The following is a 576716-nucleotide window of genomic DNA, read 5'->3' on the forward strand; positions in this document are numbered from 1 at the left end:
TTTTGTGTTCCATATGTATAGCAAAATTAATGTGGGCGGGCCATGACCAAATGTTTAAAAAGGCAAAACGTGGGGTCTGAGTTGTTCGGACTATGCCAAAAGGTGTGCATGAGTTCAGTTTATGAGTTATACTCTGTAATGATCAATGGACAGGTTAGAAGGGTCACACAACATCGTGGGCAGTTCCCTATTAAAAGTACATGTACATGTATATAACAATCATGATTTTACAAATCCAAGTTTCCTCATTGATGTGTAAACATTCTACCGTAAGAATACTTTCCTGACACTTTGTTTGGAACAAGAGTGAAGAAAAACAAAAGACGACCACACTGGTACGCAGGGTACCAGTGCTCTGGGCTGAGAATATGCTTTAGTCTCCATTCCAGCTTTGATTTCATTCTTTATCGTGAATACCATGTCGTACATGTTCCAAGCATACATGCGGAATTGCGTGCAGGTCGGAACTAGACTCATTCGGAGGTAAACTTGCGCTGCAAGCAGCACTGCTATATACATATGTGTGCTGTATGTACCGTACGATCCGGGTACGTGATTTTGCCGCGGCCCAGCGTGAATTGTTGACGCACATTTTCTGCATTTCTGTCATGGTCTCGGCAGGTCTCGGGTGGGAGACCCGAGACCTCGGCATCCGAGACCGAGACCAAGACCGAGAGCAGCCCTCCCGAGACCGAGGCCAACCCTCCTTAGACCGAGACTCTTATAGGCCGAGACCAAGACCGAGACCGAGACCTCAAAAAGGTCTCTAGAGTACCTAATACACTTGGAAGAAGTGCAGAAACTGAGAGAAAATGACATTGAAATTTGTGCTCCTGTACATTTTCAATGGGGAGCGCAGAGCTTTTGCCTCCACACGCCATTTATGCACATGCACACATAAATTAGAATTTATTAGTAAACTGGTCTATTCCGCGTGCGCACAGGATGATTATAGTTGTGCATGCGCGTCCCGGGCGCTGAAGTTAAGTGCGCGAAATGATGGCATTTGATTCCTTTTGTTACCAACCGTGCCACTAACCAATCTTGTTTCCATGGGTACGTCGCTTTTACATTTTTAACCAGGGGTTAGTGAAGGAACGCGCACGTAGTCCACTGAGTCTAGGTGGGCTCACAACGTAAATAATAATGGTTAGTTCCAGGAGACTGGTTCTTTTTTCGTGCTAGCAGCTGAGCATCTAGGGTGCGCCGCGCGCCGCGACTGAAGGCTACTCCAAAACGGACGGTCCGCCGGCGGCTGTTTCCTGCAAGAAAGACGAATCAACATTTGCAGGATGGGCTGTTACGAATGCATTCCATAACGGAATTGAGTACACGTCTGCCCCAGCTCTGACAGGACAATATATTTGTTTAGGTTTGTAGACAGTAACTTGTATGTTTCCTTAACACTGGAACCTTGACGGTTCTACGTTTTGAAATATGTTAGTTTGTTGGCAGTAGATATTGTGGGTTCTGAATTTTTATTTTTTCCGCTGATTTAGTTTGGATTTTTTATACGAAATTTAGCTGTGTTATTACATATATATACAGGGCACACTAGAGGTATTAATCATTTGACCAGAACCCCAACGTTGGTGTCATTAAAACTTGTTTTACAAGTCAGATTTTGATTAAATTGTCAGTTTTCTTGTCGACGCTTGTGTATGGTAAAAAAGGAAGCTTGACTATTTTGAAGATTAAATTCCGAGGTCATTCCAGGTGTCATTCTGACGCCGAGGGAAATTTATTCAACTAATTACCACGAATGTTTTAATAAAAGCTAATAATTCTTACCTGATATTTTGTCGAATTGTATGTCCTGTGTAGTTTCCTGCTTGAATGAAGAAATCGCTGTAAAATGCAGGCCAGGGCAGGTTCCCTTCAACCACTTTCGCAGTGACAAGTTTTTCTTTTAGATGCACACAGTTAACCTCTGCTTTTAAGGTACCCGAAGTGTTGACCTAGCATGGCATGCCTAGTCTTTTACAAGGCAGAAAGCTATTCACGAATTGACGCCTTTTTGTGCATTGTCAACCCCTTTATGCCGTTGTCTGGTTCCGACGCATATCCATTTACTTTTCGCTTTTCAAAGTAAGGGACGGATGATTTAACCCGGGCAAAGGTAAATATTACACGATCCCATGGTCGTGCCTTCGGATATCTACCGTTTCTACTGGTACATCAGCACCCCCCCCCGTTTGTGGAGGGAATGAACATACGTGTTACTAAGAAGTTTAAACATTTATAATTAGCAAAGCTTATGAATAACAATTCTTTTACTGCTCAGCATCTGCTTGTACAAATGGTAAGCCGACTGTGCCAACCGAACGGTTTTTATAAATAGGGCTTTTATTGTCTGTACGTGCAGACACACACAGCTGTGCGGATATGCATGTTGGCAAAAATTCCGATCCAGAAAACCTGCTTGGTGAAAAAAATTTCTCTGCCACACAGAATGCAAGCAAAGGGATTTCAGCAACAAGCTTTTAATACTGACGAAGTAACATTTACCTAACAAAAGCTGAAAAGGAACGTGCACTTAAGCAGAGGGCGGTTGAGTGTCTGCGCGCGACGAGTAACTAATGAAAAAGCTCAACAACATGAAAAATACAGTTAGAGTGAAGTCAAATGTTATCCCCAAAAAAATTCAAGTTAAAAGAGTGGAAAAAGTGCTTCTAGACATGATGCAATCACAAAACTCTTCAGTTATCATGGAGTAAAAGGTAACAAAATTATTACACTCTTTTTGTACAGCCATTTTACACACTTGACTCGTCTAATAGTGAAATCAAGCTTAAAATTGTTTGTATTTTGATTCTGGGCACTCTCTCCCAAGGGCACATACCTTTTCCTTCCGAGTGACATTCATAAACGCTGCCTTTTTATACATTGATATTTACTTTTCCTTTCTTAAGTTGCCCCGTTAAAATCGTGAAAAATTACAAGCAAATATTCCTTCAACTCCTTTTAATCTACACAAAATGAAACAAAATTGTCTAGCAAAAGCTAAAACGTAGAGAGTAAATACTGTTACTTTTAGTACATGTATTCTAGTAAAGGCATTTGTTTTGTAATTCATACAACGAAGAGGAAAAGATTAACAATTGGTACTAAAAGCAAATGCTAGCTTTTATTCATAAGTACCCGTTGTATAAATAGATTAAAAGCTCGATCTAGCTGGATATCAGTACATGTATTTATGAAAGGTTGGACCTGTTTGGTTGTAGTAGACTGACAGGTTCGGGGAACATAAACTCAGTGATAAGGGAATAATATGAAGTTTAGAATTTCCCTCTTTTGAAAAAGACCAAGGGTAAGTCATACGTACGATAAAGCTGGCTATAACACACACTAAGAAAATTCCACATATTCACGGCCAAAACGTTTTTCTTAAATTTTACTGTTCCACGATAAATTTCCAATTCGTACGTAATCTTTGAATTAGGAAATAAAAGTCTGCTTCCCTATTTAAAGAATCCGATCACCTAATAAATCCAAACGGTTAATTTTACAATTGCTTTGCTACAGTAACGTTGAATTTTGGCTGTAAAAATCTACTTTCTTTATTTTAAAAGTTTAATCACCAAACAACCCCACAATGAACAGGCAACGTTAACTTTAAAAAGAGGAAACTAATTTTCAAAGCGTTATGTCCCATGCAAGGACACAAATTTGGAAGCCTGTTTTTATGGGCAGCCGTATTCTCATTATAAAATCTGTCCAACTTTCAAGTTCCTGTCGGTTCTGCGGTATTCAAGAGCAAAAGTTTTCTTCTAATTCTAAATAAAGATTCCCCGATATTTCATGCACGTGCAAGTAAGCTCTCAGAATTCCGCAACGAAATATCCGCTTCCCACTTTACAAAATCCCAATTGCAAAATTCATCCATAAAGTTTGTGGTGAACTTACAAATATTATTTTTAAATTTTAGCAATGATAATTCGTTTCCTTCAGGTCAAATACGCATCACCAAACAACCGCAGAATGAACAAGTATATTATTACCGTAAAGACAAGATAACTCGACAGTGTTACTTCATATGGGGCCCATGCAATTTGTCTTATACGTCCCATTGGGCCTATGTTATTCACAAGCCTGTTTCGTCAGCTGTATCATTATATAGGCCTACAATCTGTTCAACTTCAGTTTCTCTCGATTCTGCCTTAATGCGACAGCGACAGAAGATTTCATAGAAACCTGCCCTAAAATCGTCCAATCGCCACCAGTAGATCAATGGGTTTATCACAGTAGAGAGCGCATACAACAGGACACAAATTTCAAAACACGCCGAAAAGATTTCATTAGATAAAAGGGAGCGGTTGAAGTAGGCAATCAGCGAAAAAACGGCATACGGCAACCATGAAAAGAATGACGTAACAAGAATGAGAACGAAAACAATCAACAAACGACGAGTCTGTTTTACTCGGGTGTAGTCTCGCTCCTTGTCGGAGCTGATACCGGCGATAGACGCGAGTGGTGGGGTATACTGTTTGATTTTACGAAAAGCCAAAAAGTAAGTTAATGCAGTGAAAACCCATGCAATGAATACTCCCACAGAGTATCCAAATGTTTCCACCGTGAAAAAAGTTTCATGGTCATAAGCGTAATGCAGCAAAAAACCGTATATCAGACCAAAACACCAAAACAAGAAACACACTCCGAGCAAGCGATATCCAGTCACTAGTGAGTCGTAGCGGGCAGGTGGCATGATAGACAGGGCTAAGTAACGGTTGACAGCCGCAGCCAAAATAGTCAGTATTGACACGGAATAGCTTGCAGTGAGAATGCTCTGAAGAATTGGCGAGTCGATCCAGATAACCAGTATAATAAACAATCCGAACAGAAAGTCAGCCATGGCCAGGTTGAAGATGAATGCGAAGTATTTCATGCGAAGATTCTTCGTTCTAGCAAAAACTGCCATCGCCAGAAGATTCTCGACCACGGCCACTGCACCGCAAACGGTCACAGAATATCGCATGGCAATTAAGATGTTCTCAGCCATGCTGCTGAAGGTAAATTTCATTGATTCTCAAAACTACTCCCTTGGGTAGAAGAAAACAGAGAGAGAATCTGGGTTTTAGAGTAATCATACTAAAACCACGGAACATAGTTCAGGCTATTTTCTGTCCATCATCCACATTGTGTTTTAATATCTAAAGCGCCATCTTCATATTTTTGAATTGTAAATTGCACGTGATGTCAGTCATCTTACCAGTTCAGGATGATGCGGATGACTACCTGTTGACAGTTTGCCCTGTCGGTATCTACTGAAAAATCACAACGATGCCAAATAAGAGTTGCAATTTTACAACCACAGGGTGTCTACTTGACTTTTCGACTTGTCGAAACGTCGAGTTGACAGTCACCAGTTGTTTTCAGAATCCCCACCTCTTTTTTTGAAGAGATAGATCCCACGGTGTAGTCGCAAACCCTTTCCATATGTCCAATAATGCAATTTGTTATGTGCAAACCTTTAAAATAAGGCGCATCTTTATTTTTTAACGCAAAACTTTGCATACAAATCAGTTTGGTTTTCACTTACTTCACGTAATCCAGCAACTGGCGTTTCAACGAGAGCGACGCGCAATTCAGACTGCAGACAGGTCAGCCGTGTGAGAATCATAAAAGGCGAAGCACGATGAGGATGGAATATTCCAATTTCGGTTATAGCCTTGGCGGCACAGTCATGGAGGTATTTTGCCTACTATTCTCCCTATAATACAAATTAGTCCTAATACTCATTTTTTTTCTCCTTATTGATAAAATTTCTGTTTAATTTAGATCCATATAGCTTTTTAGTGCTTTAAGGTATTCCAATTTTTGGCAGAATTGATTGAATAGAGTGGTTATAAAAGTATTCGGTGCACTATTCTTTACCAAAGCCCCGTAGGTGACATCGCAGTTTTTCTCAAAGCAACTTTTCTCCACTGTATTTTTTTAAATTTATTTTTGAGAGCAGTCACTTTTGGGGGAATTTTACGAAAAAACGTTTTGGTCGCAGGCGTTGCTTTGCTTTGTGTACAGCAACAATTACGAAATAAAGAACCCCTGTAGTACGGTTCCATTAATGCCCAGAGACACATAGTCTGCTCTTCGTTTCGATGTTGCTGCTAAATATATTCAGGAGCAATTATTCATATTTCCCATAGCGGCCATGATATTTTAACGAGCACCTGTTTGTTACGAGCAGCTACTAATTTTTTTCTATCGTGAGCAGCTTTTTGTATGTTATATATAGCTACTCTTGAATAAATGAGCAGCCGACCCTGAAAGTAACAAAATAAAAATAACTGCTCTTGAAAAATTTTGTAATGAAAAAAAAAACCATGATGGCACAAACGGATTTTAATCTTAAATTATTTCTATCCCCATGACAGCAACTACTGGTATATCCATAACGAAACCCTTGTAGCTTGGTGGATGAATAGCCATTTTGTTGGCGGGGGGGGGGAACTTTGGAACAATGAGGTGTATGAAGCCAATCCGCTTGCTTCTGATTCAGAAGACGGAAAAAAAAGTCAGAGTCAAAGCCAGGAGAATGAGAGGCTAGTAGTATAGACGGAGCAAACCGCACCCCCATGTGAGGGGTTTTTTGGTGGGAGGAGGTGAGGGGGGCCTGGCGGGGGTAGGGACGGGAGGGGGAAGAGGAGCGGCAGGCGGCGGTGGGAAGTGGCGCGAGGAGGGAGGCGGGCGCGCGGTCGGGTTGATGAGGGGCGGTGACGCGGGAGGAAAGGGTTGACTCGGGGGGTGAGAACGAGAAAGAAGAAACGATGTAACACGGGTGCCTAAAACCAACCGGAATTCGACGGAATTCCTTAAGTGGTCAACGGGCAATGTAAGGGGTACCTTTTTTGTTGTTTTATTACACTTTTTAACGCCATTACAGAGAGATTTACTAGATTAATCGGTAAACGTACACGCTAAGAATGACATAGGAAACGTTACCATGTAAGGGAGACTTTTTTTGTGTGTGTGTTTTTTGCGGCTAGTACCCTTTTTTAACGCCAGCACAGAGAGGTTTACTAGATTAATCGGTAAACGTACACGCTAAGAATGACCTAGGAAACGTTAACATGTAAGGGCCACTTTTTTTTTTTTTTTTTTTTTTTTTTTTTTTGTGGATAGTACCCTTTCTCAACGCCGCTACAGAGAGGTTCGCAAAATTAATCGGTAAACGTATACGCTAAGAGTTACGAAGGAAACGTTACCATGAAAGAAAATGACAAAGTTCGCTTAGTGGTTACTACACATCGACGGAAACATTTAGTTCACGTTGTTACTCGTTAGAGCCCTGGCAACCTGCATTAGGATAAAGTCACTGTCATACACCGACGTGTCTACGCGAGGAAAATGCCTCCGAATGAAATCATTCACGAGGACGTCATTGTCCAATGTATCCGATGAGAACAAGTTGACGATCTTGTCCAAACGCAGACCCCGACAACGCTGTAAGAGGAAGAAGATGCAGTACTGCCCGCAGACGGCGGACAGCGGTCCTTGAAGAGGGCGGCGATTGTGGTGAACGTGAGGTTTGGTGTTTAACACTGATCCGGCCTCCAAACCCGGCCAACACTGGGTGGCCATCTATATTACGAGAGACGGGGATGCCGAGTACTTCGATTCTTACGGACAGCCGCCACAGCTGCAACGGGTGAAGAATTTTCTTCGGAGGAATGGCCATCACGTTCACCACAATCGCCGCCCTCTTCAAGGACCGCTGTCCGCCGTCTGCGGGCAGTACTGCATCTTCTTCCTCTTACAGCGTTGTCGGGGTCTGCGTTTGGACAAGATCGTCAACTTGTTCTCATCGGATACATTGGACAATGACGTCCTCGTGAATGATTTCATTCGGAGGCATTTTCCTCGCGTAGACACGTCGGTGTATGACAGTGACTTTATCCTAATGCAGGTTGCCAGGGCTCTAACGAGTAACAACGTGAACTAAATGTTTCCGTCGATGTGTAGTAACCACTAAGCGAACTTTGTCATTTTCTTTCATGGTAACGTTTCCTTCGTAACTCTTAGCGTATACGTTTACCGATTAATTTTGCGAACCTCTCTGTAGCGGCGTTGAGAAAGGGTACTATCCACAAAAAAAAAAAAAAAAAAAAAAAAAAGTGGCCCTTACATGTTAACGTTTCCTAGGTCATTCTTAGCGTGTACGTTTACCGATTAATCTAGTAAACCTCTCTGTGCTGGCGTTAAAAAAGGGTACTAGCCGCAAAAAACACACACAAAAAAGTCTCCCTTACATGGTAACGTTTCCTATGTCATTCTTAGCGTGTACGTTTACCGATTAATCTAGTAAATCTCTCTGTAATGGCGTTAAAAAGTGTAATAAAACAACACAAAAAGGTACCCCTTACATTGCCCGTTGACCACTTAAGGAATTCCGTCGAATTCCGGTTGGTTTTAGGCACCCGTGTTACATCGTTTCTTCTTTCTCGTTCTCACCCCCCCGAGTCCACCCTTTCCTCCCGCGTCACCGCCCCTCATCAACCCGACCGCGCGCCCGCCTCCCTCCTCGCGCCACTTCCCACCGCCGCCTGCCGCTCGTCTTCCCCCTCACGTCCCTACCCCCGCCAGGCCCCCTCACCTCCTCCCACCAAAAAACCCCTCACATGGGGGTGCGGTTTGCTCCGTCTATACTACTTGCCAAGCACCCCACCAACTTGAAAGCTTGGAGGTAGGGTGGCATTGTTTGTGAATAATTCTCTGAAATTTCATGTTTGACATGATCTCATGCCTTCTTCCGGTGGTTGTGAGTCCGTTTTCATTGAAATTGAACGCGATTCTTCTAACCTGATTGTCGGTAATGTCTACAGGGCTCCTGGTACTCCTCTCGATAATTTTCAGCAGCGTTTTGATTCATGCCTTTCCATTGGAAAAGTAAAGAAGTTATGTCCCTTCAAACCATACGATTGCTAAGATTACACCAGTTCATAAAAGTGGCAATCCTAAGAACATTCATAACTTTTGACCTATTTCTGTTCTCCCCTAGTTCTGGAAACTTCTCGGGCGGCTTGTCTACAACCGACTGTCAAAATTTCTTTCTCAATTCAAGATTCTTTTCGACAACCAGTTTGGCTTTCGTAGCGGTCACTCAACTGACACGGCTCTCATTCGCTTTACTGACCTTATCTCTAGTTCTTTGTGTGATAGGTTGTATACCGTCGGGGTGTTCATCGATCCATTTAAGGCTTAGGATACCATTGATCACTCTATCCTCTTATCCAAACTGAATTTCTATGGCGTTAAGGGGTGATTTGAGGGTCATCTCGACAATCGCTACCAGTACACTAAGATTGATGACTGCAACTCGTCTCTATAATAAGGGTAAGAAAAGTGTGAGCTCTGCTCAGTGAGTAAAATGAGGTGTTACATATGCAGAGCAGACTTCGTAGTATTAATAGGTTGTTTACTCTCGACACAGCAGACTTCATTATCTTCCCAAGCCACGAATACAAGAGCAAGTCTGATCAGCAAAGTCCAAGAAAGAAAACATTCAAAGCGCTTGAAGCACCCCTGGACGGCAAGGTTCTTTGTTGAGTTCAATGGCTTCAGCCGCACATTCGAACACAGGCAATTCGAACGCGGGCAGCCCTAACTCGGGCATTTTGCGGCCTATTATGATTAGGTGAAGCTTTGATTAGGTTAAGCCTGTGTGTGCCTGTGAGAGGTAAAGCGTGACATCGTAGCCGTATTCTGCAATTGTCTTTTTTCATTTTTCCAGGCTAGAAGCTGCAATTGATACCAGCCACGACTTGCCCATTTGTAGTCAAGAAGATGTGCAACTAGCACCCATGTGCTTTTCTTGCAAAAGTAGGCCCACAATTCCAGAAACTTGGATGAGATTGTGAATCCTGGCAACATATTGCTTGGAAGCATCGCAAATCGTGCGACTCCAGCAGTACAGCTTTCAAAAATCGTGGACTTCCAGCTGACTGTCCTGCTTTGGATTTCAGTCACACTTGTCAAAGCTGCAAAATCCATTTGAAAAATTACATTCAGATTACAAAAGGCAAAGATACTGTCGAAGTATGGGGATGCTGGAACCCTGTGAAATATATATATATATATATATACGGTTGAAAAATGGCTCTAAGTGCCCGAGAAAGTTGGGGGTTGTGACTTGAAAATGGCTGCAAGCAGGCTTCGGAAAAATCACTTTTCGGGGGTTAATTTTGTTTTGTGGGAATAACTCAAAATCTAATCGGTTAACCCACAGAAAATTGACAAGGAAGTGAAAGGACCATACAATAATTTAACGTGGGTTTCAGATACCTCAGTCATGTTGGTGCGTATGCTATTGGGACCCGAACAATGCTGATATTTACATTGTTTTCAACAGGGCTTGAATTAGTGGACTACACTACTTGGGTCTTCAACACTGGGGCCGGTAACCGCACTTTGTTTATGTAGCCGACCAGAGCGGTTAATCCGATTACGGTCTATAGGGACTTCGTTCTAACTCCTTGTGTTTATAAGCTCCATGGACCAGGTAAGCTGAACATACGCAGCAAGGTATGAGACGGAGAGAACCCCCCCCCGCTTTGTGTTGGTCATTGTCTAGCAGGAATTTGGGGAATTCCTTTCAGACATCTTGGGGGGGATGTGTTAAGTAACAATAGTCTGGAATGTGTATAGGGATTGGACATGTTGGGGGGGGGTACGCTTCGGTCTCATTTCTAAGCTAAAGCTAAATGTGTTAGGTTTAACTAGTGATAGCATTGATCTTGTCATGGAGCAATACCCTCAACAGAATTCTCCACTCAAGTGTATGATTCCAATTGGGTGAACATGTGGCATATGATATCAGTCATCCTTGTTTGTTTGCTATGACATCACTAAACCCTGTTCGGCCAGTTTGTGCACGTTCTAGCTGGAGCATGATGACGCAGTGTATTTTGTGTTGTGTGTGGAAAACAGAGTACTACTGTATAGCACACTTACCATGCTCATGTAATGCGAATTCCAAATCCAAACAGATGTGTTGTTACAACTCAAAACTGACTATCAGCCACTGGATTTAATTACAGATACTTCTCAAGTTAGTCAAATTTGTTTTCATCACAAGACATGTTCTGTTTAAGTAAGAATATGTTTAACAATATGCAAATAGCCACTATCAAATTTTTCAACAGTTATGTTGTTACAACTGACTGACTATCAGCCACTGGAGTAAATTACAGCTATTTGTCAAGTTAACCAAACTTTGTATTTTCCACCAAGACATGATATATTTGAGTAAGAATATGTTTAACAAAATACAAATAGCCATTATCAAATGTTTCAACAGTTATGTTGTTACAACTTACAACTGACTGACTATCAGCCACTGGAGTAAATTACAGATACTTGTTAAGTTAACCGAACTTAGTATTTTTCACCAAGACATTATCTGTGTTAAACAAAATGCAATAGCCCCTATCAAGTTTTTCATTTCATAATTGAGTATATCGTAAGTGGTTGTGTATATATGTACCCTGGACAGCAGCTTTAGTGACCCATGTCAATTCAAATTTGTCCTCTGCTGATAAAGTACTACAGCTTTGACATGCAAAACGACTTCAGACTTTTATATTCTATTTAAATCGATGTACATGTATCGATGCCATGTACATGAACCCACACGTAGCTTTCCTGTAGCTTTGTGGCTCTCTGTTGACTTAAGAATGGTGACAAACTTGAAAAAAGTGTAAGGGCTATCTCACAAATGTTAACTGTTAAAATTGTTTATGTATGGAAACGTTTGAAATTACCATTTGGACGATGTGAATTTTTATTCTGTAGGCAGGAGCCTACTATAATGACAGGTATCCGCTAAAAAGTACCAGGTTGATGAGAAAGACGTGTTGGTAATCACTAGCCATGTGTAATCACAGGAACTGTTTGTTGGAAAACGTTGGTCCCGTGCAGCTTCCCGAAAATTATAGTTTGAGTTGATGCCATTTCTGAGACAATGTTACATTGAATTGATTGATGTTGAAATGTTGATGTTGCTTTAAGTACGGAGATGTGAACGCTTTGTGTGACGTGATTTTTACATTTAATAAAGACTGGAGAAAAAGTTACATGTGTGTTGTTTGGGTTTCATTCCTGAGTAAAAAGTTAATGTAATAAATCAGAGTTTAAAATTTTTATGAAAAATCGGAGACAAATTGGTGCAATTATTTGCCAAAACAAGCAAATTTATCTGTATTTGTGTTAATTTTCTTTTATGAATAATTCCATGTACTTGCAACAATGCCAGCTCTAAGAATTCCGCAATGAAAAGCCGCTGAACACTTTTCAAAATCCAAATCGCAAAATTCATCCATATGGTCGGTGGTGAATTTACAAATGTTATTTTTAAACTTCAGCAATGAAAATTCGCTTCCTTCTTGTCAAATATGCAATCATGAAACCACCGCACAATAAACAAGTACACTGTATATAAAAAAAAAATTGACAGTGTTACGTCATAATGGGCCCATGCAATTCGTCTTATACCTCCCATTGGGCCTATGTTATTCACAAGCCTGTTTCGTCAGCTGTATTATCATATAGGCCTACAATCTGTTTAACTTCAGTTTCTCTCGGTTTTGCCTTAATGCAACAGCGACAGAACATTTCATAGAAACCTGCCCTAAAACCGTCCAATCGCCACCAGTAGATCAATGGATTTATCACAGTAGACAGCGCATACAACGTTAACAGGACACAAATCTCAAAAGACGCCGAAAAGATCTGATTGGATAAAAAGGAGCGATTGCAGTAGGCAATCAGCGAAAAAACGGCAAACGGCAACCTTGAAAAGAATGACGTAACAAGAATGAGAACGAAAACAATCAACAAATGACGAGTCTGTTTTACTCGGACGTAGTCTCGCTCCTTGTCGGCGCCGACTCCGGCATGGGACAGGCTGTACTGTTTGATTTTACGAAAAGCCAAAAAGTAAGTTAATGCAGTGAAAACCCATGCAATGAATACTCCTACAGAGTATCCAAATGTTTTCACCGTGAAAAAAGCTTTACGTTCATAAGCGTAATGTAGCAAAAAACCGTATATCAGACCAAAACACCAAAACAAGAAACACACTCCGAGCAAGCGATATCCAGTCACTAGTGAGTCGTAGCGGGCAGGTGGCATGATAGACAGGGCTAAGTAACGGTTGACAGCCGCAGCAAAAATAGTCAGTATTGACACGGAATAGCTTGCAGTGAGAATGCTCTGAAGAATTGGCGAGTCGATCCAGATAACCTGCACAATAAACAATCCGAACATAAAGTCGGTCATGACCAGGTTGAAGATGAATGCGAAGTATTTCATGCGAAGATTCTTCGTTCTAGCAAAAACTGCCATCGCCAGAAGATTCCCGACCACGGCCACTGCACCGCAAACGGTCACGGAATATCGCACGGCAATAGCGATGTTGTCAGCCATGCTGCTGAACGTAGATTTCTGTAATTTTCAACAGAACTGCCTTGACTGGAAGAAAACACAGAAAGAACCTGAGTTTCAGAGTAATCATAACAAAATTATTGAACACCACATCAGTGTATTTTCTGTCCATCAGCTATATTGTATTTGAATACCTAAAACGCCAGCTTTATATTTTCAAATTGTAAAGTGTGTGTGATGTCAGTCATCTTACCTGTTGGGGATGATGCGGAGAAATACCGGTTTCCGGTTCGCTCTGTCACTATCTATGAAAAACCACAATGATGCCATATGTTGACGTGCATACCTTTGAAACAAATGGTGTATCTTACCAATGTTTTTAAACGCAAAACTTTTTCATTCAAATCAGTTAGCATTTACTTACTTCACTTCATCCAGCTACTGTTCCAACGAGAGCGACGCACATTCAGACTGCAGACAGGTCAACCGTGTGAGAATTATAAAAAGCTCAGAATACGGTGACTGTGAATACTCACATTTGTACTCGATACAGCCTTGGTGGAACGGTCATGGAGGTATTTCGTCTAGTAGCGGAGGGAGCCTGTTTGGCACAGTTTGACCTTAGACCTAGAAATAAAAAAGTCATATGTATAATATCAATATAACAATAATGATATGGAAACGAAGCAGGATAAGATGATCAATTATGGCATAGGTTGACCTTTTGTAAGGAATAGGATGGAATGTGGGTACTGTAACAAATCCTTTTAACGAGGGATCAGCCAGAAAAGGGAACACACACACATGTCAACTTACAAAGACACGAATTACCGCCATTCGCCAACTGGCCTCTGGCATTTATTCAAAGAAGCATCAGTTGAATCATTTAGCTATTTACAAATTGGTAGTATGAATTCAGTAAAACATCAATTTAATAACAGTAAGTAATATATAGCAACGAAATTAATCCAAAACATGTAAATTCCTGGGATGTACTGCACTCGAATCAACAGGGACATACCATCCTCAACGAGCGTTTAACCAGTACTCAAAAGACCCAGTTCTACACCTAACATTTTAATATACAGCATAACCTGCTAAACTATGCATTTATATAGGCCTAAACGGTAAAGAATATGCTCGGGCAGGGCTTCAAGGGCACGTACGGGATGCATAAACGCATATACTGGCCTCAGAGTGTGCACTGACAGCGCTGGCTCCTGTCCAGTAGCTAACCCCAAAATTCAAGCAATAGTAGATCACAGAGTTTAGTTCGAAGAATGTCTTTATTCCATGAACTGGTATTATGTGCCTTGAAAATTGTTTGTGGGTAAAACTGTTAAAACAAAAGATTACAAACATAAGGTCAGTCCTCCATATTTGTGAAAGAAATTCTGAAAACCAACCCCAATAAACGTACAAAACTTCTTGACTATGTCAACACACAATTAAACAACCCTAAATCAAACTGTCACCAGTTTCCTCTTCCCATGCCAAAAACACACTAGTGAAATGACTCTGTCAAAGGGAAATAATAACATGATGTTGTGTACATCCAGATATATAGATATATACCATTACCTCCAAAGTGACAAAGGGATCGTATGGTGTGAATTCAGTCGCCCACGTGACATGTACATGAAAATAATATTAATAAACTTACAGACTTGTGGGCTTCCAGGCTTCCTCTGACACAATCAGAATTTCATGTAAGGAATTGACAAAGATATTCTTAAAAGGGTTTAACAAACACCGGGATCACCCAGCAATATGTCTCTGTAACGGATGACAGTCATAATGGCAACTATAAGTTTCAAAATACGTGAATCCAACATGTAGATTAACATAATCTTATACATTACTAAACTGAGACGGACAAAAAAAACCCCCAAATCACAATTAAATGAAACCTTCATAATCAAGTTAACAACACAATAATGGAGCTTAACTTACATAAAAATATATGGATGCTCAACCCTCAGTTTATAACTTCTAAAAGCACTATAATCTTAGGGCTCTCAGACACAAAGTTCGGAGGCCGTGAACACAAAACTGTCCGTACATGTCAAACAGTTAAACTAAGCAACGTACCACGCATGCCTAAAGCGTGATGCCACCTGGATATGGCGCGCCTGGGAATAGCATCTGACTATGGAGTGCAAAAATTAAGACAATTAAAGCTTGGGTACAGCACAACGCATGTGAGCAGAAAAAATTACGACACTCACCAGTATGTGTGCTTCGGAAACAGAACTTCCCACGTATGTTCACACAGCACTGCACTTGGATCCCATCTCCTGCGATTGCAACGCCTTGTTTCCATCACAAAAGCTCGCTGACCCTGAACAATAAGGAGAACTAAGTTGAGGAAGGAAACACACTGTAAGAAAGTCCCTCACTGCACTGTCGACTGACCGCGCAATAGTTGGTAGGGCGCCCTCAGTAGTTTGCTCCTTCTCGCACCGTACATTCTATTCTAAAATCAGGTTTACCAACATATGGCCAAGCACATTTCCAATTAGAATACCTCCAAATTTGCCCTTACTGTGCGTTACTGATAATTGTGAGTACAGCCATATGTTCTTTAGTGTTTAGAGTATAAGATCATATAGTGATTCTTGTGTTGATATGTAAAATAGAGGAGTACAAACCTTAACCTTAATCGGGGACAATTGTTGCAACGTTACGTGTACAATTATGTTGTCGTCTAGTGGGCACATGTACGTGCATTCCAGTGAATTTATTAGTATTTATTTCTGTTTATTTTCCAGTCACCACGGTTTCCTGTTCTATATATTTCCAAGACTTCATCACTAGATTCAGCTCCACCATTCCGTTCACAAATCACAGTTTCCCAAGATTCCTAGCCAATCGCAACTCACTACCCCCTGTTTCTAATTATCTGGTCATAATAAACAGACAGTTTCTTCATTTAACCATCCTGCTCATCAGTTTAATCGCTGCCATAGAGTTGTTGTGTTACCCTTTCGAGCAACGCCTCCCTTTCCAAGAAAACCTTGTCACTTCTTTACAATATCTTTGCCTGCTACTTTAACTCTGGCAAGAATGCAAGGGAGTGTGCCTTCTATCATAACAATACAATTTAAGTAATTCTAATGCAAATAATCCCCACTAGGCAGGAGTCACCACCCCAACCCATCGGCTATCCATGTAGGGCATTCTTCCGTGTGGTGTTCTATGGCCGCCAAAATTGCGTCCCGTCGCCCGGACGCCACAACGCGACGCTACGACAGCTCCGTCGCGTCGTGGGGTCGCGTCGTGGCGTTGCCTCCTTTCTCATTACTTTTATGCTATGTTTTATGCGTTGCGTCGTGCTGTCGTGGAGTCGCGTCGTTGCATCCAGTCCTGCTATCTTGCTGTCGCGTCGTATCGTCGCGTCGTACTGTCTTGTCGGGCCGTCGCGTCGTGCTGTCGATCCGTCGCATCGTGCCATCGACCTGTTGCGTCGTGGCTTTCAGCGTTGCGTCGTGTTGAGCCGTCGCCCCTGAATGGGTGCGCTCGATTAGCTTACATGCGTAAGTTAAACTTACACGAGAGAGTTCGTTTAGCCATCGCGTGATCTTCATGCCTGCCCTGGTGTCAGCCACCATTACCCCAGCTGGCGAGCGGGTCTCTGGAGGCTGCCCGAGTGTAATGACGTCACAGATGGACTGTTTGACCATGGACATCATGGAACGTGGCGGGGACTTGAAGTTTTTCCCAGGATGCCTTTGCGAATACGCTGTAGCGTTCGATTAGCTTCATTTCGAGACTTCCCCTGCGTGCAACAATGGTGTATCCAGGGAAGCTAATCGAACGCACCCACTGGTGGAAATAGGGGGCGCCCTTAGAGACGGAATTAAGTTTAATACCAATAGATACCATTTTCATGATCAACTCTTTTAGGGCCTATGGGTGCATTCCACCAAATTGTTAGATTTCTGCTCACGAGCTCATTAATATTTTGTGATCCCACGGGGCTTTGACAATAAGACATGCCATAATCAGGAGGGATGATTGAAATATTTCTACAAATACCCGAATTTGGGATCGGTAGTTTCCAGTTCCAGGGTATTTCTTCCACAGAAGCCCCGAATTGTGGGCCTATTTTGGATAGAGGCGGGTGGTTACATTCAGAGGATAATGACACCACAGCGAGAGCACGATGCGACGGCACGACGCGACGACTATGGCCTCGAAGCAACAGGTAGACGGCACGACACAACGCAGTTTTGGCTGCTGTAGAACACCATGCAACACTTCCGTGGGTCTGTAGCTCGTTGTTGGATCTCACACGTTGCATTCCTATGTCTCTCATTTAGCTAAGCTACATGCATATGGAAATGAGCAGAGAAGCCAATTTCGTATTAAGTTATTTATGCTGTACTCTGGCGTGGTTGCGTGTTCCTTCACTCCCATGTCTTATCTCTCTTATCTTTGTGTTTTTTCTCCGGAGTTTGGCAAGTCGGAAATTCATCTCCGTGGTTGGGCGTGGTAAGATTCCCTGGAATTCTAATATTCAGAAACCCCGGACTTTGTAACTGTCAGTCATTCACCAAAGATGATTGGGTAAGCACTTTTACGCACCCGGTTTCTACCTTTGTACACGTGACTTCTTATTCTGTACTTCACATTTTTACACACGACACTTAGATTCTCTAGCAGGAAGTCATGTGACCCTTTGAGATGGAAGATCCCATTGGTTGAGCTGTTCAACTGCGCTCATATTTTATTAATTCCAAAGCCTCCAGATAAATAGAGCAGATTTTTCTTAGCTCGTCGGTCAGGTGTGGCGGACCAAACCCTTGTTGCGGGAGCGAAACATAATGCAGTGCTGGGTTAATTGGACCCTCTCCCAGAGAAGTGCAATAATAACCATTCTTATGGCGAAGAAATATAACTCTATGAATGCCCAGCTAGCTTAGCTAGGACCGATGCGAGAGCGGTACGAACTAATCCAGGGTGCTAGTGCGAGTTCAAGCTCTGACATCGTAGCGGCCCAAACTGATTGCCGGGCGAAACACCCCTCGTCCCTCGCCGCCCTGGTCCTCCATGGTCCTGCTAACTAGCCCCGTCCTCCCCGACTCTACGTTGAGCCAATCACTGCGCTCATCACATTGCGGTCAGAGCAGCAGTGCGGCCCCATCCAGGTGTTGCTTGTCACCGTGGTGGCCCGGGATAGTCTGGATACCAGAGGTCTATAGCCTATGTAATATTTCTGTCTGTCCCTGCACGATATCCCACAGAACGGAATGTAAATAATACATTATTTACAATATTTGCTTCCTTAATATTTTTCATAAGAATTGAACTGATTCAACATTATTTTGAGGGCGGGTATACCTATGATGAAATCTGCTGTATACTCCAAATTAGACAGGACTTGAGTTGCAGGTAGGCTCACAGAAGTCTTTTAAGCAGTAACGTAACTTGTTAGCCCCATAAATAATGCTGATGTGCTGGACAACCTGTTCTCAGTGGTCTATCCACTATGGCATACACACCCACAAAACCAACACGTCACATTTTCTGAATCTTAAACCAATTAAGTGGTAATTGTCCCCTAACAATACATTTAATAAACAGTTTGTTATCCACAGCACGGTCTAGTATTTCTGTATTTCAAGGTGAAATTGAGAGTACAAAATGGAATATCTGTATCGGTTGGCAGATTTCTTCTAGAATTTGATGAAAACAAGGCGCTACATTTTTACAGTATGCAAATTAGAATTAGACTGTGAATAAGTTGGCCTGAACATTTTTGCTAAAAATGTTTTTCCCCCAAAAACACTTAGTTGAATTCTCAGAAAGGCGACATTTGCTTGTCAAGGGGCAGGGGTAGTGTGGCATTACTGGCATTAATTATGGGACTAGTATATGCTTTGCAGGTGGGATTTGTACTTGCCTTATTGGAAAATATCCTTAGAAGTGAATGGAATCATCACATTGTCATTTGTTATACCCCGGCTTTTGCAGGTCTTATGCAACCCATCTGATAGGCGATGCACGACAGGCGACGCACGACGGGCGACGCACGACGGACGATGCACGACGGGCGACCGCAGATATTGAATTCCATAGTGTAGCCTAGTTGCACGATGCGATACACTGCACCCGGCGTACCGTACCCATTCCGCCTGACTTGCATTTCTAACGGTCCTGCCAAACCGTAGTTCCTTTATACTTGTTTACAACTTCGCCGCTCTATAACTTTGTCTTGTATGTGTTGTATTAATGTTAGGCTACACCTTCTTCAAACCCACATTGAACTTTGACGAAGAGAAGTGAGAGCAATAAACCAATTACGCAGCAGACTCCGGTGGTTTTATCGATAGGAATGTGTTGAAGGTAAGGTAAACGTTTCATGTTGGTTTTAGCTGAACAACGGTGGTCAAATGGAAAAGTTCAACGTGGTACTTGTTTCTGGAATAGTCTTAGACTTGAATCAAGTCGGACTTACGTTGGTATTCCTTATCCCCTCAGCCGGTATGCACTACACGGTCGTCACGCTCGGCCCGGCAGCTCCCATAACCCTTATAAGGCGCCCTCATTACAGCCTTTATTTAGAATGTGTGTCATACGTCACCTGTCAGTAAGTCCGACTTGAGGGATAAGCCAATCGGACCCCTGTCCGTAATAATGTAGTTATTCATAATTGCATATGAACGACATGATCTCGCATAATGTATACGGAATTTCTACCTATCAAAACAGTCAGACTTATAGACTCGTTCATGAAAGACGTAAAAACAAGTCCGGTAATGTGATTGGCTGCTGCCACTTCTGGCAGATGACCTCATTGGCTGTGTACAAACGGTTGGCAGATTCTTCGAGTCGGGATTTCTGAACTGAACTCATAGTAATAAGTGGACACAAGAGGGCGCGAAGCAAGTAACGGCGCGCAGTCTCATTCGATACGTATCCAAAACAGAAACGAAGACGTCACAGAGATCCCGCCTTGAGTCGAGTCTAGAACAGTCTAAACTATAGTACCCCTCTTAAAACATCCCTAACTCTCTAAATTTATCACAACTTAAAAACCCTGTTCTTACTGGCAATTTGTTATACGTTATAATGGCTTGATTAAACTCCTGCTTGTCTCCTGTTAACGTGTTTGTACTTGAATGTTATCGGGCTAAGCCTATCATATCAATTATTCGATTCTTATTTTGTAATGCAAGCCCTACGTTTCTGTTTGTCCTGATCTGTCCCTAGTGGTCACTAATATGTCAAAAGGCCGGGGAACAATAGCTAGCCTGCTTCACCCCACACCCCACTTATTTTAAATTAAGGAATACTTATGCGCTAGGCCGGTCTCAAACGCGTGTTTAAGATCGCCCCAGGGAAACGGATACGAATGATGCTAGAGCAGTAGGCGAGGGCATTATAAGCATTCAGTCTCCTGAGCTGGTCTTGAACAAACGTTTATATTTATTCCCATTCTTAAATATCGGTACAATTAGAGAATCAAAAGATGTCAATATACGATAAGTTTCCAAGGATTTTGTTCAAGGATTTTACTTTCATTTTCCCGAACACCCTTGGGCAAGTGGTCCAGAAGAATCTCCTTTTATGGACAGGGCTCACACATAGCGAGTTCTGCATGCCGCACGCGCAGCGCACACAGCTGATCAATAGTGGCCGATAATAGGAATGGATGAAACCATTGATCTTCATTATCAATGGGTGCGTTCGATTAGCTTACCCGTGTTAGTCAAACTTACAGGAGTGCGTTCGTTTAGCCATCACGTGATCCTCTTGCCTGCCCTAGTGTCAGCCACTACTACCCCGGCTTGCGAGCGGGTCTCTGGAGGCTGCCCGAGTGTAATGACGTCACGGATGGACTGTTCGTGCATGGACGTACATTATAGAACGTGGCGGGGACTTGACCTTTTTCCCAGAATGCCTTGACGAGTACACTACAGCATTCGATTACCCTCATTTCGAGGCTTCCCTTGGTGTAACACTGGTGTATTCAGGGAAGCTAATCGAACACACCCATTGAGTTAAACTGTCTTGTATCCAGCAGGTGCTGTACCCAGCGGGCATCATCAAACCGGAACGGGCATTACTATACTAATATGGACCGGCCTTAGGAAAAAGGACCCTCTCCTGGTCACTCACAGTCTCTCGCGTTTTAAATGTTAAAATTCAACTTTTCACTTTTCAAACTTTTCAAATAATTGTTTAAGTACCTTCAAGACTAGTACCCTGGTCTGGAATTGATACACGCGCCATGTCAAGGCATGTGTCGAGTCATGCAAACGCCAAATACTATACTAGCCCTTCATTGGGTGCATTCGATAAGCTTCCCAGAATACACCAGTATTACGGGCAAGGGCAGCCTCGGAATGAGGCTAATCGAACGCTGCAACGTATTCGCCAAGGCATTCCGGGAAAAAGGTCAAGTCTGCTGATGACTCAAACCTGTTTTTCTCACATAATGACTTAAATACACTTATTGAAAATGTTAATTTAGAGCTGAAATCTATTGCTAGTTAGTTTAAGGCTAACAAATTATCATTAAGACTAATTATATGCTGTTTAACAACTCTGCCCATGAATTTGCCGGGGATATAATAATTGATGACACTTCAATTAAGAAAGCTGATTGTCTTGAATTTCTTGGAGTCTATATAGATTAACTGGATTAACTTGGAAGTATTATATTAATTATTTGTGTAACATAATATCCAGAAACATTGGGGTCATTTGTAGAATTAAACATTGTGTCCCTTTTCCAGTATTATTATCTTTATATAATACTTTAATTTTATCATACCTGAATTATAGTACACCAAGTCTTATCTGGGGACAATGCTCATCAAATAGTGTTAACAGACTATTACTTCTACAGAAAAAGGGCTCTTCCCATAATTTGCTCTGCTGATTATCGTGCTCATGCAGACCCTCTATTTGCTCAGTGTAGGACTCTTAAAATTAAGGGTATATATTACCACCAACTTGGGTCTCTCATGTACCAGTTTACTACAAATACCTTACATTCTCTTGTTCAGGCAACGATCATTCGTAATTTTGACCTACATACTTATTTCACTCGTCAAACCTCTCACCTTCACCTGCCACAAACCTGTACTCTCCTTGCCCAAAGAACTGTTAAATATGAGGGACCCAAGTTGTGCAATTCATTATCAGATTCACTTAGAAATTTAAATACTCTGTCAGCTTTTAAAAAGAAATATAAGATCTCTTTGTTAAATACATATTCGTAATTAGTACATACACGTATTTCTGTGTTTTGGGCAATTAACACATATCTTAATTTAACATACCATTCTGGTTTCAGGCTACACATGCTTGCAACTACATGTTAACAAGTAATGTTACAAACGAGGCCCAAATCTACAAGCATTGCTTTCACTTGGTACCCGCCTTCAGCATCCTTTCTAAAGTGTATTGTAGTATTCAGTCATAATTATGTATTTATTAAAAGTTCTATTAGTATCGCGTGTAATTATTATGCTGTAGAAAAAGAAATAAATCTTGAAAATCTTGAAGTCCCTGCCACGTTCCATCATGTGCACGAACAGTTTATCCGTGACGTCATTATACTTGGGTAGCCTCCAGAGACCCGCTCGCTAGCTGGGGTAGTGGTGGCTGACACGTACACCAGGCAGGTACGAGGATCACGTGATGGCTAAATCGAACACTCTCGTGTAAGTTTAAGTTACACGTGTAAGCTAATCGAACGCACCCCCAGGGTTATAACGCGCCTCTTACTGGTTGTTTATTCTAGTTGGCTGAAATACAGTCACTTGTGGTGTATATTAGTGAACCACACGCTACTGTGAACCACAGGTGACTGTATTTCAGCCAACTAGGATAAAGAACCAGGAGAGGGTGTGTGTTATAAAAGATGTTAATACGCGGTCACTGTGAGGGTTGCACTACACCAAATAGAAAACAGTGCAAAATCGGACCAAAATAGCGCCTCCTGTTGACTCTCTTGAATTAAGAGGTTGGCCTCCGCTTTTTCACTTTAAATTCAAAATTATGGCCAGAAGATCGCTTTTCATTTCAATTTTATGGGGGTTAGCCACGAAAAAAAAAATTGTATTCGCTTTTCCCCGAAGATACCCCTAAAATAGTAGTAAAACTATGCGCTCAGCGGCTAATGTAGCCGCCCGCCTCTATCCAAAATAGGTCCACAATTTGGGGCTTTTTGTGAAACAAATACCCCGAACTGGAAACTATCAGTCCCAAGTTCAGAATTTATAGAAATATTTCTATGATGCCTCCTGATTATGGCCTGCCCTATTGTAAAAATCCCGTTGGATCATAAAACATTACGTTATTTATGTCTGTGATTAGTGCAACCCTCAGCGTATCCCACGTCAAACGTGCATAAACTTGCGTGCCAGTTCGCGGTGAGTTGGTACCAAAGGACAGACAAAATTTATTTAAAAATACACATCCTCTTTTGTGCCCGCTCAGAGTGCACTGTAACAATATAGTAACAACGCTGAATAAAATAATGTTCAGAAAAAAAACGCTTAGCAAGCAAGCTCTCCTAAACAATACACATTAAAATACCTTGACAAATCCTCTACATACACATGTGAACGATGGAGAAAGGCAGGTGCAAACAGCAGGGATTGCCAAATAATTTTCTAACACAGTATTCCACCTTTCTTCATACCGTGCCGCCAAACCTTTTGTTAAAAAAAATCTTCAACTTCCACTCGGTTAAATAGTGATAATATTGCCATCACGATACATATCAGTGTGATGGAATTTTGTCCGAAATTCAAACATGTCAGCCTCCCAGAAATTGGGCAAGAATTCAGCTGAGTACCCCCTAACCTGGCGCAAAAATAAAATTTCATCGGAACTTTATGAAATCGACATTTATGAATTATAATAGAATTATGAATGGAGTTTATGGATTTTATGAATTATAATGGAGTTTGATTAAATTCTTACTTCTGTAAACTGGAGGACTTGCTTGAATTGTACACAAATGCTAGAGGCCGTGTACACAACACGCCGACGCGTAGCGCGTCTGCCACTGCTACACGAACTACGCGTTTTAAAAGACGACTGAATCAAGATGGCGGCTGTCTGACTGTCCCAAGCGAGGGTTTTCTCTACGAAAATTGCATGAAATAGCAAACTTTACATCAGTAACGCATCAGAATCTTCCAGCTGTTGAAATATCTTACTCCCTAGGTCAAATGAACAGGGGCTGGAGAGGGCGAGGTGGACGACATCCACGCGGAAATCGTGGATTCCGCGGCGGATCAAATCGCGGCGGTCGCGGCAGTGGTCATGGTGGGGGATACCCTCGTGGCGGTAGCCTCGATGGTGGGCCCCGTGGCGATCATCATCAAAGGGGCGACAGACACAGCGATCGACCTCCGGCCCCGCCGAACCAGAGACCCCAACACGAGGGTGCTGTAGAGCCAATGGATATGGCAGACTTTCAGGTAGGCCAAGACTGCAAGGAGAAAGTGACGGATGTAGTGAATAATCATGAAATGATGAAGCGCACTATTTTCTACGTTTATGGGCCTGAACGCCTTCTGCAACAAGTACAAATGTAATGCGATCATGTGCACTTAATCGCAGTGCTACTGAGTAGGGCCAAGGCTACTGTTAGTTTGATCTCCAATCATGCCAATGATCCACTCACCCTGAAGTCGTGTACCTAATTACGAAATGAAAACCTTTGTTAAATGCAACTTAACCTAGATCGGTCTTGGCGGTAGGAAGAAATGTGGTTCTTCTTTCTTTAGGCTATGAGAATGAAACTTTTAGGTTTGCACCTCTGGCAAAACACCCCGCCGGGAAAATATTTTATTTACAAAAAATTTTCATAAGGCCCTATTTTCACAAAAAGACTATCCAAAAAACATTTCAAATTCGAAATCATAAAGCAGCAGTAAAAGGATCTGCACACATGTACCTATGCATACCTACCTACTACACGAACGTTTTAATTCTCTGATACATGTATACAAATTATACGCACTGCTCTGGCTATGCACTGCGTACGGCTAGACTGTACACGTACTTGTACATGTACATTGTGACTGCGAAAGCGCTGCCTGAGTGTATCTGTTTGCACAGCGATAGACGTGATAGTGCAGTGTCTGTCAACTTGCCTTTGATTTGAGTAGTACAATAAGCGGAACGCGCAACGCAGCATCCAATCGAAAATTGTTTTGTTTGGCCACTAGATGACCTCAGTAGCCTTTTATGGAACGTAAGGGCGTGGCTTCAAGGCGGCTGGCATGCAAAATATTGAACTGAGCGTATCATACACTTTGCGTGCACCAACCAGGCAGGAATTGGGCTGATGGGCCATGGGCCGACTTGCCATCTTGGCCACTAACGATATTGGCTGGACCATTTTCGGAGATGGGAGATGGAGTCTCATGTGCACTCTACACGGCATGATAAAGCTGTATGCGCGTATTCTGGCACAAACCTTGTACTTGTGTCAAATTTACCACATTTGTTCAGCGAGGAGACTTAAGTAATATGGAAAAACTTCTCAAAACCAAGGCGAACTTCCTGCCGTCATCTCGCGTTACTTAAATTTGTATCCAATGTCTTTCATTCTTTCCCACAGCTTGAATGCACTGTTAAAAAAATGCACTTAAAACTCTATTAGAATCCTTCCATCTTTACAGCGTCAGCGCACAATGTATCTCGTGTAATGTTATGAAACCACGTTATGTAAAGATGCTGGCTGTTATTTCTGTGACGCCAGCTGATTGGCCGGTGAGGATGACTTGATGCGGCTTCGGCCATTGGTGCAAGTACATAAGTCTACTCAGCTCGGCCATGGTACCGTCAACTTGGTGGAGTACTGCTGGCTAGCAGAAGCCGTGCTGCTCAGCTATTTTGTTAATAGATTTAAAAATTATGATATATTTACTTTTAGGCATGCGATGGCATGTGGGTTTGATCACACATCCCAAATCAGTAGGATTGCACTGTGTGGAAAGTTGCTCCTAGTTGTTTCAAAAGTCAAAATTTCAATGTACATGTACTTAATTCAAAAGTAGGAAATACTTTGATTCATTGTCAGTCTGAACCTTAGACCCTTGTGAAACTTTATACCCTTGTGGCCCAGAGTAGATAATACTTCGTGCTTATTAACACTTACATGTAACTCATACACACAGTATAAGTGGAATTTTAGAGTTACATGTAGGTTAATCTCAAAACTCATTTCCTGATGGTTTGTGTGCACATGTTGAGCACGTCCATGGATGACAGCATGTTCTACAGTGGCCGCTATATGTATGTGACCTGTCCTAGCATACATGTGCAATATATCATTCGGTGCTGGAACTTCTTGAGTATTGCAAAATATGAAGCTACATTGTGCGTTATTGAGCAAGTATGCTAATCACCGCAGGGGTCAGTAGTTGTTGCACTTGATTTAACTAAAAATTGGACTCGTACTGCTACATCTTGCTTACTTTGAAAATCCCAGGGGTTTTAACCATAGTGATCCCACATTCCTTTCAACGGATCCAGTTTACATGCACAGATAACTGTAGTTGTCTCAAATTGTTAGTTCGTAGACTGCAAAAATACTTTTTGTTTTACAGTCTTTGACATGAAACAAGCATTTTTCGATCAACTGATGAGAGTGCAGTTTATTGCATTTACAATTAGTTTGTGGTAGGCCTAGTCATTGGCTCGTGTATAAATGATTGCTAGTTACATGTACCCACAGCTCAGACATTAGGCCTATTTGTATTTTAGTTTTTTTGCAGATGCAATTAGGCTTAAATCTGTTTTATATGGATCGTGCATTGCTACCATAATTTTGCCGTCACTTGATAAAAATCATGCCGGTCATTTAAACCTGATATATTTTCTCAGCATCCATTTGTTATTATGATATCTCAAATTTCTCTCAGGTGTAAGAAAACAGTTTTTAATTATGTATGGATGTTTTATCCTCATATGGATACTTTCTTTTGGGGGGGGGTTCTTCTTTCTTCCAGCAATGCTCAGACTACAATCCTGGAACTTGAGAGATGTCACTGTTCATTACAATTTATGGCCTTCAGTGGATTTAGTAGAAAAAAAAAGCATTGAAGTGTGAACATAATGCATTATTGATAAGTTTCTCATCAGGGTAATTTGGATTAGATAAATGTACTGTAGATCATCACATTTTACAATGACTGCGTAAATCAGGAAACAGAAATGGTACAGATTTCACTCCTTTACCTTAAAAGTGAGATGAACGGGACACAGAGCTGTTGAAGAGTCGTATCCCTGCAGGCAGGCAGATTATGCCCTGCGCAGCAAAGCGTGTAAGCTGAAGCGCGGCGTTAAGTTTGCCTCAGATGTAGAATGTCGGATGCAGACTTTTCAGATGCGTAAATATACCTGGTACATGAAGTAGCCCTCTGCCACAAAGTCTAGATCTCTTTGACTTAAGCCGCTGGGGAGCCTTGAGACGAACATCTTCGATTGCTAAAAATAGCCTGAGAAATTACAGTGTGAAAATTGAAAAAATGACTGTGTGGAGCTTGAAAACCTTCTCTTTTTCCTCCTTCCCCCATGTGATGTATACACAAGTATGTGATATCTGATATGGGCAGAAAATGACAGGTGAAAACTTCAGCTGGAGCTGTCTGTTGGTTCATACCCAGATTCTGGGATGGTTACTGAAAACAGTACAGCAACACAAGTGGATTTGTTCGATGAAATGTATGTGGCCAACAAAGAGGAATGTTTTGCTCTTTGGTTTTGTAAGAAGATTCAGTTCCTTCCGCAAGGAGTTTTGAAAGTTGGCACTGTGTAATTTTCATTATCTAGTGCTCGCCTCATACAGTGTACACAAATTTCCATCGGGTGAATTCACATGAAAAATATTTTTAATAAATGAAATATCTGGATAAAAAAAAAGAAAACAGTTCGGGGAAAAATAAAAAAAGAGACATTTTGGAGGCTTCAATACATTTCTCAGTAAACTTGTTATCATGGTTATTGAGGTAAGTAAATGCACATTGACTGTGAAGTGATTGTTAGAGCAATTTGCAGTTCTTGGATTTATGTTGAATGATGTTAAAATATTAAAGCATTTTTGATGTAGATGCACTGGGAACGAAAGTTATGCCTTCCATTATTACTTCATGTAATTTTGGATCAAAATGACTATACCCTTGCATTCGTATGTGTTTGTCTTTGCGCAGGTCCCCGGTGCCAGCGACCCAAATCCACCACCACATTTCTCTCAAGACAGGCAAGGAAGATACCCTCAGCACCCATCTGAGGAGGATGTTCCAGACTATCAGTGGCCCCCTCCTGACCACCAGTGGCCGCCGGGGGACGATACGCAGCCGGATCCTCCTGAGGAAGGCTTTGACCAACACCCGCCTCCTGTGTCTCCCTTCGGTGGAGCGTCTGATCAAGATGATCACAGGGTGCCCGTGGAGCTGCCCCCTCATGAGCCGATCGACATGTTCCAAGCGGGTCCCTCTGACAGGCACTCCCGACAGTCTCCTGGCCTGGACCAAAGTAACCGGAGCGCTGGTAGTCGGAGGTCGCAGTCGCCTGGGCGCGACGATGGCCATCCGCCTCTGTATGATGAGGGCATCCACGGGAGTATGCAAGATCACCACTTAAATGAGGTGAAGATTTCCTGATGTTAAAGTATTTCAAATTCATGTGCAGCATATGTGGTTAAACATGTGCATCCTGCCGCTCATTATCTCTCTGGTTTGCATGTAGATGTTCGTACAGTGTTTTCAAGATAAAGAGAAATTTTTCTTTAAAGGTTCAGGGCTCACCTTCTAATCTTTAGAATTTGATTATAATTGATAAATAGAAGTCCATTAAAATCTGATGTATTTTTTTTTTCAGTCGACCCCACAGGTTGGTCCTTACGTGCCAGATGCTGAGTCCCTTCGCATCACTGTTGGCAATGAGCACTACTTCAGTGCTAGGGCTCCCCTGGATCAGAAGTCATCTGCATTGGACAGGCTTGGGCCGGTGGGCGACAGACAGCCACTGGGTCCTCACAACTATGGCCAGCAGCAGCGACAGTCGAGGTACCATTAAGACATTCTGACCACAGGCACTAACTAATGTTGCTTCTCAAACTACAGTATGTACTTCATGAAAGATTTGCTGGGCTAGTCGCCTTAGGAATCAGCACTGTCTGAGATCTCTGTCTCTCTTATGCTGGCACGGATCTGCAAGTTCAAACTTCACTTTTTATGCTTCACTGGGAAATTAACACAAATTTACATGTAGTTCATAGGAATTTATTTGTTGAAATTCATAAATGTTGAAATTACCATTAAGGAATTGTTACACTTTTTAGTATTCATTACACAAATAAGCAGATTAAGTCATATTCTTACATTGTTGGTAACATTATTTACAGTTGCAGTACGTGGAATAGTTTCTACATGATTAGCTGTTGAAACATCTCAACTCAAGACATATGAAGTTTTACAAGTTTTTTCTTGGCATAAAATGAGTACATTTTTGCTGTTTCCTGTTTCAGCTTGGAAAGGGAAGAGCGGTACAGAGAACTTCCTGCCAACCCAGGTGCTGACCGCATTCATCGCAGTCGCAGCAGCTCTCTAGAAAAGCCAAGATTGGATCCTTCCGCCCCTTCTCCCAGAGATAACGGCAAGGAAAAGGAGATAGATTACGAGCATCGGCGGAGCCGGTACGACCGAGAAAGGGATGACAGGAGAGAGGGTGGAGAGAGAGGCCAGTACAGGTCACGGCCAGACGACCAGTGGAAGGAAAAAGAAAGAGAGAGAGACAGAGCGAGGGATGCTGACAGAAATTGGCGGGATGAGAAACTCAAGGAGGCGGCCAGACCTCGAGATCCACGCCGAGATAAAGATTTCCTGGCTGAAAGAAGCAAAAAAACACCTTCTCCTTTGCCGCCAAGCGATGTTCCTCCGCTCTACCATTTCCTTGGTAAAAACGAGTCAAAGAAGCAGAGCTCTGAAAAGGATGAGGACAAGAAACGTTCTCAACGACCTGGCATACCCATGCCAACTAAGTCCAGACATGCATCGTCTTCGGCGTCGTCTCAAGTGAATCAAACCAAAACAATCGAGAGTGCACCTGATGTGGCGGAGCCGCCCAAAGCCCTGAAGTCAATCTTGAAGAAGTCAATTCTGAAGAAATCAATTCTGAAGAAAGTGGCCCCAGAAGAAAGTAACGCCGCAGCGGGTACTCCGATTCAGGAGTCCCCGCAGAACACAGCTGGCCGGTCCCCTGCCACCGCCCCTCACCAGTCCCCCGGCAATGTTCTCCGGCAGTCTCCTGTTGCTGCACAAGCACAGCCATCTGAGTCTCCCCATCAGGAACGTGCACCCGAACCGACTCGGTCACCAGTACCTCCTCAACTGGAGCCATTACCTGTGTATAGCCAACCAGACCTGGCATCCGTAACTCCTCAGCTTCATCAACAGGCACCCCTGGATCAGCAAGCGCGGCAGCTTCAGGAGCCTCCCAGGAGTGCTGCTGATATCCCAGGCGCAGCAGCTCCGCCGATTGACTTGTCTGCAGAGAAGATAAGCAGCTTGTTGAGTAGTCTGACTGGCCTGTACCAAAGAGCAGCACCCTCTGCTCCCGTTGCCAGTCAGAGTGACAGTGCTGGGTATCAGCAGCAGATGCAGGTTGCAAAGCAACCCATGCAGCAGACAGTTTTGCAGCCTGTTCAACAGTCAGTACCACAGCCTGCCGTGTTCAGTCAGGCATCTTCTCAAGCGCCAATGCCGCAGCAGCTGTATCCTGCCAGTTCCCAGCAGATCCCACAGGACTTGTTTCAGCAGGCCAACCCTGTAGTATCTCAACAAATGCACCCTTTGGTCCCCCAGCCGGTAACACCCGCATCAATGCATCAATTTACTCCTGTTGCATCACAGCAGATGTTTCCTTCAGGGACTCATCAGGTGCATCCAGTCTTGTCACTCCAGACACATACCACTGTGACGTCACAGCAGCCTTACCCTACCGTCTCCCAGCAAGTCTTTACCCCTAGCACTGGGCAGTCATACCCAGTATTTTCACAGCAGTCCACTACTCCATCGCTGGCTTTAGATGACGTTACTGCCAGTAAGATCAGGGAGCTTGCCCAGAGTCTTGGTCAGACCGCTGGTACAACAAGCTCCCAGCCCAGCATCCCAAAGCTTTTTCCCAGTGGGGATCTGGAGGCAAGGTCAAGCCATCCTATCCAGATGCATGCGCAGGCAGACATTCAGCCCCAGCCAGCAACAAGAGCACAAGAACAGCCCCAGATGCAGCATATCTCCTACACGCCATCTAAAGAGGCAGGGTTATTTGGAGCCAGTCATTCTGACCAATCGAATCCCTACCGGGCCGAATCTGCCCCACAGCCACCTGAGCTGAAGAAGCAGACACATACCGGGTTTGTTTCCGTGGATGATGAGGACCGCTTCTTGTATGGCGATGCGGATGAGGAAGAAAAGAGCACCCAACAACAGAAAGCTGCTCCAGCAGTCAAGCCTTCTCAACCAGAGGCCTCAGCCCCCAAAGTTGAAGTTCCAAGTGAAGATCAGATAAAGAACATTCTCTCAGCTATTGGCTTTGATTTTAGTTTGGCACAAAAAATCCAAGAGCAGAAGGAACAGAAAGAACAAGGGAAGGGCAAGAAAGCCTCAAAGTCAAAGGAACCAAAGAAAGTACCTAAAAAAGATGCAGCTCACCTTCCTTCGGAGAAACTTGTAGAACCTGCACAGACGGAAGCTGCCCCTGTTATTGAGGATAACCTAACGGGTCTGAACAAAACAGCATCTTTTCTGGACGAGGGTATAAAAATGAAGACGGATCAAGAGTTGGACGACTTCATCCGAGATGCCAAAAAGAATGTCTCGAAGCACAAGCGAGAGGTCTCCGAGAAGAGAGATAAAACATCTGGTTCATCAGGATCGCAAGATCGCAAAACTGCAAAATCTGAGGAATCACAAGAAATCGGGAAGATCCAAACTCATACTGGCACCCATAGGCCGTCCACAGAAGAGAAGTATGTCACTGAGCAAGCAGGCATATCAGCCCATGGCTATGACCAGTATCTGCCACACGAAGTCCCAGACCAACAGTCACATGAGGTGAAGTATCAAGATTCTTATCCCATGGCTCAGCCTCAAGAAGGGTATTATCAAGACACCCAAGGCCAACAACAACAACAACCGCGGACTGGTGCACCTCATCAAAGCCAGCAGTACCCGCCCATCCAGCAGACGGTGCAGTTTGTTAACTCCCCTCACGATTCCATGCTGGGGGCCAACACGACCAGAGATATTCCTAGTTTTCAGCCGGAGAATATCTTCATTTCGGTCAACACAGCCGGGGACTCGTCATCTGGCTCTAACCGCGTAGTCATGCTGCCCAAATCTGACCCAGAGATGGATGAGCGCCAGAGGAGAATACTTGAAATTGAACGGCGCTACCAACAAGGAAGAGATGCGAATGAGGTAAAACAGATCATTGAGACAGAGCGAGAGAAAGAACGGAGGCTGCGCCAGGAGGCCGAAGAGCTCATTGAGAAGGAAAAGCAGCGCAGAAGAGAGGAACGGAAGCGTAAAGAGGAAGAAGAGCGAAGGCGTAAAGAAGATGAAGAGAGAAAGCAAAAAGAAGAAGAACGTAGGAAAAGGGAAGAAGAACGTAAGAAGAGGGATGAAGAGCGGAGGAGGAAAGAGGAAGAAGAGAGAAGGAGAAAAGAAGCCCAAAAAGAAAAGGAAAGAGAATTTCAGAGGCTCTTGGAATCAGATTCAGTTGACACTAAAGAGCTCCGGGACAAAATAGATTCTCTCGAAACGGAACTTGAGAAGCTCTGCAAGAAGAATGCAGAGATAAAGCGCCAGATGTACATGACTTCAGGACACAGAGATTCACTCTTGTCAGATAATAATGCGCAGCAGGACAAGATCTGTGATCAGTTGAGAGCCCTTCGACGGAAGATGAACCAGCACCGAGAGGAGGCGCAGAAAAGAAGGGATAGTGGCGGCAAAGAAAAAAGTCACAGCAGATCACCCGAGAGGAGGCAGTCCAGGGACAGTTCCAAATCCTCCAAGTCTGAGCGTCTTTCCAGGGACTCCAAGGAACGTGCAGCACCCAAAGAAGTGACCAAAGATGCCACAAGAACTTCGAGCAAGGACCGGGAATCCACCAAAATTTCAAAGGAAAAGAAGCCAGATGACCGTCAGGTTAATATTTAGTACAGAATTAACAAGTGACTTTTGTCAAAGTCTCCATGATATCAGAAACTGAGGTCATTTATTAACTTTCAGTTCAGGGGCAAAACCCACACATTGTGATTTTTTTCAGTTTTTAACTTCTACACTTTCTGAGAAGTTACTGCAAATCAGCTTTTGAATTCCATGAAAGTCAAGGCTAAGTGTGTGCATTGGCTTGTGTTTGGAAAATTATATTATTATAAATTAAATTATTTTTATGTAATGTTTTGAAGTTTCAGAAGCTGCTTTTTGTCAAACGTTTTCTTCTCTGAAATGACTTCCCATAAGTGGCAAAAAAATCCTGCATTGTTTTAAGTTTATATCAACGACCAAACATTTTAAAAGTAATTTGGAATAATTATGTTTAGTGCTATTGTCATGTCGTGAACATGTTGCATCGTTTCCTTTACAAGGATGTTCAGCCTAAAGTGGAGAAGGAGGCAGAGTCCAGTGAGAAGTCTGACAAGCTGCTTCGCTTCGAGTTCACTTACTATGACCCAGGAGATCACTGGTGTAAACTCTGTAATGTCCAGTCTGCCACGCTGAATGATTTCTTTATCCATCTGCATTCGAAAATGCACGCCAAGGTAAGGTTTCCGGGGTATTTCCTTGCTTGTCTGTTGTTCACAAGTCTTTCATGCGTGAGAGTGGCTGGTCCCATTTCTTGGCATTGAGTTTGATTGGCCTGTTTTTTTTTTTCAACTTTTTAATTTTTCTGTAGGAGTCGCTCTTTCAAGTGATGGAGGTTTCATTGCAGAGGATTTTCCTTGTTACCGCCAAATCAGTTTCTCTGTCTTTGTAATTTGTGACTTTTTACAGAGAGCATCTCTTCAACTGCTAAGAAACCTGAACAGTGTTTCAGCCAAGGATTGCTGCCTCATCAAGAGTACTTTATTTTTTTTTCTCTCGAAACTGGCATACAAGGACAAAGCATTTGTCGATGGTGTTGGAATTGTCTGGAGTGAAGTTGTGCTTACAAAACTTTGCGTACAGTCTGTGGCTAGGGACAAATAGTGACAGATTACCCCTAATTAATAAGCAATGTAACCAGATTTCCAGTGAATTGGATGGCATAGGCATCACAAAATACGCTGGTGATGTTGTTGATCTTTGTGGGCAAATAGAGGTTTTTCATGTGACGTAACATGACGGGCAAAGGCATTTCAGTGAGCCTACCAAGTCCATGGAGGCACGTTCATTTTAGAACCTGTGTATTTCTGCTGGCAATTTTATGTATGCCAGAATGTTGAGAGACATCGAAGGCGTGTTTTCACACACATCTGTGTAACTTGAACGCTGACCGTCAAAAATCATGTGACTGAAAATCCTCTATATGTGGTACCATGCCTGTGACTTTCAATAATTTGTCGGTTCCAAAGATTAATTCAGTAACATTTTACTTGGATGCCTGGAGCAAGTGCAGTCAAGGACTACTGGCTAAACAGTCAATGATGCAAGAAGTAAAACCCAGTGTAACTCATCTTACAGTACATGTCGTTCTTCATCCCGCTTGCTTAAAGTTTCCATTTTAGTTGAATTTCGACCTTTGTCAATTATTTGTCATAATTATTTCTTTAAAGTTATGAGTTTCTGCGATGAAAATGTCAGGCATTCTTAGTTAAAGCACCTTCATTTAGTTGGTTTGAATCATACCATTCATTCAAGGAAAGTGTGTCAAACAATCACAAGTTCTATCAGCGTATAACTCTAATTTTGTTTGAAGTTAAAGTGGCTCAATTGCCACCTTGACCATGGTAAACCCTGCACCGTGTTCTTGCCAATACTAAACACTCCCGGAACTCACTCATCAAGCAGTAACAACTAAAGTAAGTTCCACCTCACAATGGAAGATCTAGACGATTCATCCAATGTGCTCAACAAGGTAAAAATTGCATCATTGTATGCTTAAATACAGATCCATATAAAGAAGAGATGGATTGTTCGATTTATGAAGGAATGTGAAATAACCTGCCAATGTTGTTCGCTCTTTAGATTTGCATCATAAAATATTTTGCTGTATGTATGTGTCTCCGTGATATCCTTGGTTGATCTCTTTTCTGCTCTTTTTCTGGGATGTACCTCACTCCGGTGCTGGCTGGTCTGTGCTGATGTTTGTAACAAGAAGAACTGTGATCCATATGATCGTCCGTGGATGCAGGAGACACTTTTGAAGACAAAGAAAAAAGCTGCTAACACCATTGATGCCCCCATCAGAGGTTAGAAAACTTATCCCAAGTAGGCTGCATACCTTATCTTACTTTTAATCAATGGTTAGTGTTTAGGGTTCTGGCTCAGTTGGCATGTGTGTTTCTTTTACTCTTACACTCGAAAACTTTTAAATACATGTAAATGATGAAAATTTCAACTTCAGCCTTCGATTTGAAATGAAAAAGCAAAATAACGGACCTGTTTTTGTGCCAAGTCTTCCTGAATGGTTGAAGAACCTTTTCTTGTGTAGGATCCCTACCCAGGCAACACGCCCCAATGCAGAATGACGGTGGCCTAGCTGCACCTTCCTAAATTCAGTGACGTCCACCCAGACTGCCTCTTAGATTTTGAAGTGTGTGCAAGGGATGGCTCAGCTTGATGTACTTCCATTCTTCTTGTTTTCATACTGAAGTGCCATTGCAAACAAATCAGTTTTCTATGTTTTTGTTTCTTGGAATTTTGTTTTAGTTTTCAATCCCAAATTGGCCCTTTTTTTTATTTGAAAGCTGCAAAACTTACAGGCCAAAATATTTGCCAACAGTGCAGTGGTCGAGTTACTTGCCTCTGAACAGGAACAGATAGTTAAAACTTTAATATGTTTGGTGTGCTCCTATGAAGTCTGTTGCTTGTTGGTGTTATGATTGGACTGTTGATGTAATTCTTTATGGGGCAGTGTAGTTAAAACATTCCATACATAAGTTTGTGCATTAAAAGGGTCTTGTACTGTTTAATCTAGTTGTGAAATATTTCCTGTGTGCATGTAGGCACAGAGTTCATGATGCCAGTCAATGGATTCTTCTGCCGTCTCTGCAAGGAGTTCTTTGGGGACGGTGTCTGTGCCACGGAGCATCTGAAGACGTCCAAACACAATCGTGGCTATGAGGTATTGTAAATCCCCTGGAAATGACTTGTTCAACCTCTCCCTACTTTTTCAAAAAGTATAGGCCTAAAAGTAGACTGTAGATTGTTGGTACAGTTGAACCCCGTCAATAAACTATGAATCCAGCATCCCACTTTGGTTCCAACTCTTTGCGTTCTGTTCCTGATAATGCTAGGTTCCTGCTATACCAAGGCTATTTGTAACGGCCCAAGGACTTTGTTATACACGGGCTGAACAGTGCATGCAGTGTGGCCAAGGTCGACAAGTGGCCGAAAGCCACTGATGTTTTTCTGTTAGGGTCAGCCATTGCTGAGATGTAGCCTTAGCATCACTGAAACCAAGTTAAATAAAGTCTCACAGGTAAAAATAGAGAGCTTTGTCAAAATTTGAAACTGGAGAGACTCTCACGGTGCTGGTCAAGGATTTCAAGCGTTGTGAGTTGCTTTGATATGATGATAAATCTTTGAGTTTGGTGCATGAAGTTGGACAGTAGAAAAAGCAGCTTTAATTTGTCCTGCTGTACGTTTTACTTTTCCATAAAAGGCAGACACACTCAAAGGGAAGAAACGGCGTTTCTTGTCTTTGATCGTCGGTCCTTTGTTCAGTTCTGTCCCCTGTGGCAAGCACCTCTGCTCAGTCTATGGGAGGGTGTTAAATTGTCGGGGCAGTGGGAACCAGTGCACTTTCCTCTGGGATAGTCAGAGCATGGCTGTGTGTACGCTACATATAATTTACCACCGGAGGACCTGTTTGTGAGTAAAATAGGGATGAAGGGCGATGCCTTATTGATGCACTCCTTTTTTTCCCCCTAGAAATTTCTGGAGGAGAACTCTCACTATGAGAAGCGTCTCGGCATTGAGAAAGCAGCCCGTCGAGCGCAGAAACTGAAGTTGGCCGTGAACCAGGAGAGGGAGCAAAAGCGTAAACAGGATGCCGGCAGCGACACGGAGGAAGAAGACGAGGTGCCACTCAAGAAAACCAAGATGGAGGACCAGGATATCAAGATGGTGGGCACCAAGGGACAAAGCGGGTTTGGGATGTTTGACTTCTCCACCAAAAGCGAGGAGCGCTGCGAGGATATGAAGCCCAAGGCAGAGGATAAAACCAAGTCCGAAAACCAGTTGCAGAGCAAGCCCGAAAAGACACCACCACCGCCGCCGCCAGTGGAAGCCAAACCACCCAAGCCAGTTCCGCCTCCTGCTCCTGACGTGAGCACCGCTCCAACGGCAGCTGATAAGAAGGCAGCCCTTGCTGCCAAAATCGCTCCCATGGTGGGCAAGATGAAAGGGCCCAGCAGCAGGTTCCTGTTACGTAAGACGGCGACTCCAAAGCTCCCGCAGACCAGCAAGCTGGTCCCGCAGAATGTGTTCCCCGATTCGTCCAAGAAGTCCTTGACCTTTGACACACTGCCTGTTGTTAAGGACAAAGAAGGCAGTGCCAAGGAGAACCTGCAAGCTGTCAAGATGACCCCGTCCGACATCGCCAATGCATTCAAGGGCAAGAGTGTGGAGGAAGAGCCACAGCCGGTGAAACCACCAACCGAAGCGAAACAAAGCGCACCAGTTCCCAAGTCAGACCCGACAGTAGCACCGAAGGACAAACCTAAAGATTGGGCGGCTCATTCCAAGCAAATAGCCCAAGTCAAGCAAGCTGTAACCCAGGCCAAAGAGGCCGATATGTTTGGACCGGTCCTCCCTCCGCCTAAAAGGATGTCACTTGAGGAGATGGATGAGGCCGACGTCTGTGTTCCCGGCATGGATGATGACATGCCAACCCTGGAGGATCGCCTTCCCAAGCCTAAGCCCCCGCCACCTGTCTCGGCTGCCTCTGTGGCACCCGTTTCAGCATCAATGCCTGCGTTTGCATCATCGACAGCTACCAACCTATACAGCATATTCTACAAGCCTGATTAAGAAGGGGACCATGCAGCAAGTTTTGTACGGTGAGTTGTGAAATTTTGGGAGTTCCTATTAAAGGCTAATGCATGTTCTCTGGGTTCTTTTCTTTTTCTTCATATATCTTCTCGGATTGTTTTCTCTTTGCATTCAGCCACTGCCCTGTTTGGACGCCTTTGTCTTAATCTCATGAACTTTGACCCATCAGCTGACCCAAGTTCAAAGTTTGTGAAATGATCCTGACATAAGTGACCAGGACAGCTGAAATGAACTGGTTAAAAATTTACCAGTGCCTTCTAAATGTTGTCATAACTCCTTGAATTTGACACGAGATTTGATGAGCAGTACCTGTGTGAAAGGAAGTGGACGTTGATAAATTTCAGCTTCTTGAATATATTTGAAGGTACAGTAATACAGTTCACAACCAAAAAGAGCAGTTTCTCTCCAAAATGTAAAAGAAAAATTGAAATTTTGCTCAATACATCATTTTTAATTGGCATTTAATTTTGTAAGCAAGGTTAGGCTCTTGCATGTATTTGTGGAGAACTGAAAGTTTTCCTCCATGAGTTGTTGGAAAGCTGGGTCATCATAGGTTGGCTCTCTTGTCCCTGATATTGCCTCAGGTTAAGGGCCGGAAGATGGATCATTTCAATTTATGTCAACCATCCCAATTTTTTGCAGGGTCACCGTACTGAGAATTGTGTTTTGTTTTCAGCTTCAATACTACATGCTGCCGTGCTGCAAGGGACAGGAACGCCTTCAGTTGTACATGAAGTTCTGGTTAAACTTAGAGGATCGGTCTGTGTTGCATCTTGTGCGGCATGCAACGCAGCATGGTAAGATCGTGGAAAGTATCGTATCGGAATAGGCGGTATGCGGGAGACCACTTCTTACCCAAGTTATTTTTTAGTGGCCATTGGTGCGACAAAGTGCAGTGATTCTTTGATTTTTAACGGTTTGCATTTTAGGATTTTTACCTTGGAGCTAAGTGTAGTGAAACAGCTTTATGCCTTTACAGAGATTATTAGAGTTTTTTGGAACACCTGACCTTAATGCCGAGATTGATTGCGTCGCTTTTGGGCATTGCAAAGATGACAAAAAAGTTGTCTGATGGAGACCGGGCAGAAATTCCTTTTCAGTAAGAGCAGCTGTAATAGTTAAAATCCGAGCTCACCACCGTTTCAAATAAATCCTGACTAGTCTGTGTTGATGTATTTCAGTACTGAATCTACTCTGTACAGTGCAGTTCTTTTTCCAATCCATTTGGCAGCAGAGGAGGAGAGTACACTGTGCTTGGTTTCATGTATTTTTCTCTGTATCTTTAACCCAAATAGTAACCATTTTGATGAATACTGTACCTTACATGTTACATTTCGTAGGGGGTTGGCATTTAAATAAATCAAGAAAGACGTGCTGTAAATGTAACCTCTACCATTATGTTCTGATTTTATTCGTATAGAGTAAGCTTGGTAGGTTAATTTTTATGCAATCTACTGGTAGATCGTACACAATAACATGAACTGTCCGTCAAAAAGTCACAGCACATTAACTTGTAGATAAAATGTAATCATTGGGTGACATTTTTGAAAGTAAAAGTCCTGCAAGGTTGTATTTCCCGTATCATATTGCTGTGCTGTTTCAAAACGCCTTTATATACAGTACATTGATCTGGATTAAAACGCTTTTTATTATGTGCTCATGTTGAAAGGAGTTAAAACGTGAAGGCCATTTTTGTTTTGAAGTTTGCACTGTATGTAACATTTGGCACCATGATCAGCGATCAAACACTGACCAAAACGAACAAAAGAAAGATAGTTGTGGTGCAGAGTGGGTATAGATTGACTACATGTAGATGCATGCACAGTTCTGATGCCAGTTTGTTTATCCATGGGGGTGCTAAAAGACTTTGGGGCAAGGTTTGTACACATGAATCCAGCGTACCTCAAAGTTGTCATTTCACTGTAAACCTGTGTGCGCTTTTAGAATTGACATCATTCTCTGCTGAGAGGGATTCAAATTCAGAGAGATATCTGCATCATCAACGGCATGTAGATTAGCTGGAATAAAAAAAAATCAAATGAAAACCTACGTGAAGTGGTGTACATTCAGAACGTATACTGTTTCAGTACTGGGTCTCTTGTTGGCTTTATTAAAGTGTACAGCGCACGGCTCATTCAGTGTGGAATAGAAAATAATACATGTACATGTGTTGAATAATATTTCAAGGCTCGCTGTTGCTTTCCTTCAAGTTTTAACACAGTGCCACTGTTTCAATAGCTCCGTCTAAATACTGCCTCAACAGCAACCTTTTTGTAAAATGAATGTCTGAACACACTAACAGCAAAAAAAATGAGCCAAGCGTGTACGCCAGTGTTCAGAAGTTTGTCTGCGCTTATAAAGCTGCAGTCCACGTTTGTATTTCTCTCGTTAGCTTCATACAGATGACTGCTCTGAATAGTGGGGAAGACGACGGAAACCACATGCGAGGTGGTTAGGTTGTTATTCCCTGTAGTTCTGAGCACCACTCCCCCACAGATAGCTGGGTGAGTTTGACAGTGTTAGTGTGTTTTTCTGCGACATAAGCATCATAAAAATGATCTTGAAAATATATGCAGATTCTGCAATAAATGACAATATTGACTTGGGGGAAACCCCTGATGTTTCAGGATTTTGTGGACTCACTCACGCCTCCAATTTTTTTGACCTACCACCCCTGCCCTTCTCAGGGGCACGTTCGATACCAGCGTTTCACAATAAAGGACCTCCGAGAGTTTGCAATGTGCTGGCTAATCGCAAAGCGGGAAATTTGTCGACCCAATGCGCATTTGGAAAGGGTTAACAGATTTTGTGCTTTATGATTGGGCAACCACATTGCAAACTCTTGGAGGTGCACTATTGTGAATTGCCCATATTGTACAATAATGTATACCAGTGAACATATAATAATAAATGTGCCCCAGACTTGGTATGTGAACACATATGTTATCTACTCCATCAAAACCAGATAGACCAAACACCACTGTGAAGTCAGGATTTTTCATTTATTGAAGATACTTTCTCATACATTTTCCTAATCTTACAACTGCTCTAAAAAAAAAAAACCTATCTGTGTACTGCACAAAATGAAACCTGCAAAGTTTCTCATTTCAGAGTGTAAAAGTAATTTTTGGAATTGGGCAAACCACTGAGGAAGCGGCTGATCCGATCATGAAGCCGACACTTATCAGGTGTAGAGGGTTCTTCCTTCCCTCTCCGGCTCCGACACGCAACAAAGAAAACATCAATTATAGCAACAATAAAATGATGACAGCCTGCAAGGGTTACTGCGAGAAATATGTCTTCTCCCTATATCGCATTACTATGTGTATGAAAGTATTGCATCGGTAACAATTCAACGCACTGGGCCCGAACTCCCCCCTCCCAAAAAATTCCTGGATCTGTCCGTGCATGCGAGTAGGAAAAAGGTGGTACGCTGAGTGGAATGTTCCAGTATTGAAATGCTTTGTTTTACATTGATTTACATGGGATTCTTTTGTTGAAGGAAATTTAAAGGAATGATTGACTTGCATTCATTTTAGCACAGTGATTTGCATCATCTTATGCACAACTATTACCATAGTAAGAAAATTGATGTTAACATCTTGCCATGCCCTCCTTGAATAGATCTCCAATTCAAACTGGATGGCACAATCCACTCATTTGATGAAGGGTGAAATCTAAATGGCCCCATTTGATCAGGTGTACCGGATTCTGCCACTACGGGTATAATACATGTACTTGTAGGTAATGAAAAGCTATTGTAATGTAACTTGAATGCACTGGGATCACCGAAGAACAAATACGCAAATAAACCACTGGCAGTGTGGCAGGCATACATCAGTAAAATGCTCATGTTCAACTAGATATCTGAAAGGTACCCATTTGCGCCCATGCGTACAGCACTTTGAAAGTGCGAATGCCCCTTCGAACTTGTGTGCAGCAGTCAGTGTGTTAAAATGCAGTTGCAAATGCTCCTTTGTGTCCAACTAACTTCAGTTCAATAATCGATGTGCCATTTTAGATTTTTTTGCTCCGTTTTTGATTTTTATGATAATGGCTAACATAGTTATAAGATAGTGTGATGCCTTTCAAGGCAGAAACCTCAGCGTTACAGCTATTCCCCACACTAAAATTTACCTGAATTTTGGAAATTTTGCTGATGAAAAATTTTGTCTACTTTGGTGATCTTTTGTTTCAGTTAATGACATATGCTGATAAGTTAAGGTTTTTCAGATCATGTCAATGGGCAACGGTTGGGTTAAAAACAAAAATTATAAAATTAAAAAATACTAAAAATGTAACTCCCAAATGAAATCTGTCTTTCTGTAATGACTAAAAAACAGCACCCTGATTTGTCAGGAAACAAACGAAAACTTTTTTAAAAAACAACTTGTCAATGTGAGTAAACCAAAATATAGACTTTGGACAGTTTGTCTGATGTTTAAGTATGAAGTCGTAAAACATGATCCCAAGTAAAAATCACAACGTGGACCCGTTAAGGACAAATTTAAAAGGTTAGGAAAGGTGTCACCAGCCAGTCTACCTTGCTGTATGTTAAAAAAAGTAAATGTCTCCATCTCGAGCTGGCCAAAATATAAAGCAGATTTTTTCAAGACACTGCAATGTCCTTGGGAATGATATTGTCCAGCTACAGTACTGGTACATGTAGCTATGATACCTTATGCATGGCAGATGTTACGATGACCTGGTCCAAATTCTCCATTTTCTAAAAATTTCATTGAATTCTTTTTGGTAAATCTGGTGAAAAGAATAGAAGCCATTAGTGCGGGGCCGTTCTGTTCTCACGTAGGTGGTACGCGTGAGTTACATTCCTCTGCGACCAATTGGGTGTCAAAACTTACCAAAGTGTGTGTGCACACTCCAGCCGAGGCATGCGCGTGAGGGATGGCCTTGCAGGAATGGTGTGTCCTTTGACAACTTTACTTTCTGTTCCAAAACCCTCAGTTGTGTTTGAATGTGGCCCAACACTCTCTGTTCGTTCCCTTACAGTAACAGCCAGGTGTGTAGTTTCAATATATTTGAATGATTAGCAGGGGTGTGAAATCTCTGCTTTTTAGCAGACTTCCGCTTTTTTTTGTTGAAAATGCCAAATTGATTTTCTGCTTTTTTGCTGTCAATGGGCCATATTTCCTCATTTTGCTTCGTTTTACACGCACTGATTTTTCTGTTTTTTCCTGACATGAAGTAAGCTTAGTAAATTTTCGCTTTCACTGATAGCGGGCTTCATGACAACTGGTGTGTGGTGTGCAAAGTTCTTGTGTCACGCATTCCCACGGTGGTTTTGCATCATTTTATACAGGCTTTCAAATAATTTTCGGACGTAAGGTAATCGAAATATCAGCGCAACACTTATGTACAACTGTCCAAAGAGGTTCTGACTTGGATACAGCCCTTGATAAGACTGATCCTCAAGTTATAAATCTGTGGAAATGGACGGTAGACATGATGGGCAGGCAACACGGTCCGGGTCTGGAAAATCCAAAAGCCTGGACATGCGATGTATGCGCAAGTTGTGCATTATTTTAAGAACTGAAACTTTGAAAACATGCTCAGGCCAGGAGAAAAGGGCCAACTCGCTCTACCTCGATATTTACGATTTTGGCATACCTATTACTAGTTCATTTGGAAAGTTATATTATAAAAATATACTTCTGTGCACAAACCTATGAGATTTTTCTGAAAAAAAAACGAACCAGTTTTAAATGCTTCAAAAGTTTCTCGGCTATTCTTCATGTGTAGGACAGGTCTTCACTTTCTGATGGCTGTTATTATATATTTAAGGGGAAATTAGTGTTGTCTGTATATGTAAGTCTTTCCATTCATTTTAACCTCTTCAAGAATTTCAAATATGAAGAAAAAGTAAGATTTAAAATATGCATAGCCTAAATTTAAAAAAAGAAAAGAAAAAAGATCAACAGTTGCACCAGGAGGCTGTAAAATGCACCATACCACAGAGCTTCTACATTTCAAGTTTTTCCCAGGGCCTCCTTAAGGGCCCTGGACCCCATGCCATATATGCTTCCCACTCCCAATTGTAGCTAATTTGATTTTTTTTATTCCACTCACACCCCTGGATTCGGCTAATGTACAAACAATCCTATGAAGTAGGAAAATATAATATGTATGAGAAGAACTGGTAGCAAATTTATGACATTTTAAATTTAAAATTCAGCAATAACTTGACGCAAGTGGACCTTGAGCCCAAGGCACTTGTCTTACACAAACCCCTCATTGGAACTGTTACCACTGTTGACAAGGCCATAAAATATAGAGGTTGGGTCCTCTAGAAGTTCTGCTGGACTGGCCAGCTCGGCCACCTGACCACTGCTCATGACCAGCACCCGGTCGCTGTCCATGATGGTGTCCAGCCGGTGGGCGATGGTCAGCACCGTGCTGGCCGCAAACTCCTGCCGGATGGTCCGCTGGAGGAGACGGTCGGTTGCCATGTCAACGCTGGCAGTGGCTTCATCGATGCACAGGACCTGAAGCCAGAGAAGAAGGGAGCAATGGAATCATCAGTAAATGTAGGATGGCTGATTAGAGGAAGAGGCTGTAACAAATGTCGGATACCTCCGCTGGGAATAAAATGCCAGAACTGAGGAGGAACTTGGCAGAGGGAAAATGTGGAAGTACTTGACGGCCAGATTATCTCAAACAGGCTAACAATAATCAGGCAACTTCTTTTACAACATCTTGGCAGTATGAGATCCATCTGTGCTCTCAACCCATACCCACAGTCAAAGCAAGGAGGACCACATATCGCAGAGAAGAGGATGTAACGAATATAAAAAAATCATATTCACAATGAGAAAATCATGCCAACAAAAGACAAGCGGAAACCCTCGATTGAAAAAATGGGAAAGATCAAAATCTTGAGATGCAAATGTTTGACATCAGGATATCTGGACAAAATTAGTAAATTTAACTTAAGTATATTATCCCTTCTTCACAAAACCTTTCTCACCTTGGCACCGGTGAGCATAGCTCTTGCCAGGCACACCAGCTGTCTCTGACCCACAGAAAACTTGCGGCCTTTCTCCCCAGCCTGAGCCTGCAAACCTCCCAGGCTCTCTACCACAGATTGCAGGTGACACTTCTCCAGCACCACCCAGAGATCCCTGTCTGAGAATCGTCCTGTTGGATCCAGGTTTTCCCTGATGGAACCGATGAAGAGGAAGGGATCCTGGGGTATGATGGCAAGCTTGGATCTGACAATGGGGGGAAAAAGGAATGAGGAAATTGAATTTGACATCAATTTAATGAATCATTGTATCTGAAAATAATGTAGAGGGTTTGCAATGCTGCCATCTTGCAGGCCCGTGCTTTTGTTCCACTGTGTATGCACAAGGAGGTTTCCCTGTGGAATGAAAGAACTGCCCTGCAAAATGGCTACCACGCAAAGTCTCTATAACCAGAAATTTCTGCTTGATGTTTGGAAACTTTGGGAAAAAATCAGCCATTCTCTTACAAGCAAGTCATGACGTAAAGACTACAAGGTCTGGTCTCTGAACTCCTCTTACCTGAGTTCCTCCAATGACAAGTGCGCTAAATCCACTCCATCAATGGATACCTGACCACTCTGAATTTCCACCATTCGGAATAGCACCTGTAAGAGTGATGACTTCCCTGCCCCAGTCCTTCCCACAATGCCTAGCTTCTCTGCAGGTTGTAGGTCAAATGTGACTCCATCCAATGCATTTGGGAGGTTTGGGCGATAGGCAAAAGAGACATTCTTGAAGGAGACTTGGCCATATTGGGGCCAGGAAGGTGCCACCTATGAAAGTTCAGTAATAAATGTCATTAATCATAATATCCTTCTTAAAGGAGTAACTCTCTTAAAGTATCACTCAAAATATCAGGCAAATATGTCCAAAAACCACAGGGCCACAATATCAAGTACGCTGACACTATAGTGAGGTTATAGTGACTCAGTCATTTCAACATGTGGTAAAAGTGCATTATATCCTCCGTTGCATGACAAACTGACGTATCGTGGATAGTTTCTGCAACACTAACTGTCGTATCCTGTGTACCAAGTCTATGGACAGTACGTCACAGTCGCTCTGTGGAAAACGATCCTGCATATCACTTTGTGGTGAAACCGATGATATGTTCTCTCTCTAAAATTCGTGGTATGTCAAATTCATCCGGTCTTTGAGCGCATACAACCAATAGCAATAAAGACGTGAAGTGAATACGAACTTGGAAACACCAACTCCCGTCTTCAGGTTATCCAGGTCTGGACCTAAAATCCACTTTTTTTGCCATTATTGTACAAGTCTCATCAGGGAACCGGAAGACGGCGCAGAGCATGTGCTGTGCTCAGGTACACACGGGACACATTCTTAACCCCTTCGCGCTGGTCATTCTTTTGACCGTGACTGCTGGGCTGTGGTATGCCCTGAATGGAGGGTTTTGTCCATCAGCAGGCCCCATTGAACCAGCAGCTGCATGGTGAATAGACTGTATGTGTGGTATGCACTAATCTTCACACGAAGCCGCGGCTGTCGACGGTGCCCGGAGCAAAGGGGTTAATTAATGTGACAAACATCATCTTTGCAACAGCATAAGCGGAAAAGACAACTGATAGAACAGGTGAACTGAGCATGCTAAGCATGGAAGCCACTCTGTGGAGGTTTCTTTTTGTGGTTGCTGGAAAATCCATACTGCACTGCAGCACTCGTTGGTACCAACACAGGATTTGATAAGCAAATTTTTGATTAGCTTTAATGCAATTTAAAAATACAAACCTTCAAAATGCACCTTTGTGTCCCACTTAATGTCATTTTCAATTTCCGTCCCACTATCGTAAAGGGCATTTTCCTGCCTTTTGGATTTTTATGCTATATTCCAAAGGAATGTGGAAATATTTCCATATTCATGAGCAAAACCAAGAAAACTGTGATCTCATCCGGAAAAAGAACATCAATGTTGCATTGGTTTTTCCGCAAAAAAGAGCCAGATTTTTTGATATTTTGTGGCCCTGAACATTGTTTTCTCTAGCAATTCATTGTTGTGTAACTACACAGCAAAAAGTCTGCGCACAACCCTTCCTGAGAGATGTTTCCAGTGAGTAAATTCTGGGTTCAAAATCTGAGCAGAGAACCCAGGCACTGAAACATGTCTTCCCTGGATGACATCACAGCAACAGCACCCTCAGTTGTCCAGGAAAGCACGGGCAATTTTTAATCTAAAAAAGGGCCCTTTTCAGTGTGTCTTTAAAGGGGATGTCAAGCAATTTTCATTCATGGGAGAAGAGTTTAAAATCGCAGAAAACCGGTGTCCAAGAAAAATTCCCTGCCACTACAATCATTTCATCAGAGCTGTTCAAAGAACTGCCGCCAAGCAGTTCCTTTTAATAGGTGATCCCGTCACTCATGACTGGACCTCCAAATTGACTTGTAACTTGCAACGCTGGCTTTCACCACAATGACGATGATACATGACAAGGGGTCACCGTCATTCTGATCACAGCTTACCTTGCGCAGTCCCTCTTGCTGCTCGTAGGGTAGGCCCTTGATGTACTGCTCAGCCCTCTCCATGCTGACCATGTTCTTCTCGGTGTCGGTGAAGGTGGTCACCATGGACTGCAGCAAGGAGCTAATGGACAGGGTGTAGGATATAGCCAACCCAACCAAACCTGTGGCAGAACCCCCCATACACAATTCGATCAGTGACAGGCATCTCCAACTTTCGTAACTGCACTCTAGCAAAATGCATTTTCTCAGCTGAGAGAATCGAGAAGAATCACTTCTTTGGAGTGCTCCTTTTGGCAATATGATCCATTGTTACAGGTAAACGCCAATGATTTGTTTCAGGTGGGTGAAATGCATACAGGTTGTATTTACAATGGGCGGTGCAGCATGGTGGGGGGGGGAAGTCATAGTGGGGTGTGTAAACCCGCTCCCGATATTTTGTAAAATGTGCTCTCTGTTGATGTCATGTGAATGTCAGAAACTGAGGGGCCATGAAGGAAGCCATCGATGAAAAGTTGGAGTCAGACCCCCCCCCACTTTATCTTGAAGGTTGGGTGATTGGCGACCGGTTGAGTGACCTGTAAAAAAAGTGTCTTTCAGCATGGATGGTGCCCTTTTCACATGTACTTTGAATTCCCCACCCCGAAATGAAAATCACCTTGCTGGTCGCTGTACAATATGGGACAAATCACCCAAAAATCTCTGGGTTTGGTTTGAGCACTTCTAATGGTGTGGAAGTATTTCAGTTCATTTTTACAGAATCAAATGTATTTGCCAAATATGATGCCTGTGACTCGCACACTTGATAAAATATACCCCACCACCAGGACACCAATACATACCTGGACTGACGGTCTGAAATTGGTGTTCCAAAACAGATATGACAGCCACGGCGGTAACGATGCCAACACCCAACATCTGAAGGCAGACGGACAGCCAACACGTCACTGCAAAGCTGCAGAAACGAACCCTCTGATTGGTCTCCAGCTTGGTAGCATTCTCCAATCGGAACCTGAAGCCAAGAAATGACAACCATCACGGAGCGTATACTTGGACAAAAAGGGAATGCAACTTAACAGCAAGTCTCCAGCCGCAGCATCTGAAAATGAACACGGTTCAGTTCGATCTGTTCTCACAGACTGTCAATGTCCTGTTAACCTTCCCCAGGCAACCAAAGGCATACGTGGTGGCTGCTTACACATGAAGAGTCTGTCTTTCTTCCGTGAATGGGAATGGTTTATCTCTGTCTTACCTTTCTGTGGCTCTGAGTGCCCTGATAGTCGGTAGTCCAGCCAGAGTCTCGGAGAAGTGGGCGTAGATTGGAGACATGGTCACACTCTCAATCCTCCTCAATTCACGAGATGTCTTCCGGTAGTAATTCTGATCAAACAACAGTGAACATTCTACAATTAAATAGTCGTTATGACATCTGTTGTTCCGAAGTCTGAGGTGTTGCTCATTTACATGCTTTGACACCTTGTCAGTTCAGAGGTACACACCAACAATCATTTTCTTCACGTGAGGCAGATCTACTGTTTTGAGCAAAATCAGGTTAGAGTAGCTAACCAGTAACGACAGCAGTCTAGGGACTTCAAGCTATGTCATTTAATCTTTCTCTGCTCAAAGACTGATGGATATTCATTTCAAAATATATATATCAGAATTCCAAAATCAACATATGAAAAATTGAGGCATTTTCTTTTGCAGGACTGTTCGAATCATTTCGGTAAATTGAGGGGACAGGTCTCCGATTGATGCAATGATGCAGTGTGAAATCCTCACCAGATTTCAGTTTGAGCTGCATAAAACCGACAAATTGGAAACGAAAACAGGAAAAGTAGCTGAAACAAAAGCCAAGGACTGCCGGGTTTGTTTTTAGCTACCTGGATGTACACGTAGAGTATAAACATGGGGAGCAGTACGATGGAAAACCATGGCAGTCCGTAACACACCAAGGCAAAGGCACCCACTGTGCTGAAAAGGGAGGCCAAGAAGATGTTGAAGACAAACGGGAGGTCATTGTCGATGGTGTACACGTCCGAGGAGAAACGATTGATGATGCGGCCGATGGGCGTGGTGTCAAAGAAGGAGACGGGGGCCTGGAATGGAAGTCATCACAGAGATACAGGTTCAAATGATATACTTTCAGAGTTTTGCTAGGCTATGCTGATGTTTTTTTTTCTGTAACAAGTAATGACCGCGTGACACCTTGACGCGAGTTGGCCCATAGCCGGCCTGTCTCAAGATTGTGGTTTGTAGCTCCCCTTACCCCATCACCGACTTCTGCCGCGAATGTGACCTAGCTGCAACACTGACTCTCAATGCCTGATTAAGAGTTCTGAACAGTTTCAAACCTCAAAACACACTACACACCTATGGAGTATGAATAATCACACATGCAAAGAGACTGGACACTCCTTTCTATCATCTCTTTTTCCTTTTGACAAAGAAAAACTGACCAAACCAGCATGCAAACCTGGAGCTTCACAAACACTTTACAGCTCCAGTCAATTTCATTTGCTCCACACAAAAACTCCCTCTACCTTCAAAATGCTGGCCAGAAGTTTGCTGTGCACAGTTCTGGCAGCGCACAGGCCACCGTAGGCAAACAGGAAGGCTCTGAACAGGGTAAAAATGCTGTTTGCTCCGACTATGCCACCGTAGATGCCGAGAAAGAAGACAAGGTTGTCATCACTTGTCCGGTTTATCCTGGTGTACGGAACTTCTGCAAGAATGCTCAGTTCCCTTTTTTCAGTTGAAGAAACGAAAGGGAAAAGAAAACAGGTTTCTAAGATTCCGCACTGCAACTGAATTAGAAACTTGCTCGGGCAGTGCTGGATATAATCATCTTGCGGGTGCATTCTATATTAATCAACTTTTGCAACAATTATTTTCCCTTAAAGTTTTGTTAAGATAAACAAGTATGGTTCATTTGTTTGGAAGTAAATTTTATGTGAACTTGACATCAAATATACATCCATCAAATCAAGGCAAATGAACTTAGGGAAACAGGTTAATGAGTTGGTGAGTACTCCTCTCTTTAAGGCACAGACCTCTTGAACGATTGCTCTTTATGAGTACAAAGGTCAATTTCCCAGAACCACTGCTACAGGTATCATACAGGTAGTTCAAAAAGATCAATTCAAAATTATTGCGTTTCGAAGAACACATTACCATTTCTTTCCCACTCGGCAACCCCCCCTCCCCAAACGATCTTTGCCTGATTGGATGATTCTTGTCACCATCATGACACTTGGAGCTAACCTTGTGATACTTCTGTCATGGCCAGTGGCATCACTGCTGTAGCTTGAGCTGATTGTGTCGTTGGTGTGGGAATGACCGACCCAGTACGACAGCCACCAATCGGTCATATTCCTGGAAGCTGACAGAAACAACGCATCTCAGTTTTTACATCTTTTCAATATTAAATGAGGAATATATATATTCAGGCAGGTCACAGGAGAGTGGTGAAGTGGTTCTTTCCTCGCCTTCAACCGCTGGAGTCCAGGTTTGATTCCCGGCTCGGTCCATACGTGGGTTGGGTTTTCATTTCATACCCGATTCCTCAGCCTTTTACCCAGAACATTCCTCTGGGGCTTCCTCCCACCTCTAAAACTGCAACTGTTTCTTATTGTCTCCTCTCTGCAGGTTTTTTCAGGCTTGTGAGCTAGGGTGCACTAGATAATTTTGAGGAATCCCATGATTACCAGAATTGCAGGAGAATAATAATTTCATTTCATTGTTTTTATTCCAACTTGGAACACACCTCCTAACTCTGGGGAAGGATACCTCAACACTTTGAACAGGAATATTTAAATATAAATTGCCTGGCATAACCGAAGTCAGCAAGAGTAGCTGGACACAGTAACATTGAGACCACTGCTAATATCTAACCTTGCATTAAGAACATCGCAATCAGGACACTGGTTGCAAGGAGGCATCCTACGGCATTCCAATACGCCTTATAAACCTTCAGCTTGACCACGCCCACATCTTGCTCCTCCTCCTCAACCAGCTTGCCATCCTCCTCTTCCGTCTTTGGCTCCGCCCCGTCCTTTTCCAAGTTCTTGCTGTCACCTTCGGTCGAGTCTGTGATTTCTCGGTCTTTGTACTGCAATGAGGTCAGCAGGTTCTTGTTTTTCAAAATCATCGAGGGATGTCCTGCCAGGAGGAAAGGGAGGGATATCCATTCTTCTAGAGCCATGTTTGAAACTCAACTTTCAGAACAGAATCTCAAGAACTACCTTCAGGAAAAGGTTCAATTAAAGATGCACTGAAGAAATTTTCTTGACTTTATCATTCCCTTTGCAGACTTGCAAATATCATTAAAAGTGACAAAATCTACCAATCACAAAAATGAATTAAAACGTTACTGATCAAGCAACGTTGAGAACAAGCAGGACCTCAGCACAGACCACAGCAACACGATTCCCAACGACCTAAACTGCAAACCCAATTCTTAACAATGACAGTGTAAATGGCAACAAACAGTGACGAGCATTCAAGCTAGATTTAATGGTGGACTTATATAATACATATAATACATATCGTGCAAGACATCAAGGGAGCAGCATGTGACACTGGTTAAGTGTAAGCTCTGGTTAGCTTCAAAGTCGCGCAGAAAAATTCCTGCACATTTTTGGATAACTGTCACTGCCCAAAGTTTCAACACTTTCGGCTCAATTTATACTTGCCGACATTTGTAATTTCTCCACCTTCCATCACCACAACCACATCGGCTTCCTGAAGGTACTTGGTATGGTGGGTGCAAAGGATTCTGGTCTTGTTTCTGAGCAATCCCATGATGCACTGGGAGAAGATGTGCGCCCCTACATGTGCATCCACAGCAGCCATTGGGTCGTCCAGTAGGTACAGGTCTTTATCCTGAAAAGGGTGAGAAACTTGATAACCATACAAAAGTAAACGTCTTGAGGTTCTTCTGTGTTTGCTTCTTCGCCAATATAAAGAGAAACACGTATCTAACCAGGGTGAAACTTTTTGCATACAGACCAGCAACTTTTGGTAAAGCCACATTCTCATGGTCTTATTTCACACTAAATACGGCGTGTTATTGCCCTGTCATGCAGTTTGCTCTTAGTGCAAGCAGTCTAATATAGCCACTGTGTTCAATATTTTTCATCATGCAGAATATTTTTAACGCTCATCACAGCGTGAATAGGCCCTAACCAGTGTTGTAGTCAAGTACTTTTTTGAGTACCAAATTCTCTGCCGAATAGTGAACAGGGTAAGAGGGAATAACGCTTAAGTACACGGGCATGTACGATACACGTACTAACATAAGATTACAAAGTAAGATGACTTCAGACCATCACCGTTGAACAAAAATTCAGTTTTTAGGAAAAAAGTACTTGAAACATACTCGGTCGAGTACTTTCTGAGTACATTTCCCCTTAGAACTTCAATTTAACTTGGAGTGTTTGAAGTCTTACATTTAGATTGTAATCGTACATTTGTGCAGTTACCATCAAATGCCTATGTACTAGAGCTTTATTTCCTTTTATACCCTGTTCAGTATCTTGCAGAGAACCTTGGTACTTGAAAACTACTCCACTACAACACTGGCCCTAACACTGACCTGATAAACGGCTCTGGCCAGGGCCACCCTCGCCTTCTGGCCTCCACTGAGGGTCACTCCATTCTCTCCTATCTCAGTCAGGTCTCCTGCTGGTAGAATCTTTGGAGAAACGTCAACTAAAAAATATAAGTAACGTGAAATTTCTTCCAGAGACAAGTTCTAGATCTGTGCAAGACTAGTGTGTGTGTGTTTGATTCATCAGAACTTTGGAAATCGCAGAAATGGTTCAATGCAAACTGGAGAAAGTAAAGATGATGTACGGTAAAGTTTGCATAATCAACAACTGTCACAGCATGCCTAACTTTGTCATGTAACCCCACAGAGTTTATTTCTTTTAAGTTAAGAAATCATGTTTCCCCTATTTAACAAATACGTAGCTATTTCTCTACACAAAATGGTGTTTCCTCAAATTCATATTTTCATAAGTGTTGATGTTGAGTCCAAAACAAGTCTGTCACAAGTTATCCAGTTCCGAGCCAAATCTGGTCCTATGTAAACAAACTGTGACAACCACAGTCCTCTACTGATCATCTCCAGTAACTTCTGGCTGGATTTGTGTGACGTGATTTATCTGTGATCAGACTAGATGTGGACTCCACTATGACACGGGTCACACTTTACACGTGCCATTCCTGAATTAGTTCTGTAGCCATCGAGGAAAGGGTCTTTTGCGAGTTAAATTTGAATAAAATCTGGTACACTGAGTTATCTGATTGCACACAAACATAACGATTTAATTTTTAAAGATTAAAGACACTGTTGCTATACCTCATCGTTCGAAGTAAGCTTTTGCATAGCGACCACCATCTCTGAAATGGACTGGCTCCTTTGTGCCCTTCTTATCCATTGATAACAGTGTATTGAGGAAAGGCGTCTCTAATGTTACTTAGCAAAAGCTTGCCCCAAATCACAAGGTGAAGCAATAGTGTCTTTAGTCTGAAGAATTTAAGTTGTTAGGTTCACATGAATTTAAAGAACTCAGCGTACCAGATTTTATTCAACTGCAGCTTGCAAAGGGCCCATTCAGTAGGGTATGTAATGAGTTGATTAGTTAGAGTTTCCAAGGCTATTTGTGGGTATGCTTTTGAGAGAGTGATTGTACGTGGAAAGTATATCCCAGTGGAGTGACCATGCAGAGGAGATAGAATCTATGTTGAACTGCGGTGACTGGGAGTTTTACTTACTCTGACGTCTTCCAGGAGAGCGCATGCCTCAATGACCGCTCGGTACCTCTTGGCAATATAATCTGTGCCAAACAAGACGTTATCCCGCAACGTAGCATGCTGCGCCCAAGCCTCCTGAGGAACCAGGCCGAAGCCACTCATCAGGTCTGACACACTGATGGAACCGCCGGTGTGGGTCATCTCGGCTGTAATCGCAGACAGGAGGGAACTCTTGCCAGAGCCCACGCAACCTATGACCCCGACCAGCTGACCCTGTGGGTCAGACCATGTGCGTGTGTTGGGGTGGGGGGAAGGAAGGGAATGGAAATTATTAGCTCTTTGCATAGTCAATGTGACCGATTCACTTCATCATGGCAGAGGAATTGAGTATCATGAAGCTGGCTGTGTGCTGACTAGCTGAGGACTTTGTATGGGCCAAATGTCACGAGCTGCCACAGGATTTATTAGTGTGATTATCAGCGGAAACGACGCCAGATTATGAATGTTTTACGCTGATTGTATGCAGTACGCCAAGCAAATAGCCCAATTCTTTCACAAACGCTGACATCAAAATAACTCCCAGTTTTAGTTGAGTTGAAAAAAGGGTTGTGGATGAGTCCATCACAAGTCCTTTCACAAGACCGGTTATGAGTAACAGGGTGACCAATGACAAAGGAATACCTTTGCCACAGTTCATTTCTCGTAGCTTGGGATGTAGCTTAAAGACTGGGTGACTTGTGATGGACTTACTGGGACTTGTCTGTCACACTATCAAGTCAAATTTCAATTCCAATTGAATGTCTGGTCACAAGTCAACTGAGTATGGACAATGGTGAAGGAAAGGGGAAAGGGTCTCCACATGGATGACCTGAACCTGAGTTTTGACTGACTTTGGAGGACATGAAATCATTTTCTCACTTCAAATGTATTTCTGTCCCTTCATGCACTTGTGAGTGTGGTCATCCCCTGTGATTTGACAGTACAAAAGTCTGCACACCTACCCTGCCAACGCGTAAATTCAAACTGGACAGTTTCAGGACACCTGTCCCCTCCTCCCCCTGCCCCATCCCATCTACATCTTTCCCGGCTGGTCTGCCAGACTTCTTTGCCTCCTCATCCCCAGAGGTATTCTCCGTTTTCCTGGGGTGGTCCCATTGGAAGCTGCCGTGCTTGATCTCAAGGTACGAGTTGGGGTCCATTGTGTCTTCTGCATACTCAGACATTGGGTGTTAAATTCAAGATCCACATCATTCCAAGGAAATATATCTCAGAATGAATTTCTTAATCTGACTCGACATCGTATGATGGGGAGATGAAAAAAAATTCTAGGTTAACTGTTCATGGAGAGCTGGGAGTCATGTCCGTAAGAAGCATAGCTATTAGTGATCGCTAGAACTTAACAGATGCATCAGAGGAGCGTACCTGGGGTGTAATAGGTTGGGGGATCCAGCTCCTGTAGCTCCAAGAAGCCCTTGACTCTCTTGACAGATACCCAAGCCTGGATGACGCCATTAAGGACCCAGGGAAAGCTGTTGAGTGGGCCGATCAGCATGTTGAAAAGGGCCAAGCTGGTAAATATCTAGGACGGGAAACAAATTTCACAGTCTGAGCATGACGGATGAAGCATATCTCATCAGTTCACCCATCATCCCTGACCGTAACTTCTTTAAATCCCATCTGAAGACTTTCATGACACACTAAAGCAGAGAGATGCCATTTTTCTCTTCCAACTTGACAGCAAACTAAAGGAAGGACACTGTAATACTGAGCAATACTAGTCCAAGCTTGCATTTTGTACTAAAAAGCTGCACACTACCACAGTCAGACAATTCTTACTTATAATTTCACAGACATTCAAATAATGAGCCTGAATTCAGGATGGTTCTAAAGAGGTGTTTAAGGAGGCCAGTTTCACTACAGTGTTGAAATAATCAGGGTCCAGGGGTGATACCTCCTGCTGATCAGCCATCAAATAGCTGACCTCATTCGGTCACGTGACCTGGGACTACCTCATGGTCATGTGACCAACCAGCTACCAACCAGTCTCAGCATCAGCCCTCATCCAGTTGAGGACAGGTACCTGGATAGGTCCAAAAAGCTACAGTGACCAGCGTTTCATCCATTAACAAACTTCCTAGCTCAAGGTGCAAGCAGAGAGGGCCACACACCTTAGCAGCCGTGAGCGGCTTTCCGAGTAGTGAGTAGGTGGTGAAGGATAGGATGGAGATGAGTATGGGTGTGGTTGCCCAGAAGTACACGCACATGGCGTCCAGATACTTGACTCCTTTAAGACTGCTCAACTCCTGGTCTCGCAGCTCCTTGATCCGGTGCGTGAAGTGTTTTTCCCAAGCGTAGAACTTAATGACACGGATACCATACAGGATCTCACTCATCACCTGATTAGTGGACACGGTAAAGCAGTTATTCGTTGGGAATGATTTTTTTTTCAAATTACAGGCCTTTTTAAAGTCCACGCAATGAAAAAAATTAAGATGACAAACCTACACAGTCTGAATTTAGTATTTTGTGACAACAACCTTGACTTTTGCCATCAGCATAGAGTACCGAAGTGTGACGTCATTTAGAACCAATAAATGCCGTACAAACGAATGGAATACGCACAGGCATTGGTTCACAAGCAGGTTCTCGCCCTAATGCCTTTTACACACACGATTGGGCTTGTGACATAGTCACTTCAGTGCTCTAAAGCACAGAGCTTAGACCTAGCCAGAGCCAACGAACCCAAAGTTAAATACAGCTGCAGTGTTCTTGAACTCCACGTACAATTACAGTTTCAGAAATAAAAATGCAAACCCGTATTGCATGGCGAGGGCACTGTTGTGTGACATCATGCATATACAGATAACTGAATAATGTTTCTACATGAATTATAATAATTTCATTAGGAAGAGGGTGAGATTTGGGGTGTCCAACAACCCCACACTTCTCAGTTAGCTCCAATTAGAGTTCTGTTTCATACTAGGTTTTAACCTGCTTAATTTTCCCATGACCACAAAACTGCATGAGGCCATATTCCACAGCCTGTCTCTGATTTTTCTGATTGGTTTGTGACAAATTTGTCTGAATAATTTCAGAATTTCTCATGTGTGCTTCAGCTCGGTTGTTGGCCGTCCAAAGGTCCTCACACATCTCACTGAAATACCCCCATTCTGTGTCCAAAAATTGGCCACATCTCTACAAGGATACGACACGCAGAATAACAGCGGAAGAATGATGTTGAAAGTTGGCTGTGAAGTTCAACATTAGTGGCTTCTTTGCAGCTTGACCTAGGTGGTACAGGAACTGGAAAGCAACCCACCGGAAATCAAGCAACTGGACACCAAGCCTACTGGGACTTGAGTGTCCGCTCTGAGCTACTGACCTTTATCCTGCTGTCCTTGTGACGCATCAGATCTTCAAAGTACTTCTGGATCTTGACTGTCAGCCATTTTGTCATAGCAATCAGCAACAGAGTGAAACCAACTCCTAAAATCAGAAAAATAAATATTCACTCACTAAAACAATATGCGGTCTGGTGGACTTACATGTAAAATAACACTGAAAATCCTAGACCGGCAATCACTTTTGTTTTTAGCTTAACATTATATCACTTTAGTCTCTAGAAGAGTTGCATACAGTACAAACTACATGGTTTTAGATTTAATCGGTGACAATGCCTGAAAAAACATAATTGAGCCTGTGGAAGGGTGGAGAGTAACTGGTTCATATTTTTATGACAAAAAATGGCTTTAAATTTGCATATGAACAAGACTTGAGAGATCTTTTGTATCAAGCAATGACACATGATATGCAAGACCTTGTTCACACGTGTTTGGCAGGCAGAGTAAACAAGCAGTTTTGCTGAGAGTGGTGCTTGTTTATAGAGAAGACAGGGCTTAGAAAGGTGGCTTGTACATACATGAAGAACTCTGAATTAGAGGGCTGGAAATGGTCAAGAATTTCCAAGACCAGGCACAAGTAACAGGGCATGTTCAATGACATGGGAATTTTATTGCAGTTGATTTGAATGGCCTGTAATTTTCCATTGAGACTGAATGCCTTGAGATGGTCTTGTGCAATTTGACAATGTCGCACCTTTGGGCAAGGTGCATTACTTGCATATGAACACAGCAGACAAGGGTGGATTCAGATCCAATTTTTTTGGGGGGGGGCGGTGCAAAATTTTGGGGGCGGTGCAAAATTTTGGGGGGGTGTCAAAAACTTTCTGAGGGGTGAGGTTACATTTTCAGGCTTTTATACGCTTTTTGGAATGCATGGAATGAAATAGATCATATAATCATCTTTCTATCTCAATTTCTGGGCTCCTGTTTTAGACTGGGAGGGAAGGGGAAGGAGGCATGGCCCCTGTTGAACCCCCACTGGATCAGCCCTAAACAGGAGATGCAAACTGATCTGAAAACTGACCCGTAAGAAATGCCAGTCCCAGTTGCTGATACAAGAGAAACAGGGCGACAGTGACCTTGACAGGGAGGCTCCACAACTCATGGAAGCTTCTGCAGACATTGATGATCCTCTCTGAATCGACGCTCATGAAGTTCACAATCTCACCGGTCGTGAACTGCGAGGCAGTGGTAGAGCTGACCACGAGGGCCTTGCGGTAAGTCGTGGTGACTAGGGCAGCCCGCATGCGGATCAAGATCTTGAAGATCTGGTAGTTGTAGTGGATAGACATGAATGAGCCGATCAGTGACGAGAGAAAGAGACCAAGGGCATACAGCCAACCATTCCGGACTGGTTCCTTCTTGTTCTCCATGAAAGTGACCAAAGCATTGAGAAGTAGGGGTCCAGCAAAGGTTAACATGTCACAGACAAATTTTACTATTCCGAGTGAGAAGAAGCGAACTCCGAAAGCTTTCAACAGTGCCTGGAGGAGGGTGGGTTGTGCACATGTCTTTGACCTGGGGTTTCTGACTTCATAAGATGGCACTTCGTCATACTGACTGCTATAGCTGGCTCCCAAAAAGCTGTGGAGTGGTTCTTCAGAAAAGAGAGAGCCTGCAGGCATCTGGGAATCCTCTAGTCGAGATGCGTTGTACGTCCCACTGTAATCCGTGACTCCCTGGGATAGCTTACCACGGAAAAAGATCCTGCCAAAGGCCTGCTCCACATTGTGGGTCTGTAACGACCTGGGCAGCCTGAATACATCGTCTGGGCTTCTCAGCTGACCCTGCGCTCCCCGTCTCATCAACGGCTGGATCCACCACAAGATAGCCTTGGACAGGAAACCGCCTTGCTCCTCAGCAATGCCAAGATCAGGGAGGAGACCGTACTCATCCAGCGTGTAAGACCTCCTCCGTCCTCCCACCAAGGGTGATGCCTCATCCCAAGCACCGTCATTGATGCTCGGAAAGATGGGCCTACCTCGATTCTTCTCGTAGTTCTTTCTGGCGAGTTTAGGGGAGGGCAACACTGACACTAAATACAGCAGCTGCAAAGCAAATTCTACAAATGCTAAAATTCTGGCAATCTCATCCAACTCTACTCTTTCTTTGTGAACGATATTGCGAAAAACTCGTGCCACCTTCACGACAGTGGACAGAAAAGTTAGGGGCCACATGAGCAGGACCGGTAAATGACCCCTCACATGATTTGTCCCTGTTCTCCGTAGCTTGATGAGGTAAAGGGCATGCACAACCCAGGCAAAGAAAACACAACCATCCGTAAGGTATTGAACTGGCGCAAGTGGCTTTACGGCATGATTTAAGCTCAAAATTATCCCCAACACTGGTGACAAGCTGGCGACCAGAGACACGACAAGCCGTATATGTACAGCTCGTGATCTCTTCAAGTTTTCATGCTCTGTGTGCTGGATGTGGCCTATGTATAGGCCGCTAGTGATGGCAAGCAGAGCGTAGCTGGTGGAGTCAAAGACCAGGAGCTCCTTACAATACCCATAGGCTTTGTCAGGCCAGAAGAGGGAGTCGTTATTAGGAGGCCCACAAAAGTCTTGCAGAGCTCCTTCGTGGGTAGACATGCTAGTCATGATGTGCTGAACCACGGACAAAGGACGATCATACACCTGACAAAGATCCTGTCATTCCTGTGTGCAAGATGGGGGGATAAAAATTAGAAACTTAGGAAGCATTGTAAGTGGTTAATTTCTTTCACCTCAAAGATATACCCAGCAAGAAATGAGACCGAGGGGTACCCCCCAACATGTCCAGTCCCTATACACATTCCAGACTATTGTTACTTAACACATCCCCCCAAGATGTCTGAAAGGAATTCCCCAGATTCCTGCGAGACAATGACCAACACAAAGCAGGGGGGGTTCTCTCCGTCTCATACCTTGCTGCATACGCTCAAGGAGACTTAATTTACAAACACACCTGCATTAACAATGGTGTATTTGAGAGAACAAACAGTTCTAAAAAAATTGGGGATTTGAAAGCTCCAACATGGCATGGTCACTGTTACATGCATCATTGTCATCATAGTCTTTGTTGGCATGGTTGGGATTGACTGGTCAATCGGCATGATTGCACGATCACCATGATCACGTTGTGCTAACACTACCAGTCGGACCTGTGCAAAATCTCCAACTTTAATTGTCGCCCTCAGATGAAAGCTGCACTATGATTGGCCCAAGAATTATTCCAGTGACCAATCATAGCACAGCTTTCATCTGCGGGTGACAGGAAACCAACAAGGAAAAGACAGGAGCTGTGTTGCGATTGACAAAACTATCGTGCTGCTTTCAATGACGGAGTGAGTACACGCTGCAGATTTTCTGTGGCGTGGATGGATAAAATAATAATGAATTTCACCATTTTAATGAGATAGGCTAAGGTTGAATAATTAACCTCTAAAGTAGACATCTAACCTCACCCAGGAGGATGTGATACATAAATTTTATTGCACAAATATCTTTGATGGCAGAGTAAGCTGGCACAATCGCAACAGGGACAATGTGCTTATGCGAGTTTGCTACATACATCTGGAAGGTTTGTATAAACCTTACAAGTTACACTTTACAGTTAATCTGATGGTTCACGTACATGTACATGAACTTGTTTGGCTCCTATTCAGTGTGTATATTAATGATCTTGAAAAATCCTCTGATTTACTTTCGTTCATTCTCTTTGCCGATGACTGCAACCCATTTCACAGTCAAGACCATACAAAATTGATTGACATGATTTTGTAGATGTGCATGTAATTTAACATGGTAAACCTTAACCATTATGATCGTTGACAAATTTAATCATGTCATGAAATTCTGTCAAAAATTGGACGCCTGTAAAAACTGTGGAAAGAATTTCACATATGGACACCGTTTGATACCTCGTGCACAACCCCTATTGGACTGGTCTGAAAAATTTTAAGTGTTTTCTGCGTGAACCGTACAACATATTTTTTTCTTCTTAAATTGAAACTTTTCTGGACATGTTTTTGCTTTCTGACTGGCGTCCGTATATGGAACTCTTCCAAAAACTGTGATAGTATTACTCCGTTCTTGAACCGAGATGCTGCAGTGCGCATGCTGTGCACTTCTGTAACTCCAACGCTCACCACAAGTCACATGGACAGTCCAAATACTAGTACTAGACTCCGAGTAGGCCTAGCTCGACGAAGAATCCCCTCTAATTTCATGAATTTAGAGGGGACTCCTCCTCCACGGTCCAAGCATGATCAAGTTACTTGGATTGTGCTATGTTCAGCTTGTGAAGATTTATTAATGTTTACATTACCTAACATTTTAGTTATTAACTACCAGTGCTTGTCTTGCCTGAGGCAGTCCCGTGACAGTCGGTCGTACGACAAAACAAAACAATGGACGTTTTACGGCTGCATTAGATTTACGGCTGCGGCTACTTACGGACGCCCTCTCTAAAGCCATTGGACCTAGCAGCGACATCGAGGCCTTTTTCCAATACCCAACTTCGTCTCCATGCAGGCTTCGTGTAGGAGACCAATCCGCGATTGTGAGCCTGAAGCGTTAAACTTAAATTTAAGTAATCTAATGTTTTGCATCTTATTTGATGTTTTGTGGCACTATGTAGGACTTACCGTTGCTTTTAAAACCTCAAAGTCAGGAAGTAAAAAAATAGGTGAAGCCTTATGGAGCCCAAGTCGAATATTGGAAAACGGCCCGAACTTGTTCCCCCATCGAGGTTCCTCATGCCAAGAGGATTCGAGGTGGCTATAGTTACGGCAACCGTATTGCGATTTCCAACTTCTGTAGGATCGCGCTATACTAGCATTGCATATGTTTTACATTTCTTATCTAATCGGCACGCACGCCGTTTTGCAATCACGACATAGCTCGTTTTTTCTCTCCCTCAATCATATCACATGTTTACTTTTCATAGGGGCTTACATGTTTTCCTTTTCTGTTTTGGTCTTTTCTTCGCTTGGAAGATTTTTTAAAAGGGAAATAAAGTCCGAGATTCATCGTTTCGCTGTAGACTAGTGGTCTAGTAGTTAGTGTGTCCAATGCAGCCTACTGGTTATGGTGGTGAAAGAAAGCAGAGTTGCTGGCTCGAGTCATGTGACTTGGACTCGAGTCGCTATTCAAGTTTTGTGACTTGTGACTTGATTTGTTACTTGACTTGACTTGCAAAAATGACTTGCTGCCACCTCTGCAAGAAAGTAGACGGAAACCTATCTACCGTTGCGTTTTTCTCAAAGGGAATTAGGGTGCACCCCCGCAAGTAGGCCAGAAATATGTCTGCTGAGCACATTACTAAAAGTTGTACTCAAAATATTCTATATTAGAGAGTCCTGAGGTCCATGGAATTGGAAAATTGAAAAAAATAGGGCATTGAACCTCTGGCCTGTACCCAGGGCTTCCAATTCCGAGCAATTTGGATGCAAGTGGGTCTGAAAGTGGCACTAGTTAGCCATTTTGCAGAGGGATGCATTTTCAAAACGGCTACTTTTCCGGGCAGTGAAATTTCCTTCATTTTCGGGGTTGTCTCTTTTGGGTAAGAATTTCTCAAAAATTCATCCGTCAACCCACTAAAAATTGAAAGAAAAACGAAAGAGGGCATTCATTTCGAGCATCATTTTGCTGTTCAGCTTGGATACCTGTGCCTGATGAGAGGTGTATTTAAAATAGTTTTGAAATAAAAGGATTTATCATTGATGTCTGTGGGAATGGGTGCACTTAGACAACACAGTACGAAGTTTCCGCGAGGTACAAAGACTACCGCAAGTGTCGTTCGTAGCACTGAAATAAAACCCAACCAACAAACATAATGCAAGCACCTTTGTTGCATGAGTTGGAAAAGCTTTTAAATTTCTATGTTAATGCAAATCTCTAAATTCATGACTAAAAATATGACGTCCCTCATGAATGCTGAAACTCATTGCTCTTTTACAGAAAATGCCGGATGATTTTAGTTATTTCTTTTTATATTTTGCAGTCGTAGATTTCCGTTTAATCACACAGTATTACTGAAGTACCAAACACGATATTAGGATGAAAGCATCAGGCCCCCACTTTTGGATCAGGGTTTGGCCCGTTCCCATTTTGCCAATCCGGTTCGTATGTGACTTCCTCACAAAGGTGGACCCCCCCCCCCAGAATTTGGAGCCTCCCATTGGACGATCGCTGAAGTTACGCGTTAACTTCCGATTCCATGGTTCAACGTCCACGTAAACGGCGATCTGTGCATGTAAACTCGCAGTGTATGGGTACGGTAGTGGGCGTGGTTTAAATTGAAGTGATTTCACACTTACAGGATGAATACTAAGCCATTTTTTACTCAGTGTGGTAGCACAACGCTCGTGGACAGTGATACACACGCGTTACATGCCTCTCCGACCAATAAAGTGTCGTGATTTGCCAAATGCACACGCGTGTCAAGCTCACTTGTGCGCCTCCACTGCAGTTACGACATCTAATCGAATAATTATGCCTAGGAGTTTTATTTAGGCTACAACCGGCAGCGCTGCAGTGACTTTTCTTTTTATATACATCAATAGTGATGTGGGGATATACCTTGTGCTTTTCTAAACATTCTGTACTGGTGCTCATGTCTCTTTGTGGCTTTCCCTTTGAACTTCGGACTTCCCTGAAAAACGAATCGCCAGAGTCACGAATTGGGGAAAAGGGGAAATTTTCTGCAAAACTGGAGGATACTATTTTAATTTACTCAAGCCTATATAGGTACCCAGGGTGTTGTGTGAATATTTGCCAGGCAGTCATACAGGTTGGTCAAGTGACAGTTTATTGCGCTTGCGTATTTCGACCAGTTTGCGAACCCTCGCATCACTAATTTCTTCTTCCATCCCAGAGCAAGAAAGCAGTTTGTCGTGTTGATCACCATGTTTGACGCCACGGGGGCGAGGTTGCATGAAGAATTATGACGTACTTCGCCTTTGAAGGACTGTAAATGACAGGAATCATTTCATGTTAGAGTACTTATTTTGCCGGTTACAGGACCGCTCTGGAAGAGATCTAGACAAGCATAATGGGTAAGCTGATATTTTGATACATAAAATTCACAAACCAGTACCACAATATGACAAGGCTGCAAGCTGCTTGGAAATGATATCACGCCTACAGTAAGAAATTGCCCACCAAAGCTTTATTGAATTACTCACTGAAGTACTTACAAAATTACAAATTAGCAAAACTCACTTCAGCCTCGCATGAGTTGTTTGCTGTTTTTGAGTTTAATTTATATTTAGGATTAAGTGTTTTCCCACTGAAACACGGTAGTATATCTCTGCTTTCAATAAAGCTGTTGTAATGACGGTTCTGCGGATGGTCGATCGCATGGAAAACAGTTTGGCCGACCCAGACAGTAAAAGCATATTTCTACTGTGTATTGGACAGAAAAAAGAGGGAAGCAAGATTTAACTTTAGTAACTTCTGGAACACCGCACTAACGTGAAGCTTACAAATTGTTGCTTGTGTTGTGATGAGTTCACTGTATTTGAGTTAACGATTGTTGTGTTAATCACTTTATCGGGACCTCATCATTTTAGAGGTGATTTTTCCCCATCGACAAGGTAGCTTCTTAAAAATCTATACCATACTAAACAATAGTTTTAATACTAAACGCTCTCCCATAGTACACGTTTAGCTTTGTGAAACACACTCCCACACGCATTTGATATCTACACCCATCGTGTTAAAAAGTGGGTACACAAAATATAAACGTAAATAAACTCTAAGCGCCTTTATACAGTGTCAACCATTGTCCATTAGGACTTTGGCCCTCGAAATCGAATGATATTTTCCCCCATGATTTCCATCTGTTTTCATCACTCTGATTATGCATTTATGATCAATTTTCACCAGCTCGATTTCGCGTTTGTGATCCACTTCCCAATTTTGCTGATAAATTCTCCAGACCGTTTGATTCTTCCTCAGTGCATCCCTTCGCTGCAACCTCAAAAGATATTGGTTTAAATAATGTCACTGCAAATCACTGCTCATAGGTTTCACAAGGGTGAAAAATTTAAATTTCAAAGAAACTATAACACACACTGTAATTTCTGCATTGCATCATTGCACTGTGATGATGTTTGAGCATTAATTTACTGGTGCTACTGCGCTTTAAATCGTACGACGTCTGACTTACAGTGTAAGGTTCACAAAGACTTTATTTCGACCATTTACAACAGATATTCAAGGTGGATGTCGGTGGTTCTCAAAGCTTTCGATTGATTTAGAAAAAAATTGAGGATGATGTCATGTAGACTACTATTGGCGAGGTACCTTACATCAATACATATATCTTGTGCAATATACGGAAACATATGATAACTGCAAAGCCATCCGAATCCACAATAACCGCGAAGCCATCTGAACCTGTAAATTTATATTCAGGTATAATAATGGAATTCCACTGCATCACTACCTTAAATTTTCAACACATCACACGTGAATCAGTGGCTTCATTTCCTCTTGGAACAGGTTTTACTTTCGTTCATTTTCAAAGTTTGGTTTGAAAGCAGAAACTAAACTACCATTTAACTATCCATTTACCCTTTCAGAAAGCACGTGCGGATGTGTAGTCGACATTTCTTTTTAATTAGGGCCGTTGGGAGGCATTGGGAGCTTCGAGTCGTCGTTTATAAGGAGAAAAATCTACATATATTGAAAATAGCTGATGTACACAACGAAACTCATATTTCACACAAACTGAAACAAAGACGAATTCAACAGAAGAAGTAGAGACATGGAACAGAGTCTGCATATAAAAGAAAGAATATAAAAAGGAAATTATGTTATCATTAAAACGAAACAAAAAAGTCAATTAATATAAGCCAACATTAGAGAACAAGGATTGCTGGAATCAAATATGAAACAATGCGCCACCCACAACGATCGAAGGCCAAGTACACATATTCATGGGTAGCCATATTCAAAGTACGAATCGAGTTAAACTGCGCGAGCCGCATGCCTCACATAGACCGCAATGTACCGTAAGGCTGGCGCTGAAGCGATGTCACGACGAAAACGTTTTGGGTGTGGGTGAGTTTGTTTCTGCATTCAATTGGGGACCCTGAACAATAGCGGACAATAAGGTCCCCGATTGACAGAGGGTCCCCGATTGACAACTGTGTACAAAACATATGGGTGGTCTTCTAAAAAAAAGTTAAAGTACAAACAAAAGAGGAACAATAGGAGGTCCCCAGTTGCAGGCAAATACACCCTTCGCTGTGTGGGTTGGGGTGGGTGGAGTCGGGGGGCTTGACAGTTCGTCTCTTTTACAAGCTTAAGGATTGGTCTAAAAGGTACTCCAGACGTTTCCTACCCATACCTCCGAAAGGATTGTCTCCATTTTCTTGCGCGTTTGCAATATTGTGGGGATTACCCTGAAACAATGCTTGGTAAAGAAACCTATCGAGGTATAATTAAAAACCCAAGGATACACGTTTTTAAATAAGTAAAGAAATATTCAGCACGATCGGTTCTTTTATAATTATATATAACTAAAATTGAATCTAAGTACATTTAAAGTGTGAGACGTACTGTAATATATCGCACATCCTAACCGAAAATAAGAGCTTGCATCATACATGTGCATCAGATCTTAAAATCTAAAAATCTTATTTTAAAGTTGCAATGTTGATAACTGTAGTTATTTTAATTTGTTGCACATTTTGTTGACTACTAAAAGTGTTGAGATCTTTTGTGGCACATTTTGTTTGCGTGAGCGAACTTTACGGAGATCGATAGGCAGACCGCGCGAGTGTTCAAGAAATCTCGCTGAGCGACCTTTTACTTTCAGGCTTTATTGTATGAAATGCATTAGTTGATTGTCATTTAGTCCCATGATGCACTGCAAACATCGACAAGATTCTTACTTCGTTCTAGAAATATTGAAACCTGACGCTTATTTCTCGTAAGTGGCGCTTTGTAATATACCAGTACATTACAAAATTATTTGGCTTAGTTCGTGCGGCTTGTTCTCGTATGTTCACGAACAGCTTGACTTGTTCTTGGGTCAGCCGCTCGAACGCCGGGAACGTACACCCGGTTATTGCTGGTAGTTAATAGTCACAAGCAACATGCAACATGGCGGCGTCAATGTACGTTATTCGAGAGTTAATGTTTGGATTACTGGGCTGATTACCTTTCTGTTTAAAGAGAAACATTCACTTCTGTGTTATGAAGAATAATTAATGTTACTTTTGCAAGCCACCACTCTACTTTTTGCCATGTTTGCAGCTGTTCAAAAATAAAATCTCACGAGTTTTTCCGTGTGTTCTTGTAAAACCCTGACGAGGAGGTGGTGTGTGATCCTGTTCCGAGAACAGCGTTCTTGAGTCGTGTTCCCACCGTTCGAGCGCGAGAACAAGAAACCTCTGTTGAGAACAGAGCGCCCGAACTCGACCTTTCTGTTTTATTGGAGCACTGTAGGCCTCGATTTGCGGATCCATTTCAAAGACAGTTCTTGTCATGGAGAAATAGACGAGAATTTGAAAACCGCCTTCTTTTTTCGTTCTAAATTATTTTGTTTCATATTATTTGTACCAGTTTTCTTCAGGTATCCATACGCATGATCCTGTAAAATTGATTTTCATTTTGGTTTCTGTCTGTATTTTTCCTCACAAAATCAAAATGGTGCCCCATAGTGAGGGGTTGTGCAGAGTTTAATTTGGGGTAGAAAACTGCTCTACCCCCCGGTGATTCCTGTACCCCAATGAGATTGTAATTCAGACTATTTAATGAATTTATTATCATTTTTTTCTTTTGTTCCATACAGGGATTTCAGTGATTATGATAGTCACAATCGTTGTGGTTATCTGCGATAAAGGTAAGCGAATTTGTGAGGATCACATGTTCATACAAAATGACACTTTATTGCTTTTTTTATAGTGATTTATCACTTTTATCCAGAAAAAGATAGCCCCACTTTGTTTTAAATCCTTCCCTGTCGGTGTGCTTATTGTATTTTTTTATCTTTCACTTAGAGTACTTCATTTCATTCCCCCTTTCCACGTTTTCAAAATCGAGTTGTTTAATTGATTACCTCCACTTTTTAAATGATCGATATGGGTTATAATCTATCTCTGACGTCAGCGTGGAGAAATGTGTGTTAGATATAATTGGCAAGGGAAAGCGTATTGGGGTTTCAATTTTTCAAATTGCTTTAATACCTAATCCAATTCAATTTAGAAGAGATTCTTTCATGTATTTCTCTCAACTGAAATTAGCTGCCCGAGACTAGGCTGATGTAGATATATTGCAGAGCGAATAAAACGAAAATATATCACTTTAGAATCAGAGAGAGTATAACCGAGAAGTAGGCCTACCGGCGGGGGGAGGGCAGACGGATATCTCTCCAGTAAGTTGGTAGATGCTGATCAAAATAGTTTTCTTTCTATAAATACTTTTTGCATGTTCATCAAATTTTTCTGGTATCAGTTTTCCCACCCCTAGGCCCCTATACTAAAGGTGGAACAGGTGACAAGAACAATACATCAACATGTTATCCCAGCCCATAGGAAACGGACTAGGAAAGGTTACGTGGGAATGGCCAAGTCAAGTTTTTTTTTAATTTCGTTTTTTTTAGTGTGGGGTTGTTATAGGGGAAAGGACATGGTAAAATGGTATCCTTCCGTCTGCAAAACAGAGAAAGACCAGAAATCGCGGTTGTAACAAACAGTGACAGAGTCGTTTCAGCTGTTGACAAATTGTGAATCCATGAGCACTGACGTTGACAAGAAGAAAAATTGGCAATTTGAAAATTGACTAAAAATAACATTGAAGAGAAGGAACGAGAAGAGAAAAGAAATTTAGCGTTTGAATGGTAAATTCAACGTTTAAGATATTGTTTCAACAATTTCGAGGACTAAATTGGTTGCACAAACTCTCCAATTACTTTAAAAATTGTAAATGTGGGATTCAACATTTTGAAATCCTGTATTTGACAGTTGTAAAGTGTAGTAATTCACCGTACATATGCGAGTGTTGAATTCAAATACGGATATAGAACAACGAACTGGATTTTTTTGGGGGTGAAAACAAGTGCTTCGTTTTGAATGTTAGTTACCTTAGCTGAGAAGAAATTGGCAAGCATGGACAGTGTTTGAGACGTAGGCAGGTAAAATGTCAAATGAAAATTAGAAATCTCATGATAAGAAATCTAATCTTTATGACTTCTTGACATCTCGAGGGCAACCCTTCAGGAAAGAGGACAGTGTAATAGGCCTATTCAGGCCAATTTGGTAACTCGTTTACAATGTGACCTCATAGACACAATGTACGTCAAGGACGGACAATACTTCGCATCGGAAAGGTTTTACCGTGACAGCGGAGTGGTTGGTATCCGATAGAAAGTCGGACATTCGGTCATGCTATAAATTGGGGGTCCAAATTTGGCAGGTCATTTGCATCATTGAATCAATCTCGGAATTTTAAAGAATGTGTTCTAAACTTACAAAACCATATGGCAGACCCATTCTTTTAAAAATGAGAATCGCAATAACATTTTAATAATGATGATGATAATTTTTATAGCGTCATTTAAAACTAAATTGTCAGTGACGCTTTGCATTAAAAAATATGATAAAAATTAGCAAAACGTTACAACTACGCACAATATATATACAATATATATATAAAATGAGAATCACAATAACATTTTGAGCATGGAACGTCTCATTTCAGGTTCTGCGCTAAAATGTTACGATTGCGTGGATATCTACAGCAGTGACTTGGGGACCGAATCTGATTGCGGGGCGAACGTTGAGAACGTAACACTCGTGGAATGCCAACCCCTGGAAAACGATACAGTGGACCAGAATCCCGTTTGCGTAAAAATGGTTGACACGATCACAACAACGGGTAAGGTTATTAATTCGTACTAACAGTGGCGTCAATCTGTACCGGTAATTGGAGGGACGGGGGACGGGGAAAGGTGGGGAGGGGGTGACTTGCCCGGCCATGAAAACCGGTGGGGGGGGGAGTTGACACCATAGGACTCTATTATGGTCGATGTTCATGAGATTGATGTACATCTGTATTATACATTCAGGGCGGCATATTCATGGCTTTTCAAATCAAATTTTTCTTGTTTGAGTGATATTGCATGCATTTTACTCCTTTAAAGTCTGAAAAACTCTTTCAACCCGGTTTGTTTTGCTCGCCACAAAAAATTGGGGGATGATTTAATAGCCCATCCCCAACCTCAAAAAGTGGGAAGGCAAATATCCCCATCCACCCCGGATTTACGCCCATGCGTAATAAAAAGATCTGTAATGAAAATATCGATCCATTGATAACTGTCTGTCTGTGCCTTGTTGCAAGAGGTGGCTCCAATCAGACGTTTGCTCCGACCATACATTGAGCCCCAGAAGAGAAGACGAGTGAAAGTGCATGAACGAGGGCTAAAATCGCTCTACGTACGTAATACAGAGGTTGATCGAGAGTTTTTTGTGGGGACGGCGCCATACATTTGTAAATTTTCATGTGATCTTTAAGGGCCTCTCTGAAGGTTGAGATTACAAGTTGGGCCTTTTTACACGCCCTTGGTAGAAAACTGAATTAAAGAAACGAATTTCCTGAATAAAATAACCTTTCTTTTTGCGTATCGCCTGTTTCAAATGCTGTAATTTGCTTCAAGAATGCCAGAAGTGTGCGATCTCTTCTGAAGTTGGTCAAGGCTTTCGATCTGCTGGCCAATAGAAGGGGGGGGGTGCAATACCAGTCCTAAAAGTTTTTCTGTTTGAAAATTCAACAACGACCTTCACATTATTGTGTTTAATTAATGCGAAGTTTCTTTCGCTCAGATACCAGCGAATCCTCAGCCATGCAGATACAAGTAAACCACATAATTCGCGGCTGCAGCTGGTCACTCGAATTCACTTTCGGGAGCGACTGCTTTTTGACTGAGGAGACCAGCGAACCCTTAGAGTTCTCCGACGTCCGAAGTAACTACACAGCGATTATTGGAGTGCACACGTTCTGCATGTGCGGTACGGACGGCTGTAATGCGGCACGATCAACGCAGGCCTGCCTTTGGCTGCCACCGCTCGTGGTGAGTTCTGCAGTCGTCTTAAGGATCACTCAGTTCGCCTAGCAACAGAAATCTTCGATCCTCTACCATAAAAATAGAGTTAGTTTTCATTTCCAACACTGGTTACAAAGAATTTATGTAACAAAAGCTTCTATGTGATGATATTTCAATCAATTATCTTTATTCATGGTAAAGGATTGGCGGACAATAACGAAGATTAAACCACGCATTTTGTCTTTTTTTTCTCTCAAAAATTTTTCAACTGTGCGGCAAATGAATGAAATATAATAAGGCCTGTTTATATGGGTTCATATGCGATAAACCTTTCTTAGGCGATTTCAATTAAGGGTTTTGCCCTTACACCGACGTATCTTAGTTAACGCAGTATTCTCAGTGTTTGTCGAAGAGCTTGTGAAAAAATCACAAGCTTACTCGGGTGGGACTCGAACCCACGATCCCCTGCTTACTGATGCAGATGTCCTAATCACCACTCAACCACTGAGCTTGCCGGGGTCAGGAGGCCGATCCGAGTCAGTAGTAGCGGGTACTGCAAAATCACTTCAAATCACTTACGCGCATTTTTTTGCGCAACTTAATACACTTCATTTCATCGGTGACTGAAAACTATTTGATATGCTTTTGTGGTTTAAGTGTAGGCCTACTGAAAAATAACATTTCAAAGAGGTAGATTGTACATGTACATGTATACGCTTTTCATGACAACTGAGGGTGCTCTTGCTATGATAACGTACACGGAGGACGCCAGTCTTGGTTCTAAGGCTGCATCCGAATTTCTTGTCTAGAACTAGGTCTAGGTCTTCACTCCATTAGAAATGCGTTGAGACGCGTAGACAATAGACCTAGCCGTAGCTCTGGAAGCCCGTTTCGGACACGGCCTAAGACCTTCGCGTTTCTCCTTTTAGCCGATTCGTCTGGTGGTGGTTCGTGTGGCGGAATGAGCTACTGGAAGGTCTCAGAACCAAGACTAGGAAGACACTTGTGCATTTCTTTTCAAATTGTGAACCAAAAATTTTCTCGTTGAAAACACACCTGAGAAAGGGTTGCTTTCTGGCTTACACTCATGCTACATGTACTAACAAACAAGGACGACAATTCCAGCAGTTTTAGGGCCCACTGAGGTCTGTGATGACATCAGTCTCACTGTGATGTTTTGCTCATAAATATGGAAATTTACATGAGCACGATTACGAACGAAATGTGCCAAGATTCCCTTTAAAATAGCACACAGACTTTGAAAATAATTCAAAACATACAGGCGTACAAACATATAAGCGTAGGCTACATTTACGAGATTTTCAAGGGGTTGTGGGCCTGTTTTAAAAAGTTCGATCATGTAAACCTTTAACATTCGCTCAGTTCACTGATCAGGCTGGAATGCAATCTAGAGGTATATCCATCCGACCGTTCGCACATGTCAGTGCGTGGCTGTGATCTTTAAGCCAGATTGTCGGATCAGAGGGTTCCTCCACAACAGTGGATAAAAACAAATTTTGTTAAGCCCCCCAAAATGAACAAAAAATAAACAATAACGGACACAGTGCTTCCCACCACAAAAATAGTCTTGGAAAACACAGAGTGATCACAGGCGAATCGGGAAGAAATTCATTCATTTTTACTCATTTCGGGAGGCGCTCATTTCAGTATCAGGTGGTTTCGACTTAAAGACACATTATGTTACCAATGACTTCTAACGGTTGAAACTGTGACATCTTGTGTCCATAATTCCAAGTAAGTGAGGTTTTTATACAGCATTTGTCATGATATTCATTTCTGTGTAATCTGAACTTCAGAACTCAGGCTAGCATTACTTATGTAGTATGTGTATTATTATTCAAAGCCACTCAATAATACAGGCGATTCACAATAGTGCGCCTCCAAGAGTTTGGAACGCGTTGGCCAATCACAACGCGCGAAATTTGTTGACCCGTTCCAAACGCGCATTGGGTCGACGGATTTTGCGCAGTGTGATTGGCCCACGCGTTGCAAACTCTTGGAGGCGCACTAATGTGAAACGACCGTATTATGTATCAGTATTTCTTATTGTCAAATACTGTAACAGATTTTAAATGCATTAGAAGTTTAAAGTCTTATGCTGTAAATCCTTGGGAGTTGATTTTATGTCCTCAATACAAAGAAGGACTTTTTTAGATGTGACCCGAGCATCTTTCATCTATGATCAGAGGAGTTTACTCGCCTGACGTGACTTGAGAAAAAGAGTCGGGGATTTCTAATGCACATTGACAAAAAGACCTTCTCTCGATTCCTTCGTTTCAAAAAAATTAGTTTGTACATTTCCACCATAGAGCAAGAAACCATGCTTCAACTAACCTCGTTTACAGCCTTAAAGTGGTGATTCAGTTTAAGTTTCATATGCAAGAGTAAAAAAACGCATTAATCCTTTGGCTAAAGACAGAGTAACTCACGAGAGCAGTTACGGGCTGTTTTGTTTTTAAAGTTTCTCTTACTCATGCAGGAATTCTGTAGTAAAAATTAGACATGAAGTGTTTTTATACGTTAACCAATGACTATCTTAGCATTAAGCAATTGTGCGTATAAACAAAAAAGCTTTCGGTAACTGAGTACCTTCTTCAGGGCAAGCAAGCAGTTACCGAAAGCTCGGCAATCACATATTTCAGAGCACTGTTTTGATATTATATTCTCGTCGATATTGTTTTGAGTGTGTCCGATGGGCCTTTATTTCATTGTAAGCTGGCGTCCTACGTCCAAATTGATTCACTACTTACATTTTGGAATCACGTCTCTGAATGATACAGTGCAGTCAAGCTTCACGGGGCCTCAAAACTATGCACTCTTTAACAGGATGGCTGATGATAAAAGAGAACTGACTTCCCAATTTTTACCAAAGCATTTTCCGCAACCAAAGACTTGACCGCAGGGGACAAATCCAAAGATGACAGTCTTCGCGGTACGTCAAAAGCTTGGGGTTGAGACTCATTCTTCCCCACCCATGGATTGAATTAAACGGCATGGTGTGAATTAGCATATCAGGGGCGTAAATCCTGGGTGGGGCAGGGGTGCCACTTGCAAGAGGATTATGTTTATGATATATCCTACAGAGGGCTTGTGTGGAGCGCCCTCACCGAGGACAGGTATTTGTTCCTGTGTTACATGCTTGAGTATTCACTGTTGTACTTCATTGCCATCTAAATCTAAATAACAAAACATGTCCTCGATGAGGGCGCTCGATGCGTTGGCTATGGTGATCACATACATCCCTACTGGCAGCTTTAACCACGTGCAAGCGCAAATGCGAACGCTGCATGCTTACTAATTCATCTTGAGGTAGATAAGCATCATTACCATCACAACACATGGGCCCTAGCGGTCCAGCACGATAGTGACATCACAGGAAAAAGGTAACAAAGCTCCCCCCTCGTAAAAGGACACAATGTATGACCAGCTTGTATTATAAACATATCAGGTTGCAATTAGTAACATGTCAGGAAACAGTTACTGTCGCAGAGCGAACCCTAGTACCACTCCACTCAGACTAAAAATCGAAGAATTACCCAGACCAACAGAAGACCAAACACAAGATCTGCAATACATAAAAATGAATTACTTATTTCAAGAAAAAAAATGAACTAAACTAAAGTATTTACACACACTTATCGGTCAGTTTAACGGGCCCAGTGAGGAAACATAACGAGCTATTCCTTAAGCGGGAAAATGGCTCAAGATATTACATTGCAGAGAAATTAATACGATACAAATATTACACAGCTCTTTTAAATACAATATAAATAATGGTGATCATGGAGCAACGGCACGAGGTGAATCCACCGGGCCACCAGAATGCGAGATGGAAGTCCCCAGGCTTGTTATGTTTCTTGGGTAGGTCCCTACGCACCGACCATCGGAGGGTAAGTGATGGTTGAGGCTAGCATTCATCAAAATCAGGGTCGTAAGGAAATGGGACAGTAGCCGCCCCGCCAGTAGCACACATAGGGTAGAATTACGGGATACCCTATAATGCATAACATACAATATTTTCCTCTAATAAACTCTCGGCCTTAACATTTTCTTTCAGAATCCAGGCTCGATTCACCGTACTATAAACTGCGGGATGATGGCGAGTTTTCTCTGCTCAACTTTGAAAGGCTACAGCGTCATAAAATCTGAAATTAATTTTGCCACGGTAAAGGTTTCACCCCAACTGCAAGAAACATAATTTCTTCTAATTATACAGTACAAGATCAATGATTAAACATGGCATAAATATTGTCAAATTTACTCACAAGGCCGTTGGCTTAACCCGGGCCTATCCTCGCGGGTATGGCGTTCCCGGGTGTTTGCAGTGCGGGTAAAACTAAAGGGCTTTAATCGCCCACAAGCGGAAAACACCCCTCACACAGGGGAACAGGGACGTCCACCCGACACACAGCCCTCCGCGGCTCCCAACTCGACAGCCTCAGTGCTGAAGGATCCTCAAACATCTGCTCGACGAAAGCCCAACCCGGCGAGACACAGTCACTCCGGCTCCAACACCGCAAAACTCAATTCAGACAAGGTGGGCGCGGGTTATATACCCTTTCATCTCTTGGAGTGCCAGTTACCCGATTAATACATTTTACATGTACGCTCCGTGGCAAAACTAGGCCTATATGAACAAAGGATACACGAGCCTGGTCACGAGTGCATAACAGAAAGAATCTAATAACTGGCCGCAACCTCCTAAGTTACATAACAATTATCTTTGCTGGACAAGTCCTCAAGTGAAAGAAATAATTTTAAACCCGTCTTGTGACAGTTACCATGAAACAGCCAATGGCAATCCAGTGTACCTGATACACCTCCAATTTGACCACGCGCTTGTCTTTTCCCACCTCTTCGACCAGCTTGCCAACCTCAGTGCTTGTCTTTTCAGCTCCTCCTCGGCGTACGCGTACTACTGTGTCATTCTGAATTGCCTGCTTCAGCACTTCATTCTCCTCACATCCCGACTCCTCGAATTATTAATGAAATCCTCTGGTCAATGACTGCGCCCAAAAGAAGTCAAACGTCTGAAATTGAGAGGTTACTAGGGATAAAGAGCGCCGCCGTACTGAGAAGGGGTCTCTTAAGGATTGCAGGCCAGTGAATAGGTCCAACAGTGCCTACGCGGACCGAATCACGATTTGTAGGCTGCCAAATTCTCTGCTATTAAAGCATTTCGTGGCACGTGGACTGGGTGGTTTGTTGAGGAAGAAGATGGAATTTTGGAGCAGGACTGCCAGCTTGTATTTCTGAAAATATCGAACGAAACGGGGCCCTCCAAATTGTTCCCTTTTTTGCAATGGAGTATAGACATCAATTTTCAAAATGGTGACAATCGGAGGGGCCTCGTGACCGAATTTTCGAGGGGTGATTTTCTCTGGAGAGAAATATGTTCAAAAGTCATCAGTTAAGCTAATGATAATTGAAAAGGAAATGAAAGATGAGGAAGTAAGCTTAAATTTGTGTCTTGAACACTTGTGAAACTAGTATTTTCCTGATGTTTTTGAAGTGGAGATATTTTTTATTGTTGTCTGTGGCAGCTAATTTACTGGTCTGCAACCTTAAAGATTGAAATTTCATGCAAAATGTATATACACCGTATTAAATGACATTGGGCTGGGATATTGTGATTATGTACACTGCATACATTGTGCAGGAAAAGCTTTAAGTTTAAATGACCTATGTCATCACCATCGCTCGGGCTTTGCCAGGTGTTGTCAGCTCAAATTTAGGCCAGCTCAAAATAATTCTAGTCCCTGTTTTTTTTTAATCCCTGGTTTTTTTTTTAAAGAATATATCTGTTAGGATCGGCTAGCAGGCATCATCCTTTTTAATTAACATTAATTTTTCGCAAGTTTTTTCACACTGCGGTCAGCAGCGGCACATGCAGCCGGGACGGTCCTTCGGGGCGCACGCCCCCTCTCCCCACAAAAATAATCCCCCGTCAGAGCAAATTTGGCGAACAAAGAAAAGTCATTGTAGTCCGGGTTATTGATAAAAATATTGCCACTTGTCCACCCGCACTGTAACATAAATTGGCTATGCTGCTCATGTGCTTCTTCTGGTCAGTGTCCCTTTACTTGGACACCACTGTAGACCCTCCCAAAGTCCAAACACTGACCATTACGTCACAACCCCTTTCACAGGCATTCATTCTCGGTGTCTACGTCTACACATATGGCTGGCGGTATGGTGCATTGTCAGCTCATATTACATGTATTTATTGAGTCTGCCAAGGATGGACGTCCCAAGGGATAAGTGATCCCGCTATAAACTGATCATTACGTCATTGGAACTTTCTAGAGGAAGAAAATAATTTCAGACAGGTATCGTCGACTTCGACGACACTGAATAGGAACAGGTTATCACGCGTTCAAGCCGTGCTTGTTGTGAGAACAATAAATTAGGGAGGTGACCTCATACCCCAAAATACAAAATGAGCCCTCCATTCTGCAAGGGCTGTTTATTATTTCTTTAAAAAGAATTTGACGTAATGGTCCGAGTCAGTTTTGAACTCCGAAGGGGTTTCGGGGCGCGCATTCACCGACCAGAAGTAGCAGCATGGCATAGGCCATAGACATGGTAGGGGGGGGTAGGAAGCTAAACTGGGCGTGACAGTGCTGGTTGGCGCAAGTCACAGTTATTACTTTCTTTTCAAATTTTCAATTGTTTTCCAAATCCAAGTAAAGCGGGGGTGACGACATGGCTGACGACCTTTTTTCATGGGGGCGGGGGCACAGTGAAGTTCCTTAATTACGCTGCTGATCAGGTGGCCGAGCACTGTGGAAAAAGTTGGAAGAAAGTGATTGCCTGTTTTGCTAATCGATACTAACAGACTCCGAATATGCGGGCTAGAAGTGTTTTGCAAAATTGGCTTAGATTTGAGCCGACGCACAAATGGGTGACTACGACGATAAAATTAGAAAATACAAAAATTTGTGAGTTGCAGACCGGGGATGGACGGGGTGACTTCCGTGGTTGATGGGAACTTGCAAGAACATGCATAACATTGTTAACCCCAGGCTGATGTCGTTCGCGTAAATTCTGTTTAATAGAATCTTTTGAACCCTTATTTGTAGTGCTTGCCATTATCAATACTTCAAACTTCTCTCCAGGTAGTCATGTTGACATAAAACAAGTTCATTTACTGACAGTTTGGACATGTCTAATTTATGTGACGGGCGCAAAGCTGCCACTGCCAGCCCCCTCAAGTTGAACATGCGGAGCGAATATGGCTTCGGCATGACCGTACTGTGGTTTTCTTAGGGTTTTGTACTAATATGTGATAAATGAATTATTATTATCAATATTTGATTTAAAGACTCCTCGGGAGCAACTTCCCCCCAGGCTGGATATGGGTTGTGCGGGAAAAATACACGATTTCCATCTATACTGGTACTGGCCTGGGCAGCTGCGGAGAGCGTCTTCAGTGTACAAGCTTCGCTAAAGCCTCACGTGCATCGGAGCGGTGGTTATATTTAGCTGGCTATCGAACCTCGTGTGACTCATTAAAGGGACAAGCATTACATAATCGCTATCCGTTTGTTGTTCCCGCGTAGCAACAGCGGTTTACCCAGCCCCTGGGACTGTTGATGCTGTTACCCTCGCTGGCCGGCGCGCCAGATATAAATAGAGCTCCCCCTGCATTCCTGAGGCTGAAATTGGGTCGGACCCAGATGCAACCAACAACTAGCAACTTGCCACAAGTCTTGTAGCTCTGAATTCGGTGAGGTCTTTGAAGGTAGGCTACTTGCACCCTTTTTTTCGCTCACAGGCAGGGCGACATTTATTTCGTTTAACCCCCAAAATGTTTGCCAGCTAATAACCATTCCATAATGTTCAATCTATTTCCTGCGCAGTATCAGGGTGCAGCACAGACACTTAGCGTACATAAATGAGACTGGGAGACAGTAATGGTGATTTTTATTTTTTTAAATGAAAGACTCCAAAATTGGATTTAAATTCTTAAATCATATTATTTTATTTAATTCCTATTTATTCATTCATTTGTTTTAATTAGAGACAGATTGGCTCAGTCATCAGTTCTAATTCAAACAATTTAGCTGCATGTGTCATATTTGCTTAGGCCTATTTTCTCTTTCATTTGTTGCGAAGTTAAGAAACTGTGATTAAACTTAGGAGATTTAAATATTGGAAATTAATAAGCGCCCTCAGCCAAGGTGAAATACATGCTGTATATAGGAACTATAGAGTTGACAATTCCTTGTCAACATATAAATACATGTGCCAAGGTTCCAGGTTTTAAACTAAGTCTAAGTTTCGGCCAGCGTTCAAGTTTAATTTGTTAGGAATTTGTCCTAAACTGCTGTCAACCACATGAAAAGTATTAATCCCAATAAAATACCCGTAGAGATAAAATATGGATGTACACCGATACTTTACCACATTATTAAACTCAGATTAATATACTTCAATACATTGTATCCCAAACTTGTTAAGAAAAATAAGTGACCCGAAATGAACGATGAAAGATTCAAATCACTCGAACAAAGTGAAAAAAGGCCATCTTTGCCCTTTCAAAAACAAACTTGATTTACATCAGTGATTTAAAAATCGTATGATTTAATTTAATTTGTGCCCTGCCCGACGTGTATTATTATAACACTATATAGGGCCTACTCAGTGTTTGCCCCCGAAGGCTTGTGAAAAAATCCACAATTAGCGTACCACCGTCGTATGATTTAAATTAGCCAACCTCGCGTTGTTTGATGATTGATGTGTTTTGCACCCCAACAAGTGTGACAAAAATTCTTCCACAGGGAACAGAATCTGTAAAATTCGAATGTGACCAGCTCCATGGAGCAACTGTATCGTGACTGGGGACTTACGATATATATCTCGTTTGTTATGAATGTAATGGCTTAATTGGATCCCCTATTTCTTGATTGAATTTTAGGAGATATTCAAGAGGAAGAAATCAAATTAAGAACATGTTGGAACATCTGGAAAACAAAATCTCATGAAACAAACGATCAAACGCTTTGTCTTTAGAAGATTAGAAGTGATGTATTAGGAACCAATTTTTATTGTAGATTATAAAGTTGTCTCCATAAAAATATTACTAAAACAGGAATAGCCCGCTTGTTGTCTAAAACAATTGAGAATTGATAGCTGTATCCCAACCAACCTCTCAGGTGCTGGATTAAAAAAGCAGAAATAGAAATCTCTGGCCCGAACTGATTATTGTGCAGTTGAAGTAATTAGTGTGGAAATAATGTCCAAGGGATACCCCTTTACGTTCAACTGAAGGGATGCTTTACGTCACCGGAGATAATGTCTTTTAAATTAATCACTATTTGCATTTCAGCATGTTTGGCAAATCCACCCAAAAACTAAATGTGAAATTGAAACTAAATTTATTTCGCTGTCAAGTTTTGTCTGTTTTTATTTTCTGGATTGTATAGGAAGGACAAAATCTCAGTGTTCAAACTTCAGTGCACATTGAGAGTATGACTGCCAAAGTAGATCTACAAGACTTTTGTTGGCCTCCAAATAATGACTCTTTCTTCTGGGCTGATAAAGCCTACAGTTATTGTAAGGAGCTCCCAGACTTTGATGTAACTAGTTATGCCCTGCTTGCCGTCGCTAGTGGCCTGTCCATTGGCCACATCCAGCACTCAGAGCATAAAAACTTGAAGAGATTCTGGGCTTTGCGTGCAAGGTTTGCCTTGTCTATCGTCAGCAGCTTTTTGCCAGTAATAGGGGTGATTCTGAACTTAACCCATTCGGTAAAGCTGATTGCACCTTTTCCCAGTGTCAGAGATGGTTGTGCTTTCTTTGCATGGGCGGCACACGCTCTATACCTTCTGAAACTGCTGAAAGCCCGGCAAAAACTTGTGAGGGGTTATTTACCGGTCCTTTTTGCGTGGACCCTATCTTTGCTGTCTACTGTTGTGCGAGTGGCAAAAGTTACTGGCTACATTGCTCAGAAAGACCAGTTAGAGTTAGAGGAGGTTGGCAGAATTCTGACATTCGTCGAATTTGCTCTTCAGCTTTTGTACTTGGTGTTGCTTTTGCCATCCCATAACCAAAAGCAAGTTGCCTTTGAGGGCAACCATGATGAAGAGTGCAGTGTTGTTTCGGATCTGGGTGTTGCTGCTGAGGAGGCTGGCTTCCTATCCAAGTTGCTCTTGTGGTGGATCCGGCCCCTGCTGAAACAAGGGGCACAGGGCAAGCTCAGAAATGCGGACGATGTATTTCGTCTGCCCAAGTACCTACAAACCCTCAATGTGCAAGACTACTTTGGCAGGATCTTGAATGGCGAACTGGCTGACAGAGTCACTGGTAACAGGGAGGCAGATGACTTGTCGAAACTGGAAAAGAAAACTCTAGCAGGATGTGCCTTTTCCAAAGAGCAGATTTTCAGTGTATTCGGCTGGCGAAGCCGAGGCAAGTCTGAATCAACACTGTCTGAGAGACCCACACTTCTGAGGGCACTTGTAAGAGCTTTTGGGGTTCATTTCATCTTTCTTGGTGTTGCAAAATTTTGTCTGTATGTAACGAGATATGCTGGACCTCTTCTCCTCAATGCCTTGGTGACTTTCATCGAAGACGGTGAGGAACCAGTTCAGAATGGTCTGCTGTATGCCTTCATCCTCTCGCTCTCAACTCTACTGCATGCGTTTGTGTCAATCCACTACCATTACCAGACGTTTAAGATGATAACGCGTATGCGGGCAGCCCTGGTGACCACCATCTACAGGAAGGCTCTCGTAGTGAGCTCCACGGCAGCCTCTCGCTTCACAACTGGAGAGATCACAAATATGATGAGCGTTGACGTGGATCGGGTGAAGGGCATCTGCTGGGGTCTCCATGAATCGTGGGGTATCCCCTTCCAGATGACTGTCTCACTAATTCTCTTGTACCAGCAACTTGGGCTCTCATTTCTGGCAGGTAAGCTTCACAAAACTGTTTACTCATTATCCTAAAGGGGTTATTCAAACTCAACATGAAAAGTGTTCATAGACCCACTGTGGGAGTACACTTGTCAGCATTTATCTTTCAATTTTTGTAAGTGGTTAACTCTTTTCATAAGCCACTACTGTAGCTTTGTCAGAAAAGCAACTTTGTGGATACTTATATCAATGATTGCTTCTAAGCTATCGCAGGACAGTAGTCTGTCACACAAATTAAAATAACTTACCTAATTGATATGAGGAATTAAGGATGATGAAGGCTGATTTAGCACGCACTTGCCCTTTCAACTTAACCTTCTGGACATGTAGTTTTGCTTGGAGTTAACCAGTCTCAAAAAATTAACTGTCAAGTTTAGAAAAAGCTTTATTTTTTCAGGTCAGAATACCTCAACATTGGTTTTTGACTTCCATGCAGATTAAGGTTATTTATTTGTGAATTTGATTGGTTTGCATGTGTTTTGAATTTGTGCTGAAGCCAACAATGGGAATGGTTTTGAAAAAAATAAATGGACAAAATTGGAAATTACATCTATAACAACTCTGAAAAATCTAAATATTTAATTATTATTGCATTGAATTCTGGGTATTGTAATATACTTTATTCCTTCAGGGGTTGTCTTCGCTGTGCTGATGGCTGCTGTAACCAAGTGGCCATCCAGCAAGATGTACAAATTTTATGAAGGTCTGATGAAGCACAAAGACAGCAGGATCAAGGTAAGTAGATTGATTCTTAGCCTGAGTACCACAAATGAATTAAAGGGTAGGCCTAGGTACTATAACGTGCGTGACTGTATAGTGGCCAGGTCCCTAATTTCGCTACCTATTGTCAAGTGTGATTGTTTTCACAGTAATGAGTGGCGAAATAAGGGACCTGGGGGCTATACAGTCACACATGTAATAGTCAAGCAGGTACTATTTCATATTATAATGAAAACCTAAGAATGGCACAACCACGTAACTTATTGAATAGGGGTGGGGGGGGGCAGATGTAGATGCATCTGGTTACCATGGTTATGCTATCAATGGATTTTAATGTTGCTATCATGTTGAGTCATAGTTCTAGTATAAACATGTGTGGAAATCCAACAGAGTGCATTCCACCATTACCAGACATTGCTCGATTTGCAATTGTCTGTTGTATGTTCACAGCCGAAACAAAGGCAGAAATTGCCTATTAACCCCTCATATCTGTCTGTATCCACTGACAGCTAATGAGTGAGATCCTGCATGGTATTCGTGTCATCAAGTTCTATGCATGGGAGAAGCACTTCATGCGGAAGATCGAGGAACTGCGAGACAGTGAACTGGGCCGTCTGAAGCAACTGAAATACCTGCATGCTGTGTTTGTGTATATCTGGAACAGTGCAAACATATTGATAGCTGTCTCTTCTTTTGCTGCCTTTGTGCTGCTGGGGAACCAGCTAACAGCTGCCAAGGTTTGTGGCTTGCTCTGGTCGTACAATATGCCCGTTCCGACGGTGTTCAGGAAATTTTGTAATTTACGAATTTGAACAATCAAGTTTTCATAGCTTCTCCTACATGTAGATACAGCATTTGATCAACATAATAAAAGAACAAGTTGTACTGCAAAAAATGATAATGCCCTTTCCATGATCATTTCCATTTCAGGTTTTTACAAGCTTGACTCTTTTTAACATGCTGATTGGTCCCCTGCACTACTTGCCGTGGCTCATCAATGATGTCATCGAGAGCCGAGTCTCTCTCAAGAGGATTCAGAGTTTCTTGGACCTAGAGGAGCTGGATCCTTCCACCTACTACTCATCACAAGGTACGTCCCACGGCTCAAATCACTTGCTGTGTGAACTTCAGAAACAGTTGGTCCAAGCTACCTGGAAACATTTCTTTCTTGTTTGGTCTCTCCTCAAGAGCTGATGGTCATTAAGACTAGTTAAATTGTCTTTAAATGTTTGCAGTTACTCATTTGATTTTATGCAATTCAGCTTCAGCTTTTATCAAAAAATGTCTAAATTAGTTTGGTTCATTTACTATTCAGACTTTGTACAACCCACTCTAATATTGGTCAGTTATTTCCCATGCACGCATTGCCTTCTAATTGCAACAGAATATATATTGTCAAATTGCCTAAAATTGTCCATACTTTTGCATACTCTAGAATCTGTCTCTGTCAAGTAAGGCTTGTCAGGTGCTTTGTTTGTATTTTGTTTATTTTTAACAAAAGTAAATGCAAAATAAGCAAACAGGTAATATTAGGTCCAATTTAATCTAGTTTAAAAAAAAAATCTTATGTTTTCCAACTGCCTCAAAGATCATCTGTAATATCTAGTCAAAAACTATGGCTTTCAGGAATGGAAGACCCCAACTCCTATCTTGAGATCAAGCAAGGCAGCTTCCAGTGGGACCATCCTCAAAAGGCAGAGGATACTGCTGCAGATGAGGGTTCAAAGGAAACCAGCAAATCAACTGAGAAAGACACGGATGGGATGGATCTGGAAAAAAAGGGGACAGGTGTCCTGAAACTGTCCAATTTGAATCTGTGTGTTGGCCGGGTAGGTGTGCTGACCACTGTCAGACTGTAAGAAGTGTGATAAGCATGCAATGGATGCAGTCAGATTTGACGGCCTGCAGAAAAACCTTAACTTTGAATGTAGTGAAACAAAAGTTAAAGTAAATGTGATGAACATTTGAGTTCTGGTGATACCTGTCATGAAAGTTTAAATGTTTTGTCTTAAAATTTGCCCGTGAAGACATTCCCCAGTCATGAAAGTTTAAATGTTTTGTCTTAAAATTTGCCCGTGAAGACATTCCCCACTGCAACTAGTTTGAGTGGGACTTGATTTGTCCCATAGCTTTGTGAAAATTAATTCCCGTGGTCTCTTTGAAGGGATTCTACATAATCGTATTTGTAGAGGACCAGAGAATGTTAATGTAGCCACCCATGCCTTAGAAAATAAGATAGCATCTGTGACGTCAGAGTTATACCTTTTTTTTATTCACAGGGTCGGCTGGTCGGGGTCATAGGTTGCGTGGGCTCTGGCAAGAGTTCCCTCCTGTCTGCGATTACAGCCGAGATGACCCACACCGGTGGTTCCATCAGTGTGTCAGACCTGATGAGTGGCTTCGGCCTGGTTCCTCAGGAGGCTTGGGTACAGCATGCTACATTGCGGGATAACGTCTTGTTTGGCACAGAGTTCATAGCCAAGAGGTACCGAGCGGTCATTGAGGCATGCGCTCTCAAGGACGATATTAAAGTGAGTCAAAGTCTCTTTGTAGGGTCTGCCATGATTTTGTTGATGGGGTTTCTAAAAGTTTTGAGACCTTCCACACTGCGAAAAGTACAAAAGATACTTTTTCTTTTAGGATGAGTTAAAAAATAGGAGTTTCTTGTCCAATTGCTTCACTGGCAGTGATTTCTTCTTGAAAAAAGTTAATTTTTTGGCTTTGTTGCTTGTTCCTGACAAAACTTTCGGCCATAAATGCAAACAGGCCTTTGGGATGGAGGATTATTACACCCTGCACTTTTAATGAAGGAATGTGTATTTTGGAATCATTTGAACTTTCTCACAGCAATAACGGAGAACAAATATTGCAAAACAACTTTGACGTAAAGTTGAGGGTATGTGAACTCTCATAGACATGTACATTGTGCAGAAGATGCAGAGCTGGACCATGAAAAGCATCATACCATGTTGTCACATGGTCTGCAGTCTCCCTTCAAATTTCCATTGCTGGGAAATTTAAGAATTCCTGCTGACTCGACAGCACCATTTTCTATGCCACTGGTAAATGGACTAATTTTGAAACAAAAAAAACTGGGAGACAGTCCCTCCAAACACTCAGTTTTTATACTTTTGAAAAGTATTGCATACAATTCACACCTGATGTGATTTTCTGCCCTAGTCTCTACCAGCAGGAGACCTGACTGAGATTGGAGAGAATGGAGTGACCCTCAGTGGAGGTCAGAAGGCGAGGGTGGCCCTGGCTAGAGCCGTTTATCAGGTTAGTGCATAAGAGTGACTTATTTTCAGGATGGTATTAAGCAGCATTTAAACCTCAATGGATTTAGCCATTGGAGCTCTTGTTTTAGTTGTGACCGTTTCCATATTTTTAGGAATAAAGGAAAAGTGGCTTTCGCTACCTCAAATCCAACTTTACCCTTAATACCACCAATTAAGCTAGAAAGCTACGCCATCGAGACCTGAAACTTAAAAAAGAAGGGATTTTGTGGATCACATGCAAGTAATTTTACAACAGATGTCTTAATCTTGCAGATGTACTTTACTGTCATTTTAGGCAACCTGTCCGTTTATTTTACTATCAGAAACTCAAACATTTTGGGGTGAAACATTTCGTTAGCATATTTTTCATTTACGTTTTTAGGATAAAGACCTTTATCTGCTGGATGACCCAATGGCTGCTGTAGATGCACATGTAGGGGCGCACATCTTCTCCCAGTGCATCATGGGATTGCTCAAAAACAAGACCAGAATCCTTTGCACCCACCACACCAAGTACTTACAGGAAGCCGACCTAGTAATTGTAATGGAAGGTGGAGTAATTAGGAATGCCGGTAGGTGCAAGATTGAAATCAATTCTTAAGTAAACTTCAGGCGTAATCTTGCCATTTTTTCAAGTTTCATAAAATGACTCAACCTGAGCTTTTTCTTAAAAACATGAACACTTCCAGGTTCTCTCTATGTTGTCAAATGACAACTATTTAAGGATTGCTTGTATACTATTGTGACTAATATTCAGTTATTCAGAAATAAGTAACTTGTTGCAAACATTTTATACATTTATGAGACAATTTCTTTATTTGTTTTATTGAAAAAGTTGTGACAGCCAACAGGAGTCCCAATCCTGAAAAATATCAGTCAATCACAAAATGAAAACCAGAGCTTAGAGACGGTCCACTTTGGAAACCACATTGCAAATCTTGTATTATTGATTTTCTTTCTAATAGGACATCCCACAGTGATTCTGGAAAACAAAGATCTGCTGGCTGCAGCTCAGCACAATGGCCCTGGGGTCAGAGAGGGCGGAAACAGCCCAGGGGAGGAGGAGGAGGAGGCGGAGCTCTGGACACGCAAGGAGGATGGCAAGCTGGTGGAAGAGGAGGAGCAAGTAACTGGCATGGTCAAATTCAAGGTGTATCAGGCATACTGGAATGCCATTGGCTGCTCCCTGGCAACCAGTGTCCTGGTTGCTATGGTTCTAACACAAGGTGAGTTGAAGAGACAGCTACAGTGGGCTTCTGTGGATGAGGTGAGCAAAGAGAGGGAACCATGTTACCTCGGAATGACCTATTTCCTTTAGAAGTCTGGCTGACAGTTTTTGCACTTTGCACATTGATATGTGAGGCATCTGTTTAATGCACGTAAAACGGGAAGAGGCAGGTCTAAGGGAAGCCAGTGTATTGACTGTGCTTTATTGCATGTTCTGTGAATGGTAATGATGGAGTCTGGAGCCAGGCGGTTGGACCAGCCTTCAAGTTGTTTGCTAGTGAGAAAGCATTTTTGTGCAGAATTCACACTGCTGTTAGGAACAACACTTTTATCACCCTGGAGATACTTGGGCCTTGACAACAGGACTTTTTTCTGGTTACAAGAAACATTATGCAACAGCACTTAACATATATATGTTACCCCACAAGATATGTTGTGACTCAGCACTGTAAGTTTGTTGTTTTTGATCATTTTGGCCACCCGAATAAGCTATGGTGGATTATAACCTGTTGCAGAAATTCTTTGCCACGACTGAAAAAAAAGGTTAAAATTCTTTTTCTTGTTTCCCACCAGCTTCTAGGCGCATAGCCGATTGGTGGTTGTCTTACTGGGTTAGTCATTCTCACAGCTACGAAGCCTTCAATTCAAGTTCTAGTACTGAAAATATCACCAGGTAATGAGCTAGAAGTTCCAAAGGAATTCATGCAGATCACTGCACATTCCAAGAAAAGCTAGAAGCAATTAATGTTCTGCATATATTAATAAAATGTTGAACAAAAATCTTTTCCTAGAACAATGTATAGTTACTGTGAGACATTTTGGGGCTTGAAGAGCATAACATTTGTCATAATGGGAATAGCTTAATCCATATTTACTAAGCTCAATTTTATACTTTTCAAAATTAAGTTGCTAAAAGTTTCAAGAGCAAATCCAGTTGAACAATGTTGGAGAATTGTAACAAAAGTATTATGTATTCAATGTGGAAAAATAATTTCTACGCTTTACGTCATTTTCTCTCTTAACTTTTGTTTGGTTATAAGCACTCATGTGGAAGTTCCGATGACTGAGATGAACCTAACTGGTGCTGACAACCCCATGTTCTACCTTGGCATCTACGGCGGCATAGTTGGAGCTAACAGCATCTTTATGCTGTTCAGAGCTTTCCTGTTTGCTTACGGTGGCTTATGTGCTGCCAAGACCATTCACAATGGACTCTTGTCCAGCATTTGGAAGGTAAAAACAGTCTTCAGTATCCCCTCATCAGTCAGTTAGGTGTGGGTCTGCAGTGAAAAAATCATTTTGAAGTTCATGTACTGTTTTTATTTTAAGACAAATGACGCCGAAGAATAACATGGATTTAAAGATCTTAAATTATTAAAAAACAGGACAACTGTTTTGTTATAAGTACATTGAAAGTGCTGTTTCAGAATTCAATTAGTTAGAATGTATGTTTAGAATACCAGTTCAATACCATTTTATGTGAAGACTTTAATATTTGGTGATTTTAAAAAAATGTACTCCTAGAACGTCCCTAAAATGATATCATTTAAAAAACTGCTTGGATACTTTTATTACAGGCTCCAGTCTCCTTCTTTGATACCACACCCATTGGTCGCATCATCAACCGCTTCTCCTCAGATACACACACCATCGACGATAACCTCCCTGATGTCCTGTGTCGGTTCCTGTCTTTTCTCTTTGGCACTGTGGGAACCTTGGTCTTGGTCTGTTACGGAATACCCTGGTTTTCTGTTGTGTTAATCCCCATATTTATACTCTACAGCTGCATCCAGGTATGTCAAAGGGTTCTTTCTCAGAGCCAGTTTCTTTCATTTCATTATTTCAGCTTGTTTTTGTCCTGATTTCATGTGAGCTAAACATTTATTTCACACTTCTCTCTGAAGATTAATTAAAGGACATCAACAAATGTTAAAGAAAATGCAACACATAACAAAAAAGAAATTGATATGTGAAAAGGGAAATAATGTGGAGTACTTTCAGAAAACGGCATTACGCTTGTGGTGACGATGCCCTTAAAACAACAAAAAGGTGAAAGGTACAAGGGAACTGCAGTTTAAGATTTGTGTTACTTCCAAGGGATTCAGACTTGTTCCTTGCATCCGTTTCCTGAATTCACAGTCACATTTCAGCAAAGAACCCATAACTGTGGTTACTGTGCTCGATTTGAACTTGAGTGTATAGCATTGTAGAGCATTAATTGCAATTCCAACAGTAAACCCAGTGAGGTATCGGCAAGAAAAGCACCGAATTATTCATTTTGAGTCATTTTTATTAATTAGGTGTGTGGTATGCACTTACTGCCAATTTCTGCAAGCAAACATTGAATTATAGACTGTTCTGTGCTCTCTGTTCAGAACTACTACAGGAAGACATCTCGCCAGTTGGGCAGAATTGAAAGTGTGACCATGTCTCCAATCTACGCCCACTTCTCCGAGACTCTGGCTGGGCTACCGACTATCAGGGCACTCAGAGCCACAGAAAGGTAAGACAGAGACAAAGTTGTCACTAACGGCTCCTATGTTTATCTAAGGTTACTCATATGCTATCGCCATGTTTGCCTTAAGGTTTTGCACTAACTCGAGGGAGATCAAACAGGCAGTAAACCTGCCGTCCAAAATATGGTTGATATCTCAGTTCAGTTTCTGCTACTGTGCTTGGAGACTTCGTCGTATGTTCCACTCCCTTTTGCCTGGGTACGTGTCCATGCTAATAAGCATTTCTTGGCTTCAGGTTCCGATTGGAGAATGCCGCCAAGCTGGAGGCCAACCAGAGGATTCGTTTCTGTGGCTTCTCAGTGAGGATTTGGCTGGCAGTCTGCCTCGATTTGCTGACGGCGGTCATTATTGCGACCGTAGCAGTCACAGCTGTCTTGGGACGTCAATACCAGACCCTCAGTCCAGGTACACATTTGGGCCCCCGGCTTAACAAATAAGGGTTCACCAAATATTTCGTAAACCTCCTCATATGACGAAACTAAAATCTCTTCTTTGAAAATAGTTTTGGATAATTTCACCTTCACATTCATGATGGCAGGAGACTGGGCAATTTCCATCGCTAGTCTCTGAAGCCGGAATTGCCTTCTCTTCACAATCCAGAAAAAGTTGAACAGCTCAAGGGACTCAGTTTTATAAAATGCATCTACTTAGATGTATCTCATAAATTCTATTTTGTTTTGATGTGTTCATATGCTCATGGACTAACAGTTGGGTTCTTTTGGCTGCATTCTCCCCAAGCCCTTTTTATCCTTCGTGTTAATTGGTACAAACTGGTTAATTTTGATGGAAACTTGTGGGATTTTGTGCACAGGTTTGGTTGGCCTGGTTCTCTCCTCCACATTGTCCATCAGCTACCATCTTCAGGAGGTGGTGGCCGTCTTCACCGAACTGGAGAAAAAGATGGTTAGCTTGGAGCGAGTTGAACAGTATATCAAAGACCTGCCGTCAGAGAACCAGCAAGGGCGATTGCAGGTATAAAGTTTATTCAGGACTTTTAAGTGACACACTATGTGCTTATTGGAGTAGTGTCTATTAAAAGACGAATGCTGTATTCTAATTTGTAGAAATGCATTGTGCTCTGCAGCGTTGTAGACGTAGTGTCATTGTAGTGTTCTTAGTTGAAGCCAAAAGAAGGTGTAAATTTTTAAGTCTGGATTATTGGAAAATTTGCTTTGCCAGCGACTCTCGGTTCTGTCTGAAATCTTGTGGGTAAAAATCCCTAAAGTTTGCTTGGATGAGACTTGAACCCAAGACATCTTAAGTGCTTGTAGAGAGGTTTAAACCATTGGACCACTAAGTTTTTCAGTCCAACCAGTTGGCCTCGTCAAATATTAAATTGAATAAAAAATCCTTTTTCCAATTAAGTGTCTAATGTAATGGACTTTTGCTCTTGTTACGTATTTTGGATTGTGGCCCTCAAGTTTACTTTTGCCATTGCTGCCTTTGTATATGATCAAGCCTACGAGCAAAACTAGTTGATGCCGGTGTATTAATCCTACTTGAGTATGCTGTTCCACTTTTGAAATGGGCATTACACAAGGCAGTTTAAAACTGAATATGTTGTATCCTATTAGGAAACCATTGGTAGAATAAAGAATGCTTTTTTGACAGCTTACGGAAATTCCCAAGAGAAGCACATATTCAAACTTTAACTTTGACTGTTTTCTTGTTTTGGCCAACTAGGCAATTTGGGCATCTACATGTAGTTGTTTTTCCCATGATTTCTTTTCTTCTGGTGTTTTAGGATGACCTTATGATAATCATTTGTACAGGTAGCACCCTCCTGGCCCCAGCATGGTCAAGTCTCCTTCAAGAATGTTTCATTTGCCTATCGTCCAAGCCTCCCAAATGCTCTGAATGGAGTAACCTTTGACTTACAACCTGCAGAGAAGCTGGGCATTGTGGGAAGGACAGGGTCAGGGAAGTCGTCACTCTTCCAGGTGCTGTTCCGTTTAGTGGAAATACAGAGTGGTCAGGTGACCATTGATGGAGTTGACATAGCTCACTTGTCATTGGAGGAACTCAGGTAAGAGAAGGTCGGATTCCAGACCTTTTTGATCTTTTGTGTCATGACAGGCACTTTGATTTTCCCAAAGTGTTTGAAAAGTGAAATGAAACTTCCTTGCTCTTTTCCGCACTTTTCAGATCCAAGCTTGCCATCATACCCCAGGATCCCTTCCTCTTCATCGGTTCCATCAGGGAAAACCTGGATCCAACAGGACGATTCTCAGACAAGGATCTCTGGGTGGTGCTGGAGAAGTGTCACCTGCAATCTGTGGTAGAGAGCCTGGGAGGTTTGCAGGCTCAGGCTGGGGAGAAAGGCCGCAAGTTTTCTGTGGGTCAGAGACAGCTGGTGTGCCTGGCAAGAGCTATGCTCACCGGTGCCAAGGTGAGGAGGATTCTCAAGGAAAAGAGATGATATGACTCAGTTTAGATTTTCCATGCAGTGTTAGTCCAGATGTCCAGGTTTTCCCCCATCTTTTCATCGGAGGGGTTTAGTTTGTCTTCCGTGTTTTCCATGATGTTCTTATTTTACTTAGTTTTCTGCTTGATAGATCCTGTTTTCGTATGTAACATTTTGTCTTGCTTTTTTCTGGCTTGGAGCAGGTATCCTGTAAAAGAAATTGTTTGAGATGATCTTACTGTCAAATCCTTCCACATCTGCCCTCTGCCAAGTCCCTTCTTATTTGTCGATTTTATTTCGGGAACGTATCTAATCGTTGTTGCAGTCTCTTCCTTCAATCAGCCAACCTATCTGATCATTCCATTGCTCCCTTCTTCCCTGGCTTCAGGTCCTGTGCATCGATGAAGCCACTGCCAGCGTTGACATGGCAACCGACCGTCTCCTCCAGCGGACCATCCGGCAGGAGTTTGCGGCCAGCACGGTGCTGACCATCGCCCACCGGCTGGACACCATCATGGACAGCGACCGGGTGCTGGTCATGAGCAGTGGTCAGGCGGCCGAGCTGGCCAGTCCAAAAGAACTTCTAGAGGACCCAACCTCACTGTTTTATGGCCTTGTCAACAAAGGTAACAATTCAACTGATAGGGCAGGGTAAATCTTGCACTTGGCAATACACGCAAAATGACGTTGTTGAATTTAACAAACTGCTCGGCTTACGTTATGCACTTTTCTAAGTCACAAGATCTGTGCAAATCCTTACAGTCATCAAAACATGATATACTACTTTTGGGGAGTGTGTTATGCAGAATGGAATGCAGACAATGTGGGGCCACGGGAAACAGGATATAGAAACTGTTTGAAAAGTGGACCCTGATTAAACAATGGAACCTGAGAGTTCGTTTCCAGAGGATGTATGTTTCACTTTTTATTTCAGGAATGGGAATCCAGGCTGCTGGCCTTGTTTGTATTCCTTGTTTTGAAACTTGCAAAGTTGAAAGAATTTCACAGAAAAAAAGGCCATTTTCATCGATACAAAGAATGAAATTCTATTGTCTGAAAGACTTTAAAGGTCAAACAAACGGAAATTTTGTTGTGTTCAAAGGTGAAAGTGAAACAGACACTGTGCTACTCCATAGGTCAGATGAACAATATCTGGAGCATTTCATTGGGGTTTCAAGCAAAAGACTCCACGGGGTGAAACCCAAAACTGAAATGGTAATACACATTCCAAGGTGAAGGTGCCATCAGAAAGTGCACTCTGAACACTTTATACGTGTAGTGGGTGGATTCTTTTGCTCATGGAGCTTCTCCATGCTATTTTGTTATACAAAACTCAACAAGCAGGCACGTATTTAAAAAAAGAAAAACAAACCAAACAGATTGGCATGAATATACACTATCTAAACAGTACTTGATACACGTGAAGTTGGTTCATGCTGATTAGCCTCCTATGCAGCTTGAAATAACTGAAACATGTATATCTGTGATCTTGGCTCCCAAGCACTGCTGTGTGGTTGTATCATAATAAACATTGCCAGTGCTGAATACATAACATAACATCCGCCGGAGTCAGTATGCGTTTTCATTTTCGGCACTGTCAACTTTGAGGGAAAAAATCTGGTGCTTGCTGTGTCCGTGTAATGAAGGAAGGAAGGAAGATGTCAGTTTTGGAGTTTGAGGCACTTGGTATAGACAGGTCGATGTGAGCTTATACATCACGACAGGCACACCCCAAAAGCTTCCTAAATTGTGTCAGTTGCTATGACGAGAGCCAATTCTACCTTTGGCCTGGTTCTCAAGCACACATACATGTATACTGGATGACAAGTAATTTAGACAGTAGTATTTTGTCTGTGAACCATTAGCACGGCTCTAGTACAAGTAACATAATTGGCCAACTTTCAACTTATTTGGATGGCCCATCCGTAAGTTTGGGACGAGGAAAGCAATGCCCCGGGACAAAAGGTAGAAATACGTACCTACCTTGCAGATCACAGCGATATTGCACGTGGAGAACAAAACGGAACTGACTTGGTGCCAAGTCTAACGCACATGTGGTATTTATACACATAAGAGATTTCAATCATAATTTACTTCCAAGTAGAGTTGGCCATGAGAGACACTAAGGAAGTATTTGGAATACAGTGTGGACTGTCTATGGGGACTCACTTCCCCCATTAGGAACTGACAAACCCAACTGCTTAAAGATTTCAATGAGTTTCAGAACAAACCAAGAGCATAGTAGAATGTGACGTTTGGATGAGATAATGGGCAGTGGAACTACCTACAGCACAACCAAAGAGAGGAATTGTTTTCTTACTCTGTCTTTGAGTAAGCCCAGCAGTTTTCAGTTTTGTTTTTAACCACAACCCACATTTTTGTTTTTGAAGTGGCTCAGGTGACCCGCTAAAAATCATGTGATGGGGAACTTGATCATGCTGTGGGCAAAGATCTTAGTCAGAGCAAGCTCACAAAGCATCTGTGACAAGTTTTGAGCCGGCAAACATTTCCTGATGAGGTTTTGTTAAAAGGTGTGTCAAATAGTCCTGTTGCCTTTGAAGTTTCTGGTTTGCCAAAAAATTTGGGAAAAACCCAGAACAAGTCAGCTTCCTTGAAGTTTATTTATATTTCCTGTCATGTCTGCTTGAGCAAAGGGTGTGTTATGTGTCAAGTGCTGAAATGTGGGACCTATTCTCAAATAAAATAAAAGCAAACTTACCAGCTGAGTTATCTAATGAATCAGGAGGATAAATGAAAAAAAAAAACCCTGTTTCTGGGGGAACGATTCTCATTGACTAAAAATGGGACGTATACAAAAATTTAAGAGCAGAAATAAAAATCACCAAATCCAAGAATTGATGTTTGTCAGGAGCTGTTATGAATATTAATTTCATCAATGGGCAGTCTTATTGGACTTCTTTTAACCGAAGCGTTTGTTCTGCTCGAATTTATATAAATTTGCTCAAAAATGAATAGAACTTGAAGAGATGTATTTTTTCTTGCAAACAATTGCTCAACTGCAAGTAACACTTTTAAAGTTTCTAATTTTGATGATAAATAAGGACAAATTTGAACAACTTCATTGTTTGAAAATAATTACTTGATATAAATAAGCGATTCCAAATTCAACTGAGGACGAACCAATTTTTGCAATTTACTTTTAGTTGAATGTTCTTTAAAACTTCTGAAGCGAGTTTTCTGTCTGCTGTATGTATATTTGATGCTACTCCTATCAAAATGAATCCTGTGTATGTTTTCAAGTGCAAATAACTTTTTTTATCCTCATAACTTAAGTACTTTTCTTCAGGATTAAAATCCTGGTTGTGGTAGTGTTTGTGCAGTGATCTAGCTCCTATCAATAAGGGTGATTTTTAGTATCACATTTTGACAGCTTTTATACAAAAATGAAAAAGAAATAAAAAGATGTGAATTTACAGTGTGATGTTTTCAGTAATGGTTGCATAAATTTCCCCTGTACATGTATACTAATTTTATTCTTTCCATTCCTTGAGGAGCATCTTCGATCATTTTACAATGATGATCCACGCCACTTGCTTTGGTTTGGAACGCGATGGTGCGGCAGGACACCAGTTAATTTCAAATATGGAAGCCACCAAACCACCAAAAACTTCACCTTGAAAGAAACTCAAATTGTGCGATGCTTGAGACACTCGCTAAACAGCAACTAATCCGGGCCGAAATTCACGGCCTAGCCAATACTGCCAATTTTGAGCCCACAGAGCCAGCATCTCTTTTCATGGACACCATTAACCAGTAGGCACCACGACAGTAAGCTTAACTACTGGGGTAACAGTTGTCCACATCAGTGACGTGACGAGGCATGCTTAAGCAGCAGTACTATGATTTTCTGCTTTGAAGAGTAAACATTTTCTTCTAATTATCAAGAGGCGCAATGAAAATGGGCCCTGAATAAGAAACAATGTTCATTAGTTGAGCGAGATATATATCTATATATATATTTCTGAAAAACCATCAAGCAGGATATTGCACACACAAAAAACCAAGTGCTTGCAATAAATTCATACCCGGCCTTTTCAGAATGGTTTAAAAAAACAACAACTTTGTTCCCGTTTTGTTTTGAGTTCAGGCAGTTATTTGTTTTGTGGGTTTGTGGGCAAGTCTGGTGACTGTCTCCTTTTGATCAAAGAACTGTGGAAGCCGGAATTCTTCCTGGGTCCTGCCCCAAAAAAATGCACTGTTGGCAAAACTGTGCCTTTTTTTTCTGTTTGACAAGACGTGACGGGACCTTGTCTTCAATCTTCCTGGGGCAGACACAGCTGTTGTATTCGGGCCAGAGATAGAGCCTCTGGTACACCGCAGATAAAAACATGAATCAAAATAAAGCCACAAATAGTGAACGCACGCTATGGTGACAGAAGGTTTGGTATTTTTGAGCCTATTTGTCAGCCAATGGCGATTCTTATGGACTATCTTTTACCTCAGCTTGACTTACAACGTTGCCATCCAGCAATCAACCTGTCTGCTGAATGGACCACCTGACTGCAGGTTACCACCCCCTCTCGTTGTTACCCACTTTCCTCCATGGAGTAGGGCTCCGCAGTAGCTTACACTGAGTTCTCAGCCCAAGGTCACAAGGCGTGCACAGGGGTCTTACTGTCCTTCATGGGCGAGTCCTAGGGACTTTCCACAAACGGTCCTAAAAATGTCCAAACTTGTGTCATTTTCCAAGCTTCCTTTTTTTGACCATCGGGGGCCTCATGCCACCGGAGAAGAAGGCCCCTGCGTTTGGGGCACCGATGGTGCCTGTCGTCGCGACCGAGTTGCTGTTGACTTGCTGCTGTTCTTCTTTTATCTCCTCCTTGATGGCGACAGTGCCGTTCTGGTGTTCCACGGGGATCGGCTTTTCGCCAGGTTTGGCCTGCGGCAGTTGACAAACAAGAGCAGCATTTTCGATGACATCCCACATCATGGATTACACTACAAAGCGTCAACTCATGTGCACAAAGCCCATGCATGATTTATTATTTTGCAGTAAGATTGGCCACACTGCATCACCAGTCCAATGCAAAACAACTGGCCCCGAGTATCAACTTTCAGTTGAATGTGCACATCTCTGTGGCGTCTGTGTGACAAGAATGTGATTAAGTGTTGGGTGCATTAAGTTCATGCCACTGTAGTGCTTCTCAGTAATGGAGTTTTCTTTATAATGATGAAGGCTCAGTGATGTTTAAAATCAACTGTTGTCAAATTAATCACTGGTATGAAACAGAGTCACTACTGACCTGGATGACCTTTGGAGGAAATTTCCGGGACAGCTCCTTGAGGAGAACGTCCACTCTTTGTCTCTGGAACATGGAGCTCGCTGCCTCTTCCTTCTTCCTTTGGTTCTTTTGCTTCTCTTCTGTACAGAAAAAAAAAAAAAAATCAAGAATAAAGTGCCTCCTTCTCCTTGTATTGTAGATCTATTAAAAAAAATAATCCAACCAGCATTGTTAACAAGCAGCTGGGAATGATTAACCTTGAAATTGCACCCGTGCTTTAGTTTTTATGCAGTAATTTTTTTTTCTTTTGGAGGGGAACTAAAACTGAAATTTTAAGACAAAGTAAGACTTGCTGGATTTTGGTACCTGCTTGTTCTTGTTCCTTGTCCTTAAATTCCCACCAGTAACCCTTGCTGGGGCTGTAGCGGGAGAACGACTGAGCCTCTTCAAATGCCGACTCAATGTGATGTAGACTCGTCAGCTAAAGTACGGCAAAGCAACATGACAGGAAAGAGGAATTTACAGTTTCACCTTAAACGACTGCGGGTTACTCCCATCCCATATACATGTACACACGAACATCACATTTTTATATGAGAGATTAACTGACTGCATTCTTGTGTCGGCCATCTTGAATTAAAAAGAATTCTTTCTCCCATAGTTTTCTCCCTCACCATTCTGGAGTTCAGCACGGAGCACAGGTCCGGCGCTTGGTAGACCACGCCCGCGATGATGTAATAGTTGGCCAGGGGCGTGGTGTGCTCTACCGAATGGCGGTGCTGTTTCCTTATCACGTAAAGAATTGGCTCCTGGACATGAAGCAGCTCGTACTCAAGGCCTGTCATAGTTCTGAGTTAGAAAAAAGTAAAATAGAGGCAATCCAACTGTCATAAAGTGCTGACAAGTACTTCCATATTTTGAAATACATCGTAGACAAATGAAAAACAAGTATAGACATACCATTGTGGTCAATGTACATTGCTTTCATGTACTTTACCACAGAGCACAGAAACAGTATGGGGGACAACAGCTTTGTGTGTCCTGGTCAGTCCTTTGCTCAAGTCTGTCCTTAGTGGTACGTGCCCATGCTTAATCCATGGGAGGGTGTTAAACTGTAGGGACAGTGCTTAACATGCACAATGCCCTGTCCTTCATAGGGTTGCAAACTAGGATATTCTGCATTTTGTATAGTAGTTGTCTGGGCACTAGCCCACAACAAGCAAGGAAAGTACTGACAAACACAAATACTCTACCACCATGACAGCACCATGTACATGTATACACATACATGTAGGCAAGCCTTGCTTGCATGATGGGAACATTTTCTTCAGTTCAGAAAGTCAGACATACATTGTGGCACCGTCAATTTTCCCTATAACCTTTTGGGTCCCCAGTACATTAATAATTCAATCAGTGTCATGATACAAAGCTTTGTCTCCACGATGTGGTTCCGACTTTCCGAACCAAAGAAATTGTCCCCTTAATGCAGAAAGGCCCACCCATACAAACACACACACATACGAAGGGACAATACGGACGGAAGTATTCTCCTTTGGCTTTGTTGGTGGAGTTTAAAAATCAATTTCTTCTTTGGACTGTTACTCCAGGCTATAAACATGCCCCCTGCTAAGGAAATGCTCACACACAGAGCAGATGTACATGTATTTAACTAAATGTACAGGTACCTGCACCCAGTAGGAAAAACTCAACAGCATATTTCAATAGAGTACCGAAGTGTGACGTCACTGTGAACCAGAAAGTGCAGTGCAAACCAATGGAGTGTGCGTGCGTAATGGTTCACGCGCTGGTTCTCGCGTGAATGCCTTTTACACACTAATTATGCACGTGAGGTATTCGCTTTGGTACTCTATAGGGAGAAGTTACGCTTCCCTGTCTCATCTGCATTGGTAAGGCACACGCGTACAAATAATGAAAATTTATTACTTATTCATGCAAAGAATTATGCGAGACATCATTAGCTTGGCCCCTGAACAGTTTTGCTTTCTCCATGTACATTGTACACGTATAATATTTCATAGTTCAAACTTTATACATATATGATTCAAAGATCCCAATGAAAAGAAATTAAACTGAAATTGAAGTTTCATTTGCTTCATAAACACAGCTTGGGTGTGGAACTAGATTAAATCCCAAACATCTTTCAAAATCCACTGAGAGGTTCCAGAGAAATTTTGTTGGGTGGAGGCTATTTTGTGTGTCTTGATTGCCTGGGACCTGTTGGCTCATGCCTGTTTTCAATGAATGACCCATGGGGCTCCTGCATCATGGAGTACATTGGGGAATCCCAAAGGAACATCCCCACAATACACCCCCAGTATTTGGGTTGACATTTTTATTACATGCATTCTTGTATGTTCCAGTCAACAAGTTGTGAATCTCTTGAGCTCTGATCTGTTCACTTCCGCCTTTGGTTGAATGGACCCCATTCAAAGCAAAATTTCTGCTTTGCGTAGATCTCCAAAGGGAAAGTACCTATCCCATCCCCCCCAGAAAAAACATCTGTAATTGCTTTTTGTCAATGGTCTCATCCTAAAATCACTCAATAACAACAGGACCCCGTTCTTATAAACTTTCCCTTCGAGGTCAAAGTACAAAAACAACTGTAGGGATTTTTTTAAAGGGGGGGTGTTAAAATCTGCGATACTTCCTTCTCCTGCCTTTGGAATACTGCGCCCTGATTCCGGATGTTTTTCAAAAAGCATTTATTGCCTCTGTTCCATGACAAAGTGTACTTGGATGAGGTAGTTCCAAGGAAATTGTGCCTGGGGAATGGGATATCCAGGTACCCCTCACAATTTGGTAATAATCACATGATTTTTCCACAATTTGTTCACAAACAATTATTCACCACTCAAACTTCATAGGAACAATGCATATGCAGTCTTTCATAGAAATGTTTTTCAAAATAAGCTTTAGCCAGTTCAAATGAAATTCCATGACTCGGCAAATAAATGAAATCAATTATTCAATCGTTTCATTGCCATTTCAAATGCATTTTTTGGCCCCCCAAAATTGACATCAGTGTAGCAGTGCTCCAAAGTGTCAAGACAATTTTCCAACAACAATGAATGTAATTTTAAGACTTTAAGGCTTCCTGTAACTGAAAAAAAGTGTGAGAATGGAAATACCTACAAGAACATAACAAATACCGTATAATGTGATATGACACTGATTAAAAGAGCCCAATTTAACATATTTATTAACACCCTGACTGTCATGCATAATTTCAAAGGGGCATTTCCATTTGCCAAGCGCTGTACAAATACATGTACAACTGTACATGTATTTGACATGTTTGACAGGTACCTTTCAGGTGCATTTTACAGGTGCATGTCCCCCACACTGCCAGCAGCATATTTGTTGTGTTCTCTGGTGATGCCAGTGTATTCAATTTACATTTACAATAGCCTTTTATTTCCTTCGGGTATACTTGCAGTTGGCAGTCAACGTGTCAGGGACAAAACAACATTAATGTGCTTGGCCAGTTTTGAATGATCGTTAAGACCGGCCAAGCACAGACATACATTTATACATTTTAAATACATTTTGAGTCACACAATCTAAACAGGTTTTAAATATTCTAAATTTCCAACAATTTTGGTTAACAGTCTTTAAAGTTCATGTTATGTATGTGTGGTTTGTATGTTCCTCTCACAAGAAGTCGTAAACAATCTCTTCATCAGGAGACTGGTGGCAGCTTGGTGTGTACAGCATGATGTGGGACACAGTCAGCTGGTGCTTTATTAACCACTGACAACTGGCCTAGTGATGGGCTTTTCGACCAATAGGAATGGCTAAACTGGCTTTTTCATGAATAAGGCCAAGAAAAGTCTTTCCTCTCTGGTCAGTGCGTATGTGTCGATTTGAAGCATGTGTGTCAGTCTTTTTTTTCTCTCTCTGCGAGAGCTGCAACAGTGCCCTCTATTGCTACACTGCCTCAACAGTTTTGTGGGCGGCTTGATCTTTTACTCAGGGAGATAGATCCTTACGAGATCGATGTTAAACGATGATAGCAGACTATGCATAAGAAGTTGTTTATGGTCAGCATTCTGGAACATCAGTCTGACCTGAGGCAAACTACTTTTTGGGGACTAAGATGAAAGTTTTTTTAAGCTTTCTGTAACACTGTACATAAATTGAAAAAAAATCCCCTGACCCTTCTGTGTACTTACTTGAGTTGCTCCGGATTCACTCTCTGCATCTTGATTATCTCATTGTTACAGGTACGGTCATAGAAGGGGTTGCTCCTATCCGCAAAGTAGTCCATGATGTTAGCTCGACTCAGGTGGGGAATCCAGGCGCTGTTGTGCCATGACATGAACAGCGGGTTCTCTGAGGAAAACAGATACAGAAATTATGCCTTGGAAAGTTATTTCTTGGAGAATAAAAAAAACCCCTCACATGGAAACTGGGTTGTGCTTTTACAAAAAACAAAGAGAAACTTTGCAACCAAAACCGGAAATGGCAGGAAGTGGAACTACAGGCACTGGAACAACTTATTATTTTCGCCAACTTTCTTTCTTGCCGTGCCCTGCGGCAAGTTTTGTCCCTTGACTCCAACTCCTTAGTATTTTTGTGAATAAAATATATACAAGTATGCATTACAGAAGATGTCAAAATTCAATGCAGATAGGATGCTTCATGCACACATTGATCCATGTTAACAATACACTGCAAGTGTGATGCAGGTTGGCAGGTGGTCTGCTGTTAACGATGTTAGGGGCATCATCCGTCTTCGTCCCAACCTTAGGCAGGGTCAGCAGCACCATTGGCCCCACTCTTATGGCACCAGGCTGACTCGCCCCTAGCTTACTTTTCCAATGTGCCCCTTACATTGTCCATGTGTAGGGTCTTCAACACTTAATTACTTGGAACAAGGAGTAAACCTTCCAACTAACCTACATGTACATGTTCCTATGCCCCAGACTGGCCCCCAGTCTGAGGCTAAAAGTACATGTACCCACACCTACAATCTATGGAACTGTTTGGTGGCAGTAGATACTGAATCCTCAACCATTACCAGAGTTCCATGCACATATATCGCGTCAGTTCATACCCTATCCATAAGATTGTTCTGAAATATTTTAATAATTTTTCCAATTTTTCTGAAGACAAATGACACTGCGTTCGGTTTGGATGCTTCCATATTTATTTGAAGAGATAGAATCAGAGGAAACATATTTTCCTTAGATGTGCTCTTTAAGTCACTGTAGAGAAGAATTACTGGCATCCGTACATGGAAATCTTCGCTGGATTAGCACTGACACTGTAGGGAAAACTCTTTCTGAAAAACGCTTCCAAAGTTTTCTATGTCCATGGTCCATAAGCCTTATTGCTGATATTGCACGAGTGATTTTGCACAATAGTAGAAAGGCATTAGGTGTATCAGGATTATTATGGGAAGGAAAGTGGAGCAAAAACATTGCCCCTTTTCCTTCCCACAATCATGACAATGCCTTTCTACCTTTGTGCAAAATCACCCATGCGGTATCAGCAATAAGGCTTATGCCATGTCTTCGGTAGTCTGCTATATGTAGCTATGCTAGTTAGATATGGGGACATCATTGTTTTATCACGAATTAAATGCAGTACATTAGTATGGCCCTTTGGCCAGCCTTCACAATGAACATGAAGGTACAGTAGCCTAGATTCACTAGGAAACCACCAATGATGCGATGAACTTGTTGGTCAACGATAGCCGTCAGTATGTATCATGTGTCAGTACTAATTAAATGTTCAGCGTCAATATAAAGGAAGAATTAAAGACTGCGTCGATTTAAATGTCAATACACGGTGCAGAACATGATTTTAAGCAAGGAAAAAGGAAATAAAAGAAGCACTCGTACCTTTTTCTGGCGTAGCCATCTTCGTACATAAAATGCATGTCGCTGAAACATGGTAGACATTTGTCAAGTCGCAAGAGGGCGCAATCTCTTTTGGGGATTCCCGGGGAAATCCTCACGCGCAACAAGCATCTATACTGGGATTCCCCCTCGGGATTCCCCTAAACCCGCTTTTCAATAAAGCAAGTTCACTGCACACTTGATAAAACTTATTTGACTGGAACAGAGGGGAAAAGATACGATTGGAATTATTTTGCATCGCGCAAACAGCACTTTATAAATTGCAGCCTTTTTTTGCTGTAGGAAATAATCATGATCTGCACTTAATTGTCAGAATGAGGGCGATTGTGAATTAAATGTTATGGAGAAGCAAAATTGTCGATTTTACGACCCGAATTCAAGCAACTATTAATATTAATTTAATGTAACGCGTGATACATCAAAGCAATACGTTTCAGCAATTTGTATGATGATCATGATCATGTAATAATACATCGTCAAAACAATTTTTTGCCGTCATATTTAGTTATAGGATTAGCAGAGTGATTGGGGTGCTGTTTGGTTGAATTCTGGATGATTATTTGCAAGTCATTCTCGGAAAGGAAAGAGAATCACCATTTTTTGTGGCTTAAAGCGCATGTCTTAATTAGGAAATGGCAAAGATATCAAGGTGAAGGCAAGGCAAATTTAGTGTCGCCTCTCGTCCGTCTGTAAAAACAATTTTCTCCATCAGTTCTACGTATGTAATGGTTTACCGAGGCATACAGGTGGTAATAGACGTTGATGCCATTTTGTAAACTGCAAAGGTCAGGAAAGGTGGTGAACCTCACAGAATGAGAACAGGCAGAGCGCAGCATTTGTACACCAGGGTTTTTCCAAGATGTTGATAGGTCTATTTGGAATTTCCCAACGTCAGAAATAGCATCCAATGTGATCGAAAAAATAATAACAATGAAACGGCACTCAGTATCAGACGGATTTAACCCTGGGACCATCCATATCCAGGGACGGCGATAGAGATGCGGCCAACTTCCTTTTTCAAGAAGATTTTGCAGCATGAAATTTGCATGAAAAATATTCATACCACTGACCAATCTGGTACCTGATTTATCCAGAGCAGAAAGATATTGTAAATTGTACGGATGCACAGTCATATTAAGACTTAAGCGGTTTGATATTTGGTTGTGAGTTGGTTTAAGCAGCAAGATGGAGAATGAAGTCAATCATAGGATGTACTTTGTGAATTTCCGAGCGTTTCAATCGACGAAGTGTCTGTGACACGCACAGAATTGGCTGCAGCGGTGGTTGAATATTTTACAACCCCTCACCCCTTTCCAAGTGTGAAAGGAGACTTGGAAACCTACGCGGGGTGCAGCATGGAGTTGTGCTTTACTGCGGTGATGGGATTTTCTGCAGAAAGAAATCGTTTTCCTGAGAAGGGCTTGTATTTTTCAACCGAACCTTCTCAGTAATGACTTGGAAAACAGGATGATGGTGGTGCTGAAATTGGCTGTGAGCACTCGCCACGCGTGAACTCCAAGTCACGTGACTACGACCGACAATTTTGATACGATGTCAACTCCTATATTCGGAAATGACGTATACGGGGATCGCTCCCTTTAAAAGGCGCTTGCAGTGCCTTTTTTTCAAAATAGACGAACCTATCTGTCGACCGTCAGCCGCGTCCATCGTTTTACGCCGACGAATTAAAGAAGTGCTTATTTGATCACGTGATCCTCACGATGAGTTTGCCCGTAATCTGCTTTATCTTTATGGTAATAACGCTGGACAGTGTCCAAGGTAAGTAACTGTTGATGGTTTAGCATAATATTACAGGACGGCCTCGTTATAAAGTTGAAGTTGCGGATTTTCAGTTTTGTTGCCGTCAAGGTGAATTGTGTGCCCATGGACAGCACGCACAATTTAATTACTTTATTGAAAGTGTGAGTAGCGACATTTCTAAGCTGTCCCGATCGATCTACAGAAAACAGTGGACGTCTCCTTTTTCCGGATGCTAGGTTATGTAGTCGAACTTGTACCGGTAACACCGTCATTGTGGGTATACATTTTCCTGATGACTGTTGGAATACCCTGAAAAGAGATTTTAAATGAAATATTTCTCAACTTTTTCGTTTCTGCATGGTGTTCTTAACAACTTTTTTGGGCCATTCTCTTTGTGCAGGTTCTTCTGTTGGCCGAACTTAAGAGCCTGTTCTTTCTACTAGGCTATATCTTCTTAGATAATGATCCGTGATCAATAAAAACGGAAATATAATATGGATTTGGGCTTACAGCTTGAAGTTTCGTAACGTTACGTATGTATAGGCCTACTTTCTTGCGCAATATGTACTCGACCTTTAGGATCAGTGGGATAGCATTGATAGTTTCATTCATATTTCATTGGCATTTAGTGTACAGTGAAAGGACCGACCACAGAAGAAATGGCAGAATGTAAAAAGTAAATGATCCAGTCCCCCTACTTAGGTGATCCCGTTTACACACCACAGGTGGCGTCATGCCCATTACATGTACGTATTAACTCTGTACATTTGAGGAGATTCGCTGAATAACTGCCTATGGACGTGGACTAAATTACTTTCGGAATATTTCCGACTCGGGTCAAGATGTTTCATTGGTCACTTCGTAGGAAGAGCGGAAATCATGAAATGACGTCACTGGTGCATTGTCATCATTTTTCGTTAAAAATGAACTTCCAAAACCACCACTAGGCAAGTACACGTATTTGCCTTTTCTTGCGTCATGGATGAGCTAAAAACTTAAATTGGGTATGTACTCAGTCATTGAGCCTATAAAAGAACTTTAGAGTTTAATTTTTAGTTTCTATGACGAGGAATTTGCTCCCTTTTTGGATGTTCGGCGTTTAACAGCATTTTAGTCGGACTAGTTTCAATGGATACTTGACGAAAAGATTAAAACGGGTTGTGTCAACAATAAGCGGAAAAAATGAGAAAGAAAAAAATCTCTGGCCCAACCCCCCTGCAAATATTCCTGGATCCGAGTGAGTATAGTGAGTTAATTTACTTAGCGGTGCCTTTGGCAATTGAACAGTTTGCAGTACTTTATATAGGTCGAAGATTTTAGTGGCGGGCAAACGTGTCATTTGCTTGGAGACCGAGGAACAAAAGATATCGATACAGTGTGGGTTGTGAGGACGCGTGGACCAGTGCGCACGCCCACACAGGGTTCCCCTCTCTGAAAAAAACTAGCAGGGTTAGAGACATTTGGGGGTGAGAGTTATCCGCAGCAAAATGAAGAGTGACAATCAAGGAAACCATCAACAATCCAGTGTTCACAACTGAAGAAACGAGGAATATCATCGAGTTTTCTTTACACAAAAAACACAGGAATGCTGTGTTTCTCCCTCATTTTCTCTCTTAGCAATGGAAATCGGGTCTCTGTGTTTGAGCTGTGTTGCCGGGAAATGTTAAGTAGCCAGAATTGCGCAATCATCGTGAACTGCCGTTCCAACGGCTTCACTGTCGACCTGACTTTACACTCAGTAGTTCAGTCAGAAAAGTGCCAGAAGCTACGTACGTTAGTTCCGTTCAAGTTACTCACAAAACAACAGGATTTCAGGTCTAGAAAACCCTCAACCCAGACAACATCCTTGATGGGTGTGCCCCAAAAGCGACTTGAACACGTCTATCCGGAAGAAGTTAGTCTCCGATTGATCACAACTGTAACTTGAAAGCGTTATTGCGTATAATCGAACTCTTATGTTAGCATACTTGAAAATTTTCGTACATTTTTCTAGCTTATTAGTGAAACATGATTCAAACTTTTCGGTAAATCGTGAATATTTCCAATTACAGTCGCCACTAATTCAGGTAAATTTTACCGATGAATTCGCTTTGAGTTGCTGATCGTTTTACACATTTTTGTTTGCTTGAAGGGGAGACCAGTGAGTATATTATCGACACCATTACAAGCAAACTGAAATATTCTCAAACACAAACATAACCATTCCCGCTACATGCACCTTTTGGGAGGGGTCAAGGTTGGATGCTTAATTTCTATATTAACGATGTTAACAGAGCTGAAAATAACATTTTAATCAAAAACCTCAATTATTCTTCCTCAAGTAAAAAGAACTTATCACTGGTCAACTTATTTAGAAAAAAAGGTCAAACCTGTGACCCTTAATTTATATCCCCCAATGAAAAATGTTTTATTAATGAGACTATTCGGTTCCCAAATTGCTTTAGTTAAGGACAATGGAATAACTCATCCGCAAGCGTCAATAGCTTGTGGGAATTGAGTCCAAAGCAGTAGCGTAGCCGGGGGGGCGGTGCGGAGTTGTGCTTCTCCTGGGTTCTGACTTTTGCTGATAACTGGCCTAAAATGCATCAGTCATGCGACTACGAGACAAGTTCTTCAAAGTATTAACAAAGACAAACGGAGTAATAGATAAAATATGAATATGTATGAGAAATGAAAACCAAACAATTTAAACCGGAGGCCGTAAATGGGAACATTAAATAACCACACCTGACCTAAAATTGCTCTCTCAATGACAGGGGAACCATTACTAGGACCTTTCTGCGTAAACCCATCAACGTTTGACGGAGTAGCGTACGACCCAGATCGGCAGGTGTGTTGCGAAGGCACCGTCCATGATGCCCGCAGTACCACTGGACAGAACTGTTGTGAGTGCCCACTGAATCGCAAATTGGATATTCCGCTAATTTTGATCCCTTTTGATAACTTCCTGGGTAAATCCGAACGGGAAGAGTAGAAAGACTTGTCTCGACACATGTCAACAATATTGAGCCAACCCCCCCCAAAAAAACCGGAAGAGTTTATTCCAGTATGGAAACGATAAAACCGGTTATGGAAGTAATTCAAAGCACCGGAAACAGAGGATCGCTTCTTCCGGACGTTTCCTGGAAAGAAAAAATGCATGATTGCTTTAATGCTTTTGTTACGGAGCTTCATGATATCCATCAGCCCTAGGTTATGTTTGAATTGGACTGTTTTCTTTTTTTTTCTCTGATGAAAAGGGCAAGCATTTAACAGCCTTCCTATTTTATCCCTAAAAAGGGAAAAATGTGGACACAATAAAACTCGCTTTCAATGAAATCGAAAATGCATATATACGCCTCATGATGTCAGCTTTGACCTTGGGTTAAATAGTTTAAATAGTACCGTACGCGGTGAAAGGGGCAATGACGTCATTGTACAGAAAATCGTGATCCCTACGAGTGTGTACACACGTACTGTAAACGGAAATCGGAAGTTTAGGGCGAAACGATGACTGATGTTTTGCAGTAGCAGCGATCATGTTTCTGTTATTACTGGCAACAGGCCAGCCTCCCAGCCATTAACGTTCACAACCAGCATGATTATGCGTGACTGTGACGTATGTCACTGAACTAATAGTGACACAATGACCCGAGTTCGGTGTGACCGACTTTCACGCTAAAATCACATTTTTCATGACATTTACTGTTGTGCAAAGCGCGAGGCTGTGTTCAGCCTGGCCCAGGGCTTTCTCGCCTCATAATTCGGAACGGTTTTGAACATTCCATTTCGAACGCCCTAGGCCTAATCTCATTTCAGAACGGGCGGCCGTTCCACTGGGAACACGGCATTCCCATCGGAACGCTTCCTCGGAGTGGTCTAGTGACGGAATACTAGTGACGAAAGTTTTGCTTTTGATACGAAATTAACACTTTAAATCGACTCGATCGTCACTCTGTGGGTGTATCTCAGCATGTATCGATTAAAATGTGAAAATGTCACCAACCAATTGATCTACAAAGAGTTAAAGAAATCAGTTTCAGAACTATCTAGATAATTGAAATAAATGTAGCACTTTAAAGGCTAACTGGAACAACCAAATAAGCTTTTGTAGCAACCACTACTTCATCAGATGCACTTCAGAGAACTTGTAGAGAACGTGATTAGGACACACACACACAAAAAAACACAGTATAATTACAGATAGGTGTAGCCGTAGTGACAACGTCACTATGGCGTAATTGTTGGCTCATATCTAACTTAACACCGAACTAAATTTAACCAACTGTTTGAAATAAATGACAATTATTGCAAATCATTTTGGTAAAAAGGGAAACACTACGAATTGTGCAACACATTACAATTTTATAAAACCATTGGTGAGGAGAGTTAGCGAAGTCCTGCGGCAATAGGGGGTTTGCGTGGCTGCCATTTTGCAGGCCAGTGCTTTTTTGCCACATACACAAAGGAAGTTTCCTGTGGAACAAAAGAACTGCCCTGCACGATGGCTTCTGTGCAAAGCCTCTGTACCAACTCTTTCTTGAAGTGCACCCTTCTTTAAGATTTACCATACCATAAATATTGCCTCGTTCAAAGGTGGAAATCACCTCTTCGACAGCTTATCGCACATGTGCTGTGGGCGGGAGGCCATACCCATCTACGACAAGAGGCAGTGCTGCGGTGGAAGGGTTGTATATAACCCTGAAACTCAGATGTGCTGCGGGAATAATGTGTACAGAAAATCTGAAGGTGAGTACTCGCGAAAGTGGAAGTCCAAACTGAATCTGGATACTATCATTACATGGCTTTCAATGCCGTGAAAAGCCAGTTGGAGTTTGTTGCTAGACGTATGAGGATGAGACTAATTCATTTGAAGTGCATGCATTTATAACAAATCAGACAACTGTAAATATTGTTGCCTTAAAAATTAGAGATTTCGAAACCTTACTCCATTAGTAAACAGCAGTCTAATGTCAAAATGACAGTTCATCCCTTCTTGCATATTGTGCAGAGAACAATGATATCTAATACATCCACGTGAAACTGGGTACCAAGATTAGAGAGGAACAAGAGATTCTGAATCTCCTGTGACAGCAGAGCTCTGGAGGAGACACCAATCAACCCACTCGAATCAGGATGGTCATATTATAATGGAAACATTGTCTCTTGCCCCCTCCTTACAGATTTTAACACGTGCTGTGGCAACTACCCAATAAACGCGCGTCGAGACACTTGCTGCCATGTGGTCGGCTCGTCTGGGATGACGTCTATGCCGAGTAAAGGCAAAGGTCAATGCTGCGGCCTTGACTTCACTTTTGATCCCGAAATTCAGATGTGCTGCCTAAGTCAGACCGAAAATACAACCGTCAGTGAGGTAAAAACTCTTAAGTGAAGTTTTTGGAGGTCAGTATGACTCTCCAGCAAAACACAGAATAAGTCATTAGCTGGGAGACAGGAAAAAGGTTTCCCTCTGTTTGCGGTTTCCACCGCAATGGTTCAACATGGGTTATTAAGTCTCAGCAGAAGATCAATGCCGCCCTCTATGATCAAACTTCTTTGCCAACTCGTTTGTAGGAAGGGCTCATCGAAAATTTGAATACTGCCCTCCTATGCTGTGACTAAGCAAATGTTTTTCCCAACTGTTGTTTAATTAACACTTCAGCGCAACCAGTAACATGGTAACAAAACTGCTCAAACGTAAGGCATTAAAGGCGTAATAATTACACATTCTAGCGAGAATAAAGATAATGCACTTAGTAATTTTGCCAAATTTTAGATACCGTGGGTGCTGTGATTTTCATTCAGTGTTATGGTTCGACCTCCTATCGAAATTGCATGCATCTATCTGCGACTTTATTTCCAAAATTCCGCAATGTAATCTGTACATTGCGAGGAAAATCTAGCGTTGTAAATTAAAACAAACTGTTGTATTAAACTACTGCAACAATCTGTACCCATCGCTAAGTCTTAAACTGTAGATTTAAATTCCCTTATTAGGTTGTGTCCAAGGGAGAAAACGTTGCCTGCTGCGGTGGTAGGTCTTACATCACCTTACACCAAATCTGCTGCGGAGGGATCGTGTACAACAGAACATCGGGCAGAACCGAGTGCTGTGGACGCACAACCTACAATCCCGATAACGAGCACTGCTGCGCTGGTGCATTATTCCCCATCGGTACTGACATTTTTCTCTTGGTTCATATTTTTGTAAAGTCCACTAGACAGACTATCTTTGTCAAAGTGGAAGGTTTTTTTACAGCAAAAGTTTGTAATATTGTTGTCCTTGATTTTGTTTCTTGTTCTCATGTTCAGTTGCTTAAACTGGAAGGAGGTGGGGAATGATATATTGAAATGTTGGTGCTCTTACAACAGGATGTAGGCTATGCTAACATTGTCCTGTGCATTAATTATGATGCTGCAAATCCCGTTACAACTCTTCGCCTCAGTTGACACTCGTTGTTTCATTCATAAGAAAGCCTACACTAAAAACCTAAAGTCAAACAGTAATTTCTGAAAAGGGAACTAAAACTCAGTGCCTCCTTAAGACACGTGTTAAGTCTCCGAGTCTCCACAAGTAAACGCAAAGTTCAGGTCCCCGAAACCTTCCGACTGATGCAATTATTACAACCCCCTTTTCAGGGCACGGGAAATGCTGTGGTGACCGAGCTTACCATCCCAGTCGTGCTTCTTGTTGCCTGGGAGTCGTGCAACATGGGCTACCGGAGGTGGCCGGCCTGCAACGATGCTGCGGCCCACGGTCTTACTTGGACACAGAGTCAATCTGCTGCTCTGGGGAACTTCATCGGAAGACCCATCACGGCCTGGAATGCTGCGGCAAGGGTAAGGGGTTGAGGGGGAAAATCCAGAAATTCTGGAAACTACATACCTCAAAATATTTTTGACCAAAAGGAGTATGAGTTTAGAAGCAGGCATATTACTTGATTGTCTTGAAGATCTGCGGATGCCAGAAGTAAACTTTTTTTTAGTCCCGGTAATCTACATTTATACAAAATATAAATCACTCTCTTTTAAAAAAAAAATCCTAAATTAAATTCTGCAATTGTATAATCTAATTTCCTCCGAAAATGTTGCTACCTGTCATGATTCTTGCCTTAATCCTGGTTAATCCAGAGGCCATTCTCTTTCTTTCTCTCCGTGGATCAACTTTGGTGGGCTTGATTCTTCTAAAGAACAAATTTCTGATCCTCGATTCAACCTCAATCTGTTCAGCTTCTGACGTTGCCTTTTAATTCCAAGGATCACAACATGTCTCTGTGTCTTTCCACTTCAAAATGTCAGATTTACCCGAACCATGTCGAAATAGTTGAAGTATATCAAGTATATGTCGTGATTTCATGACACATTTCAAGGTCCTGACCATCTAGTACTAAGTATCCGGAGACTTCTACCCTCAGAATTTAATGTCTGCTGGATTCACGACGTCCTTGATTTCCCCCAGATGCATTCAGTAGCAACACCCATCTCTGTTGCGCCGGCAACATCCGACAGAAAGCAGCTTCCAGCGACGCGTGTTGTGGTGGACTCTCCTACAATCCGAGCACAGAGACGTGCTGCACGAGCACAGACCACGAGACTGGAGGGCAGACATTCCCCCTTGCCGGCGGGCGATGCTGCTATACCGGGCACGGTGGCATTGTCGCCTACGATCCAAGCAAAGCTACTTGTTGCGCAGGCAACGGAAACGGTAAGACTATTTTTTGGGGTGATGATGCTGAAATTTTCTCAAATGCTGCAAGAATTGAAAGTGTTTCTCTTTGTTCAGTCGATTTATTTATTTGAAAATGCTCTTTCCTAAATAAAGCTTTAGCCCAACTTTAACATAGAACCGTTGACTGAGGGCAAGGATGGTCGGGGTATTCGAGAGATTCATCCCCTCATCTCCCCAGTCTCTTTTCCTCCCTATCTCCTCTCTGATGCATCAAATCACCCCAATATCACCAACAGAAGTCTTCTACCCAGATGTACCAGCGAACACAAGCGTGTGTTGCGGTCAGTACCTCCTGCGCCAGGACACACACCTTTGCGACGCTATGTCAGGTCACCCAGTTCGGAAGACGTCCCTCGCTGACGATCGGGTCTGCAGCAATAGAAACTGGCGTCGCTCCCAGACTTTCAACTCCATCACTCAAGTAAGTTTTGAAAAGCGAGCAAATTTGATTAGCTGAGGAGCCAATTTTCACGATGGAGCGGGGGTAGAGTCACCAGAAATCACACTTCGAACGTCTGGATTTAATGACTTTAAGACAGCATTTTGCTCTTTCAAACTGGGAGTGGATATGTTGGCACTTTTCTTCACTTAAAAAAGCAAAACCAAAGTGAAACAAATAGAAACATGCTTGGGAATTGGAACCAACGGATCGTTCTAGCTGGCAACTCTCTATCACTTTTATATAAGACTTCTATTATGAATTAGGAATTCAAAATTAATCTTTCACCGTTAATTTGATTACTTGATAGCCTTTGCCACCCCATTATTGAAATGATGATCTCAAAAAACAAAGCGAATAATTTAGAGTGAAAACTATGGGTGAACTATTTTATAGATATGTCATCGGGGGAGAATCCGGTCCAAGAATCGCGTCAATAACCTGAGTGGATGTGGGCCTTACACACTGGACCCGGACTCCGAGATCTGCTGCATGGGTAGGATCCACCCAAACAGGGACAGGCACGGCAACCCGCGTTTCTGCTGCCGCTACAGCACGCATTCTTACGTGCCACAGCGCCAGACGTGCTGCAGCGGCCGAGTGGACAACATTCCGGAACAGACGTCCAAGTACGGGCCGTCTATTTCTTGTTGCATCATTTTCACGGGCGTACAAAACTGGAAGGGAGGGGGTTAGGAGGCCATTTTCGCTTTTCATAAATTTTAAAAATGATGATTTCTGGAACAGGCGACATCATCATTAACCTCTCTGTATGTACTTCAGCGGAAGGGAAGGGTTTTTAAACAAAAGCCTTTCGGACCTCTTGAAAAAAAACGAGAAGAAAAATTAGGCACACTTTCCTTCTATCTCTGAAAACCTGGGTATTCCACAGCTTATTTATTTTCCAATCTAATTTCTTCGCATTTTTTCATGACGGATTTCCATACCCACCCCAGTGTCAAATAGTATGGATGCCAAAGCTACTTTTTAATCTATTCTCGCTATTGCTCAATACGTGTACATTGAATAAGTTATACTTTCATTTCATAATATCTGCAAATTTTATTTTAGCTCAGTACAGAGACGTCAATTCTAAAAGAACTTAGTTTCACCTCTTACAAAGGAAACAGGCTGAAAATATATCAGATTGTACAAACAAATCAAGTTCCCCACTTGCGAAGAAACATATGTCCCTTGTCACGTTGGAATTAAATAAAACCATAAAAACAATAGTGGTAAAAAGATTTTCTTTCATGTTTCAGATGTTGCCGAAATAAAGCGTACGACACTGCAACACACACCTGTGACAGGAATGGAATGGTCCGGCAAACTTCTGAGATGGTCCTTTTCCCACTGTTGTGCGGCAGCAAGCCGTTTCATCCCTCAGAGCACGAGTGTTGTGGGGAGGTCCTGATTGGGCGTGGCCAGACTTGCTGCCGGGGGCATGTGTACGAGACGGGCGACAGTCCGCTGGGGGAGGGGCAGTGTTGCAACGGGATCAGAGGCTACAACCCTTATCGTGACATCTGCTGTGGGGGCGTTGTACATGAAAATATTAAACAAGGTATGGGCACGAATGCCAATTGTATCGCTCTGATAAGGCATCTCAATCCATGAACAGTATCAAACATAGGCCTATCGTATGTGAAATGGCTAACATTCAACCCAAACGTACAAGTTTAGTCATTTCAGATGAAATCATAGTAATTGGTTTCCTCTCTCAAATTCCTCTGTATTCAAACGGGCAGTTTTATTCCACACCACTAAAATTAAGGTTTATTGCCACTCAGTAATCCTTTTGCATATTTCATTTGTATTTAGGGAATTTTGCGACCTTATTAAATATTATGAAATTTTCCGAACAATTAAAGTCAATTTCACCACCTTTTCCTCTCGAAAGGGACACTTTGTTGTGGCTCCGATTCGTGGGATCCGCACGAATCCCACGAGATCTGCTGCGAAGGAAGACTCCAATCGTCATCGGGGGGTTTTCGGAGGAGTTGCAGCGGAGGGACAGCGTACAACGCTTTGACAGAGACCGTGTGCAACGGAGTAGTCCACCCACGACCAAATAGTAACTGTTGTGGGAAGTTCGTGTACGACGACAGCACGGAAATTTGCTGCGGAGGAAATGTGTAAGTGTTGCAATCAAAGTGACGCTGACGTCACTTCCGCTGGTTGTTTTTCGACTTCTCTGATTCGCAGGTATTGAGAGAAGGAAAAACTGGAATCGCGTTCACCATTGTTTGGGGTTATATTTTGTAGGAAACCTTGTCAACGTGAAATATTATTGAGCAGGAAAATGAAAGCACGATATTTTTTGTGACTCAGAGTAACGGTTACGTCGGGTGGGAAAAGTCACAAAAGCAGCCTCGACGTGAAGGATCAGCTTGTATGGGTGGGTGGGTGTCTATGTGTGTGGGGGGAACGTTTTGTTGGCTGATGCATGTGACACGATGTAATGGACATTGTTGCATGCGAAAATGAAAACATTATTGAATGAAATCTTCCTGGTTTGTTAATGTTTTCTGACAAAGGTGTATTTCTAAATTATTTCAAGTCTTGCAAACATCACTATATAAGCTTTCATTTCCCCCTAATTCATTAACACATTCTGCGCAAGAATTGAAATTTGTTGTTTTAACAAGCTTATGCAACTCATTAAAAAACTATTGAACAGGTTTCAGTGACGTATACAACACGTATATGTATTTCACCATCAACAAAATGACATTTTTGTTCGATTTGTCCTAGTTTCATTAGGAAACATCTTTGTCCTCTGAAAAAGAGCAGTTCCACACATTGGACGTGCTTGTCACAACATCCGAGAATCAAACTTAAGAGATAAAACATTATTACACTTAAGGGGGACACATTATTTATATATATTCATTTCTGTTTCTTCACGACAGATATTCTAAGGAAACATCACACACTAGGTGCTGCGGTGCAGTGGCTTACAACCCCTCAGATCGTCAGCTAAGATGCTGCGATGGCAGCCTCCACAGTGATGCCAGTGACTCCCGTTGCTGTGGCAACCAGCTCTTCAGCCCTAGCAGCCAGCACTGCTGTTTCGACATGAAGCAAAATGCCACGTACATCTTGAGCGCTGCCGGGTACAGGAACTGTCACAGCCTGCATCTTGACGGCAGCGCGATGCATGTTTACTGCAGGGGGCGAACGCACGCCGCATCGCCGAACGGCGAGTGTTGCGGTGATGCGTACATTCCAGACAACCAGACTCAGATGTGTTGCCATGGCAACATTGTATCGAGACAATTTGGACAAAACTCTATGTGCTGTAACGGTACTGTTGTCGATTCCACAGTAACAGAATGCTAACCTTGCGGATTTGGGGGTCTTATATTTTGAGGGGAGGGTCCAAATAGTGGCAAAAATTAGTGCCGACTCCCTCTGTCAGAGGAGTCGGTATCAAAAGGCTCGATTTCAAAGGAGTCGACATCAAAGATGTCGATATCAAAAAAGGACCACACAACGTATACCTTTTGGAAACCTACGCTTCCGATGCTAGCTGTTTCTCACATACAGAGATTTTATTCAAAACAACAACATATCTCACAGGTCTTTGTGCCACTTTTGAGAACTGATCAACATGGATGTATGAATTTTTCCAATTTTTCAGGCGACAGGGGTGTGTTCCTTTAAACGCTTATATCACTTTATTTAAAGAAATAAATATTTTTATTAAAACAACATTCGACGTAAGATTTGTTTAAAAATCTGCCTTTTACAAAAGCTTTACATTAAAGTCTGTGACCATCAGCGTTTGCCTGTGACAAAGAAGAAGATACTTATGTTATCAGCATTAACCTTAATTTGCAGTCGCTTGCTCTTTGTGTAAACAATTAAGATCAAAAGTCATTTCTAATCATCATGCATGACTGCAAAGAATTTTGAATTTAATTTAGTGGTATATATTGTCATATTTTGTAAATTACTCCCAATTTGTAGCTTAAACAGTATCTCAGTCCTGAGTGAATTGTCATGTCCCTGTCTGCGTGAAGTAGTCTCACGAATCTTGTCTTGTTCAAGGAAAATGCACAAAATCTCTCGGCTTCACCAATTTCTTTTGATGTTGACATCGTTTTACGGCCAACTATGCGTGTTTTGATTTCAAAACGTGCCGTGTTGATGTATATGTAAATTTTATCTTAAGAGTTGTTTCTTGAGCTGTTTTTGACGATGGTGATCGATGTGAAATAAATGTTTGCTTAGGTCTTACTTTGGGGTTTAAGATTGCGATTTTGAATAAATGCATTGCTTTTACCACCGTGTTGCTCTATAAAAATGAGGTCACGTGCTGAAACACTGTTTACAGGTGAAGTTATGATCTTTTTTTGACGGTCATACATACTTGCATGAAGTCATTTTGTCATTTCATGCGATGAAGTTCATGTTGGTAGCGATTTATTTCACAGGAAGTATATTCACTGGATTTCTCATTTGGGACCTCGTTGCGAAAATTATGTGCGCCGTGATAACATATATTCCACTTTGCACGCATCACTAAGAAAGGAAATCGCCACTGATTGACGAAGTTGTAACCTGAGTGGGAACCACTTGGCAAGCTTACTGGAGAGTGATTGCCAACCCCTCAATTCAATAAAGGCATTCCAACGAAGCTGACTCAGTCCATTCATGACTGCATGCTATTTCATCATAGGGAATTCCCCACCTGTTTACCGAACAACGATGTCCCCAAAGCACACTGTGAACGTAACTAGCGGATGACTGCCGAGCTTGACGTCATACACAATGCTGCCTGTCCGACGTGTGTATACAGCACAATACCTGCATTTACAACCGGAAGAAGATGTATCGCGGCAAATATCCACTTATCCGCTTATCATTGCGTAATCATTCGGCACAATCGAACGATTTGAATATTCACGATGTCGCACAGCACGTCACGACCATTCACATTATTCACGGTTACAAGCTGAGCAATGGCAAAGGAATTTCGTTTTTGTGGTTCATTGGCTAGATCAGTTGATGTGTAAACTGTGCTAGTCTTGCGACAACACTGTATTACATCATCCAAGGACCGTGAAAATGACACACACAAGATCGAGGGTTTACCGTAAACAGGGCCGGGTCCATTCGTCTGAATGTTTGCTTGACGCTGCCGCTGACCTTCACAATTTGACCAAACATGCACTTGTGATTTTCGGCAATTGCCACAACATGAACAGGACTATAGGTACTAGTTACGGGCATATTACACTCCTGCATGTAAAAAGGGATGTGTATAGCCGGCATGCCAGGACGTCTATGCATGAAAAATAATCGGTATTCTGGGACGTCCATGCATGAAAAATATTCATTACTCCGAAATCGCTACGACAAGCTTATTCCATTTTCTAACATAATGCATTCAAGATCTATAAGTACAGCCTCCGATAAGTGAGTGCTTACTGAAGAGCTAATTTGTGAATTTTTGAGGAGGGGTCCAAATTTAATTATCTCAGGGCCAAAAACTTTGTAAATTTCCTAATGCAACCTTCATCGGCCTCTCTGAGGGGTGAGGCTAATTTCTTTATGTTTTAAATGGAAGGGGAATAAAGCCTATTTAATTATATTTTAAAGAGGAGGGTGGAGTGAGGGTGCAGGGGGTGGGGCCATGGCCCCTATTGCCCCTTTGGATGCAATGGTACATTATGAGACTGCAAGCAGGAAGGGCACTTTGCCTGTCAGATAATTGTCGGCAGACGAGAATTTGGCTGTTTCGGATAGAAGGTTATTATAGGCCCAATGGGATGTGCCATGGTTGTTCTACGCTACTAATTTAATCTTGAAAGGGTCAGATTTTTGGGGATCTCCACAATGCCAATGATTTGTATGTAAAGACATTTATTACGGGAATACATTCACGAAGCTTCGGACTGGTTTTGTAGTTATGGCCATTGGTCCAGCTGTCTTAAAATTGAAAGGATGTTGCGTGAAAACACTGCGTCCAATGTGCATAAGTCTGGTGTCAAAATGATCGCAAGACACCAGTGAGAAAAACCACTGAAGGCTCGGCATTAAAAACTCTTGTAAATTAATTCTCATAAGGGATGCTCAAGCAAAGGCCAAGAGTTGGCAATCTTGGAAGGAGGGCTGCAGCACTCCTCTTTCAACTAGCCCCTTTGACCCCACTCTCTAATTCCTGCTAAGTTTTGGGTAACGGATGCTGACTATTTTTGCCCCAACATAACATCTTGCAAACGTAACAAAGTCAGCACCCCGAGTGATTTCTGGATTCCGCACCTTAGGGTCGTTTCACAATTGAGGTAATAGAAGCAAACCGAATGCGTGCCACCGATACGACGCGGAATGGGTCATTTCCTATAAAGGCGAAAATCCACAGCAGGTTAATGGCAATTTTTATTGCACTGCCAAGTTCAACCTGTAAGGAGAACCCATCGTCAAGGGATATCAAAATGCTACATAAAAACTATTTTATGACAGATACGCTCTTATTTAAAGACAACAGCGCATTCATGACGTCTCCCTTGTGAGCGCGGCTGTGAATGCGTCAAAGCGCACGCGTGCTTTGTTCACGAAGGACCGTGCCTTTTTGAAATACCGAAGTGGCTCATTAGGTGGGATTTATCTCGAAAATGACTCTCCGAGATACTCACCGACAGTACGAAGGCCCCCTTGCTTAACGTTCTCAGGGTTTATTTAAATCTGTCTTTCGATGCATGGTTTAAACTGGCCCTCGACAAGCCCCTCCCTACCGCGCTGCACTGTGAGGAAGACAGGTATAACGGGCCAAAGAGGGGCGGCACTACTAAAGAGAACAGGAAATGATTCTGAGGCCTTACAACCCTGAATTGGGACGGGACCGGAAGCAGGGGCGGATGGGAAGTGAAGGGGGCGGCACCAGGTCGTGCGACCCCTCAAAGGAGCCAATTCTTAATAATGAAACTTTTGGTCCATTTCTTACGCCATCTTTCCTAATGCGTTTAAAAAGCCACACGACGTTGCCTCGCCCCTAAGAAACACCATAAAAATTTTCAAAAGATTTAGGCCCAGAAAACAATTTGCATCCTAAATTTTATTTCTGGATCGGCCCTTGATTGGAAGTTGCCCATTTGTGGGTAGTTTTCTGAGAAACCTGGACAGGCCTATACCCGAAAATTCACGTTTGATGAATTTTAATTTGTTGAAAGAATTGATTTTTTCGCCTGTCTTGGTCAATCTGTTTTGAACTGCGATTCATTCATAAAATAAACCAATAATGAATTAAACCAAAATGAAACAAAATGGTTCTCAGGTGGTCCATTCCGGCAGACGGATCCGGAAGTACCCGGAAGTAAATGTAAAGGATTAACACCTGTCAGCTATTCTGAAAAAAAAAATCTGAAAACAAAGTCAAAGCCGATAAGCATTTCATCACAAACGTTTTAAAGACAAAATCGCTTAAATCTATTCATCGAGTACTCCTCCGTTTATCTGGATTCCTCGGGCTTTTTTTCGGTGAAGGATTGGCTCCGTATGTCGTGGAACCTGTGACCGTTGAGTGAACAGCAGTGTTCGGTTATATCGATTGGGATCAGAATTAGACAAACGTATTACCGACACGCTTCGAAGAGATACTAAAGTTGAAAGTCAAGCTATGCAGGAAATACCGAAGCTATATTAAACTCGAACCTGAAACCGGACACTACTGGTTTTCAATGACTGTTTATACGTGACTGCCAAACTTACCAAAATAAAGGAAATGTAAATGTTTCCTCACTTCGCAATTGAAAATACCTCCTTGGTGTGTTTTACCTTGTATACAACAATACATGCAGTTCACATACATTCAGTTGTGAAAGCAGTTGTGAATTGTTGCTTTCTTGAAACACTAACACAAAGAGAGAGCTATAGAGAGGGGGGGGGGCAGAGGCCGTGTCGGTGGCAACATTCTCCCAGTATTCTTCCGTCAGACATTTCTTAATTTAGTATAATTTCACAACATTACGCTCTTATTATCACATTCCTCAACGGAAATCTTTTTCTTTCTTTCCTTGTTTTTGGGTTTGTGTTTTTAGGGTGCGAAAAAAGTTGAAAACTGGTGAGACAAATTCATTCAGAGAACATGGTTTTCAGAGGTGTGTCAAAATTCCGGTGACGAAGCAGATACTTGACGGCATTCTTGGAAGGATTGAATGTACTGCAGGGAAATTCTCGGTAAATACAGAAAATCTAGGAATGGTTTGGCTTAATAATAACGAAACAGCAGGAAATACAATTGAGATACAATTATAGAACGACCGTTTGGTTCCTCGATAGCTCTCGATTTCTCTGTTTCCCTGAAGCAATATTAAATAGATCTGTAGAATATAAACCAGAAATAAATGAAGGAATAAATGACTTCACGATTAGCCTTTACCTCAATCACGTGAAAGTAGACCTGGCTGAAATGAGGGGAGTAATAGAAAAGTCAAATAAAAAGGACATAAAAAGTAAACAAGTTAAGCCTAATTGTAAAGCGGGAATAAACTATTTTCATCATTGACCACCCAGAAAGGCATTCATCGTCAATGGTAAACCCGGAGGATTGTGGAAAACAATCGACTGGCATTGAGTGGTGTAACGGTATAAGAAAAAAAACAAGATTGAATTTGCTTGTATGGCTTATTTAAAGAGATCATTCGACTGATATAGACTCGTTTCAATAACACCTTTCCCTTTACACCCCAAATCAGGAAAAGAAAAACGTTTATTTCAAAATAACGGATTTTCTTCCTGATTGTGCTGTCTGTTTACGACTGGTCAACAATTTCTTCCAAGTTTCCTTGTTTATTTTTCAAGTGCATGTTGCAAGTACGGTACCTTTCATTGTAACCATTTTGAGCCGAACCATTCTTTTACTTATGTGCACGTGCACTGCTCGTCTGTTCCGGAAGCATGATTTTCTTTACTGCTACGGTCAAGCGAAACATTGTAATTATGTTATGCTCAATACGACGTTTGAGGAAATTGCCGTCAGTTGACACCATTGCTGGCCATTGCTCAACACAAAACTTTCGAAACAATGTTACTTCGGCTAGAAAGGGCAGTCAATTAGATTGCTGTAAAAATACACACAAACGTGAACACCGGTTTTAGTTTTACGCTGCTTAGTGTCCCACGCACATCCTCGTGCCATTAACTATCACTTTCATGATTATTCATAGCCCAGGTTGGACGACGTCTACATTACATTGCGACTAACGTCCCAGGATATGTCCTTAAACTATGCAAAATTTTTTTCAACACTTTTTTCTCACATTTTCACCTGACGAAGACAGCTCAAAATGTCGTTCACAAGTGCCTTGTATCCTGAATTCAATTAATGCTTTGTTGAAATTATTAAATACGCCCGCAAACAACGTATTTTGGTGGAAATTCTGTGAAAAGCCACGCTTTCCGTCGCGATTCGCGATCTACATGTACATACCTACAGTACACGTTCGTCTAGCGTGGGTTCTCGCACTAGCGTGAAATGCACGGGAACGAAGTGCCCCTTTACGCATGCGCGGGGAAGCCGTGGGCGTGTGAAGTCTAGTCGCAGATGAGGCCGTGTCCGAACGGGCTAGGTCTTCATCCTCGCGTCTCCACGTATTTGTAACGGAGCAAAGACCTAGACCTAGCTCTAGACAACATGCATAACTGACAGAACGTGGCCTGGTTGGAGGCCATTTCGCGCACGCGCAAATGCATACTATATGTACCGCACGAACATACAATATTTGTCGTTTTAAAGAATCGCGACGGAAAGCGTGGCGTTTCGCAGAATTTCCTCCAAAGTACGTTGTTCGCGGGTGTATTTAGTAATTTCAGTTAGTCGCAATGTATGTAGACGTCGTCCAACCTGGGCTAGATTATTCATTACTTTGACGACTACATCCAATCAAATCTAAAATGAAGAATGAAAGTAATTTACAGTGTAAGTTATATGACCCTAGTTAAGTAAGCAGCCTGATTCAGACAACATTGAGGCAGAGTACAGGATTAAATTTCAAGTTCCAAAATGAATTGGACATCCGCTGCATGTGTTACAACAAATTAAAGCGAGAGTAACGTGAATGATTTGGAAATCATTTGGTTTAAAAGCATCAGTGCAGGTTTTCGTTACTCACAAGTGACGACATGTTTATTGAACGTGGACCCGATTTGCCGTATACCATAAAGCTAAGGTACAATTCTTTTCTCCGAACACGCTTACATTTCATAGACTATTCATGTATATGCGTGCACATTCAAGTAATGATGGAATAAGGAGACAATAATGACGACTTCTTCAATCTAATAGTTGAGATAAACTATCAAGTACACACTTTAAGATTCTACCACCATAATTAGACAAGCAAAATACCAGAATAGATCTGAACACGTTTTGACATCTTCCTCGATGAAAGTTACCTTCCTGTGTAAAAAAGAATACAAAGTCCACCTTTGATTTGCCCCATGGAAAAAGTTCTGATAATATGATTACAATAGACCAACAAAAAATACAAAATAACATTCATTAAAATTAAAGATGGAGACTTTGTCTAATAAAGAATGATTTTTGAGCAGAATCGTACACACAAAAAAAATCATTAACGTCACACGCAAGCATCAAGGGGGTGCATAGCTTTAAGATGACTTAACAATGAGTGAATGGCCCAAAAGTGGGTAAACAGAATTATGCTAATTTTTCCAAATAAAATATGTAAGGTAGCAGGGAAATATTATTTTTAGGCTGCTGACCATCATTGTACACCCTTTTTTCATCATTAAACTATAACTTACACGTAGTTGTTTTATTTTACCCCAAAGCCTCCATAATAATGTCACTAATGATTGCAATGACTATAAAAGTTTCGGTGTTTGTCTTTTAATTTATGTAAGTTTGTTTTTGGCTCTGTTACCAATGTTTAGCCTTCAAAGTCTAGTCAATCACACTTATGCCACCCACTATCAATTTTAACTATATACAAACTGATTGTACGTAATTCAGAGAGACTCAAATCTAACTACAAAGTTATTGCAAAACTGTTGAGTGTTAACGTAGTTTTCTGTTTTATTATACTCATCCGGGTATTCCCCAATGAGGATGTTCGCGATCAAAGTCCAGGCAGGTGTACCAAAAATGTTGCACACAGCGGCCCGCTGTAGAGCTCACAACTCAGGTGTTTGAGCAACATCCGGCCAAAAAGGAAAGCGATTTGTGCCAACTGAAGTAATTACAAAAAGAAAAGTAATAGGTCTTACAATTGCTTCCGTTCATATATTTCTGTAATGATTTCAATGCGTACATTTTATTTTTAATTATTGATCTCATTTCGGCCTCGCCATAAATAAGGGGGCTTTGGCCAGTCGGGAGGAATAGGTCCTGAATGCTCTGCTGAAGCAGTTACAACTGGGCTGACTCTGGCAAGAATCTGTTAAAATTTGGAGGTGAATTAAGAAGTGCCGTACTCTGGGTTTACTCTTTCAAAGACCGTAACCATTAGCAAGGATCTCAAGACCTCTTGGATTTTATAGACGTGATGGATGCGCCGCACGAGAGGAATATTTACGTCATCGCGGCTACTTTGACTGTGCTGATGTTTTCTGTATCAGTTCAAGGTGAGAGTAATACATTACGAGCCATTCTCAGCTAAGCTTAACTGAAGGCGTCGGCAACTGAATTTCTTTGAAAATTGGTAGGGGGTAGAGATAAGGGCAGAGTGCAAGACAAAAACTGTCGCAATATTAAGAGAAAAATGTAGGGTGACTTGAGAGGGTTATATCATATCCATATTCGCAGTAGTTAGGGAAATATCGTCCAAAGGAAATGCAAGTTCGTGTCCACTTGCCTGATATTTTTGCGGAATTCTGGCTTCGTCTGGAATATACCGGTCCTTATCCCACGCAGATACTGCTTCATATAATCGAGCATAAAAGGGCTGAGAATTATTTAAATCTGGCAATCGTGGTGTCATCTGAAAGGCCATATGTTGCTCTATCCATTTATATAAATTTCATATCCATATTTGCAGTAGTTAGGGAAATAGCTGCCAAAGGAAATGCACGTTCGTGTCCAATTGCCTGATATTTTTGCGGAATTGTGGCTTCGTCTGTGCTATACCTGTCCTTTTCCCGCACAGGGATTGCTTCAGATATTCGAGCATAAAAGGTCTGAGAATTATCTAAATTTGGCAATCTTGGTGTCATCTGAAAGGCCATGTGTTCCTCTATCCATTCATATAAATTTCGTATCCATATTTGCAGTAGTTAGAGAAATAGCTGCCAGACTAAGTTCGAGTTCTTTTCTAACTCCCTCTTTTTTTTGCGGAATTCTGTGTTCGTCTGCAATATACCGGCCCTTATCCCACGCAGAGAATGCATCATATAATCGAGCATAAAAGGTCTGAGAATTATTCAAATCTGGCAATCTTGGTGTCATCTGAAAGGCCATATGTTTTTCTATCAATTTATATAAATTTCATATCCATATTTGCAGTAGTTAGGGAAATAGCTGCCAAAGGAAGTGCAAGTTCTTTTCCAACTGCCTCCTTTTTTTGCGGAATTTTGTCTTCGTCTGCAATATACCGGTCCTTTTCCCGCCCAAAGAATGCTTCATATAATCGAGCATAAAAGGTCTGAGAATTATCTAAATCTGGCAATCTTGGTGTCATCTGAAAGGCCATGTGTTTTTCTATCCATTCATATAAGTTTCATATCCATATTCGCAGTAGTTAGGGAAATATCGTCCAAAGGAAATGCAAGTTCGTGTCCACTTGCCTGATATTTTTGCGGAATTCTTGCTTCGTCTGCGCTATACTGGTCCTCATCCCACGCAGAGACTGCTTCATATAATCGAGCATAAGAGGTCTGAGAATTATCTAAATCTGGCAATGTTGGTGTGATCTGAAAGGTCACATGTTTCCCTGTCCCTTCATATAAGTTTCATATCCATATTTGCAGTAGTTAGGGAAATATCTGCCAAAGGAAGTGCGATTTCTTGTCTGACTGTTTGATATTTTTGCAGAATTCTGGCTTCGTCTGCAATATATTGGTCCTTATCCCACGCAGAGAATGCTTCATATAATCGAGCATAAAAGGTCTGAGAATTATTTAAATCTGGCAATCTTGGTGTCATCTGAAAGGCCATATGTTCCTCTATCCATTTATATAAATTTCATATCCATATTTGCTGTATCTAAGAAGACCCCACCAGCCACTCTCCGGTGGCCAGTGCTCGTAAAAATACTTCGGGTCAAGGTCCCGTGCGTTAAGACTTCGGGGTGATTTATTTGTTGGTTTTACAAATTTGTAATCCTGCCGCCTTGGCAGAAGGACGTTCAGATAGTTTTCTTTCTCAAACCGTATTGCAACACCTCTCCCCGTGATCGTATAATTCTGTCTGTGTGGGTGTATCTTTCTCAAACCGTATTGCAACACCTCTCCCCGTGATCGTATAATTCTGTCTGTGTGGGTGTATGTGGGGGGGGGTGTCGCGTGCCCCTGGTTCAGTGGTACAGGTTTTCTGGTGAGGAAAAAGTGAAAATAATGACACAAAGGTCAATCGCTGGCTATTTCACCGAAAGTGGGCACAGCGTCTTCAAGGATACGGTCCGGTTATTGTTTTGCAGGCAACGAAGTTTCCATACATGTATATTAAGACGCCAGTGTAGGCACTTATTTTGGTGTGGACTCGTTGCGGCTCTGTGGCCTCTAACCGATTTCAACATCAGCAGTACTGAGGCGCGCATGTCCGTAGTCCGTGTGCAAACCGGGCCGTTGTACGTGTTTTGGGAAAACGTCATTGTAATCCCTACGCACCTTGTAACGCATCAATTGGGTTCGACATACTAGTCAAGATGGGCCAAGGGAACATGGAACCGTAGGTTCAAAAATATCGATGACTCCAGTAAGCGGAAGTATGAGTTGAACTGAACTTTATAGACTCTGGGGAATCCCACTGACGGAATGCGCTTCCACAAGGCAACTAATCTTATATATCCAAAATTAGAACACTCAGCAAGAACCCTCACAACAGACTAAATCAAACGGCTTAAAATGTAATGCCAGCAAACTTTGACCAGCAAACTGTTGCTACTGTATTATGAAGCGAGACCTCTCCAACTACTGACTTAAAAAGATTTCTCTTCACAATGACGAGTTTGATGTGCAGAATATGCCTGCTTCTCTTTGCTGTTAACTCCGTGCATTACTCGTCAGGTATTCTTAATGACTTTTTTCTCTCTGAATTTTTAATCTTTAAGTTCAAGTGTTTCTTCTACTCATTCACATATTCATATAAACGCGTTAATATTCAAACAGAATGAATCATACAAAATGTTGCTACTCTATTTTGAGTTTTCTGACATTTCACAAATACTTCCTACAAAAGAAGCGAAACTCCTTTGCATAAATTACAAAATTTAATTCAACCATGAGCACTGAGCACTCAGCTCAGCTGCTATAATAAATAAGGGTCTAAATGATAACAGTGCATTGCAGGAAGTGCATTGCTTATCATCAACATCGATTATAGAATTTTAAAAACGTTTATAAATTACATTCCCAAAAGGGAAAAACACTTAATTTATCAACAGTTAAATCTGTCGCCAGGCAAAGTGACGCTCTCTTGAACTCACCATACAAACTAGCGGCTGCTATTGTTAGCCCGTACATGTACATGTACTGTACATGTACATGTACATGTACGTCGTTGGCCTACAGCAAATGCCTCTACTCGTAGTTCTTGCGAAATGCATTAACAAAACTCCTCTTCCTGGTACAGCAATGACACAACCAACTCAGTGACACAATTGAACTTATCGACAGGTGAGTTTTCAGCCAAATGTGTTCTACTGTATAGACTTAACTGCTGCGCAGAATACAATACAAAAAGCGCTGACTGAAGAAGTACACATATAGTCTCATACTACCATATAGGCATTCACTGTTCAAAATACAGCTCAAATTTTTAGAAACTTACAGGCTTTTGGATCTTGCGTGGCCGGCTGAAAGCTCGCGAAATGTACATGTACTACATGCTGCCCAATCAGCGGTTAGGATGAAAGGGTACAGGTCACTGATATTGCATTATTCATATTTGGCAAAATTAGTTGGACATAACAACAGGACTCCGCAGTCGTTGGGATGTTGTATTCAGGGAACCAGACTAGAAAGGTCAGTAAACAGGTACGAGGTACGCGATGGTGGCGCTAGGTCAATTACAGAGAAATGATCTTCGTGGATGTTGTACTATGGTAATAAAAATCCCCCAGAAGTTATTTCCAAATGGAACCAAATACAGTACATGCATGTGAGTGAAATCAACCGGCAAATGCTGGAAGGATACTTGTGAGTGATTGCAGAATTTTACCAAATTTGTTTATAATAGTTAATACTTAATAATAGGCCGTTAGGCGATGTCGGGCCGACTCTAGTCAGTGCCGTGCTATCCATCCTCCATAAGCCAAGTTATAGCAAATATGCATGGGTGGTTATGCACAATCATAACGATGGTAGAATGGCACTGTGGGAAGGAAAAAAGGCATAAAAAAGGAGTAAACATTGCCCCGTTTTCCTTCCCGCTATGCCTTTTTATCATTAAGCAAAATCACCTGTGCAGTATTTGCGATAAGGCTTACATGTATGGTGCTCGTGTGTGTGTCTTTCTTATGAACACGTTTTAACTTGTGAATGAGCGTTAGGCCTTACCCTCAGAATTCCGACATTCAGCCCGCTAGTACTAGTGTGGCGGACGTTGGAGTCAGACCCCACAGTTCTGGGGGTACGTGATGACTATGCCAATTTACTGACATAAATACATGTAGGCTGGTTGAATTATACTGTAGTCTGATAGCTGGAGTAACTTGAGCACGATCATGCTCATACTTCATCAAGCGAATGCTACGGTCAGATAGGCCTGCAGACGTTCATTACTTCAGCTGGTCACTGCTGGTGCGTTTAGGCAGAGATGGAAGGTCTTTGTATCACTAGAATAAGCTCAAGTAAACTTTTTGTGAATTAATTATAATTAACATTAAATTAAAATAACAAAGAACAGCCTATAAGGCACCATTGATTTACATATATATATATCTATATACATTATTTTTGATAATTTATCTTGACAGTACATGTGACTTCATCCAGAAGTAGAATGAACACGTAATGATAGAGGCAATAGCCCTACATGTATATCCTCATTGTATCAGGAACTTTACAAATTTACGAATGTGATGAGCAGAAAGATGCTAGTATAATAAAACCTTAACTAGAAAAACCCACGGACATTATAGATATTGGATATTAGGCCCATCCTTTTTTCCATATTAGAACTTAAAATTCAAGGAATTACATGTATTAAACAGCGAGTTCAATTACTTTGGTGATGCATATATCACAAACTTTTTGCCAGTTTAGTTGGGATGTGAAGTGTGGTTACAAACAAAAGCTCTTGGGTTACTCGAGGTGCCTAACTTGGCTTGGCTACGGGGTTGTAGAACAATTGAATTTGCCAAAGTAACTCAAACTGTCAAAAGTCATGGACATACACACATTTGTACTCGTCGTTCTTTCTCAGAACTTGACCTGATCCAAATTGTACCTCTACAATGATCGTTCTCTAAAAGTGTAAACTTTCTGTTGCGTGCAGCATTTAGCTAAGGTGCCATGTTTTCTCACTGCATAGTGTTACGGTGATACATCCCCGGGTAATTTTTGGCGGGTTGTAGTTTAAAGGGCAAGATGCCATGCAAGTGTTAAATTGAATACAGCTGTGCTTGCACGAGTAAGCGCAGGGTAGGGAGGAATCTTAGTAGAAACGCTGGCATCAGAGAACAAGTGAAGAACAAAGTCTGGTAGCAGGAGACGGAGAGAGCAACCTCATCGGCCAATTGCTGATTGCATTTGTTTAATCAGTCATTGTGGTTCTCAGAAGAGGAACATTACATGACTCACTGGTAGTGCTAGGAAAAGAGCGAATTATTGCTCATAACATTTACATATAGGTGAAGCATGCCTAAAATTTTGTAATGAAATTTTTGAGCTTATTCTTTCTAATGAGTACAGTTTGCGTGATTTGTTTTGCATGTTTGGGGAGAATTTTAAATTTTGAATGGGAATTAGAGCAAAAAAAAAAGAAAAAAGAGTGCTACATATAGTAATTACATGTAGGAGAACCAATTTTGAAAAAGTTTCAAACTTCGCTGTAAAAAATGTGATGGTTCATGTACAGTAGCACATGTATTATTTTCCATTCTCTTCCTAGTTCCTAGTTTGAAAAGTGATTTATAAACCAGAAATAAAATTAATAGAAATGGTAAATTAAAAACACAGAAAAGTTAAATATATCCCAGGATTATGTTTCTAAATGGTTTTGTTAACTGAACTTCCTGGAATTTAGAAATGTGATGTACAGTACATGTATATGTACATGTACATAGTAATCCAATTGTGTCGCAAGCTCACCTGGTTCATAGATTTCCCTTTTAAAGGGTGACTGGTAAATATTTCATAAATTCCTGTAGTTCTCAGCAGACCCTCTTGTTACGCAATCAGGAAATCTGATCAACCCTTTGATGTCATGTTACTAATAAAAGAGGTTTATCTACAATGGCATAATTCACTTCACTTTAATTGAACCTTTCTTCATTTGATCATTTGGACAGACCAAATTAAAGCTGTGCCATGGGGCACCTGTTGAGTTTTATCAAGCAGTTTAGTCTTATATGTATTAATTTTCTTCTTTTGATAAATTGTAAGTGTAATGATTTCCAATATTCTGTTAATGTTTGAAAGTTGTGTATATGGTCCTTTTTGGTGCTGTTATTTCTAAGTTTTAGTCTAAATGTAATATTTTTCTCTCTAGCTGTTGATTCGAGGTGGCAGTCCTGCATTTACAATGGCCGGGAGTCGTTCTACGACAAATACAAAGAGGCATGCTGTCAAGGACGCATCTTGCGACGTGCTTCAAATTTGGAGGAATGGTGCTGTAAGTACTTGTCAAGTTTCTTGTTTGATAAACACCATCAAACTTGTAAAGAGGTTAGAGATGGCACTCGTTCCATTCTCATAGGTACTGAACCTGAACCCCTCGCTAAAACCCCCCTTCATAAATAATGCTTTTTCAAACTTGTTGGGGTTTATGAAGCTGGAAAGTCACAGAGGATGGATCGCCGAACTCTGTCTGCTCTGTCTGAGAATTGTTGGTCATTTGAGATTGTATGAGTTGTATTTCTTCCGTGTCAGGTAGGGAATCAGTATGTTGTAATAATGATGGTTGATTAACATTTGCAGGTGGTGGACAGCTGTTTGACTCCACCACGGGTGAATGCTGTGGAGACCATACTTGGATTGACACCAGCACCCACAGTTGCTGCGGCGGTAGAGTCAATGAGAGTAGTGACCACTTTGAATGCTGCAACAATCAGTGGATAGACACGACCACACACACTTGTTGCAAGGGAAACATTATTGAGGGCGCCGGGAAGTGTTGTGGGAGTAATTCTGTCTTCAATCCTGAGACAGAGCACTGCTGCCTGGGGCCGGGTGATACCGGCCATGTGGCCAGCGTTGGCAGGGCAGCGGTTGTCCATGGTTTCCTGGAGTGCTGCAACACCAAGGTCATTGACACCAGAAGCACTCTGTGTTGCCAGGATGTAAGTTGGCTCTGACGTTTTGGGTAAAATTGATCTGGTTTTTTTGAATAGTTGATAGTTCTAACTTGTTTGTTGATGATTTTGATAAGTGTTACATGTACATTTACGTAATGAAATGGTTTTCGTTAAATACTGTGTCATGCTGTCAAATCCTGATCCAAGTCATACTGTGTGTATGGACATACTGTGTTGACCCAGTAAAAGTTTGTCTCAATTTGGGCTGGGCTCGGCACATTTGATCGATTATCAAATATTCAAATATTATTTGCTGAATTTGAATATTCAAATGCAAAATTCATGAATAGGAGGGAAATTTTCTTTTGTTTTAATTGAGAAAACTGCACTATAGAGACTTGTTTCAAGCAGATTCAAATGAAAAGCAACAGAAATCTTATGATTCAAAAAGTAAATTATTCATTACACAATTTGAAAGGAATAGAAATTTTTAAAAGGGCAAGAAATGTCATTCATCTTTTAAATCTTGCTAAATCGTGGTGATACTCCCACACGTGAGAAGCAGTTATAGTTATTGTAATGTACAATTGTGTGCGTTATTCCAACTGATTTGTTCATCAACAATCTGCCGGTCGGTACGACTGAATATTCGGATATTCGATCAAACTGAAGGTCGAATATCTGAACAGGGAATTATTCAAATTGACTAAGCCCTAGTCACAATCCATTGTGGAAATGTTAGTTATATGTATCATAATTTTTGACGCGTGATTGCTCAGTGAAAGTTTTGATAATCTACAGAATGCAATTGACCAAAGGACTCCCTCCACTGAGTGCTGCGGGACAGAAGCCTTTGACACTTCGACGGAGGTCTGCTGCCAGCAACCGAATGACTACAGGATCAGCCCGCTGGTAGATGGCAAGATGGAGTGCTGTGGACTGACACCTTACAACAAGGACACGGACCAGTGTTGTAACTCAGTGATCACTCCAAATATCGGTAAGGCATGGATTTCAACCCTCCCTCCCACAGGCAATCTTCGAAATGCACCACTTTGCTGAAACCCCATGGCATTTTCAATGTACCCAATATATCAAGTGATTTCTACTTGCGCTTCCATTTTAAACAACGGCAAAGCCTTGTTTGGGATCATGAAAGGAGCTGTGTGGGTTGTTAGTATTACAACCTTGCTGCTCTTCAAAAATGCAGTTATAGAAACATTCCGCAGCCCCCTCGCCCTCAAAAAGATGAACATTTGTGATGCTACTGCTATTGTGTTTGTTAACCGCTCCGGGCGTGAACAACAGAGGGCATAAGCTCATTTGAAAAACTTGTCCCTCTTTTGCCAGTAAGGGTGCACTTAAACTCAGGGCAGAAACAGAACTGGCATAAGCATTGATACCACATGTACACTAAAGACACATTTGTTGCAAAAAGGTTTCATTGAAGTTGAGTGTAGAATGAAATGAATTTCAGTTTGCGTACAAGTCAGTCCAGTGACGTCGCACTGGACATGGCCCCGGCAAGCATTGTGGTGAGTATTGTATGAAGCGACTGTCACCAAACAGTGGCTCTGTACAAATGTCATCAACAGGCCAGGTCATCACATTGTTTGAGGTCAATAAAAAAGATCCAGTGATAGCATTTATTCACCATGATTTCCAATTGTTGACTATAATTTGTAAAATGTTGTTTGTAAATGTTCTTGTATTTAACGCCAGATTTATGAATTAATGTTCCGTTTATTTATTTATTTACAATTGAGTATGTCAAATTATTGTCATTTTACAGGAAATGGCAGGTGCTGTTTCGGCAATGCGTATAACCCACAGCAGGCATCCTGTTGCCGCTCAGGTGCCCTGTCGCTCTCCATTCCTGAGATACCGGGCGTTCAAGGTTGCTGCAGTGGCGTGTCCTACCTAAAGACTCAGCAGGTGTGCTGCGACAACACTCTCCGTGACTTGGAGGCAGGCAAAGAATGCTGCGGCAGTGGTGAGTGGGCTTGGTGGGGAGCTCAGGAAGTCTTCTTTGTAGGGACTCTTCGAGACAGGAAATGTGGGCGTCATGGCCCCCAGCTGGATTTGATCGTCGAAATCAAATCCGAATCCGTTATCAGTCCGTACATGGAGGTTCCTTTGTCTTTCCATCATTGTCAAAGATCACCCCCACACAGATTTTGACTTGTGGAAGTATGAAGTGTAAAGGATTATTAATTCAAAAACCCTATATCTGATTGAATTGAAACTCTTTATCTTTTCACTCATGACGGATTCCTTGCCAAGTTTCAAAGCAGTCGGTCGTGGGATGGCTGATTTCATGGGGGAGAGGAATTTCCAACCCCCTCAGTGAAGTTCTGAAAAAAAAAAGCTCTTTGCGTGCCTGCCATCTCTAAACGAAAAGAAACTGTCATTTTGTCATTTGCATCACATCCGTCCTGCAGATCTGTATGATCCAACGGTTCAGCTGTGTTGCAGGGGCAACATCGTGGATAAATTGTCCCCTACCTCCCAGTGCTGTGGGGACAGCAACACATTTGAACCTGAAGAGCAAACGTGCTGCTGTGGACACGTAACCAACATTGTGAATGGATCGTGCTGTGGCGCCCAAGCATACCGACCAGAGGAAAACAAGTGTTGCGGAAACAAGTGGGATAAGTGCGGAAACAAGCTTGGTAAGTGCTCTTAATAACTCTTTTTTACTCACATTGTAAGAGTATGTTTTCACTCACTTGTATTTCAACTCTTATTTGAATAGACACCAAGTATTGCTCTCCCCATTCCAAAGTCACTGGTCCGTCCAAAAAAGTCTCGTTCAGATTTCTTGTGAATGGAAATGTAAACATGAATTAGCAACAATGACATGTTCACCCAAATTCAAACACATTCAAGTTTAAGGAATTTGTATTGATGATCCTGATGTAATAGGATCTTTATTTTTGTGACCGACCAAGAAAGACACGTAAAACACTCAGGGACACGAAGTGTATCAGTAATAGCATTCTTACAATAAACCGTGGACGGCAGTACAAACTCTGGAAGTGTTTGTAATCGAGCTGTTGAAACTCACATGTGTCACATGTCAAACAGCCGGCCATCTTGTTTTTGTTCTGTAGGTAGACTGTATGGCAAAGACGCCGTGTGCTGCGGTGTCAAAGAACTTGGCCACAACCAGTTGTGTAGTCCTTGCTCACGAACTCCTGTGACCAAACTCAATTCCAACCACAACTCAGTCTGTTGTGTGAACAAGAATCCTCGTAACGGATGGCGTCGCAGTAGAAATGGCCCGACCTACGACGACACAACAGAGGTAAGGCCGAGAGGTCTGTTTGTTGTCGCTGTCTTGAAACTGTCTTGGGGCAAGGCTGTGCTTTTGACGCACACCTTGCAAATGCTTTTGGATGAACAGAAGAGAAAGGAGTGTTTGCGTACCACCCCCAAAGAAATCTGTAGTCATTTAAGGAGCCGAATTAAACCGAATGTGGATAAGTAATGGTCTTACTGTAACCATGTATTGTAACGAAACTTTACTAAGGAACTCATACGTTCATTTGGACCCTAAATTTGGAAAACGATGGTTTATGGACAAGCACAAGGAATGTTTAAGTGGTGAAGGAATGTGTTGATTATGTATTGTATGTATGTTTCACTTACTGGATCTAAGAGAATTGCTTTGTGTGTGTGTGTGTGATTGTAGATCTGCAGAAATCTAAAGATTATCACAAAGACAGTCTCTGGGGACCAGATGCACTGTGGGACAGAAGCCTACAGCCCAGACACACAACAGTGTTGCCACCTCACCGTCCAGCCCAAATTCTATCTGGCTGAGAAGCCCTATCGGCAGAAATGTTGCGGTAGCGAAACCTACGTCCCGCAGTGGCACACCTGCTACGGGGAACGAAAATATCCATTCCCGGAGGAATTTGCTGGGTAAGTTGGAAAACATACAGAGCAGGTTGACAGATGGGGGGAGGGGTGGGTCTTTGAAGATGGGATATCTACTGGGACAACCCGTCAAGTTAAATGCTCTGTGCAATCTCATATTTTTTTTAGTTCAACTGTTAAAAATACCTCTTTTTTAAAGCTCATTAAATTGTATTTTCAATTTTTGCTTGGATATTTTAAAGAGGTAAGGGAAAGAAAATCTTCTTTCCCAATTATAACCTTTGAACAAGAGGTGACAAGACCATCTTTTAAAATTAACATGAAAAAATTTTTCCCATTTATGATAGAAAACTCCCCAAAATGGGCGTCTGTGAGTCCCTTTTTTGCCGATTTCAGAAACACTCATTATGTATTTATGATATGCCGATGTCCCCAAAATGTCACAGGGAGATACAGCTGTAAACACGGGGCATCTTCACATGCAAGTCTCAGGGGACAGTAGAGGCATGCTCAAAATGCAATATTCCCTGAATGACATCACAGCAATAGCGCCCTCAATTTTGAACTTTTATACGTGCGCGACATACTTAACTTACAAGGGATATCAAGCTAGGTTGCCTACATTGAAAAGGGCAGTACAAATGCACCGAAAGTGAGTCTAAAGGAAAAATACATAGACATTTTCAGGTCTTGCGAGTAGACCGTAGCCTGGTTAATACTCACCTGGTCTTCATTTTAGGGAAGGTTGAAACAATTGATTGCTAGGCCTATATTTAAGAAATTACTTTGAGGTTTTGATGTTGATCCAGATATTGCCGAGGCAACGTGTATAATGAACGGACTCATGGGTGTGATGGTGACAGCTTCATCAGGCCCCTGGAGGAATTGGAGCACGGCTTGGAGGTCTGCATAAACACAGAGGCTGAAAACGGTTACTACCCCTATGATCCTGCAGAGAAGGAGTGCTGTGGGGGCGCCCTGATTGGGCCGGGGGAGACGTGCTGTGATGACAGGCAATACTCGACCCCCGGGACTGGTGTTGGAGAAGGCAACTGCTGTGGCTCTGAAGGCTTTAACCCAGACACCCACAAGTGCTGTGATAGGGTACTGCATGAGGTGACAGCCCAAGGTTAGGGACAAGGTTGTTCTCTATGTACTTGCCGTGCACTGAGATTTGAATTCCCCTCAATAAAATACTCACTTGTAGCAAGTTCACGCTAGTAATTGTCATCTCTCAAGTACTTGAAGGTTTTTTGGTGCCATTTTGAGCCTTCTGTGTAATTGAAACAGTACATTTTGGGTATACATGTACATCCTGAGCATGGGATTGCAGACACTATACCTCAGATTCTGCATTACAGCAGCTTGACATTGGTCTGGAGACTTGCATATTTTAATAAACAGGAGAGTCTTTGGACAGTCTTTGGAACTGACTGTTTTCTGGCAAAGCTGTTGAGAAGATGTTTCCTTCTCTTCATCGGAAGTCCCTGAAGACCCCTGTGTATTGATTGTATTCACTCATGGGACAGGAAACTTGTATTTTCAAATTTAAACATCATTTTGTTTACCTCAAGTATATGCTTATTTTGTGTTGTACTACTTGAGGTTTGGTTAAATTTGTGTTGACTTCAATGTAACATTTGAGCTTTGAGCTTTAAAGCGTGAACTGTTTTTTGGTCCTTCTCGTAAGACATGCTTACATTGATCCTGTGGAGCCCCATCAGTAGCTGGCAACTGATGAAATTCAGTGCCCATGGATTCATGTGCTATTGGCAGTGGTCTAGTAATTCAGGGAAAAGCAATCAACGCAGGTTTTAAATTTAGTTTGTACAGTACCTGTGCTCTGGCCACCCATTCTTCTCAGCGCTGTCCAGTATGGAGCATTGTCACCTGATGTGCACCGTTTCTCACTATTGTTGTATCTTCAGGCCGAGTGTGCTGCGGACGCGAGCTCTTTGACCCATCCAACCCAGCACTGATGTGCTGCAACAGCACTCTGCAGTCCACCGTAGGCGACAAGACGGCTTGCACAGATGGGGTGGCTCATCGGCCCTATGACACGGTGTGTGAAGGCACGGTCTACCCAGTGGAGAATGGGGAATGTTGCGGCGGGCTCCTGATGAGCAGCACGAAGATTTGTTGCCAAGGGAAATTGTAAGTGCTGCTTATATTATTCTGAAGAATTGTTTTCTGTTGATTTGGTGATTGCCATGTAAAAAGTATACTTTAACGGGTCTATGCAATAAAATTTTTCTCTAGCATCCCTTGAAAATACATCTTTGTGTTTCATTTCTCCTTATTTTTAAGTTTTGTTGTGCATTTTGGAAAGGCATTTTGATGACTTTTTGTTTTTATCCAAATGTTAATTCCCATAAAACTGTGATGTCATTCCATGGAGAAAAAATGAATGTTCAACTGATTTGTGCATTAAAAAACTGCTGGAACTTTTAGATTTTGGTGTCTTAAATTTCATCTTCTTTGGTGATTTATTTGTTGTTTTGGAACATGAAAATGAGGCAACAATCAATGCATTTTTAGATCTGTTTTGAGTGTATTCGGTGAGAAAACTGTGTGTTCAAAATTTGAACAAAAAAGCATATAGATTGAACATCTTCCCTGGATGGCTTCACAGCGTCGGCGCCCTCTGTTGTCTTGAAAAGCATAGACAACTTAAATTGTTTCAGAAAAGTGCACTTTTTCAGAACAGTCAACCCCTAAAAAGGCTGCGCAATAGTTTTCATGAAATTGCATAAAAAGTACATCTAATAAAAGTTCATCTACTGTACCCTATAAGCTTTCTTATTGAGGTAATTGTGCGATCATGTTTTAGTAATTCTTGTAAAAGTTCAGGGCCAATACATTTGTAACAAATGTTCATCTGTTTCCCTAAGGCTGGGTTTTATGTCGCTACCCTCAGGGATGCCACTTATATGTTGTCGATAAATTTCTCCTGCAGTCTGTACGATAAGACAATGCATGGCGATACCTGTTGTGGACGGGTTGCCTACGACACCCTGGATGAAACCAAGAAGTGTTGCATGGACTCGCTCTTCCATGATGCTCAGGATGCTGTCTGCTGTCATAGCGACCTCATGGACCCAAGCAGACAAGTCTGCAGAGCCGTCGGTGATGTCCATTATATCTTCCCCAAGGACATGAGGTTCTTCAGTGCGGAGGGGGAGAGCATCCCAGCAGGACATACCGTCTGCCAGGGCTTGCTGTATCCATTCCCTGGGGAGTGCTGCGGGAATGAGGTCATTAGAAGCAGCGAGGATGCCATTTGCTGCGATGGGGTCAAGAAGACCCATGCATATGGGGACAAGGCCATGTGCTGCAGTAGGGATGTGATGGACTCAGAGCTCTACACCTGTTGTGGGGGTAAATCCCTGCGTAGGAACCACGGCTGGCTGACTTGCTGCAATGGGGAACCGATGGGTAGGGAGAAATGCAAGACCTCGCAGCAAAGGCTCCCTCCGTCTAACCTGGAAGAGACAAGATGCGGTGGCCAAGTGTACAATGCTTCTAGTCAGGGCTGCTGTAACGGTCAGATCTACGACCCAGAGCTGCATGGATGCCCGGACAACCTGCTGCGGCCCTTGTGCGGCGGAGTGCAGTACAACAGTGACACCCACCTCTGCTGTTCAGGTGCAGCTTATGACGTGACGACGATGGGCTGCTGTAACGGGGAGCCGTACGAACTTGGCAAACGCACCTGCTGTGCCGAGAGGCTGTATCGCATGAGAAATGGTTCCTGCTGTGGCGACAGACCGTACAAGCCCAGCAGGCACCTCTGCTGCGGGAATACCCCCAGGAGGAAAAAGAAGGGGCGGAGCCAGTGCTGCGGAGGGAATGCCTACGACCCCGAGATGGACACCTGCTGCGAGGGTAACGTGACCCGAGGCACCCGGCGTGGGAGCTGCTGTGGCCACCGGGCGTTTGACCCTGCCCAGAAAGTCTGCTGCCCCAAGACGGGGATGTTGTCCAGACGCCGGGAGAAGATGGGGGACACGTCAGAGTCCTGCTGTGAGCTGGGCATGGAATATGACAAAGATGCAGGCACCTGCCTACCACAAGGTAGCCGATGATGCTGTTCTCTGCAGTGTGTGTGCACCAGTGTCGGGGTTGAGTCCATCGCAAGTCCGTTAACCGGTCTTTTTGACAAGACCAGTAATAAATAGTGGGGTTAGGGTTCCTTATTGTCACAGTTCATTGGATTAGCTTGTGACTTGAGACTGAATGATTTTATGATGGACTTGCAGGGACGTGTGTTGGACTCATTGACAACACTGATGCATGCACTCAGTCCACCGAACCATGTTCAGTTTGCCCACTGCTGTGTCATCGCCCTGCTGTTACAGCTTGGCAGTCATTTTAGACAAAGCTTTTAATTTACAGCTCTTTTGTTCAAAGGTTTAAAACACAAGTGATCTATTTGCATGATTAAATAGATTAATTTTTGTTTCAGTGAATTGTTTTGTGATGCGTACCGTTTGTCTTGGTCAGCATGTGTGTACGTTGTGCAGTGTTTATGCTACAGTTGATAACTGCACGCACATTTATTCATTCAGAGGACTTAATTGAAACACGCCAACTGCTGTGTTTGCAACTTTGCATGGCATTGCATGATACAATTTTTCTTTTCTTGTGGTTGATTTTTGTCTAGTTTCCAAGGTGGAACGTAAATAGGGAGCAGTAAATTTGAGGTAAAATGAAAGTCTCTACATTTTGTGTTTAGTAGATCAGTGATGGCTAGTGAATTTTTGGGGGGGCTGCCTTTACTTGGCTTGCTTTAAAAAAAAGATTCAAATTTGGTTGCATTTGGAACGGGCTTTTCTTGATATGTATTCTGTGCTCAGGGCTTACTAATTTTGTTGCAATGTTTTCCAGCTTCAGATTTTACTTTTATTTCCACATGCCTTCTCCAGACCTGCCAACATGTCGTACTCCTTCCTGAGGTCAGGCATTACCACACAATACATTGAGAATTTAAATTTAAACTGAAGGCTCATTTAAATACCGTTTAATCTTTTGTATGGTAAGGCCTGACCTCAGGAAGGAGTACAGCAAGATTGGCGGGTATGCTTCTCATGACTCGACAGCTGACAAGTGTTTGTCGGGTTTTTATTTAGTTCTGTTATATATCTAACAGCACATTTAGTGCCAGTTACAGGATAAGGTTACAATTAAGAAGACAATGAAGAAATGCTCAGAGTTGGGAGGAAAACACTGGATTAATATTCCATGGAAACCCATGGAATCAGGCAAGGATTACAAACTCAGTGTACATGCTAACCCAGGTGGGATTCGAACCCGGGTCGCAGGGGTGGAAGGTGAGGAAGAGTCGCGACACCAACCTTACTCCACTGCTTCTATGGAAATGCCGATCTTTTACTAAGGGACTTTCTTTGTGCTCACCAGCTTGTAATTTGTAGCTCTAACTGTGTTTAAAAGCATTGTTTTATAACTGAGAAGTTTCCTCAAGTTGGGCGTACATGTATTTGTTTTTTTAGAGTGTATGATGTGCCTAGATGCGAAATCCCCCGACGGCTGGAAAAACCACACTCGCAAGCTGACCCTCATCCGAGGCACAGTCTCCAACATCACCATCGTCCCCTTCCGCCACATCCTCCAGCTGACCCGGGTCACCCACCTCAACCACAACAAGCGGCAATCCCGACAGGACAGCAGGGAGCTGGCCGTGACCCTGCCAGCGCACTGCAACTGCCTGCAGCGACTCCAGCTGGGCAGAGCCTACATCTTCATGAGCGACGCAGACGTTACAGGAGACTTGGTCTCAGGAAGTCTGGTGCTCCAGCCCTCGGATTACCTTACCAAGGCAAGAGACAGTCTGGGACTGAAAATCAAGCTTCACCTCTGTAGAAACAGTTAAATTGAAGCCCTCCCCAACATGTACATGCATTTGTAAATAAAGTGCTCGTAAGTTATTCATTTATTTATTTAATTTATTTTGTTAGTTCTAACCATTTAAAGTTTATTACAACCGGGTTTGACCAGTACTTAAATTTCAGGTGTGTTGGTTGTTGCAATTTATTTATTCAGAAGTGAAGTAGATGTATTCTTAATTTTAGGAGTGGTACCATTGTTTCTGGCTTTCATTTTGTTCCATCATCAGCATGATTTAAGGGATTTGGGGCATTCTATATATTAGGGGTCCAAGTTTTGTCCTTTATCCCTGTCACATCTTACTTTTGATTTTGAAAATTCAGAACAATTCTCTAATTTCTATGAGTGATGAATTAATGCAAATTACCTGTCGAACAAATAGAAATACATGTAGTTTGAAATCAATTTCAATGAAATTTCCATGCAAAATTACACAGGTCAGGCGTAACAGGGACACAAAATGTCACACTTTTGGACCCCGAATTTATAGAATGGTCCATTTCACTGGTAGACCACTGGACATTCATCCTTGCGGTGACAGGTTCACACTTCACCCCATCCAGTTCGGTGTTAAAGTAGGCAATTTTTGCAAAAATAACGGGGATGAAGAGCAAAGGTTTTTATCTGGTGTCTGCCGATTAATGTGTCCACCGAAGTTCTTTCTTGAAAGTGAAATAAGCACTTGTGGAAATAAAATGGAGTACTAACTGGTAGATTACGAGATCTGGAGACCGACATTTTATATGAGGAAACAATATTACATTAATCGTTGAAGCTAAATTTTTTAAAGGAAAATCCGAAATATTTTTATGTAATATCGATGATGTATTCAGCTTGTAAAATGCAAAGAATTTTGAACTCTTTTGAATTTATTTATGTAAGATATTGTCATAATTCTATATGGGTGAATGTTATAGCAAACTTGAAAGTGAAAATAACCTTTTTTAGTAGAAATATTTGATTTGTGAAACAGTCTTGTTAAATGTAAACTTATACCAGCGTGGTTTTCGTCTTTTTTGGTAACTTTTTGAGCAGGATGCAACCCTGGAGAAATGATATTTTAAATTTTTTATTTGTGATTACTCAATAAGCCGAACAAGTCAAATCAGAATGGAAATTCTGTTTGAATATAATATGCAAGCAAAATACTCACAGTTCTTACAAAACCTGGATAGCCTGAACGATTTTTGGAATTTTCTGCGAGAAAATGGAACAACTTTGTCGGTTATATATTTAAAATGGTATTGTTTGACTGTTCAGGCTAACCCAAGGCTTTTGTGAGTTTTATTAGAAATCGAGTGTTTTTTTTAGCACGAGTGTTAATTTACGGGGAAATGTTACAGTCATTAAAAGAAATATGCAATACATATTAATGCCATCATACCCCTGGCAGGAGAAAAAAGGTATCCAAATTTCACATTTGTCGTAAATAGGAAATTTGAAAGAATACTGTAAGTACATGTCGAACGTATACTTCCTCATGACTAGATAATGGGCTCTTTTGGAGTTACACTGCCTTGTTCAGGTAAACGGAGTTTGATTGAGATATAAGATAGATTTTTCCATGATCCTCAAGTCTGGTGATTTAATTTGGTAATTAATGTAAAGAAATGTGACAATGAAAGGGCTTCCTCTTTCGAAAACGAATAGTAAGAGCTGTTGTGCCTCAGTACTAGTTTTCGTGGAAAACATTAAAAAATGTCAAATGAAACTGACAGTAAGTCCACTTAAATGGCCCGCTTTTTCTTTTCATAACTATGCCATATTTTTTGACATCTGTTCCTCTCAGAAATCAGAATTCAGGCTAGAATTTTTTTTATATTTGTACATCCATTATATTTTTTTACGAAGCGTAAATTTGGCAAGTTGACGGGATTACAAGATTTCGAGAGTGTTTTATCGATAGTTTTAATCAGCTTATTATTTAAGATCTTCTCTGCCCTTCCAAACCTTTAGCGAGGAATTTTGTCTGCCCGATTTAGCCGGGAGGCTATCTATGTAAATAAAACCGGTGCCGATGACTTGTACCGTGTTATCACGTTACATTAACAGTAAAGTATACGAAGCAATACTCCGCTATAAATTGCAAGCCTCTGTCAGAAATATGGACTCTCAGAGATCACTGATCATTGATGTAATTATTCGTTTTGTTGAGCGTGTAGTTGAATTATAGTTTTTATGTTTGGATGGTGCCTTGAAAGTGCCATTTAATATTTTCAGTTATTGTTTGACTGCTATATTTACGAAAGAAAAACGATGTACCACACGTTGTGGAAGATTAGTAAAGACTCGACCTATCGTGGCTGTTTATAATAAACATCTACGTGTAAATTTGTAAGACATGAAAATGTATGGTATTTTAGTAATTTTCAGAGTGTTAGACTCTCCTTTAAACTTTAAAACTGTATTTGAGACGTAAAAGTAACCAAGCACTGTTAGAAATAGCTTTTGACACCAATTAAAATTGAATTATTTTTAACATTGACTTTTTTGTGATGTGTAAGGCTCTGGAACGTGCAAGTATGTCCACCATGCCCTGTCGCTGATTTCATGGAGCTGCTTAACATAAGAATTGGATAAGCATAGAAATATTTAATCAAAGCATCGGGTTACCCTCCTGTCGTAGGAACATCAAGGTATGCCCTACTTACTCCTACGGCTTATTTTGTTTTGCCCAGTAGGAAAATTTGACAAGGAATCGCGCCTGTGCAGAAATTCCATGAAATTCAGGCTTCAGCCTAGATTTATGTTTATACCATTAGCCAAGTAAAATTTGTTCGCTAAAAGTTCTGTTAAATACCGCAAAGAAAGTCGTATCGATCGTCTTAACACAATTATTGATAGATATCAGCCTGTCACGGTGCAATACACTGCTCCTGCTTCCTCGGTTACGGTTTTTGCCGGAAGGTGTGGAAGTTGGAGCTCCCGTCGGGATAATTCAGGGCAGTGGTGCAAGTCGCTCCAGCACCAAGCGCTGTTTCTTGGTAGACAGGAGCTGAGGGTTCAGTACTCGCGGCCCTGAGTGAAGCGACCTCAACCATGTTCGTGGAACTTATCTCAGTTATGCGTCCTGTCTGAACAGGATGGTTGGTTTGTGGTCGTGCTTTTCTCCTGTCGCAAAATCGATCACACAATATCGGAATTTAGAAGTGTGACAAACTTAGCTTTTCTCGGATACACAACTGCATTAAAAAAAAATATAAAAATGGACATTGGACACAGCACCCTCTGGAACCAATCCTATTTCAACAGACTGCAGACCCTAGCGTTATTTAAAATTACCAAAATTGTGCTTTTAAGAGTAATGATATGTCTTATTATAAAAAGAAAACTCTCTTGACAGAATGTGGAACATATCCTGCAGAAAAATGAATGCTTAAGGTTTCCCACTTAGGCCTATAACTGTCTCAGAGCGACCGTTTTCGTGCCCATGCAGGATATGTTCCTCATAACACTGCTACGCCACCGGCAAGCTTGCAGCCTGGTGTCTTGGTCGTGCTGCCTTTGCAAAAGACGGAATGCAGTAAGAGCGGTTGCCATTTGTACTTCTGACCGTGTAAAATTATAATAAAAATTGACCTTTTCGCGACACTAAGGACAGCAATGAAGAATATCAGAATCAAGACGAAAGCTCCAGCTCCACCGCCTGCAATGGGTATCATAGGACCGGAGATCTTCTCCTTAGCTGCCAAAACTGGAAGAAATAGTATGATTTGGTAAATGAACTTCACCGTTTATTTTGAAAAATGTAGACTGTTTCCCGCTTGATGAGTGACTTTTTGGTTGTTTTTATAAATGCTAATATTTAGCTGAGGATGACCACACATTAAGTAACTGTTCAGAACAAGAGTTTTTTTAAAAAGTTTTTAAATTTTCATTGCACTCATATATGACTCCAAGACGTTGAAAGCTTAGGGCCTAATTGTCCATGTTTTCAAAATAATTTTTCCTCTGCTTTTTGTTCCCAGTGTGTAAAAACCTCACGTGCAGGCACATGAACGGTCCAGGCAACAGCATATATATTTAGTCCTACAGTTGATTGAAAACTTACATGAAGAGAATAAGAACATGATTATCATACCGTCCAAGCATGTCGGCCCACCGTAGCCGTCTGGACAGAGGCAAGTAAAACTGCCCGGTGCATTGGTACAGGTTGCTCCGTTCTCGCATGGTCCACTTGAACAAAGTTCTGTGGGCCAAAAAGTTGTATGACAACCCAGTATCTCTCATGATTGTCGCTTTACTTTGACACAAATGTATAAAAGAACGTGGTAGTAATATTCTTCTTGTTTAAAATGAAAATTCGTTTTTTTCCTAAAACTGAAACATTAATTAATCCTAAAAGGGTAACAGAAATTGAAAACATTTAGTTCACGCGAAGTACTGCAAAATAACAATGTTTTCAATTTCTGTTACCCTCACTGTCGGCGTGAAATTAAAAAAAAAACAGAAAGAAAAAGGCTGAGAACCGTAAGAGCCTGATCCGAAAGTAAAGCAACAAAAATAAACTCTTCACTGTGAAATTTAGGGAAAAAATTTGTAAAACAGGTTGAATTGAAGTCGGTGTATAAAACTAACAGTGTTTCCGTCTAGATTGAAATAAACAGCAGTATCAGTCTGAAAACAAACGTCAAATGGACCTAACCTAAGTGGCATTCGGCTCGTTGCCCTGACCAGGTGAAATCGGACTGACAAATCCTACTGACAGACCCACTGAGATGATATCCATCCGGGCAGTCATACTCAACCGAGTCACCAGGAAGGTATTCAGACTGCTGGCCTGATGTCACCATCAGAACGCCTGAGGGGTCTCGTGAAGGCGTGCAGTGGGCGACTGTTCAAAACCAAGATGTTGTACAATGATTTAATTTCGTTGACCATCAAAATTGAAATAGACGTTTAGCCGAATTAGATTATTATAAATACGTTGAGATTTCTAAAAAGATGGAGGAGAATCCTTAATTCGACTACCTTTTTTTAACAACGTACAAAATACAAATGCTTATTTTGTTTCGTTTGATGTAGACGTTTTATCCTACTTGGCAAGAATCTTAAAACGATTGTTTTACCATCTGCGCATGTCAATCCGTCGTAGCCAGTCGGGCACGAACAGATGAATCCATCCAACACATTTGTGCAAGTTGCCCCATTCGCACAAGGGTTGCTGACGCAGGAGTCTATGAAAAAAATCGATCCCGTCATGTTTTAGTTCTGTATAAGTTCTAATTAATTATATACAGTTTGGGAATTAAGGTTCATGGACGTCTTGTTTTTAATTGGTTAATTGATAAAACGTCGATGGTGGGTTGTTGATTTGATGCTCTTACCACATCGTACTCCGGCATCTTCAGAATGGTCGCAATTGTGATACCAAAATCCACCGTGCGGACAATCAAGTACCGTTCTTTCGTCGCCCTGACAAGCAACCTCATCCAGTATTATGTACAGCTCGTCGCCTCTCCCGAAAGCGGCTGAGGTGGTGGCTGCTGAAGCTCTGTCATAACCCAGTTGTCGGCAGATGACGTTTGCATCTCTCAGGTCCCATGAGTTATCACAGATAGTACCCCAGTAATCGTCCAAGAAAACCTCCACGCGACCTCCCCAAGCAGTGGAGCCATCTACCAAGCGTACTGTTGAAACCAATCCATTTCAGTGGTTAAAGTTCAGATACACCTGAGGGGTATGCAAAAGCGCAACGACATAACTGAATGCTTGTTAAAGTGTCCTGGTACCAGACCTTTGTCAAGTGGCAGATATTTTGCTCGTATAATTATCATTAAACGCAATGTAATCAAACCGAGGCTGGAAGGAAAAAATAGTCTATCCCTTTTTATCAATATGAGAAGTATTACTATTGCCAATGGGTCTAAAGGGAACAAGACAAACATTGTAGCATCACGATAAAGGTATTTACAAAACAGAAACAGAGAGAGTGGTGTGTTGTTTTAGCTCGCACCTCGTACTGAAGGAGAAGCAAAAGAGGAAACGGCTTCTGGTTTTGGTTTATGTTCACAAAACTCATCCGGATGGACTAATATTTGTGGTGCGTATGAGGTCTGCTTTGCGTTTGCCCATCTTTTTCCATGCTATAAAACGGTGTTGGATATGGAAGCTATGTTTCTGCCTAACACAAACCGAGTTCTTTGGCTCCAACGTTGTGTTCGCTGTAGCTTGGCCCACAGGCAAACACTGTCTCAGTTCAAGAAATACATGCATGGTCCGCGTCTTTGATTTCTACCTTGACCGCGTCTTTGATTTCTACCTTGAACCGAGACAGCATTTGCCTGTGGGCCAAGCTACATCGTACACAACGTGGTCTATTGCAAGTCTGCGATCATGCAATGTACGTGCACACTGTACATGTAGGCGTTCTGCCGATGACGTCATCAAATAAGCCTGGGAGCGCGAACGGCCCAAAAGGGATTTTTTGTGGGTTGGGAAACGCAGGATCATTTTATTCATTTTGGGGTCACGATTATTGGGGTAAACATTGAATTTAGGATGTTTTTTTTGAAATGGTTACGTATTTGTTGTTATTTGAAAAACTTCACGTGAACTAAACGTTTTTAATTTCTATTAATCTTTAATGAGTAAAATCGTACATATTACTACTGAAAAGACGACAAAGCTTCCAACTAACAGGTCAAACTTTAAACTTTTGTGATACTCTTATGAGACAAATAAATTCAGGATAAATATCGTTCCGAAATGTGACAGTTTTGAATTAATTACGCCGAGTATAGGCCTATGGTTACTTGTCCAAAAAAGTGCCCTTTCAAAAGTTTACCTCGCGGTCTGCAAACAACACCCGCATCTTCACTGTGACTGCAGTCCCCAACCCCAATTCCTCTGTGACTACAGTAGTCTAGGTAACTTTCAGATTCCTCACAGCCAACGTTGTCCAAGTGTATTGGCCCTGATCCACCTAGATAAGCTCCACCTTGAGTGGCACGGATGACGCCGGGGAAGCCGAGCTGTCGGCAGGCCACCTGGGCGTCATTAAGATCCCAGGAGTCGTCGCATACTGTGCCCCATTGGTCGTTCAGATAGATCTCAAGCCGACCCTGATAACTTGTGCTGCCACCTCTTAGACGAAGCTCAGCTGTGGGACAGGAGCATGAAGGGGGATTGCAACACATCATTGAAATATGGAAGAATTTATTTTATCACTTGAATGCTAAATACCATTCTGGAGTACATGCTGCCAATGCTGGAATTGGCTCTTTTAAATTTCCTGAGATTTCTGTCGTATATCTTTCTGTCTGCCACAATTTTTTAAGTCAGCATAATCACATTTTTGCAAACATAAAGGAAAATTAAGAATGTTTTTTAAATTATCATGCATTTTGGGCACCTGAGAAGTGAATCGTCTTAAATACTTGCAAAGATCAAATGCACAACCTATAGAAAACTTCGCATTAGTTTCTGGAATTTTTAATCAATTTCGGACAATGTCATAAACGGCTTGTCACGTGACCTTAGCAGATACCTGATCTAATGGTGTCTCAAAATGGTGGCAATACATTTAGGTCCGGAAAACTCAATAGAGGGTCTGCATGGCTGTCATTTTGCAGGCCAGTGCTCTTGTTCCATAGGTTATGCACAAAGAAGGTATCCTGTGAAACAAAACAACTCCGCCCTGCAAGATGCCTATACCACGTTAAGCCCCAGGATGTGCATGAAACTGTCAAGAAATGATGCTGCCGTTGGGCATCAAAATACAAGTGACTTTGGTTCAGAAATAATCGAGTTATTGCAACTCATCAATCCAAACAGCTACAATTTTCACTGATTGGTATCTAATGGATCTAGATTCTTATGGACAACAGCTTTTTGGAAGCGGTGAAGGCAAAGTCTTCCGACGTCAACTGTTACCAGAAATTCTAAGCCAAACTGAGATTGGGGAGAGAAATGTGGAATCAAGATTAAACTGATGTCTTTGAAAAGGCTTACATAATAAGCATAAAATCTAGTGCAGGGCTAACCTCAATTCTGCAGAATGAGTACGAATTATATTTTTGATAAACTTCCGTATTTTATGTTATCAGTGAGGGTTGAAATCAGCATGGTAAAGCGTCCGAATGTGGAAAAAATATCTCTTAGACCAAAGTTTATGGAATGACTGTTCAATTGCTGTGTTTCAATTGGCACAAAGGTAATGTTGGATGTAGGTCACCTTGGGAATAGCAACAGGTTTAAAGTTTGAAATGGCTGAAAACCAAAGCAAAGCACACATTAACTCACATGCAGCGGAGAGTCCGAACGACGCCTGTGTAATGAGAAAAATCCCGATGACCTGCATTAGCAGCACACGTGGTTGCATCATTGTTGTTAAAGTTGACGAGAAGTCCTTCAAAAGAAAGTAATCTCCGCGGTTTTGTGAGAGGCAATTATGCTGTACTTTATAAACATCGCAAATCAAACGATTCTTTACTAGTAGTGACTTTGAATCCTTTACCAAATTCCTTTAATTCAACTTGCACGTAAATCCAAAATTCTCCTCCATGCATTCGTCTAAAAATGAATATTGTAAGTTTGCTATTCATGAAAGAGCACATTGTAAAATCTGTCCGTTTGTGTTAAATTGGTGTCAGAGTAACACAATTACAGTTTTTATGGAATATTGTTCAACACAATAGATTTAGGGAGCACCAATACTTAGGAATTGGGTACTAAGTGCTTATAGCAACAGTTTTAAGAGTGTAGGTTAGGTGGCGACCCCCCAAAGAGTAAGAAACAAGAGGGATTTTCCATGCACGCAGTTTGCCTCAGTGTTTTCCTTTTTGTAAAACTGTGTTTGTCGACCGATTATCTGTAGTAAAATAGCTTCCTGATGGATATATAAAGTTTCTCAAGCGAACACATTAATACAGACTTACCACATGACTGGAACTAGAGGCGCTGTCTTACTGCTCATTGCTCTCCACTTTATGCGTATCTCATATCAACTTCCCTGTCGTTTCATTTTTATCAGTTTAGGATGCATTTCTCCAATAAACTTCCTTGTCCTAGTACATGGCATTTGCACGTGATTTTAAAGAGGGAAGGAAGGAACATTCCCTAAGAAAAAGAAGTTCCGGTACAATTTAAGCCTCTACGATGTTTGTTTTGTGGGGGGGGGGCTTTTGACCACGCGTAATACATAATCTATTGATTTTTAACAACCACAACGCATGGTCGGTTCTCTTGCAGCCCATGAATAAAAGCCCAAATAGTCAGCAGGGGAAGTACACATGTCTTACATACAACTTTTAGACAAGTTTCCATCGTCACGTGCAACACACGTCACGGGAGACTTGGGCCGTGTCCGAAACGGGCTTCCAGAGCTACGACTAGGTCTATTGTCTGCGTGTCTCCGCGTACTTTCAATGGAGTGAAGACCTAGACTTAGCTCTAGACAACAAATTCGGATGCAGCCTTGGTCTCAGGAAGTCTGGTGCCCTTGGATTCCCTCAAGCTACAGTCGGGCCTTAGAGAGTCAAGCTTCATCCCTGGAAAAGCAGTTGAACTGAACTCAACCCAACCCCCCATGAAGTTTAAACAAAGTGTTTATTATTTATTCAGGGTATAAATACATGTATGTGCTTGTGCAGTCTTTAAGCCGGGCTTGGGAGAATGGATACGGCGTTCATTCTCCTTAGCCGACTAAGCATATACTTATGCTCTGACGCACAAATGAACAAACTTCAAGACAAATTATTTTCTGTCTCTTGCTACAGCTTCAGTTATTTATCATTTTGCCAGATGCTGAGTCTGTTTTAGGCAAGCTGTCATCAGGAATATTGGCGTGTAGGCCCTAAACCATGCATCAAATATCATCATACATCCCATACCATCAAGAGGGTGTGGCTGACCCCTTACAAAGTTCAAATTACAGTGTATTGTGGCAAACATTAATGTCAACAATAATTCCATTGGTAGGATTTATCATAACAGTTAAGATACTTATTGTATGTAAAAGGAAGCGGCTATCTTCGAATCCTGTAAAATATGTCGCTAAACCAAATGTTCTTAAAAAAGGCAGATGCTGGGGAAGTGGGGGCAAATTGATCCAGCCTACCCAACAAGCTGGGACAGAATGATCCTCACAATGAGAATTTCTTTCCTAAACTAGCACTGCCTGACAGATGCAATCTTGTAGAAGTAATCTGACCCCTTGCCTGATTGGCTAAAACAAAGGACTGTGATTGACTACCAGTTAGTGCACAGTAACTCTGATTGGCCCACTTTATGAATAATTAGTGCCAGAATCCTCTTCAGAATCCGCCTTTTGTGAGGCCCCTCAATTTTCTAACTCATAACTGCAAGAAAAGGGAGCCAATTGAATGCAAACTGGTGCAGATTTGTGGGGATCTGTGACAGCTTTCTGGAACCATGAATAACTAAGCAAGGCGGTACAGATTTTACAGCATTCTTCTGCCAACCATGAGAAGCGACAAACTCGCTTGTGATCCCACCTTACACATATTAAGAGGTTGGCTGAGTGCAAAACATATAACATCTGCCAGGAAGTGTGACAGCTATCTAGGGCAATAAAAATAGGACCATGGGGCTATATCTAATACGGTCAGCTTCTTCAAACCATGCAAAGCAACGGATCTGTGTTCCAATTTAGTCTGAAACTAGAAAAAATAATAGATAAAATAAAATAAAAAATTTAAAGAATTAAAAGAAATAAAAGAATTAAAAATAAAGAACATCAATACACGATCAATAATTTTGTTCAAGAATTGTACTTTTATTTTCCTGAACACCCCTGTCCATTTGATCGTATATTCCTTGTGCAAGTAATCAGAAGAATCTGCTTATATAGACTCGGCGCACGCGTGGCGAGTTCTGCGTGCCACGTTGCTCACAGCCTCTTGACCAATTGGAATGGTTTAAATCTGTCTTGTATCCAGGTGGCAGCGCATTTTGTCCCCAGCAAGCATTATCAAATATTAATACACGATCATATCGCGCGTTGTTGAGTAGGGAAACTGTCTGCGGTATTTATGAATCAGTTTAACTTAAACTTTTAAACTTGAAGTTTGATAACAACCGGCTTCGACTGGTACTGAAGTTTTTGCTTTGGTTATTATAATCTATTTTTTGAAGAAGTATTTTTAATAGCAGTGGTCCCCGTTGGCTTTTCTCGCCTCCATTTTTGTTCCATCATCAGTGTCGTTTACAGGATTTCAGTAATGCGACTGACTTCTTGGTGACACAATGTGTAACAAGCCAGCCGTCAAGCCAAACACAAAGGAATCCAAAACTATCTCAAAGTTATCTTTAGAAATTGTCACTCTTGCTGATGTTATCTATGCTGAAGATACAGAGAGATTAAAATATTCAAAGCAATTCTCCGTTACAAATTGTCAGAAATGTTATCTGAAAGATCACGGATCATATTTACAACAGAAAAACGAAGTACGACATATATTTGCGGAAGGTTTGTAAAACGCAACTTATACTGTGGCTATTTATCATAATCGCCTGTGTCTGTGTACAAACTAGTGTACAAACACCTGGTGTGACTATCCCGTACAAGTTCCGCGCAATGCCTGCAGTCGGAGACAGCTTACATGGACTTCAACGGCAGCTCTCTATTTTACAGATGATCTTTGAATTTCCCTGATTGTACATGACGAGCTTCATCAGGAAGGCTGTTCCACACAGGGATTGTCTTGGGATATAGGGACTGTCTATGGCACTTCATGTTTGCTCTTATGTCAACATAAATGAAGTGCTTTGCAAATTGTCTTGTAGTGGGTCTTTTCAGGGACGATCTAACTTCTCCAGGATTTTTCAGCAAATGTGAAATGTTGCTTGGTAAAAGACTATGTGCTTCCTTGTAGATAATAGCAAGGCGAGGATTTGGCTCGTCTGATTTCAAGGCTTTCCCAGCCCAGTTGCGACATCATATCGGTGACACCAGATGTTCGATAGTAGTTGTTGCATACGAAACGTGCAGGTCTACGCTCAGCTTTCTCAATTGTACCCTTATTTGTCTGCTGCTAAGGATCCCAAACCACACAATAATACTCAAGGAGTGGAGGCCCAGTTGTATATTGGCTTTGGTGACTATTTGGTTGATATACATATTCCACGACAGGTTGAAGTAAGTTTCACTCCCAGGTAGGCATGGTGCGATACTCAGTTGGTGAGATTTCCTCGAAGCAAATAATTATTCAAAAGAGGCTTTATATTGCGAGTTGCAGTCATTACGAAACATTTTGAAGTATTAAAAACCCATCTGCCATTTGGTCTCCCAATTACATAGCTTGTTTATGTCATCTTGAAGGACCTCATTTGTGTAACTAGAATTTTGACTTCCCTACACAGGATACAGTCATCAGCAAATAAGCGTATATTCGACGCCAGGTTTTGAGGTAGATCGTTAAGATAAGCCAAGAATATTAAAAGCGTACGCACAGTGCCTTGAGGTACCAGACTCCAGACGTAACTGGACACTAGTCTGATGACACCCCTTCAACTACAACTCTTTGTTGTCGATGACGAAGAAAATCTTCCATCCAAAGGAGAATACTGTTCCTGATCCCAAAATTGTGTAGTTTGGCTAACCGTTTGTGTGGTACGGTGTCAAATGCTTTCTCGGAGACCACTATTACAAGATCGACCTGGCTTCTGTTGTCTGTTATCACCTGCAGGTCATCAGCCAGTGCTGATAAGTGGTTCTCACAGGATCTACCTTTGCGGAATCCATGTTGTTGATTGAAAAGAACATTGAACTTCACAAAATGTTTCATAATGTGTCCATGAATTATGTGTTCTAACAGCTTACAAACCACTGAAATGAGCGACACAAGTAGCCGCCACGAGTGTAGCCGCCCGCCTCTATCCAAAATATGCCGCAATTTGGGGCTCTTTGTGAAAGAAATATTCCGAACTGAAAACCGCCGGTCCCAAGTTCGCGATTTATAGAAATATTTCTATGATCCCTCATGATTATGGCGTGTCTTGCTGTAAAAACCCCTTGGGATCACAAAATATTATTGATCTGGCGTCCGAAATCCAGCAATTTGGTGGAGTGCACCCACAGGGCATACAAGATTTGATCATGAAAAATGGTAGCTAATGGTATTGAACTTAACTCCGTCTCTAAGGATGCCCCTATTTCCACTAGTAAAGACGCGACGGCGAGAGCACGATGCGAAGGCATGACGCGACGGCACGACGTCAAGGGGCGACGGCACGACGCAACTACACGACGCGACGGCTGAAGGCCACGACGCAAAACGTCGACTGCACGATGCGACGAGTCGACGGCACGACGGGACGGCACAAGGAGAAAGGACGACGCGACGAGTCGACGCGACCGCAAGACACCAGGACACGACACAACGATGCGACGTCACGACGGCATGACGCGACGCTACAGCGGCACAACGCAACACATTAAACACAGTATAAAAGTAATGAGAAAGGAGGCGACGCCACGACGAGAAGGCACGATGCGACAGAGCCGTCGTAGCCGTCGTAGTGTCGTGGCGTCACGTCGAGGCGTCTGGGCCACGGGACGACGCGACGCAATTTGGCGACTATAGAACACCGTAGGTACGCTTCTTTCTCTCCTTTCTCAGTCTTCTTTTGAGTAGTGATTCGCACGTTTAATGAACATTACTATCCAAAACTCTTTCTCTCTCTTGGGACTCGAAGCTGATAAAGGGTCTCCCAATTCTTCACCAATGTCTAGTCTGACAAAGAACTAAAACTACTTGATAGTTCTAACGTTTCCACATCTTCCAAGAAAGTTGTTAAAAATTGGGCATCCCACAGCTACATGTCGGAGAGTAGGATGTGATGGCACATAAGTTCATAGATCTTATCATTCAGCTCTTTGACGGTTTGACCCCAATTTGACAGCTTTTTGACCGATGGCATCCGGGTTTTTGAGTGTGTAGGGGCCTGGGTTTAATTCAATTCCTCCAGATAGCAATGCACGGCATGTACAATCATGCTATTTTTTTGCTCAGTCACACATAATGGGCGAAATTTACGGGAACGAAACTACACAAGTAATGAAAATGGAACAAGCTCACCGGTTTTACGTTGACAGCAGTAAGGAGTGTTAGAGCTACAGTCCAGTTTGCCCAGTTGAGACTTGGTTGTGAAGGGCTATTGTCACACTCAATGTTTGCTACGCTGATCACTCAATAGGCAATGCATAAAATCATAACGAAAGTGGGAATCCATGAAGAATAAAGAAACGCCATGACGGTAATTTCAGTTAGCGATGATAAAAGCAATTAAACACAATGTCTAAAAGGGTGAAAAACCAGTAGGGTTGCTGCCGATTGAAACTGTAAAAGTCTATTGCACTAGTACTATACGCATCGAAGACTGATGATTCTCAGCGTTGGTCTCAAAAACTTGGTTTGTTGGTTTTCAGAACTAAAAATATCACAAAATCTTCTGATTTTACGCTTAAAAATCAAGCTTAGTGGGTAACTGTGATCAAAACTGTAAAAATACGGTTCGATTTAATACGGATGATCAGTAAAAAATAAGATTAAATGAGATATATAACTGTAATTTCGCAGAGCTAAAAAGATACGCCCAACTAGCATGGATCGCGCGGCCCTCACTTCTCACTTTAAATGTACCGGTAAATTATAAAGATACAATAGTATGAATTTACTTCTTTTATTAATTAACCTTAACCCCCTAGGTTGTATGTTAATTCATAAAGAAATCAAAGGATTTGGGACTTTTAGGTCTATTCTTTAGAGCTTTTGACTCATCTTAATGCATCTTTGAGGATGGTTTTTCAGATACAAAAATAAGCACTGCTGGAAATAGTTCTGACACAAAAGTAGAGTATAATTTTCGAAATTTATAATCAATTGAAGCATTTGGAACGTGCAAGTGTTTACACCTGCATTTTGCCAATTTCATGGAACTGCTGCACGTAAACATTGGATAAGCACGGTAATGTTTCTTTTAAATGTGAAAAAGAACCAGGTTGGCAGCCTGTCGTGAACTATCAAAATCCTTCTCTATTTCCTGCATCGAAACAAATTTTTTTTGCAGGCAGTGACATTTCCAAGGAATTGCACCTGCGCAGAAGCTCTGTGAAACAGAGTATATCGATTTCTCTTCATGTAGCCCATCTTTACCCAAGTTTAGTGAAAATTGTACGCCAGAGGTTTCACTGTGCACTTCAAAATAACTGATTTACATGTGATGATAACTTTAGTTTTTGTAATAAACCTTTGCGTGTTTGTAAATTGGATTTTCTTTCAGACAGATTTATTTCGAGGAAATAGTTTCTGTTGATAAGTTCAACGTATGTTGGTTTTACTTCTCCAGGGAATGTTATGTACGTGTATGAGATTTCTTGTTAAAGTCCAAGTTAAAGGTAGGATAGGCCCTTCACTGTAAATTTAGTAGCGTGCTACCACGTTGATCGATATTGATGAGCTCACTGTCGTCACTTTTTTCGGATACGGTTGACGCCACTAGTTGTGATACTGACGGTAAGGGTTGGTTGCTGCTGCCCGTAAGCCTGTAATGATAGGCATGAATCACGCTTGGATCGAGGATGGAGCTCTCGTAACCAAGCCCGGAATCGAGCCTAAGCCTTGTGGGAGTATTTCCATTCGATCGACGTCGTGGGGATGGGCGCGGCGTTGGAGTAGTAGGTGGTGATGGTGTAGGTGGCAGAGGCAGTAGCCGTGGGTCTAGCAATGGCGATGGTATGCCATCGTGCATTGACGGGGTATTAGTAGGCTCACAGTTTGGATGTAAATTAGGCGAGCTGATGGACACCTCGTATATGGGTTCCGGGTTGTCGCTGGCTGCTGCTCTGTCTATGCAGGTTTCATAGGACGTTAAAATCACTCCTGGTCTGTTGATGCTAGATGACATCTCGTGTATATCCCGGGCGGCTTTCCTGTTTAAATTCACCACAAAGCACACAATACTAGGCCGGGATGTGTTAAATGTCAATTATAAACAACTACAAGCTCTGCTCTACCCTTCAGAAATGGCAAAGTGACAGCCATGGAAGAAACTATTTCTGGACGAATTGACAGTGTTTAAGGAAAATCAGTAATTGATTCCTTATCTGAATTTTCCTGGATGTCTCCAACAGGCAAAAAAGTTTTAACTGAAAACAAAATCATTGAGACAGTCGAAAATCCAATACAGAATTAACTAAGAAACATGATGACTTGAAATCCATTTGATTCAGGACATTGTGATTTCATTTCAACACAATACGGGGGCCACTACAAGACTTGCCTCTTTCGATGAATTATAATTACAACGGCAGCAGTGATGACGGACAGTAGAATTAAAATAGCCACAACAGTGACAATGATCCACACCTGTCCGTAGGCATCTAGGAGGAGAAAGCGAAGAAAATCAGTTAACTCAAGTATGCGCGACAAAACAAAGAAACACAAACAGCAAACGTTCACAGAGGAAAAATCCTGCATTTCCAAACATCCACTAAGTAATATTTTGGTTACTAAAGCTTCTTCGTAATGTTTCTTGGTACTGGTACACATGAAAACTTGTAACTTCGAAACAGCAATTCTAAGTTACTCTTCGCGTCATGTTAGCATCGACATCTTAAACAATTTTGAACGATTTGGAATTTATAAGTCTGGGAGTATACGAACATACATCTTGAGCAATATTTTATTGGGCAGATTTGGATACAAACTAAGACAAGCAAAGGACAAAATACGTAGGCAGGATGAAGTTAGGATGAAAGTGAAAAATCCTGGATGGGTAAAAGTTAAGGTTTGTGATGGGGAATATAGAATTTAATGGGTAGGGGAGGATCAAGATAGAGAAAACGTTATGATTATGGCTAGGGTTATATAGATTTAGACATCGAGTATTATTGGATAGGGTCAGGGTACGACAGCTGGAATTAATACTCTATAAAAGTTTTTTTTTTACCAGAACCCTCACATATTTCAGTTCTAAAACAACCTTCGGACGGCCTGTTCTTGACCCGAGTTTCTTGTTCTCGCGCTCGAACGGCGGGATCACACACCACCTCCTCGTCAGGTTTTTACAGGAATACATGGAAAAACTCGTGAGATTTTGATTTTTGAACAGCTGCAAAAAGTAGAGAGATGGCTTCCAAAGCCATAGACAATGGGAAGTTTTGCAAAATTAACAGAAATTATTTTCGAAGCCAACATGGACGCCTCCATGTTGCATGTTGCTTGTCACTAACTAATTGAGCTGTTCGTAAACATACAGGAACAAGCCGCCCGAACTCGGCCAGAAGACGTCCAATTAATTTACCTTACCTCTACTTCTCCCAAATTATCCCATTCACCATGTGCTGGATTGCCAACCCTTACGCTAACCTTGTCCGTTAAGTTTCACTTTCCTCACCCTAATATCACATGGTCTGTTACTTTGCCCGTTTCGTGTCTCGAGTTTGCTTCCAAACTTACCGTCCTTTTGCATTCTTCCCCCCTGCGCGCCTATAGCAAGGACACTGGTAGAATGAATGAGTAAAAATTGATGACTGTTTTTGTCCGCTGCGGGTTCTACCGGAGAGCACACCACAGGAGGACTGGACCAGTTTTCGTCTGCCAGGCAAACATGCGGTGCACTCTGATCGGTGGTGCCGGCAATAGTGTAACCGTCGTCACAGGTGAAACTCGCCACTTCAGCGAGGAGTAACGCGGGAAAATCTGTTTCCATTATCTACACGTGACTGGTTAAGGGTGGAACCCCCACAGCCGCCGTCGGCTACGAGAACATGTGAAAAACCAAGCCTAAAAATGTAGGCACTTTCGTTGTGCTTAGTGCAAGATTGGTACGCTTTGGTAGGATTGGTACGATTAACGGAACTCAATAGTTGCCATCACTTGGACAACGAAAATTGAAATAAATCACAAGCCTACTTGTACATCTTGCTGGCTGGCCAGACCACGAGAAGTTGGATAGACAAAGCCTTATGGCGGATCCGCGGAGTTGAAATCCGTCCGGGCAGTCGAACTCAACCAAGTCACCGGGAAGGTAAGGAGCCTTCAGGCCTGATACAACCATCAGATGGTCAGAAGGGTCAGATGGAAGTTCACAGACGTTAACTGGGACAAAAAATGGGCTTTGAGTAAGTCGGCATTCGTATAATTCGTGGTATTGCCCCTCTTCTGGCAACTTGTGGGCCCGCAGGTTGAAAGGTATGCCAAACTTGGTCTTTATTAGACCCAGATTTTGGCAATTTTTAACTTTCTTTTAACAGGTTTATTTTAAACCACAAAAAATGCTTTAGAGGCATTATTTAGAAATATTTGGTTTGACCATGAAGGCTCAGGTGTGAATAATTCACGAGGCTGAGTTTTGTGAAATGGCTTGTAAGCACGGTCTGATAGGGCTGTTTTAAACCACTGCCACTGAGGGCGCTGTTGCACAAAAATTAGTCTTCGTTGGATTCTGTTGTACCGACCACTCGAATTTCCCCACATAGGGACGATGCTACAAGTGCGTCACAAAGCGTTTGCTTTGAGAGGGCAACGTTTCAACTTCTCTACTAATATCCCACGATTAGTTTAACAGGTATGTAGTATGGCGAACCGTTTCGTTACCTTGCACGCTTCCAATAGAACACACCACAGGTTGACCTGACCAGGTTCCATCCATCCGGCAGACGCGCTTTGCGGAGTGATCGGTCGAGCCTACCACTGTGAAGCCGTTATCGCATATAAAAGTGACCTCTTGCCCAGCTGCAAACACGGTAGAGCCAGCTTCAACCAAAGTCACGTGGCTGGATACGAGCGGAGCAAGGCATCCCGAGTCAGCTGTTGAAAAGGACATAATAATTGCAAAAACAGCGAATTCAGATGTCAGTTGCGTTTAATTCTTGTTTACTTGTCTTTATGCCACGGTCCTACGGAATTAATGACTTTCTGAATGTAGTACAATTTTCAGTTTAGTTTTTGAAGATCTTGAATATTTCTTCTCACAGACTGAGATAATTCCCTGATAGTCCCATCTTCATGACTAAAAATGTGATTAGAGCAACAATTTTGTAAATAGTTGTCAATCACCGGACTTAACTAAAGTAAACATAACACTTACGATAAAAACAAGTGTGTCCATGGAAACCAGGGGCACAGTGACAAGAAAATACGTTGAAAACATCTTTACAAGTTCCTCCGTTGCTACAGGGGGAATGCTCACAATGATTAGGCTCTGGAAAAAAACAAGGTCAACGGTTAAATCGTTTTCTTTCATGAGTATTATAAAAATAATTTTCCAATCAACAATGTTGACAGTCTTTCGCCCTGTGCAACATCCTGCGAGCTCATGAGATGATGGAGTCTAGGTTGTATAAAATGTGAAATCGTGTCTTATTTTGTCTGGAATCCCACATGATAAGAACTTTTTGCGCTATGATTAGTTACGGAGCGAGGAAGAAGTAGCCGTACAGGGCTCTGTCTGTAGTGTGGTTTAAATTCCAGATGTATAGCATTAGCTAGATTTTGGTTTGATTATTTGTTTATGGTTTATACGGTTTGTTTTTGTTTATAATTATATTAGGCATCAACAAACTGACCTTGTTGAATGTGAAGTCCCCCAGTCTTCAGGAACATTTCCCGACCAAACTCTTGCATGTCACTGCCATTGACGTGGATTCGGCGCAGTGCTCCCGATTTCCAGTCGGTCCAGTACACGTGATCTTTGTACAAGGCTAAATCATACGGATGTATCCCAGGGAATGAGAACACGCTCAGCAAGATCGTCCGCTGATTGCCCTGAAGATCACTTCTCTCAATCTTATCCAGACGAGCATCACACCAGTACAAGTAACTAGCTACAAAAGAGAGTTATTGGGCGACTAAACAACGAGTTTTAGAAATGCTATAGCCTGATGCTTATGTAAGGAACTTATCATGTGATGAGCCACAATACTGTGCTCATGTGGGGGTCCCCAGTGGTGAGGGTGAATAGTTGCAGAGTGTAAAGGGATGATTTAAAAAACAAAGCCGAGACGTGCATAGAGCAGAATCTGGGAACTTCATCGGGTTGAAGACGAATATAGTTCAAGATCGAATTCGAAACGAGTAACGGCGTTCGCTTGGATTTCGAAATGCGCATTCACGTCACATTTACACGCAACCCAAATTCACATCTAGAATTCACTTGAAGTTATCTCATCACAGATTTGACAATAAAATGTAACCGTGAACATCAGTTGATGGAGTTTGCATTACGGCGTTAAATTGCACGTGAAATGACCACCGTGGGCCTCCATTATGTAATGTGTACCAACCTCAAAGTTGACCCGTGTTGGTGATTCTTTCACGGTTGTTTTAGAATTTGAAACAGACAACTTCTGAAGAAGGATGAAGTAAGAGTATTTTGAGCTAGTGGTGTGCGATGATTCTTTTTTACCTTCGAGGTCTATAGTAATACCGTTAGGCCAGTAGAGATTCCCTTCAACAAGGAGGGTCCTGTTGTGTCCGTCGAGATCTGCTCTCTCTATTTTCGGATTTTCTCCCCAGTTTGTCCAGTAAATGTGTCTTCAAAAGAAGAAACCAGATCTGTCGTTTGTAGTGTTGCATATCACAAGCTCTTAATTATTCTTACTACCACGCGCATCTGTTGGTGTGCTAGCTGGTCGACGATTAACCTCTTTCGAAAGTAAGTATTGTTTAGGTAGTGCGCTTTGTGAGCAGCCAATATGAACCGATCGCTTATTAAACAAATTCGGTATGACATGAAAAAAGCTGGCAGCAGCTTGAAACAGAACACCTTAGGAACAACTCCAGGGTGTAGAAGTTGTTTAATCAGATTTGGCCACACTCACCCACTGTTGCTGTTTACAACAATGCCTCTCGGTCTGTCCAGATTTTCGGTGATGTTTTCGCTGCCCGATCCGTTTGTGAAGGCTCGGCCTATGTTTCCAATGTAATCCGTCCAGTAAAGCATTCTGGATATGACATTCAAAGCCAATCCGTCAGGTTCTGGGAAAGACAAAATAGTCAGAAAGAGTATCATTAATTACGAATAAAATTTAGTTGGGATCAGCATTTTTCTCCTATTTATCATAAAATAGAGAAATAAATTTTGCGAACACAATGTTTAAAAAACTAAATTGAACCGGTCACCCGTCAGGCTACAACCATCATACATGAATTGACAAAGTCAAAAAACGTTTGTAACAAAAGTGCGGTTGGAAATTCAGAAAACAAGTTTACGGCGTTGCAAGAATATGACCATGTCCTCTGGTTGTTCGCACACTCTCTCAAACACTTACGGAACAGGTTGTCCACGAGTGTCCCCTGCCTACTACCATTAAGATGTGCCCTTGAGATCTTGGGAGACGGTGAGGCACTGATATCGCTCCAGTACACCATCTGCTCTACCGGGTCGTATTCCACCGCTACTGGTCTCCTTACCCCCATCAAGGGCAGGGCAAATGAATCGGACAGTCTCTGGGCCATACTTCCAATGGAAATGGTACCGTTATCGAGGTCGGCAACAAGTGCAAAATCACCTTTAGTAGTAAATCAGATATTTAAAGGAAACATACGGCTGTAATCGGTTCAATTCAAGTCTTTGTAATGCATTCTCACTCTATAAAGTTCTCTTAAACTTTGTCAAAATGTGACAGAAGTTAATCATGGATCGGGACCTTCAAAGCTAATTAGAATGCAGCACACTGCATAAGCAAAGGGTCAGTGGGTAGGACCCACCCCCATGGTGAATCTTTTCTTTTTTGCATCAATTTTAAAAGTGCTTTCTAATCTTTCGAATTTTGTAAACATTCTGGGTCTATCACCCATGAAACTCACCCGCACTTGCAAATTCACAGCCAACTCCAATCAGGAGCAATTCAATTAAGATGCAGCTCATGTTCAAACATTCGACAAGTTGCACGGAATAGTACGAAGACAAATCCGGTGAAACCACGGTAAACCACTACCAGCGGGAAGGAAGTGGCTGTTCTACTTAATCGTACTAGGAAATGGAACCCTCGTTGTAGTAGCCTCCATGTTGTGAAACGTTAGGCAACTCACCAGTGATTCAGTAGTGTACAACGAATAGATTGGTGACCATTTCCTTCGCAACAAAGGCATATACTGTGGCCTTGAAGTTTTTTTTTTACAAATGGCCTAATTCCAACAATTATTCAGTATCGGGTAAATTGGACGTAGTCTCCTGGTTTTTGTTGAGGGGCAGATAAAAGCCACAAAAAGAAACATAATGGTCCATATGCCAATACAATTCGTCGTAGGACACAGAGGTGACCTTCCTCCGAGGGATGCTACCCATCGTCAACTGGTAGAACAGTTTTAAACGGTCTTTGCTCTGGTCTACTTATCGATATTTTTCTCATGCCAGTTTCACCTTGAGCCAAAACCATAAAACTTAGAATTTAATTCACTATCAACACACATGGACAGATTAAGGGATACTGATGGGGGAGGGGTGCTGGTGGGGGAGAACAGGTGTCTGCATGTTTGACCATACAATTGCCTTCAGATCTAAAAGACCTTTTGTTCCCTTTGAAATTTGGTCTCTAACATGCAGTGTACGTGTATTAACCAAAACATCTTTGAAGTTGAAATGAAGTCTAACATTATCACTATGTTGTGATTATTTATAGTTCCTGAGCGCCCCAAGTTTTGGGTTGTAACAAAAATGTTTTTGTCTGAGAACTGCAAGTCTGATTTAAAAAAAAAAGCCGGCGAGGGTGTCCCCTTTGGCCAACTGAATTCACACAACTGCTGTAAGTTTGAAGCTGTACAATTCCCTGTTCCAATTCCCTGTTAAAAGTAAGGTGTGGTATCACTTGATTAATTTTGCATGTATTTTTTGGCGACTCAACCAAAACCCAGCACCTTTTTAAACATCGTACTATTTTATATTGGAACAATTTTTTTCTCCAGGAAAAAAGTTCTTAGGGTCATTTTTCCTTAACATAATACAATGCATTAACTTGAAAGTTAGTAGGAACATCAAACCAGATCCCGAAGTGTGCATATAAAAAGGCCGGGGTCATTATCTGCGCGAAACGAACAGCCTGGTTCTCTTCACTGGTATACAGTGATAGAGCCAAGGTAGTTAGCGCCCTCATTGCTGGTACTATATATACCAAGTGTACTTGCAAATCATTCTTATATTTTAAAGATACATTACAGAAATATTTTCATTGCTGGTACTATATATACCAAGAGTACTTGCAAATCATTCTTATATTTTAAAGATACATTACAGAAATATTTTCATAAATTTGAACAACTTCCTTCTCTATTATGCATTAATGCATTCGTAACTTTAATAGTCTTGAATTTCAACAAAACGAAGGTTTGCGTTTACGCAATGCACGGAAATAAACGAGGAATGTCAATAAAATTTACTGGCTTCAAGATATATCTGAAATAAAAAGCCAATTAAAACGAAACGATAGAGACTTATTTCAAATAATGTCTCCTTTTAAATGACGCCAACATTAGATACGTTCGTGAGCCTCAATCACTAGGGTTTGTTATATTACATTGAACCCAGTCAGGATTCAACCCCATTAAGGTTTAACAAAATAAATGCCACAAAAACATATCTGCAACTGCAAGAAGTTAATTTCCACATTATATTTACACCGTTGTTGAGACATTTCGGAACTTTTTCAATACAAGTTTCATTCATATTCCTGAATTAACGGTCAACGGTTCCAAAGGTTCTGAATGCTGAATATAATCTTCTCTTACACAAGGAAGTGAGCGCTTATTCTAAATATAACTGAAACAACAATGTATACACAAATCAGTGATCTCTTCCAATAAGAATTGTTCCAATAAGAATTTGTAGTACTTGGAATAAAGTTCTAGGTACTAAAAATTTATACTCGATGTACAACAGTACGAAGCAGAGTTAGCATATAACAATATGTACTTTGTTGATGTGTGGCAACTAACAATACATTATTACATTGAGAAAATTTTTCAACAGTACATACAAAGTTCAGTCCTGCGATTATAAAATGTGTATAACGATATATTAAGTAATGTTAAAATGATGGCAAGAAAGACCTCGCGTGACGCCTAAAGGCACCTTTCCATATGTGCATTTTTGGGTGCGTTGCGTACACGATGCCTTTCACTTCAACGGACACAAAAATCCATTCCACTATAAGACGACACATACGTGCTGCGTTCGGCCGTCCAAATCGCCCCGGGATCGAATTTTTTTTTGGGATACACAACGCTTGGCGCAAATGTTGACGCACATATTGAAAGGCGCCTTTACTTGTGCTATAATATGTTTGGGAAAGATATAGCGAGTGTTTCATCCGTTCAAACATTAAATCAAAGTAATGTTTAACAGCAGAACGTGAGAATGGGCCATTAAGCATAAAGCTTATTAAAAACACGTTTGACTAAACATGCTCATTTTGTAAACGTAAAAAAAAAGAACACGAAAATATACATTTCTATGTCCATCCAAAGGATGCATTTGTCTGGTTTATTTGCAAAAATACTCCGCTAACTTGCCGGTAATTATTTTGATAACCGGCGCTTTGACTTCATGTTCATGTAATTATCAACTTACAAGGCAAAATATTGTTCGTGGAAATTAGGAATAGTAATTTTCTCGACAAAGGTGTTATACTAATGCCTATTAAATTCGCTAGCAAGCAGGTTCAAAGGTTAAATAAACTGACAATGTTAGTTTTTAAGTTGGTAAAATGTAAGAATTCCCTAACATCCGGGCACCGTGTAACCTTTTGTAATTGGCTCTGTGTCTCATTACAACTCAGGATTATTCATTTCATTGCATCACGGCATCTGACGAGTGCAGACCACTAACTCAAGCGAGAATTTCTGGCCAGCTCATTAGCATTGAAATTGCCCCACAATATCTTTTGCACAAGGAGATTGTTTGGCCCCCAAAATGGTGAGATTGTGTAAATCGTTGCCAGGATCAACTTCGGAAAAATCACTTTGGGGGGTGATTTTGTTTTGTGGGAATCATTAAAAATGAAATTGGTTAACCCACAAAAATTTGAAAAGAAATTGAAAGATTAGTGACCAGACAAGAATTTCATTTGTGTTTCAGAAATCTCTGGGATGTCGGCGTGCATGTTATTGATTTGACACTGTTTTCAAATGGGGCTTGAATTAGTAGACTGTACCCTGATAGAAACAGACAGTCAAACTGACTGACCGACTCAACAGGTTCAGAATAAGTTTTTCATATTGCAGTATGTTCCGTCTGCTTCCTCATCCACGATTTTGCTAGGGAGCGGTGGAAGGGGGAGCCCTCGCCGTGGTACCTCAGCGTACAAGTGGTCATCAGCTGCGCCAGCGTCGGCTATGGTCTCATGGTAGATCGGAGAGGGCGGGCCTGCGCAGGCGGCTGTGGTCGAAGTGAACTCGGAGAGTTCAACGCAGCCTATTTCGGTAGTGAGTCCAGTGTGGAAAGGAAAGTTGGTTTGTGGTCGTGATTTTCGCCTGTTGAACATAAAATGAATTCAAAATGAGTCACAAAGGTAACTCAGTTACTAAGTATATCGTCCGTTTTTTGCGAAGTGAAAAATCCCGAATATCGTGATTTACTTGATCTTGAGTTTTTCTAGCCATTATATTACATTTGATTCCGAGAACAATATGACGAAGTGTAACTTCATCAAGTGACAAATCATCACCCCGTCAGCAGGAAAGAAGGAAAGCATTACATTGTTCTGCAAATCTGAACGAGTCAGCATGCACGTGTATGCATATGTGCGCACGATGTTGATACGAAGACTACCATAACATGTTAACAGGTAACAATAATGTAACAAATTTCTCATGCATTCGTGATTGCGTGGTTGAAGCTTGTACTTTGTTCATAATAGGCAGCCAAATGCCCTTTTTTTCCTATACCGTGTTTTGGAGGATATTATAATATGTTTTGAAAGTTTTCTGTTCTGTAGGCCACAGACAACCAAACTCTGCATGATGATCCTTGATGACATTTGGGCATTTCGAGATAGAAGTGAAAATTTCCTTTAGCTATTTTAATAATAAATCCAAGAGATGTGGCACTTTTACAACTATTGGTGGCGCTATTTAAAATATGTAGGTTACAAAATTAAAATTATATTAAAGCTTTTATATACGAAACCATTAGTTACACAAATAAAAAATGAAACAGAATTGTTTTATCACCTGAAAGAATAGTGTTGTAAACTTCATCATTTTGAAGGAATGACCAAATGGATCGGTCTGGTGCCGTCTGGAAAGTACATGCCAGCAAATCTTAAAGGTCCCCCAAAATCGGACTTTCGTGCAATCCCGAAATATCTTACTTGAAAGAAAGTACATTGCAGCCTCAATCAGTCTGTAAAATATTTCTGCCAAGAGTGCTGTAGTTTTCGAGAAAACAGAAATTTTGTTGTCTTTTTTTATGATGGTCGGCCGACCATCATAATAAGAGTTCATTTCATTTCGCACGTCACAGTCTTTAACAGGCGCTAAGTTTCTTGTGTATAGTGTTTTCAGATTGTGGGAGTCTCCATCAATGAACGGGTAAACGTAAAATCAGCAAAAAAATATGAAGCCCAAAAATCATCAAAAGCATTGTAAACTGAAATTATAGGAACCTGAGTGCAAGGTGTAAAGTACGAAATAAATTGGATCAGTGTAAAGTAAAATTTTATTTAAGGAAATGATTTTCTTAACTCGAAAACTTTGCCAATTCCAAAGCACCCCTAGAGCATAATGGTATGATTCAAACGTGTTCGAAATACCTTTACTGACATCAAACATTTGCCAATAAGAAACATCAAAAGCTCAGAACAGAATTAAAGTTATAAACCCAGGTCAGAGAAGTATACAAAAAGACAAATTGCACAATCTAACAAAGGGCCCAAGGAAAGATACTCAAAAATTGTAAAAGGAAGCAATTAGAAGAGAATGTTTGGCCTAGGACACAGGCGAGAAAGGAAGGGGAAGCCTTGAATAGGCCTGGAAAGGCATGAACAGAGAGGAAAAAACCTACTAGGGGGAAGCAAATCGGGTACAAAGCTCGAGAAAGGGAAGAGAAGATTGTTTAGTGTCAGGACACGAGTCGACTGCGTTCCTAGATGAAGTTTTTTCATGAATCCACAATGCTACATGTACCTTGTCGAGGAGGTACATTACTCTAAGCTAACTTCACTGATTACTCCTAGCCGTTGAGAACCCGTCCTGCCTGTTTCTAACACTGACCCCGCGGATGAAACAATCAGTGGAATGTAAGTTGCAGTGAATATTGTACACTGAAATCTTATGAAATCACGACAAAAATTCAACAGTGTTCACTATTTTTAAATGGGTCTGGGTACATTCACATTAAAACAATGTACACGTGCATGCGGAAAATTATATCTTCGCAGATGGAGTTTGTGGGAATTCTTGTCGAAGTTTTTACCGTAAATGTATTGCCCAAATGTGACAAAAGTGATATGAAAAGCGGCACATATCATTAACTGTAATTGTAAATCTAGGTGCCGTTTTTTGGCACGAAATGTGGAATTGTTACCAGTTGTTAACAGGCGTTCTTACGGCTGAGTACTCAGGTAATAAGTTTAAACGTTACAGCGTACACTGCTTATCCTAACACAGAGAGGACCACTTTGAGGGAAGCTCAATGGTTGACGGCTCAAGCTGCACAAGATTTCACCATGTTCAGAAGTGATCAGCAGTTGTACAGAGTATGTCAGAAAATGGAACATTTCCAGATGGGACAATTTGTCAGTCAAACTTTCCTTACTTTATATAGCTTTTGGAGGACACTTCTGTAACACAAGCTCTGTTTGAATGTTGAAATAAAATTTGGAATAGTGAAGTAATAAGACCAGTGTAACAAGAAAGGTTTTCATTTTAAAATGTACTAGTGTAATGATTAAAGTGTAAACGGTATCACGGCTTCAGAAGGCCATAGCACATTATTTTGTACATCTGTAGACAAACGTCCACTTAATAGGCCTAATACGAGAATCTTTCAGGGCAGAATGGCTATGCTTGTAATGAACGTATTATTGCATTTCAAAGTAATCAGAAACACTACCATGTGAGGCCTTCCTAACCCATTTAAGTGCCCATATTTTCCATTCTCTATTCAGCTTGAACTATACAGACATGGTTAACTACGAAATGTTTTTGATTAGAATGTGCACCACTTCACCAACTTACTCTTTGGCTTTTGTTTGCCCGTCATATTTAATGAATCCACCCACTTTGGAAGGTGATTCTTCTGCCTGTTACAACACATTACCAGTAGGCTTGTAGCTTGGCATTGTACTGAACCAAAGGTACAATGGTACTATTGCATTTCATGCAATAGTACCATTGTACCTTTGTAATATAGAAACCTACCTGTTCAGTACAGTGATGACAACAAAGAGGACCGCGATGAAGACGAGGGCTCCCCCTCCACCGCCCATAATTAGTACTACAGGGCTGGATGTCTTGCGCTGGATTTCTTGCGCTGCCAAAACTAGAAGAAATAGTAGGATGATTCTTCACCGGTTGCCTCAATATCGAAACCATTGTGGTGAAACAAAGGTTTTTGTCTGTGGCTCTTCAATTGTGGAAAAGGTTTCGTAAGTCAATGAAGGCATGGTTCAGTTAAAGGATGGGTGTTTTAACACCTCATTGGGTGAATTAATATTACGCGACACGACTGACTTTTCTTTGTGTTACTTCTGTCGTTTATTGCGTTGACATGTATTAAAGCTAGAATGGATCAAAAATCGGTCTACCACAGTCATAGTCGCTCAAAGACAATAATAACATCAAACTACTACCTTTGAAGTTATTACTGGCTTCTGGCATTTCATTTGAAGAAAAGAATTAGGAGAGGGGCATATCTATTTTTGAATACTGCACCGGTGATCTGATTCGTAATTTGGCAAATCTGTCGACGGTTTAACATGGTCTTTGGAAGGAATTGTTTGGGGTGTTGCTGAAAATATGTGACCTCGACGACAGGTGAGTATACCTGCTGAGTCACAACCATGTTAAATGTCTATTGAATATCGTGAGGGCCCATTTAAAACATGAAAAAGTAACGTTGAAATCCTGCTATAAGACTCATATTGCTGAGTATATTCTCAAAATAGACACTGTTGGGCGTGCCAAAATCCTAAAAACTTGATTTTTAAACACTCGCAGCGAGATGTAAAAAAATATGATGCCTCTAACTGGTAAACACACAGGAGAAAAATGACCCACTTCACTTTTTACATTTGAAATCTTTATAATACCAACACCATCAGCACCAACGCCGACACAAACATCGACAACAATACAAACACAGCGGCTACCGAGCTAATACAGCAGTCCAAATTGATTATCGTACCATGTTCGCACGTTAATCCATCGTAGGCAGCAGTACAGAGGCAATTGAACCCACTCGGCGTACTGATGCAAGTTGCCCCGTTAGCACATGGCTCGTCAATACAAGAGTCTATCGAAAGTAATAAGGCATCTTGTATTTTACTTCAAACAAAACATGGACAAATAAAGCAAAATAACAGCATAAAGATACATCTTCAAATTCATACAAAGCATCACCCGAATTGCCCTGACAATGTCATAACGTAACAATACTTTCTCTTTTCTTATCTCATAGAGATAGTCCAACGTATTCACGAGAGAAATTCTTTGCTGTGACCTGATGCTGATTTTTGCCGATGCAGTCGGCAGGGAGTTTTCTTTTTTCAGATCGATTGCATTGGCCTTTTTAAAATTCGAAAATTTACCGCCGAAACATTCTTTTCCTGAGCACTCGTATGTGTAACCATGGGTACAAGAGATTTGAATGAAGACGATGTGGTCTTATATGAGTCACGGGTAGACTTTACGGGATTTTACCAGTTTAATATACCGTCACATTAAGGTGTCATCCACTAGTAGGATGCAGGAGATGAACAAACTCGACACAGACAGGCAATAACTTAAAATCAACACTCAAACAAGCTTCGAAAATACATTTGCCCTTCAAGTGTAGAAAAAAGTGACATCCTCTTTGACATTTCTATCAATATCCAAAGTTCTGATTCTGAGAAGTTTCAAAATAACGCGTCCTCCCGACTCAAAAAAAAAGCTGGGGAGAATTAATTTTCGGGAAAACAAAAGATACCACTACGAAGAAGGGGCAAGAACTGATACGAAACCAGGGCTGAAGCCGACTACCAAGGAAGTGAGACTGGTAATACAATATGAAGCTTAACATGGATACCGTAGGGGCCCACACCACACAAGGCATGTCAGGGTAGTTTCCTAGAATACACATTAACGCTATAAATACTACCTAGAAAGTAAATACACTTCAGAAAATGATCTTTTAAAACGAGGAAAAACAACAAAATGAAATAACATTACAAAATGCGCCATTTAGACCTCGAACCACTTCCTTTAACCACCATGCTTCACAAACTAGCTGTACCCGCCTCCTTATTCCTTCGTCTTTGCGCACAACAATTCACATTGAAATAAAGGTGTGGTGTCTATTATAATATATTATCAGCAAGCTTCTAACAGTGGCATTTGATGATAAGTCTTAACCCGTCTTAATACATGTATTGCTTCAAAATCTTTAGGGTACAGAAAGAGCACCTTGACTGCATGCAGCAGGCTGTCCCGACCATGAGAAATCTGGCTGACAAATCCTAATGGCGGATCCGTTGAGATGATATCCGGCCGGGCAGGCATACTCGACCGAGTCACCAGGAACATACATAGCTTGCTGGCTTGATGCCACAAACAGAACATCGGATTCGTTGAGGGACACCATGCAGCTCGCAACTGTTCAAAACAAATTTTTTCAACGTTGGGTATAAAAAAGACACTTTGGGATGCTTGAAAAGGTTACAGTATGTGGATAATTAGAAATGAAGAACATCCTCCCCTTACATGATTATTGATTTAATTAACCCTAACCCTCCTCAATCCTCCAACAGGTGAAGGATTGAGGAGGGTTAGGGTTAACGGGTGACTTTACATGCATAAGTTTTACTCGAGGCCAGTTCATGTTGCCCTTTCTGCACTGCGCAATGGGGCATTTGCAACAGCTCATGTGAAGAAAGAGAAATGGCCCAATCAGGTCACAAACACTAACGTATAATTATAAAACTAGCATAACGATTATCATACCCTCTGCGCATGTCACTCCACCATAACCGGTAGGACAAAGGCAAGTGAACCCTCCCGGTGCTTCGGTGCATGTTGCTCCGTTCAGACATGGTTCACTGAAGCAAGGTTCTATTATTGAAAATTTGATGTCTGTCAAAGTTCCTGCTGTCACGCTGTACGACATTGCTCAAGTTAACCATATCTTATATTGATGTACTGTCTGTTAATTCATCTTGTTCATAATAAAGATGTATTATGGTTCATTCACAAAACTCGAATTGAGTTTGACTTGAAGTTCAAGGCTAGGACGGAAACAAAGCTCGAACAGGTAAAAATAGAACCAAAATTAAACCAGGGATTATTTTGGGAAATTGGCGAAGGTTGTGAAGAGCCCCCCCCAAAAAATTCAAAAATTGTCGAAAGATTGTATTTGTCTCCTTCCAAGCGTGAACTGGAGCTTACCTCTACTGCATTCGGCTTGTTGCCCCGACCACGAAAAGTCCGACTGACAATACCTCAAAGCTGACCCGCTGAGATGATATCCGTCCGGGCAGTCGTACTCAACTGAGTCACCAGGAAGGTAGAGAGCCTGCTGGCCTGATACCACTGTCAGCACATCAGACGGATCAGAGGTAGGCACACAGTGGGCAACTGTATAAACATGGAGGTTTCAGCGTTCGATTTCAGTCAGACCCCCGCAAATTTCACATGTAATCTTTACGAAACGTACCAGTAGTCGATTAACAGTTGCCTCACGGTCGAGTGACTAAAACATTTGAGTATCCTTATTTCCTTAAGTAAACAATGTTGAAAATTTTCTCAGGTATTAAGCTATTCTTTTCACACCGCGCACAATAAAAACAGAAGATATTTCTCATGGATTCATAATAAGTATTGTTTGATTGGAAAGTTGCAGAAACCTGCGTTATTAGAAACTTTAAATGATTACAATACCATCTGCGCATGTCAGTCCGTCATAGCCAGCCAGGCATGAACAAATGAACCCATCCAACGCACTGGTGCAAGTGGCTTCATTCATACAAGGTTCGTTGACACAGAAATCTATGAAAATGAAACGCTGTGTATTTAGTTGAGGAGGCCCCTTTTCGTTCCCACGGTTCTCATGGATTTTAGACTTCGGGAGGCTCGGTCCGTCGAAAAAAGTATACATGTGGATTACAAATTACATGCTGAACGCGTACACAGCTAACGTTTGATGTATAAGCTAACTTTTACATGTATTTGTAAAGAAGGAAAAAGCCTTTTAAAGGTTTTGAAAAACATTTCATGACATGAACAAGTTTTCGACCCTGCACGATTTAAGTTTTTACAGTCTGTAGTACATCTGCTAAATATTGTCAATCAGTGTTTTCTTCATCCATTGTCTCTAACAGCTTATTCAGTCCAAGAATCTCTGATAAATCCACTCAATATCGTTTTCTCCAAAACATCTTAAATCCATCTGTTATTTTAAGTTTTACATGATGACATGCATAAATAAAGTATATATAGAGTGAAATCCCAGAAAAGCACAAAAATGAAAAGAGTAACTGCAATAAAAAACAAGAATTAAAAAAAATATAAAAAATAAACAATTGAATACTTCTGTTGCATTTGGCTGGCTGTCCCGACCAAGTCAAGTCTGACTGACAAAACCTAGTTGCGGACCCGCTGAGATGATATCCGTCGGGGCAGTCGTACTCAACCGAGTCACCAGGAATGTAGACAGCCTGCTGGTCTGATACCACCATCAGAACACTGGACTCGCTGAAGCTGGTCACACAGTGGGCAACTGATTTAGAACAAGCAGTTTTATGAATTTTAATAAATAGTGCATTCAAATGTACACTTGGATCGACGTATATAATTATCTAAACATTTTCTTCAAGTCAAAAGTGCTATTTTTTCACGGATTCCAAGGACTTAAGTTGGTCTTTTTGAGTAAAGGAGGTATTTCTGCTAAAGAAATATGAGGAATTCCAACGAACAAGTTTTGGTCTAACATTCAATCTTTATGTTCAAATTCTTGCCTAAGACGTTTCAACGTCATGCACTATTGTTTCGAAATTTGAAAATCCAAAGTTTGTATCCGAACGTGGGAGATTAAAAATTATCAGGTGTCCATCACTGGTCTTTCATCACATGTGAAAATTTGTAATGATGAGTGTTATTGCATAAAAGGATATGATTTTTTCTGATAAAAGCCCGTTCAAAAACGCAAATGTGAAGGGGAGGGGCGATTTTGACGTCAGATTCACACAGTAAACTCACATCAACTTATGAAATTCGGTAGCAAAGTCATTGTGCTCTCCAATTCGCTTCGCTTTTGCATTCGCGTGAACTTCACACCAATGTTAAAGCCTGTTCTTGTTGGTTGTTGTGTCGTTCAAATGGATCACATTTACAAGAGTTCATGTGAAGGAATAGAAATGGCCAAATCAAGTCTCGCACACTAGATACATTACAATAATCAATGTAATGATTATCATACCCTCTGCGCATGTCACTCCACCATAACCGGCTGGACAAAGGCAAGCGAACCCACTCGGTGCATCGATGCAAGTTGCTCCGTTCAGACATGGTTCACTGAAACAAGGCTCTATTAGTGAAAACAAGTTTAGTTAATGCTTGTCAAAGTTACTTCTGTCACATTGTGCGACACTGCCCAAGTTAACGGTCTCTTCATTAAACATCATGCGCTTTTGACGTGCTGAGTAGAAGTACAAACTGCCTATTTATGTTGTTCACAATAAAACCGCGTAATATTTCGTTTAAAAACATGACTTGAATTTGACATGAAGATCAAGGCCCGGATGAAAAACAGCACAATGGTCAAATGAAATTTAAAATAAAACTTTGTTGCAGATGAACGTCCTTGCAAGGGTCGTAAAGAGGAAATAAAATTAGAAATGGTCGACCGATTTCTTCAGTCTCAAAAAAAGCCTGACATTTAATGGACCATACCTCTGTTGCATTCGGCTGGTTGTCCTGACCATGTAAAGTCTAACTGACAAATCCTCAAGGCAGACCCACTAAGATAATACCCGTCTGGGCAGTCGTACTCGACCACGTCACCAGGAAGGTATACAGCCTTCTGACCTGCTACCACTATCAGGACATCAGACGGGTCAGAGGTAGGCGCACAGTGGGAAACTGTATACATGGAAGTTTGCAGCATTCGATTTCATTCAGACCTCACATATTGCAAATATTAATCTCTACGAGTACATGTTGTGAGTTACGTCAATTGCTTTGTTTCTACGTCGAGTTTAAAAACAGATTTGGATTTTCTCCTTTCCTCAAATAAACAATGTAGAACAATAACTCAAATGTAAATGAAACTTTCATAACATGAATAATAAAACTAAAACTTATTCATGACTTGATAACTGATTTCGTTTGATATAAGAAATTCGAGAAACCTGGGAGCCTAGAAATCATAAACTGATTACTATACCATCTGCGCATGTCAGTCCATCATATCCCTCCGGGCATGAACACGTAAACCCATCCAACGCATTGAAGCAAGTTGCCCCATTTGCACAAGGCTCATTGGCACAAAAATCTACGAAAATGAAACTCTTTGAAATTAGTTGAGGACGGACCTTATTTACGAAAGCCCTGTAGTGCCATTAAGTATATCTTTTCAGAAAAGAATGACTATTTTTTGAAGTCCGTTTTTGGAGATTTAATTTTTGTTTGGTTTTTAAGAGCTGTATTTCTAACGTTCGTTTTTCTGACACATACATTCTTCAGTTCGTTTTTTTAAGGTCTGTATTGAGAAATATTTTTTTTTCCATTTTTGGGAACAAATCTATTTTTCTAGTTCGTTTTTAAGAGATTTTAAAGATTTTTTTAAGTTCGTTGATGACGTACTTTATCTTGTAATCTAGTGTAGTGTAGAAATAAATCCAAATTTAAGAATATCTATCTTTTGAAAAATGAATTGGGAAAAATATATTTCATTAAAACAAACTTGATCAAAAATATATCTCGCAAAAACGATTTGTTTCCAATAACAGACACAGCATTTGTAAAAACAGATTCCATCAGAACGAACTGGAGAAAAACGAAGTCATACAAACAAACTTAATACTCGTGAAAATAATTCTCATAAATCGAGGTTGATCCAAAATACTTCATTCAACCAAATTGAAAAAAATACTTCATTAAAATGAACATGAAAAAATATACTTTTGAAATATAAATGTGTTGGCACTACAAAGTCTTTTTGCTTTAATCTCCTTGGTTCTCATAGATTTTGGCCTTTGCGGAGGCTCAGTAGGTCAAAAAGTATAAATGTGGGCATACAAATTACAAGTTGAACGCGTATACGGCTAAATAAAAAGGATTCGTGGAGTTTCCTATATATATATAGGTCCGAAGGTCTTCTGAGTTAACTTTTTTATTGATTTAAAAGAACAGTTTTGAAAAACTTTTTCAAAAAGTTAATGAAATAAACAAGGTTTGCACCCTGTGCCGCTTTACGTTTTTGCAGTGGTGCATCAGCCACATAATCAATCAGTCTCAGCTTCATTTATTGTTTTGACATTAACTTCACTTCTTCTGACACATCTTGAATTCATTTGTTAGTTTAAAGTTTTAAAAGTCAGCATAAATAAAGTGAAAAACCAGAGGAACTCATGAAACAAAAAGGATAGCATCAATTAAACACTGACATGTAAGAAAGAAAAAAAAGTGGACTACTTATGTTGCATTCGGCTGGCTGTCCCGACCATGTCAAGTCTGACTGACAAAACCTAGTTGCGGACCCGCTGAGATGATATCCATCCGGGCAGTCATACTCAACTGAGTCACCAGGAAGGTAGACAGCCTGCTGGCCTGATACCACCATCAGATGGTCAGAATGGTCGAGGCTGGTCGCGCAGTGAGCAACTGTTCAGAAAAGTGCATTTGATGAATTTAGTACTAAATTCAAATATGCATTTGGATTGACGCATGCAATTCTCAAAACATTTTCTTAGGGGTTGAACATTTTTTCTTTACAGATTCAAAGGAGTTAATGTGGTGTTTGCGAGTAAATGGCCAGGTATACAGAAGAACATTTCATACAGTATGTTCCCTGACCAAAAATTCGCTTCGTTTTCAAATCTGAATGGAGTGTATACCGACTTAAATGCCTGGTCCTGTTAGCCGAAAGTGAATCATTCACAAGAATCCATGTGCAGCCTTAGGGAGGACCCGAATCATGTAAGACCCATATAACCACTTACAAAAACCCACCTATTATTGAAGATGTTGACGTGATCGTCAGATCTTCTGCGCATGTCACTCCGCCATAACCATCAGGACAATGGCAGGTAAACCCATCCGATAGATTGATGCAAGATGCTCCGTGGGCACATGGTCCACTAAAACAAGGTTCTTTGAAGCCAAAAAGTCCGACTATTTAAACGTTTTAAAATTGCTGCTTTCGCAGTTATTTGTTTATTAATTACATTATTACCAAGAGGTCTGGCAGAAGAAACCCACAAGAGCAATGTTTTCCTGTTTACAAATGTGATCAAAAGAACCATAAAATATTAAAAAATTGAAATTTGAAGGAGTACCTCCCAGCGTTAATTTTGTGTTTTGGCTCTAAACACACACACATGCACAAATGTCGCTTTTAATGAAGTTACTGACGGATCAATAGCCACCTTGAGCTTCTCATTATAAGAGTCCATCTCAAACCTTGTCTGTGTACATACACTCCGGAATATGATTATATACTGCCGGAAGCCCTCGGACCTATAAATGATATTGTCACAATTCAAAGGCAATGCAATTTTTAGAAGTCGAAGACGATGCCATTTTTATATAACAGTTAATGGTCTTTTAATGTTTTTAGAGAGTTAAACCAATGTAATTGATATTTTGTTGTAAGAGCTTCAGTTCTGACAGTGATCAACTCCTTTTTGGTATTCGTCAGGGATGTTTTAATTTCCTTTTTTTCCACGTATTTTGACACTCATCCTTATAATCAACTCTTGTTTTCAACCTAGAATGAGCGTGTGATGTTTGAAATTTTGTTAATTTAGTTGTTTTAACTAAGAAATAATGAATTAAATGATATCAGACGAGACTTATTGGCTTTGAGCAACAAAAACAAAATGATTTGGTTATATCGATTTGAAGACATCACAGAATTGATATGTATCATATCATACGCCGTCTCGATCACCCAATGAAAGGCGTTCGAGCTCTCGGTAGATCAAAGTCCGTGACGGACATCAGTAAGATCTCAACAGATTTGAACACGGGCAGATACAATGTATTACCTGTTGGGCCACAAATGACTCCTGCATCTTCGATATGATCACAGTTTTCAACTCCAATGCCGTTATGCACACAATTCATCAAGTCGTTTTCATGTCCACCGCAAGCGACATTGTCCAGGTAGATCGGTCCACTTCCACTTCCAAATGACCCTCCTTGGGTAGCTTCGATGGCATCGCGGAAACCCAACTGTCTACAAGCTACGCGGGCGTCCTCAATATCCCAAGAGTCGTCACAGACAGTGCCCCATTCTCCGTTGAGAAAAATCTCGAGCCGACCTTCGTTAGTGCTAGCGGCCCCAACGAGACGGAGTATATCTATATAAGTCAGATAAAGAAGATCTGGGAATGATAGTAAAATGTCACAGTGTTTCAAAAATGAATGCAATCGCGACTATGTATACTTTTCAGTGTGTGTGCGTGTGTGTGTGTGTGTGGGGGGGTTAACCACACTTACTTATCGTCGTTGGTAAAGCCATTCAATCTCTTTGTACATGCAAAATGTGAGCCCTACATAGTTCAAGCTTTTTAGGACGTCTTCAGACTTTTAGAAGTATGCCCTAAAAGAATAAAAATAATAACAGGCATATGTAGGTTTTGGGTTGTCTGCAACACTTTTATCGTGTCTATGCGCTGTGCGTTGATTTCTTCGGGCCATAGAGCCTGAAAGTAACAACCAGGTTTTGGAGCCCTCGTGCTGCCCGCCTTTGGATATTCACGTCAGGTTGCCGTATCGTTTTTTACAGATTGATTTCTCAATCGGAACCCAAGAAATTGTCGTGCTGGAATTTATGGTGGCGCTCTTCAACTAAGCTTGAGGAAAACCTGTTTATTTAAAATATGTCACAAAATAAATAAAAACTCGATTGCAACCCTTCAGATCAAGCTTTATTGATCCAAGATCTCCGTGTCTGTGCCCGTTATGGGTGCACCACAACAAATGAATTCCCATAGACAGCAGTGATAAATCCCCATACCTCACGATTATTTTAAAAGCAATCACAACTCTCACACGTGTTCAGGCTGCAAAGAAAAACAATGTTCAACATTTTTCTTTCAATTTTTGTCGGTTGACCGCTGATGGAGTTCTGAGAATTTCTTACCCAAAGCAGGCCACTCCTAAAATGAAGGAAATGTCCCCGCCCAGAAAAATAGCCGTTTTGAAAAACCATCCCTCTGCAAAACGGCCAAATAGTGTTCCAAGTCCAGGCCAATGGTTCCAACCAATGTTTAATCTATTCCCAAATTTCAGGGCTCTTACAACTTTCTAATGAAGAATATTTTGAGTGTATAACTTTTATTATTGAGCTCGGCGGACGAATCTTGTACCTATTTACGTTGATGCACTCCTCTATTTTCAGTAGACTAATGTGAAAATACGATGCGAAAAAATCCACAGCTACCTATAATTGATGGGTTCTACATTTATATTAACTTTCCCAGTGAGGTTTCCGAGTGTTAGCAGTCAATTTAGATTTTTTGTAACATGCTAAAGACTCTTTCCAGTTTATAAAGATGTAAACCTGAAAAAATGGTGTCTCCTGTTTCTGTCTGAGATTCTGCTGTTTACGGCAGCATCCTAAAGTAAATCTCAATCGCCAGGAAACTGATCTAGTAAGTCTCATACCGTCAATATGTTGCTTTGGTCATTATCAAAGATCGTATAGCGCTGCGTAGTGGCGCAAGATGAAGAACTTCACCGTGAATACACGTAAAATGTTGTAATCACATAGGCGCCATTTGAGCAAGGAAAACACCTGCGCAATACACATTTACGCACAGGCGCAGGCACTGCGGCATGCAGGTACACCTGGTGCGCCTAAGCATTAACGTGAACCGCGCAGGCGTATTGCTTGCTCAAATGGCGCCCATAGCAATGAGATGAACTTAGGCAGGTTGGTCCAAACAGAAATGCCATGGAGAATACCTGGATTACAAACGACTCCTGCATCTTCACTGTGGTCACAGTTATTCTCCCCGATCTCATTATGCTGACAACTCAGTAAGTTACTTTCAGAGCCAGTGCACTCCACATTGTCCAGGTGTATTGAACCAACGCCTTCTCCAAATGACGCTCTGGAGGTAGCTTCAATAGCACTGGGGAAGCCGAGCTGCCTGCAAGCCACCTGGGCGTCCTCTATTTCCCACGAGTCATCACACACTGTGCCCCATTCGCCGTTGTGGAGGAGCTCAAGCCTGCCCTCGTTTTTTGTGTCGCCGCCAACCAGCCGGATCTCAACTAAACATAGCAAAAAACAGATTCAGGTAAGTTTTTTGCTGGTTTCCAAGTTAATCTTATTAAGTGTTATTTAATAGAATAAGCCTTTGTTGAAACTGCCCAAAACTGGTTTATTAGCTTCTGGTTCTTTTTTGCGAGATTTGGAAATGTTCCAAAGCGACAGATTTTACCTGTTATACCACAAATAACTCCCGCATCCTCACTGTGACCACAGTTTTCAACTCCAATGCCGTTATGCACACAAGTCATCAAGTCGTTTTCATGTCCACCGCAAGCGACATCGTCCAGGTAGATTGGGCCACTTCCACTTCCAAACGTAGCTCCTTGGGTAGCTTCGACAGCACCGGAGAAACCCAACTGTCTACAAGCCACACGGGCGTCCTCGATATCCCAAGAGTCGTCACAGACCGTGCCCCATTCTCCATTTAGAAAAATCTCCAGCCGACCTTCTTTAGTGCTAGCGCCCCCAACGAGACGGAGTTTGTCTAGAAAAAGTCATAGCGGAGGATTTAGAATCAACATTCAATAGCGATAGTTCAACCTTTTGAAATTAATCTCATTCAAACGGTAAATGAAAAATGGTGTGCAGGTTAATATCTTGTTAGTTGATAACAATTTCTCATTGAACAAACACTACGTTCTGAATTATTTGGGTAAACCGAATGCACAGCGGGTTGAACAAAATAGAAAAACCAGGGATGATACCTGGATTGCAAATGATTCCTGCGTCTTCACCATGGCCACAGTTATTCTCCCCGATCTCATTATGCTGACAACTCAGTAAGTTACGTTCAGAGCCAGTGCACTCCACATTGTCCAGGTGTATTGAACCAACGCCTATACCAAATGACGCTCCTGAGGTAGCTTCAATAGCACTGGGGAAGCCGAGCTGCCTGCAAGCCACCTGGGCTTCTTCCTGTCCCCATAAGTCGTCGCAAACCGTGCCCCATTCATCGTTGAGGAGGAGTTCAAGCCTGCCCTCGTTAATTGTGTCGCCGTCAACAAGCCGCATATCAACTAAACACAACAAAAGGCAGATTCAGATACGTTGTCTTCTCATTTGGGTTTTTCTCATTTTTGTTTGTGTAATATTTGCTTGATAAGGCGTTTAAACCCGCAGGGAAATACATGTACTTTGTTTATGCAATCGTTGTTCAAAATAAGATGAATTCTGTGAACTCTATAGAGATCTGTATCATCGTGTAGATTCATTGTCCCAAAAGCAACTAGACTTTCTGGTGTTATCCCAAGTCTAGTTAACTGTAAAGATTCTCATATCCTTGTCAAAATTTTCAGCGCTGTTGTCAGACCTCTTCTAAGTTTCTTGGCCTCGTTTGGTTCTCAAGTTCTCCTTCCCACTGATTATCTTTTGAGGGAGTTTAAGGAAATTTTACCCGCACCTCCTTGGGTCTCCCAAGACGTCATTTGCCTAATTCCAGGAGTGATAACATATAGAGTATTTGGTCTACTGTTCCAAGCTGTGTTTGTCTGCTGAGCGAGTAGGTTTATTTTTAAGTTGTCTTGTAAATTTCTTTTACTGTTTCTTTTTGCAGTATTACCTTTTTTGATATAATGTAATTTTCACAGGAGTCCCATTTTGTTCATGGGATTGCGAGCTTTGGTAATTGCTTTATCTTTGTGATCTGCTATAAATTTGGATGGAAAATGATTCTGGAACAAGAATGTCTGGTATTTCAGATAAACACGCTCAATTGAAAGCATTGTGGCAACACCCACTCTCTAACAGCCATCTAAATTGAATTCTTAGGGTTTGAAATAGGCTGACCCCCAAAACAATGATTTTGAAATTCTGTGCGCTTCCGTGATTCGACTTAAATTTTGATTGTTTCTTTTGGAAAAAAGGGCCGCACAATAGAAACGGTATAAATGGTGCAAATGTAGTGTTCAGTGCTTTTATCTGAAATAAAAGGAACAGAAATGAACCTAAAAACGAAAGTGAACACAATGACTGTGAGGAAGGAAACCTTAGCAAAAACACTGTTGAATGTTGAGCACAGATTAGAGCGCACGTTTATAGAAATGAATGCTATTTTGCCAAATTGGCCACCTGATCTGACTACCGCTGCTAACAAATGATGCTTTCAAAGAACAATGACCCTGTTCGGAAATGGGCAGAAATGTATCAGGACATTTACTGATCAAGGACATGCTGAGGTGAGCCTTAGTCCTGTAATAAAGGAAACCTCAAAGTGCCATTTCAGCGCCTGAAAAGGTTTCCAGTTTTTGTTTGTTTGTGCATACCTCTAGGATTGTTTGGCACAAACCTTTGTTTTTAATCTATACAAATTTGCAAACGGGGGAATATCAACGATTAAAATATATTTTTTTTATGAATGAAACAACACAGTGGGAAGATGAATCGATGCACATCCATGACTTTGTAGAACAGAATTGTGAAACTGAACATAGACAGGGAGACATCGCCAGACTGGGAAGTGAAATAACAGAATCTTACGGTGCATCCACAAAACTGAACGGTGCACAGGCGAATCGAATAACGATATTGCTGAGCAGGTCGCATCTGCTGGATTGAATGGTGAAAGTGGCCGAATGGTGGAATTGCCTTAAATAATAGTAAAATTAAAAAAAAAAGGTGAAGGACGAGTTGAATTCTGAAATTGGCGAATTGAATGTCGAAATTGCCATTGAATGGTAACACCATCAAACGGAATGGCGGAACTAACTGTAAAGGGAAATGATATGATTAACTAAACCGACGATGTACATGTATTGCTGCAGAATATAGCAACAGCTTTCCATAAAATAATGTAGGCATCAGTCTCTCTTTCTCTTCACCATGTCAGCTTCAATGAAATACAACTATCGTTGATAATTAAATTCGACTTTTGACACCAGTGCTGACTCTGTCGCATTTAAAGGAGTTACGTTCGACACGGCAGAAGCACAATGTTTGACGCAGGCTTAACGGAAGCCAGCATCTGTTTTGTGCCCACGACCCCACTAAATGACGATGCAGCTGTTACGTAATTTAGGCAATACCATAGTATATTTTGGCCCAGTTCCTAATAGGGTCATTTGTCTGTAAAATTCTCGTTTGTTAACAGCGGTAAGCAGTTTGTCTGGTTGAATAGGCCGGGAAACCTATGTCACGAAAGAAACACTTGGTCAACGCTGGTAAAATATGGCCAAAAGTAGAATGTAAAAGGTTGTATGCTAATCTCAGAAATACAACCGAGAGTCCATTGTTCACTTGAAATTTCTTTAAAGAGGTACTAATTTTGGTATGTTTAATTTACCACATCGGACCCCAGCATCCTCACTGTGCCCACAATTGTGTTCTTCAAGCCCGTCGTGTCCACAGTCAAAAAGTGTCTCTTCGTTGCCCGTGCAAGCGACGTCGTCCAGCATTATGGCCAGGAAAATTCCTGCGCCAAAGGTAGCAGACGTAGAAGCTTCCCACGCACCAAGAAAACCCAGTTGACGGCAGACGACAGTTGCATCATTCAGGTCCCACTGGTCATCGCAGACAGTCCCCCAGGCACCGTTCCAAAGCACCTCTACACGACCGTCCATTGAGCTGGAACTGCCCACTAAACGTACTGCCCAAACCAAAATGTTCCATCATTTATCACACTCACATTTTATATTTAATACCGGCGATTCAAACAAGAGCGTCTCCAAGAGTTTGCAACGCGTTGGCCAAACACAGGATGTGAAATCTGTCGACCCTTTCCAAACGCGCATTTGGTTGCCAGATTTCGCGCACTGTGATTGGTCAACGCTTTGCAAACTCTCAGAGGTGCACTGTTCTGAATCCCCTGTATTGGATTAGCATACTCATGTCAACAGGTAGCACACTACGGAGCAAGATTAGCTCAAATGCAGATCTAATTAATGATTAGGCAAAACGAAAAGCATATTTACATCTTGTCTCCTCTGTCCCGCAGAAAGATAGGCTAGCGAAGTACCGCCCAGGAATTGGATTCAACGGAGTGGCAAAATAAGTATCTATTCAATTTAAATTTTTTTAGGGGGAGGGTTGAGATTTGAGAATTACTCTTAATGAATTATTTTTCAGTTCCTTTACTTCCATTCGCTAAATCTGCAAACAATTTAATATGCCGGAGGGAGCTGTCTCTCTGGAGCTGATTTCAGTTAGAAATAGTTCTGGGAAATATGAAAAAATGTGACAGAGCAGACCCTTGTAAAGTTTTCACAGGCATAATAGGCGGGCCGCACGAAGTTCCTGGAAGCTCGCCAACCTTTTACTTTCAGGTTCTATTCTGCTTGCCGGTAGACGACTTTTACAACATTCAGGTCCCCATGCATGGTGCCTATGGTATGCTGTCATAAAAAATGAGAGCTTACCTCCAGTGTTACATAGGACTCCTGCATCTTCACCGTGGCCACAGTTGTGGGATCCAATTCCTCTATGGTCACAGTCTACGAGATCGCTTTCATATCCCCTACAGTCGACATCGTCCAGATGTATTGGCCCTGTTCCGCCTGGATAAAACCCGCCTGAGGTGGCTTTGACAGCGCCCACAGGAAAGCCTAGTTGCCGGCAGGCCACATGGGCGTCCGCAAGATCCCACGAGTCGTCACACACCGTGCCCCATTCGCCGTTCACGTAGATCTCCAGCCGACCTTGACTACTTGTCCTGCCGGCCACAAGACGAAGTTGAGCTTAGGAAGAAAAAAATGAAAAAGAATTGCAAGAACGGGGAACCATGAATTATTTACTCACAGATTAAAGTGAGATAGGATTAATTGATTGATTGATTGGTCAATTAAATGGTTGATACTGACTGACTCGACTTTCCCCCTCCATAATACCAAACACCACTCTTCACATAAACTTAGTTAAGAAAAGAGTATTTTCAAAATTCTTAAAATCTGGAGTACCATTGATAGACCCTGAAATGCATTTTAAAATGTGAAAACTCGTATTTTTAACTATTGTTTCCAATTTTTGGTGCTACCAAATAATATCTAAACACTTCGTTAATGTATGTTACCGGTATTTGTCCCAAATTTTGGGTAAGTACATTTGGGTTGGCTTATAGAAGCACATTGTTGTTACATTTTCCGAGAAATCAAATACCTTCCCTGTTATACCTTCTGTGTTAATTAATTCTTAATAATTTCACCTGTGGAAATTGATTTTAGTGTTTTACTTTTTTGTAATCCTCAATAGGATTCTAAGATCGTATGGTGGATGTAGTATATGCAATCAAAGGAAGATTTGCGGTCGTATTAGGTAAATTTCATCTCTTGTCGCATGCCCCTAACAACAGACAGAACATGTCCGAAACATTGAGTCCACCGGCTCTTCTCAGAACCTCAAGCACAACAGACATTCACATGGTGCACTACTACGGCAAACCTTCCTCGGACTCCCTTTGAAATGTTAGTAATAATGTTGTGGTCCTGCTGCACTACGACTATTTTTTTTCAGAAATGCTACGTTCACCAATAGCGGCATGAAAAATTCTTTAATGCACATGTAAGATAATGGTTTAAAAGTATATGGAATAAAAAATGATGCTCCGAAGAAGAATCCGAAACACACTTGAAAAGTTGAATCATCTGTTAAAAGCATTTCAATGTATAGATGTATACATCATTCAAAACGCAATGAAAGCCAGTCAGTTTTTGTTAGAAGTGAAAGATTGACAGTCTTAAAGCACACAATCTCACATGCATAAGTGAAGTTGAACAGCGTCACTGTCACCAATGTACTCCCGATGATCCGCACCAACATCAGTCTATTACATGGTTTCCTCATGGTTTCGAAAAATTCGATTCCTGCAAAGGAAGATTGTTGTTAATAGGGATTATGTAAATATGAGAAAATGATATGCATAGATTTGAAAACAATTAGGTGATGATCCAATATTGAAAGTGATTTTTCATAACACATACGAGGCGACAGCTGATCACCACTGAAGTTGATGGGTAGGCACCATACAGTCCCAAACATGCTGAAAAATAAAACAACGCCACCATCATCATGCTGACTTAAGTTAGCTTTCTTATCCTTTCCATCTTCGTCTTATTTGTTTTAAACTACAGGTCCAAGTTAGGTCAAGTTTTCTTGCTTTCAGAGAGGGAAGCTCATTAATAGACGGCATTTGGAACTGGGTCATAATGACGCCTACATTTGTCAGACATCCCATTAAAACTGTAAGCTAAACAAGCAAATATCTACTGGACTACAATGAAATAACATTAAAATCTTTAGGCAGGGAATATGCTACAGTAAAAATGGTAGCGTTGGCTGGATGCCTTTATGGGTACAACGACCTTAAACATGGAGCAGCAGAACTACATAGCCACTTAAGATTGTGGGTCAGCATTTTGGGGGAATAATTATATGCGATATATGCTAATAACATATCCGTATATCACGAACACGATAACAAAGGTGTTTGGTGTTGGTGACCATGGCCAGGTAATATACTCAGTGTGGTGTCTGTATAATAGTAAAAAACTTGGTTAGTCCTACTTTATGGAAGGAAGGTTTATCGACTGATAGCTCAATAGACTGAATTTATGCTGTTTTAAAAATCCAAAATTCTCACACTGTTCAAAGTCCCCAGATTTGTTAATTCAAAAGCATCTAAGGCTTTAAACTCCAAACTTGACTTTTTCTTTATTAATTAATCCTTTCAGAAAATTGTGTTTTATCATTACTGAAACTAGATCATGTACGTTTGAATGACTGGGGTTTATTGTAGATTCGGGGGATCAAAGCTTTGAATCACTTGAATTATTCTATGTTGAAGAGCTAATGAGTAATCTGACTATCACACATTCGGACAAACGATCATCTTCGGCTTGGGGATGTTAAACCTTTGGTACATCGAATCGTCGGATCCATGACCATTTAGACTTATGAGTCTTTGGAATAATGAAATTTTGAACAATCGACGGTTAATTAAGCTAGGAATATAAAATTGTTATGAAAGGCAACACTTTGAAGAGTGGCATCGGCCACTTCCGGCTGGCAGTGGCTTTAGACCGTGGGCCAGAAATCCTGCCCTCACTAGAAACACAAGTCCGTTCCCGCCTTCCATTGGCATTATGAAAATCTGTGCTCTTGATCCCTTTTTAGGGTGCTAAATTCAAATTTGCGTTTTGCCACAGCGCCAGGCCCCACATATTGCGATATATATGAGGCCCCTTATATTGCGAAAAACATTTCTAGAAGCAAATTCACTGTCTCTGTTAGACAGTGGCAGATTGCTAAAGTCTCTTAAATATGATTTACTACTTTTCTTAAATCTTCAGAGGGCATTTTCAAGTTAATGTTGACACTATGTACGTGTGTTGACGTTTTATTGACACTAAATACGCGTACGTGTAGTGTGACCGCTTAGATAAGCCCTGAATACTTAACACCCCAGATACAATGTATATCATGCCGGACTATGAGTCTTTGGCAACTTGCAATTAAATGGTTCACATCATGTTCTGCTTTTGCTTCTTCAGGGTTGGTAATTTGTGATAAAAAACAATTAAAACGTGTTTTTTTAATTTGAATCATTTTACAAGTCAGCATAACTACACGTATCTGTTTTCAAAGCAAGTAAAATTTGTTGATATTCTTTTAGTTATTTCTTGTGTTAAAAGATTAAACTTAACAAATTTCAATTTTACGAGAATTTAAAATCTAGTTATTTCATTGAAATTACATACCACCAGATGTGCCCAGCCTAAGCCCAGGTAAAATGCCTTGAGTATAGAACGTTAAGTTTTGACAAACTAAAGTTCGCAGGAATTGGTTTATAAGGAACTCATATCTAATAACCAGTGAGTAGAGCAGAATGTCATCAAACACGTGGACCTGTATTAATTTTACAGGCTATCTCCTATATGTACCGTAGGTGTGCAAAAGGCAAACTCATTCTGTCTGTGATCCAGCTCATTATGGCTTGATTAAAATTCACCTGATAAAGAAAATTTCGTTACTGGTTTTGGTTTCACTGCATTGTAATCAACACTTCTAATGCAATTGAAATACATGTGTACTTCTAGAGACGAAAAGTACAGTAGATGTACACTGGTATCTGTATACCACTAGGGAGATTAAATCATATCGATAAATCCTTCACTTGAATTCATGCACCGAACCAGTTTACGTGGAAACAGAGGACTTGAATTGAGAAAAATAACCCTGCTAGCCTAGATTGTGTGTAATGCATATGTGCTTTATATTCCGTGAAAACTAGGAACTGACGGGCTCAACGGGGAGGAAGGATGCTGTGGAATGTGCAAAACCTGGAAAAATTACAAATCAGATAAAAAATGAAAATTGAAACATTTTGTCCTCCCAAATAAATCTGCTCATTCAAAATCACTGATTTAAAAAATATTTAGATTTCAATTGCGATTTAAATCAGTGATATAAAAATTCAAGGTGATTTTCGGGATAAACCAGCCAACGTACCCTGGGTTGCATGATACAAAAAACCCCCCTCGAAATTGGTGACCTATCACCCTGTAAACAGTTGTCGATTTCTTGGTTGCAGTGGTTTTCACAAACTTCAATTTCGAAGTGTGAACCGGCAATCTGGCCAAGTCTTTAGTTTGAAAACAAGTCATGTCGCCTTTCAAATAGAACTTGCCTTCGAATGTAGAACTGAAGAACAGCACAAAAAGAGGTAGGTTTTAAATTCAAACGATCCAAAACTACGAACAATTTGGAACTAGGAAAACAACTGTCATGACTGTATTTGCACGGAAATGCTGTGGAATCTCCCCCCCCCAAATTTCAACTTTGTTATTTTTGTAGAAATGACTCTAACAAAAATCTACATTTTCCTGAAGTTACCTGCTTCCTGTACCTGCTTCCTAAATCAGAACCACCACAATGGCTGGTTGTTTAACTGACATGAAAAACCTAGATCCCTAAGAGAGGCACAAATTACATTATACTGACAAACACTTGGCATGGGAAGGTCGGGAATCCATGCTCCGCTTAGGTTGCTCGTTTTTCGCTATTTCTATGTTTTCCAGAGCAACATCTCTCTCCTATCTCTCTGTTTCCACTGCTCGCAACATGTCGCACATTTAAACCAACTTATCTGTAAGTTGTGAAATTTCTCCTGATTAGTCGTAAACTCGTACGGCAAACGCAGACGCCGCCATGTTCACTTGGAGTGCCACTCTTCCCCAGGTGGGGCGGTGGTACACGTATTTCATGAACTAAAACTGATAAAGGATCGAGGTTGGACACAGCGCCCTCTTTTGGCACGTTGGAAAAAGGCGAACAAAACACGAGCAATTTATTAACACTTATTTTTGACATTAACAAGCAAAATATCCAGATGGCAACAGACAAAATATTGATTCATATCCCTGTAAGGTATTTGTTAGAACAAAAATAAGTTGGCACTCCGAACTCTCAACGAACCTGCAAGCTTTGATTGCTAGCCTACGGTCTACTTGGTGTTCTGCTGAAACAATAACATATCAATTGAAAGTGAATTTAGTGCTCGAATTATTTCGCAAAAGTGAAAAAACAAACCAGAGCTTAAAGACCCCCCCTTTCCTGAATTTGGGCTTTACTGATTTTGTTACCCAACTAGTAAAAGAAGGGCCAAGTTTTTTGCTAGCAAAAATACCTGGAGGATAAAAAATTCTTACATGGCCAATGCATTATGATATCAATATTTTATAAAATTCATGCTAGTTTTTCCCCTTTTTTGAGTGGATTATCCAAATAATCAAAATGTACATGTATACATGTATATGTCAGCGGTTTTGTTTTAGTTGTTCCCTATTGAGGTTTGTACCCGCATGACCAAACCGACGAGATAATGGCAAGGTTTCCTTCAATAACAAAACAGGCAACCAGGATTTCCGCCTTTTCTATTCTGTTGTAACGATTTAAACTATGGGCAAACTGAATAGTCAGCGGTGCTTTCATTCTTCATGGCAAAATCCCATTCTTCGGACACATTCCTTTGATGTAGTTGGTAAAGAAATAGTCCCTTAAGCACACATTGTCAGTTACGGGCAAAATTAGTTTCCAACAGGAAGCTGTTTTCCACTAGCAGTGCAATCATTAGAATTGTCGCACGAAGAGAAATATCAACGAAACTTCCGCTTAAAATAGTATTCGCAGTTCAGTAAAAATTACTTCTGACTGATTTTTTTTGCACAAAATGGGACAAAAAAGTATTTTGGATGTGCCTACGTATTCGTAAATACGATGTCAATTTTCAATAAAGCGTGGCCACTGTTTTTCTTTTTCCCACATCAGGAGTGCTTATTACGTCATGTGTCAAGCCCTCTTTTTCGTGGCAGGCTTGACAAGTGTGTTTGTTTTATAGTGGGGGGGACCTATTACACAATTTTATGGGGAGGTTCTTGATTGAAGACTAGTCGTCATGACTCGTGAAAGAGTTAACTATCTTTTGAAAAGCAAACAAAATCCCCCGAAGCCAAGATCGTAGCCTTTTCGGAAATCGAATTTCACGAGCTTATTTCGGCAAAAAGTGCATGCGAGGGATTGTAATAGCAATCGAGCCAATAGCAAAGATACCTGTTATTTACAGGCAAAATTGCTTCTTGTGAGGAGGAAAGGGTACCGTACTGTTTAATATAGGTTAGTACATGCATGGTGCATGTATGCCAGATTTGGGATTTGATTGTTTTTCGCCTGGGAATATTCAAGGCCACTTCGAGTCTTGGCATGTATTTCTGTCAGAAGCCACTAATAAAAAAAATCCCACAACGTCGCCTATCAGAAAAATTGTGAACACCCCTTAAAAATATATATAAAGGGGAAAAACTTCCTCAGGCTTTATTAACAGATGGCAACAAATGGATCAATGTAACACAGTTTAAAGTTGGCAAATTCTAAATGTAAACATAGGACCTAATGGAATTTTAAAAAAGCAACAGGAGAGAAAAATGAAATCCTTAAGTGGTATCCATGTACAAATAGGAAGGGCAAAGTTTTTGTCGGACATGTTTTTGTGCTGCTGCTCCAAGAAAAATTGATCGAGTGATCCAATTTCGAGTATGTTCAAAGGAAGCAGATCATGCCATTAAAGTGATATAACCAAAAGGTGAGCGACCTGGAATGGCAACTGACTGCCAACTTTGCCAACATTGTCCAGCTGGGATACGTTGTTTGGAGCTCAAATTATTTACATTGATTACACCTTATTTAGGTTTTACTTATGCAGTAAAGTTTACACAGCAGATGAAACATCTAATGCATAAAGACCCAATTTATGTTTCGCAGATGTAACTCAACCCATGATTTCAATACGATACCAACTGTGAGCCACTTCAGTTGAAATCGCGAACCCAGAAGATTGTGAAAGCAAAATTAAACGCCTTGTTAATTCAGATGAGTGGATTACCAGTAGAATACAGTGGAAACTCTGTTGCCCGTTTTTCTTAAATAAAGGACGTTTAGCAGCATTATTTCCAAATGAGTAAAGCGTATTACGGTTTCTTCCATAATGCATATTTGCAAGACATTTTGCTGTAAACAAAGATTTGACGTTGAAAGGTCGAGTGTCAGTTTTCTATAGCGTTCATTTCTTACGCTCGAAGTAATGTGGTAATAATGCTTTGTGTTTTCAGACAATATGCAACAGTCTTTTACATTTCTTTTGAAACTGTGAAAAAGACTTTATCCTCGATGAAAAATCCATTCCAATCCCGTGGTGCATTAATAATGAATAGCATTCAAGATACATAGACTTACCGAATTAGTTTGACACTACGTTATAATGATCAGTCACGTCGTCTCATTACCCAGCTGTCCATTACATGTGAGATATATACTTACTAGTGGTTTTCAGTGGTTCAAGATGTATTTTTTTAACGAACTTCCTTGTCCTTATGTTCCCACGCTCTTCTGGTGAATAAAATATATTTTATTGACTTTTTGCTGGTCACGTGCCGGAAATGTTGATATCCGGCACATGGAAACCGGCAAATTTGGGTCAGCCTGCAAAATGAGTTAAAACTGAGCTGTTCTGTAAACACCATTCTCAAGACGAAATAGATGTATTAACATGTGAACAATGTTGCTACGCTGAACTCAAGCCAGCATTACTTTTGCTTCAATTCTTATTTGGCACCAATCGGGCTAATCAATCAGCCAAGGCTAATTAGGCCAGGACCAAGTGTGTGATGAATATTGTGATATCTAAGACATTGAACGTCGCATCCATGGACCATCTATCCGTACGTTTTGCATTGATGTGGGGAGTGTGTGAAGTGGAGCTTCCACTTAAAACCGGACTTTCTTGGGTTGATATTTCAACCAAATGTCCCCCATGTAAAAGTTTTTTTAGTAAATTTCAAAAAGGTATTCATGAAATATCTAAGGGGTACCATTCAGTGCCCAACAAGAACAAAGACTGTTCCTTGTTTGTTCTGGTAGCCAGCAAATAAAATGGACAAGGGTGTTTGGGAAAATGAAAGCAAAATTCTGGCACAAAATGGTTTTTTGTATATTAACTTCTTTTGACTCCTTGACTAAAACGGTTTTTTTAAAATGGGAAGGAATACATGTATTATTTATTAGGAATTAGGGCCCGGTATCAGCAGAATCCTGCTGGTTTTATGTAAATGAGGAAACGATGCCATCTCAGTGCAAAAATCCAGCAGGAGCTGATAGAATAATGTGCTTTTTCTTCTTATTTGAAGAAAATAACTTAACCATAAATTGTTCATTTATCTAAAATTTAACAAATAGCCACTGATTTGAAGTAAGTGATTAATCGATGATATCCATTCAAATAAAATTACCACACTGTGCTCAAGGGAGGCTCAGCAAGGACAGGTACTTGTGTTTTATTCATGTTAAAGTATGGCTATTGGCCTGACAGAAACTTCAGTATTCAGCATTCAAACTGACGAGGCTAACCACACACATTAAACCGCAGCTAGCTACGGCTCCCTATATAATATGACAGGGACCAGTCCACTATCCTTGTGGAAAACGGTATCAGCCAATGTCCACGTGACCAAAACCGGAGGAATTCCGCCAGTTTCCCAAAATAGCCGAAACTATTCCAAACTTTTCCCGTCCACATTTGGATAACATCGTTGATGTTAGGGTATTTTCCGGCTGTGTCAGTACTCATAAAGAGAGATACATAGTTTTCTTTTCCTTGCTGCCCACGTGCAACACAATGCTGCTCCCTGCCTAGACACTGTTTGAAGTTTCTGGCATGTTTTCAAAGGGACTGCCAACATTAACAGCCTGCATGCACATCTAAACATGAGATCCACTGTATAAACCTTGACAGATGGCGTCATGATCTATTTATATGTGGGTGATACCGGACCTAAGATTTTATCAAGGACGTTAGGGAATCTTTGGTGAGAGAACCAGACTAGCTTCCTTGGTGGGAACTGTACTTTTTACAGACTACTGTGAAATGCATGCCCTACGGTGGCGTCGCTACCAGTGGCGTAAATCTGTACTGGAACTTGGGGGAAGGGGATATGGAGAAAGGTCTGAGGGATTGATTTGCCTGGCCATGGAAATTTGAAAAGCGGGGTGAGGGGAGGGCTGCGCCATATACACTATAAAGGGAGCGATGTTTATGATAAAGATGTAAATCTGTGATGTGTTCCAAATTCACGCAGAATTTTACACTAAAATGGTATATTTATGGCTTTTGTTTCCCCTTTTCCTGACACTGCAAACATTTAGTTTCGTAAATCCTAGAAATTCTTTACAATCAGCTTAACCTATTTTGCTCATAAAAATGGGTGGGGATGATTCAATAGCCCCACCTCAAAAAGTTTGTGTGTATGGAGGGGGATATATGAGTCCCAGGACATTGTAATCAGGAATAAGTCCCTGAGGCCATTCCACGTAATAGCCGAGTAAAGTAGGGATGTGGGCAAATGTTGAAAACATCGATGTGACGGCTTCTGTATATTTCGGAAGTGTATGTTTGAAAGATTACCATCAACACACTTGAGTACAAATGTGTATCATTTGAAAGCTTTTGAAATTCTCTTTCTGACCATATACATGTCTCAAAAAGTCAATTGTGACTTATTCCTGATTTCCATGTATCGGGTTACATATACCCATGGTCAATTTACGCCCATGGTCGCCACCAACAAAATGAACGCTGCCATCAACATGTTTATTTTTACCCGAAAAGGGAGTGCTTCTGATCAAGCGGATATCTAAAACACCAGCACTGTAAATCATGTAATTGGAGATTTTTCGATTTTGTTAAAGTCGAATGAAGGATGAGGTAAAAGCAGAGGTTGTTATGTGTGATTGACTTAGCGTGCATGCTTGGTTGTGGTGACGTATGAGCAGAGGTATATCCAGCGCAGGAAGCAGGGGAGCAACTTGCCCTCCTGACGGAAAGTTTTGCTCATTTATTTATTTTTTTAAACAAAGAATTGGTGAGTAGGAAAGAAAGTATTCGGTAAATTTATTTATCAAGTATTAGCACCGAAACCCTGAGAAAACAACACCTGCAAATAAAAAGAATGATGTCGGGACTGTGAGTAAGAATTATATTCTTTTCTCCACAACATCAAGTTGAATGAGCCTGAAGCCGCATTCTTTTTGGGGTTTGCCCCCCGACATCAAAAACTGGATACGCTGCATGTAATGAGACACATGCAGTGGGTTTCAAAGCCAAGCCCTAAATGGCCCAAGGTGCAAAGAACCTGATTGGCTAAAACTCTTTGCTATGAATGGAATTATAAATAGTTTGTTCTTGGTCTTTTCCAGAATCCCTCTATTTGCAGGAAACTGACGTTTTAATGAATTTGAAGATACGGCAGAACAATCTGCTCCACAATGTACTTTCTCATAACTAATTAGTGTATTACAAGACAAAATATCACGTAGGGTTAACAGTGTTATTGAGATGTGTGAATATCTCAGTGATACATGTATTTAAGTTAAGTGCGAAATGAACTAATTTAATTAAGCAAACGAACAGAGGATATATCCTGTTTCCTCAAAAAAGCTATGTTGTTTATAGCAGTTCCGATGTTTTAAGAACAAGGTAAACTTCACAGGTTTATGTAACATAAGATTAATAGTAATCCTGCCCAAATAAATTGCCTTTTCCTTTAAGTATCTTTTCAACCATGCAAGGTATATTAGAACATGTGTTCTCACTTCCTGGCAGAAACCAGGTGTCCCTGTGTAAATCAATCATGATATATGCAAATTAATTATAGTTTTGATAGAACCGGGATGTCGTCAAGTTGCCTGGTCGAGAAGGTTCAAAGAGTATTTCTAAACAGTTTTAATTAGTCTTATTTTGACAAAACATTGCAAAGCAGACCAATGAACTAATACCAGCTCTGACATTACAATAAAATAAACTGAGTGCTCAAATGTGCTGTTAAAGATTGTTTAACATGAACGTATACGAGCAATAATACTGTTGATAAAGATTACAGTTGCAAAAGTGATAGTTTGAAAAAGTTGTGGTATATTTTTAAGATTTAAGAAATTTATCCATAACAACGAACAAATTTTTCCTCTTTATTTTTGGTACAAACAGTCATCATGATTACAGATGTGAAAATGAAGTTTTGCGTTTTAACAATGTACAAAAATAAACGAGAAAGGACAATGGGCACACGTGCGATTCACGATACCCTGTACCACCAAGGGGTCGCCACAGAGAGGCCTTTTGGTAGTGCACTGTGGGAAAGCCGTCAAAAACATGGTTTTCTAGAAAAGGTTAAAGATTTGGAAGTGTTTATGGTATTAATGTCGATAAATGTTAAATGGCGAATTTTTGTTAGACGCGGAATACGCAATCAATCAGACATTCCTGAAACTGTGCACTGATATTCGCCGAGTGAATGCAAATTGCGGCAAGTCAGCCATTTTGTTGTTGACCGTAAGCTTGAAAAAGGTACAGCAATATAAGTCAATGCAATTTTTTTTGCAAAAGAAGATTGCTTTTTGAGGACTTTTTTTAACTTTCACTGATTTTGGGATGGGCCCTCCGATGAGAGACTAGAAAGAGTCAAGGCATTTGATGATGGTAACACGAGTCGAGTGGAACCATTTACTAGTCAAGACTCAAGTTTTAAATGTAAAAAGTGCACGGAACTATATTTCTATATCCAAGGATGCGTTTCTCCAATTATATTGGCAAAACTGCCCAGCAAAATTGCTGCTACTATCACTTCATATTCATGCAATAACCAACTTACAAGGCGATGCATTGATCACGAAAATGAGGAAGAACAATATATAGTCTAAAAAAGGGTTTCTCGAAAGCTTCACCACTGGAAAATGCTGATAAATTTCACAGTGTAAGTTTTACATTTGGCATAATACCAGAATCACGATGATGCATAGTGTAACCTCTTTGAAAATAATTTGTCGCTTAATAACTCTGAGTTAATTATTAATGAGAGATAAACATGGATTTAGCGATCTCATAGAAACGGACAGCACCACTGACTGACTGAACAGCTTCAGAGTAAGTGTTAGGGCCGGCCAAGACGTGAAATACGCAGTTAATACGTGATTGTATTTAGCGAACACCTCTCCAGAAGAAAGTGTTCATTAATGGCAATAACTGCACATACAGATCTTGGGAACACAGCCTAACGCAAGCAACTGCGCAAGCCTTAAATTTGATGTTGTTATGAGATTATACCGAGCACAAACAAATGCATAAATAATCAATTTCCTATACCTCAGTACACAAGTTTTGAGGATGCAAATTACCAGCATCATAGGGTAGAAAAGGGTTTTGTAGTTGTGAAACTGATGATATGTAGCAAGCGCTGGCTGCGCTGTGGCTATGAACATACCGCGCATGCCAGAAAGCGGTAATTGGCCAAATGCTATAGCTCGGGCAGTTCAAACTTTTGTGTCCTTCCTCCATGATTTGAGGAATATCAAATTATTGTGTTCATGAAATCTGACGACACTGGCTTTCAGGAAGGAAATGTTGAATGTGTAGAAATGCAGTGTTGTTTTGAGATTGAAATGCAGATCGGTGCCCTATCAAATTCATTGTCTGTATTTTGTCAAAAGTGACAGGAAATCGATGTTGAAGACGCCAGAGGTATTGGTTATCATTGTTAAAATTGTTGGTATTTTGGCTACATTGGTCTTGGAACTTTTACGTATTTTGCTTAAAATTGTTCCGATATAGATGGCCGTACCCCATGGGGTTTGAGGTTTCCCTCTCGCTCCAATAGCCTTGTGAGTTCCCTGGAGCTCGTCCGATTCGTCCGTGCAAAGCTATACTAAGGACCCATTTGTTGCGACGTTGTTCGCTGAAGACCAACGTTGATGCAGGACCTGCGTTTATTTTATATAACAATTAATCCTTTTCAAATAGAGCAAGCATGTGTTTTTAGTAATTTCTTTTTATGCCGTTTAAAATGAGTGTGGGAACGTACAGCTACAGGCAAAATTTGATTTGAACATCAAGATTTCTGCTGTTGGATTTCTGCTTGTAACTTGAGTAAATATTATTAGTGTTAATACAAGAGTTAAAATCTATTTGATGTTCCCTTATCCTTAATTTAGTTGTTCATCACTTTAAAATAGTTCATTTTACGAACCTGGGGTCATTAATGAAATAGATAGTTTGGAATTAGTTTATAGCTTATAGTGATGACAATAAACACTTCAAGTTGCAGTACTTCGTGCCTGCTTCGTAAGTCATGATTTTAGTGGGGATTCTCCCGTCGTTGCATCTCAGAAAACGTGGTCGTCAGCTGCGCAAGCGTTGATGGTGGTCTCATAGTTCGCTTGAGAAGAAGGCTCCTTGGTAGCGACCGTGCCAGAAGCGAACTCAGAGATTTCAAAGTAACGTATCTCGGAGGTAGATCCATTGCACAACGGATGGCAGCTTTGTCGTCTTGATTTTCGCCTGTCACATAAAAGATATAAAATAAAAAAAATACAAAATAAAATGAAATAAAATAAAACTGAGCGGATCTTTTTCTACAGTGTTTTAGTTTTGAATGGCGCTTGCGGTTAGTTTGAACAGGTCAGAGATGTTCGCGGAGACTTTCCCTAATTAATCCAATGGCTACAGCATGATTAATCCAAAGGCAACAGCATGGTGCCAATGAAGTTTTCACCAGTGTCGTAGTCAAGGCCACAACCTCCGAGGCCGAGGGCAAGCTCGCCCTATGCTTCATTTTCCCAACTTCTTTGGACTCTTCATGGCCACTGAAACAGAATCTTATAATTCGAGAATTCACAGACATTTTCACACATTTGATAAATTAGAGCATAGGAGCAAGCTTGGAAACGATGTAAACCCTCGGGAGTCGTATGTCGTCAGGCAACGTTGGGAAAAAAACGCAAGTGCAGCGCCGCGCTGCATGCATGGTTCCCTGTACCGCAACACTCATTCATGGCAAAGTGGCAGATAGGGGACCAGACTATGACGTGGGTTAGACTGGTTCTCGAACAACAAGGTGCTACATGTGCAGCGGCGGCCGTGACCGTTGCACGGAAGTTACGGAGCGTGCGCACATTGGGTGATTTTGGTTCAGGGAGGAAAAAACCACAAAAGGAACCCAAGAAAAGAATGTTGCAAACTTGCAACTTGACGTGGATGACGCTGCTTTTATGTTCATATATCTCAATGAAGGTCGGTAACATGATAAGAAAAAATCCACACTTTTTGATTAAAAAACATGTTGAATTGTCGAAAAAAATTGAGCGGCCTCGAGCTGGCTTCCATTGATTAGTCGAGGCCGGAGATCCCCAAGGCCGAGGCATCGCCCTCATAAGCCAAGACCGGCCTCTATGCCTCCAACACTGGCTTCCACGAACTCGTCTGTAGAAAGTTCTCTTGCCATTTTATCACTGTTTTCATGCTTTTTCGCTGCGGCTACACGTACCAATGCACAGTGAACAAAACAAATCACTCATTTGTAGATTTATTCATACAACATGGAAGAGAGGCCCCATGCACAATGGTGACAAATTTTCAGTGTAATTATTACCCTGTAGTTATTTATTCAGACATCAAAGATGAGTAATTTTGTGCAAAATTAATATTAGGAAACAAAGAAAGTTTAACACTTTGCCTTAATTGCCGGCTCTACCATAAGCCGACAGCCTTGGTATATTTCTGTATGGCCCTCTTGACCCTCCAGGCTCCTGCCTAAAAACTTCATAACGACACAAACGAAACTGAAAAACGCCGGTCAAGACTGTTTTGACTTGCCCCGAATAACTGATTATAGGAAGATACTTTATCATAATAGAAAAGGCCCTCGTTGTGCAGAACTGCCCTCTTATAACAAATATCTCTTCTCCCAAAGATGCTGACATAATAATTAGCAATTTAATTGACTAAAAAAGGTGTCACTCCCTTGAAAGAATGACTACATTATGTTCAAGCCAATGTACATGATTCAAAATGAACACAACGTTTCGGTTGTTTCCATACAAATGCACGTGAATTCAAATGAACACAACTTTAGATACGGTACTTGGAGACGGTGTCTCAAATCTCTCTTACAGTAACATAATTGCCCTTTGAGCCTCCCAAAGACCATGTAGAACAATCATTTCCTTAGGAATATGTGATTGTCATTGGGGAAGTGGCCCCATCCAACCGTTGACTGTGAAGATTAAAGCTCTTCATATTTTCACGAGGTGGTTGCAACAAGTCGTCGAATTGAACACTGGGGACTCATAGTTGAACTTCCAGAGCCTGTGGAAAACTTCGTTATTAAGGTATAGCGAGTGGGGGTAAGAGAGGTCGGTACAGCATCGCCTTTCAAATAATAAGTTGAAGGTTGGCAAGTTTCTCAGGGACACATTGTCATAATAATTGTTATCATTATGAGCGAAGAAAATGCATAGAATGCCGTGTCGTGACGAAGGGTATCAGAGCGCGATAGAACTATTTCTTTTTGTAGCGTGATGCTGTGCACATTTCCATCGAGTCAGTTTGTTTCTTCTTTCTCATGTTAATATCATTGCAGATTTGTGTCAGAGTTTCGGCAGCAAGGAAGAGATTGAACAAATGTCGGTCGCTTAACGTTACCGCTTACCTGTCTCTTGTTACTTTGTCATTTCGAGTTCGACTTTGCATTGCGGTAAAGTGGCCAACCACATGCATAGAGTTAAAGATTACCTACAGGTGGGAACGCACGGACGTTTGACGCGAAGGAATGTCAACAGGGAGTCTCGGAAAGATTCCACGAGAGGCCAGAAGAGAAAGTCCAAGATGAAACACGTCTTTAGACAGCCAAAACGCGTCAGATCTCAGGCATCATTCTGTACACCAAGTTTTGTTGATGCGTGAACCTTCTACAGCTAAATTAAAAGTGGCCACGCTTGCCATTAATATATTATCGTATTGCGCGGCAGGAATACATGTACTACCGAATGAAGCCTACACCTTTGTTGATAACACCCATTTAGGTATTCAATAAAACCACTTTTAACAATACTTACTTGGCAAATAGGAAATGTCTAGGTAAAATGTCGACAACGGATCCAAGGATCTCCTGAATTGCAATCCTTTCCTTTATCCAATCTTCCACCAATCTCCTTTTTGGCTTTTTCTTTGCCCACCACATTCAATTATTATCCACGTTGGCAGTTAATTCTTCTGCTTGTTACATTACATGACCGGCACGCTTGTAGCGTGACACTGTACTGTAGAAGTTTCAATTATCGCAAGCGATAGGAATCGGGTGCATTAATTTGTACCTTTGATGTTGTTGTAATATAGAAACCTACCTCTTCAGTACAGTGATAACAACGAGGAGTGCCACGATGAAGACGAGGGCTCCCCCTCCACCGCCCACAATTGGTACTACAGGGCTTGATATCATTTCTTGAGCTGGCAAAACAAGAAAAAAGAGTGAGATGACTCTTAACAAGCCGTCTTCAATCACAACGATTGAGGTGACACAGTACTTAGGTCTGCGATTTCTCACATGTGTAAAAGATTCCCTTAATAAACGACGGCATCTGAAACGATTAATCAGTTGATTAAAGAATATGGTGCCTTTCACAATCCTGAGGGTGAATTTATGGAACGGTATAACTGTATAACATACTAAACGCAGCAGTAATACAATATCGTATCCCGCGACGCTGATAAACTCTTTCAAATCTAGGTATCTTTCTTTTCATTCACATTAACGATATATCAGCTATAGAATGTAAACAAGTGTCAAAATTAATCTCTTCAAATTAAGGAAAGAAAAATAATAAATACGCCATTCATTACTTGCGTATATCCACTCATTCATGCAAGCCAAATGTACTTCGACCTCAAAACAACATTGCAGATAAAGGTATGATGTAAGCCTGGTGACTTTTATAAAGTATTACATGTACCTGCACGTTTCGAGTAGGGACATTCTGCTGTTAAACCGTCGCTTATAAGGAGCAATGAGCAGTTGAATCTGGTGGGTTTGTGCCTTTCCTGGTGGAATTTGTCAGTATGGCATGCAAAAACACTTGTTCAGTTTGTGTTCATGCAAAACAAGTCGTTTCCTCATGATATTGATGAATTTTGTCTTAAAGTCAAAGAAGTTAAATTGGAAATAATGGTTCTAACTTGGACCCTGTCAATTTTATCAGTTTGAGCCTTTACCCATCTTAATGAATACATGTATTGTTTTAAAACTTTGGGGTAACAAAAGAGCACCTTTACTGCATGCAGCTAGCTGTCCTGACCATGAGAAGTTTGACTGACAAATCCTCTTTGGGGATCCGCTGAGCTGAAATCCGTCCGGGCAGTCATACTCAACCGAGTCACCAGGAAGATACAACGCCTGTTGTCCTGATACCACCATCAGACGGTCAGACGGGTCAGAAGTAGGCGCACAGTGGGCAACTGTCAAAACATTGGAGGTGGGAAGTGTTGAATTTCACTCGGATTTCACACACATGCTTGTTGTGAGTGAAGTAATTATTGTTTCTCCCTCGAGTACAATAGAACATTTTTATTTGTTTATTTCCTCAAGCAAAATATGTAGTAGATTATTAACTCAGATATGATTTTTCCTTTTATCAATTATGATGCATAACAAAAACAAGACGTCTTTCACAAGAGTTCATAACTGATTTCGTTTGATATATGAAGTTAAGCAAACACGGAAGCTTAGAATCAAAAAATAATTACTCTACCATCTGCGCATGTCAGTCCGTCATAGCCAGCAGGGCAAGAACAGATGAAACTATCCAACGCACTGCGGCAAGTTGCCCCATTCACACAAGGCATGCCGACACAAAAATCTATTAAAATTAAGACCAGTGTATTTGTTAATTACGTCAGTTGTGTTTAAGTGTTTTTCATAGTTTCTGACCCCGTGGAAATTGGTAGGTTAAAAAAATCCAATCTGTGATGTTGACTGCATATTAGAGGCAATAAAGGAATTAATGGCATTTATTGTAAATTGTCTTGTGAGTTAACATTTATTTGTATTATTTTAAAAGAACTTGAACAGTGTGTTGTTACCCGTTGAGATATGCTTTCTGAAAAGAACAAAGATTTGCCCCTCTACATCCATCAGCTTATGTTGTTTCTTATGCATTAACTACAGTATTTAAAAAGACTAGCCTCTTCCATTGATCAATTTCCTAGTAATTCAGTCAATATGGCATCTTGGATGAATTCATTCATGTTTTGCTTCTTCCGAGACATCTTAAATCCATTTGTATGTTTTTAAAAGTTAGCAGTATCTAGTGAACTTTAAGAGGAACTAAAGCAAACTAAAAAATGAAATAGTTACGTAATAAGAATACCGAAAATCTAAAACGATTTTCAATACCTCTGATACATTCAGCTGGCTGTCCCGACCATGTAAAGTTTGCCTGACAAAACTTCGTTGCAGACCCGCTGAGCTGATATCCGTCCGGGCAGTCGTACACAACCGAGTCACCAGGAAGGTAGATAGCCTTTTGGCTTGATACAACCATCAGAACGTCAGACTGGTTGTGGCTGGTCACACAGTGAGCAACTTCAAAACAAGCAGTTTTATATTTTAATACATACTTGTTTATTCTCATGCGAATTTACCTTTGGATTGAAGTGGTAATCCCAATCTTTTCTTGAAGTTGAAAGTTTTGCTACCTACAGGAGGATATAACTTTCGCTGTTTTCATTTTTTAAAAGAATGTTCGAATCTGGCACAAAAGCAAGAATGTGATTTTGGGACGTCGTATCAAATATCTGCACAGTGAATTCACAGAGTCGAACACATTTCAACTCTGCGAGTTTCGTTTCAAGTGTTCTCTAACCTGACATTCGCTTCAATTTCACATCTGATTGGAGTATATACCGGCTTCAAGCCCTGGTCCTTTAAGCCGAAAATGAACTATTCACAAGAACTCGTGTGCACCTTTGGAAATGACCCATATGATATAAGACCAACGTACGCACTAATGAAAACCTACTTATAATCGAGTTTATTAACACAATTTTCATACCATCTGCACACGTCGGTCCACCATAACCATCAGGACAATGGCAGGTAAACCCATCCGACAGGTCGATGCAAGTTGCTCCTTGGGCACATGGTCCACTGAAACAAGGCTCTGTGAAGCACAAAACGTCCGCCTATTTAAATGTTTTAAAATTGATGCTTTCACAGTCATTATTATAATTTTTCTAGACGTCTCAAAGAACAACACACAGCATGTCATTTTGTCCATTAACCCTGATGATGGAAGGAACCATAAGCTACAAATTACGAAATAAGAGAAATGCTTTACAGCACTGGTTATTTGCTCCAAACACACGCAAGCACAAACGTCGGTTTGAAGGAGGCAATGAAGGATTATGGTAACACTTCTCTCTCATTATGAGAGTCCGCCTTGCATTCAGTCCAAGAACACAGAGTAGACTCTGGAACATGTTACCACGACAAGACACGGATCCATATATGACACTGGCATGGGTCAAAGACGATGGATTAGTTTTATACTATTTTATGGCCTTTTTGTTTTTAAAGATTAAGAGGTGGAGCCCTCTTTGTGAGGAGAATTACCCTCCCAAAAATAAAGCGACTAGAATTTGCACGAGGTGACCCTACAATATTCTATAATTTCTAATTAATTCTAATTACTCTCTCGATGAACTCAAGATATATATATCTGTATATTGAAATTTCTCATGGAATGAAGTGTTTATACAATACTGCCAAGTGTAACCTCTAGGTGAAAAATAATTGAAAATGGAGTCCGATAATTAGTCCAAAATATTTTGGAAAGGAATGAAAGTACTTTTCGGTCAAACATAATTAGTCAGAAAAACCATGGCTAATGCGAGGGATAATACCTGAAATGCAAACGACTCCTGCGTCTTCACCATGGCCACAGTCATTCTCCCCGATCTCGTTATGCTGACAGCTCAGTAGGTTACGTTCAGAGCCAGTGCACTCTACATTGTCCAGGTGTATTGCTCCACCGCCTTCTCCAAATGACGCTCTTGAGGTAGCTTCAATAGCACTGGGGAAGCCGAGCTGCCTGCAAGCCACCTGGGCTTCTTCTTGTCCCCACGAGTCGTCACAAACTGTGCCCCATTCACCGTTGAGGAGGAGTTCAAGCCTGCCCTCGTTAGCAGTGTCACCGCCAGCAAGTCGCATCTCAACTACATACAAGAAAAGGCAGATTCAGGTATCTCCTCGTTTGCGTTTATATCTGATTGCGTGTTTTTACACTGTTTGCTGTTGGTCGAAACTGCAGAGAATAACGTTGTAAATACAACTGTAAACATACTTCACAATCTTCATAATCAAGGCATTCTTGCGTGTCTCCATTTTCAAGGCATGCCGACACAAAAATCTATTAAAATTAAGACCAGTGTATTTGTTAATTACGTCAGTTGTGTTTTAGTGTTTTTCATAGTTTCTGACCTCGTGGAAATTGGTAGGTTAAAAAAATCAATCTGGGATGTTGACTGCATATTAGAGGCAATAAAGGAATTAATGGCGTTTATTGTAAATTGTCTTGTGAGGTAACATTTATTTGTATTATTTTAAAAGAACTTGAACAGTGTGTTGTTACCCGTTGAGATATGCTTTCTGAAAAGAACAAAGATTTGCACCTCTACATCCATCAGCTTATGTTGTTTCTTATGCATTAACTACAGTATTTAAAAAGACTAGCCTCTTCCATTGATCAATTTCCTGGTAATTCAGTCAATATGGCATCTTGGATGAATTCATTAATGTTTTGCTTCTTCCGAGACATCTTAAATCCATTTGTATGTTTTTAAAAGTTAGCAGTATCTAGTGAACTTTAAGAGGAACTAAAGCAAACTAAAAAATGAAATAGTTACGTAATAAGAATACCGAAAATCTAAAACGATTTTCAATACCTCTGATACATTCAGCTGGCTGTCCCGACCATGTAAAGTTTGCCTGACAAAACTTCGTTGCAGACCCGCTGAGCTGATATCCGTCCGGGCAGTCGTACACAACCGAGTCACCAGGAAGGTAGATAGCCTTCCGGCTTGATACAACCATCAGAACGTCAGACTGGTTGTGGCTGGTCACACAGTGAGCAACTTCAAAACAAGTAGTTTTATATTTTAATACATACTTGTTTATTCTCATGCGAATTTACATTTGGATTGAAGTGGTAATCCCAATCTTTTCTTGAAGTTGAAAGTTTTGCTGCCTACAGGAGGATATAACTTTCGCTGTTTTCATTTTTTAAAAGAGGGTTCAAATCTGGCACAAAAGCAAGAATGTGATTTTGGGACGTCGTATCAAATATCTGCGCAGTGAATGCACAGAGTCGAACACATTTCAACTCTGCGAGTTTCGTTTCAAGTGTTCTCTAACCTGACACTCGCTTCAATTTCACATCTGATTGGAGTATATACCGGCTTCAAGTCCTGGTCCTTTAAGCCAAAAGTGAACTATTCACAAGAACTCGTGTGCACCTTTGGAAATGACCCATATGATATAAGACCAACGTACGCACTAATGAAAACCTACTTATAATCGAGTTTATCAACATGGTTTTCATACCATCTGTACACGTCGGTCCACCATAACCATCAGGACAATGGCAGGTAAACCCATCCGACAGGTCGATGCAAGTTGCTCCTTGGGCACATGGTCCACTGAAACAAGGCTCTGTGAAGCACAAAACGTCCGCCTATTTAAATGTTTTAAATTGATGCTTTCACAGTCATTATTATAATTTTTCTAGACGTCTCAAAGAACAACACACAGCATGTCATTTTGTCCATTAACCCTGATGATGGAAGGAACCATAAGCTACAAATTACGAAATAAGAGAAACGCTTCACAGCATTGGTTATTTGTTCCAAACACACGCAAGCACAAACGTCGGTTTGAAGGAGGCAATGAAGGATTATGGTAACACTTCTCTCTCATTATGAGAGTCCGCCTTGCATTCAGTCCAAGAACACAGAGTAGACTCTGGAACATGTTACCACGACAAGACACGGATCCATATATGACACTGGCATGGGTCAAAGACGATGGATTGGTTTTATACTATTTTATGGCCTTTTTTGTTTTTAAAGATTAAGAGGTGAAGCCCTCTTTGTGAGGAGAATTACCCTCCCAAAAATAAAGCGACTAGAATTTGCACGAGGTGACCCTACAATATTCTATAATTTCTAATTAATTCTAATTACTCTCTCGATGAACTCAAGATATATATATCTATATATTGAAATTTCTCATGGAATGAAGTGTTTATACAATACTGCCAAGTGTAACCTCTAGGTGAAAAATAATTGAAAATGGAGTCCGATAATTAGTCCAAAATATTTTGGAAAGGAATGAAAGTACCTTTCGGTCAAACATAATTAGTCAGAAAAACCATGGCTAATGCGAGGGATAATACCTGAAATGCAAACGACTCCTGCGTCTTCACCATGGCCACAGTCATTCTCCCCGATCTCATTATGCTGACAACTCAGTAAGTTACTTTCAGAACCAGTGCACTCCACATTGTCCAGGTGTATTGAACCAACGCCTTCTCCAAATGACGCTCTCGAGGTAGCTTCAATAGCACTGGGGAAGCCGAGCTGCCTGCAAGCCACCTGGGCTTCTTCTTGTCCCCACGAGTCGTCACAAACTGTGCCCCATTCACCGTTGAGGAGGAGTTCAAGCCTGCCCTCGTTAGCAGTGTCACCGCCAGCAAGTCGCATCTCAACTACATACAAGAAAAGGCAGATTCAGGTATCTCCTCGTTTGCGTTTATATCTGATTGCGTGTTTTTACACTGTTTGCTGTTGGTCGAAACTGCAGAGAATAACGTTGTAAATAAAACTGTAAACACACTTCACAATCTTCATAATCAAGGCATTCTTGCGTGTCTCCATTTCTGTAGTGTGTGCTTTGTGAGAAGTAACTGCCCTGTAAATCTTGTGATTTTACAAAGAAGATTCATTCCAATAATGGATTCAGTGCATCTCTGTTCAAGCAACTTTATTAATGAAAAGGATGACGGCCAATAGTTTATCAAAAGTGGGCAACATGGATAACAAGCAGCTGAATACGTATTTGGAGAGCAACAAGGCAGTCTAACTACAGATGGTAGATGAGAGGCATCGGAAGCAATACAGCCGAAGATGAGTAGTTTTGACCCTTGTTACTTGCGAACAACTCGTTACAAAGGTTACCAACTTAAAGGGGCAACCAAAACTAAGGCGCGTCTTCTGAAGCTAAGGGCAATCAGCAAGTAACCGTCTTGGTTTCAGCTATAATGCTGGTTGGTAAGGGAACGTTGAAGTCCATTTTTCGTGGCTTTCGAGCAAAGTAGGTATTACCTTTGGTACCACAAATGACTCCTGCATCTTCGCCATGGCCACAGTCTTCGACTCCAATGCCGTTATGCTTACAAGTCATCAGGTCGTTTTCATGTCCATTGCAAGTGACATTGTCCAGGTAGATCGGTCCACTTCCACTTCCAAATGACCCTCCTTGGGTAGCTTCGATGGCATCGCGGAAACCCAACTGTCTACAAGCTACGCGGGCGTCCTCAATATCCCAAGAGTCGTCACAGACAGTGCCCCATTCTCCGTTGAGAAAAATCTCGAGTCGACCTTCTTTGCTATCAGCGCCCCCCACGAGACGGAGAATGTCTATATAGAAAAGAACAAACCCATTCACAGGGGAGGAGCAGCAATATTCAGGTGCAAGAGATAAATCATGTATAAATTTTGGACAGTAACAAGAAAAATTAAACGTACATGCACAGGTTAAGCTTTTATTCTGAACGTTGAATATCAGCGTTTTTTGACAAGAAGTTATTATTATTATTGATTTATGGTAATGACTCCAAGTATTCCTTAAGAGCGCTTTTGGCACTGTAGCTCGCGAACGTAAAGAAACATGTAGAGAGAGGAGACAGTGAGAAGTAGTTACAGTTTTAGAGGTGGGAGGAAAACCTCAGAGAAATAACCTGGGTAGAACCCATGGAATAAGGTAGGGGCTATAAACCCAATCCACAAGTAGACCGAGCACGGACATGAATCCGGATCGCAAAGATGGAAGGAGAGGAAAGAGCCACCTCATCACGCTGACTCCCCGCTAGAGGTAAATATCGCACGAACTGACAACAACAAATGAATTTAGACTCAACTTTGAGCTGGACAACATAAAGGAATTTTGACGTTAGCCATTGGTGTTATTGTGAAAATCACATTTTATGTGCGCTAAAAGACTGAACCAAGCGACATGCATGGAACACTGATCATCATGCTGTAGTCCGACTTGTTATTATGAGCAGCGCTGTGGACATCACAACGCAACATTAGGACATACATATACCCTACCCGCAATTATGGCCGAACCAATTTTTTGGTCAAGAGCTGGCCGATAGCTGGTCGATAATTGGCTGCTCCAGCCAGCTGCACCTGAAAGGAGGACGCTTGTGAAATATCTGGCACCTCATTAAAAACATACTTTGCGTTGAGTATAACAATTCACCGTCTCATTCTGGAATAAACCGTTCCTATACTTCAAACAAAATGAAATATTTTCATTGCAAAACAATTGAAAATGGAATTAGCCCCAATGAAAATTTGCGATGACATACAAGTACCTTTCAGTCAAACGTGCAATGCGTTTTGAAAAAAGAAAAATTCAACTGCCTGACGTTTCGATCCTAGCAGGATGTTTCTGAAAGGCAGCATGACAAAGACAGAGACAAACAACCAAGTATGAACAAATACAGAAGGACAAAAGGAAGAGTGAGAAAGCTGATGGCTGGAAAAGGAGCAGGGGATAAAAGGGGTCTGAAAAGGCACGGGTAAGGCAAAAAGGGATATGAGATTAATGTAATATGGTGGACTCCAGCTCAAAGAAGGGTGGATTACACATTTGTCAAACATCATACGCTCATCTCCGGCGCATCGCTACTATCCGGCGAATGCTTACAAATCAGGCAGCCGAACAGCTCATTCATGCTTTCATAACTTCCAGACTCGACTTCTGCAACAGCTTACTTTCTGGTCTCTCTAATAACACGCTCCATCGCCTTCAACTGGTTCAGAATGCTGCTGCACGCCTGCTAACTGGCCATAAGAAATCCACACACATCACCCCTATTTTTCAAGCCCTTCACTGGCTGCCTATCCAGTATAGAATACAATACAAGATCATTTTGCTCACATTCAAAGCACTTCACGGTTCCGCCCCAGACTATGTACAATCACTCTTACAGGTTCGCAGCTCCAGGTCGGGCTTGAGGTCATCAGGAAAGTCACTATTTGTTCCTCGAACCCGCCTGAGCAGTTATGGTGACAGGGCCTTTTCAAGTGCCGCCCCCCGTCTTTGGAACTCCCTCCCGGTAGATCTGAGAGAAACACATAACCCCACACTCTTTGCCCAGAGATTAAAAACCCACCTTTATGTCCTAGCTTTTCCTTCTTGAGACCGAGGCTCTTTCATCAGACCGGCGCCTTTGAATGGTCACCAGATACAGGCGCCTTATAAATGCTGTATTATTATTATTATTATTATTATTATTATCTGGAAATAAAAGCAAGGGATAGAAAATAGTTGCCTTCTTGGATGTTCAGGCCATGGGGTTGTTCGGCCTGCGGGCGTTTGATCCACTGCATGTCCTTCCTGAAACGAACGGCATCTTTACGGTGTCACTGTGACTCTATGAGTTTTAAGATCATATAAGACATGGAATGGTAAGGAAGGTTGAAGTGATGGTCACGGGGTAGCCAGTTGCTTGGTATTGACCGTGGATCTTTGGCTGTAGAAATCGCTTCTGGAGGGTGGTCTTAGTCCCTCTATCATAAACGAACAGTGCAGATCCTGCAAGAAGTAAGATGCATGTCTGTGACATTATGCTATAGGATATCGAAACGTCAGGCCCTCCAACTTCTTTGTATTAGGTTAGTGTAGCCAGCAAGCAGTTTGCAGCGGTCTTTATAATATTTAATATTCAAATTAATCAGGAAACCCAACCGAATAGCGGGATGGTCGAATAAGAAACACACGGGAAATACCTAAGGTGCAAATGACTCCTGCATCCTCACTGTGGTCACAGTCATTCTCCCCGATCTCGTTATGCTGACAACTCAGTAGGTTACGTTCAGAGCCAGTGCACTCCACATTGTCCAGGTGTATTGTACCAACGCCTTCTCCAAATGACGCTCTCGAGGTAGCTTCAATAGCACTGGGGAAGCCGAGCTGCCTGCAAGCCACCTGGGCTTCTTCTTGTCCCCACGAGTCGTCGCAAACTGTGCCCCATTCACCGTTGAGGAGGAGTTCAAGCCTGCCCTCGTTAATTTTGTCACTGCCAACAAGCCGCATGTCAACTACAAGCAAGAAAAGGTAGATTCTCATAAGGTGTCTCCTCGTTCGGGTTTGTCAAATTGTGTGCTTTTAAGTTTGTTAAACAACAGGGTGATACATTTTAATACAATCAAACCGTAATTCACAACTCTCCTTGACAGAAATCTATCTTCGAATCATCACGTAGATACATTTGTCACAAAAGGAACAATAGGATGCCTAGTTTTGTCTGGAGACAAGTCAAATTACGGTAAAGATTCTCATAACCTGTCAGACCTATTTGACCGAATTTGGAATGTAAACGTCTATGTGATAATGTTTGAAATACTACTGAGAGTCAACTGACCAATGTTTTGGTGGTGAAATTACCATAACGATGACTGTTTTGATGTGTTTAACTTACCACATCGGACCCCGGCATCCTCACTGTGCCCACAATTGTGTTCTCCAAGCCCGGCGTGGCTACAGTCAAAAATGGTCTCTTCACCGCCTGTACATGTGACGTTATCCATCAGTATGTCCAGCCCATCTCCTGCACCAAAGGTAGCAGACGTAGAAGCTTCCCACGCACCAAGAAAACCCAGTTGACGGCAGACGACAGTTGCGTCATTCAGGTCCCACAGGTCATCGCAAACGGTCCCCCAGGCACCGTTCCAAAGCACCTCTACGCGACCGTCCATTGAGTTTGAGCTGCCTTGTAAACGTACTGTGCACATCAACCAAAATGATTTACAATATTGTAACGCAATGCAGTATTGATACCGGTTTTTCGAATTTTAAGTTTACCATCGTTTGTTCTCAGCTGCTAGGTGCGTCTGTTTGTATAATTGTTTCAGGATACCAGTTTATCGAAGCAGTCCCTATAAAAACGCGCTGCAGGGGTGACTCGCCCTCTTTTCCCGCCTGGTTGTCGACCTAAGCAGGCCAGTATTCCTGACATAGTTCTAGTTGTTTTGCATGTTTTTGTGAAAAAAGAAGAAGGGTAGCCCGATATGAACTGCATCTGCCCTGTTGTTATTTTCCCCGTTCGTCGAAGCTGAAACTGGCGCTTGGGTGTAGTTGCCGTGAGTGGTGTGTTGCGGGCCAGCGCGATAAACTTCCGCCAAAACGGATCGGCGTCACCGGCCTTTGAAAGCTAGACCGTTCGCTGACGTGGGCTGGCCAGACTGGGTAGCAGGGCCAGGAATCATTCTGACACCATCTTGTTTTTTGGTGCTGCTGAGAGGATGGTCTTCTTTACGTGAGTTTTTGCTGAGAAAAGTGCCTCAAAACATATTGGAATAGTGAGACGGTACGTTCACGGTTGTATATTTAGAAGTATTGACTTAATGTGAAATTTCTTAGTGGGCTCTGTCCATTTTAAGCCGTGAAAACAGTATGCCAGTGTAGGCCACAATGGTCTTGACCTGTGTACTAATTACTAGCTAACGTTAGTCTGGGCCTACATATACATGATCTTGTACAAGCCTACAAGGTAACGTGTATGTGAAGGCTGAGCCATAACAACTGCTTAACGGACTCATTAGAGTCTGCCACGATGCTGCTATTTTTGTAGTACGTAATAGGGAGACTAATTGCTTTCAGGTTTTTCACGAAGCAATTGGTTTTGTGTGGAAAGCAATCGAATGGGCCTGGGTCTGGGGCTTAAAAACTAAATGCGAATGCTGCCTGTAGGCCTAGGCCTATTTCATAACTGAGTCTGAGAAAAGTGTTACCAGGGCCTAAGTCTAATGTTAGGCCTAACTTTAATTACTAACAAATCTCATGTTAGCTGGCCCTGTGCTGTAGGAACTTGTCATTGATGTTATGTACATTGTATGTTTTGTTTTACAGGAAAATTAATCCCACCGTATCTTGGATGTTATAGTGCACGTGGACTAAATGGGATGCCCACGTCCAGAACATGATATCTGGGGCCAACAAAAAACTGTACATCTTAAAAACACTGAAATGGTTTTGCTACCTGTCAATGATTTGGTCTCCATCTACCTTGGCCACATTAGGCCTTTGTTAGAATATGCCACACCAGTAACAAATTTTAACCTCAGGCTGAAACATGTTCAAATTCTGGAGAATTTCCAGAAGATGGTCTGTAAAAATCATCCTTAGCAATGAATACAACGGTTATGATGATGCACTTGTTTCTTGTGGCTTACCTACTCTCTGTCAGAGGCGAAATCAGTGTATTACGTTCGGTCAGTCTCAACTAAAACATTTTAGTACTTGGATTCCTCTGACTCGTCTTCAGTCACATGGTATCAGAACAGGCCTCTTGTAGGATTGGTGAAAAGTTGTTCAACAGTATGTTTAACTAAACTTATCAGCTCCATGTCCAGCTTGCCCACTAACAGTAAAATAGATCTTTTTTTTTTTGCACTGGTTAATTTTTTCAAATCAAATTTCCTGCTAGTTTGTGTCTCAATTCCTCCCCTTCCCTTTGACCCCCCGGAACCTCCCCACCCCTGACTCCTTCCCCTTTGACCCCTTCTTGGCCTTATCCAATATCTATGTCCATATATCCCTTTGCTCTTTATCTCTGTCATGTTCATTAAATGTGTGTATTAATTCCTCATGTATGTTCATCCCTTCCACTTAGTTTGTGCGCATGCGCTAAAATTCGGCAAAGTCGTGGTCACTTTTCTGTTGCTTGTTAAAACGGCGACGCCAGCCAGCAAATGACTACCCAAAATGTATCTGCGGAGATCTTCCGCACTGTGTAAACGTTTGCTGAACTTATACCAGAGAAATATTATCAGGCTGTAGATTTCATTTTGTGATGTGTTTCTTGTTAATCAAGAGTGACATTTGGGACAAAATGGGGTGAAACTGAGATGTCTGTGTGCGTTATGTTTCTGAACGCAAAAAAGGTATTTTAAACTTTTTTAAAATCTGAATTGTTCTTCAGTTGGTCCGCGCATGCTGCTTATCCTGATAATTGAAAGAGTGTTTGAAGAAGGTTACCATGTTATGTTTAAGCTGAAGCGAATTTTCCTTTGGTCAACCCCCCGAAAATTGAAAGGAAAATGAATGGGGACATGTCGATCATCGTATTTCTGTGCAGCCTGGACACCTGTGAGAGTTGTATTTTAAAATTATTGCAAAGTGTGGGGACTTATCATTGCAGTCTTTGGGAATTTATTTGTAGTGGTGCACCCCTAGGTCTGGGCGCTTACGGCGTGCTTAGGGCGCGTGCGCACTGCTGCAGCGCGCTGATTGGTCAACACATACATCAATACATAATGACTTAGACTGGCATCCATGCTTAGCCCTGTTTCGTCACACATGTAAAATTAATGGTGGACCAGCTTCCCAGACGACTGCAACACGACGAGTTGTTGTCTTGTTGCTTTAATTCCACAGCAGATAAATTAATATTTGGTAATTTTCGTGCCAAGCAGCGACAATCCTTAGAATAGTTCTGCTGGGTCACCACGTTTTCGTGAATTTGCCACCAGGCAACGGAAAATCTGCTATTTTTCAGGCTGCACATTTCGGCTCGGAGCTCCTGGGACCAGATACAAAGCCCATAGTGCTAGTCATTTGAAAAAAAAAATCAATCACGATCAGTAAGGAAAAGCAAAGCAAAGTAAATATTGTTGACTTGTTATGTACCTGTATAGCCACGTGTTCGTTCAGTTAACCTTTCACCTTACGACCGACTTGTATTATGCAGTTACTACGTAGCAACGAACCAATCCAAAAGCGTCTTTAAAATATCGGCTCTTGCATTAGCGTAATGATCGAGCACTGTCCAATACAGCCTCCGCGGACGGTTGCACCAAGACGTTCGTCCTGGTTCAGCCGACTTGCTTGCATATTTGTTGGACCGCATGAGGTCGCTCTTCGCCTTAATTTCGAGCGGTAGGTGCGAGTTGCGACGAACGACGAACGCATTGACCAAGGATGAGCCATGTACTAATCAGTCAAATGAGAAGTACCAAAGAGTGCTCATCTTGTTGCTGGGTCTCCAAGGCTCACAAGAGCTATTTCTTGTAATTTCTGGAAAGATTACAAAATACAAGAGGTTTCTTAAACAATACCCCTTGGAGACTGGGGAGGTATATCTCCACTTTGAAAAACCTTGTAATTTCATATGTGATTTCCTCCTGCACCATCAGGTGCAACTGCACAAAACCAGATACTAATTTTTTTTATCCCAGGCACACTATGCATGGGAACTTCCATACCCCTATCAAAGTACCAGATGCTTTAGGTTCTCCAACTACCCTTTGTTAGAAAGTACATTTAATAGATCTTGTGATTTCTTTAAATTAACTGTTCTAACTTAAAGTGTGCTGAAGTTTGCTTTCTAACTTTGGAAAGCAATTAAGATGATCCAAACTTCACAATTAATGAAGTTCAAATTTCATTGTAATGATGACTTCAGTGTGGCACCTTCACATATTAAAGCCTGCGTAATGCGCTATTCTTAAACTCAAGGAAAACATTGCGCTATTTTTACGCTAAAAGCAACGCGCATTTGCATGACTGTAAATTCAAAAGTGGCGTTTGCCCGTGCTGATCGTCACATGTGTTTCAATGCATGTACAATTCTAACAATTTCTTTTGTTAGTGTGATCCCTACTGTTATTGTTGTTATTGAAATAAGTTAAGTGAATGGGCCCCTTTACTCTCTTTAATGCACGTCAAGTTTGCTTTTAGCTAGTCTTGGTCTCAAGACGTTAGTGCTTGATAGCAGACACCGTGCATAGTGCGCCTCCTAGCGAGTCGTAATTAGACTATGCACCAGCTCGAACTAACGTCTTGGGAATCTTGCAGCAGCGTTTTAACGAACCTTGTTCTTTATTTTTCAGCACTTGCTAAACTGCATGCATAATAAATTTCGATGACCTCAATAATACACCATGGTAACTAAGGTCACATGCACCATGGCTGTCTGCAGTACCGTCAACACAGACACGACAACAAAGACCTTCGTACGGCCGGAGTTAGCACGGAGTAGAACGAGTGATACTTAGACTAAGTTAGGCCTAGGTTATGACAGAGGATGCTGTTCTTGTTGGCCCACAATCATGTACATTCAGTATGCCTTGCCCAGCTAACTAAATCGTCCTTAGGGACCATGTAGACTTTTACCTTCCAGGGCGGAGTACCCGGACTGCAAAGTGCTGCACGTGTAGGCTTATTTGCCGCTTGTGTGAGTAATTTGGCCTCAGGCAGCATGCCCATTGTGAGTTGCAAAAAACGAGAACGCATTTCCTCCGTGGTACGTGCCAGACAACGATTTTGTTTTCCCAACTTTCCTGCCACAGATATCGCAAACATGATGCGAAGCAGCACAACTGCATGTAGTCCCCAACGATATCTTTAAGAAGAGTGGCAATTTCATGTCTAACATGGAGTGACAAATATGTCTTCCATGTCACTAATCCCTTCCCACAAACCAGACACTATCGACAGGGTACTTGCTCTCATGAAGCCGCCATGTTGTACGAACTTCGGAGTACATGTACATAATTATAATACCAAGGCTATAAATATTTAAGAAGATCGGTCATTTGCATACAACTGCCGCACCCCCATTCCTGCAAGATTCCCAAGATTGCAGATTACAGATTTATTTAAATAAAAAACTTAATTCTTACTTAGATGAAATTGTCTTTGATCTATTTTTCATGTGAGCCCAAGAAACCCTTCTGGAAGATTTTAACATTACAATTAATGAATTTTGTTTGAGAAAACCCTTTTTATTTTAACTTCATTGTAATTGATTCATTTTTTTAATGAAAGCTTACAAGACCTCATTTTACTGATTTTATTGCACTCTGTGAGATTGTGCATTTGACATGCGCTTTAGACGGCAACAATTTATTTTGTGCTTGAAGAATTCTTTTTTAAGAATAAGAAAAATTCCCCGAGGAAATGCTTTTGTATGTTCACATGAATCCTTTTCTAGTTAGCGTTTATGCTACACATCTAAACACAAAATATTGAACACCTAAACATACAAATGTTTAATATACACCTAGGTGTTGTACTGATAAACACAATAAGTGTTTATCGTGAGGACATGTTTACAATTGATGGCAAGAAAATGTTTAGAAAAGGTTTAGATTCTAAACACTTTTTTGCGTCAAGGAAAAAGGCATATCAAAGAAATAAACCAAAGTGGATTTAGACCTATCATCCATCCAACAGACTAGCAGGTTTAATTCTTTAGGAAACATTGGAATCTTTCATTACGAAAGATAGAGCGGACCGAAATTATTTGTTTCTACGTCTTCAATCTCCTAGACGTGAATCAAGTCAGACTTACGTTGCTCTTTCCCAGTCAGCCGTCCCTTCACGCACGTACACAGTACACGCGCGGTCGTCGCACTCGGCCGCTGGCATAATTTCCTTATGAGGCGCCGTCAGCGTGTGTATTTCTGAACTCGCATACTCGGGTAATAAGTAGACACAAGAGGAAGCGAAAGCAAGTAACGAAGCACGGCCTCCATATCCAAAGCATAAACGCAAACGTTGCGGAAGATCCCGGTTTGGGTTAAGTCTATCAACCCCAAGAGAGGAAATGGTCGTAAACTACAGGTTCATGACCCTGTTCACGGCCCCTGGAATGCAGAAAAACAGCTGCTCGCTTTTCGGCCGCCTTTGTAAAATCTGCTCCTCTGTTATCAGAAAAAAAATGCATTAAGAGTAGAATTCACGGTTGTTGTCAGACCTTTCCATCCACTTTTTGACAAAGACTTCTTGACGAAGACTTAAAATCTGATTTCCTACTGTTCTGATGCAGTGGCGTAAATGATTTTGTGCCCGAAATTGGGAGAATGGGGAGAAGTGTGTGTATATGCGTGGGGGGATATACCGCCCCCCAGGTAATTAGGCCCATGTTTTGATAGCAGAAAAGCAGATGACACTTTTCGTCCTCCATACTTCAGGTGACTTTTCCAAATTTTACTTGAACACCAAGGTAAAACTCTAACATAAAATCACTCTTGCTATTAAAGAATGCAGAGGCGTGCAAAATTACCATAGGGGTCCGCGGACAAGGGATCGGCAAGCGAGCCACGTGATGTTTTGTACTTCCAGGTTACAGCTTGTCGGCAGACGACTGTTATAGCATTCACGCCCCCAGCAGTCACCGCACCGTAGTTTACCATTTAAATGCACAACCGTGCCCACCATTTGAGGTGTTGTAATGATGCAGCTTACCTCCAATGATACAGAGGACTCCAGCATCCTCATCATGGTCGCAGTTGTGAGATCCCACGTAGTCACAATCTTCGAGGTCACTCTCATGTCCCGAACAGTTGACATCGTCCAGATGTATTGGCCCTGTTCCGCCTGGATAAAACCCGCCTGAGGTGGCTTTGACGGCGCCCGCAGGAAAGCCTAGTTGCCGGCAGGCCACATGGGCGTCCACAAGATCCCACGAGTCGTCACACACCGTGCCCCATTCGTTGTTTACGTAGATCTCTAACCGACCTTCATTTCTTGTACTTCCCGCCACCAGGCGTAGTTGAGCTTAGGAAGAACCGGTGCAAAATAGCAAAAATGGGGGAAACGTCAGATATTTACGTACCAATAGAAGTGAGATGTGAAATCCCAAACAGAGGGCTTTTGAAGTGAGAAATGTCGAATTAAAAAAAAATATTTTGAGAGGGCCCTTCGGTGAACAGTGACAATAAAACCACAACTCTTTACACATACAATTCTTCGTGGTCGTTTGAGAAAATAGTATCCAGTGAAGTTTTAAATTCATGATTAATGGACCTCAAAAAGCAGTTGAAAAGTTGGACGTTTAGCATTTCCACGACTGTTTTCGAATTCAATTGTACGAAAATAATATATATCTGAACACCAACAATCTGTATGCATTTGTTCACTTAGGCCTATTCCTTGCATTTCCAGAATGCTTCGCAAGTGTTTGTAAGCTTGAAGCAAACAATTAACATTTTTCAATTAATTTAGATATCTTTCTTTCTCCACTTTCCGTAACTCCAACCGGGCAAAATGTGTTCACTACGGCAACATGAAGACAGGGGAGAGACAGCTAAAATAATTTATCACTTGCGTATGTTTTCCAATTCAGTCAGACTAACAACGCAACTGTGTTCTGGGAAGTACTCTCATAACAACAACTCTGGCTGCGGGCCAAGTGTTCCTGCCCTTTGGACTACCAAGTCTGGCTTCGGGCCAAAAGTCTCCCGATTTAATTTAGTACAACATATTATAGGCGCCAGTAGCAATTTAGCAAACTGGCGAAGAACGTGAACCAAAGTTTGCAGAACCTATGCCGCCTGGGACTTACCAGCGGACTACATTTAAAAAAAAACAACTTTAATACCGTCGGGACTGCTACAAACCGTGTTCGTTGCAGTGTGCGTGGTACATGTAGTTACTGGACGAAGGTTTGCGCTCACACCTCGCAAATTTTTTCTCTCGAAACATTCACCCCAAAAGGGATAGAACATGTCCAGAAATTGGGCCGCCCACTTGTTCTATTCAGAACCCTCATTCTCGAAAGAGATATATGGTGCTACCGCAGTGGCTTCCTTGGAATCCTTTTTGGCTAAATGAGTGTTTTGCAGGCCTAGGCCTAATTGTCAGGGAAATTCCACTACATTGCAAAGTTTTCAAAAACGTTATCTTTGCCAACGACTACCAAAAAGCATTTTTTTGATCGAAAACTAAAAATTTCAAGAGTGCTCTGCCCAGACTTAGAAACATATTTTATCCATACGGTGGTGAAGAGCCCCACACCCCGTAATTGAAAAGTGACAGTATCTGTAGAATGCATTTGTCACTGGCGCTTCAAAATGAAAACACAAACATGTTTACCTTTTCATACGAAAACCAGCTGCAGTTTTTGCTTCAAAGTTGAAGAAATATGGCAGTGAAAGATTGGCAAAATCTGTAATAACACAATCTTACATGCATAAGTGAAGTCAAAGGCCGTCAGCGTCATCAGTCCAACGATTTTTATCAACAACAGATCGTTCCATGGTTGCCTCATGGTTTTGATGATTGATGCCAATTTCTGCAAAGGAACTTATATTTAATATAGAAGAAAATATAACATTTTGCGGCATCGTGGTTTTTCACAATACAAGGCGGTAGCAGAATCCTCTTCAAAATGCTTTTGGTGCAACGGATCTTCGGATCCTTGACACTGCAGACTTCTGAGTCTTCGGGATAATAACTCTTTGGACAGTTTATAGGTAACCAGGACGAAAAGATCTATTAGCATCGAAACAACATGTTGAACATTATTACTCGTCACTTCCCTCTTGAGTTGGCAAATATACAAATTTAAAGTGCAAATTGAAAACACATCACTTCGCAAAACTGAAAGAAAACAAAGCTTGTAGACCCCTTTCTTGTATGTGGTTTTTAATGATTTCGCCCGCTTACCAACAAAAGAGGGGCCCAGTGTTTTCCTGGCAAATTTCGTGAAGGATAAAAAATTAATGGCTGTGTTGGCCGATACACCGTAATATCACTGTTTCATAAAATGCATTATTCATCACACAGCTTCCCCCTGTTTACAATCGATCGAATCTAGGGAAATCAGAATACATGTAGGTCAGTAAAGTTTTATTTTTTAAAAGTAGTTTCCCTACTGAGGTTTGTACACAAAATAATGAACCGCCAACTGCAAAGCAGACGACCAGGATTCCCGCCTTGACTATCCTGATAGTTTGTTTAGTTTGGGAATACCAAATACTCAGTGTTCTTTTCATATACCAAATACTCAGTGTTCTTTTCATTATTTCGGGCCAATGAAACCCATCCCTCTGAAACCTCCCCTTTGCAGTTTGTAAACCAAAAGCTCTGCCCAATGCAAAACTGGTGAGTTACACTGACACTTGCTGCCATTTGGAACCATTTACCTAGAATAAATTTCGGGTGATAAAATGCATCCATTTTGTCAGATAATACGCAAAATATTACATAAAATCCGATTTGGAATGTAGCCTTTCACCAAACCTGCACACTTTGTTCCGTCGGAAACACAGTCGAATTTTTGTTGTATGTATGTTTAAAAGTTCAAAGTGGAGTAGGTTATCAGCTGCGGTTACCCGTGAACGCAGATTCCAGACTCAGTTGAGGCCCAAATTGTTGTGAAGTTTGCCCAAACACACCGATTTGGCACTGGCCAAATGAAGTCGGTTATCTCCAGAGGTTTTGCAATGCAAATAAAATACGTTGGGCCCATGGCAGAAAAACTACAGAAGATGCCGATAATGGTAAAGTTTGTATTTTGTGAAATTTCTCCCCGCTCCTACATAAAAATACTTCACGACTGCATGCGCTTCTACAGTTTTATTTACTGTGTTAAAGACTCTTGAAAGTGTGTTTTTTAGGTTTTAACGATCAGGCCTCTATCTTTTTGTACATGATGTATCACAGTGGTTTCACCTGAGGTACATGTACATTTTATACATGACAACTGGAACCTGAGACATCTCGTACCTGGGAAACTTCGTAAAAACTCAACAATTTCAACAAGGCTAACTGAAGAAAATCCGATTACACACAAAACAGACAGCTGCATTGTCAGCAATAAAAAAAACGGATTGGATATGCTATTCTATAATTTTGATGGGATGTTGCCGCCACAAGCTATGATAAAATGTAATTTTCTCTTGGGTTACAAGTTGTATGAATTATCCTGGGTGTGACTTGTCCCTGGTGTAAGTTGTTCTGGGCACGAGTTGTCCAGCATTTGATGGCTGACATCCAACAAGAGCACTGCCCAAGAGTGACAAATTCTCCACAAGAGAGTGGTCTGCAACTTTTTTTTAACTTAGAAAAAATGTTTCCATAATTAGTTAATATCTTATCTTCCATGAAAGTTAATATTTTCCAGGAAGAAGTACATGTCCGAGGCCAGCCTCATTTGAATCAGTTGATATTTAAATTTGTTTTGTTATAGACATGCTTGAAATAAGTTAATTAACAGCCGCAATGGCAACTCCAACTGTTTTATCTGGTTTTTCAACCTGCCATGTCATGTGGATTTTATTTCAGCTGGAGATGCTGACTCCAAATCTGCATATGACGAGGATACTCAAGGCGAATCCCCAAAGAAGAAAATGCTTCTGAATTCCACCTTTTCACCAACAAAGTCTCACCAGGAGAGGAGTCATGTGCTGCCAAGTGAATTTGTAATATGTCGGCGGAACCAGTATACACAGGACAGGAGAACTGGATCGCGACGGAAGGTTCCTCTTTGGAAATGTGAACAAACACACGCACAAACCTTCTTTGCAGCAGCAGAGAAGCAACATCATTAATGCATGCTCACTCAGTTGAAGGGGAGGACATGGTCGCCATTGAGGTGCAGTATCACAAGAGCTGCTACAAAGAATTTACACGGTGTGTAATGGTAACAAGGGCAACGACAGATGATAGTGACTTCAATTATGCACCGTCATACAAAACATTTTGTGAGACAGTCATCGAACCAAGAATAATAAGAAATCAAGAAACTTTCTGGCTTACAACATTAAAGAAGCTGTTATTAAAACAGTGAATGATGGCCAGTAGCCCAAGTTGTGGTGCACCAAGTATGTGTGTGTGTGTATGAGGGGGTTGTGGCCTAAGATACCATGGATGCTGTATAGACACATGTAACTATAACTGTAAATACATGTATATTTTCCTAAATTCCATTCTCTTTATCGATTTTTTTTCATCGGGAACATTGTTGGTCAGTCGACAAGATACTCCCCAACACCATGGTGCTGTATACTTGTGTACATGTAGATAACTATTACTGAAAATATAATCTTACCTTGTTTTTATTTCCATGAGTAAATTTAAGTTTCCTTTTTATGGCCGAGAACAAAGAATAATATTTATTAGTATGGAAAGGCCACTTGATCTGCACCATGATCTGTTACATGTATATTTTGTGTTTTTCCTTGAAGGTGCCCTCAGAAATTTGTACTAGTGTTTGTCTTTTTTGTAAATAGAGAGACCTTTGGGGTGTATATTCCAATCAGATTTGTGTGTTTTACAGCTTTATTAAGCCAGGCTGTAGGGCAAACTCATTTTATTTTATCTTTACCAGTTCCAGGGCTATTCTGTTAATAAAACTTCACAACAGTAAATGAGTTGACAGGTAAGGTTGAACATTGATTTGGCACTTATTAAAATGCACTAGAGTGTATATTTTTTAGGTATGCATGTCTGCATAATGATCCCGACGTGAAGAACATAAGTGCCCTTTTAAAAAGAATTTTCCGTTGAAAATACACTCTTTTTATAGTAGTTTGTATACAGTGGTAAGAATATGTTTATGGACAGGCACTATACTCATTAGTAACAAATGTGTCAAAAATATGTTCAAAGCGTGGATTAAATATTGTTCACAATTGCATTTTTACTTTGAAGTAAACACTTTTGCTCATGCGCAGTTCTTGGAACAGAAACGTTCAATAGAGGAAACGTGTAGAAAGTGTATTGGGTATAAATACACATAGACGGTCATGGATACTTGAGATGGCAGTAACATACAGCCTTGACCTAGTGTAATTGAATACTCAAAAAGTAGCCTTTATTTTGATCTAGATTTCCTTGTCATAGGGCCTACATGTTCTCCTCTGTTTACATTTGAAGGCTGTCATTATGCATGCACACGTACATGTGCCGCAAGTTAATTCCTTCAATTCTCCCACTTCAAAAATTATTTTCAAAATTTACCTCTTTTCATAAGGTACTGTTAGAAGTCGTTCTAGGTGAATAAAGTCACCAACAATCAAGTCCCCCACTCCCATCCTCGCCCCCTCCCCCATCCTCCTCAATGGACCACAAACATTCTATCCTACAGGGAAAGTCATAAATGGCTTAAGGTTATTGATTACTTATTACCAAATGAGGTGAGAATAAGCACATAAACCCTCAAAGCCTTTTTTGAATAAAGGTAAAATGGGGTGTGTGTGTGTGTGTGTTAAACTCCGCCCACCTTATTACTTTCTCGTGAGATCCCTTGTTAGAAGTTTGAACCAGGTGCATGTTCTACTTATAGGTTAAACTTTGCTTTGTTGGAAAATTAAACTTTGTTATCGACAGGTTGTGTACCACATTTATTGCTCTTAAATATGATTAGCGCATAAATATTACATCAATATCATAACAATGTGCACGTTTACAGCTTGGCAACAGTCATATTCGGATTCATCACACTTGAAACCCCCCACGTATGATGTTTATGTGGTCCAGTGATCATGGAGACCACGGATCTCAAAAATAGGCCTTTTCCCCTTGTAATCCTACGGTCTAATTACGCCTTTATTGTTGCTTGAAATTTTAAAGTACAGATTACACAGTGGACGAAACGTTTAACGCATAGCAACTTGCTTTCTGCTCATGACCCGTGATTTCAGTTTGTGAGCCACCTTTTGATGTTGCCAACCGAGCACTTTTATAGTTGAAATTAAAGTCTAATGCTTTGCTTGTCTTTTTACCAGTTTTGTTTGATTCGATGTGTTTTTGAATTTGGGTAACACCTATTAGTTTCAATGACCCGTATTCGCACAATATTTTTTTCTGAAAAATAAAGATTGTGTGTTGGAAGTTGAGAGTCAATGTTTTTCCATAGCTTTCATAAATTACACGATTCGGGAAATTTTGAACAAGAAGTGATCTGCATATTCTTGGTCATAAATCAAAACAGTCCCTCTGGAGGCGGAACCGCCCCTTCAACGTTTTCCCGATACTTGAGCGGTGCTTTTTTTCCACGAGGCTCACCTTGAGAGTTTTTCGTGGACTTTTTGCGTTGATGTTTACACCAGTGGTGTGAAATCGAACATACAATTCTCGCACTGCGTCCATTTCCCCGAGACACTGGCAAGTCAGCCAAATTTCTTTACTTTTTCATTGCCGTGCTCAATGCACGCGGGCTGACATGCATGGGGCCTAGAACTTCATGTCACTGTCACAATAAAACCATAAAATGGACTAAGTTGGAATTTCACATTTATACGGATAAGGAGTGCCTCCATGCGTTTGCCAAATAAAAAAAGAAAAAAATGGGCATGGGACAGCCGAGTTGGGGGTGGGTGGGTGAATCCGCCCCCCCGACTGTGAGCAGGTCAAAAACTAGCTGCTCTTCTAGGGTTAATAAATATCACTCAGAAATAACTAAAAGTATTCAAAAATTGAACAAAATCAGTGTAGACTTACCAGGTAAGTTTGAAACTTGGTAGTAATGATCAGTCGCGTCGTCTAAGCTGTCCACTACACATGCATTGCACGTACGTACTGGTATTTCGTACTTCATCACGAGTTTCCATGTATATACTTATGTTGCTATGCTCATATAAAAAACACATTTCATTGATGACTTTAACTGAAAAAATTAAATATCCCGCATATTGCAAATGGAAAATCCAGGTCAGCCTGAAAATTCAATTTAGAATTGGCATGGCCCGATCGGGAGGGGGGTTTTCAATGTAAACAAAGTCAATTTGGTCAAAGCATAAGTAAGTTGCGAGATGTGTGATTTCAAGCCATTGCCTAGTCTTAGTTAAAAGATATTCAGAAAGGTCATGGATATGTTGTTCGTCGAGGGGCGGCAACAGACTACGGTGATAATAGTAGGATATGCATTATTCATGTCACTTGAGAGAAGATAGGCGTAGGTTATGCAAATAACCTTCAACCTGTCAACATGCTTCACGTTCACGAACGATATTTTCGATATTTTAACATCATGGTTAACTTGTTTTTGCTTTAAGTTAAGCACTCACTAATATCCTTCAATATATTCTTGGGCAGTAGTCAAGAATTTGCAATGAAGGCAAACAACCAAAATATTTGAGTAATTTTCAATTCTTGCCGTGTTGCATAATTATTGTCGCACACTGTAAGGCCACGCTGTATGGTTTTCCGCCATCTCGCTTTAGTAACAAGCAAATTGGCCCATTTCCCCTCAAGCTGGACATTTACAGGATTTACAGGATGAATGCCCAACAATTATTCTCCAACTATATGTGCACAAACCACACATTGACACCACGTTTTGATTTTTGGTAAAAGATTTCGAGCGGCAGGTTTATTTGCTTTTGCCGATTTCAAAGCCACTTTCTATTGCCACACTTGGCAGAAATTCTGTAAGATTTTCCTGGCACACTTGCCATACTTGCCACACTTGGCAGAAACTCAGGCACACTTGCCAAAGAGATACTTGCCACACTTAGCAAAAAACAGGAACAAACTCGCCAAAGGCTTGCCACACTTGGCGTAACAGGTTGGAATTCCTTGGCACACTTGCCATGCAGACAAATCCCACCGGAACCAGTAGGTGCTTGTCCTATAATTAATAGTCATGTGATTCTATTTATCCTTTACAAATTAAGGAAATCTTACATAAAGCACGCCGTTTTTTCCACCGCTTGAACAGGCGGTTGGAATAAGCCCCACCAGAACAAGAGGGTGCTTGGCGTAGTGTTTAAGAAAAACAAAATGAAACATTACTAACAACTAACTTTACGTTATAATCACTGCGAGATAATTCGCCTAAATTGTTTATTTGTTTACTTCGGAAACTGCGTGTCGCTCCCAGGTAGTTCCCGCCAAACGCACAAGGCGCGCCCCACTGGGACGACCGCCCGGACTTCGAGCCTCCCTTTCTGATAATACCTACGCAAGCAAACACTTGAACAATGCCACCCATTAGGCCCACATCCCGGGAAACGATTCTATTTTTCAAAGGCAGTAATCATGTAGTCTTTTAAGTTGGCTCTAAAATATTCGTTGCCCATGTCAGTGGACGCCATCGTAACGATACAATGCGAACTCCGACCATCGGAACTGAGGGTGGTGCAGCACTGACACTCCCAGTCGACTACCGAGCGAACATGCCCACCTATTGATCGCGTGGCGCTTCTTTTCCATTTTTGATGGATTAGTAGACCCAAAGTAACAGGCGCGCAGTAAAATATCTGACCAAACCAACTGCGCCTCTGGGTAAGTATTAAGACACTCTCGCATGAAAAGTGCCAGCCTTTGTCGGAAACAGAAAAATTCGGTCTCGACCAACTCGTTAGTGCCTAAGTGGACGATTAGCATGGTCGGACGAGGCCATCTTGCTGCGAGTTCCGCCATTAATTTTGTAACGTCACCATATTTCGCTCCACTCAGGCCATTCCAGCGGACGTCGTGCCTAGCCCGAGTGTGGTCTCTGCTCGACTTATGACTTATGAAGTGAAATTCCAGAAAGGTGCTAAATGCCTCAAAAAGCCTGCAGGACACCGAACATCCCATGGGTAAGCACTTATCATAATAAAACTGAGTGTGAAACTTGAAGCCAAGCAATTCATAATCAGAAGGGGCGACGGGAAGCAACCGAAAAGCCGACTTAATGGCCGTTTTTGCCAGCAATGTTGCTGAATCGGCGGATTAAAGTACCAACGGCTGCAACAGTAACCCGCAGCTCCATGTCGATGGAAACGCAAACGGAACTGTTCGTCATAATTGTGCCAGCCTAGGCCGGGGAATTGCGCGGCGGCCGTGCGGATAATTTCAGCATACTTCAATAAATCGAATATGCGGCTGGGGTGACGCATTGCGTAAATGGCCATAAACACATGAAAGGCACTGAGCCATTTATCAACGGACTCGATTTTACGCGGGTCGTCGCTGGCTTAAAAACTATACGGCCTTGTTCGACAGCTTAGGTCAGCTCAAAAGTGTGTCCGGCGCTTTAGCAGCGTTGTTACGATATAGTAACGCAATGTCCACATATTTCCCGTTCCAAATCTTCTCTTTGGTTGACCGCGGAACGTGAATATCAAGGGGAGCCCCTTCTCCCACGGCGAGCAGTGGGACAGGTCTATTGCTTCCGAAATCGCTAGGAATAGCGGGCAGGGCTACTAGAGAATTAGGAGAATTGGTGCCCATCGCCCAAGTTGTAAAAGGGGAGTTGCTTAAACCCGTACTTGAGATCTGATGAGCCTGGGCCTGAGTAAATGCCACGTTATTGGTTCCGATATGAGGCTGGCCTGGGCCTAAAGCCGGATTTAGAGCAAGCCCTACAGCTGGGGAATTCCCAGCATTATCCTGGTGTGTTGTTGCGTCAGATTGCAGTCCTAATGCAACTGAACTGAACTCTCATCACCTGAAGAGGTGAATGTTCCGGGCAATCCGCCTCCGGCGGAACCTGCGCTGAGACTCCCGGCCTGTCCGCTCGTCACTGGGGTGGGGCACGTCGCCGCACCGGTATCCTCTGCCATCGATATCCCGACTGATGGGGTAGCCTGATCCGTTTCGACCGTAGTGGTGAAGGCTCCGGCACTCGTAGGCGCAGACCTGGACTCAGCAGCCGAGGACTTGCGGGGCCGACCGCGGGCACGGGGGGCATACGGTGTAGGCGACCGTTGGGCCCGGCGTTTCCGCTGCTGCTGCTGTTGGGGCTCACTGCGCCGTGACTGGTGCTCGGCAACCCAGCTGGGGAAAGGTGCTGGCAATCTCAGCAGCTCGTCCGCGTACATGAAATATCGCAGTCCCAGGAAACCAATCCGCAAGCCAACGCCTGTAAATTCCAGTAGTAACTTCAGCAATCCATATGGGTTGCCTCTTCCATGTGTAAAGGAAATGTCAGACACAGAACAAGGGAATCCCCCCTTGGCTAAAACGACTGAAACAGCACGGCGGTAGAGAACAACCGTTGTACAAAAGCAGCATTCAAACCAGCAGAATTTAATTTGTGTGTTGCCGCCTTGAAAATCTAAGCCATAGTGACCCATTTTTAGTGCCAAACTTGCTGTGGTTTAACAGTTATTTCCTTGTGGCCTTCTGGCTTCACCAATTATTCCCCCTCGAGACAGTTTAGGTGTCTGAGCCCGGAAGAAGTACCACATTCTCTGAACCTTGTGAGGCCTCTGTTGATTGATGCAAGGCCATGCAGCCACTTTGCTAATCCCATTAAGCCAGCTAGTACAAGACAGTGATAGGTGAGACAGTAGTGCCTAGTTCCCCATGGTATAACTATAAGCCAGATGACCAGGACTGTTTCAACGACTAAACAACGTGCGTTGTGGTGAATAATGCATTTTATCCCAAAGCGATAAAATAAAATATCTGAATATGGGTAGTTGTTATAAAAATTAAAATGCACGTTACAACCACGGACATGGAAAGCGGGACGCCATTTTTGTTTTCAATTCTGGTCCTGAGTGACGTCATGAACGTATATGAACAATGCAATATGAGGCTCAAGCAAAGCCGTTACGTTAATTGGTTACAAGTCATGTCACAAGTCAAAACCGACATGTAAAAGTCGGGCACGAGTCACAAAAATAAGTCAAGTGACTCGAGTCTACAACTCTGCTGCAAATAGTGCACATTGAAGTTATGAATCTTCGCTGATTTGAACCATAAATTATTGATATCAAATTTTGGGTGTGATTGTACATTTTGTCCCGATTTACTCGTTCTGTGAACAGTGTGTTTTGTCCTGTTAATAAAACTCCAGGTTTCATTTGTCCATTCGATGTCTTCAGAATTCAATGGAAATCGTTTCAGCTGATGAAGTAAAAAATTAAAGGTTGAATGGATCTCTGTTCAATTGATTTCAAGAAGGTTTCGATCAAAGTTATTTGATGATGTTCTATTCAGCCAGGCAAAACGCATTTGGCATGGCTTATTGGAAGACAAGGAATCAATGGTTTAACAGCCAATTAAAATAACAAGAAGAAATCAATTGACTGTTGGTTTCGTTTTGATAAATTTTGGCCTGGTTATCTCTTTCATAGAATGTAAAGTGTAAATTTTCCATTTGCCTAAGATGTATTCCCCATTTTTCTTACTGTTATGAACGCATACAGTCAACTGACATATTACTTAACGGATACTCAAATAAGTATTGAATAAGATTAAATAAATGAGGTTTGAAGTTTTTATGGTGACAATAGTAAGTTAGTTAAAGAGGTTTGTGGCAGCACTATGCGAAAATATCTCTTTTATGAGAATGTTATGTTATGTAGCTTCCCGCAACAATTTTTGGGCCAAGTGCCAGAGTATACATTCGGCCTTTAATTCAGCTTGTGTGGGTCAAATCACATGACCCTCCTTTCCAGCTGAAACCGGAAGTAGGATTATTGTTTAAAAGTGGTAATAGGTATTAAGTTTTTTCTATGGAATTAGTCCGTTGGTGTCAGTGCTGGGTTGAAAACGTGCTTATATCTTGGAAAGAAAGTGCTTTGGGCAAATATTGAGCTCATTTAGTGATGATATGTCATCAAACAATAAGTCTCGAGACATTAAAGTTGCATACTTTCAAGTACTATATCTCCTGAAGTATATGTCCAATTGGGTTCAAACCTTGCAGATATCTTGGAAAGGAAGTGCTTTAAGCAAACATTGACCTCATCTGATGATGACGTCATTAGGGGACAAATCACCTGATATTTAAGGTGCATTCTTTAAAGTACTATATCTCCTGAAGTACATGTCCCATTGAGTTGAAACTTGTCAGGTGTTTTGAAAGGGAAGTGTCATAGACATCTTACGTGATGACGACGTCATCAGATAATCATGTCAAGTGACATTAAAGTGACACTCTCCAATGCGCTATTTCTCTTGAAGTGCATGTATGATTGGGTTCCAAACTTGAACCTGTATGGGCATGATCAAATCATTTCACCACAAAGTTTATGCTATAGCTTAGTTGGTCAAATTTCAAAAGGCGAAAAAGCCATCTGTTCTGTTGGCAGCAGACAGATAAGCTCTAGTTCAATATTATTACTGACCTGACCGAAGTCCGTTCCCACGCGAAAATACAAATCTTGCCCAAGTGAATGGTCGTCCTAAGAATGTATCTGCATATCTCAACAATCTATCAGGGGAAGGTCCAATTCTCAACCAGGAAGAATAAACACTCGATAAGCAATCAGACACTGGCAAATACCCACTGAACGTTGTATCCGCCAGAACAAATGACAAAGAGTGTTTTGCAACTTTCGGTATTTTTGCTGCCGTAAGTGATCATTAAGGTTAAAGGGTAACTATACTCGAAATGAGAGTGAAAATGCAATTTCCTCTGCGAACTATAAAATGTACAGACTCATTTTGAAACTAAACTTGCCGCATAACAACTTTTTCATAAAAGACAAAAGGAAGTAGTGAGTTCGATGCACGGTATAATCTCAGTCAAGGATGTCGCAACAGTAATTTTATCACAGCTAAAACAGAACTTGATCCGTGACAAGATGAAGTATCGAAATGGAATATTATATGCGCTCCTTCCAGGCCCTGTCCACGTAACATACTGTGTGCCACCAAATGAAAAATTAGACACTTCAGACATGTCTGTTCAACGATAAACACGTGAAAGGATGTATACACCTTGTGATATGATCTTAATTACAGCTGATCTTGATCCCCTGCATTGCCATTTCAGTGGGACCTCCGAAGGATGTCTACTTCGAGAGACAAAACAAAGAGATTAAATGGCTTTACCAAAGGCAAAAAATGGGAATTTCAAAATTTTAAAATCCTGGATCTACCCACTTTACACTATAAACTTTCAACACCGTGAAAATGCAGTTTTACCATTTAATCACCGTCAAATTTTTGTCAAGGCAATGTAAGCCCGTTTTCACGGTGGAAAGTGGATCAGCTTGGGAGCGGATTAGCTCACAGCAGTTTCACGGCCTTTCACGTCAACATCTTGGTAGGTGATGGTCCTATCATTATTCATAACGGTACACCGGTCCAGCGTCCCACCGTGGAAGGTGTGAAAACAGCGGATTAACTGTTGAAGCGTAATAAAAGATTAGTGTGATAGACAGCCAGGAATTAGCGCAGCAGTTACCAACAAAAGGAGCGATTGAATACTCCTGTTTAGGTCTGGAGTGTCAACTCCTCGCTCATGACGAACTCAACGGAACATACTGTAGCAAGATCCACTGTCGCGTCAGCCCTTGACACTCATGCCTCATGCGCGCTCAATCTTAACGATGCTCTGCTGGCACGGGGCCACTAAAAAATTCATTGAGCCACTGCATTCTCCAAAATCAAAGGCCCAACCAGCAGTGGTCATTTGAGGAACACTGCCACATTTTCAAAACTCTCCTCACATTTAATGACTCGTGTTTTAAATCACCGGCGCAGCACTTTCAAGTTCACGGTATAATTCCACAGCCTGAACAGTTGTGATTGCCTGCTCAATGTACGAGGCTTATGTGCTACATGTAAACACGTTGCTAGCGCGCAGCGCGACTGTTCATTGCACGGTCGACAGTCGTGCATACGGCTCATACTCTTGCAAATGACCTGAGTAGATGTTGGCTGGTATAATTTTCTAACAATGCCAGTTTACTTTTATTCCTTCCCAGTTTATCTATATTCCTTTGCATGGTGCTACCCCAAGCCTTTCCACCTATTGCTATCTTTTTCATCATGAATAGCCTGAAATTTCATCCAATGCCAGTTTAACGTCCTCTCTCACGGACACCAATGAAACCTTTAGTGAGGTCGTGTCGTGTTGCACCTCAGGCCGATCAAGCAACATATATGTAACCCCAACTTAAATTTGTGAACATAAAAAATACGTAGATTTTATATATCCAACTAATCAATTTCTGGAAAGTACACGTAACTTGTACTTCCTGCGACATCATTTTTCTATGTGCAGCCACGTAGAGTTCTGTGTATGTGTACAGTGAAATGCACAACGCTATTTTAATGCATGGACTGGTTGCCTTGTTGCCATCACACCTTTTTAGCAGTAGCAGCGGAACCAGCGGAAACCTTGCATCAAGCTATATTGCGTGCGTGTTTTCGAAACCGTGATAGCAAAATGCGAAGGGAACTTGTGAAAACCACAAAACTTTCTTTCCACATGTTGTGAATGTAAAGCAGGTGTTTTGTGAAGACAGGATTCTGTCTTTCCTAGGAAAGACAGGAAGGATTTTTCCTTTTTTGAGCTGTGAGAAGAGATGGATACACGTACGATGGCTCAAATTTGCTGGATGCAGCTCTAAGCACATTTTGCTTATGTAGAACCAGGGAGGAAGGAAACAGGTTTTTTTCAGCCCTAAAAATATGTATGCTTCCAACAGAACAGATGGCTTTTTCGCCTTTTGAAATTTGACCAATTAAAGCTATAGCATAAACCTTGTGGTGAAATAATTTGATCATGCCAAAATAGGTTCAAGTTTGGAACCCAATCATACATGCACTTCAAGAGACATCGTGCCTGGGAGAGTGCCCCTTTAATGTCACGTGACATGATTATCTGATGATGTCGTCATCACGTAAGGTGTCTATAACACTCCCCTTTAGAAACACCAAAACATGCAAGTTTCAACTCAATGGGACATGTACTTCAGAAGATATAATACTTTAAAGGATGCACCTTTAAATATCAGGTGATTTGTCACTTAATGACGTCATCATCAGATGAGGTCAATGTTTGCTTAAAGCACTTGCTTTTCAAGATATCTGCAAGGTTTGAACCCAATTGGACATATTCTTCAGGAGATATAGTTCTTGAAAGTATGCAACTTTAATGTCACGAAACTTATTGTTCGATGACATATCATCACTAAATGAGGTCAATATTTGCCCAAAGCACTTTCTTTCCAAGATATAGGCAAGTTTTCAACCCAGCAGTGACACCAACGGACTAATTCTATAGGAAAAACTTAATACTATTACCACTTTTAAACAATAAGCCTACTTCCGGTTTCAGCCGGAAAGAAGGATCATGTGATTTGACCCACACAAGCTGAATTGAAGGCAGAATGTATACTCTGGCACTTGGCCCAAAAACTGTTGCGGGAAACCATGGTTTATTTTACATGAATGTTTAAATTTTAACAGAATATTTAAATATTCAACATTTAATAATAAGTGATATGATGACGTCATCAGGACGTCATTTATTTACAATAATTGTTGCATCAGGGTCTTTGTTGGCTGTCACTTTGATAACGAACAAACATCGCCAAGGTTTCAAAATCCAGGTTTGAAAACGTTGCAAAGACAACGGGCCATAAACTCGTTTGCAAAAACACAGTTCCTTTAATTTAAGTTCATGTCACGTTTTTTACGCTTAAACTGAACAATTTTTTTCTGCAATATTACTTCTTATTCAGACTCTTAAGCATATTTCAAATCAAATAAGAGACTGTAAGGTACCCGATTTCTCTTTCTTTCTTATAGTAATCTTGAGCTGAAGTAAAGGACTAATCGTTCACTTGTGTTGATTAGAAAAACGTGTTCAAAACATATGGGGAAAAATAAAATATTCAAAATCAATACTAAATAAGGTGTTGACGTCATCATGACATCATTCATTTTCAATAAATCTTGCATCAGGGTCTTTATTTCGAATCAAATAACACAGCGTCAAATACCCGATTTCTCTTTCGTTCTTAAAGTAATCTTGAGCCGAAAGAAAAGAGTACTCGGTTACTAATGATAAGTTGAAAAACGTTTAGAAAACCTATGGGGAAAATTATATCTTCAAAAATCAATGTAAAATAAGGCGATGCCGTCATCATGACTAAACTAGGCTTATATTTTGCATTATGGTCTTTGCCGGCTGTTACTTTGATGACGAATGAAGATCGCCAAGTAACAAAAGTTGTGCTTTGAAAACGTGTACAAAGTCAACGGGCTAAAATAAAAATGTGAAGATCGTTATAAATCACTTGGTGACGTCAGCACGACGTATTTATGCTACGTATTATTTTTGCCTTAAGGGCTGTGCTTGGTGTAACCTTGATGATGATCAAAGATAATCAAGTTACCAAAGCAAAGCCTTGAAAACGTTTGCAAAGTCAATGGGCTGAAATAAATATTAAAAATTCAATTAAAAAAAATCACTTTATGACGTCATCATGACGTCATTGATCTAGACACATATTTGAGCTAAGGTCCTTCAATTTTATAAGTTTGACGAAGATCCAAAATTGCAAAAGGACCATAAAGGTGAAAGAAAATGTGCACAATGTCAGAAGAGGAAGAAGAAGGAAGAAAAACTAGAGGTCATCTGTCTGTTAGCCAACAGAACAGAGGGCTTTTCGCATTCCTTTGTTAATTTGAACAACCAATCTACTGCACAAATTTGATGACGTAATTATTTCATCATGACCATTTGGGTCAAAGGTTTTAACCCAATCAGGCATGCACAATATGAAATAAGTTGTTTTGAATAAAATGTAATTGGACTCCTCATTTGATGTCATCATCATATCAGGTATATTTTCGTCTAGAATATTTTCTTTTCTTGATATCTGCAAAGTTTCAAATCCATGGGATGTGTACTTCGGGAGATATGGAGCTTTAAACAGTTAACAGTAACCTGTTACCTGATGACGTCATCATCTCATCAGGTTAATCTTCGATTACAACACTTCCTTTTCTTGTTACCTCCAAAGTTTCAACTCGATGAGATATGTACTTCATGAGATAGAGGGCTGAATTTTTAAGGTCACAGGACTTGTTACCTGGTGATGTCAACATCAAATAAGATCAATAATCGACTAAATCACTTCCTTTCCAAGATATCAGCAAGGGTTGAACCCAGCTGGAGATATCCTTCAGGAGATATAGAGTTTTAAATGGTGCACCTTGAATGTCACTTGACCCGTCTCCTGATGACGTCATTTTCACATGAGGTCAATAATCGTCCAAATCAATCCCCTTTCAAGATATTTGCAAGGTCTGAACCCAATTGGACATGCACTTCAAGAGATAAAGCGCTATGAAGAGTGCACCTTTCATATCACGTGACTCGTTTGCTGACGATATTGTCATCACCTGAGGTCAATCTCCAATACACCTTCCCTTCCTAACTATCTGCAAGGTTTCAACCCAATCGTGGTTATCGCGGAAAGAGCACAGATTAGAGATCTAAAACATTTATTCATTTTGGCGTTCCATACAATGCAATATACTCTCAGCGCCACGTGCTCGGCATTTTGCCAGGTCCTGAGTTTATGCCGTACGCACTGTGCGCTGCTGGCCACACGTTACAGGCAAATATTGAGCGTCCACGCAAACAACAGCCAATATACAGTACGCGAAAGGGGTTTTCGAGCTCGCAAATATTTTAAGGGGGGTTTTCATCGTCGGCGCTTCATCTGTGTGAAGAAGGGTACCGCTTATGCACTTCGTGCATGCAGTTGACTTCAGTGTTTTAGCTACCATGTAATGAACAATTCATGCTTAAATCTGTTACTGTTGATTTTTAATCGAAGTTTGTAGAATAAAAGAGCTTTTTATCATAACTTCCGATCTGATGACGTCATCGGCCCCAAATTTCCTACGTGTGTTAACTGGGTTAAGATAATTGTCCACATCAATTTTCAGGCTATTCGGACAAATTTCACAACAGACATCCATTCAAAATTTATTTTTCAGAATTTTTCTCGCTAGACGGCGCTTGACATTTACTTGACGTCTTCAGTAGATGATTTGCAGAATCCAAGAGACTAACGCCGTTGAGAACAACTTGATTCCTATTTTTAATTAATTAAACAATAAGCCCACTTCCGGTTTCGACTGGACGGAAGTGTCACGTGATTTGACCCACAAAAGATGAATTGTCGACCTAATTTTACTCTGGCGCTCGCCGCAAACAGAGCGCTGTGGGAGACTACGGTTGATTTTACATGGATTTTTACAACATAAACATAATATTTAAAGTCAATGGTGGAAGGAACGTGCACAAAACAAATGGGCTTTTGGTCAGAAGAGGAAGAAGAAACTAGAGGAACGTGGTTGTGAACAACCACTGAGGTGAACAACCGCTGAGCTGTTTCGGAACTTTCTGTTTGGTGATGACATCATCATGACGTCATAACTTTAGGAAAATTCTTTCATGAGGGTCTTTGTTGTGTGTATTTTTGATGCTGATCAAACCTCTGATAATTGCCCAAATGGTGGCTTGAAAATGTGTACCAAGCCAATGAGCTGAAACAAATATTGAAAAATCAATAGTAAATCACATGATGACGTCATCAGGAAGTCATTTCTTTAAAGAATTCTTGCCTAAGGGTCTTTGTTCCATATCACTTTCATAGCGATCAAACATGGCGAAAGTTTCAAAATAGTGGCTTGAAAATGTGTACAAAGTCAGTGGACTGAAAACACCCGCCTATGCAAAAAGCTGCTCCTTTATGATGTCATGTGATTTGCGTTTAAACTGAAAGAAAATTCTAAAATATTATTTGATATTTAGACTCTTGGGTATACATGTAATCAAACAAAGACGAAAAAAATACGATTTTCTTTCGTTCTCATAGCAATTTTCAGCCGACGTTCAGGACTAATCTCATTAAGATCTATAATACTGCGTAGCAGAGAAACATGTACGAAACCTATGGAGAAAATTCCAGCTTTAATCTCAAGTCACGTGACCCCTGATGAGAGAGTAACATAGGGGTCTACATTGGTGGCAAATATGCACAGTTTGGTGAAGAGATACAGAAATATCTGTCCGCAGTTCTGTCAATTTATTACAGTAAGCTGCATGTGTCTGGATAGGACACTCAGTTGTATTTTAACCAGAGTTCCTTGAAGAATGTTGAAGTTTAGTATTTATTGTGAACGTTCTAGATGAATTTTGACAAGACAAAGACTTGCTGAAAATCAAGACTTGAAATCATACTTTTTTATTAATCATTATCTGCATAAACATGACAACAAAGCACAAACTTGAATAGCAGTACAGTGCAGAATATTAAAACAAAATTGCTGGAAAAATAAGTGTAAATTTTTCTTAGCTTTGTCAAAGTATTCACTTAATTTCAATGGTATTTATGTAGAAAGACTACTCGGTTTCAAATGAACTATTTTTTTCAAACGCGCTTTTTATGTTAATCTACTCTTAGTTTCTCCCTATGCAGTTCATACAGTACGGTAAATGAGAAAAATCTGCTACTACAAAACTAGCGCTCTGCTGCCACAAAATTCGAAAACGGAATTTCCAGGCATTTGTTGAAACTGGTCTTTCACAAGTTAAGTGGGTAGATCCAGGATTTTTTTCGTGTGTAGGGCTCAGGAAAGTTTGAAATTCCCATTTTTTGCCGTTGGTGAAGCCATTTAATCTCTTTGTTTTGTCTCTCGAAGTAAACATCCTTCGGAGGTCCCACTGAAATGGCAATGCAGGGGATCAAGATCAGCTGTAATTAAGATCATATCACAAGGTGTATACATCCTTTCACGTGTTCATCGTTGAACAGACATGTCTGAAGTGTCTAATTTTTCATTTGGTGGCACACAGTATGTTACGTGGACAGGGCCTGGAAGGCGCGCATATAATATTCCACTTCGATACTTCATCTTGTCACGGATCAAGTTCTGTTTTAGCTGTGATAAAATTACTGTTGCAACATCCTTGACTGAGATTATACCGTGCATCGAACTCACTACTTCCTTTTGTCTTTTATGAAAAAGTTGTTATGCGGCAAGTTTAGTTTCAAAATGAGTCTGTACATTTTATATTTCGCAGAGGAAACTGCATTTTCACTCTCATTTCGAGTATAGTTACCTTTAACCTTAATGATCACTTACGGCAGCAAAAATACCGAAAGTTGCGAAACACCTTTGGTCATTTGTTCTGGCGGAGACAACGTTCAGTGGGTATTTGTTTGATTGCTTATCGAGTGTTTATTCTTCCTGGTTGAGAACTGGACCTTCCCCTGATAGATTGTTGAAATATGCAGATACATTCCTAGGACGCTGGACCTCTGGAAAGCAGACCATTCACTTGGGCAAGATTTGTATTTTCGCGTGGGAACGGACTTCGGTCAGGTCAGTAATAATATTGAACTAGAGCTTATCTGTCTGCTGCCAACAGAACAGATGGCTTTTTTGCCTTTTGAAATTTGACCAATTATGCCCATATAGATTCAAGTTTGGAACCCAATTATACATGCACTTCAAGAGACATATATATGGCAGCGAGATAACTGCAGGGCCTATTGTCGATGCCACTGCTTCAAATGGAGGTTATACCTTTCTTGATTATGCCTTTATTGATGAATAAGGTAAGTGATAAAAAGCATCATTTTCCTATACGATAGCGTACAGATCTACGCCTACTTTTTCCAAACATCACCCTTGTGACAATGAATCAAGACAAAAAAAAAGCAATACAAAGATATACAGAGCCAGAACTTATGATGAATGTGGGCCTGGCAAAAAGCCGAACCTTGTTCTTGGCTATGACCAGCAAGATGCATTGTAACTACAATCAAGTCAATTAGAAATAACTGTGACTTTGTTTGCTTAATATGGTCCAATGAAGCTTTGATGGAACATGCATTGTTTTACTTGACCTGTTTCATCATAGTCGAAATCAAAATTAATTGAAGCCCCAAACACTTGTTAATTGATAATTTCCTGTTCTATTCTCACACATTCAAGGATTCGAAGCATACTTTCCCATCGAAGCACTGCTTCTCAGAGTGCACCATTATAGGTTTCATTAGCATGTAACCCTCGCAATCCTCGTCAGTCCTCGGCGGAGGTAGTGGAGGTGGTTGCTTATTGGTAGGCACCCTATAATGATCTGTCTTCAAAGAGGGTTCACCCATTGGTTGGGACACGTATATAGAGGCCAGATCAGCGTACTCTGGCAAATCCTGCAAAGCTGATTGGCCACGAGATTTCTCCCGGACAATTCCAGCAACTCGAACTGCAGAGGACTGATCGGGAAAGGCTTTCCACCTGTAATTACAAAGTTTAAAGAAAAAAGTAGACAGAGGGAGAGGGTTTCGACATAAATACTTTTAAACCCACAAAATGTATAACAAAATTGATACCTTATGACTAATATAATAGCACATACAGTTTCAAAGAAGGAAAAGAACCAGGCTCAGTTTTGGGCATAGATAGACAAGGAGATATTAGAGGTAGCAAACAAGGGAATTTTAGCAAGTCCTGAAATCACTCAATCGACTTAAAACCTTTCATTTCCTCTTCACGTCTCTTTAGTAGAATTTTACCTCTTGCGGAGAATGATGCAAGCCAAAACCACGACAATGATGAAACTGCTTGCTGCGCTTGCAATCGCCACGAGTGGTATGCCTTTTTTCCCTATAGATAAATATAAAATTAATTATTAAAAAGATATAAGTGTCGGGAACTTCTGCTGGACTGAGAGGCATTTTCACAAAAACCTATATTTCTTTTAGGAATAAAGTGTTTACCAATAGCGTGATTTTCGTCTCTGCATAAGGGCTGTTGTCCCGACCATACGAGATCTGACATACAAAATCTCGTAGCTGGCCCATCGAGCTGATATCCAACCGGGCAGTCATACTCAACTGAGTCACCAGGAAGGTAGACAGCCTGCTGGCCTGATTCAACCATCAGCCGATCCGACTCGTTGAGCGCAAGAACGCAGTGAGCAACTAGTAAAGCAAAATGATGTCAGACAAAATTACACAAGAACTACATTCTCTGTGTGATTCCTCAGCTACATTGGTGTTTGGAGTTTTAATACATATGTTTTAATAATATAATGTTTGGAGCAACACGCGTTTCTTACCCATTTCGCACGCTGGCCCTTCGTAGCCAGCAGGGCACTGGCAGGTAAATCCAGAGGGCGTGCTTGAACAGTTTCCACCGTTTATACACGGTCTGCTGACACAGACATCTTAACCGATGGGGAGAGAAACATTAAAGATAATTATTTAATATACATAAAACAATCTCGGGTGATGACGAACAACGTCAATCTGCATGAATATACATCAAATTCAACTTGATTTTTGACACTACCTTTGTGGCATACCGCTGGTTGCCCAGACCACGTGAAGTCTGACCGACAAAGCCTTTTAGGAGAGCCGCTGAGATAGTATCCGTCCAGACACTCGTATTCAACAGAGTCACCAGGATGGAAGACAGCCCGCTGGTCTGATACAATCATCAAGACTCCTCCGGTGTCAGGGTTAAGCCTACATTTGGAAGCTGTTTACATAAATGTTTTAGTTTTTGATCTCGAAAAATATTGATTTACAAGATGTATTGCCGACCTTTTTAGATGTTAATTAGGGAAGAATTGCTTGATTTCAATTAAAACGAGATAAAAATTGTTCCCTGCTTCATTCGAATGGTAATAAGTTTCAGCAGTGACTAATAAACCAGTGCAATGCAAAACAAACCCATGAAATACAACCTCACCGCATCTAACTTCGGCAGCTTCCTCGAGAAAGCAATTCCATGAAGCTTTATAATGGCACTGGATCACTGCCTCCTCATAGCCTACACAATTCAGACTGTAAGCCGTCACAACCTCGTGTTCAACACCCCTCTGAAGGACGGCAGTTGTTGAGAGAGCTTCTTCGAATCCCAGTTCCTTGCACACGACCGAAGCGCCAGTCAGATCCCAGTTGTCATCACAGACTTTCCTCCAGGACCCTTCCAGAAATACTTCCACGCGGCCTTCGTTAGCATTGATATTATCCACCAAACGAACTATAAAGATAAATAATCCAAATCAAGGGAAGTTCAAATTTTATGTAATACAAACAGGCTTCTCATGCATTTAAAGAAAATTCCACGATCTCAATATTTGAATGAAATTAAGTTTATTTCAGGTTAGTCCCATTGCATATAAAATGAAGTGCGTTTTCCCTTCATCATTTATGACAAGCAACAAACAGTACATTAAACGTTTATTTACAAAATTTGTTTCGAATAATTTCCATAAACTACAAGTGAATGGTACACCACTTCAATTATTAATGCAGAGCTAGACACCAGTACACAGAAATGACAGGTAAAGTTACCTCTTTTGGCACACACTATTCCCAGCGTCTTACTATAACTACAATTATTGTTTCGCCCGACACGTTGGCAGAGCTCTAGGCTGTTTTCAACGCCAGTGCACACAAACTTGTGCGGATGAATCGGCAAGCTTCTGTTGTTAGAATACTCTCCTTGTGTAATCTCAATGGCATTGGGAAACTCCATCTGCCGGCAAGCCACCGTTGCTTCCTCCCGTCTCCACGAGTTACCACAAACTGTGCCCCATTTACCGTCAAGAAAAACTTCAAGCCGGCCTTCATTTACATCACTCCCACCAGCCAGACGAACACTGACTAAAAGAGAAAACCAATTTTTTGTCACTGACCAAAAAAGATGACAGGCTTGTCATTTTCACAGAAACATTGGATCAGTAATGTTGTTAAAGATTTAATTTAATGGTGATTCTTATTTACTCGTGCGGGTTCTCTAATCAGGCTGACTGTCAACGTTTACATCTTTATTAATAATCAGTACCAAGTAGTATTTTTCGAAAAAACATTTTTGGGCATTGTGCATTTCTATTTCAACAAATACTATTGCTCAATTGCATTAACTTTTCAATTATTTTAGATTAATTTAATATACATGTATATTGAAAGTTCTGAAACCACTTTACTCTGAAAGGGAATGTTTTCGCTAGTATTTTCACAAAGGATCGTTCTGTATACACTAAATATGGAAGGCTTCGAAAATTAAAAAATTCCATATTTTTCACATACAGGTCACATGCAAATATGAAAACAATGACATTTGGTCCAAGAAAATCTAAAAGCTCTTAGCTGTTTTTATTTTGTAGTTGTATTTCTATTTTAGCTTTTTCTTTGGTAGCAATACGATAATTGATGAAACTGTAAATGAAGTCGTATGGCTCTTTTTGATTACTGAATTAAGTTACATTTAAAAGGAATAACATAGTAACAACCACTGCAGTTTTCACTATTTATTCAAAGTAAATCGTATAGAGTAGGCACTCCTGTTTTTTAATGCCAGTTATATTCCTTCTTTGGCAAGGCTTTTATTTGCTCCTTATGCACCACAAAATCTTGACCTTATGTTGCAATGAATTACTGGGAAATATCATGATCATGTTGATATGACATTTAATCAATTCACTGATTCACTCACTGCACTGTACTCCAGCATCTTCAAGATGTCTGCAGTTGTGATTCCCAAGTCCATTGTGTCTGCAATCAAACAGTGTCTTCTCATCTCCTTTGCACTCAAGATCATCTATCACTATGTCCAACCTATCACCTTGGCCGAAGGCAGCTCCTGCTAGAAAGCGAACTGCTCGTCCAAAGCCCAGTTCCTGACAGATGACAGAGGCGTCTCTAATGCCAAATTGGTCATCACAGACTGTTCCCCAGGCACCGTTGGCATATACCTCCACACGTCCTTCCATGGTGCTTGAACCGTTAGCTAAACGAACTTAAGTTAAATTTAAGACAGGTTGTGAGAAATAATTTCTAATTATTTTGATGTCATTTTAGAAAGGAATAACTTCGGAGAATTCTGTCCAGGCCGGTCAATTCCCCCCGAAATAACGCAGTAATTGAGGGGTAAAACAAATTCAGTACTTGTGCATTTTGATCACGAACCGTCATCATTTGTGAATTTAAAACTTTATTGAACCTGCTATGAAAAAAGTTACGTTTTCAGTATACTAAACACAACAAAAGACAAAAAGTTCAGTTCCTTCACAACTGCCCGTAATGAAAAATAACTACTCGTTCTAACTTGTGGCACACCAAACCTTCAAAGCCTACATCCATTAACAAACGAGACTTTTATGGAGAAATGATCCAGTTTGGAACTGTGCCAAAATGATGGAGTCTCCTGTCGATGCGACAGATGAGTAGGCAGACAGGTCATTGCTGACGTGGAACTTCATGTGAGAATGAAGACCGATTCGTGACGCATACAACCGGCCACAAATGCGGCAAGGGAACGAATCGACAGAAGAGGAACTCTGTTTCCTTCTCTCCTTCTTTGCCTGAATTGCAGCAGCTCCGTTGGCTTCAAAGGCCTTTGTGCCTTGTGTACACCGGTGCCTCCAAAGAGCTCTCTCACGGGCATTTGCTTCCCAAGAGTTCAGGTCAATGTTGCAGCTCTTGGGGTTTGCCTTCAGGGTGTCTTTGTACCTCTTGAAGGGTCTTCCCTGGTCACGGCGCCCCTGCTTCAACTGTCCGTACAGCAGCATCTTTGGAATTCTGTCATCTTTCATACGGACAATACATCCTGCCCATCTCAGCTGGCACTTGAAGATCAACCATTCGACACTGGGGAGGCCATACTTTTCCAAGACCTGGGGGATGTCGGATGCCGTGGTCTCTGTTAGTCGGTCAAAGACCACGCTTACCTTTTTAATGAGCTGCATCACCTCAGTGTCCAAAGATCCACTGCTCGTAACGGGGCTACCTAGGTAGCAAACCTTGTCCATAGTCTTGTTCTCTGAATGGCTGATGGCGATGGAAGGAGGTTGGGGTGCATTTGCAGCCTGTGATGGTAAGGGCTGAAACATGGCTCCAGTCTTTCCAAGACTTATCGTCAGTACAAAAATCTGCAGGCAGCTGCGAATCCGTCATATACTGCATGTCTTCTTGGGAGTATGCAGCTAAAGCACACAGTCTCCTGTAAAGAGGAACTTGTGCAGAATGGCCTCTAACACTTTGGTTTTGGCTTGGAGTCTTCGCAGGTTGAAACATTTCCCATCAGTGCGGAATTGGACGTTCACTCCTCTGTCACAGTGCTGAAGGTGTTGAGCAGCATCGCTGCAAACAGAATGGAGAACAAGGTCGGGGCAAGGACACAGCTTTCCTTTACTCCGGTGCTCACTTGGAAGGGATCCAAGGCGTCACTGTTCTCTAGAATTTGGGCTTGCATGCCGTCATGGAAGGAGGCGCTCAGAGCTGTGAGTTTGTCTGGACAGTCAAACTTCTGCGGAATATTCCACAGGCCGTTCCAGTTCACGGTATCGAAGGCCTTGGTGCGATCTGCAAACACCAGGTGAAACTCTTGATCTTGCTCACGACATTTTTCCTGTATCTGACAGACAGCAAAACCATTTCGTGGTGCCCCTGCCTGCGTGAAATCCGCACTGCGATTCAGGGACGATGTTCTTAGCGACGTGCCTGGTGAGTCTGTTGAAAATGCCCCCAGAGAGAACCTACCCAGCGATGCACAGGAGTGATATCCCGCGGTGATTGTCACAGGAAGTCTTGTCTCTTTTCTTCTTGTAGATGTGAACTATGAATACATCTTTAAAGTCTTGTGGGACTTCCCCCGCTTCCCAGATCGTCCTGAACAAGGACGTCAGTCGCTGGAGGAGCAGGTCGCCTCCAACATTGTAAATGTCAGCAGGGATTCCATCTGGTCCTGGTACCTTTCCAGGTGTTGTCTGCTTCAAAGCTTTGGCAACCTCGGCTTTACTCTCGGGTGGTCGTCCATTGACAGCTGGGTGGACTGTTCAGAAGATTTTACTGGGGTTGAACCAGATGCCTTGGGTGGGTGAACAGTGCGAAGGCCATCATGAAGTGTCTTCATGTCATGGTTCTCGGCCGCTGCTTGTAGCTCCTAAGCCCTCTTCTCCCCCAGTCGTTCTTCACCTTCTGCAGTTTCTGCTAGAGAATTTGCCTCGCCTACTGATAGTCCTATTTTGTCTTGCTGCAGATCTTACGGTCAAGGTGATCGTTGTGGGCCTTGTGGAGCTTGTCGATGAGCTTCTGGGTGTCTTCTTCATTCTCATCGAACCAATCTTGATGCTTCCTCCCCACGAAGCCAGAGTATCAAGAAGGAAACGGAGAAGGAAAGGAATGACCGAAGCTAAGGGCCGAAATATATTATGGTAATTTACCTAATTGAGAATGCGTTGAATAGAGTTCAGGGCTACACATTCTGGCAATAAATGAAACAACCTTAAAAATTGACGTTTTCCAACAGGAAAGATCCTCAAACAAGTTGTCCGAGATACGAACCAAGAACACCCAAAACACTAATCCTTTTTTTTTCTACCCACAACATAATTATGCAAGCGTGCTTGACCAGACTTCGTTTTCCCCTTCTTTTGTGCCCATGACCACCCATGTTCGACCCTAAAACTGCGAAGTGATACAGGAAGTACCATAATTCATTTCGAAATTGTTCCGAACAGGGCTTTCTCTATAAATTCGAATTTGTTTTAAATGGTGGGTAGTCGTATCGGTAGCTTCTAGGCGCCCAGTGACTACGAAAGTTGTATATTCCAACAAGAACTGGCTGCACGTGTTCAGCAAATGCAGCTTTCTAAAAACCACGTCATCTCTTGTCTCATTAAGAACGGAAGAAGGTTCCAAATACTATTTTTTGATGATATCTATACTGACCATGAATTATACAATCTACAAAAAGTTCCATGCTTACTATGTTTTGAAAAGGTCTAAAATAACAGGACTTCAATTAACACTTGAAAACAAATATATTATCATAAAGAGCAAATCCTCGTACTAGGACACCCGTTGACCCATGTCAACGTTACAACTTATGTGTTTATAGACTATGTAGAAATGCATGGACGAACTTTATTTACCTCGTGGAGCACATACAATTTGTACCTCCTCGTCATGGGTACAAAAGCCAATTCCTGTTTCCTTTAAGATGCAGCTCTCCAGATCATACTCAACACCAGCGCAGCTGATCTCGTATCGATGAATCCTCTGTTTACTACTTCCAAAAATCCTTCCTCTCATCACCATGGTTGCATTAGGGAATCCCATCTGTCGGCAAGCTACCGTAGCTTCCGGTTGTCCCCATGAGTGGCCACAAACCGTGCCCCATTCACCGTCGAGGAAGACTTCCAGTCGACCTTCATTACCGTTAAAACCGTCAACTAGACGTACATTAGCTTGGAATACGAGATAAAAACAGCACTATAAGTGAGGAAAAATTTACAGTTTACCGATTAATAAGAATACGATATTTGAAAAGCCTTCTTTACAATAAGTCTGTCTTCATTTCTTAAGTTTAGTGCCTAGAAAATAGGTAAGGTTTAAATTCAACTGTGACTTTTTTCTTAAGAAGACGTTTTCTAGAATGTTTGCGCTTTTAGTGCCAAAACTGTCAGCCTGTCTCAAAGGGCCAATTTCTAACCCCTTTCCCCCACCAGGCTGGTGTAACGGTCTGAACTTTCCAGCTTGTCAACCTTTCCGCCTGTATTCTCTGCATGATTGATAACATCGAATGTTGCCTGACATTTCGATTTTGCAATGTTCTTTGCTTCCAGTCCCTGTTTATCTTTAAAGGAATAAACAAGGCCGCTTTAAGACTGTATGAGTTTGAGGGCTGTACAGATTCATTACTAAGAAATTGCAAATAATATTATTGTGTATGAAGCCTCTGCAAACGTACTAACAATTTAATGCAGTGAATCCTGGGTAAGGGGGTTTGCATGCCATTTTCCAGGCCATTGTTTTTGTTCCACGGGGTATGCACGAAGGAGGTTTCCCTGTGAAAACAGGGCAAATCGTTGCAGCTACATAATTATATACAAAATGTTTCAATGCAACAGATCCAAATACAGCGGTCTTTTAAACAAGGTGCTACTACATAACTCCTGCGACCGACATGATGTCGACTTCAATAAAGTAAACATGCACCGTTGCGCTAAATTCCCTTACTATAGTCATTGACCTCTCCTGTGTACACCATTTTTGCTAATTAGTTGATAAAAAAGAGAGAAAAAAAAGGCCAACTGCAAGCACCTCCCATGTAATTCTACCTCTGTTCGTGCTGCACAGCCTGCTTTAGTCATCTTTAACTATGGGGCCTCCCCTGAGCAGGAGAAAAAACCAACCGGTCCCTGGCCAAGTGCCATTCAATTGTGTACAAACACCGTCCAGAAGGGAGTCATCCCCTTTTTTTTTAAAATCAACTGGTGCCTGGCTTGCCCAGGCCTTGCCTGTGACCCATAATCGACCTTTTGAAGGCTGTCCAGCCTCTTAGAAGCTTAGTGTCTTTGCCTGGATATGTCCTTTTCCTGGGTCAAAGCTCACTACCTTTTCCCTTTTTTCGGATTTAATGGTTTGAGGGTGCAGAGGACATCCATGTAGGAAATTGAAACCATTAAGAAGAAAATCTATGCTCAAAAATTAATAATAACGGGCTTATAAGACCGGCGTCACCACAATCCCCATATAAAGAGTTGCTGGAAATTAAAAAAAAAGACATATGAAAGGAAGAGTAAATGAATACCCTGCCTCGTGTAGATGTAAATCCCAACAGGCTGACTTGACCAGCCAGGTCAGTGATGAAGTAGATCGGCACTCAGCATAAAAATGGCGAAATTGTACATAACATCGCAATTTTGAGCGAACAAAACTTTGAGCGAACAAAAACTAGAAAACGAGGAGCACAAAAAGTAACATCACAGCAGGGTTCAACTCAGAGACACAAATTACTAACATACCACATTGTACACCGGCATCTTCACGATGATCACAGTTGTGAATCCCGAGTCCATTGTGTCTGCACTCAAACACTGTCTTTTCATCTCCTTCGCACCTAAGATGATCCATCATTATCTCCAACCCATCACCTTGGCCGAAAGGAGCTCCTGGTAAGAACTGAACTGTTCGTCCAAAGCCCAGCTCCTGGCAGATGACGTAGGCGTCTGTTAGGTCAAATTGATCATCACAGACGGTTCCCCAGGCACCGTTAGCATATACCTCAACACGTCCAACCGTCATGCTTGAACCGTCGGCTAAACGAACTTAAACATATTCAGAAAATGCTGGCGATGGTTAAGCCAACTGAGTGCACGTGAGTGCAATGATAAGAATAGCATGAAGACACAGATGGAATGTACCAGTCAAGGGGGAAGTTGATCTTTATATATTTCATAATGAAAACGTAAAACACACATCATTGCTATTCTGATCAATATCTGAAAAGAACATTCTTGTACAGACGTATTTCAAGCACTGTACCTTCGTAAAATGCCCAAAGTGCTACTACGCGCCAACAATAGCATCTGTCCCAACTGGACAGTTCCAACTATAGTACTATAGTGCTATAGTCAGGACGTTTGAATTACGGCACAAATGTCCAGTGTGTACATGTACCATGTACATGTATATCACGTATGTTTCACCCCATTCAACGTGTGGAAATTAACGACTTCGACCGTGCGCGCCGGTTACTTCACCGGACCCTCGTGAACCACCCAGAAATGTCCTTAGCAACTTTTTAATTCTCTGTTGAGCCTTCTCGTTTTGAAGACTTCGTTTGCACAAAGTTAACAAATGATCACATTGGAACTCTTTGTATGTGCTGTAGAAGGCTTAAACCGAATAAAACACTACAGAATCATGATAAGAAATGCTACATAAATGTGACATTTAGCCTCAAAGCGGTTGCCAAAATGATAAATTATTTCCATTTTCAATCGATCACTCGGTCTTTTTTATCACTAAATTTCTGAATTCTAGAAGTTTCCCCCAACAGTGAGACACTGCATACGACAGGCCACAATACAATCAGTTCTATGTAGCTAGTTTTTTTGTTCGACTTTTATGAATTGTATTCGATACTTCCGCACAGCGCGATCTATACGTATTTTACATGCACAAAATCGATCCCACGGAAGCGTATAAGTACGGAAGCGTATAAGGGCCATCAACTACAAAGTACAATTAGGGTAAAAAAATGGAACATGTTTTTGTTAAATTGAATGCATTTTAGTGTGTGTTTTTAGCAAATGTCATTTTCTAAAAGCTCGATCTCATATCTTTTTTTAGATTCCTAATCGAGTGACCTAATGCCACGTAATCTTTAGAATTGAATTAATTTGTAAACTTTGACATTCTTTAAAAATATTTTAAAAAATTACAATGTAAACATTTTGTCAAAATTTTGAAATAATTTACAAGGTATCGGCTTATCTATTTACAGAAACCTCACTTTACCCGAATTAAGAAATCATTTGAATTGAGAAATTATCTGATCTGAGAATGCATCCAAGATGAGAAAGCATCCGAAGCCGCGTATTAAAAGTATTCGATCTTTTAAACGATATTCTGCAAAAGCCATAAAGTGCTTCAAGTATATTTTTGGAAAAGGTGAAGCATATTTTTCCAAGATTATTCTAACGAAGTTTCACAATATTTTTTCTAAATTACAAAGTTTTTAAAAATGACATTCGCTTTAAAACACGTTCAATAAAAAAAATGGTTTTCCAAAAGATGTTCCAATCTTTTCGACCCTAGTTCTGCTTCGTGGGGAGTACTCCGACCGTTCTAACCCGGACATTTCACAAAATTCTTGGACAGACGCGGCTGGAAATCCCCGAATATTTTCTTCTCCCTTTACTCATTTGGCTACCAATTTTATTCATTTTAATCTTTGTAACAATTTTTACAATTTTTGCAATTTTGAGGACCATTAATGGAAAAGTGTTGACGTTAAACTGAACGGACAGGATAAGTTCGGAATAGTTGGACTATTCCCGGAAATCTGGGGGAGTGTTGTCACGTGGACATTGGGTGATACAGGACCCTTGATTAGAAAAGTAGGCAGAATAAATGGGTCTTGTATTTAGCTGAGTGCTAATTAAGCTAATTTGCCGCGGTGAGATAATAACTCGCCCCGGCGAGATAGTAAGTGGCCGCGGCGAGATAGTATCTCGAAATTTTTTTTTGCAAGTGGCCCTTATACGCTTCCGTACGATCCAGGTACGCACCGAGCACAGTACACTAGTACTGCACCCTGTGTTGCTCGCGTACCGCGGCGTACTGCATGTACATGTATTATGTATATGTACATGCACATAGAAATACTCGACGGAGCGGTGTACATATTCATGTGATTCATGCGTGTATAGTACATGTAAACGTGGGGATATATACCGTGATTTTCAACATTTTCCTGGCATTTTTATGGTGACAAATAGACCTCGGTTTCAATAATAAACTTCATGTTAACTCACTGTACATTTGAGTCCGTCTTTCCTTCCCGAGTCACTAAATTCTTACGCTCGCAAGGCCGTACTGCGGCGTATTTAAAGATGAACAGAATCAGTGCTGAGTTAGGTCAATACGCAAACGCGTATCGAAGACAAAAAAAAATATTGCGCAAAACTGTAAGCTAATGTAACACTTTCACACTTTTCTCCACCACAGCCCACTTTTGAAAATTTCTGGAAAACTTCGGAATCTTTGTTTTGAGCCTTCAAAAATCGCATCAGAACGTAAACAAACTAATGCTTACGAAAAGAGCTGTCCACAAAATCATGTTTTGACCACTCTGATACTATTTCTCAATTTTATTTTCACAAAACACGTTAGAAAAAGGCCTTATCTTACCAGGAAAATATTTTGGGCAGGAATTGTTATTTCCATAAATTTAAAATAAATGTAAATTTCATGAAATGAAGCAGCTGTTTGCCTGTTGCGAATTCCCATGGCCCTTAGTACGCATGCAAATGACCCTAAAAACGGGACATGCGCAGTTAATAATTTCCCTCTGAAACATTCGTGATATATGCAACGTACAGCATGAGCCTAAGTCATTTTGTTTACATTAACCACTTGCGCATGCAGAAGTATTTATTTATGACACATAGGTGCTATATTTTAAAGGGATTATGCCAGGCTTGAGCTTCATGAGCTTGAAGAAGCTTGAGAAATTTTAGATAGAAATTTGCCAACAATAGTTGGGCCGGCCCAACTGCAGCACTAAAGATGGGACAGTCCTATTTATAGTTGGGACAGATGCTATAGTTGGGGCGTAACACGGACAAATAGTTTACCAACAATTGATGTGATAAGGGGAATTCCTTATTTGTAATATAAGACATAATAAAGAATAGTTGCATGTATGTTGAATCAGTACTTTACAAACATCTTTTGCCAGGGGTTCAAACCGATAAATCGCTTCGGGTTGAGGTGTTTTCGTAATGTGTTGTTAGGAAGTTGGGAATTTACAATCACTTGGCAAATTAAATTTCATCAAATTAGCCGAAAATGTCAGAATAACAATACTTGTACCGCCATTCTCATTTGCTAAATTATTATCATTGGCCGCTCCCTGGGCCATAGACAATTCTTCTTATTAAGGCAGTGAGTGTATAGGATTTGCATGTACTGCAATTTGTTAAAACTTGCTAATTTGGGGGGGGTTGATTTACATTGCGAACAGTATCACTTTAAGGACCTGTTTCATTTTTTGAGTCTAGTGCTTTGAGGAAAATTCGAGAAAACGCTGCTAATTTAAACACTGAAAGCCCAGCTCGTGTGATTTGTCTCGTAAAAATCCATGGGCCACAGGACGTTCCTGAGTGCCATGGACAGTGCAAAAACGAGGTCGATCTGCAGACTAATCGCGGCCCTCAACAATGCATTTTTCCCTATGGTCTTGCGCAGTAATGGTGGCCGACCGTTGACAATTTACCCCCCCTTTTTTTCTTTCTTCAACAATGCAAAGCTCAGAATTTGTCAAATGAACATCGTGTAATAGTGCAGTGAACTGCAGTTACCATACTGCGCCACCAAAACGCACATGTACAGTACATGTACATGGATACACGTACGATCGACCGTACTGTTTGCTCTTCATACCTAGCCTTTTATTTCGGTGAAAAACCGTTCCCACAACGACATTGCCCATTATAAACACTTTGTAGACCAACAGATGTGGCAACTCTCCTTGCATTTTATGCATAAGAGTACTGTAATAGGAAAAACAGAAAGTGAAATGTCTGGAAATTGGAAATCTTGTTCGAGAAACCCAGGCATCGCTATAGCTCCGAACAGTCAGTCCGCAGCGCTCGCGATAATGAGGTCAAATCCCGAACTTTATGTGCTCAGCCAAACGTGTACGAAATAGCTGCGAGAGTTCCGTGCGTTGTTGCGAGATTTCAACCGATCTTTTGTAACGAACCACACGTTCTAAAAGAAGTAGTGGGCATCCAAGATGGCGTGGTAAGTATAAAGAACACGTTTTTCCGATTCGAATGGTGGTAAAAATACCCATTTTAAACCACTTTTTAGCCGTTTTTTTGCACGTCTAAAGTTGAGGCGTAATGCTGTGGCTGTTTTCATTTGCGTTTTTACTTGCTGCGCCCTGACTGGACTAGGTAACAATGACGGAAACTATCACTACAGATCAAAAGAGAAAGCGATAAGCTTTCATTTGATGTAAATTTTAGCATGTGGGCGAAGTGCGTGCAGTTTTTCTGTGACACTTTTTGCGCACGAGATTTCATCTTTTTCAGGAATTTTTTTTATAGAGCACGTGCGTTGTGTGCGTTGATAATAAGGTACAGCGCAGTCTACATGTACTACAGGTGTACATCACATGTGAATTACTGTGCATGTAAATGCTAAGCAAATAGGCTCAACACTGTAACAGGCCAATTTTTTACATCAAGTTCAAATATAATGATTCATGCTAGGCCTTTTAATAATACAGTTGTTCGACTAAGGCCTACTCGTTTGTATTTTTATAAGTAATTAATGCATGAATTTGGAAAAAAGTGGAAAAATATTTGCATCCTGACGCCTTCATGCATTCTTAATTGCCTTATTTTGAAATAGGCCTTGTACTGTAGTTTTCAGTTGAAAATTAAGTTTTTCCATTACTTTGATTTCTTGAAAATGTCAATGTTTAATATACACTTTTGTATGAAACGTAAAACAAAAAAACCCCCATTATTTCCATGTTGTTGCTTGTTGCCTCCAAAATTATTTGAGTTACATGTACCTTGAGTGTATGAGCCCAAAGAAGACATGTTTCTTTTTATATTGCTGAACAATGTGATGAAACTAAAGGTTTAAGTGTTACATGTAGATGTACACATGTATGACCACTGAAAGTACATGCATATTTTTGTTTGTTTGTAGGTCAGGCCGTCCACCACCATGGCCAGTCCCACCACAGCCAGCACCACCAGATCAGCCAACGCCATCATGTTGGGAGCCTATACGAAAGGCTAGAGCTCTCATACTTGGAGATTCCCTAACAAAGTACCTCAAAGAAAACATCACAACTGAATTAGTTGATGTGGAGGTAGCAACTCGCCGCGGTGCAACAATTTCGGGCCTTCGAAAGCATTTGCTTCAGTGTCGTGACATGTATACAACTACGCCTGACATTGTTGTAATCCATGTCGGAACAAACGATTTAGAGTGGGGTTTCCTGCACAGCAACTTGAAGCATTTCAGGGAACTCATCACCACCATACGCGAGATCTTTCCAACTGCTAAGCTGGTGTTCAGTGGAATTCTTCCTCGGCAGGACAGTGAAAGTTTGGATGCCTCACGTGTGAGCCATAACATTCACTTGGGGAATGTTTGTGGGCAGCTTGGTTGTCATTTCTTTGACAGTAGCGACAAGTTTCAAGATTGGCATTTTGCCAGAGATGGCCTTCACTTGAATTGGGATGGGAATTCCCTACTTGGTGCGGTGGTTGAGGGCCATCTAGAGAGATATGCCAGGATGCTTTCACCAATTTCTGGAAAAAGCTCCTGCAACGACACAAGACGGTTTGTGCCTCCAGAGCTGCGCAGGTTGGTACGGAGACCAATGCGGGTGAAGAAGCCCAAGTCAACTCCAGCAGAAACAACCAAATTGCGTCCCTCTATGCTTCCTCCTCCCAAGGACATTGGTTGTGCAAGCCAACCAAGACGAATGAAGATGCCGTCTGTTTCGTCGGTAAAGAAGAGGATGAGGCGGATCAGCATTAATGTCCAGGGTGAGGATTTCAAGATACATGGGCTAGCTCCATTTAAGCCGAAATCTACCCCTGCTGACAAGCCGGACAGTGCAATGGCACATATTGCATACTCTCAAGTGCATGGTCCGATACATCGCTCCAGGGAATTCGGGAATGGCGTTTCCTTGCCAAAACCAAATTCTCCCTATGTTGCATCCCGGAGGCAAGCCAAGAGGAGACACTTGGTGCAGAAACGTACGAAGAAGAGAAGACGACGGCGAAAGCGCAAGGTTTGAATAGAAATAGAAATGAATTTTTTTTTTTTCTTCATGCTAAAGTTGTTGGAAAAAAGTCTCTCTTTGTGTTTACTCACAAAAATATTGCCCAACTATGCCTTGTGAAAACTAATTTTAATGTTTAAAAATGCCATTAGAGTAACAAGTCTGTTGAAATATTCAGGCAACAACTGTTGCATAGTAATGGTTTTGTAATATCTTGACATTCTCACTCAAAACCACTGTTAACAGTGGGGAAATAATTTTAAATCTTCTTGCTACTCGAATCTACTCTTACAGACAAATCAATTGTTGTAATCAACTTTTTGATTCTGGTATTAATTGAAGCTAAACACTATTCAGATATTTTTGGTTTTGATTGGTGATCTTCCAAAATTTATGATTGTCATTTTTTCCTTTCAGCTTGGATCTCAGCTGTTGGAGATAACCACATGTGTACAATACAGCTGGCAACTGGCAGCTTTCAAACAGCTGCCCCTCCCATCAGAGCAACCTGCCCCAGGAACTGCTGTCCAGCCAGGATGGCAGTCTACCGGTGATGCAGCCGAAGAGCCGTCCCCCCCATCACAGCAACGGCAGCAACCTGCCCCAGGAACTGCTGTCCAGCCAGGATGGCAGTCTACCGGTGATGCAGCCGAAGAGCCGTCCCCCTCATCACAGCAACCTGCCCCAGGAACTGCAGGCACAGCATCTGGTATTTATTTTTGCAGATTTTGTAAATGTAAATGCAAACCTTTGCAGGGGTGAAAAATGTGAAAGGAGGAATGCCTCCTTGTAAAAAATCTGTTTGTGGTCCATGTCAGATTTGTGGCCGTACATCATTAAGATGGATTCATCTCATAAAAACTAAGAATGAAAATCTGAAATCATTTATGCATACCCACTTGCCAGAATTGTCAGATACGGATTGTATTTGCAATGCTTGCCGCCATAAGTATATCAAAAAACTGAAAACCCCCACTTACACACCTGAAAAAACAAGAACCAAAACGAGACCTATGTGCTTTCTAGCCAACTTTGAGTTATGTAATAGTGCTTCTGTGTGTGATTGCTCATACACATTAGAACAATTCAAAGCCTGTTTCCCAAATCTCGACTTGGCTGAGCTGCCAAATGATGTACCACTTTGCAGGCCTCATAAATCACATGTGTATAATTTTGGTGCAGCTACAAATTGTGCAGCTTGTGGAATTTATTTGGCGTCTAAATTAAGAACTTACTCATGTGCAAATATTAACATTGAGAATGCTTACTTGATGCTTCAATTAGACAAAAATGAGACAACTTTAACTTCTGACAGCACTCTATGTTACATGTGTTATTCTGTGTCAAAGAGGGTGGAAATTCCAGATTTATCCCTTGATGATCTTGAATCAAGTTTTCTTGAAAATGTAAAGGACATTGGGGATATGTCGCATAGTAGATCTGCTCTGTTGAAGGCTGCCATAGAAATGTGTAATCGTTTCCACAACAATGAAGCCTTTCTCCTTGTAGATATTTATGAAGAAGTTTTCATTCCTTACCTGAATACTCTTTGCTGTCAGTCAGACAATTGCTTTGATTCGTGCAAAAGGACCAGTAGGTGGATGTTGTCTGGGTTAATTGAAAAATTCGGCAATTTGTTGGATTGCCACAAGATGCCAGCACCTAAGTTTGGCATCTTGTTAATGTACAAAGACCTGGACATGAAAAAGGCACTTCATTTGGCTTGTGCGAGATTACGATTTCAGAAAAGGAAAGATCCTGAGCATTCGCATTCTGACATAAATGATGGTAGCACATCTGTATTTATGCGTCAATCAGGTGTCCATTTAGATTGCACTAATGAAGGTCTACTTGCTAAAGTCAATGAAAAACTTAAGCAACAGGCAAAGGAGATTACGGATTATTTTACCAAGAATCCTACAGAGGTTGCTTCCTTTACATTCGAATCTGTGCTAGATATGATTGATCCGTTAGTGTGGAATATGATATCTATTACAACTGCTACTGTGGATGAACTCCAGTATTCCAATAACGTACCATTTATGTGGGACAAAGAAAAAATCATGTTTCCTGGCTATTCCAAATCACACGGGAAGCAACGCAGAAACAGAAGAATCATTCTAACCATGTATATGCAGTTTGTTTTAAATGAAAGTAACAATTGTCCCTTACATATTGTTGTTGCTAATTGTGTGAAAAGGTTGTCACATTCCTCAAAACTGTTGAGGTTATTAAATCAGTCCGGCTTTTGTGTATCTGAGGATACACTTGATAGGTTTTTGGAGAATATAAAGGAGATTAGACAAAAAGCAGGTGTGCTTTCAACTTTAGAAGAATACTCCTTTACAGTTGTAAGTATAGACAATATAGATGCACAATCTACTCATGCTGCCATAAGTTCTGAAAAGACACAAAGAAGCTGGCATGGTACATCGGTCATGGCCCAGCAACCTAAACCTATCACTGAAAAGCTTTGTCTTGATAATGAGATACTTGGTGATGCAAAAAATCTTCCAGATTTCCATGTCATCCCAATTTATGGTGATGGGCGCTGCCTTTTCAGATGTGTTGCAGCATTTAGCAATTATGATATTTTGCACTGTGACAGAAACGCTTTTGGTATTCCCAGTGATACTAATGTTTTCTTGGAGGAGATACTAGCAGACAACCTGAGGCATGCAGTTTGTGATTTTCTTAGCCTAAACATTGCGTACTTGGAGACGCTTCCTGTTGGTGTCAAGCAGTTTTTGTTGGAGTCGTCTCCCAACACTTTTTATGCATCATTTGTAGCCCGTATTGAAGATGAGCATTTCCCAGGAACTTATGGAGGATGTCTAGAAATTTGTGCCCTTGCTTCAATTTGTCAAATTGACATTCATATTTACCAGCGCTCAGTTGAGGGGATAAAACTTGTAGCCAAGTATCCTATAGACCAGCATTCAGGCCATCACATTTGTTTGCTGTACCGTCCTGATTCAGCAAGTGCAGCAGGCCATTTTGATTTGTTGCTCTCTAGTACTTGTCGACCAAACTGTCACTCATTAATTGACTTCGACAGCCATGCAACTATCCCTATGCAGTTGAATTATAATGCTGAGCAAAAAATTGAATTAATGGACATGTTGTTGGCATACATGCCAATGGCTGTGGAACATAACCCAGGCACTTCAGATATTCAAGATGTTCATGAACATGCACTGGTGACATCCTCAGGAAATAATGGAACTTCATTCCAAGAGAAAACCATTGAGGGAGTGACTAAAAAGCCTTCTGTAAGAAGGCAGGTAACCAAATTGGATATTCCACTGCATGAGAGGACTTATTTCTCTACTCCGCTTTATAAAACCTTCATTCCTCAGCAACTTTCATTTGAGAATTTTTCACCAACAGAGGGAGAAAGAGAGGTGGAAAAAAAACTCTCTTATGATGTGTTCATGTACATTGTTGAACGTCATGTTACAGTTTCAGGGAAGACTCAAAATGTTATCCCAGGCTTGAAGTGCAACATGGTTCTGCATGCACAAAGTGAGTGTGAACAATCCAAATTTTCCTATTTGTATGTCTTGAATGAGAAGGCGGATAGTGCCTTGACTATTAAGTCTGTTGTTAGCTTGCTGTACGATCTGTTTCACATTTCCAAATCTGTCAATCACCTTGTAGTGTTAGGAGATGGTGCAACATTTCGAATTCTGCTTGATGTTAAAAAGGAATACGGTGAAGTTTTGGACTGGGTTGTTCCATATATTGGTGACTGGCATATTTTGAAAAATTTTCAAGAGGTTTTGATGAAAGTATTTTGGGATGCAGGCTTAAAAGATATTGCCAGGTTAACACACAAGGGTGGAACTCTGAGAAATATGAAATCTTGTAGCAATTTCAAAAGGACACATCGATTCATTCTGCAAGTCTACGAAGCATTTTATATTCATCAGTTCAAATGCTTTCTAGACTTTAGAATGGGACATGAACAATACGACCGGTGTGTAATCACAAATGAAAAATTGCAGGAAATGGTCATTGATATTGTTCAGCAGTTACAAGTGCATGGTGACTCATGCGATTATTCAAATATGCAAGAGTTTGTTTCTGGCATTCATGTCAAACTTCACAACATCCTTCCATCTGTGCTTGAAGAGTTTAATGAGTATTGCAACAATATGACAGAGAAGTTTGAAACATTCAAATTTTGGAACAGATTTTTGAAAGAAGACTGTTTCTGTTATATTCAGCTGTGGATTGCAATGAGAAGTGGCAACTGGCAAATGCGACTTTGTGCTTTAAAAAGAATGGCCCCATTGTTCTTTGCATTTGATAGACAGAACTATTCTAAGTTAATACCCATTCATCTCAGTCAAATGTATGGTCTTCCATCTTACATTGCAAAACACTTTGAAAATGGCGGTTTTGTTTCAAGTATTCGAGGAGCAAATTTCTCTTCAGTGGGGTTTGATGAAGCGCATGAAATGCTCATCAATAAGGACTGTAAAATAGCCCTTTCTCGTGGCTTGCCAACTAACATGGAAAAAATGGCAGGTACACTAGAATTTCAGGGCCAATTAATTAACAGTTTCCACAACCAGCTTGCCCTTTCTGTTCTTGCACACCCTTTTCAAAGAGATATGTCACCTTCAGTTATAGCATCAGAGCTAAAAAATGTGAAGGTTTACTTCTCCAAAGTGTCTGCGAGTTCTATATTTAATGCTGACCAGTCACCAACTTTACACAGTGTTTTTGATCACACACCTGCCAATAAAGTCCAGCAAAAGGCCCTGCTTGGCTTCAGAGATATCGGAACAGTAGCGTTACATAACTATGTTCGATCATGTATTTTGAAAGATCCCAGTGTCAACAAACCAGTCATTAGACGACATCAGCTTCGCACTTTTGCAAAAGAAAAAGTGACCAAGAGAAAAATTAATCTCATTGAAAAGGAAAAAAAAATGGTAACACTTTGTTACAAGCGCACAATAGCCTATTCACAGGAGCACAATCTACCGATCAATCAACTTTTGCAGTTTGTAGAAACACCTAGAGCTCTTTGCACCCCATCAGGTATGCCGTACAAAGGAGCAAAATATGTGATATATGACTTTTTTGGGAAACGATATGAAGCAACTTGTTGTCTTATCACAGATTCTCATGTTTTCAATACAGGCGCATGTCTAATTGCAGAAGGGATGAATATAATATATACTAATCCACTGTCTGGATTCAAATTTTTCTGGGAGTATGCAATGTTTATTGTTTCAAGGTGGATTAAACCCTATTTTAGAAAACAATACAAAGAAGTCAGAATTCTTTTTGACCAGGTGTGTTCTCAGGGCGTTTCTCCAAAAGGATTTGAGAGAGAAAGAAGAGATATCCAAACATACATGTATGATGATGATGATGATGTGGTGGTGTATGATGACATACATGATCAAACAAATCTACCACCAAGCTGGTCCAAGTTTCTGAAAGTTAGACAGAATAAGCGATTGCTTTGTAATTATCTGTCTAACAAATTTATTGAAATTGTGTCTTCATCAATCCTAACAGAAGACCAGATTTTTGTTACTTCAGGTGGTTTTGAACCTAATAGGCCAGGTTCAAATGAATGGACTGGCAAGTATGTAACAAAGGCAGGTGTACAGCATCATACAATTTTTCACAACCATGAAGAAACAGATACGCAGATTTGGTTGCATGTTGCCGACACAAAATGTTCTGTCATACATATTTATTCTGTAGACAGAGATATAGGAATGATTGGTTTACCCCTCGTCTTTGATGGTAAATCCATTATAATCCAGTATAAAGCATCAGCAACCAATGAGAAGTATTTACACTTGAATAATCTTCAGTCAGCTCTTAAAAATGATCCAGACTTGGCAGGGCTTGTTGCCAGTGGCTGTGACATCTGTAAAATAATCCAGGTTCTGTACATTTGTACTGGATGTGACTTTGTCTCTTACTTTGCCAGACTTGGTAAATCTACATTTTTCAGAGTTTTCTTTCAGTTCGCTGCATTTATTTCAGGAAATGACCCCCAAACGGGGGGTCATTTAAGTAATACTAATCTAAATGTTAATCACAAAGAAGGCCTTCTTTCATTTTATCGACTTGTTGGTTGTGTCTACTTTCAAGCTAATCGTGCTTGCCTCACTCAGCATGCCAACAACCCTGTCGAACTGTTTGACAGTATACAGGAAACCACATCACTTGATCAACATTACAAGTTTTTGTCTATTATTCGTAAAGCATCATGGAAAGGTGAATATGAAGATACCTTACTACCATCAGATACTGCTTTGTCTTTGCACTGGTTAAGATCATGTTGGGTTAGCAGTGTTTGGGCAGTGCCCTTCAACCTGTGTTTGACTACCCTGATGTCAAATGTTATGGCTGGGCACAGTCTGAAAATGATGCTCGTGATATTTGTATTGTTTGGGACTCTTCAGACAATATGGAGAGAGTCCGGAAAAATGTGTACCATTTGACAAGAGGTTGCAGTTGTAACAAAAATAAGTGCCTCAATAGACAGTGTAAGTGCCAAAAAAATAATCAACGATGTGGACCTGGCTGCACTTGTCGAAACTGTGAGAATGTTCCAGTAGTGGTAGATAAACCTGAAATTTTTCAGGATGATATTGATTCTGAATCCAATGAGTCACATTCCAGTAGTGAAGATACATGTAGTGATACAGAAGATCCCCCTGATCATGATATACATGCACATGAAAATGACAATTCATCTCAAAATGAGCAAGATGATTGGTTGTGAATATTTTCTGATAATGTACCCAATTTTTTGTGAGTCATTATTACATGTACAGGATGCAATACAGAGCAGAATGCAATTGGAGTATTTCTGCATTTACAGGAAGCATGCAGGATTAATATGGTGGTGCTTATTCATGATTGTTACTTCTTGTAAGGAGTTAGTGCACGCATGATGTATATCCAACTCCATTTTATAAAAAATATACGGTTGTCTTTCTTTTAGAGTTTTTATACCTTTTTTGGACTATATGCCCAAACACTTTGCCTCATACGTGTATGTCAACCAAAGATTATAACTTATTTTTAATGTGTTTGTTTTTATGTGTTTAGTAATTTTGAGATATTGCCAAAGATGACCTCTAGTTTATTGGTACATGTACACTCTGCATTGTGAAATTCTTTAGTGACAACTTAGACTACTACATGTAGAGCTCTTGATGTTTTTTTTTCTTAGTTAAAGATGGAAGTTGTCTTATGCCAAAGCTCTTTTGAAAAAAAAGTTAAGTTGTTGAAAAATTATTTTTGTTTCTTTGCATATGTATTTGTGGACCAACAAAATTGCCATTGTTTGTTTCACAAGAATATTTATACATTGTAGTTATTTATAAGCCACCAGCCACTTTCTGGCCTTCACATAACATTCAGCAACAAGTGCAGATTAACAACATGGTGCAAAACTGCAATCATATATTTCTAACTAAAATTTATCTTCATTGTTTATTTATATTTTACAGTCAAGGTCCACTCGAAATAGCACCTGACATTCCACTTGCTACACAGGTATTAATACTTGCCAAATATGTTGGTTTATTTCATTGTGGGGAAAACAGTATTCAGTGTTTTAAAAGTTTTGCAAAGAGGCAGCTGTTATTTATATTTGCAGTAAGTTTTAAATGTAACAAGAAAGGTGGTTATGCACACGTACATGTTTATTGTCAAGTATGTTGTCTTTTCTATTATGTAACCAGTTGGTATAAATATATTAAACAAAAAGTTTTGTTTTCATGTGTTTTGGAAAGTTTCATTAAAAATCCAGAAAAAAAAATCCTCCGTCGTCTGTGCTTTATTATTGGTTCTATTATTGTTTTCCCTCAGAAATGGATATGAATATGCCTATTTAACAGTCCCATGTGAGTAATGGACACTAACTTGTTAAAATGCCCTTCAGTTCAATTTCAACCGCAAGACAATAAATACTAAAAGAGAAATTCATGAATTAACTGATTGATATGTATCCTCCCAAGAAATCTGTTCTTTGCTGTGTGTGGACACATGGTACAGCGGATCCATACTGTGCACGTACATACAGAGGTGCACGATCTACACGTTTGTGACAGAGCTTTCCCAATGATGTCATTGTCAACCAATGAGAACACGGAAAGTGCATGTTGTGTCATGGCGGCTTTACCGTTGCGGTAGATTTTGGCAATCGTTGGAATAGTCCGTGCCCTGACTGGACTAGGTACATATTTACCCGAATTCAACCATTTTTAGATAGATGGTGATATTATCTGTGACGTTAGTATCAAATCTGGTTGTGGCCGTAGTCGAAAGATGAAAAATCTCGTCGTTTTTAAAGGCCCATTCGTTGACGTTTGAAGCTATTTTTCCGTTGTAAAATTCTCCCTCTAAATATCACGTAATTTCCAATCTGGTTTGATAATATAAAAAAACGGTTCAGTGTCTAAAATAAAACATAAATAATATTGACATTTGACGAATAAAACGTAAGTTTCAGAACACATTCCACGCGTTGTCGCCAGCTCATTAAGTATTCACAGCGAGGTCATCCACCGGAATGCCATGCATACAACGCACATAAAACGAACGGCTTTTCAGTGGGCTGCGGACTGACTGCGAAGGAGCGGCCATGATCAATTCGGACCATACCATTATCATAGGGGGTGATACAATGATGATAATATCATAATCATATCCAACAGCCTAAAAATTGCCTAATAACCTGAAGTAAACTTGTGCAGTTTCATAACGAAACTTTGATTTCGAACCAGTCAAAATTTTTTAGGCTGTTGGTTATGATTATAATGTTTTTATTAGGTAAAAATGAGTTTAGCCCTACCGAAGGCGCGTTGGCAGTTTGTATATTACCTATTAATATAGACTCTTCCGACAACTCAGTGCTTCATCATGGTCGCAGTATTTGAAAGAATCGTATTTTCCAAAGATTGTCCCTACGGACAATATAAAATTACTCTTTTCTTGAAAATGTAAAGATTTCCTGGTGGTAAGATTTCGAAGATTGTCTGACACTATTGTATTTACTTTACACTAAGAAATTTCAAGATAATTCGAGAGTCCCGTTTTTGAGGTCTTGCAAATCCTAAACACTGTCTTTAAAATATATTCATTTACCTCTTGCAGTGCATTCAATCACTACATCTTCGTCAAATGCACAGTTATGTATCCCTGTCATGTTACGCTGACAACTTTCAAGATCATTTTCAAGACCAGAGCACATGACATCGTATCGGTGGATCGTCTGCGTTTCATTACCAGGAGACCTGCCTCTGGTAACCATGGTAGCATTGGGGAAGCCCATCTCTCGGCAAGCTACCGTAGCTTCCTCTAGTCCCCATGAGTTCCTGCAAACCACGCCCCATTTTCCCTCAAGGAAAACTTCGAGCCGGCCTCTATTTACATTACTGCCGCCAACAAGACGAACGTTGGCTGGAAAAAAGTCACAAAAAATGTTTGGTAAAACCCAACCCAGTCTCCATCTTGTGGAGTAGTGTTATTTGTCTTCAGAGCTCAACTATAACAAGCTCAAAAGGTTTTTTTCTGTTCTTGCCAAGAGGCAAATTTCGAATGTAGATTGCGTCATTCCGAGAAAACAAAAAACGAGGAGAGCCCTCGCCCTGTGTTCGTAGTGGACAAACATGTGCATCATGGCCGAACTATACATGTAACTATTGTTTGTAGCCACAGACCTTTATACCCAGCAAGGTATGGGACGGAGCGGTACCCCCCTACGTGTTCAATCCTTATACACACTCTCAACTATTGTTACCTAACGCACCCCCCTAGATATCTGAAAAGAATTCCTGAGATTCTGATCAAACAATGACCAACAAAAAGGTAGGGGCGTGCTCCCTGTCCCACATCTTGCTTCAGACCGTATAGACAATGACAGCACCAAACAGTCGTAGGTTTTGCGTCCCCCACCAAAATGAAAACGTTTTTCATGTGGTGAGGGCAGTGATTCAATTGTATTGAAATTTCAAATTTTTGGATCGAGTCTTATAAAGTTCCTCTGCTTTTTTCGTCACTTAATTTAAATTGGACTTAAACAACCTCTCCCCGACAGCCCTCTCATTTTTCCTGACGTATTTAACTATAAATGCCCATCCTCAAATAGTGAGGTATTTCATTTATACATGCACTGGTGTATCCGGATTTGTGTGTGCTTGAGTTTGTTTCTGCATGTGTGTGTGTGGGAGCAGGTGTTTGGTACCGGATGGGTTTTGTGGGGATAAGTTGATCAGTTACATGGTAATTGGAAAATTTATCCCGTTTTTGTTTGTTCTACCTTTTCATCAGACCTTCTTGAGTCACTAAACAGTGATTGAGTTGATTAAAAGAATATCAGTTGCGTGTACTAAGTTGGGTGCTTAATTAAGTTCACCAAAAGGGTTCTCCTACGAGAGATAAATTTTCCTAGGGCTCCTGGATGGAAAAGGCTAGAAAACCAATTCCTTCTGAACTCTGGCCAGAAAAATTCACGGCTAAGGGACACTACTTTCACCACATGTACAGTTACCGTCGTCCACATCTTTGAAACCCTTTAAATATTCATAATTGCGAACAATTACAGTAAACTTGTCCAAAGCACCTGTCGATTCGGTTATTCTTTGATTCATCGAATTGGCTAACCCCATAATTCAAAACGTATGATAATTTAAATAATCCCAGGCTGGTAATTGATTCATTTGTATATTGTATGAAGTAAGGACTTATGAATATGCTGATTCGAAATCTATCCTCTGTCAACAGGGTGAGAGACTCCGTAGGTTCATATTCGTCGGAGAGATACAAATTTGGGGATGTGAAAGCTCATTTTTTATAGTCATCTTGATATCTGAATGTCATATCTGTTCTGTCGAGTTCTTCATAGCAGTGATCAGAGGAATCTTGAAGAAACTTATATAAAATGTTTTTCTCTTTTGAACGTTTGAATGTAGTTTCTGTATTCAAAGAAACACAAACACACAAACAAACACGACCTTCAAAGGAACTCGCTGTTCCTTTGCATTTAAAAGAGGTGAATTTATACACATTAAGATCAATACAAAATCTGAGAAACAGCACAAATTTCAGACGTTATTGCTCAGTAAAACATCAACTTATAAGTCAGACAGAGCGTGTGAAAGAAAATCACTAAATTACTGTAAGGCATATCAATTATCAGTTTGTATTATCACCTTACCTTCATATGTCACTCCGAAACCCTCCATCGCTAGAAGCAACCCGAAAACGAATTGCATGCCAATGGGCCGCCACAGCAGTTGTTCCATGTTGAAGAGCAAAGCTGACAAAGTGATGTACAAAAATAAGAAGACGTTCGATCTATTATCTAGTTATCCAATATTTCACCTTCTAGTATAATTTCACCCTCTAATTCATTTTTTCCAAACCCATGCCCATTTCACCTTAAAACCTAGGCTTACTTGAAAGAAAGCACAAATCTCGACCTAGTAGGTCGTGCGGCCCAAGTCCACGTTTATTAAAGGCTGTCCTTGTGCCATTTTAAATATCTGTTTTCATTTGCATATTTGATTTCCGCCTGTAAATGGGTTGTCTGAATGCTTCTGGTTTCTGACCCTCCGTGTCCTAACAGGAATTCATTGCCACATTTTGTTCTTCATAACTAAAAATGCTAATGTCCGATCTGTACTAGTAAAACAATAATTTGATGGGCAATAAAGCACACTGTACTCACCTAGTAGTTTCCCAGAACAAAACGACCAACATGAATGATCTGTCAGAATTTGTACACCTAACGGTAACTTCTAAATTGTTGTGGTAAGCTTAAGTTTTCGTTTCCGCTTGTAACGGTTTATTTTTATGGAGTATATTCAGAATGAAAGTGAAATGGTTCCTGCCCGTGTTCCACAATGAAATATTGACATTAGACTCATTTGAAACTGAAATTAAAGCACCATACATTTTGCACTGAGTGAAATGAAGCCAAACTCAATAGGTCTTATTTACCTTTGTCATAATTATGAAGGACATTTTTATCACAGCTAGCTAGAACAGAACTTTGTCCTTTTGAGGAAGGATGATCATAAATTGAAGTATACTGTATATAATCTACAAAATTCATTGCTCAGTTGACATGTCTATATTAAAATAAAGTTAGATGCTAAAGACATGGTTGTTATCCTCTTTACCACTGTTAACACGAAATGATGTACGGACATTATGACAAAATCTCAGCGCTAACAATCTATGGAGCCTGAAAGGGGACCCCTGATGGCGCTTCCGTACCCTTGGTTAGGAAATCGAGCGTGCAAAAAATCTTTGAATTTGTAATATTTTTCGTTCAGTTAATTCCTAAAAGGTTCAACTCGGGAAAGTGCCTTCGGAAAATATTTTCTGGCATTTCCTCCTGACCTAAAAGAGAAATATCCTTCCAAAATTGACCCCTGACTTCCGGAAACTAAAAAAATATATTAAGAACAGTGCAATTTCGTGGTCTTGTTCGTAGATAAACATTTATGGAATTTAACTTTACGGTAGTCTGTCGGTAAAGCCAAACTAGAAAAATATCAAAATACTCTACGGTTTTATGGAAACAAACCTAAAGCAATAGTTTATGTCACAATGTGAGAAGTTTATAAATCATGTTTACATTAAAACCACAAGTTGGGAAATATGTAAACCGTGTTTATATAAATATTGGTAGAAAGTAAATTATTGTGCTAAGAGTTACTTTCAGATTTGAGTTTGTCCCCACACACCCACTGCAGAATGTTGATGGCTATTCTAAACCAAATTTGTCAGAGAATACATAGTGGCAAGGAATGTTATGCAAATTAATCATGCTTGAGTAACTTTAGTCCAAGGCACTCCCCTGTGTGTGTGCTGTTAGGCACTACCAATGCAGCCTGAGTGGTGTATGGAAGGGTAGTCCACCTGTGTGGTGAGGTTCATGTCCTGCGTGTACTGTACATAGGGCGTGGCCCTGAAGAAAAGCCAGTTTGGAAATCAAACTGTAAGTTAATTTCACTTGGTTTATATTTATGTTTATGCCTATTTTGTATCAGATAATTGTAAGCTCATTTAAAAGATGTGTTTAAATGGCCAAAAATTATTGAAGGTTATTTGGAATCTTTTTCAAAGGGTTTCCCCTGAGGGGAACTTAAAACCTTGCTAGTTCTGAGTGAACCATTTGTTCGGAATGAACCACCTTCATTCTGAGGGAATCGTTTGTTCTGAGTGAACAACCATCATTCTGAAGAGATCATTATATTTGTTCTGAGTGAACAACCATCTTTATGAATGAACGAGCTCCAGCATAGCTACACAGTTCTCAGTGAACTAGCCACCCCACCCAGCTCGAGGTGAAACAGTACGGAGAGGTTTAAGGCCGACCATCAGGCTAGCAGGGAGAACCGTCCTTCGACCTTCCTGGAAGATCAGCCCAGGTGCTGATGTTCATCCGTGCACCCACCTGGAGACAGCTTCAATCCAAGGAGCTGGCAGACATCTTGTAGAGAACTGCATGGTACACGGGCGTGGGCATGATTCCATCCATGCAAACTGTTGACTGTTGTGAAGGTGGCCTGGTGGGGCTTGAATAATTAAATAATTAGTTATAAAGATTTATTTGTTTTATTTATTTTCAGGAAACGGCCGTAGGGGGGATATAATTAGGTATTTACACATTTTACTAATTCGATTAGAAACTGGATTTGGGTACAAGTGGTTTTTTTTTTGGTAGAATAAATGTACGGCGTAAGGCAAACTTCACAGAATCCTGGAACCCATCGACTGCAGGTACTGGTTAATCTTTGCAACGTTGTACAATTTCGTTTTTAATGTAGGCACGGGGAGTGAAAACAAATGTTAAGACCTAGGAATGATATTTTCGAAAGTGAAGGGTTGTTAATGAAATCTGTTTTTATCAATGTCCAGGTGACTTTTCCTAAATATTACTTGAAGAAGAAAAAGGTAAAATTCCAATATGATTGTCTCAATGGGTAGTTTCAGAATAATTTTTGCCAACATTACCGAATGTGATAGGGTGGCCCCACGTAAAATCCCCACAGGCAGAGTGCTCGAAGGTTTCGGAATCTTATTTCGTGACCTTTTCCTTTCAGGCTCTATTTTATAACCCTCAGATAAAATGCATTATTCACACACGGTTTGTTGATAAGCTTTCGATCAGTCAGTTGTTTGTTGCCACGTTGTTTGAAGTGTAGGCTCCCAGGCTACCCGCGTCCCTCCTTCCTTGCTTAGGAAGCCCAGGGTGTTCATATTTAGAGCGTAACTAACTGCATGAAGAAATACAAATATAAAATTGTTATAATTCAATCTGCCGGGCAAAATGGCCTGCGCAAAAAGACCACTTTGGCATAGCCATCCCAAGCCGCCGTTTGTCTAGCTTTGATCAACGTGTTCGTCAGCCGCACGGTACTGGCTAGCTATCTAGCCATTGTTGTTTGTCGTGTGCAGTGGAAAAAAAATCAAGGCGAACAGCGACCTCACGCAGCAAGCGTGATATGCAAATCAGCTGAACCCGTGCGAAAATCTTGCACTAACTGCCCACGGAGGCTTATCTCTTTCTTTATTTTGCGCGAAATTTCTTGCGCAAAGCTTGTATGGGAAATAGCACCCTCACGAGTCGAGATCATGAAAGGTCACTCTTGCAATGCCACCCCATTGACTAATAGTAATGTGGCGCCGCGCCCCTCCGACGAAGGCGCCCTCCTCCTCGAGGCGCGGAGCGTTGGACGGCATGCCGGAGAGTCCCTGAGCGGCTAGGGACGAGTCCGTTGGGACCAAAGTATACCGTCCCCCAAGAAATTTGGTCTTTGTCGAAATGAAGGCTAATCTGATTGGTCAAAACTTAATGACGTAACCCGGACTGACCTGACTTGAAATAAACTTCGCCTGGACACCTGACATATAATACAATTAATAAGCGGCTGGTTTATTCATCAACACACTCAACCAATACACCAGTAGAGGGCGCTATTGACGGGAGACTGTGTGATTATACGTGACTGGACTTCGCCCAGAGCAGCGAACACCACAATTAATTGTGGGCATCCAGTGCCGAATCATGGACTGCAGCAAGTCTACGGGGCTTATTGTCAGGGCTGCATTACACGCAACTCACGCCGTGAGATAGCAATCTGCCCTTGCATAGACCGCAAGCTCATATCAGGAACTATACCGCACCACCAATTAGCCCCTCAACCTACCGAGCCTCTCAACAACACACGCACCACTCGGACTTGGGCATAATCACACTAGGCTAGGTGACTTGAACCCTTGCACAGGATTCTCGACCCTTACCTCAGGATCAGCCCTTGATCATGACGACCAAAGATTGTATAGCGCTGCGCAGCGGCGCAAGATGGGCAACTCTCCGCTGAAACGCGTAATCGCCATGGGTGCCATTTTGGTGTGATATTGCGCCACAGTATAATGCGCGAAGTACAAAAAATGTACATGCACACTGTGCGTTTCTGGCCGGCGTTCCGTGTACGCATGGATCGCGAAGCATATTGTCGTCGACGTGTGCAGCCATCAACCATTTTTTTTTCTCCTCCAGGTCTATGCATCAACAGCAAGTAGGCTCAAGAAAAGCTCGGAACTATCATTCTTACATTTTCCCAAGAACAAAGAAAGGCGAGTAGTAATTTAAATAGTGCAAAGTGAAATTTACCAAAAAATAGGCATACAATAGCGGAAAACACATAGCCTAAGTTAGATTGAGCCCCTAAATTAATGACGTTCATATTTGTAATGAGCCTCTGACCCGTGAATGCATGTACATTGTAATTGGCTTAACATTCTACTAAACACCTAGGCATACGCTACAAATATTTACTGGCATATTGGACAAAGGATGAAAACCACACCACCTTCTTTAGGAGTTTTATCAAGCTTTCTTTATGTCACAGACAGTATGGACAGTGAAAACAACAAAAGCACAGAAATTGCACAGTTTGTAAATTCAGACTTGTTGCCGTAAAGAAAAAAAAACTTGAATTTTACTATGTGCTTACATTTTATTTGATGTTTCCATTTCAATACAGATGCCAATTTTAGGTTCAAAACACCCACATGAAGGATCTTCTGAAGAGAACCCAATGGTGTCTCTACACAAACATCTGCCTGTGTTCCAATTATTTTGAACCCAGTCAGTTTACCAATCACCTCCAAACAAGCTGAAATGGAATGAAGTGCCCACAATGTTTGAGGTCCCAAACCCACCAAAACTTGTGACACCTCAACGATAAAAACGAGGATGCTAAAGGAAGCTTGAGCCAGATGTGACATAAAAAAGTCCACTAAAACTGGCCAAAAGAAAATAATTACATACAGATATACGTACATGTATCATATATATATGTGTATATACAATTAATACAATGCGCAATATGGGGTTCAGCCAATGGATGCTTGATTTATATATGCATATATGTATTCTTTGACTAAAAAATGTTGCACACGATCATAGTAGATGGTCCCTTAACTGAAGATGGCATTCATCATAGGAAAACCAAAAAAGCTCTACTCAAGGAAAGAGTCAAAACATCTCGACTGAGAGAGAAAGTGCAACGGCTTCAGAACATCCCCTCACATGTTACCACTCCAGCTGAAATAATGAGCAACCTCACCAAAGGTGCTACTCGGTACATGGATGAACCAGATGTTTTTCTTTGCTTCTCAAATTGACAAATACGCAACTCATCAAGGTGTGTAAATGTTAGAGGTAGAAGATGGTGTTATGCAAAGTAATTGCCTTGTCTCTTGATTCTGAAATTAATTGATTGTATGCCAACTAGGATGCAGTAATGTGAAACTGTACAATACACTTGCAATTTCAGAGGAAAACAATACTTCTTGCTTAATGAAAAAAAAAAGGTCATTTGCATGTTTGATCAGCCTCATTTCCTTAACTAAGAATACAAGATCAAACTTACATAACTACCTTCTTAGATACATGTATAAGGGTTCAGAGGGGGCCACTGGACATGTAAAATGGTCCTACATTTGTTTGGGGAGTGTGATTCACAAATGCCCATTCGTATGGCATCAAACTTTCACGAGGTCCCTTTGACAACTTCTCAAAAATTGAGAGTGAATAAAGCGGCACAGGTCTTGAGTCACACCGTTGCAGCAGGCATCTACACTTGAACTTCTCATGGGAAACACCCTGCTGAAGCTGCCTACACTTTAGAGTTCATCGATAAAATCGATAACCTGTTTGATGCATTTAACAGCAGGACCTGAAATGAGAATCAGGTTTTGAAGAGACCTATGTCAGAAGGAACAAACCATACATCGTTTTTAAGTACTACTATACCATGGCTTAAAAGTTTGGAAATTGTTGGATCTAATGGTCTGTGTATTAAAGGTATGGATTTTGAATATTTCTTCCCTTCTCCAGCTTTGAAAGGACATGAAAACAAGTGATAGTGTGAAATTTCTTTAACAGGTAGATTCTACCACGATGTAGTTGAAAATCTTGTTTCAACAGTAAAGCAGAAGTGTGGGTTTCATGACAACCCAACTACATCCCAGGTTAGGTTTGGTGTGTAGCAGGCTCTGATAGATTCATGCTAACATTGAGCTCTCTTTCACAGAGAATAGGGCCCTAACAACACCACCACAAAGTGACATCATCACCTTCAGGACCCCTAAACAAACATACCTGTTACCCAGCCTGTTCTTAATACCATCCATATGGTTACCAGTGTTGTACAAGCCTGAAAAGTCATGTTGTTCCTTTTCAGTATGACCAGTGCAGATTGGCTTCGTTGTCATCCGAAGCAATTTTACATAATCCATGCTTCCTGTTTATACACAACAAAGCATGGGATACTACAAAATAAGATTCTGGGTCACTTATGGTGCTGTCACATTCCTTTTTTGACTTCTGTACCCCCTGTGAACAGGTATTTAGAACAGAAACAGATCTTCCACAGAATAACCAGTAAAATTTGTAATGAAACGTGCCGTGGGATATCTGCCCCCAGGCGTACGAGAAACAGGTATGTAGGGCCTAGGCTACAACTTCTTGTGTTTAAGATTGCTGCACGATCCAACGGCCGCAACCCAGAGAATGTAACCACACAGAACACACCAAAATTGTCCGATTTTATCTCCAACGGTTTTAAGTTATGATGTTACACATTTGTATTTATGATAAATATAAGTTTCAATCTTAATTGGGGGTAAATATTTACCTTACTGCCCCGTTTTCTTGGATAGAGCTTCCCGCCGCCATATGTCACGTGTACAAACAGCTCGCCATTTGTACACCAAAATGGCAGATCGTGACCTCCATGAAATTAACACATGCGGGATGGTCAGTTCCCCATCTTGCGCCGTTAGGCAGCGCTATATAATCTTTGATGACGACTAGGCATGTGCGCGCCTTTTATAGCTTTCGCGCTGCTATGACCACAAAACGCACAAGGCGGAGCCTATGCGCCGCGCTTGCTTAACACACAACTACGCGCCCCCTATCTGCCTCTGTTACTGGGCAGAGCGCCATCTATAACTTTGCACCGTGCCTAGTGACTAACGCCCTCTTTCACGTCACAGCAATGATATCCAATAAGGTGAATATTACTTAAGTTGTTTTGGTAAAAATCGGGTGAAAGAGTTCTATACATGAAGTTCATTTCACATGTACACCCCGTGTACAAACCCTCTGAGACTGGTCCGAAATATAACATTTTCATTGAAAAAGTTTATACAGTTGACTCTCATTATAAAGAATACTGTCGTAACAAAGTGCTGTTATAAAGAACAGATTTCAGGAATCCCAATTTATTAAATTGTTATGTGTTTCGTTGTTTTTAAAATCCTTTTATAATAAAGTCCTGGTTATTACAAAGTAATTTGTCTAGTCCCTACAACTTTGTTTCAAAGAGAGTCGACCGTACTCTGTCATTGCTAAAATGGACTTTCCTGACCTCTGATTTCTGGGAACTAACTGATCCCTCCGCCCCATTTAATGTTGCATTAAAGGCTGGTGCACGGCCAGGGTGAACCTTGCAACATAGGAATGGGGGGGGGGGGGTGGTCGAAGGGGGGAGGGCACAATCTAAACTACCCGAGCCAATGAAAAATTCTGAAACAACTTATGTTGTAATAATACTTAATTTTTTGTAAAAGAATTTTCTATTGATTCGCGTTGAGTTTGTTTGTTTAAAAAAACCGGGCGGCCAAAAGGGCCAAAATAGGCCAGAAGGGTCAAAATTAATTTTACAAAAAATAAAGTATTATACATCCAAACCAAATTGGTTTCAGAATTTTCCCAAATGATTTGCGTTTAGCTTCGTTGTGAAAAAGTGAAGTAAACTGCTGGCGACCTTTGGTTCGGACATTATTTTTCTTTTTTTTCAATTATTTCATATTTTTATTTACTGTTTTTATTTTGGGAACTTTTTGGGGTATATTGTTTTCAGATGTTAGTTCTTTATTTTTCAAATTATTTCTGTTATAAATGTTTTAGAGTTTGTTTTACCATTTACATTTTGATATGAAAATGTTGTTCGCCCGTGATTATTTATTTTTGGTGAGATTAATTTTTGTGTCATTTAACTTTAAATTTTGTTTAATTAAATATTTCAATAAGTTGTTTCTCAAATGGTTTTGGTGGTTGCTTTGTGTTTTATTTTGATTTTTGAATAAGAAGATTCTGTTTGCTCGTAATTGTTTATTTTTGGTAAAATTAATTTTGACCCTTTCGGCCGCCCATAGAGAGCATGGCGCTAGATTAAAGGTCAAATAATGTTTTCTGGTCATGTATGAATGTATTTATGTATCACATATTACATACCAACAGTTTCGCCACCTCTTTAAAATATCAGTTCGTTTTCAGTGTGAATCTAGGAAGCTACTACATTTGCTTTCCGTGGTACAAAACAGTACAATATACCACACGAGTTAAGTCGCCACCGTGAGTTAAGTAAGTCGCGGCTGCGAGTTATATTACTGGCAACAACGAAAGAGAAACGCACCGCCGTGAAAGAGAAACGCATCGTGGCCCTAACGGGTTTCCGTACAATTTAACTGTCCTGTATCTATTGATATCCACTATGAAGACTGGATAGGAAATCGCACATTGTTTAGCGCAAAAATGTGCGGCCAAACGATGGAGGCACGCGTTTCAGGAGGGTAATGTGATTCTGTATGCTGCACATTTCTGGTTATGTTGATTATGGACATTTTTTTCTCATTGGACAGCAATTATGCCCCATCAGTCTCCCTTTCAAAACGAGTAAATGATAAACAGAAAATGTAAGAATTAACTGACCATGCTCGTATTTAATAACCCACTCAAAATCGATATTAACCTGTTTTTGTATGTTTGTGTTTTATAAATCAGTTTTCATACCTGTTGTGTACGGTCTAATTGGGGCAATATCTACAAGTTGCTTCGATTCAATCGTGATTTGTTCACTGTGTAAAATGTTGAGATTTCCAAGACCCAGCAAATATAATGTTTAAAACTGTCCACTTGCTTTCTGTCTGATTGCAATGAGGTAAAAACTGAAAACCTCTGAAATAAAATGAAATAATTTTCACTAACTTTTTTAAATCTTAATTTTAATTTGACATACTCACAGGAAAAATTGTACAGAAATTCATTCATATATTGAATACATTTATTGAAAACCGACATGTGGCATACAGAAGTGTGAGAATTTGTTTCGGTGAATACATTATGAGTGCAGATGTAACTGAACGGCCAAACTAAGTTACTGCCACTTTCACCACAGACACTCATAAACCAGATAGATAAAACGTGAGTTCACAACTTGACTAAAGATTGACATTCATATTACCTTTTTTTAGAAGTAGAAAAGTCAGTGTTTGCTGAGAAGGAATATTTCTATTATTTAGACAAAGACTCTTTCATTGCATTCACTGTTAATTTTCCTGTTTGTTATTCCATTCAACAAAAGCTTAAGCTCTCTGCCTATCTTTGTTTCATCGCCTACCATAAAGAGTTCCGACACTTACATTGCATCGTTTGTCACATGATTTCGGTTCAATAAGTCTGCAGATCTGCAGATAGAATAACAAATTTGCAAAGCATTATTAGTAGCAGGGCAACTATAAAACTTTAAGTACACACATAAGGAAATGTAATGGAAATGCTACTGTATTGCTTTAAATATTTTCTTTAGTTTCCTGTGTAACTTATAATTTTATCAATCTTGGTTTGTTGTTCTCAATTGTACTTTAATACAGGTTTACACCTTTGTGGCACAAATTTATACATTTATAATTGGTTAACTGTATGGTATTTTACGGAATCATACAGCCTGCTGATTAAATCTGCAAAGCGCATTGAGTTTTTTTTCTGCTTTTGCATTTATTAATGTTGATCATTTTATTACTATTATCATCTATACTGGGTATACATGAGGATAAACACACCACCATACACGAATCCTTACAGCAAGACTTTTTAAATGAAATTCCCCTACATTCAAAATGATTAGTGACAGATTCAGCATTAAAAATATATTTAAAAAAGATTAATACAAAAATTTGAGAGGGTGTAAGCCACGTGTGCCCCTCTGCATCCACTACCAATTCTGCACGGGTTCAGGCCACCAACAAATTTTTATTGAAAAAATAGCTACCTGTTCCCGGTCTGTTCGCTGTCGCGTTCAAATGTCAGGGATTTGCTGTGCCATATAGGGTGCTATAATCAAGAGGATACTTCAAAAGATCTGCATTTCTATCAGATTCCTGCCAATCTGAAATAAAGAGCGAAATGGGTTCTCTGGATGGCAATTCGCCGCGATACCTGGACTCCAAACTCGCACACACGACTCTGCAGTATTCACTTCAATGTGCGTAGGCCATGTCGGACTAACATTAATACAGTTCCCTGACGTGGCGCACTGTGGACTTTCTATTGCCTTTCGTCTCACAGTAGTGCCAAGCCTTTGAAATGTATCATACCCTGTGAATAGAATCCAAGTTATAAGCAGTGTCGGAAAATGCGATTTTTTTCATGGGCTTCGTCATTTTCGTCAAGAACTTCGATTCAAAATGCTTGTTACTATGGAACTTTACAGCAATATGGCGACGAGTCGAAAGTCGGGTGACAACGTGAATTCGGTGAATAACTTCTGTAGGGAAGTAAGAGCTGCTTTTGAATGCAACGCCATAAAATGTTTAATGCAGTACACAGCACAAGTATGAAAAAAATTGTAAACTAAAAGTATAGAGATGTCACCAAGCCGAGGTGAAATCTCAAACATCTGTCCTATTAAAAAGTATTGTCTTACTTTAGGTATGCAAGTATATTCTAACATTAGCTGAACTAGACTATGGTAATTCCAGAATTCCTACTATTGGGCATAGATAACAAATATATCGCCGCCAATTAAAACTTTGCAGAAATTAATTATACCTAGATATACTGATAATAAATGCCCCGTGTGGATTGTTCGAAAGCAAGTAAATGTACCTTCACTTATACACAACTACATATAATAACTAAATTGGTAGAGATATTGCGACTAGGCTCAAGCCTGTGCATGAAACATCTGTCTCTACGAGCCTTGAGCCGAACCAAGAGGGGGCTCAATGTTCTTAGCAACGGAAGCTCCTTTGGTAGGAACTAAACTTCGCTGGTACACGAACGATTGAGAAAAACACTTGTTACGGTCATATCACTTCTAGCAAAACGTACACCTCTGACCAAAATGGCTCTTTTCAACCAGTGAGGGGGTGCTTCTGTTCTGGTCAAAATCGTGTAACCTCACTACGAAGCCACCGTAACTGTCCAAGACATCAGGCAGGGTGGGACATGAAGCACACATGCCTGCCAAAACAGTAGCCTCCATCCTGTCTACGACGCCATTTTTGTAGCGGTCCGGCCCCCTGGCCGATCGCTCGGGGGCGGCGGTCCGTCCGCCACTGAAGGGGGAATTGGAGGCCAGGCAGGCAAAAAGAAAAGTTCAGCAGACACTGAAAGACTTGGGTGTTCAAGCGGACTGGATTTCTATTATAATCACAACTGCTTGGATAATTAAACCGGTGCTAATCTATGTGATTCCCGGCCGAGCCATAACAACGTCCATCCACCCAGTCGTCTCACTCAGCACATCCCGCTCTTCCCCCAAAAACCTTGGAAACTCGCCCAACTTCAGTGCCGCCAAAAAGTATCACATTGTAGGCCACTTCCGGCCGACAGGCAAGACTTACAGAAAAAACTTGTACTGTACATGTACATTCTGTGCACCCACGTGGGCCAATCACGCCTTGAAGACGTGCACAAGGTTCAAAGATCACACAATTCGCTAAATTAAATGGGGAATTCCCAGATCCCTACAATAAGAATAATTACATTCATTTATCATTTAAATCACAAATGATACTTACATACACCACATATACAACACATCAGAAACTAAATAATTGGCACAGTAAAACCACTCCAGGATATATGGATTCCAAATGATGTAGAAAGGAATGGAATTACTTTTAAATCGATTTGTTTTGACCGAACAGTTGTAATACTTCTATTATTTCGTAAATTTCTACCACGACATTCAAACCTAGAAGGATTAAATAATGATTTGGTTCGAGGATTAACCTGGATTTGTTTGGCAAAGCTACGGCCGGGATCTCCCTTCCATTAGCTAATGTGTCTAAACAAAAGGTTGCACAGGCATCTTCACATTGCAAATAATTTTAGCTGAAATTTGTTTCAAATAAAAGGCACATATTCAGAACTGATGATAATAACATAACTATGAGGAATATCGCACTCAGCTCAGGATGGAAGTACAGCCAACGTGGCGCGGTCAGTGTCGTTAGTGCATGTATGCTAGTCTAGTGGGGACTACCCGAAAGGTGACACACGAAAATAAATTAAGTAATTTTTCCAAATACAGAAATTTACTCTTTGTTTACTTTTTTGCGTGAATATTTTGGCCAAAAATCCTTTTGTGTGCGTTCACAACCACTGTACCGAGCGTTTGTGTAAACACATCATGTTCGTTATAGCAGCGTTCCACTAGGCCTATAGCTGTAAAATACAATATGTACAAAAACAGATCACAAGATCTACTTTATAGAAATACAAAATCCCTCGTCATTCATGAGTTGTATTTTGTGTAGACATGCATATTTTAAAGTTGAATAAACTCGGATGCATACATTTAATGCATGAGCTGTCTGTATCTAAACCTTGAATGAACCCATATTCAATCCATCATCGGATGCTGAAGTTGTCAGTAATAAAGTTTACCGATGGACGATTGGATTGTAAACGATATGACCCACCATACTTTCTTCATCCTGTGTAACACAAAAAAATAAGAAAAAGAAATCTCTTTAAGTTTCTTGAGATGATTGGATAACGTTTTATTTTCCTTGTTGCTCAACAAGATATCTTTACTCACCCTTTGGTTATCATAGTAATAATCCTCGTCTCCAGTAACTACAAAAGGTCTAACGAAATCGTGTCGGCCATGCAAACCCTGTAATTGAAAGAGGAAAAGTTTCCTTCTCATTTTATGATGAAAACATCTTTCTATCAGTTATCTGCCGTTGTCCAGTCTGTTCTGGTTTGCCCAGAATAGAAAGCAGCATAATCTATCCCTACGAATCAAGTATTACTGTAATATTACCTGCTGTAAGTAAGGTGAGTGACTCATGACGTTCTTTAGACGCTTCATTCTGATCTCTTCATCCCCGAAGTTAGACATCTCGTACCCACCATCGTGATAGTAAATATCATCATTGTATTCAGACAAGCCATAATTGATTCTTGGAATGCCAGACTTTCTCCAGCTTTGTGTGGAGTAGTGACGACCTGCTTCATAACGATGTCGTGTTACCAAACAGAAACACAGAAGCAGGCCTCCTACTGCAAGCAGTAAGAAAATACTGGCTACAATGATGAGAATGATTTCTAAGGTCGACAGATTATCTGTAATAAAAAGAAGATGGAAGAAAGTAAAATTTAGTGAATGGCATTTAAGTATGACCAGGTATATTACTACCATATCCTGGTCATCAACATTTAACTGACGTTTGACAAGGTATCATTTTCAATCATGTACACATTATCGTTAATGCAATCTAAAATTTCCTTACCAGTTGGTGGTGGTTTTGTTGCTGTTTCTGTTGTCTCTGATGGAACATCAGTGGGTAGTGAAATTACTTGGTCACAACGTTCACCCGTGAAGGATGTCCCACAGCTTTCAGAAAAAAAAACATGCTATAGCTCAGTCAAACAAACAGTAATTTTTTGTAGCAGGTTGGCATTTTCAGGATGTATGATACAGCCGTGACTCCAATTATTACTTGAAAGCAGCTGGCAGGAGGAAGGGAAATGCAATATTGAGGGTGGTTGAGGCTTAGAACACCTAAATGCCAACTTTGTCGAAGTAGGGTTGCAGGTTATTGAATCTTTTGGATTTTGTAGTCTTTCTTTATTTTAAAACAGTTTCTATTACCTGCAGGTATAGTTGAACATACCCGGGTAGTATCCAGACCTAATGCATGATGTTGCACCAATCCCGCAATAGTCTGGTGGACAATTTTGAGTTGTACTTATGCCTTGAAATGAAATATGAATAAAACTTTATTTCTTCTTTTAGAATTATAATCTTCTGAAATGACCCATTTACAATTAACAAAGAATCTGATAACACTGTCAGAAGATTTTTTTATGTGCTTGGCCTGTATTTATCATGCATTTAAGACAGGTTCAGGAGAATGGATGTGACTAATGCCCGAGCCACGGTGAGAGCAATATCAGCTGTCCCCTGAGCCGGTCTTAAACGTTAGACGTTAGCTCAAGACCTACATAATTATATGCCTCTTAAGCGGAATTAAAAGAAGTCTCTACATATGATGGATTTCCTGCGATTTTGTTCTGGTAATTTACTTTCATTTTCCGGAACATCACTGTCCATTTTATGGAATATTCCTTGTGCAAATTGTCCACTTCGCACGTGCTTGGCAAGCCACATGCACTTGACCGATCATAATCGATAAAATACTGTCTTGTAACGTGGTACCAGCGCGTGATTCACGCAGCGGGCATTATCACTTCTTAGCAGGCATTATCAAATGTTAATACACAGTCAGGATATAAGTTGTTGCATAGGCAGACTGTCCAATGTATTTATGAATGTTGCTAAGTCCAAACAAATGGCTCCGTTTCTGTAGTGAAATAAGCAGTTTGTTATCAGAAATTGGACATTTAGAAATCTAACAGAATTCAATGAATTTGGTTAATGACAAATCAGTTGAAGCGTTGCTTATAAAGTTGATTGATAGCAGTCTTCCATCAGTTAATTGGTGTTTGGGCGTGGAACACTATGAGAAATTATTGCTATGAGACTTACCAGAGACTTCTATTGCTGAAGGACTGAGGCGAACTGTCACAGTTCCATCAGTTAGTTGGTCAGTAGTTAAAACTCTCCTCACGTCACTTTGTGGAGGAGAATCTGGGTATAGCAACACCATAGAAACAACTAGACTGCCATTTTGAATGCGGAAGCCATTTACAGATAGCACATCACTAGTGGATGGGTCTTCCCTCAGTCGCATCAAGACCTGCACGAAGAAAATAGGAATCTGAAGTAGCCATCAAAGTAGTTTTAATTCTACAACTACTAAAACACTTCGGGTAAACAAGCAATCTTAGTAAATCTGATTTATAGCAACACAATGCAAAAATATGAAGGTACGACATAATGATAATGAAGGTCCAAGGCTGTGATATCAGGCCCCACATCATATAGCTGGTTTGGCTTTATAACACTAAACCTATAAATATACTCGGTATTATAAAATCTACTTGCCTTGATGATTTGCTAGTACTGTATATCTTTCAAAGGAAAACATTTCTTTTTAAGTATGTTTACTATGGATGTAATCTAAGGCTATAATATCATTTATCAGTGACAAACTGCCAGCTTTAATTAATCATGTTCATGCAAAAATAAACAAATTAAACATGCCCCCAACAATATTTTTCTCTGCACACAGAAAAACAGAAACTTACCAGCCGTTCAAAGGTGGTCATTTTTGCTCTGAATGCAGAAGCCCATGGATTTGTATACACCAACCTGTACGTCTCATCCAATACTGTAATTTCTATTACTAGCGAATTTTCACGTTGGTCTGGAAGATAAAATCAGAAAACTGAAAAAACTGGATGATCTTTTCTTGGGAGAACAAACAGGCACCTTTGTAACCTTCAAACAAAAATCAAATTAAAGGTCTGACTATATTATGAAACCAAATGTCAAAATTTACACTCTATTCTTTACCTTCACAAGTAGTTGAATTCATGAAAAAGCCATCATGTACACGACACTGGCATGAGAAATTGCTGTTGGCTGGTACACAGTAACGTCCTGTCGAGTCATCTAAGCACTGGTCCCCATTCAAACACACATTCTCATCTGTAGACAAAAAGCAATACTAGTCACCTGAAGCAGAACTGCCAGCAGTCATCTTCTTTCTCCTGTTTTTAATCAAGTCTAAAACATTTTAATTTCACGAACCTTTACACGTGGGCGTAACATCACTTATGCCACATATTACTAGGTATGTTGCACAACAAACTTAAAGCAATTTCGCTAAACTTACGCACTGCATAAATGCACAACTTGCCCAAAAATAATGGTTTAACCTACACAACGAAATTTAGTTGGTAGAAGTTGCGCAGAACATAGTAAAAATAAATGATTTGACATACTCATTGTGCTAAGCTAAGGCTCATCCGTGCTAAAAAAAACGAGTCTTATTATATGAGACAGGTACAGCTTTGTTTAGAATGTAATGAAAAACTTGTTTGGCTGCGAGAGAACTTCCAGAATTGTCCAGTTTTGGCGAGGAAAAGAAAAACTTGTTCAGAATGGTCGGGGAGTACTTCAACGACTATTTGATGACTGTGAAGGAACAGCCGCTGTAAAGCCGTTACCATCCCTTCCAAGAAATTTGATAGTGATCGAATATTGTGCATATTATAACCCGACAGGTTATATGAATCGACACAAGAGGATGACTTGAGACAAAGTTGTACTGTAGTTGATGTGGTTTATTCGGCTGGCTCGATGTGCGGCTCTCTGCCCAATTGCCAGAACTCATAGGGATTTTATACATTTGCTGGACATTCCATTTTTCATCCATCATACAAGTTTCCTTGCCTTATTAGGTATTAGCTACTAGTCTTTGAATATTAATACAGCGTGCATGAATATGTTTGGTTCATTTGGATTTGAGGGTAGGGTTAGTCAAATTAATGAACACTGACTTTTCCTTATAAGGCCAGTGGGCTGCCTCATGACCCATCCGGTCCAGCCCTGCTTTCCTCCCCAAGGGCCTTGTGGTTCAACTAGTCATTCCTTAAGTGAGGCTCATTACTTGGAAAGTGGTTCTACTGTTGAAGGTCAATCCGTGCATTAAACTTAGGTAGCAATACAACATGTGCTATTGTAACATGGTGATATGTGCCCTCCCCTCGAAGCTTAAGTCTCCCGACTTAATAAGGAACAGAAACAACATGTAAAAAAAAAAAAGAAAAGCAGTGATAAAACGTACTGGTGACCCTAAGCAAACAAAAATTAGTAATAATAATAATACATTAACAAAAGTCGAGAAATAAAAACAATAGATAACTTCATGAAACCACAGAAATATAAGAGAATGAGTGTACAGGCACTGCAATCATGTCCATGGCCGGCATATAGTACGAAGCAAAGAAGGTAACAAACTGACAAATACTTAAGAAGAATGAACAAATAGCTATTAAAGATTAGAAGGTACATTACATAACTACGGTGAAAATTCATATTAGGACGTTATCAAAAAGCTAGACTATCAACTACAAGTACTGAGGCCCGAATACAATTACGTTCATCTTCTGCGATACTGTGCCTTAGATCGTTTGGTTTTTCGTATGTGGAAGTCTTGGATCAATTCGGCAGGAATATTTTCTTCGGGTTCCCAAGTTGTTTTGTCGTACCCTTTCCACTTTACCTGATAATGACGCTTGCCGTCAATAATGGCAGAGCGTCTGAGACTATGAACGATAACGGCTGCTGGTGTATCGCCAGAGGGTTGTGTGGGACTGCCCAAGACAACGGGTGGGAGGTATGATTCGTGTGCGATGTCAGACTGAGTGGGTGTAGAATTAGGTGGGTCCTGCGCAAGGTCACTTAAAGTGTCATTGCCCTCAAACTCCTCAGCACCCAGCTCAGTGTGGCCGTTTAAGCCATCAGGAATGTGAACTGGTCTGTCCTGAGGATCATGGTATTGCTTCAGCCGATTCGCGTGGACTGGGGACAACATAAGTTTGTTATCGCTGCACTTGCGAAGTTTGTAGGTGAAGTTGTCTCGAGCCTCGCAGATATAGTAGGGACCTAGCCACTTATGGCACATTTTGGGCGATAAGCCAACTTGACGTTTCGAACAGTACAACCATACTTTTTGTCCTTCTTGATAAGCTGGGGTTTTAGATTTCTTGTCAAACTGGGCTTTGTATTTTGCTTGTGACATTTTCGTGTTTTCCGCGGCAATTTTGCGCGCGGTGTCGAGGTTTTGCATGATACGCTCAAGTGTAGGATTTGACCGGGCACCGGCCTGCGCTTGGGGTAGCAATGCGGTATCAATCGGCAGATGACATTCACGACCAAATAGAATCATGAACGGGCTAAGTTGTGTGGATTCAGTGGCTGGTGTGCTTCGATAAGCGAACATGACACTGGGAAGTAACTCCACCCAGTTTGATTGGTCTGGCTTGCAATAAGCGCGAAGGGACTGCCAAATGAAACTGTTCATGCGCTCACACGTTGCATTCGTTTGTGGATGGTAGCTACTGGTCTGAACTTTGGTGATCTGAAAAATGTTGCACAACTGCTTGATAAGTTTAGACATGAACTGCGTTCCTCTGTCAGAGAGGAGGGAGGAAGGAGCACCGTATCGGCATATTATTTCATTGTAGAGTATTTTGGCTACTTCCTCGGCATCCTGCGTCTTGAGGGGGAAAGCTTCGCACCATTTTGAGAACGAGTCGACAATCAAAAGAATGTACTTGTACCCATCAGGAGATGGCTTCAAAGGGCCAAGTATGTCAATGTGTACCCTGGAGAATACCTCCCCTACAGGCAGTGGTCGGAGGGGCGCGCGCTGAGCATGATGGTTAACCTTTATGCGTTGGCAGGTTGTACATGACTTAACATAGGCTCCAATCTGAGAAAACATTCGGGGCCAAAAATATTTCTGGCGAATACTGTTGTATGTGCGATCGATTCCCTGGTGTCCTCCCAGGACTGAGTCGTGATATGCAAGGAGTACGTCATGGTGTAAGCATTGAGGAACGACTAACTGTTTGATTTGTCTATCAACTCTGTGACCTTTGCCCCTGGGATAATGGTAATGAAACAATACACCGTCCTGTACGACATAATCCTGAACTTCAGCGACTATTCGTCGAGCAACATGAGCATCGGGCGGCAAACTACCATCCTCTAAATACTCAATGTACTGACGTAGGGAAATATCACGTCGCTGGCGAGCTTTGATATCAATGGATGGGTCCATCAAACTGTCTGGGTTATCGATAGAACATACGGTTTCCTTCTCCGACATAGCAGCGTACGTCAATTTGTATTCGTATGTTTCCTCCTTCCGTGATTGACTGAGCGTGTGGATCTGATGCACAGTGTCTACCGGGAGTGAATCTGCCTTAGGGGTTTGAACTTGAGAGGCGCTGATGGAATATTGTCGACGGGAAAGGGCATCGGCATTACCATGGGATGTGCCAGATTTGTGAACAATTTCAAAATCATACCCCTGCAGCACGATAGACCAGCGGCCTAATCGACCCATTGCATTGTGTATAGATCTGAGCCACTGCAGAGAAACGTGATCTGTATGGACACGGAAACGTCTGTTAGCTAGATACACCCGATAAAACTGAATACCTTCGACAACAGCGAGCCCCTCCCTTTCAGTTATAGACCACTTTTGTTCAGCTTTTGTGAGTGCTCTCCCACCGTACTGAATCACAATCTCCTTACCGTTGTCGTCGGTTTGAGAGAGGATGTAACTGATTGCAAAGCCACTAGCATCAGTAGCGAGAATGAACTCACGATCAAAATTGGGATAGCCGAGAACTGGTGGGGAGATAAGTGCTTGTTTCAGCTGGTGAAAAGCACGATCACAATCTGCCGTCCATACAAATGATACGTCTTTCTGTAGGAGTCTGTTAAGGGGTGCGGCTATGTTGGCATAACCTTTCACAAACCTACGATAGTAGTTACAGAGTCCTAGAAACGAACGAACTTCTGATGGGTCTTTAGGAATAGGGAAAGTAGTAACCGCTGATGTTTTGGCGGGATCAGTCTTAATCCCCTGCTTCGATATGATGTGCCCAAGATAGGTAACCTGTTTGGCAGCAAAGTGGCATTTTTGTGGTTTCAATTTCAAGTTTGCACAACGGAGCCGGTCAAAGACTGCCTGCAAGTGTTTCAGATGTGTGTCAAAATCAGGTGAGAAAATGATAATGTCATCCACATACACGAGTGCAAATTTCCAAGTCAGCCCACGCAAGACTTGGGTCATAACCATTTGGAAGGAAACTGGTGCATTCATGAGACCAAATGGAAGTTTCTTGAACTGGTAATTGCCACTATGAGATGTGAAAGCCGTTTTCGCGCGGCTATCTTCATCCAGAGGTATTTGCCAAAATCCTGACGCAAGATCGAGTACAGTGAATATCGTAGCATGGGATTCACCTATGGTATCATATACATCATCAGGTCGTGGTAGAGGGAAAGACATGGGTTTTGTGACTCGATTGAGGCGACGGTAATCGATAGCAAAGCGGAATTCGCCATTCTTCTTTTTCACAAGAACAACCGGGCTAGCCCAGGGTGAGGTTGATGGTTCAATTATGTCAGCGTTGAGCATATCTTGGATTTGCTTGTCAATTTCTGCTTTGTGAACAGGGGAAGTGCGATAGAAACGTTGGTGGATTGGTTGTGCGTCACTCGTGTCTATTCTGTGGTGATGAATATTAGTGGTACCCAAATCAGTTACATCTTTCGAGAAAACCTCCTTGTTCCGAGCCAAAAATAAGATAAGTTGTTGCTTTTCATCTGATGTTAAATCAGAATCCTCCATAGTGATAGCAAGTTCCTCTACAATGTCAGGGTGCTCAACACTTTCGGTCACGGTTACAGTGTGTTTGTGTGTCACATCTGTTTGTTTAGACTTAACCGTAGGGGTATCTTTTCCGCCGACCTCAAAGCTTTCAATATACATATCATCAGAGAGTGGCTCCCAATAGCCAACCACTTGGTTACGTTTTATCTGCGCAGAATTGTCAGAAGGATTCATGAGCTGATATACAGATTTACCACAAACAGATTTAACAACACACTTGGCGCCAACTAACTGTGTGTCCTCATACAAGGTTGGAACAGGTTCAATAATGCCGTATTGGGCCTTAACATTTCTACATTGAACAGGAAGTACAGTCTGTGTTCTGGGTGCCAATGATACATTACACACTGCCCGGACAGTTACCTTCTTTGCCTCTTTACCTACTAATGGAATAGAAGGGGAATCGGGGAACACTACATGATTTTCCTCAAACGATATCTTGGCCTTATGCGATTTCAAGAAGTCTACACCAAGAATGATTTCGTGGTTCATAGTTTCCAGGATATAGAATGGATGTTCAAAATTCTGCTCTCCAATAGAAAGCGGCAGAACAACCTTGCCCATAACTCTAGTTACATGACCAGCAACACCTGAAATTAAGGGCACATCTGAATGGCCCAAAGGGAACTGATCTTGAGGAAAACACTGCGCGTATGTATTTCTAGTCATGCATGATATTAACGCACCCGTATCGAGTAACGCGAATCGTTTATCGGAGCCAATTTTTACCTGAACTAGATTGCTTCCGCCTGACATGGCAGAAACATTAGTCAGGTGTGGAACCGGAGATGTCTGATTTTCTAGTCATTGATTTGACAGGTGGATATCATTGACGGGGTTAGATCGGTTACGTTGGAAACACACTCTAGCAAAATGACCAAACTTACGACAATAGTTACATTCAATACCCCAGGCCGGACATGTTTGCCTACTTGTACACTCACCTCCACATCCACGGCACGGGTACATCATCATCGGAGGCCTAGTCGGTTGTGCTTGCTGCTGTCCTCGGCCTTGGTGTTGGCGCAGGAAAACTTGGGATCGCTGAGGGCGGAGCTGATTCTGTCCTGCGTTTGGTAGTTGTTGGGGCGTTGGCTGGGTGGCAGAGATGGTTGTCAGCTGATCTTTCAGGGCGGTTATCTGGGCTGTTAAATGTTTAATCGCCGAGTTGACTTCGGTGGAAGGTGTTTCGTCTTGTGTGTACGTTGATTGCGCTATCCGCGCTTGAGTCACCGCCTCGTCCACGGTCTTTGGGTGAGCCTTGATGACGTATGCTCGAATGTTGGGGCGTAGTCCTCTGATGAAGGCCTCCATCCTTTCCTCCGGTGACTTCTTCAGTTGACAGCACAGCTTTTCTATGTCCACCAGGTATTTCTCGACCGTTTCGTTCGTCTGTTGCTTTCGGTCGGCGAGCTCTGAGAGTCTAACCCATCGCATGCCTTCGTGGGGCTGATACTTTTTGAGAAACGCCTGCTTGAGTGTTGCAAAGGCGGCCTTAGTCTCCCCAGGGAGATCTCTATACCAGTAGCTAGCGGCACTTGAAAGATAGAGAGGAAAATTGCTGGCTTGTTGTGCTGCAGTCCAAGTCTTTTGAAGACCATATCTCTCGTACCGGTCAAGCCAAAGCTCGGGATCCTCCGAGTCATACCCAGTAAACTTTGGGAGGATAGATTCGATATGTGCTGTACATGCCATGGCTGATGAAAGCTGTTGCTTGGACTTCGATCGTGTGATCATGAAAGACTTGACGTAGAGAGAGCTACCCGGATTCTCCACCAAATATAACCCGACACGTTATATGAATCGACACAAGAGGATGACTTGAGACAAAGTTGTACTGTAGTTGATGTGGTTTATTCGGCTGGCTCGATGTGCGGCTCTCTGCCCAATTGCCAGAACTCATAGGGATTTTATACATTTGCTGGACATTCCATTTTTCATCCATCATACAAGTTTCCTTGCCTTATTAGGTATTAGCTACTAGTCTTTGAATATTAATACAGCGTGCATGAATATGTTTGGTTCATTTGGATTTGAGGGTAGGGTTAGTCAAATTAATGAACACTGACTTTTCCTTATAAGGCCAGTGGGCTGCCTCATGACCCATCCGGTCCAGCCCTGCTTTCCTCCCCAAGGGCCTTGTGGTTCAACTAGTCATTCCTTAAGTGAGGCTCATTACTTGGAAAGTGGTTCTACTGTTGAAGGTCAATCCGTGCATTGAACTTAGGTAGCAATACAACATGTGCTATTGTAACATGGTGATAATATCGTGCAGCAACTGCATTACGTGTAGCAACTGCAATGTATGCTCATTTATGGCACAAGGCTTGTTCAAAGTTACACGACGTTTCGTGCAACTGACTGTACAGGATCTCGGCAAGACTTACTCGGCCTGAACATGTGTACACATTTATCAATTCCTGTGACTTCTCAAAGAAGCATTCCATACAACAGTGAATTTGTCATGTACATGTACTAAAAGGAAGCTTTACCTTGACAATACATTCCTGATTGACCCAGCGGGCAAACACACTCACAATACTCCTCATCAAAAATGCCTCCATTTGTGCAGCTGGATTGTGATAGTGGGCAGTCTAAATTGAAGAAGATAAATTAACTTGGAGTTATTTATTTTAAATTAAAATGTTTAGCCTTTAAAGTGCTGGCTCAAAATCATACGAAAACTTCAAAAGGCAAGCTTCGTCTGCCACCGTGTTTGAAGTGGCTGACACAAGGGAACAGGTGCAGTATCAGCACCTAATGAACACTAACAGCTGCTACAACAAAAAATGGTGTGGATCTCGTCATGTTCATTATAGCATCACTGTACTGTAGTCAGACAGAGGCAATGGAGTTGTCAAAATTGAAAAATATCAATATGGATCTTCATCTGGCCGGGCAATACCTGTGCTATTTGGTATTCCTGTGATAGTTGAAGTCCCTCTGGTGGTAGGTGTCTCTGTTGTGATTGGTGTCCCTGTGGAGGTAGGTGTCTGTGTGGTTGGTGATGTCCCTGGGGTGGTAGGTGTTCCTGTGGAGGGTGGTGTGCCTGTGGAGGATGGCATCCCTGTTGTGATTGGTGTCCCTGTGGAGGTAGGTGTTTGTGTGGTTGGTGATGTCCCTGGGGTGGTAGGTGTTCTTGTGGAGGATGGCATCCCTGTTGTGATTGGTGTCCCTGTGGAGGTAGGTGTCTGTGTGGTTGGTGATGTCCCTGGGGTGGTAGGTGTTCTTGTGGAGGATGGCATCCCTGTTGTGATTGGTGTCCCTGTGGAGGTAGGTGTCTGTGTGGTTGGTGATGTCCCTGGGGTGGTAGGTGTTCCTGTGGAGGGTGGTGTGCCTGTGGAGGATGGCATCCCTGTTGTGATTGGTGTCCCTGTGGAGGTAGGTGTTTGTGTGGTTGGTGATGTCCCTGGGGTGGTAGGTGTTCCTGTGGAGGGTGGTGTCCCTGTGGAGGACGGCATGCCTGTTGCGGTTGGTATCCCAGTGGTGGTAGGTGTCTGTGTGGTGGTAGGCGTTTCTGTGGTGGTTGGCGGCTCTGGCGAAATTTAAATCAGTTTTAATTGCCAAGGTTTCACACCTCATAAAAACCTTGATGATTTATACACTGCTTATTATGTCATCAAGTACAAACTGCATGCAAGGGATATTTGGAGGTTTAAATTTTGAAAATAAAAATGAATGCACATTAAATAAATGTACTCCCTTGTGGTCAAACGTGCTCTCCAACTAGGATTAGAACTCCTAACACACAGAAATATGACCAGTGATCCAGTGTGTAGGATAGACGTTAAGTCTGATACACTAACATCTTGTAAAGTCTTCATGTTTAAGATTGGCCAAGAACATCATTTAAGCATGGGAATAAAAATTTGTACCTGTTGTTGTCATCCCTGTTGTGGCGAGTGGTGTAATTGCCGTCACTGTGGTGGCTGTCATCCCTGTAGTGGTTGTCTGCCCTGTGGTGGTCATCCCTGTAGTGGTTGTCTGCCCTGTGGTGGTCATCCCTGTAGTGGTTGCGTACTCTGTGGTTTGCATCCCTGTAGTGGTTGCCATCTCTGTGGTTGTCATTCCTGTAATGGTTGTCCGTCCTGTGGTTGTCAGCTCTGTAGTGGTTGTCTGCTCTGTGGTTGTCATCCCTGTAGTGGTTGCCATTTCTGTGGTTATCATCCCTGTTGTGGTTGTGTACTCTGTGGTTTGCATCCCTGTAGTGGTTGCCATCTCTGTGGTTGTCATCTCCGTAACATGCCAGAATGGTTGTTGTAAATGATATCTTAAGAAACATTACCTGAAGTTGTAAAACCTGAATTCAGAAATATGTGAAATTTTACATGTAGATCCCTTCCTGAAAGGGTGGCTGATGTGCATGCCAAGCTAAATGATATACATGGACAAAGAAATGCTTTATTTATTCGTACTGTATATGCAAAACATGATGCACAGGTCGGGAGCCATATGATTCTCTACTAAAGTTAACAATGATTTTTCCTTTCCCAATGGTAGACTCATTCGGAACAAGTTTTAGTTTACCAGTTCTGTGCATTTTGCAATGTCCAGGAGCCAAACAACTACTCCTTGTACATCACATGCGGGATTAAAGCTTAGTTTTGCAAATCCCAAATATTCTATTATGGATACATACAAATGTAGTTATACCCTACCTTCAGTGGTGGGTGATTCTGTGGTGCAGTAACACCAAACGGGTGTTGTAGTCATTGACTTATCTGTAGCTGTTGGTGTCTCTGTAGCTGTTGTTGTCTCCATGGTGGCTAATGTGCCTCCATTTGTAATCTCAGATGTGGTTGTTGTCTCATCTGTGGTTGTTGTCTCCTCTGTGGTAGTTGTCTCCTCTGTAGTGGTTGTTTCCTCTGTAGTTGTAGTTGTCTCCTCTGTGGTGGTTGTTTCCTCTGTAGTGGTTGTTGTCTCCTCTGTGGTGACTGGTGTCTCTGTAGTGGTTGTTGTTTCCTCTGTGGTGACTGGTGTCTCTGTAGTGGTTGTTGTTTCCTCTGTGTTGTCTGCTGTCTCCCCCATGGTGATTAATGTGCCTGTATTCGTAATCTCAGCTGTGGTTGTTGTCTCCTCTGAGGTAGTTGTCTCTTCTGTGGTGGCTGATGTCTCTGTGGTGGTTGGTTTGCCTTTGTTTGTCATCTCTGTAGTGGTTGTTGTGTCCTCTGTGGTGTCCGTTGTCTCCATGATAGATGATGTGCCAGTGTTTGTTGATGTCATTGGATCAGATGGTATCGTGCTTGTCAAAGATCCTGCAGTTGTTGGCAGTACAGTGGTACCATCGCACAGACACAAAGTTGTTGATTGACCAGTAGTAATGTCTACATACAATAGAGAGTAGAGTGTTGTAAAAAATAACAAACTACCGATAAACTCTGACAAGAAAAGAACTTAACATAAGTTGATCTCTTACTTCTACATGTTTCTGGCATCAGGTAAATAAAACACGGAAATGATCAATTATAAGCCTAATTACAATATCTAGACCCCCTGCGCATGCGTGTGAGAGATCAGCATTCGTGATACGGACGTGGTTGAAGTTCGCTCGTCATCCCCCAGCGTTTGAGCAGGGCGCTGGGAAAGGCTGATGGCCTTGCACAGATTTTAGACGTGCAGAGCATGGTGGGTAATTTTTGCCGGGCGATAAAGTACCGTGATTGTAGGGCCTACCAAGGCCGTGTTTAATCATGTAAGCCAACACCTTGGCCTCTGTTAAGGCATTGCCATATTTGTTCATTTAACCAAAAACACAGCAGCCAATCAAGGTGCAAATCCATTAGCCCTTTCCAGCGCCCGAACAGTGCGCTGGGAGAATCGTTGAAGCCACCAGAGGTGCATGTCCAGTGGCAGCGTTTTTACCGTGCCTGAAGTTTTTGAACAAAACGTAAACCTTTGAAAGACTGCTACGATATTTTATATTTCAGCGTCGAAAATATTAAATAATTTCAGTGCACTGCATTTGACTACTGCCCAAAGGGTACAGTAGTGATCATTAGGAACAAACACTTGCAAATGATGGTCGTGCCACACGTAATCAAGGAGACAAGCTTGAGTTTACGATTCACTGAAGTATGGCCGAGTATGAGCATTCAGCATGCCGTGGTCATCTGGATTTCTGTCGCTTTATGCGTATATTCTCAGTGGGTCACTCTGGGACGCTCTAATTGTTTGTTGAACCAAATTAAATGGAAAAAGAGAGAAAGCCAAGATCTTTTTTGGCATTTTTAAAATATTTTTTTGGAAAAGGTATTTTCTCTCACAAAAACTGAAACACGAGGAGGATATGCTGCTTTGTGATGCCGCAATGTGCAGAACATTAAATTTTGGCAAGACTAACTCTGATCCTCATGCATATCAGGAAGGACGTCCATAACATTTCACTAAATTTTAACGATTACCTTTCATATAAACAGAAACTGAAGGGTGTTTTGAAACATTTCTGACCCTCCCCCCCAAAAAAATGAAATTGCCATGGCATAAAGTGCATGAACTTAAAAATTGGGGTGAATATTTGCCATACCCAAGCACTGACAGGGGCCTACATGAGAGTGTGCTGACATTTTCATTTGTTAGTGTCCCCTAAGTGTGCAGCCGTTAAGTGTGAAAAGCTCCCTCCAGAATTTGCCAGCCGAACCAGACAGATGAGTTTTCAGTTTAAGCCAGTTGTTTATTTCCCGGGGGGGGGTTCTATGCAGTTTTACCGGAGGTGCATTTCCATGATAATTGTCAGTGAATTTCGGAGGAAATGAATTACATCTGATGTGTGTGATTTAGAAAAGAATAACTTATTATGTATAACTTCTTGTCAATGGATAATTCTTCTGCTAATTGTAAGTAATGGAAGATTGTTGAAAAAAATATTTTGTTTTCTTAAATATGGGGTAGTGTCACAAGAGGGCGTAAAACCTTGGTACATGTTTAATGAATATTCAGCACATTTCAGGACCCACGTTCCTACGTATAGTAACACGGGCAGTATGAAAAGTTTTTGACTAATATGACCAAATATGGTTGACGCGGGAAAATTCGAAAACGTGTGGAATTTCAAAATTTGCATGACATTTAGATTAATTAAAAGATCTCTACGGGGTTAAAACCGTAGTGAAGCATTGGAGAGGCAGCAGACAGATCTCGACATAGGGAGACTCCTCATCGGTTATCGTGCAGTAACATATTTTGATTTCGTCGATTGAGCGATAGCTCTATGAGGTAAATTGAGAAATAGACGGAGATAGTTTGTGGCGATAGCCTAAATCGTATATTTACTTTATTGGAAAGCGTTAGCCTAAGAAGTGAAATCCACTTCTTGGAAAGCTAAATCCACGGTTGAGAAGTTAGTCTATGGAAACCGATCGTTGTTTCAAGCCAGGGAGTCAGACTTTAAGACTGTTCGCTCGTTTGTAACTTGAGTATTTTATTGTATAACGCTATTTTTTATAATTTGTAGTCATTTTGCTTTAATTATTGTATTCAAGATAATTTCGAAATGTCAAGATTACCTCTTATAAGATACAGTCCATGTTTGTGTGGAAATCCCGTGCATACTGCTTGAATTCATGTTTGTAGAACGGCAACGCCCATGCCGCTTGCATTATTCATAGTGACTATTGTGTACACATGCACAGCCCAACCTTTTTAGATTTAACGCAACACGGTGTTGTGTAGAAAATTCGCCGATTTTTGGTATTATTTCTGCATTTTTGGAGCTTTATTGTAAATACGGCAATAGCCTTATACCTTGTAATACTTTGTAATTATAAATTTCACAGGATTCCCTTTAGTAGAGTTTCAGTCGTAGAATCTTCCTCTTTGAGGGAGAGGCTGCCCTGTTACCCCGAAGAGAACCATAGCGTCACGGGAATGGAGGACCTAGAAAGGGGGACTTGCGACTACATTACCTTATCAAATCGGGGGAGATCCCCAGAGTGCTCAGCCGGTGGAGAGAACACACGCTGGAGGACATGCATGTGTACTCATGTGGGGGATAGAATTTGTAATGATGCGATTAATATATTTTTAGTTTGGGGTAAACTCTTGAAAACCAAACTCACAAGCTCTTTTAAGGATTTTGTGAAGATTTTAAATAATAATAAATTTCTTTTTACTTTTATGTTGTGCAAATTACTACCAGTTCCCGAAAGTTTCTTTTTTGGGCTACGTTGTCAGTGAGTGGATATAAAAAGTGATCAATCTTTATACTTTGGACCCGGTTTGTGACAGGCAGGATATTTCTCTTTTAGGTCAGGTGATTTTTAAGTTTCTAATAATTGATATACTAGCAATCATTTTCCAAAGCCCTTTTTCCGAGTTGGATTTTCTAAGAAGTAATTAAAAGAAAAAATATTACAAATTCTAATATCTGTGCACGTTATTTTTCCTATCCAAGTGTTCCGGAAGTGCGCCATCAGTGGTCAAATTTTAGGCTTTATTCTTCCAGTTTCCGGAGGTAGCCGAAATATTCTGAAGTCGTCCTGTCTACATTCTGCATGTTCGGATGGTATCGGTTATTCACGGTAGGGTAGGTGGGCTTCTTGAACGTAAACCGTCAACAATCATTTACGACTGATCTGGTGTTTGAGTATAAGTTAATTGAAAAGTGCACTTTTTAAACTTTCAAAATTGACCAAACATTTCTGGACAAGTGAGGGCGCTTTTTCTTTGGTATAAATCCAGGAAGACGTGGTTACGTTTACATGTTTTCATGTTCAAATTGTAAACTCCAAATTAAATTTTTTTCTGAAAACATTTCTGAGGAAAGGATGGTTACTGGCTTATTGCCATATACTTACCCAGCAATAAATTACCAAAGGAAATGAACTCTGTTCTAGTAGTATTTTATAAAAATCTAGATATTTTCTGCGCACCAATCAGTGCAACATTGCTATTCAGTGCCTTGGATGACATTATAGTCCAGCCATGAGTATGCAAATGTGCACTAGCATGAAAAATGAAAAAGCTCCAAAATGTGGGTTAAAATTGCTCAAAAAATAATAAATAAATGAGATTAATTGAAATCCGTACAAAGTTTTCTATTTCATGGTTCCTTTAATATAATCAGGCATCGGAAAGAGCTCCGCACACAAACGCCAGTTGACACCTGGGGACAAACTATGAAACTGGGATTTAAATTTCTAAGTGTTTTCTAAAGAAAGGACCATGTATTTTCCCTTCCAAATTGAAGTTTTTTGTAAATATTTCTTTGCTTTCTGATGGATAATTGGTTATTGTAGGGAATAATTACTAATAATATATATGAAACTCTTCCCCAGGCATCCACTAAGTGTTGGTTATTCCTCGACCCGTACTAACATGGCTGTACAACCCGCTACATTGTGTACTCGAGCCATGCCCAGGCATGGCAAGCAAAAATAGGCTGGGCTGGTGCAGTGAACAAAGACACAATAAGGAAGGACACTGGTCATTTTTTTGTCTGAGTGCATATTTTACGTTATTCACGCTTAATGGACGCAGTACAATTAACAGAATGCACTTTACTGCCGAGTAGGAATAGCTACGACAAGTCTGTATATACTAGTGCGAGCAACCCCCACCTTTGTTTTGGTCAATATTTGATCGGAATCTCAGGAATTCTTTACAGAGGTCTCGGGGAGGGGGGGTGTGTTAGGTAACGATTGTCTAGAGTGTGTTTAGGGATGGGACATGTAAGGGAGGTACCTCTCCGTCCCATATCTTGTTGGATATATACTACTGTAACTGTTTGGTAATACATTTCAAACCTTATACCCGCTTCCAGCTGCTTTCAACGGGGTTTCATTCAAGGATTTTGATTTTAAATTGAGTAAATTTTTATCTGAAATTATAATAGGCTTTCAGGATCACAATTATGGTTTGCAGTTTGCTAGAAGATCAAATGTCTGAGGGAAATAATTAAAGCCCACCAATGCCAATGCCAATGCCAATAATCCAATGCCACATTGATTGGAGGGTGTTTGCTCAGTTTCACTGTTTTGCCCAAGAAAAAAACGACCGTATTTCTGTTGGATAGCTTTCGGTCAAAGGTAACGGCACGCACGAACGCTTGACTGCAAATCCTACGCCGTTTTCCAAAACTCAACTTCGTCTCCGTCTCAGGCTTTGTCCCCGAAACCAATCCCCGGTTGTGGGCCTGAAGCGTTCAAATCAAATTGGATTACTGTATGATTTTACTCTCTTGCATCTTATTTGATGTTTTGTGGCACTATTAGACTAATTAGTGCGCTTACAGCTTCAAAGTCAGGTAGTACAAAAGAAAAAAGTTGAAGCCTGAGACTGAGTTGAAGTTGAGTATTGGAAAACGGCCCTAGACCTCTAGTTCAGTGTTTCGCGAGTGGTGCACGCGTGCCGCACAATGGTTCAGTGATAGCCTTCACTAATAAAGCGTACAGAGGAGGCTTTGTATTCACGTCAAGCGGAGCGCTTTTGCTAAAATCTGAAGGTAAGCATTGTTAGCGCGTGGATAAATTTTCACAGTTATTGGAAAAGTACACGCAGAAATCCAATGTCAAAGTCTGCTACGAGCGTCACACTCATTCCACGAAGAACAAAGCTCAGGCGATGATGAAAGATTATGTGCACTTCGAGAATAATCAAGCAAACTTGTGGCTGTACAGCTTTAACAGACTTTCAATACAACATGCAAATTGTTATATGGAAAATAATACTGAAAACTGAAGACACAAAGGAGGATTTCCGACCATTGCGCCCCCAACAAGTCAATGTGCACTTACAACAAATACCAATTGAATATCGAGTCTATAACAGGAGGCTCTAGGACGCAAATAAGCTTGTGAAAATTCAGTCTTCAAGTTAAAATGCTGTGAACAATGCATTCTCGTATCAAATTCGAAGGGTAGATTGTTACCAGTCATGGAGTCTTAAATTATACCTGTATGGCCGTAGTGCATAATCTAAGAACGAAATTCACATCGATGTGCACGTGGGTCAACATTTCCTGTCATGTGATAATACAGTTCAGAGCGTAAATACTTCAGGCCTACATGAACACAAAAGACATTCATTTAGTGCCTATGCATTCGACGACATTCGCCCAGCACCTGTGTGTTAGCCTGCTTGTTTTAAAGCTGCGAGCCTCAACCGCATTGAAAAAAAACATGTAACTTCCTTTCCATGAACAAAAAAATTCCGGCTTTAGCTGGGTTTTTGTTAAAATTTCGTTTATTCGGTTATTCGAGATACGCCCCAAAGGCATTATTCTCAAAGAAAAACTAGAAATAAATTGTTTCAGGGCCTACGTGAAGTATGTGGGGACATCTATTATGGTACAGGGTTCCCAGGTCTTGAACTTATCTAAAACTTACTAGCGAAATGCGATTTCACAACAATTATTCAAATTCTTGTGTGTGTAGATGAATAACCAGCAGAAGTTGTTTAAGCACCATTTAAAGGGAAAAAGTTCGTTAAAGTCGTCAAAAAGAGCCTAGTTATTTCGGCCACTTTCACAGCCGGGGCGGATTCGCTCGAAAATGTTGTCTGTGCCATAATCAGTTTTTTTAAACATCGAATACACCTACATGTATGTATAACTAACACTTGACGTCCGACATAAACATAGGGTTTTGTTGTTACGGCTAACAATTTGAAGTGCGTGCTACAGTGTGTGCCAGCCCGTGTGCAATGCGTACCGCATTGGAAAAGAATATTCATTTTGGGGAAATTTGCGAGAACGGTTTGCTGCATTTTCACAAATAAATGACCACACAGAGTTATACCAGAACATCAAAAAGGCCCGGCTCCTGAAAATAAGGCACTGCAGCGTGTCGGAGAAAATGGGGGGGGGGGATTGGACCCCGGCTCTTTTAGGGCAAAGCCTGATAAAGGAAAATGGACGCAACGATAGCCTGAACCATGTACCTGTGGGTCCAAACAAGTTTAAAACTTACAAATTTCGATTTTGGTCAACAATTCTACCCTTTGTTGGTAAAACACTTCGTGTCGTCAGCAGTAAACAATTGGAAACAGTGAAAAATCGCGCACGCGTACAGCTTACTTAATGCGTGGGTTGGCGCACAGCTAGCCATAAAGCCGATTACGTGACGGACTGTCGACCAATATGAATGGCTAAGCTTTCTGATGCATTTTTAAATCTAATTTATTATTTTGTTGACTCAGTTTGTACTGTGTACAAATCCCACCCAAAGTCACACTTTAAGATTTTGAACCAAATTTTCCATTATGACTCGTGATCCTTAGTTGACGTTTAGGGCCTATTCCTATTTTTTAGACTTGAAAGGAAAGGCAAATAAAACCTGCTGATATTATGCGTACAACCTTCATTGGCTTGAAGTAGTGGCTTTAAAGTAGGGGAGCTGCCGTTTCGATCCTAGTCTCAAAGAACTCTGAAATGGAATTTAAGGTCTGCTGTTGTTCTTCATATTTTGTTTGGTGTAGAGTTGTATGTTTGAATGGTGTACATGTACTCGATATTGGTTTTACTGTTTGTGGTTTGACGTGTTATTAAAGACATCTTCTGTTCGCTTTGCTCGCTTGTTTATTCGATTACTTACTTTGAGTGTTTTGTAGTATCAAAGTCATCAGGAAATTATGTTCCCCTGATTGTGGATGTTCCCGTGGAAGAAAGCCAGTGATCAAGGCTGTGTACGTGAATTCGTTCCCAAAGCAGCACCAGTGAGCGACTGCTGCTTGAGGCTGTACTGGGGCCTCTCCGAGTGCCTGCACACTCACGCACTTCATTCATTCATTGGCTACGTATGGCTGTTCAATCACCGTGCCTACACCCCCGTGCAATCCAAGCTGAGGTGGCTGTTTGGATGGGAGGTTTAGCTACAGTGCAATACAAATGCAGCCCCAGCATGCCGCTTGTCGTATATGTACACAGAGCTTTCAGGCTAAATGTGAACATCTGCTTTTCTGCTGTCAATACAACGACAACATCAACGATAAGAAAGAACACAACAACGACAGCAAGAAAATGCAGATTGACTGTTACGTGAAACGCACTGTGTTACTTTACTGCTGTAAGTTAAGTAGATTTAACTAGCTCTTTGCCAAATATATAGGGTTTTATACTCTCTGGCTTCTCTGCCCTGAAATCAAACAGGCAGATTTCGCTTGTTATCCTGCAGTGCATTTCAACCACTTCTTTTTTAACCTCACTACTTTTACCAGAAAAAGCTGATCACACAGTTTGAACAAATTCATTCTTTTGCACTTCGAGAGGGCGAAAACAGTGTTTAGTCACAGAGCACTAAAATTTGAAATATGGCAAAAACTGAGCAGATCACTGACGTTATGAATAGGCTTGTATGCTGCCACAGTAAACAGTAAAAGGTTGACGGTTCCAACTTTATTCTATATGTTTTAAAAGTCATCAAAGTGTATGCAAGATTCCTTTTTCGCAGAACACCTAGTGCATGCCAACCAGGAAGAGTCGTCTTTTCAAAACTTCTCGTGGCTCGGTAGCAGAATCGTGTCCACCAAGACACGTACAAACCAAATTTCTGTTAGAAGAACCAGCTTGGTTTTATTCTTGAAGAGGTTAATTGGATTCCTTTGGACCGGAGAGGGCTACAATTATTATTCTTAATGGAAGTGTGTTTCATTTATTCATCATGGTAAATTTATGCGAATAAACGAATGTTCATGCAACGCTAATTATTATAATTACTGAATTTTGACTAAGTAAGCTCCAATCTTTAGACTGAGAAATTTTACATATATGTAAGCAAATCATCCCAAAAGGAATAAAGTTTACAAAAAGCAAGTTCTAATAGGTGAATTTCGTCGATTTCCCAGTGGAATTTATTTATTTCCTATTTGAACAAAAATAATAAAAAAATCTGATCCCCAGTCCCCTTCTTTCCTTAAAATACATCCCCAGTAACTTCCATTAACACACAAATAATAGCATTTCAAAATCTTTTTCAAAGCTCCAAGCATGGCGTGAGAAGGGCAGAAAAAACATTGACCACATTCAAAGCTACGACAAGAACGCTCTGGGACTGACAAAGGGGCAGACCAGTGCACTTTACCAAGAATCTGCGTCTCTGGTATAGAAGAGTTCACTGCTTTAAGACCAAAACGACTACTACGCAGAATGTAGAGAATATTCCGAATGTTGTATCAGCTTTTCCGGTGCAGTAGCAAAGCAGAAGATTGTTATTTGTTTCATCTTCAACTCCAAGGAAAAAATTAAAAACTGCTTTTGGTAGAAAAGCCGAAAAGAAAATGCATAAAGGCATGTAATTAAAGTTATTGATAGCAGAAAAGAATACCAGTTCATATGACACCAAGTAAAATGTTCAATCACCTTTTTTCCAAAGGTTGACAGTAGGAAACCAGATGTCCACTTTTAAACCTTTGTCTGGCCTATATGCTTTCTTTAAAATAGCTGGTAATCAGAGGACAAAACAATATGAAATAATCCAGATGAAGTGTGATACGAATGTACTTCACATGAAAGGTATACAAACCCTTAAACACTCATGATCCCTTCCTTCTTTTAGAATGGAAGGTAATGACCAAGTTTACACTTAGGTTACTATCGATAAATCACAATCGTAGACGGAAATATCAACTGACAAACTTTCCTGTTGCTGATTCGTATTGGGCTATACATGTCGAGTTTGACTGCATCTCAACGTGCAAATACATTTTAGAGTGCACAAAAATAGTTCATATCCTGACTCTACCTATGGATAAACATTTTTGATTAAATCAATTCATTTAGTGAAAACTTATAACCGTTAGTTAGCAAATTGATTTTTAAAGTAACATTTCTACGACAGTAACATTATTTTTTTTTAATCAAAGATCAGGAAAACGTGAGTATCATAAAAGAAGCGTCTGAAAAATATTTTTTTCCCGTCAATATTAAATCCATGGGCAAAACATTTTGCCCATTAGATTCCTTAAAATTTACCGTAAGTTCCATGGAGTGGTCGAATGAACATAACACGGAGCACAAGTGCCACAATCAGCGCCCGCTGTGTTTTCCAGTTTGTGATGGCCATCTTGCCGGCCTGCCTGACGAATTGCGGCCCTCTTCCAAATTCCAAATTCAATTTAACAGTCCACGAGTGAAATGTATTCCACCTCCTTTCAGTGCACGGAATCACCTACCGTATTCCGAATGCTGTGCATTTTTCCAATTCAATGTGGGCAGGGTTCTTCTCTCTCGCTGGCCGGTCAGATTGCTTGATTGGTTAATTTCCCGCCAGGTGATTTATGCTCGTCAAAAACCGTACAGCTTAATCTTCATGATAACGTATTGTTGTGCGTTTTGGCCTTCCCTGGAAGTTTTCCAAGCACGTAAGGACCCCCAACGTCGCGTGAAGGGGCACGTTATGCGGTTGTACATAATGCATGTCATTTTTTATGCACGGCTGATGAGTGACTAGTAAAACTGGGGTTTTGATTGGTACACTTTTATTGTCCAATGTGCAACGCGGCGATAATCCAGATTATCTTGAGAAATCTCTAGACATCATTAATATTTCGCAGTAAGGCCATCTGTTAGAAGTTTTCGTCAAACTTCAAATATTTAATTGTTTGTTCCCATGAGCGAGACCCTCAACACTAAATCTTCTCAAAGATGCTGATGGAAAGAATAATTTTAAGTGATCCATGGAATGAAACATTTCGTATGTTACTTTATGGAATTATTCATTTTGCTCGCAAGAAAACGACGCTCGGAATGCCTGATCACTCATTACAAATAAAAAGACATTATGGGCTAAATGCCCCCAAAAGAAATCCCTACATCACCTATGCATTTAGAAATTTCTTGTGAATATGGAATACAAATTTTTCACGCAAGGTAAGCTTCTATTCCAAATACAGATTAAGCATACATCAAGACTGCCTGTCCATCACTGCATAACATTTCGAGGGCAGCTAACGTTGGAAGGCATCTTTTATAGAAATATATATTACGTTCTCTGGTAAAGCTTCAGGTAATTCTCGTCAATTATTACTATTATTTTGCTTTTGAACTAACGCCAGCTTGCATATACCAACAACTGGTAGGCAAAAGCTTTGGCCGTGACGAAGAAGAAAGGTTTAGACCGGTAGGCAAAAGCTTTGGCCGTGACGAAGAAGAAAGGTTTAGACCGGTAGGCAAAAGCTTTGGCCGTGACGAAGAAGAAAGGTTTAGACCGGTAGGCAAAAGATTTGGCCGTGATGAAGGAGGGAAAGGTTTAGACCGGCAGGCAAAAACTTTGACCGTGACGAAGAAGGGAAAGATTTATGGATAGTTGAGTGTAAGTCAACCTACGCAACAAAGGGTCACACACAAAGTACCCCTGTAGTAGAAAAAAATCCAAAAGGAGTCAAAGAAATAGCAATAAAGGAGTGACAACTTTTCTCCAAACCATGCGACTCAATAGAACATTGCTAAAAATTCAATATAGTTCAAGTAGAAATCGAAAAACGCCCAAAGTGCATTATTCCAATACTTGCACCACTGCAGACACTTCACTATTTGCACACACCTGAAACCAGAGGTGACCTCTAATAGAAAAGATGTGTGAAGGTCCTGGGAAAACGATGCAAAGTTAGCATAATATTTTGCCAAAGTTTGGCAAATTTTCTGTTGCTGATTCGTATTGTACTATGCATGTTGAGTTTGTCTGCACCTGAACTTGAAATATATTTTAGAGTGCACAAAAATAGTTTACCCCTTTACTTTATTTATGGATAAACATTTTTGACTTAATCAATTCATTTAGTGAAATCTTATAACCGAATAGTTAGCGAAATGATTTTAAAATTAACATTTCTACGTCAGTAACATTGTTTTTTTTATTTCAAAGATCAAAGAAACACAAATATCATAAAAGATGCGTCTGACAAATTCTCATTTTTTCCCGTCAATACTAAATCCTTGGGCAAAACATTTTAAGAAGAGGGAAGATTCTTTAAAATTTACCGTCAGTTCCATGGAGTGGTCGAATGAACATAACACGGAGCACAAGTGCCACAATCAGCGCCCGCTGTGTTTTCCGGTCTCTGATGGCCATCTAGCCGGCCTGCCTGACGAGCGAATTGCGGTCTTCTAACTTCCAACTTGAAATTCTTTATCAGTCCATTTTTGAAATGTCTGCCAGACTTTAACCTTTCAGAGCACAGAATCACCTGTTCTGAATGCTCAGATGCGCACTTTGCCGATTCAACGTGGGCAGGGTTCCCTTTTCTCGTTGGCCGTGGTCAGCCTGAGATCGCATGACTGGTTAATTCCCGTCATGTGATTTATGAACATTAGAAATAAAAATCATGATAAAATACATGTGTTATTGTGCGTTTTGGCCCTCACTGGGAGTTTCCCAAGCAATTTAGTATTTCCAACGTTGCGTGAAAGGTCACGTTATGCAGCTGTACATAAATGCATGCCACATTTTACGCACGGCTGATGACGGAGTCGTAAAACTGGGGTTTTGATTTGTACACTTTTATTGTCCAATGTTTAAAGCCACGATCATCCAAACTGTCTTGAGAAATCTGGGGAAATCGTTAACATCCCGCAGTAACGCCATCTCTTGGAAGTTTTCGTCAAAAACAATATTTGATGGCTTTTTCCAATGCACTTGCGTCACGGTGAACTCCAATTAAGAGCAAGACCTTCAACACTAAATCATCTCGAAGATGCTCATGGAAAGAATAATTTCAAGTGATATATGGAATGGGACATTTCGTCTGTCACTATATGGAATTATTCATTTTGTGGAATAAAACTATTTCACGCGTGGTAAAGTTTTATTCCAAATATAGACTCACCATCAATCAAGCGTGACACAATTAACTAACCTGTCCATCATTACATAAAATGTAAAGCTAATGTTGGCAGCCATGTTTTATAGAAATATATATTACGTACTGTTGTAAAGTTTCATGTGTTTTTTGTATGAGTTATCACTTCTTTTTTTTTTGCTTTTGAACCGACGCCAGCTAGTGTATACCAACAACCGGTAGGCAAAAGCTTCGGCCGTGACGAAGAAGGGAAAGATTTATGGATGGTTGAGTGTAAGACAACCTACGCAACAAAGAGTCACACACAAAGTACCCCTGTATTAAAAAACTTTCAAAAGGAGTCAAAGAAATAGCAATAAAAGAGTGACAACTTTTCTTCAAACCATGCAACTCAATAGAACATTGTTAAAAGTTCAATATAGTTCAAGTAGAAATCGAAATACGCCCAATGTGCGTCACTGTTTAACTTGCTGCACCACTGCACTAACTTCACCATGGGCACACACCTGAAACCCGACGGACCCTCGATAGAAAAGATATATGGAAGCCCTGGGAAAAACCGTGAAAAGTCAGGGTAGGGAAGGAGTCGTTATCATAAAGAATGAGAGTCATTGAACTGACTTAGCCTATACACACAGTGTGCTTCGGAGTTGTAGTTCAAGGGTTTGTTGCAGCATAGAGCAACAGGGTCACGCGTGGAATGCAATGCGCTGTGTACAATGCGTGTAATCTACATGGTCACTACCGCTCGCTGTAGGGTTAAGTGGTGTGTGTAGTAGCGTGTACACTATAATCTACACGCATATAGGGGAACAGCTATTGGGAGCGTAACAATATTATTTTTTAGCCTGTGCCTGTAACAAAACATGTTTTACTTTCACAGTTATGTCATGAAATCACTGCTTTATAATTCAGACACAAACTGATTTATGCTCGTCTTAGAGTGGTATTGTTATTTCAGTAAAAGTAGTTTGATTTCATACACATATACATCAGGCATCCATGCTTAATACTATACAGAGTTGCAGCACCATTAACAGCAGGACACAATGACTAAGATTCAACTATGGATTGTTTTGTATTTACTGAGAGGGAAACAATACTTCTTTTATTTTTCCTTGAGGATTTGCAATGTTCCTATTTTTATTTATTTAAACAATTTCTTGAAAATAAATCAGAAGTAGGCCTAACGATCAAGTACAATATTAATTAAAGATGAAGTTTGAGAGCCTTAACGTGATTGTTGAGGCTCTAAAAATCTGCAAAGTTTAAAAAGAACTGGGGATAATTTTTCTAGAGTCACTAACAAATCTCAATGAATCAGAGTTGAACCAGTTGTTTTTGAGATAAGATTTCTGGGGGTAAGTATTAGGGTCTTTGGTGGCGGCGTGTTACTACGACGTTGTGAAAGACAAAACGTTTAATCAAGTCAAAGAGATCTTCCAAGTTAATGAAAACCACTGTAACGATGCATTAACAGATATAAACTTTGTTTTGAAGTAGAGGAGGCTGTTTATTTTTAACTATGTCAAAGGGCGCTGTTTTAGAGCTGAGGTTTCTTAGCTGTTTGTGTCAAAGTTACGCTCTGTAACTCTGTACTCGTTAAGAGTAAAAGAAAGATGGTATTAACGGTGAAATGTATCCTTTTTAATTAACCGAAAACGAGTAGAAAAACCAGTCCCCGAAACTGAAGGAGCAGCCCCCGAAACTACAGTCCCGGACAAAATTGGTTGGACACTTGGCAACAGTCATACGCTCTCCAGACGCTATCCCCACCCCCCGGTCAATGTCGTCCTGTCCAGCCGGAGCACAGGCCGCGCGCATAGACCCAATATTGTGTCTTCCGTGCCGCTTGGCGCGTGTTTTCTGGCGTGGAAAACAGAAATGACAGCCGGCTGGACAAATGTATATTTCTGGCAAAGTTTACTAATAAAAGCAAGATAATTATCTATTACTCCCAGAAAAACGAAGTAGTCCGACAAGCAAGTTGTGTTTTTGGACAGCGGTGCTACCTTTAAGGCGAGCAAAGTTGATCAGTTGTATGGGTCCACCGCTGTACTTACGGTAGGAATAGTTGTTTGGCCACCGCTGAACTTGCGGTAGGCAAAACTCTAACAGTAAAGAGAAAATTGTTGTGAATTTCAACAATGGTTAACTTAAACGATAAACAATCTCACGGCTTAACTTCAAAGTTGATGCTGCGAGTCGTTCTCCCATGCCATTTTCGCCAAACGTGCAAAGCGCCCCCAAAATGGGAAGACGATGGGTAGCCCTGGGCCCCTCCCCTATGAAGAACACACTGAATCACCGGTCACCAGAATGAATGCAAATTGTGAAACCAATCAAAAGAAAAATGTGGGCGCGAGTAGTTTGATTCCAAACCTATTACCTACCAAATGGCACCATTAGTTGGTTGAGCGCCGTTTCCGTTCAGCACGACAGGAAAGAGTGCAAAAGCATGCGCGGAGAAGAATGTCCCACACACTACTCTTCTGTATAGCATTCGGAGGACGCATTCCTATCCTACCTGAAAGTTGCACTCGCGCCCCGAATGCGAAGGAATCTGCTTGAAGCCAAATGTTTCCACCTCGGCCTACGTGTACTGTGATCAATCGACGAGGTGGCGCCCGTGATGATAAGAAAGTGGAAGGCTGCTCCCTTCTAATATGGCATTAAATCGATACCGAATAGGGTCATCACTTATATACACTGCACTTGCGGTACAATCTAAAGATCACATTAAGAAATATTTCCAAGTACTAATCTAACCAATTCTACAAACCGAATTTACATTTGCCTTTTCGTTTCAGGCTGTGATACTAGCTAGTCTGGAACCGGTCATATCTGGCCGCAAATCGGAACATTTGTATTTCGTGCACAGTCCGCGATGCTAACCATAAGGATATAACTGAGCCTCCGGTGCCCTAAATAATTAACCTGTTGAAAGATATTTGATAGTTTTTGATGTGTTAGTGGGCTTCTTGCACGTTAATAATATGTAATGTAATTTAAATAAGATTCCCTCGTGTTTGTAAAAGGAAGACTTTAGTCTTTGGAATAGTTGGGTGACATGTAAACGAAAGAAACTACCATCAATCAACCAATCCTTTGCAAGCTTGCCAACCATTCACCAGGGGAACTGAGCGAATGTGGGGTGCTACCATGAACCTTGGCAGCTGAACTATGACAATTGGGGGACCTTGCCTTCATCCCGTATTTGGCACATGTACAGCAAGCCCAAGTTATTCATTACATCTGTTCATCCAACAGCTCATTTATAGAAGGTGAAGTGCTAAGTAAGAAGACAATGAAGAAATGGTCGGTTTTAGTGGTGGGAGGAAAACTCAGAATGAATACCACAGAAAACCCAAGGAATCAGGAACTAAAAACCCAATCCACATACTGACCTAGGTAGGATTCGGACTCGGGTCGCAGAGGTGGAAGGCGAGGAAAGAACAACTACACTAACCTGACTCACCAAATTATTGGCACGTTAGCAAGCCAATTACCGCATACAAGACAATATGGGTTCTAGGATGGGCCTTGCCAAGTCTGATTGACGAAGAAAAGTTCCCACTATGACAATAAATGTTGCAACAAAAGAACTTATGAAACCATTTTGTTATTCATGGGAGCCACTGTTCCTGTAACTAAGAGAGTTCTTAAATTCAGGGCGTACCTTTGGTAACTATAGGAAGCCATTAGAATTAACGCTTCTCGGCTACGTACCACAAAACACATTGCTCACCCGAAATGATGAACGAAGCACTTCCAATCTTTATAAAAAACTAAGATCATAACAAGACCAGGAGGGAAATGGACCCTTAATCTTTCTACAAGCAACTTTTTGAAATGAGTTTGAAGTTATGAGGATATCATTGTGCAAATAGGTGAGCTTTGGTTAGGAACGTCTTGCTCCTTGCTGCGTGCTTCCAAATACTGTTTCATAAACTTCACGCAATCAAATGAAACGCTATTTCACGAGTGATAGCACGACAGACAACGTTGAGTGAAATTAATCAGTTTCCTTGGGTGAGTGTGTACATTTTTTTTGATTAAGTAATTTATTTTTATTGATATATTTATTTATTTTTATATCAGAGGTTTGTCCCATATTGCTTGAAGGCGATTGACTAATCCATTGGCACACAGATTTGCTACTGTTGCATCCTTCACCAATTGCAACTCGAAATTCTGGCATGACATGGGCCTTAATACGGACATCGCCTCCGAGAGCCTTCTCCGAGCTGCACACTAACCTCAAAGTGCTTATAAGTACATTGTGATGCTCTGTTGAATTCATCAGAAAAAAAAGAGAATCCAAATAATTTGATATATAGGCAGCAGATGCCCCAAACCCGCAGCTATTATGAAATTCCAACAATGCTATTTACATTCAATCGACATCCATTTTCTTGCACGTTGGCTGTAAATTGTAACGCTATACCTTTGAATTTTTTGGCCTTCTGCCAGCCAGCCGAGACTCGGGTGGTCACGCGCCTGCAATCCAAGCTACATGTTTACAACACCATGGCAACAAACAGCTGATTATTAAATTGAGGGATCGTCGAAAAACCGTGTGCCTGCCGAGAACAATGCATTGTATCCTGGAGTAATAAAACAGATGATCATAGGCCTAATTATTATGTATTTATTTATTTGTTTTGTTTGTTATTTGAACTACTGGCCAAAACCATTGAGAGCGGCCAACAATGTCTGCTGCATACCTAGTGCGGCAGCCGGAATCGCCGTGTAGCGCGTGTAGGCCGCGCCGAACGCAGCTTCGCGGTGCTGCAACCGTACATGAAGGCGCGCCGTGTCCACTGCTGCAGCTGCACAGGGAATTCAACGCAAAACCGTTGGCATGAGCAGAATTCAGTTTCCACTTACCCTGTAATACCCTACAATTACAAGTATTAAAATTGTGAACCAAAGAGTACAGTGCAGAAGATGAGGTTGTAGTCCGCCAAAAGTCTTCCTTAGGTGTACAGACCCACCACTCATTATGACGGCACATCACCGCCAGTTGGATGCCTGCTGCATGAAAGAGGTCCCTGACATCGACGACCTTGATGAGTGCTGTTTCACTGGCTGCACTTAGCGATGAGCGGTGGTAATGGTGCCTGCTTGGAACCGGCTGCCCGGACATCGACGGCCTTGGTGAGTTCAAAGTGCGCTGTTCCAGTGGCTGCACTTAGCGATGAGCGGTGGCAATGGTGGCACAATGGAACCGCCTGCTGGATGAGCACTGGGTGTCTGGAGAGAGAATGCTGCTCCTCCGTGGGCTGCTTGTAGATAGCAACGCACGGCGGCAAGTTGACTCGATCCATAGGGCTGTCCCCTCGTATAGTACAGGCCTGGCCATGGACGACGGCCATGCGGATCCAAGGCAACGCACGCTGGCGAAATGTATAGGTGACCGATTAGTTGGGTCTCTCGTGCTGACCGTTGAACGCGGCATCACATGAAAACGGCGCGTGTAAACGTGTGGATTTTGGAGGCTGTGACATACATGTACACAATACCTGAGTCAGTCCTGCCAGAGAAGGAGCAGCCGAGGCCTGCAAGACATTCCCAGTCGATCCGCAGCAAATGACGTCATCGATCAGCAAATGGCACCATGATCGCGAGGAAAATGAGACCATAAGATGAATGACGCAGTCTTGCAATGGCCTGCAGAAGGGATCCACCCACACAAGAAAATCCGACGGTGATTCTTCCTTTACGTAGGCCAATTACTACAAGAAATATATACAAGGCCTACCAGTAGTTAGCCTAAAAGTAATAAGCTGACGTAGGATGCCACTAGCAATCAATTCGAGAAAACATCCGCGACATAGTAAATTCCAAGGCACACATTTTTTTCGGTGGTACTGCTGGCACCTACTGTCCAAAAGCAGCCCTTTGCCGCCTTTCCCATAACGGGGAGAAAGGGACGCTGAAAATTGCATTTTCATTGGCCTAAAGTTAACAATTTGCATAAGGACACTTCGTATCAAAGGAACTCGCGAACCCAAACACGACAGCCCAGTCACTTGATCATTCACAGCCACGCTTACATGACCACAAAACAATAAAAACCAAAGGGCGCCCTCGCGCGTTTTCAGACTTTTATCTTCTCTGCGATAAAAAAATTTTGAATTGTCACAAGTGTTTTGCAGGAGTGCATCATAGTCTATGTACCATGGCACTGCTACTCATAAGTGTGCAAAAATTATGTGTTTCAGAATTTGAAAGTGGGTTGGTGCTTGGAGGCCTAACGAGATTTGTCCAGGATTGTCTGAATTGGTTCACAGTTATGTATGTACCATGCCGTTCAGGGGGTGTGTTGTGTAGAGTCGGTTTTTTCAAAATTAAGAGGTCTGGAGCTCGACTGGGTCGGTCTTATCTCGACAGAAGGACAAACTATTGGGAACGCCTTGTTAAACTAATCTGATATCAATGTTATGGTGCCAAGGGGACAGTTTTAGGTTCACTGCTATTTTCTGTATTTATCAATGATATCACGACTGTGATTGAGCATTCTGAAAATGTCTTTTATGCTGACTGTTTTATTCAATTAAAAATATTCACCAGGACCGAGGACCTGTCGAAAATATCCACTTAGCTCAAATACAAAAGTTTACAACTTTGTACTATTAAGTGCAAAGTCATATTATTGATTAGCTCAGCCCCAAAACATACTAGGTGTGAGCATCCATGCATCGATCTTTTTTTGGATGGCAATCGTTTGAAACAAATCACTACTTATAAATATCTTGGCGTGTATACATTGACAGTAGAATGAAATGGATTGATCATATTGATCATGTAGAAACTCCTGTTTATAAAAAGACTTAAAACTATCTTACCTGTTTAAACAGACTTAAAACTATCTTGCCTGTATTTACACTCGATCTCATTGTCAAAAAGTCTCTGTTTGATTTTTGTGAGCATGTTTGGAGTAACGCCTCAAAAACTTGTTTGCAAAGGCTTGATATTGTGACGCCGGGGGCCGGCCGGTCGGATGGGGGCGCCAGTCTGACTCCGTGGTGGTACGGCTGGCGCCCTTGCTGGACGAACTGGGAGACCCCGCCGCGCCAGCGCTAGGGGGCTTCTTTTGGCGGCCTAGAGAGTTTGAGTTTGTTATGAGTCTTCGGACGGGGAGTTTTGATTGTGTTGCCGACATAAACGGGTTTTGCCCTCGCAAACAGAAGTCCTGAGCCCACTGTGTTTTCTTGCCTCCGTGAGAAACCCGTTAGACTGTCGGAGTGTTGCAATATAGTAATGAATAGAACTGGACGAACTATTCTAAAGGTTCTATCTAGAACATCAGCATCAGTAGTCCGAAGCGAATTGGGATGGAATGCTCTCCAGGCATGAAGAGATATCCATATACATTGTAATCACCATGGTTTTTAAATGTTTAGCTGGCAAAGTATCAAAATATCTTTGTGATGCTTTTATTCGGGTCAGTGAATCACCCTAAACCAAACGAGAAATAACACAGTTGGTAATATAGTTTTCACTCACCTTAGAACAGAAAGTGCAAGAAGAACTTTTCATTTTCGCGGTGCTCAATCATGAAACAGTTTACTCCCACATATGAAATCTTCTCACTTAAGTCTGAATAGCTTTTTAAATCAACGCAAACTGGTGAATTTTGCTGAATGTGTGCTTAACGTGTGGGATTTTTTAATTGTTTTGTTGATACTTGACATCTTTGTGTGTGTGTTTGACATTGACATACGTTTTTAACTCCGTTCTCCTGTATTCTTCCTCATTACTGGGGAGGGCTCTGCAATATTTTAAAGGCCAGTTCTTACTTTGCGCGAAAGCGATTTCTTGACATCAGATCAAAGTTTTAAAACATTCTCGCTGCCATATCGTAAAAGTTGAACACACATTTCAAATCAGCGAAAGTTTGCTGCACATATTTAATTTGCTTTCCCATTCGCGTGAAGCACAAACCGACCTTTCGTCGATGTCTTTTCGATCATAGAAATAATAGCTGAATTATCATGGCTATGGACATCACAACGTCTTTGAAGTGTGATTGTCGTGGGTACGTACTGCCTAACGTTAAATGATGAATTTTGCTAAATTTATGTCTTAGAAACTACCAGATTATAGATTTCAAACGAAGTAATTTCCAAATCAGCAGGACACAATGGACTTTATAAACACGATAAACACGACCATAGTCCATTCAGTGCATCAATCTATTTTTTAGAACAACTTCAAGACAAACTTGATGTTTGATCTACGTAATGTATTCTTTTCTTGTATATAAAAGTTTAAAGATAAACTGGATACAGTCCAATTCCAGAATGTTCTAGGATAGAGCAGCTTGCATCTTATAAATTCAATTCCAAAGTCCATTTCTTTGATATAATAGTTTGTATAAAACAAAAAACGATACAATTCAATTATTATTAGTAATTAATATTAGTAATAGTAAATAGTATTGTAGTATTAGTAATAGTTTATGGAAACCTCATACAATGCAGTTCTAGCATTTATTTCTGGTTAATTAAAGTCATTACCAACATACATGTACCTTATATTTATACAATCCAATTCTAAAATCTATTTTTTTCGGATATATTAGAATAAATCTTAGTACAGTCTTATTTTGAATCCTTTTTGTCGATGTGTACTTTACAGCTCAGTGTTTATTAATCCATGCATAAATGTGAAATTTAATTTTCAATCCTATGCGAGCGGTTACAATAGCGACCCATTTATAATGAAATAGTAGTAATTGTGTACCATAACAGCAATATTTTCTGGAGAACCTCATACAATGTAGTTCCAGCATTCATTCCCAGGCGATCCCGTTTTGAGGGGGTCCTTGCCACGTGCTGGCCAAGCCACAACACACCCTCCCTTAAACAACACTTAAAAGACAGCCGAAACAGGCCTCTGACAAGTTCCTCACAGCTGTCACTGAAAGAAAAAAACATTCCACTGCCTTGCCCAGGCACCGACTTTGTAAATAATGCCTAATATGAACACATGGGAACACTTTACACAGAGTCCTACGGAAATTGGCTAGGGAGCCGGCTTGATTTTTTCCCTTCTTTTCTGGCTAGGGAAGGCCCTGACTTGAAAGTGATTAAGACCAGGTTTTTCAGCTTGAACAGAGGTAAGATATAATGGAAGGTGATGGCATTTGGACTTCTTTTTAATTAACAAATTCCCGACTTTGATCACATCCCTGGAGACCACGAACGCTGCCCAACGTTAATCCATGCATACATTTGAAATTTCAATTTTCAAACCTATGCCAGCGGTTACAATAGCGACCCATTTATAATGTATAAGTAATAGTTACTGGATTACCTTATACAATGTAGTTCCAGCATTCCTTTTCCTGGTTAAATTCATTTACCAACATAGAAGTACCTTAGACAATCAACTTCTAAAATCTGTTTTATTCGGATATATTAGAGTAAATCGTAATACAGTCTTATTTTGAATCCTTTTTGTCGATGTGTATTTTACAGCTCAGTGTTTATTAATCCATGCATAAATTTGAAATTTTATTTTCAAACCTATGCCAGTGGTTACAATTGCGACCCGTGTATAATACCAATGGTAAAACGTCAGGCGTTGTTCTATATATTTTGTTTCTGGCTCGTTGAACGTATTATACAAGCTTCGACTTTAATATCAAGACGAACAATGTTAGTATCGATATTACCAGCTCTTAATCTATCACGTACTCAGCGTAAACGAGTTTTAAAGGTGTCAATCATTGACGATACATTGCTTTAGGCCAGAACTACAGCAGAAAAAAGATCCCAACTCCTTCATTTCAAAATCAATTTGACCAATTTACACATTTACTGGTCAAAAGATAGAACAGTATTTTCTTTTCACATGTAGTTAAGCTTATTTTCCTCCTTTGCTTTGTCAAAGATCTATGTTTAAAATTTCCCCCAGTTAACAAGAAGCCTCGACGTCGTGGTTAACATAGTTACGTTTCTTCACATGTATACCCCTTCGGCGTTAGCTTCCTCATCAGAAGTTTGCGGTGCCTCGGAGTGCACTGTGATGGGCTTCATTGGCACGTACCCATTGGAAATCTCATCGATCTTTCTTGGTGGAGGGAGCGGTGGTGGTTGCTTGGTGGGCACATTGTAATGTTCTCTCGGATTAGAAGGGCCAATGGTCTGGGCGTATATGGTGGCCAGATCAGCGTACACCGGCATACCCCCTGCAGAAGCATGATCACCAGATGTCGCTGGAACGGATTCAGTTTTCCATCTAGGCCAAACCAAAATGTTCTCAACGAGGTCGTTATTAAAATTTCTATGAAAAGAAACTGAACGTTTGAAGCACATTCCTGATGCCAAAAGACAGAATACTGCAAGGAAGTAAGCAGATATATTAAAACGTGCCTTTCGGGGACAGATGTGGAGCCTTCTCGATCACAGACAGCTGCTAATGATGTAAGGGGTTTAGTTGACTTTTTCCATGAAATTGGACTTTCTCCTTAAAATAAACTTCACTTAAAGTGATATTTACCTCTTGATGAGAATGATTCCAATAACAACTACAAAGATGACGAGGCTGGATCCTCCTACAGCACTTGCTATCACTGCGACTGGTTCAACTTTCTTTTCTGAAAGTAAATCAATAGAGAAAATCGATAAATATACAATACTATGAAAGGCAATGATTGATAATCAAAAACATATAACGGCTTTGAAGAGAAATTCGGCGACGAAATGCAGTAAACTTTCAAGTAAATGTATTATTTAAGAAGGAATTTCTCACAGAAAGAAATCTACATAATCTAGCAGCGGGCCCATCGAGCTGATATCCGTCTACGCGGTCATACTCAACCGAGTCACCAGGAAGGTATAGAGCCTGCTGGCCTGACATCACCATCAAGACATCGGACTCCTTGATGGAGACCACACAATGAGCAACTAAACCAAATAAGAAACTACATTTGATGGACGTCTGAAAGTGCTTAAAATACTATTAACATGCGCTTATTTGTAATTTCTCTTTAGCTGGAATCAGGTCAAGAAAATAAATTTGTGCAAAAGGACAGAACAGGACTTTAATAAATTGAGGGTGAAGAGTATCTTCAATTTGTGGAGGGGTCCATTCTTAAACCGACGGTGGACTCGGACGACAGTTTCAGAGCAGATTATCTTCATCAGAAATCTCTCACAATCTCTCAATGAACAAAGTGATAGGTGATAAATGCAATTGTGTCTGCTGTATACCCTTTTTAGGTTAAGCAGCGAGAGCACGTATTACTAACTTCTACTGCAATTTCCTAGCCCGAAATGTTGAACAAAGTGGGTGATTGTTCGAAACACCTGAAGTGAATTTGGAACTATTTCACTTAAACATATTGCGCTTTGCAAACAGATGGTCGTAGGACACATATCCAACACTTTTTAATGAACTACCGTCTTCACAAGTAACTCCTTCATAGTCGATTGGACACTGGCAGGTGAATTGAGCGGGTGAGCTTGAACAGGTCCCTCCGTTCATACATGGTTGGCGGACACATAAATCTAAGCCCACAGAGAAAAAAGGCAAAATGTCAAAAACAATTAAAAAGAGAATAATTCAGATTCCGGATAACCAAAAACAGCACCGATGATTATAACATTTGAACTTGATCTTTGCCTTCATGGCAAACAGCCGGAACCCCAGACCACGTGAAATCTGACCGACACAGCCTTTCTGAGGACCCACTGAGATGATATCCATGTGGACAGGCGTATTCAACTGAGTCACCAGGAAGGTAGGCAGCCTGCTTATCTGATATCAGCATTACGACATTGGAGGAGTCTCGATGAAGCACGCATACGGAAGCTGCACACGTAAACAAAATGTTTTAGAGTTATCACTTTTGCTAAGCTGCTGATGAACCAAACAGTGGTGACATCTTTAAAGACTCAGTCCCATTGTGAGCATAACGAACGTGTAAATAAGCACTGTTAAAGTACTGTTCTAGGGCCCATGATGGTGTATCTTCTTTGTCTCTCTTGAATCCAGAATACATGTACATGTAAATCACAGCGAGCGTCACGAAATACTCATCAACACTGCCAAGCATTAAATCAGTCTCCCCCCCTATTGAATTTTTCGGTTTTGCAATGCAAAATCGCATTTTGCCTTCAAAAATCACGTTTTCCTCCCAAACAGAGAGGAGGGAAGTACAAACTAACCTGAATGAAGTGATTTAATATAGAAACCGTCCACAGACAGTTGCCCCCAAAGCGACTCGATGTTTACTGCATCGAAACCGAAATGTCATTGGCAAATTTGCATCTATGAAAACTCTTCGATAGATTTGCACTGCAGTGTTTTTGTGTTTGTTGTTGGTTATCGGTGAAGTGTGACTCGGCCTTTGTATCGTTGTTATGGAGGTAAATAAGTGATGTAGTTTGTTTAATTTCATTCAATATGCATTACAAATTATCCTTATTTATGATCTTAATCGAGTTTTCAATTCTGTAACATCTGGTGTAAAAATCGCAATGATGGAGACATTTCTCCGATAAATTAATTGGCTAGTGGAATCTGTGAATGGGAAAACCGCTCTCCCAAAATACAACTCATGGCACAGGTTACCACATCTGACTTCGGCAACTTCCTCAAGCGAGCAGTTACTTGTGGCGTCATATCGGCAATCAATCACCGCCTTCTCGTCACCTGCACACCTCAGGTTAAACCCCGCCAAGACTTCGCGCTTGACGCCTCGATCAATGGCAGCAATTGTAGACAAAGCATCCCCGAACCCTAGTTCCCGGCATATGACTGTGGCGTCTTGTATGTCCCAGCCGTCATCACAGACCATCCTCCAGGATCCGTTGAGGAATACTTCCACTCGACCTTCGTCAGAGCTCATTGCATCTACTAAATGAACTATAGGATACAAACAAATCGCATTCATAAACAGTATCCATATTTCATTAAAATTTTTAATACAGGTTAACATGTTTACAGAAAGAGTGTACATGTACATATGCACCATCAGCGTTCAAAACCACCGCACAGGACAATACCATTTCCACCGAGTACAAGCCATAAACTTGATCCTTGCCTTTTTAAACTGAAGTTTTGCTTGGTGTTCTTGTTTCAACTCCTTCCAATCTCAATGTAAAAGAACCCCAGCATAACGCCAGTGCAGAAATGAATTGAGCCATATATATCTGTTATTGATATTTGTTTGCATTTTTGCATTCTGTCTTCATATTTGCACCCTCTTTTCAAACAGTAAGTACCAAATAAAATGTTGTTACCTCGTTTGGCACACACAACGTCTACGGTTTCATTATAAGTACAATCATCGTTTTTTCCCACTTCACGCTGGCAACTCTCCAGGTCACGCTCAACGCCACGGCACTTGACACTGTACAAGTGAATCGGTGAACTTCCGTTTCCAGAAAACTTCCCTTGTGTAACCTTGATGGCAGTAGGGAATCCCAGCTGTCGGCAAGCCACCTCAGATTCGTTTAGTCCCCACGAATTGCTACAAACCACGCCCCATTCACCGTCAAGGAAGACTTCAAGCCGACCTTCGTTACCTTTACTGCTATCAACTAGACGTACATTAGCTTGGAATAAAGCCACAAAAAGACGTTGTCATTTATGTCACAAAAAATCTACTCCCCTTGGACTGCCTTCCTCGAAAACATAGTGGACAATCCAGTAAATGACAATTATCTCTAGAAGGCATTAGTTAACGGAATGCATTACACATGTGATAGTAAATCGTCATTTTACAGTCTTTGGAACCAGTATCTTAGAATGTAAAACACTGTAAAGTTTGGCGTTTTCGTTTCCGTTTGGGTGCGTGAACAAAAACTAAGGAAAAATGAAGACATTCATATTGTATACACGGTCCAATGCAATGAGATCATTTTCTGTCCATCACTGTACGAGTGCAGTCACATACACATACTAATTGGCATTTGATAGGCAAATAAATGTGCTGGTAATCTGTTCTCTGATAATGATGATGTAAGAGCTGTCTGAGGAATAAGCCATTTGCACGTATAATTATCATAGATCCTGATGTCCTGTCTTCGCGCTATAGTATTCTCGTGTGCTTTACTTAAGTACCAGACTATCTGCTGTTGCCATGTCACGTAGGAGGGGGTGCAAGCCATGCTTTGGTAACCGGCACTGTCGCTACCTAAAGTCTGTCTGGTACCTGGAGGTGGTAAACTTGTCGACCCTCCGTGCAGTTGACAATTTTTGCGCATTGTGTTTGGCCAACGTGTTGCAAACTCTTGGTGGGGCGATACTGTGTAACTCTCGAATTGACTGATTGCTGAAAATATTTGTGAGTCAATAACTCTTCCTCATGAAATGCTTTGCAGTACATCTACAACACCTAATTCCTCCCACCTAATCCTGACCCCATGTAATGTACCATCCATTGACAGATAACCACTATAAAACTTGTTTTTGTATTGTGAACACTTTTACACCTGTATGCACATATATGTATTCTACACTAGAATGCACATTAAATTTATTTGGCCTTATAGATAGGTAGCTCTTGTATGCGGGTTGTCTCATCTTATAGCCTGGCTTTCTTTGCCCATTGGGAAGGCCCATCAGTTACGGATTTCTTCTCAAATGCTTCAATCTCATACAACGCAGCAGCGATGTGGCGACATGCTCCATCAGATCTGGGGGTGGGTCAAAACAGAAAAAGCCATTGACTATTTTACATGAAAAGTAAATATGGAAAAATCACGATTTCAATTTTCTTTTCAACTATTTGCCACATGTCCCACTAAGCATAAACCAGGACTTTTGTACGCCTTTTTTTTCCAAATTGAATGTACCTAAGTCCTAGGCCTATTCCCCCCAAAATAAAAATGGCCTAAAACTAAAAGTTGCAGTTTTACTTTTAGCATGTTTAGTGTGACTAGGCATGCTAAGTTAGGCCAAGACTTAACATTGCTGCAAAGTGAAAGTGTGAACTTACCCTCCTTGACATTGATAGTATGCTACCCTCACATCAGCACTTTCCTTTTGTAGGACAATCCAAAAATTATATGTACTTTTGTTGAGGTACGTTTTGTCTTTTTGTGTGGGTCTGACTTCTCCTCTAAACACACATAGAGGACTTTCCTTGTCAACTTGATTAAACTCAAAATTTATCACATTGCCCTCGGCAAATAAGCGATAATCCTCAAAGCATTTGTAGGCGCACAATTTCCTTCGATCATAGTCTGTTCTAAAACAAATTAAGTAGTTAAATACCCCGTACAGTCCCAAATCCGGAATGTTGGAAAAGTCGCTGGTGAATCCCGCGAGTTGAAACGGCTCATTATTTAATTGACATCCGGTTGCATGCAGTTTGCTTTCAAGTGTTCACTGTGTATCTTCCTTCGTTAAATTCGGATCAGTTGTCAATTTCAACCTAGTCACACACTTACACAATTCCATCAGTTGTGTTTTCCGATAATCTGCTGTCGTAACTCCTCTTTCGCGAAGATATGATTGCAGTTTGGTAACAGTCCAACTTTCAAAGTTGAAGTTCATGCACTATACTCATTCTAATTCGCAATTTGGAGGATATTTCCAGTGTTTTCTGGTGAAGTGTCGTGATCTGGCAAAACGTTTTCCACGCTATTCCGGATGGTTACGTACGAGACACTCCAGGTACCAGACAGACTTTCCCTAGCGACAGTGCCGGTTGCCAAGGCATGGCTTGCATCCCCCCACGTGACATGGCAACAGCAGATAGTCTGGTACTTAAGTAAAGCACACGAGAATACTATAGGGCGAAGACAGGACACCAGGTTTTGTGATACTTATACGTGCAAATGGCGTATTGTGTTCATGGTGTGCATATCAACTCACCACATTTTACTCCTGCAACATTTTGATGTCGACAACGGACATCTTCGGGTCCAGTGTGCTGACATTCAAACACTGTTGTTTCATTACCCACACACTCAAGATCAGTCATGAGTATCTCCTGTCCATCGACCGGAACGGTGAATTCCGCTGCTTGAACTGCTTGCTCGAAACCAAATTGTCGACAGATGACTGATGCGTCAAGCAGATCCCAGTCATCGAGGCAGATTGTTCCCCAAGCATTACCATTGTACACTTCCACACGTCCTTCGCTTGAACTCAAGCCATCCACTAAACGCGCTAACCCCCAAAAGAAAAGACACGTACAATACTTAAAATGTCTCAGCTATAGGATTGGTATTATCAGTCAATTTATTTCAGTAAAGAAGATATACGATGTGGATGGGTTCAATATTACGCTACAATTTGATTCAAAATTACTTTCAGAGTACCTTCGGGGCTATACTGAAGTTGAATTTTAACAATTAATACAATCATTATAACAGACAGTTTTCAACATTCAATTCTTATCGATCAAAAAGCAGTACCTGATTTACAATCAATGCCAATGTCGTGACTATGAGAACAATTATGAACTCCGATCCCAGCGTGCTGACAGCTATCCAAGCTCTCCTCCAGGCCAGTACATCTAACTCTGCCAAGATGTATGGGTCCAGTTGCATTTCCGTACGGTTTTCTTTGAATTGCCCTGATGGCACCAGGGAAACCCATCTGCCAACAAGCCACCTGAGATTCATTGAGTCCCCAGGAGTTGCCACAAATGGTGCCCCATTCCCCATCAAAGAAGATTTCAAGTCGGCCTCTGTTATGAGTGTTCCCAGCGACTAAGCGAAGTTCGCCTGGGAAACCATCTTTGTAAAAGGAAGAAGCAAACACTCTCAAATTGCAGTCACAGTGACTTGCTTATAAATTTTGTTCATACTATATCTGTAGATAGGTATTCGTATCCGCCCCAAGTTGAAGTGTACCCCCAAGCGACAAAAGAAAGACAGATGGTTGTAAGTTTCCCAAGCCGCTCTTGCGCTTGTTCTGCGTTAGGCGTACTCAGCGTGCTCCGCAAACGCGCCATTAATCTCCATTTTGAGTAAAAAAAACCCCTGCTCTCTTTCGTTTACTCGGAGCGAATAGGAAACAATATATTGTTTTTTTTCCACAAAGCAATACACCCTTTAAGCAATACAATTTGCACGCAAGTTATATCAAAATGTTTCTAACGACTTAATAAACTTCGTCAAATTGACTGTGAAAGTTCATCAAAAGTCGCGCTTGCTGCAGCATCTGTTGTAAACAATGAAAACCTGACAGTTTGCATTGAAAGGTTGCCACCTTTTCTTGCAACGTATTGCTGTTCAATTTTTCGATTTTATCATCATGTTGTTCTATCACTTTACTTTCACAGGGGTCCGTTTCCAGTGTATAAAATGCCGATTCGGACAATCATCAAAAAGAAACAATTCACTGATGTACTCACTTTCACACTGTACGCCAGCATCTTCAGAATGTAAACAGTTGTGAATCCTGTTGTGCCGACATTCAAATACCGTCTTTTCATCACCCACGCACTCAACATTATCCATCGTTATCTGGCCTTGGCCGTGTCCAAAGGTGGCCCATGGCAAAGCCTGAAGTGCCTGTCCCAAACCAAGTTCTTTACAGATGACTTTAGCGTCATTTACATCCCAAAAATCATCGCATATGGTTCCCCACGAACCACCAGAGTACACCTCTACACGTCCTTCGTATTTGCTAGAACCTCCCACCAAACGAACTGTAATGTAATGTTGAAATTTAAACGACAAATCAAATCAGGGGACTTAAATGTTGTAATTATTAGTACTTTAGGCAGTATTGTGCAATGTACAAAACTTAAACAATGCCAAGCATAGCATTTTCTAAATATTCCCTTTTATAATAAGGATGCAGTGAATATTACATATACACTTGACGGAACTTTATTCAGTGTTAATTAAGGCCAGTTCATGCTTTATGAAAACAAAAAGGAATGTGGTTTTGTGATGTCAGGTAAAGCATTCGTGCTTTTAAGTTGAAAGTTTTATTACACTTCTACGCAAACTAATTTCAACCCAAATGTGACGTAAGTTTCGCCTGAATTATGAAACAACTTGGGCAAGAAGGCATGACAACAATAAGAAATATTTATCAAACAAGACAATCCAGGGGCTTTTAACATCAGTATTTATTTTTTCATGACAGTAGAGTCCTACAACGAGTAAAAATGCATATGAAGTGACTGCATGGTTACAATCGTCATTGGAAAGGGGACAGCGTGGAACACTTGCTGCAAATTTGCTGAGGAGAACGAACGCTGATAATGCCCTCGCTTGCGTCCATTCTCCTGAGCCGGTCTTAAACGCACACCGGCCTGGCACATATTTATTCCCTTATTAATTACCTCTTGAAGAACACACAAAACCAACGTCTTTGTTCTTGCCACAAACAATAACTTCCGTCCTTACATGCTGACAACTGCTAAGATCACTTTCAGAACCAGTGCAATTAATCTCATATCGGTGAAACATCTCTGTCTGAGTTTCGTAAGATATGTCATATGTAGCCTTGATGGCACCAGGAAAGCCGAGCTGCCTACAAGCCACGGTAGCTTCCTCCAATCCCCATGAGTCACTGCACACTTTACCCCATTCATTGTCATGGAAGACTTCAAGCCAGCCTTCATTTATATTTCTACCGCCACTCAGACGAATTGCTCCTGGAATTATAGAATTAGAGAGAATATGTTACATTTACAACAGAACAAGTCTCTTCTATGACGATTAGAAGTAGATCATGAAGATTAATTCCATTTCATTTGATTTTTTATCCAATTTTTAAATTCAGTACTTCGTTTGCGTGCAAATATACATGAAGTACAACCCCACAAATAAATACAAAGAGAAATTTAAACAACTTAACAAAGGACCTCATTCACCGGTGAAAAAAAATTCATCGTTAGGTTATAGCATAACAAACCAAACCGACAACCCAGCAACAAAAAGTAAGGATTCTATCATCATTCATAAGCTGGATAGAGTGAGGAGCAAACGAGTTGGAAAAGCGACTTGTTCCGGCCATGATCGACTGCCACCTGCGCCCACTTCTTAGCTTAAAATTATGGTTGATGATTTGAAAGAAAGAGCAAAAGTGAACGAATGTTATTTGTACCATAGGCTTAAATGACCATGCAATAGATGAGAGTAATCGGTCACAATCGCACTAACTGCCCTAGCAAGTGCCCGTTCTTTACATATCTGATCAAGATCGACGTCATCATTTATGATTTTACTTGTTTCTTAGCTCTGTGCAGCTTAGCTTGTGTATTTATTTCGCATTGTTACACCATACCGTGGTATCCTGTGTTTGTGGTACTCCGAATTACAGAGGAATAGAACAAACGCAAAATCATCGCCTCCACATGGAAGATTTAAGTTTTCTGAGGAAATACAAACTTTGGTTACACTTCAGTAGAGTAGCCTTTGTTTGTTCCCCCACCTCAGGTGATCGTCAATTTTAGAACCCAAATATCTGTAACAATGTACATTCTCAATTGACTCGCATTACAAATATGTGGGATCAAAAACCTTCCTCATCCTAAAATCAGTCATCATTTATGTCGTTTTCCTTGCGTTTAACACTACAATGATTTTCAACAGAAGCGATGGTAGCTCACTACTCACTTTGTCGTCTTTTATCAATCCTAAAACGTGAACTGTTGAGACATTAGAAGTACAATCATGTGTGAACAAAATAAAAAGGCTCAGAGGCATAACACACCCTAATGGGGAAATAGTATTTACGGTGAGTTCGTTTGACAAAATACCATTTACTTTCACTCTCTGAGTTCTCCCGAGTAAGAAGTCAGTAATCCAGAAAATGAGGAATGGATTAACTTGTACCAGTTTCAGTTTTCAATCAGTCCATACGGTTGAATGGTATTGAATGCGGAGGAAAATTCCACGAAGGTTGCTCCAGCACAACACCCTGTTGTGTTTGTGTGCTGATATAACGTGTTCGTCAGGGAAACTATCGCATCAGTGATTACATTGATATGCCAACTGTTGGCATTAATGCGCTCACGAATGGAACATGGAGGAAGGGCACAGAAGGCGTTTGAACTGGGCCACAACATCAGGCCAATTACCGCTTTCTGGCATGCCCGGTATGTCCGTAGCCAGAGCGCAGCGACACGTATCCCATGATCGTTGCCGCAATTTTTCGCTGGTAATCTGCATCCTTAAAACGTTGTGTACTGCAGTACAGGAAGTTGAATATTCATGCCATCGTTGGTGTTTGGTATGATGTGAAAAAAAACATCAAATTTAATGCTTGCGTAGTGGCTTGTATTAGGCTGTGTGCCGTAAGTCTTCAGGTGCAGTTATTTTTCTATTTCTTTTTTTATTTTTGGTGTCCGAACGTGGGGGAGGGGGCAGGAGATTTCGACCCCCGACCCGTCCTGGATCTGCACCTGGGCCTGTCTTCAATCCAGACTAAGTCCCAACAAGCATGCAAGGGATGAACTCAGTCACTTGTCGCTGCGTTAACCACTTTAGTGGATGAGTGGCGCACTCTACCTCAGGAGGCTGATTCAGTTCATGCACGGACACATCCTGGCCTGTATCACAGAGATGGGAGGGCTTACGTTCCCCTGCGGACACCCGTCCTCCCCCCCTTTGAAATCTTTGAATATTTCCCGTTGAGTTTCTATAGATATGAAGCTGCAACGTATTTCCGTAAGGTTCCCCCATGAACTAAATTTGTCCCCCCCCCCCGGGTTACCCATGGCCCAGGACATTTAGCCCTTATAGCCCAGGGCATACATGGTGTTACATTGTAATCAGTTTCAACTCGATTCCACGAACCTTTGTACATTTCTAGTTCAAAATGATTGTATTAAGAAAAAGAAACGCATTACTTTTTTGCTAAGTGAAAAAAAGCTAAGATCAATTCAGATTAGTAAGGAGACGGAGAAAACAAGCTTGATCTGAATAACCTATAATGGACGGGATGATATCAGTATCAATGTGGTTATCATTAGTGTAGATGTGGTGACTAATATCTTTATTCTGAATAAGGGTACAAACAGAATGGGTGTAAATTTGTGAAGGGCAATGTAATGATCACGAAATCAAGCTCGACAACTTGATCTTCAGGCAGAGCGTCGTAGATGCTGACCAGATCACGGTGGTCAACAAAATAGCTTTCAAAACAATTGAAACTCAATCCTAAAAACATAACAAGTCAGTCTTTAATGGAATGCAGCGCGCCCATTTACGGATGGCCGGATTGCAAATCGGCTCTGTCAGCTGGCAGATTGTCACCGTATGCTGTCAGCATTTCAACGGCCACTACAAAAATCACCAAAAGTCGCCTGCCGGCGACTTCTGGAGATTCAAATTTTTGAAATAGTTTTATAGATTTCTAATCAACGAGTACATTTCAGACAAAATAATGTCACAGGGTGATTACTACTATTGCCATCGTAATACCATTTATACTTTCGGATACAAACCCCGATTTTTTTTTTCTGGGGGAATTACCAAAGTATGACCCTACCTTTAAAACTGTCAATGCCTTGCAACAATTGGTATTCTGCTTTTAATAGCGGTAAAATGTAGGACAGTTCGGACTGACCACATTGTTCTCCAGCATCTTTGTCATCGGCTTAGCTGAAGTACAAGTAATTGCTAAAATTGCAATTACAGATATTAATACAAGGAAAGGAACACGGTTATTAAGCTCAGCAAGCTGTTCTGAAAATATACAAGCATAATTATAATAAACTTTCAAGAGAGTTCAATCGAAAGAAAACCTGTTTTTGGACTAACCACACTGTACACCAGCAGCCGTGTGAGTCCTGCAACCTCTATTCCAATGGTTACTGCATTCAAACACTGTTTTCTCATACCCCTGACAACTAGGATAAAGCGTGACAGCTCCAAACTCGTCACCGAAAGCTACTGCCAGAGCCTGCACTGCTCTTCCAAAGCCCAGCTCCCTGCAGATGACGTCAGCATCTTTTAGGGTCCACCAAACGTGACAGATATTTCTCCAAGTCCCGGTCGAGTACACCTGGACGCGACCATCGCTATCCCTCACACCTCCTACCAAGCGAACTAGTAAAAAAATCATTTTGAATGAAGTGTTATCTCATTCAATTAGAAACTGAATAGATCAATTCTCTAAACCACACATGTTGTCATTACTTTTGAAACCGATTTTGTGAGAATGTGCGAACAATGTCAATGAACTGAATACATCTTGAAAGTTTATGAATGATTGAGAAATAACATTTTAATTTATACCTCGTAGAGCACACACAAGACGGATGTCGTGTTCATGGGAACAACCGTCAATTCCTGTCTCGATACGTCTGCAGCTCTCCAGATCATTTTCAAGACCAGTGCACCTAACATCAAGTCGATGAATTGTCCTTGGTTCATTCCCTAACTTCATGCCATGGTTTGCTACAGTTCCATTAGGGAATCCCATCTGCCGGCAAGCCACCGTTGCTTCCTCCTGCCTCCATGAGGTACTACAAATCGTGCCCCATTCACCGTCAAGGAAGACTTCGAGCCGGCCTTCATTTACATTTCTACCGCCTGTCAGACGAATATTTGCTGGAAGTGACCAAAAAATAAATATATAAACAGTTCTTAAATTATACGAGACAATTTCCCTATTACAACGACTTAACCACACTTTTAGAAAATATTCTGTACATTTACATACAATATGATGGTATTTCTTATTACAAATGTCATGTTCAAGTAAAGAGGCTCCTTTTGTACATGAACGGATATTTATTTGTAGATTTTCATAATTATGCACGCATGCATTTTTAAAATGCTCTGTAAAAAGACTTTATAATCATAATTATTCCTGTGCGCACGAGATCACCATTTCTTAGTATGGCCCCCTTCCTTCATAAGTAGTATAAATTACATTGTTAGTGTTGATGACTTGAAAAATATCTTGAAATAAAACTCTTTCTCCACAAAAACATTACCTGATACTTGCATTAACCGAAAACATGAGAAATATGTCTAACCCAGTTTTATGTAAAAGTGGTTCTGTGCACCAAATTCAATATGCAATTTTATGCAAATTCAGGTTACAGAGGAATTGTACATTTACAAAGCATTTTACGAGGTTCTGTTGTAGCTCAAAAAATCACCGCACAGGAACAGAGTGCGTCTGTTATAAAGATTCTCTGTAAATTACTGATAGATTTTAGAGAAAACCCATTGTAGCACAACACAGTTTTTAGCAGTGCAGGATTGTTTCTTTTTCTTTAAAGCCTAAACTGTCATACGTGAAAGCAAGTATTTGCTTAGTTTCATAATTGAAATCAAGTATGGCGCTAGATCAAGGTCTTTTATAAAAAAGGGATCAATAAATACCTTGGAAAAGTTGAGATTGCCCAGAGGAGTAAAAAACAGCGTGTTTTGAGACTTTTTAATGGTCTGAGTTAATTTTAAGTCTTGCAGTGGCATGGGATTTATTCTATTTGTGGGATGTACAGTGGAGAACGCTTTGTTTAAAGCAGATAGTCTTGACTTGTACCTGGGATGTCTCGAACGAAGACCTGAGCCCCTCTCGACATTAAGTTAGGTCTGTGGGGTTGGAGGGTGTTGAACCATGTTGGGATTTCAGCACAATCAAAATTAATTTTTACACAGCCAGTGTAGTTTGGCAATGAGATGTGATACATCGAGAAGTCGGTTAAGTGGCTACACCAGTCTGTCTAGCAACATGAAGATGGAGCTTCTCAAGCCCGTTGATCCAGTACCTACTTGTATGCATCGAAGAATTGATGCATGCTTATAATTGGTGAGATTAGCAAACTTTTGAATGCAATTAAGATTGCACCAGTGGAAGTTGACAGATTAGCAAACTTACTTGAACAGTAGAGACAAGGTCATTGTTGAATTAAAAGTTACCCCAAACAACCTGAGTTTAGTAGCAGGCTGAATTTGCATTCACAAACGTCAATGTCACTTTCCTAAAGCACAATCAGCACTCGTTGGCTAGCTGCAGTAAAATGCCGAGTTCCATCATCATTGCGTCCCCTTTTTCACGAAAAGACAAACGCTAAGCAAACCATAGTTTTTTTAATTTCCAGGTTTCTTGGGCAAGATCTTCAAGGCTATGGGATGCCTACAACTTGGTGTATCTTTTTTTTTACAAATCTACTGAAATCAATCATCATGATGATTTCCTTTTGGCAAAATTCAACTAAACTGTTGTTTTCGCGAAAAATTAATTTCTTTTCCATAGAGCGTAACCATTTAATGGGAAAAGATGGGCAAAACTTATTTATCCCCGCATGCACAGGACCAGAGAACTGAACTCAGGGACAGGTGGACACTCGCATTCCAACTTTTGTGTCGATTGGCCTGAGCCGCCGTTTATTGAACTTGACACAGTTCAGGTTGTTCCCGCCCGAAGCTGGTGACGCGGAACAGCTAGTATATCTTACATTGCGTTTCAAGCAAAGTGTAGCTATTCAGCAAAAATTACAGAGATTGTTCCCGCCCGAGCCTGGTGACGCGGAACTGCAAGTATATCTTACATTGCGTTCCAAGCAAAGTGTAGCTATTCAGCAAAAATTACAGAGATTGTTCCCGCCCGAGCCTGGTTACGCGGAACAGCAGCATATATCAGCAAATACATAGAGCTACCAGCAAAAATGTATGAAAAGCAATTATCATATCAGCATTTGTTTCCGCCCAAAGCACATGGAGCGGTAAATTAATACTAGAATGTACCTGCTCGGTACAAAGCCTTCGATATGCAAATTCAAACAGCAATTACAACTGGCAGAATGCAAAAATACCCAACTTTCATGAACAAATTAGCAAGGATTTACTCCAGCATACAATAACTTTGGGCCAGCCATCAAACGCTGGGATCGGACACCAATTTCCACGGGGTGCGGCCCGACTTGGGCTTACACTGGGTTGCAGGAATAATGGGCAACTAATGAGCATTTTCAACAACCACTTACAGCTATTTATGTCAAACGGCAGAAATTAGTGAGTACGAATTGTTTTTCTTAATTTGGCCCTTAATAATCTAGTGATTCCCCCGACAAAGGAAGGGATCAGGCCTTTCCTTTCGGCACATTCCATTAAGTGTCGTAAATAAGAATACAGTGCCTTTAAACCGAGGTCAATATGCGGTCCATGAATGAAATTCACGCCAAACGGGCTTGTTGCTGAATGAAGTCGGCAACATGACCGCCGCCAAATAGACCTCAGGTGGTGGTATTAAGGGGAGATGGAACAGGCAAACAATATGGCGCCAGGGCTCGGTAGAGGTTGTCGAGAATGAATGAACAACTATCATCAGTCAAATGAAATTCGTCCGCATGAAATAACGCCGCGGACGACCACTGGATCTGGGGGTTCCAAATAACACCCCATGAGAGTTTCGAAATAACGCTCGAGGGAACTCTGCTTTAGGGCGTGAGGGTAAGTTTGGCGGGGCAGTAACTCGGAATAAAAAATGACAGTATGCGGCAGTGCTTCTCCGGTCAAATTGATGCACTGCCGTGATAGAATACTCAGTAAATGTTTGTGTACAAGCCCCAGGTCGTTGGCGCCAAACTGCAGGATGACGACGTCAGGTAAGATCGGAACTGCCGACCACGCTTCCAACAGGAAATCGGAGAACTGGAACATCTGGAGTCTTCGCCGTCCCATCCAGTGGATATAGGCCAGCCGATTAAGACGCTGTCCCCAGGGCGATGACCCCGCCACCCGAGCACACCAGCACATAGAGCCGTCCCCAATGACCCACACAGTTGGCTTGGCAGGGGCCAATTCTCACACGAAAAATGAAAAGAAAATCGGAACAAAACACGAGCAAAGTACATAAGTTAATACAACATACAGCGTTCAATGGAAAATAGCTGGGGGAATCCGAATGTAACGTCGGTAAGCCCCAGACTTCCAACGCCCCAAAATTTTAACAACATCCTCAGACACACCTGCCATAGCTGCAGACGTAGCTGCCCCTATGCGAAAATAATGAGAGGTAAATCTGGCGTCATAAAGCCCTATAAACTCAAGGGCACGACGGAGTACCGCGACAAACTGGTAACGCGTGACAGGACGCCCATCGAAATGTGACAAAAACGGGCCACGGGGGGATGTGGAGCAGGCAAGATAGGACAAAGTCGCCCGGACGGGGCACATAATGTTTTGCCGGCTATACGCGGCTGGGATGGAAACTACATAACCATGGCCATATTGATCTGTTTTCGAGTGACGTAGGATAAGTTCGACCCTTAAAGGGGAGTCTTTGACGGTAACATCAGACCAACACAACGAGCTAAAAGATTGGTGGGATTGGGCAGTAAATTCCCCAATGCGAAGGAACCCAAAAAACGCAAGTAAGAAAGCCATTCGGAAAAGCCGAAATTACTCGAGCAAACGGCCTGCAAGACTGGGACCATAAGACATAAAATATCATAAGTGATAGGGCGCCGTCGGTCGCGACGACTACTACGCCTACGACATCCCTCCAGTAAACGTTTGACCAGAAAATGCTTAGTTAAATCAGGATAACTCATTAACTGCAAATTGGAGGAAACCCCCGAGACGTAAGAGGTAATCGTTGTGGGGGCATACCCAAATACCGACAAAAATGCAATAAATCGAACTATCTGAAGCAGGGAGGGGGAGTGCGCGGCGTCGAAACCATGGGTTTGACTAAACCATTGAAAAAGATGCCAAGCCCTCTGATAGGACAAGTTCGTGCGGGGGGCCACTGCGTCATGCAAAAGACTCTGGACCTCCAACTGAAGACACTCCACAGGCAAGGGGGTCATATCACGGTCTGCAGCGGGTGCGAGATGACGAAATCTGGTCATCTGAAAACGTGAAAAAGCATCAACAATGCCATTATCCAGGCCTGGAACGTGCTGAGATCGAAACTGGATATTGTATGTGAGACATGTCACAACGAGGCGGCGCACCAAACGCATCATTAAGTGACATTTGGACGTTTGTCTGTTGATGACACTAACTACAGCCTGATTGTCACACCAAAATATCACACGTTTATTATTCAATGGGACAGCCCACTGCTGGACCGCTAGCACAATAGGGGAATAACCCCAAGCAGGCAATAGAAAGGGACTGACTTTTTACAAGCTCAGGCCACTTCCCTTGACACCAGTGCGCAGCAAAGTAAGCCCCAAAACCAATTTCAGCAGAAGCATCAGTGTACATGTGCAATTGGTCACTATTGTACCATACCGAATCCGGAAACATTATCGTTCCGCTGAAATGTGACAAAAACTGTTGCCACGCCAGCAAGTCTGCTTGTGCACCTGAAGTGATGCGAATTTTGTGATGAGGTTTGGAGATACCCCTAGCTATATCACGCATTGTGCACCTGAAGTGATGCGAATTTTGTGATGAGGTTTGGAGATACCCCTAGCTAGATCATGCAAACGACGGAGAAAGGCCCTGCCAGGTCTTACCGCCTTAAAACAAAATTGAGACGACCTAGCAGGGACTGAAGATTGCGCAGCGTGATTTTCTTCTGATCGAGCACACTCACAATCGTATTTTGTAAAGCAACTTGCTTATCAGTCGGGATTTGGATCTGTCGTGCAACCGTATCGATCGCTAAACCCAGGAAAGTGAGGTTCGTAGCTGGACCTTCGGTTTTTTCTTCCGCGATGGGAACCCCAAATCGCTGACAAACTACTCTGAAAGATTCCAGGGAACTAGCCCCAACGAACAGGAAATCATCCAGATAATGCACAATGTAAGGAGATTCGGACACCTTACGAGTACAGTACTCAAGGAAAGTACTGAACTGCTCGAACGTAACACAGGATATAGCACAGCCCAGAGGCATGCATTTATCAAAATAAAATTGGCCGTTATGGGAAAAACCAAGCAAATCGAAATCGCTTGGATGGATGGGAAGTAAACGAAAGGCCGATTTAGTATCCGACTTAGCCATCAGGGCACTGCGTGGTAAACCTGCGATCATAGTTATCGCCTCATCAAAACTCGTGTATGAAACGGTGGTGTCTGCGGGATCAATGAAATCATTCACCGATTTGCCGATAGGGGACGACAAATTATGGATTAACCGAAATTCACCAGGAGTCTGTTTGGGCACCAGGCCCATAGGCAAACAACGGAAATGAGGAAGAGGATGGGACAAAAACGAGCCAGCAACGCGACCCAAAGCAACTTCACGATCAATTTTTGACTGCAGAATGTTGGGATGTTTGCGAGCAACTGCAGAATTACGAGCAGAGGTACTAACCCTGGGACCTGAATAGCCTAACCGGAAACTGCACAAAAAAAAACCTTCTTGCAAAAAGTGGGAGTCCCGAGTATTAGGGTAAGCCCGTAAAAAAGGAAGCATACTACTTAGTTTGACTAGGGTTGATGCCAGCTGCCGGCACCCGTGCTGAGACGCAAGACTGTGAGTTTCCCCGACAACGGGTTGCGGGGTGGCCAAATGCCCTGCAGGTGGAGCAGCGATGCGCGAAGCGACACAACGGGCGATTGCACTGACCGCGGTTGAAGTCGTTACATGTAGGTTGACCAACCCCAGCGACTGGGCGCCGACCAGGCCCGAAATTCGACCAGGGGTTGGTGGCAGTGGAGGGGGCACGCTCCTTTGCTGGTACGGACGAAAATTATGCTGGTGCGAAACGGGCGCACCAAGCAGCACCAGCCAAAGTTCGGCATCAATAGTTGCCCTAGAGAGCGACGGCACACGCGCCTGGCGCAATCGAAACCAGATGTCGTACTCGTGCCAACCATACCCCACATGTCGAAATTCTGCAGATCGAATAGTTTCTGCGTACTTCAGTAACGAACGCGCGTGGGTAGGATGGCGCAACAAATACACAGATGCAAAAACTAGAAACGCTGACGTCCACTGCTCGATAGACGTAATACGCGGAGCCTGCTTATGGGGACGAATCTGCCAAAGTGGGGACTCATTGGACCCGATTGTAAAAAGTGTCTCGTCAAAGGAATTATCCAAGCCGGTGCCGCGCGACGACTTCAACAAGGTTCCGAATTCTACGTACTCCCCCCTCCAAATTTTGTCTTTTAGATGTTGAGGAATCACGGCCCCGAGATCGTCACAGACGCTAGTTAATGGCATATTCGAATCGGAAAAGGAGGTAATTGACTATGTGCTTGGTGCTGAAGTTCCCAACACCACGGGCGTGAAAATGGAAGGTTGCGGGGCTAATTCAAAAGGAGTAGCAACAGGGGACTTACCCGGCTCCAAAGTTTGCGCCGAGCTCCCTCCAGGCCGACTGATGGTAGCGGGCGCTGGCGTTGCATGGGTAGCCTCAACACTCGCACAGTCTGGAATCATTCCGACCGTAGCCAACGGTATAATAGTGGTATCCGGACCGGGCGATGCAAGCTGCGGTGCACTAGACCCTGCAAGGGCCGCAACCACCGATGCATCTTGACGGGAAGACTTGCGAGGCCGCCTCCGAGCACGCTTCGCTCCATCCGTCGGCCCAGAAGGAGCCCGCCGCTTGGAATTGGCGCGGGGCATAACTAACAAGATTACTTTTGCAAAACAGACAGATTTTCTCTTTTCCAACCAAACGCCACGGCTGCTCAAGCAAAAGTGACCGGGAGTAACTCTCTCCAGTGCTACTACCATTTTAAGGTCACGCCAGTAACTAGTTCGAGGCATTAAATCACCTTGCCAGCAACCGAAAGTAAACACTACTGACCAACTTAGTGACAAGAGCCTCCAATATTCCGCGGTGATAAATTATTTGAAGCGGCAATTTATTTTGCCTCAAATTGGATATTATCAATTTTGCATTTGGTGTGTGCAACCCCAACTGTTTTGTAGAAATTCATCGTACAAGATGCACCATGACATTTCGGCCTATAACTGTCAAAAATTGATGCGTTTCTGAAGTTGAAAGGCCCATTCTGTAACAGAAACAACTTGCAATCGTGTGGGAATTTCGTAGTTTGTAAAATTCAACAATTATCCATCAAAAAGCAAAAAAAAAACAAAACAAAAACAAAACAAAAACACAAACAAAAAACGGGAAAAATTGAGAGACTAAAAATCTTCAGTGACATGTTGAGGCTCACGCGACCGCGCGCCACATTTGTGAGGGTATGCTACACGCTCTGTTCAGTGAAAGTGAAGGCATTCAATTTCACAAACGTTTTATGCACTATTAGCTCTGTGTCCCTCATACTAGCTTGTTGCCACTTTAAGTTAACAAATTTGAGATCTGGAGTCCTTAAATTCTGTTGTCCGATCGACGATATCGAACGATATCAAGTTAGCATGCACTCCCCACATACACGTCATAGGAAAGTATGAACTCAGACAATCTTCGAAAAACTGTTTGGACACGCGTCAATAGGTTTTACTCTCCAGGAGACTTTCGATTTGTGAAAACTGTGACTTTGGGCCACACAAATAGAATTTTCAAGTAAGATAAACAAACATTCGGAAAAATTCAAGTTTTCCGCCAGCAGCACAGTTAACGAATGAAACTGTGTTGACTATTTATCTCATAATGCACTGCACTGCAACGGCCTCTACAGGACAACCTTTTGATGGCGCACTGCATTGTGAATCACCGGTATACATTTTTCCGCAGTAGCAACAAATATTCAAATCTTCTCCCAGACTAACCACACTGTTTTCCAGCATCTTTGTTCTCGGTATACCCCAAGTACAGGTAATTGCTAAAAAAGAGACTTTGAGACGCTTGGTGATGGCAGACACAACGGTCTCTTTTGGTTGACGGTGGTAGTGCTTGCAGTTCGAGGCATGCGTGGTACTTCTGAGCACGCATCTATGACCTGGCATCCAGGAATGCACACATTTGTTCAATATGGGACCACGAAAAATAAGCTGCAGTTGCATAGCTATATAAACTTAACATTATTCACAGATTTCAAAAAGGGGCCAACTGGGTGGCACTGACATTCTGGAGGACCTTCCCCGTGTACCCCATAGATTGGCAACTGTCTTTGACTAACCACAATGTACGCCAACAGCCTGTGGTATCTAGTAATGTCTGCAACTGGGCAACCTCTGGCTGATGTTTTCGCACTCAAACACAGTTTTCTCGTGCCCCTGACAACTAGGATCAAACATGGCAACCCTAATCTCGTCACTGGAAACCAGTGCAAGCGACTTTTGTAGATTCGAATTTTTCAACATACTTTTATTGATTTCTAATCAACGAGGACATTTCAGACGAAATAATTTCACAGGGTGATTACTACGTTTACCATTGGTATACCAGTTCTGCTTTCGGATAAAAATTCCCTATTTTCTTCTGGGGGAATTACCATAGTATGAACCTACCTTTAAAACTGTCAATGCCTTGCAACAATTGGTATTCTGCTTTTAATAGCGGTAAAATGTAGGACAGTCCGGACTGACCACATTGTTCTCCAGCATCTTTGTTCAATTATCCGATTTTATCATCATGTTGTTCTATCACTTTACTTTCACAGGGGTCCGTTTCCAGTGTATAAAATGCCAATTCCGACAATCATCAAAAAGAAACAATTCACTGATGTACTCACTTTCACACTGTACGCCAGCATCTTCAAAATGTAAACAGTTGTGAAACCTGTTGTGCTGACATTCAAATACCGTCTTTTCATCACCAACGCACTCAACATCATCCATCGTTATCTGGCCTTGGCCGTGTCCGAAGATTGCCCCTGGAAAAGCCTGAAGTGCTTGTCCAAAACCAAGTTCTTTACAGATGACTTTAGCGTCATTTACATCCCAAAGATCATCGCATATGGTTCCCCACGAACCACCAGAGTACACCTCTACACGTCCTTCGTTTTTGCTAGAACCTCCCACCAAACGAACTGTAATGTAATGTTGAAATTTAAACGACAAATCAAATCAGGGGACTTAAATGTTGTAATTATTATTACTTTAGGCAGTATTGTGCAATGTACAAAACTTAAACATTGCCAGGCATAGCATTTTAAAAATATTCCCTGTTATAATAAGGATGCAGTGAATATTACATATACACTTGACGGAACTTTATTCAGTGTTAATTAAGGCCAGTTCATGCTTTTTGAAAACAAAACATCAGTGTTTATTTTTTCATGACAGTAGAGTCCTACAACGAGTAAAAATGCATATGAATTGACTGCATGGTTACAATCGTCATTGGAAAGGGGACAGCATGGAGCACATGCTGCAAATTTGCTGAGGAGAACGAACGCTGATAATGCCCTCGCTTGCGTCCATTCTCCTGAGCCGGTCTTAAACGCACACCGGCCAGGCACATATTTATTCCCTTATTAATTACCTCTTGAAGAACACACAAAACCAACGTCTTTGTTCTTGCCACAAACAATAACGTCCGTCCTTACATGCTGACAACTGCTAAGATTACTTTCAGAACCAGTGCAATTAATCTCATATCGGTGAAACATCTCTGTCTGAGTTTCGTAAGAAATGTCATATGTAGCCTTGATGGCACCAGGAAAGCCGAGCTGCCTACAAGCCACGGTAGCTTCCTTCAATCCCCATGAATCACTGCACACTTTACCCCATTCACTGTCATGGGAGACTTCAAGCCAGCCTTCATTTACATTTCTACCGCCACTCAGACGAATTGCTCCTGGAATTATAGAATTAGAGAGAATATGTTACATTTACAACAGAACAAGTCTCTTCTATGACGATTAGAAGTAGATCATGAAGATTAATTCCATTTCATTTGATTTATTATCCAATTTTTAAATTCAGTACTTCGTTTGCGTGCAAATATACATGAAGTACAACCCCACAAATAAATACAAAGAGAAATTTAAACAACTTAACAAAGGACCTCATTCACCGGTGAAAAAAATTCATCGTTAGGTTATAGCATAACAAACCAAACCGACAACCCAGCAACAAAAAGTAAAGATTCTATCATCATTCATAAGCTGGATAGAGTGAGGAGCAAACGAGTTGGAAAAGCGACTTGTTCCGGCCATGATCGACTGCCACCTGCGCCCACTTCTTAGCTTAAAATTATGGTTGATGATTTGAAAGAAAGAGCAAAAGTGAACGAATGTTATTTGTACCATAGGCTTAAATGACCATGCAATAGATGAGAGTAATCGGTCACAATCGCACTAACTGCCCTAGCAAGTGCCCGTTCTTTACATATCTGATCAAGATCGACGTCATCATTTATGATTTTACTTGTTTCTTAGCTCTGTGCAGCTTAGCTTGTGTATTTATTTCGCATTGTTACACCATACCGTGGTATCCTGTGTTTGTGGTACTCCGAATTACAGAGGAATAGAACAAACGCAAAATCATCGCCTCCACATGGAAGATTTAAGTTTTCTGAGGAAATACAAACTTTGGTTACACTTCAGTAGAGTAGCCTTTGTTTGTTCCCCCACCTCAGGTGATCGTCAATTTTAGAACCCAAATATCTGTAACAATGTACATTCTCAATTGACTCGCATTACAAATATGTGGGATCTTACATTGCGTTCCAAGCAAAGTGTAGCTATTCAGCAAAAATTACAGAGATTGTTCCCGCCCGAGCCTGGTTACGCGGAACAGCAGCATATATCAGCAAATACATAGAGCTACCAGCAAAAATGTATGAAAAGCAATTATCATATCAGCATTTGTTTCCGCCCAAAGCACATGGAGCGGTAAATTAATACTAGAATGTACCTGCTCGGTACAAAGCCTTCGATATGCAAATTCAAACAGCAATTACAACTGGCAGAATGCAAAAATACCCAACTTTCATGAACAAATTAGCAAGGATTTACTCCAGCATACAATAACTTTGGGCCAGCCATCAAACGCTGGGATCGGACACCAATTTCCACGGGGTGCGGCCCGACTTGGGCTTACACTGGGTTGCAGGAATAATGGGCAACTAATGAGCATTTTCAACAACCACTTACAGCTATTTATGTCAAACGGCAGAAATTAGTGAGTACGAATTGTTTTTCTTAATTTGGCCCTTAATAATCTAGTGATTCCCCCGACAAAGGAAGGGATCAGGCCTTTCCTTTCGGCACATTCCATTAAGTGTCGTAAATAAGAATACAGTGCCTTTAAACCGAGGTCAATATGCGGTCCATGAATGAAATTCACGCCAAACGGGCTTGTTGCTGAATGAAATCGGCAACATGACCGCCGCCAAATAGACCTCAGGTGGTGGTATTAAGGGGAGATGGAACAGGCAAACAATATGGCGCCAGGGCTCGGTAGAGGTTGTCGAGAATGAATGAACAACTATCATCAGTCAAATGAAATTCGTCCGCATGAAATAACGCCGCGGACGACCACTGGATCTGGGGGTTCCAAATAACACCCCATGAGAGTTTCGAAATAACGCTCGAGGGAACTCTGCTTTAGGGCGTGAGGGTAAGTTTGGCGGGGCAGTAACTCGGAATAAAAAATGACAGTATGCGGCAGTGCTTCTCCGGTCAAATTGATGCACTGCCGTGATAGAATACTCAGTAAATGTTTGTGTACAAGCCCCAGGTCGTTGGCGCCAAACTGCAGGATGACGACGTCAGGTAAGATCGGAACTGCCGACCACGCTTCCAACAGGAAATCGGAGAACTGGAACATCTGGAGTCTTCGCCGTCCCATCCAGTGGATATAGGCCAGCCGATTAAGACGCTGTCCCCAGGGCGATGACCCCGCCACCCGAGCACACCAGCACATAGAGCCGTCCCCAATGACCCACACAGTTGGCTTGGCAGGGGCCAATTCTCACACGAAAAATGAAAAGAAAATCGGAACAAAACACGAGCAAAGTACATAAGTTAATACAACATGTAGCGTTCAATGGAAAATAGCTGGGGGAATCCGAATGTAACGTCGGTAAGCCCCAGACTTCCAACGCCCCAAAATTTTAACAACATCCTCAGACACACCTGCCATAGCTGCAGACGTAGCTGCCCCTATGCGAAAATAATGAGAGGTAAATCTGGCGTCATAAAGCCCTATAAACTCAAGGGCACGACGGAGTACCGCGACAAACTGGTAACGCGTGACAGGACGCCCATCGAAATGTGACAAAAACGGGCCACGGGGGGATGTGGAGCAGGCAAGATAGGACAAAGTCGCCCGGACGGGGCACATAATGTTTTGCCGGCTATACGCGGCTGGGATGGAAACTACATAACCATGGCCATATTGATCTGTTTTCGAGTGACGTAGGATAAGTTCGACCCTTAAAGGGGAGTCTTTGACGGTAACATCAGACCAACACAACGAGCTAAAAGATTGGTGGGATTGGGCAGTAAATTCCCCAATGCGAAGGAACCCAAAAAACGCAAGTAAGAAAGCCATTCGGAAAAGCCGAAATTACTCGAGCAAACGGCCTGCAAGACTGGGACCATAAGACATAAAATATCATAAGTGATAGGGCGCCGTCGGTCGCGACGACTACTACGCCTACGACATCCCTCCAGTAAACGTTTGACCAGAAAATGCTTAGTTAAATCAGGATAACTCATTAACTGCAAATTGGAGGAAACCCCCGAGACGTAAGAGGTAATCGTTGTGGGGGCATACCCAAATACCGACAAAAATGCAATAAATCGAACTATCTGAAGCAGGGAGGGGGAGTGCGCGGCGTCGAAACCATGGGTTTGACTAAACCATTGAAAAAGATGCCAAGCCCTCTGATAGGACAAGTTCGTGCGGGGGGCCACTGCGTCATGCAAAAGACTCTGGACCTCCAACTGAAGACACTCCACAGGCAAGGGGGTCATATCACGGTCTGCAGCGGGTGCGAGATGACGAAATCTGGTCATCTGAAAACGTGAAAAAGCATCAACAATGCCATTATCCAGGCCTGGAACGTGCTGAGATCGAAACTGGATATTGTATGTGAGACATGTCACAACGAGGCGGCGCACCAAACGCATCATTAAGTGACATTTGGACGTTTGTCTGTTGATGACACTAACTACAGCCTGATTGTCACACCAAAATATCACACGTTTATTATTCAATGGGACAGCCCACTGCTGGACCGCTAGCACAATAGGGGAATAACCCCAAGCAGGCAATAGAAAGGGACTGACTTTTTACAAGCTCAGGCCACTTCCCTTGACACCAGTGCGCAGCAAAGTAAGCCCCAAAACCAATTTCAGCAGAAGCATCAGTGTACATGTGCAATTGGTCACTATTGTACCATACCGAATCCGGAAACATTATCGTTCCGCTGAAATGTGACAAAAACTGTTGCCACGCCAGCAAGTCTGCTTGTGCACCTGAAGTGATGCGAATTTTGTGATGAGGTTTGGAGATACCCCTAGCTATATCACGCATTGTGCACCTGAAGTGATGCGAATTTTGTGATGAGGTTTGGAGATACCCCTAGCTAGATCATGCAAACGACGGAGAAAGGCCCTGCCAGGTCTTACCGCCTTAAAACAAAATTGAGACGACCTAGCAGGGACTGAAGATTGCGCAGCGTGATTTTCTTCTGATCGAGCACACTCACAATCGTATTTTGTAAAGCAACTTGCTTATCAGTCGGGATTTGGATCTGTCGTGCAACCGTATCGATCGCTAAACCCAGGAAAGTGAGGTTCGTAGCTGGACCTTCGGTTTTTTCTTCCGCGATGGGAACCCCAAATCGCTGACAAACTACTCTGAAAGATTCCAGGGAACTAGCCCCAACGAACAGGAAATCATCCAGATAATGCACAATGTAAGGAGATTCGGCCACCTTACGAGTACAGTACTCAAGGAAAGTACTGAACTGCTCGAACGTAACACAGGATATAGCACAACCCAGAGGCATGCATTTATCAAAATAAAATTGGCCGTTATGGGAAAAACCAAGCAAATCGAAATCGTTTGGATGGATGGGAAGTAAACCAAAGGCCGATTTAGTATCCGACTTAGCCATCAGGGCACTGCGTGGTAAACCTGCGATCATAGTTATCGCCATATCAAAACTCGTGTTTGAAACGGTGGTGTCTGCGGGATCAATGAAATCATTTACCGATTTGCCGATAGGGGACGACAAATAATGGACTAACCGAAATTCACCAGGAGTCTGTTTGGGCACCAGGCCCATAGGCAAACAACGGAAATGAGGAGGAGGCTGGGACAAAAACGGCCAGCAACGCGACCCAAAGCAACTTCACGATCAATTTTTGACTGCAGAATGTTGGGATGTTTGCGAGCAAATGCAGAATTACGAGCAGAGGTACTAACCCTGGGACCTGAATAGCCTAACCGGAAACTGCACACAAAAAAAACCTTCTTGCAAAAAGTGGGAGTCCTGAGTATTAGGGTAAGCCCGTAAAAAGGGGAGCATACTACTTAGTTTGACTAGGGTTGATGCCAGCTGCCGGCACCCGTGCTGAGACGCAAGACTGTGAGTTTCCCCGACAACGGGTTGCGGGGTGGCCAAATGCCCTGCAGGTGGAGCAGCGATGCGCGAAGCGACACAACGGGCGATTGCACTGACCGCGGTTGAAGTCGTTACATGTAGGTTGACCAACCCCGGCGACTGGGCGCCGACCCGGCCCGAAATCGGACCAGGGGTTGGTGGCAGTGGAGGGGGCACGCTCGCGTTGCTGGTACGGACGAAAATTATGCTGGTGCGAAACGGGCGCACCAAGCAGCACCAGCCAAAGTTCGGCATCAATAGTTGCCCAAGAGAGCGACGTCACACGCGCCTGGCGCAATCGAAACTGGATGTCGTACTCGCGCCAACCATACCCCACATGTCGAAATGCTGCCGAGCGAATAGTGTCTGCGTACTTCAGTAACGAACGCGCATGGGTAGGATGGCGCAACAAATACACAGATGCAAAAACTAGAAACGCTGACGTCCACTGCTTGATAGACGTAATACGCGGAGCCTGCTTATGGGGACGAATCTGTCAAAGTGGGGACTCATTGGACCCGATTGTAAAAAGTGTCTCGTCAAAGGAATTATCCAAGCCGGTGCCGCGCGACGACTTCAACAAGGTTCCGAATTCTACGTACTCCCCCCTCCAAATTTTGTCTTTTAGATGTTAAGGAATCGCGGCCCCGAGATCGTCACAGACGCTAGTTAATGGCATATTCGAATCGGAAAAGGAGGTAATTGACAATGTGCTTGGTGCTGAAGTTCCCGACACCACGGCGTGAAAATGGAAGGTTGCGGGGCTAATTCAAAAGGAGTAGCAACAGGGGACTTACCCGGCTCCAAAGTTTGCGCTGAGCTCCCTCCAGGCCGACTGATGGTAGCGGGCGCTGGCGTTGCATGGGTAGCCTCAACACTCACACTGTCTGGAATCATTCCGACCGTAGCCAACGGTATAATAGTGGTATCCGGACCGGGCGATGCAAGCTGCGGTGCACTAGACCCTGCAAGGGCCGCAACCACCGATGCATCTTGACGGGAAGACTTGCGAGGCCGCCTCCGAGCACGCTTCGCTCCATCCGTCGGCCCAGAAGGAGCCCGCCGCTTGGAATTGGCGCGGGGCATAACTGACAAAATTACTTTTGCAAAACAGACAGATTTTCTCTCTTCCAACCAAACGCCACGGCTGCTCAAGCAAAAGTGACCGGGAGTAACTCTCTCCAGTGCTACTACCATTTTAAGGTCACGCCAGTAACTAGTTCGAAGCATTAAATCACCTTGCCAGCAACCGAAAGTAAACACTACTGACCAACTTAGTGACAAGAGCCTCCAATATTCCGCGGTGATAAATTATTTGAAGCTGCAATTTATTTTGCCTCAAATTGAATATTGTCGATTTTGCATTTGGTGTGTGCAACCCCAACTGTTTTGTAGAAATTCATCGTACAAGATGCACCATGACATTTCGGCCTATAACTGTCAAAAATTGATGCGTTTCTGAAGTTGAAAGGCCCATTCTGTAACAGAAACAACTTGCAATCGTGTGGGAATTTCGTAGTTTGTAGAATTCAACAATTATCCATCAAAAAGCAAAAAAAAAACAAAACAAAACACAAACAAAAAACGGGAAAAAATGAGAGACTAAAAATCTTTAGTGACATGTTGAGGCTCACGCGACCGCGCGCCACATTTGTGAGGGTATGCTACACGCTCTGTTCAGTGAAAGTGAAGGCATTCAATTTCACAAACGTTTTATGCACTATTAGCTCTGTGTCCCTCATACTAGCTTGTTGCCACTTTAAGTTAACAAATTTGAGATCTGGAGTCCTTAAATTCTGTTGTCCGATCGACGATATCGAACGATATCAAGTTAGCATGCACTCCCCACATACACGTCATAGGAAAGTATGAACTCAGACAATCTTCGAAAAACTGTTTGGACACGCGTCAATAGGTTTTACTCTCCAGGAGACTTTCGATTTGTGAAAACTGTGACTTTGGGCCACACAAATAGAATTTTCAACCAAGATAAACGAACATTCGGAAAAATTCAAGTTTTCCGCCAGCAGCACAGTTAACGAATGAAACTGTGTTGACTATTTATCCCATAATGCACTGCACTGCAACGGCCTCTACAGGACAACCTTTTGATGGCGCACTGCATTGTGAATCACCGGTATACATTTTTCCGCAGTAGCAACAAATATTCAAATCTTCTCCCAGACTAACCACACTGTTTTCCAGCATCTTTGTTCTCGGTATACCCCAAGTACAGGTAATTGCTAAAAAAGAGACTTTGAGACGCTTGGTGATGGCATACACAACGGTCTCTTTTGGTTGACGGTGGTAGTGCTTGCAGTTCGAGGCATGCGTGGTACTTCTGAGCACGCATCTATGACCTGGCATCCAGGAATGCACACATTTGTTCAATATGGGACCACAAAAAATAAGCTGCAGTTGCATAGCTATATAAACTTAACATTATTCACAGATTTCAAAAAGGGGCCATCTGGGTGGCACTGACATTCTGGAGGACCTTCCCCGTGTACCCCATAGATTGGCAACTGTCTTGGACTAACCACAATGTACGCCAACAGCCTGTGGTATCTAGTAATGTCTGCAACTGCGCAACCTCTGGCTGATGTTTTCGCACTCAAACACAGTTTTCTCGTGCCCCTGACAACTAGGATCAAACATGGCGGCCCTCATCTCGTCACTGGAAACCAGTGCAAGCGACTTTTGGAGATTCCAATTTTTCGACATACCTTTATTGATTTCTAATCAACGAGGACATTTCAGACGATATAATTTCACAGGGTGATTACTACTTTTACCATTGTTATACCAGTTATGCGTTCGGGTGAAAATTCCCTATTTTTTTCCTGGGGGAATTACCAAAGTATGACCCTACCTTTAAAACTGTCAATGCCTTGCAACAATTGGTATTCTGCTTTCAATAGCGGTAAAATGTAGGACAGTCCGGACTGACCACATTGTTCTCCAGCATCTTTGACATCGGCTCAGCCGAAGTACAAGTAATTGCTAAAATTGCAATTACAGATATTAATACAAGGAAAGGAAAACGGCTATTAAGCTCAGCAAACTGTTCTGAAAATATACAAGCATAATTATATTACACTTTCAAGAGAGTTCAATCGAGAAAATCTGTTTTCGGACTAACCACACTGTACACCAGCAGCCTTTCCAGTCCAGCAACCTCCATCCCAATAGCTATTGCATTCAAACACTGTTTCCTCATGCCCCTGACAATTAGAATAAAGCGTAACAGCTCCAAACTCGTCACTGGAAACCTGTGCCAGAGCCTGCACTGCTCTTCCAAAGCCCAGCTCCCTGCAGATGACGGCAGCATCTTTGAAGGCCCACTGAAAGGTACAGATATTTCTCCAAGTCCCGGTCGAGTACACCTGGACGCGACCATTGCTATCGCTCACACCTCCTACCAAGCGAACTAGTAAAAAATCATTTTGAATGAAGTGTTATCTCTTTCAATCAGAACCCGAATAGATCGATTCTCTAAACCACACTTGGATAAGTCATCATTTTTGAAACCAATTTTGTGAAAATGTGTGAACAATGTCAATGAACTGAATACATCTTGAAAGTTTATGAATGATTTAGAAATAACATTTTAATTCATACCTCGTAGAGCACACACAAGACGGATGTTGTGTTCATGGGAACAACCGTCAATTCCTGTCTCGATACGTCTGCAGCTCTCCAGATCATTTTCAAGACCAGTGCACCTAACATCAAGTCGATGAATTGTCCTTGTTTCATCCCCTAAATGCATGCCATGGTTTGCTACAGTTCCATTAGGGAATCCCATCTGCCGGCAAGCCACCGTTGCTTCCTTTTGCCTCCATGAGGTACTACAAATCGTGCCCCATTCACCGTCAAGGAAGACTTCGAGCCGGCCTTCATTTACATTTCTACGGCCTGTCAGACGAATATTTGCTGGAATTAAAGAGTGACAGAGAATGTTAAGTAGTACCTTTACTTCGGAATAAGTGTGGTATCTAGTAATGTCTGCAAATGGGCAACCTCTGGCTGATGTTTTTGCACTCAAACACAGTTTGCTCGTGCCCCTGACAACTAGGATCAAACATGGCGGCCCTCATCTCGTCACTGGGAACCAGTGCAAGCGACTTTTGGAGATTCCAATTTTTCGACATACCTTTATTGATTTCTAATCAACGAGGACATTTCAGACGATATAATTTCACAGGGTGATTACTACTTTTACCATTGTTATACCAGTTATGCTTTCGGGTGAAAATTCCCTATTTTTTTCCTGGGGGAATTACCAAAGTTTGACCCTACCTTTAAAACTGTCAATACCTTGCAACCATTGGTATTCTACTTTTAATAGCGGTAAAATGTAGGACAGTCCGGACTGACCACATTGTTCTCCAGCATCTTCGACATCGGCTCAGCCGAAGTACAAGTAATTGCTAAAATTGCAATTACAGATATTAATACAAGGAAAGGAAAACGGCTATTAAGCTCAGCAAACTGTTCTGAAAATATACAGGCATAATTATATTACACTTTCAAGAGAGTTCAATCGAGAAAATCTGTTTTCGGACTAACCACACTGTACACCAGCAGCCTTTCCAGTCCAGCAACCTCCATCCCAATAGCTATTGCATTCAAACACTGTTTCCTCATGCCCCTGACAATTAGAATAAAGCGTAACAGCTCCAAACTCGTCACTGGAAACCTGTGCCAGAGCCTGCACTGCTCTTCCAAAGCCCAGCTCCCTGCAGATGACGGCAGCATCTTTGAAGGTCCACTGAAAGGTACAGATATTTCTCCAAGTCCCGGTCGAGTACACCTGGACGCGACCATCGCTATCGCTCACACCTCCTACCAAGCGAACTAGTAAAAAATCATTTTGAATGAAGTGTTATCTCTTTCAATTAGAACCCGAATAGATCGATTCTCTAAACCACACTTGGATAAGTCATCATTTTTGAAACCAATTTTGTGAGAATGTGTGAACAATGTCAATGAACTGAATACATCTTGAAAGTTTATGAATAATTTAGAAATAACATTTTAATTTATACCTCGTAGAGCACACACAAGACGGATGTTGTGTTCACGGGAACAACCGTCAATTCCTGTCTCGATACGTCTGCAGCTCTCCAGATCATTTTCAAGACCAGTGCACCTAACATCAAGTCGATGAATTGTCCTTGGTTCATTCCCTAAATTCATGCCATGGTTTGCTACAGTTCCATTAGGGAATCCCATCTGCCGGCAAGCCACCGTTGCTTCCTCCTGCCTCCATGAGGTACTACAAATCGTGCCCCATTCACCGTCAAGGAAGACTTCGAGCCGGCCTTCATTTACATTTCTACCGCCTGTCAGACGAATATTTGCTGGAATTAAAGAGTGACAGAGAATGATAAGTAGTATCTTTACTTCGGAATAAGTCCCTTTTATGACGATCAGAACTTTACCAGTATTACTCTAATCTGACAACTAATGTTGTTTATACCTACAAAAACAGTCAAAAAGTACTTGAAGAAACGAAACGAAACAAAGCGAGATAAATCAGAGCTTTTTGATGTCATCGCAACCACTAACAAAAAATCAAAAGAAAATTTTGCAGTTTGGCATTGAAACCTGCCAATACATTGTCGTTAGTGAAACGTGAACCGTTGATTTATATAAGTTACATATTAAAATGATATCAGATAAAGTATATACTGGTTCCACAGGAGGTTAAATTGGCGAATAATTAGTTATTCATCCGAGAGTCTCTTGTTCCCTTAATACCAGACACTTCCCTTATCCTAGGAACACCCCCACGCCACTTTGTCGACTGCAGTCAAAGGTCACCTAGCTATTCGACCACCTAGCCGCCCTACGCCCACACCAATCCAGCCTTCTCACAAACTGCCCTCAGTCCAACCGCCTAAACATGATATAACTTAAAGCCCTGCTTAAATCGAAAGTCTTAAAATGAGACAAGTGGCTTCCAAAGCTGCTTCGGAACGCTGGATTTTCATGAGAATTAAGTAGAAAAACCCTGGCTAACAGTACTGCACACCCACAGCCTCTGTCGGTCTGTGATCTCTAAATTGTCCTTTTAACGGCTTTATTAACATTGCTCAAGTATTAATGAATAAGTCATGAAGATAAAAGAATATTAAATGAACATTCGGTTCATGACTAAATATTCGATAGAATGAAGGGTCCTCGAAAACCACATGGTCAGTGCGATGTGAACAAACTTGTAGGAGAGTGAAGATTATGAGCAAGGAATTAGAACGCGAAAGAAATCATAAAACCAGTATGTAATGGAAGACAAGCTTTACATAATGTTCCTCCTATGAAAGTAATTGAAATTGAGCTGAGAAACTCCGCCTTGGTATGTGTCATATCAGTGCAACAATGACAGACAAATATGGTCCATTGTAAGAAAATTCACAAAGGAATTTATTGCAGTGAATTTCTTTGTTATTGTCCTTACTCTATTAATATATCCCCTTTTGTTACTCTGAAGGAACCAATCACCAGAGACAGTCCCACAAGCACAAACTGCATTCCACTAAGGTACCCCATTAGCAACTGTCAGATGTTGAGGTGTCAAGCTGTTGCAGTGATATGTATTGGTAGTTAAGATCTACGGCGCTTCAAGAGTGTCGTCCGACAAAAAATCCTGGTAGACGAATTATCACAGGTAATATGATGGTTTAATTTAGCCATCTAAAATTTCCATATCCTGAAAATGATGCTTATACATTACTGGATAACGATTCCTGACAAGGATTGTTGATCCTCACGCGACATTCAGAATCCCCTCCTAAGTAATCTGACATTATCGTCGTGCAGTTACGAATTTACTGACTAGTTCCGCTCATGGTGAGGAAAAAACATTTTGTTATCAAGTCATCAGAGGTTGTATTACCAAAAATGTGGATGGAAATTGCCCTGAGACTCTAAACCGCAAAAATCCCACATTACTATTCTTGACCTACGATGACCTTGTCTTGCAGAATCGCCCCAAACTGCACTCATTAAATTATGCAGCTTATTGCAAGATAATGGAATTGTGAATGATCTAACAACCATTTTCTGGTTGCTTTTGCTCAGAAAATTGATCACGTTACAGAAAAAGCAAATTGTTTACTTTCTCGTTGCATCTAGACAACTATTTTGAATAATGCAAAGCACATTTTGATTCAATACCACTATACCTACTGCGTATTTTACAAAATTGAAATAGCATTTATGAACTACAGAGAGCCAGTTTTGTCAGGAACTTTCTTCTGATGTTCAAAACTATTTTAAAATTACGAATGGGGCCTATTGCCCCCCCACACAAAACTTTCAAAACCAAACATGAATGTTTTGGACTGAAATTACACTGCTAACAAAACACACATGTAGACCAATTTACAACCTTTATGCTTAATAAAAAGCTGATACATTAAGCTTTGTGAGCGTTCGATGAGGATGTGTAAGATGGATAAAGTCCTAATGTAAGTGTCTTTTGAAGGATGGTTGCTCGCCTGTAGCCCACATAGCGGCACAGCTAGATTCGCTTTCATTCCTTTTAGTGCTGAATTTAAATAAACAGATGCTATTGGAGGCTGTACTGACAAATTCTGAATGGAGCTGGGATCTCAAAAATTTCTTAATAATTAAAAACCTCTCAGTCGCTCAATAAAATCCTGCATGGCAGTTTCTGGCCACGCCCCTTGTAATGTCTTCCATGTCTAGAAATGCTTTTGATTTTTAAAAGACTATTATGCTCCTAAAATAAAAGACAAATCCTTTTGAATACCCCTCGAAATATAATTTGTTTTGAAATATGTTTACAAAAATATATTGAAGTACATTTCATGATTAGTGAAAAAAAATTAAATTCAAATGAAGTGCATATTCATTTGCATATTGGAAATCAGTTTCTCGCAACAATGCTGTCTTCGTGTCACAAAGTTCCTTTTAGCCTATTAATTGCCTTTTTTACCTCACAGAAGACTTGTACATGTTTATGTTTGACGGTGTCACATCTTTTGTTGGTCTAAGGTTGAATGATCAAATTCGCAGTCTAAGAGAAGGTACGTTCGTCGCGGGAAAGTTTTAATAGGTTTGGGGGTCCTGCGGACTTCTAGGGCCGAGTGACGTTGCTAGGTGTTTTTTTGGTTATATATGACGCACTAGCGAGCCAGAAAAGTGAGTACGAAGAACGTCATAATAGCAGGCAGAGCCTTGAGTGTGATTTACTAAGGTTGCTGAAATTCCTTTCCGATCTTGAATTTTGTGCTTGAAAGTTTCAAGATTCTGTGCTGTTGAGAGGCTTGGGAAAAGAGCAGACACTATTTCCACTTTATATATATAGTATGGTGTTCCATATGTATGGTGTTCCATATGTGCCATCTGGCGTCGCCTTTTTCGATGGGCGTCGCATTTTTCGACCGGGCATCGCATTTTTCATTACTTCATCGGAAAGACCTATGGATGTCAGGATCTCGTCCATCACCGGTACCGCCAGCTTATAATAAAACACTCGAAACTAGTCTAATAAAGAATGAAGTTATCTGTTGTGGAGATTCTCACACGTACGGCAACATTTGTCACAGAAAAAAGAAAATTAGACAGAAACGCATGTACATGTACGTGTAACCCCAGGGTCGATCAAGAAGCAGCAGCATTGACGAAAGAGCCTTTTCAAACAGTGACACTTTTCAAACCCAAATCCACATGCAGTCCTTAAGACCTTGGAAAGTCAATTCGTTGAGTAATAAACACAAGCCCCCCCCCCCGACAAAGAAAGATAAATGATCTCAAGCCCATGACCAGACGGTCTCCACCGGGGGAATGCCTGAACCACGGACCATTGCTTGAACAACTTCAAATGTGTGAAATACCTTTCTACCACTGTAATGAAAAAATAAGATCAGTCTTGGCTTCCTCTGCACAGATTTTCATGGTTCAAAAAGTGTTTTCGAAAAACTGTGCGTGATTTTGTATTGCTGACAACTTCTTTTAACCAAGAAAACGTAAAATTCCTCAAAGTTATGGTGCGTGACATTTTTTCGCCAAGAGTAGTTATATTTTAAATTATAGACCGTACTGCGATAAACGCTCCCTCGGGAAGCATGTCTGCAAGATGGCAAATACCATACCAACCAGAGTGAACAATGGGTTCGATTTTTGTGGCAACTAGTAATCATCAGTACGGAGACATTTTTCACTCAAAAAGCTTGCAGAAGTGAGAAACCAAATTGAGCGAGGTGAACTTCCACGACTAATCGAGTTTATTAAAGCGCTGTCAATTTATTTACATACAACTAATCGACGCATACATGCTAATTTAGCCGTTTCCATAATCATGAAAATATGTACGCACACTTTTAGCCTCCAAGTCAACAACTTCAGGTCCGGCTGGACCAAGGTTGACCATTTACGATTAATGGCTTATTCACATTGAAAGGCAACGGCGGGTTGAAAAATGCGACGGCGATTGAAAAATGCGACGGCGGTTGAAAAATGTGACGATGGTTGAAAAAATGCGACGCCCGTTAAAAAAAAGGGGACGCGGGATGTCACATATGGAACACCATACTCAACGTTTGTCCAGCTTCAATCAAGAAACATCAACGTTGAATTGTTACATTATTTTTTTTCTCATTATATCGTAGTTGTATGATATCTGTGCTTCCTATATATAACGAGTTTTGCCTTCACCCAACGTATATTAATAAGCACTGTATGCTCAGTGCTTGTCCGAGAGCTTGCGAAAAACCTCACAAGCTTACTCGGGTGGGACTCGAACCCACGACCTCATGCTTACTAGTGCAGATGTCTTAACCACTCGACCACCGAGGTTGCCGGGGTCAGCTGGCCGGTCCCAGTCAATCTGTGCTTCCTCATGCATACTGTGTTGTCTGCCGACAGTTCGAGGTGGAATCAAATCCAGTTGCTTGGTGTTCACCCCAGTATTTTTTGACGGAGGCATTTTCGCTGCTCAGCAATATCTGGAAGAGCGTCGGCGCGTCTGGAGTGCGGGACCCCATTGGCGTTGCTGCTGGGAGCTTTCGGCAACAAAACCCGGACGCGGGAGCAAGCCATTCGATTAACGATTAACGAGCAATGCAAGGTTAGGTACACCTCATTCGATACAGCAGTAGCGTTAGTTCTTCGGGTGGGAAAGGGCACTTGGTTATAGGAAAGTCAGTCATAAAGTCGGCACTTCGTCTGTTGCCAATATCGCCGCAAGATTATGAGCTGCTTGGTTTTTTGTTTGAGAATCGATATTACTTTGACAAGTGTCTTCCCATTGAATGTTCCATTTTTGTGTGCTTTATTCAAAAAATTCAGCACCTTCCTTGAATTTAGACTGAACAAAATGGAAGTCGGGGGTTATGTTACACTTTATTTGGATGATTTTTTGTTTGTTGGGACGATGAAGGACTCGTGTCAGAAATAACTTCCGAACTTCCATACCGTATGTGGGGAACTTGGCGTATCCACCGCTTTAGAAAAGACGGAGGGGCCTCTCTGCAGTCCTTACTTATTTGGGGCTTGAAATTAGCATTGATGAATGACAAGTGAAAGTACCCCGGGAGAAGGTGGGCACGCTCTCTGGTCAAATTCGGGCAGGACTTACAAAGCCAAAGGCAACGCTCTTTGCGATTACGGTTGGATCGCTCAATTTTGTGTGTAGGGCTATTCCATCCGGCCAAGCATTCACAAGACAGCATATTTCTTTATCGAGGGGCCTGACTCGACCTTGGCATAGGGCGCGTATTACAGCAGGGGCAAAGCTTGACCTTTTGATATGGCTAACGTTTGCGCGACTAGAGTAGCATCACCCCCCATAGGCAGGAAGGCTGAGAATCTTCGGACACACTCGCATTTCTCACGGATGCCGCGGCATCCGTAGGCTTTGGGGCATATTTCGGGGGAAAGTGGTTGCAGAGTCGGTGGCTGCAATGGAGGGCTTCGCCCCCTCCTATCGCCCTCTTCGAACTTTACCCTATCATTGTTGCTATGCTAGCATATGGGGTCCTCTTCTTGCCAATCACAAAGTTATCATCCAGTCAGATAACATTTCGGTTGTTCATACGATTAACGGTCAAACTGCCGAGGGAGTTGAGGCTATGCACCTGATTCGCTTACTACTCTTGGAGTGTTAGAAGTTTAATATCGTGTTCAAAGCCTCCCACATTCCGGGCATATTCAATGACAAAACTGATGCCTTATCTCGTTTCAGATGGAGCGCTTTAGTCCCACAGGCCGAGCCAGAGATGACTCCTTTCCCACCACTTCCCCAAATTTGGTAGGGTTTGAAATGCATAGGTTAATGCAGCTTGCTTTCACTCGCAACACATAAAGCCTACACATCAGGGTGGAATGCCTTTCGCCGTTTTCCCCAATCCAGGGCTAGTACTCAAGTCAATGACCCACAGTGCAAAGTTGAATTTATTGCGTGGCTGTCCATCCAGCAATATTCCCCAGCGACAATTGCGACGTGCGGTTGTCAGTTGTCAATGGTAAGCTCAATGAGGGAGCGGACCCCACAGCTTCTTTCTTGGTCATAAAATTACTGGAAGGTTGTAGACGCGGGGGTTCGCGTCGTGACCGATGATCCCCCATATCGCTTGCGTTACTCTCGAGCATTACGGAGATATTACCCGCAGTGTGTTCATCCCAATATGAAGCGACGCTTTTCCGCTCAGCTATGCTGCTGGCGTTCTACGGTTTTTAAAGGGTTAGTGAGTTTGCAGCGCCTTCTTGGTCCAATGTGCAGGACTCGGTTTTGCATATTTCAGATCCACACTTCCTGCAGGGCGGAGAGGGAGTAATTCTCTCCTTGCGTCAGACAAAGACAAACCAACATGGTCCCCTGCAGCTTGTCCATGTGGGCAGATGGACCAATGCTTCTCTTTGTCCGGTTCAAGCGCTCCACGCGTACCTGCAGTGTCGCCCACAAACACTTGGTCCACTTTTTTCATATGGACAGCCAGTCCCAACACGCTGTCAATTTAATAGGGGGTTGCAAATGGCATTAGTAGGCTGCGGTGTTACCAATGCGCACTAACGATCCCACTCATTCGGCATAGGGGCAGCTTCAACGGCCTTTGAAATGGGCGTTACCTTCGCCAATATACAACGCATGGGTCGATGGCGTTTGGATGCACTGGCCACCTACCTCCGTCCCTTTCCACCGGCAAACTTCAGTGCGTGTTGAGCATTTAAGCTATGTCCATGTATTTTGTTTTTAGGTCTGGCGCTGTGGCGAGAGACACATACACAAAATTAAACTGCCTTGTTTGTGTTCCTATCTTTCAGACGTTTGAGTATAATTGGCTTTTTCGCAATTTTGCGAAAAGACCCGTGTTCAAGAATTCTCCAAACGAAAAACCTCATGATGACGTCATCATGTGATTTACTAGTGATTTTTCAATATTTATTTCAGCCCATTGACTTTGTACACATTTTCAAACCACCCTTTGGGCAATTATCAGAGGTTTGATGAACATCAAAGTTACACACAACAAAGACCCTTATGAAAGAATTTTCCTAAAGTTATGACGTCATGATGACGCCATCACCAAACAAATAGTTCCAAAACAGCTCAGTGGTTGTTCACAACTACGTTCGTCTAGTTTCTTCTTCCTCTTCTGACCAAAAGCCCGTTTGTTTGGGGCCGGCACGTTTCTTCCACCATATGGTTCAAACCTTGCAGATATCTTAAGAAGGAACTGATTTAGACGAATATTTACTTCATGTGAAGATGACCTCGTTAAAATAAATGACAAATCACGTGACATTAAACGTGCATACTTTAAAGTACTATATCCCCTGAGGTATATGTCCAATTGGGCTCAAACCTTGCAGATATCTTGGAAAGGAAGTGCTTCAGGCAAACATTGACCTCATCTGATGATGACGTCGTTAAGTGAAAAATCACATGATATAAAAGGTGCATCCCTTGAAGTACTATATCTCCTGATGTACATGTCCCATGGGGTTGAAACTTGGCAGATGTTTTGAAAGAAGTTTTTTAGCTTTTTTCGCAAAACAACAAAAGGGAAAAATGTTTCAGATATCTAATCTGTGCCTTTTCCGCGATAAAATTAATGTTTTGTATTGTATATGTTATTGTACATGTCTTATTGGGTTGAAACCTTGCAGGTTGTTAGGAATGGAAGGTTTACACATGGAAATTGACCTCACGTGATGACAATATCATCAGCAGACGAGTCACGTGAAATTAAATGCTGCCTCATTTAAAGCACTATATCCCCTGAAGGGTATATCCAATTTTGTCCAAATCTTGCAGACATATTGAAAAGGGAGTGCTTTAGAGGAATTTGACCTTGTGTGATGATGACGTCATCAGGAGACAAGTCACAAGCCATATATCTCCTGAAGTAGTTGTCTGAACGGGTTCTCATCTTGCAGATATCTTGAGAAGGGAATGTTCTAGAGGAATAATGACCTTATTTGGTAATAACGTGATTTGGAGACAAGTCACATGACATTAAAGGTGCACTCTTTAAGGCCCAAATAACCCGAAGTACATGTCCGATTAGGGTCAAATCTTGCAGATATCATGAAAATGGAGTGCTTCAGCGCAAAATTAACCTCATGTGATGATGACGTCATCAGGAGAAAAGTCAAGTGACATTAAAGGTGCATTGTTTAAAGTGTTTAAAGCCCAATATCTCCTGAAGTACATGTTCTATCAGGTTGAAACTTTGCAGATAACTTAATTAAAACAGGGGTGTTTTATACGAAAAATGACTTGATATGATGATGCCGTCGTTGTTAAAATGTACAAACGAATGCGAAAAAGCACTCTGATCTGTTGGCAAACAAACAGATAGGCTGTAGTTTTTAGCTGTTTCAGCTAGAGCTGGAACAGCTTTTGTTTTTTTTTTAATTTTTTTTTGGGGGGGGGCTTTTTCGCAGTTTGCTTCTTCTTCTTCTTGTGCCCATGTCTTTGTACACAGTTTTTCTCCGCGGCACATTAGTCCCTTTCCAAGGTTCAATCTTCATCAAAGTTGCCTGAAGCAAAGACCCTTTGGCAAAGGTGTGCCAGGAAGTATGGCGTCATGATGAAGTCGTCCAATAATTTATTATTGATTTTTCAATATTTATTTCAGCCCAATCACTTTGTACACGTTTTGAGGCACAATTTTGGTACTTAAGTAATCGTTGATCGTCGTCAAGCACTGACTATAAAACAAAAATAATACTGAAATATTTACGTCATGATGACGTCATCGAGTCATTTATTATTAAATTTTAAATAGTTAAATTTTCTGTTAAATTCATAAAAATTCATATAAAATCAACCGTGACCTCCCGCAACATTCTGTTTGCAGCAAGTGGCAGGAAAATGTGGTCTTGAAATCATCTCGGTTGAAACTGGAAGTGGTCTATTGTTTAAAAATGGTACTGTAAAAAGGGTATCAAGTTGTTTTTAACAGTGCTAGTCTGTCAGGGTATTGTATTCTTCAAATCATCTACTGATGGCGTCACCTAATTATCGAGCGCCCTCTAGCGACAGGTTAGAAATTCCGAAAATGAATTGTGAATAGATGTTTGTTACAAAGTTTGTCCGAATCGCCTGAAAATTGATGTAGATGATCATCTTCACCCTGTCAGTACGTGTGTGAAGTTTGCAAATGGTGACGTCATCAGACCGGGAGTTACAATAAAAACTTCTTTTATTCTTCAAAATTCGGTAAAAAATCAACCGTAAGAGATATAAGCGTAAATTGCGCATGAGATGACAGCTAAAACATGGGAGTCAGCTGCATGAAGTGCATAATTGGTGTACTTTTTGACACACATGAAGCACCGCCGACAAAAAACCCCTTAAAGTATAAAAGTCAACTCGAAAATCCCATTTTGCACGCTCTGCATATGCTACTTTGTGTGTGGATGCCCAATATCCGCCTGCAACATAGACGGCGCACAGCGCGTAGGGCATACACTCGGGATTTGGCAAAATGCCGACCACGTGCTGCCGAGAGCAGATCGCAATGAATGGAACGCCAAAAGGTACAAATGTTTAAAATATTTAATCTGTGAATTTTCTGCATTAAGTATAATGTTTTGTATTGTATATTGTATTGTAAATGTCTTATTGGGTTTCAACCTTGCAAGTAGTTAAAAAGGGAAGGTTTACAAACGGAAATTGACCTCATGTGATGACAACGCGACATTAAATGTGAACTCTTTAAGGCCCCATATCTCCTGAAGCACATGTCTGATCTGGTTCAAATCTTGCAGATATCTTGAAAAGAGAGTGCTTTAGAGGAGTTTTGAGTGATGATGACATCATCAGTAGACGTGACTGACATTAAAGGTGCACCTTTTAAGGCACTTTATCTCCTGAAATAGATGTCCGATCGCGTTTAAATGTTGCTGTAAATGTTGATATCTTCAACAGCAAGTGCTTTGGAGAAATATTGACCTCATGGGATAATGATGTCATGAGTTGACAAGTCACGTGAAATGAAAAATGCATAATTTAAAGTTACAGCAAACAAAGACCCTAATACAAGAATTATTTTAAGTATATGACGTCATTATGAAGTCATCATGTGATTTAGACTTTAATTAATAATTATCTTAGCCCATTGACTTTGTACACTTTTTCAAGCTAGCATTTGGGTTAGTTTGAAAGGTTCGATCAACTTCAAAGTTACAGACAACAAAGACCCTAATGACAGAATTTTGCTAAATATAAGACGTTATAATGACTTCATCACAAATTTTTAAATCGATTTTTGGATATTAATTTTCGCCATAGCCTTTGTACACGTTTTTCAACAGCCTGTCTTCGGCACCTTGGTAAATCTGAATTGTTGCCTTCAATGTACACTTGAAGTCCCTAGTGAAGAGAGGCTCCCAGAAAGCTGCAGTTTTCCCCATAGGTTTTTACACGTTTTTCTGGTACGCAATATTATCGATCTTAGTGAGAGTAACCCTGAACATCGGCTGAAAATTGCTATGAGAACGAAAAAAATCGTATTTTTCGTCTTTGTTTGATTACATGTAAACCCAAGAGTCTAAAATCAAATAATATTTTAGAATTTTCTTTCAGTTTAAACGCAAATCACATGACATCATAAAGGAGCAGCTTTTTGCATAGGCAGGTGTTTTCAGTCCACTGACTTTGTACACATTTTCAAGCCACTATTTTGAAACCTTCGCCATGTTTGATCGCTATGAAAGTGATATGGAACAAAAACCCTTAGACAAGAATTCTTCAAAGAAAATGACTTCCTGATGATGTCATCATGTGATTTACTATTGATTTTTCAATATTTATTTAAGCTCATTGGCTTGGTCCACATTTTCAAGCCACCATTTGGGCAATTATCAGAGGTTTGATCAACATCAGAGTTACACACAACCAAGACCCTTATGAAAGAATTTTCCTAAAGTTATGACGTCCTGATGATGTCATCACCAAACAGAAAGTTCCGAAACAGCTCAGTGGTTGTTGACCTCAGTGGTTGTTCACAACCACGTTCCTCTAGTTTCTTCTTCCTCTTCTGACCAAAAGCCCGTTTGTTTTGTGCACGTTTCTTCCATCATCGACTTTAAATATTATGTTTATGTTGTAAAAATCCATATAAAATCAACTGTGGTCTCCCGCAGCGTTCTGTTTGCGGCAAGTGCCAGAGTAAAATTGGGTCTTCAATTCATCTCGTGTTGGTCAAATCACGTGACCCTTCATTCCAGTCGAAACCGGAGTGGGCTTATTGTTTAAATAATTAAAAATTGTAAAAAGGTATCAAGTTGTTCTCAACGGTGTTCGTCTCTTGGATTCTGTAAATCATCTACTGGAAACGACACGTAACTGCAAAGCGCCTAGTGAGAAAAATTCTGAAAAATAAATTTTGAATGGATGTCTGTGGCGAAGTTTGTCCAAATAGCCTGAAAATTGATGTAGACTATTATCTTAACCCAGTTAACACACGAAGGAAATTTGCGGCCGATGACGTCATCAGATCGGAAGTTATGATATAAAGCTCTTTTATTCTTCAGAATTCGGTTAAAAATCAACAGTAACAGATTTAAGCATGAATTGTTCATTACATGGTAGCTAAAACATTGAAGTCAACTGCATGCACGAAGTGCATAAGTGGTATACTTCTTCACACAGATGAAGCGCCGACGACCGTGACGACCCCCCCTTAAAATACTTGCGAACTCGAAAACCCCTTTCGCGTACTGTAGATTGGCTGTTGTTTGCGAGGACGCTCAATATTTGCCTGTAACGTGTGGCCATCAGCACACAGTGCGTAGAGCATCAACTCAGGACCTGGCAAAATGCCGAGCACGTTGTGCTGAGAGTATATCGCATTGTATGGAACGCCAAAATGAATAAGTGTTTTAAATCTCTAATCTGTGCTCTTTCCGCGATAACCACAACGAAGTGTATTGTATTTTGTATTGTACACGTTTCATTGGTTGAAACCTTGCAGATAGTTAGGACGGGAAGGTTTATTGGAGATTGACCTCTGGTGATGACAATATCGCCAGCAAACGAGTCACGTGATATGAAAGGTGCACTCTTCATAGCGCTTTATCTCTTGAAGTGCATGTCCAATTGGGTTCAAACCTTGCATATATCTTGAAAGGGAATTAATTTAGACGATTATTGACCTCATGTGATAATGACGTCATCAGGAGACAAGTCAAATGACATTCAAGGTGCACTTTTTAAAACTCTATATCTCCTGAAGGATATCTCCAGCTGGGTTCAAACCTTGCTGATATCTTGGAAAGGAAGTGATTTAGACGATTATTGATCTTATTTGATGTTGACATCACCAGGTAACAAGTCCTGTGATCTTAAAAATTCAGCCCTCTATCTCATGAAGTACATATCTCATCGAGTTGAAACTTTGGAGGTAACAAGAAAAGGAAGTGTTGTAATCGAATATTAACCTGATGAGATGATGACGTCATCAGGTAACAGGTTACTGTTAACTGTTTAAAGCTCCATATCTCCCGAAGTCATGGATTTGAAACTTTGCAGACATTGTGCACATTTTCTTCCACCATCGACTATGGTCCTTTTGCAACTTCATATCTTCATCAAACTTATATAATTGAAAGACCTTAGCACACGTTTTCAAGGCTTTGTTTTGGAAACTTGACCATCTTTGATCATCATTACAACAAGTAAAGTTACAACAAGCAAAAAAAGGCAAAAAAACTTAACAGAAATACGTCGTGATGACGTCACCGAGTGATTTATAACGATCTTTACATATTTATTTTGGCCCATTGACTTTGTACACGTTTTCAAAGCATAATTTTTGTTACTTGGCGATCTTCATTCGTCATCAAAGTGACAGCCGGCAAAGACCATAATGCAAAATATAAGCTTAGTTTATGAAGTCATGATGACGGTATCGCCTTATTTTACATTGATTTTTGAAGATATAATTTTCCCCATAGGTTTTTCTAAACGTTTTTCAACTTATCAATATTAACTGAGTACTCCTTTCTTTCGGCTCAAGATTACTTTAAGAACGAAAGAGAAATCGGGTACTTGACGCTTTGTTATTTGATTCAAAATAAAGACCCTGATGCAAGATTTATTGAAAATGAATGATGTCATGAAGACGTCAACACCTTATTTTGTATTGATTTTTAATACTTTATTTTTCCCCATATGTTTTGAACACGTTTTTCTAATTAACACAAGTGAACTAGTAGTCCTTTACTTCGGCTCAAGATTACTATAAGAACGAAAGGCTAATCGGGTACCTTACGTCTTTTATTTGATTTGAAATATGCTTTAGAGTCCGAATAAGAAGTAATATTTCAGAAAGAAATTGTTCAGTTGAAGGGCAAAAAAGAAAATTAAAGGAGCAGTGTTTCTGCAAACGAGTTTATGGCCCGTTGTCTTTGTACACGTTTTCAAACTACGATTTTGAAACCTTGGCGATGTTTGTTCGTTATCAACGTGACAGCCAACAAAGACCCTAGTGCAACAATTATTGTAAATAAATAACGTCATGATGACGTCATCATGTCACTTATTATTAAATGTTGAATATTTAAATATTCTGTTAAAATTTAAAAATTCATATAAAATAAATCGTGGCTTCCCGCAACAACTTTTGGGCCAAGTGCCAGAGTATACATTCGGCCTTCAATTCAGCTTGTGTGGGTCAAATCACATGACCCTTCTTTCCGGCTGAAACCGGAAGTACGCTTATTGTTTAAAAGTGGTAATAGGTATTAGGGTTTTCTATGGAACTAGTCCGTTGGTGTCAGTGCTGGGTTGAAAACTTGCTTATATCTTGGAAAGAAAGTGCTTTGGGCAAATATTGAGCTCATTTAGGGATGATATGTCATCGAACAATAAATCTCGTGACATTAAAGGTGCATACTTTAAAGTACTATATCTCCTGAAGTATATGTCCAATTGGGTTCAAACCTTGCAGATATCTTGGAAAGGAAGTGCTTTAGGCAAACATTGACCTCATCTGATGATGACGTCATTAAGTGACAGATTACTTGATATTAAATGTGCATCCTTTAAAGTACTATATCTCCTGGAGTACATGTCCCATTGAGTTGAAACTTGCCAGGTGTTTTGAAAGGAACGTATTACAGACACCTCACGTGATGACGACGACGGTACGTGAGGGTCCGGTAAAGTAACCGGCGGGCACGGTCGAAGTCGTTAATCTCCACACGTTGAATGGGGGTCACGTATGTTTCACTCCCATTCAACGTGTGGAAATTGACGACCGTTGACAATTTACCCTCCTTTTTTTCTTTCTTCAACAATGCAAAGCTCAGAATTTGTCAAATGAACATCGTGTAATAGTGCAGTGAACTGCAGTTACCATACTGCGCCACCAAAACGCACGTGTACAGTACATGTACATGGATACACGTACGATCGACCGTACTGTTTGCTCTTCATACCTAACCTTTTACTTCGGTGAAAAACTTTCCCCCCAACGTCAGTGCCCATTATAAACACTTTGTAGACCAACAGATGTGGCAACTCTCCATGCATTTTATGCATAAGAGTTACTGTAATAGGAAAAGCAGAAAGTGAAATGTCTGGAAATTGGAAATTTCGAGAAACCCAGACATCGCTATAGCTCCGAAGGAGCGGGCATGATCAATTTGGACCATACCATTATCATAGGGGGGTGATACAATTATCATAATATCATAATCATAACCAACAGCCTAAAACTTGCCTCATAACCTGAAGTAAACTTCTGCAGCTTCATAACGAAACTTTGATTTCGAACCCCGCATCCCCCAAGATATCTGATAAGAATTCCTGAGATTCTGATCAAACAATGACCAACAAAAAGGTAGGGGCGTGTTCTGTGTCCCACATCTTACTTCAGATCATATAGACAATGACAGCACCAAACAGTCGTAGGTTTTGCGTCCCCCACCAAAATGAAAACGTTTTTCATATGGTTAGGGCAGTGATTCAATTGTATTGAAATCTCAATTTTTTTGGATCGAGTCTTATAAAGATCCTCTGTTTTTTTCGTCAGTTAATTTAGATTGGACTTAAACAACCTCTCCCCGACAGCCCTCTAATTTTTTTCCTGACGTATTTAAATATAAATGCCCATCTTCAAATAACGAGGTATTTCATTTATACATGCAGTGGTGTATCCTGATTTGTGTGGGTGAGCAGGTGTGTGGTACCGGGTGGGTTGTGTGGGGATCAATTGTAAGGCAAAGGCTTTTTCTCTTCATCCCGGTGTCAATTGACTAACTAATTAGGGCAAAATCGGGATCGGCCGTGCTACTACATTACAAATCTGTCAATAATTTTTCTAATGTTTATTCCTCTACGTATGGAATATAAACTATGAATAGCAGAACCGAACTTCTTTTGTGTAGAAAGAGAAAGTTTGTACGGGCCAAATTCATCCTTGTGTCGTTACAAACAATACTAACTCTACTTGTTTTAATTTGAGCACACTGCTTCCTGATTTTATACGCAGAGTAATACAATTTTTGTTTGGGGTGACAGTGACTGCAAACATTGACTCGCTATATTTATGATTTGGTTCCACTAATGCTCGTTACAATAGAAGTCGTTAATATATTTTTCTTTTTGGTGAGGACGTCTTATATTTACAAACACTCTGTCAGGGATAGCAAGAATAAAGAAAAGGCAAAGTATTAGGCTTCAAAGAGCAGACTATTTTTAGCTCTGATATGCCAATAATTGTCTAGTAGCTTGTAAAGATATCGATATCTGAATGTCATATCTGTTCTGTCGAGTTCTTCATAGTAGTGATCAGAGGAATCTTGAAGAAACTTATATTAAAACGTTTTTCTCTTTTGAACGATTGACTGTAGTTTCTGTATTTAAAGAAACACAAACACACAAACAAACACGACCTTCAAAGGAACTCGCTGTTCCTTTGCATTTAAAAGAGGTGAATTTATACACATTAAGATCAATACAAAATCTGAGAAACAGCACAAATTTCAGACGTTATTGCTCAGTAAAACATCAACTTATAAGTCAGACAGAGCGTGTGAAAGAAAATCACTAAATTACTGTAAGGCATATCAATTATCCGTTTGTATTATCACCTTACCTTCATATGTCACTCCGAAACCCTCCATCGCTAGAAGCAACCCGAAAACGAATTGCATGCCAATGGGCCGCCACAGCAGTTGTTCCATTTGAAGAGCAATGCTGACAAAGTGACGTACAAAAATGAGAAGATGTTTGATCTATTAATCTAGTTATCCAATATTTCACCTTCTAGTATAATTTCACCTTCTAATTCATTTTTTCCAAACCCATGCCCATTTCACCTTAAAATCTAGGCCTACTTGGAAGAAAGCACAAGTCTCGACCTAGTAGGTCGTGCGGCCCAAGTCTACGTTTATTGTAGGCTGCCTTGTGCCATTTAAAATATCTGTTTTCATTTGCATATTTGATTCCCGCTTGTAAATGGGTTGTATGAAGGTTTCTGGTTTCTGACCCTCCGTGACCTAACAGGAATTCATTGCGACATTTTGTTCGTCATTACTAAAAATGCTACTGTCCGATCTGTACTAGTAAAACAATAATTTGAGGGGGAATAAAGCACACTGTACTCACCTAGTAGTTTCCCAGAATAAAACGACCAACGTGAATGATCTTTCATAATTTGTACGCCTAACGGTAACCTCTAAATTGTTGTGGTAAGCTTACGTTTTCGTTTCCGCTTGTCACGGTTTATTTTTATATAAGTATATTCAGATTAAAAGTGAAATGGTTCCTACCTGTGTTCCAAAATGAAATATTGACATTAGACTCATTTGAAACTGAAATTAAAGCACCATACATTTTGCACTGTGTGAAATGAAGCCAAACTCAATAAGTCTTATTTACCTTTGTCATAATTATGAAGGACATTTTTATCACAGCTAGAATAGAACTTGGTCCTTTTGAGGAAGGATGATTATAAGTTGAAGTATACTGTATATAATCTAAAAAATCATTGCTCAGTTGACCTGTTTATATTAAAATCCAGTTAGATGCTAAAGACATGGTTGTTATCCTCTTTACCAATGTTAACACGAAATGATGTACGGACATTATGACAAAATCTCAGCGATAACAATCTACGGAGCCTGAAAGGGGACCCCTGATGGCGCTTCCGTACCCTTGGTTAGGAAATCGAGTGTGCAAACAATCTTTGAATTTGTAATATTTTTCTTCCAGTTAATTCTTTAAAAAGTTCAACTCGGGAAAGTGCCTTCGGAAAATATTTCGTGGCATTTCCTCCTGACCTAAAAGAGAAATATCCTTCTAAAATTGACCCCTGACTTCCGGAAACTAAAAAAAAAAATTAAGAACAGTGCAATTTCGTGGTCTCGTTCGTAGATAAACATTTATGGAATTTAACTTTACGGTAGTCTGTCGGTAAAGCCAAACTAGAAAAATATCAAAATATTCTACGGTTTTTTAAAGTTATATGGAAACAAACCTAAAGCAATAGTTTATGTCACAATGTGAGAAGTTTATAAATCATGTTTACATTAAAACCACAAGTTGGGAAATATGTAAACCGTGTTTATATAAATATTGGTAGAAAGTAAATTATTGTGCTAAGAGTTACTTTCAGATTTGAGTTTGTCCCCACACACCCACTGCAGAATGTTGATGGCTATTCTAAACCAAATTTGTCAGAGAATACATAGTGGCAAGGAATGTTATGCAAATTAATCATGCTTGAGTAACTTTAGTCCAAGGCACTCCCCTGTGTGTGTGCTGTTAGGCACTACCAATGCAGCCTTAGTGTTGTATGGAAGGGTAGTCCACCTGTGTGTTGAGGTTCATGTCCTGCATGTACTGTACATAGGGCGTGGCCCTGAAGAAAAGCCAGTTTGGAAATCAAACTGTAAGTTAATTTCACTTGGTTTATATTTATGTTTATGCCTATTTTGTATCAGATAATTGTAAGCTCATTTAAAAGATGTGTTTAAATGGCCAAAAATTATTGAAGGTTATTTGGAATCTTTTTCAAAGGGTTTCCCCTGAGGGGAACTTAAAACCTTGCTAGTTCTGAGTGAACCATTTGTTCGGAATGAACCACCTTCATTCTGAGGGAATCGTTTGTTCTGAGTGAACAACCGTCATTTTGAAGAGATCATTATATTTGTTCTGAGTGAACAACCATCTTTATGAATGAACGAGCTCCAGCATAGCTCCACAGTTCTTAGTGAACTAGCCACCCCACCCAGCTCGAGGTGAAACAGTACGGAGAGGTTTAAGGCCGACCATCAGGCTAGCAGGGAGAACCGTCCTTCGACCTTCCTGGAAGATCAGCCCAGGTGCTGATGTTCATCCGTGCACCCACCTGGAGACAGCTTCAATCCAAGGAGCTGGCAGACATCTTGTAGAGAACTGCATGGTACACGGGCGTGGGCATGATTCCATCCATGCAAACTGTTGACTGTTGTGAAGGTGGCCTGGTGGGGCTTGAATAATTAAATAATTAGTTATAAAGATTTATTTGTTTTATTTATTTTCAGGAAACGGCCGTAGGGGGGATATAATTAGGTATTTACACATTTTACTAATTCGATTAGAAACTGGATTTGGGTACAAGTGGTTTTTTTTTTGGTAGAATAAATGTACGGCGTAAGGCAAACTTCACAGAATCCTGGAACCCATCGACTGCAGGTACTGGTTAATCTTTGCAACGTTGTACAATTTCGTTTTTAATGTAGGCACGGGGAGTGAAAACAAACGTTAAGACCTAGGAATGATATTTTCGAAAGTGAAGGGTTGTTAATGAAATCTGTTTTTATCAATCTCCAGGTGACTTTTCCTAAATATTACTTGAAGAAGAAAAAGGTAAAATTCCAATATGATTGTCTCAATGGGTAGTTTCAGAATAATTTTTCCCAACATTACCGAATGTGATAGGGTGGCCCCACGTAAAATCCCCACAGGCAGAGTGCTCGAAGGTTTCGGAATCTTATTTCGTGACCTTTTCCTTTCAGGCTCTATTTTATAACCCTCAGATAAAATGCATTATTCACACACGGTTTGTTGATAAGCTTTCGTTCAGTCAGTTGTTTGTTGCCACGTTGTTTGAAGTGTAGGCTCCCAGGCTACCCGCGTCCCTCCTTCCTTGCTTAGGAAGCCCAGGGTGTTCATATTTAGAGCGTAACTAACTGCATGAAGAAATACAAATATAAAATTGTTATAATTCAATCTGCCGGGCAAAATGGCCTGCGCAAAAAGACCACTTTGGCATAGCCATCCCAAGCCGCCGTTTGTCTAGCTTTGATCAACGTGTTCGTCAGCCGCACGGTACTGGCTAGCTATCTAGCCATTGTTGTTTGTCGTGTGCAGTGGAAAAAAATCAAGGCGAACAGCGACCTCACGCAGCAAGCGTGATATGCAGATCAGCTGAACCCGTGCGAAAATCTTGCACTAACTGCCCACGGAGGCTTATCTCTTTCTTTATTTTGCGCGAAATTTCTTGCGCAAAGCTTGTATGGGAAATAGCGCCCTCACGAGTCGAGATCACGAAAGGTCACTCGTGCAATGCCACCCCATTGACTAATAGTAATGTGGCGCCGCGCCCCTCCTCCTCGAGGCGCCCTCCTCCTCGAGGCGCGGAGCGTTGGACGGCACGCCGGAGAGTCCCTGAGCGGCTAGGGACGAGTCCGTTGGGACCAAAGTATACCGCCCCCCAAGAAATTTGGTCTTTGTCGAAATGAAGGCTAATCTGATTGGTCAAAACTTAATGACGTAACCCGGACTGACCTGACTTGAAATAAACTTCGCCTGGACACCTGACATATAATACAATTAATAAGCGGCTGGTTTATTCATCAACACACTCAACCAATACACCAGTAGAGGGCGCTATTGACGGGAGACTGTGTGATTATACGTGACTGGACTTCGCCCAGAGCAGCGAACACCACAATTAATTGTGGGCATCCAGTGCCGAATCATGGACTGTAGCAAGTCTACGGGCTTATTGTCAGGGCTGCATTACACGCAACTCACGTCACGAGATAGCAATCTGCCCTTGCATAGACCGCAAGCTCATATCAGGAACTATACCGCACCACCAATTAGCCCCTCAACCTACCGAGCCTCTCAACAACACACACACCGCTCGGACTTGGGCATAATCACACTAGGCTAGGTGACTTGAACCCTTGCACAGGATTCTCGACCCTTACCTCAGGATCAGCCCTTGATCATGACAACCAAAGATTGTATAGCGCCGCGCAGCGGCGCAAGATGGGCAACTCTCCGCTGAAACGCGTAATCGCCATGGGTGCCATTTTGGTGTGATATTGCGCCACAGTATAATGCGCGAAGTACAAAAAATGTACATGCACACTGTACGTTTCTGGCCGGCGTTCCGTGTACGCATGGATCGCGAAGCATAATGTCGTCGACGTGTGCAGCCATCAACCATTTTTTTTCTCCTCCAGGTCTATGCATCAACAGCAAGTAGGCTCAAGAAAAGCTCGGAACTATCATTCTTACATTTTCCCAAGAACAAAGAAAGGCGAGTAGTAATTTAAATAGTGCAAAGTGAAATTTACCAAAAAAATAGGCATACAATAGCGGAAAACACATAGCCTAAGTTAGATTGAGCCCCTAAATTAATGGCCTTCATATTTGTAATGAGCGTCTGACCCGTGAATGCATGTACATTGTAATTGGCTTAACATTCTACTAAACACCTAGGCATACGCTACAAATATTTACTGGCATATTGGACAAAGGATGAAAACCACACCACCTTCTTTAGGAGTTTTATCAAGCTTTCTTTATTTCACAGACAGTATGGACAGTGAAAACAACAAAAGCGCACAAACTGCACAGTTTGTAAATTCAGACTTGTTGCCGTAAAGAAAAAAAAACTTGAATTTTACTATGTGCTTACATTTTATTTGATGTTTCCATTTCAATACAGATGCCAATTTTATGTTCAAAACACCCACATGAAGGATCTTCTGAAGAGAACCCAATGGTGTCTCTACACAAACTTCTGCCTGTGTTCCAATTATTTTGAACCCAGTCAGTTTACCAATCACCTCCAAACAAGCTGAAATGGAATGAAGTGCCCACAATGTTTGAGGTCCCAAACCCACCAAAACTTGTGACACCTCAACGATAAAAACGAGGATGCTAAAGGAAGCTTGAGCCAGATGGGACATAAAAAAGTCCACTAAAACTGGCCAAAAGAAAATAAATACATACAGATATACGTACACGTATCATATACATGTGTATATACAATTAAAATTGCCTATCAATCTTTGTCTGTACATTCAAGTTTATCAGTGACTTTGTCATCACACGGACCCATTACACATTACATTGGCTAAACGCTGAATTTGAGTTAAAGTTAATGCGCAATATGGGGTTCAGCCAATGGATGCTTGATTTATATATGCATATATGTATTCTTTGACTAAAAAATGTTGCACACGATCATAGTAGATGGTCCCTTAACTGAAGATGGCATTCATCATAGGAAAACCAAAAAAGCTCTACTCAAGGAAAGAGTCAAAACATCTCGACTGAGAGAGAAAGTGCAACGGCTTCAGAACATCCCCTCACATGTTACCACTCCAGCTGAAATCATGAGCAACCTCACCAAAGGTGCTACTCGGTACATGGATGAACCAGATGTTTTTCTTTGCTTCTCAAATTGACAAATACGCAACTCATCAAGGTGTGTAAATGTTAGAGGTAGAAGATGGTGTTATACAAAGTAATTGCCTTGTCTCTTGATTCTGAAATTAATTGATTGTATGCCAACTAGGATGCAGTAATGTGAAACTGTACAATACACTTGCAATTTCAGAGGAAAACAATACTTCTTGCTTAATGAAAAAAAAGGTCATTTGCATGTTTGATCAGCCTCATTTCCTTAACTAAGAATACAAGATCAAACTTACATAACTACCTTCTTAGATACATGCATAAGGGTTCAGAGGGGGCCACTGGACATGTAAAATGGTCCTACATTTGTTTGGGGAGTGTGATTCACAAATGCCCATTCGTATGGCATCAAACTTTCACGAGGTCCCTTTGACAAATTCTCAAAAATTGAGAGTGAATAAAGCGGCACAGGTCTTGAGTCACACCGTTGCAGCAGGCATCTACACTCGAACTTCTCATGGGAAACACCCTGCTGAAGCTGCCTACACTTTAGAGTTCATCGATAAAATCGATAACCCGTTTGATGCATTTAACAGCAGGACCTGAAATGAGAATCAGGTTTTGAAGAGACCTATGTCAGAAGGAACAAACCATACATCGTTTTTAAGTACTACTATACCATGGCTTAAAAGTTTGGAAATTGTTGGATCTAATGGTCTGTGTATTAAAGGTATGGATTTTGAATATTTCTTCCCTTCTCCAGCTTTGAAAGGACATGAAAACACGTGATAGTGTGAAATTTCTTTAACAGGTAGATTCAACCACGATGTAGTTGAAAATCTTTTTTCAACAGTAAAGCAGAAGTGTGGGTTTCATGACAACCCAACTACATCCCAGGTTAGGTTTGGTGTGTAGCAGGCTCTGATAGATTCATGCTAACATTGAGCTCTCTTTCACGGAGAATAGGGTCCTAACAACACCACCACAAAGTGACATCATCACCTTCAGGACCCCTAAACAAACATACCTGTTACCCAGCCTGTTCTTAATACCATCCATATGGTTACCAGTGTTGTACAAGCCTGAAAAGTCATGTAGTTCCTTTTCAGTATGACCAGTGCAGATTGGCTTCGTTGTCACCCGAAGCAATTTTACATAATCCATGCCTCCTGTTTATACACAACAAAGCATGGGATACTACAAAATAAGATTCTGGGTCACTTATGGTGCTGTCACATTCCTTTTTTGACTTCTGTACTCCCTGTGAACAGGTATTCAGAACAGAAACAGATCTTCCACAGAATAACCAGTAAAATTTGTAATGAAACGTGCCGTGGGATATCTGCCCCCAGGCGTACGAGAAACAAGTATGTAGGGCCTAGGCTACAACTTCTTGTGTTTAAGATTGCTGCACGATCCAACGGCCGCAACCCAGAGAATGTAACCACACAGAACACACCAAAATTGTCCGATTTTATCTCCAACGGTTTTAAGTTATGATGTTACACATTTGTATTTATGATAAATATAAGTTTCAATCTTAATTGGGGGTAAATATCTACCTTACTGCCCCGTTTTCTTGGATAGAGCCTCCCGCCGCCATATGTCACGTGTACAAACAGCTCGCCATTTGCACACCAAAATGGCAGATCGTGACCTCCATGAAATTAACACATGCGGGAGGTCAGTTCCCCATCTTGCGCCGCTGGGCAGCGCTATATAATCTTTGATGACGACTAGGCCTGCGCGCGCCTTTTATAGCTTTCGCACTGCTATGACCACAAAACGCACAAGGCGGAGCCTATGCGCCGCGCTTGCTTAACACACAACTATGCGCCCCCTATCTGCCTCTGTTACTGGGCAGAGCGCCATCTATAACTTTGCACCGTGCCTAGTGACTAGCGTCCTCTTTCACGTCACAGCAATGATATCCAATAAGGTGAATATTACTTAAGTTGTTTTGGTAAAAATCGGGGGAAAGAGTTCTACACATGAAGTTCATTTCACATGTACACACCGTGTACAAACCCTCTGAGACTGGTCCGAAATATAACATTTTCATTGAACAAGTTTATACAGTTGACTCTCATTATAAAGAATACTGTCATAACAAAGTGCTGTTATAAAGAACAGATTTCAGGAATCCCAATTTCTTAAATTGTTATGTGTTTCGTTGTTTTTAAAATCCTTTTATAATAAAGTCGTGGTTATTACAAAGTAATTTGTCTAGTCCCTGCAACTTTGTTTCAAAGAGAGTCGACCGTACTCTGTCATTGCTAAAATGGACTTTCCTGACCTGTGATTTCTGGGAACTAACTGATCCCTCCGCCCCATTTAATGTTGCATTAAAGGCTGGTGCACGGCCAGGGTGAACCTTGCAACATAGGAATGGGGGGGGGGTGGGGGTGGTCGAAGGGGGGAGGGCACAATCTAAACTACCCGAGTCAATGAAAAATTCTGAAACAACTTATGTTGTAATAATACTTAATTTTTTGTAAAAGAATTTTCTATTGATTCGCGTTGAGTTTGTTTGTTTAAAAAAACCGGGCGGCCAAAAGGGGCCAAAATAGGCCAGAAGGGTCAAAATTAATTTTACAAAAAAATAAAGTATTATACATCCAAACCAAATTTGTTTCAGAATTTTCCAAATGATTTGCGTTTAGCTTCGTTGTGAAAAAGTGAAGTAAACTGCTGGCGACCTTTGGTTCGGACATTATTTTTCTTTTTTTTTCAATTATTTCATATTTTTATTTACTGTTTTTATTTTGGGAACTTTTTGGGGTATATTGTTTTCAGATGTTAGTTCTTTATTTTTCAAATTATTTCTGTTATAAATGTTTTAGAGTTTGTTTTACCATTTACATTTTGATATGAAAATGTTGTTCGCCCGTGATTATTTATTTTTGGTGAGATTAATTTTTGTGTCATTTAACTTTAAATTTTGTTTAATTAAATATTTCAATAAGTTGTTTCTCAAATGGTTTTGGTGGTTGCTTTGTGTTTTATTTAGATTTTTGAATAAGAAGATTCTGTTTGCTCGTAATTGTTTATTTTTGGTAAAATTAATTTTGACCCTTTCGGCCGCCCATAGAGAGCATGGCGCTAGATTAAAGGTCAAATAATGTTTTCTGGTCATGTATGAATGTATTTATGTATCACATATTACATACCAACAGTTTCGCCACCTCTTTAAAATATCAGTTCGTTTTCAGTGTGAATCTAGGAAGCTACTACATTTGCTTTCCGTGGTACAAAACAGTACAATATACCACACGAGTTAAGTCGCCACCGTGAGTTAAGTAAGTCGCTGCTGCGAGTTATATTACTGGCAACAACGGAAGAGAAGCGCACCGCCGTGAAATAGAAACGCATCGTGGCCCTAACGGGTTTCCGTACAATTTAACTGTCCTGTATCTATTGATATCCACTATGAAGACTGGATAGGAAATCGCACATTGTTTAGCGCAAAAATGTGCGGCCAAACGATGGAGGCACGCGTTTCAGGAGGATAATGTGATTCTGTATGCTGCACATTTCTGGTTATGTTGATTATGGACATTTTTTTCTCATTGGACGGCAATTATGCCCCATCAGTCTCCCTTTCAAAACGAGTAAATGATAAACAGAAAATGTAAGAATTAACTGACCATGTTCGTATTTAATAACCCACTCAAAATCGATATTAACCTGTTTTTGTATGTTTGTGTTTTATAAATCAGTTTTCATACCTGTTGTGTATGGTCTAATTGGGGCAATATCTACAAGTTGCTTCGATTCAATCGTGATTTGTTCACTGTGTAAAATGTTGAGATTTCCAAGACCCAGCAAATATAATGTTTAAAACTGTCCACTTGCTTTCTGTCTGATTGCAATGAGGCAAAAACTGAAAACCTCTGAAATAAAATGAAATAATTTTCACTAACTTTTTTAAATCTTAATTTTAATTTGACATACTCACAGGAAAAATTGTACAGAAATTCATTCATATATTGAATACATTTATTGAAAACCGACATGTGGCATACAGAAGTGTGAGAATTTTTTCGGTGAATACATTATGAGTGCAGATGTAACTGAACGGCCAAACTAAGTTACTGCCACTTTTACCACAGACACTCATAAACCAGATAGATAAAACGTGAGTTCACAACTTGACTAAAGATTGACATTCATATTACCTTTTTTTAGAAGTAGAAAAGTCAGTGTTTGCTGAGAAGGAATATTTCTATTATTTAGACAAAGACTCTTTCATTGCGTTCACTGTTAATTTTCCTGTTTGTTATTCCATTCAACAAAAGCTTAAGCTCTCTGCCTATCTTTGTTTCATCGCCTACCATAAAGAGTTCCGACACTCACATTGCATCGTTTGTCACATGATTTCGGTTCAATAAGTCTGCAGATCTGCAGATAGAATAACAAATTTGCAAAGCATTATTAGTAGCAGGGCAACTATAAAACTTTAAGTACACACATAAGGAAATGTAATGGAAATGCTACTGTATTGCTTTAAATATTTTCTTTAGTTTCCTGTGTAACTTATAATTTTATCAATCTTGGTTTGTTGTTCTCAATTGTACTTTAATACAGTTTTACACCTTTGTGGCACAAATTTATACATTTATAATTGGTTAACTGTATGGTATTTTACGGAATCATACAGCCTGCTGATTAAATTTGCAAAGCGCATTGAGTTTTTTTTCTGCTTTAGCATTTATTAATGTTGATCATTTTATTACTATTATCATCTATACTGGGTATACATGAGGATAAACACACCACCATACACGAATCCTTACAGCAAGACTTTTTAAATGAAATTCCCCTACATTCAAAATGATTAGTGACAGATTCAGCATTAAACATATATTTAAAAAAGATTAATACAAAAATTTGAGAGGGTGTAAGCCACGTGTGCCCCTCTGCATCCACTACCAATTCTGCACGGGTTCAGGCCACCAACAAATTTTTATTGAAAAAATAGCTACCTGTTCCCGGTCTGTTCGCTGTCGCGTTCAAATGTCAGGGATTTGCTGTGCCATATTGGGTGCTATAATCAAGAGGATACTTCAAAAGATCTGCATTTCTATCAAATTCCTGCCAATCTGAAATAAAGAGCGAAATGGGTTCTCTGGATGGCAATTCGCCGCGATACCTGGACTCCAAACTCGCACACACGACTCTACAGTATTCACTTCAATGTGCGTAGGCCATGTCGGACTAACATTAATACAGTTCCCTGACGTGGCGCACTGTGGACTTCCTATTGCCTTTCGTCTCACAGTAGTGCCAAACCTTTGAAATGTATCATACCCTGTGAATAGAATCCAAGTTATAAGCAGTGTCGGAAAATGCGATTTTTTTTCATGGGCTTCGTCATTTTCGTCAAGAACTTCGATTCAAAATGCTTGTTACTATGGAACTTTACAGCAATATGGCGACGAGTCGAAAGTCGGGTGACAACGTGACTTCGGTGAATAACTTCTGTAGGGAAGTAAGAGCTGCTTTTGAATGCAACGTCATAAAATGTTAAATGCAGTACACAGCACAAGTATGAAAAAAATTGTAAACTAAAAGTATAGAGATGTCACCAAGCCGAGGTGAAATCTCAAACATCTGTCCTATTAAAAAGTATTGTCTTACTTTAGGTATGCAAGTATATTCTAACATTAGCTGAACTAGACTATGGTAATTCCAGAATTCCTACTATTGGGCATAGATAACAAATATATCGCCGCCAATTAAAACTTTGCAGAAATTAATTATACCTAGATATACTGATAATAAATGCCCCGTGTGGATTGTTCGAAAGCAAGTAAATGTACCTTCACTTATACACAACTACATATAATAACTAAATTGGTAGAGATATTGCGACTAGGCTCAAGCCTGTGCATGGAACATCTGTCGCTACGAGCCTTGAGCCGGACCAAGAGGGGGGCTCAATGTTCTTAGCAACGGAAGCTCCTTTGGTAGGAACTAAACTTCGCTGGTACACGAACGATTGAGAAAAACACTTGTTACGGTCATATAACTTCTAGCAAAACGTACATCTCTGACCAAAATGGCTCTTTTCAATTAGTGAGGGGGTGCGTCTGTTCAAGACGGATAACAAACCCAGCTAAACTGAAAATTTAAAAGATACTGACCATCCCCCTTGGATGCCCAGATTTCTGTGGTTTTTAGTTCAGTTTAGTTTATTAGATCCGCGATATCTGGCAACCTAACGGCTGAACTATACATCATAACAAAATTGTACACCTGTCCAGTAGAATACTTTTATATAAGAATAATTACATTCATTTTATCATTTCAATCACAAATGATACTAAAATACACCACCTATACAACACATCAGAAACTAAATAATTGGCACAGTAAAACCACTCCAGGATGTATGAATTCCAAATGATGTAGGAAGGAATGGAATTACTTTTAAATCGATTTGTTTTGACCGAACAGTTGTAATACTTCTATTATTTCGTAAATTTCTACACGACATTCAAACCTAGAAGGATTAAATAATGATTTGGCTCGAGGATTAACCTGGATTTTTTTGGCAAAGTTACGGCCGGGATCTCCCTTCCATTAGCTAATGTGTCTAAACAAAAGGTTGCACAGGCCTCTTCACATTGCAAATAATTTTAGCTGAAATTTTGCTTCAAATAAAAGACACATATTTAGAACTGATGATAATAACATAACTATGAGGAATATCGCACTCACGATGGAACTACAGCCAACGTGGCGCGGTCAGTGTCGTTAGTGCATGTATGCTAGTCTAGTGGGGACTACCCGAAAGGTGACACACGAAAATAAATTAAGTAATTTTTCAAAATACAGAAATTTACTCTGTTTTTACTTCTTTGCGTGAATATTTTGGCCAAAAATCCTTTTGTGTGCGTGCACACCCACTGTACCGAGCGTTTGTGTGAACACATCGTGTTCGTTATAGCAGCGTTCCACTAGGCCTATAGCTGTAAAATACAATATGTACAAAAACAGTTCACAAGATCTACTTTATAAGAATACAAAATCCCTCGTCATGCATGAGTTGTATTTTGTGTAGACATGCATATTTTAAAGTTGAATAAACTCGGATGCATACATTTAATGCATGAATTGTCTGTATCTAAACCTTGAATGAACCCATTTTCAATCCATTATCGGATGCTGAAGTTGTCAGTAATAAAGTTTACCGATGGACGATTGGATTGTAAACGATATGTCCCACCATACTTTCTTCATCCTGTGTAACACAAAAAAGAAAAAGAAATCTCTTTCAGTTTCTTGAGATGATTGGATGACAATTTATTTTCCTTGTTGCTCAACAAGATATCTTTACTCACCCTTTGGTTATCATAGTAATAATCCTCGTCTCCAGTGACTACAAAAGGTCTAACGAAATCGTGTCGGCCCTGCAAACCCTGTAATTGAAAGAGGAAAAGTTTCCTTCTCATTTTATGATGAAAACATCTTTCTATCAATTATCTGCCGTTGTCCAGTCTGTTCTGGTCTGCCCAGAATAGAAGGCAGCATAATCTATCCCTACTAATCAAGTATTACTGTAATATTACCTGCTGTAAGTAAGGTGAGTGACTCATGACGTTCTTTAGACGCTTCATTCTGATCTCTTCATCCCCGAAGTTAGACATCTTGTACCCACCATCGTGATAGTAAATATCATCATTGTATTCAGACAAGCCATAATTGATTCTTGGAATGCCAGACTTTTTCCAGCTTTGTGTGGAGTAGTGACGACCTGCTTCATAACGATGTCGTGTTACCAAACAGAAACACAGAAGCAGGCCTCCTACTGCAAGCAGTAAGAAAATACAGGCTACGATGATGAGAATGATTTCTAAGGTCGACAGATTATCTGTAATAAAAAGAAGATGGAAGAAAGTAAAATTTAGTGAATGGCATTTAAGTATGACCAGGTATATTACTACCATTGCCTGGTCATCAACATTTAACTGACGTTTGACAAGGTATCATTTTCAATCATGTACACATTATCGTTAATGCAATCTAAAATTTCCTTACCAGTTGCTGGTGGTTTTGTTGCTGTTTCTGTTGTCTCTGATGGAACATCAGTGGGTAGTGAAATTACTTGGTCACAACGTTCACCCGTGAAGGATGTCCCACAGCTTTCAGAAAAAAAAACATGCTATAGCTCAGTCAAACAAACAGTAATTTTTGTAGCAGGTTGGCATTTTCAGGATGTATGATACAGCCGTGACTCCAATTATTACTCGAAAGCAGCTGGCAGGAGGAAGGGAAATGCAATATTGAGGGTGGTTGAGGCTTAGAACACCTAAATGCCAACTTTGTCGAAGTAGGGTTGCAGGTTATTGAATCTTTTGGATTTTGTAGTCTTTCTTTATTTTAAAACAGTTTCTATTACCTGCAGGTATAGTTGAACATACCCGGGTAGTATCCAGACCTAATGCATGATGTTGCACCAATCCCGCAATAGTCTGGTGGACAATTTTGAGTTGTACTTATGCCTTGAAATGAAATATGAATAAAACTTTATTTCTTCTTTTAGAATTATAATCTTCTGAAATGACCCATTTACAATTAACAAAGAATCTGATAACACTGTCAGAAGATTTTTTTATGTGCTTGGCCTGTCTTTATCATGCATTTAAGACAAGTTCAGGAGAATGGATGTGACTAATGCCCGAGCCACGGTGAGAGCATTATCAGCTGTCTCCTGAGCCGGTCTTAAACGTTACACCGAAAGCTCAAGACCTACATAATTATATGCCTCTTAAGTGGAATTAAAAGAAGTCTCTACATATGATGGATTTCCTGCGATTTTGTTCTGGGAATTTACTTTCATTTTCCCGAACATCACTGTCCATTTTATGGAATATTCCTTGTGCAAATTGTCCACTTCGCACGTGCTTGGCAAACCACATGCACTTGACCGATCATAATCGATTAAATACTGTCTTGTAACGTGGTACCAGCGCGTGATTCACGCAGCGGGCATTATCACTTCTTAGCAGGCATTATCAAATGTTAATACACAGGATACAAGTTGTTGCATAGGCAGACTGTCCAATGTATTTATGAATGTTGCTTAGTCCAAACAAATGGCTCCGTTTTTTTAGTGAAACAAGCAGTTTGTTATCAGAAATTGGGCATTTAGAATTCAAACAGAAATCAATGAATTTGGTTAATGAAAAATCAGTTGAAGCGTTGCTTATAAAGTTGATTGATAGCAGTCTTCCATCAGTTAATTGGTGTTTGGGCGTGGAACACTATGAGAAATTATTGCTATGAGACTTACTAGAGACTTCTATTGCTGAAGGACTGAGGCGAACTGTCACAGTTCCATCAGTTAGTTGGTCAGTAGTTAAAACTCTCCTCACGTCACTTTGTGGAGGAGAATCTGGGTATAGCAACACCATAGATACAACTAGACTGCCATTTTGAATGCGGAAGCCATTTACAGATAGCACATCACTAGTTGATGGGTCTTCCCTCAGTCGCATCAAGACCTGCACGAAGAAAATAGGAATCTGAAGTAGCCATCAAAGTAGTTTTATTTCTACAACTACTAAAACAATTCGGGTAAACAAGCAATCTTAGTAAATCTGATTTATAGCAACACAATGCAAAAATATGAAGGTACAACATAATGATAATGAAGGTCCAAGGCTGTGATATCAGGCCCCACATCATATAGCTGGTTTGGCTTTATAACACTAAACCTATAAATGTACTCGGTATTACAAATCTACTTGCCTTGATGATTTGCTACTACTGTATATCTTTCAAAGGAAAACATTTCTTTTTAAGTATGTTTACTATGGATGTAATCTCAGGCTATAATATCATTTATCAGTGATAAACTGCCAGCTTTAATTAATCATGTTCATGCAAAAATAAAAAAAAAAATTAACATGCCCCAAACAATATTTTCTCTCTGCACACAGAAAAACAGAAACTTACCAGCCGTTCAAAGGTGGTCATTTTTGCTCTGAATGCAGAAGCCCATGGAATTGTATACACCAACCTGTACGTCTCATCCAATACTGTAATTTCTATTACTAGCGAATTTTCACGTTGGTCTGGAAGATAAAATCATAAAACTGAAAAACTGGATGATCTTTTCTTGGGAGAACAAACAGGCACCTTTGTAACCTTCAAACAAAAATCAAATTAAAGGTCTGACTATATTATGAAACCAAATGTCAAAATTTACACTCTAGTCTTTACCTTCACAAGTAGTTGAATTCATGAAAAAGCCATCATGTACACGACACTGGCATGAGAAATTGCTGTTAGCTGGTACACAGTAACGTCCTGTCGAGTCATCTAAGCACTGGTCCCCATTCAAACACACATTCTCATCTGTAGACAAAAAGCAATACTAGTCACCTGAAGCAGAACTGCCAGCAGTCATCTTCTTTCTCCTGTTTTTAATCAAGTCTAAAACATTTTAATTTCACGTACCTTTACACGTGGGCGTAACATCACTTATGCCACATATTACTAGGTATGTTGCACAACAAACTTAAAGCAATTTCGCTAAACTTACGCACTGCATAAATGCACAACTTGCCCAAAAATAATGGTTTAACCTACACAATAAAATTTAGTTGGTAAAAGTTGCGCAGAACATAGTAAAAATAAATGATTTGACATACTCATTGTGCTAAGCTAAGGCTCATCAGTGCTAAAGTAACGAGTCTTATTATATGAGACAGGTACAGCTTTGTTTAGAATGTAATGAAAAACTTGTTTGGCTGCGAGAGAACTTCCAGAATTGTCCAGTTTTGGCGAGGAAAAGAAAAACTTGTTCAGAATGGTCGGGGGAGTACTTCAACGACTATTTGATGACTGTGAAGGAACAGCCGCTGTAAAGCCGTTACCATCCCTTCCAAGAAATTTGATAGTGATCGAATATTGTGCATATCGTGCAGCAACTGCATTACGTGTAGCAACTGCAATGTATGCTCATTTGTGGCACAAGGCTTGTTCAAAGTTACACGACGTTTCGTGCAACTGACTGTACAGGATCTCGGCAAGACTTACTCGGCCTGAACATGTGTACACATTTATCAATTCCTGTGACTTCTCAAAGAAGCATTCCATAAAACAGTGAATTTGTCATGTACATGTACTAAAAGGAAGCTTTACCTTGACAATACATTCCTGATTGACCCAGCGGGCAAACACACTCACAATACTCCTCATCAAAAATGCCTCCATTTGTGCAGCTGGATTGTGATAGTGGGCAGTCTAAATTGAAGAAGATGAATTAACTTGGAGTTATTTATTTTAAATTTAAATGTTTAGCCTTTAAAATGCTGGCTCAAAATCATACGAAAACTTCAAAAGGCAAGCTTCGTCTGCCACCGTGTTTGAAGTGGCTGACACAAGGGAACATGTGTAGTATCGGCACCTAATGAACACTAACAGCTGCTACAACAAAAAATGGTGTGGATCTCGTCATGTTCATTATAGCATCACTGTACTGTAGTCAGACAGAGGCAATGGAAATGTCAAAATTGAAAAATATAAATATGGATCTTCATCTGGCCGGGCAATACCTGTGCTATTTGGTATTCCTGTGATAGTTGAAGTCCCTCTGGTGGTAGGTGTCTCTGTTGTGATTGGTGTCCCTGTGGAGGTAGGTGTCTGTGTGGTTGGTGATGTCCCTGGGGTGGTAGGTGTTCCTGTGGAGGATGGCATCCCTGTTGTGATTGGTGTCCCTGTGGAGGTAGGTGTCTGTGTGGTTGGTGATGTCCCTGGGGTGGTAGGTGTTCTTGTGGAGGATGGCATCCCTGTTGTGATTGGTGTCCCTGTGGAGGTAGGTGTCTGTGTGGTTGGTGATGTCCCTGGGGTGGTAGGTGTTCTTGTGGAGGATGGCATCCCTGTTGTGATTGGTGTCCCTGTGGAGGTAGGTGTCTGTGTGGTTGGTGATGTCCCTGGGGTGGTAGGTGTTCCTGTGGAGGGTGGTGTGCCTGTGGAGGATGGCATCCCTGTTGTGATTGGTGTCCCTGTGGAGGTAGGTGTTTGTGTGGTTGGTGATGTCCCTGGGGTGGTAGGTGTTCCTGTGGAGGGTGGTGTCCCTGTGGAGGACGGCATGCCTGTTGCGGTTGGTATCCCAGTGGTGGTAGGTGTCTGTGTGGTGGTAGGCGTTTCTGTGGTGGTTGGCGGCTCTGGCGAAATTTAAATCAGTTTTAATTGCCAAGGTTTCACACCTCACAAAAACCTTGATGATTTATACACTGCTTATTATGTCATCAAGTACAAACTGCATGCAAGGAATATTTGGAGGTTTAAATTTTGAAAATAAAAATGAATGCACATTAAATAAATGTACTCCCTTGTGGTCAAACGTGCTGTCCAACTAGGATTAGAACTCCTAACACACAGAAATATGACCAGTGATCCAGTGTGTAGGATAGACGTTAAGTCTGATACACTAACATCTTGTAAAGTCTTCATGTTTAAGATTGGCCAAGAACATCATTTAAGCATGGGAATAAAAATTTGTACCTGTTGTTGTCATCCCTGTTGTGGCGAGTGGTGTAATTGCCGTCACTGTGGTGGCTGTCATCCCTGTAGTGGTTGCCATGTCGGTGGTTGTCATCCCTGTAGTGGTTGTCTGCCCTGTGGTTGTCATCCCTGTAGTGGTTGCGTACTCTGTGGTTTGCATCCCTGTAGTGGTTGCCATCTCTGTGGTTGTCATCCCTGTAATGGTTGTCCCTCCTGTGGTTGTCAGCTCTGTAGTGGTTGTCTGCTCTGTGGTTGTCATCCCTGTAGTGGTTGCCATTTCTGTGATTATCATCCCTGTTGTGGTTGTGTACTCTGTGGTTTGCATCCCTGTAGTGGTTGCCATCTCTGTGGTTGTCATCTCCGTAATGGTTGTCCGATCTGTGGTTGTCAGCTCTGTAGTGGTTATCTGCTCTGTGGTTGTCATCCCTGTAGTGGTTGCCATTTCATTGGTTATCATCCCTGTAGTGGTTGTCTCTCCTGTGTTTGTCATCTCCGTAGTGGTTGCCCTCCCTGTAGTGGTTGTTGTTTCCCCAATGGTGGTTGCTGTCTCCGTGCTGGATGGTGTGCCCGTGTTTGTTATCTCTAAAGTGGTTGTCTCCTCTGTGGTGGCTGTTGTCTCCATGTTGGGTGGTGTGCCTGTAGTGGTTGTATCCTCTGTGGTGGCCGTTGACTCCATGGTTGATGATGTGCCTGTGTTTGTAATATCTGTTGTGGCTGTCTCATCTGTGGTGGCTGTTGTCTCCATGGTGGTTAGTGTGACTGTGTTTATCTCTATAGTGGTTGTTGCCTCCTCTGTGGTGTCTGCTGTCTCCATGGTGGTGGGTGTGCCTATGGTTGTCATCCCTGTTGTGGTTGCTGTCACCTCTGTGGTGGCCCTTGCCTCCACGGTAGATGGTGTGCCTCTCATCCCTACGGTGGTTGTCATCCCTGTGGTGGATTGTGTATCTGCTAGTGGTTGGTGTTGTTATCGAGAAATTTAATTGAACTGCATTCAAACATGCCAGAATGGTTGTTGTAAATGATATCTTAAGAAACATTACCTGAAGTTGTAAAACCTGAATTCAGAAATATGTGAAATTTTACATGTACATCCCTTCCTGAAAGGGTGGCTGATGTGCATGCCAAGCTAAATGATATACATGGACAAAGAAATGCTTTATTTATTCGTACTGTATATGCAAAACATGATGCACAGGTCGGGAGCCATATGATTCTCTACTAAAGTTAACAATGATTTTTCCTTTCCCAATGGTAGACTCATTCGGAACAAGTTTTAGTTTACCAGTTCTGTGCATTTTGCAATGTCCAGGAGCCAAACAACTACTCCTTGTACATCACATGCGGGATTAAAGCTTAGTTTTGCAAATCCCAAATATTCTATTATGGATACATACAAATGTAGTTATACCCTACCTTCAGTGGTGGGTGATTCTGTGGTGCAGTAACACCAAACGGGTGTTGTAGTCATTGACTTATCTGTAGCTGTTGGTGTCTCTGTAGCTGTTGTTGTCTCCATGGTGGCTAATGTGCCTCCATTTGTAATCTCAGCTGTGGTTGTTGTCTCATCTGTGGTTGTTGTCTCCTCTGTGGTAGTTGTCTCCTCTGTAGTGGTTGTTTCCTCTGTAGTTGTAGTTGTCTCCTCTGTGGTGGTTGTTTCCTCTGTAGTGGTTGTTGTCTCCTCTGTGGTGACTGGTGTCTCTGTAGTGGTTGTTGTTTCCTCTGTGGTGACTGGTGTCTCTGTAGTGGTTGTTGTTTCCTCTGTGTTGTCTGCTGTCTCCCCCATGGTGATTAATGTGCCTGTATTCGTAATCTCAGCTGTGGTTGTTGTCTCCTCTGAGGTAGTTGTCTCTTCTGTGGTGGCTGATGTCTCTGTGGTGGTTGGTTTGCCTTTGTTTGTCATCTCTGTAGTGGTTGTTGTTTCCTCTGTGGTGTCCGTTGTCTCCATGATAGATGATGTGCCGGTGTTTGTTGATGTCATTGGATCAGATGGTATCGTGCTTGTCAAAGATCCTGCAGTTGTTGGCAGTACAGTGGTACCATCGCACAGACACAAAGTTGTTGATTGACCAGTAGTAATGTCTACATACAATAGAGAGTAGAGTGTTGTAAAAAATAACAAACTACCGATAAACTCTGACAAGAAAAGAACTTAACATAAGTTGATCTCTTACTTCTACATGTTTCTGGCATCAGGTAAATAAAACAAGGAAATGATCAATTATAAGCCTAATTACAATATCTAGACCCCCTGCGCATGCGTGTGAGAGATCAGCATTCGTGATACGGACGTGGTTGAAGTTCGCTCGTCATCCCCCAGCGTTTGAGCAGGGCGCAGGGAAAGGCTGATGGCCTTGCACAGATTTTAGACGTGCAGAGCATGGTGGGTAATTTTTGCCGGGCGATAAAATACCGTGATTGTAGGGCCTACCAAGGCCGTGTTTAATCATGTAAGCCAGCACCTTGGCCTCTGTTAAGGCATTGCCATATTTGTTCATTTAACCAAAAACACAGCAGCCAATCAAGGTGCAAATCCATTAGCCCTTTCCAGCGCCCGAACAGTGCGCTGGGAGAATCGTTGAACCCACCAGAGGTGCATGTCCAGTGGCAGCTTTTTTACCGTGCCTGACGTTTTTGAACAAAACGTAAACCTTTGAAAGACTGCTACTATATTCTATATTTCAGCGTCAAAAATATTAAATAATTTCAGTGCACTGCATTTGACTACTGCCCAAAGGGTACAGTAGTGATCATTAGGAACAAACACTTGCAAATGATGGTCGTGCCACACGTAATCAAGGAGACAAGCTTGAGTTTACGATTCACTGAAGTATGGCCGAGTATGAGCATTCAGCATGCCGTGGTCATCTGGATTTCTGTCGCTTTATGCGTCTATTCTCAGTGGGTCACTCTGGGACGCTCTAATTGTTTGTTGAACCAAATTAAATGGAAAAAGAGAGAAAGCCAAGATCTTTTTTGGCATTTTTAAAATATTTTTTGGAATAGGTATTTTCTCTCACAAAAACTGAAACACGAGGAGGATATGCTGCTTTGTGATGCCGCAATGTGCAGAACATTAAATTTTGGCAAGACTAACTCTGATCCTCATGCATATCAGGAAGGACGTCCATAACATTTCACTAGTAGATTTTAACGATTACCTTTCATATAAACAGAAACTGAAGGGTGTTTTGAGACATTTCTGACCCTCCCCCCCAAAAAATGAAATTGCCATGGCATAAAGTGCATGAACTTAAAAATTGGGGTGAATATTTGCCATACCCAAGCACTGACAGGGGCCTACATGAGAGTGTGCTGACATTTTCATTTGTTAGTGTCCCCTAAGTGTGCAGCCGTTAAGTGTGAAAAGCTCCCTCCAGAATTTGCCAGCCGAACCAGACAGATGAGTTTTCAGTTTAAGCCAGTTGTTTATTTCCCCCCGGGGGGGGGGTTCTATGCAGTTTTACCGGAGGTGCATTTCCATGATAATTGTCAGTGAATTTCGGAGGAAATGAATTACATCTGATGTGTTCGGAGGAAATGAATTACATCTGATGTGTGTGATTTAGAAAGGAATAACTTATTATGTATAACTTCTTGTCAATGGATAATTCTTCTGCTAATTGTAAGTAATGGAAGATTGTTGAAAAAAATATTTTTTTTTCTTAAATATGGGGTAGTGTCACAAGAGGGCGTAAAACCTTGGTACATGTTTAATGAATATTCAGCACATTTCAGGACCCACGTTCCTACGTATAGTAACACGGGTAGTATGAAAAGTTTTTGACTAATATGACCAAATATGGTTGACGCGGGAAAATTCGAAAACGTGTGGAATTTCAAAATTTGCATGACATTTAGATTAATTAAATGATCTCTACGGGGTTAAAACCGTAGTGAAGCATTGGAGAGGCAGCAGACAGATCTTGACATAGGGAGACTCCTCATCGGTTATCGTGCAGTAGCATATTTTGATTTCGTCGATTGAGCGATAGCTCTATGAGGTAAATTGAGAAATAGACGGAGATAGTTTGTGGCGATAGCCTAAATCGTATATTTACTTTATTGGAAAGCGTTAGCTTAAGAAGTGAAATCCACTTCTTGGAAAGCTAAATCCACGGTTGAGAAGTTAGTCTATGGAAACCGATCGTTGTTTCAAGCCAGGGAGTCAGACTTTAAGACTGTTCGCTCGTTTGTAACTTGAGTATTTTATTGTATAACGCTATTTTTTATAATTTGTTGTCATTTTGCTTTAATTATTGTATTCAAGATAATTTCGAAATGTCAAGATTACCTCTTATAAGATACAGTCCATGTTCGTGTGGAAATCCCGTGCATACTGCTTGAATTCATGTTTGTAGAACGGCAACGCCCATGCCGCTTGCATTATTCATAGTGACTATTGTGTACACATGCATAGCCCAACCTTTTTAGATTTAACGCAACACGGTGTTGTGTAGAAAATTCGCCGATTTTTGGTATTATTTCTGCATTTTTGGAGCTTTATTGTAAATACGGCAATAGCCTTATACCTTGTAATACTTTGTAATTATAAATTTCACAGGATTCCCTTTAGTAGAGTTTCAGTCGTAGAATCTTCCTCTTTGAGGGAGAGGCTGCCCTGTTACCCCGAAGAGAACCATAGCGTCGCGGAAATGGAGGACCTAGAAAGGGGGACTTGCGACTACATTACCTTATCAAATCGGGGGAGATCCCCAGAGTGCTCAGCCGGTGGAGAGAACACACGCTGGAGGACATGCATGTGTACTCATGTGGGGGATAGAATTTGTAATGATGCGATTAATATATTTTTAGTTTGGGGTAAACTCTTGAAAACCAAACTCACAAGCTCTTTTAAGGATTTTGTGAAGATTTTAAATAATAATAAATTTCTTTTTACTTTTATGTTGTGCAAATTACTACCAGTTCCCAAAAGTTTCTTTTTTGGGCTATGTTGTCAGTGAGTGGATATAAAAAGTGATCAATCTTTATACTTTGGACCCGGTTTGTGACAGGCAGGATATTTCTCTTTTAGGTCAGGTGATTTTTAAGTTTCTAATAATTGATATACTAGCAATCATTTTCCAAAGCCCTTTTTCCGAGTAGGATTTTCTAAGAAGTAATTAAAAGAAAAAATATTACAAATTCTAATATCTGTGCAGGTTATTTTTCCTATCCAAGTGTTCCGGAAGTGCGCCATCAGTGGTCAAATTTTAGGCTTTATTCTTCCAGTTTTCTGGAGGTAGCCGAAATATTCTGAAGTCGTCCTGTCTACATTCTGCATGTTCGGATGGTATCGGTTATTCACGGTAGGGTAGGTGGGCTTGTTGAACGTAAACCGTCAACAATCATTTACGACTGATATGGTGTTTGAGTATAAGTTAATTGAAAAGTGCACTTTTTAAACTTTCAAAATTGACCAAACATTTCTGGACAAGTGAGGGCGCTTTTTCTTTGATATAAATCCAGGAAGACGTGGTTCAGTTTACATGTTTTCATGTTCAAATTGTAAACTCCAAATTTAATTTTTTTCTGAAAACATTTCTGAGGAAAGGATGGTTACTGGCTTATTGCCATATACTTACCCAGCAATAAATTACCAAAGGAAATGAACTCTGTTCTAGTAGTATTTTATAAAAATCCAGATATTTCTGCGCACCAATCAGTGCAACATTGCTATTCAGTGCCTTGGATGACATTATAGTCCAGCCATGAGTATGCAAATGTGCACTAGCATGAAAAATGAAAAAGCTCCAAAATATGGGTTAAAATTGCTCAAAAAAAAATAAATAAATGAGATTAATTGAAATCCGTACAAAGTTTTCTATTTCATGGTTCCTTTAATATAATCAGGCATCGGAAAGAGCTCCGCACACAAACGCCAGTTGACACCTGGGGACAAAATATGAGACTGGGATTTAAATTTCTAAGTGTTTTCTAAAGAAATGACTATGTATTTTCCCTTCCAAATTGAAGTTTTTTGTAAATATTTCTTTGCTTTCTGATGGATAATTGGTTACTGTAGGGAATAATTACTAATAATATATATGAAACTCTTCCCCAGGCATCCACTAAGTGTTGGTTATTCCTCGACCCGTACTAACATGGCTGTACAACCCGCTACATTGTGTACTCGAGCCATGCCCAGGCATGGCAAGCAAAAATAGGCTGGGCTGGTGCAGTGAACAAAGACACAATAAGGAAGGACACTGGTCGTTTTTTTGTCTGAGTGCATATTTTACGTTATTCACGCTTAATGGACGCAGTACAATTAACAGAATGCACTTTACTGCCGAGTAGGAATAGCTACGACAAGTCTGTATATACTAGTGCGAGCAACCCCCACCTTTGTTTTGGTCAATATTTGATCGGAATCTCAGGAATTCTTTACAGAGGTCTCGGGGAGGGGGGTGTGTTAGGTAACGATTGTCTAGAGTGTGTTTAGGGATGGGACATGTAAGGGAGGTACCTCTCCGTCCCATGTCTTGTTGGATATATACTACTGTAACTGTTTGGTAATACATTTCAAACCTTATACCCGCTGCCAGCTGCTTTCAACGGGATTTCATTCAAGGATTTTGATTTTAAATTGAAAGGAGTAAATTTTTATCTGAAATTATAATAGGCTTTCAGGATCACAATTATGGTTTGCAGTTTGCTAGAAGATCAAATGTCTGAGGGAAATAATTAAAGCCCACCAATGCCAATGCCAATGCCAATAATCCAATGCCACATTGATTGGAGGGTGTTTGCTCAGTTTCACTGTTTTGCCCAAGAAAAAAACGACCGTATTTCTGTTGGATAGCTTTCGGTCAAAGGTAACGGCACGCACGAACGCTTGACTGCGAATCCTACGCCGTTTTCCAATACTCAACTTCGTCTCCGTCTCAGGCTTTGTCCCGAAACCTATCCCCGGTTGTGGGCCTGAAGCGTTCAAATCAAATTGGATTACTGTATGATTTTACTCTCTTGCATCTTATTTGATGTTTTGTGGCACTATTAGACTAATTAGTGCGCTTACAGCTTCAAAGTCAGGTAGTAAAAAAAAAAAAAGTTGATGCCTGAGACTGAGTCGAAGTTGAGTATTGGAAAACGGCCCTAGACCTCTAGTTCAGTGTTTCGCGAGTGGTGCACGCGTGCAGCACAATGGTTCAGTGATAGCCTTCACTAATAAAGCGTACAGAGGAGGCTTTGTATTCACGTCAAGCGGAGCGCTGTGCTTTTGCTAAAATCTGAAGGTAAGCATTGTTAGCGCGTGGATAAATTTTCACAGTTACTGGAAAGGTGACCCAGGTACACGCAGAAATTCAATGTCAAAGTCTGCTACCAGCGTCACACTCATTCCACGAAGAACAAAGCTCAGGCGATGATGAAAGATTATGTGCACTTCGAGAATAATCAAGCAAACTTGTGACTGTACAGCTTTAACAGACCTTCAATACAACATGCAAATTGTTATATGGAAAATAATACTGAAAACTGAAGAAACAAAGGAGGATTTCCGACCATTGCGCCCCCAACAAGTCAATGTGCACTTACAACAAATACCAATTGAATACCGAGTCTATAACAGGAGGCTCTAGGACGCGAATAAGCTTGTGAAAATTCAGTCTTCAAGTTAAAATGCTGTGAACAATGCATTCTCGTATCAAATTCGAAGGGTAGATTGTTACCAGTCATGGAGTCTTAAATTATACCTGTATGGCCGTACTGCATAATCTAAGAACGAAATTCACATCGATGTGCACGTGGGCCAACATCTCCTGTCATGTTATAATACAGTTCAGAGCGTAAATACTTCAGGCCTACATGAACACAAAAGACATTCATTTAGTGCCTATGCATTCGACGACATTCGCCCAGCACCTGTGTGTTAGCCTGCTTGTTTTAAAGCTGCGAGCCTCAACCGCATTGAAAAAAAACATGTAACTTCCTTTCCATGAAAAAAAAAATTCCGGCTTTAGCTGGGTTTTTGTTAAAATTTCGTTTATTCGGTTATTCGAGATACGCCCCAAAGGCATTATTCTCAAATAAAAACTACAAATAAATTGTTTCAGGGCCTACGTGAAGTATGTGGCGACATCTATTATGGTACAGGGTTCCCAGGTCTTGAACTTATTTAAAACTTACTAGCGAAATGTGATTTGACAACAATTATTCAAATTCTTGTGTATGTAGATGAATAACCAGCAGAAGTTGTTTAAGCACCACTTAAAGAGAAAAAGTTCGTTAAAGTCAACAAAAAGAGCCTAGTTATTTTGGCCACTTTCACAGCCGGGGCAGATTCGCTCGAAAATGTTGTCTGTGCCATAATCAGTTTTTAAACATCGAATACACGTACATGTATGTATAACTAACACTTGATGTCCAACATAAACATAGGGTTTTGTTGTTACGGCTAGCAATTTGAAGTGCGTGCTACAGTGTGTGCCAGCCCATGCGTAATGCGTACCGCATTGGAAAAGAGTATTCATTTTGGGGAAATTTGCGAGAACGGTTTGTTGCATTTTCACAAATAAGTGACCTAACAGAGTTATACCAGAACATCAAAAAGGCCCGGCTCCTGAAAATAAGGCACTGCAGCGTGTCGGAGAAAATGGGGGGGGGGGGATTGGACCCCGGCTCTTTTAGGGCAAAGCCTGATAAAGGAAAATGGACGCAACGATAGCCTGAACCATGTACCTGTGGGTCCAAACAAGTTTAAAACTTACAAATTTCGATTTTGGTCAACAATTCTACCCTTTGTTGGTAAAACACTTCGTGTCGTCAGCAGTAAACAATTGGAAACAGTGAAAAATCGCGCACGCGTACAGCTTACTTAATGCGTGGGTTGGCGCACAGCTAGCCATAAAGCCGATTACGTGACGGACTGTCGACCAATATGAATGGCTAAGCTTTCTGATGCATTTTTAAATCTAATTTATTATTTTGTTGACTCAGTTTGTACTGTGTACAAATCCCACCCAATGTCACACTTTAAGATTTTGAACCAAATTTTCCATTATGACTCGTGATCCTTAGTTGACGTTTAGGGCCTATTCCTATTTTTTAGACTTGAAAGGAAATGCAAATAAAACCTGCTGATATTATGCGTACAACCTTCATTGGCTTGAAGTAGTGGCTTTAAAGTTGGGGAGCTGCCGTTTCGATCCTAGTCTCAAAGAACTCTGAAATGGAATTTAAGGTCTGCTGTTGTTCTTCATATTTTGTTTGGTGTAGAGTTGTATGTTTGAATGGTGTACATGTACTCGATATTGGTTTTACTGTTTGTGGTTTGACGTGTTATTAAAGACATCTTCTGTTCGCTTTGCTCGCTTGTTTATTCGATTACTTACTTTGAGTGTTTTGTAGTATCAAAGTCATCAGGAAATTATGTTCCCCTGATTGTGGATGTTCCCGTGGAAGAAAGCCAGTGATCAAGGCTGTGTACATGAATTCGTTCCCAAAGCAGCACCAGTGAGCGACTGCTGCTTGAGGCTGTACTGGGGCCTCTCCGAGTGCCTGCACACTCACGCACTTCATTCATTCATTGGCTACGTATGGCTGTTCAATCACCGTGCCTACACCCCCGTGCAATCCAAGCTGAGGTGGCTGTTTGGATGGGAGGTTTAGCTACAGTGCAATACAAATGCAGCCCCAGCATGCCGCTTGTCGTATATGTACACAGAGCTTTCAGGCTAAATGTGAACATCTGCTTTTCTGCTGTCAATACAACGACAACATCAACGATAAGAAAGAACACAACAACGACAGCAAGAAAATGCAGATTGACTGTTATGTGAAACGCACTGTGTTACTTTACTGCTGTAAGTTAAGTAGATTTAACTAGCTCTTTGCCAAATATATAGGGTTTTATACTCTCTGGCTTCTCTGCCCTGAAATCAAACAGGCAGATTTCGCTTGTTATCCTGCAGTGCATTTCAACAACTTCTTTTTTAACCTTACTACTTTTACCAGAAAAAGCTGATCGCACAGTTTGAACAAATTCATTCTTTTGCACTTCGAGAGGGCGAAAACAGTGTTTAGTCACAGAGCACTAAAATTTGAAATATGGCAAAAACTGAGCAGATCACTGACGTTATGAATAGGCTTGTATGCTGCCACAGTAAAAGGTTGACGGTTCCAACTTTATTCTATATGTTTTAAAAGTCATCAAAGTGTATGTAAGATTCCTTTTTCGCAGAACACCTAGTGCATGCCAACCAGGAAGAGTCGTCTTTTCAAAACTTCTCGTGGCTCGGTAGCAGAATCAAGGAAAAAATTAAAAACTGCTTTGGGTAGAAAAGCCGAAAAGAAAAATGCATAAAGGCATGTAATTAAAGTTATTGATAGCAGAAAAGAACACCAGTTCATATGACACCAAGTAAAATGTTCAATCGCTTTTTTTCCCAAGTTTGACAGTAGGAAACCAGATGTCCACTTTAAACCTTTGTCAGACCTTTATGCTTTCTTTAAAATAGCTGGGAAAACCCCGTGATAAAAGAAAAAGGAGCCCTCTGTAATCAGAGGACAAAACAATATGAAATAATAATCCAGAGGAAGTGTGATACGAATGTACTTCATATGAAAGGTATACAAACCCTTAAACGCTCATGATCCCTTCTTTCAGAATGGAGGGTAATGACCAAGTTTACAATAGTACACTTAGGTTACTGTCGATAAACCACAATCGTAGACGGAAATATCAACTGACAAACTTTCCTGTTGCTGATTCGTATTGGACTATACATGTCGAGTTTGACTGCATTTCAACTTGCAAATACATTTTAAAGTGCACAAAAATAGTTTATCTCCTGACTCTATTTATGGATAAACATTTTTGACTAAATCAATTCATTTAGTGAAAACTTATAGCCGTTAGTTAGCAATTAATATAAAGTAACATTTCTACGACAGTAACATTATTTTTTTTACTTCAAAGATGAGGAAAACGCGAGTATCATAAAAGATGCGTCTGAAAAATAATTTTTTCCCGTCAATATTAAATCCATGGGCAAAACATTTTGAGGTGGGGGGGGGAGATTCTTTAAAATTTACCGTCAGTTCCATGGAGTGGTCGAATGAACATAACACGGAGCACAAGTGCCACAATCAGCGCCCGCTGTGTTTTCCAGTTTGTGATGGCCATCTTGCCGGCCTACCTGACGAATTGCGGCCCTCTTCCAAATTCCAAATTCAATTTAACAGTCCACGAGTGAAATGTATTCCACCTCCTTTCAGTGCACGGAATCACCTACCGTATTCCGAATGCTGTGCATTTTTCCAATTCAATGTGGGCAGGGTTCTTCTCTCTCGCTGGCCGGTCAGATCGCTTGATTGGTTAATTTCCCGCCAGGTGATTTATGCTCGTCAAAAACCGTACAGCTTAATCTTCATGATAACGTATTGTTGTGCGTTTTGGCCTTCCCTGGAAGTTTTCCAAGCAAGTAAGGACCCCCAACGTCGCGTGAAGGGGCATGTTATGCGGTTGTACATAATGCATGTCATTTTTTATGCACGGCTGATGAGTGACTAGTAAAACTGGGGTTTTGATTGGTACACTTTTATTGTCCAATGTGCAACACGGCGATAATCCAGATTGTCTTGAAAAATCTCGGGACATCATTAATATTTCGCAGTAAGGCCATCTGTTAGAAATTTTCGTCGAACTTCAAATATTGAATTGTTTGTTCCCATGAATTTGAGTAACGGCGAAATCCAATTAAGAGCGAGACCTTCAACACTAAATCTTCTCAAAGATGCTAATGGAAAGAATAATTTCAAGTGGTACAAGGAATGAAACATTTCGTATGTTACTTTATGGAATTATTCATTTTGCTCGCAAGAAAACGACGCTCCGAATGCCCGATCACTCATTACAAATAAAAAGACATTATTGGCTAAATGCCCCCAAAAGAAATCTCTACATCACCTATGCATTTAGAAATTTCTTGTGAATATGGACTAAACTTTTTTCACGCAAGGTAAGCTTCTATTCCAAATACAGATTAAGCATACATCAAGACTGCCTGTCCATAACTGCATAACATTTCGAGGGCAGCTAAAGTTGGAAGGCATCTTTTATAGAAATATATATTACGTACTCTGGTAAAGTTTCAGGTAATTCTCGTCAATTATTACTATTATTTTGCTTTTGAACTGACAACAGCTAGTTTATACCGACAAGGGTAGGCAAAAGCTTTGGCCGTGACGAAGAAGAAAGATTTAGACCGGTAGGCAAAGATTTGGCCGTGATGAAGGAGGGAAAGGTTTAGACCGGTAGGCAAAAGCTTTGACCGTGACGAAGAAGGGAAAGATTTATTGATGGTTGAGTGTAAGACAACCTACGCAACAAAGAGTCACACACAAAGTACCCCTGTATTAAAAAACTTTCAAAAGGAGTCAAAGAAATAGCAATAAAGGAGTGACAACTTTTCTCCAAACCATGCAACTCAATAGAACATTGTTAAAAGTTCAATATAGTTCAAATAGAAATCGAAAAACGCCCAAAGTGCATTATTCCAATACTTGCACCACTGCACACACTTCACTATTTGCACACACCTGAAACCAGACGTGACCTCTAGCAGAAAAGATGTGTGAACGTCCTGGGAAAACCATGCAAAGTTAGCATAATATTTTGCCAAAGTTTGGCAAATTTCCTGTTGCTGATTCGTATTCGACTATGCATGTCGAGTTTGTCTGCACCTGAACATGAAACATATTTTAGAGTGCACAAAAATAGTTTACCCCTTTACTTTATTTATGGATAAACATTTTTGACTTAATCAATTCATTGAGTGAAATCTTATAACCGAATAGTTAGCGAAATAATTTTAAAATTAACATTTCTACGTCAGTAACATTGTTTTTTTATTTCAAAGATCAGAGAAACACAAATATCATAAAAGATGCGTCTGACAAATTCTCATTTTTTCCCGTCAATACTAAATCGTTAGGCAAAACATTTTAAGAAGAGGGAAGATTCTTTAAAATTTACCGTCAGTTTCATGGAGTGGTTGAATGAACATAACACGGAGCACAAGTGCCACAATCAGCGCCCGCTGTGTTTTCCGGTCTCTGATGGCCATCTAGCCGGCCTGCCTGACGAGCGAATTGCGGTCTTCTAACTTCCAACTTGAAATTCTTTATCAGTCCATTTTTGAAATGTCTGCCAGACTTTAACCTTTCAGAGCACAGAATCACCTGTTCTGAATGCTCAGATGCGCACTTTGCCGATTCAACGTGGGCAGGGTTCCCTTTTCTCGTTGGCCGTGGTCAGCCTGAGATCGCATGACTGGTTAATTCCCGTCATGTGATTTATGAACATTAGAAATAACAATCATGATAAAATACATGTGTTATTGTGCGTTTTGGCCCTCACTGGGAGTTTTCCAAGCAATTTAGGATTTCCAACGTTGCGTGAAAGGTCACGTTATGCAGCTGTACATAAATGCATGCCACATTTTACGCACGGCTGATGACGGAGTCGTAAAACTGGGGTTTTGATTTGTACACTTTTATTGTCCAATGTTTAAAGCCACGATCATCCAAACTGTCTGGAGAAATCTGGGGAAATCGTTAACATCCCGCAGTAACGCCATCTCTTGGAAGTTTTCGTCAAAAACAATATTTGATGGCTTTTTCCAATGCACTTGCGTCACGGTGAACTCCAATTAAGAGCAAGACCTTCAACATTAAATCGTCTCGAAGATGCTCATGGAAAGAATAATTTCAAGTGATATATGGAATGGGACATTTCGTCTGTCACTATATGGAATTATTCATTTTGTGGAATAAAACTATTTCACACGTGGTAAAGTTTTATTCCAAATACAGACTCACCATCAATCAAGTGTGACACAATTAACTAACCTGTCCATCATTACATAAAATGTAAAGCTAATGTTGGCAGCCATGTTTTATAGAAATATATATTACGTACTGTTGTAAAGTTTCGTGTGTTTTTTGTATGAGTTATCACTTTTTTTTTTTTTTTTTTTTGCTTTTGAACCGACGCCAGCTAGTGTATACCAACAACCGGTAGGCAAAAGCTTTGGCCGTGACGAAGAAGGGAAAGAATTATGGATGGTTGAGTGTAAGACAACCTACGCAACAAAGAGTCACACACAAAGTACCCCTGTATTAAAAAACTTTCAAAAGGAGTCAAAGAAATAGCAATAAAAGAGTGACAACTTTTCTTCAAACCATGCAACTCAATAGAACATTGTTAAAAGTTCAATATAGTTCAAGTAGAAATCGAAATACGCCCAATGTGCGTCACTGCTTAACTTGCTGCACCACTGCACTAACTTCACCATGGGCACACACCTGAAACCCGACGGACCTCCGATAGAAAAGATATATGGAGGCCCTGGGAAAAACCGTGAAAAGTTAGGGTAGGGAGGGAGTCGTTATCATAAAGAATGAGAGTCATTGAACTGACTTAGCCTATACACACAGTGTGCTTTGGAGTTGTAGTTCAAGGGTTTGTTGCAGCATAGAGCAACAGGGTCACGCGTGGAATGCAATGCGCTGTGTACAATGCGTGTAATCTACATGGTCACTACCGCTCGCTGTGGGGTTAAGTGGTGTGTGTAGTAGCGTGTACACTATAATCTACACGCATATAGGGGAACAGCTATTGGGAGCGTAACAATATTATTTTTTAGCCTGTGCCTGTAACAAAACATGTTTTACTTTCACAGTTATGTCATGAAATCACTGCTTTATAATTCAGACACAAACTGATTTATGCTCGTCTTAGAGTAATATTGTTATTTCAGTAAAAGTAGTTTGATTTTATACATATATACATCAGGCATCCATGCTTAATACTATACAGAGTTGCAGCACCATTAACAGCAGGACACAATGACTAAGATTCAACTATGGATTGTTTTGTATTTACTGAGAGGGAAACAATACTTCTTTTATTTTTCCTTGAGGATTTGCAATGTTCCTATTTTTATTTATTTAAACAATTTCTTGAAAATAAATCAGAAGTAGGCCTAACGATCAAGTACAATATTAATTAAAGATGAAGTTTGAGAGCCTCAACGTGATTGTTGAGGCTCTAAAAATCTGCAAAGTTTAAAAAGAACTGGGGATAATTTTTCTAGAGTCACTAACAAATCTCAATGAATCAGAGTTGAACCAGTTGTTTTTGAGATAAGATTTCTGGGGGTAAGTATTAGGGTCTTTGGTGGCGGCGTGTTACTACGACGTTGTGAAAGACAAAACGTTTAATCAAGTCAAAGAGATCTTCCAAGTTAATGAAAACCACTGTAACGATGCATTAACAGATATAAACTTTGTTTTGAAGTAGAGGAGGCTGTTTATTTTTAACTATGTCAGAGGGCGCTGTTTTAGAGCTGAGGTTTCTTAGCTGTTTGTGTCAAAGTTACGCTCTGTAACTCTGTACTCGTTAAGAGTAAAAGAAAGATGGTATAAACGGTGAAATGTATCCTTTTTAATTAACCGAAAACGAGTAGAAAAAACCAGTCCCCGAAACTGAAGGAGCAGCCCCCGAAACTACAGTCCCAGACAAAATTGGTTGGACACTTGGCAACAGTCATACGCTCTCCAGACGCTATCCCCACCCCCCGGTCAATGTCGTAGCATTCGGAGGACGCATTCCTATCCTACCTGAAAGTTGCACTCGCGCCCCGAATGCGAAGGAATCTGCTTGAAGCCAAATGTTTCCACCTCGGCCGACGTGTACTGTGATCAATCGACGAGGTGGCGCCCGTGATGATAAGAAAGTGGAAGGCTGCTCCCTTCTAATATGGCATTAAATCGATACCGAATAGGGTCATCACTTATATACACTGCGGTTGCGGTACAATCTAAAGATCACATTAAGAAATATTTCCAAGTACTAATCTAACCAATTCTACAAACCGAATTTACATTTGCCTTTTCGTTTCAGGCTGTGATACTAGCTAGTCTGGAACCGGTCATATCTGGCCGCAAATCGGAACATTTGTATTTCGTGCACAGTCCGCGATGCTAACCATAAGGATATAACTGAGCCTCCGGTGCCCTAAATAATTAACCTGTTGAAAGATATTTGATAGTTTTTGATGTGTTAGTGGGCTTCTTGCACGTTAATAATATGTAATGTAATTTAAATAAGATTCCCTCGTGTTTGTAAAAGGAAGACTTTAGTCTTTGGAATAGTTGGGTGACATGTAAACGAAAGAAACTACCATCAATCAACCAATCCTTTGCAAGCTTGCCAACCATTCATCAGGGGAACTGAGCGAATGTGGGGTGCTACCATGAACCTTGGCAGCTGAACTATGACAATTGGGGGACCTTGCCTTCATCCCGTATTTGGCACATGTACAGCAAGCCCAAGTTATTCATTACTTCTGTTCATCCAACAGCTCATTTATAGAAGGTGAAGTGCTAAGTAAGAAGACAATGAAGAAATGGTCGGTTTTAGTGGTGGGAGGAAAACTCAGAATGAATACCACAGAAAACCCAAGGAATCAGGAACTAAAAACCCAATCCAAATACTGACCTAGGTAGGATTCGGACTCGGGTCGCAGAGGTGGAAGGCGAGGAAAGAACAACTACACTAACCTGACTCACCACATTATTGGCACGTTAGCAAGCCAATTACCGCATACAAGACAATATGGGTTCTAGGATGGGCCTTGCCAAGTCTGATTGACGAAGAAAAGTTCCCACTATGGCAATAAATGTTGCAACAAAAGAACTTATGAAACCATTTTGTTATTCATGGGAACCACTGTTCCTGTAACTAATAGAGTTCTTAAATTCAGGGCGTACCTTTGGTAACTATAGGAAGCCATTAGAATTAACGCTCTCGGCTACCTACCACAAAACACATTGCTCACCCGAAATGATGAACGAAGCACTTCCAATCTTTATAAAAAACTAAGATCATAACAAGACCAGGGGGGAAATGGACCCTTAATCTTTCTACAAGCAACTTTTTGAAGTGAGTTTGAAGTTATGAGGATATCATTGTGCAAATAGGTGAGCTTTGGTTAGGAACGTCTTGCTCCTTGCTGCGTGCTTCCAAATACTGTTTCATAAACTTCACGCATTCAAATGAAACGCTATTTCACGAGTGATAGCACGACAGACAACGTTGAGTGAAATTAATCAGTTTCCTTGGGTGAGTGTGTACATTTTTTTGATTAAGTAATTTATTTTTATTGATATATTTATTTATTTTTATATCAGAGGTTTGTCCCATATTGCTTGAAGGCGATTGACTAATCAATCCATTGGCACACAGATTTGCTACTGTTGCATCCTTCACCAATTGCAACTCGAAATTCTGGCATGACATGGGCCTTAATACGGACATCGCCTCCGAGAGCCTACTCCGAGCTGCACATTAACCTCAAAGTGCTTATAAGTACATTGTGATGCTCTGTTGAATTCATCAGAAAAAAAAGAGAATCCAAATAATTTGATATATAGGCAGCAGATGCCCCAAACCCGCAGCTATTATGAAATTCCAACAATGCTATTTACATTCAATCGACATCCATTTTCTTGCACGTTGGCTGTAAATTGTAACGCTATACCTTTGAATTTTTTGGCCTTCTGCCAGCCAGCCGAGACTCGGGTGGTCACGCGCCTGCAATCCAAGCTACATGTTTACAACACCATGGCAACAAACAGCTGATTATTAAATTGAGGGATCGTCGAAAAACCGTGCGCCTGCCGAGAACAATGCATTGTATCCTGGAGTAATAAAACAGATGATCATAGGCCTAATTATTATGTATTTATTTATTTGTTTTGTTTGTTATTTGAACTACTGCGGAATGATTGACTGAAGCCTGGCCAAAACCATTGAGAGCGGCCAACAATGTCTGCTGCATACACTAGTGCGGCAGCCGGAATCGCCGTGTAGCGCGTGTAGGCCGCGCCGAACGCAGCTTCGCGGTGCTGCAACCGTACATGAAGGCGCGCCGTGTCCACTGCTGCAGCTGCACAGGGAATTCAACGCAAAACCGTTGGCATGAGCAGAATTCAGTTTCCACTTACCCTGTAATACCCTACAATTACAAGTATTAAAATTGTGAACCAAAGAGTACAGTGCAGAAGATGAGGTTGTAGTCCGCCAAAAGTCTTCCTTAGGTATACAGACCCACCACTCATTATGACGGCACATCACCGCCAGTTGGATGCCTGCTGCATGAAAGAGGTCCCTGACACCGACGACCTTGATGAGTGCTGTTTCACTGGCTGCACTTAGCGCGCGATGAGCGGTGGTAATGGTGGCTGCTTGGAACCGGCTGCCCGGACATCGACGGCCTTGGTGAGTTCAAAGTGCGCTGTTCCAGTGGCTGCACTTAGCGATGAGTGTTGGCAATGGTGGCACAATGGAACCGCCTGCTGGATGAGCACTGGGTGTCTGGAGAGAGAATGCTGCTCCTCCGTGGGCTGCTTGTAGATAGCAACGCACGGCGGCAAGTTGACTCGATCCATAGGGCTGTCCCCTCGTATAGTACAGGCCTGGCCATGGACGACGGCCATGCGGATCCAAGGCGACGCACGCTGGCGTACTGTAAAGGTGACCGATTAGTTGGGTCTCTCGTGCTGACCGTTGAACGCGGCATCACATGAAAACGGCGCGTGTAAACGTGTGGATTTTGGAGGCTGTGACATACATGTACACAATACCTGAGTCAGTCCTGCCAGAGAAGGAGCAGCCGAGCCCTGCAAGACATTCCCAGTCGATCCGCAACAAATGACGTCATCGATCAGCAAATGGCATCATGACCGCGAGGAAAATGAGACCATAAGATGAATGACGCAGTCTCACAATGGCCTGCAGAAGGGATCCACCGCACAAGAAAATCCGACGGTGATTCTTCCTTTACGTAGGCCAATTACTACAAGAAATATATACAAGGCCTACCAGTAGTTAGCCTAAAAGTAATAAGCTGACGTAGGATGCCACTAGCAATCAATTCGAGAAAACATCTGCGACATAGTAAATTCCAAGGCACACATTTTTTTCGGTGGTACTGCTGGCACCTACTGTCCAAAAGCAAACCTTTGCCGCCTTTCCCATAACAGGGAGAAAGGGACGCTGAAAATTGCATTTTCATTGGCCTAAAGTTAACAATTTGCATAAGGACACTTCGTATCAAAGGAACTGGCGAACCCAAACACGACAGCCCAGTCACTTGATCATTCACAGCCACGCTTACATGACCACAAAACAATAAAAACCAAAGGGCGCCCTCGCGCGTTTTCAGACTTTTATCTTTTATGCGATAAAAGAATTTTATATTGTCACAAGTATTTTGCAGGAGTGCATCATAGTCTATGCACCATGGCACCGCTACTCGTAAGTGTGCAAAGATTATGTGTTTCAGAATTTGAAAGTGGGTTAGTGCTTGGAGGCCTAACAAGATTTGTGCAGGATTGTCTGAATTGGTTCACACTTATTTAAGTATGTACCATGTCAGGGGGTGTGTTGTGTAGAGTCGTTTTTTTTTCAAAATTAAGAGGTCTGGAACTCGACTGGGTCGGTCTTATCTCGACAGAAGGACAAACTATCGGGAACGCCTTGTTAAACTAATCTGATATCAATGTTGGAGTGCCAAGGGGACAGTTTTGGGTCCACTGCTATTTTCTGTATTTATCAATGATATCACGACTGTGATTGAACATTCTGAAAATGTCTTTTATGCTGACGACACAGCAACTGTTTTATTCAATTAAAAATATTCACCAGGACCGAGGACCTGTCGAAAATATCCACTTAGCTCAAAAACAACAGTTTACAACTTTATACTATTAAGTGCAAAGTCATATTATTGATTAGCTCAGCCCCAAAACATACTAGGTGTGAGCATCCATGCATTGATCTTTTTTTGGATGGCAATCGTTTGAAACAAATCACTACTTATAAATATCTTGGCGTGTATACATTGACAGTAAAATGAAATGGACTGATCATATTGATCATGTATAAACTCCTGTTTATAAAAAGACTTAAAACTATCTTACCTGTTTAAACAGACTTAAAACTATTTTGCCTGTATTTACACTCGATCTCATTGTCAAAAGCCTTCTCTGTTTGATATTTGTGATCTGGTTTGGAGTAATGCAAAGGCTTGATATTGTGTCACCGGGGGCCGGCCGGTCGGATGGGGGCGCCAGTCTGACTCCAGGGTGGTGCGGCTGGCGCCCTTATTGGACGAACTCCGCCAGCGCTAGGGGGGCTTCTTTTGGCGGCCTAGAGAGTTTGGGTTTGTGATGAGTCTTCGGACGGGGAGTTTTGATTGTGTTGCCGACATAAACGGGTTTTGCCCTCGCAAACAGAAGTCCTGAGCCCACTGTGTTTTCTTGCCTCCGTGAGAAACCCGTTAGACTGTCGGAGTGTTGCAATATAGTAATGAATAGAACTGGACGAACTATTCTAAAGGTTCTATCTAGAACATCAGCATCAGTAGTCCGAAGCGAATTGGGATGGAATGCTCTCCAGGCATGAAGAGATATCCATATACATTGTAATCAACATGGTTTTTAAATGTTTAGCTGATAAAGTATCAAAATATCTTTGTGATGCTTTTATTCGGGTCAGTGAATCACCCTAAACCAAACGAGAAATAACACAGTTGGTAATAAAGTTTTCACTCACCTTAGAACAGAAAGTGCAAGAAGAACTTTTCATTTTCGCGGTGCTCAATCATGAAACAATTTACTCCCACATATGAAATCTTCTCACTTCAGTCTGAAAAGCTTTGTAAATCAACGCAAACTGGTGAATTTTGCTGAATGTGTGCTTAACGTGTGGGATTTTTTAATTGTTTTGTTGATACTTGACATCTTTGTGTGTGTGTTTGACATTGACATACGTTTTTAACTCCGTTCCCCTGTATTCTTCCTCATTACTGGGGAGGGCTCTGCAATAGTTTAAAGGCCAGTTCTTATTTTGCGCGAAAGCGATTTCTTGACATCAGATCAAAGTTTTAAAACATTCTCGCTGCCATATCGTAAAAGTTGAACACACATTTCAAATCAGCGAAAGTTTGCTGCACATATTTAATTTGCTTTCCCATTCGCGTGAAGCACAAACCGACCTTTCGTCGATGTCTTTTCGATCATAGAAATAGTAGCTTAATTATGGCTATGGACATCACAACGTCTTTGAAGTGTGATTGTCGTGGGTACGTACTGCCTAACGTCAAATGATGAATTTTTCTAAATCTATGTCTTAGAAACTAGCAGATTATAGATTTCAAACGAAGTGATTCCCAAATCAGCAAGACACAATGGACTTTATAAACACGATAAACACGACCATAGTCCATTCAGTGGATCAATCTATTTTTTAGAACAACTTCAAGACAAACTTGATGTTTGATCTACGTAATGTATTCTTTTCTTGTATATAAAAGTTTAAAGATAAACTGGATACAGTCCAATTCCAGAATGTTCTAGGATAGAACAGCTTGCATCTTATAAATTCAATTCCAAAGTCCATTTCTTCGATATAAAAGTTTGTATAAAATCAAACTACGATACAATTCAAAATTTAGTCATCGGATATACTAGTAATAGTTTATGGAAACCTCATACAATGCAGTTGTAGCATTTATTTCTGGTTAATTAAAGTCATTACCAACATACATGTACCTTATAACTATACAATCCAATTCTAAAATCTACTTTTTTTCGGATATATTAGAATAAATCATAGTACAGTCTTATTTTGAATCATTTTTGTCGATGTGTACTTTACAGCTCAGTGTTTATTAATCCATGCATAAATGTGAAATTTAATTTTCAATCCAATGCAAGCGGTTACAATAGCGACCCATTTATAATGAAATAGTCGTAATTGTGTACCATAACAGCAATATTAATTTTCTGGAGAACCTCATACAATGTAGTTCCAGCATTCATTCCCAGGCGATCCCGTTTTGAGGGGGTCCTTGCCACGTGCTGGCCAAGCCACAACACACCCTCCCTTAAACAACACTTAAAAGACAGCCGAAACAGGCCTCTGACAAGTTCCTCACAGCTGTCACAGAAAAAAAAAATTCCACTGCCTTGCCCAGGCACCGACTTTGTAAATAATGCCTAATATGAACACATGGGAACACTTTACACAGAGTCCTACGGAAATTGGCTAGGGAGCCGGCTGGATTTTTTCCCTTCTTTTCTGGCTAGGGAAGGTCCTGACTTGAAAGTGATTAAGACCATGTTTTTCAGCTTGAACAGAGGTAAGATACGATGGAAAGTGATGGCATTTGGACTTTTTTTAATTAACATATTTCCGACTTTGGTCACCTCCCTGCAGACCACGAACGCTGCCCAACGTTAATCCATGCATACATTTGAAATTTCAATTTTCAAACCTATGCCAGCGGTTACAATAGCGACCCATTTATAATGTAATAGTAATAGTTCCTAGATAACCTCATACAATGTAGTTCCAGCATTCCTTTTCCTGGTTAAATTCATTTACCAACATACATGTGCCTTAGACAATCAACTTCTGAGATCTGTTTTATTCGGATATATTAGAATAAATCATAGTACAGTCTTATTTTGAATCCTTTTAGTCGATGTGTACTTTACAGCTCAGTGTTTATTAATCCATGCATAAATTTGAAATTTAACTTTCAAACCTATGTCAGTGGTTACAATTGCGACCCATGTGTAATGCCAATGGTAAAACGTCAGGCGTTGTTTCTATATATTTTGTTTCTGGCTCGTTGAAGGTATTATACAAGCTTCGACTTTAATATCAAGACGAACAATGTTAGTATCGATATTACCAGCTCTTAAATCATCAAGAATAAATTTCAGCGTAAACGAAATTTTAAAGGTGTCAATCATTGCTTTAGGCCAGAATTACAGCAGAAAAAAGATCCCCACTCCTTCATTCACAATCAGTCTGACCAATTTACACATTTACCGGTCAAAAGATAGAACGGTATTTTCTTTTCACATATAGTTAAGCTTATTTTCCTCCTTTGCTTTGTCGAAGATCTATGTTTAAAATTTCCCCCAGTTAACAAGAAGCCTCGACGTCGTGGTTAACATAGTTACGTTTCTTCACATGTATACCCCTTCGGCGTTAGCTTCCTCATCAGAAGTTTGCGGTGCCTCGGAGTGCACTGTGATGGGCTTCATTGGCACGTACCCATTGGAAATCTCATCGATCTTTCTTGGTGGAGGGAGCGGTGGTGGTTGCTTGGTGGGCACATTGTAATGTTCTCTCGGATTAGAAGGGCCAATGGACTGGGCGTATATGGTGGCCAGATCAGCGTACACCGGCATACCCCCTGCAGAAGCATGATCACCAGATGTCGCTGGAACGGATTCAGTTTTCCATCTAGGCCAAACCAAAATGTTCTCAACGAGGTCGTTATTAAAATTTCTATGAAAAGAAACTGAACGTTTGAAGCACATTCTTGATGCCAAAAGACAGAATACTGCAAGGAAGTAAGCAGATATATTAAAACGTGCCTTTCGGGGACAGATGTGGAGCCTTCTCGATCACAGACAGCTGCTAATGATGTAAGGGGTTTAGTTGACTTTTTCCATGAAATTGGACTTTCTCCTTAAAATAAACTTCACTTAAAGTGATATTTACCTCTTGATGAGAATGATTCCAATAACAACTACAAAGATGACGAGGCTAGATCCTCCTACGGCACTTGCTATCACTGCGACTGGTTCAACTTTCTTTTCTGAAAGTAAATCAATAGAGAAAATCTATAAATATACAATACTATGGAAGGCAATGATTGATAATTAAAAACATACAACGGCTTTAAAGAGAAATTCGGCGACGAAATGCAGTAAACTTTCAAGTAAATGTATTATTTAAGAAGGAATTTCTCACAGAAAGAAATCTACATAATCTAGCAGCGGGCCCATCGAGCTGATATCCGTATACGCGGTCGTACTCAACCGAGTCACCAGGAAGGTATAGAGCCCGCTGGCCCAATACCACCATCAGAGGGCCGGATTGATTGAAAGTAAGGAGGCACTGAGCAACTAGTAAAAAAAAGAATCAAAACTCTTTGATGGTGGTTTTAATAAGGTCGACAATTACCACCTGTAAACAATTGATTAGCTCTAAAACACAGAACGCCATGGTCTAATACGTGAGAGAGAAACGAGACTTACGAATTTCACATACTGGACCCTTGTAGCCAGCAGGGCAGTGACAAGAACATCCATCCTGCGTACTTGAACAGGTTCCTCCATTAGCACAGGGCCTGCTAACACAGCAATCTTAACCAACCAGGAAAAGGGTGATGAAAATTATGAAAAAAAAGTAGTACGCATATTTCGGGAAAAAAATGGACAAAAAGAGGACACTGACTGGCACCGAATTTGACTTTACCTGCATAGCATTCAGCTGGCTGCCCAGACCACGTGTAACCAGACCGACAAAGCCTGATAGCAGACCCACTGAGATGATATCCGTCTGGACAATCGTACTTAATCGAGTCACCAGGAAGATAAAGAGCCTGCTGGCTTGACATCACCATCAAGACATCGGACTCCTTGATGGAGACCACACAATGAGCAACTAAACCAAATAAGAAACTACATTTGATGGACGTCTGAAAGTGCTTAAAATACAATCAATATGCGCTTATTTGTAATTTCTCTTTATCTGGAATCGTTGTACAGGTCAAGAAAATAAATTTGTGCGAAGGACAGAACAGGACCTTAATAAATTGAGGGTGAAGAGTAACTTCAATTTGTGGAGAGGTCCATTCTCAAACCGACGGTGGACTCGGACGACAGTTTCAGAGCAGATTATCTTTATCAGAAATCTCTCACAATCTCTCAATGAACAAAGTGATAGGTGATAAATGCAATTGTGTCTGCTGTATACACTTTTTAGGTTAAGCAGGAGAGCACGTATTACTAACTTCTACTGCAATTTCCTAGCCCGAAATGTTGAACAAAGTGGGTGATTGTTCGAAACACCTATGAAGTGAATTTGAAACCATTTCACTTAAACATATTGCGCTGTGCAAACAGATGGTCGTAGGACACAGATCCAACACTTTTTAATGCACTACCGTCTTCACAAGTAACTCCTTCATAGCCGATTGGACACTGGCAGGTAAATTGAGCGGGTAAGCTTGAACAGGTCCCTCCGTTCATGCATGGTTGGCGGACACATAAATCTAAGCCCACAGAGAAAAAGGCAAAATGTCAAAAACAATTAAAAAGAGAATAATTCAGATCCTGGATAACCATAAACAGCACCGATGATTATAGCATTTGAACTTGATCTTTACCTTCATGGCAAACAGCCGGAACCCCAGACCACGTGAAATCTGACCGACACAGCCTTTCTGAGGATCCACTGAGATGATATCCATCTGGGCATGCGTATTCAACTGAGTCACCAGGAAGGTAGGCAGCCTCATCATCTGATATCAGCATTACGACATTGGAGGAGTCTCGGTGAAGCACGCATTCGGAAGCTGCACTTGCACACGTAAACAAAATGTTTTAGAGTTATCACTTTTGCTAAGCTGCTGATGAACCAAACAGTGGTGACATCTTTAAAGACTCAGTCCCATTGTGAGCATAACGAACGTGTAGATAAGCACTGTTAAAGTACTGTTCTAGGGCCCATGATGGTGTATCTTCTTTGTCTCTCTTGAATCCAGAATACATGTACATGTAAATCACAGCGAGCGTCACGAAATACTCATCAACACTGCCAAGCATTAAATCAGTCTCCCCCCCTATTTAATTTGTTAAATTTACAATCGCATTTTGCCTTCAAAAACCACGTTTTCTCCCCAAACAGAGAGGAGGGAAGTACAAACTGACCCGAAGTGTGATTTAATATAGAAACCGTCCACAGACACTTGCCCCCAAAGCGACTCGATGTTTACTGCATCGAAACCGAAATGTCATTGGCAAATTTGCATCTATGAAAACTCTTCGATAGATTTGCACTGCAGTGTTTTTGTGTTTGTTGTTGGTTATCGGTAAAGTGTGACTCGGCCTTTATATCGTTGTTATGGAGGTAAAAAAGTGATGTTGTTTGTTTAATTTCATTCAATATGCATTACAAATTATCCTTATTTGTGATCTTGATCGAGTTTTCGATTCTGTAACATCTGGTGTAAATATTGCAATGATGGAGACTTTTCTCCGATAAATTAATTGGCTAGTGGAATCTGTGAATGGGAAAACCGCTCTCCCAAAATACAACACATGGCACAGGTTACCACATCTGACTTCGGCAACTTCCTCAAGCGAGCAGTTACTTGTGGCGTCATATCGGCAATCAATCACCGCCTTCTCGTCACCTGCACACCTCAGGTTAAACGCCGCCAAGACTTCGCGCTTGACACCTCTATCAATGGCAGCAATTGTAGACAAAGCTCCCCCGAACCCTAGTTCCCGGCATATGACTGTGGCGTCTTGTATGTCCCAGCCGTCATCACAGACCATCCTCCAGGATCCGTCGAGGAATACTTCCACTCGACCTTCGTCAGAGCTAATTGCATCTACCAAATGAACTATAGGAAACAAATAAATCGCATTCATAAACAGTATCCATATTTCAGTAAAAATGTCAATACAGGTTAACATGTTTACAGAAATAGTGTACATGTACATATGCACCATCAGCGTTCAAAACCACCGCACAGGACAATACCATTTCACCGAGTACAAGCCATAAAGTTGATCCTTGCCTTTTTAAACTGAAGTTTTGCTTGGTGTTCTTGTTTCAACTCCTTCCAATCTTCATGTAAGAGAACCCCAGCATAACGCCAGTGCAGAAATGAATTGAACTATATATATCTGTTATTGATATTTGTTTGCATTTTTGCATTCTGTCCTCATATTTGCACCCTCTTTTCAAACAGTAAGTACCAAATAAAATGTTGTTACCTCGTTTGGCACACACAACGTCTACGGTTTTATAAGTACAATCGTCGTTTTTTCCAACTTCACGCTGGCAACTCTCCAGGTCACGCTCAACGCCACGGCACTTGACACTGTACAAGTGAATCGGTGAACTCCCGTTTCCAGAAAACTTCCCTTGTGTAACCTTGATGGCAGTAGGGAATCCCAGCTGTCGGCAAGCCACCTCAGATTCGTTTAGTCCCCATGAATTGCTGCAAACCACGCCCCATTCACCGTCAAGGAAGACTTCAAGCCGACCTTCGTTACCTTTACTGCTATCAACTAGACGTACATTAGCTTGGAATAAAGCCACAAAAAGACGTTGTCATTTATGTCACAAAAAATCTACTCCCCTTGGATTGCCTTCCTCGAAAACATAGTGGACAATCCAGTAAATGACAATTATAGCTAGAAGGCATTAATTAGCAGAATGCATTACACATGTGATAGTAAATCGTCATTTTACAGTATTTGGAATCAGTATCTCAGAATGTAAAACACTGTAAAGTTTGGCGTTTTCGTTTCCGTTTGGGTGCGTGAACAAAAACTAAGGAAAAATGAAGACATTCATATTGTATTCACGGTCCAATGCAATGAGATCATTTTCTGTCCATCACTTTGCGAGTGCAGTCACATACTGATAGGCAAATAAAATGTGTTGGTAATCCGTTCTCTGATAATGATGATGTAAGAGCTGTCTGAGGAATAAGCCATTTGTACGTATAATTATCATAGATCCTGGTGTCCTGTCTTCGCGCTATAGTATTCTCGTGTGCTTTACTTAAGTACCAGACTATCTGCTGTTGGCATGTCACGTGGGAGGGGGTGCAAGCCATGCCTTGGCAACCGGCACGGTCGCTACCTAAAGTCTGTCTGGTACCCGCAGGTGGTAAATTTGTCGACCCTCCGTGCAGTTGACCATTTTTGCGCATTGTGTTTGGCCAATGTGTTGCAAACTCTTGGTGGCGCGCTACTGTGTAACTCTCGAATTGACTGATTGCTGAAAATATTTGTGAGTCAATAACTCTTCCTCATGAAATGCTTTGCAGTACATCTACAGCACCTAATTCCTCCCACCTAATCCTGACCCCATGTAATGTACCATCCATTGACAGATAACCACTATAAATCTTGTTTTTGTATTGTGAACACTTGTACACCTGTATGCACATATATGTACTCTACACTGGTAGCAGAATGCACATTAAATTTATTTGGCCTTATAGATGGGTAACTCCTGTATGCGGGTTGTCTCTTCCTGTAGCCTGGCTTTCTTTGCCCATTGGGAAGGCCCATCAGTTACGGATTTCATTCGGTTGCATGCAGTTAGCTTTCAAGTGTTCACTGTGTATCTTCCTTCGTTAAATTCGGATCAGTTGGCACTTCAACCTAGTCACACACTTACACAATTCCATCAGTTGTGTTTTCCGATAATCTGCTGTCGTAACTCCTCTTTCGCGAATATATGATTGCAGTTTGGTAACAGTCCAACTTTCAAAGTTGAAGTCCATGCACTATACTCATTCTAATTCGCAATTTGGAGGATATTTCCAGTGTTTTCTGGTGAAGTGTCGTGATCTGGCAAAACGTTTTCCACGCTATTTCGGATGGTTACGCTAATAAATGCATACAGTATCGTACGAGACACTCCAGGTACCAGAGAGACTTTCGCTAGCGACAGTGCCGGTTGCCAAGGCATGGCTTGCATCCCCCCACGTGACATGGCAACAGCAGATAGTCTGGTACTTAAGTAAAGCACACGAGAATACTATAGCGCGAAGACAGGACACCAGGTTTTGTGATACTTATACGTGCAAATGGCGTATTGTGTTCATGATGTGCATATCAACTCACCACATTTTACTCCTGCAACATTTTGATGTCGACAACGGACATCTTCGGGTCCAGTGTGCTGACATTCAAACACTGTTGTTTCATTACCCACACACTCAAGATCAGTCATGAGTATCTCCTGCCCATCGACTGGAACGGTGAATTCCGCTGCTTGAACTGCTTGCTCGAAACCGAATTGTCGACAGATGACTGATGCGTCAAGCAGGTCCCAGTCATCGAGGCAGATTGTTCCCCAAGCATTACCATTGTACACTTCCACACGTCCTTCGCTTGAACTCAAACCATCCACTAAACGCGCTAACCCCCCAAAAGAAAAGACACGTACAACACTTAAAATGTCTCATGAAAAGTACTTCAGTTATAGGATTGGTATTATCAGTCAATTTATTTCAGTAAAGAAGATATACGATGTGGATGGGTTCAATATTACGCTACAATTTGATTCAAAATTACTTTCAGAGTACTTTTGGGGCTATACTGAAGTTGAATTTTAACAATTAATACAATCATTATAACAGACAGGTTTCAACATTCAATTCTAATCGATCAAAAAGCAGTACCTGATTTACAATCAATGCCAATGTCGTGACTATGAGAACAATTATGAACTCCAATCCCAGCGTGCTGACAGCTATCCAAGCTCTCCTCCATGCCAGTACATCTAACTCTGCCAAGATGTATGGGTCCAGTTGCATTTCCGTACGGTTTTCTTTGAATTGCCCTGATGGCACCAGGGAAACCCATCTGCCAACAAGCCACCTGAGATTCATTGAGTCCCCAGGAGTTGCCACAAATGGTGCCCCATTCCCCATCAAAGAAGATTTCAAGTCGGCCTCTGTTATGAGTGTTCCCAGCGATTAAGCGAAGTTCGCCTGGGAAACCATCTTTGTAAAAAGAAGAAGCAAACACTCTCAAATTGCAGTCACAGTGACTTGCTTATAAATTTTGTTCATACTTTATCTGTCTATAGGTACTCGTATCTGCCCCAAGTTGAAGTGTACCCCCAAACGACAAAAGAAAGACAGATGGTTGTAAGTTTCCCAAGCCGCTCTTGCGCGTGTTCTGCGTTAGGCGTACTCAGCGTGCTCCGCAAACGCGCCATTAATCTCCATTTTGAGTAAAAAAAAAACCTGTCCTCTTTCGTTTACTCGGAGCGAATAGGAAACAAATATTGCCTTGTTTCCACAAAGCAATACACCCTTTAACCAATACAATTTGCATGCAAGTAATATCAAAATGTTTGTAACGACTTAATAAACTTTGTCAAATTGACTGTGAAAGTTCATCAAAAGTCGCGCTTGCTGCAGCATCTGTTGTAAACAATGGAAAACCTGACAATTTGCATTGAAAGGTTGCCACCTTTTCTTGCAACGTATTGCTGTTCAATTTTCCGATTTTATCATCATGTTGCTCTATCACTTTACTTTCACAGGGGTCCGTTTCCAGTGTATAAAATGCCGATTCGGACAATCATCAAAAAGAAACAATTCACTGATGTACTCACTTTCACACTGTACGCCAGCATCTTCGTCATGTGAACAGTCGTGAATCCTGTTGTGCTGACATTCAAATACCGTCTTTTCATCACCCACGCACTCAACATCATCCATCGTTATCTGGCCTTGGCCGTGTCCGAAGGTGGCCCATGGCAAAGCCTGAAGTGCCTGTCCCAAACCAAGTTCTTTACAGATGACTTTAGCGTCATTTAGATCCCAAAGATCATCGCATATGGTTCCCCACGAACCACCAAAGTACAGCTCTACAAGTCCTTCGTTTTTGCTAGAACCTCCCACCAAACGAACTGTAATGTAATGTTGAAATTTAAACGACAAATCAAATCAGGGGACTTAAATGTTGTAAATATTAGTACTTTAGGCAGTATTGTGCAATGTACAAAACTTAAACAATGCCAAGCGTAGCATTTTCTAAATATTCCCTGTTATAATAAGGATGCAGTGAATATTACATATACACTTGACGGAACTTTATTCAGTGTTAATTAAGGCCAGTTCATGCTTTATGAAAACAAAAAGGAATGTGGTTTTGTGATGTCAGGTAAAGCATTCGTGCTTTTAAGTTGAAAGTTTTATTACACTTCTACGCAAACTAATTTCAACCCAAATGTGACGTAAGTTTCGCCTGAATTATGAAACAACTTGGGCAAGAAGGCATGACAACAATAAGAAATATTTATCAAACAAGAAAATCCAGGGGCTTTTAACATCAGTGTTTATTTTTTCATGACAGTAGAGTCCTACAACGAGTAAAAATGCATATGAATTGACTGCATGGTTACAATCGTCATTGGAAAGGGGACAGCGTGGAGCACTTGCTGCAAATTTGCTGAGGAGAACGAACGCTGATAATGCCCTCGCTTGCGTCCATTCTCCTGAGCCGGTCTTAAACGCACACCGGCCAGGCACATATTTATTCCCTTATTAATTACCTCTTGAAGAACACACAAAACCTACGTCTTTGTTCTTGCCACAAACAATAACTTCCGTCCTTACATGCTGACAACTGCTAAGATCACTTTCAGAACCAGTGCAATTAATCTCATATCGGTGAAACATCTCTGTCTGAGTTTCGTAAGATATGTCATATGTAGCCCTGATGGCACCAGGAAAGCCGAGCTGCCTACAAGCCACGGTAGCTTCCTCCAATCCCCATGAGTCACTGCACGCTTTACCCCATTCATTGTCATGGAAGACTTCAAGCCAGCCTTCATTTATATTTCTACCGCCACTCAGACGAATTGCTCCTGGAATTATAGAATTAGAGAGAATATGTTACATTTACAACAGAACAAGTCTCTTCTATGACGATTAGAAGTAGATCATGAAGATTAATTCCATTTCATTTGATTTTTTATCCAATTTTTAAATTCAGTACTTCGTTTGCGTGCAAATATACATGAAGTACAACCCCACAAATAAATACGAAGAGAAATTTAAACAACTTAACAAAGGACCTTCTTCACCGGTGAAAAAATTCATCGTTAGGTTATAGCATAACAAACCAAACTGACAACCCAGCAACAAAAAGTAAGGATTCTATCATCATTCATAAGCTGGATAGAGTGAGGAGCAAACGAGTTGGAAAAGCGACTTGTTCCGGCCATGATCGACTACCACCTGCGCCCACTTCTTAGCTTAAAATTATGGTTGATGATTTGAAAGAAGGAGCAAAAGTGAACGAATGTTATTTGTACCATAGGCTTAAATGACCATGCAATAGATGAGAGTAATCGGTCACAATCGCACTAACTGCCCTAGCAAGTGCCCGTTCTTTACATATCTGATCAAGATCGACGTCATCATTTATGATTTTACTTGTTCCTTAGCTCTGTGCAGCTTAGCTTGTGTATTTATTTCGCATTGTTAAACCATACCGTGGTATCCTGTGTTTATGGTACTCTGAATTACAGAGGAATAGAACAAACGCAAAATCATCGCCTCCACATGGAAGATTTAAGTTTTCTGAGGAAATACAAACTTTGGTTACACTTCAGTAGAGTAGCCTTTGTTTGTTCCCCCACCTCAGGTGATCGTCAATTTTAGAACCCAAATATCTGTAACAATGTACATTCTCAATTGACTCGCATTACAAATATGTGGGATCAAAAACCTTCCTCATCCTAAAATCAGTCATCATTTATGTCGTTTTCCTTGCGTTTAACACTACAATGATTTTCAACAGAAGCGATGGTAGCTCACTACTCACTTTGTCGTCTTTTATCAATCCTAAAACGTGAACTGTTGAGACATTAGAAGTACAATCATGTGTGTACAAAATAAAAAGGCTCAGAGACATAACACACCCTAATGGGGAAATAGTATTTACGGTGAGTTCGTTTGACAAAATACCATTTACTTTCACTCTCTGAGTTCTCCCGAGTAAGAAGTCATTAATCCAGAGAATGAGGAATGGATTAACTTGTACCAGTTTCAGTTTTCAATCAGTCCATACGGTTGAATGGTATTGAATGCGGAGGAAAATTCCACGAAGGTTGCTCCAGCACAACACCCTTTGTGTTTGTGTGCTGATATAACGTGTTCGTCAGGGAAACTATCGCATCAGTGATTACATTGATATGCCAACTGTTGGCATTAATGCGCTCACGAATAGAACATGGAGGAAGGGCACAGAAGGCGTTTGAACTGGGCCACAACATCAGGCCAATTACCGCTTTCTGGCATGCCCGGTATGTCCGTAGCCAGAGCGCAGCGACACGTATCCCATGATCGTTGCCGCAATTTTTCGCTGGTAATCTGCATCCTTAAAACGTTGTGTACTGCAGTACAGGAAGTTGAATATTCATGCCATCGTTGGTGTTTGGTATGATGTGAAAAAAAACATCAAATTTAATGCCTGCGTTGTGGCTTGTATTAGGCTGTGTGCCGTAAGTCTTCAGGTGCAGTTATTTTTCTATTTCTTTTTTTATTTTTGGTGTCCGAACGTGGGGGAGGGGGCAGGAGATTTCGACCCCCGACCTGTCCTGGATCTGCACCTGGGCCTGTCTTCAGTCCAGACTAAGTCCCAACAAGCATGCAAGGGATGAACTCAGTCACTTGTCGCTGCGTTAACCATTTTAGTGGATGAGTGGCGCACTCTACCTCAGGAGGCTGATTCAGTTCATGCACGGACACATCCTGGCCTGTATCACAGAGATGGGAGGGCTTACGTTCCCCTGCGGACACCCGTCCCCCCCCCCTTTGAAATCTTTGAATATTTTCCGTTGAGTTTATATAGATATGAAGCTGCAACGTATTTCCGTAAGGTTCTCCCATGAACTAAATTTGTCCCCCCCCCTGGGTTACCCATGGCCCAAGACATTTAGCCCTTATAGCCCACGAACCTTTGTACATTTCTAGTTCAAAATGATTGTATTTAGTAAAAGAAACGCATTACTTTTTTGCTAAGTGAAAAAAAGCTAAGATCAATTCAGATTAGTAAGGGGACGGAGAAAACAAGCTTGATCTGAATAACCTATAATGGACGGGATGATATCAGTATCAATGTGGTTATCATTAGTGTAGATGTGGTGACTAATATCTTTATTCTGAATAAGGGTACAAACAGAATGGGTGTAAATTTGTGAAGGGCAATGTAATGATCACGAAATCAAGCTCGACAACTTGATCTTCAGGCAGAGCGTCGTAGATGCTGACCAGATCACGGTGGTCAATAAAATAGCTTTCAAAACAATTGAAACTCAGTCCTGAAAACCATAACAAGTCAGTCTTTAATGGAATGCAGCGCGCCCATTTACGGATGCCCGGATTGCAAATCGGCTCTGTCAGCTGGCAGATTTTCACCGTATGCTGGCAGCATTTCAACGGCCACTACAAAAATCTCCAAAAGTCGCCTGCCGGCGACTTCTGGAGATTCAAATTTTTGAAATAGTTTTGTAGATTTCTAATCAACGAGGACATTTCAGACGAAATAATGTCACAGGGTGATTACTACTATTGCCATCGTAATACCCTTTATGCTTTCGGATAAAAACCTCGATTTTTTTTCTGGGGGAATTACCGAAGTATGACCCTACCTTTAAAACTGTCAATGCCTTGCAACAATTGGTATTCTGCTTTTCATAGCGGTAAAATGTAGGACAGTCCGGACTGACCACATTGTTCTCCAGCATCTTTGTCATCGGCTAAACCGTAGTACAAGTAATTGCTAAAATTGCAATTACAGATATTAATACAAGGAAAGGAAAACAGTTATTAAGCTCAGCAAGCTGTTCTGAACATATACAAGCATAATTATAATAAACTTTCAAGAGCGTTCAATCGAAAAAAAAAAACCTGTTTTCGGACTAACCACACTGTACACCAGCAGCCTCTCCAGTCCACCAACATCGATTCCAATGGCTATTGCATTCAAACACTGTTTTCTCATGCCCCTGACAACTAGGATTAAGCATGAAAGCTCCGAACTCGTGACGGAAAGCTACTGCCAGAGCCTGCACTGCTCTTCCAAAGCCCAGCTCCCTGCAGATGACGTCAGCATCTTTGAGGGCCCACCGAAAGGAACAGATATCTCTCCAAGTCCCGGTCGAGTACACCTGGACGCGACCATCGCTATCGCTCACACCTCCTACCAAGCGAACTAGTAAAAAATCATTTTGAATGAAGTGTTATCTCAATTAATTAGAAACTGAATAGATCGATTCTCTAAACCACACAAGTCATCACTTTTGAAACCGATTTTGTGAGAATGTGCGAACAATGTCAATGAACTGAATACATCTTGACAGTTTATGAATGATTTAGAAATAAACTTTTAACTTATACCTCGTAGAGCACACACAAGACGGATGTTGTGTTCATGGGAACAACCGTCAATTCCTGTCTCGATACGTCTGCAGCTCTCCAGATCATTTTCAAGACCAGTGCACCTAACATCAAGTCGATGAATTGTCCTTGTTTCATCCCCTAAATGCATGCCATGGTTTGCTACAGTTCCATCAGGGAATCTCATCTGCCGGCAAGCCACCGTTGCTTCCTCCTGCCTCCATGAGGTACTACAAATCGTGCCCCATTCACCGTCAAGGAAGACTTCGAGCCGGCCTTCATTTACATTTCTACCGCCAGTTAGACGAATATTGGCTGGAAGTGACCAAAAAATAGATAAATAAACAGTTCTTAAATTAAACGAGACAATTTCCATATTACAACGACTTAACCACACTTTTAGATTTTTTCAGTACATTTACATATAATATTATGCTATTTCTTATTACAAATGTCATGTTCATGTAAAGAGGCTCCTTTTGTACATGAACGGATATTTATTTGTAAATTTTCATGATTATGCACGCATGCATTTTTAAATGTTAATGCTCTGTGAAAAGACTTTATAATCATAATTATTCCTGTGCCCACGAGATCGCCATTTCTTAGTATGGCCCCCTTCCATCATAAGTAGTATAAGTTACATTGTTATTGTTTTGGAGCCAACCTGTGTATTTGTAAAAACACGTACCTCTGTTCAATGTACACGTATACTGCACATGTATAATGAATTTATTCAGTGAAAAGGTCTGTTATATTTGTGGAAGTTATAAAGACAAGGTTGAGTAGGCTACCTACGATTTTCGTTGGTGATTACGTTGACATGTTTGAAGTTATTTAATGTGTTAAGACATTTTTCCTCACCCACAGTATGATCACAGATTAAAAACATGATGGCAGATTAAACATATATTTGATTTAGCAGTTCTTATTTTGTTTGCACGCAAGTTGACTTAAAATGATGACTTGAAAAATATCTTGAAATAAAACTCTTTCTCCACAATAACATTACCTGATACTTGCATTAACCGAAAACATGAGAATGATGGCAAACCCAGCTTTATGTAAAAGTGGTTCTGTGCACAAAAGTCAATATGCAATTTTATGTAAATTCATGTTACAGAGGAATTGTACATTTATAAAGCTTTTTACGAGGTTCTGTTGTAACTCAAAAAATCACCGCACAGTCACAGAGTGCGTCTGTTATAAAGATTCTCTGTAAATTACTGATAGATTTTACAGAAAACCCATTGCAGCACAACACAATTTTTAGCAGTGCAGGATTGTTTCTTTTTCTTTAAAGCATAAATTGTCATATGTGAAAGCGAGTATTTGCTTAGTTTCATAATTGAAATCAAGTATGGCGCTAGATCAAGGTCTTTCATAAAAAAGGGGATCAATAAATACCTTGGAAAAGTTGAGATTGCCCAGAGGAGTAAAAAACAGCGTGTTTTGAGACTTTTTAATGGTCTGAGTTAATTTTAAGTCTTGCAGTGGCATGGGAATTATTCTAATTGTGGGACGCTTTGTTTGAAGCAGATAGTCTTGACTTGTACCTGGGATGTCTCAAACGAAAACCTGAGCCCCTCTCGACATTAAGTTAGGTCTGTGGGGTTGGAGGGTGTCGAACCATGTTGGGATTTCAGCACAATCAAAATTAATTTTTACACAGCTAGTGTAGTTTGGCAATGAGATGTGATACATTGAGAAGTCGGTTAAGTGGCTACACCAGTCTGTCTAGCAACATGAAGATGGAGCTTCTCAAGCCCATTGATCCAGTACCTACTTGTATGCATCGAAGAATTGATGCATATTTATAATTGGTGAGATTAGCGAACTTTTGAATGCAATTAAGATTGCACCAGTGGAAGTTGACAGATTAGCAAACTTACTTGAACAGAAGAGACAAGGTCATTGTTGAATTAAAAGTTACCCCAAACCACCTGACTTTAGTAGCAGGTTGAATTTGCAACCACAAACGTCACGGTCACTTTCCTAAAGTACAATCAGCACTCGTTGGCTAGCTGCAGTAAAATGCCGAGTTCCGTCATCATTGCGTCCCCTTTCTTTTCACGAAAAGACAAACGCTTACCAAACCATAGTTTTTTTTTTAATTTCCGGGTTTCTTGGGCAAGATCTTCAAGGCTATGGGATGCCTAAAACTTGGTGTAATCTTTTTTTTTTACAAATCTACTGAAATCAATCATCATGATGATTTAATTAATGAGGAAAACATGGGCAAAACTTATTTAATATCAATTTTGCACTTTGCGTGTGCAACCCCAACTGTTTTGTAGAAATTCATCGTACAAGATGCACCATGACATTTCGGCCTAGAACTGTCAAAAGTTGATGCGTTTCTGAAGTTGAAAGGCCCATTCTGTAACAGAAACAACTTGCAATCGTGTGGGAATTTCGTAGTTTGTAAAATTCAACAATTATCCATCAAAAAACCTAAAAAAGAAAACCACGAACACAAACCAAAAACGGGAAAAATTGAGAGACTAAAAATCTTTAGTGACATGTTGAGGCTCACGCGACCGCGCGCCACATTTGTGAGGGTATGCTACACGCTCTGTTCAGTGAAAGTGAAGACATTCAATTTCACAAACGTTTTATGCACTATTAGCTCTGTGTCCCTCATACTAGCTTGTTGCCACTTTAAGTTAACAAATTTGAGGTCTGGAGTCCTTAAATTCTGTTGTCCGATCGACGATATCGAACGATATCAAGTTAGCATGCACTCCCCGCATTCACGTCATAGGAATGTATGAACTCAGACAATCTTCGAAAAACTGTTTGGACACGCGTCAATAGGTTTTACTCTCCAGGAGACTTTCGATTTGTGAAAACTGTGACTTTGGGCCACACAAATAGAATTTTCAACTAAGATAAACAAACATTCGGAAAAATTCAAGTTTTCCGCCAGCAGCACAGTTAACGAATGAAACTGTGTTGACTATTTATCCCATAATGCACTGCACTGCAACGGCCTCTACAGGACAACCTTTTGATGGCGCACTGCATTGTGAATCACCGGTATACATTTTTCCGCAGTAGCAACAAATATTCAAATCTTCTCCCAGACTAACCACACTGTTTTCCAGCATCTTTGTTCTCGGTATACGAAAACATAAACGCTAACCAAACCATAGTTTTTTAATTTCTGGGTTTCTTGGGCAAGATCTTCAAGGCTATGGGATGCCTACAACTTGGTGTAATCTTTTTTTTTTTTTTACAAATCTACTGAAATCAATCATCATGATGATTTCCTTTTGGCAAAATTCAACTAAACTGTTTTTTTCGCGAAAAATTAATTACTTTTCCATAGAGTGTAATGGGAAAACATGGGCAAAACTTATTTATCCCCGCATGCACAGGACCAGAGAACTGAACTCAGGGACAGGTGGACACTCGCATTCCAACTTTTGTGTCGATTGGCCTGAGCAGCCGTTTATTGAACTTGACACAGTTCAGGTTGTTCCCGCCCGAAGCTGGTGACGCGGAACTGCAAGCATATCTTACATTGCGTTTCAAGCAAAGTGTAGCTATTCAGCAAAAATTACAGAGATTGTTCCCGCCCGAGCCTGGTGACGCGGAACAGCAGCACATATCAGCAAAAGTACCGGTACTATGACAATCAGCAAATGTCAGCAATTGTTCCCGCCCGAGCCTGGTGACGCGGAACAGCAACTCATATCAGCAAATACATAGAGCTATCAGCAAAAATGTATGAAAAGCAATTATCATATCAGCATTTGTTTCCGCCCAAAGCACATGGAGCGGTAAATTAATACTGGAATGTACCTGCTCGGTACAAAGCCTTCGATATGCAAATTCACACAGCAATTACAACTGGCAGAATGCAAAAACACCCAACTTTCATGAACAAATTATCAAGGATTTACTCCAGCATACAATAACTTTGGGCCAGCCATCAAACGCTGGGATCGGACACCAATTTCCACGGGGTGCGGCCCGACTTGGGCTTACACTGGGTTGCTGGAATAATGGGCAACAAATGAGCATTTTCAACAACCACTTACAGCTATTTATGTCAAACGGCAGAAATTAGTGAGTACGAATTGCTTTTCTTAATTTGGCCCTTAATAATCTAGTGATTCCCCCGACAAAGGAAGGGATCAGGCCTTTCCTTTCGGCACATTCCATTAAGTGTCGTAAATAAGAATACAGTGCCTTTAAACCGAGGTCAATTTGCGGTCCCTGAATGAAATTCACGCCAAACGGGCTTGTTGCTGAATGAAGTCAGCAACATGACCGCCGCCAAATAGACCTCAGGTGGTGGTATTAAGGGGAGATGCAACAGGCAAACAATATGGCGCCAGGGCTTGGTAGAAGTTGTCGAGAATGAACGAACAACTATCATCAGTCAAATGAAATTCGTCCGCATGAAATAACGCCGCGGACGACCACTGGATCTGGGGGTGCCAAATAACACCCCCATGAGAGTTTCGAAATAACGCTCGAGGGAACTCTGCTTTAGGGCGTGAGGGTAAGTATGGCGGGGCAGTAACTCGGAATAAAAAATGACAGTATGCGGCAGTGCTTCTCCGGTCAAATTGATGCACTGCCGTGCTAGAATACTCAGTAAATGTTTGTGTACAAGCCCCAGGTCGTTGGCGCCAAACTGCAGGATGATGACGTCAGGTAAGATCGGAACTGCCGACCACGCTTCCAACAGGAAATCAGAGAACTGGAACATCTGGAGTTTTCGCCGTCCCATCCAGTGGATATAGGCCAGCCGATTAAGACGCTGTCCCCAGGGCGATGACCCCGCCACCCGAGCACACCAGCACACAAAGCCGTCCCCAATGACCCTTACAGTTGGCTTGGCAGGGGCCAATTCTCGCATGAAAAATGAAAAGAAAATCGGAACAAAACACGAGCAAAGTACGTAAGCTAATACAACATGCAGCGTTCAATGGAAAATAGCTGGGGGAATCCAAATGTAACGTCGGTAAGCCCCAGACTCAACGCCCCAAAATTTTAACAACATCCTCAGACACACCTGCCATAGCTGCAGACGTAGCTGCCCCTATGCGAAAAGAATGAGAGGTAAATCTGGCGTCATAAAGCCCTATAAACTCAAGGGCACGACGGAGTACCGCGACAAACTGGTAACGCGTGACAGGACGCCCATCGAAATGTGACAAAAACGGGCCACGGGGGGATGTGGAGCAGTCAAGATAGGACAAAGTCGCCCTGACGGGGCACATAATGTTTTGCCGGCTATGCGCTGCTGGGATGGAAACTACATAACCATGGCCATATTGATCTGTTTTCGAGTGACGTAGGATAAGTTCGACCCTTAAAGGGGAGTCTTTGACGGTAACATCAGACCGACACAACGAGCTAAAAGATTGGTGGGATTGGGCAGTAAATTCCCCAATGCGAAGGAACCCAAAAAACGCAAGTAAGAAAGCCATTCGGAAAAGCCGAAATTACTCGAGCAAACGGCCTGCAAGACTGGGACCATAAGACATAAAATATCATAAGTGATAGGGCGCCGTCGGTCGCGACGACTACTACGCCTACGACATCCCTCCAGTAAATGTTTGACCAGAAAAATGCTTAGTTAAATCAGGATAACTCATTAACTGCAAATTGGAGGAAACCCCCGAGACGTAAGAGGTAATCGTTGTGGGGGCATACCCAAATACCGACAAAAATGCAATAAATCGAACTATCTGAAGCAGGGAGGGGGAGTGCGCGGCGTCGAAACCATAGGTTTGACTAAACCATTGAAAAAGATGCCAAGCCCTCTGATAAGACAAGTTCGTGCGGGGGTCAGCGTGTCATGCAAAAGACTCTGACCCTCCAACTGAAGACACTCCACAGGTTGTCGGGCAAGGGGGTCATATCACGGTCTGCAGCGGGTGCGAGATGACGAAATCTGGTCATCTGAAAACGTGAAAGAGCATCAGCAATGCCATTATCCAGGCCTGGAACGTGCTGAGATCGAAACTGGATATTGTATGTGAGACAACGAGGCGGCGCACCAAACGCATCATTATTTAGACGTTTGTCTGTTGATGACACTAACTACAGCCTGATTGTCACACCAAAATATCACACGTTTATTATGCAATGGGACAGCCCACTGCTGGACCGCTAGCACAATAGGGAATAACTCAAAGCAGGCAATAGAAAGGGACTGACTTTTTACAAGCTTGGGCCACTTCCCTTGACACCAGTGCGCAGCAAAGTAAGCCCCAAAACCAATTTCAGTAGAAGCATCAGTGTACATGTGCAATTGGTCACTATTGTACCATACCGAATCCGGAAACATTATCGTTCCGCTGAAATGTGACAAAAACTGCTACCACGCCAGCAAGTCTGCTTGTGCACCTGAAGTGATGCGAATTTTGTGATGAGGTTGGGAGATACCCCTAGCTAGATCGCTAGATCGTATCGATCGCTAAACCCAGGAAAGTGAGGTTCGTAGCTGGACCTTCGGTTTTTTCTTCCGCGATGGGAACCCCAAATCTCTGACAAACTACTCTGAAAGATTGGAGGGAACGTGCGCACTCGACATAACTAGCCCCAACGAACAGGAAATCATCCAGATAATGCACAATGTAAGGAGATTCGGCCACCTTACGAGTACAGTACTCAAGGAAAGTACTGAACTGCTCGAACGTAACACAGGATATAGCACAGCCCAGAGGCATGCATTTTCAAAATAAAATTGGCCGTTATGGGAAAAACCAAGCAAATCGAAATCGCTTGGATGGATGGGAAGTAAACGAAAGGCCGATTTAGTATCCGACTTAGCCATCCGGGCACTGCGTGGTAAACCTGCGATCATAGTTATCGCCTCATCAAAACTCGTGTATGAAACGGTGGTGTCTGCGGGATCAATGAAATCATTCACCGATTTGCCGATAGGGGACGACAAATTATGGATTAACCGAAATTCACCAGGAGGCTGTTTGGGCACCAGGCCCATAGGCAAACAACGGAAATGAGGAAGAGGATGGGACAAAAACGAGCTAGCAACGCGACCCAAAGCAACTTCACGATCAATTTTTGACTGCAGAATGTTGGGATGTTTCCGAGCAAATGCAGAATTACGAGCAGAGGTACTAACCCTGGGACCTGAATAGCCTAACCGGAAACTGCACAAAAAAACCTTCTTGCAATAAGTGGGAGTCCTGAGTAATAGGGTAAGCCCGTAAAAAAGGAAGCATACTACTTAGTTTGACTAAGGTTGATGCCAGCTGCCGGCACTCGTGCTGAGACGCTAGACTGTGAGTTTCCCCGACAACGGGTTGCGGGGTGGCCAAATGCCCCGCAGGTGGAGCAGCGATGCGCGAAGCGACACAACGGGCGATTGCACTGACCGCGGTTGAAGTCGTTACATGTAGGTTGACCAACCCCGGCGATTGGGCGCCGACCAGGCCCGAAATTTGACCAGGGGTTGGTGGCAGTGGAGGGGGCACGCTCGCGTTGCTGGTACGGACGAAAATTATGCTGGTGCGAAACGGGCGCACCAAGCAGCACCAGCCAAAGTTCGGCATCAATAGTTGCCCAAGAGCGCGACGGCACACGCGCCTGGCGCAATCGAAACTGGATGTCGTACTTGCGCCAACCATACCCCACATGTCGAAATGCTGCCGAGCGAATAGTGTCTGCGTACTTCAGTAACGAACGCGCGTGGGTAGGATGGCGCAACAAATACACAGATGCAAAAACTAGAAACGCTGACGTCCACTGCTCGATAGACGTAATACGCGGAGCCTGCTTATGGGGACGAATCTGCCAAAGTGGGGACTCATTGGACCCGATTGTAAAAAGTGTCTCGTCAAAGGAATTATCCAAGCCGGTGCCGCGCGACGACTTCAACAAGGTTCCGAATTCTACGTACTCCCCCCTCCAAATTTTGTCTTTTAGATGTTGAGGAATCACGGCCCCGAGATCGTCACAGACGCTAGTTAATGGCATATTCGAATCGGAAAAGGAGGTAATTGACAATGTGCTTGGTGCTGAAGTTCCCAACACCACGGGCGTGAAAATGGAAGGTTGCGGGGCTAATTCAAAAGGAGTAGCAACAGGGGACTTACCCGGCTCCAAAGTTTGCGCCGAGCTCCCTCCAGGCCGACTGATGGTAGCGGGCGCTGGCGTTGCATGGGTAGCCTCAACACTCGCACAGTCTGGAATCATTCCGACCGTAGCCAACGGTATAATAGTGGTATCCGGACCGGACGATGCAAGCTGCGGTGCACTAGACCCTGCAAGGGCCGCAACCACCGATGCATCTTGACGGGAAGACTTGCGAGGCCGCCTCCGAGCACGCTTCGCTCCATCCGTCGGCCCAGAAGGAGCCCGCCGCTTGGAATTGGCGCGGGGCATAACTAACAAAATTACTTTTGCAAAACAGACAGATTTTCTCTTTTCCAACCAAACGCCACGGCTGCTCAAGCAAAAGTGACCGGGAGTAACTCTCTCCAGTGCTACTACCATTTTAAGGTCACGCCAGTAGCTAGTTCGAGGCATTAAATCACCTTGCCAGCAACCGCAAGTAAACACTACTGACCAACTTAGTGACAAGAGCCTCCAATATTCCGCGGTGATAAATTATGTGAAGCTGCAATTTATTTTGCCTCAAATTGAATATTATCAATTTTGCATTTGGTGTGTGCAACCCCAACTGTTTTGTAGAAATTCATCGTACAAGATGCACCATGACATTTTGGCCTATAACTGTCAAAAATTGATGCGTTTCTGAAGTTGAAAGGCCCATTCTGTAACAGAAACAACTTGCAATCGTGTGGGAATTTCGTAGTTTGTAAAATTCAACAATCATCCATCAAAAAGCAAAAAAACAAAACAAAAACAAAACAAAAACACAAACCAAAAACGGGAAAAAATGAGAGACTAAAAATCTTTAGTGACATGTTGAGGCTCACGCGACCGCGCGCCACATTTGTGAGGGTATGCTACACGCTCTGTTCATTGAAAGTGAAGGCATTCAATTTCACAAACGTTTTATGCACTATTAGCTCTGTGTCCCTCATACTAGCTTGTTGCCACTTTAAGTTAACAAATTTGAGATCTGGAGTCCTTAAATTCTGTTGTTCGATCGACGATATCGAACGATATCAAGTTAGCATGCACTCCCCGCATACACGTCATAGGAAAGTATGAACTCAGACAATCTTCGAAAAACTGTTTGGACACGCGTCAATAGGTTTTACTCTCCAGGAGACTTTCGATTTGTGAAAACTGTGACTTTGGGCCACACAAATAGAATTTTCAACTAAGATAAACAAACATTCGGAAAAATTCAAGTTTTCCGCCAGCAGCACAGTTAACGAATGAAACTGTGTTGACTATTTATCCCATAATGCACTGCACTGCAACGGCCTCTCCAGGACAACCTTTTGATGGCGCACTGCATTGTGAATCACCGGTATACATTTTTCCGCAGTAGCAACAAATATTCAAATCTTCTCCCAGACTAACCACACTGTTTTCCAGCATCTTTGTTCTCGGTATACCCCAATTACAGGTAATTGCTAAAAAAGAGACATTGAGACGCTTGGTGATGGCATACACAACGGTCTCTTTTGGTTGACGGTGGTAGTGCTTGCAGTTCGAGGCATGCGTGGTACTTCTGAGCACGCATCTATGACCTGGCATCCAGGAATGCACACATTTGTTCAATATGGGACCACGAAAAATAAGCTGCAGTTGCATAGCTATATAAACTTAACATTATTCACAGATTTCAAAAAGGGGCCATCTGGGTGGCACTGACATTCCGGAGGACCTTCCCCGTGTACCCCATAGATTGGCAACTGTCTTGGACTAACCACAATGTACGCCAACAGCCTGTGGTATCTAGTAATGTCTGCAACTGGGCAACCTCTGGCTGATGTTTTCGCACTCAAACACAGTTTTCTCGTGCCCCTGACAACTAGGATCAGACATGGCAACCCTAATCTCGTCACTGGAAACCAGTGCAAGCGACTTTTGGAGATTCGAATTTTTCAACATACTTTTATTGATTTCTAATCAACGAGGACATTTCAGACGAGATAATTTCACAGGGTGATTACTACTTTTACCATTGTTATACCAGTTCTGCTTTCGGATAAAAATTCCCTATTTTCTTCTGAGGGAATTACCAAAGTATGAACCTACCTTTAAAACTGTCAATGCCTTGCAACAATTGGTATTCTGCTTTTAATACCAGTAAAATGTAGGACAGTCCGGACTGACCACATTGTTCTCCAGCATCTTTGTTCAATTTCCGATTTTATCATCATGTTGTTCTATCACTTTACTTTCACAGGGGTCCGTTTCTAGTGTATAAAATGCCGATTCCGACAATCATCAAAAAGAAACAATTCACTGATGTACTCATTTTCACACTGTACGCCAGCATCTTCAAAATGTAAACAGTTGTGAATCCTGTTGTGCTGACATTCAAATACCGTCTTTTCATCACCAACGCACTCAACATCATCCATCGTTATCTGGCCTTGGCCGTGTCCGAAGGTGGCCCCTGGCAAAGCCTGAAGTGCCTGTCCCAAATCAAGTTCTTTACAGATGACTTTAGCGTCATTTAGATCCCAAAGATCATCGCATATGGTTCCCCACGAACCACCAGAGTACACCTCTACACGTCCTTCGTTTTTGCTAAAACCTCCCACCAAACGAACTGTAATGTAATGTTGAAATTTAAACGACAAATCAAATCAGGGGACTTAAATGTTGTAATTATTAGTACTTTAGGCAGTATTGTGCAATGTACAAAACTTAAACAATGCCAAGCATAGCATTTTCTAAATATTCCCTGTTATAATAAGGATGCAGTGAATATTACATATACACTTGACGGAACTTTATTCAGTGTTAATTAAGACCAGTTCATGCTTTATGAAAACAAAAAGGAATGTGGTTTTGTGATGTCAGGTAAAGCATTCGTGCTTTTAAGTTGAAAGTTTTATTACACTTCTACGCAAACTAATTTCAACCCAAATGTGACGTAAGTTTCGCCTGAATTATGAAACAACTTGGGCAAGAAGGCATGACAACAATAAGAATATTTATCAAACAAGAAAATCCAGGGGCTTTTAACATCAGTGTTTATTTTTTCACGACAGTAGAGTCCTACAACGAGTAAAAATGCATATGAAGTGACTGCATGGTTACAATCGTCATTGGAAAGGGGACAGCGTGGAACACTTGCTGCAAATTTGCTGAGGAGAACGAACGCTGATAATGCCCTCGCTTGCGTCCATTCTCCTGAGCCGGTCTTAAACGCACACCGGCCAGGCACATATTTATTCCCTTATTAATTACCTCTTGAAGAACACACAAAACCAACGTCTTTGTTCTTGCCACAAACAATAACTTCCGTCCTTACATGCTGACAACTGGTAAGATGACTTTCAGAACCAGTGCAATTAATCTCATATCGGTGAAACATCTCTGTCTGAGTTTCGTAAGATATGTCATATGTAGCCTTGATGGCACCAGGAAAGCCGAGCTGCCTACAAGCCACTGTAGCTTCCTTCAATCCCCATGAGTCACTGCACGCTTTACCCCATTCATTGTCATGGAAGACTTCAAGCCAGCCTTCATTTACATTTCTACCGCCACTCAGACGAATTGCTCCTGGAATTATAGAATTAGAGAGAATGTCTTACATTAACAACGGAACAAGTCTCTTCTATGACGATTAGAAGTAGATCATGAAGATTAATTCCATTTCATTTGATTTATTATCCAATGTTTAAATTCAGTACTTCGTTTGCGTGCAAATATACATGAAGTACAACCCCACAAATAAATACGAAGAGAAATTTAAACAACTTAACAAAGGACCTCATTCACCGGTGAAAAAAATTCATCGTTAGGTTATAGCATAACAAACCAAACCGACAACCCAGCAACAAAAAGTAAGGATTCTATCATCATTCATAAGCTGGATAGAGTGAGGAGCAAACGAGTTGGAAAAGCGACTTGTTCCGGCCATGATCGACTGCCACCTGCACCCACTTCTTAGCTTAAAATAATGGTTGATGATTTGAAAGAAAGAGCAAAAGTGAACGAATGTTATTTGTACCATAGGCTTAAATGACCATGCAATAGATGAGAGTAATCGGTCACAATCGCACTAACTGCCCTAGCAAGTGCCCGTTCTTTACATATCTGATCAAGATCGACGTCATCATTTATGATTTTACCTGTTTCTTAGCTCTGTGCAGCTTAGCTTTTGTATTTATTTCGCATTGTTACACCATACAGTGGTATCCTGTGTTTATGGTACTCCGAATTACAGAGGAATAGAACAAACGTAATATCATCGCCTCCACATGGAAGATTTAAGTTTTCTGAGGAAATACAAACTTTGGTTGCACTTCAGTAGAGTAGCCTTTGTTTGTTCCCCCACCTCAGGTGATCGTCAATTTTAGAACCCAAATATCTGTAACAATGTACATTCTCAATTGACTCGCATTACAAATATGTGGGATCAAAAACCTTCCTCATCCTAAAATCAGTCATCATTTATGTCGTTTTCCTTGCGTTTAACACTACAATGATTTTCAACAGAAGCGATGGTAGCTCACTACTCATTTTGTCGTCTTTTATCAATCCTAAAACGTGAACTGTTGAGACATTAGAAGTACAATCATGTGCGTACAAAATAAAAAGGCTCAGAGACATAACACACCCTAATGGGGAAATAGTATTTACGGTGAGTTCGTTTGACAAAATACCATTTACTTTCACTCTCTGAGTTCTCCCGAGTAAGAAGTCATTAATCCAGAAAATGAGGAATGGATTAACTTGTACCAGTTTCAGTTTTCAATCAGTCCATACGGTTGAATGGTATTGAATGCAGAGGAAAATTCCACGAAGGTTGCTCCAGCACAACACCCTGTTGTGTTTGTGTGCTGATATAACGTGTTCGTCAGGGAAACTATCGCATCAGTGATTACACTGATATGCCAACTGTTGGCATTAATGCGCTCACGAATGGAACATGGAGGAAGGGCACAGAAGGCGTTTGAACTGGGCCACAACATCAGGCCAATTACCGCTTTCTGGCATGCCCGGTATGTCCGTAGCCAGAGCGCAGCAACACGTATCCCATGATCGTTGCCGCAATTTTTCGCTGGTAATCTGCATCCTTAAAACGTTGTGTACTGCAGTACAGGAAGTTGAATATTCATGCCATCGTTGGTGTTTGGTATGATGTAAAAAAACATCAAATTTAATGCTTGCATAGTGGCTTGTATTAGGCTGTGTTCCGTAAGTCTTCAGGTGCAGTTATTTTTCTATTTTTTTTTATTTTTGGTGTCCGAACGTGGGGGAGGGGGCTGGAGATTTCGACCCCCGACCCGTCCTGGATCTGCACCTGGGCCTGTCTTCAGTCCAGACTAAGTCCCAACAAGCATGTAAGGGATGAACTCAGTCACTTGTCGCTGCGTTAACCACTTTAATGGATGAGTGGCGCACTCTACCTCAGGAGGCTGATTCAGTTCATGCACGGACACATCCTGGCCTGTATCACAGAGATGGGAGGGCTTACGTTCCCCTGCGGACACCCGTCCTCCCCCCCCCCTTTTGAAATCTTGGAATATTTTCCGTTGAGTTTCTATAGATATGAAGCTGCAACGTATTTCCGTAAGGTTCTCCCATGAACTAAATTTGTCCCCCCCGGGTTACCCATGGCCCAGGACATTTAGCCCTTATAGCCCAGGGCATACATGGTATTACATTGTAATCAGTTTCAACTCGATTCCACGAACCTTTGTACATTTCTAGTTTAAAATGATTGTATTTAGTAAAAAGAAACGAATTACTTTTTTGCTAAGTGAAAAAAAAACTAAGATCAATTCAGATTAGTAAGGGGACGGAGAAAACAAGCTTGATCTGAATAACCTATAATGGACGGGATGATATCAGTATCAATGTGGTTATCATTAGTGTAGATGTGGTGACTAATATCTTTATTCTGAATAAGGGTACAAACAGAATGGGTGTAAATTTGTGAAGGGCAATGTAATGATCACGAAATCAAGCTCGACAACTTGATCTTCAGGCAGAGCGTCGTAGATGCTGACCAGATCACGGTGGTCAACAAAATAGATTTCAAAACAATTGAAACTCAGTCCTGAAAACCATAACAAGTCAGTCTTTAACGGAATGCAGCGCGCCCATTTACGGATGCCCGGATTGCAAATCGGCTCTGTCAGCTGGCAGATTTTCACCGTATGCTGGCAGCATTTCAACGGCCACTACAAAAATCTCCAAAAGTCGCCTGCCGGCGACTTCTGGAGATTCAAATTTTTGAAATAGTTTTATAGATTTCTAATCAACGAGGACATTTCAGACGAAATAATGTCACAGGGTGATTACTACTATTGCCATCGTAATACTATTTATGCTTTCGGATAAAAACCTCGATTTTTTTTCTGGGGGAATTACCAAAGTATGGCCCTACCTTTAAAACTGTCAATGCCTTGCAACAATTGGTATTCTGCTTTCAATAGCGGTAAAATGTAGGACAGTCCGGACTGACCACATTGTTCTCCAGCATCTTTGTCATCGGCTTAGCTGAAGTACAAGTAATTGCTAAAATTTCAATTACAGATATTAATACAAGGAAAGGAACACGGCTATTAAGCTCAGCAAGCTGTTCTGAAATATACAAGCATAATTATAATAAACTTTCAAGAGAGTTCAATCGAAAAAAAAAAGTTTTAGGACTAACCACACTGTACACCAGCAGCCATTTGAGTCCAGTAATGTCGACCCCAATGGCCATTGCATTCAAACACTGTTTTCTCATGCCCCTGACAACTAGGAGGAAGCACGGAAGCTCCAAACTCGTCACTGAAAGCTACTGCCAGAGTCTGCACTGCTCTTCCAAAGCCCAGCTCCCTGCAGATGACGTCAGCATCTTTGAGGGTCCACCAAACGTGACAGATATTTCTCCAAGTCCCGGTCGAGTACACCTGGACGCGACCATTGCTATCACTCACACCTCCTACCAAGCGAACTAGTAAAAAATCATTTTAAATGAAGTGTTATCTCATTCAATTAGAACCTGAATAGATCGATTCTCTAAACCACACATGGATAAGTCATCACTTTTGAAACCGATTTTTCTGAGAATGTGCGAACAATGTCAATGAACTGAATACATCTTGACAGTTTATGAATGATTTAGAAATAACATTTTAATTTATACCTCGTAGAGCACACACAAGACGGATGTCGTGTTCACGGGAACAACCGTCATTTCCTGTCTCGATACGTCTGCAGCTCTCCAGATCCTTTTCAAGACCAGTGCACCTAACATCAAGTCGATGAATTGTCCTTGGTTCATTCCCTAAATGCATGCCATGGTTTGCTACGGTTCCATTAGGGAATCCCATCTGCCGGCAAGCCACCGTTGCTTCCTCCTGCCTCCATGAGGTACTACAAATCGTGCCCCATTCACCGTCAAGGAAGACTTCGAGCCTGCCTTCATTTACATTTCTACCGCCTGTCAGACGAATATTGGCTGGAAGTGACCAAAAAATAAATAAACAGTTCTTAAATTATAGGAGACAATTTCCCTATTATAACGACTTAACCACACTTTTAGAAAATATTCTGTACATTTACATATAATATTATGCTATTTCTTATTACAAATGTCATGTTCATGTAATGAGGCTCCTTTTGTACATGAACGGATATTTATTTGTAAATTTTCATAATTATGCACGCATGCATTTTTAATTTTGAATGAGAAAAGACTTTATAATCATAATTATTCCTGTGCGCACGAGATCGCCATTTCTTCATATGACCCCCTTCCATCATAAGTAGTATAAGTTACATTGTTAGTGTTTTGGAGCCAACCTGTGTATTTGTAAAAACACGTACCTATGTTCAATGTACACGTATACTTCACATGTATAATGAATGTATTCAGTGTAAAGGTCTGTTATATTTGTGGAAGTAATAAAGACAAGGTTGAGGAGGCTACCTACGATTTTCGTTGGTGATTACATTGACATGTTTGAAGTTATTTAATGTATTAAGACACTTTTCCTCACCCACAGTATGATCACAAATTAAAAAAATGATGGCAGATTAAAAACATATTTGATTTAGCAGTTCTTATTTTGTTTGCACGCAAGTTGACTTAAAATGATGACTTGAAAAATATTTTGAAATAAAACTCTTTCTCCACAAAACATTACCTGATACTTGCATTAACCGAAAATATGAGAAATATGGCAAACCCAGTTTTATGTAAAAGTGGTTCTGTGCACCAAAGTCAATATGCAACTTCATGCAAATTCATGTTACAGAGGAATTGTACATTTACAAAGCTTTTTACGAGGTTCTGTTGTAACTCAAAAAATCACCGCACAGTCACAGAGTGCGTCTGTTATAAAGATTCTCTGTAAATTACTGATAGATTTTACAGAAAACCCATTGCAGCACAACACAGTTTTTAGCAGTGCAGGATTGTTTCTTTTTCTTTAAAACATTAATTGTCATACGTGAAAGCAAGTATTTGCTTAGTTTCATAATTGAAATCAAGTATGGCGCTAGATCAAGGTCTTTCATAAAAAAGGGGATCAATAAATACCTTGGAAAAGTTGAGATTGCCCAGAGGAGTAAAAAAGCGTGTTTTGAGACTTTTTAATGGTCTGAGTTAATTCTAAGTCTTTCAGTCGCTTGGGATTTATGTACAGTGGAGAACGCTTTGTTTAAAGCAGATAGTCTTGACTTGTACCTGGGATGTCTCGAACGAAGACCTGAGCCCCTCTCGACATTAAGTTAGGTCTGTGGGGTTGGAGGGTGTTGAACCATGTTGGGATTTCAGCACAATCAAAATTAATTTTTACACAGCCAGTGTAGTTTGGCAATGAGATGTGATACATCGAGAAGTCGGTTAAGTGGCTACACCAGTCTGTCTAGCAACATGAAGATGGAGCTTCTCAAGCCCGTTGATCCAGTACCTACTTGTATGCATCGAAGAATTGATGCGTATTTATAATTGGTGAGATTAGCGAACTTTTGAATGCAATTAAGATTGCACCAGTGGAAGTTGACAGATTAGCAAACTTACTTGAACAGAAGAGACAAGGTCATTGTTGAATTAAAAGTTACCCCAAACCACCTCAGTTTAGTAGCAGGCTGAATTTGCATCCACAAACGTCAAGGTCACTTTCCTAAAGCACAATCAGCACTCGTTGGCTAGCTGCAGTAAAATGCCGAGTTCCGTCATCATTGCGTCCCCTTTTTCACGAAAAGACAAACGCTAACCAAACCATAGTTTTTTCAATTTCCGGGTTTCTTGGGCAAGATCTTCAAGGCTATGGGATGCCTACAACTTGGTGTAATCTTTTTTTTTTTACAAATCTACTGAAATCAATCATCATGATGATTTCTTTTTGGCAAAATTCAACTAAACTGTTTTTTTCGCGAAAAATTAATTACTTTTCCGTAGAGCGTAACCATTTAATAGGAAAACATGGGCAAAACTTATTTATCCCCGCATGCACAAGACCAGAGAACTGAACTCAGGGACAGGTGGGCACTCGCATTCCAACTTTTGTGTCGATTGGCCTGAGCAGCCGTTTATTGAACTTGACACAGTTCAGGTTGTTCCCGCCCGAAGCTGGTGACGCGGAACTGCAAGCATATCTTACATTGCGTTTCAAGCAAAGTGTAGCTATTCAGCAAAAATTACAGAGATTGTTCCCGCCCGAGCCTGGTGACGCGGAACTGCAAGTATATCTTACATTGCGTTCCAAGCAAAGTGTAGCTATTCAGCAAAAATTACAGAGATTGTTCCCGCCCGAGCCTGGTGACGCGGAACAGCAACTCATATCAGCAAATACATAGAGCTATCAGCAAAAATGTATGAAAAGCAATTATCATATCAGCATTTGTTTCCGCCCAAAGCACATGGAGCGGTAAATTAATACTGGAATGTACCTGCTCGGTACAAAGCCTTCGATATGCAAATTCAAACAGCAATTACAACTGGCAGAATGCAAAAATACCCAACTTTCATGAACAAATTAGCAAGGATTTACTCCAGCATACAATAACTTTGGGCCAGCCATCAAACGCTGGGATCGGACACCAATTTCCACGGGGTGCGGCCCGACTTGGGCTTACACTGGGTTGCTGGAATAACGGGCAACTAATGAGCATTTTCAACAACCACTTACAGCTATGTATGTCAAACGGCAGAAATTAGTGAGTACGAATTGCTTTTCTTAATTTGGCCCTTAATAATCTAGTGATTCCCCCGACAAAAGAAGGGATCAGGCCTTTCCTTTCGGCACATTCCATTAAGTGTCGTAAATAAGAATACAATGCCTTTTAACCGAGGTCAATTTGCGGTCCCTGAATGAAATTCACGCCAAACGGGCTTGTTGCTGAATGAAGTCGGCAACATGACCGCCGCCAAATAGACCTCAGGTGGTGGTATTAAGGGGAGATGCAACAGGCAAACAATATGGCGCCAGGGCTCGGTAGAATTTGTCGAGAATGAACGAACAACTATCATCAGTCAAATGAAATTCGTCCGCATGAAATAACGCCGCGGACGACCACTGGATCTGGGGGTGCCAAATAACACCCCATGAGAGTTTCGAAATAACGCTCGAGGGAACTCTGCTTTAGGGCGTGAGGGTAAGTTTGGCGGGGCAGTAACTCGGAATAAAAAATGACAGTATGCGGCAGTGCTTCTCCGGTCAAATTGATGCACTGCCGTGCTAGAATACTCAATAACTGTTTGTGTACGAGCCCCAGGTCGTTGGCGCCAAACTGCAGGATGATGACGTCAGGTAAGATCGGAACTGCCGACCACGCTTCCAACAGGAAATCGGAGAAATGGAACATCTGGAGTTTTCGCCGTCCCATCCAGTGGATATAGGCCAGCCGATTAAGACGCTCTCCCCAGGGCGATGACCCCGCCACCCGAGCACACCAGCACACAGAGCCGTCCCCAATGACCCTTACAGTTGGCTTGGCAGGGGCCAATTCTCGCATGAAAAATGAAAAGAAAATCGGAACAAAACACGAGCAAAGCACGTAAGCTAATACAACATGTAGCGTTCAATGGAAAATAGCTGGGGGAATCCGAATGTAACGTCGGTAAGCCCCAGACTTCCAACGCCCCAAAATTTTAACAACATCCTCAGACACACCTGCCATAGCTGCAGACGTAGCTGCCCCTATGCGAAAAGAATGAGAGGTAAATCTGGCGTCATAAAGCCCTATAAACTCAAGGGCACGACGGAGTACCGCGACAAACTGGTAACGCGTGACAGGACGCCCATCGAAATGTGACAAAAACGGGCCACGGAGGGATGTGGAGCAGTCAAGATAGGACAAAGTCGCCCGGACGGGGCACATAATGTTTTGCCGGCTATGCGCTGCTGGGATGGAAACTACATAACCATGGCCATATTGATCTGTTTTCGAGTGATGTAGGATAAGTTCCACCCTTAAAGGGGAGTCTTTGACGGTAACATCAGACCGACACAACGGGCTAAAAGATTGGTGGGATTGGGCAGTAAATTCCCCAATGCGAAGGAACCCAAAAAACGCAAGTAAGAAAGCCATTCGGAAAAGCCGAAATTACTCGAGCAAACGGCCTGCAAGACTGGGACCATACGACATAAAATATCATAAGTGATAGGGCGCCGTCGGTCGCGACGACTACTACGCCTACGACATCCCTCCAGTAAACGTTTGACTAGAAAATGCTTAGTTAAATCAGGATAACTCATTAACTGCAAATTGGAGGAAACCCCCGAGACGTAAGAGGTAATCGTTGTGGGGGCATACCCAAATACCGACAAAAATGCAATAAATCGAACTATCTGAAGCAGGGAGGGGGAGTGCGCGGCGTCGAAACCATGGGTTTGACTAAACCATTGAAAAAGATGCCAAGCCCTCTGATAAGACAAGTTCGTGCGGGGGGCCACCGCGTCATGCAAAAGACTCTGGACCTCTAACTGAAGACACTCCACAGGTTGTCGGGCAAGGGGGTCATATCGCAGTCTGCAGCGGGTGCTAGATGACGAAATCTGGTCATCTGAAAACGTGAAAGAGCATCAGCAATGCCATTATCCAGGCCTGGAACGTGCTGAGATCGAAACTGGATATTGTATGTGAGACATGTCACAACGAGGCAGCGCACCAAACGCATCATTAAGTGATATTCAGACGTTTGTCTGTTGATGACACTAACTACAGCCTGATTGTCACACCAAAATATCACACGTTTATTATGCAATGGGACAGCCCACTGCTGGACCGCTAGCACAATAGGGAATAACCCCAAGCAGGCAATAGAAAGGGACTGACTTTTTACAAGCTCGGGCCACTTCCCTTGACACCAGTGCGCAGCAAAGTAAGCCCCAAAACCAATTTCAGCAGAAGCATCAGTGTACATGTGCAATTGGTCACTATTGTACCATACCGAATCCGGAAACATTATCGTTCCGCTGAAATGTGAAAAAAAAACTGCTGCCACGCCAGCAAGTCTGCTTGTGCACCTGAAGTGATGCGAATTTTGTGATGAAGTTTGGAGATACCCCTAGCTATATCACGCATTGTGCACCTGAAGTGATGCGAATTTTGTGATGAGGTTGGGAGATACCCCTAGCTAGATCATGCAAACGGTGGAGAAAGGCCCCACCAGGTCTTACCGCCTTACAAACAAAATTGAGACGACCTAGCAGGGACTGAAGATTGCGCAGCGTGATTTTCTTCTGATCGAGCACACTCACAATCGTATTTTGTAACGCAACTTGCTTATCAGTTGGGATTTGGATCTGTCGTGCAACCGTATCGATCGCTAAACCCAGGAAAGTGAGGTTCGTAGCTGGACCTTCGGTTTTTTCTTCCGCGATGGGAACCCCAAATTGCTGACAAACTACTCTGAAAGATTCGAGGGAACTAGCCCCAACGAACAGGAAATCATCCAGATAATGCACAATGTAAGGAGATTCGGCCACCTTACGAGTACAGTACTCAAGGAAAGTACTGAACTGCTCGAACGTAACACAGGATATAGCACAGCCCAGAGGCATGCATTTATCAAAATAAAATTGGCCGTTATGGGAAAAACCAAGCAAATCGAAATCGCTTGGATGGATGGGAAGTAAACGAAAGGCCGATTTAGTATCCGACTTAGCCATCAGGGCACTGCGTGGTAAACCTGCGATCATAGTTATCGCCTCATCAAAACTCGTGTATGAAACGGTGGTGTCTGCGGGATCAATGAAATCATTCACCGATTTGCCGATAGGGGACGACAAATTATGGATTAACCGAAATTTACCAGGAGTCTGTTTGGGCACCAGGCCCATAGGCAAACAACGGAAATGAGGAGGAGGCTGGGACAAAAACGGGCCAGCAACGCGACCGAAAGCAACTTCACGATCAATTTTTGACTGCAGAATGTTGGGATGTTTGCGAGCAAATGCAGAATTACGAGCAGAGGTACTAACCCTGGGACCTGAATAGCCTAACCGGAAACTGCACAAAAAAAACCTTCTGGCAAAAAGTGGGAGTCCTGAGTATTAGGGTAAGCCCGTAAAGAAGGGAGCATACTACTCAGTTTTACTGGGGGTGATGCCAGCTGCCGGCACCCGTGCTGAGACGCTAGACTGTGAGTTTCCCCGACAACGGGTTGCAGGGTGGCCAAATGCCCTGCAGGTGGAGCAGCGATGCGCGAAGCGACACAAGGGGCGATTGCACTGACCGCGGTTGAAGTCGTTACATGTAGGTTGACCAACCCCAGCGACTGGGCGCCGACCAGGCCCGAAATCGGACCAGGGGTTGGTGGCAGTGGAGGGGGCACGCTCGCGTTGCTGGTACGGACGAAAATTATGCTGGTGCGAAACGGGCGCACCAAGCAGCACCAGCCAAAGTTCGGCATCAATAGTTGCCCAAGAGAGCGACGGCACACGCGCCTGGCACAATCGAAACTGGATGTCGTACTCGCGCCAACCATACCCCACATGTCGAAATGCTGCCGAGCGAATAGTGTCTGCGTACTTCAGTAACGAACGCGCGTGGGTAGGATGGCGCAACAAATACACAGATGCAAAAACTAGAAACGCTGACGTCCACTGCTCGATAGACGTAATACGCGGAGCCAGCTTATGGGGACAAATCTGCCAAAGTGGGGACTCATTGGACCCGATTGTAAAAAGTGTCTCGTCAAAGGAATTATCCAAGCCGGTGCCGCGCGACGACTTCAACAAGGTTCCGAATTCTACGTACTCCCCCCTCCAAATTTTGTCTTTTAGATGTTGAGGAATCACGGCCCCGAGATCGTCACAGACGCTAGTTAATGGCATATTCGAATCGGAAAAGGAGGTAATTGACAATGTGCTTGGTGCTGAAGTTCCCAACACCACGGGCGTGAAAATGGAAGGTTGCGGGGCTAATTCAAAAGGAGTAGCAACAGGGGACTTACCCGGCTCCAAAGTTTGCGCCGAGCTCCCTCCAGGCCGACTGATAGTAGCGGGCGCTGGCGTTGCATGGGTAGCCTCAACACTTGCACTGTCTGGAATCATTCCGACCGTAGCCAACGGTATAATAGTGGTATCCGGACCGGACGATGCAAGCTGCGGTGCACTAGACCCTGCAAGGGCCGCGACCACCGACGCATCTTGACGGGAAGACTTGCGAGGCCGCCTCCGAGCACGCTTCGCTCCATCCGTCGGCCCAGAAAGAGCCCGCCGCTTGGAATTGGCGCGGGGCATAACTAACAAAATTATTTTTGCAAAACAGACAGATTTTCTCTTTTCCAACCAAACGCCACGGCTGCTCAAGCAAAAGTGACCGGGAGTAACTCTCTCCAGTGCTACTACCATTTTAAGGTCACGCCAGTAACTAGTTCGAGGCATTAAATCACCTTGCCAGCAACCGCAAGTAAACACTACTGACCAACTTAGTGACAAGAGCCTCCAATATTCCGCGGTGATAAATTATTTGAAGCTGCAATTTATTTTGCCTCAAATTGAATATTATCAATTTTGCATTTGGTGTGTGCAACCCCAACTGTTTTGTAGAAATTTATCGTACAAGATGCACCATGACATTTCGGCCTATAACTGTCAAAAATTGATGCGTTTCTGAAGTCGAAAGGCCCATTCTGTAACAGAAACAACTTGTAATCGTGTGGGAATTTCGTAGTTTGTAAAATTCAACAATTATCCATCAAAAAGCAAAAAAAAGAAACAAAAACAAAACAAAGACACAAACCAAAACGGGAAAAAAATGAGAGACTAAAAATCTTTAGTGACATGTTGAGGCTCACGCGACCGCGCGCCACATTTGTTGAGGGTATGCTACACGCTCTGTTCATTGAAAGTTAAGACATTCAATTTCACAAACGTTTTATGCACTATTAGCTCTGTGTCCCTCATACTAGCTTGTTGCCACTTTAAGTTAACAAATTTGAGATCTGGATTCCTTAAATTCTGTTTTCCGATCGACGATATCGAACGATATCAAGTTAGCATGCACTCCCCGCATACACGTCATAGGAAAGTATGAACTCAGACAATCTTCGAAAAACAGTTTGGACACGCGTCAATAGGTTTTACTCTTCAGGAGACTTTCGATTTGTGAAAACTGTGACTTTGGGCCACACAAATAGAATTTTCAACTAAGATGAACAAACATTCGGAAAAATTCAAGTTTTCCGCCAGCAGCACAGTTAACGAATGAAACTGTGTTGACTATTTATCCCATAATGCACTGCACTGCAACGGCCTCTACAGGACAACCTTTTGATGGCGCACTGCATTGTGAATCACCGGTATACATTTTGCCGCAGTAGCAACAAATATTCAAATCTTCTCCCAGACTAACTACACTGTTTTCCAGGATCTTTGTTCTCGGTATACCCCAAGTACAGGTAATTGCTAAAAAAGAGACTTTGAGACGCTTGGTGATGGCATACACAACGGTCTCTTTTGGTTGACGGTGGTAGTGCTTGCAGTTCGAGGCATGCGTGGTACTTCTGAGCACGCATCTATGACCTGGCATCCAGGAATGCACACATTTGTTCAATATGGGACCACGAAAAATAAGCTGCAGTTGCATAGCTATATAAACTTAACATTATTCACAGATTTCAAAAAGGGGCCATCTGGGTGGCACTGACATTCCGGAGGACCTTCCCCGTGTACCCCATAGATTGGCAACTGTCTTGGACTAACCACAATGTACGCCAACAGCCTGTGGTATCTAGTAATGTCTGCAACTGGGCAACCTCTGGCTGATGTTTTCGCACTCAAACACAGTTTTCTCATACCTCTGACAACTAGAATCAAACATGGCGGCCCTCATCTCGTCACTAGAAACCAATGCCAACGACTTTTGAAGATTCAAATTTTTCGACATACTTTTATTAATTTCTAATCAACGAGGACATTTCAGACGAAATAATTTCACAGGGTGATTACTACTTTTACCATTGTTTTACCAGTTCTGTTTTCGGATAAAAATTCCTTATTTTTTTCCTGGGGGAATTACCAAAGTATGAACCTACCTTTAAAATTGTTAATGCCTTGCAACAATTGGTATTCTGTTTTTCATACCAGTAAAATGTAGGACAGTCCGGACTGACCACATTGTTCTCCAGCATCTTTGTCATCGGCTTAGCCGAAGTAAAAGTAATTGCTAAAATTGCAATTACAGATATTAATACAAGGAAAGGAAAACGGCTATTAAGCTCAGCAAGCTGTTCTGAAAAATGTACAAGCATAATTGTAATAAACTTTTAAGAGAGTTCAATCGAAAAAAACTGTTTTCGGACTAACCACACTGTACACCAGCAGCCTTTCCAGTCCACCAACATCGATTCCAATGGCTAATGCATTCAAACACTGTTTTCTCATGCCCCTGACACCTAGGATAAAGCTGGACAGCTCCAACCTCGTCACTGAAAGCTACTGCCAGAGCGTGCACTGCTCTTCCAAAGCCCAGCTCCCTGCAGATGACGTCAGCATCTTTGAGGGTCCACCAAGAGTCACAGATATCTCTCCAAGTCCCGTTCAAGGACACCTGGACGCGACCATCGCTATCGCTCACACCTCCTACCAAGCGAACTGGTAAAAAATCATTTTGAATGAAGTGTTATCTCATTCAATTAGAACCTGAAAAGATCGATTCTCTAAACCACACATGGATAAGTCATCACTTTTGAAACCGATTTTGTGAGAATGTGCGAACAATGTCAATGAACTGAATACATCTTGAAAGTTTATGAATGATTTAGAAATAACATTTTAATTTATACCTCGTAGATCACACACAAGACGGATGTCGTGTTCATGGGAACAACCGTCAATTCTTGTTTCGATACGTCTGCAGCTCTCCAGATCCTTTTCAAGACCAGTGCACCTAACATCAAGTCGATGAATTGTCCTTGGTTCATTCCCTAAATGCATGCCATGGTTTGCTACAGTTCCATTAGGGAATCCCATCTGCCGGCAAGCCACCGTTGCTTCCTCCTGCCTCCATGAGGTACTGCAAACCGTGCCCCATTCACCGCCAAGGAAGACTTCGAGCCAGCCTTCATTTACATTTCTACCGCCAGTTAGACGAATATTGGCTGGAAGTAACCAAAAAATAAATAAATAAATAAATAAATAAACAGTTCTTAAATTATACGAGACAATTTCCTATTACAACAACTTAACCACACTTTTAGATTTTTTCAGTACATTTACATATAATATTATGCTATTTCTTATTACAAATGTCATGTTCATGTAAAGAGACTCCTTTTGTACATGAACGGATATTTATTTGTAAATTTTCATAATTATGCACGCATGCATTTTTAATTGTTAATGCTCTGTGAAAAGACTTTATAATCATAATTATTCCTGTGCGCACGAGATCGCCATTTCTTAGTATGGCCCCCTTCCATCATAAGTAGTATAAATTACATTGTTAGTGTTTTGGAGCCAACCTCTGTATTTGTAAAAAACATGTACCTATGTTCAATGTACACGTTCACTGCATATGAATAATGAATTTATTCAGTGAAAAGGTCTGTTATATTTGTGGAAGTAATAAAGACAAGGTTGAGGAGGCTACCTACGATTTTCGTTGGTGATTACATTGACATGTTTGAAGTTATTTAATGTGTTAAGACATTTTTCCTCACCCACAGTATGATCGCAGATTAAAAACATGATGGCAGATTAAAAACATATTTGATTTAGCAGTTCTTATTTTGTTTGCACACAAGTTGACTTAAGATGATGACTTGAAAAATATCTTGAAATAAAACTCTTTCTCCACAATAACATCAGCTGATACTTGCATTAACCGAAAACATGAGAATTATGGCAAACCCAGCTTTATGTAAAAGTGGTTCTGTGCACAAAAGTCAATATGCAATTTTATGTAAATTCATGTTACAGAGGAATTGTACATTTACAAAGCTTTTTACGAGGTTCTGTTGTAACTCAAAAAATCACCGCACAGTCACAGAGTGCGTCTGTTATAAAGATTCTCTGTAAATTACTGATAGATTTTACAGAAAACCCGTTGCAGCACAACACAATTTTTAGCAATGCAGGATTGTTTCTTTTTCTTTAAAGCATAAATTGTCATATGTGAAAGCGAGTATTTGCTTAGTTTCATAATTGAAATCAAGTATGGCGCTAGATCAAGGTCTTTCATAAAAAAGGGATCAATAAATACCTTGGAAAAGTAGAGATTGCCCAGATGAGTAAAAAACAGCGTGTTTTGAGACTTTTTAATGGTCTGAGTTAATTTTAAGTCTTGCAGTGGCATGGGATTTATTCTATTTGTGGGATGTACAGTGGAGAACACTTTGTTTGAAGCAGATAGTCTTGACTTGTACCTGGGATGTCTCGAACGAAGACCTGAGCCCCTCTCGACATTAAGTTAGGTCTGTGGGGTTGGAGGGTGTTGAACCATGTTGGGATTTCAGCACAATCAAAATTAATTTTTACACAGCCAGTGTAGTTTGGCAATGAGATGTGATACATCGAGAAGTCGGTTAAGTGGCTACACCAGTCTGTCTAGCAACATGAAGATGGAGCTTCTCAAGCCCGTTGATCCAGTACCTACTTGTATGCATCGAAGAATTGATGCCTATTTATAATTGGTGAGATTAGCGAACTTTTGAATGCAATTAAGATGGCACCGGTGGAAGTTGACATATTAGCAAACTTACTTGAACAGAAGAGACAAGGTCATTATTGAATTAAAAGTTACCCCAAACCACCTCAGTTTAGTAGCAGGCTGAATTTGCATCCACAAACGTCAAGGTCACTTTCCTAAAGCACAATCAGCACTCGTTGGCTAGCTGCAGTAAAATGCCGAGTTACATCATCATTGCGTCCCCTTTTTCACGAAAAGACAAACGCTAACCAAACCATAGTTTTTTAATTTCCGGGTTTCTTGGGCAAGATCTTCAAGGCTATGGGATGCCTACAACTTGGTGTAATCTTTTTTTTTTAACAAATCTACTGAAATCAATCATCATGATGATTTCCTTTTGGCAAAATTCAGCTAAACTGTTTTTTTTCGCGAAAAATTAATTACTTTCCATAGAGTGTAACCATTTAATGGGAAAACATGGGCAAAACTTATTTATCCCCGCATGCACAAGACCAGAGAACTGAACTCAGGGACAGGTGGACACTCGCATTCCAACTTTTGTGTCGATTGGCCTGAGCAGCCGTTTATTGAACTTGGCACAGTTCAGGTTGTTCCCGCCCGAAGCTGGTGACGCGGAACTGCAAGCATATCTTACATTGCGTTTCAAGCAAAGTGTAGCTATTCAGCAAAAATTACAGAGATTGTTCCCGCCCGAGCCTGGTGACGCAGAACTGCAAGTATATCTTACATTGCGTTTCAAGCAAAGTGTAGCTATTCAGCAAAAATTACAGAGATTGTTCCCGCCCGAGCCTGGTGACGCAGAACAGCAGCACATATCAGCAAAAGTACCGGTACTATGACAATCAGCAAATGTCAGCAATTGTTCCCGCCCGAGCCTGGTGACACGGAACAGCAACTCATATCAGCAAATACATAGAGCTATCAGCAAAAATGTATGAAAAGCAATTATCATATCAGCATTTGTTTCCGCCCAAAGCACATGGAGCGGTAAATTAATACTGGAATGTACCTGCTCGGTACAAAGCCTTCGACATGCAAATTCAAACAGCAATTACAACTGGCAGAATGCAAAAATACCCAACTTTCATGAACAAATTAGCAAGGATTTACTCCAGCATACAATAACTTTGGGCCAGCCATCAAACGCTGGGATCGGACACCAATTTCCACGGGGTGCGGCCCGACTTGGGCTTACACTGGGTTGCTGGAATAATGGGCAACTAATGAGCATTTCCAACAACCACTTACAGCTATTTATGTCAAACGGCAGAAATTAGTGAGTACGAATTGCTTTTCTTAATTTGGCCATTAATAATCTAGTGATTCCCCCGACTAAGGAAGGGATCAGGCCTTTCCTTTCGGCACATTCCATTAAGTGTCGTAAATAAGAATACAGTGCCTTTAAACCGAGGTCAATTTGCGGTCCCTGAATGAAATTCACGCCAAACGGGCTTGTTGCTGAATGAAGTCGGCAACATGACCGCCGCCAAATAGACCTCAGGTGGTGGTATTAAGGGGAGATGCAACAGGCAAACAATATGGCGCCAAGGCTTGGTAGAAGTTGTCGAGAATGAACGAACAACTATCATCAGTCAAATGAAATTCGTCCGCATGAAATAACGCCGCGGACGACCACTGGATCTGGGGGTGCCAAATAACACCCCCATGAGAGTTTCGAAATAACGCTCGAGGGAACTCTGCTTTAGGGCGTGAGGGTAAGTTTGGCGGGGCAGTAACTCGGAATAAAAAATGACAGTATGCGGCAGTGCTTCTCCGGTCAAATTGATGCACTGCCGTGCTAGAATACTCAGTAAATGTTTGTGTACAAGCCCCAGGTCGTTGGCGCCAAACTGCAGGATGATGACGTCAGGTAAGATCGGAACTGCCGACCACGCTTCCAACAGGAAATCGGAGAACTGGAACATCTGGAGTCTTCGCCGTCCCATCCAGTGGATATAGGCCAGCCGATTAAGACGCTGTCCCCAGGGCGATGACCCCGCCACCGGAGCACACCAGCACACAGAGCCGTCCCCAATGACCCACACAGTTGGCTTGGCAGGGGCCAATTCTCACAAAAAATATGAAAAGAAAATCGGAACAAAACACGAGCAAAGTACTTAAGCTAATACAACATACAGCGTTCAATGGGAAATAGCTGGGGGAATCCGAATGTAACGTCAGTAAGCCCCAGACTTCCAACGCCCCAAAATTTTAACAACATCCTCAGACACACCTGCCATAGCTGCAGACGTAGCTGCCCCTATGCGAAAAGAATGAGAGGTAAATCTGGCGTCATAAAGCCCTATAAACTCAAGGGCACGACGGAGTACCGCGACAAACTGGACAAAGCAGGGAGGGGGAGTGCACGGCGTCGAAACCATGGGTTTGACTAAACCATTGAAAAGATGCCAAGCCCTCTGATAAGACAAGTTCGTGTGGGGGGCCACCGCGTCATGCAAAAGACTCTGGACCTCCAACTGAAGACACTCCACAGGTTGTCGGGCAAGGGGGTCATATCACGGTCTGCAGCGGGTGCGAGATGACGAAATCTGGTCATTTGAAAACGTGAAAAAGCATCAGCAATGCCATTATCCAGGCCTGGAACGTGCTGAGATCGAAACTGGATATTGTATGTGAGACAGCGAGGCGGCGCACCAAACGCATCATTATTTAGACGTTTGTCTGTTGATGACACTAACTACAGCCTGATTGTCACGCCAAAATACCACACGTTTATTATTCAATGGGACAGCCCACTGCTGGACCGCTAGCACAATAGGGAATAACCCCAAGCAGGCAATAGAAAGGGACTGACTTTTTACAAGCTCGGGCCACTTCCCTTGACACCAGTGCGCAGCAAAGTAAGCCCCAAAACCAATTTCAGCAGAAGCATCAGTGTACATGTGCAATTGGTCACTATTGTACCATACCGAATCCGGAAACATTATCGTTCCGCTGAAATGTGACAAAAACTGCTGCCACGCCAGCAAGTCTGCTTGTGCACCTGAAGTGATGCGAATTTTGTGATGAAGTTTGGAGATACCCCTAGCTAGATCATGCATTGTGCACCTGAAGTGATGCGAATTTTGTGATGAAGTTTGGAGATACCCCTAGCTAGATCATGCAAACGGTGGAGAAAGGCCCCACCAGGTCTTACCGCCTTACAAACAAAATTGAGACGACCTAGCAGGGACTGAAGATTGCGCAGCGTGATTTTCTTCTGATCGAGCAAACTCACAATCGTATTTTGTAAAGCAACTTGCTTATCAGTCGGGATTTGGATCTGTCGTGCAACCGTATCGATCGCTAAACCCAGGAAAGTGAGGTTCGTAGCTGGACCTTCGGTTTTTTCTTCCGCGATGGGAACCCCAAATCGCTGACAAACTACTCTGAAAGATTCCAGGGAACTAGCCCCAACGAACAGGAAATCATCCAGATAATGCACAATGTAAGGAGATTCGGACACCTTACGAGTACAGTACTCAAGGAAAGTACTGAACTGCTCGAACGTAACACAGGATATAGCACAGCCCAGAGGCATGCATTTATCAAAATAAAATTGGCCGTTATGGGAAAAACCAAGCAAATCGAAATCGCTTGGATGGATGGGAAGTAAACGAAAGGCCGATTTAGTATCCGACTTAGCCATCAGGGCACTGCGTGGTAAACCTGCGATCATAGTTATCGCCTCATCAAAACTCGTGTTTGAAACGGTGGTGTCTGCGGGATCAATGAAATCATTTACCGATTTGCCGATAGGGGACGACAAATTATGGACTAACCGAAATTCACCAGGAGTCTGTTTGGGCACCAGGCCCATAGGCAAACAACGGAAATGAGGAGGAGGCTGGGACAAAAACGGCCAGCAACGCGACCCAAAGCAACTTCACGATCAATTTTTGACTGCAGAATTTTGGGATGTTTGCGAGCAAATGCAGAATTACGAGCAGAGGTACTAACCCTGGGACCTGAATAGCCTAACCGGAAACTACACAAAAAAACCTTCTTGCAAAAAGTGGGAGTCCTGAGTATTAGGGTAAGCCCGTAAAAAGGGGAGCATACTACTTAGTTTTACTAGGGTTGGTGCCAGCTGCCGGCACCCGTGCTGAGACGCTAGACTGTGAGTTTCCCCGACAACGGGTTGCGGGGTGGCCAAATGCCCTGCAGGTGGAGCAGCGATGCGCGAAGCGACACAACGGGCGATTGCACTGACCGCGGTTGAAGTCGTTACAGGTAGGTTGACCAACCCCGGCGACTGGGCGCCGACCAGGCCCGAAATCGGACCAGGGGTTGGTGGCAGTGGAGGGGGCACGCTCGCGTTGCTGTTACGGACGAAAATTATGCTGGTGCGAAACGGGCGCACCAAGCAGCATCAGCCAAAGTTCGGCATCAATAGTTGCCCTAGAGAGCGACGGCACAATCGAAACTGGATGTCGTACTCGCGCCAACCATACCCCACATGTCGAAATTCTGCAGATCGAATAGGTTCTGCGTACTTCAGTAACGAACGCGCGTGGGTAGGATGGCGCAACAAATACACAGATGCAAAAACTAGAAACGCTGACGTCCACTGCTCGATAGACGTAATACGCGGAGCCTGCTTATGGGGACGAATCTGCCGAAGTGGGGACTCATTGGACCCGATTGTAAAAAGTGTCTCATCAAAGGAATTATCCAAGCCGGTGCCGCGCGACGACTTCAACAAGGTTCCGAATTCTACGTACTCCCACCTCCAAATTTTGTCTTTTAGATGTTGAGGAATCGCGGCCCCGAGATCGTAACAGACGCTACTTAATGGCATATTCGAATCGGAAAAGGAGGTAATTGACAATGTGCTTGGTGCTGAAGTTCCCAACACCACGGGCGTGAAAATGGAAGGTTGCGGGGCTAATTCAAAAGGAGTAGCAACAGGGGACTTACCCGGCTCCAAAGTTTGCGCCGAGCTCCCTCCAGGCCGACTGATAGTAGCGGGCGCTGGCGTTGCATGGGTAGCCTCAACACTCGCACTGTCTGGAATCATTCCGACCGTAGCCAACGGTATAATAGTGGTATCCAGACCGGGCGATGCAAGCTGCGGTGCACTAGACCCTGCAAGGGCCGCAACCACCGATGCATCTTGACGGGAAGACTTGCGAGGCCGCCTCCGAGCACGCTTCGCTCCATCCGTCGGCCCAGAAGGAGCCCGCCGCTTGGAATTGGCGCGGGGCATAACTAACAAAATTACTTTTGCAAAACAGACAGATTTTCTCTTTTCCAACCAAACGCCACGGCTGCTCAAGCAAAAGTGACCGGGAGTAACTCTCTCCAGTGCTACTACCATTTTAAGGTCACGCCAGTAACTAGTTCGAGGCATTAAATCACCTTGCCAGCAACCGCAAGTAAACACTACTGACCAACTTAGTGACAAGAGCCTCCAATATTCCGCGGTGATAAATTATTTGAAGCTGCAATTTATTTTGCTTCAAATTGAATATTATCAATTTTGCATTTGGTGTGTGCAACCCCAACTGTTTTGTAGAAATTCATCGTACAAGATGCACCATGACATTTCGGCCTAGAACTGTCAAAATTTGATGCGTTTCTGAAGTTGAAAGGCCCATTCTGTAACAGAAACAACTTGCAATCGTGTGGGAATTTCGTAGTTTGTAAAATTCAACAATTATCCATCAAAAAGCAAAAAAAAGAAACAAAAACAAAACAAAGACACAAACCAAAAACGGGAAAAAAATGAGAGACTAAAAATCTTTAGTGACATGTTGAGGCTCACGCGACCGCGCGCCACATTTGTGAGGGTATGCTACACGCTCTGTTCAGTGAAAGTGAAGGCATTCAATTTCACAAACGTTTTATGCACTATTAGCTCTGTGTCCCTGATACTAGCTTGTTGCCACTTTAAGTTAACAAATTTGAGATCTGGAGTCCTTAAATTCTGTTGTCCGATCGACGATATCGAACGATATCAAGTTAGCATGCACTCCCCGCATACACGTCATGGGAAAGTATGAACTCAGACAATCTTCGAAAAACTGTTTGGACACGCGTCAATAGGTTTTACTCTCCAGGAGACTTTCGATTTGTGAAAACTGTGACTTTGGGCCACACAAATAGAATTTTCAACCAAGATAAACAAACATTCGGAAAAATTCAAGTTTTCCCCCAGCAGCACAGTTAACGAATGAAACTCTGTTGAGTATTTATCCCATAATGCACTGCACTGCAACGGCCTCTCCAGGACAACCTTTTGATGGCGCACTGCATTGTGAATCACCGGTATACATTTTTCCGCAGTAGCAACGAATATTTAAATCTTCTCTCAGACTAATCACACTGTTTCCAGCATCTTTGTTCTCGGTATACCCCAAGTACAGATAATTGCTAAAAAAGAGACTTTGAGACGCTTGGTGATGGCAGACACAACGGTCTTTTTTGGTTGACGGTGGCAGTGCTTGCAGTTCGAGGCATGCGCGGTACTTCTGAGCACGCGCACAACCGCGGAAAAGGACTAATTTGTCTGCCGCCACAATGTGTCTCCCATTGCAATGACTTACAAATCTTACCACAAGAAAAATGGCTATTAAGCTCATAAACTTGTTTTAAAAGGGTACAATTCTTTTGAACTGGCAAGCATCTCGTGATTATAATGAGCTTTTAAGAGATTTAATCCAAAAAAGGTTTTGAACCAGTGGCGTAACTATAGGGCTAAATGACCTGGCATCCAGGAATGCACACATTTGTTCAAGGGGGAACCACGAGAAAATAAGCTGCGGTTGCATAGCTATATAAACTTAACATTATTCACAGATTTCAAAAAGGGGCCATCTTGGTGGCACTGACATCCCGGAGGACCTTCCCCGTGTACCCCACAGATATGCAACTGTCTTGGACTAACCACATTGTACGCCAACAGCCTGTGGTATCCTGTAATGTCTGCAGTCAAAGGTCACCTAGCTATTCGACCACCTAGCCGCCCTTCGCCCACACCAATCCAGCCTTCTCGCAAACTGCCCTCAGTCCACCCGCCTACCCATTTTATAACTTAAAGCCCTGCTTTAAATCGAAGGTCTTAAAATGAGACAAGTGGCTTTCAAAGCTGCTTCGGGACGCTGGATTTTCATGAGAATTAAGTAGAAAAACCTTGGCTAACAGTACTGCACACCCACAGCCTCTGTCAGTCTGTGATTTCTAAATTTTCCTTTAATGGCTTTATTAACATTGCTCAAGTATCAATGAATAAGTCATGAATATAAAAGAATATTAAATGAACATTCGGTTCATGACTAAATATTCGATAGAATGAAGGGTCCTCAAAAACCACATGGTCAGTGCGATGTGAACAAACTTGTAGGAGAGTGAAGATAATGAGCAAGGAATTAGAACGCGAAAGAAATCACAAAACCAGTATGTAATGGAAGACAAGCTTTACATAATGTTCCTCCTATGAAAGTAATTGAAATTGAGCTGAGAAACTCCGCCTTGGTATGTGTCATATCAGTGCAACAATGACAGACAAATATGGTCCATTGTTTGAAAATTCACAAAGGAATTTATTGCAGTGAATTTCTTTGTTATTGTCCTTTAACACTTACTCTATTAATATACCCCCTCACGTGCTTTTGTTACTCTGAAGGAACCAATCACCAGAAACAACCCCACAAGCACAAACTGCATTCCACTGGGGTACCCCATTAGCAACTGTGGTGTCAAGCTGTTGCAGTGATATGTATTGGTAGTTAAGATCTACGGCGCTTCAAGAGTGTCGTCCGACAAAAAATCCGAGTAGACGAATTATCACAGGTAATATGATGGTTTAATTTAGCCATCTAAAATTTCCATATCCTGAAAATGATGCTTATACATTACTGGATAACGATTCCTGACAAAGATTGTTTATCCTCACGCGACATTCAGAATCCCCTCCTAAGTAATCTGACATTATCATCGTGCAGTTACGAATTTACTGACTAGTTCCGCTCATGGTGAGGAAAAAAAAATTTTTTTATCAAGTCATCAGAGGTTGTATTACCAAAAATGTGGATGGAAATTGCCCTGAGACTCTTAACCGCCAAAATCTCAAACTACTATTCTTGACCTACTATGACCTTGTCTTGCAGAATCGCCCCAAACTGCACTCATTAAATTATGCAGCTTATTGCAAAATAATGGAATTGTGAATGATCTAACAACCATTTTCTGGTTGCTTTTGCTCAGAAAATTGATCACGTTACAGAAAAAGCAAATTGTTCACTTTCTCGTTGCATCTAGACAACTATTTTGAATAATGCAAAGCACATTTTGATTCAATACCACTATACCTACTGCGTATTTTACAAAATTGAAATAGCATTTATGAACTACAGAGAGCCAGTTTTGTCAGGAACTTTCTTCTGATGTTCACAAATATTTTAAAAATACGAATGGGGCCTATTGCCCCCCACACAAAACTTTCAAAACCAAACCTGAACGTTCTGGACCGAAATTACACTGCAAACAAAACACATATGTAGACCAATTTACAACCTTTATGCTTAATAAAAAGCTGATACATTAAGCTTTGTGAGTGTTCGATGAGGATGTGTAAGATGGATAAACTCCTAATGTAAGTGTCCTTTGAAGGGATGGTTGCTCGCCTGTAGCCCACATAGCGGCACAGCTATATTCGCTTTCATTCCTTTTAGTGCTGAATTTAAATAAACAGATGCTATTGGAGGCTGTATTGACAAATTCTGAATGGAGCTGGGATTTCAAAAATTTCTTAACAATTAAAAACCTCTCAGCCGCTCAATAAAATCCTGCACGGCAGTTTCTGGCCACGCCCCTTGTAATGTCTTCCATGTCTAGAAATGCTTTTGATTTTTAAAAGACTATTATGCTCCTTAAATAAAAGACAAATCCTTTTGAATGCCCCTCGAAATATAATTTGTTTTGAAATATGTTTACAAAACTATATTGAAGTACATTTCATGATTAGTGAAAAAAAAATAAATTCAAATGAAGTGCATATTCATTTGCATATTGGAAATCAGTTTCTCGCAACAATGCTGTCTTCGTGTCACAAAGTTCCTTTTAGCCTATTAATTGCCTTTTTACCTCACAGAAGACTTGTACATGTTTATGTTTGACGGTGTCGTTGGCCATAGTCACATCTTCTGTTGGTCTAAGGTTGAATGATCAAAATTCGCAGTCTAAGAGAAGGTATCTTCGTCGCGGTATAGTTTTAATAGGTTTGGGAGTCCTTCGGGCTTCTGGGGCCGTGTGACGTTGCTAGGTGGTTTTTTTTGTTATATATGACGCACTAGCGAGCCAGAAAAGTGAGTACGAAGAACGTCATAATAGCAAGCAGAGCCTTGAGTGTGATTTATTAAGGTTGCTGAAATTCCTTTCCGATCTTGAATTTTGTGCTTGTAAGTTTCAAGATCCTGTGCTGTTGAGAGGCTCGGGAAAAGAGCAGACACTCTTTCCACTTTATATATATAGTATGGTGTTCCATATGTATGGTGTTCCATATGTGCCATCCGGCGTCGGATTTTTCAACCGGCGTCGCCTTTTTCGATGGGCGTCGCATTTTTCGACCGGGCATCGCATTTTTCATTACTTCATCGGAAAGACCTATGGATGTCAGGATCTCGTCCATCACCGGTACCGCCAGCTTATAATAAAACACTCGAAACTAGTCTAATAAAGAATGAAGTTATCTGTTGTGGAGATTCTCACACGTACGGCAACATTTGTCATAGAAAAAAGAAAATTAGACAGAAACGCATGTACGTTTACGTGTAACCCCAGGGTCAATCAAGAAGCAGCAGCTACGACGAAACAGCCTTTTCAAACAGTGACACTTTTCAAACCAAAATCCACATGTAGTCCTCTAGACCTTGGGAAGTCAATTCGTTGAGTAATAAACACAAGCCCCCCCGACAAAGAAAGATAAATGATCTCAAGCCCATGACCAGACGGTCTCCACCGGGGGAATGCCTGAACCACGGACCATTGCTTGAACAACTTCAAATGTGTGAAATACCTTTCTACCACTGTAATGAAAAAATAAGATCAGTCTTGGCTTCCTCTGGACAGATTTTCATGGTTCAAAAAGTGTTTTCGAAAAACTGTGCGTGATTTTGTATTGCTGACAACTTCTTTTAACCAAGAAAACGTAAAATTCCTCAAAGTTATGGTGCGTGACATTTTTTTGCCAGGAGTAGTTACATTTTAAATTATAGACCGTACTGCGATAAACGCTCCCTCGGGAAGCATGTCTGCAAGATGGCAAATACCATACCAACCAGAGTGAACAATGGGTTCGATTTTTGCGGCAACTAGTAATCATCAGTACGGAGACATTTTTCACTCAAAAAGCTTGCAGAAGTGAGAAACCAAATTGAGCGAGGTGAACTTCCACGACTAATCGAGTTCATTAAAGGGCTGTCAATTTATTTACATACAACTAATCGACGCATACATGCTAATTTAGCCGTTTCCATAATCATGAAAATATGTACGCACACTTTTAGCCTCCAAGTCAACAACTTCAGGTCCGGCTGGACCAAGGTTGACCATTTACGATTAATGGCTTATTCACATTGAAAGGCAACGGCGGGTTGAAAAATGCGACGGTGATTGAAAAATGCGACGGCGGTTGAAAAATGTGACGCTGGTTGAAAAAATGCGACGCCCGTTAAAAAAAGGGGACGCGGGATGTCACATATTGAACACCATACCCAATGTTTGTCCAGCTTCAATCAAGAAACATCAACGTTGAATTGTTACATTATTTTTTTCTCATTATATCGTAGTTGTATGATATCTGTGCTTCCTATATATAACGAGTTTTGCCCTTACCCAACGTATATTAATAAGCACTGTATGCTCAGTGCTTGTCCGAGAGCTTGCGAAAAACCTCACAAGCTTACTCGGGTGTCACTCGAACCCACGACCTCCTGCTTACTAGTGCAGATGTCTTAACCACTCGACCACCGAGCTTGCCGGGGTCAGCTGGCCGGTCCGAGTCAATCTGTGCTTCCTCATGCATACTGTGTTGTCTGCCGACGGCTCGAGGTGGAATCAAATCCAGTTGCTTGGTGTTCACCCCGGTATTTTTTGACGGAGGCATTTTCGCTGCTCAGCAATATCTGGAAGAGCGTCGGTGCGTCTGGAGTGCGGGACCCCATTGGCGTTGCTGCTGGGAGCTTTCGGCAACAAAACCCGGACGCGGGAGCAAGCCATTCGATTAACGATTAACGAGCAATGCAAGGTTAGGTACACCACATTCGATACAGCAGTAGCGTTAGTTCTTCGGGTGGGAAAGGGCACTTGGTTAGGAAAGTCAGTCATAAAGTCGGCACTTCGTCTGTTGCCAATATTACGGCAAGATTATGAGCTGCTTGGTTTTTTTGTTTGAGAATCGATATTACTTTGACAAGTGTCTTCCCATTGAATGTTCCATTTTTGTGTGCTTTATTCGAAAAATTCAGCACCTTCCTTGAATTTAGACTGAACAAAATGGAAGTCGGGGGTTATGTTACACTTTATTTGGATGATTTTTTGTTTGTTGGGACAATGAAGGACTCGTGTCAGAAATAACTTGCGAACTTCCATACCCTATGTGGGGAACTTGGCGTATCCACCGCTTTAGAAAAGACGGAGGGGCCCCTCTGCAGTCCTTACTTATTTGGGGCTTGAAATTAGCATTGATGAATGACAAGTGAAAGTACCCCGGGAGAAGGTGGGCACGCTCTCCGGTCAAATTCGGGCAGGACTTACAAAGCCAAAAGCAACGCTCTTTGCGATTACGGTTGGATCGCTCAATTTTGTGTGTAGGGCTATTGCGCCCGGCCGCACGTTCACAGGGTTGCTTGTTTCTTTATCGAGGGGCCTGACTCGACCTTGGCGTAGGGCGCGTATTACAACAGGGGCAAAGCTTGACCTTTCGATATGGCTAACGTTCTTGTGCGACTAGAGTAGCATCACCCACCAAAGGCAGGAAGGCTGAGAATCTTCGGACACACTCGCATTTCTCACGGATGCCGCGGCATCCGTAGGCTTTGGGGCATATTTCGGGGGAAAGTGGTTGCAGAGTCGGTGGCTGCAATGGAGGGCTTCGCCCCCTCCTATCGCCCTCTTCGAACTTTACCCTATCATTGATGCTATGCTAGCATGGGGTCCTGTTCTTATACCAATCACAAAGTTATCATCCAGTCAGATAACATTTCGGTTGTTCATATGATTAACGGTCAAACTGCCGAGGGAGTTGAGGCTATGCACCTGATTCGCTTACTACTCTTGGAGTGTTAGAAGTTTAATATCGTGTTCAAAGCCTCCCACATTCCGGGCATATTCAATGACAAAGCTGATGCCTTATCTCGTTTCAGATGGAACGCTTTAGTCCTACAGGCCGAGCCAGAGATGACTCCTCTCCCACCACTTCCCCAAATTTGGTTAGGTTTGAAATGCATAGGTTAATGCAGCTTGCTTTCACTCGCAACACATAAAGTCTACACATCAGGGTGGAATGCCTTTCGCCATTTCCCCCAATCCAGGGCTAGTACTCAAGTCAATGACCCACAGTGCATAGTTGATTTCGTTGCGTGGCTGTCCATCCAGCGATATTCCCCAGCGACAATTGCGACGTACGTCGAGGGTGTCAGTTGTCAATACAAGCTCAATGAGGGAGCGGACCCCACAGCTTCTTTCTTGGTCACAAAGTTACTGGAAGGTCGTCGACGCGGGGGTTGGCGTCGTGACCGATGATCCCCCTATCGCTGGCGCACCGCTGTTTCCGTCTGTGTTAAACGGGGAAGACCGGTTGTGCGCATGCGTCAGTTTTTTGACGAGTACGGGCAAGTTGCATAATTCATGAATCTTGACCCATTTTGTAAACACTGCCTAAAAGTCATGATAATACTGTATATTCACGATTTTGATAAATGTTTTCGACAACTCCCACACGTTTAGACTTTTTACTGACAAGTGCAGCAGGAGAAGCGAACTGAAATGGATTTCTTAAGCGCGAAATTTAAAGCTAAACTGAGCTGCTCCGATTCTGTGTTTCTGGCGAGGTAAGATTTACAGATGAAAATTCTATATGACCTAGAGTTTTCCTAGCCTAAAACAACACATAATATCACAAAACAACTCTTCATCTTACAAACTGTATTTTCTCTTCTGTGCAAAACCCAAGGTTTTCGAGAAATGTGGACTTTACATGGGTGATATTTTCAGCCTGAACCGCCATTTCGGTAGCTCGCGTAAGCGCGGTACCGGTGCCAGACTACACGGCATGTACATGTATGTCACGCGTGGGTGATCTGCCCGATACTGCATACCCTCCTGACTAGAAAAAATGCGGGGCGACAAGCACTTTAACTCAATATTCTCAATTATGACCTCCCAGCAGTGCAAAATAACCTCCACTTTCTGATATATAAACAGGTTGGGTGCGGTATTGTCAAAACTTTTAAATGACTGGTATTTTAAATAACATCCTCAGAGGTTGATAAATGAAATAGTCCTCTTTTCAGATTACATGTACATGTACTTTCAAAAACTACATAACATGTGGATCACTTTTACTTGAAAGGCTTTGAAAGAAAATTTTAAATTGTTTTCTTACACTGAAACCGTTTGTTTTAATTTGTCACTTTTTAATACCTTAAATAAAAAATAGTTCTGGAACTACATACCAATCAAAAAGGAAAGAACAAAGCTACTCTTGACAAAAGTTTCAAGGATACAAGCATGTAAATTTATTACTTTTAATTGACAGACTATTGGAAAGTGGCTCTTTGATTTTGGATCACATACACAATCTCCAGAAATTATGCAGAATATGTGCTGAGAGAGTAAATCTATGGAAAATCCATAACAGGCAACCTAAGCCTTGCTCAGAAAATCAAGAGATACAAGCAAAGTATGAAAGCAATGTAGAAACTGATGAGCCACATTGCCACCCTCCCTTCATGTGCCATCTTTGCAGTTCAAATCTTTATCTTGCAAAGACACATCCTGAGCCAAATGATTGCCCCCCTCACCCTCCAACAGGCCCCTGCTTTATTTGTGACAAGGTGAACATTTCCAAAAGAGGTGGTCGTCTTTCGAAAGGGAAACATGCTCGTCTTATGACTCTTGACAGGGAAGAGGAGAAAGCCAAGGCAACTGTGCAGAGGAACTTCGAGTGTCTTAGGCAAACAACGACTCTGACAATGGGGCAGGATTTTCAGTCAGATGATAGTTCTTTCATTTGCAAGTACTGCTGCAAAATCTTCAACAGACCTGTAATGAAACACAGTGTGAGCACATTGTTTGCTTGGAATGCCTAGAAGAGCTGTTTTCCAAATCGTCATCTTCAACAGTTCTTTGCCCAGTATGTAACAAGCAAATCAGCCTTCTGCATATCCAACCTCAGCTGCCAAGCACTACTTTGTGAATGTCCTCATGAATGGGAGGGTCAAGTGCAATAAATGCAACCAAAGCAGTTGGCTAAAAAATGCAGAAAGACATGACTGCAGTAATCCACAAAGTTCAGCACCTGTTGATGAGAAGATATTAAGAGATATTCTAAACCATGCAGTAACTTTTGATGTGTGAAGGCATGCATAGCCCTAGCTACGTTGTAAGCACGGTTCGCAAAAAATAGTAACATAACCTATAAACCAAAAACCGACATATTTATAAATGAACATACATGTACTGTGCAATGGAGTAAACACACAGGCATATTTGTCGTGTATATGTTTGTCTTTGTCAAACTTGCTAAAAATAATGCTATTTGAAGATAGGTACCTGACGGCATGTACTTCGGAGCAACTCCTTCACGGTGAGGGCGCCCATGAAACCATCACGCACGTAGAGCTCTCGTGGATATTCCTTCAAGATGTAGTGTATCAATGCAAAAATCAGCGTGTCGTGTAATATGTCTTGCAAATGCGCACTGTTAGGTTTGCACAGTTCACAGAGCGCAAATACATTGTAAAAGGTCCATTCTTCACGCTGAATGTCAAGCCTAGACTGGCAAAACTCTAGGAGCAATGCTTTTGAGGCTTTAACAACGGTCAAAAATCCCGTAATCGTCGATCTATCACAAACAGACGTTAACTTTTAGACACTCTTCTCACACGTATCCGGCAACCAAAATGGCCGAACGTACTGACATTTAAAAGGCCAATTTTGTGTTTTTTTAATAAGCCGTATTCTATAAATATTCATTAACACAGTGCCTCTCAAAAAGGATTTAATTAAGGTGATCCTTTCAGCTCATTAATATTCATAGTACTTTTTACCACAAGAGGGCGCACTTAAATGGCGTAAATCTTGCGCATGCGCACAACCGCTTTTCCGTGCCGAAACAGCGGTGGGCGTTACTCTCGAGCATTACGGAGATATCACGCGCAGTGTGATCGTCCCAATATGAGGCGACGCTTTTCCGCTCAGCTATGCTGCTGGCCTTCTTCGGTTGCTAGAGGGTTAGTGAGTTTGCAGCGCCTTCTCGGTCCAATGTGCAGGACTCGGTTTCGCAAATATCAGATCTACTCTTCCTGCAGGGCGGAGAGGGAGTAATTCTCTCCTTGCGTCAGACAAAGACAAACCAGCATGGCCCCCTGCAGCTTGTCCATGTGGGCAGATGGACCAACGCTTCTCTTTGTCCGATTCAAGCGCTCCACGCCTGCAGTGTCGCCCACAAACACTTGGTCCACTTTTTTCATATGAACAACCAGTCCCTAACACGCTATCAATTTAATAAGGTATTGCAAATGGCATTAGTAGGCTGCGGTATTACCAATGCGCACTACCGATCCCACTTATTCCGCATGGGGGCAGCTTCAACGGCCTTTGAAATGGGCGTTCCCTTCGCCAATATACAGCGCATGGGTCGATGGCGTTTGGATGCACTGGCCACCTACCTCCGTCCCTTTCCACCGGCAAACTTCAGTGTGTTGAGCATTTAAGCTACGTCCATGTATTTGGTTTTTAGATCTGGCCGCACACGTGCAAGAGTGTGCCTGGATTTTTGGAGACTTGCAGGTTCGATGGGCAGCCTATATCATGGGTGTCCCGTTTCCTGTTTTAGTGCAGCTCCACTTTTTTGCGCACCGGCAGACACTGACTATAATGCTGGCGGAACGCAGGGAGAGGTTTACGAATGCAAATTTGGTTTAGTCATGCATATTGCCGCGGCTCTTTTATTATGGTGCTCAGTCCCACAAATCGATGGAACATGTTCGGCAGGCAACAAACTGCTGGGCACGGTCGCTTTGTCACAAGCTAGGGATCATTGTGTCGGAGCACCCCCCAATTTCATTGGTCAGCCGTAAGTCTTTATCGCAGGGACGGATTGCATCTCTCTCCGGAGGGAAATGCAATATTTCGCCAGAATCTCCGCTGCTGCATTTGGTCCTTGCTGTAATTTTCGCGTTTGGGGGCAAGGCTCGTTCTCCGTGGGCATGTTACTCGCGAGTGGCAATTTACGGCCCCCGAAAAGTTCGAGGGAACTAGATTTTACCACATTAGCCATGCTATTAGTAAAGCTTCATTATTTTAGACAGGTGCCTGACAGGTTGCATGTGCTGTGCACCTTAATAGTTCTGTTACAGTTTTATTGTTTGCTCTAATATGATTACACAACGGCTGTTGGTGTTTGGTGAATAGTGGTCATTGGGTATCACTATATAATTGAGTTGTGGTCTTGGGTATCATAACCACTGTTGATATGTTGGTGATCATGGGTACCGCCTGTATTGACTTTTGTTGAGATTGCTTGACTTAATAAACCGGTAAACCCTACATCTGTAGTATTTGTATGCCGTATGAAGAGTTAAACGCTGATTTAAATCGAAGCTGTGGCGAGAGACACATACACAAAGGAAAACTGCCTTGTTTGTGTTCCTATCTTTCAGACGTTTGAATATAATTGGCTTTTTCGCAATTTTGCGAAAAGACCCGTGTTCAAGAATTCTCTAAACGAAATGACCTCATGATGACGTCATCATGTGATTTACTAGTGATTTTTCAATATGTATTTCAGCCCATTGACTTTTTACACATTTTCAAGCCACACTTTGGGAAATTATCAGAGGTTTGATGAATATCACAGTTACACGCAACAAAGACCCTCATGAAAGAATTTTCCTAAAGTTATGACATCATGATGACGTCATCACCGAACAGACAGTTCCGAAACAGCTCGGTGGTTATTCACAACCACGTTCCTCTATTTTCTTCTTCCTCTTCTGACCAAAAGTCCATTTGTTTGGGGCCGGCACGTTTCTTCCACCAAATGGTTCAAACCTTGCAGATATCTTGAGAAGGAACAGATTTAGACGAATATTTACCTCATGTGAAAATGACCTCGTTAAATTAAATGACAAATCACGTGACATTAAAGTACTATATCTCCTGAGGTATATGTCCAGTTGGGCTAAAACCTTGCAGATATCTTGGAAAGGAGGTGCTATAGGCAAACATTGACCTCATCTGATGATGACGTAATTAAGTGACAAATCACGTGATATAAAAGGTGCATCCCTTAAAGTACTATATCTCCTGAAGTACATGTCCCAGGGGGTTGAAACTTGGCAGGTGTTTTGAAAGGGAAGTGTTATAGACGAAATTGACCTAATGTGATGATGACGTCATCAGATAATCATGTCACGTGACATTAAGGGGGCACTCTCCCAGGGGCTATGTCTCTTCAAGTGCATGTATGACTGGGTTTCAAACTCGAACTTTTTTGGGCATGATCGAATCACTTCTAGCTTCATTGGCCAAATTAGTCAAGGCGAAAAAGCCATCTGTTCAGTTGGCAACAGACAGATAAACTCTAGTTTTTTCTCCTTCCTCTTCTGACTAAAACCCCGTTTGATTTTTGCACGTATCTTCAACATCGACTTTGGTCCTTTTGCAACTTAGATCTTCATTAAACTTATATCATTGAAGGACCTTAGTTCAAAGATGTGCATAGAACAATGACGTCATGATTACGTCATCAAGTGATTTATTATTGATTTTTCAATATTTATTTCAGCCCCATTGACTTTGTACACGTTTTTGAGGCAGGATTTTGGGTACCTGCGATATTCAATAGTCATCAAAGTTACATCCGGAAAAGACCCTGAAATAAAATCATTGCCAAACTTATGACGTAATGATGACGTCATCACCTTATTTTTTTATTGATTTTTGAATGTTTAATTTTTCCCAATAGCTCAAGATTACTATAGAACGAAAGAGAAATCGGGTATTTACGCTCTGTTAGTTGATTTAAGATATGCCTAAGAGTCCGAATGTGAAGTAATATTTCATAGAAATTCTTCAGTTTAAGAGCAAATCACATGACATGGATTTAAAGTGCAAACAAGTTTATAGCCCATTGACTTTGTATATGTTTTCGAACCACAGTTTTGGTAACTTCGCGATGTTTGAACGTTGACAAAGTGATTGCCACCTGTTACAAACCGGGTCCAAAGCATATAGATTGATCACTTTTTTATATCCACTCACTGACAACAAAGCCACAAAAAGAAACTTTCAAGAACTGGTAGTAATCTATACAACAAAAAAGTAAAAAGAAAGTTTTTATTATTTACAATCTTCACAAAATCCTTGATGGAGCTTGTGAGTTTGGTTTTCAAGAGTTTATCCCAAACTAAAAATATATTAATCACATCATTACAAATTCTTTATATTACTATCCCCTCTATGAGTACTCATGCATGTCCTCCAGCATGTAGTCGCTCCACCAGCTGAACGCTCTGGGGATCTCCGCCGATTTGATAAGGTAGTGTGGTCTTAAGTCCCCCTTTCTAGGTCCTGTGTTCCTACGAAACTGTGGTTCTCTTCGGAGTAACGGGGCAGCCTCTCCCTGAAAGAGGAATATTCTACGACTGAAACTCCACTAAAGGGAGTCCTGTGAAATTTATAATTACAACGTATAATGCTATTGCTATATTTACAATAAAGTTCCAAAATATGCAGAAATAATCCCCCAAATCGATAAGATTTTACACAACACCGTGTCGCGTTAAATCTACAAAGGTTGGGCTATGCATGTGTACACCGAAGTCACAATGAATAATGCAAGCGGCATGGGCGTTGCCGTTGTACCAACATGAATTCAAGCAGTATCCACATTTCCACCCGAACATATATCTTAAAAAAGAGATAATTTTGACATTTCGAATTATCTTGAATACAATAATTAAAGCAAAATGACTAAAAATTATACAAAATATCTTTCTACAACAAATGCTCAACTTCCACTTTTAAGACGAGCGAACAGTCTCAAAGTCTGATTCCCTGGCTTGAAACAACGATCGGTTTCCGTAGACTAACTTCTCAATCGTGGAGTTAGCTTTCCAAGAAGTGGATTTCACTTCTTAAATTAAGCTAAGGGGAGTGCTATGGACACTATATCTCGTGAATTACATGTCTGCTTGGGCTGAAATTTGGTAGATAGCTAGAATGGGAAGTGTTATAGACAAGTTGACATGATGTAAGGAGTGAAAACTTTAATGCGTTGTATCTTGTAATGTCCGAAATGGTTTTGAATATTTGCTACAGTAAGGTCATCAAAACATCATTAGAGACGTTGGGAACTCTTGAATAGATGCTTGAGTAAGACATGAAAAATCCAAATGTGGTAGTATCCAAAATCAAGGAATGCCTTTTTTCTTAAGAAAGAAAAGCCCTTTGATCTGTCCTTCAGATAGACAAAACCTCTAGGTTTTTTTTTTCTTTTTCGCAATTTTGCGAAAAAGGTACTCTTTTTGATGTGTTTTTTTGCTTTTTCGCAAAACACCAAAAGTGAAAAATGTTTCAGATATCTAATCTGTGCCTTTTCCGCGATAAAATTAATGTTTTGTATTGTGTATTGTATTGTACATGTCTTATTGAGTTGAAACCTTGCAGGTTGTTAGGAATGGAAGGTTTACACATGGAAATTGACCTCACGTGATGACAATATCATTGGCAGACGAGTCACGTGAAATTAAACGCTGCCTCATTTAAAGCACTATATCTCCTGAAGAGTATATCCAATTTGATCCAAATCTTGCAGACATATTGAAAAGGGAGTGATTTAGAGGAATTTTGACCTTGTGTGATGATGACGTCATCAGGAGACAAGTCACGTGAAATTAAATTTGCACTCTTTAAAGCCTTATATCTCCAGAAGTAGTTGTCTGATCGGGTTCTCATCTTGCAGATATCTTGAGAAGGGAATGTTCTAGAGGAATATTGACCTTATTTGGTAATAACGTCATTTAGAGACAAGTCACATGACATTAAAGGTGCACTCTTTACGGCCCTATATAACCCGAAGTACATGTCTGATTAGGGTCAAATCTTGCAGATATCATGAAAAGGGAGTGCTTTAGAGGAAAATTAACCTCATGTGATGATGACGTCATCAGGAGAAAAGTCAAGTGACATTAAATGTGCATTGTTGAAAGCCCAATATTTCCTGAAGTACATGTTCTATCAGGTTGAAACTTTGCAGACAGCTTAATTAAAACGAAAAATGACTTGACGTGATGATGCCGTCGTTGTTCAAATGTATAAACGAATACAAAAAAGCCATCTGGTCTGTTGGCAAACAAACAGATAGGCTGTAGTTTTTAGCTGTTTCGGTAAGAGCCGGAACAGAAACATAAGCTGTGGGTTTTACTTATTTGGGCAAAAGCCGGAACAGCTTTTATTTTCGTAATTTTTTGGGTTTTTTTTTAGCTGTTTTAGCTAGAGCCGGAACAGCTCTTGTTTTCGTAATTTTTTTTTTTTTTTTGGGCGGGGGCTTTTTCGCAGTTTGTTTCTTCTTCTTCTTGTGCCCATGTCTTTGTACACAGTTTTTCTCCGCGGCAAATTAGTCCCTTTCCAATGTTCAATCCTCATCAAAGTTGCCTGAAGCAAAGACCCTATGGAAAAGATGTGCCGGGAAGCATGACGTCATGATGAAGTCGTCCAATATTTTATTATTGATTTTACAATATTTATTTCAGCCCATTCACTTTGTACATGTTTTGAGGCACAATTTTGGTACTTAAGTAATCGTTGATCGTCGTCAAAGTTACAGCAAGTACTGACTACAAAACGAAGACAATACTGAAATATTTACGCCATGATGACGTCATCAATTGATTTATTTGCAATAGGATGAATTTTGTTCCCCCATTTTTTTGATATTCTAACGCCACCAGAGTTAGGTCATGTAGTTTCTTAGAAATGTGTGGGTTGCTTGGCAGCGCGTGTGGGCAGGTTGGTAGCAGAACTTGCAACTAGTACCGAAACTAGTAAACAAATAAATAATGTAGCCAGGTGCCATAATTTTCATAATATGCCCACTACATATTATTAAATTTTTAATAGTTAAATTTTCTGTTAAATTCATAAAAAATCATATAAAATCAACCGTGACCTCCCGCAACATTCTGTTTGCAGCAAGTGGCCGGATAAATTGTGGTCTTGAAATCATCTCGTGTCTGTCAAATCACGTTACCCTTCCTTCCGGTCGAAACTGGAAGTGGTCTATTGTTTAAAAATGGTAATGTAAAAAAGGTACCAAGTTGTTTTCAACGGTGTTAGTCTGTCAGGGTATTGTATTCTTCAAATCATCTACTGATGGCGTCACCTAATTATCGAGCGCCCTTTAGCGACAGGTTAGAAATTCAAAAAAATGAATTATGAATAGATGTCTGTTGCGAAGTTTGCTCGAATCGCCTGAAAATTAATGTAGATTCACGTGTGTGAAGTTTGGGGATGATGACATCATCAGACCGGAAGTTACAATAAAAACTTCTTTTATTCTTCAAAATTCGGCAAAAAATGAACCGTAAGAGATATAAGCGTACATTGCGCATGAGATGACAGCTAAAACATGGGAGTCAGCTGCAGGAAGTGCATAAATGGTGTACTTTTTCACACACATTAAGCGCCGCCGACAAAAACCCCTTAAAATATAAAAGTCAACTCGAAAACCCCATATGCACGCTCTGAATATGTTACTGTGTGTGTGGACGCCCTATATCTGCCTGCAACATAGACGGCGCACAGTGCGTATGGCATACACTCTGGACTTGGCAAAATGCCGACCACGTGCAGCCGAGAGCAGATCGCGATGTATGGAACGCCAAAAGGTACAAATGTTAAAAATATCTAATCTGTGAATTTTCTGCAATAAGTATGATGTTTTGTATTGTATATTGTATTGTAAATGTCTTATTGGGTTTAAACCTTGCAAGTAGTTAAAAAGGGAAGGTTTACAAACGGAAATTGACCTCATGTGATGACAACGCAACATTAAATGTGAACTCTTTAAGGCCCCATATCTCCTGAAGCACGTGTCTGATCTGGTTCAAATCTTGCAGATATCTTGAAAAGAGAGTGCTTTAGAGGAGTTTTGAGTGATGATGACGTCATCAGTAGACGTGAGTTACATTAAAGGTGCACCTTTTAAGGCACTTTTACTCTGGAAATAGATGTCCGATCGGGTTTAAATCTTGCAGATATCTTCAACAGCAAGTGCTGTGTGAAATATTGACCTCATGGGATAATGATGCTATGAGTTGACAAGTCACGTGAAATGAAAAATGCTTCATTTAAAGCCTTGTGTCTCCAAAAGTACATGTCCTAGCGTATTGAAAGTTAACAGATGTCTGGGGGATGCATGATAGACAAAAATTGACCTCAGGGGCTGTTGACGTCATCAGTGGAAATGTCAAGTGATATCAAAGGTGCATCTTCTCAAGCCGTATATCTCCTAATGTGATTGTCCGTGAAGGTTGTAACTTTGCAGATATGCAATCACGACTATGACATTTTCATTGAAAAGCGAAAAAAACCCTCTGTTCTGTTGCAAACAGACATAGAAGCTCTCGTTGTTTTTCTTCTTCTTCTTTTTCTTCTTCTTTTTATTCTTTTCCTTTTTCAGACTTTTCCCCATTGGGTTTGTACACGTTTTCTTCCACTAGTCGACAAAATCTGATCGACTTCAAACTTGGCAAACTTTTGGACAATCATCCAAGGATGGTCCTAAAAGAAATTTGTGATGATGACATCATCACGTGATTTTTTTTATTTTTGAATATCTAATTTTTCCCCTTGACTTCGTACACATTTTCCAACCTTCGCAATGTTCGATTGCTATCCAAGTGATACCCAACAAAGGCCCTCATGCAAAAATTATTCTAAAGAAACGACGTCATGAGGACGTCATCATGCATGAATTTTCAATATTTATTTAAGCCCATGGACTTTGTACACGTTTTCAGGGCACAATTTGAAAACCTTTGCGATGTTTGGTCGTTTTTAAAATACAGCCAACAAAGACCCTAATACAAGAATTATTGTAAGTAAATGACGTCATTATGACGTCATTATGTGATTTAGTCCTGATTTTTCAATAATTATATCAGCCCATTGACTTTGTACAGTTTTTCAAGCCAGCATATGGGTTAATTTGAAAAGTTTGATCAACTTCAAAGTTACAGAGAACAAAAACCCTCATGAAAGAAGTTTCCTAAAGTTATGACGTCATCACAAATTTTAAATCAATTTTTGAATATTTAATTTTCCCCATAGGCTTTGTACATAGGCTGTTTTTCAACAGCCTGTGTTCGGCACTTTGGTAAATCTGAATTATTGCCTTCAATGTACACTTGAAGTCCCTAGTGAAGAGAGGCTCTCAGAAAGAATCGTCTAAATATCTTCATCATGGGTCACGTGAACTTGGATTAAAGTTGCAGTTTTCCCCATAGGTTTCGTACATGTTTTTCTGCTACCCAATATTATCAATCTTTATGAAAGTAGTTCTGAACTTTGGCTGAAAATTGCTATGAGAACGAAAAAAAAAATCGTAGTTTTTTCGTCTTCGTTTGATTAGATATAAACCCAAGAGTCTGAATATCAAATAATATTTTGGAATTTTCTTTCAGTTTAAACGCAAATCACATGACATCATAAAGGAGCAGCTTTTTGCATAGGCTATGAAAGTGATATGGAACAAAGACCCTTAGGCAAGAATTATTCAAAAGAAATGACTTCCTGATGACGTCATCATGTGATTTACTATTGATTTTTCAATATTTGTTTCAGCTCATTGGCTTGGTACACATTTTCAAGCCACCATTTGGGCAATTATCAGAGGTTTGATCAACATCAAAGTTACACACAACAAAGACCCTCATGAAAGAATTTTCCAAAAGTTATGACGTCATGATGATGTCATTACCAAACAAAAGTTCCGAAACAGCTCAGTGGTTGTTGACCTCAGTGGTTGTTCACAACCACGTTCCTCTAGTTTCTTCTTCCTCTTCTGACCAAAAGCCTCTTTGTTTGTGCACGTTTCTTCCACCATTGACTTTAAATATTATGTTTATGTTGTAAAAATCCATATAAAAACAACCGTGGTCTCCCGCAGCGTTCTGTTTGCGGCAAGTTGTGTTGCGGTTTGGGTCTTCAATTCATGTTGTGTGGGTCAAATCACGTGACACGTCCTTCCAGTCCAAACCGGAAGTGGACTTATTGTTTAATTAATTAAAAGTTGTAAATAGGTATCAAGTTATTCTCAACAGTGTTAGTCTCTTGGATTCTGCAAATCGTATACTGGAAACGTCACGTAACTGTCAAACGCCCTCTATCGAGAGAAATTCTGAAAAATAAATTTTGAATGGATGTCTGTGGCGAAGTTTGTCCGAATAGCCTGACAAATGATTGGACAATTATCTTAACCCAGTTAACACACGTAGGAAATTTAGGGCCGATGACGTCATCGGATCGGAAGTTCCTTAAAATCCGGTTAAAAATCAACAGTAACAGATTTAAGCATGAATTGTTTATTATATGGTAGCTAAAACATTGAAGTCAACTGCATGCACGAAGTGCATGCAAAAGTGGTATACTTCTTCACACAGATGAAGCGCCGACGACCGTGACGAACCCCCCCTTAAAATATTTGCGAACTCGAAAACCCCTTTCGCGCACTGTAGATTGGCTGTTGTTTGCGTGGACGCTCAATATTTGCCAGTAACGTGTGGCCATCAGCGCACAGTGCGTAAAGCATAAACTCAGGACCTGGCAAAATGCTGAGCACGTCGTGCTTAGAGTATATCGCATTGTATGGAACTCCAAAATGAATAAATGTTTTAAATCTCTAATCAGTGCTCTTTCCGCGATAACCACAACGAAGTGTATTGCATTTTGTATTGTACACGTTTGATTGGGTTGAAACCTTGCAGATAGTTAGGAAGGGAAGGTTTATTGGAGATTGACCTCTGGTGATGACAATATCGTCAGCAAAGGAGTCACGTGATATGAAAGGTGCACTCTTCATAGCGCTTTATCTCTTGAAGTGCATGTCCAATTGGGTTCAAATCTTGCATATATCTTGAAAGGGAATTGATTTAGACGATTATTGACCTCATGTGATAATGACGTCATCAGGAGACAAGTCAAGTGACATTCAACGTGCACTGTTTAAAATAGCTGGGTTCAAACCTTGCTGATATCCCGGAAAGGAAGTGATTTAGACGATTATTGATCTTATTTGATGTTGACATCAGCAGAAAACAAGTCCTGGGACCTTAAAAATTCAGCCCTCTATCTCATGAAGTACATATCTCATCGAGTTGAAACTTTGGAGGTAACAAGAAAAGGAAGTGTTGTAATCGAAGATTAACCTGATGAGATGATGACGTCATCAGGTAACAGGTTACTGTTACTGTTTAAAGCTCCATATCTCCCGGAGTACACATCTCATGGATTTGAAACTTTGCAGATATTAAGAAAAGGAAGTATTCTAGACGAAAATATACCTGATGTGATGATAACATCAAATGAGGAGTCCAATTACATTTTATTTAAAACAACTTATTTTGTTTTTTTTATTATTAAGTGCATGTCTGATTGGGTTAAAACCTTGTTTGCGCAATAGATTGGTCGTTCAAATTAATAAAGGAATGCAAAAACGCCCTCTGTTCTGTTGGCTAACAGACAGATGACCTCTAGTTTTTCTTCCTTCTTCTTCCTCTTCTGACATTGTGCACATTTTCTTCCACCATCGACTATGGTCCTTTTGCAACTTCTGATCTTCATCAAACTTATATAATTGAAAGACCTTAGCTTAAAAATGTGTCTAGAGCAATGGCGTCATGAAGACGTTATGATGACGTCATAAAGTGATTTTTTAATGAATTTTTAATATTTATTTCAGCCCATTGACTTTTCAAACGTTTTCAAGGCTTTGTTTTGGTAACTTGACTATCTTTGATCATCAAGAAGTTACACCAAGCAAAAAACGGCAAAAGTAATACTTAACAGAAATACGTCGTGATGACGTCACCGAGTGATTTTAACGATCTTTACATATTTATTTTAGCCCATTGACTTTGTACACGTTTTCAAAGCACAATTTTTGTTACTTGGCGATCTTCATTCGTCATCAAAGTGACAGCCGGCAAAGACCATCATGGAAAATATAAGCCTAGTTTATAAAGTCAAGATGACGGCATCGCCTTATTTTTCATTGATTTTTGAAGATTTAATTTTCCCCGTAGGTTTTCTAAACGTTTTTCAATTTATCAATAGTAACCGAGTACTCCTTTCTTTCGGCTCAGGATTAATTTAAGAACAAAAGAGAAATTGGGTACTTGACGCTGTGTTATTCGATTCGAAATAAAGACCCTGATGCTAGATTTATTGAACATGAATGATGTCATGATGACGTCAACACCTTATTTTGTATTTATTTTTAATATTTTCGTTTTCCCTTTATGTTTTGAACACGTTTTTCTAATTAACACAAATGAACTAGTAGTCCTTTACTTCGGCTAAAGATTACTATAAGAACGAAAGAGAAATCGGGTACCTTACAGTCTCTTATTTGATTTGAAATATGCTTAAGAGTTCGAATAAAAAGTAATTTTTCAGAAAAAAATTCTTCAGTTTAAGCGCAAAAAAGTGACATGAACTTAAATTAAAGGAACAGTGTTTCTGCAAACGAGTTTATGGCCCGTTGTCTCTGTACACGTTTTCAAACCAAGACTTTGAAACCTTGGCGATGTTTGTTCGTTATCAAAGTGACAGCCAACAAAGACCGTGATGCAACAATTAATGTAAATAAATGACGTCATGATGACGTCATCATGTCACTTATTATTAAATGTTGAATATTTAAATATTCTGTTAAAATTTAAAAATTCATATAAAATAAACCGTGGCTTCCTGCAACAACTTTTGGGCCAAGTGCCAGAGTATACATTCGGCCTTCAATTCAGCTTGCGTGGGTCAAATCACAAGACCCTTCTTTCCGGCTGAAACCGGAAGTAGGCTTATTGCTTAAAGGTGGTAATAGGTATTAAGTGTTTCTATGGAATTAGTCCGTTGGTATCAGTGCTGGGTTGAAAACGTGCTTATATCTTGGAAAGAAAGTGCTTTGGGCAAATATTGAGCTCGTTTAGTGATGATATGTCATCGAACAATAAGTCTCGTGACATTAAAGGTGCATACTTTAAAGTACTATATCTCCTGAAGAATATGTCCAATTGGGTTGCAGATATCTTGGAAAGGAAGTGCTTTAGGCAAACATTGACCTCATCTGATGATGACGTCATTAAGTGACAAATCACCTGATATTAAAGGTGCATCCTTTAAAGTACTATATCTCCTGAAGTACATGTCCCATTGAATTGAAACTTGCAAGGTGTTTTGAAAAGGAAGTATTGCAGACACCTTACGCGATGACGACGTCATCAGATAATCATGTCACGTGACATTAAAGGGGCACTCTCCCAGGTGCTATGGTCCGGTGAAGTAACCGGCGCGCACGGTCGAAGTCGTTAATTTCCACACGTTGAATGGGGGTGAAACATACGTGACCCACGTTCTTCACCGGACCCTCGTGAACCATAACGAAGATGTCCTCAGCAACTTCCCAATCCTCTGTTGAGTCTTCTCGTTTTGAAGACTTCGTTTGCACAAACAATCAAATTGAAACTCTTTGTATGTGCTGTAGAAGGCTTAAACTGAATAAAACACTACAGAATCATGGAAAGAAATGCTACATAAAGGTGACATTTAGCCTCAAAACGGTTGCAAAAATGATAAATATTTCCATTTTCAATCGATCACTCGGTCTTCTTTATCACTAAATTTCTCACTAAAATTTCTCTTTTTTTTGTGCGACTTTCATGAATTGTATTCGATACTTCCGCACAGCGCAATCTATACGTGTTTTACATGCACAAAACCGATCCCACGGAAGCGTATAAGTACGAAAGCGTATATGGGCCTCTTGCAAAAAAACCTTTGTCGAGATAGTATCTCGTCGCGGCGAGTTAGCTTTTTGTCCTGTATCACCCAATGTCCACGTGACCAACACTCCCAGAGCTTTCCAGGAATTGTTGAACCATTCAGAACTTATCCTGTCCGTATTAAATTCAGTTTAAAGTCAACACTTTTCACTAATGCTTCTCAAAAAATGTAAAAATTGTTACAAAGATTAAAATTGGTTGCCAAATGGAAGGGGAGAGGAAAAGACCATTCGCATGGTATAGTTAATATTCGGGCATTTCCGGCCGCATCTGCACCATGATTTTTTTGAACTGTCCGTGGTATACCGGTGGGGATACGCCATCAACTACAAAGTACAATTAGGGTAAAAAAAATTGGAACATGTTTTTGTTAAATTGAATGCATTTTAGTTTTAAATTTAACGTGTTTTTAGCAAATGTCATTTTCTGAAAGCTCGATCTCATATCTTTTTATTTAGATTCCGAATCAAGTGAGTTAATGCCACGTAATCTCTAGGATTGAATTAATTTTTAAACTTTGAAATTCTTTTAAAATATTTCTAAAAATTACAATGTAAACATTTTGTCGAAATTTTGACATATTTTACAAGGTAACGGCTTATCTATTTACAGAAACCTCAATTTACCCGAATTAAGATATCATTTGAATTGAGAAATTATCTGATCTGAGAATGCATCAGAGTTGAGAAAGCATCCGAATCCGCATATTAAAAGTATTCGATCTTTTAGACGATATTCTGCAAAAGCCTCATAGTGCTTTAAGTATATTTTTGGAAATGGTGAAGCATATATTTCCAAGATTATTCTAACGAAGTTTACACAACAGGTTTTCTAAATTACGAAGTTTCTAAAAATGACATTCGCTTTCAATAAATTTCAAATTGTTCAATAAAAAAAAATACTTTTCCAAAAGATGTTCCAATCTTTTCGACCCTAGTTCTGCTTCGTAGGGAGTACTCCAACCGTTATAACGCGGACATTTCACAAAATTCTTGGTACAGACGCGGCTGGAAATCCCCGAATATTACCGATGCAATCCGAATGGTCCTTTTCTTCTCCCTTTACTCATTTGGCTACCAATTTTATTCATTTTAATCTTTGTAACAATTTTTACAATTTCGAGGACCATTAATGGAACAGTGTTGACGTTAAACTGAACGGACAGGATAAGTTCGGAATAGTTGGACTATTCCCGGAAATCTGGGGGAGTGTTGTCACGTGGACATTGGGTAATACAGGACCCTTGATTAGCAAAGTAGTCAAAATAAATGGGTCTTGTATCTAGCTCGAGTGTTAATGTGCATCAAGTTAAGCTATTTAAGCTAACCCGCCGCGGCGAGTTATTATCTCGCCGCGGCGAGATAGTAAGTAGCCGCGGCGAGAGAGTATCTCGATTTTTTTTAAATTTTTTGCAAGTGGCCCTTATACGCTTCCGTACGATCCAGCTACGCACCGTGCACAGTACACTAGTACTGCACCCTGTGTTGCTCGCGTACCGCGGCGTACATGTGCATGTACAGATACATGCACATGTATTATGTATATGTACATGCACGTAGAAATACTCGACGGAGCCGGTGTACATGTACATGTTCATGTGATTCATGCGTGTATAGTACATGTAAAAGTGGGGATATGTATCGTGATTTTCAACATTTTCCTGGTATTTTTATGGTGACAAATAGACCTTGGTTTCAATAATAAACTTCATGTTAACTCACTGTACATCTGAGTTCGTCTTTCGTTCCCGAGTCACTAAATTCTTATGCTCGCAAGGCCGTACTGCGGCGTATTTGAAGATGAATGGAATCGGTCCTTAATTAAGTCGATACGCAAACGCGTATCGAAGACAAAAAAATTATTCCGCAAAACTGTAAGCTAATGTAACACTTTCAAACCTTTCTCCACCACAGCCCACTTTTGACTCTTTGTTTTGAGCCTTCAAAAGTCGCACCGGAACGTAAACAAACTACTGCTTACGAAAAGAGCTGTTCACAAAATCATGTTTTGACCACTCTGATACTATTTCTCAATTTTATTTTCATAAAACACGTTAGGAAAAGGCCTTATCTTACCATAAAAATATTTTGGGCAGGAATTGTTATTTTCATAAAGTGAAAATAAAAGTAAACTTTAGAAATGAAGCAGCTGTTTGCCTGTCGCGAATTCCCATGGCCTTAGTACGCATGCAAATGACCCTAAAAACGTGACATGCGCAGTTAATAATTTCCCTCTGAAACATTCGTGATATGTGCAACGTACAGCATGAGCCTAAGTCACTTTGTTTACATTAACCACTTGCAGAAGTATTTATTTATGACACAGAGGTGCCATATTTTAAAGGGATTATGCCAGGCATGAGCTTCATGAGCTTGAAGAAGCTTGAGAAATTTTAGATTTGCCAACATTAGTAGGGCCAGCCCAACTGCAGCACAAAAGATGGGACAGTCCTAATTATAGTTGGGACAGATGGTACAGTTGGGGCGTAACATTGACAAATAGATTACCGACAATTGATCTGAAAAGGGGAATTCCTTATTTGTAATATAAGACATAATAAAGAATAGTTGCATGTATATTTAATCAGTACTTTACAAACATCTTTTGCCATGGTTCAAATCGATAAATTGCTTCGGGTTGAGGTGTTTTCGTAATGCGTTGTTAGGAAGTTGGGTATTCGCAATCATTTGACAAATTAAATTTCATCAAATCAGCCGAAAATGTCAAAATAAGAATACTTGTACCACCATTCTCATTTGCTAAATTATTATCATTGGCCGCTCCCTGGGCCATAGACAATTCTTCTTATTATTGTATAGGATTTGCATGTACTGCAATTTGTCAAAACTTGCCAATTTGGGGGTTTGATTTACTTTGCGAACAGTATCATTTTAAGGACCTGTTTCATTTTTTGACTCTACTGCTTCGAGAAAAATTCGAGAAAAAGCTGCTAATTAAACACTGAAAGCTAAGCTCGTGTGATTTGTCTCGTAAAAATCAATGGGCCACAGGACGTTCATGAGTGCCATGGACAGTACAAAAACGAGGCCGATCTGCAAATTAATGGCCCGCAACAATGCATTTTTCCTTACGGTCTTACGCAGTAATAGTGGCCGACCGTTGACAATTTTACCTTCACGTTTGTTTTTTCTCTTCAACAATGCAAAGCTGAGAATTTGTCAAATAAACATCATGTAATAGTGCAGTGAACTGCAGTTACCATACTGCGCCACCAAAACGCACATGTACAGTACATGTACATGTATACACGTACGATCGACCGTACTGTTTGCTCTTCATACGTAGCCTTTTACTTCGGTGAAAAACCGTTCCCACAACGTCAGTGCCCATTATAAACACTTTGTGGACCAACAGATGTGGTAACTCCTTTTGCATTTTATGCGTAAAAGTTACTGTAATAGGAAAAGCAGAAAGTGAAATGTCTGGAAATTTTGTTTGAGAAACCCAGGCATCGCTATAGCTCCGACGGAGCGACCGTGATCAATTCGGACCATACCATTGTAAACTTCTGCAGTTTCATAACAAAACTTTGATTTCGAACCAGTCCAAATTATTTAGGCTGTTGGTTATGATTATAATGTTTTTATTAGGTAAAAATGAGTTTCAACAACTCATCACGGTTGCAGCATTTGAAAGAATCGTATTTTCCAAAGATTGTCCCTCTGGACGATATAAAATTACTTTTTTCGTGAAAATGTAAAGATTTCCTGGTGGTAAGATTTTTGACACTATTGTATTTACTTTACACTAAGAAATTTTAAGATAATTCGAGAGTCCCGTTTTTGAGGTCTTGCAAATCCTAAACACTGTCTTTAAAATATATTTATTTACCTCTTGCAGTGCATTCAATCACTACATCTTCGTCAAGTGCACAGTTATGTATCCCTGTTATGTTACGCTGACAACTTTCAAGATCATTTTCAAGACCAAAGCACATGACATTGTATCGGTGGATCGTCTGCGTTTCATTACCAGGAGACCTGCCTCTGGTAACCATGGTAGCATTGAGGAAACCCATCTCTCGGCAAGCTACCGTAGCTTCCTCTAGTTCCCATGAGTTGCCGCAAACCACGCCCCATTTGCCCTCAAGGAAGACTTTGAGCCGGCCTCTATTTACATTACTGCCGCCAACAAGACCGAACGTTGGCTGGAAAAAGTCACAAAAAATGTTTGGTAAAACCCAACCCAGTCTCCCTCTTGTGGAGTAGTGTTCGCACGGCTGCTTATTTTCCTTCCCTTGGGATTATTTGCATGTGCAACATTTTGCAAACATATTGCACCGAAATGAATAATACAATTTAGTTGATATGGTCACGATGACATCAATGACGGACCCAGAATCAAATTGTCAGAGAACCAAACTTGATTTTTGATTCATTGATTTTTTTTCAAACGTAAGCCTTTATATTATATTTTTTAGTCACATGCTACATTTTAGGGCCCGCTTCAAGCTTTGGAAAGAAAAAGAAATGAATAAAAGCAATAGAGTTACAAAATAACCTTCTTATTATATTTTTATGGGGTGGACCCATTGCCCCCACATCTGCCCTTAGATAAGATAATTTTGCGTAGAAGGAGAAGAGTATGCGCGACGTCAGCTTTGTTTGTGCCTGTAGCGTCCTGATAATAATGCTCATAAAACCAATTGCCTGACTGTATGAATTCTGCGGACAGCAGCACATGCCTTGTGTGAGTTAAAGTCTGGAGTGTGCAAAACAGTGCAAGCCTACCAGTATTAAGCATAACCGGGGGTACACTGGAAACAATAGGAGGGCGCTCTTTGGCTTTGGGTAAAATCTTTTGTGTTTACTCCAAATCTACGCACTTCCTGATGGGCAGTAAAGTCCTGAATTTTCATTGGGCCTGATAAATCACCTGACCAGGCGATAGAATGAATTTTACACTAACCTCTTGTGCATTGTTTCATCATGATAACCTACATGAGTCCCTGTTCCACAGTTCAAACCATAATGCAGGAACCACGTAATCGCATTTATTGCAGCCGCACACAATCGTATTTACTTAATCGTAGCTGTCCAAAAGCGTCTCTGCCACGGGGGCGCGCAACAGCGCCTTCTCGTGATTTATTCATATTGCCCAATCCTTGCATGTCGAATCACGTCGTTTCTCCAAATCCTTGAAGTTCTTTCTTAATGACTCCTAATCGGCCTGTACCCCAATTATCCAGTTACCAGGTTAATGTTAAACATCCCCTGTGCGTGGATAACAATATGATATTTGGTGGAGTTTTTGGTTTATAATCGTTGGATTTGGGGTGTAATGCAATCGTACTATGTTCATGTCAAATTATACATGTGTTTACTCACAAGCGCAGGGGCATGTATTTTCGTAAGACTTATTTCGGGTTTCTTATATCCAAAGAGCACATCAAGAGAAAACATGTTTTCTCTGTTCAAGTAAATATGGAAGCATCCAAATCGAATGCAGTGTTATTTGTGTTCAGAGTTCAACTATAACGAGCTCAAAAGGTTTTTTTCTGTTCATGCCAAGATGCAAATTCTGAATGTAGATTGCATCATTCTGAGAAAACAGAGAAAATGAGGGGAACCCTCGCCCTGTGTTCGTAGTAGACAAGCGTGTGTATCATGGCCAAACTATGCATGTAACTATTGTTTGTAGCCACAGACAACAAAAAGGTAGGGGCGTGCTCTCTGTCCCATATCTTGCTTCAGACCATATTGACAATGACTGCACCAAACAGTCGTAGGTTTTGCGTCCCCCACCAAAATGAAAACGTTTTTCATATGATGAGGGCAGTGATTCAATTGTATTGAAATCTCGAATTTTTGGAATCGAGTATTATAAAGTTCCTCTTTTTTTCAATTTAGATTGGGCTTAAACAACTCCTCCCAACTGCCCTCTCATTTTTTTTCCTGACGTATTTAAATATAAATGCCCATCTTCAAATCGTGAGGTATTTCATTTGTACATGCAGTGGTGTACCCGGATTTGTGTATGTGGATGGATGAGCGGGTGTGTGGTACCGGGTGGGTTGTGTGGGGATCAATTGTAAGGCAAAGGCTTTTTCTCTTCAGTCCGTTGTCAATGGACTAACTAATTAGGGCAAAATCGGGATTGTGCTACTACATTGCAAATCTGTGGATAATTTTTTTAAGGTTTACTGTTCTTCTGTATGGAATATAAACTATCAATAGCACAACCGAACTTCTTCTGTGTAGAAAGAGAAAGTTTGTTGGGGCCAAATTCATCCTCGTGTCGTTACAAACAATACTAACTCTACTTGTTTTAATTTTTGCACATTGCTTCCTGATTTCATACGCAGAGTAATACATTTTTTTTTGGTGACAGTGACTGCAAATATTGACTTGCTATATTTAGAATTCGTTAATATTTTTTTTTCTTTTTGGTGAGGACGTCTTACATTTACAAACACTCTGTCAGGGATAGCAAGAATAAAGAAAAGGCAAAGTATTAGGCTTCAAAGAGCAGACTATTTTTTAGCTATGCCAATAATACGGGCGATTCACAATAGCGCGCCACCAAGAGTTTGCAACACTTTGGCCAATCATAACGCGCGAAATTTGTCGACCCTTTTCAAAGGCGCATTGGGTCGACAAATTTTGCGCACTGTGATTAACCAACGCGTTGCAAACTCTTGGTGGAACACTACTGTGAAACGGCCGTATTGTCTAGTAACTTGCAAAGACCTTTAGGTGTCAAAAAGTGTACATTCATTACACAGTAATTGGATAATTCATCCCGTTTTGGTTTGTTATACCTTTTCATCAGACCTTCTTGAGTCACTAAACCGTGATTGAGTTGGTGAAAAGAATATCAGTTGCGTGTACTAAGTTGGGTGCTTAGTTAAGTTCACCAAAAGGGTTCTCCTACGAGAGATAAATTTTCCTAGGGCTCCTGGATGGAAAAGGCTAGAAAACCAATTCCTTCTGAACTCTGGCGCGAAAAATTCACGGCTAAGGGACACTACTTTCACCACACACACAGTTATCGTCGTCCGCATCTTGAAACCCTTTAAGTATTCATAATTGCGAACAATTACAGTAAACTTGTCCAAAGCACCTGTCGATTCGGTTATTCTTTGATTCATCGAATTGGCAAACCCCATAATTCAAAATGTATGATAATTTAAATAATCCCAGGCTGGTAATTGATTCATTTGTATATTGCATGAAGTAAGGACTTATGAATATGCTGATTTGAAATCTATCCTGTGTCAACAGGGTGAGAGACTCCGTAGGTTCATATTCGTCGGAGAGATACAAATTTGGGGATGTGAAAGCTCATTTTTTATAGTCATCTCGATATCTGAATGTCATATCTGTTCTGTCGAGTTCTTCATAGTAGTGATCAGAGGAATCTTGAAGAAACTTATATTAAAACGTTTTTTCTCTTTTGAACGTTTTAATGTAGTTTCTGTATTTAAAAAAACACAAACACACAAACAAACACGACCTTCAAAGGAACTCGCTGTTCCTTTGCATTTAAAAGAGGTGAATTTATACACATTAAAATCAATACAAAATCTGAGAAACAGCACAAATTTAAGACGTTATTGCTCAGTAAAACGTCAAATTACTGTAAGGCATATCAATTATCCCCGCATGCACAGGACCAGAGAACTGAACTCAGGGACAGGTGGACACTCGCATTCCAACTTTTGTGTCGATTGGCCTGAGCAGCCGTTTATTGAACTTGACACAGTTCAGGTTGTTCCCGCCCGAAGCTGGTGACGCGGAACTGCAAGCATATCTTACATTGCGTTTCAAGCAAAGTGTAGCTATTCAGCAAAAACTACAGAGATTGTTCCCGCCCGAGCCTGGTGACGCGGAACTGCAAGTATATCTTACATTGCGTTTCAAGCAAAGTGTAGCTATTCAGCAAAAATTACAGAGATCGTTCCCGCCCGAGCCTGGTGACGCGGAACAGCAGCACATATCAGCAAAAGTACCGGTACTATGACAATCAGCAAATGTCAGCAATTGTTCCCGCCCGAGCCTGGTGACGCGGAACAGCAACTCATATCAGCAAATACATAGAGCCATCAGCAAAAATGTATGAAAGCAATTATCATATCAGCATTTGTTTCCGCCCAAAGCACATGGAGCGGTAAATTAATACTGGAATGTACCTGCTCGGTACAAAGCCTTCGATATGCAAATTCAAACAGCAATTACAACTGGCAGAATGCAAAAATACCCAACTTTCATGAACAAATTAGCAAGGATTTACTCCAGCATACAATAACTTTGGGCTAGCCATCAAACGCTGGGATCGGACACCAATTTCCACGAGGTGTGGCCCGACTTGGGCTTACACTGGGTTGCTGGAATAATGGGCAACTATAATGAGCATTTTCAACAACCACTTACAGCTATTTATGTCAAACGGCAGAAATTAGTGAGTACGAAATGGCTTTTCTTAATTTGGCCCTTAATAATCTAGTGACTCCCCCGACAAAGGAAGGGATCAGGCCTTTCCTTTCGGCATATTCCCATAAGTGTCGTAAATAAGAATACAGTGCCTTTAACCGAGGTCAATTTGCGGTCCCTGAATGAAATTCACGCCAAACAAACCACCTAAGTCGGTGACTTTGCAATTCTAAGAAGGGCGAAAACCCCCCTAAAACCATTAAGGGGAAAAAGGGGGCGAAATTCCCTTCTGGCTCCGCAAAACTGGCAACCGAGTACAGGATTTACCGGATCGCTGTCAATTACTCTAGAATCGGCAAAGTGGACTACCGACGGAATGCCATCAACATTTGTTTTGCAAGGCAACAAAACAGGTATAAAAGTAAGCTACAGCTGACAGGTGGTGGCACTGAACGGGGTGGAGGAGGGTTGCTTTTGCAAAACAGACAGATTTTCTCTTTTCCAACCAAACGCCACGGCTGCTCAAGCAAAAGTGACCGGGAGTAACTCTCTCCAGTGCTACTACCATTTTAAGGTCACGCCAGTAACTAGTTCGAGGCATTAAATCACCTTGCCAGCAACCGCAAGTAAACACTACTGACCCACTTAGTGACAAGAGCCTCCAATGTTCCGCGGTGATAAATTATTTGAAGCTGCAATTTATTTTGCCTCAAATTGATTATCAGTTTGTATTATCACCTTACCTTCATATGTCACTCCGAAACCCTCCATCGCTAGAAGCAACCCGAAAACGAATTGCATGCCAATGGGCCGCCACAGCAGTTGTTCCATGTTGAAGAGCAAAGCTGACAAAGTGATGTACAAAAATAAGAAGACGTTCGATCTATTAATCTGGTTATCCAATATTTCACCTTCTAGTATAATTTCACCCCATTTCACCTTAAAACCTAGGCTTACTTAGAGGAAAGCACAAATCTCGACCTAGTAGGTCGTGCGGCCCAAGTCCACGTTTATTGTAGGCTGCCTTGTGCCATTTAAAATATCTGTTTTCATTTGCATATTTGATTCCCGCCTGTAAATGGGTTGTCTGAATGTTTCTGGTTTCTGACCCTCCGTGACCTAACAGGAATTCATTGCCACATTTTGTTCGTCATAACTAAAAATGCTACTGTCCGATCTGTACTAGTAAAACAATAATTTGATGGGCAATAAAGCACACTGTACTCACCTAGTAGTTTCCAAGAATAAAATGACCAACGTGAATGATCTTTCATAATTTGTACACCTAACGGTAACTTCTAAATTGTTGTGGTAAGCTTAAGTTTTCGTTTCCGCCTGTAACGGTTTATTTTTGTGAAGTATATTCAGAATGAAAGTGAAATGGTTCCTACCTGTGTTCCACGATGAAATATTGACATTTGACTCATTTGAAACTGAAATTAAAGCACCATACATTTTGCACTGAGTGACATGAAGCCAAACTCAATAAGTCTTATTTACCTTTGTCATAATTATGAAGAACATTTTTATCACAGCTAGCTAGAACAGAACTGGGTCCTTTTGAGGAAGGATGATCATAAATTGAAGTATACTGTATATAATCACAGAAATCATTGCTCATTTGACCTGTCTATATTAAAATCAAGTTAGATGCTGAAGACATGGTTGTTATCCTCTTTACCAATGTTAACACGAAAGGATACGGACATTATGACAAAATCTCAGCGCTAACAATCTATGGAGCCTGAAAGGGGACCCCTGATGGCGCTTCCGTACCCTCGGTTAGGAAATCAAGTGTGCAAACAATCTTTGAATTTGTAATATTTTTCGTTCAGTTAATTCCTAAAAGGTTCAACTCGGAAAAGTGCCTTCGGAAAATATTTTCTGGCATTTTCTCCTGACCTAAAAGAGAAATATCCTTCCAAAATTGACCCCTGACTTCCGGGAACTAAAAAAATGTATTAAGAAAAGTGCAATTTCGTGGTCTTGTTCGTAGATAATCAATTTGAGGCAAAATAAATTGCAGCTTCAAATAATTTATCACCGCGGAACATTGGAGGCTCTTGTCACTAAGTGGGTCAGTAATGTTTTCTTGCGGTTGCTGGCAAGGTGATTTAATGCCTCGAACTAGTTACTGGCGTGACCTTAAAATGGTAGTAGCACTGGAGAGAGTTACTCCCGGTCACTTTTGCTTGAGCAGCCGTGGCGTTTGGTTGGAAAAGAGAAAATCTGTCTGTTTTGCAAAAGCAATTTTGTTAGTTATGCCCCGCGCCAATTCCAAGCGGCGGGCTCCTTCTGGGCCGACGAGTGGAGCGAAGTGTGCTCGGAGGCGGCCTCGCAAGTCTTCCCGTCAAGATGCGTCGGTGGTTGCGGCCCTTGCATGGTCTAGGGCACCGCAGCTTGCATCGTCCGGTCCGGATACCACTATTACACCGTTGGCTACGGTCGGAATGATTCCAGACAGTGTGAGTGTTGAGGCTACCCATGCAACGTCAGCGCCCGCTACCATCAGTCGGCCTGGAGGGAGCTCGGCGCAAACTTTGGAGCCGGGTAAGTCCCCTGTTGCTACTCCTTTTGAATTAGCCCCGCAACCTTCCATTTTCACGCCCGTGGTGTCGGGAACTTCAGCTCCAAGCACATTGTCAATTACCTCCTTTTCCGATTCGAATATGCCATTAACTAGCGTCTGTGACGATCTCGGGGCCGCGATTCCTCAACATCTAAAAGACAAAATTTGGAGGGGGGAGTACGTAGAATTCGGAACCTTGTTGAAGTCGTCGCGCGGCACCGGCTTGGATAATTCCTTTGACGAGACACTTTTTACAATCGGGTCCAATGAATCCCCACTTTGGCAGATTCGTCCCGCCCATAAGCAGGCTCCGCGTATAACGTCTATCGAGCAGTGGACGTCAGCGTTTCTAGTTTTTGCATCTGTGTATTTGTTGCGCCATCCTACCCACGCGCGTTCGTTACTGAAGTACGCAGACACTATTCGCTCGGCAGCATTTCGACATGTGGGGTATGGTTGGCGCGAGTACGACATCCAGTTTCGATTGCGCCAGGCGCGTGTGCCGTCGCGCTCTTGGGCAACTATTGATGCCGAACTTTGGCTAGTGCTGCTTGGTGCGCCCGTTTCGCACCAGCATAATTTTCGTTCGTACCAGCAACGCAAGCGTGCCCCCTCCACTGCCACCAACCCCTGGTCCGATTTCGGGCCTGGTCGGCGCCCAGTCGCCGGGGTTGGTCAACCTACATGTAACGACTTCAACCGCGGTCAGTGCAATCGCCCGTTGTGTCGCTTCGCGCATCGCTGCTCCACCTGCAGGGCATTTGGCCACCCCGCAACCCGTTGTCGGGAAAACTCACAGTCTCGCGTCTCAGCACGGGTGCCGGCAGCTGGCATCAACCCCAGTAAAACTAAGTAGTATGCTTCCTTTTTTACGGGCTTACCCTAATACTCAGGACTCCCACTTTTTGCAAGAAGGTTTTTTTGCGCGGTTTCCGGGTAGGCTATTCAGGTCCCAGGGTTAGTACCTCTGCTCGTAATTCTGCATTTGCTCGCACACATCCCAACATTCTGCAGTCAAAAATTGATCGTGAAGTTGCTTTTGGTCGCGTTGCTGGCCCGTTTTTGTCCCAGCCTCTTCCTCATTTCCGTTGTTCGCCTATGGGCCTGGTGCCCACAGACTCCTGGTGAATTTCGGTTAATCCATAATTTATCGTCCCCTATCGGCAAATCGGTGCATGATTTCATTGATCCCGCAGACACCACCGTTTCATACACGAGTTTTGATGAGGCGATAACTAGGATCGCAGGTTTACCACGCAGTGCCCTGATGGCTAAGTCGGATATTAAATCGGCCTTTCGTTTACTTCCCGTCCATCCAAGTGATTTTGATTTGCTTGGTTTTTCCCATAACGGCCAATTTTATTTTGATAAATGCATGCCTATTGGCTGTGCTATATCCTGTGTTACGTTCGAGCGGTTCAGTACTTTCCTTGAGTACTGTACTCGTAAGGTGTCCGAATCTCCTTACATTGTGCATTATCTGGATGATTTCCTGTTCGTTGGGGCTAGTTATGCCGAGTGTGCACGTTCCCTCCAATCTTTCAGAGTAGTTTGTCAGCGATTTGGGGTTCCCATCGCGGAAGAAAAAACCGAAGGTCCAGCTACGAACCTCACTTTCCTGGGTTTAGCGATCGATACGGTTGCACGACAGATCCAAATCCCGACTGATAAGCAAGTTGCTTTACAAAATATGATTGTGAGTGTGCTCGATCAGAAGAAAATCACGCTGCGCAATCTTCAGTCCCTGCTAGGTCGTCTCAATTTTGTTTGTAAGGCGGTAAGACCTGGTAGGGCCTTTCTCCGTCGTTTGCATGATCTAGCTAGGGGTATCTCCAAACCTCATCACAAAATTCGCATCACTTCAGGAGCACGAGCAGACTTGCTGGCGTGGCAGCAGTTTTTTTTTCACATTTCAGCGAAACGATAATGTTTCCGGATTCGGTATGGTACAATAGTGACCAATTGCACATGTACACTGATGCTTCTGCTGAAATTGGTTTTGGGGCTTACTTTGCTGCGCACTGGTGTCAAGGGAAGTGGCCCGAGCTTGTAAAAAGTCAGTCCCTTTCTATTGCCTGCTTGGAGTTATTCCCTATTGTGCTAGCGGTCCAGCAGTGGGCTGTCCCATTGCATAATAAACGTGTGATAATTTGGTGTGACAATCAGGCTGTAGTTAGTGTCATCAACAGACAAACGTCTAAATGTCACTTAATGATGCGTTTGGTGCGCCGCCTCGTTGTCTCACATACAATATCCAGTTTCGATCTCAGCACGTTCCAGGCCTGGATAATGGCATTGCTGATGCTCTTTCCCGTTTTCAGATGACCAGATTTCGTCATCTCGCACCCGCTGCAGACCGCGATATGACCTGTGGAGTGTCTTCAGTTGGAGGGCCAGACTCTTTTGCAGGACGCGGTGACCCCCGCACGAACTTGTCTTATCAGAGGGCTTGGCATCTTTTTCAATGGTTTAGTCAAACCCATGGTTTCGACGCCGCGCACTCCCCCTCCCTGCTTCAGATAGTTCGATTTATTGCATTTTTATCGGTATCTGGGTATGCCCCCACAACGATTACCTCTTACGTCTCGGGGGTTTCCTCCAATTTGCAGTTACTGAGTTATCCTGATTTAACTAAGCATTTTCTGGTCAAACGTTTACTGGAGGGATGTCGTAGGCGTAGTAGTCGTCGCGACCGACGGCGCCCTATCACTTATGATATTTTATGTCGTATGGTCCCAGCCTTGCAGGCCGTTTGCTCGAGTAATTTCGGCTTTTCCGAGTGGCTTTCTTACTTGCGTTTTTTGGGTTCCTTCGCATTGGGGAATTTACTGCCCAATCCCACCAATCTTCTAGCCCGTTGTGTCGGTCTGATGCTACCGTCAAAGACTCCCCTTTAAGGGTCGAACTTATCCTACGTCACTCGAAAACAGATCAATATGGCCATGGTTATGTAGTTTCCATCCGTGCAGCGCATAGCCGGCAAAACATTATGTGCCCCGTCCGGGCGACTTTGTCCTATCTTGACTGCTCCACATCCCCCCGTGGCCCGTTTTTGTCACATTTCGATGGGCGTCCTGTCACGCGTTACCAGTTTGTCGCGGTCCCCCGTCGTGCCCTTGAGTTTATAGGGCTTTATGACGCCAGATTTACCTCTCATTCTTTTCGCATAGGGACAGCTACGTCTGCAGCTATGGCAGGTGTGTCTGAGGATGATGTTAAATTTTAGGGCGTTGGAAGTGTGGGGCTTACCGACGTTACATTCGGATTCCCCCAGCTATTTTCCATTGAACGCTACACGTTGTATTAGCTTACGTACTTTGCTCGTGTTTTGTTCCGATTTTCTTTTCATTTTTCTTGCGAGAATTGGCCCCTGCCAAGCCAACTGTGTGGGTCATTGGGGATAGCTCTGTGTGCTGGTGTGCTCGGGTGGCGGGGTCATCGCCCTGGGGAGAGCGTCTTAATCGGCTGGCCTATATCCACTGGATGGGACGGCGAAGACTCCAGATGTTCCAGTTCTCCGATTTCCTGTTGGAAGCGTGGTCGGCAGTTCCGATCTTACCTGACGTCATCATCCTGCAGTTTGGCGCCAACGACCTGGGGCTTGTACACAAACATTTACTGAGTATTCTAGCACGGCAGTGCATCAATTTGACCGGAGAAGCACTGCCGCATACTGTCATTTTTTATTCCGAGTTACTGCCCCGCCAAACTTACCCTCAAGCCCTAAAGCAGAGTTCCCTCGAGCGTACGCGACGTTCGCTCAACGCGTACGTTCATTCATTATTTCGAAACTCTCATGGGGGTGTTATTTGGCACCCCCAGATCCAGTGGTCGTCAGCGGCGTTATTTCATGCGGACGAATTTCATTTGAATGATGATAGTTGTTCGTTCATTCTCCACAACTTCTACCAAGCCCTGACGCCATATTGTTTGCCTGTTGCATCTCCCCTTAATACCACCACCTGAGGTCTATTTGGCGGCGGTCATGTTGCCGACTTCATTCAGCAACAAGCCCGTTTGGCGTGAATTTCATTCAGGGACCGCAAATTGACCTCAGTTTAAAGGCACTGTATTCTTATTTACGACACTTATGGGAATGTGCCGAAAGGAAAGGCCTGATCCCTTCCTTTGTCGGGGGGGTCACTAGATTATTAAGGGCCAAATTAAGAAAAGCCATTTCGTACTCACTAATTTCTGCCGTTTGACATAAATAGCTGTAAGTGGTTGTTGAAAATGCTCATTAGTTGCCCATTATTCCAGCAACCCAGTGTAAGCCCAAGTCGGGCCACACCTCGTGGAAATTGGTGTCCGAACCCAGCGTTTGATGGCTAGCCCAAAGTTATTGTAAGCTGGAGTAAATCCTTGCTAATTTGTTCATGGAAGTTGGGTATTTTTGCATTCTGCCAGTTGTAATTGCTGTTTGAATTTGCATATCGAAGGCTTTGTACCGAGCAGGTACATTCCAGTATTAATTTACCGCTCCATGTGCTTTGGGCGGAAGCAAATGCTGATATGATAATTGCTTTCATACATTTTTGCTGATGGCTCTATGTATTTGCTGATATGAGTTGCTGTTCCGCGTCACCAGGCTCGGGCGGGAACAATTGTTGACATTTGCTGATTGTCATAGTACCGGTACTTTTGCTAATATGTGCTGCTGTTCCGCGTCACCAGGCTCGGGCGGGAACAATCTCTGTAATTTTGCTGAATAGCTACACTTTGCTTGAAACGCAATGTAAGATACACTTGCAGTTCCGCGTCACCAGGCTCGGGCGGGAACGATCTCTGTAATTTTTGCTGAATAGCTACACTTTGCTTGAAACGCAATGTAAGATATGCTTGCAGTTCCGCGTCACCATCTTCGGGCGGGAACAACCTGAACTGTGTCAAGTTCAATAAACGGCTGCTCAGGCCAATCGACACAAAAGTTGGAATGCGAGTGTCCACCTGTCCCTGAGTTCAGTTCTCTGGTCCTGTGCATGCGGGGATAATTGAAATCCGTACAAAGTTTTCTATTTCATGGTTCTTTTAATATAATCAGGCATCGGAAAGAGCTCCGCACACAAACGCCAGTTGACACCTGGGGACAAACTATGAGACTGGGATTTAAATTTCTAAGTGTTTTCTAAAGAAATGACCATGTATTTTCCCTTCCAAATTGAAGTTTTTTGTAAATATTTCTTTGCTTTCTGATGGATAATTGGTTATTGTAGGGATTAATTACTAATAATATATATGAAACTCTTCCCCAGGCATCCACTAAGTGTTGGTTATTCCTCGACCCGTACTAACATGGCTGTACAACCCGCTACATTGTGTACTCGAGCCATGCCCAGGCATGGCAAGCAAAAATGGGCTGGGCTGGTGCAGTGAACAAAGACACAATAAGGAAGGACACTGGTCATTTTTTTGTCTGAGTGCATATTTTACGTTATTCACGCTTAATGGACGCAGTACAATTAACAGAATGCACTTTACTGCCGAGTAGGAATAGCTACGACAAGTCTGCATATACTAGTGAGAGCAACCCCCACCTTTGTTTTGGTCAATATTTGATCGGAATCTCAGGAATTCTTTACAGAGGTCTCGGGGAGGGGGGGTGTGTTAGGTAACGATTGTCTAGAGTGTGTTTAGGGATGGGACATGTAAGGGAGGTACCTCTCCGTCCCATATCTTGTTGGATATATACTACTGTAACTGTTTGGTAATACATTTCAAACCTTATACCCGCTGCCAGCTGCTTTCAACGGGATTTCATTCAAGGATTTTGATTTTAAATTGAAAGGAGTAAATTTTTATCTGAAATTATAATAGGCTTTCAGGATCACAATTATGGTTTGCAGTTTGCTAGAAGATCAAATGTCTGAGGGAAATAATTAAAGCCCACCAATGCCAATGCCAATGCCAATAATCCAATGCCACATTGATTGGAGGGTGTTTGCTCAGTTTCACTGTTTTGCCCCAAGAAAAAAACGACCGTATTTCTGTTGGATAGCTTTCGGTCAAAGGTAACGGCACGCACGAACGCTTGACTGCGAATCCTACGCCGTTTTCCAATACTCAACTTCGTCTCCGTCTCAGGCTTTGTCCCGAAACCTATCCCCGGTTGTGGGCCTGAAGCGTTCAAAACAAATTGGATTACTGTATGATTTTACTCTCTTGCATCTTATTTGATATTTTGTGGCACTATTAGACTAATTAGTGCGCTTACAGCTTCAAAGTCAGGTAGTAAAAAAAAAAAAAAGTTGAACCCTGAGACTGAGTCGAAGTTGAGTATTGGAAAACGGCCCTAGACCTCTAGTTCAGTGTTTCGCGAGTGGTGCACGCGTGCCGCACAATGGTTCAGTGATAGCCTTCACTAATAAAGCGTACAGAGGAGGCTTTGTATTCACGTCAAGCGGAGCGCTGTGCTTTTGCTAAAATCTGAAGGTAAGCATTGTTAGCGCGTGGATAAATTTTCACAGTTACTGGAAAAGTGACCCAGGTACACGCAGAAATCCAATGTCAAAGTCTGCTACCAGCGTCACACTCATTCCACGAAGAACAAAGAAGACATTTCATTTAGTGCCTATGCGTTCAACGACATTCGCCCAAAACCTTTGCGTTAGCCTGCTTATTTTAAAGCTGCGAGCCTCAACCGCATAGAACAAACATGTAAATTCCTTTCCATGAAAAAAAATCCGGCTTTAGCTGGCTCTTTGCTAAATTTCAATGAACTTTGAAGGTTATTCGAGATACGCCCCAAAGGCATTATTCTTCTAATTATTCTAATTAGAAATAAGTAATTTCAGGGCCTACGTGAAGTATGTGGCGACATCCATTATGGTACAGGGTTCCCAGATCTTGAACTTATTTAAAACTTACTAGCGAAATGCGATTTGACAACAATCATTCAAATTCTTGTGTGTGTGGATGAATAACCAGCAGAAGTTGTTTAAGCACCATTTAAGGAAAAAAAGTCCTCAAAAAGAGCCTAGTTATTTTGGCCAATTCCAAAGCCGGGGACGGATTCGCTCAAAAATGTTGGCTGTGCTATTGTCAATTTTTTTAACTTCGAATACACGTACATGTGTATAACTAGCACTTGACGTTCGATTTAAACATAGGGTTTTGTTGTTACGGCTAGTCTTTTGTGTTCATGTAGGCCTGAAGTATGTACGTTCTGAACTGTATTACGGTGTCACAGGACAGGAAATGTTGGCCCACTTGCACATCGATGTGAGTTTCGTTCTTAGATTATGCAGTACGGCCATACAGGTATAATTTAAGACTCCATGACTGGTAACAATCTACCCTTCGAATTTGATACGAGAATGCATTGATCACAGCATTTTAACTTGAAGACTGACTTTTCACAAGCTTATTCGTGTCCTAGAGCCTCCTGTTATATACTCGGTATTCAATTGGTATTTGTTGTAAGTGCACATTGACTTGTAGGGGGCGCAATGGTCAGAAATCCTCCTTTGTTTCTTCAGTTTTCAGTATTATTTTCCATATAACAATTTGCATGTTGTATTGAAGGTCTGTTTAAAGCTGTACAGTCACAAGTTTGCTTGATTATTCTCGAAGTGCACATAATCTTTCATCATCGCCTGAGCCTAGCATTTTCAAGTCCGTGCTACTGAGTGCCAGCCCATGTGCAATGCGTACCGCATTGGAAAAGAGTATACATTTTGGGGAAAGTCGCGAGAACGGTTTGCTGCATTTTCACAAATAAATGACCACACAGAGTTATACCAGAACATCAAAAAGGCCCGGCTCCTGAAAATAAGGCACTGCAGCGTGTCGGAGAAAATGGGGAGGGGGGGGGGTTGGACCCCGGCTCTTTTAGGGCAAAGCCTGATAAAGGAAAATGGACGCAACGATAGCCTTAACCATGTACCTGTGGGTCCAAACAAGTTTAATTTAAAACTTACACATTTCGAACGATTTTGGTCAACAATTCTACCCTTTGTTGGTAAAACACTTCCTGCCGTCAGCCGTGAAAAATTGGAAACGCGGACGCGTAGAGCTTACTGAATACATGGGTTGGCGCACAGCTAGCCATAAAGCCGTTTACGTGACGGACTGTCGACCAATATGAATGGCTAAGCTATCTGATGCATTTTTAAATCTAATGTATTATTTTGTTGACTCAGTTTGTACTGTGTACAAATCCACCCCAATGTCACACTTTAAGATTTTGACCCAAATTTTACATTATGACTCGTGATCTTTAGTTGACGTTTAGGGCCTATTCCTATTTTTTAGACTGGTTTCTTGAAAGGAAATGCAAATAAAACCTGCTGATATTATGCGTACAACCTTCATTGGCTTGAAGTAGTGGCTTTAAAGTTGGGGAGCTGCCGTTTCGATCCTTGTCTCAAAGAACTCTGAAATGGAATTTAAGGTCTGCTGTTGTTCTTCATATTTTGTTTGGTGTAGAGTTGTATGTTTGAATGGTGTACATGTACTCGATATTGGTTTTACTGTTTGTGGTTTGACGTGTTATTAAAGACATCTTCTGTTCGCTTTGCTCGCTTGTTTATTCGATTACTTACTTTGAGTGTTTTGTAGTATCAAAGTCATCAGGAAATTATGTTCTCCTGATTGTGGATGTTCCCGTGGAAGAAAGCCAGTGATCAAGGCTGTGTACATGAATTTGTTCCCAAAGCAGCACCAGTGAGCGACTGCTGCTTGAAGCTGTACTGGGGCCTCTCCGAGTGCCTACACACTCACGCACTTCATTCATTCATTGGCTACGTATGGCTGTTCAATCACCGTGCCTACACCCCCGTGCAATCCAAGCTGAGGTGGCTGTTTGGATGGGAAGTTTAGCTAGAGTGCAATACAAATGCAGCTCCAGCATGCCGCTTGTCGTATATGTACACAGAGCTTTCAGGCTAAATGTGAACATCTGCTTTTCTGCTGTCAATACAACGACAACATCAACGATAAGAAAGAACACAACAACGACAGCAAGAAAATGCAGATTGACTGTTATGTGAAACGCACTGTGTTACTTTACTGCTGTAAGTTAAGTAGATTTAACTAGCTCTTTGCCAAATATATAGAGTTTTATACTCTCTGGCTTCTCTGCCCTGAAATCAAACAGGCAGATTTCGCTTGTTATCCTGCAGTGCATTTCAACAACTTCTTTTTTAACCTTACTACTTTTACCAGAAAAGCTGATCGCACAGTTTGAACAAATTCATTCTTTTGCACTTCGAGAGGGCGAAAACAGTATTTAGTCACAGAGCACTAAAATTTGAAATATGGCAAAAACTGAGCAGATCACTGACGTTATGAATAGGCTTGTATGCTGCCACAGTAAAAGGTTGACGGTTCCAACTTTATTCTATATATTTTAAAAGTCATTAAAGTGTATGCAAGATTCCTTTTTCGCAGAACACCTAGTGCATGCCAACCAGGAAGAGTCGTCTTTTCAAAACTTCTCGTGGCTCGGTAGCAGAATCGTGTCCACCTAGACACGTACAAACCAAATTTCTGTTAGAAGAACCAGCTTGGTTTTATTCTTGAAGAGGTTAATTGGATTCCTTTGGACCGGAGAGGGCTACAATTATTATTCTTAACGGAAGTGCGTTTCATTTATTCATCATGGTAAATTTATGCGAATAAACGAATGTTCATGCAACGCTAATTATTATAATTACTGAATTTTGACTAAGTAGGCTCCAATCTTTAGACTGAGAAATTTTACATATATGTAAGCAAATCATCCCAAAAGGAATAAAGTTTACAAAAAGCAAGTTCTAATAGGTGAATTTCGTCGATTTCCCAGTGGAATTTATTTATTTCCTATTTGAACAAAAATAATTAAAAAATCTGATCCCCAGTCCCCTTCTTTCCTTAAAATACATCCCCAGTAACTTCCATCAACACACAAATAATAGCATTTCAAAATCTTTTTCAAAGCTCCAAGCATGGCGTGAGAAGGGCAGAAAAAACATTGACCACATTCAAAGCTACGACAAGAACGCTCTGGGACTGACAAAGGGGCAGACCAGTGCACTTTACCAAGAATCTGCGTCTCTGGTATAGAAGAGGTCACTGCTTTAAGACCAAAACGACTACTACACAGAATGTAGAGAATATTCCGAATGTTGGATCAGCTTTTCCAGTGCAGTAGCAAAGCAGAAGATTGTTATTTGTTTATCTTCAACTCCAAGGAAAAAATTAAAAACTGCTTTGGGTAGAAAAGCCGAAAAGAAAAATGCATAATGGCATGTAATTAAAGTTATTTATAGCAGAAAAGAATACCAGTTCATATGACACCAAGTAAATGTTCAATCGCTTTTTTTCCCAAGTTTGACAGTAGGAAACCAGATGTCCACTTTAAACCTTTGTCAGACCTTTATGCTTTCTTTAAAATAGCTGGGAAAACCCCGTGATAAAAGAAAAAAGAGCCCTCTGTAATCAGAGGACAAAACAATATGAAATAATAATCCAGAGGAAGTGTGATACGAATGTACTTCATATGAAAGCTAAACAAACCCTTAAACGCTCATGATCCCTTCTTTCGGAATGGAGGGTAATGACCAAGTTTACAATAGTACACTTAGGTTACTGTCGATAAACCACAATCGTAGACGGAAATATCAACTGACAAACTTTCCTGTTGCTGATTCGTATTGGACTATACATGTCGAGTTTGACTGCATTTCAACTTGCAAATACATTTTAAAGTGCACAAAAATAGTTTATCTCCTGACTCTATTTATAGATAAACATTTTTGACTAAATCAATTCATTTAGTTAAAACTTATAGCCGTTAGTTAGCAAATTAATATAAAGTAACATTTCTACGACAGTAACATTATTTTTTTTAATTCAAAGATGAGGAAAACGCGAGTATCATAAAAGATGCGTCTGAAAAATAATTTTTTTCCCGTCAATATTAAATCCATGGGCAAAACATTTTGAGGTGGGGGGAGATTCTTTAAAATTTACCGTAAGTTCCATGGAGTGGTCGAATGAACATAACACGGAGCACAAGTGCCACAATCAGCGCCCGCTGTGTTTTCCAGTTTGTGATGGCCATCTTGCCGGCCTGCCTGACGAATTGCGGCCCTCTTCCAAATTCCAAATTCAATTTAACAGTCCACGAGTGAAATGTATTCCACCTCCTTTCAGTGCACGGAATCACCTACCGTATTCCGAATGCTGTGCATTTTTCCAATTCAATGTGGGCAGGGTTCTTCTCTCTCGCTGGCCGGTCAGATCGCTTGATTGGTTAATTTCCCGCCAGGTGATTTATGCTCGTCAAAAACCGTACAGCTTTATCTTCATGATAACGTATTGTTGTGCGTTTTGGCCTTCCCTGGAAGTTTTCTAAGCAAGTAATGACCCCCAACGTCGCGTGAAGGGGCATGTTATGCGGTTGTACATTATGCATGTCATTATTTATGCACGGCTGATGAGTGACAAGTAAAACTGGGGTTTTGATTGGAACACTTTTATTGTCCAATGTGCAACACGGCGATAATCCAGATTGTCTTGAAAAATCTCGGGACATCATTAATATTTTGCAGTAAGGCCATCTGTTAGAAATTTTCGTCGAACTTCAAATATTTAATTGTTTGTTCCCATGAATTTGAGTAACGGCGAAATCCAATTAAGAGCGAGACCTTCAACACTAAATCTTCTCAAAGATGCTAATGGAAAGAATAATTTCAAGTGGTACATGGAATGAAACATTTCGTATGTTACTTTATGGAATTATTCATTTTGCTCGCAAGAAAACGACGCTCCGAATGCCCGATCACTCATTACAAATAAAAAGACATTATTGGCTAAATGCCCCCAAAAGAAATCTCTACATCGCATTTAGAAATTTCTTGTGAATATGGACTAAAATTTTTTCACGCAAGGTAAGCTTCTATTCCAAATACAGATTAAGCATACATCAAGACTGCCTGTCCATAACTGCATAACATTTCGAGGGCAGCTAAAGTTGGAAGGCATCTTTTATAGAAATATATATTACGTACTCTGGTAAAGTTTCAGGTAATTCTCGTCAATTATTACTATTATTTTGCTTTTGAACTGACAACAGCTAGTTTATACCGACAACGGGTAGGCAAAAGCTTTGGCCGTGACGAAGAAGACAGATTTAGACCGGTAGGCAAAGATTTGGCCGTGATGAAGGAGGGAAAGGTTTAGACCGGTAGGCAAAAGCTTTGACCGTGACGAAGAAGGGAAAGATTTATGGATGGTTGAGTGTAAGACAACCTACGCAACAAAGAGTCGCACACAAAGTACCCCTGTATTAAAAAACTTTCAAAAGGAGTCAAAGAAATAGCAATAAAGGAGTGACAACTTTTCTCCAAACCATGCAACTCAATAGAACATTGTTAAAAGTTCAATATAGTTCAAATAGAAATCGAAAAACGCCCAAAGTGCATTATTCCAATACTTGCACCACTGCACACACTTCACTATTTGCACACACCTGAAACCAGACGTGACCTCTAGTAGAAAAGATGTGTGAACGTCCTGGGAAAACCATGCAAAGTTAGCATAATATTTTGCCAAAGTTTGGCAAATTTCCTGTTGCTGATTCGTATTCGACTATGCATGTCGAGTTTGTCTGCACCTGAACATGAAATATATTTTAGAGTGCACAAAAATAGTTTACCCCTTTACTTTATTTATGGATAAACATTTTTGACTTAATCAATTCATTTAGTGAAATCTTATAACCGAATAGTTAGCGAAATGATTTTAAAATTAACATTTCTACGTCAGTAACATTGTTTTTTTTATTTCAAAGATCAGAGAAACACAAATATCATAAAAGATGCGTCTGACAAATTCTCATTTTTTTCCCGTCAATACTAAATCCTTGGGCAAAACATTTTAAGAAGAGGGAAGATTCTTTAAAATTTACCGTCAGTTCCACGGAGTGGTTGAATGAACATAACACGGAGCACAAGTGCCACAATCAGCGCCCGCTGTGTTTTCCGGTCTCTGATGGCCATCTAGCCGGCCTGCCTGACGAGCGAATTGCGGTCTTCTAACTTCCAACTTGAAATTCTTTATCAGTCCATTTTTGAAATGTCTGCCAGACTTTAACCTTTCAGAGCACAGAATCACCTGTTCTGAATGCTCAGATGCGCACTTTGCCGATTCAACGTGGGCAGGGTTCCCTTTTCTCGTTGGCCGTGGTCAGCCTGAGATCGCATGACTGGTTAATTCCCGTCATGTGATTTATGAACATTACAAATAACAATCATGATAAAATACCTGTGTTATTGTGCGTTTTGGCCCTCACTGGGAGTTTTCCAAGCAATTTAGGATTTCCAACGTTGCGTGAAAGGTCACGTTATGCAGCTGTACATAAATGCATGCCACATTTTACGCACGGCTGATGACGGAGTCGTAAAACTGGGGTTTTGATTTGTACACTTTTATTGTCCAATGTTTAAAGCCAAGATCATCCAAACTATCTGGAGAAATCTGGGGAAATCGTTAACATCCCGCAGTAACGCCATCTCTTGGAAGTTTTCGTCAAAAACAATATTTGATGGCTTTTTCCAATGCACTTGCGTCACGGTGAACTCCAATTAAGAGCAAGACCTTCAACACTAAATCGTCTCGAAGATGCTCATGGAAAGAATAATTTCAAGTGATATATGGAATGGGACATTTCGTCTGTCACTATATGGAATTATTCATTTTGTGGAATAAAACTATTTCACGCGTGGTAAAGTTTTATTCCAAATACAGACTCACCATCAATCAAGTGTGACACAATTAACTAATCTGTCCATCATTACATAAAATGTAAAGCTAATGTTGGCAGCCATGTTTTATAGATATATATATTACGTACTGTTGTAAAGTTTCATGTGTTTTTTGTATGAGTTATCACTTTTTTTTTTTTTTTTTTTTTTTGCTTTTGAACCGACGCCAGCTAGTGTATACCAACAACCGGTAGGCAAAAGCTTTGGCCGTGACGAAGAAGGGAAATAATTATGGATGGTTGAGTGTAAGACAACCTACGCAACAAAGAGTCGCACACAAAGTACCCCTGTATTAAAAAACTTTCAAAAGGAGTCAAAGAAATAGCAGTAAAGGAGTGACAACTTTTCTCCAAACCATGCAACTCAATAGAACATTGTTAAAAGTTCAATATAGTTCAAGTAGAAATCGAAATACGCCCAATGTGCGTCACTGCTTAACTTGCTGCACCACTGCACTAACTTCACCATGGGCACACACCTGAAACCCGACGGACCTCCGATAGAAAAGATATATGGAGGCCCTGGGAAAAACAATGAAAAGTTAGGGTAGGGAGGGAGTCGTTATCATAAAGAATGAGAGTCATTGAACTGACTTAGCCTATACACACAGTGTGCTTTGGAGTTGTAGTTCAAGGGTTTGTTGCAGCATAGAGCAACGGGGTCAGGCGTGGAATGCAATGCGCTGTGTACAATGCGTGTAATCTACATGGTCACTACCGCTCGCTGTGGGGTTAAGTGGTGTGTGTAGTAGCGTGTACATGTACATGTACACTATAATCTACACGCATATAGGGGAACAGTTATTGGGAGCGTAGCAATATTATTTTTTAGCCTGTGCCTGTAACAAAACATGTTTTACTTTCACAGTTATGTCATGAAATCACTGCTTTATAATTCAGACACAAACTGATTTATGCTCGTCTTAGAGTAATATTGTTATTTCAGTAAAAGTAGTTTGATTTTATACATATATACATCAGGCATCCATGCTTAATACTATACAGAGTTGCAGCACCATTAACAGCAGGACACAATGACTAAAATTCAACTATGGATTGTTTTGTATTTACTGAGAGGGAAACAATACTTCTTTTATTTTTCCTTCAGGATTTGCAATGTTCCTATTTTTATTTATTTAAACAATTTCTTGAAAATAAATCAGAATTAAGTAGGCCTAACGATCAAGTACAATATTAATTAAAGATGAAGTTTGAGAGCCTCAACGTGATTGTTGAGCTTCTAAAAATCTGCAAAGTTTAAAAAGAACTGGGGATAATTTTTCTAGAGTCACTAACAAATCTCAATGAATCAGAGTTGAACCAGTTGTTTTTGAGATAAGATTTCTGGGGGTAAGTATTAGGGTCTTTGGTGGCGGCGTGTTACTACGACGTTGTGAAAGACAAAACGTTTAATCAAGTCAAAGAGATCTTCCAGGTTAATGAAAACCACTGTAACGATGCATTAACAGATATAAACTTTGTTTTGAAGTAGAGGAGGCTGTTTATTTTTAACTATGTCAGAGGGCGCTGTTTTAGAGCTGAGGTTTCTTAGCTGTTTGTGTCAAAGTTACGCTTTGTAACTCTGTACTCGTTAAGAGTAAAAGACAGATGGTATAAACGGTGAAATGTATCCTTTTTAATTAACCGAAAACGAGTAGAAAAACCAGTCCCCGAAACTGAAGGAGCAGCCCCCGAAACTACAGTCCCGGACAAAATTGGTTGGACACTTGGCAACAGTCATACGCTCTCCAGACGCTATCCCCACCCCCCGGTCAATGTCGTCCTGTCCAGCCGGAGCACAGGCCGCGCGCATAGACCCAATATTGTGTCTTCCGTGCCGCTTGGCGCGTGTTTTCTGGCGTGGAAAACAGAAATGACAGCCGGCTGGACAAATGTATATTTCTGGCAAAGTTTACTAATAAAAGCAAGATAATTATCTATTAGGGGCCCTACTCCCAGAAAAACGAAGTAGTCCGACAAGCAAGTTGTGTTTTTGGACAGCGGTGCTACCTTACTGGCTAGCAAAGTTGATCAGTTGTATGGGTCCACCGCTGACGGTAGGAAAAGTTGTTTGGCCACCGCTGAACTTGCGGAAGGCAAAACTCTAACAGTAAAGAGAAAATTGTTGTGAATTTCAACAATGGTTAACTTAAACGATAAACAATCTCACGGCTTAACTTCAAAGTTGATGCTGCGAATCGTTCTCCCATGCCATTTTCCAAACGTGCAAAGCGCCCCCAAAATGGGAAGACGATGGGTAGCCCTGGGCCCCTCCCCTATGAAGAACACACTGAATCACCGGTCACCAGAATAAATGCAAATTGTGAAACCAATCAAAAGAAAAATGTGGGTGCGAGGAGTGTGATTCCAAACCTACTACCTACCAAATGGCACCATTAGTTGGTTGAGCGCCGTTTCCGTTCAGCACGACAGGAAAGAGTGCAAAAGCATGCGCGGAGAAGAATGTCCCACACACTACTCTTGTGTATAGCATTCGGAGGACGCATTCCTATCCTACCTGAAAGTTGCACTCGCGCCCCGAATGCGAAGGAATCTGCTTGAAGCAAAATGTTTCCACCTCGGCCTACGTGTACTGTGATCAATCGACGAGGTGGTGCCCGTGATAATAAGAAAGTGGAAGGCTGCTCCCTTCTAATATGGCATTAAATCGATACCGAATAGGGTCATCACTTATATACACTGCGCTTGCGGTACAATCTAAAGATCACATTAAGAAATATTTCCAAGTACTAATCTAACCAATTCTACAAACCGAATTTACATTTGCCTTTTCGTTTCAGGCTGTGATACTAGCTAGTCTGGAACCGGTCATATCTTGCCGCAAATCGGAACATTTGTATTTCGTGCACAGTCCGCGATGCTAACCATAAGGATATAACTGTGCCTCCGGTGCCCTAAACAATTAACCTGTTGAAAGATATTTTTATATAGTATATAAAAAAATATAGTTTTTGATGTGTTAGTGGGCTTCTTGCACGTTAATAATATGTAATGTAATTTAAATAAGATTCCCTTGTGTTTGTAAAAGGAAGACTTTAGTCTTTGGAATAGTTGGGTGACATGTAAACGAAAGAAACTACCATCAATCAACCAATCCTTTGCAAGCTTGCCAACCATTCATCAGGGGAACTGAGCGAATGTGGGGTGCTACCATGAACCTTGGCAGCTGAACTATGACAATTGGGGGACCTTGCCTTCATCCCGTATTTGGCACATGTACAGCAAGCCCAAGTTATTCATTACATCTGTTCATCCAACAGCTCATTTATAGAAGGTGATGTGCTAAGTAAGAAGACAATGAAGAAATGGTCGATTTTAGTGGTGGGAGGAAAACTCAGAATGAATACCACAGAAAACCCAAGGAATCAGGAACTAAAAACCCAATCCACATACTGACTTAGGTAGGATTCGGACTCGGGTCGCAGAGTTGGAAGGCAAGGAAAGAACAACTACACTAACCTGACTCACCAAATTATTGGCACGTTAGCAAGCCAATTACCGCATACAAGACAATATGGGTTCTAGGATGGGCCTTGCCAAGTCTGATTGACGAAGAAAAGTTCCCACTATGGCAATAAATGTTGCAACAAAAGAACTTATGAAACCATTACCAAGCCATTAGAATTAACGCTTCTCGGCTACCTACCACAAAACACATTGCTCACCCGAAATGATGAACGAAGCACTTCCAATCTTTATAAAAAACTAAGATCATAACAAGACCAGGGGGGAAATGGACCCTTAATCTTTCTACAAGCAACTTTTTGAAATGAGTTTGAAGTTATGAGGATATCATTGTGCAAATAGGTGAGCTTTGGTTAGGAACGTCTTGCTCCTTGCTGCGTGCTTCCAAATACTGTTTCATAAACTTCACGCATTCAAATGAAACGCTATTTCACGAGTGATAGCACGACAGACAACGTTGAGTGAAATTAATCAGTTTCCTTGGGTGAGTGTGTACATTTTTTTTGATTAAGTAATTTATTTTTATTGATATATTTATTTATTTTTATATCAGAGGTTTGTCCCATATTGCTTGAAGGCGATTGACTAATCCATTGGCACACAGATTTGCTACTGTTGCATCCTTCACCAATTGCAACTCGAAATTCTGGCATGACATGGGCCTTAATACGGACATCGCCTCCGAGAGCCTTCTCCGAGCTGCACATTAACCTCAAAGTGCTTATAAGTACATTGTGATGCTCTGTTGAATTCATCAGAAAAAAAAGAGAATCCAAATAATTTGATATATAGGCAGATGCCCCAAACCCGCAGCTATTATGAAATTCCAACAATGCTATTTACATTCAATCGACATCCATTTTCTTGCACGTTGGCTGTAAATTGTAACGCTATACCTTTGAATTTTTTGGCCTTCTGCCAGCCAGCCGAGACTCGGGTGGTCACACGCCTGCAATCCAAGCTACATGTTTACAACACCATGGCAACAAACAGCTGATTATTAAATTGAGGGATCGTCGAAAAACCGTGTGCCTGCCGAGAACAATGCATTGTATCCTGGAGTAATAAAACAGATGATCATAGGCCTAATTATTATGTATTTATTTATTTGTTTGTTTGTTATTTGAACTACTGCGGAATGATTGACTGAAGCCTGGCCAAAACCATCGAGAGCGGCCAACAATGTCTGCTGCATACCTAGTGCGGCAGCCAGAATCGCTGTGTAGCGCGTGTAGGCCGCGCCGAACGCAGCTTCGCGGTGCTGCAACCGTACATGAAGGCGCGCCGTGTCCACTGCTGCAGCTGCACAGGGAATTCAACGCAAAACCGTTGGCATGAGCAGAATTCAGTTTCCACTTACCCTGTAATACCCTACAATTACAAGTATTAAAATTGTGAACCAAAGAGTACAGTGCAGAAGATGAGTTTGTAGTCCGCCAAAAGTCTTCCTTAGGTATACAGACCCACCACTCATTATGACGGCACATCACCGCCAGTTGGATGCCTGCTGCATGAAAGAGGTCCCTGACATCGACGACCTTGATGAGTGCTGTTTCACTGGCTGCACTTAGCGATGAGCGGTGGTAATGGTGCCTGCTTGGAACCGGCTGCCCGGACATCGACGGCCTTGGTGAGTTCAAAGTGCGCTGTTCCAGTGGCTGCACTTAGCGATGAGCGGTGGCAATGGTGGCACAATGGAACCGCCTGCTGGATGAGCACTGGGTGTCTGGAGAGAGAATGCTGCTCCTCCGTGGGCTGCTTGTAGATAGCAACGCACGGCGGCCAGTTGACTCGATCCATAGTGCTGTGCCCTCGTATAGTACAGGCCTGGCCATGGACGACGGCCATGCGGATCCAAGGCAACGCACGCTGGCGTACTGTAAAGGTGACCGATTAGTTGGGTCTCTCGTGCTGACCGTTGAACGCGGCATCACATGAAAACGGCGCGTGTAAACGTGTGGATTTTGGAGGCTGTGACATACATGTACACAATACCTGAGTCAGTCCTGCCAGAGAAGGAGCAGCCGAGCCCTGCAAGACATTCCCAGTCGATCCGCAGCAAATGACGTCATCGATCAGCAAATGGCACCATGACCGCGAGGAAAATGAGACCATAAGATGAATGACGCAGTCTCGCAATGGCCTGCAGAAGGGATCCACCCACACAAGAAAATCCGATGGTGATTCTTCCTTGACGTAGGCCTATTACTACAAGAAAAATATACAAGGCCTACCAGTAGTTAGCCTAAAAGTAATAAGCTGACGTAGGATGCCACTAGCGATCAATTCGAGAAAACATCCGCGACATAGTAAATTCCAAGGCACACATTTTTTTCGGTGGTACTGCTGGCACCTACTGTCCAAAAGCAAACCTTTGCCGCCTTTCCCATAACGGGGAGAAAGGGACGCTGAAAATTGCATTTTCATTGGCCTAAAGTTAACAATTTGCATAAGGACACTTCGTATCAAAGGAACTCGCGAACCCAAACACGACAGCCCAGTCACTTGATCATTCACAGCCACGCTTACATGACCACAAAACAATAAAAACCAAAGGGCGCCCTCGCGCATTTTCAGACTTTTATCTTTTATGCGATAAAAGAATTTTATATTGTCACAAGTATTTTGCAGGAGTGCATCATAGTCTATGCACCATGGCACCGCTACTCATAAGTGTGCAAAGATTATGCGTTTCAGAATTTGAAAGTGGGTTAGTGCTTGGAGGCCTAACAAGATTTGTCCAGGATTGTCTGAATTGGTTCACACTTATGTATGTACCATGTCAGGGAGTGTGTTGTGTAGAGTCGTTTTTTTTTCAAAATTAAGAGGTCTGGAACTCGACTGGGTCGGTCTTATCTCGACCGAAGGACAAACTATTGGGAACGCCTTGTTAAACTAATCTGATATCAATGTTGGAGTGCCAAGGGGACAGTTTTGGGTCCACTGCTATTTTCTGTATTTATCAATGATATCACGACTGTGATTGAACATTCTGAAAATGTCTTTTATGCTGACGACACAGCAACTGTTTTATTCAATTAAAAATATTCACCAGGACCGAGGACCTGTCGAAAATATCCACTTAGCTCAAAAACAACAGTTTACAACTTTATACTATTAAGTGCAAAGTCATATTATTGATTAGCTCAGCCCCAAAACATACTAGGTGTGAGCATCCATGCATTGATCTTTTTTTGGATGGCAATCGTTTGAAACAAATCACTACTTATAAATATCTTGGCGTGTATACATTGACAGTAGAATGAAATGGACTGATCATATTGATCATGTAGAAACTCCTGTTTATAAAAAGACTTAAAACTATCTTACCTGTTTAAACAGACTTAAAACTATTTTGCCTGTATTTACACTCGATCTCACTGTCAAAAGCCTTCTCTGTTTGATATTTGTGATCTGGTTTGGAGTAATGCAAAGGCTTGATATTGTGTCACCGGGGGCCGGCCGGTCGGATGGGGGCGCCAGTCTGACTCCAGGGTGGTGCGGCTGGCGCCCTTATTGGACGAACTCCGCCAGCGCTAGGGGGGCTTCTTTTGGCGGCCTAGAGAGTTTGGGTTTGTGATGAGTCTTCGGACGGGGAGTTTTGATTGTGTTGCCGACATAAACGGGTTTTGCCCTCGCAAACAGAAGTCCTGAGCCCACTGTGTTTTCTTGCCTCCGTGAGAAACCCGTTAGACTGTCGGAGTGTTGCAATATAGTAATGAATAGAACTGGACGAACTATGCTAAAGGTTCTATCTAGAACATCAGCATCAGTAGTCCGAAGCGAATTGGGATGGAATGCTCTCCAGGCATGAAGAGATATCCATATACATTGTAATCAACGTGGTTTTTAAATGTTTAGCTGATAAAGTATCAAAATATCTTTGTGATGCTTTTATTCGGGTCAGTGAATCACCCTAAACCAAACGAGAAATAACACAGTTGGTAATATAGTTTTCACTCACCTTAGAACAGAAAGTGCAAGAAGAAATTTTCATTTTCGCGGTGCTCAATCATGAAACAATTTACTCCCACATATGAAATCTTCTCACTTCAGTCTGAAAAGCTTTGTAAATCAACGCAAACTGGTGAATTTTGCTGAATGTGTGCTTAACGTGTGGGATTTTTAATTGTTTTGTTGATACTTGACATCTTTGTGTGTGTGTTTGACATTGACATACGTTTTTAACTCCGTTCCCCTGTATTCTTCCTCATTACCGGGGGAGGGCTCTGCAATATTTTAAAGGCCAGTTCTTACTTTGCGCGAAAGCGATTTCTTGACATCAGATCAAAACATTCTCGCTGCCATATCGTAAAAGTTGAACACACATTTCAAATCAGCGAAAGTTTGCTGCACATATTTAATTTGCTTTCCCATTCGCGTGAAGCACAAACCGACCTTTCGTCGATGTCTTTTCGATCATAGAAATAATAGCTGAATTATCATGGCTATGGACATCACAACGTCTTTGAAGTGTGATTGTCGTGGGTACGTACTGCCTAACGTTAAATGATGAATTTTTCTAAATTTATGTCTTAGAAACTACCAGATTATAGATTTCAAACGAAGTAATTTCCAAATCAGCAGGACACAATGGACTTTATAAACACGATAAACACGACCATATTCCATTTAGTGAATCAATCTATTTTTTAGAACAACTTCAAGACAAACTTGATGTCTGATCTACGTAATGTATTCTTTTCTTGTATATAAAAGTTTAAAGATAAACCGGATACAGTCCAATTCCAGAATGTTCTAGGATAGAGCAGCTTGCATCTTATAAATTCAATTCCAAAGTCCATTTCTTCGATATAAAAGTTTGTATAAAATCAAACTACGATACAATTCAAAATTTGTATCAGATATACTAGTAATAGTTTATGGAAACCTCATACAATGCAGTTGTAGCATTTATTTCTGGTTAATTAAAGTCATTACCAACATACACGTACCTTATAACTATACAATCCAATTCTAAAATCTACTTTTTTCGGATATATTAGAATAAATCATAGTACAGTCTTATTTTGAATCCTTTTTGTCGATGTGTACTTTACAGCTCAGTGTTTATTAATCCATGCATAAATGTGAAATTTAATTTTCAATCCAAGGCGAGCGGTTACAATAGCGACCCATTTATAATGAAATAGTCGTAATTGTGTACCATAACAGCAATATTAATTTTCTGGAGAACCTCATACAATGTAGTTCCAGCATTCATTCCCAGGCGATCCCGTTTTGAGGGGGTCCTTGCCACGTGCTGGCCAAGCCACAACACACCCTCCCTTAAACAACACTTAAAAGACAGCCGAAACAGGCCTCTGACAAGTTCCTCACAGCTGTCACTGAAAGAAAAAAACATTCCACTGCCTTGCCCAGGCACCGACTTTGTAAATAATGCCTTGAATGAACACATGGGACCACTTAACATAGAGTCCTACGGGAATTGGCCAGGGAGCCGGCTGGATTTTCCCCCTTTTTTCTGGCTAGGGAAGGTCCTGACTTGAAAGTGATTAAGACCATGTTTTTCAGCTTGAACAGAGGTAAGATACGATGGAAAGTGATGGCATTTGGACTTTTTTAATTAACATATTTCCGACTTTGGTCACCTCCCTGCAGACCACGAACGCTGCCCAACGTTAATCCATGCATACATTTGAAATTTCAATTTTCAAACCTATGCCAGCGGTTACAATAGCGACCCATTTATAATGTAATAGTAATAGTTACTAGATAACCTCATACAATGTAGTTCCAGCATTCCTTTTCCTGGTTAAATTCATTTACCAACATACATGTACCTTAGACAATCAACTTCTGAGATCTGTTTTATTCGGATATATTAGAATAAATCGTAATACAGTCTTATTTTGAATCCTTTTTGTCGATGTGTATTTTACAGCTCAGTGTTTATTAATCCATGCATAAATTTGAAATTTAACTTTCAAACCTATGTCAGTGGTTACAATTGCGACCCATGTGTAATGCCAATGGTAAAACGTCAGGCGTTGTTTCTATATATTTTGTTTCTGGCTCGTTGAACGTATTATACAAGCTTCGACTTTAATATCAAGACGAACAATGTTAGTATCGATATTACCAGCTCTTAAATCATCAAGAATAAATTTCAGCGTAAACGAAATTTTAAAGGTGTCAATCATTGAGGATACATTGCTTTAGGCCAGAATTACAGCAGAAAAAAAGATCCCCACTCCTTCATTCACAATCAGTCTGACCAATTTACACATTTACCGGTCAAAAGATAGAACGGTATTTTCTTTTCACATATAGTTAAGCTTACTTTCCTCCTTTGCTTTGTCGAAGATCTATGTTTAAAATTTCCCTCAGTTAACAAGAAGCCTCAACGTCATGGTTAACATAGTTACCTTTTCTTCACATGTATACCCCTTCGGCCTTAGCTTCCTCATCAGAAGTTTGCGGTGCCTCGGAGTGCACTGTGATAGGCTTCATTGGCACGTACCCCTTGGAAATCTCATCGATCTTTCTTGGTGGAGGGAGCGGTGGTGGTTGCTTGGTGGGCACATTGTAATGTTCTCTCGGATTAGAAGGGCCAATGGACTGGGCGTATATGGTGGCCATATCAGCGTACACCGGCATACCCCCTGCAGAAGCATGATCACCAGATGTCGCTGGAACGGATTCAGTTTTCCATCTAGGCCAAACCAAAATATTCTCAAGAAGGTCGTTATTAAAATTTCTATGAAAAGAAACCGAAAGTTTGTAGCACATTCTTGATGCCAGAAGACAGAATACTGCAAGGAAGTAAATAGATATATTAAAACGTGCCTTTCGGGGATAAATGTGGAGCCTTCTCGATTACAAACAGCTGCTAATGATGTAAGGGGTTTAGTTGACTTTTTCCGTGAAATTGGACTTTCTCCTTAAAATAAACTTCACTTAAAGTGATATTTACCTCTTGATGAGAATGATTCCAATAACAACTACAAAGATGACGAGGCTAGATCCTCCTACGGCACTTGCTATCACTGTGACTGGTTCAACTTTCTTTTCTGAAAGTAAATCAATACAGAAAATCTATAAATATACAATACTATGGAAGGCAGTGATTGATAATTAAAAACAGACAACGGCTTTGAAAAGAAATCCGGCGACGAAATGCAGTAGAGTTTCAAGTAAATGTATTATTTAAGAAGGAATTTCTCACAAAAAAAATGAAAAAGACATTCACCACTTGCACGATCTTGGTCTCTGCATGCAGGTTGTTGTCTGGACCACGAGAAGTCAGATCTACATAATCTAGCAGCGGGCCCATCGAGCTGATATCCGTCTACGCAGTCATACTCAACCGAGTCACCAGGAAGGTAAAGAGCCCGCTGGCCCAATACCACCATCAGAGGGCCGGATTGATTGAAAGTAAGGAGGCACTGAGCAACTAGTAAAAATAAGAATAAAAATTCTTTGATGGCGGTTTTAATTACGTCGACAATTACCACCTGTAAACAATTGATTAGCTCTAAAACACAGAACGCCATGGTCTAATACGTGAGAGAGAAACGAGACTTACGAATTTCACATACTGGACCCTTGTAGCCAGCAGGGCAGTGACAAGAACATCCATCCTGTGTACTTGAACAGGTTCCTCCATTAGCACACGGCATGCTAACACAGCAATCTTAACCAACCAGGAAAAGGGTGATGAAAATTATGAAAAAAAAAGTAGTACGCATATTTCGAGAAAAAAACGGACAAAAAGAGGACACTGACTAGCACCGAATTTGACTTTACCTGCATAGCATTCAGCTGGCTGCCCAGACCACGTGTAATCAGACCGACAAAGCCTGACAGCAGACCCACTGAGATGATATCCGTCTGGACAATCGTACTTAATCGAGTCACCAGGAAGATAAGGAGCCTGCTGGCTTGACATCACCATCAAGACATCGAACTCCTCGATGGAGACCACACAATGAGCAACTAAACCAAATAAGAAACTACATTTGATGGACGTCTGAAAGTGCTTAAAATACAATCAATATGCGCTTATTTGTAATTTCTCTTTACCTGGAATCGTTGTACAGGTCAAGAAAATAAATTTGTGCAAAGGACAGAACAGAACCTTAATAAATTGAGGGTGAAGAGTATCTTCAATTTGTGGAGGGGTCCATTCTTAAACCGACGGTGGACTCGGACGACAGTTTCAGAGCAGATTATCTTCATCAGAAATCTCTCACAATCTCTCAATGAACAAAGTGATAGGTGATAAATGCAATTGTGTCTGCTGTATACCCTTTTTAGGTTAAGCAGCGAGAGCACGTATTACTAACTTCTACTGCAATTTCCTAGCCCGAAATGTTGAACAAAGTGGGTGATTGTTCGAAACACCTAAGAAGTGAATTTGGAACCATTTCACTTAAACATATTGCGCTTTGCAAACAGATGGTCGTAGGACACATATCCAACACTTTTTAATGAACTACCGTCTTCACAAGTAACTCCTTCATAGCCGATTGGACACTGGCAGGTGAATTGAGCGGGTGAGCTTGAACAGGTCCCTCCGTTCATACATGGTTGGCGGACACATAAATCTAAGCCCACAGAGAAAAAAAGGCAAAATGTCAAAAACAATTAAAAAGAGAATAATTCAGATCCTGGATAACCATAAACAGCACCGATGATTATAGCATTTGAACTTGATCTTTACCTTCATGGCAAACAGCCGGAACCCCAGACCACGTGAAATCTGACCGACACAGCCTTTCTGAGGACCCACTGAGATGATATCCATCTGGGCAGGCGTATTTAACTGAGTCACCAGGAAGGTAGGCAGCCTCATCATCTGATATCAGCATTACGACATTGGAGGAGTCTCGGTGAAGCACGCATTCGGAAGCTGCACTTGCACACGTAAACAAAATGTTTTAGAGTTATCACTTTTGCTAAGCTGCTGATGAACCAAACAGTGGTGACATCTTTAAAGACTCAGTCACATTGTGAGCATAACGAACGTGTAAATAAGCACTGTTAAAGTACTGTTCTAGGGCCCATGATGGTGTATCTTCTTTGTCTCTCTTGAATCCAGAATACATGTACATGCAAATCACAGCGAGCGTCACGAAATACTCATCAACACTGCCAAGCTTTAAATCAGTCTCCCCCTATTTGATTTTTCGGTTTTGCAATGCAAAATCGCATTTTGCCTTCAAAAACCACTTTTTCCTCCCAAACAGAGAGGAGGGAAGTACAAACTAACCTGAATGAAGTGATTTAATATAGAAACCGTCCACAGACAGTTGCCCCCAAAGCGACTCGATGTTTACTGCATCGAAACCGAAATGTCATTGGCAAATTTGCATCTACGAAAACTCTTCGATAAATTTGCACTGCAGTGTTTTTGTGTTTGTTGTTGGTTATCGGTGAAGTGTGACTCGGCCTTTGTATCGTTGTTATGGAGGTAAATAAGTGATGTAGTTTGTTTAATTTCATTCAAAATGCATTACAAATTATCCTTATTTATGATCTTGATCGAGTTTTTAATTCTGTAACATCTGGTGTAAAAATCGCAATGATGGAGACATTTCTCCGATAAATTAATTGGCTAGTGGAATCTGTGAATGGAAAAACCGCTCTCCCAAAATACAACTCATGGCTCAGGTTACCACATCTGACTTCGGCAACTTCCTCAAGCGAGCAGTTACTTGTGGCGTCATATCGGCAATCAATCACCGCCTTCTCGTCACCTTCACACCTCAGGTTAAACCCCGCCAAGACTTCGCGCTTGACGCCTCGATCAATGGCAGCAATTGTAGACAAAGCATCCCCGAACCCTAGTTCCCGGCATATGACTGTGGCGTCTTGTATGTCCCAGCCGTCATCACAGACCATCCTCCAGGATCCGTTGAGGAATACTTCCACTCGACCTTCGTCAGAGCTCATTGCATCTACCAAATGAACTATAGGATACAAACAAATCGCATTCATAAACAGTATCCATATTTCATTAAAATTTTTAATACAGGTTAACATGTTTACAGAAAGAGTGTACATGTACATATGCACCATCAGCGTTCAAAACCACCGCACAGGACAATACCATTTCCACCGAGTACAAGCCATAAACTTGATCCTTGCCTTTTTAAACTGAAGTTTTGCTTGGTGTTCTTGTTTCAACTCCTTCCAATCTCAATGTAAAAGAACCCCAGCATAACGCCAGTGCAGAAATGAATTGAGCCATATATATCTGTTATTGATATTTGTTTGCATTTTTGCATTCTGTCTTCATATTTGCACCCTCTTTTCAAACAGTAAGTACCAAATAAAATGTTGTTACCTCGTTTGGCACACACAACGTCTACGGTTTCATTATAAGTACAATCATCGTTTTTTCCCACTTCACGCTGGCAACTCTCCAGGTCACGCTCAACGCCACGGCACTTGACACTGTACAAGTGAATCGGTGAACTTCCGTTTCCAGAAAACTTCCCTTGTGTAACCTTGATGGCAGTAGGGAATCCCATCTGTCGGCAGGCTACCTCAGATTCGTTTAGTCCCCACGAATTGCTACAAACCACGCCCCATTCACCGTCAAGGAAGACTTCAAGCCGACCTTCGTTACCTTTACTGCTATCAACTAGACGTACATTAGCTTGGAATAAAGCCACAAAAAGACGTTGTCATTTATGTCACAAAAAATCTACTCCCCTTGGACTGCCTTCCTCGAAAACATAGTGGACAATCCAGTAAATGACAATGATCTCTAGAAGGCATTAATTAACGGAATGCATTACACATGTGATAGTAAATCGTCATTTTACAGTCTTTGGAACCAGTATCTTAGAATGTAAAACACTGTAAAGTTTGGCGTTTTCGTTTCCGTTTGGGTGCGTGAACAAAAACTAAGGAAAAATGAAAACATTCATATTGTATACACGGTCCAATGCAATGAGATCATTTTCTGTCCATCACTGTACGAGTGCAGTCACATACACATACTAATTGGCATTTGATAGGCAAATAAATGTGCTGGTAATCTGTTCTCTGATAATGATGATGTAAGAGCTGTCTGAGGAATAAGCCATTTGCACGTATAATTATCATAGATCCTGATGTCCTGTCTTCGCGCTATAGTATTCTCGTGTGCTTTACTTAAGTACCAGACTATCTGCTGTTGCCATGTCACGTAGGAGGGGGTGCAAGCCATGCTTTGGCAACCGGCACTGTCGCTACCTAAAGTCTGTCTGGTACCTGGAGGTGGTAAACTTGTCGACCCTCCGTGCAGTTGACAATTTTTGCGCATTGTGTTTGGCCAACGTGTTGCAAACTCTTGGTGGGGCGATACTGTGTAACACTCGAATTAACTGATTGCTGAAAATATTTGTGAGTCAATAACTCTTCCTCATGAAATGCTTTGCAGTACATCTACAGCACCTAATTCCTCCCACCTAATCCTGACCCCATGTAATGTACCATCCATTGACAGATATCTTGTTTTTGTATTGTGAACACTTGTACACCTGTATGCACATATATGTACTCTACACCGGTAGCAGAATGCACATTAAATTTATTTGGCCTTATAGATGGGTAACTCCTGTATGCGGGTTGTCTCTTCCTGTAGCCTGGCTTTCTTTGCCCATTGGCAAGGCCCATCAGTTACGGATTTCTTCTCAAATGCTTCAATCTCATACAACGCAGCAGCGATGTGGCGACATGCTCCATCAGATCTGGGGGTGGGTCAAAACAGAAAAAGCCATTGACTATTTTACATGAAAAGTAAATATGGAAAAATCACGATTTCAATTTTCTTTTCAACTATTTGCCACATGTCCCACTAAGCATAAACCGGGACTTTTGTACGCCTTTTTTTCCAAATTGAATGTACCTAAGTCCTAGGCCTATTCCCCCCAAAATAAAAATGGCCTAAAACTAAAAGTCGCAGTTTTACTTTTAGCATGTTTAGTGGGACTAGGCATGCTAAGTTAGGCCAAGACTTAACATTGCTGCAAAGTGAAAGTGTGAACTTACCCTCCTTGACATTGATAGTATGCTACCCTCACATCAGCACTTTCCTTTTGTAGGACAATCCAAAAATTATATGTACTTTTGTTGAGGTACGTTTTGTCTTTTTGTGTGGGTCTGACTTCTCCTCTAAACACACATAGAGGACTTTCCTAGTCAACTTGATTAAATTCAAAATTTATCACATTGCCCTCGGCAAATAAGCGATAATCCTCAAAGCATTTGTAGGCGCACAATTTCCTTCGATCATAGTCTGTTCTAAAACAAATTAAGTAGTGAAATACCCCGTATAGTCCCAAATCCGGAATGTTGGAAAAGTCGCTGGTGAATCCCGCGAGTTGAAATGGCTCATTATTTAATTGACATCCGGTTGCATGCAGTTTGCTTTCAAGTGTTCACTGTGTATCTTCCTTCGTTAAATTCGGATCAGTTGTCAATTTAAACCTAGTCACACACTTACACAATTCCATCAGTTGTGTTTTCCGATAATCTGCTGTCGTAACTCCTCTTTCGCGAAGATATGATTGCAGTTTGGTAACAGTCCAACTTTCAAAGTTGAAGTCCATGCACTATACTCATTCTAATTCGCAATTTGGAGGATATTTCCAGTGTTTTCTGGTGAAGTGTCGTGATCTGGCAAAACGTTTTCCACGCTATTCCGGATGGTTACGTACGAGACACTCCAGGTACCAGACAGACTTTCCCTAGCGACAGTGCCGGTTGCCAAGGCATGGCTTGCATCCCCCCACGTGACATGGCAACAGCAGATAGTCTGGTACTTAAGTAAAGCACACGAGAATACTATAGGGCGAAGACAGGACACCATGTTTTGTGATACTTATACGTGCAAATGGCGTATTGTGTTCATGATGTGCATATCAACTCACCACATTTTACTCCTGCAACATTTTGATGTCGACAACGGACATCTTCGGGTCCAGTGTGCTGACATTCAAACACTGTTGTTTCATTACCCACACACTCAAGATCAGTCATGAGTATCTCCTGTCCATCGACCGGAACGGTGAATTCCGCTGCTTGAACTGCTTGCTCGAAACCAAATTGTCGACAGATGACTGATGCGTCAAGCAGGTCCCAGTCATCGAGGCAGATTGTTCCCCAAGCATTACCATTGTACACTTCCACACGTCCTTCGCTTGAACTCAAACCATCCACTAAACGCGCTAACCCCCAAAAGAAAAGACACGTACAATACTTAAAATGTCTCAGCTATAGGATTGGTATTATCAGTCAATTTATTTCAGTAAAGAAGATATACGATGTGGATGGGTTCAATATTACGCTACAATTTGATTCAAAATTACTTTCAGAGTACTTTCGGGGCTATACTGAAGTTGAATTTTAACAATTAATACAATCATTATAACAGACAGTTTTCAACGTTCAATTCTTATCGATCAAAAAGCAGTACCTGATTTACAATCAATGCCAATGTCGTGACTATGAGAACAATTATGAACTCCGATCCCAGCGTGCTGACAGCTATCCAAGCTCTCCTCCAGGCCAGTACATCTAACTCTGCCAAGATGTATCGGTCCAGTTGCATTTCCGTACGGTTTTCTTTGAATTGCCCTGATGGCACCAGGGAAACCCATCTGCCAACAAGCCACCTGAGATTCATTGAGTCCCCAGGAGTTGCCACAAATGGTGCCCCATTCCCCATCAAAGAAGATTTCAAGTCGGCCTCTGTTATGAGTGTTCCCAGCGACTAAGCGAAGTTCGCCTGGGAAACCATCTTTGTAAAAGGAAGAAGCAAACACTCTCAAATTGCAGTCACAGTGACTTGCTTCTAAATTTTGTTCATACCTTATCTGTAGATAGGTACTCATATCCGCCCCAAGTTGAAGTGTACCCCCAAGCGACAAAAGAAAGACAGATGGTTGTAAGTTTCCCAAGCCGCTCAGCGTGCTCCGCAAACGCGCCATTAATCTGCATTTTGAGTATAAAAAAACCCTGCCCTCTTTCGTTTGCTCGGAGCGAATAGGAAACAATATATTGCCTTTTTTCCACAAAGCAATACACCCTTTACAATGTGCTTGCAAGTAATATCAAAATGTTTGTAACGCCTTAATAAACTTCGTCAAATTGACTGTGAAAGTTCATCAAAAGTCGCGCTTGCTGCAGTATATGTTGTAAAACAATGAAAACCTGACAATTGGCACTGAAAAGTTGCCACCTTTTCTTACACCGTATTGCTGTTCAGTTTTCCGATTTTATCATCATGTTGCTCTATCACTTTACATTCACAGGGGCCCGTTTCCAGTGTATAAAATGTCAATTCGGACAATCATCAAAAAGAAACAATTCAATGATGTACTCACTTTCACACTGTACGCCAGCATCTTCGTCATGTGAACAGTCGTGCATCCCAAGTCCGTTGTGCTGACATTCAAATACCGTCTTTTCATCACCCACACACTCAACATCACCCATCGTTATCTGGCCTTGGCCGTGTCCGAAGGTGGCCCGTGGCAAAGCCTGAAGTGCTTGTCCCAAACCAAGTTCTTTACAGATGACTTTAGCGTCATTTAGATCCCAAAAATCATCGCATATGGTTCCCCACGAACCACCAGAGTACACCTCTACAAGTCCTTTGCTTTTGCTAGTACCTCCCACCAAACGAACTGTAATGTAATGTTGAAATTTAAACGACAAATCAAATCAGGGGACTTAAATGTTGTAATTATCAGTATTTTAGGCAGTATTGTGCAATGTACAAAACTTAAACAATGCCAAGCATAGCATTTTCTAAATATTCCCTGTTATAATAAGGATGCAGTGAATATTACATATACACTTGACGGAACTTTATTCAGTGTTAATTAAGGCCAGTTCATGCTTTATGAAAACAAAAAGGAATGTGGTTTTGTGAAGTCAGATAAAGCATTCGTGCTTTTAAGTTGAAAGTTTTATTACACTTCTACGCAAACTAATTTCAACCCAAATGTGACGTACGTTTTGCCTGAATTATGAAACAACTTGGGCAAGAAGGCATGACAACAATAAGAAATATTTATCAAACAAGAAAATCCAGGGGCTTTTAACATCAGTATTTATTTTTTCATGACAGTAGAGTCCTACAACGAGTAAAAATGCACATGAAGTGACTGCATGGTTACAATCGTCATTGGAAAGGGGACACAGCGTGGAACACTTGCTGCAAATTTGCTGAGGAGAACGAACGCTGATAATGCCCTCGCTTGCGTCCATTCTCCTGAGCCGGTCTTAAACGCACAACGGCCAGGCACATATTTATTCCCTTATTAATTACCTCTTGAAGAACACACAAAACCAACGTCTTTGTTCTTGCCACAAACAATAACTTCCGTCCTTACATGCTGACAACTGGTAAGATGACTTTCAGAACCAGTGCAAATAATGTCGTATCGGTGAAACATCTCTTTCTGAGTTTCGTAAGATATGTCATATGTAGCCTTGATGGCACCAGGAAAGCCGAGCTGCCTACAAGCCACGGTAGCTTCCTCTAATCCCCATGAATCACTGCACACTTTACCCCATTCACTGTCATGGGAGACTTCAAGCCAGCCTTCATTTACATTTCTACCGCTACTCAAACGAATTGTTGCTGGAATTATAAAAATAGAGAAATTGTGTTACTTTTACAACGGAACAAGTCTCTTCTCTGACGAGTAGAAGTAGATCATGAAGATTAATTCTATTTAATTTGATTTATTATCCAATTTTTAAATTCAATACTTCGATTGCGTGCAAATATACATGAGGTACAACCCCACAAATAAATACGAAGAGAAATTTAAACGAATTAACAAAGGACCTCATTCACCGGTGAAAAAAAATTCATCGTTAGGTTATAGCATAACAAACCAAACTGACAACCCAGCAACAAAAGGTTAGGATTCTATATCTTTGCATCATTCATAAGCTGGACAGAGTGAGGAACAAACGAGTTGGAAAAGCGACTTGTTCCGGCCATGATCGACTGCCACCTGCGCCCACTTCTTAGCTTAAAATTATGGTTGATGATTTGAAAGAAAGAGCAAAAGTGAACGAATGTTATTTGTACCATAGGCTTAAATGACCATGTAATAGATGAGAGTAATCGGTCACAATCGCACTAACTGCCCTAGCAAGTGCCCGTTCTTTACATATCTGATCAAGATCGACGTCATCATTTATGATTTTACTTGTTTCTTAGCTCTGTGCAGCTTAGCTAGTGTATTTATTTCGCATTGTTACACCATACAGTGGTATCCTGTGTTTATGGTACTCCGAATTACAGAGGAATAGAACAAACGCAAAATCATCGCCTCCACATGGAAGATTTAAGTTTTCTGAGGAAATACAAACTTTGGTTACACTTCAGTAGAGTAGCCTTTGTTTGTTCCCCCACCTCAGGTGATCGTCAATTTTAGAACCCAACAATGTACATTCTCAGTTGAATCGCATTACAAATATGTGGGATCAAAAACCTTCCTCATCCTAAAATCAGTCATCATTTATGTCGTTTTCCTTGCGTTTAACACTACAATGATTTTCAACAGAAGCGATGGTAGCTCACTACTCATTTTGTCGTCTTTTATCAATCCTAAAACGTGAACTGTTGAGACATTAGAAGTACAATCATTTGTGTACAAAATAAAAAGGCTCAGAGACATAACACAGCCTAATGGGGAAATAGTATTTACGGTGAGTTCGTTTGACAAAATACCATTTACTTTCACTCTCTGAGTTCTCCCGAGTAAGAAGTCATTAATCCAGAAAATGAGGAATGGATTAACTTGTACCAGTTTCAGTTTTCAATCAGTCTATACGGTTGAATGGTATTGAATGCGGAGGAAAATTCCACGAAGGTTGCTCCAGCACAACACCCTGTTGTGTTTGTGTGCTGATATAACGTGTTCGTCAGGGAAACTATCACATCAGTGATTACATTGATATGCCAACTGTTGGCATTAATGCGCTCACGAATGGAACATGGAGGAAGGGCACAGAAGGCGTTTGAACTGGGCCACAACATCAGGCCAATTACCGCTTTCTGGCATGCCCGATATGTCCGTAGCCAGAGCGCAGCGACACGTATCCCATGATCGTTGCCGCAATTTTTCGCTGGTAATCTGCATCCTTAAAACGTTGTGTACTGCAGTACAGGAAGTTGAATATTCATGCCATCGTTGGTGTTTGGTATGATGTGAAAAAAAACATCAAATTTAATGCTTGCGTAGTGGCTTGTATTAGGCTGTGTGCCGTAAGTCTTCAGGTGCAGTTATTTTTCTATTTCATTTTTAGTTTTGGTGTCCGAACGTGGGGGAGGGGGCTGGAGATTTCGACCCCCGACCCGTCCTGGATCTGCACCTGGGCCTGTCTTCAGTCCAGACTAAGTCCCAACAAGCATGTAAGGGATGAACTCGGTCACTTGTCGCTGCGTTAACCACTTTAATGGATGAGTGGCGCACTCTACCTCAGGAGGCTGATTCAGTTCATGCACGGACACATCCTGGCCTGTATCACAGAGATGGAAGGGCTTACGTTCCCCTGTGGACACCCGCCCCCCCCCTTTTAAATCTTTGAATATTTTCCGTTGAGTTTATATAGATATGAAGCTGCAACGTATTTCCGTAAGGTTCTCCCATGAACTAAATTTGTCCCCCCCCCGGGTTACCCATGGCCCAAGACATTTAGCCCTTATAGCCCAGGGCATACATGGTATTACATTGTAATCAGTTTCAACTCGATTCCACGAACCTTCGTACATTTCTAGTCCAAAATGATTGTATTTAGTAAAAAGAAAGGCATTACTTTTTTGCTAAGTGAAAAAAGCTAAGATCAATTCAGATTAGTAAGGGGACGGAGAAAACAAGCTTGATCTGAATAACCTATAATGGACGGGATGATATCAGTATCAATGTGGTTATCATTAGTGTAGATGTGGTGACTAATATCTTTATTCTGAATAAGGGTACAAACAGAATGGGTGTAAATTTGTGAAGGGCAATGTAATGATCACGAAATCAAGCTCGACAACTTGATCTTCAGGCAGAGCGTCGTAGATGCTGACCAGATCACGGTGGTCAACAAAATAGCTTTCAAAACAATTGAAACTCAGTCCTGAAAACCATAACAAGTCAGTCTTTAATGGAATGCAGCGCGCCCATTTACGGATGCCCGGATTGCAAATCGGCTCTGTCAGCTGCCAGATTTTATGCTGGCAGCATTCCAACGGCCACTACAAAAATCTCCAAAAGCCGCCTGCCGGCGACTTCTGGAGATTCAAATTTTTGAAATAGTTTTATTGATTTCTATTCAACGAGGACATTTCAGACGAAATAATGTCACAGGGTGATTACTACTATTGCCATCGTAATACCATTTATACTTTCGGATAAAAACCCCGAATTTTTTTCTGGGGGAATTACCAAAGTATGACTCTACCTTTAAAACTGTTAATGCCTTGCAACAATTGGTATTCTGCTTTCAATAGCGGTAAAATGTAGGACAGTCCGGACTGACCACATTGTTCTCCAGCATCTTTGTCATCGGCTAAACCGAAGTACAAGTAATTGCTAAAATTGCAATTACAGATATTAATACAAGGAAAGGAAAACGGTTATTAAGCTCAGCAAGCTGTTCTGAAAATGTATAAGCATAATTGCAATAAACTTTCAAGAGAGTTCAATAAAAAAAAAACCTGTTTTCGGACTAACCACACTGTACACCAGCAGCCCTTCCAGTCCTCCAACATCGATTCCAATGGCTATTGCATTCAAACACTGTTTTCTCATGCCCCTGACAACTAGGATAAAGGTCGACAGCTCCAAACTCGTCACTGAAACTCATTGCCAGAGCCTGCAATGCTCTTCCAAAGCCCAGCTCCCTGCAGATGACGTCAGCATCTTTGAAGGACAACCAAAAGGCACAGATATTTCTCCAAGTCCCGTTCAAGTACACCTGGACGCGACCATCGCTATCGCTCACACCTCCTAACAAGCGAACTGGTAAAAAATCATTTTGAATGAAGTGTTATCTCATTCAATTAGAACCTGAATAGATCGATTCTCTAAACCACACATGGATAAGTCATCACTTTTGAAACCGATTTTGTGAGAATGTGCGAACAATGTCAATGAACTGAATACATCTTGAAAGTTTATGAATGATTTAGAAATATCATTTTAATTTATACCTCGTAGATCACACACAAGACGGATGTCGTGTTCATGGGAACAACCGTCAATTCTTGTCTCGATACGTCTGCAGCTCTCCAGATCCTTTTCAAGACCAGTGCACCTAACATCAAGTCGATGAATTGTCCTTGGTTCATTCCCTAAATGCATGCCATGGTTTGCTACAGTTCCATCAGGGAATCCCATATGCCGGCAAGCCACCGTTGCTTCCTCCTGCCTCCATGAGGTACTGCAAACCGTGCCCCATTCAACGCCAAGGAAGACTTCGAGCCGGCCTTCATTTACATTTCTACCGCCAGTTAGACGAATATTGGCTGGAAGTGACCAAAAAATAAATAAATAAACAGTTCTTAAATTATACGAGACAATTTCCCTATTACAACGACTTAACCACACTTTTAGAAAATATTCTGTACATTTACATATAATATTATGCTATTTCTTATTAAAAATGTCATGTTCAAGTAAAGAGGCTCCTTTTGTACATGAACGGATATTTATTTGTAGATTTTCATAATTATGCACGCATGCATTTTAAATTTTTAATGCTCTGTAAAAAGACTTTATAATCATAATTATTCCTGTGCGCACGAGATCGCCATTTCTTAGTATGGCCCCCTTCCATCATAATTAGTATAAATTACATTGTTAGTGTTTAGGAGCCAACCTGTGTATTTGTAAAAGCAACGTACCTCTGTTAAATGTACACGTATACTGCACATGTATAATGAATTTATCCAGTGAAAAGGTCTGTTATATTTGTGGAAGTAATGAAGACAAGGTTGAGGAGGCTACCTACGATTTTCGTTGGTGATTACATTGACATGTTTGAAGTTATTTAATGTATTAAGACATTTTTCCTCACCCACAGTATGATCACAGATTAAAAACATGATGGCAGATTAAAAACATATTGATTTAGCAGTTCTTATTTTGTTTGCACGCAAGTTGACTTAAAATGATGACTTGAAAAATATCTTGAAATAAAACTCTTTCTCCACAAAAACATTACCTGATACTTGCATTAACCGAAAACATGAGAAATATGTCTAACCCAGTTTTATGTAAAAGTGGTTCTGTGCACCAAATTCAATATGCAATTTTATGGAAATTCAGGTTACAGAGGAATTGTACATTTACAAAGCTTTTTACGAGGTTCTGTTGTAGCTCAAAAAATCACCGCACAGGCACAGAGTGCGTCTGTTGCAAAGATTCTCTGTAAATTACTGATAGATTTGAGAGAAAACCCATTGTAGCACAACACAGTTTTTAGCAGTGCAGGATTGTTTCTTTTTCTTTAAAGCATAAATTGTCATACGTGAAAGCAAGTATTTGCTTAGTTTCATAATTGAAGTATGGCGCTAGATCAAGGTCTTTCATAAAAAAGGGGATCAATAAATACCTTGGAAAAGTTGAGATTCCCCAGAGGAGTAAAAAACAGCGTGTTTTGAGACTTTTTAATGGTCTGAGTTAATTTTAAGTCTTGCAGTGGCATGGGATTTATTCTATTTGTGGGATGTACAGTGGAGAACGCTTTGTTTGAAGCAGATAGTCTTGACTTGTACCTGGGATGTCTCGAACGAAGACCTGAGCCCCTCTCGACATTAAGTTAGGTCTGTGGGGTTGGAGGGTGTTGAACCCTGTTGGTATTTCAGCACAATCAAAATTAATTTTTACACGGCCAGTGTAGTTTGGCAATGAGATGTGATACATCGAGAAGTCGGTTAAGTGGCTACACCAGTCTGTCTAGCAACATGAAGACGGAGCTTCTCAAGCCCGTTGATCCAGTGCCTACTTGTATGCATCGAAGAATTGATGCATATTTATAATTGGTGAGATTAGCGAACTTTTGAATGCAATTAAGATTGCACCAGTGGAAGTTGACAGATTAGCAAACTTACTTGAACAGAAGAGACAAGGTCATTATTGAATTAAAAGTTACCCCAAACCACCTGAGTTTAGTAGCAGGCTGAATTTGCATCCACAAACGTCAAGGTACTTTCCTAAAGCACAATCAGCACTCGTTGGCTAGCTGCAGTAAAATGCCAAGTTACGTCATCATTGCGTCCCCTTTTTCACGAAAAGACAAACGCGAACCAAACCATAGTTTTTTAATTTCCGGGTTTCTTGGGCAAGATCTTCAAGGCTATGGGATGCCTACAACTTGATGTAATCTTTTTTTTTACAAATCTACTGAAATCAATCATCATGATGATTTCCTTTTGGCAAAATTCAACTAAACTGTTTTTTTCGCGAAAAATTAATTTCTTTTCCATAGAGCGTAACCATTTAATGGGAAAACATGGGCAAAACTTATTTATCCCCGCATGCACAGGACCAGAGAACTGAACTCAGGGACAGGTGGACACTCGCATTCCAACTTTTCTGTCGATTGGCCTGAGCAGCCGTTTATTGAACTTGACACAGTTCAGATTGTTCCCGCCCGAGCCTGGTGACGCAGAACTGCAAGTATATCTTACATTGCGTTCTAAGCAAAGTGTAGCTATTCAGCAAAAATTACAGAGATTGTTCCCGCCCGAGCCTGGTGACGCGGAACAGCAGCACATATCAGCAAATACATAGAGCTATCAGCAAAAATGTATGAAAAGCAATTATCATATCAGCATTTGTTTCCGCCCAAAGCACATGGAGCGGTAAATTAATACTGGAATGTACTTGCTCGGTACAAAGCCTTCGATATGCAAATTCAAACAGCAATTACAACTGGCAGAATGCAAAAATACCCAACTTTCATGAACAAATTAGCAAGGATTTACTCCAGCATACAATAACTTTGGGCCAGCCATCAAACGCTGGGATCAGACAGATATTTCCACGGGGTGCGGCCCGACTTGGGCTTACACTGGGTTGCTGGAATAACAGGCAACTAATGAGCATTTTCAACAACCACTTACAACTATTTATGTCAAATGACAGAAATTGGTGAGTACGAATTGATTTTCTTAATTTGGCACTTAATAATCTAGTGATTCCCCCGACAAAGGAAGGGATCAGGCCTTTCCTTTCGGCACATTCCCATAAGTGTCGTAAATAAGAATACCGAGGTCAGTTTGCGGTCCCTGAATGAAATTCACGCCAAACGGGCTTGTTGCTGAATGAAGTCGGCAACATGACCTCCGCCAAATAGACCTCAGGTGGTGGTATTAAGGGGAGATGCAACAGGCAAACAATATGGCGCCAGGGCTTGGTAGAAGTTGTCGAGAATGAACGAACAACTATCATCAGTCAAATGAAATTCGTCCGCATGAAATAACGCCGCGGACGACCACTGGATCTGGGGGTGCCAAATAACACCCCCATGAGAGTTTCGAAATAACGCTCGAGGGAACTCTGCTTTAGGGCGTGAGGGTAAGTTTGGCGGGGCAGTAACTCGGAATAAAAAATGACAGTATGCGGCAGTGCTTCTCCGGTCAAATTGATGCACTGCCGTGATAGAATACTCAGTAAATGTTTGTGTACAAGCCCCAGGTCGTTGGCGCCAAACTGCAGGATGATGACGTCAGGTAAGATCGGAACTGCCGACCACGCTTCCAACAGGAAATCGGAGAACTGGAACATCTGGAGTTTTCGCCGTCCCATCCAGTGGATATAGGCCAGCCGATTAAGACGCTCTCCCCAGGGCGATGACCCCGCCACCCGAGCACACCAGCACACAGAGCCGTCCCCAATGACCCTTACAGTTGGCTAGGCAGGGGCCAATTCTCGCATGAAAAATGAAAAGAAAATCGGAACAAAACACGAGCAAAGTACGTAAGCTAATACAACATGTAGCGTTCAATGGAAAATAGCTGGGTGAATCCGAATGTAACGTCGGTAAACCCCAGACTTCCAACGCCCCAAAATTTTAACAACATCCTCAGACACACCTGCCATAGCTGCAGACGTAGCTGCCCCTATGCGAAAAGAATGAAAGGTAAATCTGGCGTCATAAAGCCCTATAAACTCAAGGGCACGACGGAGTACCGCGACAAACTGGTAACGCGTGACAGGACGCCCATCGAAATGTGACAAAAACGGGCCACGGGGGGATGTGGAGCAGTCAAGATAGGACAAAGTCGCCCGGACGGGGCACATAATGTTTTGCCGGTTATGCGCTGCTGGGATGGAAACTACATAACCATGGCCATATTGATCTGTTTTCGAGTGACGTAGGATAAGTTCGACCCTTAAAGGGGAGTCTTTGACGGTAACATCAGACCGACACAACGGGCTAAAAGATTGGTGGGATTGGGCAGTAAATTCCCCAATGCGAAGGAACCCAAAAAACGCAAGTAAGAAAGCCATTCGGAAAAGCCGAAATTACTCGAGCAAACGGCCTGCAAGACTGGGACCATACGACATAAAATATCATAAGTGATAGGGCGCCGTCGGTCGCGACGACTACTATGCCTACGACATCCCTCCAGTAAACGTTTGACCAGAAAATGCTTAGTTAAATCAGGATAACTCATTAACTGCAAATTGGAGGAACCCCCCGAGACGTAAGAGGTAATCGTTGTGGGGGCATACCCAAATACCGACAAAAATGCAATAAATCGAACTATTTGAGGCAGGGAGGGGGAGTGCGCGGCGTCGAAACCATGGGTTTGACTAAACCATTGAAAATGATGCCAAGCCCTCTGATAAGACAAGTTCGTGCGGGGGGTCACCGCGTCATGCAAAAGACTCTGGACCTCCAACTGAAGACACTCCACAGGTTGTCGGGCAAGAGGGTCATATCACGGTCTGCAGCGGGTGCGAGATGACGAAATCTGGTCATCTGAAAACGTGAAAGAGCATCAGCAATGCCATTATCCAGGCCTGGAACGTGCTGAGATCGAAACTGGATATTGTATGTGAGACATGTCACAACGAGGCGGCGCACCAAACGCATCATTAAGTGACCTTTAGACGTTTGTCTGTTGATGACACTAACTACAGCTTGATTGTCACACCAAAATATCACACGTTTATTATGCAATGGGACAGCCCACTGCTGGACCGCTAGCACAATAGGGAATAACCCCAAGCAGGCAATAGAAAGGGACTGACTTTTTACAAGCTCGGGCCACTTCCCTTGACACCAGTGCGCAGCAAAGTAAGCCCCAAAACCAATTTCAGCAGAAGCATCAGTGTACATGTGCAATTGGTCACTATTGTACCATACCGAATCCGGAAACATTATCGTTCCGCTGAAATGTGACAAAAACTGCTGCCACGCCAGCAAGTCTGCTCGTGCACCTGAAGTGATGCGAATTTTGTGATGAGGTTGGGAGATACCCCTAGCTAGATCGCTAGATCGTATCGATCGCTAAACCCAGGAAAGTGAGGTTCGTAGCTGGACCTTCGGTTTTTTCTTCCGCGATGGGAACCCCAAATTGCTGACAAACTACTCTGAAAGATTCGAGGGAACTAGCCCCAACGAACAGGAAATCATCCAGATAATGCACAATGTAAGGAGATTCGGACACCTTACGAGTACAGTACTCAAGGAAAGTACTGAACTGCTCGAACGTAACACAGGATATAGCACAGCCCAGAGGCATGCATTTATCAAAATAAAATTGGCCGTTATGGGAAAAACCAAGCAAATCGAAATCGCTTGGATGGATGGGAAGTAAACGAAAGGCCGATTTAGTATCCGACTTAGCCATCAGGGCACTGCGTGGTAAACCTGCGACCATAGTTATCGCCTCATCAAAACTCGTGTATGAAACGGTGGTGTCTGCGGGATCAATGAAATCATTCACCGATTTGCCGATAGGGGACGACAAATTATGGATTAACCGAAATTCACCAGGAGTCTGTTTGGGCACCAGCCCCATAGGCGAACAACGGAAATGAGGAAGAGGCTGGGACAAAAACGAGCCAGCAACGCGACCCAAAGCAACTTCACGATCAATTTTTGACTGCAGAATGTTGGGATGTTTACGAGCAAATGCAGAATTACGAGCAGAGGTACTAACCCTGGGACCTGAATAGCCTAACCGGAAACTGCACAAAAAAAAAAACCTTGCAAAAAGTGGGAGTCCTGAGTAATAGGGTAAGCCCGTAAAAAAGGAAGCATACTACTTAGTTTGACTAGGGTTGATGGTAGCTGCCGGCACCCGTGCTGAGACGCTAGACTGTGAGTTTCCCCGACAACGGGTTGCGGGGTGGCCAAATGCCCTGCAGGTGGAGCAGCGATGCGCGAAGCGACACAACGGGCGATTGCACTGACCGCGGTTGAAGTCGTTACATGTAGGTTGACCAACCCCGGCGACTGGGCGCCGACCAGGCCCGAAATCGGACCAGGGGTTGGTGGCAGTGGAGGGGGCACGCTCGCGTTGCTGGTACGGACGAAAATTATGCTGGTGCGAAACGGGCACACCAAGCAGCACCAGCCAAAGTTCGGCATCAATAGTTGCCCAAGAGCGCGACGGCACACGCGCCTGGCGCAATCGAAACTGGATGTCGTACTCGCGCCAACCATACCCCACATGTCGAAATTCTGCAGATCGAATAGTTTCTGCGTACTTCAGTAACGAACGCGCGTGGGTAGGATGGCGCAACAAATACACAGATGCAAAAACTAGAAACGCTGACGTCCACTGCTCGATAGACGTAATACGCGGAGCCTGCTTATGGGGACGAATCTGCCGAAGTGGGGACTCATTGGACCCGATTGTAAAAAGTGTCTTGTCAAAGGAATTATCCAAGCCGGTGCCGCGCGACGACTTCAACAAGGTTCCGAATTCTACGTACTCCCCCCTCCAAATTTTGTCTTTTAGATGTTGAGGAATCACGGCCCCGAGATCGTCACAGACGCTAGTTAATGGCATATTCGAATCGGAAAAGGAGGTGATTGACAATGTGCTTAGTGCTGAAGTTACCAGCACCACGGGCGTGAAAATGGAAGGTTGCGGGGCTAATTCAAAAGGAATAGCAACAGGGGACTTACCCGGCTCCAAAGTTTGCGCCGAGCTCCCTCCAGGCCGACTGATGGTAGCGGGCGCTGGCGTTGCATGGGTAGCCTCAACACTCGCACTGTCTGGAATCATTCCGACCGTAGCCAACGGTATAATAGTGGTATCCGGACCGGGCGATCCTATTTCATGCTCATAATCCATTCGTGACATTAGTCCTGCGGCATCAGTCGGGCAAAAGCTACAAGTGAGTACTCTGCATAGTATGGACACTGAAGCTGCATAGTTCTTAAGACGGTGTGTAGAGTATTATGTTTACCTGAATGTGATTCAGAAAGCTATGCTGTCCTTCTGTCTTTAATTTTTCCCAAAAAGTCATATTATAGCAATTTGGATTCAATGTGAAAGTATGAGGTGGAATTTTTAACAAACTAACTTGAAAATTTAGTGTATTGTACTAGATCCTTGTGTGGCAAATTTTTCTTGCTTTTATCATTCTGAATAGTTAGATAATTCTTTCAAACATATTCTTGGTTAACCATGTGGAGCATTTAAGTGTATATACATTCAAAAGAAAAACACAGGGTATAACTTGAAATTCAATAAAATAGGGGGGCCTGGAAACAAGATTCCTGTAACATTAGTTAGTTTACAGTTATATAAACAAATTCTCGCATCGTTGTCTACAGAGCAATTAAGAAAACTTATATTCTTATCTTTTACAACTCTTTCTTACAAACACTAGACTATTTATCGTAAATGTTATTTCCGTTTTCCAATGAATTCTTTGACTTATTGAAGAGTTAATGCATAAAATACGCTCAAGTATTATACTGGAGGTCCTAAACATCACAAGCTGTATACCATTACAAAGAGGACATTCTGCCCTTTCTAGAGATATATTTCTCGCTCCCGTACATGAAGTAGGTTTACCAGTACATTACAGTAATTTTTATCTCGGTATACTTCTGATATGGAGCTAATTTATATGCGCGTGCTCAAGCTGGGTACAACCTCATCAACTTCAACTGCAGTGCGACTTAGTTAAGCCGTAAAAGCGGTAGGAAAAAGTAAATATGTAACTTTTGAATTTATCTGAGTATTGCCTTACCATAAACCTTTTACGTATAAAATAAACTGTTTGTGTCATTCAGGAGTTTTTCACTAGTTTATCATGTTTTAGAAAACTAATCGGTAGATTGGGTGAATGCGGGATTACTGTAGGTTGACAGACTAAGATCGTCGCCTTGGAGCCCAAGGAAAGTCTGTTTGCCTCTGTGATTTCTCCACCTGAACAAAAACAAAGAACAAAACTTAGGCACAAAAAGTACAGTGAGGTCGAATGTCATCAAAATTGACTTGTAACCTGATTAACATGCAGGAAATATATACATGAGCCTTTGGACAAAGTTTTCTAATAACATGTATATAAACTCTGTTTATGCAGAAGCTCTTGGGTGTATGGTTACTATTTTCTTAATCAAAGTCAGTAAAAATATGAATTACAGTTCTGGACTCAAAAGTACCTTTGAAAAGATTCTTGTAACTAAGCTTAGAGTTTAAAGCCGGTCTTTGTATAAGCTTTGCATGACTGTTATTGCACACTCTGTTAGTTTCAAAACGGGACAGAAAACTTACAATTACTCGTGCGATTGAACCGTCGAAATCTTGTCAGAGAAAACGTGTGTTGAGTCAAGAATTCAACTATAACGTGACATCTGTCATTTTTTAATTAACACATCTTACGAAATGTCATGCACTATAAAGGGTTTTCAACCTAATTGCACTTAACATTAAACGTATCTTCCATCATTAGGTCATTAAGCGCTATCTTTGACATTATTTTTTCTTCCGTATGTAGCACAGCTATGCACGTTTTCCGTATGATTGTTTTATTACATAAGTGGATTGAATTTGTATCTTATTACCGTGGTATCACCGTGAACCCATAATCAAGGCTGTAAATGACACCCAAAATTCAACAAATTATTGCCTATACCTTAACTATCTAGTAACTTGAGTGACACATTGGCATATATTACTTTAATTAGCTTACTTCTTGATGAGGACGCCAGCTAACAAGATCACGAGAATGAGCAAAATAATGCCACCAACGACACCACCGACAATTGAGGGAACAGATGAACTGGACTTATCTGAAAAAAGAACAATGAGACTGTCGTTAACATACATTCTTGACAGAGAGCAAGTTTGTTGCGAGCAGACTGATTTTCGAGTTGCACATCTTTAAACAAATTTTAACGACATTAGTACAATTGAGCAGTATGATGTGAAAAGTTGACGAAATACAGATATCTGAGATCTAAGATATCTGTATGTCTTATCCCACTTGAAATGCCCTAAGTACTCTAAAGTTATTGAGATGAATTTATGCAACAAATGTAGAAAGCTAGGGGCCTAGCTAGGATGGTCGTGGCGTTCATTGGCTGTACATGCAATCATATTCAATCCAAGTGCTTGAAAGCCGTTTGCCATAACTGCTACGGAAAACGTATGCCTTACATGCAGTTTAACTAGTGACGTCCCAATATCGCCAGTGACGAATTAATACCTACTTGCAAGAGAACTTAAAATAAGTTATCAGGTGCTAGCATGAGTTTAAAATAAACCATTCTGAATTGATCCTGAATAATTATTTCTCTGTATATGCTGCTATTACTTTCCGTATTTAAAACGCATGTTAATGCACTGCTGTCGTTTCATATTGACTCAGGGTATACCTTGTTTCATCAAAATGGGTGTGGCTTCAAACAAAGCAACCGACATTACCTTTAGTACCCTTTGAGGACGGGGCTGGAACGCACTGCACAAGTTTACCAGACCAAGTCCCATTGGAGCGGCAGACTTGCTGTACTGACTGGTCGGCAGAGCCCTTCACGACGTAGCCTTTCTGACAGGTAAGAGTTATCTCGTATCCATGTGCAAACCACGACGCACCACTGTTTACGAGGGTCACATTAGCCGATAGAACTGGAGGCTTACAGCCGGTTTCTTATGGTTGGAAATAAAGACGTTTACAATATTAGGGTATGACAGGATATACTCAAAGGAATTTCTACAACGTCCTTTCCAACAGTGAGCTTCAAGAACCCTCTGGCGGCAAGCCCACCTTATACATGGGCTTTTACAGCCTTATCAGGTTCTTCAAGACTTAGAAGAGTTGTTTCTACTTTAGAGAAACATTCGCGTCGGAATTTTATCATTGCGTTCTTTCAATAATATTGTGGCAAAAGTCCTCTGAAGAAGGGTAAAAAAAGGAGATCACTTACGACCTTTTATGTCCGGCATTTTCTTTCCTGTGTCTCTTTGCTTCTGCTCGTTTGATTCCACATCGTCTACTGACTTCAGAACGATGTTTTATAACGTTGCAACGTTCTCTTGCTGTCTTTGAACAGCGCTAACTTTCATGTTTATCAATTGATATGCAAAAAATGAATGTCTGTTACCTGTTGCGCACGTTGCTCCAACAAAACCATCAGGGCACTGGCAAGTGATGGTGCCGAGATTACTAGTACAGTTTCCTCCATTAGCACACGGCCTGCTTGCACATGGGTCTTGGGAGGGAAAGTAGGATCGAAGACAATGTGGTTAACAGGTCCAAGCAGACAGACAGGAAAAAAAACACACAACACTCCAGGAATGCACCTACTACTACAGAGAGGTTTTGTTTCCAGAAAAACCAAGGAAGCAGTCTTTTTAAGGAGCTTCTTTGCATACAACTTCGTAATGGAAAGCTTTAGGCAACATTTACATTCTACATTGTTACACAAAGCCTCCAATTCTCAGCATTTGTTTTCAGATTGTTTCTGGCTTTATTGCTGTTTTTTGAAGACATTTTGATTACCTCGAGTACAGACTGCAGACGACCCCGACCAGGTGAAGTCAGATTGGCAAACCCTCACAGCAGAGCCACTGAGATAATATCCGTTCGGGCAGCCATACTTCACTGTGTCACCAGGAAGGTAGAGAGCCTGCTGATCTGATACCACTATCAGAACGTTGGCCTGGTTGTGAGGAAGAACGCAGTGGGCAACTAAAGTGAAGAGTGAAGAAAACAAGTCAACAAAACATCTTCCTGGATACTTCCAATTCAGACCGTGATAAAATTCGTTCAAAGGCGTTTAACGGAGCGAATTTCAAGTAAACGATTTGCAGCACAATTTACTAGAGTTGAAATATGCTCAAGCATCGTGAATCTGAAAAGAAAGTGCGGGTGGTCTGTGGTTACAAATTCAAGGGAGGTTATTAAATGTCTCAGTAAGTTTTCAATTTTGTCTGGCTGAAGTTATTCTTAGCTATTAAGAATATAGGCGTATGAGAGCAATGACTTAGTCAGTCAGTTGCACCTAGTATTTGTCGGGGAGGGGGGTCAGATCAAAATGTTCCTTTTAAAGATCTCGCACCTTACTACGGGCAGGGGCGGTTCCAGGATTTTCCAAAAGTGGGGTGAGGGGCTGAACAAAAAAAATTAAGCCGAAAACCGTTTTTACACCTTTGTCACATTTATGAGCGGTTTCCTCCCTCTTTTCTTCCACTTTTATATTTTATTTATTCATTGTTTTGGGCGATCCGCCCCGCAGAGGACTGTAAGTTATGGCTACATCAGAACGAATGGTTTTAATGTGTACGTAGGTGCATGCATATTGTTTCTTTGTTTTTCGGGAAAACTCATGGGGGTAAAGAAAATAGGGTCGAAAACATTTTAAAAATGAGATTGTTCACCATTTGCACAGGTTCGACCTTCATAGCCAGCTGGACAATTACAGGTGAACCCGTCGACAGAACTCACACAAGTTCCCCCATACAGGCACGGTGCACTGTCGCAATTCTCTGAGAGAACGTAACAATTTGAAAATATACATTAAATTTCATCGTTTCACCTGCAGATTTAACATCATCTGTTGAACATCAATAACAGATTTTCATTAGTCAAAAGTTTTTAACATGAAATAGTGCCAATTACTTTTCTGCATCGAATGAATAGACCACGTCTCTCCCTGTTTTTTACATTATACATTTTTATATTAATTACTGAATTTGAACGAAAATAATATTGTTGACTAATATGACGAAAGAACGTGTAACATTTTTGCTTGCCGATTCAACGTCTTAGTTGTTGTATTGGATAGTCTCTAGAATGCTACCTTTTTAAGTTTAATTGTTAATTACCCTCAACGCAAAGAGCAGGCTGCCCGGACCAGGTGAAATCTGACCCACATATCCTCGTGGCGGACCCGCTGAGATGATATCCATCCGGGCAGTCATACGTAACTGAGTCACCAGGAAGGTAGACAGCCTGCTGGCCTGATACCACCGTCAGATTGCCCGAGAGGTCAGGGGTATTAAGCATGCACTGGGCAACTGAAAATAGATGACAAAGTCAAGACCTTTGAGGGACAAATAGCCCAAAATATCACCGTTATGTATAGCACTACATTACGTACAAAAATAAACGATTTGTATGATGATGGAGATGGTGAAATGATAGAACGTTTTGGTCACTGTACATAACTTTTTAAACAAAACATGGAACTGCCAAGTGAAATAGCTCCCTTGTAAAGCCTCTAAAGGTTATTATGAGTCAGCTGTGATTGACTTCGGTTAATTATAAAATATCACATCTGCAACACTTGAAAAGGATTTATTTTACCCGTTGAACACGTGCGACCTTTGTAGCCAGCTGGACACATGCAGGTGAACCCTTCGACAGAGCTTATGCAGGTCCCCCCGTACATACACGGTGCACTGTCGCAATTTTCTAAACGATAGTAAAAGGTCAGTTATCAACAGTTGTGGTCAATCTCACTATCTTCCTCTTCTGTACATTTTAGCCCTTGGAAGTATTCCACTCATTTATTTTAACTACTGTTGGTGTCGTTTGTTTAAACATGAGATTAGATGTCGATAATCCTAAACAAAAATGCTATTTAGTTTCAAACTTAAGCATTTGTCCATACACTTCAACTTTTAGTTTTCAACGCACTCGCCTTACACCGTCTGCTCTTCGTATTCTTCCTCGAAAGATAGTTTAACCAGAAAAGTTTCTTCATTTTCGCTTTGATTTGAAAACCCTTAATTCACAATTCATAGTGCAGAAATGTAGCTTCATCGGTTACTTCCGCCCCTTACATTTTCGCAGATGAAAACGCAGTTACCTGCAACACAGACTGCGGGTTGGCCAGACCAAGTAAAGTCTGACTTGCAAATCCTTGAGGCGGATCCGTCAAGATGATAACCGTTGGGACAATCATACTCAACTGTGTCACCAGAAAGGTAGACCGACTGCTGACCTGAAACCACCATCAGTAAATCAGCTGGGTCGGGACGAAGCACGCACTGAACAACTAAGGAAACAAAAACATAGGTGAAATGGTCAAACTATCGTAATACACCAGCAACGAAACAAACGTCGGTGTGCGAGATAGTAGCCTACAGATAAGAAACTAATCATACCCAAACCCCAGAAACTGCGACCATTCACGTACATTTAGCTGGATACCAGAAACATTAGTTAACCGAACTCTGACCAGTCGGTATAGTCAACCACATTTCGGAAGAAGTACGCATTTAAGTAACATGTAAAGCTGTCAGGTTTAATCAATGTATTGGGTACAGCCATAAACCTTCAAGAAAGTTATATATTTTATCACAAATAGGCCTATGGTACAAATGGGAAGTATATTACCTGTTTCACATATTCGTCCTTCATAACCAGATGGACACTTGCAGGTAAACCCGTCTACTGAACTGGTACAGGTACCCCCATATAAGCATGGTCTGTCGCCGCAATTCTCTGGAGGGGAAAAGAAAGAGTCACTTTGGAAAACCAATTTGTCAGATAAAAATTCACGTTAATGTTATCATGATTCTTATTCATTTATTTGACTTTTATCACAGCTGTCTTTATGTCAGTGTCCAAAAAAGGCCTCATATTTATACTAGGTGCATGTATATTGCCTTTGACCTCGGGAAATAGGACCCTCTTCTGGTCAGTCACAGTGCCTCGGGGACATAGGCGTGCACTAGTGGCCAACTTTGGCCAGCCCATATGTGTTTATAGCACACCTTAAAACTAGAAAACATTCTTTCAGGGTTTTAACAGTTTTAATTCAACTTGAACTCAATACCTATTTAAAAATTAAAGGTTAATTTTAGTTTTCATAAACGCAGTCTAATTTTGAGTCTCTATATACGACTAGGAAAAGAGATTTTCCAGGATTTTAACTGTTTAAATAACGACGTTATAAAATAAACCCAGCAAGCTCCAGAGGTCGCAATTACCAGTCAAAAATGTTCAAGACTAAGACCTGCAGGACAGGCACTAGTCTCTCGAATTGATTCGTGCGCAGTGTCAAGGTGCGTGTCGAGTCATGCTGCATGACGCAAAATTCATGTACGAGCCCATGCATATCAGTGAACCACACGTGACTGTACTTCAGCCAACCAGGATAAAAAACAAGGAAGAGGTGTGTTATAAAAGAAAATATTCTACAGGCAAGTTTTAAACGTCTTAGAGTTGAAATTGGCTTGATCAAGCTAATATTTTCAGTGAAAGTCCTTCCGGAATTCATATCAGTGGAGAGGCAGTAGTAGGTTTTTGTTTTTGAGGAATGGTTTGGTAGGTTCCCATCCTAGGTAGTAGATTATGACAAATTACAACTTACCTCCAACACAGTCTGTCTGCTGTCCCGACCATGAGAAATCAGACAGACAAATCCTGACAGCAGATCCGTTGAGATGATATCCGGCCGGGCAGTCATACTCAACCCAGTCACCAGGAAGGTATAGATCCTGTTGGCCTGATACTACCACGATGACATTGGATGAATTAGGCGCAAGGACACAATGGGCAACTACAGAATGAGGTAAATCAAAATTTTCTCCAGTATGTGTCACTTCAGAATTTCAGTTTCTACGAAAACGCTGTGAAATGAAAATCAACGGGGTTTTTTTGCACAAATTAGAGAGTATACCTGTTCAACTCGTGGTAACCAGGGTTGTTAGCCCGTCCCGCGCTATTTCTGATATGACAGTATCTCAACAGCCATGTTGGTAAATTTTAACGAAGCGTTTGATGCATTTGTGATCTTTATGAAATTTAATCTAACAATATTTAAACGCTGAATAATTCCATTACTCTCCTGGTTTTTCCGGTCCCGATTTCGCTTTAATATCTCTTAAATTATCAACAACGTTGCACTCTTCTAATCCGCACCCCACGGCAGCGCTAACGGTGTTTGATGCTTTTCTTGTATCGACAGTCACTTCTCAATTTGCATAGAAAGCCCTTCTACGCCAGACAAAATAAGTTTTTAAGGTTATAGTGTTTCATTTTAACGTATATCACGCTTAAAAGGGAATGCCACATTTCAGTTTCTCAATAAAACAACTACACTCTGCTTAGCGACAAAAATAAAAGTGACGATTTTAAATACCATCTGAACATGTCGGCCCTTCGTAGCCAGCTGGGCAGACACAATCGAAGCCATTCGGATCACTGTCGCAAGTTGCCTCGTTTAAACAAGGATTACTGATGCAAGGATCTAGAGGTTTGAGCCATAAGTGTCCAAGAAACAAGAGAAACCACTGCGATTGAAATTGTCATTAATTAACTAAAGTCAAAATCGTTTCGTAATTTTGTTGCCCTGCGATCAAAACATTCTGTTTTGGCTTTTCTATCGCATGTTTTCGTCAATTAGGAACATAAATCTGTTTGGTAAAGTTGAGGGAAATGGGCAGCTATAGTTTGTAACGGTTTCAATTAACATTGATTGAAAGTAGGAGGAAGTTCTGCCCTGCAAAATGTGGAATTATACCGTACCCCCGAATATTCTGCGGGAATAAATTGGCATCTATGCAAAACCATTTGCCATAAATTTTCGGGAAATTTTCCTGAGAGCGTGCATTTCTTGTGGACGTCGGTATACCCTTGTTTGTAGCATTAACATATAGTCACAATCAGTTTTCATATCTCATGCCTATTATAGGCATTAGTTTAAGCCTTTTTAATTTGGTAACTATTACCAGTGCCATTTGTGATTATTGTCCATACACCAATTATGGTAAGACGTGTCAACACAATCCTAATTTTAGACGTACTATAGCCATAATAAACCACTTTTGACTTCTCTTTTCTGCCGATTTGATAATATTCATTATTTATTCAGGTTTTTCTTTTTTCAACAAAGTCTGCAAATCCCTAAATCGAAAAAGAACAACCCAATAACAAACAAAAAATTAACAAACAAGCAGAGCAGAACTTTCTAACAGACAAACAAAACGTAACAATTACCTTCGATGCAAGCCGCTGGCTGACCGGACCAGGTCTGGTTAGACTGGCATACTCGTACAGCGGACCCAACGAGCAGATAACCGTCCAGGCAGAAATACCTGACCGATTCACCGGGACTATAGGCAACCCGTTGAGGTGGTCGGATCATGACAATACTAAAAGGCTCGGGAGCTATCTGACAACCAACAACTGCCAGGGACAGAAAAAACCAATAAAAAGTTAGGTTTTTGGCAATGGACAACAAGAAGAAGTACCAGTGTCCATTATTATGTGGGTATCGGGTCTACAAAGTTGTAAAAAAAATGGTTAAAAACACATTTTTACTTCAGCATGCGGTAGAAGATTTGAAATAAGATGAAAAACTTCAGTGTTACTAGAAACAAGCCTGTGTAAATTTGTTTTGTGTAGGCCTACGAACTTCATTTACATTACAAGACATCTGATCATTTTGCAATCCATAATCAGTAGGTAGGACTACACTCTAAGAACTTCCTGGTCAGAACTCTTTTCTGGGTCAAACTATGACCCCCTTTTTGGTCATATTTGACCCTTTTTGGGTCATATTTGACCCAGAAAAGGGTTATACCGAATGGGACCCAATTCTGGGTCAATCTAACCCCGATGAGTGTAATTAACTTACTGCATCTCACACCTACTCCATCGCCAGGCAGGCAAAGCTGATTGTTATTAAAAACACGACACTCGAGGAGAGACCGTTCGTCTCCTTCACAATCAACATCACCGAGGAGTACCGGTGGTGAAGGACCTGGCCATCGCAAGGCTTGCACTGCGCTGACAAAGCCCAGTTCCCGACAAACGACATTAGCTGCATCCAAATCCCAGGCTGGGGGTAAAACAGAGTCGCAGATAGATCCCCAGGAACCACCAAGGAACACCTCGACAAGCCCCTCTGTAGGTACCATGCCGTGGACCAAACGGACTGTAGAACAAACGAAAAAAAAACACTCACAAAGACATTAATCTTTGAGTATTTTGAATTGAATAGAGGAGTAATTTGAAAAACTACATCGGAAAGCAAGATTGACAAATGATTTCAATTTGCAATACCTGATGGTGCACATGTGACGCCTGCATCCTGGCTATGATTACAGTTGTGGGTTGGATTTCTAGTGTGCAGACACTGCTCCAAGTTATCTTCAAGTCCAGTACACGATATGTTACTGAGATGAATCGGTCCCGTGCCACTCCCCAAAATCCCACCCTTGATTGCTGAGGTAGCGTTAGGAAAGCCAAGCTGCCTGCAAGCTACTTGGGCGTCTTCTATGTCCCACGAGTCGCCACAAATCGTTCCCCATTCACCGTTAAGGAAAATCTCGATGCGGCCATCAGGGTTGAGGCGAAGGTCAGCTGGAAAACATAACACCAAAGTCAACTTAAATATATCTTCCTTGTGTAGCAGTTACTTTCTCATGTATACTGGCAACTTGTTTCTGTCACTACACAATGCTTTATAGTACTTCAGTGCGTAGTTTTTACTTTATGGTGAAATTGTAGATAAAATGCCTCAAATGGGAATTCCAGAAAGGAATTTGAAACAACACTGCAGAGAGGCTTTTTTTTATTTACGCCTTTAAGGGCAGGATTCTTTTTTTCAGGAGTGTTCGTTATTCCATACACTTACAGACGTTACATGTTAACCCAGTATATCCGTCGGAACACTGACAGCTAAAACCGCTGCTTGTGATAGTGCAATTCCCACCGTTCCTGCATGGATTATAGCCGCATGGGTCTGAAAGAAAAAAAAATCACCGTTAAACCGATTAACAGAGATTATTCTCTTCAGGGAGCTAGATAAAGAATGAACACTGAAGAATGAAACATAGAGGAAACATTTTTCAAATTGTTTCGAGAAAACTTTAACCTTGATGAGTGCGATCTTGGAAATGTCAAAGACATATTTTGGGCATTATTAAGAGCCAACATGTGTACTTAGTTAACAAAACACAAAAACTGCCCCCTACCAAAAGTTAATTGAGGGTGATATTTAAGTCAATTGTAAGATGTCACTGCAGGAGAAATTTTTCTACAACGGTGGCTGGTTTGCAGATATATCAGGACTTTAAAAGTTTTGTTACACTGTATCATATATAATGCGCGGGGTTTACGAATAATTTTGCAAAACACTGGTGCGGTGTGATTAAACCTAAGTGCGCTTTTATAACATTTTTTTTATTAAACAGACTGTATGTCTATATTCCAATAATAAATAATAAATTAATGTTCGCTCAAAATTAGTTTGGTTTAAAACTGTTACAAAAGCAAAAGTGGTGCACCACTGTTTAGGGGAAATGTAAGCTGTAAGCCTCATCAGTTAAGTGTAATCAGACATTTCAGTTCAAAGAGAGACATGACATCTGTTTTGGATACTCGACCCACCACATCGGACTCCAGCATCTTCGTAATGTCTACAATCGTGGACTCCCACACCCCTGTGACGGCATTGGAATATCGTGTCTTCTTGGCCAGTGCAGTCAACATTGTCAAGAAGTATGTCCAGCCCGTATCCGCCACCGAAAAAAGCACTGCCCAGGGCTCGGATGGCGTTAGAGAAGCCCAATTCACGACAGACGACAGTGGCGTCGCTCAGTCCCCAGTAATCATCGCAGACTGTTCCCCAGGCACCATTCCAGTACACCTCCACGCGACCCTCGTAGGAGCCCGAGCCGTCAACCAAGCGAACTTTACCAGGCATAAAAACGACCAAACCACCAGTGATATGATACACATTTTGAAATGTTTTTGATGTAAGAGTGAATGGTCACATGCGAAAAACCAAATTTCTTTTTCTTTAAAAACCAAATTCTTTACTTTTAGTCCACAATCGTGTGAGATTAAAAGTTGAGCATTTAAGGTTTTAGGGATTTTACTGGCATAGCGAAATTCAAGCTTAACTAATCTCATAAAAATATTCCAATCATGATTATTACTGGTATGCCTTACCTGATGGTGAACACACGACACCTGCAACTTCTGAGAGATTACAATTGTCAAAGCCGGTCGTATCATACTGACAGTTCTCAAAGTCGTTTTCGACACCAGTACACGTTACGTTCCGAAGATGAACCGCCCCGGTGGCAAGTCCAAACAACGAGCCCTGGGTGGCTTCAACAGCCGCTGGGAAACCCAGCTGCCGGCAACTCACCTCTGCTTCCTCTAATCCCCAAGAGTTGCCACAAATTATGCCCCATTCACCATTTAGGAAGACTTCAAGTCGGCCCTCATTAGGGATTGTGCCGTTAACAAGACGGAGTTTCTCTAATAAAGGATTAAAGAAAATATAAGATGTCGTTCGGAAAAAGTACAGTGTAAAACCGAAGAACATTAATATGCTGCATGTGAAAAAACGGCAAAAGTAACTGAAAAAGACCACAATGTAAAAGACGTGAAAGAATTTTACGGTAGAATATTTAGGAAACTCATCCGGGACAAGCATGATCAGGAGGACAGGGACATGATAATTGCCATCAAAAAAGCCCTATTTTTTTCAATTAAAGGAAAAGGTGATCTATTTCATACACACAAACACAAATTCCAAATTTTTACCCAGCCATAAAAGTTTGGACCCTGAACAATGTTTTTTTCTGGATGTGCTATTAGTCTGGTTAACTTACCACATCTGACCCCAGCGTCCTCGAAATGTGCGCAGTCGTGAATCCCGACTCCATTGTGTGAGCAATTGAACACAGTCTCTTCATCACCCGTACATTCAATATTATCCAGGAGTATATCCAGCCCATAGCCACCACCAAAGAAAGCCCCAGTCAAGGCCCGTAAAGCACCTCCGAAACCCAGCTCCCGGCAGATTACAGCGGCGTCGTTCAAGTCCCAGTAGTCATCACAGATAGTCCCCCAGACACCGTTATAGTATACTTCCACGCGCCCTTCATTGGAACTGGAACCATCTGCTAAGCGAACTTAAAAGGCAAACCAAGTCCCAAAAAATGTTTTTATAATGCTGTTGACTTTTCTAGGCATTTGGCTTAAAATAGCTCAACCAGAGATTCTCAGCTAACAGACAATAGTACACCAAGATTGGTCAAGAATCGGCCTTATGATCGTTGCTTATATTAACTTTGAAAGAGAGAGGAAAATCCAAGCATTGTCTGAAAAGAGTGATACCTCTTGGTTGACAGATGACCCCGGCATCGTTAGTGTGGTTACAGTTATGGACTCCAACCCCACTATGCGCGCAACTTTCCAGATTGCTTTCCCGACCGGTGCAAAGGAGGTCATCCAGGTAAATCGGTCCAGTTCCACTTCCAAAAGATCCCCCTCTTAAGGCCTCCGTGACATTGGGGAAACCGAGTTGCCTGCAAGCCACCTGGGCGTCCCGTAGATCCCAGTGGTCACCGCACACCGTGCCCCACGTTCCGTTCAGAAAGATCTCAAGCCGACCCTCATTACGAGTGCTTCCTCCGACAAGACGTAGTTCAGCTGGTGAAGATATTGATAGACAATTTGTCAAAGCCACCACTACATTGATCCAATCACGAAAAGTAACAAAAAGGAGCATTTAGGGTAAAACACAGTTGCTTTATTTGCCCATTTTCTGAAAACTTGGCCACTGAAACCAAAACAATCATCGTACACAATAATAGGTGTCCTCAGTTAAATTCCTGCTGCTCTTGATGTGCCAGACTATAGCACCAACTAATAACTATACTAAAAGAAGCAAAGTACCAAAAGAGCCCAGCTCAGATCATTGATGTTGCCTTTGAGATCCACAGGTGAAAATAATTTAGTTTACACGAGCAATTGGACGAGTAAAGTATTAACATGCTGACAAAGGATGTGCTTTTTATCTGAATCTGTACCCTAATCTGGTTTTTATTTGTTACCATTTTCGCAATGTCTACCACTGAAGCCCGTGAGACAATGGCAAGTGTAACGTCCCGAATACGAACTGGTGCACGTGGCTCCATTTAGACACAGTTCGCTGTCACATGGCTCTGAGATTAAAACATAAAATCCATTATATTATTAATTTAAAAAAACGTCTTTAGCTATCATGGATAACGGAGGTTGCGTGATATTCAAGAAACAGCTTTTACATAGCCAGGCCGTGCTTACAAACATAAAAATCACATGCATACGCTTCGGAATGGACTTAAATGCCTTTAAATTACTGCTAACTACCTTGAAGAGACTTACTCAAATGTCAGTTTAATGAGGGTGGATGTTGCAGTGAGCCGGGTGTGCAAAGTCGAAAATTTATCACACCCTTCAATTATCACACGATAATCATTGGTAGCAATCAAAAATTAGACACTGGGAAGAAACTCAAACATTCGCGAGCAAAATGCACTGTAACATTTAAACGGAAACAAACACTGCCTTGATGTAAGGCGCTCTACGTAAAAATAATCTGCTTCCTGGACACTGACTGCGGGTGTCATGTGGTGCCCTGTCCCCTTACGAATTCCCATGAAAAGGTTTAACAATTTAGTCGTCCTTGTGACGTATGCGTCCATGGAGTTTTGGGTGGGGGAGCACTTAAGAATTTTTGTCATAGAAGAATCTTCAACTTCCATGTTGCTGGCTTTAATTTTGTGAAACAAACAAAAAAGGCACGAACTCGTCTCCCCCCGATACGCCCCTGTATACCCTTCCACTAGGAGACACAGATTTCAGCCACAACCGTAAACATAATAAAATCCGACAACCTACCGCATCGGACCCCGGCATCCTCATAATGTCTGCAATTGTGAACCCCAAGCCCGGCGTGCGGACAATCAAAGATTGTCACCTCGGTCCCGGTACAGAAGACATTATCCAGAAATATGTCAAGTGCGTAGTTCCCACCGAAGGAGCCGTCGGTGATGGCGCGTAGAGCTCTGGAGAAGCCTAATTCCCTGCAGATGACTCGTGCGTCGTTAAAACTCCAGAAGTCGTTGCAAACTGTTCCCCAACTACCGCTCCAATAAACCTCTACCCGACCTTCGTTGGAGCTGGCACCATTGACCAAACGAACTTCACATAAACAGACAACAGTACTCTAATTATCAGTTCAAGATTTCACTTTTTTCTTCCATTAAACTTTTAAGAAAACATTAAAATCTATAAGTATTAACTAACAGGAACTGGATGGAAATAAATAATGATAAGCTTTTAATGGCAACAAAAGACATTGAAATTACACACACCAGAAATGCAAATACTCCTCATCAAGTTGAAATCCATCTTCAGCTGGCAAGTGTTAAACGAGATCACTTACCCCTTGGAATGCATTTGAGGCCCGCATCGTCATCGTGAGAACAGTTTTGGACACCGGCATGGGGGCAACTTGGCAGGTCTGACTCAGTTCCAGCACAACCGAGATCCGCCAAATGAATGGGTCCACTTCCACCCTCAAATGATCCTCCTTGGATAGCCTCCATGGCATCTGGGAACCCTAGCTGTCTGCAAGCTACCCGGGCATCCTCTATATTCCATGATCTGTCACACACTGTGCCCCACTGACCGTTGACGAACACTTCTACCCGGCCTTCGCTGAAGTTGTTGCCACCACTAAGGCGAATGTTATCTTCGCGGAGAATACAAATATTGAAAAACATTTGAATGTCTTAAAATAAATCTACATTACAAATGTATTCGATACATTAAACCTTTCCTCAATGTCCTAAACTGCTCCATACATGTGACTCTGAATAGAACATTTTTCCTATTTTGTTTCATAATTAAAGGGTAAATTTTCTAATGAAAGGAATCTGTCAATAATGACATAACGTTAAGTAGCTGTTTGCGCATGAACTTACCCGACTCTCCATTCGTCAAGTTGGGAAAATGTAACAGTTAACCACTTATTGGGAAGATCTCCCTCAAGATTTGACTAATAACTAATTCCATTTGACTTGGTTGATATAGATTTAGTTTGGTATAAATATGTGTACGTTGCAAAATCGGTAGATAATGATTTAGACATTTCCAATGAATTCCGTTCAATACTAGAACAACTGTCTTGAATGGCTGCTAAGGTTGCAGAAAATTTCTGAAAATATTTGGTTCACAAATTCTTCGCTTTTTAAACTTACCACATTGGACCCCAGCATCCTCAGAATGATAGCAATAGTTGATTCCCAGAGCACCTTGTCGGCAGTCTAAGATAGTCTGTTCATCACCCGAGCAGGCAAGGTTACCAAGCGCGATCGGTAAACCACTATTCTGACCGAAAGCAGCCCCTTTCAGCGCCCGTACTGCTCTGCCAAAACCCAACTCCCGGCAGACCACAGTGGCATCGCGCAGGTCCCAGCCATCATCACACACAGTCCCCCAGGCAACCCCTGAGAACACCTCCACACGTCCTTCTTTTTGGTTCGAACCATCGACTAGGCGAACTTTGTGAAGAAACAAAAATGAGGTGAAAAGGTGTTGTTTGTTTCGTCTCTGTCTTGTGACCTCTGTTACATTTGTTGCATAATCTATATATTTGATGTCAAGATAAATATTGCATGAAGACAGGCAACGTTAAATTGCCAGCATTGTGTCACCATGTCTGCCAACCAATATTTATTTAAACAACAATATAGGCCTATTTCAACAACATAGGTTTTGATTTTGAACTTGTTAGCCTGAAAGGTTATTATTCCTTATGCTCTGTATGTTCAAATAATTCTCTCAATAAGCCCTCAACATCTTATTCTTCGTAACATTACAGACAGCACTCCTCTGAAAGACAAAACATTGGAATAGAGTTATCTAGTATTTCCCGGTTCAGTTACCGAAAACATTATTTCTGAAACTGATGGCCTATATCTCATCAATGTTTGCAGTAATACCTCGTGGAGAACAAATGACCCCCGCATCGTTGGTGTGGCTGCAGTTATGAACTCCGAGCCCGTTGTGCCTGCAACTCTCCAGATTGCCTTCCCGACCGGTGCACACGAGGTCATCCAGGTAAACTGGCCCCGTGCCGCTTCCGTACGAACCACCCGGTGTGGCTGCCACAGCCTGGGGAAAACCGAGCTGTCTGCATGCCACCTGCGCGTCATGTATGCCCCACTGGTCGCCGCACACTGAACCCCATGTGCCGTTGAGGAAGATTTCAAGACGCCCCTCATAAGGCTTGCTCCCGTTGACAAGACGGAGTTCAGCTGGGGGACGTTTTAAGCGGACGTCCAAAGTTAAGAAATTTTAATGTTAGTTGCGTTCCTCAGACTTGTGTACCTACTTAAATCCATTTTTTAACGTCCATATTTTTGACTAATACACTTAACCAAATGAAAAGCTGATTAACTTATGATGCACACGTTTGCATGGTTAGAAAACACTTGATAAATATAAGTTTGTCTACGTGGCATTTCCGCTTTTCCATCATAAGGTTAGAAGGCTAGATGTTCCTATCCTAGCAAATGCCTTTCGGAAACATTCTTTTTGTAATACTCGGCACCCCCATCAGAAAGTACGTGTAGTTGATCAGAAGCGTGAGAGTATTATATTCCTATTTTCCGACGAATTGATATCTTGACGAAAGAAACAACATTTGGCGTTTTTAATTGTTATAAGATGAGTTCAGAGATTTGCATAGTCTTTTTATTCTACGTAATTTTAGTCTACTTTAATTCTTTCATTTAGGTATACTTACCAAATGCACAAGTAGGTCCACTGTATCCCATGCTACAGTTGCACGTGAAACCACTAACGAAACTGCTACAAATCCCACCGTTCAAACAAGGGTCACTGTCACACGGCTCTGTGGAAAAAGAAAGCGAGAAAAATATTAGGCTCCAACCGTCTTGCTGAATGGGATGGGGCGAGGCGTGGACAGGGAAGCCAGTAAACGGCTGAGAGCGCATTTGATAAGGATTCTGGTCTATCGCAATGTTGACCTTAGATGTACGGGTTTGGAAGGAAGTTATTTTGCATTAAGGAATGCCGCTTAAATGGATAGGGCGAGGGGCATGGGCAGAGTCAGAGCCGGATTTCCGGGATGGGGGTCATGGGGGGGTGAGATTTGACTCGCAACTCGTATCTGCTAGTGCAATTAGTGCTCGTCGTTTGTTTAGACTAGGAAAGGAAAGAAGAGACTAATCCAATAACAGGCCACAACTGCAGTGGCATCGCACTCTCACGCACACTCTGAAGCCAAGCCGGACGCGCGCGTGCATTTGGCAAAGAACAATACCCTATTGGTCGTGGAGGGAACACGCGCGTACCACCTGTCTATGAGCACTGTTCCCCGGCAGTAATGAGTTTTAATTCTGGTTGTTCTGAGTTTTAATTCTGAGTACCGCACGGTGGTACAAACGAGTGGAGAAGGTGCGCGTGTTGGTTCATTGCTAGTTTTCGCGTTAATGCCTTGTACAAACATGTATTTGTGGGCGTGACGTAATAGCCTCGGTACTTAATCCACCTTAAACAGAAGGACTCCCCCTCCACAGTTGAAACGCGCCATGTTTGTGGGGGGGAGCTCATTTGATTGGTCGCAATGAGATCGTAACGCGTGCATTTCATAGTCTTTCGTGAACCAGCGACGTGCAGTTCCTGCCAAAGCCGGAGTCTCCATTTCAAGGAAATTTGCGCCCTCTCTTGGTCTAGCTTGAGGCTCTTCCAGGTTTACCAGTTACTGTGCATTGAGAAATACCGGATGAATAGCTGAGAAGACCTTATTCTAGTATTACAAGAGGGTCTTATTTCTATCTGACCTCCATCTTAAACTAATATCTAGTTCTCAGCAGATTTCAGGGCAGAACCAGAATTTTCAAGCAGAGGGTAAGGGGTCATTTTTTTCTGGTTGACTCCCCTCCCTGACCCACTAATGAATAGGGTTCTTTGTTGGTTTACTCTAAGAAAAGGGCACATAGCATCCAGTTCATCCCGAGTTCGGGAAAAAAGTAGCACAGGAAAGGGCGCCCACAGTGAGCAACATATTGGACAGCGGCCCCCACTATCCTGCAAGTTCCCGGGGAAAGCTTCTTCTGTTTTTTATTCGTACCGCAAGTACACAACCACTCCAAGCATGTCTTCAAACAGTGAAGACTTCGGTTGTAGCTAAATTACAAGGCTACAATTATATTTAAAAAGTTGTGTTTAATATCAAGCTGCAGTAACGTTTCATTCACGGGCTGTGCTTACCACATCGGACGCCAGCATCCTCTTGATGTCCACAGTTGTGAATGCCAACACCATTGTGTCTACAATCGAAAAGAGTCTCTTCTCTGCCCCTACAAGCAACATTATCCAGTAGAATCTGCAGCCCAAAGTTCCCTCCAAAGGCACCCCCTGTAAGAGCTCGCATGGCTCGGGAGTAGCCCAGTTGCCGGCAGACGACTCTAGCATCGTTAAGACTCCAGCTGTCATGACAAATTGTTCCCCAAGCGCCATTGTAGTACACCTCCACGCGGCCTTCGTTGGAGCTTAAACCGTCCACCAGTCGAACTTTCAAAGCAAAACATGCAGTAGGTTTAGATTTCTCCATGAGTTTTTAAATTTGTCTTAAATCTTAAACTGAAAATTGGGTAGATGTTGGAGTACAGAAATTATTCTCATGTTTATGAAATGTTAGCTCCATTTTCCTGTCTTGTACGTTTTACTTTTACAAAACTTGTATAACACAGTACAATGGTTTATTTGATACCCTTACAAGCAACAATAGGTTCTAGATGAAGATGAGGCAATTACTGTGATAAGCCTGAAGATTGACTACACATAAATAGTGCCTACTTGATGGGTTACATTTGACGCCTGCGTCATCGTCATGCGTGCAATTATGAACCCCGATCCCTCTGTGAGGACAACTAGTGAGGTTGTTTTCGAGACCAGTGCATGATACATCATCCAGGTGTATTGGTCCAGTACCAACTCCGAATAATCCTCCCTCGGCAGCCCTGATGGCACCGGGGAAGCCAAGCTGCCTGCAAGCCACCTGGGCGTCCTGAAATCCCCACGAGTCATCGCATACCGTGCCCCATTGGCCATTAGTGAAGATCTCTAAGCGGCCTTCGTTGTGAGTGTCACCGCCAACGAGACGAATCTCACCTTTGAGGTAAAAGAAATATCATTATGATAAGGTTGTCTACCTATTACAGAGGAACACAGGTCTCATGATTGAGTGCACAATGTTAATTTATATTTACTTCTGAATGTTAAGCACTAACTGTGCCAGGCGCCCTTTAAATAAGGAACTCCACTGCCATCCATTTACTCCCGCAAATGACCTGATTTTTAACAACTTGATTTAGTTCATCGTGATGGTAGAAACATATTCACGTACAACACATTGTGCTGATGCAACGGCACTTAAAACAAGAAACCCATCATGAGCACTTGTTAAAAGTGGGACCCCAAATTTTGAAACGCCTCTCCAAACAAAATCTGTCGCGGTTTTTTCATGTGGCAAAAGCTGCAAAAGTTTCTCCGTCTTTAGTTTTTGGTAAACGTACCACATCTGACCCCAGCATCCTCGTAATGTCCGCAGTTGTGAATCCCGACTCCATTGTGTGAGCAATTGAACACAGTCTCTTCATCACCCGCACATTCAACATTATCCAGGAGTATATCCAGCCCGTAGCCGCCACCAAAGACAGCCCCAGTGAAGGCCCGTAAAGCACCTCCGAGACCAAGCTCCCGGCAGATGACAGCCGAGTCATTCAAGTCCCAGTAGTCATCACAGATAGTGCCCCAGTCGCCGTTAGAGTATACTTCTACACGCCCTTCATTAGAACTGGAACCATCTGCTAAGCGGACTTCAAGGTTTCAAAAGAAAAGGGTTCAATGTTTTTTACATTCACTAACTATATCCTTAAGTATTACGTTTGAAAGTCTTATTATCATCACGTCACATACTTCATTTATGAATAAATGCGATATACTGGAAACATTACAGCTTGACAAAAAGTAAAGAGAAGAGAAGAGAAGAGAAGAGAAGAGAAGAGAAGAGAAGAGAAGAGAAGAGAAGAGAAGAGAAGAGAAGAGAAGAGAAGAGAAGAGAAGAGAAGAGAAGAGAAGAGAAGAGAAGAGAAGAGAAGAGAAGAGAAGAGAAGAGAAGAGAAACTCAAGTTCACAAATATAAACAAATCCTGTGTTCCTCAACAATACAATGTCAAACCTTTAGTTTTGCAGCTACACTGAACCAAAAACTTTTAAATGCCGCGATGTAAAAAATCAATAAGAAAAAATACTACCTGCAGGTGAACATGTAATGGCTACGTCCTGGGTATGGTTGCAATTACTGACTCCGATCCCGTTGTGAGGGCAACTTTCTAGATTGCTTTCACGACCGGTGCACATGAGATTGTCTAAGTGAATCGGTCCAGTGCCGCTTGCATAAGACCCTGTCGCCACAGCATCTGTAACACCTGGGAAACGGAGTTGCCTGCAAGCTACCTGGGCGTCCCATAGATCCCAGTGGTCACCGCACACCGTGCCCCACGTACCGTTCAGGAAGATCTCAAGCCGACCCTCATTACGAGTGCTTCCTCCAATGAGGCGAAGTTCAGCTGCCGGGAAATTTCACAAAGCAAATTAAACACTTTGCTCTTTACACCTGCATGACTGCATTTCCACTAAATCCATTTGCAAAATGACATGGTCAACAAGCAGTTCTCAGAGCCAGACTGACGTAGAGTTAAAAACATCCTTCCATAAACGCATTTTTAGCGTGCTTACCGGTGTGTGTGCGTAAGGTGTTGAATGTGTCGGCGAATCAAGGCAAACGGATACGCATATGTAATGGGCCAAAATTCACACTTGGATTGATATATTTGGGAAACTTTTTGGGCCAGTAGGCACATGTACACAAAATGTGTACGTGTTCCTCATGTTCAGAACGTAGGCGACCTGCGCGTGACTATAGGGCAGGAGACACCCCAGTAAATCTCCTTAAATTGATCAATATTATCACCATGTTACAATAGCACATGTTGTATTGCTACCTAAGTTCAATGCACGGATTGACCTTCAACAGTAGAACCGCTTTCCAAGTAATGAGCCTCACTTAAGGAATGACTGGTTGAACCACAAGGCCCTTGGGAAGGAAAGCAGGGCTGGACCGGATGGGTCATGAGGCAGCCCTTATAAGGAAAAGTCAGTGTTCATTAATTTGACTAACCCTACCCTCAAATCCAAATGAACCAAACATATTCATGCACGCTGTATTAATATTCAAAGAATAGTAGCTGATACCTAATAAGGCAAGGAAACTTGTATGATGGATGAAAAATGGAATGTCCAGCAAATGTATAAAATCCCTATGAGTTCTGGCAATTGGGCAGAGAGCCGCACATCGAGCCAGCCGAATAAACCACATCAACTACAGTACAACTTTGTCTCAAGTCATCCTCCTGTGTCGATTCATATGACCTGTCGGGTTATATTTGGTGGAGAATCCGGGTAGCTCTCTCTGCGTCAAGTCTTTCATGATTACACGATCGAAGTCCAAGCAACAGCTTTCATCAGCCATGGCATGTACAGCTCATATCGAATCTATCCTCCCAAAGTTTACTGGGTATGACTCGGAGGATCCCGAGCTTTGGCTTGACCGGTACGAGAGATATGGTCTTCAAAAGACTTGGACAGCAGCACAACAAGCCAGCAATTTTCCTCTCTATCTTTCAAGTGCCGCTAGCTACTGGTATACAGATCTCCCTGGGGAGACTAAGGCCGCCTTTGCAACACTCAAGCAGGCGTTTCTCAAAAGTATCAGCCCCACGAAGGCATGCGATGGGTTAGACTCTCAGAGCTCGCCGACCGAAAGCAACAGACGAACGAAACGGTCGAGAAATACCTGGTGGACATAGAAAAGCTGTGCTGTCAACTGAAGAAGTCACCGGAGGAAAGGATGGAGGCCTTCATCAGAGGACTACGCCCCAGCATTCGAGCATACGTCATCAAGGCTCACCCAAAGACCGTGGACGAGGCGGTGACTCAAGCGCGGATAGCGCAATCAACGTACACACAAGACGAAATACCTTCCACCGAAGTCAACTCGGCGATTAAACATTTAACAGCCCAGATAACCGCCCTGAAAGATAAGCTGCCAACCATCTCTGCCACCCAGCCAACGCCCCAACAACTACCAAACGCAGAACAGAATCAGCTCCGCCCCCAGCGATCCCAAGTTTTCTGCGCCAACAGCAAGGCCGAGGACAGCAGCAAGCACAACCGACTAGGCCTCCGATGATGATGTACCCGTGCCGTGGATGTGGAGGTGAGTGTACAAGTAGGCAAACATGTCCGGCCTGGGGTATTGAATGTAACTATTGTCGTAAGTTTGGTCATTTTGCTAGAGTGTGTTTCCAACGTAACCGATCTAACACCGTCAATGATATCCACCTGTCAAATCAATGACTAGAAAATCAGACATTTCCGGTTCCACACCTGACTAATGTTTCTGCCATGTCAGGCGGAAGCAATCTAGTTCAGGTAAAAATTGGCTCCAATAAACGATTCGCGTTACTCGATACGGGTGCGTTAATATCATGCATGACTAGAAATACATACGTGCAGTGTTTTCCTCAAGATCAGTTCCCTTTGGGCCATTCAGATGTGCCCTTAATTTCAGGTGTTGCTGGTCATGTAACTAGAGTTATGGGCAAGGGTGTTCTGCCGCTTTCTATTGGAGAGCAGAATTTTGAACATCCATTCTATATCCTGGAAACTATGAACCATGAAATCATTCTTGGTGTAGACTTCTTGAAAGCACATAAGGCCAAGATATCGTTTGAGGAAAATCATGTAGTGTTCCCCGATTCCCCTTCTATTCCATTAGTAGGTAAAGAGGCAAAGAAGGCAACTGTCCGGGCAGTGTGTAACGTATCATTGGCACCCAGAACACAGACTGTACTTCCTGTTCAATGTAGAAATATTAAGGCCCAATACGGCATTATCGAACCTATTCCAACCTTGTATGATGACACAGTTAGTTGGCGCCAAGTGTGTTGTTAAATCTGTTCATGGTAAATCTGTATATTAGCTCATGAATCCTTCTGACAATTCTGTGCAGATAAAACGTAACCAAGTGGTTGGCTATTGGGAGCCACTCTCTGATGATATGTATATTGAAAGCTTTGAGGTCGGCGGAAAAGATACCCCTACGGTTAAGTCTAAACAAACAGATGTGACACACAAACACACTGTAACCGTGACCGAAAGTGTTGAGCACCCTGACATTGTAGAGGAACTTGCTATCACTATGGAGGATTCTGATTTAACATCAGATGAAAAGCAACAACTTATCTTATTTTTGGCTCGGAACAAGGAGGTTTTCGCGAAAGATGTAACTGATTTGGGTACCACTAATATTCATCACCACAGAATAGACACGGGTGACGCAAAACCAATCCACCAACGTTTCTATCGCACTTCCCCTGTTCACAAAGCAGAAATTGACAAGCAAATCCAAGATATGCTCAACGCTGACATAATTGAACCATCAACCTCACCCTGGGCTAGCCCGGTTGTTCTTGTGAAAAAGAAGAATGGCGAATTCCGATTTGCTATCGATTACCGTCGCCTCAATCGAATCACAAAACCCATGTCTTTCCCTCTACCACGACCTGATGATGTATATGACACCATAGGTGAATCCCATGCTACGATATTCACTGTACTCGATCTTGCGTCAGGATTTTGGCAAATACCTCTGGATGAAGATAGCCGCGCGAAAACGGCTTTCACATCTCATAGTGGCAATTACCAGTTCAGGAAACTTCCATTTGGTCTCATGAATGCACCAGTTTCGTTCCAAATGGTTATGACCCAAGTCTTGCGTGGGCTGACCTGGAAATTTGCACTCGTGTATGTGGATGACATTATCATTTTCTCACCTGATTTTGACACACATCTGAAACACTTGCAGGCAGTCTTTGACCGGCTCCGTTGTGCAAACTTGAAATTGAAACCACAAAAATGCCACTTTGCTGCCAAACAGGTAACCTATCTCGGGCACATCATATCGAAGCAGGGGATTAAGACTGATCCCGCCAAAACATCAGCGGTTACTACTTTCCCTATCCCTAAAGACCCATCAGAAGTTCGTTCATTTCTAGGACTCTGTAACTACTATCGTAGGTTTGTGAAAGGTTATGCCAACATAGCCGCACCCCTTAACAGACTCCTCCAGAAAGACGTGTCATTTGTATGGACGGCAGATTGTAATCGTGCTTTTCACCAGCTGAAACAAGCACTTATCTCCCCACCAGTTCTCGGCTATCCCAATTTTGATCGTGAGTTCATTCTCGCTACTGATGCTAGTGGCTTTGCAATCAGTTACATCCTCTCTCAAACCGGCGACAACGGTAAGGAGATTGTGATCCAGTACGGTGGGAGAGCACTCACAAAAGCTGAACAAAAGTGGTCTATAACTGAAAGGGAGGGGCTAGCTGTTGTCGAAGGTATTCAGTTTTATCGGGTGTATCTAGTATTTGAATGTAAAAATCTGAATCTTTCAAGCCACCAAAATTTCAAGGAAACATCTAATGTCGCAATGACATTTAGCTCCACTTTCCTCTCTGGTCGCATTTGTTTTGGTAAATAGACCTTTGTGGAGTTCAAGGTTAATTTTAGCATGAACGCATGATGTCGAAAGTTAGATGTGATTATACGATACGCAACAACATTTTTAAAATTATTGCGGACGAGAGAGCTCTTTCTCAAGTTCACATTTCTGTTCCCCTGTTAATATAACTAAACATGGGCTTTAAATTACTTGGGACTCCCAAATGGCCAAGAGACGTGACCAAGATCAGCTGGTAATTTAATCGATGTAGAGATCAATGTGGGCAGCAGCGTAGAAGATAAGCATTCACTGAAATTACCCAAACTTTTTGACATGCAGATCAATGTCACCAGCCGATTACCTCTCAATGGATAGGAATAGAACATCAGTTATGAGTAGCACTGTACGTTCATTAAACATCTTATATGAAGCTCATTTTTTTCTTTACCAAATTCGCAGGTAGGTCCTGTGTAGCCATGCGCACAACTGCAGGTGAAACTGGTAGAAGAACTGGTGCAAGATCCACCGTTCATACAGGGTTCACTGTCACAAGGCTCTGAGTGAAAATAGAATTAATGATTCAAGTCCAGACAGTTTGTAAAAACAAAAGGCAACATCGTGGTACAGAGTTAGTGGTAACAGTTACATCTGCACAGTTTGAGCTCTAAAACTAGCAGTGCGTGTTTACGCAAAATTATACAAAAGTTAATGGCCAAACAACCAAGGACTACAACGATAAACTCTGTTGATTACATTCCAGGTCGTTCACAGGAGAGAGTTATAGAATTCTATATAAACTCCCAACAGTCCCTACTCTAATATGCAGATTTATTACTCTAATCTATCAGGCAATGGTTCTACGATTGATAAATGGGGGATGGGTAATGGGATCAATCCCCCCAAAAACAGCCAGAGAAAAAGACAAAAGAAAGACGATTTGTGGTCTTTTGATTCACCTCCCTTCAGAAAGCAAGTAAATAAACAAACCAACATCTCAATTCAACAAAAGAGAGGCTAAAAAGGTTCAACCAATATTTGGTTGCCATAAAACGGTATGACCCCAGAATTTTGTTCAGGATCCGCCTTTGTCCATTGGCAGAACATATTAAGTTATTCCACAGTCAACTGAACGCTGGCTACATACCCACAACTTATACATTCTAATCATAATAAACTGCACGCTCCCTATTAGTGTACAACGTGTTGCTTATAAATGCCTGCTTGCACACTTTCTCAAGTCACGATTATTTAAATGTAAACACAAACACCCAAGCCGTCTCTGTAAATAATGAAAAGGTTGGCCGTATCCAAATTACGTACCGGTAGCTGAAGCTTGAAACAAAAAGTGGAAAGCCATGTCAATTTCAAGCTGCAGTCGTGTATAACTCCGAAAGGCTATATAGCTTACCACATCGAACACCAGCATCCTCATAATGTCCACAGTTGTGAATGCCAACACCATTGTGCCTACAATCGAAAAGAGTCTCTTCTCTGCCTGTGCAACCAACATTATCCAGTAGAATCTCTAGTCCGTAGTTCCCTCCAAAGGTACCCCCTGTAAGGGCTCGCACGGCTTGGGAGTAGCCCAGTTGCCGGCAGACAACTGTAGCATCGTTAAAACTCCAGCTGTCATCGCAAACTGTTCCCCACGCGCCATTCAGATAAACTTCCACCCGGCCTTCGTTGGAGCTGGCACCGTCAACGAGTCGTACTTTCACAGCAAAGAATAGGATTATTACAGTTTTTCCATAAATTATTACAATTTTCCAAATTAAAAGCTCTTAATAGCCTTCAATTCTAAAATAAGAGAAATGCACATTCATCCGTTTTTAATTTTTGACTGTATCATAAAACGGCCTTGTATGTTAGAAAAATGAACGTTGTGAAACGTACGTTTTAATTTCCATACCTTCCAATAAAACAGAAACTTCTCAAGTAAAAAAGGAAAACTATTTAGGCTTTTTGCCATTAAAAAGTATGATGATTCCCCCGCTTTAATAAAGTTTACCTGATGGATTACATTTGACGCCTGCGTCATCGTCATGCGTGCAATTATGAACCCCAATCCCTCTGTGACGACAGCTCAGGAGGTTACTTTCAAGACCACTGCATGACACTTCATCCAGGTGTATTGGTCCAGTACCAACTCCGAATAATCCTCCCTCGGCAGCCCTGATGGCACCGGGGAAGCCAAGCTGCCTGCAAGCCACCTGGGCGTCCTGAAATCCCCACGAGTCGTCGCACACTGTACCCCACTGGCCGTTGCTGAAGACCTCTAGACGGCCCTCGCTGTGAGTGTCACCACCAAGAAGACGAATCTCACCTTCAAAGTAAAAAAAAATATTCTTACAACAATGCTGTCTGATTTTCACACAAGATCGGTCTGCTGAAATGATAAACAATTTCTATGTCATACCTCAAGGTGAAAGTTAACGAGTTCAACAAGAACTATAAATTACTATAACAAAAGCCCGAGATTTCAACAACCTTGTTTGGTTCGTCATAGTCCTAGAAGCACATTATCATCATGTAAATTACTGTGCTTATGTAATGGCAATTACAAACAACAACCCGTCTTTAGTTTTTGGTAAACGTACCACATCTGACCCCAGCATCCTTGTAATGTCCACAGTTGTGAATCCCGACTCCATTGTGTGAGCAACTGAACACAGTCTCTTCATCACCCGTACATTCAACATTATCCAGGAGTATATCCAGCCCGTAGCCACCACCAAAGACAGCCCCAGTCAAGGCCCGTAAAGCACCTCCGCGACCCAGCTCCCGGCAGATGACAGCTGCGTCATTCAAGTCCCAGTAGTCATCACAGATAGTCCCCCAGACACTGTTGGAGTACACCTCCACCCGCCCTTCATTGGAACTGGAACCGTCCGCTAAGCGGACTTCAATGTTAAAAAAATTGCCAACAAGCGTTACTAAGGTGTTAAAAGCTTCAAGCTTCAGGATTTCATTTATATTTTGCTAATACACGCAGTCGTGAGTAATCATTCAGCGCAACTTATTTAATATATGTAACTAAACTCGATTAACTTTTCATAATGAAACCATTTTCAATGCCAGAAAATTATAACACATCTACAACATCGAGACAGATATTACGCTTGATTTAATAAGCAGGTATATTCAGATTTATCACTGCTTGACTGATCATGAGTTCACATCTTCAAATATATCCCAAGTTCGAGATACTGCATTGTCAAGGTTGTTAATTTTTCAGCTTAGTTCCTCTAAAGTAAAAAACTGCTCAAATATGCTGCGAAGCAATTTAAACAGTGCTGAAATATAACCTGCAAGGGAACACGCGACGGCTACATCCTGGGCATGGTTGCAATTATTGACTCCAATCCCACTGTGAATACAGCTTTCTAGATTGCTTTCTCTGCCGGTGCACATGAGATCATCCAGGTAAATCGGTCCAGTGCCGTTTCCATATGAGCCTGTTGCCACAGCATCTGTGACACCGGGGAAACCAAGCTGTCTGCAAGCCACCTGGGCGTCCCGTAGATCCCAGTGGTCACCGCACACTGTACCCCACGTTCCGTTCAGAAAGATCTCAAGTCGACCCTCATTACGAGTGCTTCCTCCGACAAGACGCAGTTCAGCTGAAAGGGGAATTTCAAACAGTGGAACACTTTTGTTTCTTAAACTGACATGACTGGTATCTCCATGACGCACAGTATGTATACTGACCTGGCCATCAAGCAATTAGGATGCAGTACGACGCTACAGATTTGTAACCTTTCCATAAACGCATTTTGAGTGCATCTAGCAGTATATGCATAAGTACGGTGTGGAACGATGTTGAGTGAAACATGGCAAATGGGTGCACACACATAACGGACCAAAACATGTAGAAAGGCGCATTTCGAAACCTTTCGACTACTAGGCACATATTTAAATGTTATGCCAACATGTGCATGCGGCTCGTTTTTAAAACGTAGATAAGTTGTTGACGTTGACGATACATAGTTCAAGGACAACCCAGTTAAGGCGTGCCGATCAAGATGATTTTTAGCTGACCCGCATTATGAGTGCTCCCCCCTCAAGACAAAGTTCAGTTGAAGCGGTGTAGTACGCAGTGGTTTGCAGAGGTGTCTGAGAGAAACGCAACTAATTCGAATTACACATTACTTCAGACACCTTTCTGACTAACAGGCACGAATCTGTAGGCCCGGGTGCGTTCATCCCGGTTAACAGCTTGCGTGAGGTGTGCGTGGTTGTAGGCTAGGGGAAATTCCATTGAAGGCGTCTCCATAATTATGAGATCTAAGGAAAAACATTGCAGCAGAGGTTCATGATGCTAAAAGGATTTGTGCCTGTTTTTGCTTGATGTGATAATATCACACGCGAAGACACAATGATCAATGAATATGAAGCAATAATGCTTAATGGAGGTCAATTTGATGTAAAGTTTTCTTCCACTAAAATCTGCTGGTACTTTGGATAAGTATATCATTCTTTTTAGCCATCGATCACTTCCCCATGGAGAGGAAAATAATTGGCGGCAAATAGCACTGCGTACTTGTTTACCACTTTTGTTACGTTCATTGTTTCTTTACCAAATTCGCAGGTAAAACCAGAGTAACCAGGAGCACAACTGCAGGTGAAATTTGTAGAAGAACTGGTGCAAGAGCCTCCGTTCATGCAGGGTTCACTGTCACAAGGCTCTGAGTGAAAATAGAATCATTGATTCAAGTCCAGACAGTTTGTAAGAACGAAAGGCAACATCGTGGTACAGAGTTAGCGGTAACAGTTACATCTGCACAATTTGAGCTCTAAAACCAGCAGTGCATGATTGCGCAAAATTATGCAAAAGTTAATGGCCAAACATCCAAGGACTAGAATGATAAATTCTGTTGATTACATTCCAGGTCGTTCACAGAAGAGAGTTATATAATTCTACATAAACTCCCAACAGTCCCTACTCTGATATGCAGGTTTAGTACTCGAATCTATCAGGCAATGGTTCTACGATTGATAAATGGGGGATGGGTAATGGGGTCAATTCCCCAAAAAACAGCCACAGAAAAAGACAAAAGAAAGACGATTTGAGGTCCTTGATTCGCCTCCCTTCGGAAAGCAAGTAAATAAACAAACCAACATCTCAATTCAACCAAAGAGAGGTTAAAAAGGTTCAACCAATATATGGTTGCCATAAAACGGTTTGACCCCTAGAATTTAGTTAAGGATCCGCCTTTGCCCATTGGCAGAACACATTAAGTTATTCCCACAGTCAACTGAACGCTGGCTACATACCCACAACTTATACATTCTAATCATAATAAACTGCACGCTCCCTATTAGTGTACAACGTGTTGCTTATAAATACCTGCTAGCACACTTTCTCAAGTCACGATTATTTAAATGTAAACGCAAACACCCAAGCCGTCTCTGTAAATACTGAAAAGGTTGGCCGTATCCAAATTACGTACCGGTAGCTGAAGCTTGAAACAAAAAGTGGAAAGCCATGTCAATTTCAAGCTGCAGTCGTGTATAACTCCGAAAGGCTATATAGCTTACCACATCGAACACCAGCATCCTCATAATGTCCACAGTTGTGAATGCCAACACCATTGTGCCTACAATCGAAAAGAGTCTCTTCTCTGCCTGTGCAACCAACATTATCCAGTAGAATCTCTAGTCCGTAGTTCCCTCCAAAGGTACCCCCTGTAAGGGCTCGCACGGCTTGGGAGTAGCCCAGTTGCCGGCAGACAACTGTAGCATCGTTAAAACTCCAGCTGTCATCGCAAACTGTTCCCCAGGCGCCATTCAGATAAACTTCCACCCGGCCTTCGTTGGAGCTGGCACCGTCAACGAGTCGTACTTTCACAGCAAAGAATAGGATTATTACAATTTTCCAAATTAAAAGCTCTTAATAGCCTTCAATTCCAAAATAAGAGAAATGCACATTCATCCGTTTTTAATTTTTGACTGTATCATAAAACGGCCTTGTATGTTAGAAAAATGAACGTTGTGAAACGTACGTTTTAATTTCCATACCTTCCAATAAAACAGAAACTTCTCAAGTAAAAAAGGAAAACTATTTAGGCTTTTTGCCATTAAAAAGTATGATGATTCCCCCGCTTTAATAAAGTTTACCTGATGGATTACATTTGACGCCTGCGTCATCGTCATGCGTGCAATTATGAACCCCAATCCCTCTGTGACGACAGCTCAGGAGGTTACTTTCAAGACCACTGCATGACACTTCATCCAGGTGTATTGGTCCAGTACCAACTCCGAATAATCCTCCCTCGGCAGCCCTGATGGCACCGGGGAAGCCAAGCTGCCTGCAAGCCACCTGGGCGTCCTGAAATCCCCACGAGTCGTCGCACACTGTACCCCACTGGCCGTTGCTGAAGACCTCTAGACGGCCCTCGCTGTGAGTGTCACCACCAAGAAGACGAATCTCACCTTCAAAGTAAAAAAAATATTCTTACAACAATGCTGTCTGATTTTCACACAAGATCGGTCTGCTGAAATGATAAACAATTTCTATGTCATACCTCAAGGTGAAAGTTAACGAGTTCAACAAGAACTATAAATTACTATAACAAAAGCCCGAGATTTAAACAACCTTGTTTGGCGTCATAGTCCTAGAAGCACATTATCATCATGTAAATTACTGTGCTTATGTAATGGCAATTACAAACAACAACCCGTCTTTAGTTTTTGGTAAACGTACCACATCTGACCCCAGCATCCTCGTAATGTCTGCAGTTGTGAATCCCGACTCCATTGTGTGAGCAACTGAACACAGTCTCTTCATCACCCGTACATTCAACATTATCCAGGAGTATATCCAGCCCGTAGCCACCACCAAAGACAGCCCCAGTCAAGGCCCGTAAAGCACCTCCGCGACCCAGCTCCCGGCAGATGACAGCTGCGTCATTCAAGTCCCAGTAGTCATCACAGATAGTCCCCCAGACACTGTTGGAGTACACCTCCACCCGCCCTTCATTGGAACTGGAACCGTCCGCTAAGCGGACTTCAATGTTAAAAAAATTGCCAACAAGCGTTACTAAGGTGTTAAAAGCTTCAAGCTTCAGGATTTCATTTATATTTTGCTAATACATGCAGTCGTGAGTAATCATTCAGCGCAACTTATTTAATATATGTAACTAAACTCGATTAACTTTTCATAATGAAACCATTTTCAATGCCAGAAAATTATAACACATCTACAACATCGAGACAGATATTACGCTTGATTTAATAAGCTGGTATATTCAGATTTATCACTGCTTGACTGATCATGAGTTCACATCTTCAAAATATCCCAAGTTCGAGATACTGCATTGTCAAGGTTGTTAATTTTTCAGCTTAGTTCCTCTAAAGTAAAAAAACTGCTCAAATATGCTGCGAAGCAATTTAAACAGTGCTGAAATATAACCTGCAAGGGAACACGCAATGGCTACATCCTGGGCATGGTTGCAATTATTGACTCCAATCCCACTGTGAATACAGCTTTCTAGATTGCTTTCTCTGCCGGTACACATGAGATCATCCAGGTAAATCGGTCCAGTGCCGTTTCCATATGAGCCTGTTGCCACAGCATCTGTGACACCGGGGAAACTGAGCTGTCTGCAAGCCACCTGGGCGTCCCGTAGATCCCAGTGGTCACCGCACACTGTACCCCACGTTCCGTTCAGAAAGATCTCAAGTCGACCCTCATTACGAGTGCTTCCTCCGACAAGACGCAGTTCAGCTGAAAGGGGAATTTCAAACAGTGGAACACTTTTGTTTCTTAAACTGACATGACTGGTATCTCCATGACGCACAGTATGTATACTGACCTGGCCATCAAGCAATTAGGATGCAGTACGACGCTGCAGATTTGTAACCTTTCCATAAACGCATTTTGAGTGCATCTAGCAGTATATGCATAAGTACTGTGTGGAACGATATTGAGTGAAACATGGCAAATGGGTGCACACACATAACGGACCAAAACATGTAGAAAGGTGCATTTCGAAACCTTTTCGACCACTAGGCACATATTTACATGTTATGCCAACATGTGCCTGCGGCTCATTTTCAAAATGTAGATGAGCTGTTGACGTTGACAATACATAAGGTCAGGGGACATCCAAGTTAAGGCGTGCCGATCAAGATGATTTCTAGCTGACCCGCATTATGAGTGCTCCCCCCTCAAGACGAAGTTCAGTTGAAGCGGTGTAGTGTGCAGTGGTTTGCAGAGGTGTCTGAGAGAAACGCAACTAATTCGAATTACACATTACTTCAGACACCTTTTTGACTAACAGGCACAAATTTGTATGCCAACGTGCGTTCACCCCGGTTAACAGCGTGCATGAGGTGTGCGTGGTTGTAGGCTAGGGGAAATTCCAGTGAAGGCGTCTCCATAATTATGAGATCTAATAAAAAAAAATTGCAGCAGAGGTTCGTGATGCTAAAAGAATTTGTGCCTATTTTTTGCTTGATGTGATAATATCACGTGCGAAGACACAACGATCAATGAATATGAAGCAATAATGCTTAATGGAGGTCAATTTGATGTAAAGTATACTTCCACTAAGATCTGCTGGTACTTTGGATAAGTATATCATTCTTATTAGCCATCGATCACTTCCCCATGGAGAGGAAAATAATTGGCGGCAAATAGCACTGCGTAATTGTTTACCACTTTTGTTACGTTCATTGTTTCTTTACCAAATTCGCAGGTAAGTCCAGAGTAACCAGGAGCACAACTGCAGGTGAAATTTGTAGAAGAACTGGTGCAAGATCCACCGTTCATACAGGGTTCACTGTCACAAGGCTCTGAGTGAAAACGGATTCAATTGTTCAAGACCTTTCTTCAGTAACAGAAATCAACATTATAGTATAGCTTCATACAAAAAAACTGTAGGCCTATCATCCCCACATCAAATAAAATGGCTCAAATGATAACACCCAAGCCAGTTCAATATATATTAGGGCGTTTTTCAACGATTTTTCCCTTTTGGCGGAGACGTACAGTACGCTTATGTTGAATATTTTTCTTGTGTATGCTGATGGAATGGAATTTGAAGAAAAGTATTGGCCCTTGCACTAACGCCTGTTGCACTTTTTTGGACGGGGTAAGATAATATTGCACCGACCAATGTGTTTCCATCGCCAAGTTTGATAATCACTGAGCACAAAAGCACCTATCTATATTTATAGAGGTTTTAATCAGATTCATTTTGCAATGTTGCACTGTATCATTCGTGAATGTTTATTCTTCGTCACTGCTTACCACATCGAACCCCAGCATCCTGGTAATGTCCACAGTTGTGGATCCCAACACCTTTATGTGGACAATTGAAGATAGTCTGTTCATCACCCCTGCAAGCAACATTATCAAGTAGTATCTCTAGTCCGTAGTTCCCTCCAAAGGCACCACCTGTAAGGGCTCGCACCGCTCGGGAGAAGCCCAGTTGCCGGCAGACGACTGTAGCATCGAAAATACCCCAAAAATCGTCGCAAACCGTTCCCCAACTCCCATTCAAGAACACCTCTACTCGGCCTTCGTTGGAACTTGAGCCGTCAACCAGTCTCACTGTTAATCACCAGAAAAGGCAGAAAGGTTCTACGAAAAGCTCTTCTGATAGACACCGGGATCATGGGCGTAAATCCCATGGCTTATGGGGGTATATATCCCCCCTTTTTAAAGTAAGGGGATAGGCTATTGAATCAACCTCCCCCCCACACACACACACACACATTTGTGATGAGCAAAATAATTAAAGCTGATTGTGAAGAATTTTCTGGATTTCCCTACGACTATAATGTTTGGAATATAACTAAGAGGAGAAAATAATTTTAAAAAGTCATAAATATACTATTTTGATATACGATTCCTGAACAATGTCCATTTATAGGATGTATAATGCCCCCTTCCCCGTTTTTCAAATGTTCATGGCCGGGCAACTTACTGCTCCCCTTTCCCCATCCCCCAAATTTCCAGCACAGATTTACGCCTCTGGCCAGAATAGTGTTATTAAAGTTGAAAATGGTTTGTAGGGCGGCCTCCTTGCATAATTTGAAGACATTTCCACCAGAATGGCATATTCATGGCTTTTAAAAATTGTTTTCCCTTTTTATTTTAAGCATTTGAGTTGTTGGGAAATCAAAAAAAAATATTCACAATCCACTGAAACGTTTCGCTTATACAAAAAATGAGGGATAATTCAGTAGCACATACCCCACGTCGAAAAAAGAATAATACTATAATTGCCTAGTTGAATTGGCTCCTTGATAACCTGGACTTTACCCATGCAATCATGTTTTTACCTGAGTGGTCACATATGACGCCTGCGTCTTCACTATGAGTACAGTTATGAACACCGACCCCACTGTGCGAACAACTGTGGAGGTCGCTTTCGATACCGGTGCATGCCACATCGTTCAGGTGGATTGGACCGTCACCAGCTCCAAACGATCCTGCCGGGATAGCTTCTATGGCGCCGGGGAAGCCAAGCTGCCGGCAAGCCACCTGGGCGTCCTGTCGTCCCCACGAGTCGTCGCATACTGTACCCCATACTCCGTTGAGAAACACCTCAACGCGACCATCTTTATAGCTGTTGCCATCAGCAAGGCGAAGTCGACCTAAATGTCAAAATAAAATGCACAACAGGTGGAGATTGCGTTGTTATTCCTACATCAAAAATCGTGGCAAACGGGAGCACGTATTTGCTAGACCTAAAATGAATACGTTATGTGCCTTTGAGCTGATCAGTTATAATAAAACAAATGCATATAAAGTGGTTTCCAGAGGTTTGAACCCCAGAAGACTAGATATCTTAGGCGTTTTAAAGTAACTAATGGCTCCTCTTAACCACAGCTTGACGAACTGTGGGGTCAGGCACATCGAAATTTGATTTCTTCGTTATCAGTTATTTCTATCAAAATATCAGGCCCCCTTACAGTGCTGTATATCCCCCCGATAAGGCGTTTGCAATTAACTGAACAGTATTGCAGGCACAGTGCATCACAAACTAGCTACTTGCTAGAATTCTCTAGTCAGACATGTCCAATTGTAAGCATGCACGTTTTTGGTAGAATATTGTAAGACTCCTGTTTAGTTGTGGGTACTCCCCTTCTGCTATCTTTTTTTATCACGTTTTACACTTCCGAGGCAAAAACCATTACGTTTTCAGCTTACCACACCGAACTCCTGCATCTTCAGAGTGACCACAATTGTGATTCCCCAGTCCTGGATGACGGCAATCAAACACGGTATCTTCGTCCCCGATGCAAGCTACGTTATCCAGCAGAATTTCAAGTCCGTAACCACCCCCGAAGGCAGCCCGGGACAGAGCGTCCAGGGCCCCTCCTAAGCCAAGCTCACGGCAGACGACAGCGGCGTTCATCAGGTCCCAACGATCGTCGCAGATGGTTCCCCACACGCCACCGGAGAACACTTCAACACGCCCTTCATTCGATGTCGAGCCACCCACTAATCGGACTTCAGTGCAAACAAAAATCAATAATTCTCCAACAGTGACAAACCAAGAGATTCCTTATCGTCTTCATTAATTTGAGATGGTTTGTACGAAGTTAAAAGTGTAGATAGATTGGAATACTAAAAGAAGAAGCTTTTATTTGAGGGGATGATTATTTTTAGACAGTGTTTAATTCTGACGAATGACATCTGGGTTTTACCTGCAGGCTCGCACACAACTCCCACGTCATTTGAGTGATCACAGTTGTGTATTCCTATGCCAGCATGTACACAACTCTCCAGGTTTTCTTCATCACCAGTGCATATGACATCGTCGAGATAAATTGGGCCCGTTCCATTTCCAAAAGATCCACCATGAGTTTCCCGGATAACACCAGGGAAACCGAGCTGCCTGCAGGCTACTTGGGCGTCCTGTAGGTCCCACAGGTCACCACAAACAGTGCCCCAAGTGCCGTTGATACTGATTTCAAGCCTGCCTTCGTAACGGTTACTTCCGTCTACCAGACGAAGCTCAGCTGCAGGGAATATTTGGATTCAACAAAATGGAAATTAAAAGACTGCATGTGCATGCAATCAGAGTAAAGCGAAATGTGACTTCCTTTAACCAATATGTAATTTTATTTGTCTCAGGAAGATTCAATTCCCGAATTTGCAATCGTACAGCTGTGGTAGGATTTTCATTTTTTAATACACGCCACATCAAGTCCATAAAAGATGCAAGCAAAAACGGTTACTTGCTTTTTAGGATGCATAATACCCTACAAAACAAAGACACTCAATACTGAGGTAAAAAAGGCAAAGCATCACCGATCTATGAGTTTCTCCTTTAAAACCATTTACTTGTAAGTCTTTATCACAAATAGGTCATTTGAGAGACACTTTGTAGTACATTTTTCAACCTTAGGGAGACATTGGTCTTTAGGGAGACATTTCAATTGTCTCCATAATGTTCCAATTACCAGGAGGAGGCCAAATTTTTTTTTCCAAGTTTTGACAGATGATAGATTAGGGTCTAAAATGAAAACACACAAAGTTTGGTTAAGGTCGGATTAGGGAATATTGAATTATGGGACAGTACAGTTGGAAAGATTTTGTTCACATTCTTATGGGAATGTCTCCCTAATGACCCACTTCGGTAACCATCGTAAGTCCTGTCACCCGTCCCTTTATGTTCAAAACGGACAAAGGGGGTTTACTATCGACACCACGTGTGTTTTTGTTATTCATTCATAATAGTTTAAGCTTTTGCCAAATCTGATATTACCAACGGCACAGGTCGGTCCACTAAAACCAGCTGGGCAGTGGCACGTGAAGCCAATGGTGGTACTCTGGCAATTACCCCCGTTCATACATGGTCGGCTGTCACAGGGTTCTAAGTGATAACAGCGATTTAACACAACACATTCATTATTTTCTCTAAAGAGGTCCGTTTTAATACGCCCTTAGAGGTAAGACTTATTGGGGCCAACCTCCCTTTCTGAATATATATTGGTGATTTGCAAGCTTTCTTGCGAATGGCAAATGTTTTAATTGTTCTTCCACTGTGTAAAACAATGGTTATTTCTGTTTTAGGCCCCCGAAGAAAAAAAAAACATTTTGGGGACCTGTCACTATTTTTTTCTGTCTTGTGATCAGTCTTTTCGACAAAAATACTCAAAGAGAAAAATCCTTTGAAGTCATATGCCCTCAGTGAATCTTCATTTCAAATCAACCCAGAGCGTTATTTGTGGTTGTCCACGTTTTTACGCGTGTTTGCCTGTAAGCGGGGTACATTTCAGTAAAAATTTAACATTTTTGGCCGACGTGTCCTAGAAAAATGAAATTGTTTGAGATATCTATGCATAATCAATTTTCACACAGTTATTGCCGAGATGACTACAATCAAATGTGACTGAAAACACTCAAGATGGCTTAAAAGGACAACGAAAGGCATAGTGTCACAATTGGTAATTATGGAAACAAATGAAAAAGAAACTCGACTAACTTACCGCACCTTACCCCCGCATCATACGCATGTGAGCAGAAAGGAAACGATGAGAATGCCTGCCTCCTGTATCCACAATCTATAAGTGTCTCATCGCTTGCAAAACAATATCGACTTGGCAGTAGTATACTAAGCCCAAAGTTTCCACCGAAGGTGCCCCCGGGTACAGCATGAACGGCTCTGGAGAAGCCCAGTTCCCTACATACGATTCCTGCGTCGATGATGTTCCAATCGATATCACAGATGGTCCACCAGGATCCGTCCCAAAACACCTCAACGCGTCCTTCGTTTGAGCTCTGGCCGTTTTCCAAACGAACTTAGAAAGGAAGGAAACCTCACAATTTTTAAATTCTGAGTCATAAATGGGTAAAAGTGTCACAACACACACTGCACTGAAGCATGACTGACACGGCAACATTTAATTAATGTGGCATTTGTTCATTCATATAAGAGACTTGTGGGTACTTGTATTTTAAATAGCAAAGTTTGGCGGGAAATCTGCAGTGTCACACAGGTTTGCATGACATATCAACCGGACTAAAAACGGTGCATATACTCAAAGCATAGTATTAAAACAGCCGGTGCAAAAAAAAAAAAGTAATTGGTTCATTTTTTAAGCAGCCAAAAATTTGATAGTCCTCACTTCTATACCAACAAATAAAAAGTATAAAAGTGTTTTAAACTGTGATCTAGTAGATCTTTCTCTTTATTTGACTTCACTGAAATACAATACCTGCACGGGAACATATCACGCCTGCATCCTGGCTGTGAGTGCAATTGTGGGCTCTATTCTCATCACGTGGACAACTCTGAAGACTACTATCGAGCGAGGAACACATAACACCGGTCAAATAAATCGGCCCAGTTCCTCTTGGGAAAACACCACCTAGGGTAGCGTCGATGGCACCAGGAAAGCCCAGTTGCCTGCAAACCACCCGGGCCTCCTCCATCCCCCATGAGTCATCACACACTGTGCCCCATTCGCCACTGAGGAAGATCTCAACCCGACCTTCATTGCGGCTGTTCCCATCTTCAAGACGTATATTAGCTAATATGAAAACAGAGATTAGTTAGAACCTTTTCTTGCAAGAACCTTAAAACTTGGCACTCGGCTAAATTCGATCTGGTAAAATTACCTTTGGATTTTTTGTCTGCGGCAGTTTTTGTTAATCCTATGAATTTGGGACGACGCCTTTTTCAGAGTGGCTGTTGCTCTCACTAGTTCTTTAATAAAACCTAGACCCAGACCCAAACCTGTAATAATGATTACTACTTTACTCTTACTATTTTATTTTATTGAGCAACACCAAATAATTAAAAGCAGTCAACTGACGAGCACGCATGTCAGTGAAATTTCTCGAGCAAGATTTAAACTTTGTAACAGGAATATATAGTCACAAACCAGTGGTATTAATGTATCGAATGCACTTCCTGTAACGTTTTAGTTTTTGCTTTGGAGGAAAATGAGCTAATCTGAAAAAAAGATTAGGGCATAACTGCCGACTCACCACAGCTGACACCTGCATCCTCAGAATGCGTACAGTCGTGATTCCACAGACCTGCATGCTGACAACCGAACAACGTCTGCTCATTGCCCTGACAGTTCAGATTGTCGAGAAGAATATCCAGCTCCCCTGCCGGACCAAAAATCCCACCCGCCAGGGCATGCGCTGCTTCGCCAAACCCCAGCTCTCGGCAGACGACATTAGCATCAGTGGAGCTCCAGCCATCATCGCACACGGTTCCCCAGACACCATTATAAAACACCTCCACGCGTCCTTCATTAGTAGTTGAGCCGTCCACTAAACGAACTTTTTGAGCAAGCGAAATTATTTGCATTTTACTTTAAGTTTCAGCTTTGAGAACGATTTTCAGTTTCCTTGGAACAGAAAATATCTCCAGCTTTCGACAACACTCATGATTCAAGTGTTCTTAGAGCCAAACTTTGAGCTAACCCAGAACATTTTATTTAAATGCACAGGCTGGCTCTGAGAATATTAACGATGTAGTTTAAACTAGGCTACTTATGATGGAAGGGGGCCATACTAAGAAACAACAATCTCGTACGCACAGAAAAAAAATTAAATTCTAAAATCTGTTTACAGACCACTAAAAATTCTACTTAAATTATAAACTAACAGCAAACTGAACAAAGCCAGAAAAACAGAGAGAAAATGATCAATTCAATGGCCTGCTCACACTTCTTGGCACCAAGGCCACTTGTGCGCATGCGTTCATATTTACTAATTTATTAGTGCTCATGTGCATCGATACCAAATGGTCTTCTTAGCAGTGTTTTCATACAAATCAAACAACCGGTTTAACACATTGTTTTCAAGAGTTAGGTGGATTACCTGCAGAATTACAACTGACAACTGCATCCATGGAGTGATTACAATTATGGACTCCGATTCCTCTGTGCTGGCAACTCTCCAGACCGTTTTCATCACCAATGCACGAGATGTTGTCGAGGTGAATCGGCCCGAATCCGTCGCCGTATAAAGACCTGTCCGGCGCAACCTCCATGACACCGGGAAATCCCAACTGTCGGCACGCCACTTGAGCTTCCTCCAACCCCCACAAGTTGTCACAGAGCGTGCCCCACGTACCGTTGAGGAAGATCTCGATCCGGCCCTCATTACGGGTTCTGCCTCCAATAAGGCGGAGTTCAACTAAAAGAAGATTATTGGCAGGAGATAAATACAGCTGTTCGAATGACGAATTTCTCGAAGCCAGCAAACCTAACCATCACAAACGTTTGAACTGACGTTGTCTCTTCTTTGGGGGAATGAAATCAATCCAATGTTCCTTCGACTAAAGAAAAACTTTGCCTCAAAAAGAAAGAATGCTCACAAAATAGCATAGAGACTATTTATATTTCATTTGTTTTATCGTCGCTTACAGCACAATTAAAATCAAAGGAAACTGATTTGTAAATAATTTTTAAAAATCGTCAATATAATTAAGAAGTAGATTTCTCTAGTGAAAGACTATGTTGCACTATGAGAGCTATAATTAAAAACAAAAACTTGATCACTCCAAAAAGCCCCTACCAATTTCACAGGCTGGTCCACTGTATCCTTCACGACACTGACAGCTAAAGTTGCCAGGGAAACTAGAGCAGCTTCCTCCATTCAGACATGGCATGCTGTCGCATGGCTCTGTTCACAAAACAGAGGGACTAAAATAATGTTTCGTCAGAAACTGGCTGGGTGACAATGACAATCATGCCTGCAATAACCTGTTGAATTCAGCATGGTGAGACAATCATTCCTGCAATAACCTGTTGAATTCAGCATGGTGAGACAATCATGCCTGCAATAACCTGTTGAATTCAGCATGGTGAGACAATCATGCCTGCAATAACCTGTTGAATTCAGCATGGTGAGACAATCATGCCTGCAATAACCTGTTGAATTCAGCATGGTGAGACAATCATGCCTGCAATAACCTGTTGAATTCAGCATGGCGAGACAATCATGCCTGCAATAACCTGTTGAATTCAGCATGGTGAGACAATCATGCCTGCAATAACCTGTTGAATTCAGCATGGTGAGACAGCCCCCGGTGGCTTTAATGCCGAGTAAGGACATTAAGAGTCCTTGAACAATTTTTTGACGTCACCCTTTTCACAAGAAAGCCGATTTTTCTATTGAATTTACAGGTCATTATGCATTCTTAAAAACTGACAGACTGAAATTGACTTCGTGACAGAGAATGGAGTTGTGACATTGAATTATTTCAACGTTGAGCACTATGATAAACGCTCTGAACAGATTTTCCTTGTAAGCAAAGCACTTTTTTCATTACAGCATTTTTTTTAATCTATGTTGATTGGTTTTTTTTAATCAATCCATGTTACTGTTTTTCATCATTTTTGATCACATTTTATTGATATCGTATTATTTTCATTATTTGTTTTTGTGTTTTTCTTTTTCTCAAATTCTCATTTACCCAATCTACGTTCTGTTTAGCCTCAGTTTTAATTCAATGCTTGAAGCATTAGTGAAATCATATTAGAGAAAAGATAAATCAATTAGAGAAAGGAAAAAATGTGGAGATTCTTTACTTGGATGTGAGAGGCAGCGAAGGAACAGATTTGTTAATATAAAGTCCATGGAAGCACCATGTATCCCTACCTGAATACACTTTTCAAATTGGGAAATGGTGAACAGGGATCACTCAGAAGATACAGCTTTTTAAACACGAATAATCACAAAAACTGTACAGTGAATCAGAAGGGTGCTTACATATTAATTGTAACGATGAACCTAGAAGTGGATGTTGCAGGATTTGAATCTGCGAAGTCCCCGTTCGTTGTATCATGCATTTAAGGCGTTATCCCTGGCTGGTGCTGGTTTTAGATTCTTGAACCTCAGAATAATTTGCTTTTGGCAAATATCGCAGAGCACTGAAGTTCATGAATTATAAATGCAGGCTACGTAACACATAATACCCGCTCCATTGTAACATTAAGTAGTAAATAGGCCTATAAAAAAAAACTCTTGGCAGATGAGTTTCCATAGCGTGGTAGGTTATGCATGAAGATTGGTACAAGTAGTTTGATTCCTGTTCAGACGATGTTAGTGCTATTTAAAGTTGTCATCATTTTTTTAATTATTAGGAAGAAGTAAGGTGTTCGTGTATGTTTCACAATTTTGCAATACATATATAAGTATACATAACTCAAGGAAGAGACAGGATCAAACGAACAGTCATGTGATAAGAAAACACAAGCTCCTCGGCCATATGGTAAATGGGGTTCTATGGCATCTGACTTGCGCTCTCTGAATAACGATATAAAATGGGAAGAACCCTTAAAACAACCGGTGCGGTATTACGGCCAAGGGTGAACACCTGCTGCATTTAACATCTTTGGTCACCTGTATAATTCAATTATTTTTACTGAAAATTCCCAACAGATTAAATGATTCACTACTGTGTCACAACGGACAGGCAAAGTTTTTTTTCGCGCCGAAAGGGTATAACTAAATGTTTGATATATATCAATGAGAAGGAAGCGAACATGGTTAGTCTAGGAATAATAACATAAAGATGTTGGGCTTTTGAGCATATTCGTTTTCTGTTTGTTTTCTGGTTTTTTTAGCCTGGTTTACATATCGGCTTAAAAAACGCAGGGAGCACTACTGATCGGTTTCTGACGACACGCAGTCATATGAAACTTCTATGTTGCGACTTTCAAACAGGGACGCCGGTCGGTAAAGTTAAATGTAGTTCGACCCGCTACGTTGAGTCGCCAAAGAAAGCCTATATACAAACACACACTCTGGTGTGACGGGCATGACAGCTTAAGTTTCATTTCTCCATTTTCTCGTTATCACTGACATATGACGCCCTAATAGTCAATAAAATAACTAACCATAAGCAAAATACATCAACTGGAGCGTCATTTTGACTTCAAGGGATGATATCGGAAGAGGCACTTTTATGTGGAAATCTTCCACATTTTGAAGGCTATTTTGCTTAACGTTTTGATGGAATGACGTCACGCACCTTCGCTTCCGACACTGTCGCCGACGAAGCTAGGTGTTTCTTAAGTGTCAAAGTTTCTCTTAGAGAGGCAAGAAAAGAACGGCTTACCGCACTCGACCCCAGCATCTTCGCGGTGAGTACAGTCATGTATCTGTAGGCCCCTGTGCTGGCAATCAAACACTGTCTCCTCATCACCCCGACAATGAAGATCGTCAAGAAGTGTATCAACAACTCCTTCGCCAAATTCAGCATACCGAAGGGCTTGCACTGCTCGAGAATAGCCTAGTTCACGGCAGATGACTGTGGCGTCATTGATGCCCCAATAGTCATCGCAGATCGTCCACCAGGCACCATTCCAAAACACCTCCACGCGACCCTCGCTGGGACTTTGACCGTTTACCAAACGAACTGTGTGAAAGTACAGCTTTTTATCACAAAGAGCGATCACTGGTGACTCTCCATTGGAAAATAAACAAACAAATAAATAATCTTTTTAACTCAGTCAAGACCTAATTGCTTAGTAAGATTTGTAAGATGGTGGAAGTTACATGAGCTGTGGGTTTGTGGTTACACCATGGATCTCTTTAGAAGATGTGTGGTTCTGAGAAGAACCGCAAACCCACAGCTCGTGATTGATTGATTTTTAATTTCAATTTCTTTTCGTCGCTGATGGATAATCCCTGTCTTATAATTTCATTACCGTGTGGTTCAGGGAAAGTATCCGTCTTCCGTCATTATCAATATTTACAAAATGCCTCCATCACCAAATTGTAGAAAAGGCCATTACCTCTAGGATTACACACGACACCAGCGTCCTCAGCATGAGTGCAGTTGTGGACTCCGATACCGCTATGCGAACAGTTCAAAAGATTACTCTCCTGACCAATGCACATCACACCTTGCAGATGGACAGGGCCTGTTCCACCGGCAAAAGATCCTCCCAAGGTAGCCTCAACAGCCCCAGGGAAGCCCAGCTGCCTGCATGCCACCTGGGCCTCTTCCAGCCCCCACGAGCGATCACAAACCGTGCCCCACTCCCCGCTCAGGAGGACCTCCAGCCTGCCCTCCCTTCGCAAGTTCCCTCCAACTAAACGTAGACCAGCTACAAAATTATATTGAATAAATTCAGTGACAAAAAAGCATAACTTGAAAGATTACTTGCTAGTCTAAGTTTGTATTAGGTTTCTCAAAGACAAGTAATACCCCTTTAAATAATTAAAAATTATATATCATAATGTTTGTCTTGAGTTTTGAAAGTCATTGGAAATATCAGCACGCTCGCCCATATTTGTGAAGATAGCATGGTTTGGTTTATCTAGATATATTTTGAGGTATTTCTCCTTTGTGGGCACTGTTAATATTGTTTCTTCATAGGAAACAGAGAAAAAATACATTCCGCTAAGAAATCCATCCTAGCCGGATTTGTTTTGCAGCTACTAGTATGAGATTTTTGTTATTGCGAATTCGTTCGAAGAGAAATATTATTCATAACAGGTGATTAAAAAGTAGTAATTGGGTTTTACCGAATTCGCAACTCGGGCCATCAAAGCCTGCTGGACAATGACAAAAGATTCCGCCTGGTAGGGTGTTACACGTTCCTCCATTTGTACAAAAGTCGTGGCTGCAGGCGTCTAAAGCAAAGCAAACACCAATACAAACGAATAAAGAGCAAAAAGTTTGAATTCGTAAAAATATAGGATTTCCAAGCCAATTTCACAAAAAAGTCGCATTTATTAACAGGGCCCATTTAATTTCGTTTTAAAAAGAATGATCCTTCACACAAGAAATCGAAAACCAAAAGCAGGCATTTTGATTTCGTTATTGAGCATTCTTTTGGGAACACGTTCATTCGAATTTCAAAAGTCGGTTCGTTCATTTACGTTCGTCAAAAGGCGTAGAAAGAGGTTGATCGAGTATTTGTTTTAGTCAATTTCCAATCTTGTTTGTGGAAATTCAAGTTTTCGAATTCCCAAGGAAGTAACACAGAAAAAAAGGTCTGTGAACGATTTATTTTATTTTATATTTGTTTATGCTTCAACGCTTTCGTTGAATTTGTGTTCCTGAGATTTCATTAACTTTTGGATGTACATTTTAAAATGGTCTGAATACTCAGATAAGAAACACAACACAAACAGCATCACTACATACAACAAAAATAAACTTTCTGATTGGATTCAAGAAAAAGGCGTTGATACAAACAAAACAATAAAGGATATAAAGGAATCAGTCACAATCATAAAAAATGATTATGAAACAGGAATGTTATACGGTTTGCAGCAGAAGACCGAGGCATGAACTTCTCGAGTACTCCTAAATTTGAACGCGAAATAGATTTATTGTAAACCAAAAAGGCAATCAGGCAAAAAAAATCCTATACGCATCGATGAGTTTAAGATGACTGTACTTATTGAAAAAAGGCTGCAGAGATTAAACTGCAGAAGGGTGAGAGTGTAGTTTTAAATGCACATAAATAAATCGGAATGATGGAAACAAAAATGAACGGCAAACCTAAAAAAAAAAACTGTGTGCATGAAAACGAATTAAATGTCAGAAAAGGGAAAAAGAAACTAGAAACGAAATCTATGCGAATGTGAGTGTGTGCTGACGAAAATGAGCGGAAATTGGGCAGGAAACAAATGACAAATAAAGGAATAACAACAGACTTATTGCGATGCTATCCTGTCTGCAGGCAACATACCACATTGGAGTCCGGCATCTTCAAAGTGTGCGCAGTTGTGATTGCCAGGGCCGAGATGACTGCAGTCAAACAGCGTTGCCTCGTCGCCACTGCAAGCGACATTGTCGAGCAAAATCTGCAGCCCAAAGCCAGGACCATAGTAGCCCACACTCAATGCTCTGGAAAAACCAAGCTCCCTGCAGACAACAGAAGCGTCTCGAGTATCCCAGAAGTCATCACAGACGGTTCCCCAGGTATCGCGGAAAAATATTTCCACGCGACCCTCACTAGCGCTCCCTCCGTTTACCAACCGCACTTTTGGGAAAAAGAATTACGTTTATCTCCACCTCCATTACTTACTTTAATGGCTACATTACACTTCTGTTTGCATTTCATGACAACAAACATTAAGTAAGGTGGAGTCTATTTTTACAATGATAATGATTAAAAGTGAGAACTGTGATATTTTTCCTATCATTTTCATGATTAAACTCGCCACGTAACAATGTAATGCTTCAAGGCGAAGGAGCTTACCTGAAGGACTGCACACAACTCCTGCATCCTCACTGTGAGTGCACTGAGTTGGACGAATGTCAACTGGGCAAATTTGAAGGCTGCTTTCCTGACCAGAGCACGTGACATTGCCGATGTGAATGGGTCCACCTCCACTTCCGAAAGTTCCTCCTTGAGTAGCGCTGATGGCATTGGGGAAGCCGAGCTGTCTGCAAGCCACTCGGGCGTCCTGTAGTCCCCATGAGTCGTCACAAACTGTTCCCCATACGCCGTTCGTGAGGATCTCAAGCCGGCCTTCGTTACGCGTTCTGCCGCCAACAAGA

The 576716-nt window shown here is 41.4% G+C and overlaps 25 protein-coding genes, 1 long non-coding RNA gene and 1 pseudogene across 71 annotated transcripts in view; 6 read left to right on the forward strand and 21 right to left on the reverse strand.

Annotated features, from left to right (window-relative positions):
* Positions 1-2187, reverse strand: part of LOC110974346 (adenosine receptor A3-like) — a 5917-nt gene extending 3730 nt beyond the window's left edge. For both annotated transcript variants that reach the window (XM_087147309.1, XM_087147314.1), the window contains exon 1: positions 1792-2187. The gene's annotated coding sequence lies outside the window, so the exon portion shown is untranslated. The remainder of the gene's footprint in view (positions 1-1791) is intronic.
* Positions 2188-2453: 266 nt separating this feature from the next.
* On the reverse strand, positions 2454-5591 carry LOC110974344 (cannabinoid receptor 1-like). Its single transcript, XM_022225919.2, has 3 exons — positions 5540-5591; positions 5210-5264; positions 2454-5039 (listed from the first exon to the last, which is right to left on the reverse strand). The coding sequence occupies exon 3, from the start codon at positions 5018-5020 to the stop codon at positions 4085-4087; it is 936 nt and encodes a 311-aa protein (XP_022081611.2). The 5' UTR covers positions 5021-5039; positions 5210-5264; positions 5540-5591; the 3' UTR covers positions 2454-4084.
* Positions 5592-10988: 5397 nt separating this feature from the next.
* Positions 10989-15775, reverse strand: LOC110974312 (adenosine receptor A3-like). Of its 10 annotated transcripts, XM_022225869.2 has the most exons (6): positions 15609-15775; positions 15044-15068; positions 14547-14716; positions 13917-14007; positions 13634-13685; positions 10989-13467 (listed from the first exon to the last, which is right to left on the reverse strand). In XM_022225869.2, exon 6 carries the CDS (start codon positions 13420-13422, stop codon positions 12511-12513), a length of 912 nt encoding a protein of 303 aa, XP_022081561.2. In that variant the 5' UTR covers positions 13423-13467; positions 13634-13685; positions 13917-14007; positions 14547-14716; positions 15044-15068; positions 15609-15775; the 3' UTR covers positions 10989-12510. The 10 variants fall into 10 exon arrangements, 9 of the variants coding, with proteins under 9 accessions (XP_022081561.2, XP_022081560.2, XP_022081559.2 ...); XM_022225868.2 differs by lacking the exon at positions 15044-15068; XM_022225867.2 differs by lacking the exon at positions 14547-14716.
* An 8648-nt stretch (positions 15776-24423) lies between these two features.
* znf318 (zinc finger protein 318) lies at positions 24424-41253 on the forward strand. Of its 4 annotated transcripts, none has more exons than XM_087135247.1 (9): positions 24424-24827; positions 28569-29006; positions 29239-29426; positions 29888-33572; positions 34016-34189; positions 35728-35818; positions 36575-36693; positions 37503-38632; positions 39267-41253. In XM_087135247.1, exons 1-8 carry the CDS (start codon positions 24576-24578, stop codon positions 38601-38603), a joined length of 6048 nt encoding a protein of 2015 aa, XP_086991373.1. In that variant the 5' UTR covers positions 24424-24575; the 3' UTR covers positions 38604-38632; positions 39267-41253. The 4 variants fall into 4 exon arrangements, with proteins under 4 accessions (XP_086991373.1, XP_022081288.2, XP_086991378.1 ...); XM_022225596.2 differs by having other exon boundaries at positions 39301-41253; XM_087135252.1 differs by having other exon boundaries at positions 34025-34189; positions 39301-41253.
* A 354-nt stretch (positions 41254-41607) lies between these two features.
* On the reverse strand, positions 41608-63002 carry LOC110974298 (ATP-binding cassette sub-family C member 10-like). 4 transcript variants are annotated; one of them, XM_087135269.1, is made up of 19 exons: positions 62912-63002; positions 59306-60941; positions 58263-58366; positions 57049-57276; positions 56303-56459; positions 55882-56087; positions 54902-55153; positions 53718-53816; positions 52816-53005; positions 52016-52282; positions 51386-51503; positions 50665-50866; positions 50005-50220; positions 49374-49501; positions 48964-49133; positions 48125-48285; positions 46166-46419; positions 45610-45853; positions 41608-45127 (listed from the first exon to the last, which is right to left on the reverse strand). In XM_087135269.1, exons 2-19 carry the CDS (start codon positions 60882-60884, stop codon positions 44861-44863), a joined length of 4842 nt encoding a protein of 1613 aa, XP_086991395.1. In that variant the 5' UTR covers positions 60885-60941; positions 62912-63002; the 3' UTR covers positions 41608-44860. The 4 variants fall into 4 exon arrangements, with proteins under 4 accessions (XP_086991395.1, XP_022081531.2, XP_086991390.1 ...); XM_022225839.2 differs by lacking the exon at positions 62912-63002 and adding an exon at positions 62593-62699; XM_087135264.1 differs by lacking the exon at positions 62912-63002 and adding an exon at positions 62616-62676.
* Positions 63003-64664: 1662 nt separating this feature from the next.
* LOC110974342 (uncharacterized) lies at positions 64665-74234 on the forward strand. The gene is made up of 4 exons (XM_022225917.2): positions 64665-65323; positions 69073-69123; positions 70980-71156; positions 72101-74234. The coding sequence occupies exons 1-4, from the start codon at positions 65320-65322 to the stop codon at positions 72388-72390; spliced, it is 522 nt and encodes a 173-aa protein (XP_022081609.2). The 5' UTR covers positions 64665-65319; the 3' UTR covers positions 72391-74234.
* A 5202-nt stretch (positions 74235-79436) lies between these two features.
* Positions 79437-96860, forward strand: LOC110974232 (ATP-binding cassette sub-family C member 10-like). Its single transcript, XM_022225725.2, has 19 exons — positions 79437-80086; positions 81771-83259; positions 83893-83996; positions 84491-84718; positions 84912-85071; positions 85608-85810; positions 86261-86512; positions 87162-87260; positions 87642-87831; positions 88225-88485; positions 89060-89159; positions 89527-89719; positions 90064-90279; positions 90862-90989; positions 91238-91407; positions 91814-91974; positions 92775-93028; positions 93148-93391; positions 93795-96860. Exons 2-19 carry the CDS (start codon positions 81816-81818, stop codon positions 94059-94061), a joined length of 4674 nt encoding a protein of 1557 aa, XP_022081417.2. The 5' UTR covers positions 79437-80086; positions 81771-81815; the 3' UTR covers positions 94062-96860.
* med6 (mediator complex subunit 6) lies at positions 96262-110989 on the reverse strand. Of its 2 annotated transcripts, none has more exons than XM_087138915.1 (6): positions 110848-110989; positions 102843-103002; positions 99324-99498; positions 99016-99130; positions 98671-98789; positions 96262-98306 (listed from the first exon to the last, which is right to left on the reverse strand). In XM_087138915.1, the coding sequence occupies exons 2-6, from the start codon at positions 102986-102988 to the stop codon at positions 98106-98108; spliced, it is 756 nt and encodes a 251-aa protein (XP_086995041.1). In that variant the 5' UTR covers positions 102989-103002; positions 110848-110989; the 3' UTR covers positions 96262-98105. The 2 variants fall into 2 exon arrangements, with proteins under 2 accessions (XP_086995041.1, XP_022081419.1); XM_022225727.2 differs by lacking the exon at positions 110848-110989 and adding an exon at positions 104517-104611.
* On the forward strand, positions 105531-118769 carry LOC110974270 (uncharacterized). Of its 2 annotated transcripts, XM_022225800.2 has the most exons (12): positions 105531-106313; positions 109052-109180; positions 110871-111023; positions 111458-111648; positions 112272-112449; positions 112914-113114; positions 113734-113979; positions 114240-114424; positions 114839-115071; positions 115705-116006; positions 116343-116577; positions 117355-118769. In XM_022225800.2, the coding sequence occupies exons 1-12, from the start codon at positions 106256-106258 to the stop codon at positions 117782-117784; spliced, it is 2541 nt and encodes an 846-aa protein (XP_022081492.2). In that variant the 5' UTR covers positions 105531-106255; the 3' UTR covers positions 117785-118769. The 2 variants fall into 2 exon arrangements, with proteins under 2 accessions (XP_022081492.2, XP_022081493.2); XM_022225801.2 differs by lacking the exon at positions 109052-109180.
* Positions 118770-124546: 5777 nt separating this feature from the next.
* On the reverse strand, positions 124547-129538 carry LOC110974262 (uncharacterized). Its single transcript, XR_015425877.1, has 2 exons — positions 129052-129538; positions 124547-125640 (listed from the first exon to the last, which is right to left on the reverse strand). It is a non-coding gene; the product is annotated as an uncharacterized LOC110974262 (long non-coding RNA).
* Positions 125901-145294, forward strand: LOC110974261 (uncharacterized). Of its 5 annotated transcripts, XM_022225787.2 has the most exons (13): positions 125901-126034; positions 132279-132401; positions 132707-133068; positions 133825-134023; positions 134816-135016; positions 135465-135695; positions 136137-136330; positions 136718-136950; positions 137715-138034; positions 138834-139059; positions 139862-140979; positions 141569-141608; positions 142416-142553. In XM_022225787.2, the coding sequence occupies exons 1-12, from the start codon at positions 125956-125958 to the stop codon at positions 141589-141591; spliced, it is 3309 nt and encodes a 1102-aa protein (XP_022081479.2). In that variant the 5' UTR covers positions 125901-125955; the 3' UTR covers positions 141592-141608; positions 142416-142553. The 5 variants fall into 5 exon arrangements, with proteins under 5 accessions (XP_022081479.2, XP_022081475.2, XP_022081477.2 ...); XM_022225783.2 differs by lacking the exon at positions 141569-141608 and having other exon boundaries at positions 142416-145294; XM_022225785.2 differs by lacking the exons at positions 125901-126034; positions 141569-141608 and adding an exon at positions 128496-128632 and having other exon boundaries at positions 142416-145294.
* Positions 145289-151762, reverse strand: LOC147800267 (uncharacterized). Its single transcript, XM_087141574.1, has 9 exons — positions 151689-151762; positions 151054-151159; positions 149597-149911; positions 148137-148439; positions 147879-147986; positions 147455-147643; positions 146891-146998; positions 146389-146503; positions 145289-145920 (listed from the first exon to the last, which is right to left on the reverse strand). Exons 2-9 carry the CDS (start codon positions 151133-151135, stop codon positions 145698-145700), a joined length of 1443 nt encoding a protein of 480 aa, XP_086997700.1. The 5' UTR covers positions 151136-151159; positions 151689-151762; the 3' UTR covers positions 145289-145697.
* A 6624-nt stretch (positions 151763-158386) lies between these two features.
* LOC147800268 (low-density lipoprotein receptor-related protein 2-like) lies at positions 158387-164797 on the reverse strand. Its single transcript, XM_087141590.1, has 10 exons — positions 164586-164797; positions 164048-164287; positions 163598-163754; positions 163183-163310; positions 162344-162601; positions 161866-161979; positions 161373-161585; positions 160689-160874; positions 159055-159154; positions 158387-158492 (listed from the first exon to the last, which is right to left on the reverse strand). Exons 1-10 carry the CDS (start codon positions 164644-164646, stop codon positions 158387-158389), a joined length of 1563 nt encoding a protein of 520 aa, XP_086997716.1. The 5' UTR covers positions 164647-164797.
* Positions 164798-166040: 1243 nt separating this feature from the next.
* Positions 166041-194260, reverse strand: LOC110974308 (uncharacterized). 4 transcript variants are annotated; one of them, XM_022225857.2, is made up of 21 exons: positions 194125-194260; positions 188094-188201; positions 186762-187079; positions 185690-185992; positions 183117-183428; positions 182582-182896; positions 182100-182411; positions 180176-180490; positions 179139-179279; positions 178602-178790; positions 177352-177459; positions 176859-177047; positions 176386-176493; positions 175498-175686; positions 174849-174956; positions 174357-174545; positions 173916-174023; positions 173379-173567; positions 172120-172227; positions 171135-171255; positions 166041-168245 (listed from the first exon to the last, which is right to left on the reverse strand). In XM_022225857.2, exons 2-21 carry the CDS (start codon positions 188179-188181, stop codon positions 167972-167974), a joined length of 3984 nt encoding a protein of 1327 aa, XP_022081549.2. In that variant the 5' UTR covers positions 188182-188201; positions 194125-194260; the 3' UTR covers positions 166041-167971. The 4 variants fall into 4 exon arrangements, with proteins under 4 accessions (XP_022081549.2, XP_086994839.1, XP_086994832.1 ...); XM_087138713.1 differs by lacking the exon at positions 194125-194260 and adding an exon at positions 191338-191538; XM_087138706.1 differs by lacking the exon at positions 194125-194260 and adding an exon at positions 188319-188463.
* Positions 194261-198089: 3829 nt separating this feature from the next.
* LOC110974311 (scavenger receptor cysteine-rich domain-containing group B protein-like) lies at positions 198090-233177 on the reverse strand. 3 transcript variants are annotated; one of them, XM_087138804.1, is made up of 17 exons: positions 232853-233177; positions 222027-222143; positions 220305-220616; positions 213535-213837; positions 212843-213154; positions 210146-210460; positions 209218-209529; positions 208368-208475; positions 207710-207898; positions 206669-206980; positions 205819-205926; positions 205161-205349; positions 204517-204624; positions 204035-204223; positions 203722-203809; positions 203116-203218; positions 198090-200272 (listed from the first exon to the last, which is right to left on the reverse strand). In XM_087138804.1, exons 2-17 carry the CDS (start codon positions 222106-222108, stop codon positions 200204-200206), a joined length of 3099 nt encoding a protein of 1032 aa, XP_086994930.1. In that variant the 5' UTR covers positions 222109-222143; positions 232853-233177; the 3' UTR covers positions 198090-200203. The 3 variants fall into 3 exon arrangements, with proteins under 3 accessions (XP_086994930.1, XP_086994928.1, XP_086994933.1); XM_087138802.1 differs by lacking the exon at positions 203722-203809 and having other exon boundaries at positions 232853-233176; XM_087138807.1 differs by lacking the exons at positions 203722-203809; positions 206669-206980 and having other exon boundaries at positions 232853-233176.
* Positions 233178-239817: 6640 nt separating this feature from the next.
* LOC110990790 (scavenger receptor cysteine-rich domain superfamily protein-like) lies at positions 239818-268636 on the reverse strand. 2 transcript variants are annotated; one of them, XM_087138828.1, is made up of 13 exons: positions 268555-268636; positions 268042-268143; positions 265971-266285; positions 250312-250614; positions 248437-248751; positions 244998-245300; positions 243854-244165; positions 243246-243539; positions 242844-243032; positions 242611-242718; positions 242270-242473; positions 242066-242156; positions 239818-241787 (listed from the first exon to the last, which is right to left on the reverse strand). In XM_087138828.1, exons 2-13 carry the CDS (start codon positions 268127-268129, stop codon positions 241472-241474), a joined length of 2838 nt encoding a protein of 945 aa, XP_086994954.1. In that variant the 5' UTR covers positions 268130-268143; positions 268555-268636; the 3' UTR covers positions 239818-241471. The 2 variants fall into 2 exon arrangements, with proteins under 2 accessions (XP_086994954.1, XP_086994956.1); XM_087138830.1 differs by lacking the exon at positions 268555-268636 and having other exon boundaries at positions 268042-268429.
* Positions 250596-262721, forward strand: LOC110990764 (uncharacterized). 2 transcript variants are annotated; one of them, XM_087138894.1, is made up of 3 exons: positions 251424-254821; positions 255743-256844; positions 257253-262721. In XM_087138894.1, exons 1-3 carry the CDS (start codon positions 254814-254816, stop codon positions 257595-257597), a joined length of 1455 nt encoding a protein of 484 aa, XP_086995020.1. In that variant the 5' UTR covers positions 251424-254813; the 3' UTR covers positions 257598-262721. The 2 variants fall into 2 exon arrangements, with proteins under 2 accessions (XP_022111559.2, XP_086995020.1); XM_022255867.2 differs by having other exon boundaries at positions 250596-256844.
* Positions 268637-279812: 11176 nt separating the features above from the next.
* Positions 279813-293266, reverse strand: LOC147800269 (uncharacterized). Its single transcript, XM_087138868.1, has 11 exons — positions 292907-293266; positions 291937-292566; positions 291524-291625; positions 284129-284263; positions 283861-283979; positions 283199-283409; positions 282302-282404; positions 281940-282043; positions 281471-281772; positions 281243-281320; positions 279813-281138 (listed from the first exon to the last, which is right to left on the reverse strand). The coding sequence occupies exons 1-11, from the start codon at positions 293262-293264 to the stop codon at positions 281085-281087; spliced, it is 2196 nt and encodes a 731-aa protein (XP_086994994.1). The 5' UTR covers positions 293265-293266; the 3' UTR covers positions 279813-281084.
* A 122-nt stretch (positions 293267-293388) lies between these two features.
* On the reverse strand, positions 293389-311895 carry LOC147800270 (uncharacterized). Of its 3 annotated transcripts, none has more exons than XM_087138923.1 (2): positions 303934-304604; positions 293389-294355 (listed from the first exon to the last, which is right to left on the reverse strand). In XM_087138923.1, the coding sequence occupies exons 1-2, from the start codon at positions 304022-304024 to the stop codon at positions 293679-293681; spliced, it is 768 nt and encodes a 255-aa protein (XP_086995049.1). In that variant the 5' UTR covers positions 304025-304604; the 3' UTR covers positions 293389-293678. The 3 variants fall into 3 exon arrangements, with proteins under 3 accessions (XP_086995049.1, XP_086995050.1, XP_086995046.1); XM_087138924.1 differs by lacking the exon at positions 303934-304604 and adding an exon at positions 311756-311895 and having other exon boundaries at positions 293391-294355; XM_087138920.1 differs by lacking the exon at positions 303934-304604 and adding an exon at positions 305941-306275 and having other exon boundaries at positions 293391-294355.
* A 3017-nt stretch (positions 311896-314912) lies between these two features.
* On the reverse strand, positions 314913-319749 carry LOC110990608 (uncharacterized). The gene is made up of 5 exons (XM_087138912.1): positions 319347-319749; positions 318396-318584; positions 318173-318280; positions 317271-317367; positions 314913-317009 (listed from the first exon to the last, which is right to left on the reverse strand). Exons 1-5 carry the CDS (start codon positions 319747-319749, stop codon positions 316730-316732), a joined length of 1077 nt encoding a protein of 358 aa, XP_086995038.1. The 3' UTR covers positions 314913-316729.
* A 104-nt stretch (positions 319750-319853) lies between these two features.
* Positions 319854-366836, reverse strand: LOC147800271 (scavenger receptor cysteine-rich domain superfamily protein-like). Of its 2 annotated transcripts, XM_087138757.1 has the most exons (13): positions 366137-366836; positions 365625-365725; positions 349092-349406; positions 348613-348900; positions 347662-347976; positions 347183-347470; positions 328934-329248; positions 328457-328744; positions 325030-325344; positions 324088-324384; positions 323144-323467; positions 322599-322895; positions 319854-320332 (listed from the first exon to the last, which is right to left on the reverse strand). In XM_087138757.1, exons 2-13 carry the CDS (start codon positions 365710-365712, stop codon positions 319854-319856), a joined length of 3609 nt encoding a protein of 1202 aa, XP_086994883.1. In that variant the 5' UTR covers positions 365713-365725; positions 366137-366836. The 2 variants fall into 2 exon arrangements, with proteins under 2 accessions (XP_086994883.1, XP_086994886.1); XM_087138760.1 differs by lacking the exons at positions 325030-325344; positions 328457-328744.
* LOC147800272 (uncharacterized) lies at positions 343769-345251 on the reverse strand (annotated as a pseudogene).
* Positions 366837-375151: 8315 nt separating the features above from the next.
* Positions 375152-402459, reverse strand: LOC110990604 (uncharacterized). 7 transcript variants are annotated; one of them, XM_087138788.1, is made up of 13 exons: positions 401809-402459; positions 385103-385768; positions 383690-384637; positions 382738-383349; positions 382325-382426; positions 381401-381535; positions 381134-381252; positions 380469-380679; positions 379575-379677; positions 379214-379317; positions 378745-379046; positions 378517-378594; positions 375152-378416 (listed from the first exon to the last, which is right to left on the reverse strand). In XM_087138788.1, the coding sequence occupies exons 1-13, from the start codon at positions 401813-401815 to the stop codon at positions 378363-378365; spliced, it is 3441 nt and encodes a 1146-aa protein (XP_086994914.1). In that variant the 5' UTR covers positions 401816-402459; the 3' UTR covers positions 375152-378362. The 7 variants fall into 7 exon arrangements, 6 of the variants coding, with proteins under 6 accessions (XP_086994914.1, XP_086994892.1, XP_086994890.1 ...); XM_087138766.1 differs by having other exon boundaries at positions 383690-384616; positions 401702-402459; XM_087138764.1 differs by having other exon boundaries at positions 383690-384634; positions 401702-402459.
* A 3252-nt stretch (positions 402460-405711) lies between these two features.
* On the reverse strand, positions 405712-528712 carry LOC110990991 (scavenger receptor cysteine-rich domain-containing protein DMBT1-like). Of its 4 annotated transcripts, XR_015425810.1 has the most exons (17): positions 528535-528712; positions 521594-521908; positions 521115-521402; positions 517703-518017; positions 516753-517055; positions 515843-516166; positions 515298-515594; positions 512723-513037; positions 512052-512345; positions 511097-511285; positions 510873-510980; positions 510181-510369; positions 509960-510067; positions 509624-509827; positions 509348-509444; positions 508091-509086; positions 405712-406308 (listed from the first exon to the last, which is right to left on the reverse strand). XR_015425810.1 is itself a non-coding variant. In XM_087138719.1 (16 exons), the coding sequence occupies exons 1-16, from the start codon at positions 528710-528712 to the stop codon at positions 508807-508809; spliced, it is 3804 nt and encodes a 1267-aa protein (XP_086994845.1). In that variant the 3' UTR covers positions 506722-508806. The 4 variants fall into 4 exon arrangements, 3 of the variants coding, with proteins under 3 accessions (XP_086994845.1, XP_086994849.1, XP_086994851.1); XM_087138719.1 differs by lacking the exon at positions 405712-406308 and having other exon boundaries at positions 506722-509086; XM_087138723.1 differs by lacking the exons at positions 405712-406308; positions 509624-509827; positions 509960-510067 and having other exon boundaries at positions 506722-509086.
* LOC110990606 (scavenger receptor cysteine-rich domain-containing protein DMBT1-like) lies at positions 406246-415212 on the reverse strand. 3 transcript variants are annotated; one of them, XM_087138841.1, is made up of 12 exons: positions 414885-415212; positions 413943-414239; positions 412999-413322; positions 412439-412735; positions 410570-410881; positions 409900-410193; positions 408952-409140; positions 408730-408837; positions 408039-408227; positions 407819-407926; positions 407280-407376; positions 406246-407018 (listed from the first exon to the last, which is right to left on the reverse strand). In XM_087138841.1, exons 1-12 carry the CDS (start codon positions 415009-415011, stop codon positions 406739-406741), a joined length of 2622 nt encoding a protein of 873 aa, XP_086994967.1. In that variant the 5' UTR covers positions 415012-415212; the 3' UTR covers positions 406246-406738. The 3 variants fall into 3 exon arrangements, with proteins under 3 accessions (XP_086994967.1, XP_086994970.1, XP_086994972.1); XM_087138844.1 differs by lacking the exon at positions 407819-407926 and having other exon boundaries at positions 406274-407018; XM_087138846.1 differs by lacking the exons at positions 412439-412735; positions 412999-413322; positions 413943-414239; positions 414885-415212 and adding an exon at positions 411990-412405 and having other exon boundaries at positions 406274-407018.
* Positions 417328-437002, reverse strand: LOC147800273 (neurotrypsin-like). Of its 2 annotated transcripts, XM_087146043.1 has the most exons (4): positions 433970-437002; positions 433490-433777; positions 418738-419052; positions 417328-418552 (listed from the first exon to the last, which is right to left on the reverse strand). In XM_087146043.1, exons 1-4 carry the CDS (start codon positions 434154-434156, stop codon positions 418260-418262), a joined length of 1083 nt encoding a protein of 360 aa, XP_087002169.1. In that variant the 5' UTR covers positions 434157-437002; the 3' UTR covers positions 417328-418259. The 2 variants fall into 2 exon arrangements, with proteins under 2 accessions (XP_087002169.1, XP_087002171.1); XM_087146045.1 differs by lacking the exons at positions 433490-433777; positions 433970-437002 and adding an exon at positions 426822-427505.
* A 632-nt stretch (positions 528713-529344) lies between the features above and the next one.
* The window catches only part of LOC110989982 (uncharacterized), a 72396-nt gene continuing 25024 nt past the window's right edge, over positions 529345-576716 (reverse strand). The window contains exons 10-65 of one of the 2 annotated variants that reach the window (XM_087138676.1): positions 576415-576716; positions 575902-576195; positions 574727-574834; positions 573991-574305; positions 573312-573611; positions 570764-570871; positions 570065-570382; positions 569219-569521; positions 568444-568758; positions 567715-568026; positions 566991-567098; positions 565927-566241; positions 565427-565729; positions 564556-564870; positions 563519-563821; positions 562954-563061; positions 561677-561991; positions 560969-561271; positions 560383-560697; positions 559804-560106; positions 558843-558950; positions 557571-557885; positions 556863-557165; positions 556274-556588; positions 555674-555976; positions 554714-554821; positions 549953-550267; positions 549212-549514; positions 548493-548807; positions 547905-548207; positions 546415-546522; positions 545609-545923; positions 544865-545167; positions 544048-544356; positions 543501-543803; positions 542672-542782; positions 541953-542267; positions 541445-541747; positions 540774-541088; positions 540210-540512; positions 539455-539562; positions 538881-539180; positions 538453-538752; positions 537813-538001; positions 536956-537063; positions 536185-536373; positions 535206-535313; positions 534676-534864; positions 534171-534278; positions 533690-533881; positions 533243-533350; positions 532365-532553; positions 531967-532074; positions 531290-531511; positions 530556-530655; positions 529345-529789 (exon numbers count right to left, since the gene is read on the reverse strand). The exon at positions 576415-576716 is cut by the window's right edge and continues 10 nt beyond it. In XM_087138676.1, coding sequence (XP_086994802.1) covers positions 529687-529789; positions 530556-530655; positions 531290-531511; positions 531967-532074; positions 532365-532553; positions 533243-533350; positions 533690-533881; positions 534171-534278; positions 534676-534864; positions 535206-535313; positions 536185-536373; positions 536956-537063; positions 537813-538001; positions 538453-538752; positions 538881-539180; positions 539455-539562; positions 540210-540512; positions 540774-541088; positions 541445-541747; positions 541953-542267; positions 542672-542782; positions 543501-543803; positions 544048-544356; positions 544865-545167; positions 545609-545923; positions 546415-546522; positions 547905-548207; positions 548493-548807; positions 549212-549514; positions 549953-550267; positions 554714-554821; positions 555674-555976; positions 556274-556588; positions 556863-557165; positions 557571-557885; positions 558843-558950; positions 559804-560106; positions 560383-560697; positions 560969-561271; positions 561677-561991; positions 562954-563061; positions 563519-563821; positions 564556-564870; positions 565427-565729; positions 565927-566241; positions 566991-567098; positions 567715-568026; positions 568444-568758; positions 569219-569521; positions 570065-570382; positions 570764-570871; positions 573312-573611; positions 573991-574305; positions 574727-574834; positions 575902-576195; positions 576415-576716 — 13357 coding nt within the window. In that variant the 3' untranslated portion in view covers positions 529345-529686. The remainder of the gene's footprint in view (positions 529790-530555; positions 530656-531289; positions 531512-531966; positions 532075-532364; positions 532554-533242; positions 533351-533689; positions 533882-534170; positions 534279-534675; positions 534865-535205; positions 535314-536184; positions 536374-536955; positions 537064-537812; positions 538002-538452; positions 538753-538880; positions 539181-539454; positions 539563-540209; positions 540513-540773; positions 541089-541444; positions 541748-541952; positions 542268-542671; positions 542783-543500; positions 543804-544047; positions 544357-544864; positions 545168-545608; positions 545924-546414; positions 546523-547904; positions 548208-548492; positions 548808-549211; positions 549515-549952; positions 550268-554713; positions 554822-555673; positions 555977-556273; positions 556589-556862; positions 557166-557570; positions 557886-558842; positions 558951-559803; positions 560107-560382; positions 560698-560968; positions 561272-561676; positions 561992-562953; positions 563062-563518; positions 563822-564555; positions 564871-565426; positions 565730-565926; positions 566242-566990; positions 567099-567714; positions 568027-568443; positions 568759-569218; positions 569522-570064; positions 570383-570763; positions 570872-573311; positions 573612-573990; positions 574306-574726; positions 574835-575901; positions 576196-576414) is intronic. The other variant, XM_022254719.2, reaches the window with a different exon arrangement.

Source organism: Acanthaster planci, linkage group LG01 (assembly GCF_054643075.1).
Source record: "Acanthaster planci isolate LZ-2023a linkage group LG01, COTS_SCS, whole genome shotgun sequence".
NCBI classification, from domain to species: domain Eukaryota; kingdom Metazoa; phylum Echinodermata; class Asteroidea; order Valvatida; family Acanthasteridae; genus Acanthaster; species Acanthaster planci.

Excerpts from the sequence above, each read along its gene's own strand:
- LOC110974344 (XM_022225919.2), bottom strand. The coding sequence starts at position 5,020 with ATGAAATTTACCTTCAGCAGCATGGCTGAGAACATCTTAATTGCCATG.
- LOC110974312 (XM_022225866.2), bottom strand. The coding sequence starts at position 13,422 with ATGGCTGACAACATCGCTATTGCCGTGCGATATTCCGTGACCGTTTGC.
- znf318 (XM_087135247.1), top strand. The coding sequence starts at position 24,576 with ATGAACAGGGGCTGGAGAGGGCGAGGTGGACGACATCCACGCGGAAAT. Across the intron at positions 29,427-29,887 it reads CAGCAGCAGCGACAGTCGAG|CTTGGAAAGGGAAGAGCGGT; the intron begins GTACCATTAAGA and ends TTCCTGTTTCAG. Across the intron at positions 34,190-35,727 it reads ATTCGAAAATGCACGCCAAG|AACTGTGATCCATATGATCG; the intron begins GTAAGGTTTCCG and ends TGTAACAAGAAG.
- LOC110974298 (XM_087135269.1), bottom strand. The coding sequence starts at position 60,884 with ATGACTAGCATGTCTACCCACGAAGGAGCTCTGCAAGACTTTTGTGGG. Across the intron at positions 52,283-52,815 it reads TGGAGAAATTACAAATGTCG|GACATCCCTCGATGATTTTG; the intron begins GCAAGTATAAAT and ends TCCTCCTGGCAG. Across the intron at positions 49,134-49,373 it reads GCACTCAGAGCCACAGAAAG|GTTCCGATTGGAGAATGCTA; the intron begins GTAAGACAGAGA and ends TCTTGGCTTCAG.
- LOC110974342 (XM_022225917.2), top strand. Across the intron at positions 69,124-70,979 it reads TGTGGTTATCTGCGATAAAG|GTTCTGCGCTAAAATGTTAC; the intron begins GTAAGCGAATTT and ends GTCTCATTTCAG. Across the intron at positions 71,157-72,100 it reads TGACACGATCACAACAACGG|ATACCAGCGAATCCTCAGCC; the intron begins GTAAGGTTATTA and ends TCTTTCGCTCAG.
- LOC110974232 (XM_022225725.2), top strand. The coding sequence starts at position 81,816 with ATGACTGCCAAAGTAGATCTACAAGACTTTTGTTGGCCTCCAAATAAT. Across the intron at positions 90,280-90,861 it reads TACTCTACAGCTGCATCCAG|AACTACTACAGGAAGACATC; the intron begins GTATGTCAAAGG and ends CTCTCTGTTCAG. Across the intron at positions 90,990-91,237 it reads GCACTCAGAGCCACAGAAAG|GTTCCGATTGGAGAATGCCG; the intron begins GTAAGACAGAGA and ends TCTTGGCTTCAG.
- med6 (XM_022225727.2), bottom strand. Across the intron at positions 99,131-99,323 it reads CCGTGCTGAACTCCAGAATG|CTGACGAGTCTACATCACAT; the intron begins GTGAGGGAGAAA and ends GCCGTACTTTAG. Across the intron at positions 98,790-99,015 it reads CAAGGAACAAGAACAAGCAG|AAGAGAAGCAAAAGAACCAA; the intron begins GTACCAAAATCC and ends TTTTCTGTACAG.
- LOC110974270 (XM_022225800.2), top strand. The coding sequence starts at position 106,256 with ATGAGTTTGCCCGTAATCTGCTTTATCTTTATGGTAATAACGCTGGAC. Across the intron at positions 111,649-112,271 it reads AAAATACAACCGTCAGTGAG|GTTGTGTCCAAGGGAGAAAA; the intron begins GTAAAAACTCTT and ends TTCCCTTATTAG. Across the intron at positions 114,425-114,838 it reads CTTTCAACTCCATCACTCAA|ATATGTCATCGGGGGAGAAT; the intron begins GTAAGTTTTGAA and ends ACTATTTTATAG.
- LOC110974261 (XM_022225783.2), top strand. The coding sequence starts at position 125,956 with ATGGATGCGCCGCACGAGAGGAATATTTACGTCATCGCGGCTACTTTG. Across the intron at positions 132,402-132,706 it reads AAATTTGGAGGAATGGTGCT|GTGGTGGACAGCTGTTTGAC; the intron begins GTAAGTACTTGT and ends TAACATTTGCAG. Across the intron at positions 140,980-142,415 it reads AGGCACCTGCCTACCACAAG|AGTGTATGATGTGCCTAGAT; the intron begins GTAGCCGATGAT and ends TTGTTTTTTTAG.
- LOC147800267 (XM_087141574.1), bottom strand. The coding sequence starts at position 151,135 with ATGATGCAACCACGTGTGCTGCTAATGCAGGTCATCGGGATTTTTCTC. Across the intron at positions 146,999-147,454 it reads ACGAGCCGAATGCCACTTAG|AACTTTGTTCAAGTGGACCA; the intron begins GTTAGGTCCATT and ends TTTGGCCCACAG. Across the intron at positions 145,921-146,388 it reads GTCCTTAGTGTCGCGAAAAG|GAGAAAAGCACGACCACAAA; the intron begins GTCAATTTTTAT and ends ATTTTGCGACAG.
- LOC147800268 (XM_087141590.1), bottom strand. The coding sequence starts at position 164,646 with ATGAGCTGCATCTTAATTGAATTGCTCCTGATTGGAGTTGGCTGTGAA. Across the intron at positions 161,980-162,343 it reads GGGACTTCACATTCAACAAG|AGCCTAATCATTGTGAGCAT; the intron begins GTCAGTTTGTTG and ends GTTTTTTTCCAG. Across the intron at positions 160,875-161,372 it reads TTCTATTGGAAGCGTGCAAG|TTAACGTCTGTGAACTTCCA; the intron begins GTAACGAAACGG and ends TTTTTGTCCCAG.
- LOC110974308 (XM_087138706.1), bottom strand. The coding sequence starts at position 188,376 with ATGTTTGGGACTGTATGGTGCCTACCCATCAACTTCAGTGGTGATCAG. Across the intron at positions 183,429-185,689 it reads GGATGCTGGGGTCCGATGTG|TTGATATGCGGCTTGTTGAC; the intron begins GTAAATTAAACA and ends TGTTGTGTTTAG. Across the intron at positions 178,791-179,138 it reads GTCAACATCTTCAATAATAG|TTGCTCACTGCGCGACCAGC; the intron begins GTGGGTTTTTGT and ends TTTTCTGAACAG.
- LOC110974311 (XM_087138802.1), bottom strand. The coding sequence starts at position 222,108 with ATGAGGCAACCATGGAACGATCTGTTGTTGATAAAAATCGTTGGACTG. Across the intron at positions 206,981-207,709 it reads GCCAGCTGAATGTATCAGAG|TTGAGATGCGACTTGCTGGC; the intron begins GTATTGAAAATC and ends TCTTGTATGTAG. Across the intron at positions 204,625-205,160 it reads GCCAGCTGAATGTATCAGAG|ATTTTTGTGTCGGCATGCCT; the intron begins GTATTGAAAATC and ends TAATTTTAATAG.
- LOC110990764 (XM_022255867.2), top strand. The coding sequence starts at position 255,690 with ATGTACACATGTATGACCACTGAAAGTACATGCATATTTTTGTTTGTT. Across the intron at positions 256,845-257,252 it reads GACGACGGCGAAAGCGCAAG|CTTGGATCTCAGCTGTTGGA; the intron begins GTTTGAATAGAA and ends TTTTCCTTTCAG.
- LOC110990790 (XM_087138828.1), bottom strand. The coding sequence starts at position 268,129 with ATGGAACAACTGCTGTGGCGGCCCATTGGCATGCAATTCGTTTTCGGG. Across the intron at positions 242,474-242,610 it reads AGGGCCAGCGTGCGAAATGG|TTGCTCACTGCGTTCTTGCG; the intron begins GTAAGAAACGCG and ends TTGCTTTACTAG. Across the intron at positions 242,157-242,269 it reads AGACGAAAATCACGCTATTG|GGAAAAAAGGCATACCACTC; the intron begins GTAAACACTTTA and ends ATTTATCTATAG.
- LOC147800269 (XM_087138868.1), bottom strand. The coding sequence starts at position 293,264 with ATGACAACCACAGAGATGGCAACCACTACAGGGATGCAAACCACAGAG. Across the intron at positions 283,980-284,128 it reads GAATTCAACTACTTGTGAAG|ACCAACGTGAAAATTCGCTA; the intron begins GTAAAGAATAGA and ends TTTATCTTCCAG. Across the intron at positions 282,044-282,301 it reads ATGTTCAACTATACCTGCAG|CTGTGGGACATCCTTCACGG; the intron begins GTAATAGAAACT and ends TTTTTCTGAAAG.
- LOC147800270 (XM_087138923.1), bottom strand. The coding sequence starts at position 304,024 with ATGGCCATCACAAACTGGAAAACACAGCGGGCGCTGATTGTGGCACTT. Across the intron at positions 294,356-303,933 it reads ACCACTCCATGGAACTTACG|ACATTACTACTGGTCAATCA; the intron begins GTAAATTTTAAG and ends TATTGTATGTAG.
- LOC110990608 (XM_087138912.1), bottom strand. The coding sequence starts at position 319,749 with ATGGTGCATATGTACATGTACACTCTTTCTGTAAACATGTTAACCTGT. Across the intron at positions 318,281-318,395 it reads TCCGGCTGTTTGCCATGAAG|ATTTATGTGTCCGCCAACCA; the intron begins GCAAAGATCAAG and ends CTGTGGGCTTAG. Across the intron at positions 317,010-317,270 it reads GGAATCATTCTCATCAAGAG|ATGGAAAACTGAATCCGTTC; the intron begins GTAAATATCACT and ends GGTTTGGCCTAG.
- LOC147800271 (XM_087138757.1), bottom strand. The coding sequence starts at position 365,712 with ATGGAACAACTGCTGTGGCGGCCCATTGGCATGCAATTCGTTTTCGGG. Across the intron at positions 329,249-347,182 it reads GGCTGCTGGTGTACAGTGTG|CAAATATTCGTCTGACAGGC; the intron begins GTTAGTCCGAAA and ends GGTCACTTCCAG. Across the intron at positions 328,745-328,933 it reads TCTTGTGTGTGCTCTACGAG|TTCGCTTGGTAGGAGGTGTG; the intron begins GTATAAATTAAA and ends TTTTTTTACTAG.
- LOC110990604 (XM_087138761.1), bottom strand. The coding sequence starts at position 401,828 with ATGTGCCGTCATAATGAGTGGTGGGTCTGTATACCTAAGGAAGACTTT. Across the intron at positions 381,536-382,324 it reads ATCAGGAATGTATTGTCAAG|ATGAGAATGTGTGTTTGAAT; the intron begins GTAAAGCTTCCT and ends TTTTGTCTACAG. Across the intron at positions 379,047-379,213 it reads AACAAAACCACCAGCAACTG|ATAATCTGTCGACCTTAGAA; the intron begins GTAAGGAAATTT and ends TTTTTATTACAG.
- LOC110990606 (XM_087138841.1), bottom strand. The coding sequence starts at position 415,011 with ATGTTTCACCGATATGAGATTAATTGCACTGGTTCTGAAAGTGATCTT. Across the intron at positions 409,141-409,899 it reads AGTTGCCGAAGTCAGATGTG|CTTCCGAATGCGTGCTTCAC; the intron begins GTAACCTGTGCC and ends GTGCAAGTGCAG. Across the intron at positions 408,838-408,951 it reads TCCGGCTGTTTGCCATGAAG|ATTTATGTGTCCGCCAACCA; the intron begins GTAAAGATCAAG and ends CTGTGGGCTTAG.
- LOC147800273 (XM_087146043.1), bottom strand. The coding sequence starts at position 434,156 with ATGGGATTCCCTAATGGAACCGTAGCAAACCATGGCATGCATTTAGGG. Across the intron at positions 419,053-433,489 it reads GGCTGCTGGTGTACAGTGTG|CCAATATTCGTCTAACTGGC; the intron begins GTTAGTCCTAAA and ends GGTCACTTCCAG. Across the intron at positions 418,553-418,737 it reads TCTTGTGTGTGCTCTACGAG|TTCGCTTGGTAGGAGGTGTG; the intron begins GTATAAGTTAAA and ends ATTTTTTACTAG.
- LOC110990991 (XM_087138719.1), bottom strand. The coding sequence starts at position 528,712 with ATGTCACGAATGGATTATGAGCATGAAATAGGATCGCCCGGTCCGGAT. Across the intron at positions 521,403-521,593 it reads TCTTGTGTGTGATCTACGAG|TTCGCTTGTTAGGAGGTGTG; the intron begins GTATAAATTAAA and ends ATTTTTTACCAG. Across the intron at positions 513,038-515,297 it reads TGTTGCAGGAGTAAAATGTG|CTAATGTACGTCTAGTTGAT; the intron begins GTGAGTTGATAT and ends CTTTATTCCAAG.